Genomic DNA, 542,804 nt, shown 5'->3' with positions numbered 1-542,804 from the left:
TTGAATCTAAAAGTGGCTCATTGGGCCTTTACCAGCCAAACCAGTCAGGTTGACCTTGGTTTGGCCTTGTCTTGGGTATGAGCTTGACCAGCCATGCCATCACCTACAGGCAGACCTCAGAGACCCTGCAGATTCTGTTCCAGACCCCACAAGGAAGCAAGTATCGTAATAGAGCAAGTCATAACAGCTCGCTGGTTCTGACCTGATGACCTTTCGGACAGTTGCGCATATGTCGGGTCAGGAAGGTGGGCCACAGAAGCTTCCTTGCTACAGTAAAGACAACATCTTTAGGATAAAGCCAGACCTGGGTCATCTGGCATAGTCTCTCCCCACCCCTTCCCCATCCCCACCCCCGCCCTTGGTCCCTTGCCCGAGACTATGATGCTGGGGGAGGCCACCCCTGTCCCAGAGTCATTAACCACTTTGGGGTCCCCTAGGAATAAGTGAGTAAACAAGAAAGGGGCTCACTGAGGGGCTCAGCGGTTCCCTCTCTCGTGGGCCTTCCCTGATCAACACGGGGCGGCTCAGCTGGACGAAGTGGGTGCTACTCTTGGCACCAGAGCAGGACCCTGACCAGCCGGGGCCTCATGTGCACTTTTCCTGACTCCTGGGCTGTGCTGATGGGTTGGCTGTCTCTAAAAGCAAAACCACAACATCTGTTGCCTCATAAGCCGTAATATACAACACAAAATGACTTGCCTGTGTGCCAAATTTTGAAACTTCAACAACTATCAGAAGGTCTCACCTTCTCATAAAAGTCTCATAGCCTGAACAAGACACTCAGGAAAATGTCCATGTTTACAAGCTTGCTCCGCATCTTGTAAGGGATGGAGACCAGACTGACCCTCTAAATATAAACCCTAAGACCCTCTAAATATCGACTTTTACTTTTGGTATCCTGCTGACATAGATCAACCTAACTTGCAGAATTTATCAAAAATACGGACTTCCCTGGCGGTCCAGTGGTTAGGAGTCCGAGCTTCCATTGCAGGGGCACGGGTTCGATCCCTGGCCGGGGAACTAAGATCCCACAGGCTGTGCAGTGTGGCAAAAAAAAAAAAATTATCAAAAATATAAAATGCATAACTAACAATTCTAATGAAAATTTCTCACAGTACAGGTGAGAATCAAAATCAGCACATCATAAAGTGTCTTCCAGTAGGAGGTGCTCTCAAGTCCTGAATATGCAGATATTAAGCAAGCCCCCACCCACACCCCAAACAAGGACTATTCCAAGTCCAGACCTTCCACTTCCTCAGATCTTTAAACCCAGGTGGTTACACAAGAACCGCTGCTCAGCCTTCTGGCTAGTCCTTCAATACGTCTTGGGTCTGGGACTCTGCCACGCATCGGGGCACCCTGCTCATGACTGAAATACTCAGTGGGCCATCTTTCAGTCTCAGAGCCCAGCCCCTCCCCTGGGCGACTGCTTACTTTCTTGAGAGCTCAGCTATGTATTTGAAAATCAGTTTGTTTCTGATCCAGGATCTCTAGGTGTTTCTAGCAGGAGACTTTTCAGGCTCTCTAACACGCCGTTGAGAAGTTAGTTAAAATCTTACACTGTAGAGTCTTGGAATCAGATAATTTTACAATTACCCTGGGGCAAGGACTTCCCTGGTGGCGCAGTGGTTAAGACCCCACGCTCCCAATGCAGGGGTCCTGGGTTCGATCCCTGGTCAGGGAACTAGATCCCACATGCATGCCGCAACTAAGAGTTCTCATGCCACAACTAAGGAGTCTGCCTGCTGCAACTAAGACCCAGCACAACCAAACAAATAAATATTAAAAAAAAAAAACATTCAATGCCAACATTGTGAATGTACTAACTGTCACAAAAGTGTTCACTTAAAAAAAAAAAAGATAAGAGGGCTTCCCTGGAGGCACAGTGGTTGAGAGTCCGCCTGCCGATGCAGGGGACACAGGTTTGTGCCCCGGTCCGGGAAGATCCCACATGCCACGGAGCAGCTGGGCCCGTGAGCCATGGCCGCTGAGCCTGCGTGTCTGGAGCCTGTGCTCCACAACGGGAGAGGCCACAACAGTGAGAGGCCCGCATACCGCAAAAAAAAAAAAAAAAAAAAAAAGATAAAATAAAATTACCCTGGGGAAGATTGACAAAATCACAGAAGCTGAGACCATGACACAGAGTCTGATCTTCCACTTAGGAGTCCAGACCTCTGCCCAATCACCTTATCCAGAGGTGACAGAGACATCAATGTCATACTTTACAACCAGGCCTGGAGCTGCCAAGGGGCTCCATCATTCACATCTGATGGCTTAATTAGGCTTTCCAAAAGAACCGGCCTGCTGGGGCTTGCTGCGGTGACAGTTACCCTGCTTGTCCTGGGTGTGTGTGTGTGTGTGTATTGCTTGTCATGGGCGTGGCCTGTTATGTGTGTCTGTCTGTGGGTCTTGTCCATGTGCCAGGAGCAGCGAGAGGAGGTATGGAGTCTTCTGATGGGGAACTTACCTTGGTGTGAGGCATGTGATCAGAAGCCATGCTCCCTCCGTGTGCCTGGGCCACCCTTTTATTTGCTCATCACCAGAAATGACTTTGAAATGAGACCAGTTGTAGAACCATCCTCATCCCCTCCCCCACCTTGCCCAGCATGCCCAGGGGCCCACACGCTTCCAAATGGCACCCTGCCCTGCATTCAGAGGCCTATTACCCAAGCATCTCGTTGCCCATCTCTGACCGGAATTTAGCTGGAAAACTGCCAGGAGAATGTTGCCACATCTGCCGTCAGAGAAGTTCCGTTCCATGCCAGAGGCTTGTGGGGAACGGGAAGCACAGAGTGCTGGTCACACCACATGACCAGTCTTGGTCTGCTTGTCATTGAAAGTCTGTGTATGAGGCAGGCAGTTTTCAGCCCTTCATCTGTCTGAGTCTAGAGACCACCTGGTAGGGAGGCTGGGGAGAGGAGACTTGTGGCCCTCACTGTCCCCCATGACTGCAAGACCCCCAAATCTGCCAAAAACAACTTGGCAACTAGTTCATGTTGGTTCACAGCGGACCCTGGGGGTTCCCTTCCCAGGCATCACAGACCATAGGTTTAATCACCTTCCCTAGGCTGGGTCCAAAAAGGATCCCGCTGGTTCTCTGGACAAGGTGGGGATGGAGGCACGGGGTCCAACGAGGGACTCACTGTAAGTTACTCTGCGCCAGCCCTGGGCTAACAGAGCCAAACTTGCCCTGTTCATGGAACCCTCAGTGTCTCAGGAATTTTTTCATGGTGCTCCTAGGTCAAAAGAAATATCTAATAGTTCTATTTGTGAGTTATTTTAGGTCCAACCAATAAGTACTTAGGTTCTAATAACTTAGTAGTCACTTAGAAAATATAACACACACCAAGAGAAAGAAAACCGGTGTTTACTTCATTCTTTAATAACCACCACGACTTAATAATTGGCTGTGTGCACCGGCCAGCTTCTCAAACCTTGGAATCAGACTGGAGACCCCCAGCCTATCACTTCCTATTCCACAGTGATTTTCACTTTTTATCCCCAAACCACAGGAAACCCAGCTTCTCAAAGATAGACATGAAAGGATCGTGGTGTGATCTAACAGTGAAACTGTGAACCACCTGAACCTATTAATTTGCTCACAGTGGGTAGATGTCCAAATTTTAGAAAAGTTCAAATATCCTCTGTGCCCTTGTGAGTTTCCTGAAGGGCCTGGGGACCTTGGTGCCACCACAGATACACTTTACAGAGGAGGAAACTGTGGCTCAGACGGGCCGACCCCCTGCCTGAGGTCGCAGAGCCTGGCTCTGGGGCCCCCGCTGAGGCTTTTGGAACCAAACTCAAGTGAGGACTGTATGAGGTAGAGGAGAGAGGGGGCCGCCATTTACAGGTGGAAGAACCTAGGAGACCTGACGCTTAAGTGGGTGTAGACTAGTCTGGCAGTCAGCCAGGGGTGGAGGGCGTGTAAGGAGTGAGGGATGGTGTGGCCCCCAGCTTCTGTGGTGTGGATCTGGGGCGCAGTTGGGGGCTCCAGGACCCTCCTGTGGCTCCCTTGCCTGTCCTCACCCCGCTCTTCGCAGTGGGATCTCAGTTCCCTCTCCCCAAGGTGGGGGGCGCCCTCGGGCTGTAGGGGTCTGCCCCTCCCACCAGCCTCTGCATCCCTCACAGGCATCACAGCTGAGGCTGTAGCCCAGAGACATCAGTCGCCAAGTTTACCTGGGCTCAGACGTCTATGCCCCAGGCCCACACTGGACACGGGTGACCTGCACTCGGCTCAGAAGTGGACTTGGCCCCCAAAGGAGTCCCTTGGGGAGCTGTGGGCAGAAGCGTCCCAAGGGATAAAAAAAAAAGGATGGGGGTGGGCAGGAGGGCTGGGGACGCTTGAGAAGGGGGCAGCGGGACCTGGTTTTCTGGACTTCGTCCCATCCTCTAGACTGACGAGGGACTGGCAGCCCTATCACACTCCGCTGAGGTCCCTACAGACCACCCAGAGCGCTTCTTTGTCCTGAGCGGATCTGGTGCGACTGGCAAAAGCCTGCGGGTGTGAGGAGGGGCGGTGCCTCCAGGAGCCAGGACAGCCTGGTGGGTGGGGCTTAAGGGACCACCGCGCCCCCCCACCCCCGCCTCCCCAACTCCGAATCAAGGCAGACGGCCACAGTGCCCAATGGACAGGGTCAGCCAGGCATACACCCCGGGGCGATCAATGTCCTCCCACGGCAGGAGACTTCCCAATCAGGACAATATACAAATCTCTTTATTGCTCATTTTCTCAAAGTCGTACCTCTTGGCGGACCATGGGGATAGGATGTGCAAAGCGGGCGACGCGCACGGCCCAGGCCTGTAGCCGAGAGCTGGGACGGGACTGGCGGGGTCCCAGACCCGGGGCTGGGCCCGGTAGGGGGTCGTGGAGAGCGGTCCCTGGGGTCGGAGGAGGGTTTCGGCTGTGCGGTCGGTCCCTCGCACCCTGGGCCTGGCCAAGAGGTCTCAAGGCCCCACCCTCCCTTGGAGGGGGCTGCGGGGAGGATCCCAAGCTCCCGGTGGCCCGGGGCTCTGGGAGGGCCGTTCCTGAACCCGGGGTGCGCCAAGGGTCCTTCCAGAAGTTGGCGCGGAATCATAGGGGCCCCGACCCAAGACGCGCTAAACCGAGGCCGGCGATCAGGCTTGGCCCCTCACTGCTCCTCGGGCCCGTCGCCTCCCAGCGCCTGTTCGTAGGGGCAGGGCCGGCGGCAGAGACCGGCTGGTTTGGGGCCGGGCCCTGGCCCCGCAGGCAGCGCCTCCTCCTCCGCGCAGTCCCCCCAGCCGCCGCCGTGCTCGCCCTCCGTGTCGCTCTCGTCCGAGTTGTCCTCCTCCAGGTAGCGGTAGCCACGTACCTTGTGCTGGGGCCGCGGGATGCGGGGCTGGCGCGGGACCACTCCCCGCCGCAGCTTCTGCTCCATCCACAGGTACGAGGCTGCGGCCGCCACCAGCGTCACCAGCAGCACCGTGAGCTTAGCCTGGGCACACAGGGAGGGATGCAGGGGACCCGCGGGCGGCCAGTCCTGCGCCCTCCCCGCCCAGCCCCTCGCCCCGATAGGCCCACTCCCATCTGGGACTCGAGCCCCGCAGCTCCTCTGCTGTTCTTCCCTCCTCCTGGGAGCCGCCCATGCTTCCTGGGCACCCTCCTGCCCAGCCCTGTCCCTTATGGTCACCCTATCCATCAGGGCCTCGGTTTCCCTAACTGTAGTGATAATCCCTTTGCCTCACAGGGTAGATGTGAAGGGAGGCCTGGCCCTCCCTTACCAGAGCTTAGAATACTCTGTCCCTTACATGTGGGATCATAAGTAATGCTTCTTAGAGGTTTTGACTGTAACAGGCAGTCAGAAATAATTTTAAATCATAACTCAGTACGTACACACATATTCACAGGCATACTCCCTGCTACTCCCTATTCTATTTCATTTTTTATAAAGTTGGTCGGGACCTGCTAAACTGACCCACCAATAGGTGAGAGCAGAGGACGAGGACCCGAGAGCCAAGAAGGGAGACAGACCCTCGGCATCCAGCTCAGAGCCCAACGTCTAGAGAACAGGTTACCAAACTACCCACAAGGCGGCGGGGATGTGCCCACAAGTAGAGAGCAAACTGTGAACCCTTTCATAGATGGGTAAACTGAGGCCTGCAGGAGGTGAAGCGGTAAGTAATAAGCCAGTGATGGGTGTGGGGCCGCCCAGTGGACTTGGCCCAGGGCCTGGCCTGGGGCACTGGTGCCCTTCAGGGGCTGTGAGGCCAGGGCGGGCACTCAGGAAGTTTCTGTTGTCTAGGGGGTCGAGTTGGGGAGGGGGACTCACCTTCATGGGCAGGCCTGAGCCCAAGTAGACTGTGAAGATGGCCATGGCCTGCCACCAGTGGTAAATGGTGAAGATGAAGTCTTGTCTCTCCTTGTCCTCGTACAGGATTCCCAGGAGTGCTGCAGGTGGGCAGGACAGGGCAGAAAGGTGAGAGGTGCCAGCTGGGGCCCAGGGCTGCTGTTCTCCCACTAGTGACCCCCCGATGCCCTGTGCCGGTCCCAGCCCTTGGCAGGAGCGCCTAGAAAGCCGCTGTAAACCGGTCCTGGCTGGCCCCCTAGTGTACACACTGGTTATCACGCTGCCTGGGAGCTGAGCAGAGGCTGGAGCAGCGGGCCCCCCTGCTGGGATGCAATGGGCCTGCTCTGGGACCCATCTGTGGCCTCAGAAGTGGGAAGTTCTGTGAGCAGTCACATCCTGCCTTCTTCCAAACCCCAGGCACGCAGTGCCAGGCCTGCAGGGGCTGTTTTTCCTCACCCAGGGCTCAGGGAGAGCAAATCGCTGTAGCAACAAGCTTTCTGCAAATCAAACCTGAAGCTGGGAGGGAGGAATTTGTTTCCCAAAACATCCTCCCCTGGGTGGCGCAGAAAGAGCATCGGACAGGGAATCAGGAGACTCAGATTCCACTCTCAGGACAGAAAGGTGGAGAGAGTTGGCACAGAGATGTGGATTCAGATGTTGGGTCTGTGGGTGACTCGGGGTAAGTGAACTCCCCAGAGCCACTTTTCTCATCTGTAAAATGAGATGACACGTATATGCTGTGCTGTGAGGTTTTAATGGGAGAAAGCCTGCACAGCACCTGGCGAATTGTACCCTCGCCAGCCACTCAGGACATTGACACTCCCATCCTGAGGTCCTGCAGTGCGACTGTACCCCATCGGGGTGCTGTGAAGGGACACAGAGCACCCCCCCCGGGGGTGGGGCATAAGAGGAGGGAGTAAGCGGAGCTGGGCAGAAGAGGACGCTGGGATCTGGCCCAAGTCCAGACATATCATGGGCTCAAGGTCCAGAGGCAAAACAGCCAAGACAGTGTGGTCCAGGGTGTGGGGCTCCATCCCCTATGGCAGATATAGTGTCAGACTCTCTCTCTCGGATGTTGGTTGCTGGGGTTGCCTGAACCATCCCCTGCCCAGCCTGCAGCAGGCATGACCTCCACCATGCCATATAGGGGTGATGCTCAAAACTGCTAACGGCACCAGCCCATCAGAACAGATGCCAATGTGGGAGACCCAAATGGCTGCACCCATGTGTGCCAGCTGCATGTCACTGGCAAAGGCTCACCTGTGGGCCCAGAGCATCACACAGATGAAGTCTGTCCCACCCCCTCCTTTCTGCAAGCAGGGCCCCAGGCCCCAGTGCCTCCTCCCTAGCAGCCCAGACTTGGGGCCTGGACTCCGCTACTCTGCAGACTGCTGTTGGGATTTTACAGCCTGCTTCTAGCTCCTCTCCATAAATGCCACATCTGCACTTACCCCCTGGGGTGTGGACAGGGCCACCTGCTGCGTCCCATGCTCCCTGGGGCACAGACCCTGACATCTGCTTCCAGTGTCATGAAAACTATGCCAGGCTGCGCCCTGTCCCCTCGTATGAAATGAGGCATCCCCAATGTGTTTTTTTCCACTGTCCCTAAGAGGTGTCCACAGAGCCCCATATCCAGCCCATGGAGCCACAAGATCTCACCCTGACTCCCATGCCCACCCTGGGGGTCCACAGGATGTCCATGGCGTACCTTGAGGGTGTTCACAGCCCTCCTCATCTGTTCCTGCAGTGTCCACGGGACTTCCTGCCACCCCTAGAGTGCGCACAGGGATCCCCACCTACCTCCACCAAGTGCACGGGACCCCATAACAGCCCTCCAGTGTGCCCATCAACCCCATCTGTCTGTCCCTGGGATGTCTGTGCTCCCCTCAACCACCCTGAGGTAGCCCCAAGGTCCCCTGCCCAGCAATGCAGGGCCCACGGCTATACTCACTGCTAAGCCCCGTCTTGTTGAGGGCACTGCCCACACCCCAGAGCACGGCTGCTGCATAGAGGATCCAGATGTGTTGCAGGACCCGGGGCTTGGGGGCCCAGAAAAAGAGGCTAAGAGTGAGCAGCAGGTGCAGTCCAGCGCCGGCCAACAGGGGCGCCGGGCGTGGCAGCCACAGCCCCAGCAGGCCCAGCACAGAGGAGGCTGAGGCGCCCAGGCTATAAGCCACGAGGAGGTACGCCAGGCGTTCCAGCCCCACCGAGCACACGCCATAGCCCTGGGGGAACAGGGGTGAGGGTTGGAGGTCAGCCGGCCCAGGCTCTGGCCCTCCCCACGAGGTCTCACTTCAGGCCACGTCCTGCCCTCTCTAGGCCACCACAGGGCCAGCTTCCTCCGAGGCTTGCGGGAAGGTTCCTCGGGGACAGACAGTGAGAAAATGCTTGGACAGTGTCCCCAGACACCAAGGCTGAGACCCGCATGGAGCCAAACACTTTACGGCTGTTATCCCATCTCAACAGTGTAACTCCTCTGGAAGTGAGCATAGTCATTAGAGACTTCACAGAGGAGGAAACAGGCTCAGAGAGGTGAAAGTAACTTTCCCAAGGTAGGGGCGGGATGGGGGGAGAGAGGGAAAAGGAGAAGGAGGGGAATATCTGGGCCTACAATTGTCCCTTGGTGTCTGCGGGGGATTGGTTCCAGGACGCTTCGCAGACACTAAAACCTGCGGATGCTCAAGTCCCTTATATAAAATGGGGTAGTACAGTGGGCCCTCCGGATCCGCGAATGCAGAGGACCCACTGTACTTGTACATACTTATACATATCTATTCAAAACTTATTCGTTGTTATTCTGTAATTCAAATTTAACGGACGTCGTGTAACTTTATCTGGCAACGCTCTTCAGGCTGCCCTTACCAGGGCGAGACCAGTGCAGGCAAAGAGCACCTCGAAGCCGCTGTAGATAAAGAAGGGCACGAGGTGGCGCAGGCGGAAGTCGCGCACGTGCTTGAAGGGCAGCTGGAAAATGTTGCCCCAGCCCACGCTGCGCAGGTCGATCTCCTCCGTGGGCCGGTACGCCGCGCCGCAAAGGCCCAGCACCTGCAGGCAAGGAGGTGAGGGTGGGGGCGAGCAGCCGGGCATCCTGGCCCCGCCCCTCAGCCCCAGCCCCGCCCCCAGGCAAATCCACAGATGAGCCTCAGCCCCGCCTCCAGCCCGAAGACACGCCCCCAACGCCTTAGCGCTGCCTCCTGGTCCCACCCCCAGGTTGGCGCCACACCTTCTGACCCTCGGCCCTAGTTCCAGCCTGTGTCACAGCCAATCCTCTAGGACCCTGTCTTCAGCTCGACCCCAGACCAGGCCTGGAGCCCCTCTTACTGGCCTCTGGGATTCCAATTCCTCTCAGCCCGCAGGCACCAGCCACATCTCCGAGCCTCAAGCCCAGCTCCTCGGCTCAGGCCCCCTCCCCAGGACTCAGCCCTAACTCTGGACTCAGAACAAGCCTCCAGCCCGGCCTCCGTGCTCCCAGCCCGCATTCTTCTCTCCCCGCCACGGTCCCCAGATCTGACCCCGTCACACCCCCATCCCGGGCCGCACCAGCAGCATGGCCAGGAAGGCCACGGCCATGAGCACGCTCTCCACCACGATGAGGTTTCGGCTCCGCGGTAGCGTCCGCAGAACCGTCTTGTTGAAGCCGATGAGGATGCCCTGGCTGTTAGTGCCTGGGAAAGGGGAGGGTGGGGGGCATCGTGAGGCAGGGAGCAGGGCACACTGTCAGCTGAGCCACAAAGAAATGCAGCAAAGCAGGCGGGTGAGGGGAGGGTTAGAGGGGGTGGGTGAGGACCCTGTCGGCAAAGGCAGGGTTCCTTTGGAAAGCACTTGGGAGGTGAGGGCCACTGGGGCTGAAAGCACCTCCCCTCCCTCCTGCCCTATTGCCCCGAGGCTGCCGTGGGAGCCAGTCCACCTCCCACCTCCATACATTTGCCCTGCATTGAGGGTATACTTGGCCCTGAGAGATCCCACAGGCAGCCTCAGCCCAGATGGTGCCTCCTCCAGGCAGCCTTCCCTGACGCACCCCACCACCACCCCAGGCTGGATCAGATGTCCTAATGACAAGGCCCTGTGCCTCGGTCATCAGAGCTGTAGGACACCAGGCTCTCAGCTCTGAGCCCTGTGAGCGAGGGCATCCTTTCTGCCCTTGAGAGCCCAGTGTCTGCTGGGTGACTCAGTGGGGGAGGTGAGCAGACCTTAGGGACCCCACCCCCATGAGCACTAACCACAGTTCTGCACGTTGCACAGCGTGTGGTTCAGGTCATACAGGTAATGGTTCAGGAAGTAGATCATGGGCAGCTGGGCGCAGGCAAAGCTCAGCTGTGGGCAGGAGAGCAGCTTGGGTCAGGCTTGGGGCATGAAACTGGGCAAGGAGCACAGGCACAATCTGGGAGGGGGTCTGGGCACAGCCTTGGGGGAACAGGAGCCCTCCCACCTCTCGGGGGTCAGCCTGGTTGGGGGGGCCAGTGCAGGAAGACTTCCTCCTGGTCAGCACTGTAGACAGGGAGGGAATGAGGTCTCCGTCACCAGAGGTAAGCAAACAGGAGTCGGCCCAAGAAAGGGCAGTGGGACTAGAGGGCTGAAAAGACTGTGGAATGGGCTCCAATATGTGATTCTGGGCCTGGAATACCCCCCGCCCCCGCAGTGTCCCCATACATGGCACTCACGTGGAAGAAGCTATAGAAGATGGCCTGGAAGACCAGGAGGTAGGGTGCGTGGGAGCCCCGAGGCGGGCGCCGCTGGGGGCCCTGCTCATCCTGCTCTTTGTAGTGGGAGTACTCGTAATATTTCTGGGCCATCCTGGACCACAAAGGAGAGAAGGCTCTCCCCAGCCCAATGTCTGCCAGATGCCTCCACTTTCTGCACCCAGGCTTATGGACTGGCCAGCCAATGTCTCACAAATGGGAAAACTGAGGCCCGGAGGGCGGATGGGTCTGGTCCCAGGTCCCCAAGACGAGGTGGGCAACACAGGAGAGGCTCTGCCAGGTCTCCAGTCTCCCACCCTGCTGCCCACCAGGCTCACCTGGTGATGTAGTTGCCCATGGAGGCCCAAAGAGGCACAATGGCCATGCCCAGCGCCACGGCTGAGGGCACAAGCGTGTAGTAGCGCTCCCAGTAGTTGGTGGAGACAAAGAGGGCATAGATGCCCACAGCCAGGAACATCATCCACTTGGTGCCAAAAAACCTGCGAGCAGTAGGGAGGATGAGGATGCTGGCACCACGGGCCCATCCAGACTGCTGCAGCCCGAAAGCAGTGCGGCCACAACTCCAGGCCCCAGCTCCCGAGGCTGTATGAGGTGGGGAGGGACCCCTGGCCTTGGAGTCGAGGGTCCTAAGATAAGAGTCTCAGAGACATGGACTTGCTGGTGGCCTCAGGGGAGCCACTCTAACCAGACACCTGTAATGTGGGCTCTGCCCCAACCTTGAGCCTCTCACGGCCACTGCAGGGATAGAGGAGATAAAGTGGGGAGAGGGTGTCATGAGTCAGTGGCCCTTGGGCACATGCAACCCTCATTTGTGTCCTGGGCTGACTCGCCAGCCCCCCTTCTCCACCCACGTGCAGTGACTGCAGGACCCAGGTGAACAGCTGAGGGACTTGTCCCAAGCTGGGACTGAGGACCAGAGAGAGGAACCCTGGCGCTCCTTCCCCTCTGCACTTTGCCCTTTCAGTCCACTGTGGTCAGTCGGGGAGTTTTTTGTAGAACAACAGGCTCACTGGCTCTGGGAAAATGTTGCACCGTGTTAGAGGCAGGTTGACGAGTGACAGGATAAGGCCCCATTCAAGGCACTGGAGGCTGATCAGGCTAGACACAACCATTGCTATCTTTGGGTTTGTTTTGAGTATTTGTGCTCATTATTTCCTTTCTTTGTCTGAGTTTCCAGGAAGCTCAAAGCTCAATGACTCTGGTTTTCTGATACAATTACTTTCTCTTCTACTGCAGGGTCCTGGTTCTTTAATTATCCTTATCTTGCCATATAATAAATTGACAGGCAGCCTCCTCTATTTGGGGAAGGGCACCCAAACTGCACTGTAAATTTTGAAACAGCAAAAAGTAAAAATACTAGCACTCATTGCTGGTGAGGCCGTGGTTTTAAAAATGACACATACAGCCAGAGGTCACGCAGATGGTACAGCCCTTTGGAAAGTCAGCCTGGTAGTTTGGGTTGCGGGGCAAGCATGGGGTTTGGAGTCACTGCCTGGGTTCAGACCTTCAATCTGCCAGTTGCTGCCTGTGGGAATGGGTTCAACCTCTTGGTCTCCCTGTGTCTCAGATCAGAGCATCCACCTTGGATTGTAGGGAATGCGATACGCTTATAAAGCTCCCAGCACATAGGAAATGAAATGAGTTTGCCATTAATAATACTGCTAGGTTTCAAGAGCCGTAAAGCCTTTTATATGCTTCTGACCTAGTAAGGGCAGTTCTGAGAGTTTATTCTAGGAGGCTTGCTTTCTTTCCTTCTTCCTTCCTTCCTCCCTCCCTCCCTTTCTTTCTCTCTCTCTTTCTTTCTTTAATTTTAAGATGAGGAAACAGCCAGAAGCATAAAGAGAACATGCAAAAAAGGAGAGGGAGCTGCAATGTCCAGCCCTGAGCCACAGTTCAGTGCCCCCACGTCTGCAGAAGATGCTCACATCACGAAAGTCCCCACTGTGAAGCAGGCCAAGATGTGTGCAGTGAAAAGAAAGCAAAAGTGACATTGCACATGCACGCCCATACACGTACTCCAGGTGACAAGGACAGAAACGATATCCATGCATGTGTGGGAAACAAAGTCAGCCGACTGCCTGGAGGGCTTGGGAGGGGTTTTCTTTTTTCTGATTTCAATTATGATTCTAATGTCGTTTGTGCGATTGTGATAAAAGAGTTTGAGGGGGTTGTTATTGTTTCGGAAAGACAGGGGAACTCATCTAATGTGTCCACTGATCTCTGGGTCCCATCTGAGCACAGATCTACTGCCTGGCGGTAAGGTACTTGTGGAGGGCATTTTTTGCACTGCACCAGATGCCACTAAGGCTCAGGTATGGTGTAGACCCCCTGGGGCACCTGCCCAGCCACACCCTTTTCAGCGAGAAATGTCCCTCAACACTGCCACAGCTGACTGGGCTCGAGGTGCGTTCCTGGGCTTTGCTGGCTGATCAGATTCTCTCCAGAAACTCCACAGCCCTGATCTCAAAAGGTCATTGTAGCTCCAGGCCACAAAGGAGGGCATGAAGATGATGCCACATGGGGTACGGGCAATCTGAGGGAAGGAGCCTGAGTGAATTTCTGTTGCTTGAAACCCAAGGTGCCTCGGTTGCAAAGCTCTTGTTTCTTCCCCAAACCTGGTTTCACCCCTTCTCTCTCACCCCTCCAGGTAGGCAAGTTCTCTCCCCACCCCACCCCCCAAGAACACCAGGACAGCTGGAGACCCCATGTCCAACAGCCCTTGCACCCCTTCAAGATCAGGGAGACAGCCCTCATAGAGACAGCAGCGTCGCACCTGATGAGCACAGGTGTGTAGAGCAGGGCCACGATGGGGGTCACGTTGATGCCCATCAGCATCTTGCTGTCGATGTCAGGCAGCCCCATGTTGCCGTATTTCACCTCCCGGTAGGTCTCGTCATAGTGCAGGATCAGCTGCATCTGCAGGAGGCCTGGGAACAGGGAGCAGGCATGGAGGGGGCGACCTGGCTCTGGGGGCAGCCAAGCAGAGGCTGGAATGCAAGCCTGGCAGGGAGCTCCAGGCAGCAAAGGGATCCCCGATTCCAATGCCTATGAGGACAGAGGGGAAGCCCAGGCTGGGCCAAAAGTCCTACCTGCCAGTGGCCACGACAGCGACTTGAATCCAGACCCCCGCCCCGCCCCCACCCCCACCCCCCGTCCCTCCGCCAGCCACTTGGACCCCAGCGCCCCTGATTCGAAGGCAGCAGACCTGCCCAGGGCGCCCAGGGCCCGCCCACACACTCACGAAGCCTGTGGCTGGGCCCCGGGGACACTGCACCGTCCCCCCATGTGCGGAGGCCGCAGCTGCAGCTGTGAGGGCGCAGACGGAGAAGTGAAAGAGGAAGGGAGCCGACTGGCCCCAAGGTTTCTCTTTCCCTGAGAAACCTCAGGTCTGGGGAGGGGAACGCGAGTGAAGGGGGAAAGACATGGGTCCCAGCGCAGAACCCGCCGGGCCGTGCCACCTCGCCTGGCCCGGGGCGGAATGGCGTGGCCAGAGGTCCAACCCGCCAACCCGCGGGGCGCAGCGGGCCACCTACCCAGGTAGACGCCATAGGTGAGCATGACGCCCGCGCTGGCCGCCAGCACGTTCTTGAGCACACCGAGCCGCTTGCGGCGGTAGTAGCGGCGCTCCTCCTCCTCCTCGTTGTAGTTGGGGTACGCGCCCACCAGCTCGTCCAGCTGCGGGGCACGACGGCGCTCGCACCCGGCCACTGCACCCCCGGAGCCCCGCGTCCATCCTCGGCGGCCCCCGGCCCCCGTCACCCCAGCCCTGGGGCCGCATCCCACTCCCGCGGGGGAGACCCCGGCCCTCCCGGTCCCCGCGCCGCCATGCCTTCACCGTCCCCGCTCACCGGGGCCTCGGGCCCGTCTGGGACCCCGAGCTGGTCCTCATCGCCCTGCGCACCCGCGGCACCCGCCACCGGATAGAGCGGCGGCTCCGCCTCCATGGCTGGACCAGCCGGAGGTCTCGTCCGGCAGCAGACCACCACTTCCTCCGGGAGCCGGGACCTACCTCGCCCCGCCCCGGGGCGCACCTCCTCCACGAGGGGAGGGCCTGGCGCCGCTGGGGGCGTGCCCAGCGCGTGTGCGTGTGCGTGTGTGTAGGGGAGCGCCCATGTGTCCATCGCCGGCCTCCGGAATGCGAGGTGCGAGTCGGAATCCCCGCTCTGCCACTTCCCGGCGTTGTGACTTTGGGGATTAACTCCACTTCTCTGTGCCTCATTTTCCTCACCTGTAAATCAGGGATACTCAGCACGACTTCCAAGGGCTCTTTCGGGATTACTGAGTTAATGCAAAGCCTTAGGAAAGTGCCAGGCCCATAATAACTCCCCTCAGCCTTACCACTGTCACTCATCCCTACCCCACCTCCAGCCCTACCCCTACCACTGTCATCCCTGACCCATTTGGTGTGTTTGCAGGTCAGCAAAGAGCCCTCATAGCGGGGGGAGAGGGCTCCCACCACAGGACTTGGCAGCCCATGCCCACCTCCCGCTCACCCTGAGCTTCCTTTGGGCACCCGTAAGTGGGAGCTCTGGCAGGGCCCCTGGGAGGCCGAGATTGTGGGGGCTGCTGGACTGCAGGGGGGTGACCCACACACACACACACACACCACCCTGCAGCAGGGGCCAGAGCCTCCTGCCTCTGCCTGACTGGGCACTGGGTCTGGGGCTGCAGTGAGAGCCCATGAAACTTCTGCTTTGCTGGAGCTGACACCTCCACAGCTCTGGGTGTCAGCCTGGTTAGAAATACTCTGGGAAGCTTTTAAAAATGTTGGTTTCAGGATAGTCTCCTCAACAAATGGTGTCAGGAAAACTGCATAACCACATGCCCAGAATGAAATTGGACCTCTGTCTCACAGTATGCACAGAAATTAACTTGAAATGGATCAAAGACACATAAGACCTAATAATCTAAAACTGCTAGAAGAAAACACAGTAACTCCTCAACATGGGTCTTGGTAATGACTTCTCGGACACGACATCAAAAGCATGAAAAACAAAAGAAAAAAATCAACAAGTGGGACTACATCAAACTTAAAATTTCTACACTGCAAAAGAAATAATTAAAATAAAAAGGCAACCTATGGAATGTGGGAGAATATTTACAAACTATGCATCTCATAAGGGGTTAATATCCAAAATACATAAAGGAATTCATACAACTCATAACAACAACAACAAAAACTGATTTAAAAATGTGTAGAGGCGGCTTCCCTGGTGGCGCTAGTGGTTAAGAGTCCACTTGCCAATGCAGGGGACATGGGTTCGAGCCCTGGTCCGGGAAGATCCCACATGCCACAGAGCAACTAAGCCCGCACACCACAACTACTGAAACCCGTGTGCCACAACTACTGAGCCCACGTGCCGCAACTACTGAGCCTGCACGCCTAGAGCCCATGCTCTGCAACAAGAGAAGCCACTGCAATGAGAAGCCTGCGTGCAGCAACCAAGACCCAATGCAGCCAAAAATTAATTAATTAATTTTTAAAAATTACCCAGTTCCCCTCCCTCCCCCCACTCAGAACAATGCACAAGCTGTTCCTTCTGGTTGGAGAGCCCCTTCCCCTGCTCCTTCCAGGAGGGGTCCTTCCCACCCCCGGAATAAGAAGTCATCCCTGATGAAGGGTACAAACCACACCCCAACTATTTCCCTTCTGGTTTTCTGTAGTTTAATTGTCCCCCTGGGTGACTCTTCATCACGTACCGCTCATGCAGAGGATTGTGTCAGGCGCTTAGTAGGTGTTCAATCAATGTGATTGGACGGATGGACAGGTAAATGGATGACAAATATCCGCCCCAGAAGGGTTGCTGGGAAGGTGGAGAGCTGGCCGTGTGGAGGGTATGAATTTACAGAGGCTTCTGGCTGCAAGGTGGTGGAACTTTCTCCAGACCATGCCCAGGTGCAGATATGAGTAAAGCAGACAGGTGGAGTCAGGCAGGCAGGACCTGGCAGTGGGAGATATGGAAAGAGCAAGAGAGAGGGCGGGGCCCAAGGTGGTCCAGAGGCAAGGAGGAGGCGGGAGAGCAGGGATGCAGTGGGCACCAGGGGGCTGTGGTCAGAGAGTGGACGCAGGGCTCATTACCTTGGGAGATGACAAAGTCCAGGGTATGGCCATGGCACGGGGTGGGGAAGGATGATGAGGTCCAGGAGGTCATGGGGCCTGGGGCGCACGCAGGCAGTGGACTTTGCCGCCCACAGGAGGACGCAGTCCTGTAGAACTGAGCGGGCGGGCAGGAGACCAGGCCGGAGGGGAAGGTAGCTGTCCGAGGTGGCCGGTGTGACCGCAGAGGGTGGGTGAGGAGGACACCAGGGAGGAGCCCTGGCCCCTCCTAAGAGAGCACCCTCCTGAAACCATATCAGAAAGGGGGCCCTTGGGCCTGGGTGGAGACTGGCATCTGTGGTCTGGAAATGACCTCCCTGTCTGCCACCTTCTGCACCTGCAGCAGTTATGGAAAGAAATCCTTCAGCCAAGTGCACCTGGCTCCTCCAGCTCCTTGGACGGAGAACGGAGAACCTGAGACGAGCCAGGGAGGAAGGGTGGGGGAAGGGCCCTCTTGCCATGCAGCGGGGTCCCCAGGGTGCCCGGTTTTGTCTGGGCGTTAGTGTGGGAAGCCCCCTCACCTCATCTTCCCTCACCCCAATAGTTCCTCCCTTGGAAAACAGGAGTAGGTGAAAAAGGCTTCTGCACACTGAAAATAGGATGGAGGGGCCCAGCCTAGTGACCAGGAGGAAGAGAAGCATCTTAGAGGCCAGAGCAGACCTTTAGGGTCAAGAGAGGGGAGTGTGACACCTGTCAATGAAAATAATCAATAAATAATCTGTAATGGGAATAGAAAAGAGTTTTATTTGAGCCAAACTGAGGACTATAGCCCAGAAGACAGCCTCTCAGATAACTCCGAGGAACTGCTCTGGAGAAGCATGGTTTTCAGCACAGTTTTATGTCTTGTCAGAACAAAGAACATCAAACAAGTCAGGGAGACATTCCTTCAAGGTTTCACAAAAAATAAACAGATCAGCACCAACACGGTGAGTCAGTATGGCCTTGGCACTTGGGAAAGAAGTCTTATTATCAAAGGAGCAGCAGCATTGGCGTCCCAGGAAGGGACACATTTCATCTTTATTTTTAACATGGACATTCTTTACTTCTGGTCAATGCACCCTTTTCTTTAATGATTAAAGCAGATGTACAGTGTATGCTTGATAGGCCACAAACAGGCTGTTCCAGTTAGCATTAAATTCAAGTTAACTCATGGATAAGCCAGAATGACTTCCCCAGACATCAATATGTGACCATTTCTTTTATTGCACCCAAGGAAAGTGAGGGGCAGTGTCCCAGGCCCAATGGCTCTTAGAGAGAGAGAGAGGACAGGGAAGATTTTTAGTTGTCCCTATGTTGGAAAGAGGGCAAGCCCACAAAAGTCCTATAAAGGGACAAAGGGAAGATGGCGTGACCTCTGAAGGGGTCAGGAAGCTCCAAGATGCAGCCACCTGAAGCTCCCTCCGCCCGAGAGCCCCCCATCCAGCATTTTGAGGTTTTCAGGTGGCCCAGTATTTACCCAGAGCGGGTGTGTGTCGTCCAAGAAAGGGTAAAGGCCTCCTGGGCGGGCTTGTGTGCTCATGCGGAAGGGGGCAAGGCTTATTGAACAGCAGATGCCTTGGGCAGACCCAGAACTCACAGGCTGTTCATCTCTCACCAGGAGGGACCCCCAAGACGAAATCAAGTGGAGTGTGTTTTATGAACCAGCCAGAAAGCAAAGAGAAGGTAGGAGGGGAGCAGAGACACTGCTACAGGAAGTGGGTGGTCTGCCCATACCAGTGGGTCCCCCTGGCCTCCCCTGTGCTGAGCCCCACTGACAGCTACTTCTTTTTTCTTTTTTTCTTTTTTTCGGCCGCGCTACAGAATGTGGGATCTTAGTTCCCTGACCAGGGATCAAACTCGCGCCCCCCTGCAGTGGAAGCTTGGAGTCAACCACTGGACTGCCAGGGAAGTCTCTGGCAGCTACTTCTTAGATGTTGGCTTTCTGCAATATTGCTTACTTTCTGTGGGGTCTTGGTCCATGCCTAAAAAAGAGGTTACTGTACCATTTAGGGCCCTAAAATGAGTTAATTAAGTCCTTGGAGTCCTTGTTACATGTGGACTCCTTCTGTGATGTTGGTAACTTTTAATTTTGAATTGCATTATTAAAATCAATTCATTTTAGAACATTTGTTGGGGGGGGGTGGGTCCTGGTAGCTTGTTTCCAAACCTGACATTATGGCATCCAGTGGTTAATGACACTGTCCTAATCTTATTAAAAGCGAAAAGGAAATATATTTACATCTAAATTTTAAATATCGATTAATTTTTAAAAACACTGACATGAAGAATGCAAATTCAAATGTCCCAAGCTGAGTGAGGAGTAATTTCGGTCTTGTTAGCTTTTGACACAGTGACCCTGGATGAATTTGAGAAGCAGGCGCTTTCAGGCTCTGGGGTCCTAGAATCTGCTAACGCTCAGGAACTCTGTCAATTACCAAGAAAAACATCTCCAGATCAGTCCAGACTGGGGTTTGGATGTGACTGGCAAACTGTTCCTGGAGAGACAAATACTTGAGCAACAGGCTTCCTGGTTAGGCTCGGCCAGTGGGAGGTTCTGGGTTTGGGAGGAGGAGAGAGCAAGGGCATAACTAGGGCGGGGATGGGGGAGCACGTGGACAGTGGCTTGACTCCTCCAGGGTCCCAGTGTCCACAGAGCAGTCCTTCCATGGTCTAGCTTTCCCTGGCTGACCTTGACCCTCTGGGGTCTGGTGACACCACTTCCTGCCTTTGACCTTTCCAGGCTCCCTCACCAACCCAATTCCCTGTACTAAACCTTCCCTACTCAAAAGACCTAGGTTGGTTTCTGTTCACTAAACCCTGACTTATAAATCCCCTTGTTTCCAGAAAGAATTTTCCATGGCTTAAGAAGCTGCTGTCAGGGAGCCTTCAGACTTCCTTTGAGGCTGTCCTAGAGGGGACCCAGATAAACACAGCCCATGTGACCTGCAGGGCAGAGAAGGAGCAAGGTCAGCGGCCCCTCCCACCCCATCCAGACCTCAAGCACTCCCTGTCACATCTACCCTCACTGTTGTCAAATGGTTTTCTCTATACTAGGTTCTATTTTTGTTCTCACTATAAAAATAATAGATGTTCCTTGCAGAAAAGCAAACAGGAGAGATACATATTGCTCCTGGTTTGAACACCCTGAGACAGCTCCGAGGGTCTTATGAAGTGTCACCCCTGCATTGTATCCAAAGTAGCACGCAGAGTCCACTGCTGATTCATCTAACACCACTTCCCCGGCAGGGAGGCAAATCTTTACCATTTTTGTTTTTTGTTTTTTATAAATTTATTTAGTTTATTTATTTTTGGCTACGTTGGGTCTTCGTTGCTGCACGCGGGCTTTCTCTAGTTGTGGCGAGCAGGGGCTACTCTTCATTGCGGTGCGCGGGCTTCTCATTGTGGTGGCTTCTCTTGTTGTGGAGCACAGGCTCTAGACGCGCGGGCTTCAGCAGTTGGGGCATGCAGACTCAGTAGTTGTGGCTTGCGGGCTCGTTGCTCTGTGACATGTGGGGTCTTCCCGGACCAGGGATCGAACCTGTGTCCCCTGCATTGGCAGGCGGATTCTTGACCACTGTGCCACCAGGGAAGCCCTAATCTTTACCATTTTTTAAACTAAAAATCATGGGGTTGATGGTCGTCACAAGCTGTCAGGAGGTCCCTGAGCTGGGATGTGCCAAAGACCCTGCCCAGCTCCTGGCACAGCAAGTGTCCAGGAGAGATGCTGCTTTTGGCTGAGACTCCTGGGAGTGGGGGTAACCCCCACCCAGCTCCTAAGCAAGAGTTCAGGGCACCCTGGAGACGCTGCGGGCTGGGGACTTGGGGCTGGCTAGGTTAGAATCCCCACCTGTCCCTCTCCTGTGTGGCCCCAGCCCGACACCCGCCCCACCGGCTGACCTGGGACCTCGGCAGAGCCTGCCACCCGCCGGAGCTGGTTCTAAGAGTGGCTCTTAGTGGTACCCCCCGCAACATCCCCCATTTATCCCGAGCTCCCTGCGACAAGGATGTCACCCCTAGGTATCACGGAGCCCTTGGAGCTGCCTTTTTTTTTTTTTTTTCAAATTAATTAATTTGGCTGCGTCTGTTCTTGGTTGCAGCACACGAGCTCTTTGCGGCGCACAGGCTTCTCTCTAGTTGTGGCACGTGGGCTTAGTCGCCCCACGGCGTGTGGGATCTTAGTTCCCTGACTGGGAATCGAACCCTCGCCCCCTGCATTGGAAGGCAGATTCTTAACCACTGGACCACCAGGGAAGTCCTGCTCCTGGAGCTCTGAGGATCAACAAGAGGCATCCAAGCCAGAAAGGGGAGAGGGCCGGTCCCTGTCCCTCCCCAAGGGGCACTGCCCCCCCACTGCCTCCCACTGCCTGGGAGCTTCACTCCCAGACCAGGTTAGGACCCCTGTGTCAGGAGGACAGGCCTCTTTGGGGACCTCCCAGGCTGAATTCATGACAAGTTTGGGGTAACCCCTGCAGGAGGTATCCCCGGTCAGGGAGGGGCCCCTCAGGATCCTGCAATACCCCTTCCACCCACCAGTACCTCCCCAGGTGGGTCCCTGATTTGCTGTGTGGCCTTAGATCAGTGGCTGCCCCTCTCTGGACCTGGTTCCTGGCTGACCGCTGCCAGGCTCAGCTCCAGTCCAGCCCCGCCTGACACTGGCTCTGCCTCTGCCTGGCTCAGCTCCAGACAGCAGGGCAGGGCTGTCACATGCTGAGCCACGTGACAGGCAGAGGCTGGGGTTCCATCCCACGCAGAGGACGGGGCCCCTGCAGCCCCTTACCCCAGTCCCAAACGGCTGAAGCCTCCAGGGGCTACCAGAGCAGGTGTGGGCCGGGAGACCTCTCCCGCCCTCCCAGGTAGGCAGGGGCAGCGGGGAGGGTGGGGGCAGTGAGGAGCATCTCCTAGGTGCCCAGTCGGCCCAGAGGCCCTGGGCCAGCATCCCAGGCAAGACCTAGGGCACCAAGGTGGAAAGGCTGCAGCGGGCCCAGGGCGACAGGCACGGGGCGATAGCACAAAGGACAGTCCTGTCCCCCTACCCGTAACCTAATCGCCTGCCTGTCTGACACCAGCACCTGCCAGGGGATCCTCCCCCTTTGTGCTGGCTCTGACGGGTGTGCCCGGGGTGGGGGCGGGGTGAGGCTGAGGGGCAGGGACACAGGAACCTCATGGCGACACTTATGATGGCTCACCTAGAGGGCAGAGGGTGGTGCTCTTTCCCAGGAGGCAGGAGGGGACAGCAAGGGGTGGACCCAGCCCCCGCTCTGGAGCAACAACCTTCTCATATGGGTCCCAGCCTGCCACTCACACCCTGGGCCCTCTCTCTGGACTTCCATTTCCTCATTGTAAAATGTCAGGTTGCAGGGTGACAGGTGCTGTGAGCGGGGTGCCGGATGAGGTGGTGATGTTGGACACAGACGCACAGAGGGCAGGGAAGCCTGCAGCAGGCCTGGGCCCTGGGATTGGATTTCTGGACTCCAGCTGTCTTTGGATCTGACCTCTTCATTTTGCAGATGGGAAACTGAGGCTCAGAGGGGCTGGCGGGGGGTGTGTGGGGGTGTGGGGAGCAGGGCTTTCCCTGCTACTCCAGGCCACGGCCCGCACCCCACACCGTAATTCCTGGGTCCACTACTCCGGACTCATCCTCCATCCTTCCCATCAGGGGTCGAGATGGAGCCCTCAGCTCAGAGCTCCCTGGAGACCTACTGTGTGGCCCTGGCCTGGTGCTGGCCTTCTCTGCGCCCTGGCTCCTTCTCTGTGGTCCAGGAAAGGATCTAGAGGCCCCTGAGGGAAGTGATGGGGAAATCTCAGCCTGCAGCCTCCAGCCAGCCCAAAGTCAAAGTCAGGCAGGAGGCCAGGACAGCCCCACCCCAGGGGCTGGCCGAGCCTTGGACATTTCGTAATGGAGGGCAGCTGGATAGAGCAGGGCCAACCAGGAGGAAGAGCAGCTTGGCACTGCCTCAGGTACGGAGTTCTGCAGAGGCTGGGGATATAGCAGCGAGCAGTCAGGGCCAGAGACCCACTGGCAGGTTGGCTTGGGCACTCTGGGTTGCCGCCAGTCCTGGCAAGCCTGGCCACTCACGGCCACGCACAGGGACTAGCTTTGTCTTCTCGGAGCTTCTCTGCTCGCCTGAGGAGAAAGGGGAACGGGGAAGGGAGTTCCCTTTGCCCCAGCCTAAGAGAGCAAAGAGAGAGGCCAAGAGTCCCCGAGGCCAGGCAGCACCCTTACTTTGTCTGAGCTGGACTGGCGCCCCTCCTCTCCCTGGAGTTACCAAGGGAGCCAAGAGTCCCCGCTCTGAACCAGCCACCCCAGGAAGGAATGCACCCCTGTCTCTGGGGGGGTGGTCAAGCATCCATTTGGCAACACATTTCCTGGGCAACTGCCACGCATGCCTGCTGCTAGGGTGGGCTATGCAGCGAGCGGTTCTGAGCGATCTTGTTCTTGGGAATGGGCTCTGCCAGGGTCCAGGAAGGAGAGACTTTGCCAGCATCAGGCAGCCGGTGGCACAGCCTCTCCGTGCAGTGGGGCAGGGGTTAGCTTGGCCCACGGCCAAGGGTTGGTCCCCAGCCCCCCACACCCGCCATGGAAGGGAGGGGGCTGCTCCCCAGAGTTTGGGAGACCTTGTAAAAATCCAGGTTAAGGCTACACGGGGCAGAGAGGGGAGATCAGATTGGAGACCCTAGGGTACTGGGACCTGCAGAGCCTTCGAGGCAGCCCCGTGCCGTCCACCTTCTGACAGGCTGATGGGGGTCCCCTGGGCCCTCAGGCCACCACGTTCACCGCTGTCACTCTTGCCAGCCCCGCATCCCTGCCCCCACCTGGGTCTCAAGTTGATGTCCTCGCCTCCCTGGTGCCCACACTGGGCCAAGGTCTCCTCGGGTTCCCACCCCAGGGTCTCCTCCCCGAGACCCCCCAGCACAGCTGTCCTTTGCCATCTGAATAACCGTCGTTCAGGGCTGTCCTCACTGAGCACTCACGGGGCTCGGCCCTGCACCAAGCACTTCACAGCACTCTGGGGTACCTACAAGACACCATCCCCATTGCACAGATGGGAAGAGTGAGCCACAGAGAGGCCAAGCCACCTGCCCAAGGTCTCCTAGCTAATAAACAGAGTTGCTGGGATTTGCACCCAGGTCCTCAGGCCCCCAACACGTCATACGGAGGGTGCTCTTAGAAGGCATGTGGTATAGACAGGGAAACCGAGGCAGACAGGATGAGAGGGTGGGCAGAGGTGGGGGCTGGGAGGTAGCTCATCGGCAGGACCAGCCAGGGCCCAGGGACGGGGCTCGGGCAGCAGCTGTTTCTTGATGATGATCTGGAGGCAGCAGAGCTGAGTGCCCGCCTTGTCACCGTCCTCGGCACCACATGACCTGGGCCTCAGCTTCCTACAGGGGTGCCGCCCAAAAGCCATGCTGCACTCGCATCAGGCACCCGCGCTGGCACGGTGCCTGGCACAGTCAGTGCTTAGTCACTATTCTGATTATTATTGTCATAGAATCCCCAGGCTCATGGCCTTGAGGGAAGGTGGCTGGCCCTGGGGCCCGGGGACCCAGGCCCATCCCTTGTCACGTCAAGTGACTTAGCAACTCCCAGGGAGGTGGGCTTAGGGCCCCCAGACCACCCGATGAAGGAACCCCCTCATTTGTGTGTCCACAGTGGCTGCTCAGCTCCCTTGTGAGGTCACGGGCCCGGGGTCCCCCCAAGCCCAAGGCAGCCTTGCACATCTGCTTACCTGGGTTGAGTCCAGTTCCCTGCCCTGCAGCAGTCACCCCTTGGGGCCTCGGTCCTGACCAAACTGCAGTATGGTGTGAGCTGGCCTCAGTGTTGCCAGGAGAGGCTGCTGGAATGTTCCAACCAGACCTCCACCCCCGCAGAGCTCCCCACCCCACACTGTACTCAGAGTTGCACTATTCAAGTGACGTGCCTTACATTTTTGTGGGTTCTGCAGACTCTTAGGAAAGTGCAAAGAACCTTGCGGAGGCAGGAGAGGGGCGGGTGTGGTTTGCCCTCAGCATCCATCAGCAGAAGTCTGAAGGTGAGAGAGGATGGGGGGAAGGAAGAGGCATAAATATTTGTTGAGTACTTGGTAGCAATAACCACAGCTGACCATTATTAAGCTCTTACCATGCACACAATGGCTGGTGCTTCATGTGGTGGAACGGTAGCATCCCCTTTTTACAGGCATGGAAACTGAGGCAGGGAGAAGATGAGTGACTTGCCCAAGGTCACACAGCCAGAGAGGCGGGGGTCAGGGTTTGAGCTCAGGTGGCGGCTTTAGGGGTCAGCAAGTCTCTTGGCTCTTGGGTCTCTGGCCAGTATGCCTTCCTCCCTGGAGGAGGGTTGGAGCTGGGGACAAACCTGGAGTGAGAGGGGCTCTGATGATGTTCCTGTTCTGCTACAGTCACCCTCTCTAGGGGATGTGGTGCCTGCCCTGTGCCCGAGACGACTGCCCCGTTTCTCCTGATCAGAGTAGGAGGACTGTGGGGTCAGTTTGGCCCCCATCATGCCTATGGGGACAGCGTAGGGCTCCAGCAGGCTCTCAGCACAGAGTGCCCATCAGGGCAGGCCATCCTGTTGGCTGGAACAGCTCATGGAGTCCTCCAGAAAACTTAGGGCCGTGGTGGCAGTGCTCACTTAACAATAGCTGGCAACCCTGAGGGCACTGACGCCCTGTCCTGGGCTTAGAACTGGCCAGCATGGTCTCATCCTTGATAAACACCCATCAGGTGGTAGGTGGAAGGGTGACCTTAACAGATGAGGAGATTGGGGCACAAAGCCCCAAATGATAAGTTAAGTAGGCAAAGAGGGGTCCTGCTGCCCAGTCCAGTGGGAGGGGTAAGAGAGGGATGGGGAGGTGGGGCAGGGAGATGGACAGAAGGAAACCAGGTATTTATCACAAGGTATGACACAGTGCGCTGGGGAGCAGAACCAAGGGCCCACTGTGAGAACGTGTAAGGGAGTAATCATGGTGGGCTGCCTGAAGGAGGCACTAGCCAAGCAGAGACCAGAAGAGAAGTGAGTCAGAGGGAGAAGGAGGAAAGGGTCCCCACTGGTCCTTGGCACCAGGCTGAGGACTAAGTGCATCAGAGAGCTCCTCTGATGAGCTTCAAGTAAGCAGGCGGGCACCCGGGGGAATGTCAGAGCCCCTACCCTGCCTGCCAGCCCTGGCTGATGACAGCATGGAGACCTGACTGCCTCCTCACCCCTCACCCCTCAGCATTCCCTGCTTCTCCAACACTGTGGCCGATGGGGCTGGGATGGGCAGCAGGGCCTCTGGGAGGTGGGGTTCTTCTTTCCCCGTCTTGCTGCGGAGCTGGGGCACAGGGAGAAGAGTCCTGTCACCCAGCCCTCTGAGCCACCACCAGCCAGCCTGGCCACCCTGGGCAGGGCCCCCAGGCTGGGGACAGTGGGAACAGAGCATTCTGTGTTGGGAATGTCCCAAGTGGTGGTTGGTGGACTCTGCCTCTAGTTACCAAACTTCCCCTGGTTACTCCACTCAGACCTGCTGGGGTTAGGGCTACCCGTCTCCAGGAGGGGCACCAGAGTAGGGTGGGGGCCATGGCTCAGGACTAATTTCCGTGTGGCAGGAAGAAGCGTGACCCCCTGGCTCCCTGCTCACTCTTAGGGGCCACGGAGTAGCTGTCCCCAAGCCCACACCCAGTCCCGTGACTGCCTCGGGGTCCAGAGCCCTCCTGCCTACTGGTCAAGAGGTGTGGTCTGTAGCTCTGTCAGTGGGTGTCCAAGTGTGCCCCTTGCGTGTGTGTTTGTGTGTGTGTATGTGTAGGTGGGGCAGCCCTGGTCCCTGGGCTTACGTGTGAGTCCCCATGGGGGTGCCCGTGGGCCCACGTGGGTGCAGCAGGGGCGGTGGAGGGCGCCTGGAGGTGGGGTGCCCCGGCCCACGCTGCCCCGCCCGGCAGGATGGACCCCTTCACGGACACGCTGCAGCGGCTGCGGGAGACCTTCAGCTCGGGGCGCACGCGGCCGGCCGAGTTCCGGGCTGCCCAGCTGAAGGGCCTGAGCCGCTTCCTGCAAGAGAACAAGGAGCTTCTGCAGGAGGCGCTGGCGCAGGACCTGCACAAGGTGGGTTGGGGGTGGACAGGCAGGGGTGGGAGGAGGAGGGCAGTGGTGGGGAGGCTGAGACAGGGGAGATGGGGACAGCTGCCTCCTCCATGAAGGGGGAACTAAAAGCCGTCAAACCCCACCTCTTTTCCTGTGCCGTAACCCGCTCTTCTGCATTCACCCATTCGTTCATTTCTTCATTCACTCCACTACTATGTTTTTCTTTTTTTTGGTCGTGCAGTGCAGCTTGCGGGATGTTAGTTCCCCGACCAGGGATTGAACCCGTGCCCTCAGCAGTGAAAGCGCAGAGGCCTAACCACTGGACCGCCAGGGAATTCCCCCACTCCACTACTATTTATTGAACACTTACTATGGGCCAGGTACTGTTGTAGGCTCTGGGGATACAACAAATAAAACAAAGTCCCTGTGTCCAGGGAGCTGGCCTCCTGGGGAGAGACACAGCTAGACAGTAAATAAATACACAGCATGTTGGATGGTAATGAATGCCATGGAGAGACACTCCCAGGGTGAAGGGGGTGAGAGAGGGCCAGGGTCAGGGTGCTGTTTTGTATGTGGGGGTCAGGGAAGGTTTCTCTGAGACAATGGCATTTGAAGGAGGAGGGGGAAGGACCCACGTGGACAAGGGGGGAAACAGCAGAGGGCACAGCATGTGCAAAGGCCCTGAGGCAGGAGGTGCTTGGTGTGTTTGTGTTTGAGGAGCAGCAAGGAGGCCAGAGTGGCTGAAGGGGAGTGGAAGAGGCAGAGGTATGCAAGGGATGAGGTCCAGGGAGCTGGGTCACACCACTAAGGCCGCATGTGGAGGACTTCTGCTTCACTAGGTACCGTGGGCATCATGGCCTCTGTCCAAACCCTGGAGGCCTGGGGGCTCAGCCCCTCCCATCTCCAGCAGCAGCCACAGCAGGACCTCAAGAAATACACTTCCTTGTAGGTAGCCTTCCACCGTCTCAGCCAGCAGGGCCCACCCGTGTGGCTGCCGCTGCCCTAGGACTACGGTCCAGGGGCTTCTTCTCTGGACAAAATGTCCCTTGAGCTTGCCACAAAGGCCACGGTGCCCAAGCTCACCCCTGACGCCCCACTGGCCCCTCACCACCTGTAAACTCTCCAGGGCTGTGACTCTTTACCAGCTGGTAAGGTGCTGTTTTGATACTTAACACCCAGGACGGGCCCATGGTGCATATTGGCTGCCGGCCAGCCCCTGTGGTCACCACTTGTCCCCAGGGGGCTGCAGCAGTCCCACACTGGCTCATGCTGAGCGCTGAGCTCATCTTCTCCCCAAACCTCCTGAGCCCACGAGCAGAATCCTGGGGTCATCCCTTTCTGCCCTCCTGCCTCCCCTGCCCTTCCGGTGGGCCTGCTGGCTCCACCCAGGTCATGAAAGAGACGCCAGCACTGGCAGGCCTGGGAGGCCGTCTGCAGCCTCCTTGGGCCCCACCTGATTTGCAGGCACCCAGCCAGGTGTCCAGAGCAGTCACAGACTTCGAGACTAGTATCTCGTGGCACCTGGGGTCATGGATCAGGGCACCCCCGTTCACGGGGGCAGCAAAAGCTGGCCACAAAGACTTGTCCTGAGGACGTGGCCTCCTAGTGACACCTACTCCCTTTCTCAGGGTCCTCAAACCTTCAATTTATCACCACGCTCCAGGACTGTAGCCAGGTGAGACCCGGGCTCCCTCATCAGCCATTTCTGGAATCATCCACTACCCCATTTATGAAACCAGGGCACCGGGTCGTACTCTCCTTGGCTCTCTGACACCCAAGGGGCCTGGCTTTGCCTCCCTGTGGGGAGTGTCCATTCACTGGACCTCACACCCCCTACCCTGGCATGTTGGGCTCCCTGGGGACTGACACCCCGCTGAGCCTCTGCCCTGCGCACCAGCTGGCCTGGCCTGGCCACCTCCGTGAGACCTGACCCGATGGTCTGTCTGGTCCCTGTTCTCCCTATGGCTCAGATTTCACCTCCTGCCTGCAACCCTCAAGGCTCCAGGAGCCCGCGCCCCACAAAGGGAGCAGCAGCGCAGAAAATCCAATCTGGACCCTGCCTCTGGTCTGGTCCCTCCCTCTGGGCTCAGCCAGCCCTGTCCCCCACCCTCCCAGCAGGCAGCATCTGCCCTGTCTGACCTGCACAAATCCTCCCATTTAACCCCCAACAGCCCTTCCAGGTAGAGGTGGTCACAACCAGTCACCCACAGTCACCCCCAGAGGAGACTCAGAGAGGGCATGTTCTTGCCTAAGGGCACAGAACCCTGGCTCAAAACAGCCTACGCTTCCAAACTCCTGGCATTCAGCAGGGTCCACATCATCCCTTAAACAGGCCCAAACCTCAGTCAGGTCACAGGAGAGAGACCTCGCTGGGCAGGAGTGTGGGCTGTGGACACAGACATAGTAGAAGGCATGTCTGAAGCAGGCTCAGCTCCTAGAAGCGCTGGTGGGAGTGACTTCTCCCCCCAAGGTCCCTGTACCCTCCCCCTCCCCCCAAGGCTCAGCTCTGGCACTCCTGGGCCCATCGCCCTCTCCTCTGACAGGAAGGAACTTGCACCATAATGGCTGAGTCTCAGGCATCAGGACAGCCTGACTCTTGTGTCCTAGGCCATGGCCCTCCAGCTGTCTGCAGCCCACAGGCTGGGTCCCTCCTCCCTCGTGGGGGTGGGGCAGGCATGCCAGGCGGCAGAGATCAGGACAAAAGCCCTATTGATTTTCTCCTTTTTCTGACTCCTGCCCTTGAAATCTGCCCTGGCCCCTGGGCTGTGGGAACTGATGGCAGAGACACCTGTCCCCAGTGACCAGTCCCCAGTGACCCAGAGACACCTGTCCCCAGTGTTCCCTGCAGACTGACATCCACACAACAGGCCACAGAGGGCCACACAGACAGTCCTGTTCAAACTTAAGTTAGATCCTGTCCCTGCTCTGCTTAACAGTCCTCACCCCAGCTGCCTGGACTCATCACCTCACCCACTCTTCTCCCTGCTAATCAGGAACATAGCAAGCCTGAACCCGCCCCAGGGCCTTTGCACAGGACATACCATCTGTCTGGAATATTCTGCCTCCAGGTATCCATGGGCTCCTTCCCTCCCTTTCCTCACTGCTCAAATGTCACCCCATCCCAGAGGCTGGCACTGACCATCTTATATAAAATAGAGCAAAGCCACACACACATACACGCGCACATGCACTCACACACACGCACACACACTCCAGCAGTCTCTATCCCTCTTATCCTGTTTCATCCTCCCATTGCGCTTGTCACGTCCTAATGGAGTAGTCAGCGTTCTCATCATCACGTCGACCGTCCTCCCTACAGTGTCAGCTCCATGGGGCAGGTTTTCTGTTTCAGTCACCGCTGCATCCCCAGCACAGAAACAGCACCCATGCACTGTAACCATTCAGTGAACATGGAGTGAATGAATGAATGAATGCGTGAATAAGACAGGCCGTGCCTGGGGAGGCTTTGCCCACCCCAGGGCTCTGGCCACCTGTGGATCCTGGGTACCCTGGCCCAAGCCCTGCTCTTGCCCCTCCCCCTCCCCTGCAGTCAGCCTTCGAGTCAGAGGTGTCTGAAATCAGCATCAGCCAGAACGAGGTTAACTTGGCCCTTAGGAACCTGCGGGCCTGGATGAAGGATGAGAAAGTGCCCAAGAACCTGGTGAGTGACCCTGGGCGTCAGGGCTGCAGGCAGCCTCTCTGGGTGGCAGGTGGGGCTGAGGGGCTGGGGTCTTGGCACCTCACCGTTCACCATCACTCTGGCCCCTACCCAGGCCACACAGCTGGACTCGGCCTTCATCCGAAAGGAGCCCTTCGGCCTGGTGCTCATCATCGCCCCCTGGAACTATCCTCTGAACCTGAGCCTAGAGCCCCTGGTGGGTGCCCTCGCAGCAGGTAAGAGGGAACCACCACCCTCTCCCTCCATCCCCCGCCCATCCCCCCAGCCTCACAGCCGCCCACAGAGCCAGGGAGGAGGGGGGAGCTGGCACCAGGTGGCTAAGAAGGCCTGGTTCCCATCTGGCCCACCATCCCCAGGCTGTGTGGCCTTGGGGCCGGCAGGGCACCTCTCTGAGCCATATTCTTCACCTGAAGGTGGAGTGAGCCAGCACCTGCCCTGCAGGTGTGAGGACTGAATGGAGACGGGGAGTGGCTACAACTGGCCCCCTCCTCTCCCCGCCCCGCCCCTCAGGGAACTGCGTGGTGCTGAAGCCCTCGGAAATCAGCAGGAGCACTGAGAAGGTCCTGGCCGAGGTGCTGCCCCGATACCTGGACCAGGTGAGCAGGGCCAGGTACAGACCAAGCAGCTACCCTGGGGCTGAGCAGGGCTGAGCAGGCCCCGCTGGGCCGGGCAGCCCTTGGCGTGGCTCCTCAGACAGGACCTGAGCTCCAGCCTCACTCCTGCCTCCTCTGGGTTGTGTGGCCTTGGCCAGGTCACCGCCCCTCTCAGCCTGTTTCCCTCTGAGTGAAACAGAGGGGTGGGGCCTGTCCCCTGGGGGTCCCTGTCTGTCTCTGTTCAGCCCTGCTGGCCCAGCCCCAGCCTCAGTCCCAACCCCCAGCCTGCCAGGCCCCAACCTTACACCTGTTGGGCTGGGAATGCCTGTGCCCAGTGCCCCTGGGGAGCTCCCCGCACCCCGCTCCCCCCGACCCAGCCCACCTGGAGCCCGGGCACCAGGCAAGGGGGGGAGCCGTCCCAGGCAGGCAGGCAGGCAGGTGCCCTCTGGGCTCTCAGGCTGGGGTCCCACAGGGAGCCCTCCGCCCGTCTGCCTTGCAGAGCTGCTTTGCCGTGGTGCTGGGTGGGCCCCAGGAGACCGGGCAGCTACTGGAGCACAAGTTCGACTACATCTTCTTCACAGGTGGGGAGCCAGTTTGGGGTTGTGCAGGATGGGAGAGGTGAGAGGCCTGAGCCCAGCCCCACCCTTAAGGGTCTTATCCCCAACTCTGAGAGAGGCTACAAGGGACAGGAGCAGACAGCCAGCCAGGGAGGATGCAGACTGGGGCAAGTGCTGGGTGGTGCCCTAGGCCCCAGGACGAGCTTGCTCCACTCTCCCTGAGCAGGCTGGGGAGCAGCCTCGGACCCCTGGGGACCCTTGGGAGAGATGGGCCCCATCCCGGAAACAGGCCTCTCCACCACTCACAATCTCACACATCACAGCATCTGCCCTTGCTGAGCTCCCGCTGTGCCAGGCACTTATTCCTGAGCCCACGGCCCTTCTGGAGGGCTGGATAGATGAGGGTTTGGGGGCTCGGGTGACAAAAAGATGCAGTGCCCACTGCACTAGCCAGGATTGGGGCAGGCTGTATTTTGCTCCCAGAGGTCACCTGCCATCACCCTGACATGTGCCCATGTGGTCCAGACACCACCTAGCTTCAAGTGACCAGGATGGAGTTACCAGAAGAGATGAAAGGGTGGAGGATACAGACAAGGCGAGGCCCTGGGGGAGGGAGGAGCGGACCCGCCTCCTGTGTGGCACACCTTGTCCCCATCAGAGCAGGGGACGCGCCATCTCTGCCTTTCTCCTCCCCAGACCCTGCCACGAGCCCAGGACAAGGCCTGCCCCCCGCCACCTTAACAGACAGGGAGGGCGACTGTGGGAGCAGAGAGGCCAGGGTCCTCAGCTGTTCCTACAGATTCCCAGGGGGCGGAAGCACCAGGAGAAGGAAGCCGGGGTGGCGGGGGGCGCCTGACCACCCTCCACCATCACAGCCCGAAGCTCAGTGGACTCTGGGCCCTGGCCCCCCAGGACCCAGGGTGCAGAGGCAAGGCAGGCTGACCCCCGGAGGCCAGCTTCCACGCCAGGTCCCTGAGGCAGTCTGTGCAGAGGCCGATGGACCGCCAGAAGCTACTCCGCCATAAGCTCCTGACTTCTCCAGGCCTCAGTTTCCTTATTGGTATGATAGGGGCCATCCCCAAGTCACAGGCCTGTCTTAAGGACAAATGAATGCATGAAAGCCCTTGTCACAGCACGTGGCCTGGGCAGCATCCACTCACTCACTCACTCAGTGAATGTTTACTGAGAGCGCAGACGGGCACCACGAGGCCTTGGGATAAAGCAGGGCTAGGAAGGCAAAGCCTCCTACATTGTCATGGAGCCCGTGCAAAGGTGATTAGGGTGGAGGTGGGGAATTCAGCTGTGGGCGTGGTCAGGACGGCCGGAGAGACAAGGAGGTGTTTGAACAAAGACAGGAGGACCTAAGGGAGGAGGTGTGGTAGGGGGAGGCCCCTGGGGCCAGCTCAGCGGACACGGGGGCCCGGATGGGGGGGAACGAGGTCAGGGAAGTGGGAGGAAGTGAGACCAGAGAGGTGACTGGGCCCTGGGCTCCCTCGGGCCGCTGTGGCTGGCGAGAAAGGCCAGGGTCATCACGACAGAAATGGCAGCGTGGGACCCTGGGCCAGGCATGGGCAAGAGTGTGTCGAGGCCTGGGGGCGCTGTCAGGAGTGTTTGGGGGGTGGCTGAGTGGAAGAGGGGACTGTGAGACCCAGGACACCAACCCAGAGGAGAGGTGGGGACGTAGGGGAACGGGGGTGGGGCAGACAGTGGGTGTGGAGGGCTCCACGGCTGCCAGATTAGGTCAGGGAGGGGAGACCCAAATGTGGACAGCTGGGATCAGAAGCAGGGAGACGGGGGCTCCTGGGTGTCTACCTGGGCAGGTCAGGAGAGGGAGCTGGGCCTGGCTTGTAGCTGTGGGCAGAGCTCCTGGGGAACTTCCACTGTGTGGGGCTGGTGGGGGAGGGGGGAGGAAGGGGAGGGGGGACGACCTGAAAAAGGTCCCAGTGCAGCAGCAACTGACAAGGAAAAGCCAGGTGAGGGCGACTCTCCCCCGCACCCCCCTCCACTCTACTGCCTCTCCAGGGAGCCGCAGGGCAGGGAGTGAGCCCCCTTGAGGGGTCCCAGCCTTGGGCTGAGGCCATCCCGCCTGGCCCAAGTGACCGAGAGCCACTCTGGTGCCTTCCACCCCAGGGAGCCCCCAAGTCGGCAAGATTGTCATGGCTGCTGCCGCCAAGCACCTGACACCCGTCACGCTGGAGCTGGGGGGCAAGAACCCCTGCTACGTGGACGACAACTGCGACCCCCAGACCGTGGCCAACCGCGTGGCCTTCTTCCGCTATTTCAACTGCGGCCAGACCTGCGTGGCCCCCGACTATATCCTGTGCAGCCCCGAAATGCAGGCTCGACTGCTGCCCGCCCTGCAGAGTGCCATCACCCGTTTCTATGGCGAAGACCCCCAGAGCTCCCCAGACCTGGGCCGCATCATCAGTGAGAAGAATTTCCAGCGGCTCCGGGGCCTGCTGAGCTGTGGCCGCGTGGCCATCGGGGGCCAGAGTGATGAAAGCGATCGCTACATCGGTGAGTCCCGCCCTCCCTGCCACAGTGCCCCACTCCCAGCCCACCCCAGCTAAGGCCCCTCCACACTGGGGGCCACAGCTGGGCCCCGAGTCTGGGCCCAGCCTGTAACCTCGGGCCCTGAGGCTCCCCGACCCCACTGCTAGAGCCCAGCCTGGTCCACGGTTCTGGTGCCATGATTCTGTGACACTAGTGTTCCGCGTTGCCGTGTCTGAGCCTGTGACACCACGACTCGGCACTCTGGCCCAGGCTCTGGATTCTCCAAGCTCAGACCCCAGATTTCTAGGGCTCAGGTTCCAAACTTCAGCCCCAAGATCTGCTGCTCCACGGGGCCATGACCCCAGGTCCTATGAGCCCACGATTCCTGGTTCTGAATTTCAACAGCCCGTCCTGCGCACCCGCTATGCTGTGAACAAAGCAGCCCTAGTCTCCTGGGCCGAACGGCTCAGAGGGTGATGCTGCTCCCCAGCAGGCTGGGACCTGGGACCTCAGATCCGGTCACCCTCTGACTGTAAGACCAAGGCTGAGGGGCTCTCTGGGCCCCATGGGCTCCAGTCGGGCTGGGGAGCCCCTCAAGGGCACTTCCCGGGGGCTGTGGGGAGATCACCTTCCCCAGAACGTCCCTGAGCCTGGAGCCCTGGGTTCCTGGGCCCTGCCTGCCCGAGGCCCCACCCCTGGGGGCTGAGCCGTGCCCTGTGCCCGGGCAGCCCCCACGGTGCTGGTGGATGTGCAGGAGACGGAGCCGGTGATGCAGGAGGAGATCTTCGGGCCCATCCTGCCCATCATGAACGTGAGGAGCCTGGACGAGGCCATCGAGTTCATCCGCCGTCGGGAGAAGCCCCTGGCCCTGTACACCTTCTCCAACAGCAGCCAGGTGGGGCTGGACAGAGGTGGGGGCCGGTGGCAGCAGTGGAGGGGGGAGTGAGGTCAGCAGAGGGTGAGGTGGCACCAGGACCAGAGTGGACCAAGGGGCCTGGCGGGAGGGGCGGGCGTCCTGGCCCCTCGGGGACAGTCTTAGGAGCTCTGGGACGGTGGCACTGTCTTGGCTCTGTCCCTCTCCTTTCTCCTCGGGGCAGCAGGGCCTCCCCCTGCCCTCCAATCTAGGCCACATTCTCCTGGGCCTGTAGTGGGCGGCTCCCCAGGGTCTTCTCTAGGGTCCAGTGTTCCCTCTAGGTCAGCCCCGCCTCCATTCTTCTGCATCATCATGGCCTGGTGGCGGCAGCGTCCCCTTTCTCTGCCTGGCTCATGGAAGGCACACACGACATGGGGTGGCACGACTGGGGGAGGATGAATGACCAGGACATGCAGGCCCGAGAATGAGCCCTGGTCCCCTGCCCCTCCCTGGGATTTCTCTCAGTGGGATTTCTGAGTCGGCGGATGGGGGTCCACTCCACTGACCAGCAGGCAAGTCCCGACCTAGCTGTTACCTGAGGGTCACACGTTGCAACTAACTATAGCCAAGTTTTCGTGCAACTACTGTTTAGTGTCCACTAATCATTCCCCCCCTTCTTCTTCTTTTTTATAAATTTATTTATTTATTTTTGCTGCATTGGGTCTTCGTTCCTGCGCGCGGGCTTTTCTCAGTTGCGGCGAACGGGGGCTACTCTTCGTTGCAGTGCGTGGGCTTCTCACTGCGGTGGCTTCTCCTGTTTCGGAGCACGGGCTCTAGGCGCACGGGCTTCAGTAGTTGTGGCAGTGGGCCTAGTAGTTGTGGCTCGCGGGCTCTAGAGCGCAGGCTCAGTAGTTGTGGGCTTAGTTGCTCCACAGCATGTGGGATCTTCCCAGACCAGGGCTTGAACCCCTGTCCCCTGCATTGGCAGGCGGATTCTTAACCACTGCGCCACCAGGGAAGTACCCCCCCTACCCCACCCCACTGCCCTCATTCTTCAGATACACCTACAGACTGAAGAGGAAGGGCCTTCATTAAGTCAAGCAAGGGTCAAGTTCATGTTTCCAAAACCCAAACCTCAATGTCCTCCCTGTGCTGCACACAGGCCCCCTGCTGCGTCCCTGCCCCTACCCCACCCCTGGCCTCCCCACCTGCCCTTCACTCTGCCTGGGGGGCCCTCCTACTCATCTCTGCCCCGCCTTGAGACTCAGCAGGCACCTCACATCCCTCCCGGAACACCTCCCTGACTGCCCGCCCCTCACCCTGCACCCTCCACGTCCCCAGGAGGATGCTGGGTTTCCCGCCTCCCCATCAGGCCTGAGTCTGTGTCCACAGTCAGCTGCATGGGCCACAAGCAAGGGATGCTCAAGAAACACGTCTCCAGTTGCGGATGGGTGGCAGGCTGCTCCACAGCCACCGCCTCCCGCTCTCATGGTGGCCTTAGACCCTGCAGTGGGTCCCAGGGCCCTGAGGGGGCCGGACAGAGCCCCCGTGGCCCCGGCAGCTCCGCCACCAGCCTCATAGCTGCTTCTCTCCCAGGTGGTCAAGCGGGTACTGGCCCAGACCAGCAGTGGGGGCTTCTGTGGGAACGACGGCTTCATGCACATGACTGTCGCCAGCCTGCCCTTCGGAGGAGTGGGTACGTGCCGGCAGAGCCATGCCATCTCTTACCATCAGCTCTCAGCCTGCTCCCCTCTGCAGAGCCTGAGGTGGAACCTTCCATACCTGTCTCTGCATTTACATATGTAGGTGGACCCACAGATACACAGTTTAGGTTTTTTTAAGCATCACTGTGATTGCTAGGGCTTAGCACACGCAGGGCGGCCTCGGGCGTTCTCTTTACTCCACCGTGAGGCTACATGCTGCTCCTTTAACCCCTCCTGTGTCCCCTCTGTCCGATGCTCGGCATGTCGCACAGGAGACAGGGGCTCCTGCCGGCTCCTGCCCTCCACCAAGCCCAAGCAGCCCCCAGTACCGCTGTGAAGTCGGCCTCTGAGGCTGGTCCCAGCAAGCCTGACGGCTGTGTGATGTGAGGCCACCACTTCCCCTCTCTGAGCCCACCTCCTCCTCAGGGGACGAGAGGGCTAGAGGCTTGCGGTCCCGCCACCTGCCCACACCTGCACTAGAGTAAATGACCAGCAGGTCCTGGCGGGCTGCCCTCGTGGGCCTGGACCCTCCCTGGGGAGCGGCGGGTGTCACAGGAGCACACGGCAGGCTGAGATCGATGCTGTGGTGGTGGAGGTCCAGGGCTGCGCACCGCTGCTGTCCCCGCTTCTGGAAACCTCTTCCCCAGCACCCCCTCCTCAGGGAAGCGTGGGGCTCCGTCTGCAGGTGAATCTGACCCTGCTGCTCCCCTGACAAAGCCTTCTACAGCTCCCAGGCCCTCAGACGGAGCCAGGGCTCTGACTCAGCTTCCTGAGGCCGCCCTTCCTGGTCTGGCCATGGAGTCCTGCTCCCGCCCCCTTCCCCGCTTCCCTGGTTGCTGCCCCGACACACAGAGCTCTGCCCAAGCCCCAACACACCACGGTCACCCACCTCCAAGGCTCCCTGAGTTGTCCCCGAGCTTGGGCCCCTCTAGACCCACACATCCACTATATCTGGTCAACACCATATCCCTCAGGCCCCACTCACTCAAGGAAGCCCTCCCGGATTACCCCTGATTCCACCAGGCTGGGTCCCCTGGACTTCCCACTGCCGGGTCCTTGACTGCCTCCCTACCTGGACATTGTGGCTCATAACAACACAGCACTTACTGTATCTATGGGTCTGAACACTTGCCCAATCCCCGCAACTCTAGGAGGTGGGTGCCACTGTCATCCCATGTCACAGAGGAAACCAAGGCGAAGTCACTTGCTTAAGGTGACATGGCTACTTCAGAGCTGGGATTCAACCCTGGGCAGCTGCCCCGGAATCCACTTTTTTTTTTTTTTGCTTTATAACAAATTTAATCAGTTATACATATACATATGTTTCCATATCCCCTCCCTTTTGCGTCTCCCTCCCACCCTCCCTATCCCACCCCTCCAGGCCACTTTTTTTTTTTTTACTTTCCATCTTTCCTCTCTTTTTTTCTGATTGAAAATGTTGATTTACAATGTTGTGTTAGTTTCAGGTGTACAGCAGTGATTCAGTTATATATATATACACGCTCTTCTTTTCAGATTCTTCTCCATTATAGGTTATTACAAGATATTGAATATAGTTCCCTGTGCTATACAGCAGGTCCTTGTTTGTCTATTTTATATAGAGTAGTGTGTGTCTGTTAATCCCAAATTCCCAATACATCCCCCACCCCCCCAGAATCCACTCTTGACCGCTGTCTACCCATCATGCCCCAGCACCTGGTGTCCCCAATATTTATTTGAGTGGGTTCTGGGGCCAGGCTCAGGGCTAAGCCCTTTACCCACAGCATCTCATGATTAGCCTGCTTTACAGCTGGGGAAACCAAGGCTCGGGGGGTGAAGTAGCCCACCCCAGTCATACTGTGTGACTGGCAGAGCCCAGGTCTGTCTGATGCTCCTCGGCTGGCCACTGGGGGCCTGACTGCTGTGTTCCCTGTCACCGTACAGGCGCCAGTGGGATGGGCAGCTACCACGGCAAGTTCTCCTTTGACACCTTCTCTCACCACCGCGCCTGCCTGCTGCGCCGCCCTGGGCTGGAGAAGGTCTACACTCTCCGCTACCCACCCCACACTCCACGCAACCTGAGGGTCCTGCTCACAGCCATGGAGACCCGCAGCTGCAGCTGCACCCTGCTCTGAGCCACTCTACGCACAGGGGCTCCGAGCGTCCCTCCCAGCTCACGTCTACGAGTCCTCCGCTGCCGTGGCCACGGCCCAGACTAGTGCTTGCCCTCCTCCCGCCTGGGGCTTCTCTTTTCAGGCCCTCAGCTGCCCCCCAGCCAGGATGGGCCAAGGTTTGGGAGCATCAGAAACAGTGCAGTAACCTGCCCTCCCGCTCCCACGCTGGCCAGCCACCTGTGTTCCGGGAGACGAGGGCAGATGTGGGCACCTCTCAGGACAGAAGGTGCCCTTTCTGTGGAGGGTACAGAAGGGGTCCTGGCATCCGGCCCATGACACACTGCGGGCCTGCTGTGACCTGGGTCGTCCCTGCCCTCTCTGAGCCTGGTTCCCTATCTGTTGGTGACCTGGGTCGTCCCTGCCCTCTCTGAGCCTGGTTCCCTATCTGTCGCACAGAGGAGGTGATTAACACCTCCTGAGATCATCGTGAGGATTAAATTTTGGAGCTTAATTGCTGACTCCAGGCTCCAGGCGTCCTGTCTCCTCATTTGGGAGGGGGGAGGCTGCTTCCCTCTACTCTCTCCGCACCTCTCCCTCCAGGTCAGGTTGATGAGATGCCCACAGTAGGATCTCCCTTCCCTTCACCTCAGGGCTCTTAGGAGCTCTGAACTAGCTCCTGTCCCCCAAGTGGCTGGCCCTGGGCACCTTCCCCTCACCATGTCCCACACTGGACTCATCCCCTTCCCTGACCTGCTCATCCTCCTGGGCCCCCATGACATGGAGTGATCCCCCATCACTCAGCCACAAAGCCAGACTCCCCGGCCTCCTGCTAGACACTCCCTTCTCACCTCCCAAGTCCCATCTTTGCGCAATTCTTGATGATTCTATAAAATACCGCAGACTTCCCCAATCCACACACTAATCGCTGTGCCCCGGGACATCCATCACCTACCCTCTTCCCCCGGGGCCCAGCCCTTCTCCTCAGAGATCTTCCCAAAGCCCATTGGACCATACTAGCCCTCAGCCTGAACCCCTTCAGTGGTTCCCCTGGCTCACAAGTCTGGACCCATAACAATCCTTGGGAGGCTCTGCACAGCCCTGTGCACGACCCCCCACCACCACCACCGCCAACCCATCCTTGTCCTCTTCTAACGCACTGGATGTGTCCTCCTTCTCTGATGGACCTCCGCACAGAAGCTGGGCATGCTCTCTGGCCCTTCTGGTTCTGCTCGACTCCTCCTTGAGCTCTGCTTGGATATCATCTCCTCCAGGAAGCCCTCCCTGACCACCTTCCACTCCCCCCAACACACAGGCGGCCTCAGGGGCTTTCTCAGTGTCCGCAGCCTCCGGGGTCCCTCTGCTACACAATTCACTGGGAGGAAACACGGGTTTGGGGGCTGTTGAGGGACGGAGCTCCCGGGTCATACAGATCCAGGAGTGGTTCAGGCGGCCGCACTTCGCAGATCTAAGGTTTGGGCCAAGTTACTACACAAGTCCGTGCCTCCGTTTCCCCATCTGTAAAGCGAAAATAATCGTTCCTCCCCACAGGGCTGCCGGGAGGATTAAATGAAGACGCCAGGATGAAGGTTTAGCATAGAGTAGGCATGGTTCCCGCGCGGAATCACCACAGGCTACGATTCTCATCACTGTTACCACACACGCGCTGCCGAAGCCGAGCGGATGTCCTCCGGCCCAGGGTGCCGGGTCCGACAGGAGAAGCAACCTTAAACCACGCCTCGGATGTCCCGCCTCCAAGAGCTCGGGAGTCCCGGCTCACTAACTTCTCGCACCCAACCCGGCGGCGCTCTACACCACTTCAAGCGCCTGCCTGCTCCCCTAGCCAATCGGAGAAAAGCTTTTTTCGATCCCGCCTCTTTCGGCTGCGCCACCAGACAATCAGACCACACCATGAAGAGTCCGCGCCCAATGGCAGCATCCCAGAATGTAGGCTCCGCCTCTCGACGGACAGGTCCCTCGGCACTGGAAGGGGAGGCAGCGATTCAAGGTGGGTGTTCCGGGCTGGGTGTTCGGGGCTCAGCTGTTAAGACCCAGCCTGGGCAGCGTGGCATCGGGGTCGAGTGTGCGGCCCCCGTTGGCTCCGCCGGCTCCGCGCCCGGGCTTTATCTCGGCCCCCTCAGGACCCGCGGCCTCTGTGTCCTTGAGCGTGCAGCGGGCGGGAAACCGGCACCCTCGGGGCGCATATGCACCTCCTGCGCGCGTCGGGTCAGAGGTCATGAGGAAGGTCGGGGAAGAAGCCGGGTTGGGCGCCTGGCACTGAAGTCCCCGGTCAAAAGAAATGGTCCCACTAGAGGTCACAGGTCACGAGAGGGGCACTTTTGGGCTCCGGCTAAGTGCCAGGCTCTGGGCTAAACCCTTGGCATCTTCGAGCCCCCTCCATTCTCGTGACCTCCTATTTCACAAGTGAGAAAACCCAAGGTCACTTGGCCGGCTGGGAGACAGTTCCAGAAGGGCCTTGATGCTGGGGAGAGGAATTTGATCTTGAGGGTTATTTAAGCCTTTAAAAGGTTCAGCAGGCGGGGGCTGGGGGTGTAAAGGGAGGGGTCTGGGCTGGGTTCACATCCTGGTCCCACCCCCTCAGTGTGTGACTTTGGGCAAGTCACTTAACACGACTGAGCTGTGGCTTCTCATCTGTGCCTCCCTCTGAGGTCCTTATGTGGACAGAATGACAGTGCGCTTGACCCCTAGCACAGTGCCTGGCACGGTGAGCTCTGAATAAATGCCGGTGGCAGTTGGCAGTGTTAACCTGGGTCAGGTTGGAGGCCGGGAGGGGCTGCACCTGGGAACAGGAAGCCCGTCTGTGCCTCTGACAGGAATGGGGGTGAGCAGGGACAAGCTGACACAGTGGCACTGGGGTCGAGGGTAAAGGCTCCTGCAATGCTAGGGTTCCCGGGGGTGGGGGTGGGGGTGGGGAACCATGCCTGTCTGAGATCCACCTGTGCCTCACTGTCTTCTTGCCCACAGATGCGCTGCCTGACCACGCCCATGCTGCTTCGTGCCCTGGCCCAGGCCGCACGTGCAGGTAGGACCAAGGGAGCCTTTCCTGGGTGTGAGGGGCCCAGCCTCCTAGCATGAGGTCGCATCTGCACAGCATAACCCCTGTCCTTGCAGGGCATCCCAGTGGCCGGAGCCTCCACAGAAGCACAGTGGCAGCCACCTACAGTGAGTCCCGGGGCACCTCAAGCCTCAGGCTTTCTGATTATGGTCCTGCCGGAGGCAGGGGAGAAGGCCTGGGTTCTGGTCCTGGCTTTGCTGGGGGCTCGCCGTCTCGGAGCCTCAGTTTCCACTCTGTAAAAAGAGGATGGTGATCAAGATTGAATATGATTCTTGGGGGCAGGGTCTGTCATTGCAGGGGGTGGAGGGCTTTCCATGTGGCTACACTGTATGATCTCAGACCTTCCCCGTGTGGGACAAGGAGGAAGCTGCCAATTGTGAGCCCTGGGAGCTGTGCCTCTTCATCAGGACCCCAGCACCCAAGCCCCTTCCAACCCCCATCAACTCCTGGCTTGGTTGGCCACACAGGCACAGGGAGAAGCAGGCGAGGACTGCCCAGGGCCTGAGGCTGGCCTCAAGGGTGCTCACTGAGGCGGGGGAGGTTTGGTGAATGAACAAACCCCCTGGGGGGCCCAGCTGTTGCACCTAGAAGGAGGCCAGGCGTCATCTCCCTGAGCTGGAGTCCTTGGGGAGGGCCTGTGTGAGGCCTCCTGCCACGGCCTCTCTGCCTGCCTCCCCTGCAGAATATGTGAACATGCGAGAGCCCTCAATGGACATGAAGTCGGTGACCGACCGGGCAGCTCAGACCCTGCTGTGGACCGAGCTCATCCGAGGTGGGCCCTGGGGGGAGGGGGGAGGCCGGCTGGTTGGGGGCACAGATGTGTTAGGGAGGAGGGCCCCCTCCCACCGTGCCTGTGCTGCCCCCAGGCCTGGGCATGACCCTGAGCTACCTGTTCCGAGAGCCAGCCACCATCAACTACCCATTTGAGAAGGGCCCACTGAGCCCACGCTTCCGTGGCGAGCATGCGCTGCGCCGGTACCCATCCGGGGAGGAGCGCTGCATCGCTTGCAAGCTCTGCGAGGCCGTCTGCCCAGCCCAGGTGAGCCCCTGACCCCAACTGACCGCCCCCCGGCCCCTGCCACTGGGAGAGGGAGGCCACAGCCTGCTGCAGAGAGAGTGAAGTGGGCAGCCCTGGGCCCGAACTCTGGCCCCCCTGCCAGGTGGGTGTCCCCAGAAAGTCCCTTTCCCGCTCTGAGCCACTTCCCCCCGTGAATGGGAGCTGACTCAGAGGCAGTGAGTCAGGGGAGGGAAACTTCCAGCCCTGAGCAGGCCACCTGACACATGTGGGTCCTGCCCTTGCGGGTCTGGTCGGGGGCGTGAAACCCAGGCCTCGAGCCACGAGGCGGCACCTGAGGGTCTCCACTTTTACCCGGATGCAGCAGCCATTTCAGGAGCGCTGCCTGTGTGCCCGCCACAGGACCGGACCCAGGGACACGTGTGCCGCAGCCAAGGCCTTCACTGCCCCCGGTTGCTGCTCCTTTGAGCCCCTGGCATCTGGTTCTGTTGGAGGTTCCCGCACGGACTGTTAGTGCAGAAACGCACAGACACAGCTGGGGCTCTTGGGCTGGTGGATGTGCCTGGCAGGAGCCCAGCAGGCTCAGGGGTCCTCACTGTCCACACAGCGACCCCCTCCCAGCGGCTGCTCCAGGCCACATCTCTGTGACTCGGGATGGCTCCTGTCCACAACCTGCCTCATTTCCTGGACCACTCCCAGGTCCTGCAGGCCACAGGTTGTGGCCTTGCTGTCCCCAGTCTAGCCACTGACCTGGAGCACATAGGAGAGCCCCCCAAAAATAATAACAGTGGTGGCATCCAGACAGTGAGTGCCGGCTGTGGACCAGGCACTGAGCCAAACTCATGACTCATCTCTGCAACAACTCTAGGAGGTAGAGATTATTACCCCCATTTTTATAGATGAGGAAACGGAGGCACAAAGAGATGAGGCTAATAGCCAAAGGTCCCACTGGAGTGGTGGGCATTACACTCCTGGGGACATCTGAGGGCCTTTACCACATCCCTTTGAAGGTCCTCCCAGCTGTGGGAGGCCCCAGGCCACCCCTTCCCCCAGCTGGTGCAAGTGTGCGCCCAGGAAGTGAGAGTTAAGGACCTGTGTTTGAGTCTGGGCTCTGCCCCTCACTTACTGTGTGGCTTTGGGAAACCCCTCAACCTCTCTGAGCCTCACTTTTCTCATCCATTAAATGGGGATAACTAGATGTAATTGGGAAGGTTGTTCAACATACAGCCGACAGTAATGGGGCATTTTTTTACAGGGTGGGACCCCTTGGGGCTGCAAGTGCTATGGTGAACAAGGCAGGCAACGGCCCTCTCCTCGTGGGACTCACGTTCTCAGGCAGGAGGTGCTGGCAGTTAACAAACAAGAGAATGTGAGCTAGGGCAAGCGCTCGGAGGCCGACGTCACAGCCGCGCCGGGCGGCCTGTTAGGAGAGGGGTCAGGAAAGGTACACGCGGGCCGAGAGTGGATGACAGAGGGTCCGCTCTGTAGGCCCCGGGGGGCCAGTCCCAGGAGTGGGAATGAGCCGTGGCGGGGCCTGGATCCTGTGCCTGGGGCCAGCGTGGCTGGCAGGTGACAGTACCCTGTGCCACCCCCCAGGCCATCACCATTGAGGCTGAGCCTCGGGCCGATGGCAGCCGCCGGACCACACGCTACGACATCGACATGACCAAGTGTATCTACTGCGGCTTCTGCCAGGAGGCCTGCCCTGTGGACGCCATCGTTGAGGTGAGCGGGCCCCGCCCGGGGGGAGGCCGGGGCGGAAGCTCCTCGGAGGGGCCTGACGTGGCTGCGCCTGCTCCCCCGCTCGCAGGGCCCCAACTTCGAGTTCTCCACGGAGACGCACGAGGAGCTGCTCTACAACAAGGAGAAGCTGCTCAACAACGGGGACAAGTGGGAGGCCGAGATCGCCGCCAACATCCAGGCCGACTACCTCTACCGGTGACCGGCCTGCCGGCTGGCCCGAGGTCCCCTTCTGCCCAATAAAAGAGCTCTGACCTCCCCACCGCCTCTGTCATCAGTCCGCCGTCCAGGCCAAGACCGTCCGCGGCCTGACCACGGCCTGTGGCTTCCTCCATTGAACCAGGTCCTCAGACAGAGTCGCCCTCCTGTGCGACTCTGTGGGACCTGCCAGGCCCTCCCCGTGGCTGGGCCCAGGCCCGTGGCAGCGTGTGGCCCACACATCTTCCTGGGCATATTCCCCAAGGCTCCGCAGGCTGGAGGTTAGCCCAGGTCCACTGTTCCCATAATCCTGTGTGCCCAAGGGGTGGGGCTGGGGCCTGTCCTCTCCTGAGGGCCACCCACAGCTGAGACCCTAAGGACCTAGAGCCTCTCCCAAGGCCGCAGGCAGAAATACCTCAAGAGCAGGAACTTGGAAAGGCCAGGGCATCCTTGTTGGGAGGCAGGGAAAGCCTGCTCTGGGTGGGGTGACAGTCACGAGGGGGTGACCCAGGCCCTGCTGCCTGTGAGCTGGCTCTGCCTCTCCTCTAGCCACATCCGCTTTTCTCTCCAGGTTCCCCAGACTAGGCTGCTGGCTTGGCTTCTGCTGCTCAGGACTTCCTGCTTTGCAGTCCCAGCCAAGTGATGTGGTTCCTTCCAGGGCCACACGCAAGCCCAGTGGCAGTAGAGTAGCCAAAAACAGCCCCCTCTAACTTGGTGCTAAGAGGTGTGAGAGGATTTCAATTCGTTCTCAGCAGTGAGGAAACTGGCTCAGAGGGGCAAAGTGTCTTGCTCAGGGTCACACAGCACGCATCTGATGAAAAAACGAATTCAGGCCTGAGAGATCTCGGAGTTCCCTTGCTCCATTATTTCCAAAAGTGCTTTTTACAAAACACTGATCTCCCAAGATGCTTCTTGGAAGGGTGTTCTGTGGACCCGTAAGTGTGGGAAATGCCCCAAGTGCCCCTCCCCTCTGGGGAGGCACTGCATGATAGCACGTTCAAGGCTCTGAGAAGGCCTGCAGCAAAGAAACCCAGATTATCCAGCTCATTACCAGGGAGCCCCTCTTCTCAGATCCCCTGCTGACACCTGGACCTACTTACCAGGCCAGGATGGGCCATCTCCTGATGCAGAAGTGGCCCAGGACTTGTGTGGGCCCCACCACTGGCCAAGGTTTTGGGGCCCTTTGAACCCACAAAATGGCACAGAGGTGAGAAGTGCAGGACCAGGAAGGAAGACGAGCCCGGGGAGTGTCCACGAGTCCAGCACCGCTAGTCCGGCTGTCTGCTGGGGCAGGAGCTCTCCAAAAACAAGGCCGGTTGTAAAAGGCAGGCTTGAAAATCCTAAATCGCCTCTAGTTTTGCTTTTCCCACACATAACCAGCACTAGATGCTTGACATGGAGCCTCTATCTGTACGCAGGTAAATAGAATACTTTCATTTAAAGTGGATGAGTCTAGGGACTTCCCTGGCGGTCCAGTGGTTAAGACTCCACACTTCCAGTGCAGGGGCTGTGGGTTCGATCCCTGGTTGGGGAACTAAGATTGCACATGCCATGCAGCACAGCCAAAATAAATAAATAAATAAAATGGTTGAGTCTATCCAGCTCCTGACTTGATTCTCTCCCTTACTGCTGGGTCAGAGTGCAGCTCTAACGCCATTTTGTAACATTATGGAGTTCCAGTTTGCCCTGAACAGGAAGTATTGATCCGAGGCCCCCACTGGTACTCAGTTTGGTTGTGTTGAGGTTATTCCTTGAAAGTAGCCCCTCCGTGCCCCAGAAAGTGTCTCCCACTTTGCTGAAGACACTAGCCTTGGCTGTGACTCAGTTGCCAGCGCCCAGCTCTGGGGCTCCGTTTGCCCACCCTCCCCCCACCTCTCACAGGCCCTTGCCCTGTCGGGGTTCAAGAATCACCAGAGCTGAGGGGCCCCAGCGGGTGCAGGCTTGGCCTGTCCAAAGTGCAGGCAGCTGGACAGTCGTGAGCCCCAGGTTGTGGGTGCCGCGATAGGACAAACTGCACGGAACTCAGTAGCAGCAAGGTCATGGGGACACATCCAGCCACAGGAGGAGGGACAGCCAGGGCAGAGCATTGCCCAGTGCCTGCTGGGTGCGGGCACCAGGCCCTGGGTGTCCTGCTGCCATTGAGGAAAGAGGCCCAGAGAAGGGCAGCCGCCTGCCCAGACCACTGGTCCTGGAGTCCAAGGTGATGGTCAGAAGCAGGAAGCTATAAGGACCTGTGTAACTGCGGCCTCACGCAAGGGGGAGGGGGTCCTAGAGGTGGGGACACGTAGGTCTTGGGCCCCAGGCCTGAGCGTATTGGGGTCTTATCAGCCCAGTGAGCCCTCTAGATGGTGGAGATCCCACCCTGTAGCCCCGGAGCTGGGCCTAGGCTGGGCATCTCCCCACATCCCGGCCACGTAGATGTGCGCGGTTGGCGCTGGTCAGTGTCTACTCCCGTCTCCGGGCTTCCTCGCCCGGATTAGGCGACCCACAGCTCCGAATGGTCTCCCAGCCTGGAGCGAGGAAGTGAGGCCGCCAGGCAATCCCAGCCCAGGGCCTGCCTCCCACCCGTGCTCCAGCTCCCAGGACTCCGGGTTGAGGTTTGGGGCGGGCCAGGGGCGGAGCTTCCCTGACCCCGCCCCTCCCGGCCCCGCCCGCCGCGGAAAGTGAGTTGCGTGGGCGCCGCGGCGGGATCGCAGAGCTGGGAGTGCAGAGCTGCGCAGAGCAGAGCAGAGCCGAGCGGCGCCGCCTGCGGCCGACCCGGGGGTAAGTGCCTCAGCCGGGGGCTGCAGAGCCCCCAGTTCTGCCTGCCACCCTCGCTTCCCACTGCCCCGGGAAGGGGGGGGGGTCGTGGGGCCCCACCCAGCTGGGTCAGTAGAGGCAGCTCAGTCGTCCGGCCCGCGGGTGTCAGCCGTTGCTGGGGGCCACAGAGGCGACTGAGAGGAGAAAGAAGCGGAGAATGGGGGTGTTAACAGCCTGTAACAAGCAAGTAGTATTGAGCTCAGCTGTGCCGGGCCAGGTGGTGCTCAGAGCTTTCTCTGCTGCATCTTCCTGGCAGGGAGGGACCCATTCTACAGATGAGGAAACTGCGGCCCACCCAACTAGGAAGAGGCGGAGCTACAAGAGAGCGCACGCAGACCCTCGCCTCCAGCCCAGCTCATCGTGGCGGGCCAGGGGCTCAGAGGAGAGATCTGGTGGTTTTCTGGAGGAGTTGGCCTTAAGCCTCCAGCCTCCCAAGGGAGCAGGAGGAGAGGGGCACAGAGTGACTAGAGTCTGGACCCTGAAGGACGGAGGCACCTTCATTTGTTCTGTAAATGTCGCTGGGGTGGCCCCTGGCTCAGGAAGGGGCCAGGGAGGATGAGGGGGAGGGGATGAGACAGTGGAGGCCTGAAATGCCAGGGAAGGGATCTGCCCAGGTCTCTGCACCCCTGTGCTCACCACGGCTTGTCCCATCCAAGGGATGTGCCCAGGCCCCAGGGCTGCTGCCCTGCCTGGATCCCCAGACCTAGCTCCCTACAACCCCCGTTTGGCCAGCCCAGCCTTTTGGGGTACCTGGGGCAGAGAACAGCCCTCCCCTGAGTGCATACTGTGGGCTGGGACTTCCAAACCTGCAGCCCCAGGGCCTGGCTCCTGCCTGGCTTGGTCACCTGCTGACCCGTCTATAAAACAGGGCTACAGAGCCCCCTCCCCCAAGGATTGCTGTTAGATTTAAATGAGGTATTGTGGGTGAGGGAGTTACACGGGGCCCTTGTTATTTTTATCTCCCCACCTAGGTCCTGTCTCTGGCAGGGCGGCCAAGTCCCATTCACCCAAAGAGGAAGTGGAGGCCCAGAGAGGGTGAGAGACTCCCCAGAGAACACACAGCTAATCACAGCTTGGTAGGGCTCAGAGCCTTGGTCCCTGGCCCTCTTGCCCACCCTTCCCTGTTCAGGGCCTGGTGCTTCCACAGCCCGCAGCTGTCTCTCCGCATTCTCTCTTCTATTCTCCCCGGGGCTGGGGAAGGGGCTGCTTTTCCTATTTACATTTAAGTAAACCAGACCCAGGAGAGGAAGTGACCAACTAGGCAGGCCCCAGCCCAGACAGCAGGTGGGGTGTTAGATGTTCACCCTCTCAGCGGGGCTCTGGCCTGTTCCTGTCCCCTCCCCTCCCCCGCTCAATTTGAGAGCTAAGGAAACTGAGTCCCACAGACGGGCAGGGGCCGGCCCTGGGCCCCAAGGGCAGTGGCCATGGAGCCCTGGCTTGTGGGCTGGGCGTCTACAGGGCCCAGGGAGGCCACCCTGGCCCTCCCCCTGCCCTGCCGGCGGCGTTTGAGCAAAGGCCCGGCCAGGCCCTTCCTGCCCATTTCAGTTTCCACAGTTTCACTTTTGTTGGTTTCGACACCTGGAGGGCTCCTCCCTCGGCCCCTACCGGCTAGGCTGCTGCCAGGCAGCCTGGGCCTCAGGGGAAGGTCTCGCTTCCTCAGCGCCCCCTGCCTGTCCTCTCTACCCTTCCCGAGTCCCAGAGGAGGCCCCCACCCCTCAGCGCCCACAGACCCGCAGGGAGGGAGGAGGGCCCTGGCTGCCTGTGGGGATGGGGAGCACCTCAGCCCTGCTGTTCCTGTCAAGGATGCTCCCCAGGGTGGAAAGGCGAGGGCAGTCAGGTGGCCGGCGCTGGAGGTGGCCCTTGGCCTGGGGCCCCGAGGATGTGTAGGATCTCGGGTGAGGGCAGATCACAGAGAGGGGACAGCAGGAGCAGGGGCCAAGGGTGAGAAGAGCCAGTGTCCCTAGGAGCCACTAGGGGTGGGGGCAGGGGTCTCAGACGGGGCAGAGCCAGCTGGGAAGGAGCTTGACATTGGACTGTGGGTCCGGCTGTGAGGTCAGCTGCGCCGCTTACTTCCTGTGTGACCTCAGCACCCCACTGAGCCATCCCGGGCCTCAGTCTCCCCATCTGTCAGATAGGGGTGGTAGCGGTACCTTGCAGGATCATGTGAACCCAGAATTCACACCTGGTGGGGAACTGCCTGGGACCCCACCCGCCTGAGCTCCCACCCCTGCCGGCCCCGCAGGACCATGGGCTCCATGTTCCGGAGTGAGGAGGTGGTGCTCGTCCAGCTCTTCTTGCCCACAGCTGCTGCCTACGCCTGCGTGAGCCAGCTTGGGGAGCTGGGCCTTGTGGAGTTCAGAGACGTGAGTGGGGCCGGGGTGGGCGTGGGGGGAGGCCTCGTCCTTGGGTGTCTCATACGGTGGACCATCTCCCCCAGACTGACCCCCGGCCCTGCTTGAATCCCGGCAACCTCTGCCATAGATACTTTGCTCTCAGACCGGCTTTACTCGTAACTGAGACCACCCTGCCCCAGCCTGGGTTCAGCCAGGCCTCCTGGGCCCTGCCTCACCCTTCCCAGGACACATGGGGTCTGGTGTGTCTTCAGCTGGGCATCTGGAGGGTCACAGTGTACTCAGCACCTTTCTGGGGGAGGCAGCTATGGCCTGAGGAGAGCCAGGCCTGGGCCCTGGTGGGGGGACCTCCTTGGCCCTCTGCCTGGAAAACTGACCCCTCCGTTTGGCAACCACAGCTCAACGCCTCGGTGAGTGCCTTCCAGAGACGTTTCGTGGTAGATATTCGTCGCTGTGAAGAGCTGGAGAAGACCTTTGGTGAGTTGGCCCTGGGCCCACACCCCAGGCACACTTCCTGGAGGAGGCGCCAGTCAAGCTCGGTCTGAAAGGAAGAGTCCGAGTTGCCCAGGCGGATGGCAAAGAAGGGAGGTCCGGACCAGGCCCTGCAGAGCCAGGACAGGGCACCTGGGATCTTTGGGGTGTTCTTGGGTGAGCTGAGCAGAGGGTCCCGGCCAGGCCCGGCTTGGAAGAGTCCTTGAATACCGAATGAGGGCTCGGGACTTCATCCTCTGGACGCCAGGAGCCACCCATAGGTCCCTAAGCAGGAGAGAAGCGTGGACAGAGCTCTCTCTGCTGCAGATGGACTGGGATGGGCAGAGGCCAGGATCCTGGGTCGGGTGCCCCCAAGGAGCAGCTCCTTGGACCTGGGCAAGAGGGACCCCTGCCCTGGGTTCTATCCTGGAAACCCCTCTTAGGAGGGTCCTGCAAGGTGGGAGGATAGAGCATGTCTGTTTAATGGTTAGATTGTTAGGTTTTGAGTCGTCAAGCAGGTACCCTGTGGGCCTCCATGCAAGCTCTCATCCCCCTGCAGTGCTAGGGCCACCTGCCGGAAGACCACTGTGGGACCCAGGCCAGGGGCTGGGGACGGAGAGCAGCCCAGAAGAGCCCCAGGGAGGGGGGAGGCGGAGCAGACGTGCAGGGATGGAGGTTTAGCCTGAGGTTTTTCCGGGGTCTCAGACTCAGTGAATCAGTTAGCTGGTGGCCAGCGGAGTTTGGGGTGGCAGTTGGAATTCCCTAGATGTTAGCCATCCCTTGGCTAATAGTGGCCATTGGCTGGTGGTGGCCCCTGAGCCGGCGCCCCTGACACCCGTCCCTCTGCACCCAGCCTTCCTGCAGGAGGAGGTACGGCGGGCTGGGCTGACGCTGCCTCTGCCTGAGGGGGCGCTGCTGGCGCCCCTGCCCCGCGACCTTCTGCGTATCCAGGAGGAGACGGATCGCCTAGCACAGGAGCTCCGGGACGTGCGGGGCAACCAGCAGGCCCTGCGGGCCCAGCTCCACCAGCTGCAGCTCCACTCGGCTGTACTGGGCCAGAGCCAGGGCCAGGGCCCCCCGGTCAGCTCCGGCCCAGGCAGGGCACGGGGAGGGGTGGGGGCCCTAGGCCCCACTGGGCCGGGACTCATGGTGCCTCTCGGTTCCTAGCTGGCAGCCAGCCACACAGATGGGCCCATGGAAAGAAGACCCCTGCTCCAGTCCCCCGGGGGGCCGCACCAGGACCTGAGGGTCAAGTAAGTGAGGGGCGGCTCCGCTCTCTTTCCGGTTGGTGCAGGGGTGAGGCAGGCCAGCTCGGACTTCTTGTCCAGGGCCCTCCTGCAGCCGCCCTCAGGCCTGGACTTCCCTTTGCCCCTGGGGGTCTCTTCTGGCCCTGCCTGGTGGGCTCCTGCCTCCTCTGTGTGGACGGGGGTGGTGTGCCTGGCCTGGGTGAGGCGGGGGGAGGCCGGAGCAGCCCCTGCCCAGCTCCGCCTGTCCCTGCAGCTTCGTGGCAGGTGCCGTGGAGCCCCACAAGGCCGCCGCCCTGGAGCGCCTGCTCTGGAGGGCCTGCCGCGGCTTCCTCATCGCCAGCTTCAGGGACATGGAGCAGCAGCTGGAGGATCCCGTGACGGTGAGCAGGCCGGGCGCACACAGGCTGGGGTGCGTGCTGGGTGGAGCCGGGACTGCAGGGTGATCTGCGCCCCGCTCCGGCAGGGTGAGCCTGAGACGTGGATGACCTTCCTCATCTCCTACTGGGGCGAGCAGATTGGGCAGAAGATCCGCAAGATCACTGACTGGTGAGCCCCCATTGGGTGGGGGGCTGGCCACCCGCTGCCCTCGTGCCTGGGCCCCTGCGTGTCACCTCCACTGAGCCCGCTCTGTTTGCCACACTGCCCTGTGGGCTCCCTTTAGACTCAGCCTCTGCAAGCCCTGGACCCTGTGCCCACCTCACCTCCCCCCTCCTCCCTGCCAGCTTCCACTGCCACGTCTTCCCATTTGAGGAGCAGGAGGGGGCCCGCCGCGCAGCCCTGCAGCAGCTGCATCAGCAGAGCCAAGAGCTGCAGGAGGTGGGCGCCCGTGGGCTGGCTGGACCCCTGCCTCCCCCCACCCCTACCCTCCCTGCCCCCACCCCCACCCCGCTCCTCCCCCGACTCCTGACCAGTCTGCTCTGGCCACAGGTCCTGGGTGAGACGGAGCGCTTCCTGAGCCAGGTGCTGGGCCGGGTGCAGAGACTGTTGCCGCCCTGGCAGGTGCAGATCCGCAAGATGAAGGCCGTGTACCTGGCCCTCAACCAGTGCAGCGTGAGCACCACGCACAAGTGCCTCATCGCCGAGGCCTGGTGTGCCACGCACGACCTGCCCACAGTGCAGCAGGCGCTGCAGGGCAGCTCGGTGAGCATCGGGGGGCTCTCCCGCCCTCCCCTGCTGCCAGGCAGGGGCTGGTTTCCTCCACACAACACATCTCCCATTCCTGGTGCCATCAGCGCCGTACCTTTGCCGGGGCTCATCCTCCTCCAGGGAGTCCACCGTGATGGCCCTGGCCCAGCAAGCCCTCCTCTCCCTGCCCTGACTTCCCAGAGGCCCTGGGATGGGCCGTCACACCCTGGAAGCTGCACTGGGTGTTAAGTTAGAAACCGGGTTCAAATCCAGGCTCTGCAGGTACTGGCCCTGTGACCTTGGGCCTACTGGAGTGAGCCTTGGGCTCATCTGTGAAATGGGGTTGCTGACCCTGCTTCCAGGGGTCGCCGTGGTAGGTGCTCACCTGTGGCAATGGGGCTCCCTCTCCTGGGCCACCTGGATGGGAAGAAGCACGCTTCTGTTTCCCAAGTGACTTCTGGGCCAATCTCTGGCCCTCCCTGAATCCCCCTGAACTGGGGCAGGTGGGGCTGGTCATGCTATTTCACAAGGAGAGGAGGGGCTGCCCTGGGTCCCCTGGCTCCCACCCAGCAAGTCCCCACAGTGCTCTCCATCTCTAGCTGGCCATGGCTGGAGGGTCTGAGGGTCCCTGAAGGCTCCTGTCATCAGTATTGTCTGTCTGTCTGCCTGCCTGCCGGGTGCCCTAGAGCGAGGCGGGTGTGAGCGCCGTGGTTCACCGCATCCCCTGCCGGGACATGCCCCCCACACTCATCCGTACCAACCGCTTCACGGCCAGCTTCCAGGGCATCGTGGACGCCTACGGCGTGGGCCGCTACCAGGAGGTCAACCCCGGTGAGAGCCGTCACATCCCACAGCCCCGGCCTTCGGGAGGCTCAGCTGCTGCCCTGGGTGGAAGCCTGGGAGGGCTGCGTCCCCACCTGGGCCTGTCCCACCCTCCTGAGATGAGAGGCGCACTACCGGTCATGCTCTTGGGGGTCCAGTGGAGGTGCTTCACATTTATCCCCCACAAACACCCCCACTGCCCTGCTGTTAAGCTAACGGGAACCAGCAGAGTTGTGCAAAGAATAGCAGCTTTGCGGTAGGAATGGCCCAGGTTGGAGGTCCTACTCACTTACTTTGATGAGTTTCTTAGCTTCTCTGAGCCTCAGTTTCCTCATCTATAAAATGGGGATAATGGTACATAGCTGAGCGGTGTTGGGAAGATTAATGATCACCAGCGGTTGCAAACCAGCGGTCCGCGAGGCCAGCATCCGTCTGCGGATGTGTTTTGCTTGGCCACGTTGTCTGCCCACGTTGAAAGGTTTGAACTGGGTGCAGCCCCAGGTCAGGTCCTCCCAGAAGCAGACCCTGAGATGGGGTCTCTGATGCAAGTGGCCTATTAAGAGAGGTGTTCCTGGGAGAAACCAGTAAGGGACCTCGGGACGGGGAAGCAGGCAGGAAGGGGAGAGCTGAGTAGGGCCGGTCTCAGGTGAAGTCCAGCCTCAGCCTGGGCCTGCAGGGAGCTCTAGAGCACGAAGGACACTATGGTGTGTCCACCTCAAGGCTGATGAGCGGGGCTTTCAAACCCAGCGCCCTCAGTCATCTGCCAGCCCTGGCGGGTGGGCAGTGAGGCCGTCAGCTCCAGGCACGTCCACCTGGGTGCTCACTGGCCTGGCGAAGCTGCTGCTCTGTAAGTGGCCCACTGGGCAGAGGGTTGCACAGAGCTGCCAAGGGAGCTGCAGCCGCGTGGGCAGAGCCTCCGTGTCTGCTGCGGGTGCCAGGGTTTAAAGTGGGAGTTTTCGCAAAAGTCTGCATTTTCTCAAGACTGGCGAAAAGTGAGAGATTTGGCGACATGGCCCACCTCCAACAGGCTGGAGCTGGGTGGTGGCAGCCCCCTCCCGTTTGCCAGTGCCCGTCCCGAGGGCAGCAGGCACTGGCTTTCCTCCCTTCCTGGCCCCCTCCTCCTTCCTGAGGCCTGTGGGACCTGGCCTGTCATCCGCCCGGTTCCTCTCCCTCCAGACACCACCCTCCCTGCAGCAGGCTGGCTGTGGTGTGGCCAGTGGCCCAGCGTCCCCCGTGTCACTGGGTAGGGGCTGCAGTGCATCTCTGTGTCAGCCCAAAGAATGGGTGTGAGGGTGAACCGTGATGAGGTCCCTTATGGGAGGCCAGGGAAGGGTCCTGCCTCATCCAGCGGGCGAGAGGCAGGGTTTGGGGTCCCCGGGGCGGTACAGGCAGCACATGAGGATGGAATCAGCCGTGTGGACTGAGACCAGGGTCACGTGGTCCTCTGGGGCCTGCTGACCCTGCAGGACCAGCGTCTGGGAGCTTGACATGGGGCCCCCAGCCCATTTCACCTGCCCATGGTCCCTCTGCGTTAGCGGATGCCAGTCCGGTTAGAGCAGGCCTGATCACCAGATATCCACGGTTGGTAATATGCCACCAGCTCTCAAAGCAATAGCTTTGCGGAGGTGTTCGTTTGCCAGGGCTGCTGTAACAAAGCATCACAGATGGGGCAGCTTAAACGATAGGTATTTATTGTCACTCAGTTCTGGAGGCTGGAAGTCTGAGATCAAGGTGTCGGCAGGGCTGGTTCCTTCTGAGCTGTGAGGGAGAATGTGTTCAGGCCTCTCTCCTTGGCTTGCAGACAGCTGTCTTCATGTTCGTGTGGCATTCTCCCAGTGTATGTGTCTAAGGTCTAAATTTCCCCCTTTTTATAGGGACACCAGTTATATTTGATTAGGACCCACCCTAATGACCTCATTTCCACTGGGTTACATCTATAAAGGTTGTATCTCCAAATAAGGTCACTGTCTAAGGTACTGGGGGTTAGGACTCCAGCATATCTTTTGTTGGGGTGGGGGACACAATTCAACCCATAACTGGGATGTGCATTAGAATCCTAACACTTATGAGAAAATTTCCCCATTTTACTAAAGGGAAGCTGAGGCCCCAGAGGTTAAGTGACCAACTCGGCCTTCTGGAACTTGCCGTGTGCCAGCCAGGACTACCACTGGGCTGGCTCTCTGTGCTTCTGCTTTAAGCTCTTCTCGTAAATAATAATAGCTAGAACTGCTAACGTTATATTGAGCATTTATGGGCTCCCAGGTACTGTCCATGGATAAACTCATTTATAACAGCCCTATAAAATGGTGGTATTTTTATCTCCATTTTGCAGATGGGGCAGTGGCGGTTCAGAGAGGTTAAGACACTAGCCCAAGGTTGCACAGCTAGTAAGTGCCTGGATCTTGAGTGCAGGCAGGCGGTGTGGCATCCCTGCCTGGCTACACCACCTTCATGTCTCCTGGGGCCCCGGAGCCTGGCTTGGGGAGCCTCTGTGGCATCCTGTACAGGGATGGGGGTCCTGGCTGACCGCATGGCCCTCTGCCCGCAGCACCCTACACCATCATCACCTTCCCGTTTCTCTTCGCCGTCATGTTCGGTGACGTGGGCCATGGGCTGCTCATGTTTCTCTTCGCCCTGGCCATGGTGCTGGCCGAGAACCGGCCAGCCATGAAGACGGCGCAGAACGAGGTGAGGGGTGACGGGGTGGGTGGTACGGGGGGAGGGGGAGGGGGGGGGTCCGGGCACAGCACGGGACCCAGGCCGGCTCTCACCGTGCCTGCCCCCCCAGATCTGGAGGACCTTCTTTGGGGGCCGCTACCTGCTCCTGCTCATGGGCCTGTTCTCCGTCTATACCGGCTTCATCTACAACGAGTGCTTCAGCTGCGCCACGGCCGTCTTCCCCTCTGGCTGGAGCGTGGCGGCCATGGCCAATCAGTCGGGCTGGAGGTGAGGCCTGGCCGCACCCTCCCCGCAGCCCCAAGGCCCCCAGGCCCCTGACCAGCCCGCCTGCTCTTGTCACAGTGACGCCTTCCTGGCCCAGCAGCCGCTGCTCTCCCTGGACCCCAACGTCACCGGCGTCTTCCTGGGACCATACCCCTTCGGCATCGACCCGGTGAGTCCCGGCCGCCTGTCGGAGGTGGTGGCAGGCGGGAGGGCGGGTCCGGGGCTCCCCGCTCGCCCAGCCCCTCCCGAGCACCAGGCCCGGTTCCGGGTGCAGGAGGCAGGAGCCCCCCTAGACTAGGGCCTGCCTGGCAGGGGGGCCTGCATTGCAGCCACTTGAAAAGCAGAGAAGCGAGTCCTAATAAGGGCAGCGCTCTGTAGTCCCCTCTGTGCCAGGCAGGCACCGTTCTGAGCCCTTGTTGAATTGATTTTATGTCTAGTCCTCGTGACAGCTCCATGGGAGCACGTCAGTACCGTCCCCATTTTACAGGTGAGGAAGCTGAGGTTATATGCCCAAGGTCACCCAGCTAGGAAGAACTGGGGTTGGGGCCCAGGCTGCCCGGCCCAGTCTGTGCTCTTAACTGTTCCCCTCTGCTGCCCCTCGTCGGGCAGGTGATGGGTTGTGCGGAGGCCCTGGAGGGGCAAACAGGCTGATGGGAGTGACTCGGGTGGAGAGGCCCCTTCACGGCACCCATCCCTCCCGCCACCGCAGGTCTGGAGCCTGGCTGTCAACCACCTGAGCTTCCTCAACTCCTTCAAGATGAAGATGTCCGTCATCCTGGGGGTCACCCACATGACCTTTGGGGTGGTCCTGGGAGTCTTCAACCACATGTGAGGACAGGGGGCCTTGGAGTGGGGGGCCGGGCAGGTCCAGGGTGACCTGGTGACCCGGCTCCCCTCCTGCCCCAGGCACTTCGGCCAGTGGCACCGGCTGCTGCTGGAGACCCTCCCCGAGCTGGTCTTCCTGCTGGGGCTGTTCGGCTACCTCGTCTTCTTGGTCGCCTACAAGTGGCTGCGAGTCACGGCTGCCAGCGCTGCCTCGGCCCCCAGCATCCTCATCCACTTCATCAACATGTTCCTCTTCTCCAGCAGCCCCACCAACCGGCCGCTTTTCTCCGGGCAGGTAGGCTGGGGCAGGGCGGGGTGTGTGTGGGGGGCCTCACACCCTGCCCTGGGGCGCCCTGGTGGCTGGGCCTCTCAGCTGCAGGATCCTCGTCCAAGAAGTTGGATGCAGGCCTGAGGCTGTGAGACAGGGAGGTCGAGGGGCCTCCCTGGGAGCTCCCAGCAGGGATGGTGGCTTCTATGCCCAGAGGAATTCCACACGGGGCGACGTCCCTGCCTAGCGAGGGGCCCTGGGCTGGAGTGGGCTGCGGGCTCCCTGGGCCCCTGTGGAATCGCGTGGCTCGAGCTGGCTGGTGGCTCGCAGGGGCGCCCTGACCGTCGCCCCCTCCCCCGCAGGAGGTGGTGCAGCCCACGCTGGTGGTCCTGGCCCTGGTCATGGTGCCCATCCTGCTGCTCGGCACGCCCTTGTTCCTGCACTGGGAGCACCGCCGCTGCCAGTCTCGGAGGAGGCAACAGCCGGTAGAGGCAGGGGAGCCTGGGGGTGGGGTCCTGTCTGGGACATGAGCCTCATCTGGGGCTGGGGGTCTGTGACGCCGCTGCCCCACCTCTAGGATAAGGACACGGCCAGGCTTCTGGACCTGCATGACACGTCCCTGGCCAGCCAGGGCTCTGATGAGGAGAAGGCAGGATGCGCAGGGGACCAGGCGGAGGCCGAGGTGGGTATGGTGCCTTCCTGAGTGGGGGATGGCTGCCGGCCCCGCTCGCCCCTCACTGCCGCCTGTCCCCCCAGTTTGTCCTGTCCGAGGTGTTCATGCACCAAGCCATCCACACCATCGAGTTCTGCCTGGGCTGCATCTCCAACACAGCCTCCTACCTGCGCCTCTGGGCCCTGAGCCTGGCCCACGCCCGTGAGTCCCGGCTCCTTCCCACACCCGGCTGCGGGATGGATGGCCTCCTCTGGTCACTTCTTAGTATCCCTGTCTGTAAAGGGGGGACGTCGGAGGAGGTCCCCCGCTGGCCCACGGGGAGGGTGGGCTTCGGGACGCCGAAGTGGCTTCCCGGCGTGGCTTCCTTGGTGGTCCCCACGGTTCCCTCCTCCACCTGCAGAGCTGTCGCAGGTCCTGTGGGCCATGGTGATGCGAGCCGGCCTCAGCCTGGGCGGCGAGATGGGTGTGGCGGCTGTGGTGCTGGTCCCCGTCTTCGCCGCCTTCGCCGTGATGACCGTAGCCATCCTGCTGGTGATGGAGGGCCTCTCGGCCTTCCTGCACGCGCTGCGGCTGCACTGGTGAGTGGCCGCCCGGCTGGTGTGGGCAGCACGGGGTGGGGGCGCGGGGGGGGCGTCCCCTCACCAGCTCTCCCTTCTCACCCCAGGGTGGAGTTCCAGAACAAGTTCTACTCGGGTACTGGCTACAAGCTGAGCCCCTTCACCTTCGCTGTGGAGGGTGAATAGTGCCCACAGCCCTGCCCTTGCCTTGCTGAGCAGGGAAGAAATAAAGGGGAAGGCCCAGGACCTGCGTCTTGGTCTTGTCTGGGAGGCAGGGGCCGGGGCGGCTGGGTGTGGAGGAGCCTGGGCTCTGGCGTGGGCTGGTCCTGCCCCTGGGAGCCTTTTGGTTGGATGGACACCATGCCAGCCTCTGTGCCCGTCTCCCTTATGTCTGTCTCTGCAGCTGAAGTTGGTGTGGGGTGGGGGGAAGTGGGAGCCACTGGTCTACGATCTGGGGCCTCAGGATGTCAGGAGAGGACCCACGAGCACATCTGCGATGATCCCAGACTCTTGGGGTGAAGGGGGCCAGAACTAGGCCCAGGGAGGGCTGTTTCCAGTACATTCTAGCTCAGAAAGATGGTCCTCCCAGGCTGGGCCAGGGGGAGTGAGCTCCCCATCCTTGGGGATATGCAAACTGGCTGTACGATGATGTCTGGGCTACCCTGGGTATGGAGGGTGGTGCCTGGCACCAATCGGCCAATATTCTCACGTCCCTGTGCTGGCGCTGGCCCCCGGCACTCAAGATGCTCTGCAGCAGAGAGCAGCCTGGGACACCTGAGCCGGACCCGGCACGCCACATGGGACAGTGGTGTCACACCCAAGGCCACCTTCCCGAAGACAAGGGCAGAGGCTCCTCCAGGGCACCCTGAGAATTGCCCAGGGCTCCGAAGGTCAGAAAAGGGCAGACCCGGACTCCAGGCCCTGCCTCCCCAGAGGCCAGTCTTCCCCCATCCCTCCCTGGTGGGCAGTCCTGCTCCCAGGCCATCCTTCCGCTGGTGGGAGGGAGGTGGCATCCTCGGGCCTCTCTGGTCTGGGTCCCACCACCAGCTGGGTGGCAGAGCCAGTGCTTCTCAGAGGCCTCGTTTTCTCCTGCTGAGGAGCTGCCAAGTGGTTCTTCCGGCTGGAGGCCCTGGGAACAAAGGCTGCCTTGAAAGCAGAGACGTCCTGGGTGCGGCGAGCCAGAAGGCCGGGCCCTGCAACCTGGCCCGGTCACCGTGGCTCTTATCTGGCCAGTTGCCGGGAGGAGCCTGTCCCTCCAGAGCCCAGGGCTGCCCCGCTCAGGGCCCCCAGATGCTGGGGGGTGGTATAAGGGGCTGGGGTATGAGGGGCTGTCTGGCTGCGGTATGACACGCCTGGCAGAGACTTGGCTCCAAGAAACGTTGAGAGCAGTGTCTGGTTAGGAACAGAGGGAGCGGTGTGCGTCTCCAGCTCTGGCCCAAGCCCAGGACTCCAAGCTCTACCTTCCTGGGGAGGAGAGCTGTGCAGAGACTCGCAGGGTGGGGCAGGTGAGGGGAACCCTAAGCAGGGCCCCAGCGCCGAGAACGTGGCATGTTTCGGGGGTGGGCGGCAGGTGTGACCCCAGGGAGACACTAGCTGGCCCTGCCCTGGCTTTGACGCGTGGACAGCTGGCAGCCTGGCTGGAGGGGGCTGGCTCCTGTGGAACCAGCATGCGCAAAGGCACGGGAGGGGGCGCCCCTGGGGCGTGGAGGTCACATCAGGAGACACAGGGACGGGGGTCACCTGCACTGGGGACAGGCCTGCTCCGGTGAGCGTAAGGTCTAATGAACAGATGGGCATCCCAGGAATTCCACAGAGAATGAAAGTGACAACCAGCGAGGGGACGTGAGGCAGCCTGACCCCACAGCCGCCTGGCAGGGGGAAGCGCGAGAGGGCCTGGTGTCTTAGCGACGAGAGGCTGGGGGTGGGGGGCAGGGGGCGGGCAAGGCCGGTCGGGCCCTGTGGGCACAGGCAGGAGCTGGGAGCTGTGTTCTACCATCTCACACACAGGGAAGCAGCATCTAGGGCTGTTGGTTTTTTTAAAAAAACTTTATTTTTGGCTGCACTGGGTCTCCGCTACTGCGTGTGGGCTTTCTCTAGTTGCGGCGAGCTGGGGCTACTCTTCATTGCCGTGCGTGGGCTTCTCACTGCGGGGGCTTCTCTTGTTGCGGAGCACGGGCTCTAGGCATGCAGGCTTCAGTAGTTGTGGCACATGGGCTCTAGAGCACAGGCTCAGTAGTTGTGGCACACGGGCTTAGCTGCTCTGCGGCATGTGGGATCTTCCCAGACCAGGACTCAAACCCCTGTCCCCTGCATTGGCAGGCGGATTCTTAACCACTGTGCCACCAGGGAAGTCCCTAGGACTCAGTCTTATTGCTTGGATATCATAACACACTCACCTGGTTAAAACTTTCGGTGTCTAGAAGGCCGGGCAGTGGAAGTCTCCCTCCTGCCCTGGCCCAGCCGTTCAGTTATCTCCTGGACAGCCCCCTCCCTCCTGCCCAAGGGCTTTGCCTCCAGAGCCGGGTGGACGCACCGGAGACCTCCCCGAGACTAGGGATGCATCTGAGAGTGACGGCAGAGGATGGACTCTTACCTTTTTTATTGTTTGTATAGTACAGTCTTTGTGGTAGCAGGAATGTATGCACAAAAAACAATTCAAATAAGAGCTCAGAGTGAAAAAAAAAAGAATTTATCCCAAAGGACTTTTAATACATACGGATTTCACAGCTATACTCTATTCCCGCCCCCATACTCCACGTACGGGCTGCGGTTTCCCACCAGAACGACCACGTGAGGTACGCCGGGGAGCAGTGAGGGCAAGGTTTCCCTCCCGCACCCAGCCCACCGAGGCCCCAGCACCGGGGCGGCAGGAGGCTTCCCTGGGGCACAGCCATGCCTGGGGGCGGGCAGCCGGCCCTGTCACAAGAGCCCAGCTCCAGGCTGAGCAGAGGTGGAGGGGAAAAGGCTGCAGAGTGTGGGACAAAGCAGCCCGCTCCCTGCCAGGAAAGTGGATTGGGTGGGTGGGTGGGTGGGGCCAGGGCGGGCATGTGTGCCCACGTGTCCCCGCCCCGTGCAGCCTGCTGGCCCTCTGTGGCCACGGCCCACTGCCTGCCCCAGAGCCGGAGTTAATAAAGCACTTTCAGTTAGAGGGCATGGCGGGGCTGCATCCAGTTAGGGTGAGATTCATCTGAGATTCACCTGCAGAGGAAAACCCGGATGACAGGTAGCAGTCAGCGGGCAGCCAGAGTCGCCCCCGCCTCTGTGCACCCCACACCTCGGGGGCGGTCTGCGTCTCCCAGGACCGCGGTCAGGCCGCGGGGCATCGGCAGTGTCGCTGCCCACTCGCCGCCCTACACACCCGTTACCTACAGGAAGCCCGGTCAGCGCTGTTCACCAGCGCGGTCATTAACATCCTTTAGAGATCACCGTTAACCAAAGAGGCGTCTGCAGGGACACTGCTTACTCTTGCTGTTCGCCCCGCCTGACTGCAGTAGAAAACGCCTTCTCTAGATTAAGGGGGTCTGAGATGCTGCACTGTTGCAGAGTGTACTTTAATTCTGCTTCCTGATCTCATGTCAGAGTCCTAGTGAAATCGGAAACAAGATATGAAATAAATGTTCCTCAATTTTAATACAGTCTGTCATATCATACACATCCGTGTTCGGCAGCGAGACGTCCGAGGCTTCTTGCTGCAGGTACAGTAGTCGGGGCACAGAGGGACCCTCGGGCTCGGCCGCCCCCGCGCAGTCCAGGGATGCAGCGCAGGCGGGCCTCCCCAGTCACACCCCAAGCTTCCTCTTCTGGTCGAAATAGGCATCGAACCTGGCTTGGGCATACTCCTAGGAGACAGAAGGAAGAGGGGCCTCACCAAGGGTCCCGCCCGCCCCCCGGCACAGAGCAGAGCAGCTCCGCGTGCTGCAGGCCAGCCAGGAGCCGCGCTGCTTTCAGGACGGTTCTCTCCTGCCGGCAGCAGCCCCGGTCACTGCGTTCCCTTTACCCTCAGCGTCCCCCGCTTGATCAGCTGCGCCGCCCCGGCCCTGCCATTCCAGACGGGAGACGGGACTTCTGTGTATCTGGTGCAGCATGGTTCACCGACTCATTCACCTTGAACGCTACAGACACGGACTGACGCACACAACAGAGGCTTCTCTGTCAAAGCCCAAGGTCCCTGGGGCGTTAGCAAGTGTAGACAGATGGTAGGTGCCACCTGTTTGCTGCAGCACGATTACTAAAAGGACACCAGGAGGGAAGTGAGAAAACCTGGCCAGCCACCGGGCCCCTGGGTCCCTTCCCCTGTCTGCCCACTGGTGTGCAGAACAGTCTCTTAAGGACCACTCCAGATCGAAAAGTCTGCACTGCTGCCAAGATTACAATGTCACTTCAAAGAAAATTAACGTTGAGGTATAATTTATATACCACAAAACTTAACTCATTTAAAATGTGTGGTGTTCGCTAATGCAAACACCTAGCTCACCACGAACACCACAATCACCCTCGAAGTCCTCCTGGGTCTCTGCAGTCAAGCCCACCAGATCACGACAGAAAGCTTCCACGGGAATGTAATCACCCGCTACGTCCCCTCTGGTGTTTGGCTTGTGTCTGAGACGCATCCACGCTGCCGTGTTCGTGGCTGAGTACTTTTCCGTAATACGCCTCCAACATAGTGTGTTCACCCATTCATCTGCCGATGGGCATGTAGGTTGTTTCCAGCTTGGGGCTACTGAAAATAAAGCTGCTGTGAGCACTTGAATACAAGTCTTGGAGTGGAAATAGGCTTTCATTTCTCTTGGATCGATACCAAAGAGAGGGACTGCTGGGTTACATGGTTAAGTGTACGTTTTTTTCTGTTTTGTTTTCTTTTTAACTTTTAATTTTATTGAAGTATAGTCGATTTAAATTTATTTATTTATTTGGGGGGCTGCTTTGGGTCTTCGCTGCTGCGCACGGGCTTCCTCTAGTTGCAGCGAGCGGGGGCTACTCTTCATTGCGGTACGCGGGCTTCTCATTGCGGTGGCTTCTCTTGTTGCGGAGCACGGGCTCTAGGTGTGTGGGCTTCAGTAGATGTGGCACGTGGGTTCAGCATTTGTGGTGCATGGGCTTAGCTGCTCCGCAGCACATGGGATCTTCCTGGACCAGGGATCAAACCCGTGTCCCCTGCATTGGCAGGCAGATTCTTAACCACTGTGCCACCAGGGAGGTCCCGGTAAGTGTATGTTTGACTTTATAAGAGGCTGTCCAACTGTTTTTCACACTGGTTTCACCCTTTTACATTCCCACCAGCAATGTATATGAGGTCAGCTGCTCTACAGTCTTGCCAACATTTGGTATTGTGAGTTTAAGTTCTAGCCATTGTCATGGGTGTGCAAGGCATCTCACTGGGGCTTTAACTTGCATTTCCTTTATGACTTTATGTCAAGCAGATGCAAAGATGCTTACTGGCCATTTGTTTACCTTCCGTGTAGTGTTCAAATCTTTTGTCCACTTATAAAGTAGGTTGTTTGGTTTCTTGCTGAGTTATGAGTTCTTTATATATTCTAAATACAAGTCCTTTGTCAGATATAAATTTGCCTTATTTTCTCCCAGTCTGTGGCTGGGCTTTTCATTTTCTTAATGGTGTCTTTCAAATAACACAAGTTTTAAATTTTGATTAAGTCCAATTTACTGTATTTTTTTTCTTTGAGGGTTAGTGCTTTATGTGACCTAAGAAATCTTTGCCACAGCTACGAAGCTTCTCTCCCGTTTTAGCTTTTACATTTAGGTCTATTATCTGTTTCAAGTCAATTTTTGTGTAGAGCGCAAGTTTAAAGTTCATTATTTTTTTCCATATGGCTTATTCAGTTGTTCCCGCATCATTTTTGGAAAATCTAATCCTTTCCACAATGCATTACCTTGGCCTTTCTGTGGAATACCAGTTACCTGTATGTGTAGGAGTCTATTTCTGGGAACTCTAGTCTGTTCCATCTGATTTATGTCTATCTTACTACCAACACCACATGATCTTAATTATTGTGCTTTAGTAAGTCTTGAAATCAGGTAGCCTAAGTCTTCCAACGTGGTTCTAGTTAGTTTTAGTGTTTTAGTTATTCCAGGGCCTTTGCATTTTCACATACGTTTCAGAATCCGCTTGTCAATTTCTACCAAAAGCCTGTGGGGATTTTGCTGGGGTCACGGAGACGACAGATAGTTTGGGGAGAATGGACGTCTTAAGATTAGGTCTTCTAAATCCATAGATGTTGTATCTCTCTTTATTTAGGTTCTTTTTAGCAATGTTTTATAGTTGTCAGTGTACAGATCATGCACATATTTGAAAAATTTTATCCCTAAGTATTTCAAGTTTTTTACGCCATCGTAAACACAATTAAAATTTTTTCATTTACAGTTGCTTCTAGCACGTAGAAATGCAAGTGGGCTTTGCATATTGACCTTGTAGCCTACGACCCTGATAAACTCACTCAGTAGTTTAAATAGCTTTTCTATTGATTCTTCTATATTTTTTCATATGCATGATCATGTCACCTATAAAAATAAAGGCAGTTTTTCTTCTTCCTTTCTGGTACTTTTGCATTTTCTTTCTTTTTCTTGCCTTCCTATGCTGGCTAGGCACCCCAGCAGCCTGTGAGGAGAAGTGAGCACGAACACCCTTGCCTTGCACTATATTTGGGGCAGAGGTGGGAGGAGCATTCAGTGCTTTACCATGAATTACCACGGCAGCTGTACAAGAGCTGTATATATGCCCTTTACCTGGTTGAGGAAGTTCTCCTCTATTACTAGTTTGCTGAGACTTTCTATCATGAACAGGTGCTGAATTCTAACAAATGCTTTTCCTGCATTCACTAAGATAATTGTATGATTTTTCTCCTTTATTCTGCTAATACGGTGAATTACTCTAATAGGTTTTTCAAATGTTGATGTTAACCTTGCATTCCAGGGATAAATGCCACTTGGTCATAAAATATTATCCTTTTACATATGTTGGATTTACTTTTTCCCAGTATTTTGATAATGGTTTTTGGGTAATGTTCATGAAAAGCAGTGATCTGCAGTTTTCTTGAAACGTCCTTGTCTAGTTTTGGTGTCAGGGTCATGCTAGCCTCATCGAATGAGTTGAGAAGTGATCCCTCTCCCTTTATTTTCTACAGATGTGTAGGGCTGTTATTATTTCTTCCTTAAGTATTTGATGATATTCACCAGGACCTGAAGTTTACTTATAGTTTTTTTTTTTTTTTAAGAGGGTGTATGTAGCGTTGAATGCGTGGCTAAGGAGGCTAGTAACATTTTTGTTTTTTTTAAATTAATTAATTAATTATTTCTGGCTGCATTGGGTCTTCGCTGCTGCGTGTGGGCTTTCTCTAGTTGCGGTGAGTGGGGGCTACTCTTCATTGTGGTGCACTTCTCATCGTGGTGGCTTCTCTTGTTGCAGAGCACGGGCTCTAGTGCATGGGCTTCAGTAGTTGTGGCTCGAGAGCTCTTGAGTGCAGGCTAAGTAGTTGCAGCGCACAGGCTTAGTTGCTCCGCGGCACGTGGGATCTTCCCGGACCAGGGCTAGAACCCGTGTCCCCTGCATTGGCAGGCGAATTCTTAACCGCTGCGCCACCAGGGAAGTCCCAAATCTATAGGTTTCTGATTATGAGTTCAACTTATTTAATAGCTATATGGCCATTTCTTTTTTTTTTTTTTTTTTTGCGGTACGCGGGCCTCTCACTGTTATGGCCTCTCCCGTTGCGGAGCACAGGCTCCGGATGCGCAGGCTCAGCGGCCATGGCTCACGGGCCCAGCCGCTCCGCGGCATGTGGGATCTTCCCGGACCGGGGCACGAACCCGTGTCCCCTGCATCGGCAGGCGGACTCTCAACCACTGCGCCACCAGGGAGGCCCGATATATGGCCATTTCTTACGTCAGTTTTGGTCATCTGTATCTTCCAGGAAATTGGCACATTTCAGGCAGGTTGTCAAATCTGTGGGCAGAGTTGTTCATCATCGTCTTCTCCTTGAACATCTATAGAGTCTGTAGTGATGGCCTCTCTTTGTACCCGGTTTTGGTAATGTTTATCTTCTCTTTTCTTTCTTGCTTAGTACAGCCAGAGGTTTATAAATACTTTTGTGGTATCATTAATTTTCTCTATTTTTTTGTCCATTTTATATTTCAATGATTTCTGCTCTTACCTTCATTCTACTTCTATCTACTTTGGGCTTAATTGGTTTTCCTCTTTCTAGCTTCTCGAGGTAGCAGCTTATATCACTGGCTTGAGAACTTTCTTCATATCCAAGACAACATTTAAGCTGCAAAGCCATAAGTTTCCAAATGCCGCTTTAGGCTGCATCCCACAAATTCTGGTATGTTGTGTTTTTATTATAATTCCAAATATTTTCTAATTGTCCTTGTAATTTCTCATTTGATCCAGGGTTTATTTAGAAGTATACAGTTTAATTTCCAAATAACTGAGAATTCTCCAGATATTTTTGTGGTTGCTGGTTACTGATTTCCAATTAAATTGCACTGTGGTCAGAGAACTTACTCTGCAGTAAATTTGAGGCCCGTTTCACAGCCCAGCCTGTGGCCTATCCTGACGAAGACTCCACATTCTCTGAAAAGGATGTCTGTCCTGCAGCTGTTTGGGCTCCACACGTGTTTGTCAGGCTGAGCTGGCTGGGGTGATGACGTTCCGGTGCCCGCCCTGTCTGTGGCACGCTTTCCTGGGTCCACCCGCTACCTAGAGGTGCGCAATCTACTTGGTGAATATGCCCCCCTTTCCTTTCAGCTTTGTCACTTTTTGCTCTCTGTCTTTTGTTTCGGTCTGTTTTGTTTTGGCTGTGCTGTGCGGCATATGGGATCTTAGTTCTCTGACCAGGGACGGACCACGTGCCCGCTGCAGTGGAAGCGTGCAGTCTTAACCACTGGACTGCCAGGGAAGTCCCTGCTCTGTGTCTTTGGAAGAATTCAGGGGCACACACACTGAGGGTCTGTGTCCTGCAGATGAAGTGATGCCTTCACTAGGATGCAACGCCCTTCTCTACCTTCGGTGGTTTTCCTTCTCTGAAGTCCACTTTGTCTTACAGTAACATCTAACCATGACTCCAAATCTGCTTTAAAAATCCAAATTTCCCCTTCTTTTGCCTAAGAGCCTCTGTGCATTACCAAATCTTCTGCCTAGAAGCAGAAACCATCCTCACTGAGGCCCGAGAAGAAAATGCACCAGTCCTTTCCCACCACCTGTCCCAAAGCAAGGTGCTTGCTACACCTGTGTGCACCCCTGCCCCAGGACGCCCCCCACCACTCACTACAGAGCAAAGTAAAATGCCAAGGACAGCGCTTAGGTTAGAAAAAAAAGACAACCTGGTTTGGTACAAACTTGCTGTACAAAAGGGGGTCTAACTCAATCAGCACCAGCTTCCAACTCTTAAGTTGGGTGCTGTAGGCCAGAGGATGGGGTGATAACAGGTGAATAAAACAAGGCACGGTAGGTACCCCCACCCCCAGTCCTTCACTCAGTGTCCCTTGTGTCAGAAGGGACCGAGGTCGGGGCTGGACCTCAAGGGTCTGGATTTCTACAACCCCCATCAGAACCACAGGACCACAGAGCACTTCTCTGAAGCAGGGGAGGCGGGACCTGCTGGCCCTGGGAGTGAGGGCAACTTCCACAGGCAGACACAGCAACAGCAAAAGTGGCTTCAATTATGCAGCCTTCCTTTCTCCCTCAGCTTCCCCGGGGGGAGGCCCGCTGTCCTGGTGCTGGTCACCTGGTTCAGGTACTCAGAGGGGAACAGGTAATGCCCTGGAAGGAACAGGCATTTACTGCCGAGGATTCACATACAGGGAAGCATTTCTTTCCTGGGAGCAGAAGAGAAAAACCACCCCCAAAACATACCATGTACCCAAATTCAATGGATGAAATCTTGGCCTGTACGATGGACCAAAGTCCCCAGAAGAAATGGGACGCAAGGGCAAACCTGTAATTACAAAAGCAGGAAATGCACATGAGATGTGTGGGACCAGTTGGAGGACCGATGACGTCATTTCCTGCCAGATGGACGTTCTAACTCATCTGGGTGCAAACTGTCTGCCTTGGCCGACCCAGTGGGACGATATTCCACAGCAACAGAGCAGCGGGAGCCCACAGCCGTCCTCTCCCCACTGCTGGCCAGTGACCTTGCGGGTGTGAACACCCCGACTCCCTGTCCCTGGCACACGGAACGACACTCGCAGGACCCACCCGGAGGCCTCGGTGGCCACTGCTGGTGAAGCGTGGGTCACACAGGGAGAGAAACCCTCTGCCACGTGTGTGAGCGCACAGCCTCGGCGGCCCCTACCCCACCAGCAACAGGTGGAGGAACACGCGGGCCTCCAGACAACCTGCTACCATTCCCCATCCCTCTCTCCCCCGGAAGTGAATCAGGAGGAGGGTGTGGCCAGGTCCCCACCTCTAGGCTATGCCTAGAGGTGCTCCTCTTCACTGCAAATCCAAGTTCTTCTCAAAACAATGAAGATAAAGCTCTAATTCAGGAACGAGGGCTTCAGTGCCCTCACCAGACCTGACTCTGCTTCTCTTCATCCCTGACCCACTAGATCCCCTGGTGCTACCCTTTCTGTCTGGGTCTCCTCCACCTCCGCTTTCCTATTTCCATCCGATCAAGAACCAGGGAGGGAAGCTCTCTTCTGCAGGCGGAGCCGAGGGGCCGCCAGGGTGGCCTCAGCTCAATGAGAGGACTGTGGACAGTTCCGAGGACACCAAGGAGGTGCTCTATGCTGAGGGAGGAGGGCCACAGTCACTCAAACCGTCACTGTTAACAAATAATCTCATGGAAGACCCCAAAGATTAGGAATAACTCAGGCCTCCTGACCAAAGGGATGAGTGTGAGTACACAGTGATCTAGACCTTTGCGGAATCTGGAGCTTTCTCAGCCCTACTTTGACAGCTGTTGAGAAAACAGATTTTTAACTCTTTTCTAGGAGAACCATGTGACTCGGTGGCACCCAGCTCTCCAGGAGCACGAGGGAGAAGAGTGAGTAGGCCCTGGCGGCAGCGGCTGTGCAGCAGAGTCCACGGCGCGGATGACGGTTCGGAACGCCACCCACGCGCCCTGACCCAGTGCACAGACCCTGCTCTCCTCACTGGCCATGTGCTGAAATCTGGGGGATCCGAACACACTCAGCCACGTGGACAAGAACCAAATGTTCTGTTTCTGACAACGTACAAGACCTCGAGATGTATGGTCGTGAGGGAGCTCCTAAAATACTCCTGTTTGCAAGGAGGCATCCCAAGTATGCGCTATGAAGAGGGAAGCTATCGTTACAAACCGACAAAGGAAAAGAAAATTACCTATTGACTTCAAGCAACATTTCTTCTTCTATAACGGACTTTTCTTCATTACTGAGGTTTTCAAATTCATTTTGGAATGCAGCCAAGTAATTGGAAATGAAATGGAGCTTAAAAAAAAAGCAATGACATTAGGATCAATGATGGTTAAAAACAGATGATGTCAATGCTGTCACGAAGCACACACGTCAAGCGTGACTCTTCCGGACGTCAGTGAAGCCCGCCACCCTGCTCTGCCCAGGGGCGCGGTCCAGGGAGCTCACCCACCCGGCTGGGATCACCGGGTTACAGTCAGAGAGCTAATGGACTTGATGCCGTACTGTCGGCAAGACCACTACTTTCTGCTTCTGCAGAAAGTAATTTAGGTAGAGTTGTTTTTTCTAACTCACACTCCTGTCTTCCACTGACCGCAAAGCAGGGTCAGCCTACTCCACACCTCCCCAGCCTGGCTGGTGCTCCACGCGGCGCTGGCACGAGGCACCAGGGCACCCTGACGTTCGTCAGCAGATGCTGCCTCAGGGCAGGCGCCGGACCAGGCACTGTGAAGGGGCCTTCCACCCCTAAGATGCTGTGATGATTTCCACACTTATGTCCATAAACTGGCAGCGTCTGATTCTGGTTTGGAGAAGACACAGTTTACCCTAAGGTTCTACCAGGTTGCACATTGAGTCTATACATGAATGAGGACTTATGAGAGCCCTTCTTCTGCACTATTTCATACCACATCAAAAGGCAACAGAACACAGCCAACCTCGGCTTGTTTGCTTTTGTAAAGAAGAAAACAGCCGTCAGTCTTTCTCCCCTGGAAGAACCCTTGCTACCTGGTTACCCGGCTGGAAGGCACTCCCCATCCTTTCCATGTTGCCTCTTCCATCTTCCTGCTCTAAAATCGGCTTTCTTACACTACGCCCCCTCCTCCACCAGAAAGCATCACTCAAGAACAAGCACTGTTCTAGGGAGGGGGCCGTAGATTCTGAACTAAACCTGGCACAAAAAGATGACTGCTGATACCTATTAAATTCTGTGTAACAGGCACACTCCCCACAACAACAAAATAATTTTTGCAGATGAGAAAACTGAGGCACAGAAATAGTACGTTACAACCAGCAGTGGCATATCTGGGATTCAAATTCAGGCCCATTAGTTTTTAAAACCCATGCTTGAACCACCACCCTAGATGGTTTAATTTCTTGGAGACCCTAAACGTTGAAGGTGGCAAACGAAGATAGAAAATTTGAAGAGACTGAAACCCTAACAAAGTGGTATTTAATGACCCTCCCTCCCCCAAAAGTTCTAGGCCCAGATGGTTTTATGGGCAAAGTCTACCAAACTTTCAAACAACACCATCTTAGATAAATTTGTTCCAGAAAATAAAAAGGGACACTCAACTCATTTTGTAAGACTAAGATAATTTTTATTCCAAAAGCAGGTATGAATAATTTTTTAAATGAACATTAAAGTCCTGTTTCACATATATGCATAGATGTAAAACTCCTAAAATAAGAAATTGCCTAACTGGATCCAACAGAGCATTACAAAAGAACGTTAACTCATTCAAATAGTTTATTTCAGGAATTTCAGTATCGTTTAACATTTTAAAACACTTCAATGGATTAAAGACAGAAAAGCATGAGATTACCTCAGTAGATACAGACAGGGTAGCTGATAGAGACCAACACCTGTATGTGATTTTAAAACCTCTCAGAAAACAGGAATGGAGCTTCTTTACATTTCCATTGCTGTGCAGTGTTGGGGGTTACACAGCTCTGCCTTCCACTAAAATGAAATCTGTCTTCTTACTGAAAAGCTCCCCTTACTGGTTTGAGAGTTCTCATCTCTGGAGCTGCCTGCCCAGTGTTTATAAAAGTGTAATTTCTTTTCAGCATGGCAGGAACCTGAAGCCTGCTGTGTGTTCTCCTCCCTGGGGTCAACAACCCCACGTTCTCCCACCCTTCCTACCCACGTAGCTTGAACTTGAGGTCCAAAACCGTCCCGGTCACTCTGCTCTGGACACACTCAACGTCATCAGGTCTGCCTGAAAATAAGGCCAGAAGAGAGCAGCCTAGGTCTGGCCACATGGCAAGTCTGTATTTGAACAGCTGCCCTTGAGTGTGGCCACCTGCTGGAGACTCTCCCCATGACCAACTCAGGCAGGTGCTCGAGAAACATCTCCTGAGTGAGCTACTGCAGAGACTGACTGCATCCCTGTCCTCACCCCCGGCCCCTGGGAAACGTTCTGACCAGGCGGGGATCCCGGGAGAAGGGATGTTGGGCAGCAGGGCCGCCCAGCACGGGCGGAGCTGCTGCCCTGCAAGGCTGGCAGAGGTGGGCGCAGTGCCCCTCTCCCCAGCCTGCTAGCTTCTGCATCACTACGTACTTATCCTCAACCCAAGCCTTCGGCAGAGGCTGAAGAATGGAATAGAGGGCTTCCTGGGGAGAGATTCCCACAGGACTGATTCTCCAGTCACTGGACTCCCATAACCCAGGACAGGAAAGGGGACTGTGAACACTGCAACAGCTACTGAACCACGGTGCCCACAAGACTACTTCTGCCTGCACAGAGTGAAACAAACAGAGGAAAGTCACTGATCCCCAAAAGAAGGCCAGAGAGCACAACGGAGGCTGGGCTTCGGGAAAACACTAGAAGGAATTATGAAGGAGGCTGTGCTCCTCTCTGACTGGATGCAGGTTACCTCTGGCACAGGGATTTTAAAAGGCTGGACTCAAATACTGAGTCTGTATCTTGACACAAAATAACATTTTAAAGCAAAAGGACCTGCTTAACCAACGCCATGGTTTTAAAAGGGCATCTTTAAAAGTGAAGCGGTAATCATCTCTGACTGGGTAAAACTGAGGTATGTGATTTACTTCTCAGCAAGTGTACTGAATACAAGCACGAGTCTCCTACCTGTTGCTTCCTGGTGGGATACTTCAGGATGTTTGCTCTGAAAAAAGGGTACTTTTCATAATTATAATCGTACATCCATTCACAGAAATGATTCCCAATGTCGAATCCCCTGAAAAAGAGTGAGAGGCACAGAAAATGAGGCAGCGGCCCCGCTGCAAGCGCCCCCCCCCCGCCAGACCCCGGGGTCCCGAAAGCATGACTGCTTCAGTGACGGGACAGACCAAAGCACCCTGGCCCGCCGTCTGGAGCAACTGCTCAGGAGTGCTGTCCTGCGGTCGGTGCTTTGGTGAAGCCAACGAAAGGCCAAGTTCTAGATTCTGAGGATCTGGCCCCTGCTCCCACTGACGCAGCTGAGAACAGGCTGCGCTGCCCCACGCGGCCATCGCGGCCACTGGGACAGAAAGTGCTGGCCTCCAGGGAGGAAACTTCCAACTCAGGATGGTACCGTGACCTACTTTCTCCTTCGTTTTGCACACATATTAAAATACTAACAGAATACTGAAATAAAAACATTTGACTTTACCTGTAGTTGTAACTGCTGTATTCAAAGTCGATGAGCATCAGTTTCTGGTTTTCAGAATTCTCCCTGCCTTCCAGCAATAAGATATTACCTGCAAAAAGGTTTGGATGACACGACCTTTGCTCTGGGCAGGTTCTGTCATCGAAGGCACAGGTCTCCAACCGCAGGGCCCAGGGTGGTCTGATCCTGTCAGGGCATCCTGACCACGCGGTGAGCGGACATGGCCCTGAGTCACGGGACGGGGGGACAGGGTGGGTGCCAGGAGTAGCACTGACCTGGGAGGACTGGCCCGAGAGCCCTGTTGCCAGCAGCCCAAGAGCAGAGTGGCCCTGGGCTCCCCCCCCATTTCCACACGGGGGCAGGAAGGGAAAGGTCTGCTCGGCACCCCGGAGCTCTGGCACCCCCAGCAGCCCTGAGGCGGGTGGGGCTCTGGCCCCCAGCTGGGAAGCTGGGTCCTGGTGCCCACACAGGCCCCGCTGCTTTGCCCCCATCGAGGAGAGCACAGACAGCACTCCCACGACCGTATTTCCCTCAAGGCTGAATTCTGGGCAGAAGGGGCTTGGCTGCCAGACTGGCCCCCCAGGCACACGCTCGGAGAGCCCCACGCTCTACCCAACGTGCTGCATCTCTCACGGTGGCGCTGGTGGGTGGGCTCTGCTGAGCCAGGTTCAAGGCTTTTCAGCACACATCGTCCGTTTCCGGGAGCCATTAATAGGAGAACCGGGGCCAGACCCAGTGTCCAGCTCCTGCCCCCTCCACGCTCTCCCCGTGTTGCCGTGGCCGGTGGGGGCCTCCCTCAGCCCGTCGGTGACGTCTGGGCCGTTCACCATCACCCGCTACACACACGAGGCTGCAGCTGACTTGGCGACACCCTGCTTGACCTGACTTGCCCAGCAACCATCAGCTAATTAGTAACAGGTATTCTGGCTCAAGCTAACATCTCACTGATGACAAGTCTTCACCAGGAACTGTTCTCAAAATTAAAAACAAGCCGTAGAGCCTGGAAAGGGCCCGAGGGTGGACCTCAGCCAGCTGCGCTGGGCAGGAAGAGGACAGTAAGGCAAAGGCAGGCGCCACGGCAGTATCAGGGGGAGGTGCCCGGCCGGATGGGGCCTCTGACGAAACTGTTATGTTTGAAATAACACTGGGTAGAGTCTGCTTACAGTAAGGGGTACATGGGAGTGCAATTTTTTAAAGCAGAGAAACCCGAAGTCATTAGAAGCATGTGAGCCAATGCTGAGAGAGAAGGGGGCTCTGGCCACTGTGGTGGGCTGCAGGGTGCAGAAGGCAAGGGCCCCCAGACTGGTCGAGGAGGCCATCTTACTCTTTAATGCCTTTCAGATTGACAAAGCCAACTGACATGTTTGCCGAAAGGAGTTAAACACTGAACAAATATGTGACTTCGTTTATCCCAGCTCTCGGTTTAGTGGATATCCTCACATTTTTTCTTACAGAAATGGGATGATACCCTACACGTTTTTCTAAAACTTGCTTTTTCTCCTCTTGATGTATCCCAGAGATTTTTCTGTTGGTTTGTATAAAACTCGACCTCACTTTTTTTTTTTTTTTTTTTTTTGCGCTATGCGGGCCTCTCACTGTTGGGGCCTCTCCCGTTGCGGAGCACAGGCTCCGGATGCGCAAGCTCAGAGGCCATGGCTCACAGGCCCAGCCGCTCCGCGGCATGTGGGATCCTCCCGGACCGGGGCACGAACCCGTGTCCCCTGTATCGGCAGGTGGACTCTCAACCACTGCGCCACCAGGGAAGCCCGACCTCACTCTTTTTAATAGTCACACAACACTTCGTGCATGGCTGTGCCATAATTCCATGTACCTAACCCTCTCTTCATGGGCACCTGGCATTTCTCACACACACTGGAGGAATCTTCTCAGTAGACACACGAGCCCCATCTTCAGCGTAACAGGCAGCAATTCTTACCTTCCTGACAGTCATTGTGACAAAACACGACTGGAGATGGAGTGGATTCAAGTAACGATCTGGAAAACGAAGGTTTTGCTGTTACTTCTCACCTTTTCAGCTCCCTCCCGTGGCAGGACCTCTGCACACGCTCTCCCCCCTCCGGGGGGCCCTCCTCAGAGCCCTCTGACCTCGGACCCCAGGCAGAGCCCTCTGTGTCCGTCTGTTTTGACCTCTGGTTTCCTTCATAGCTCTCATCACAACCTGACTTTTTAAATTTACTTGTTTTCTCTCTCTCCTAGTAAAGGAGAAGCTCCTTGCAGACTGTCTTGGTCACATCTCCTCAGAACCAAAGCAGACACTCAAATATGTGAGTAGTAAAAGGTGGAAACGCTGACATTCAGGCGACAGATGAAGGCTAGAAGCCTGCGTGCCCCCCGCGCCCTGGAGACACCAGCGTAGCCTCTACTCAGAAACTAGTGTCAAGCTTCTTACTCCATCCCCCGCTAGCTTGGGCTGATCTGTTCCCCTCATCGGCTGACACTCGCTGGCCTGCCCCCATGGTTCTTGTCTTTTGTTTTTGTTTCAGAAAAAACCTACCACCCTAGTCACTGACCAGGACTAGAATTCTGGAATTTTACCTCCTTCGTGAAGCCACTCATATAAAACTGTAACTCCAGATGACAGAATTAATCTGTTTAAACTCATCCCACAAAACCAACGTAAAACACCAAGCCTCAGGTGATGCTTCCTAACATTCACTGAAAGCAGGTGTGGTGACTAAGAGCATTTACATTTCTGGACCAATGTACTTACTAAGTTAGGAAATGGAAGCACTCACCTCAGGTTTTCTAGTTCCAAAGGCAGGTTGTAACTGAGGAATTTGTGGAGCTGCTTAACTTTGGATTCCCCGGTAAATTTAATTCTCAGCACTTGATTCAGGTATCTTGTAAAAGAGGGGAACGAAGGATCAGTGCTCAGTTCACCTAGCTTGCTTTTGGGGCTCTAGTTCAATGTAACCATGCAAAACCCGCAGGGGCCCTGACCCCAGACGGAGAGGAGGGAAAAGGGCCTGGGGTTCAGCACACTCTAGGATGTGGATTTTCTGCCCATCCAGCCTGTCCAGGAGCATTTCTGCAAACAGTCTTTCCTGGTTCAGGAACTGATTTTTACATGCAAGAACAATTTATTCATGAGACAATCATCACCAGCGGACAGCCTGTGCGCTGGCGGACCGGGAAAGGCCTCCGACCCACACGGCAAGCAAGAGCTGCTCCAGAGCCTCTGGGAGCCACAGGCGGGAAGCTAGGTGAGAGCCCAGCGGCTGATCACTTACTTTTCCATTGTTCCAAAAAGCCACTTTGGTTCCTTATTGAATGGCATTTTCATACCATGAAATCTGGCCATTTTCTCAGCTATTTCTGCAGAAATATCTGGCAAACTTAATTCTTCAGTGTCTAATCGCCGGCTCTGGAATTAAAAAGGGGAGTTAGAAAATGGCATTCATCCAGGTAACCTTGAAGCATGAGATCACACAACCCTAGAGCTAGAAGCATCTTTGTAGGGCATCTAAGTCTCATCCAGGGCACAAAATTCCTTCAGAATGGGCACTGTGACCTGCAGACAGCACTTCTCAGGGAGGGGCAGGCCAGCCACAAAGGTCCATTTCGCTGTGGCAAAGTCCTTCTCACGCACCTATGGTCTTGCCCTCCCGTCACTCTACCCCACACTGCGGGGGCTCCTCCCCAGGCTCAAAGCGCCGGGTCGTCAGCCGTTTATGCCGTGGCCCACGTCCAGCTCCCCCATCAGCTTGGCCCTCCTCCAAGACACAAGGCAGGCGGTGTGGTGCTCAGAGCAGCTTCCCAGAAGGGGCGCCAGGCGCTCGGGGCGAGGGTTTCCCACTCCTGCCCTTGGGGCAGCCCGGCACCCAGCCTGGCCCAGAGCAGGCTCTCAGGGCAAAGCCGACCAGGGACAGGTGTGGCGGTGGGCTTCCTCCATCTTCTGTTAGTGCAGCCTGAGGCCACACTCGTCCTGGCTGCGCTTTCATGGCTACCCACGGGAGCACCTCTTATCTTTTCCAAACCAACCACTTCCCTACCGAAACCCAAAGAGATTTTTCTGAGAATCCGAAGCCATACAGCACAGGAGTGAAGAATGAGTGTCCCCAAGTTAGAGAAATCCCAGCTCAAATTCTGGGTTTAACACTCATTTCAATGCTACGTGGCCAAGGGTGTAATTTTATACCTCTGTGCCTCGTTTTCCGGGCTCCATAAAATGGGAACCAGGACATCAAGTCCCCGACAGGGTGCTCTGAACTGAAGCAGACGCTGCAGGCCAAGGCCCCGGGCCAGCACCCAGCCAGGGAAGCCTCAAAAGATGGCAGGTGCCTTGTGATTGGAGCTGAGAGCTCCCCGAAAGCATCAGGCTCAATCCTCCCCTCAACCCCAGATTCTCCCAAGTTATCAAGTCGCGACAAGGACAGGGAACTCGGTGTCTAGCGGCAGGACACCAAGGACTCCTCGAGGCAGCTGGCCAGCTTTCATTCGGCTCTGTTAAAAAATGCCCGTAACTGGTCTGGCAACAGGGATAATTTAAAGCTAACGTGCTCAAAGGTGAACAAATCTTGGAATCCAAGCTCTTTTCCCAGCACAAAGAAATATGAGACTGACTACCATTCTCAGAGGTCACTGCTCTCATGTGTCCGCTGGAGGACAGCCACGGGAACAGGTGAGATGGACTTCATCTCACCCCATTCAGCGGTCAAGGGTAAACCTGGAAATTAACATACGCTATCAGGCTGAGCCAAATGGAATCGCGGTTTGTGGCGGGCAGGAACAGTTGAACGCTGGCAGTTTCATATGGTTCAACCTAGCATTTTAAAATAATTTAAAAAAAAATCTTTACTATGTTATGTAGTAAACGTGTACACGAGTACAGAACTTTAAAAGGAGAACAGGGACTTCCCTGGTGGTCCAATGGTTAAAACTTCACCTTCCAATGCAGGGGGTGTGGGTTCGATCCTGGTCGGGGAGATAGGGGGCCAAAAAACCAAAACATAAAACAGAAGCAATATTGTAACGAATTTAAGAAAGATTAAAAAAAAAAAAAGTTTAGGGGCTTCCCTGGTGGCGCAGTGGTGGAGAGTCCGCCTGCCGATGCAGGGGACACGGGTTCGTGCCCCAGTCCAGGAGGATCCCACATGCTGCGGAGCAGCTAGGCCCGTGAGCCATGGCTGCTGAGCCTGTGCGCCCGGAGCCTGTGCTCCGCCAACGGGAGAGGCCACAACAGTGAGAGGCCCGCATACCACACACACACAAATTTTTTTTTTAATAAATAAATAAATAACAAAAAAACCCACAAAAAGAACAGGAGAACAGTAACTATTCCACAGACATAACCACCTACATGCCCTGATCTCAAGGAGCTGTGTTTCCCCTTGAGACATTTCCATTATTCTAAGTTGTGTTCCCTGGTCCTCTACCTTTTCTAAAAAGGGAAATTTTATCACATGTATATTTATTAAACAATTTGTATCTTGCTTTTTATTGGGCTTTATACGAATGGTATGATACCATTTGTAGTCTTCTGCAATTTGGTTTTATCAACGTTATGTTTTTTAAGATGGATCCACGTTGGCACTTATAACCATACGAAGTGTTTTGTATTTCTAAAATTCTTTCTAATACTGTGCTATCTCATTTGATTCTCATGCTAGACAGATGTTACTGTCTTTAATGGGAAAACTATAAATAAAATTATAAATAAACTACAGGGATTTCCCTGGTGGTGCAGTGGTTAAGAATCCGCCTGCCAATGCAGGAGACACGGGTTGGAGCCCTGGTCCGGGAAGATCCCACATGCCGCGGAGCAAGTAAGCCTGCGCGCCACAACTACTGAGCCTGCACTCTTGAGCCCACGAGCCACAACTGCTGAGCCCGTGTGCCACAACTACTGAAGCCCATGCGCCTAGAGCCCATGCTCCACAACAAGAGAAGCCACCGCAATGAGAAGCCCACGCACCACAACCAAGAGTAGCCCCTGCTCACCGTGACTAGAGAAAGCCCGTGCGCAGCAACGAAGACCTAACGCAGCCATAAATAAATAAATAAATTTATATTAAAAAAAAAAACAAAACAAAACCCTACAGCCAGGCGCCAGGGAAGAGACTGAAAGGACTCTTCCATATAGGGAGGTACATCCATTCCTTCAAACACACCCCAGGCTGGCAGCTGGCACCCACGGCACCACATGTGAACGAGAAGAGGGCACCCCCCCCGCAGCCCCCGCTGGACGCAGGCCTGGCGAGCAGAGAACCCTGTTGGCCAGGTGTCCTCGTGCCCTGCACCGCCTGCACCGGGCGGCCCCGCACAGCGAAGCCTCTCGTGGCCAAGACATCACATGAGGCAAGACGTGAAGGCAGCAGCCCCTAGCCCTTAGGAAGCTCACACAGCTCAAGAAGGGGAGCCCCTCCACGAGCGGGAACACAGGCCAGCAAGGCTCGGCATCTCCACCCAAACGAGCCGGTCACCAGGCCCAGAGTTGCCGCACACTCAACTTTATAGGGAACTCTTAAGGCTCAAAGCCCTCTTCGGGGCTCGGGGCTCAGGGCACGGGGCACAGGGCGGGGGCTAAGCACACAGAACTCTAAATGAGGCGCACTGGCGGGTGCCGGGGCAACACTAGCAATGCCTCAGGACAGCAGGGAAGGGAAAACAGCCCCGACTCCTGCAAACAGAGGATCTGAGCAAGGCCTTGAAATGTGAAGGGACTTGACAGGCACATGAGGGCAGGGGAGACCCTAAAGTGGGGGGGGGGCAGTGGGAGACAAGGGAAAGAACAGTGGCGGCACCCGCAGGGCAAAGACCAGACACGTGGCACAGTGTGGGCAGGGCCACGTCCTGCAGCGAGTTCTGTAACCAAGGCCTGGAAGTTGTTAGGTTTCACAAACAGGCCTCCTCGGAGATTCTGGGGGTTCGGTCCCAGACCGGCACAGTAAAGCAACCGCAACAAAGCGAGTCATGTGAATTTTTTGGTTTCCCAGCGTGTACAAAAGTAATGTTTACACTATACTGGAGTCTATTAAGTGGCAATAACATTATGTCTCAAAAAACAATGTACAGGGGCTTCCCTGGTGGCGCAGTGGTTGAGAGTCCGCCTGCCGATGCAGGGGACACGGGTTCGTGCCCCGGTCCGGGAGGATCCCACATGCTGCGGAGTGGCTGGGCCCGTGAGCCATGGCCGCTGGGCCTCCGCGTCCAGAGCCTGTGCTCTGCGATGGGAGAGGCCGCAGCAGTGAGAGGCCCGCGTACCGCAAAAAAAAAAAAAAGTACATACCTTAATTAAAAAATATCTTATTGTTCAGAAATGCTAACCACTGTCTGACAATGCAGGGCCACCACAGACCTTCTATTTGTAAAAACCCAGCATCTGCGAAGCTCAGTTAAACAAGGTCTGCCTGCATGTTTCTGAATGGATGAACGTATCTTTGCAGGAAAGACAGGGGTTTTGATGTAAATTCAAGAGAAATTTTGATTTTCTTTACTTCTGTGCTAACATAGGCCACATTTACTATTTTGGACCACAGCACCTCGGGCTCCTGCAGTGACGGTGACGAGACAGACTCCATCTTCTCGCTGTGGCTCCCAGCACCTGACCAGCCTTCCGCACATCTTACCGGGATAAACTGCTCCAGGCGGCCTTGGGGGAAGATGCCAAAGAGCTTTGGCCCCAGCGACCTCTCTGCGAGGATGGCAAACATAACGCTCTCCAGAACCATGGCCTCGGCGCCCTGAAACAGATGGCAACACATCAACCGGTTACTGAGTGTGGACCACGTGCCAGGCATCAGCAGTCCTTTCACATGAGCCATTTCACCCACTCCCACAGCAACCCTGATTGCGTATCATCATCATTATTATTTTTACCAATTGTTGTTTTTATTACCACTGTCCCCACTTTAAATACGAAGAAACAGATCTGTAAACTTCAGGAGCCATGCTGGCAAACATCACACTATATTGATGAGATTTAAAATTCAAGTTGAATTTAGGTCACTGGTTCCAAAAATAGAACAGTATCAATATTTTATCGCTTCTATTTATTTTAAAACTCCTATGAGTCTCACCCTTGGCATCTTATCAAAGGTCACAACAATTCCATCCATTCTGGTGACGGTCGATCTGTTTTTCGGTCAAGAGTGCCCAGGGAAAGAAAATGGTTCAAAGGGCCCTCTGCCCATGAAACTGGCCTGCGGGGTCCCCCACGGGGTGCAGGGTCTGTGCCAAAATGCACCCTAGCACAGGGCGCTCAAGGTTTCTGTTTTCTGCTCTCATCCCCAGTCTCCTCTGTCATTTGATGCTTGTCTTTCTGTCTACACCTCCTTGACGTTCCTACGTTCCGCCTTCAGTTACTCCTAATAACGAAGTGGGATCTAGAGCCATTCTGCCTTCAAAATCCACCTTTTGGTCTCAATTCAAATCCACTCCTTAGTCCTCTTCCCTTAAGCAGGAAATTACAGATTAAGAGTTTCCATCGGTTGGGGTGAAGGGCGGGAAGGAGCCCTGTACCCAAGCGTCTTAAGGAGGGAGCTTCTACAGATGGAGCTTCTACGTCGATGTGTTGGGAGGGGCACCAGGTGTGGTCTGGAAACACTCTCAGGTGCTTCTAGGTCACCCCTTGTTCAGAAAGGGGCCGTGGGGACAAGATCTCAGAGAAACATTGCTCAATAAAACAGAGCTCTTTAAAATATACTCATTTTACCAAAATGGATGGAGAGACTTAGCAGGACAAACTCATCAGGCAGGGACATGATTCTAAACTTGGCGAGAAGAAAACAAAAAGGAAAAAAGAAAAGCTACTTCCAAAGGACATGGGGCCACATTAAAGTAAAAAGTAATTCAGTCACTTTTACATTTTGGGGAGAATGGGTTTGTTGGTAATCCATCCACCATCTTTGTATAATCTTCACAATTATGATCTAACCATCATCACCTTGTGAGGCCCAATCTCTCTATTCACTAATTTGCAGTTCTGTACATATGACTGCTATGAACTGGACTGTGTCCTCCCAAAATTCAGAGGTTGAAGCCCTCACCACCAGTGCGATGCTATTTGGAGATGTGGCCTTTGGGAGGTGATGGATTTAGGTGAAGCCACGAGGGTGGAGCCCTGACGGGGTCAGTATCCCTATAAGAGGAGTCCCCAGGGAGCCTGCCCTCTCTCCCTCTCTCAGTCTCTGTCTCCCTCTCCGCCACGTGAGGGCACAGGCAGGAGACGGCATCTACGAGCCAGGAAGGGGCCGTCACCAGAACCTGGCCGTGTTGGCACCCTGCCCTTGGACCTCCAGCCTCCAGAACTATGAAGAATAAACCCAGGGAGCTTTTTCTGGCAGCCCGAGCAGACTAAGACAAGGACAATCCAGACACAGCACTGATCTATCTAGTTAATGGATTTTAGGAGGACTTTGACCAGACGGGTTTTATTTCTTAAACGCTTAGAGAATGAGAACGAATTCCTAACAGCTCTATTGAGCTGGCAAAATGTTTTCACTCACTCACCTGACCTCACAGCAAACAGGCAGGAGGTACGGTCAGTGCTGGCCCCATTTACCTCAACTCCGGCCTCAGAGACACCCCACAGGAAGTGAACCCTCTGCTGCCGCCTGCCCAAGCGATCGGAGGCTGGCATCGTGGACGAGGAGGTTCTGGGCTTGGCCCAGACCAGGCCGTCTGCGGGCAGTGGCTCTTGGCAGCCCCTTGCCCTCTGTCCAGTCTCCCACCTCAAAACTCCAACCCACTCCCCGACTGTTTCCAAAGAGTAGGATCGGGATCTCCTCTGTCCTACGTAGCCAGGATTTTGCCGGGATTAAAATTTGGTTTTTCAACCTTTTTCTGTGTCGAGTGACTAAGCTGGAGGGCACTGGGGTTGGCATATGTAAGACACTCAGGTGCAGCCAATCCAAAATAGCCCTTTACGTCTGAAATGTCCACAGTATGACTTCACGAAGTGCACGTGGTGCCCATGCAGTGCAAAGTCTGCTGGGAGCTGACTTCACACGTGGCACCATCACTGGTACTGGGGCCGAAGCCACACTGTCCAGGATCCTCCAGAGCAGGGTCCACCCGGTGCCAGGATGGTGGAGAGAAGATGGAAAGAGACTTAAAGAACTTTCCAATTCTCTTCAGCACTGCTCTGCACACTGTGAACAAGAAATACCTTTGTTCTTCTGTGATACTGCAGTTCAATATTTATTCACAGTGGGGAGAAGGGGGCGTGGTGTGTGGAGGGAAGGATTTGGAGAGGAAGAAAGAAAATGCCAAGTTGCAAGCAAGAAAGATGGGTAGGTTACGAAGGACAGCAGGTATCCTCAGGCCTCCAAACCCTCAAGGAAAGCGAGCTCAGTGAAGGACGGGCGCACGGGCGTGACCCGGTCCACCGCCCGCAGCACCCGGGCTCGGCGCCCACCATCCACCCACGGCTGGTCCTGCTCTCTCAGGAGAGCAGCTCAATACCTCAACTTGAAACGAATCACGATGGCTTCAGAAATACTCATTCATATATTCACCCCCCAAATATAACTTGGACATGTACTCTGTACCCGGCGTGTGCTAAGCCCCAGGGAAACAATAAGAACAAGACACACGTGGCTGCTGCCCGGACAGAGCCTGCGTTCCAGGGACAGGAACGGCTGGAACCGAGCAGGGCCACTGGCAGACCGGGGCAGCGCAGAGGAGGAGCAGAGGGTATCCTGACGGAGCGTGACGGGGTGGCCACCCCCAGGCGGACACGGTGACCCTGATGGGGGCAAAGCAAGGCCTGGGAGGGGCCGATGAGCGGAGCAGAGGAACCGAGGAAGAGGACCGAATCAGCCCAGAGAAGCTGCTGGGGCCGCCGCGGGGTCTGGGCCAGATACAAAGTCCTCGGCGTACGGACAGCATGAAAGCTAACGAACTGGCCGCAGAGGGGGAAGCAGCACAGAGCCTGGGGACGCCCAGCACCTGCAGCAATGTTTCCAACCGACCGTGCCGACAGCAAGAAACACATCTTACAGGGCAACCGAACACCCCCGATGTCGCCGGGGCAGCAGGAGGGGAACCGGGGCAGCCGGCAGTGCGGGAGGCGAGGACGCCTGCTGGCAGGACGGGCGACAGCGTGTCCTGTGTCAGACGCTGTGGAGACAGCGAACAGGGCCAGAGGAAAGTGGGCCCTGGATTTGCCAACACAAAAGTTGCCGGTGACAGAACCAAGAATGGCTCCGGGAGCAACGGGGACAGGGTCAGATGGAGACCCGGGCAGAGCAGGCAGAGGAGCGGGAGGGCCCGGGGTGGGGGGCTGGGGGAGGGTTAGACGGACTTCTCACTTCATCTGTGTCCAGCAAGGACTGAGAAGACGTAACAGCGTTTCTCTGGTGGGGAGGGGAGGCCAAAGAGCAAAGAAGGTGAGACACACACAGCACAGGCCACGGAGGTGAGCCCGCCAGAGACTCGCTGGCCCCCTCCTGAGGCTTAGCACCACAAACGGGAATGGAGCCAGGCCTCCCGCTGGAGGAGACCAGCCATTCAAAGAGGCTCAAAGAACACAAACCACCTTCCCCATCCTGACAGCCAACTGCCCCGCCTTCTGACGCAGAGGATCAAAGACAAAATCACAGCACCTACTACCGTTGCCTGCGGGGGCCCCGAGCAGAGATCCAGCCGGTGCAGGAGGAGGAGGTGGTGTGGCAGTGACGCGCGGGTCCCCGGCGGCGAGGGCACGCTGGACTAATGAGAGGAAGGGACGAAGAGTGTGTACAAGCAGCGGGATCCGCCCTGGGTTTAGAATCTCACAAGAACAGGCAGACGTTAACACGTAATACGGAAACTTACAGCCACGGAAAGTGCAAAGGAGAGGCACTCGGTGCTGTAGGAGCGCGAATGGAGGAGCAACCCTAGATGAGAGCAGGAGGGGCTCCCTGTGGAAGGAACCTGGGAGCCGAGATCCCAATGGTCAGCAGCAGTTGGGGGGAGCGGTGCGGACTGAAGGGCAGAGCATTCCAGCCAGAAGCAGCAGCATCTGCAAAGGCCCCGCGGCAGGAAGGAAACCACACAGCTTAGGGCCACACGGCTGGAGAGCAGGGAAGCGGGAGGGCGTTGTGAGATGAGACCGGGAAGCTCGGCGGGGGTCAGGCTGCCGGGACCTGGCAGGATAAAGCCCACCTAACTGGGACGAGGGCAGAGAGCCACCAGCGAAGGATTGTAAGCAAGAGGCTGACACGATTGGATGAGCGGTTCAGAAGCCAGCTCTGGCCAAGACGAAGGGGATGGCCTGCAGCAAATAAGAGCAGAGGTGGAAGCCCAGGGAGGAGCTGGTGGCAGCTTGGACCAGGCAGGTGCACAGCCCAGACAGAGAGAAAGCAGACAGACCCAAGATACGGTTCAAAGGAAAACCACCAACAGACTTGTGGATGGGACACAGGGGTGAGGGGACAAGGGTACAGAAAGTGACTCCCTGCTTCCTGGCCTGCCCAGAAAGGCCGGATTTAGATTTTGCTGTTTGGAGGGGTGTGGAGAGTATGGGTTCAGTCTTGGACCTGGTTAGACACCCCAGGAGACGGGGAGCAGCTAGTGTTAGCTCCAAGCAGGGCTGTGGGCTGGAGGAGCTGCAGACCCTTGGCCGCTAGGAGAAATGCAAGGACCAGCTTTGGATCAGGTGGCCTGGTAAGGCGGGGGGTGGAAATAGGGCCTCAGGCCTGGGGACTCTGAGTACTTAGGACAACCGCAGAATGAGCCCACAAAGGAGGCAAGGAGGGGTGCAGGAAACGCGGGGCCTTTACTTCGTGTCCCTGTGTCCTGGCCGCCTTCACTGCTAAGAAGCCCAGATAAAACGAGAGCTGGAAACACACTTCAGATTTAGCGTCATGGAGGTCCTAGTGACCCAACAGTTTCAAGTCCCAGGAAGGACGAAAGGCTATACACAAGGGGCCCAGGAGGCTGAAGACAGAACGTCAGTCACTTCCCACTGACAGCTTCTCAGTCAGCGTCTCTCAGTCAGAGAGCACACATTCCAGATCCTCTAGACCACAGTCTCCGGAGCAGGGCCCATGCAAAACTTCCACGGAACCGCGAGGAAAAAACAGCAGCGCTTTTATTCCTTTATATGATCTCACCTCTTTTACATTTCTATTTCTTGATCACTTCAATAATTCGTATGCAATTAGTAAAACCAGTGTATTTACATGTGTCGATATTACGGGGTGCGTGGTGTGTATGCTACACACGCACACTCACACACTCCCCCCGTTATACAGAAACCTCCACACACCAGGGGAGTGTGCTCAAAAGTTTTTCACTCCCTGGAGTGTGGAGATCACTACTCCAGACGCCCCACCTCTGAGCCTCAAAGAGGGGGCAGGTGCTCTTGACCTCAAGCTCTTCTGAATATACGCATTTCTGAGTGAAATCCCCTATTTTAGGAAGAAGCCTTCGGGAGCTGGGTACCATGCAGAGGGAAAAACACTCCTGCCTGCCCCGGGGAGACACCTGGGCAGTGACAGACTACCTCCACGTCAGAGCATCACGCACGCAGGTCACCCCAAGCCGCTATCTCCTAGCACCCCAAATGCTGTTCAGATCACCCTAAAGGCACCAAGTCCACTCCCTACACCCTCAGCAGGAAATGGAACACAGACTGTTCGTTGGGTCTCACTGTGGCAGCTCCCAGTACCCCCAGAGCCCCTCCTCTGGGACACACAGCAGGACTCCAGGGCAGGAAGGGGCGCTGCCCGAGCAGGGGGGCAAGGCTGCCCACCACCAGCTCACACCTCACACAAATGCAGAACGGACTGAATTACTTACTTGAAATTCATTGTCTTTCTGAGCTTGTTCGGATCCCTCCTTATTACAGGACCGCTACGAATGAGAAAAAGCAAACACTTCCAGTGAGATGGGGAACACTGTGCAGACACTACCTCCGCAGCCATCAGAACAGTCAGGGTTTACAGAACATCACAGATCTTCAGCGAGGGTTTCTCAGCGCAGTCTAAATGCACCACCGGTGTCCCACTAGGACCAGCGCCCGAGGAAGCACTTCATTTCTTTACTAGAAAAGGGGTGTGCTGTCGAGACCACACAGCTGTGAGTCTCACCACCATCCCGAGTACCTTTTCACAATTTCATTGCAGGAGGAAAGTCAGTGGAGGCTGCTCTCCCAATCAGGCCTCCTCAAGATAAGCGCTGGGCTGCCTTATCTCGTTTAGCCGGGTGGGTCTTTTGAGGCAACGCCAGCCCCAGGAGGGTGCTGTCCTGCAAGGGCAGGGGGCGCACATGGGCTCGCGGCCGCCGAGGTCAGCACAGGGTGGACGAGGGTGCCCTGTGTGGGCAGGAAGCCCGGCACCTGGTCTGCGCGGCCGAGCCTGATCATCAGGGCACCGCTGGCTCAGCGTGGAGTCTTCCTCCACCCAAGAGAGGCCTGTGCCGGTTTAATAAAGGCCCAAACTTATTTCGTATGTTAACGTATTGAGAGATACTTTCATCGCTTTCCTCAATGAAATTGCAAATTATTGGTAACCAGGATTCAGTCAATAACACACCTCAACCACAAACTACCATAAGCAACTCTCGGGCCACATCCTTTCTTCATGGCAGATCTTATCTTTTAAAAGCAACCCCCACCCCAAGTGCTTTAAAAACCTTCATACGTGTCCTGTCAAAATTTTATACTCAAATATTGCCCCTACAGAAATGTTATTTGTTAAAATTAAACTAAGTCTGCTTACATCAGACACAGAAGCCCGTAAGGGAAGCTCCTTAAATATGTTAAGGTAAAAGATTCTTGAACATCCCATGAAAAACATACCTTTCCACTCCACAGCTTTATCAAAAATACCTGTACCAAGGGCAGAAGGTGTGGACAGGAAAAAAAAATGCCACGTTAAGCACCACCAGCTACTCTGACATCATTCAAAACACGTCAGCGGTGTAAAGCGACAGCTCCCATCCGTCACACACGGCAATGACATCCCACAGGCGTTTAATGTTTTGTATAAACAGGACATGTTCTAGTTTACTCGATGTAAAAGTAAACGAAATAAATATCCACATTCATATGAAGTTATCTGCAAAAGAGCTGCACTTATACATACTCAATAATACCCTTAACACACAGTTAAGTACACTTTGTACAAAGTACAGAAAGCACAGATGGGGGATGTATGCTATTTTCATTTGTGTAATCTGCATTTCTCTGCTGAAAAGATGCTACAGGTTAAATCCCGTTACAATGAAAGCTACAAAATGAAAATACTACAGAAATACTTTTAGACTTTTGCTGATGGCCTGACGTAGGGTGGGATAAAAACCCTAGGGAGGAGTATCTAGGTACCATGAAAGCGCCACTCCTTCCTTAACTCCGGAACACCCTCCTGAACGCACCGCGGCCGGCGTAGACCTACACCTTAGCTGCTCCCTCCCCCCAGTGGCCTACAAGCTCCTAGTGAATAGGGACTCCATCTTTTCTTTACTGTTGGTCTCCCCAGCAAATCCTGGTGGCTCACTACACTTTGTGGCCGCCACAACTAAATAAACACTCCTGCACTGAGAAGCTCAAGGAGCCACCAAGGGCGATGGGCAGACCTACATCTGTGATCCCAGTAGTGGGGGAACTGGCAACAGTGTCAGTCAGAATGCCCGACGGGGCTGAAATGTCCCCCAAATATTAAATCCTTGTGCTTTTTCTCCCCAAAGACAGTTAAGAACAAAAAAAGGTCTATAATCTGATATACTGCATATATATATGTATATATATTTTCTCATTTTGATACTTTGTAGGAAAAGACAAACAAGGAATTTGGATATCCTACTGAAATTTGTTGTAACGGGATTTGACCTGTACAAAATTCTAGATGACTATGGTTATTCCTATGCGGTTATTACTTGAACTGTATCTTCTTAGGGAGATACAGTTAAGGGGTTATTCAGCCAGCAGAAGTTCCCTTTCCCTTGTCTAATGGTGCTCTCAAAGCCAGCAAGTCACCTCATCCAAGTTACAAATGGGCTGGCTTCCGAGGCCACTCCTGGTTAACATATTAGCGCTGTTAGGTAGAAACACATTCTGTTAATCATTTCCCCGCCCCTGCCCACCCCATTCCACCCCCAAGTGAATGCACTACTTCTCCCACCGGAGCACCATCAGGAAGGCAAGATGGACCTCTGCCATACCCAGCCCTCTGTTCTGTTTCCTCAGTACAGAATGTTCAGGCTCCCTCGATCCTGTAGGTAAGAAGGGCAAGACCAGGAAGCCACAAACCAAGTGGACTGAATCTTCACGGAAAGGTGAGAGAAGCAGCCTCCCGCAGAGACAAGCCAACAAGAGAGAGCGGCCAAAAAAGAGTCAGAGGACTGTTCTGTCCAGGAAGAAAGGAGGTAAAGTATAACTTGGAATCTGTGGGATTTTATTTCAGAGGCACAAATTTATTTGATGCAGATATTAAAACATATTGTACGAGTATTTAACATGACTCCAAATTCTTCACCAACTAACTTGTACATTAATAAAACTTAGCTTTCAATAAGTTATAACATAAAGGTAAAAAATTTTAACATTAGAAATTTGGACACTAACTGGTTATTTAATATTAAATAATTATTAAAAATTTTAATGTGAACACTAATGTAGTCATGTTTTTTTTTAAATCAGCTTATATAGGTACAGACTGAAACCGTCATGGAAGAAATAGTACAATGTCTGGAATAACCCTGGAGAATGAATGAAGGTAAAGACTAAAGAAAGCTGGTCAGAGAGAAAGATGGATACTGGGTACCTGGGGTTCATTATGCTCTTCTGGTCTACTTTTGTGTGCATCTGAAATTCTCCATAATAAAATGTTTTTAAAAATAAACGCTGAAACTTCAAGACCTAAGAAGTCAGAATGTATCCCACATGCTTACGACAACGCCCAACTCTGTGAATATACTAAAAACCACTGAATGGTACACTTAAATAAATAAGTGAATCGTATGCTACAAAGATGTCATAAAAACAAAAAAAGAAGACAGCCAGTGGTAATAAAAATATACTGCCGCTGGCTTCCTCCCATCTTCCTCATTCTTTTCTTCCTATTTTGGGCTTGGTTTTCAAGAGAATCTACAAGTATTCACCATAACCCACGTATTCATTAGCTGTGCTGTAGCAAATAGGCTAAAGTGTAACCATAATAAAGGGGGTGTGGCTGATATTTTGTTTTAAAGTTATAGAAGAGTTCAAAAGAGGAAACAGACCTGTGATTGACCAAGCACTTGTAAACTTAAAACCTAACTAACTTCCTAAAAGCCTGAACTCTATTAGCTAGGGCCAGCGGTCCCCAACCTCTTTGGTACCAGGGACCAGTTTCACGGAAGATGATTTTTCCACGGACCGGGGGTGGGAGGGATGGTTCAGGCGTAATGTGAGTGACGGGGAGCGACAGGGAGCGACGGGGAGCGACGGGGAGGGGGGGGCGGGGCGGCAAGGCCCACCTCCTGCTGTGCGGCCCGGTTGCAGCCCGGGGGTTGGGGACCCCTGAGCTAGGGCAGTAAGATGAGAGCATAGAGAATTCTGACTTTTTACTTTACATACGCCTATACTTTAAAAAGTGTTTAAAAGTATATGTTACTTTTACAATAAATATATTTGGTACAAGGTTTCAAATGTTACTTTTCTGGCAAAGTCGCATTTAGAGGCTTTTAGAGGTTTCTGTACTTTAAAGAAGACTATGCAAAAAGTAAGTTACCTGGTATTCCACAATATAACAGGTTTATTTCTTTAAATTTGTTTAAGCCAAATAAACTCTCATCGCTTGGCTAGTTCTTAACAAAAGAGTCTGCTAATGCTGAGGGAACTAGTTTTATGATTAAACTACTTTAATAAAACCACATTTGTGAGATGAAACAAAGCAGCATCTTCATTTTCCCTAGTCTGTGTATGTGTGGCTGTGTGGAGATAAAGCCTCTTTTAAAACAGGAGTAAGTTGGTTGCAGCCTTGATAAAGTGCTTTGGGATCTATAAATGAGTGATTAAGAAAGAATAATCCAAATGTTAGCTAGACTCAACTTCTAGGGCATCTAAGATCTGGTCTAGGAAAATCATCCATCTCTCCACTAACCTGAGATTAACCTCCTGAGTTGAGTCCCGAGGGACTCCAGACTATCAGTGTTTATCCTGAGAGTAACAGGATGGGCTGCACTAGCCTGAATGTTCAGTAGCTGTGATGCTCGTCTGGCCCTGGAGTGACACGGGCTTCCTGACTATATTGCCTGTGGCTCTGAAGATTCTAAGATCCACCCTGGTTATCTGACCATGTCGACTCTCTACGAGAGAAGAGGTTCTCAACGAGGGGGCCACACCTGCCACCATCCCTGTAAACGATCGATCGGGCTGTGTCCCACCTCTCGGGAGAGTTGGGGCAGGAGAGGGTGAGAATCCTGACTCCCTAGAATGCACAGCAGTCATGTGGTTCTTCTCAAGTTTTCTTCTCAATATCACGGACCCTAACCTTCCTGCTTCCTGATCTCTATGAAAACATTCTGCATTTACTGCTTTCATGGCTTCTTACAGCCTTTTCTGAAAATATTTTATAGAACACGTTAAAATGTGAGATGACAATGCAATGATTTAAAGTATAGCTTATGTGATTACCTAGTGAACACATATAGATTACGAGAATTTAAAGAGACAAATGATTCCTAACGTTTTACTGGACAAATGATTCCTAACGTTCTTCTAGAGTACGTTTGATCTGCCCAAGGACCAATCTAAGACAATGTGACCCTGCTGAGCTTCACAAACTCGGATGCCTTGACGAACATCAAGAGGAGACTAGAATGTCTAAAAGGCTCTAGGCAGACATGAACTAGGAGAAAGACAGGTGAGTGGAAGTCCAGGTAAAGAAGGCGCCTTTCAGGACCTTCTCAAGATTGAGGTCTGATCCAGGGTAACCTGAGGCCCCAAGACTCCAAAGGCTTCTGAGTTCCTTCGGCACGAGCACCCCAAGGGCTGACGTGTAAGCAACGCATTTCCAGGAAGAGCGCCTTCGCTTCTCCAGCCTGTGTCCTTCCACATCAGATCAGCACTGCTGAGCTTCATAAAGGCACAGGGTGGGGGAGAAGGACACTAAATGATTAGGACAGAGAAGGAAGTTTCTAACTCTAACCACCATGTCAATATGTGCATAGCATTTCCTTAAGGCTGAAAGTGGTATGAAGGAAGAAGCAGCTAAATACTTCCCATGAATTTTCAAGTTGAGGCCCATACATTTCTAAAATTACGAAATGTTTGTCATTTTCTACTGAGGAAACAGAAGAAAGGGTCTGATCTGCTTTGGACCAAAAAAACCCCCCCAAAAACAAAACACCCAAAGTGATATATACAACATTCTGAAATCTTAACTACTGTACCTCTTCAAGCAAGCACAAACTGTAGCTGGTGCCACTTAACATAAGCATTACAACTTTGTTTTTAAAAAACATTTCTTGAAACCAAGAACTAAAAGAAAGAAATGAAAGCTGTAGAGAATGCTCCAACTTCAGAGGACTCATACTATACCGTGAATCGTGTCTGTCACCTGGAAACCAGAGTGCTCCAGGCACGATCGCATGGACAAGCCTGCAGCAGAGAACACATGCACATACAGCTAAAGTGGTACATTGCCCCCAACGCCCTTCACGCCACCCAGCACAAAGACATTCCTTCCCAAGAGGGCGGGCTGCGGTCACGCCAGCGTTCCAGGGACCAGAAATCTGTATTGGCTTCATGCTCTAAAGCCCAAACATTTAAGACCAGCAAGACAAAGACACTTTGCATATGTCAAAATTAGACACAAGAGTTTGGGGTTTATTTAGTTATCAAAAGAAGGCACCAAAGCAGGTACGGAAGGTGGTACCACTGTAGGCTGTAATTTGGCAACTATCTTTGGAGAGTATTAATGGAAGAAATACGAGGTTAGACCAAATGGGAACACGCAATACTAGAAACATGTTTCACTTCTGAGAGGGAGGTTTTGACTGCCTTAGAAATAGGTATAATTACACCATGCTCAACACATACAAGGGGAGTTTTTAAAAGCAGAGTAAATTAGGTCATGATGACCTAATACAATGAGAAAAAAAATCGAATGCATCGTGTTCAGTGAGCAGGGACATGTGCTCAGCCTCTCGGGACGGAGCGGGCTCTGCATGGAGGAGTGGCAGCCATGCCGTCTCAGCTCCAGAGGGACGTGCTGCAAGCAGGCAGCTTCTCAGTAGCCAAGAGTTTACTGCCAGCTATCTGTAGGCTGCTCTGCAATTTATCGTGACTGAATTTTTAATTAAACTGGGGTTAAGAGAAAACAGGGAAGAAGACATTTTGTTTTCTGGATTCAAAAAAGACCGTGTCCCAAACGGTACTCTTTTGAGTCACTGATACATATCTGCGTTGTGCCTTGATGCCTTTCATTTAATTATAGTTAGTACTTCAACAAACACTAATATTAGCCTTCTACTACTCAAAGAACAAAAACAAAATTTTCCCAGACAGCACTCGAGAGATCGTTGGTGTATTATAAACGTTCATGCCTGTGAGACCGCTCAAAACGGTGAGGCCAAATCTCTCCATTCATGCAGAGAAGGGACTGGCTCGACACAGTCGCTGTTCTGACAAGAGGCAGGGCAAAGCCCCCTCTGAGACTTCCGCCAACTGGCACAGGTTACATTGAAAGAACAATACGTACTGACATTTGTGTCTTCCACAATTCATGATAAATAAGCAAACTGGTTATTTGTAATCAGCCAAACTTGCTTCTGGGAAAAGGCTGCTACTGGACGATGCAGAGCTCATGTTCCTTCCCAGTACCAGAAAGGAAAAAAATCAAGTTACATTGACAGCTAATTTTATCGTTTCAAGCTCTCTTCTAGCAATTATCTCTCTTTCCGCAATGGCAAAGGCTAAACCAGTACTTCTCTAAACTTCTACCGAGCTATCCTACCCGCTTCAGTCACGGGTAATTTTATAGTTGAATTCGGTTTCCATCGTCTATGCAGCTAATGAGAATAACCTCCTTGTCATTAAAGTTAAAGCTGGCCTATGTGAAATAGACACTGAATTCTACTGACATTCATTGTTTTAAGATCACACCAATACTTTTATGTTTAATAATCTCCTGCAAATAATATCGTGTGGTGTGGCAGTTTTTCGAAGCTGTGTGTGTCTTACCTTGTTTTATCCTCAAAAGGACCCATTTTTCCCCTTGTCCAACACAGGACTTTCCATACGCCCTAAAATTAACACCAATCCTAAACAAAACATCCAGGGTACAGCTGGGAAGCCTGTTTATGTCTCATCTTATACAGAAATGGGGGGTGGCAGAGATAGCTGTTTGTGGGGCAGAACTGTGGGCCTTAAACCCAACCAGGAGGTTTTACTTGGCCTTCTGCTACTTAAGCCTTAGTGAACTGCACCAGAGAGCAGCCATTTCAGGGCTGCCATGGAGATAAGGGAAGTCCGACATCTCGCAACACCAAGATGAAGAAAAACAAGAAAGTCGAGAAGCATCTCGTTATTTTAAACCAAGTTACTTGTAAATGGTTGTAAATGTAAATCAAAAAAGTACTGCTACATGATATTTGATTCTCACAGAGGCAAAAACTTCCAAAGCTGGAACGAGGAGGAGAAAGGGAAAGAAGGGACACACTAAACTAACCCAGTCTATCATGTAATTAAGCAAAACAGCTAAACGTTCTGAGGAAATACGTAAGTCTATCATTATGTGCAGTCATCAATTAACATGTTTCAGGGAAGGAGCTCATTCTAATCCACCTTGAAGGATGTGACAGCTGCGTTTATATGGACAATTTAGGAAATACCAAGTTATATCTGTACAAATGTACATGCATGTATAGGGGTGTGTGTGTGTGTGCTTTCCTCTAAGTAGAGTCAAAAACAAGGAAAGCATAACATTTGATTTGCGTGATATTTCTGTCTTTAATCCATGCATTTATGAAAGTAATGTGACTTATTATTTGGGTTCCATAGTTGCTCAGCCACATCTCTTAATTAATGCAAATCCTGGCAAGTTACTATCAATTTTGGCCATTTTTGGTGCAATCCCTGGCACCATGCCGTGAGAGCTCAACTTGTGAGAGCTCAACTTGTAAAGCGCACGGCACTGCCGCCGGCCTCGAGTCTTACTGACTGCTTAGCCTCGGGCTCTTACTTTCCTTCTCTCTTAAACTGAAGTTCCTGTTCGGAGTTCCTGAATTTCTTCCCCTCCTCATGTTGCCAAAGTATTCAAATGGCCAGCAGTTTAAAACGGCCATTAATGTCCGAAACTCTAACTGGCAGCGGGTGCCCCTGCCAAACCCCAAAGAACTTGGGAACCAAAAATACCTGAGGCTGTAGGTTTCATGGTTTTACCAAGTTCAAACTTCAACAAAAAAGTGTACTTGAACTAGGGACTCAATCAACTGCGTAATTATATTGAAAACACTGAGTCCCACCTATAAAGCAAAGAAACAGCTTTTTTCTAACAAAAATGAGTTTGTTGTCAGAGTCAGTTGTGAGACTGTCAGACGTTTGCTCATTATCCATCTCGTGGGCTACCTGCTTCCCTTTCTACCCATGTGCTTTCAAGCACAGCTTCTACTCTTCATCAGCAGATGCAGTTTCAGGAATGGAAACTAACAGCCTGGTAAAAATAGAATCGAGAAGCTAAATCCAGAGTGCTGCCCCCTCCGCCCCCATTAACTGCATGTAAAACATACTCTGATCGTTGGTTTGGTAAAAGTTAATGCCACTTTAAGTGGCTTCAATTCTTCTCTATTTTGCTGAGTTACCTAATAGTCTTTTTTTCCCCTTAAAAATAAATAGGGACATGGAATTCTGTTCCAACAAATTCTATTTCCAGACATTGCTATTGCACTTAAGTACTATCAGGTAGTAATTCTAGATTGCTAAAATTTCAAAAAGGACAAAATATTAACTACTGATGGTGAATCTTTATTAGGGGAAAAGAAAACTGCAAGGTCACGGCCTGCGTTGCAGCCGGCTCTTACCAAGTTACCTGTCCTTAACAGGGCACACATGCCAGCCAATGCAGCAGCCACCAGCTCCATGTAACCATTGCAATTTAAATAAGTAAAATTACGTAAAATTTAAAACTCCATTCCTTGGCTGCACTTGCCACTTTTCAGGCATATGAGGGCCACACGTGGCTGGTGAGTGGCGTCCTGGACAGCATGCATCAGAGCATCCCTTCACCTCCACGGGGCTCTGCTGCTCTCAGGGCACAGGGCCTGCCCCCGGCCTAGGAGGAGCTCACCGTGCACACTGAAAACGCTCCTATTTAAGTTGAAATAGAAACAAAGGCTCCATAAATCAGATTTAAGTAGTCTCATATCGCATGCAATCCCAGCAGCTAGTTATTAAAGTATTTTTAAAGTGTTGCTTAAATGAAAGCACACGAAACGAATGGGCAGAAATGGGACTTAATTGTTACAGGAAGTCCTCAGAGAAAAAAATGGCTGAAGGTTGATTTCATTAAAAGTCCCAAAAGGACATTAATTGGGTATAGTTCAAGAACTGCTCTGAAACTGCAACTTGATTAAATAAAAAACTGGACTGCATGGTAAGCACAGACCCTGTTCTGCTTGTACACTGTCAGTCAGCGGGGCAGGGTCGGCTGTCAGTCAGCACGTGAACCTAATGCCAAAGTGGCCTTGGGTTTCCTCAGACACGCTAGCTTGTTCCTAACCTCAGACCCTGACCACTCTCTCTCACAGCTGGACAGGGTTAAGGGAAAATTACCCAATGAAAAGGTTCAGTCACATGATGACCATTTTTTAAAATGAGTTAATATCCAGAGTGCCAATTTTAACTTTAATATTTCTAAACATATAATCGAATCATCACAGATATGGACATGACTTGCTTTTTAGACTGAGCTGAAAGAGACTAGTCTTTAAAAAAAAAAAAAAATTGAGTCAGAAAACTATTCTCTGTTTCATGAAGATCAAAATGGGCCCTTCCAAGGAAGATTTAAATGGATATCAAAATTCTACCACAGAAACATACACATTTATATGTGTGGTCAGTAAAATGATAAATTCATGGTATAGTTTTTTTTTTTAAATCCAGATATTTGGGATATCCTATAACTGGTTAAGACAATTCCACAAATAAGGTACTTTAACTGAAAGATTCAATGATTTAAGTAATATAAAAATTTAGAAAGATGAGGAATCTAACAAATTCAAAGCTCTAAAGAAATCTCAGTGGGAGGTAGTTAATAAATTCGGCTTCACTGAGCTCATACTTTTCCACTGGGGCTATCCTGTAAACCCTTTTTGATGATGCTTTCCCCACATTCGAATTTTACAACTTCAGTCTGAGCTGAAAATTTCAATGTGTGGAAAATCCAAGCATTATCCAGCACTATTAAAGATTTAACCAACATTGTACTTCCTCTGGATATAAAGCTGGACGTCTTTGTACTAACAAATAGTAAGTAAAGACAGAATTTACTTAGAATATAAACAGAACACCAAGTTGTGCAGCCCAGTTAAAGCAAAAGCAATGTATTTAAATGGCTCTTACAATACCGCTAACATATTTCAAGTCTCTTCCCAGGTAATTAGGAAAGAGGATGAGAACTGTGACCAGGCCCCTCCCATCCCCAAGCAGCCGAGGGACTCACCATCTTTAGAATCGCACCATACAGCCGCAGGAGCACCTTCCGAGGCTCGTCACCAACGGTGGCCAGAGTGTCGGGTAAGGAGCACTGGAACAGCATGTTACTGAGGCCACCTCTGTCAGAAACAAGAGGACCGTAAGTATCTGTATGTTGAAAGCAAGCTAAATCGCTTGTGGATGAGAAGTCAGGATCCATCCCACAAGAGCTGTCCTCATCTAAGTCTTCATTTAACCTCTCAGGATACTAGCAACGTAAATGATTAACCCCGCAGTTCTCAGATCAATTCCACGAGTCACAGTAAAAACAGGCAAATTCCGGATCTGCTCTTCTAGGACAGCGATGGGGGGAGTTTTTATAATTGCATGTGGCATCTGCCTCAGAGAGTGACAAGGAGCGAGGAGACCCTCCTCTTCAGCCCTGGGAATGGGGGGAAATCCCAGATGCCTCCCTTCCAGCCCACATTCATGTATGACCCAAAATTCCCATCATATACCCATCACTGCCAGGTTAAACTCTCGGGGCAATACTTAAACCATCTCCTACAGGACTTTCCACTTGAAGTGGAAAGATCCACCCCTTCTCAAACAGGTTTGCCTAACAGCCTTTTCAAAAAATTTGCAACATTAACAATTACTGGAGCTCTCAGAGCTCTCAATACCCTAAACCTTCTACTGTGACTACCAAAGACAAGCAACAAGTCACAGGGGACGTTTAAACCGGAAAGCATAGCCTTGGGGACAAATCACCTGCCTGGGTTGGAAATGATTGGGTGCAGAGGGTGCTTAGTTAATGCAGGGATTGGAGTTAAATGAACACAAAATACTGTATAATTAGGAATTCGAGACCAGAGGCACCTCATCTGTAGTAGACTTCAGAGTCCCCAAATCCTATTCATAGCCAGTCAGTAAACTGCAGGGAACTATTACATAAGCAAAGCACCACACTGGAAGCTCGGGTAACACAACACTGAAACAGGCTCTGGTCCCTGCCCTTGAGAAACTTCTGCTCTAATGAAGAAGGCAGACAGAAAACTGTAAGACAGAATTCAAAATCATGGGACAATGTCCGAACCAGATGCTTCAGCAAACCCTGAGTCTATACCTGCCTGTCAGAGGCATCAATATCACACAGCAGTACAGGCGCAACTTGTGGAGAAAAAGTTATCAGCAAGGTGGACCACAGCCTCCTACAACGACATCCCCCAATCACAGAAGCCAGCAGCCTCTTTCCCTGTTCTATCCACTGACAGTCTTAGCGGAGCTACGTTCCCCAAAGTGAGGCTAAATACAAACCTAAATTGCCTCATCACACGCCCAGTCAGACAGGGATCCTGAGCACGCAGTGACAAGCACCGTCAAAAAATGGTCCAAAAGACAGAGTTCACTTTGTGTGAGGAAGAAAGATAACAGGGAGAACCTTTTATCTGGAGGTTGTTAACGTTGCTGCGTTAACGGTGCCACAAAAATGCTCAAAGTTCCACCCCTGTGGCGGACACTCCCCACCCTCCTGGGTTAGAGAACCTGGGCTGTGCTCAGGCAGCAACGTGCCTTGCGTCAGGACTCTATTTACCAGCTGCCTCTACAGCTGGCCGGGCCTGTGCGACCAAGTGCTGGCAAATAAAATGTCAAGGAAGTGTGTCTGTGGCTTCTGGGGAAGCAACGTCAGACATGCTCACGCACTTGCCCCCTCTTCCCCATCCATCCTGCTGTGTGGACCGAGGAGAGAGTCGTGGGTCAGTGCTAAGCTACTGCCTCTGGGCTCCAAATTCCCACTCCAGTTCTGCTGTGATGCTGGGCCGGGACTCTGCTGATGACAAACCTCCTTTATCAGCTGCTCCCATTCATCAGGTTCTGGCGGCAGACGTGTCTGCCTGCCGTTCCTGCCCGCGTGCTGTGGCAGCAACCCGCCCGTTCCCATCCTCACTGCTTTGGGCGACCCCAGCACCAGCCTCAGGGTCCCCAGCAATAGCCAAGCAGTGCCCTCTCCTTGGAGGTGGGGATCCCAACTCTGTGGGCCCCTCCTCTCAGCTTCCAGGTTCTGATCACCCCAACCTCTTCCCTTGTCCCCCAGCCCCAGGAGCCTGCTTCCTGCACACTTAGTATTCCTTATCTTAATCACTTCTGTTCCCTTTTTGCTTTTTTGGTTCTCCACCGCCTGTTCACCCAATTCCCTATATTAAATGCTCTATGGCTGCTGAAATCCTAGTGGTGTTTCCATTTTCTTGCTAGGATCCTAACTAGCACATGTGGCCAGAGCTTTAACAGCTTCTTAGATCACGAGATTAACGGCCACATCCTAGAAATAGCAGAGCGGTTAGTTGAAAGGAGTCTGCATCCCCATCAAGCTGTGAAGCCACCACACCTGCTCAGCCTGGCTACTCCTGGACCTCTTTAATGCACAATGGAAATAAATTTCTATGTTGTTTAACCACTATGACTCTGGGGTCCTCTGTTATAAGCAGCTAAACCTAGTAGTAACTGATACAGCGTCACCACATCCACTTACTCCTGTTCTTCCAGTCTGGAAACTCTTCACTCTTCTCTGCCATCTAAAAACTACCTACTGGGCTTCCCTGGTGGCACAGTGGTTAAGAATCTGCCTGCCAATGCAGGGGGACACGGGTTTGAGCCCTGGTCCAGGAAGATCCCACATGCCGCGGAGCAACTAAGGCTGTGCGCCACAACTACTAAGCCTGCGCTCTAGAGCCCACGAGCCACAACTACTGAAGCCCGCGTGCCACAACTGCTGAAGCCCGTGTACCTAGAGCCCATGCTCCGCAACGAGAAGCCACCACAATGAGAAGCCCACCCACCACAACGAAGAGTAGCCCCCACTCGTCGCAACTAGAGAAAGCCCGCGTGCAGCAACAAAGACCCGACACAGCCAAAAATAAATGAATAAAATAAATAAGTTTATAAAACAATAAAAACTACCTACTGTTTAAAACCAAGTTCCAAGTCCAACCTCCTCAAGAATCTTTTGCTGTCTTCCCTGCTAGCTCCAGAAGACAGGGGTCACATCTAACTTCAATTCTCAAGGCCCAGTGGCCCCAGATGGTGGATGCTCAATAGAGATTTTCTGAAAATGACAATGACCCACAGCACTCTCCCAGAACCTCCCTTCTCCAAACTCCTCCCTGTTACATTTGGTAACTGACCACCTTACATTGTTCTCTAACAGGCTGGCGGTCAGCCTTGGCTCTCTAATTTAGACTGTAAGCTCCCCAAGGGACAGTCCCCTCTTCCTGGGAGAGGGCATCATGTAAAAGAAAAGCCACAGGCTTCAGAGCCAGGGAGCCGATTCAAACCCTAGCTCTGCACTGACTAGCTGTGTAATCTCGGGCGCGCTGCTAAACCTCTGAGACCCTCAAAAATGCACTCCTCTGTAAAGGAGCAGCACTTAAATCTAGTCACTGTAAGACCTCAGGGTCATGGAGCCCTGGGGCCGCAACGTCCTGAGCATGCAACAAGGGTGGGGTCATTCCATCCTCCGGACAACCTACAGGGCAGTGACAGTACTGCCTCCATCACACAGAGGAGGAAACAAAGCAAGAAAGTGGCAGAGCCACAACGGAAGACGGCGTCTGGCTCCAGAATCCTTGCTTTTAACCCTCATGCTGAGAGATGGGACACAAGCAGGAGGGCACCACGTGCCATGCCAGACACACAGTGGTGCTGCGGGAACCGCCATCCATCACAGGAGCCCGACGTCAGGACGGGTCTGTACTAACTTGCATAAGACAAATGTCTCTGTTCCTGTGGCTGCTGTCACTTACGACCACAAACTTCGTGGCTTTAAATACACAGGGCTTCCCTGGTGGCGCAGTGGTTAAGAGTCCGCCCGCCAATGTGGGGGACGCAGGTTCGAGCCCTGGTCCGGGAAGATCCCACATGCCGCAGAGCAACTAGGCCCATGCGCCACAACTATGGAGCCTGAGCTCTAGAGCCCACTAGCCACAACTACTGAAGCCCGCGCGCCTAGAGCCCGTGCTCTGCAACAAGAGAAGCCATGGCAATGAGAAGCCCACGCATCACAAGGAAGAGTAGCCCCCGCTCGCCGCAACTAGAGAAAGCCTGTGCGCAGCAACGAAGACCCAGCGCAGCCAAAAATAAATAACTAAATAAATTTAAACAAACAAACATGAATTTAAACAAACACACATTTATTATCTTACAGTTCCGGAGGTCAGATGCCTCTAGACAGGTCTCACAGGGCTAAAATCAAGCTGTCAGCAGGGCTAGACTTCAAAAGGACATACCTCATTCCAGGAAACACACACAAAATAACTAAAACAGATTCGGAGTGAGCTAATGAATTCAAAGAGGCGTTACCAGCAGTGATGAGGAATTACGGTTTAACGGGCACAGAAGTTCAGTTTAGCAAGATGAAAACATTCTTGCGATGAACAGTGGTGATGGCTGAACAACAACGTGACCGACTTAATGCCACTAAACTATACACTTAAATATGGTTAAAATGGTAAATTTTATGCCATGCATATTTTACCACAATTTTACAAAAAGGAATGAAGTCCTGACACATGCTACAACATGGATGAACCTTAAAAACATGCTCAGTGAAAGAAGCCAGAACAAAAGACCAGATATTAAATGATTCCATTCGTATGAAATGTCTAGAACGAGGAAATCTGCAGAGTGGGTGCCTAGGGCTAGGGCAGGAGGGGGCTAAAGGGGACAGGGTTTCCTTGTGAGGTATGAAATTGTTCTAAAACTGATTGTGGTGATGGCTGCACATACCTGTGGATATATTAAAAATCCTATGCTGGGGCTTCCCTGGCAGTCCACTGGTTAAGACTCTGAGCTTCCAATGCAGGGGATGCGGGTTCAATCCCTGGTGGGGGATCTAAGATCCCACATGCTGCACGGCCAAAAAAAAAAAAAAAAAACAAAACCCATATACTAAAAACCACTGAATCCTACAATTTAAGCAGGTGAAGTATGTGATACGTGAACTATATCTCAATGGTTTAGAAAGGAAAAAAAAATCTCATTTTTCTTCACCAGTGAAACTTGAATGTGCTTCTACAGAAACAACGTTTCACAGATGTAAATAAAAGTCATCTTAAAGAATATTTTTCAACAGCTTATTTAAAGGAAAGCAATCATGGCATGTGGGAACCTCTGCAAGAATAAGGACCTCCTTTCCCGGGAGGCAAGCTAGCTGTCCACCCCGGCTCAGGAGGACACGGGAGGCAGGCAGGCACAGAGGCAGACGGGCAGGCTTCTCCCTTCCCCTCCACTCAGGCCCGCGCCCCCAGTGCATGGCTTGTCGCAAGGGCCTGCCATATCCAGGCACAGCCAGCACGGGCTTCCGGCTACCAAGCAACAGGACAGGCGTGACATCAGTTAAAAGGCCTGGTTTTCCTTCCTGTCACATCCTCTCGAAAGCTCAGTCCACGGCAAGAGCAAACAGATGAGCTACTGTTCTAAGCTGTGTAACTCGATTCAGTTTATCCCCAGAGTCCCAAAGAAGGAAAGCAGGCCGGCTTGGCCACAAACAAGCCCATAACCTGGAAATCCTTCATCTCTTGTATTATCTGGAGCTGCTCACCCAATAGGGCCTAGTGGGAAGAAGTAAAACGTGGATGATTTTCAAGTGACGATCAAAATAAATGAAACAGGGCTTCCCTGGTGGCGCAGTGGTTGAGAGTCCGCCTGCCGATGCAGGGGACACGGGTTCGTGCCCCGGTCCGGGAGGATCCCACAGGCTGCGGAGCGGCTGGGCCCGTGAGCCATGGCCGCTGAGCCTGCGCGTCCAGAGCCCGTGCTCCGCAACGGGAGAGGCCACAACAGTAAGAGGCCCGCGTACCGCAAAATTAATGAAACAATGTCATTGTCACAGATGACCCAAACTGTCAGAAAACACCTAGAAAAAAGTCAAGACACTAATGAGCTAAATAATACAACTAGGAAGAAGATACGATGGGAAGGTATGCCACAGAAACGACAGCAGAAATACAACAGCCAATTTACCACGGGATTTGTCAAGAATATCCTTCCAAGTAAAACCCCAGGAATGCTCAAGGATTCCAAAGAAGTCTGAAACTTCAACCTTTTTATCATGTGGCAGAAGATCTTTATAATAAACATACATGTCATAATTAAATTTAGGAGGCGCAGAGATACTCACATAAGCAAAATATCAAATAAGATGAGAATAACATATTTATTTCATATTCAACATATGTAAGCAAGCCATGGCAGGTAGGACACTGAAAAGAGAAGTCACTGCTGGCAGGAATTCTAACCAGTGCCCTAGGGATCCAGCTGAGAGTGCGTCCCTAATCCTCACCCAACAGGTCCCTCAAACAGTACCAATGGAATAACGAGCAGAATACAGAGCTGCTTTTACAGGATGCTGATCAGATGCGAAAATCATAATTTCAATTTCTCTTGATACACAGCTTATCAAGAATTAACTTACAGTTGAGAATAATTTGACTCATCAAATGACAACACACATAGAACATAAAGGATATTTGAGAAGAAACCGTGCAAAAACAAAACAAAGAACCAACTCCAAACTGAAGAACCAAAAGGCTAACTGGTTTATATGCTAAAGAAAATGGATTTGTGAAAACAGAGCCACAAAGCAGTTGCTGGGTAGAGCAGTGCTGCTTTTGGCACATTCAAGACCACCTACACACCACAAGTGACGAAGAACCTGGGTGACCTGGCAATATTTTTTCAAATTCAATTAAGTTTATCAGTTGTTGAAGCAACTAAAGTAGGCTGCTTTAACGTGTATTAAATTGTTTGACTTTCCGATTTTAAAAGCCAGGTTCCAATAAGTTGAGTGTACATGAATCTGAAAGACGCCCCCAAAATAAAAAAGACGACTACTTTCCCAAATTCTATTATTCAAATATAACCACTCTGAACACTGTAGTATATTTTTTTTCTTGTCATTTTCCTAAGCTCCTTTTCCCAATTTCTTTTTCTATTAAAATTGGGATCATGGGGCTTCCCTGGTGGCGCAGTGGTTGAGAGTGCACCTGCCAATGCAGGGGACACGGGTTCGTGCCCTGGTCCGGGAGGATCCCACATGCCGCGGAGCGGCTGGGCCCGTGAGCCATGGCCGCTGAGCCTGCGCATCCGGAGCCTGTGCTCCACAACGGGAGAGGCCACAACAGTGAGAGGCCCGCGTACCACAAAAAAAAAAAAAAAAAAAAAAAAAAATTGGGATCATGGCGAATATACTGCCCTACAAAGTTCCTTTTCCACTTATATTATGAGCATTTTCCCTCAATTCAGCATTAAAAACATCATTTTTAATTGTGCACGGAATTTCACCTTAAAGATACAGCATGGGGCTTCCCTGGTGGCGCAGTGGTTGAGAGTCCACCTGCCAATGCAGGCGACACGGGTTCGTGCCCCGGTCCTGGAAGATCCCACATGCCGCGGAGCAGCTGGGCCCGTGAGCCATGGCCACTGAGCCTGAACGTCCAGAGCCTGTGCTACGTGGCGGGAGAGGCCACAACAGTAAGAGGTCCACGTACAGCAAAAAAAAAAAAAAAAAAAAAGATACAGCATGGTTTAACCAATTGCCTAATGCTAAAGATAGAGTTTTCCCATTATTTTTTACTTCTACACACAACTCTACAAAATGTATACCTATATGTCAATCTTTATGCACAATCTGAGGAGATCCTTTAAAGCTGGGTTTTCTGGACCAAAGGGCACTACCATTTTAAAATTTCTTGATGCCTACTGCCAAAGTGTCCTAAAACAGAGCCACACCGGTTCACTCTTCACCTGTCAGTGGTGTCAGAACTCCTGTCTCATATCTCATTTGACCTGTTTTTTAATCAATTAAAACTTGATATTATCAAAAATATAATTTTTTAAAACATTAAATTGCTAGTGAAGATAATGAAATTTTTTAATGCTTCAAGATATACATAAAGTTAACAAATGGCATGAAATATTTTAAAGTTAAAAAATTATTGCAAAGAGAATATTTGTAAGTACCTCAATAAGGGAAAAATAGTTAATGAAAATAAACTATGAAACATACTGAAAGTTAGCAACTTTATTTAAATGGATTTCTTGATGATACACCTTAGTGATTCTATGCTAAGTAACTTCCCCCCAAACTGATAAATGTCAATTCATTACTTGCCTCAAATGAAGTGATACAATTAACTGCACTAATCATTAAGAGGAGAAAAGAAAACTGGAAGATGTAAAACAGCAGATAATCTAAAATTTTAGTTGATCCAGAAACGGGTCAAAGAAACTGTGTCACAGTTGGCATCATATTGATTGTAATTAATTTTATTTATTTATTTATTTTTATGTTTTTAAAAGAGATTTCCCTTTTTATTTTTTAATTAGTTAATTTATTTATTTATGGCTGCGCTGGGTCTTCGTTGCTGTGCGCGGGCTTCTCACTGCAGTGGCCTCTCCTGTTGCGGAGCACGGGCTCTAGGCACGCGGGCTTCAGTAGCTGTGGCTCGAAGGCTCGAGAGCCCAGGCTCAGTAGTTGTGGCGCACGGGCTTAGTTGCTCGCCGTGGCATGTGGGATTCCTCCCGGACCAGGGCTCGAACCTGTGTCCCCTGCATTGGCAGGTGGATTCCCAACCACTGCGCCACCAGGGAAGCCTGATTGCAATTAATTTTAAAAGAACTCTGACAAATTCCACAAAATCATTTCAAAACAAAAACCACTCCACGAAACTAAGATCTGGCATTTGATGCTACTTCCTCTCAAAGCTCTTCGCAGCAGGAAATATCATCACGCCTTCCTGGTGTGAAAGGTCTTCTTAAAATAGAAGCCTAGATGACAACTGGTTACCTACGGTCAAACAGGAACCAAAGGCTCCATGACTCACAGGATTATTAACCTCCCATACGTGAACCACCCTACTACAAGTACACCTGTCACAAAAAATGCTCTAATGTTTCAGCACTTAGACCAAATACACAGGTTATAAAAGACTTCAAAATTCTGTTCTAAAGATCAGAATCTTATTTCAGAATGAAACAGAATTTTAACACCAATGCAAAATGGTGGTTACCTCTGGGCAAAAGAAGGGAACCCGAAGCCAAATGTTCAGATTTGATAAAGCTATTTTATTATTTTCAAAATCTTATTCTTTACTACTTTATAAATGTTTGTAATTTTTAATAAAGAGAGGTTGTTTCACATAAAACTTTATGGCATCTAATACACAATCACCAGCATATACTATAATGAACTCTTCTCAAAAATCAGTTGGTAATTTAGTATATGTATAAAACCAAGATCACTGGAAGCAAGGGGGAAAAAAGGCGCTGGTAAAAAGGTCACGATGGGTCAAAGCAACAATAATCTTGTCCAATATCCTCTCAAACTCAATAGGGATATTTGTTGGGGTCTGTGGAGATCCTCTGACAGAGGGCTCAAAAGATCAGTGACATCTTCAAAAAGTTAAATGTTGAGTTACCAAATGACCCAGCAATTTCACTCCTAGACATATACCCAAGAGAAATGAAAACATACGTCCTCACAAACACTGAACACAAATGTTTATAATAGCCAAAAAGGGAAAGAATCCAAATGTCCATCAATAATGAATGAATAAATAAACTGTGGTAGATCAAGCGATGAAATATTATTCAGCCATAAAAAGGAATGAAGTACCAATACACGCTACAACATGGACAAACCTAGAAAACATGATGCTCAGTGAGAGAAACTGGTCACAAAAGGCCATGCATGTTGTATGATTCCATCTATACGAAATATCCAGAAAAGACAAATCCATAAAAATTAAGTAGATCAGTGGTTGCCAGGAGCTAGGGAGAGGGGAGAACGGGAAGAGAATACTAATGGTACAGGGTTTCATTCGGAGGTGATGAAAGTGCTCTGAAAAAACAGCAGTGATCGCTGTGTAACTCTGTAAAAATACTAAAAAACACTGAACTGTACCATTTAAAAGGGTGAATTTTATATGACGTGAATTACATCTCAATAATGCTGTTTTTTTCCTTTCTAAACCAGTGATAACTTGCCTTAAGTAGTTTATTAAATCGGCCATTCATTGATTTATTTGAACCTATGAATGACCGTCCTCTTAATATGAAGCTCCGTGTGTATGATCCATGGCAATCACCATTTGATTAAAATCTGCTCCCAAGTAGTGAACACTTCCAATGAAACTGCTAGACCCTAGGATAAATCAAGCCCTTAAAAAGGTGCCTCTGATTTTAGGATCTGGAAAAAGAAGAAGCATTACTAAAGACTTTGGAATGAGAGAAGTTACCGAGTTTCAGGAAACCTCTGTGGTTACACTAGGTTTCCAGCTTCCCACACCTACCTGTAACTCTATTTGGAGGTGGCACCTGTCCCCCACCAGCACGACCAAAGGTGCTTCCCTCTGGTCCTGGCCATACACTTCTTTTTCTCCTCCCCACGTATCTTTCTGCGGCCTACTCCCGCAGTCCCCCAGTTTGAGGCCTGTCAGGGAGGGCCCCCCCACACACACACAGCCCACCGCCTTCTCCTCCACTCTCCCATTACCTGGTTTCCACAGCCCAGGCACCTTCCACCATCCAGGCATCCAGGCTACTGTCAAAACCATCAAGAGAAAAGATTCCAGAATAAAGCCTGGGGAGGGGAGGTTTGCCAACGCTGGCCTCCCGTGCCCTTTGCCCTCCCCCTGCCGATTGGCTCACTTCAGTGCTGTTCATAATCTCTGGATTTTTCAAAGTTTTAAAATTATGCTTCAGTAGTTGTGAACATCTCTGAACCGGGTGGCTTCCACAGTACTCTTTAGTGCAGCATCCTGAATTCCACCCTGTGCTGGCAGGCCAAACGCAACGCAGGAAAACTAAGAGAGGAAGACTCGGAAGAGATGAAACTTCCAGTAGCCTATGTGTAGGGGAAAGCAGTAAAAGGCCACAACCGTAACTTCAGGCATTAATTACCTGCCATCATGTGTACACCCTACAGAATCCTACTCACCCTTATTCACAGTCCAAAACAGACAAAGGGTGACTCACAAACCAGGTCTGTTTGAACTTCTCATCAGTAAAACAGGGTCCCTGAAAAGGTCAGACACCTGGGGGGACCCCTGCCTTCTCCACATGACTCGTCTATATGAATGTCACTTGGCCCTGGACTGTGACAGGATGCATGCCTGCAGAGGTTTCTAACCCATGCGAGCACTGACTGGAACTCAGGGGAGATATGCCACTTGACTTTATTACTCACCTAAAATACAGGACTCGTCAACACGCTCAAGGTCATTTGAAGTCCTTGCCAGACATCATACTCTCAGGATACTTTTGCACATAACTCGCAAGCAATAGGTACTATTGTAGAGAATTGCTTATCACAAAAAATCTGGGCAAAAATAAAGACAGGTGTATGTTATCTCTGCCTAAACTGAAATGCATACCTGAGTGACTAGCTGAAATAACCGTCATACTGTGTTAGAACTAGACAGAAGTCACCACTTATTAACACTTTAACTCCTGGCAAGCTACTCAGCCTCTCTGAGCCCCTGGGGTTAAGAATTCCTCTCCCTTGGGGCTTCCCTGGTGGCACAGTGGTTGAGAATCTGCCTGCCAATGCAGGGGACATGGGTTCAAGCCCTGGTCTGGGAAGATCCCACATGCCGCGGAACAACTAGGCCCGTGAGCCACAACTACTGAGCTTGCACATCTGGAGCGACAGTGAAAGGCCCGCGCACTGCAATGAAGAGTGGCCCCCGCTCGCCCCAACTAGAGAAAGCCCTCGTGCGGAAACAAAGACCCAACATGGCCAAAAATAAACAAATAAATAAAAATAAAGTAACTTTTATCTTAAAAAAAAGAATTCCTCTCCCTGAGGCTCACTGCCCGGATTAAATGAGATAAGCACGACGGGTGGTACCTGGCAAGAGCAAGCACTTAATGAATGGAATCTTTTATTACCATGATTAACTTAACAAAGCAGAAGTTCTAGCATTCAAACTGTCCTGAAAAGATCAAAACGCTATTTCAATTAAAATATAACACTATATGGCTATTCCAAAGAATACGGGAGCTCAATAAATACCATACAAAGCAACCTCCAAGACACAGCACTGCTCTTGGTGCAAAAAAAGTGGTCTACTGTTAAGTATTAAAGAGGAGGGGGAAGCTACACATTCCCAGCCCCTCGCACAGGACCTAGCACCTTGCAGCTCTCAGAGTTTGCTGAAGAGATGAATACACCCACATATACTAATGTATGCGTGACATCTCTCTGGAAGTGCTTGCTTCTAGGGAGAGGCACCGGGGTCAGAGGTGGGAGAAAGACGCCCTTTCGTAATGTTTGAATCTTAAAGCCAGTACACTGATTATCTACTCAAAGATTTCTTTTCTTTAACAAAGTGAGCAAAAATAACCCTTGTTTTTTTCCAACTGTCCTCTGTAATCCCTTCACAAATAAAAGGAATGAATGCTCAAGGAGGGAGCTATCCCACTCAACTAATCTCCTGGTTAATCATCAGGTCCCTATGAAGTACCATCCTAACCACAAGATAATTAGAGGCTAACACATAAAACACTCCTGTGGAAAATCTAAAAACTCTTTGTACCTCCCTCCGTTCCCGCCTTAAATATAGGGTGGCAAATGTGATGTACCTGTTCATGTTTCAAGCCCCTCACTGGCCTGGGGCCCATATTCTGAACATGAAATATCACTACAGAGTGCTAGGGAGGTTAAGACACACACAGAGGAACTCAGATGTGAACGGCTTCCAAGGCAGGCCAGGGAATGTTCTTAATGCTTAAAGTAGTATTGCTTTTTCTTATTTTCACACCTTCTCTCAAAAAAAAATTAAGGAAAATGTTTAGTAACTTGGCCTCCAGTTAATTGAATCTTTCCTGCTAATTTCTTTCCTCTAGTCACATAACAGATAATACCCTGTGTATGTTTCAGGATTTTTAGGCCTGGGCCTCATTTTCAGCCCTGAACTGCCTGACTGAGCCCTTTAAAAAGCCAAAATGTTTTTCACTGATATCCATCTATAATAGTAATGATCAATTTGTTTCTTGGTGACTTTTCCAACCTGCAACTTTAGAGGCAGTTCTAGGTTTAGGCAAGTTGATTCTCTCCTCCCCCAACTCATCTTTTTCTACGTTAGCCCCACTGTTCCAGAACCTGAAGCGTAACCCTTTCCAACAGAAGTCAACTGTGTTAGACAGTGAAGCATCTCGGGGAAATTTACATGTTGCCTAAACACAGGACAAACCCCAAAACCCCGGTAAGGCACAAAATCATCAAGATCCTCTTAACTTGCTAACAGGTCACTACAATTCAAACAGGTTACTCTCACATTTGGGATAAAGTACAGTTAATTTCCAGACTTAATGGCAGTGGAGATTTTCAAGGAGGGAGAAGAAAATGAACATTTCCCCGCCACGAGGCAAATGAGGAAACACTCCTGACTTAAAGGTCTATCAGCTCACCATTTATGGCACAGCTGTACTTTACCCAGGAGGCCAGAGGTGGCAAGGGGGCTCCCCACTCAAACACAGAGAGTACTCAACCGTAACGTGGGGAAGCAAAGGAAGGTGGCTGGGCCACAGCAACTGTAAAAACTATCCTTCCAGCTCCCCACCTTCTAAGGCTCAGTCCTCAGGGTGGGACCACAGCATGGCCCTTCCCTCATCACTCCCTCTCCAGCCACGAAGCCGCAGGGCAAGATGGCATCTTGGTTCCTGGCCGCTTCACAAATGCTCCCCAGACTGTTCACCCACCTTGCGAAAAACACTGAATGCTACTGGCAGGTGTTGGCTATAAAAGCTATCATTCAAGTTTGCTTGCTCTGAAAAGTTCTCATAGATTGAAAATATACTCCATGTGTAGAAAGGAGGTCAAATCCGAGTCAATGATAAGGCCGAACAGTCCAGTAGACGTGGTCCATTCGTGCTGTGTTGTGTGTCACTTTAACACGGCAGCAGGAAGCTGGTCTACACGGGGCAGGTCCCGGGCACTTGGGAATGTCACACCCTGTGCTTCAAGTACTCAGTGTGTGACAGGAAGTAGTTGGTAATTTTAACTACAAGTGATAAAGTGAATGCAGGGGAGAGGGCCTCTGCACTACTGTGTGGACTCTCTTTGCCCCACAGAAACAAGTTTTTAAGTTTTGGAGTAAAATCACTTCACTAGATAGTGGTCTACTGTATAACATAGTTTTTATTTTAGCAACATGTATTTAATACAAGTAGCTTTACAAATGGCTTGTATCCTTTATTTGTAGACTTATCAGGTCTTAACAAGGTTATTTCTGTTTTATTCTACAGCATTCTACATGAGGAAAATGCATGCTGTAGTGATACAACAAGTTGGTGAAGAGCCCAAGGTCTTGAAATATGCCATTCCTCACGTCAAACACCTAGATTACTTTTTTCCCAGTATTTAAGTTGAGGTGAAACACACATAACATACAATTTTCCATCTTAAACACTGGTAAGTGTACAGTTCAGTGGCATTAAGTACATTCACATTCTTGTGCAACCATCACCATCTTCTACCTCCAGAACTGTTCATCCCATAAAGCTGACACTCTGTGCCCTTTAAACGCTAACTCCCCGTTCCCCATCCTCCAGCCCCGGGCACCCACCAGGATACTGTGTCCCTATGAATTTGACTTCTCTAGGGACCTCACAGCAGTGACATCATACAATATTTGTCTTTTTGTGACTGGCTTACTTCACTTAGCAGAACGTCCTCCAGGTTCAGCCATGTTGTAACGTGTCAGAATCTCCTTTTTATCAAAGCTGAATAATATCTGATTGCAGGTATATGCCACACTCTGCTCGTCCATTCATTCATCAAAAACATCTATGTATTTTTAACCATTTGGAAAAGGAGTCCATCTAGGTGAGTCAGCTCAGACAACGAGAAACCTGAGACGCTGCCTGCTCCAGAGAAGCCTCTAACACAAAGGTTTTTTTTTGTTTTTTTTTTTTGCTGTACGCGGGCCTCTCACTGTTGTGGCCTCTCCCGTTGCGGAGCACAGGCTCCGGACGCACAGGCCCAGCGGCCATGGCTCACGGGCCCAGCCGCTCCGCGGCATATGGGATCCTCCCGGACCGGGGCACGAACCCGTATCCCCTGCATCGGCAGGCGGACTCTCAACCACTGCGCCACCAGGGAGGCCCTAACACAAAGGTTTTCACCTGCTAAACTGACATGGGAAATTTCTCGTCTGCACCTAACCAACTGTACTTTGCTGAAAACCAAAAAGGCCACTGAAACCTCTGCAAACTGTCCACAAGTAACATGGCGAAAAGCCCAGCACACACAGGACTCAGTCTCCCTAAGGTTCAGGGCCTGCACGGAAAATAGAAGACAGCATAATATCAAAAGAGCTACTGAATTTACAGCACAAACAAGAAAAAAGGAGATCTTTGCAAAATTTCTTCTAACCATCTAAAATTCAACTTGAAACGACCACAGCTCGGGGGAAAAAAGCACTTCAGTAAAATGACAGCACAATACACAGTAATCAGGAACAGGTGTCTTAACTCCCAGCTCTCTCAACACCAAGTCTGCAGGCACAGTTACGAGAACAGGCTTTGTCCCAGGTGGGCTGCTGGCTCTGCAGACAGCTGCATGGTCTTGGGCAAATTACTCTGTAAGATGGTTTAAGAGTATCTAGTAGGGGTCTGTGAAGATTACAGGAGATAATGTCAGTTGCTTGTTATCAATCTTTAAGAGTGTGTGGGACAGAGCTTCCCTGGTGGTGCAGTGGTTAAGAACCCACCTGCCAATGCAGGGGGCACAGGTTCGAGCCCTGGTCCAGGAAGACCCCACATGCCACGGAGCAACTAAGCCCGTGAGCCACAACTACTGAAGCCCACATGCCACAACTACTGAAGCCCACATGCTGCAACTGCTGAAGCCCACGCGCCTAGAGCCCATGCTCTGCAACGAGAAGTCCCCACAATGAGAAGCCCGCGAACCGCAACAAAGAGTAGCCCCCACTCGCCACAACTAGAGAAAGCCCACGTGCAGCAACGAAGACCCAACACAGCCAAAAATAAATAAATAAAATAAATCAATTTATTTTTTTAAAAAAAGAGTGTGCGGGACAGAGAAAAGCTCGGTCTTCAGTCCTCTGCTCCAGGCTGCTCAACCTCAGCACTGTCCACATTCAGGGCACGGAGAGGAAAGCGCTGTCCTGCGCACTGTAGGATGTCGAGCAGTATCCCTGCCCTCTACCCACTAGATGCCAGTAATACCACCACCACCACCACAACCACGAAATCGTGACAATCAAAGATGTGTCCGGACATTACCCAATGTCCCTCAGAAAGTATTTCTAAAATACCCATTTCAAGCCACCAACCTTAGCATCCTAGGGACACAGCACACCTCTACCTCCGCTTCCCACCTGAAAGGTCCTTCCACCTTTCAGAGTTCAGGGACGCTCCCACCTTCTCCACAAAGTGCCCCACAGCTCTTCTAGCCCACATGGACCTCCTGGGCCTTATGTTTTTATTGTTTCATCACCAGGCCCTGGACTACTGTGATATTCAACAAAAAACGTACTAGGCACAATGAGATGAGTGAATGCTGATTTACAGGGAGGTGGCAGTCTGGCTTGGATGCAAGATGGGCTAATGCAAAGCTGAAGATGAGGGCTGTCCTAGGGCGGGTCAAGATTCCCTGCCAGTGGACAGAGGATGGTGAGATCATGGAGGGAGTCTAGGCTGACTGCCAGGCTCCGCCAGAGAGGAAAACCAGGAAGGAGACCGTGGGCATAAGGGTCAGAGATGAGCAAGCCAAGAGACTAGACTGAAGAAAAAAACTCCTGGAGTTAATAAGCAATTATAGCAAGGTTATGCGACACAAGGTCAATATACAAAAATCAAATATACAAAAAAGTTTGTCAATATACAAAAAAAAAAAAACAAAAAAGTTGCTTTCCTGTATACCAGCAATGAACAAGTAGACAATGAAATTAAAGACGTGTTACCATTTACATTAGCGCCCCCCCCCAAATTAAGTACTGAGGTATAAATCTAACAAAATATGTACAAGATCTATATGAGGAAAACTACAAAATTCTAACGAAAGATATCAAAGAACTAAATAAATGGAGAGATACTCCATGTTTGTGAACAGGAAGACTCAATATTGTCAAGATGTCAGTTCTTCCCTACTGGATTTATAGATTCAATGCAATCCCAGTAAAAAATCCCAGCAAGTTATTTTGTGCATATCAACAAACTGACTCTGAAGTTACACGGAGAAGCAGAAGACCTAGAATAGCCAACTCCATACTGAAGAAGAACCAAGTCTGAGGACTGATCGTACGGATTTCAAGACTTACTATAAAGCTACAGGAATCAAGATAGCGTGATACTGGCCAAAAGAAAAAGAAAGGACAAATAAATCAATGGAACAGAATGCAGAGGCCAGAAACAGACCCACATCAATACAGTCAACTGATCTTGACAAAGAGCAAAAACAATACTGTGGAGAAAGGATAGTCTTTTCAACAAATGGTGCTGGAAGGACTGGACAGCCCCGGCCAAAAAAACGAAATCTAGACAGACCTTACACCTTCACAAAAATTAACTCAAAATGGATCACTGACCTAAATGTAAGATGCAAAACTATAAAACTAGAACATAACATTAAAGAAAATCTAGTTGACCTTGGGTATGGTGATGATGTTTTAGATACAATTCCAGAGACATGATCCCTGAAAGAAATAACTGATAAGCTGGACTTCATTAACATTAAAAAAATTCTCCTCTGCAAAAGACACTATCAAGAGAATGTAAAGCAAGCCACAAATTGGAAGGAAATATTTGCAACAGACATCTGATAAAGGACTATTATCCAAAATATTCAAAGAACTCTTGAAATTCAACAATAAGGAAACAATCTGATTAAAAATGGGTGGGGGCTTCCCTGGTGGCGCAGTGGTTGGGAGTCCGCCTGCCGATGCAGGGGACGCGGGTTTGTGCCCCGGTCCGGGAAGATCCCACATGCCGCAGAGCGGCTGGGCCCGTGAGCCGTGGCCGCTGAGCCTGTGAGTCCGGAGCCTGTGCTCCGCAACGGGAGAGGCCATAACAGTGAGAGGCCCGCGTACTGCAAAAAAAAAAAAAAAAAGGGGGGGTGGAAGATCCAAGCAACCACCTAAGCAAGGAAGATACACAGATGGCAAGTAAGCATAGGAGAAGATGCTCAACATCATTTGCCTTTAGAGAATCACAAATTAAAACAAGACACCACTACACACCTACTAGAATGGCCAAAATCCAGAATACTGACAACACCAAATGCTGGTGAGGATGTGGAACAACAGGAACTCTCATTCATTGGTGGTGGCGATGCAAAATGGTGCAGCCACTTTGGAAGATGGTCTGGCAGTTTCTTACCAAACTAAACATACTCTTACCATATAATCCAGCACCTGGGCTTGTTGGTATTTACCCAAATGAACTGAAAAGATGTCCAGAGAAAAACCTGCACACAGATGTTCGTAACAGCTGTATTCGTATCTGTCAAAACTTGGAAGCAATCAAGACATCCTTCCGGGACTTCCCTGGAGGTCCAGTGGTTAAGACTTCACCTTCCAATGCAGGGGGTGCGTGTTTGATCCATTGTCAGGGAGCTAAGATCCCACATGCCTTGGGGCCAAAAAACCAAAACATAAAACAGAAGCAATATTGTAACAAATTCAATAAAGACTTAAAAAAAAAAAAGATATCCTTCAGCAGGCAAATGGATAAACTGTGGTACGCCCATACAACAGAATATGATTCAGCACTAAAACAAAATATGCTATCAAGCCGTGAAAAGACACGGAGCAAACTTACATGCGTATTATTAAATGAAAGAAGACAATCTGAAAAGGCTACACTGCATGATTCCAACCATATGACATTCTAGAAAAGGCAAAACTATGGAGACACTAAAAAGGTCAGGGATTGAGGGGAGGGAGGGATAAATCGGCAGAGGACAGAGGACTTTTTGGGCCATGAGGCTATTCTATAGGATCCTACAATGGTGGATATAGTACACACCATTATACATTTGTCCAAACCTGTACAAGGTACACCGCCCAGAGTGAACCCTAATGTAAACTGTGGACTTTGGGTGATAATGATGTGTCAGTGTAGGTTCGTGGACTGCAACAAATCTACCACTGCAGGAGAAGAATGATGTCAACAGTGAGAGAGGCTGTGGGGGGAGGGGGGGTATAATGGGAACTCTCTGTACTTTCTGCCCAATTTGGCTGTGAATCTAAAACTGCTCTAAAAAAAAGTTAACTTTATTAACTTTTTTTAAAAAAGAAGTAAAGCCCCTTAAGGGACCAAATTTTCACAGTGTGTAGTAAAAACAAAGTGTAAATGAAACTTTATCTTGAAAAATGAAACAGATTTATGTCTTTACATGTAATATAATTTAGATTATCAAAGTAACTATGTACATATAAAGGAAATCAAGTAGGGAGTTTTGGCATAATTTTTTCATAACCCTTTAAGATAGCACCATAAAGCACAATTCACTCCTTCTTTGACTTTTACTGTATACTTTTGCAAATACAGCTGAGGACTTCGCCAGTCTTTTCAAGGTCCTCTCTGTCTTTTTGATATTTAAATGATCTGGTTTTGAAGGGCCCATGGTACCATCTATCCTATCATTTCTCAACTGGCAGTGGGTCTGTGGGGAGATGTGTGTAAAACTTCAATAGTCCACAAACATATCTTTCATCAAACTTCATGATACCTTGCATCTTTTGCAAGATTTACAATTTCATTTCACAACTCACTGTGACTGTTTTATCCACCAGCAATAAGAGTGATGATAACAAACGCTGATTTGATGGGCAGAGACAGAAGCTAGTGTTCAGCTGTGATGTCCAGGCATGGACAAAATTTCCAAGTGGTCAGTACATTAATGACAATTTTCATGTTACGGTAATTTTTATCTTTCCCTATACCACTCGTAGCTGGAGGGACTCAGGCAACCAGCAGCCTGATTACAAAGAGCCCTGTCATCACATTAGGAGGACAGCAAAGAAGCCAATTTAAGCTAAAATCCAGGGGCTAAAGTCAGGCACTCTTCTACTACTGGAGATACAAAGATGAACACGACATGCCCTCTAGGAATTCAATCTAACAGACTTGGACGAATAAACACACACAATGTGGTAAGTGCTGTGACATAAAGGTGTGTATGCATGAAGTGCTATGGAAGAAACCTAAACGAGGAAGAAACTAATTCTGTCTGGCTCTCTAAGTTAGGCCTTGAAGGAGGTATTTTAAAAGCAGACACCAGGGCTTCCCTGGTGGCGCAGTGGTTGGGAGTCCGCCTGCTGATGCGGGGGACGCGGGTTCGTGCCCCGGTCCAGAAGGATCCCACGTGCCGCGGAGCGGCTGGGCCGGTGAGCCATGGCCGCTGGGCCTGCACGTCCGGAGCCTTTGCTCCGCAGCGGGACAGGCCACAATAGTGAGAGGCCCGCGTACCGCAAAAAAAAAAAAAAAAAAAAAAAGCAGACACCAGGAGGTTTCCCTGGTGGCGCAGTGGTTAAGAATCCGCCTGCTGGTGCAGGGGACGCAGGTTGGAGCCCTGGTCCAGGAAGATCCCACATGCCGCGGAGCAACTAAGCCTGTGTGCCACAACTACTGAGCCTGCGCTCTAGAGCCCACGAGCCACAACTACTGAAGCCTGTGCGCCTAGAGCCCGTGCTCTGCAGCAAGAGAAGCCACCGCAATGAGAAGCCCACACACTGCAACCAAGAGTAGCCCCTGGTCACTGCAACTAAAAGAAAGCCCATGTGCAGCAACAAGGACCCAACGCAGCCAAAAATTAAACACATAAATAAATTTATTTAAAAAAAAAAAAAGGGCAGACACCAGGCTGCCAAGCAGAGTGTAGGAGCAAAGACAAGTCTGGAGACAAAACACAAAGCTCATTCCAGAAGTGCAAGGACAAGTGTGACTAGCTCACTGTTAGTTGCTGCTGGTTAGGGGAAGGGAATGATTTTAAAACAGCAACAAAAAAAGAAGCACCCTGAAAAATTAAGGCTGGGGCCCAAGTATAAACCATGCAAACAAGTTTGGATTTTATTCTCCAGCTACAGGACGCCACAGTAAACTTTGAAACAAAGGAGTCAGGATATTTGAGAAGTCCCTGGCAATGGGATATAGAATGGAGTGGGGGGGTCACCCAAAGCACAAGGATATCCACAGGTGCCTCCTGTTACAGGGTCTAAGCAAGGACAGCGGGCCTGGAGCAGACCGGAGGTGTGGGCACAAAAGCAGTTCACTAGGGTTTAGTTGCCACCGAGTGCTGAGGAGGGCTTTCTGAGCCAATGCAAAGGGTGAGAAATAATCCTGAGGCACCAGCCAGCTGCTGTTAATAACTCAAAGAAAAGAAGCAGGAGAAGCATATTCCAGGGTGGGGAGGAGCAGAAGGGTCAAGTGTGGGATGGACTGGATGGACTGCGCTGAGGCAGTGAGGTCTCATCCACCCCAGATGGACCAGCACTCAGCAAAAAGCCGGGGCTGGAGAGGCGGATCAGGAACACGTGACAGCCAGAACCTGTACATGGACTGGTTATGGAGGGCCACTGAATTTCAATCAAGTGTATATCTTTCCCCACTTGAACCACCTCTTTTGCCTTTTTTTTAAAGCTAGGCATCACCCACTTTCCCATATCCTAAATCACCTCTTTTCTCCTTGTTAAACTCATTCCATAACATTTTATTCCAGAAAACAGGACTGAGAGGCAGTGTATCACACCATACAACATTATTTTAAAAGGTCCACCAAACCAAAAGGAAAGCTGTGTCTTCCAAGACCACTGATTCCTGGAGAAAACAAACAAAACATCCTTGATGAAATAAAAATTCATATTTTAAGGCAAGACAAGAAAAATTTAAACATAAAATTTTTCTCTGCCCATTTGGCCTCCTCCCTCCCCTCTGGTGTGCATCGCGCATCTGCATTATGCGTTTACCAGACCTCCCCGATAGCGGAAATACCTGCTCAACCATAAAGATCAATTTTTCTTCTTCTGGAGCCAACCATGTAACTCCTTTCCCAATCCTGTTAGGGGTCACAATGACCCACCACTCACTCACCTTGCACTTGAAGACATCTTTGGTGAACTTCACATACAATGCCAGTATATTATTTCCCTTAAAGACAGCAACTGGCCCAGAACAGACTGGTCAGACGACCTGGGGTGATACTGGGCCAAACCTAATGGAAGTTCTTAGCTTAAATACTTACTTATGATCTTATTAATGTCACTAGCTATATTACCAGTATTCTGCCTATTTTACAAGATTACTGTTTCTTGCATTACCAAGTGTGTGACTAAGCCTCCAATAAAATTAATGATAATTAACCAATTTGAAATGATTGACCAAACTTATAGTTCTATAAGACCAACGATTATAATAGTATAGCTCTAGATATGGGAAGAAGCAACAAGAAGGAACCTTTGGGGTTTCCCTGGTGGCGCAGTAGTTAAGAAGCCACCCGCCAATGCAGGGGACACCGGTTCGAGCCCTGGTCCGGGAAGATCCCACATGCCGCGGAGCAAGTAAGCCCATGCACCACAACTACTGAGCCTGCGCTCTAGAGCCCGCTCACCACAACTACTGAGTCCGTGTGCCACAACTACTGAAGCCTGCGTGCCTAGAGCCCGTGCTTCGCAATGAGAAGCCACCGCAATGAGAAGCCCGTGCACCGCAACGAAGAGTAGCCCCCGCTCACCACAACTAGAGAAAGCCTGCGCACAGCAACAAAGACCCAACACAGCCAAAAATAAATAATAAAAAAAAAATTTTTTTTTTTTTTTTAAAAAGAAGGAAACTTTTCCTGGAGCATAACAGACTACTAAGATAGGTGGTCCAGAGGCTTTTCGCTACTGTTAACAGGACCTAGTCCACTAACAGCACATTGAGTGGCCTATCAACGAAATCTTCACCTGACCTGGGAATGAGCATCCTTAACACAGTGGGACAGATGGGTCACGAAATGCCTCCCAAACCTTGGTTGAAATTACAACAGAAAGGGAAGGGACTGTAGAATAAAGAATCCTGCCCACTACCCAGTTCAACAAGAATCAAATCATTAGCCACTGTAGTCGCTGACTTACAATACACCCTGAAAGGAATTCAGGGCAAAGATCAGGATGAAGTACTTTGTGCCCTCAGAAAAATGACAGAACTGACCCTCAGAGAGATATTATATTTTCTGTAGAAATTTTTTATTCTTGCACCTTCCCACACTTAGAAAGGCACTAAGAGCATTAACTAAGAAGTCATTTCCTCACAACTGTCAGCGACCTTCTGCTGAGATGTGTGCCTGACTGCACGCACCCCCTTTGCAACAATCACATATATTTGGGTCTCCCCCTTTACCTCTTCAGAACAGTTCTCTGAGCTCTCTGAAAGGCTGTCTCCGGGTTATAATCCTCAGTCTGACTTGAATAAAATTTTCCATTTCTTTCTTAGATTGACTATCAATTAGTTTTTTCATCGGCATCCTCAATGCTTTTCGAATGTCAGGTTTGAGCAAAAACACAAAGGTTTATCTAATGAGTGACACTCCCCAGAAAAGCACCTCGAAAACATCTTACAGCTGGATCCAGGGTGTCCAAAATGCTTTCATAGGCAACAGGCAAGAGCACTGGAGTAGGAGATGGGTTCAAGAGACCTGGCAGCTCACTCAGATGTCAGCACAGAGCCACTGACCTCAGGCAAGTCACTGCGCCTCTACGTTTTCCATTTTACAGCTGGATGACCTGAAGATCACATGGCCTAGGATGATCTTCTCACTGAGAATTTTCAGGCCTAACTAAATGTGATAGTTTGGGAGACAGTTTCATTTCAGGAAAAAAAAAAAAAAAAAAAAGGTTTCATTAAGCAATTCTTTGGTTTTCTTTTCTCTTTCTACCTTTATGATTCTCACTGCTCCTAGGCATATCTGTAAGGGAGGCCACAGGCACAAAAAGAAAGTGAAGCTCAGTTAGTTTTGCTGCATTTGCGGCTCTGGCAAAGCACTGGGCACAGAAAAGGAATCAAATGACTAAAACTGGATTTGGGGCTTATCGGTGGCAGCCAGCCAGCCAGTTTCTAGATACTGCACTCAACCTGGTCAACCAGTTACAAGAAAATTAGCAGAAAAAGAAAACACATTTTTAAAGGTCTCAATAGAAGTAAACCCACTAAATGTTAAGTGATCATCTCAGGGGAGCAGGATGGACAAAAACCGAGTTTATGTTTTGCTGTTAAGTCTGAATACATACAAACTTACTTTTTTCGTAATTTAAACTTATGATTAGTTTTTTTAAGCTTAAAAAAGGGGGAGAAATTCTTTCTACTTTACTCTTAGTTATTTTTTGAGCCACACATCCTAACTTTGGCTGGTCACACACCTACATGTCTGAGCGGTTAGTGGGGAACTAACAAACGTCACCCCCTCACCGCTAACAAATGTCTCTTTCAGTGGGAAAAACCTAATCGTGGACTTGAAGAACTAAAAGTAAGTCACCAAGTGATTTTTTTTTAAGCCAGCCAAAACATCCCTCCTTCATTCAAGGCCCTAAACCCAAAGGGACTTGCTAGACACAGTTTAAGCTTCTGGACAAAATGTACTTTGTGATTGAACAGTACTGTTCTCCTTAGAAGAGACCTGTTTTCCCACGAAAGCGGCATGTTTTCAACAGCCTGCCTTCTGGAGGGTCTTCGGGGGCCCGTTTCACGGGATTTGGCCTGGATTTCACAAAGGCTCCTGAAAGGTGGCTTCGCGGGCCGCAGAGCCCCCCCGGCCCCGCCCCCGACCTCAGACTCCGCCCCCGGTCAGCGTCACCCGACCGCGTCCGCGCAGCCCTCCCTCCCGCCCACCCCGGCGCGCCGCCGACACCGACCTGATGACACTGATGTGGAACTGGTCCTCGCGAAGGCCCCGCCAGGCGCCGGACAGGAACTCCTTGCACCACAGATAGGCCCTGCGCCGCGTCCTGGGCTCGGGCTGATCGTCGGCCGGCGGCGGCGGGAGCAGAGGCAGCGGCGGCGGCGGGGGCAGCGCGAGCTGCGGCTGCCGCCCGCCCAGCTGCTTGGGCTCGAGGTCACTGGCGGCGTCGCGCTGCTGCCCCACGCCGGGCGCCGGGGTCGCGCTGCCGCTGCCGCAGCTCAGCAACAGCCCGAGCGGCGAGGGCTCCGCCTCGCCCCCGTTGCAGAACTTGGTCTTCATGCCGGGCAGGCGGCCGAGGAGGCGCGGTCGACCGCAACGCGAGAGCTCGAGGCTCAGGATCCGGCTGGATGCCCCCCTCACGGAGAGCGGGCGCGGAGGCCGCTTGCCCGCTCGCTGACGGGCAGGCCGGGGGCGGCGGCGGTTGGGGGGGCGGCGGCGTGGAGGCGGCAAGCGGCGGGTAGCGGCGGCGCTCGGCTGGTCCTACTGGCCGTGGCGCTCGCTCCTATACTGCCGCCGCACGAGGAGCGCTGTCCGCGTCATAGCCCGCCCTCGCTCTCGCCGCTGATTGGCCGCCGTCCGTCGGCCCGGCGCATCACAATCGCCTCCGCCCTCGCCACGCCTTCTCCCCATTGGCTGCGTCAGCACACGGCCTCCCCCCGCCATCTCGTTTCCTGCGGCCTCGGGAGGCGGGGCCTCGAGGGGGGCGGAGCGTCGAGCCGGTGCCGGGGGTCGCGAGGATGGAGAAAGCTAGCGAGGCGGGGGGGTCCCCGAGTGCGGGCGGGGGGGGGCCCTTGAGCCTCGGGGAACCAGAACTTGGCTTTGGTGGCTGAAACTTTGCTTGACCCCTCGAATCCTGCAGGACATCAGAGGCCGGGGCCTGGCAGCGGGCAGTTAGGAAGCCGGTCCCTGGAGGCTGGCTTCTCTTTCTGCATGACCTTGGGGCGAGGCACCTCCTTCTGCAGCTCCGTACGTGTGTTTTTATAACACTTCCCAGCGCCGGCTCAGCTCCCTGCGAAGCGCGGCCACGCCCCGTCCAAGCTGGAGCCTGAGAAATTATTGTCCCCGGGTCACAAACCGAGGCCCGAAAGGGGGAAGAGGCGACTGGTTCAAGGCCGCACCGAGCCCTCTGAAGCCTCCTGCAGCCTCAGTTTCCCTGTCCGTGGTGCTGAGGATGCCAGGGCCTAGAGGCTCGGGGCGGGCGGAGCGGCATCCCCGCAGCCGCCCTGAGTACTGGCCAAAGGTGAGTGCCACGGGGCTGCTGGTTTTGTGGGTGCCGCCCCGCCCGCCCCCACGCTGGAGGCAGCCCCGTGACTGTGACTAACGCACCTTTGCCCGCGGAGGGGAGGCAAGGGCCCCTGCTCGCATTTACCACATTTACCCCATTAACTGCCCCATGTCCCTCACTCCTCTCTCACCCCGCCGCCCCAATCCTTTCCGAAAGCAATTGGAGTATGGATAAATTTTTAAATTACAGATCCTGTTTTTACCGGGCATGAGCTGGGACAAGAGGGTTCCCTGGCTGCTTAGGAAATTCAGCGCCTGGCATGCAGGAAATGGCTTCTGTGTGGGGATTTCACAGTCTTCGGGAAGAAAACATCTCTTTTTAGCAGTGTGTACTTGGCTGAACTTGCTCCAAGAAAAATGCGCTCATTGAACAAAAGGATTATAATGAAAGGGGGCTTTTGTCAAGGCAGCTGTGGAGGTGGGCCTGGACATTGAACTGGAGGGAGCTGGGAGCCATCCAGCATTGAGGAGGGGGCGGAGGAGGAGTCCCATTGGATGTTGGAAAAGCTGAGAAATCAAGGTCTCCAGTCAGGCCATTTAGATAAGAGAGCCAAGGACTTTGTCTAAAAATACCAGCCCTCAGATGGTGGGGCTGTGTCTACGGTCTGCCCAGGTGATAGGCCTTTATCCCACTGTCCGTGACAGCAGCCTGGTAATCCCAGAGGAACGCCAGAAACCTGGCCAGGAGGAAGGGGCACAGGAAGTAGGGGTTGAGTGTCTGTCGTTTCAAGCCTGGTTTAGGCTACCAGAACCCACAGACCCCTTTATGGGATCGCCTCATTAAAAGTGTTGGAAAGTTATATCTGTTACTGCTCCCATTTAATGGATATGAAGACTGAGTCCTGCAGAGGCTGAACAACTCAGGTGAGGCCCCTTGGCTAAGGTGAGGAGCAAGGCAGGTGTCCTGGCTTCTTTGTGTGAAGAGCACCATGTCCATATGGACAAAACTTCCCTCCCCTACAGTCAAACTAAAGTCCTGGACTTAGCTCTCAATGGCCCATCCTTGGCCTGGCCAGTCAAGGTCCACCCTTAGCACCAGGGTGGTCAATTCTACGCAACACCTCCGAAGCAGAGACTGAGGAGCTTGGCGGATAGTAATGCTAAAATATTAGGTTTTACATTAGGGGTGTTTGAGCTAGTTGAGAAGGCATCTCTACCAGGCAGTCAGGAGCCTCAGGCTGCTTACCTCTGCAAGGGGCATAATAATATCAACTTTCCAGAGTCATCTGTGATGATGTATACAGCACACGGTAGGTGCTCAGGAAAAGTGCCAGGCATATCACCACCCGAAGGAGAAATCCAGAAGGGTAAATGTGCCCATGACCCTTGAGGTAGCAACCCCATTCTCAAGACTTCCTCCCAAGAAGTCATCAGCGGCAAAAAGCCCTGTGCATAAAACTGGCCATCACCGTGTTCTCTCTCACTGAAGAAAGCTGGAAATAACCTAAATGTTTATCTAGCGCCCTGGACTGGGCTATAAAGGATGTTGGTGTATCAGCAGTGAAGTTGGTAAACAGGGTTCATTTTCCACACGTTTCTCTAGTGCCTTCAGTGTGCCAGCCAGAGGACTTGGCAGTACTGGGCAGTGAGGAGACCAGCTATGCCTGGCCCCTGCTCCAATCTGGACTAGCAACACTGCCCACCCCACGCCACCCTCTCCCTCTCCCCTCGCCCTTGTTAGTTGCTCTATTGTGTATTGTCTGTGTCCCCACCAGACTGGAACCTCCAGGAGAGCAGGAACCTAAGTGTCTTGTTCTCCATCACAGTGCCCAGCAGGCCCTGAGGTTTGTAGGCCCTCAGAAGTATTTGCTGAACAAATGAAGTCCTGGCTCAGCACTTCCTAACTGTATGACTTTGGGTTGAGCCTCAGTTTCCTCAGCTGTAACATGGGGGTTATAATCCGCAGGGCACAGGGTTGTCGTGAGGGATGGGTGAGAGGATGTATAGGAAGTGTGCGGCGAGCAGGAACCCCCCACCCTGTGTTGTTACATGCGGTGTGCTGCATGGCGTGGCTTCTCGGCCAGCAGCTGGCATTCGGCAATGAATAGTGCACACACTTGTAGCAACTCGGCCTCGGAAGACAACGTCATATAAGATAAGAATGCAAACTGGAATGTACATTCTGATGACCAAAATGGCATCATTTGTGCATGGGTGGACAAAGCTTGGAGAGAAATTTGCTATGGCAGCCTCTGGTGCTGGAGAGAGTGTGTTCCAAGTGTAAAATCTTTTCTTCTAGGACATCGGAAAAAATTTTCCAAAAGCTCCTTGATGCTGAATTCTGAGAGCAGACACACGGTGTGGGTGATGTGCCTTGGACAGATTAGAGGGGGGAGATGAGGAGGTCCCTGTCCAGTCTCTGACATTCCTGCACACTGGTTCCTCCGGTCTGGCCTGAGGAACCTGGCAGAGGAGTCACCAGGGCCACTGGGCAGACCAGGGGCCTCCCCCAAGGAACAAAGGGATCCACCCAGGGGCCCTGCCACCAGCTCCAGCTGCAAGGCCTGTTCCTAGGAAAGGCTTTGTGACTCTATCTCCTCTCAGAAGACAGGGGCCACTTGTCAGGCACGTGGTAGGAGCGGGCCCTGTGCAAGCCCCTTACTTGTATCCAGCATCTTTGAACTTTCACTGCCAGCGGTGTGGTGAGTGAGTGGTTTACCAGGAGGTAAAACCATTTGCCCAAGGCAGGCAGCTAGTAAGGACGGGACCCAGGACCCACCCAGGATTCCGCTCTCTGAACGTAGGAGAACCCCATCCTTCTGCACCAAAAACACCTTTGACCCAGAAAGTCCTAGGCACTTGGCACAGTGGGAGTTCCCTAGAGGGCTGGAGAAGGACAGCCCTGTGTCTGTGGACAGATGGGACTTTTCTATTCTTTGAGGCTCCTAGCACTTTCAAAAATGAAGAAATGCAGGCATAACTTGTTTTATTGCTTCTCACAAATACATTTTTTCCAAATCAAAGGTTTGTGACAACCCTGCATGGAGCAAGTCTATTGGCAGCATTTTTCCGACAGCGTTTGTTCACTTCGTGTCTGTGTCACGTTTTGGTAATTTTGGCAATATTTCAAACTTTGATTTTTATTATTACATTTGCCACTGTGATCTGTGATCAGTGATCTTTGATGTTTTTGTGGACAAAAAATATTGCCCGCTATTTCAGTAAGGACAGCTGTGCTCACCACCCCCTCCCAGGCTACACTCAAAACCCAGCACCCCAACTTCAGCTCTGAGCCTTAAAATATTAATGTGAGCGCAGAGAGATCAATGGACTGAAATCCTACCTGCTCAAGATTGGGTTACAAAGCAGAAACACAGATGTAGAGAACAAACATATGGACACCAAGTGGGGGGGGTGGGAGATTGGGATTGACATATATATACTAATATGTATAAAATAGATAACTAATAAGAACCTGCTGTATAAAAAAAATAAACTAAGAAAAAAAAAGATTGGGTTACAGCCTTGCCAGCAGTGTGACATGGAACTGGGCCCCTTCACTCAGTGCCTGGGTTTGGCCCCAGTCCAGGATGCTCTGTCAGCTAGAGACTTGGCAGGCCAGCAGCTTCCAGGGGTCTCAGCCTTTCTCAGAGGCATCCTCCTACCATACGCCTAGCCTCAATGCTTCAAGGCCACAGGTAGGACCTAGGGCCCAGAGAGTTTAATGAAAGCAGGTGACTTGTATGCCCGTGCGTCTGGTGGTTGGGACAGGCCCTCACCCCATACCCCATATGCAGGTATCCTGAGTATAGCATTAGAGGTAAAAACCTGTTTTTGGAACTTTTGCCTCCACCAACTGTGTGACCTAGGACAAGTTACCTACCCCTCTGTACCAGATGGAGATAATTGTTCCTACCCTACAAGTTTGTTGGGGGGGAGTCACGGAAGCCAGCAGGGAAAGGGCTGGGCTCAAAGTCAAGGCCACACAAAGGATAGCTGTGCCCTTCTACTGACTGTTCTCTGGATTCCCAGAGACTGGCAGAGAGCAGCCATCATCTGTTGTTAGTAAGAGTGGCCCTGCAGTAACTCATCCCAAGTACCATGAGGGAAGCAAAGCCTGCAGGAACTCTAGCGATGCAGGGCCTCCCAGAAGTCTACCAGGGCCTGGGGACTTTTCCATTCTTTGAGGCTCCTAGCACTTTCAAAACTGAAGAAATGCAGGCATAACTTGTTTTATTGCTCCTCACAAATACATTTTTTCCAAATCGAAGGTTTGTGGCAACCCTGCATGGAGCAAGTCTATTGGTAGCATTTTTCCAGCGGCATTTGTTCACTTCATGTCTGTGTCACATTTTGGTAATTTTGGCAATATTTCAAACTTTTATTATTATATTTGCCACTGTGATCTGTGATCAGTGATCTTTGATGTTTTTGTGGACAAAAAATATTGCCCGCTATTTCAGTAAAAAACAAATGTGGCCATCAAGCCATCAGCCACTGCAGCCGTCCCCCTGCATCACACCGTGAGGGGAATTCAGGATGGAGAATAACAGGATACTAGCCTTAGATAGCTAAGATGCCTGTCAAAGGAATAATTTCAACAAGCCCAGACTCTTGCATCTTCCCACACAGAGAAAAGCACTAAAATAATTAACTTGAGATGTCTGGTTTTTGTGATTAGCAGTCATCTTTTGATGTTTGACTATAAGCTTTGTGTTTTTTTTCCCAACAAAAAATCCTATATATCCCGGCTCCTTCCTTACCTCTTTGGAATGTTTCCTCAGAGCTATCTGAGAGGCTGTTTCCCAGACTATAGTCCTCAGGAAGGTCCCCAAATGAAACATAACTCAGCTCTTAGGTTGTGCATTTTTTCAGCTGACCTTATATTGCAAAAAGATTACCGCTCAGAGAAGGCTCAGATGATGGTTAGCATTTTCTAGCAATAAAGTATTTTTAAAAGTATGTGGACGAAGAATGTCACCTGCCATATTAGTGAACAAAGGATGTTGTGGCTGTCAAACCATCAGCCATTGCAGCTGCACCCAACGGTGCACTCTGAGGGGATTCAGGATGGGAAAGAATAGGATGCTGGCCCTAGAGAGGTAAGGTGCATATCAAAGAAATTGCTTCAATGAGCCCAGACTCTTATACCTTCCCATACACAGAAAAGCGCTAAATTCATTAACTTGAGATGTCTGATTTTCTTTAATTAACAGTAATCCTTTAATGTTCTGACTACCTGGTTTTTGTTGCAAAAATCCCTATATATCCTGGTTCCTCCCTTACCTCTTTGGAGCAATTCCTCCGAGCTGTCAGAATGTCCTCCCAGTAAAACGTAATTCTCAACTTTTAAGCTGTGCGTTTTTTTTCAGTTGACAGGGTGTACACTGTTTTTTTAGACATAATGCTACTGCACACTTCACAGACTACAGTATACTCTAACCGTAACTTTTATATGCACTAGGAAACCAAACAATTCATGTGGCTCGCTTTCTTGCGCTACTCGCTTTGTTGAGGTGGTCTGGAACCCAACCTGCAGTATTTCCAAGGCATGCTGGTACCGCAACATAATTATCAAAACGGGGGCATATTTGAAACACTGAATGTGAATGAATCAATGCTTTTAACACAAATGCAAAGGGTCCTATACAAGATAATTTACTGTTCACAAGCTAATAGCAGAATTAATCAAAAATAATTACGGTTTTTGGAGCACTGAAGTGGTACGGTGTGAAGAACGTTTTCAAGCCTGACCGTGTCTCTCTGATTATCCTTATTTAGAAATGACACCAGAAATCTAAATCTGAGGCCCTAGGGCACAGGAGGCCCTCCTGGAACCCCAGTGGTAGACCCTGGTAATGACTGTCCATCACTGTCCTGCAGTGATCCCTGGGGCACCCCTGAGTGCATTTCCTGTGTCCCCACAGCAGAGCCTTCCCAAGTCACCTTCCAATTTTGGTGAAAACCTGTCCCGTGGTTTTGTGCCCTACATGCCTTACTTTTATTTTATTTATTTTATTTATTTATTTTTGGTTGCACTGGGTCTCCGTTGCTGTGCGCGGGCTTTCTCTAGTTGCGGCGAGCAGGAGCTACTCTTCGTTGCGGTGCGCGGGCTTCTCATTGCGGTGGCTTCTCTTGTTGCGGAGCACGGGCTCTAGGCATGTGGGCTTCAGTAGTTGTGGCTCGTGGGCTCAGTAGTTGTGGCTCACGGGCTCTAGGGCTCAGGCTCAGTAGTTGCAGCACAAGGGCTTAGTTGCCCCGCGGCATGTGGGATCTTCCCGGACCAGGGCTCGAACCTGTGTCCCCTGCATTGGCAAGCGGATTCTTAACCACTGCGCCACCAGGGTAGTCCCTGCCTTACTTTTTTATAACACAATAAATGCAGTTTTTAAAAGATCCCTGTTATGATGGAAGTCACACTGTGGGGACCAGACTCCTGGGCTAGCAGTCGGGAAACCTTGGTTCAGGAACTGTACCCCACTGGACTTTCTCCTTTGTCAGCCCTGGGCCCTGCAGGCTGGACTTGTGTCAGGTGGCCTTGGGATGACTCTCCTCTCTGTGGAGAAAAACCAGCAGGACCCAAGGGCCCCATGAGCAGATGTGTAAGCTGAGGCCTAGGGGCACAGGAAGGAGGCAGTGGTTTTGCTTACCCAGGATGCCATGGCCGGTGCTGGGCCATCCCCACTCCGCATTCTCCAAGCTCAGGGTCTGGCCCCTTCCTCCTGAGAGGAGATACCCTCGCCTGGATGCCTCGAGCTCTATCCTCAACACCCTCCTTAGTGATCAGCTTGGAAGCAAAGGAGCTGGCAGCCCCCAACTCCCATCCCAGCCTGAAGAAGCCTCCCAGAGGTGTGGCCCCCCTGGCAACCCTCTGTGTGACCTTGGCCAGTACCAGAGCTTCTCAGGAGGCCATCTAACAGGGCAGAGGGAGGGTTGGTGTCAGGGAGGGGGACAGGGGAATGAAGAAGGGGGAAGATGGCTTTGGAATCCACCGGGTTCTGGGAAGCAGTGGGCGTACCCACCACTCCCAGCCCAGCTGCCAGGTCAAATTCCAAGGCCAGGGGTTGCTCCTGGGGAAAGGAATCCGGCCGGTTGGGATTCCTGCGCCCCTCTGCTGTCGGTGAAAGGGCGCTGCGCCGAGGGTCAGGTGGGGGGCGTCTGGGGGTGCCCCAGACGTGCCTCGGTGGCAGGGTGTCAGGGGGGCGTCCCAGCTGGACCGCTGGGCTTCCCTGCTCTACAAGCCTCCTCCCCGTGCTTGGGACCCGGTGGGAGCTGCTCCGGTGTTCGGTGAGGAGAGCTAAAGCCTTTTCTGGTTTCCTCCGACAGGCTTGATGAAGTTGCTTTTGCAATTAGAGCTTTAATTACCGCGATAACAACAAGGCACCGCCCGAAGCTGTGGCGCCAGCCTGGCCGGGGGAGGGTGCGGGGGAGGGCTCTTGGGCCGAGAGCAGCTCGAGAGACTTGGGACAGAGCAAAGGTTCCGGTTCCCCGAAGGCACGAGCGATCCTGGTAGCAGCGATGGGTCAGCAGATCCTCCCAGGAAGCCAGGCCTCCGGACTGAGGCCAAGGACCCGCGCAGCCCTGCCCCGAAGCCCCACACCACTGGCCCTCCTGCCGTGAGACTCCTCACCCTCTCCTGCGCTGGCCGCTGTGTCTACCGACCCCTCGGTCCATCTTCCTCCTTCAGTGGCTGCTCCGTGAATGAATGGGCTGGGATTCCCGAGGTAGTGGGAACAATTTGAGTCGCCACCTCCTATGGTTGTTAGAGGATTAAATGAGTGAATAGTTACAAAGAGCTTCCAACAGAGCCTGACCCACAGCTGGAGGGTGAAAAGGGAAAGAACACTGAGCTCCTGGTCTCTTGTCCACCCGTCCACCCGCACTGACCCATACACATGGCCCTGCACTGTCTCACCACCAGAAACAACCCAGTCCTGAAATGCATTTCCAGCATCCTACTTTGCATCCACCAGCTCCTATCACCTGAGCTTAGGGCGCTCCATTGGGACCTTTCCTGGCTACCATTTCTGACCCCTTTTTTTTTTGCGGTACGCGGGCCTCTCACTGTTGTGGTCTCTCCCGTTGCGGAGCACAGGCTCCGGACGCGCAGGCCCAGCGGCCACGGCTCACAGGCCCAGCCACTCCGCGGCATGCGGGATCTTCCCGGACCGGGGCACGAACCCGTGTCCCCTGCATCGGCAGGCGGACTCTCAACCACTGCGCCACCAGGGAAGCCCTCTGACCCTTTTTAACCCTCCGTTCAAGCTGTAATTACCACTTCCTCCCCTCCAGCCTTCCCTTCTCCCCACCCCCAGTGTAGATTCCACGCCCTCATAAACACGCCTGCCCCTCCTGGCAGAGACTCCATGAGTACTTCCTCGACACGGGTGCCCTTCTCCTCCGTGGGAACACGGGAAGACCACATTTCCCCATCCCCCACCCCCTTGCAATGGGCTAGGACCACGTGACTCCTTGTGTGGGTCGCTTCTCCCTCCTGCGAGAGCCTCTTTGCCCTCCTGCTTCCCTGATTCCAAAGGAAGAAGCCAAGGCAGCGGCACTCGTTGCAAAGTACCTGGTTCCCTGAATCTCCACATGGAAGGAAGCCTGCCTGCCCACCACATGAATGGACTAAGACACACACAGAGGTCAAGCGTGTCCCTTCAGGGCCAAGGAGGTTAAATATTTGATATGCCTTCCTCACACCTTCTTTCCCACTCTCAGACCTAGGGAGCTGAGAGTGAAGAAAACAGCATTGAAAGAAGGAGGGAAACTGGATCCCAGAGTGACCATGTGGAGGAGAGACGCCTGACCAAGAACAAAAAAGGATTTTATGTGAGCCAGAAGCAAAGCTTTGTGCTATTAGGCCAGGGTGATTTGAGGGCTCTTTGTTTTAGCAGCTGGCCTAACCTAACACATCACTCTCTTCCTCTCTTATGTCCACCGGGCAAACCCCCACCTTAGGCAAACCCAACTGGCTCCTCTCCACCTGCCCTTCTCAACTGCCCCTGAAAAGGCTGAATATTCCAGAGGAACATCCCGTGACTGGTTCAACTGTTTTTCCTTTCAGTTCATGACCATGTGCCCAGTGGGGTCCTCACACTGCCCTACTGCCTATCCTAGGAAGTTGGTCTTTCTCATCTGAGATGACCAACTTTGCCATCTTAAACATTTTTAAGTGCACAGTTCAGTAGCGTTAAGTAAATTCATATTCTTGTGCAACCAATTTCTGGAACTCTTTTCATCCTGCAGAACTGAAACTCTGTGCCCATTAAACAGCAACTCCCTGTTCCTTCCCCCATCTGGCCCCTGGAAAGCACCATTCTACTGTCTGTCTCAATGAATTTGTCTATTCTAGGGACCTCAAATAAGTGGAACTATGCAATATGTGTCCTTTCATGTCTGGCCTATTTTATTCAGCACAGTGTCTCTGAGGTCCATCCATGTTATAACATATGTCAGAATTTTATCCTTTTTAGACCGAAAAATATTCCGTTGTATGGATAGACCATGTGTTGTTGTTGTTGTTTAATATTTATTTGTTTTGGCTGCACCAGGTCTTCATTGTGGCACGCGGGCTCTTAGTTACGGCATGCATGCGGGATCTAGTTACCTGCCAGGGATCGAACCCAGGCCCCCTGCATTGGGAGTGTGGAGTCCTACCCACTGGGCCACCAAGGAAGTCCCGGTTAGACCACGTTTTTTTGTTTTTATTTATTTATTTATTTATTTATTTATTTATTTATTTTTTTGTGGTACGCGGGCCCCTCACTGCTGTGGCCTCTCCCGTTGCGGAGCACAGGCTCTGCACGCGCAGACCCAGCAGCCACGGCTCACGGGCCCAGCCGCTCCGCGGCATGCGGGATCTTCCCGGACCGGGGCACGAACCCGTGTCCCCTGCATCGGCAGGCGGACACTCAACCACTGCGCCACCAGGGAAGCCCGGATTTTTTTCTTGATCAAAAAAATTAATACAAGTTTATTGCAGAACATTTGGGAAATCCTAAAAAGAAAAATGTTTAAATCCTACAAGCAGAGATCTCTGTGGCCACTGGGGCTTTGCTGCATTTCCTCCCAATGTCTCTGGGTCTATGGCTTTTGGATAATTTTGTATCCTGCCTCTTTTTTTCCTTAAAATTATACTGTTGCATCAACAAAAGTAGAGACATTAATGAACGGATAGAGGGATGGACAGATGGCTAGAGATATGATCAGGCAATTATAGGAAAATGTGAATTGTGGCATCCAGGTGGAGCAAATGTGGGATTCATTGAACAATTCTTTCAAATTGTCTGTAGGTGTGAAATTGTTCGTAACAAAGTGTTGAGAAACAATCAAATTGCGAGCATACATGTATCTTAGGAAGCAGTAATGACACTCCTGGATATATACCTGATAGAAATGAGTGCTTATGTCCACACCAGATGTGCATGAACGAGGCCCAGCAAATAGCCTCAAACAGGAAACAACCCAAATGTCCAACACAAGTAGAATGTATAAACAGATTGTGGCATATTCACACAATTGAATAGTACACACAACACTGTGAAGGAATCTCATGGACATAACATGGGGTGCGAGAAGACAGACAAAAGAGTACCCGCTGTTTGATCCCATTTATAGGAGGTTCTAGAACAGTGTATGATAGGACAGAATCCATGATAGACGTCAGGATCATGGTTTCCTTTCGGGAAGTATTATTTGGGAGGGGACACTTTGGGGGCTGGAAACGTCCTAGGTTTTGAGCTGGGTGGTAGTTACACAGGTGTGTATCTTGTCCAAAAATGATTGAGTTGTATCTTAAAATTTGTGGACTTTACGTAAATCATACTTCAGCGGAAACATTTATCATGAGCGTTTTCCCTGTTCTTTGAAGATACCAGCTTCAGTGGCTACAAATTTTCCCATCCATGGATGTGTCCCTGTTCACTCTCACCCGCCCCACACCTCCCCCCAGAGCAGATGTGAGAGCCGCAGCCCCGCAGCCACCAGATGCCCCAGGTGGGTCTGCTGGTTTCAGACCACAGACACCGATCAGGTCAACTTAAGAAGTAAAAGAATTTTGGGGGAGGCTCTCAAGAGCCTACAGCCTGGGTTCTGCTCTAGGAGCTGCTGTGGCCGCCACTGACACCATGGATGCCTGACGCCACCAGGGAGAGTGTCACGGGGGGACGCTGCAGCCATGGCTCCCAGGAAGATCCCTCGTGGTCCCTGATTCTCTGTGGAAGAATGACAGGTCAAGACCCTCACAGTGGGGAATTCCATCCTGCAGAAGGCACAGCAGAGGTGGGGCCATTAAACAAAGCAGCCCATGGCTCCTACCCGAATAAATGTCATCTCACCTAACAGCAGCTGGTGTTTGCTGAGTGCTTCCTGGGTACCAGTTTCTACACAGGTTAGAATCCTCACATTAGCCCAATGGGATGGGTGATGGTGAGGCAGGCGTGGGGAAATGTGGCCACTGGCCCAGGACCACATGGTGGGTCCCAGAGTCCCCTGCAGCAGGATTCTGGGTTAGATTCTGACAGTCTCAGGCATTCTCCAGATCTGAAAGGCTGGAGGGAGACAGATGTGACAATTGGCCAGTGGCTTCTGGGTTCTTCCTGGGGCTCACTCCGCTTGTGGTGCAATTCTTGCCCTTCCCGATTTCCAGACACCAGGGTCGGGGGTACTGCCCACCATTTACTGCCCCAGTGCTTCCAGTGGTTTTGCAGCCCCTCAGGGCCTGAGTTCAATCCCTCTCTGCTTGAAATCTTTTCTTCCTGGCTGAACCTTACCTGAGACAGCACCTGGTAAGGAAGGCGTTAAAGGAAGTAGTTGGGTGAAACTAACACAATATTGTAAATCAACTATACTTCAATTAAAAAAAAAGAAAAAAGGAAGTAATTGGTGACACTGGCTTTAGAACAGAAACACCAGGGTTCAAAAACCAGCTCTGTCACTTCTGTGGGTCTGTGGTCTTCCTCACGGAGAACACGCAGTGGTGAGGTCTGCCTTACGGCTTGTAGGAAAAATCAAGATAACATATGGACAATTCAAGCCCAGTGTCAACATTTAGGTGACAGCTGACGATTAGTTGTTACTATTCCCATTTGGCAGATGAAAAAAGTGAGGCTCAGGGCTTCCCTGGTGGCGCAGTGGTTGAGAGTCCGCCTGCCGATGCAGGGGACACGGGTTCGTGCCCCGGTCCAGGAAGATCCCACATGCCGCGGAGTGGCTAGGCCCGTGAGCCATGGCTGCTGAGCCTGAGCGTCCGGAGCCTGTGCTCCGCAATGGGAGAGGCCACAACAGTGAGAGGCCCGCGTACTGCAAAAAAAAAAAAAAAAAAAGTGAGGCTCAAAGAGGTGATGTCATTTGTCCCAAATGACACAGCCATGAGGTGACAGGGTGTGGATTCAAACCCAGGAGTGAGGCCTCCAGAGCCTCCCTTTCTGCCTCTGTGTGTGCCCTGGGCCTTAAACACTGGGCAAGCCCGGTATGGTCAGTGCCCCACGGAAGGTGCAGCAGCATGATGGGAGCGAGCAGCTGACAGGCGGCCTCCGTTCTCTCCTGGGGCCGCCGAGTGGGGCCCGGCAGCACGGCCCAGACCTGTGTACTTCACAAGGCAGGGGAAGGAGTTGGCTGTTGGCAGAAGCTTGGAGCAGGTATTAAAGGAAGTAGTGGGGGACTTTGGCTTCAGAACAGAAAAACCAGGGATCAAACCCCAGCTCTTTCCACCTTGTGGGTCTATGGTTTGGGGGCCCAATGCCCGGCCCTGGTCACCCAGCAATTCAGTGACCTGACCTCCAGCCTCTAATCCCATCACCAGGCCCAGCTTGCTCAGCGCAGTAGCAGTGTGTCAAAGGGCTGGAGGAGGTATCTGGGTCGTGGGCTGAGGTACCTGGGGCTGCAAAGCTGGCCTGATGCAACCTGCCCCCTTGGCGGCCTCTCCCTGTGGTAGCAAGAAGATGGGTGGCAGCTCCAGGCTCACGTCCTACTGGTGAAGAAACCCCAGTGGAGAGAGGGTGCCCCTTGTTGCAGGGTCCCGGCCAAAGTCCCATAGCTGCATTTCATTGCCCTAACTTGGTCATATGTCCATCCCTGGACTGGTCACAGTGCCCAGGGACATGCCCTCTGACTGGCCAGCCATGGAGTCAGGCTGGGATGTGTGGTCTACCCTGAGTCACATGAACTAAGAACGTTTCCAAAGAAGGGGAACAGCCTCCAGGAGGGGCATGTAGCAAATGACACGACGAGGGAACCGGAGGCCCACACCTGTCCTGTCCCAACCCTGCTGACAGTGGCCGCCCTGGCTTCTTTACCCCCTCGGCAGCAGGGCTGGTGGACTTTGGAGGTAGGCGGCTAGGATGTGCTGGAGCAGCTGACCCTCAGGGCAGGTCCAGGAAGCCGCAGAGGAAAGAATGTTCTCTTGCGGGAGGGGAGTGTTTGGTCCTCTCCCCCCACACAAACACTGAGTGCCTGGGCCAGCCTTCATTGCGGGGGGCCTCCATCTCGGGGGGCCTCCTCCAACAGCCAAGATCAGATCGAGAGCTGATCAAATGCTAGGCACCGTGCTAAGCACATTAAGCCAGTCATCTCATTCAATCCTTGTCCAAGCTCCATGAGCACCCATTTTACAGATGAGGAAACTGAGGCTCAGAAAGACGAGGCTTGCAGCAGGCACATGGCTGAGCCCAGGCTCAGACCCAGGTCTATCTGACTCCACCAGGCGCCTCTTTATTTTCTTTTTTAAATATCATCCATGTGTCATTAAAGCAGTGCTGCCACAGCTGTGGAACAAGTAGTATCAGGTCAAGGGTCGTGTCTGAGGCCTCAGCTCTCCGCCCGGGGAGGCGGGTGTTGTGAGGGAGTGCAGTGAGAGGGCGGGTGGAGCCTTCACTCCTAGGGCAGCTGAGACGCTTCCCCGGCTCTCCGGCCCAGCTGCTCCCTCAAAGGACATTTCCTCCGAGAAGCCTTCCCTGCTGTGTTCACCACCCTCCCCTGTGTACCTTGTCCCCTGGGCTGCTTTAATCAAAGCCCCAACCACATCATGTGTGTGTGTCTGTGTCTGTCTGTCTATCAGACTGTGGACGAGGAGTCCCCTGGGAGAAAGCAAGGACAGGGGATTCCCCGGTGCCCAGGGTGTGCTTAGCAAACACCTCACGAGTGAATGAATGAGGGCGGGAGGGAATGAACTGAACTACAGAGTGAGGGGCCTGGCGGGTAGTCCGTGGGTGGCCGAAGCTGGGTTCTCTGCAGCTCCTGATGGCCGGAGTCCAAGGTCAGCCCACGGTTAACAGGCCCTTCTCAACCCGGCTGACACCGAGGCCTTTGGAAGCCACGTGACCAATGCTCGCTGCCACCCTGGCTGCAGTCTGCGTATCTGACCCAGTGCCCGGAATTCACCTGGCCCCGGGGTCACCCACACCCTCTCAGTGCAGGGCCGCCTGGCCTGTCTCTTCTCTGACCCAGGTGCGGATGCCAGCCCCACTGGTCCTCACTGGGCCCACTGTCCAGTGCAGGCAGGCTGGCAGGCGGGGCAGGACTGTCCCCAGGGCCCTTGGTCTCCCTCTAGGCATCCTGCAACTTCAGCCCCTCGTACTCCTTCCCTCAGGGGCGGGCAGCCGAGGCGCCCTGTCCTCTTGCACCTCCAGCTTTGCTCCCTTGTCAGGAAGTGCCTGCCATCCCCACAGGGAGGGCACTCGGCCCGGAGGAGAGAGACTTAGGCCCTCGTGCCTGCTCGGCCCCTACCCAGGGCAGACCCTGGCCCTCAGGGGCCTGTTCCCCTCTCTGTGCTTCCTGGGTGTCCAGAGGCAGATCTAGAAGGCTCCTTGAAGCCGAATGAGGCTGGGTTTGTGAGTTCAAGGCTCGTGTGGCCCAGCCCTCGGGGCTGTGTGGGAAGCCCCGGGAAGCAGCTGTGTCTGTGCCCAGAAGCGAGGTGGGTGGGTGGCGGGCGGGGAATGCGGCAGAGGACCACGGGTTCCCTGCCGGTCCCCGCTCTCCCCTGGCATGACGGCTGGGGCAGCAGCAGGTGGAAGCAAGAGACCCTGCCGACCCCGCCCACTTCCCCCTTGGCCAGCGGCCCTCCCTGCCCCAGATCCGGGCCATGTCCCCGGGCCCTCCACAGAACCCGGGCTCTGCTCCCTGTTTCCTTCTCTCTGGGAGTCACTGTGTGGAGTGAAGGGTCCTGGGGCCCAGATCTGCTCCGGCCCCTTTGTCAGCGTGGCCCCTGCGCTTCCAGCCTCACCAGGAGGAAGGAGGGACGGCTGGCCCAGGGGGTCCCATGGCTGGTGGCAGCCTGACCCCTGCCAGCCAACCTATGAGGACAGGAAGTGGAAATCTCTCAAGGGGCTCTTTCTCCAGAGAGGAAGCCTCTTCCCATCAGCCTGGGTCCAGCTCGCCCAGGCCTCCTTGGGGTTGATACCTGTCGGGCCACAAGTACCCCAGAGGGCACCAGGGATCAGGCTGAGAAGAGAGGAAATCGGGGTTAGAGAGGATTTGGAAGGTGACATTGCATGGAGACCTGAGAGGTGAGAAGGAGCTGCTCAGGTTGGGGTGAGGGTGGGCAGGAGGGGTCCAGGCAAAGGGAAAAGCAAGCAAAGACCACCTAACCCAAGTGAGCCCCAGGGCCACTGATAGACCCACCCCAGCCCACCACGGCCTCCCAGGGGTCCCCATGCCCCCAGCTCAGCCCAACATCATGGAGCCCTGTGGGCTTTTGTGAAACTGTCGCACTCAGAACCTCGGGCTCTTCCTCCCAGGAGTGGCAATGAGGGGCCCCACCTGCTGCCTTTGCACATCTTTCCAGAGATCCAAGACAGACCCTGGGAGACCTCGCCTGGTGCTCCCCAAGGCGAGGGCTGACTTGTATCTGTGGGGGGTAGGACAGACAGGCTGTGGGCCCAGCGCTGGCTGGGGATCTCACTACCTGGCTCCCTGTTGCAGCTCCAGGGCTGGAGGGAGTTGAACATTAACCCCCTTGGCAAGTGGCCCCAGCTAAACAAACACACGTTATCACATGTCAACAGGAGTTGTCTCGCCGGCCAGGCTGGCCCGCTGAGTCAGAACACAGAGGAACCTTGCCTGGGCACTACCTGCCACGTCCAGGGAGGTGGGCTGAGGTTGCCCACACTGCCCTGGGTTCAGGTCCCAGCCTCCTCTGCCTCCGGCTCGCCGTGTGACCCCAGGCAAGGCAATGTCCCTCCCGGGGGTCAGTTTTCCTCTCTACAGTGGCCTCCTGGGATGCGGGGCCACAGTTGGGGCTGGGGTCCAGAGGGCGCCTGGGGAGGTCCAGGCTGATCCTGGGTCTGACTGGGTGAAGCCAGAGAAAAAAGCACAGCTTTTGGAATTAGATTCCAGGAAACGAAAGCAACTATCAGTTACCCATCAGCATGCATCTTTCTGCTGTTTGATTTAATCCTCCACCAGGTGGACACGACTCTTGTCTCCATTTTACAGAACAGGAAACAAAGATTACGAAATTAGGAAGTGGTGGAGACAGAATTTGCCCGGAGGGCGCCTGACCAGAGCCCTTGCCACTCACCCCAGAGGGGCCCTGTCTCCTTCTCCCTGACCCCCGGTCTCCTCAGGGCTGTGGGCTGGGCCCACCTATTTCCTTTAAACCTCCTAGATTGGCCACACTGAACTTCTCACCATCCTTCTCACCTGTCCTTCCTTGTCTCCAGGACTTCGCGCGTGTCGTCGGCTGCCTCTCCGCTCTTTGAGTTTATGAACTCCTATTCATCCCTCAGGGCTCTTCTTAATCTCGCATCCTGCTTGAAGCCTGCCTTGATTCCCCAGCAGAAGTGGGGACACCCTCCTCTGTACTCCATCAGTGCTTCTCACACACATCTAGTCAAGCACTTCTCACGCCTCTTTGCTGTTTGTGTATCTGCTGTGTGTGAGGGAAAGGGCTGGGTCCGAATCACTCTTGTGCTTTTTTTTTTTATAAACTTATTTATTTAAAAAAATTTTTTGGCTGCGTTGGGCTTTCATTGCTGCACGTGGGCTTTCTCTAGTTGTGGCGAGCAGGGGCTACTCTTTGTTGCGGTGCGCGGGCTTCTCATTGAGCACGGGCTCTAGGCGCACGGGCTTCAGTAGTTGTGGCTCGCGGGCTCTAGAGCGCAGGCTCAGTAGTTGTGGCGCACGGGCTCAGTTGCTCCGCAGCATGTGGGATCTTCCCAGACCAGGGCTCGAACCCGTGTCCCCTGCATGGGCAGGTGGATCCTTAACCACTGCGCAACCAGGGAAGTCCCCCCCGCTGTGCTTTGGAGTGAGCATCCAGCATCTCTTCAGTGCCCAAGCAGGGAAGGTCGTCAAGGGAGCAGATGAACCAGAGAGACCCTGTGGAAGCAGGAGACGAACAGGGATGGAGCAGCATCCTCTGGTGGGCAGAGGAGGCATTGGTCAGAGGAAGAAAGAAGCGGAATCATCTGGAACCATGTTAATGGTGGAGACCATCTCCGGCAGCCGGCGTTTTGAGGTTGGGATGGAGGAGGTTGTGATTTAGGCCCTTTGAGTAGGTGTCAGCTGGCGAGCGCAGAGGTCAGAGGCCCATGAGGGCCGGGGGTGCCACGCACAGGCTGCTGAGGTGGCACATGTTGATGCCAGCTGACACCAACTGCTGGCTGGGGTACCAGGTCCCACATAAAGGCCCAATCTGTGGTCTCACTTAATCCTCAACCATCCCAGAGTTAAGTGCCAGTATTACCCCCTTGTGCAGGGGAGAACGCTGAGACGAGAGGGGCAGTGTTTAGCCCACGCTCACATTAGCTAGGAAAGGGCAGAAAGCCCAAAGGTGCTGCTCAAACCCGTGTGGGCAGCCTGGGGGAGGCGGTGGGGGGGGTAAGGCCAGGCATCAACCACTAGCCGTGAGCCCAGACTGAGCCATTTCCAGGGCCAGCTCTGGTCCACTTGGAGTCTGGCAAGGCTCAGTCTTTCACTCACCCTCTTACCCGAAGAAGAAAAATGTGCTTTAACTGGCAAGAGCAGGAAGTAAATGTCGTCTGTTTGGTTTCTAGGAGAGTGACGTTGCGAAGGGCTTCCTCCACCTGCTAGAAGCAAGAGGGAAGGTAACAGCCTCGGGCTTGATCCTGGGCACCTCTGCCAGTGCAACGTGCAGCTCGCGGCCCCAAGGAGGGGCTGCAGAGAAACCTCAGAGCCTGACCTGCCGGGAGCCAAACATGGGGTAACCCGCCTCACAGGTGTGCTTCCGACATGGAAATCAGCTTTCTGTCCTAGAATGGAACCCTGCTTCCCGGGCCTGTCCTTACAGCTTCTGAAGTCTGTCCCATGAGAGGACAGTTGTCCGGCGGGTACCACAGGTGTATTTTAGGGGATAACACAAGAAACCTCCTGGTCAGATTCAGTCCCTCCTTCACATCTGGACCTTTGTGTGAAGCCACCGTCACCACCGCAGAGTTGCCAGGCTGGAGGATACCTTGGAATTCTTCTTTTGCTGTCTTGAGGTATCCTCGTGTTTGACTCACTTTTTCTGATAAAGACAAGTCCGCACCCCTCGGGGGCCCAGCAAACACACGTGGCACCTCACCCACCCTTGACAAATGGGGGTGGCTCACCCAGCATATCTGCACGATAACCTCTGGACAAAGTTCTCCTGGCTGCACGTCACTGCGTGGAAACGAGGGTAAAGCGCAGTGACTGCTGTCTGTCACTCACTCCTAAGAAGGAGACGGAGACTTCCAGAATTAACCTGGGGAAGGCGGGGCCTCGAGACGAAGGCTGGAGCGACCCTTGGCTCTGTGATCCTCACCAGCCAGCGCTCTCCAGGCCGACGCCACAAGGAGTGGGGCCCTGGGGCCAGAGCTGCCACTGCCGCCCTAGGCACGTGGCCTCAGGCAGGCTGACTCACTCTCTCCCTGAAACGTATTACTTCCCGCAGCCCCAGACCGGGCCCCGCCGTGTTTGCCTGCCACAGGCTCAGTCTCTGTCTGGCTTCGGGGGTGGTCGCTTGCTTCCCAGGGCTCACGGTGAAGGCTGATCTGCTCTCATCTTGGTTGACCTCGGTTCTGTTTGACCTCCTGCTGTCTCAGGACCACAACACTCTCCCCCACATCCCACTGAAGATGAAGCTCTTCCAGTTTTGAGAGCCTGCCCTCTGACCTCAGCCTCCTGTCCTCCCGGTGTGCTTGTCCAGCTACCGCTTGGCTGTTCTGACCACAGGAGCACCGTCAGGCCTTGGGCAAGTCCACTTCCCCTGGTCAGGGGCCCACTCTGGTTGTGGACTCCTCCTCCCTGAGTGCACTGCAGGCCTCTCCGTTCAAGCCCTCTCCTGCCCACCTGCACCCTATAGCCTCCAGCCCTGTTGCCTTCTGTGGCCCCCACCTGGCTGAGAGCCTCACACCTGTGCGGAGAAGTGCTCCCACCAGCCTTTGCTCCCACCAGCCTTTGCTCCCACCAGCCTTTGCTCCCATGGGTGCCTAGAACACTGACTGGTACTGAGACTTCTGTGATGCATCACACTGGGTTCCTGTCGTCAGCTTGCGTACCCTTTCTTGATTTCAAATCTCCTTCACGCTCAAGTTTTGGGCTCCTCATCTCCTCCCAGTCAGGTGACCTCACCTCCTACTTTAGACAAAATAGAAACCTTCATGCTGGAACTGGCTCCCCCCCCCTTCACCTACCACCTCTTTTCTTCTTGTTGCCCAGGAAAACAGACATCACCCTAGGCCCACCCCTCCTTCCCGGGACTCTGAGTAACCCCTCCCCTCCCCCACCCTGTGGAAGCTTTCCACCTCCACGGTCAGACCCGCTTGTCCTTTGTTAATCCTTAACCCCACCTCCCTTCCAGTTTCATCATTTCCACCTTCAGTCAAACCTCCTCTCCGCCTGCTCTCTCCTCCACCTGCCTGGCTCCTCCTGGAAGGGCCTCCCCAGACTGCGCTCCCCCAGGGCACGAGGACCAAAGAGCGATAGCACCTGCCTGACCTTGCGTCCAGAGGGCCCTGCGGCTGCCTGTCCTCTTTGCCCGTTATCTCACCTTCTCCCAGGGCTTTAATTACCCCCCACACTGAAGACACACACATCTTGCCTCCCCACCCCCAGCAGCACCTAAGATAATCACTGCTTGACAAATAGCAAAGAAATGCAACTTTGCCCCCGCCACTCTGGACATTGCCTGCTCAGGGTCTCAGACTGGGGAGCGGGCCACCTGCCGACTCGCTGGCAGCCCTCCTGTGGGCCTGAGCAGACCCAGCAGTGCCCGACAGGGTGGGTGACGCCCAAAAGACAGAAGTCACTGTCCATTGCAACTCAGCAGGAACACTCACAAATCTGCCAAGGAGAAAACGGGACCTGGTAAAAAGGACTTCACCAAGGTTATTTCTGTGAGGCTGTAGGCCATCTTCTGTCCTCCAGGTTAGCAGCTTTTCAACTGCTTCCAGGCACGTAAGCTTAACCCTCTGGGAGAGTGCAGGTGGCAGAAGGGCAGGAGGAAGGGGGGAGGGGGCTCGAGTGGGAGACCCCCCTGCCCAGCCCTGCCCGTCCAGTGTACCCTGCCCCTCCCTGAAGAGTCAAAACCCACGCTTCTTCTGGGCCTGTCACTAGCAAACACTAAGCGCTGCCCAAGCTCTAGGACATCAGGGAGGGAGGAGGCTGGAGACCTTCTCGTCCCCCCTTGCAGGAGAGGTCACACTGACCGTAGCCCTGGGGCTACTGAAGTGCCCCTGAGGTCAGCAGCATGCTTGCGCCCCGCTGAGCTCTGCAGTGAACATCATGGGCACGTGTTAACAACAGAGTCTTCGCTGGAGAAAAGGAACTCACACGAGGGCTCTGGGCGGCGCGGGAGCTGCCACTGGTTATGGAGAAGGTGCAACTCATCTCAGGGTAGACAGCAAACCCGAGCCTTGAAAGGGGCTGTGGATTTAACAGGTGCGCCACCTCTTAGCCTTTTTTTTTTTTTTTTTTTTTTTTTTTTGCGGTACGCGGGCCTCTCACTGTTGTGGCCTCTCCCGTTGCAGGACACAGGCTCCGGATGCGGAGGCTCAGCGGCCATGGCTCACGGGCCCAGTCGCTCCGCGGCACGTGGGATCTTCCCGGACCGGGGCACGAACCCGTGTCCCCTGCATCGGCAGGCGGACTCTCAACCACTGCGCCACCAGGGAAGCCCTATTAGCCTTTTCTCATACTGGGAACCCAAGTTCGCGTGGATATTTCAATTCATCGGGAAGTCTTCCCGGCCTGGTCTGCACCACTCACCCTGACCGCCCTCACCGAGAGTGGACGCAGCTCATCCTGAAGCTTAACTGGCAACAGGACCAGGTGTCCATGCTGACCTACAGGTGCTGCAAAGAGGAGATCTGGGGGTGAGCAGCTTTCTCGGGGTCACCCACATGTTGCAGAGCTCGGCACATTCAGGTTTCCTGACTCCTAAGCCAGTCACATTTCCTTTCTCAACTAAGTTTTGCTACAGTAACTGGGAGAAAAAAATGACTCACGCCAGTGCTGGATATGCCAGTTCTGTCCAATTCAGAAGAGGGGAAAAAAACCAAGTAATCAGGCACCATTAATAACTGGGTAGCAAAAGCCTTCTTGGGCTCCAGGGCCAGGGGGCTATGCAGTTTAAAAGTGGCCTCCCCACCGAGAGAGGAACGAGTGCTTACCCCCGGCTTAAACCAAACGGCACCAGAAGCAAAAGGAGACCAGGGCTCAGAACACTCACAGATACTGAAAAGCTTCAGAAAGTGTGATTTTACAAATTCTACTGTACGTGAAAACCTTGTGGACAAAGTCACCACTTTGATCTTTTCTTCTCAGATACAGTGAACACCGGCCAAACTGTTTTAATTTCCGAATTTATTAAAATGATTAACCTCAATACTGCAAGTGCATGTACAAAATATTTGTAAAAAATGTTTTTAATGAAACATTAAAGAACTTACCTCAAATGCTGAAAAAGTCCTTTTTTCATTCTTTCAGTACAAGGAATACATTGTATCTCAAAAGTATTACAACTCAGCAAAACAATTTAAAACAGTAATTTGAAAAATGATTGAAAATTGAATACTTTACATATATTTCTATGATCATTTCCTAATTCTTACAATGCCAAAATCTTTACCAATCATTGCATAAGCTCTAGCTAAGTTTTATTGAATGCAACCTCTTCCAAGTGGTCATCAGTGTGTGGATTTCGCCATTCCACACAGTGAAGTTCTACAGCAGAGCTAGACCAGCTCCGAGGCCCCTAACTGTAAAAACGGAAATTAGGTTTCCCTGGAAGGCGCCGGCAGTGGCTGCCGAGCGCTTGTGCACACCAACTCCTGAGGCAGTGACCACCACCTAACGTCACTGCTCGGACCCACGGGAAGGTCAGCCCCCAAAGACGAGGCCTCAATAAAGTTAAACATCATAAATAAATTACTAAAATTAAGCTTAAAAATGGAGTAAAGTGGGAAATGCGGTATTTTGTTACTTTTTCCTTAAGACTGAAATTCCTGAAATGGCTATTGTTGGTAATCCAAGAAAACAGTTCAAGATTTAGTCTCTGAACCTCTTTGAAAGACTCCAAACTATGGTGGGAATAAAAGACAACCCCCTGCTCTCTGGTACCTCCCAGACACAGGGTCTAAGCGTGACCTTCTCAGTGGCCTGAGTCTCCCACTGCCACCCAGAGACACCAGGAGGACTGGGTGAGGTTGTAGACTGCTCCGAGTGCCTTGCGACAGACCTTGCAGGGCTGCCCTGCTTCGAGAGGTGAAGAATTCTAGACGGAGCGAGCAAAGGGGGGTGTGAGCGGGCGAGGAGGTCAGCCACCTGCTCCCACATTAATACCTGAGGATGAAACTGCACCGTAACAAACAGGAACGAGACGACAGAAGACTATAGAAGTAATTCCTTGAAGAACAGAAGGAGAAAAAAATTCTAAATTTAAAGAACTTTTATGAATGTTACTAATTTCTATTTGGAACCTACTAGCAATAGTTCTAAGGAACTTAATTTAAATAATGTCCCCAGGAACCTAGAAACTGGTAGGAATCAACAAGTAGTAACAGTAAGCATTGAGGTTTTCTCCACTGGACTTCTCATTACCTGCAGATTCCTTTTAGTATTTAAAGATATGGGCTACTTTTCTAGACACTACACGAATCTCCTAAATTGATTTCACTTAGGAACACTGTATATTTGAAAGTACATGTACACATTTCCCAGAAATAGAGAGACCCACTGGTGTCAAACACCTGCTACAGATTTATATTCTCAAATTCTTTGTCCAATGATTTGTAAAACAATCCAGAGAAATGGAAGGTTGGTACTGAACATAAAGTAGTAATCAAAATTTTGCTCATTAAGTTACTTAAAATTAATTTCTCTTCTCAAAGTGCTTCAAAAACAAATTAAATGACTCCTCTTTTTGTTTAACTGATAATATAGTCAAAAAAATCTTTGATATTTTCATACATAAACTAACATAAGCCAAGAACTCCCACTGATGCAGTGCTTAAAACTATATATTTATAATTTCCTATTTTATTGGCATGAATATTTCTAAACTTAAAAACCTTCCTGGTAAGTTCTTTTAATTTCTTATGACAAAAATTTCTCACAACACACAAATATTTACAACATATACACTGTTTTCAGTTCTTTACACTGAATTTCAAGGACAAACATTTTTTATAGGTTACCACAGAACAAAAGCTGTGACTCATGTTTTTATTTCATAAACTATTATAAGTTAAAGTGAATAGAGTTTTTTAATATTCCTTGTAGCATTTTACAAGTGCAACAGAAAACTTGAAGACCCAAATTAAGATAGCTGTAGTTCATTAGATAAATGTTGCTTGTTGTCATCACATTTGTTCACAGCAAATTTTTTGAAAAAATAAGCACCAATCATTCTTGCAAAGAACAATTTTATCTAAAAGGATTGAAAAGTGTTAAATACAAGGTCTTTAATTTACATGACAAGCAATAAATACGCTGTATCGAAACTCATCCTGCACACTGCTACCCTCGTACATATAACGTACTGAAAAGTTAGCTGTCACGCATGTAATTGTTTTTTTGTTGTTTTTTTTTTTAAAGAAACCAATTTCACTCCCACCCGACCGATGGTCTGCTATTTAACCAAGGTCACAAACAGTACACCTGGGCCAGCAAACTGTGAAACTGACAAAACTCCAAGGGGGAAACATCTAGCAAATAAATCAAAAAGCCAAAGAACATTGCTGGTGATATTAGCATATACTAGAAAACCTTAATATGCTGCTACCATGATTTGTTTTAAATTATTTTTTAGTCATATATTAAAGAGCCAGTTGATGCTCTTAAAGATAAAAAAAGAAAACTGTGTAGCCACATTATTGTTTTCAACGTCCTGTGTGGAAAGTTGCTATCACTGTACAATTTTGCTTGAGCCTTTATTTTACAACAGGGCTTTACCTCTAACTCAGAATTGCACATAAGAAGGCTATTTAAAAAGTACAATAAAAATTTGCACAAATCAGACTTTTAAGAAGAGTCAGTACGCTGTACACTTTCTACAGTATTATGCTGATAAGTGAAAAGACAACAGAAGTGCTGCCCCTAAAATGTTTTCAGTTGAGGAGTAACTGACTGGAATTGGTTATTTCTTTAGTTATCCCGGGTCGAATTAAGACCAAGAGCTTGCTATGCGTTCAGCCTCAAAGACTGATCTTCTCTTCTCCTGGAAGAAATGTCGATATCTATAGAGTCTTTCCCAACTATGAGCCTCAGTCGCTTAGCTGGAGGAAGAGGGATAAAGTCATCTTCAAAGTCATCATCATAGTCATCCTCCTCCTCATCTCCCTCTGAAGAGGAGGAATCACCGGTACTTTCCTCCTCATACTGACTATAGTCATCGACTTCCATGCGCGACTCCAGGAGAGAGAGAGGATCACTACAGCACACCCCATTTTCGTGAAGCCCCTCCGTATACGACCCCCTACTTTCCTCGTCCCGTTTTAGCTGGATTTTTAATTTTGTAGAACTACTGCCTGGTCCTGAGTTAAATCCATTATTAAGCTTTGCTACATAGAGATTATTATCATTTTCATGGTCTTTACTTAACTTGATGCTTATTTTTGAAGAATTCATTCCATCATTCTCTTGGTCATTTGTCTTGCTGCTGCTGTCATGACGCCTACGAAGAGTCAATTTGGGAATCCCAGAGTTATTTTCTAGGATTAACTGTGCATCGTACCTAGTGATCCGCCTCTTCTTTTTACTTTTTGCAGTTCGGAAGCCGTCTTTTGTTTTGAAGCTGTCTGATGCGACCACAGAACCGCTAACAGGAGAAGGGGGCCAGTCCGTGTAGCTCCCGGGCACGCCCTCCAGGCTGCTGTGCTCGCCCTGGTCAGGGTGGGACCCCACCCCCTCTCGCCCCGCGCCAGCTCTGCCAGGGGACTCGCGCACCGCGGCGGATTCCTCTGCTTCTGCCGACTGTCTCCCCAGTCTCCCTCGCCGTGATTTCTGTTTTGACACGCTGCCGCCACTCTTAGGACACTTGGCCTCCCCCTCCTGTGCAGCTTCGCCAGCCAGCTCTTCTTCCTGCACTGCAGGAGGTGGTTGCTCGCCACTGTCTGGGCAAGGTTCCGTCACGCTGCTTTTGTAGCCATCCAACGTATTTGGTTCAAGCGTGATGTCGGAGGTCTCCTTCAAATTCATCCTCGTCCTCATGGACCGCCTGGTTGGGTAGGTGCAGGGGGCACCCTCCAGGTGTGCAGGGGCGCCTCGCCCGGAGTTCTGCTTGTGCTCCCTCGCCGCGTGTCTAGTTAAGCACCCACTGGCCACCGCGGCCGGGACTGGTCCCTCTGGCTCCTTATCTTTTTTAATGGGCAAATTTTTGTACAGAACTACTTTAGGCTCTTTAAGTACTAAGTTCCCCATTTCGAGTTTCCCCGAAGCACTCTTCTGCTCCAGCCGTTTGCAATGATTTCTTAATTTTATCTTTGAAAGTAAAGGCTTTGCAGGTTTTTTCAGTTTCTTTGGTACCCTGGAATTATTTATAGGAGTTAGCTTAGATGAGGTAGAGTTGGAAGAAGCTGGAATTCTTGACATAGACTGCCTTGTTAATGCTCTGCTCTTGCTGCTGTTCTTTTTCATACCAACTGAAGATTTTCGGTTAGAAGCTGCAAAGTTTAAAAAAAAAAAAAAAGGATGAAAAACAGTCTTGGGAACACGGTAACGTTCAACAAAACAACGCCAACACCCGGACGATTAGCTCTGAAATGTTTGGATGAAACAAAAAACGCGGTAGACAGACCCCAGTTGCATTTCTGCCAGCACACAAGCACTTCCTACGGTTTTCCTTTACATTCTAATTTCTGCCTCTAATTTAAGAAGCATCTATTCACTTTCCAGGTACGTAATTTTAGGGCTGAAGAGCTCTTAGCACAGCAAGGACCTGGATTTCACTCTAAGTGTCCTTAATCTACCACGACGACACTAGTCCAAACTGAGTATTTCTTTCCCTGATTTAGTCTTTCACCACATAAAATATTTGAAGTAAAGCTAAGTAAAAATAATATTTTTCTTTCACAAATTCTTCCTAAAATCATCATTTAAAATGTTTCTAAGATCCATTATTCATTAACTCAAAGTATATTACTTGACTAGTAATCCAGAACAGCAACAGATGACTAACGGGCTCTCAGACACAAATTCTATCACGATGTTTTCAAATAAGAAAAAGAGATCCTAAGAACCACATATTGTTACTCCCACTAGACATTTACCCCCAAATACCGCACCGTCTAAGCTGTTCCCTTCAATGCTGTGAGGACCAGCAGGGACTCTGAAGGCTGCGGAACTTACTGGGCCCCTTCCCTCCGCTGACTGCCCGCCACCGACAATCAAACCGAAAGGGGGGAGAAGCGCACTGCTAGAGTTATACTCTTGGGACAAGGGGGACCCAACTTCCTTCCTCTGGACAAGGGGATGACAACCTACTGGGGATGACAACCTGAGAACTATCATGACAGCTGAACGGCTTCTCAAAAGGCTTGTATGTGACTCAAGTGTAAGGTGGCCGCGTGGTGAGCCTCTGACCTTGCCACTGACTTTCCTTTCCGCCACCTTTGTTTTTCTCTACGTCTACATTTTGGATTTATAGTCATGGCGTTTTACGTGAGTCACTTTCTCGATCACTTAGTCTGCTCCCTATCCCCCACCTGAAAAGCTCTTCCCATCAAAATACCCCTTTAAATCATTCACTAGGGAAGTTGAGATGACCAAACGAATCATCACCACCTCTCGACAGAAAACAGAGGGAATAAAAACCAGGGAACGTGGGTAAGCCCAGCACGCTGCCCGACAAGACTGCTGCTTACTACACGCCTGAGGGTCGCCAGGGTGACTGCTGTTCCTTCTGCATGGCTGAGCTAGTCAGGTTACCGTTAGTTAGTTTTTAATTGAGGGAGAGGAGCAAGAACGCATAACTGCATTCCAGAAATATCAACCCGCCAAGAACAGAAGTCTCTGGACTCAGGAAGACCGGCTCACGAATGGCTTTGGGAATCTCCAAACCAGCAGAATTCCCAGGAGTGAGATCCACTGATTGAACCAAGAACACGTTTATCTGTGCGGGATGCTACCAGGGAGGCAACTTGTTTTTAGAACAGTAGTGGCAGTAAAGTTTGGGTGCCACTCAATTTGAGAACCACCGACGTATTATGAACTGAATTATACAGAACTTATCAGAAATAATTTTTTAACTATAAGGATATTTAGGGACTGCTTTTGCTAAAGGATTTCTTTGTGCTTACAAGGCTTCCTACAAGGTGAGAGTCGATGTGCTTATGATGTAAACACACCGGTGTTGGTGCCTGCCTCTCTCAAGTGTGGCTATGGTGAGACTTTGCTGTCTGTGGCTCTTCAAGGACCATTCTACGACCAAGGCCAGCGGTTCTCATTTCCTACCTGCAACCGCCCCTCCACAATGATCACTTATGCCGTGTATCCTTGACTGCAGGCCCCCTGCAGTGCGGATCCAGCCTGTCCTCCTCAGCAGCACCTCTGCTAGCCCCCCTCACGGTCTCCTCGGCCTGAAACCCAGCAGCCCCTTCCAGCCTGTGCCGTTGTTCCCTTCTCTGCAGAATGTGACGCCGCTAGCTATTATTTTTCCTGAAAACCCTCTCTCCTTGGCTGCTTGCGAGAGCATCCTCTCCTGGCCTTCCCTCCGTGTCCCGGGCCCTCTTCCTCCATCTGCCCAGTGGACTGCACTCCTCAGGCCTCTGCTATCCTAGGCCCCTTGAAAACTCTACTCAGTCTCCAGGCGGTAAGCAGCCACTCCTCCACGGCTGTCACCATCGATATGCTGGCAGTTCCCAAACCACAGTCGCTAGCCTGATTCTCGCCTTCATTACAAATCCGCATCACCGAAGGTCCACTGGGACCTTGATCGCCTGCTAAGATTGTCTCGTGAGCCCCTCACAAGTCAACATGCCCAAAGGGAACTCACCACCAAGCCTACGTTCTCCATCTTGGTCAATACCACCACCATCCAGCCAGCTGCCCAAGCAGACACGGGGAGGTCATCCTTGACGCCTGCCCTCGCTAACTCACACCGACCAGCCAGCGGTCCTGTGGAGTCCACTCCTGCAGTATCGCTAGAACCACTTCCTTCTCTCCATTCCTGATGCCACCGTTTCCTGCCTCGACTCTGGCACTAGCTCCCGCCTTTCCATGCCTCCCTACTGCTTCCCCGACATTCCATCCCCCACCACGCAGCCCAGATGATTCTCCTAGTACGCCACGGCACTTCTGGGCTTTAAACCTGCCAATAACCTAATACCTAAGAATAAAGTCCAAAATTTTAAATTATGCTCACATCCCTTCTTCCCACCTTCAACTCCAGCCTTGATGACCTTTACTGATGCAAACCCTACACTCGTGCCCACGTGTTCATTTGGGACGTTCCCTCTGCTTTGAGCACGGTTCACTTGGCCAACGTCTCCTCCCCTTTTAAGACTCAGCTCAGCAAGCACTTCTCTCAGGAAGCCTTTCACGACTCTACACGTGACAGGCCACCCTGCCTATGGCTCTTCACGGCACCTGGGAGTCTCCTCACTTGGGCCCTGATGTTGAATCACTGGATGAATCTCACTTACGGTGATTTTGCATCTGGGCTCTCCCGCTTCCACCCCTCCTTCCGAGAGGCTCATTGTTAGCCGACTGCAGTGAACCACGGACAAGGCACTTCAGAGTGTGTTTTAAAGAGCACAAGAGAGACTGAATTTGATGCTACGTGTTATTTCAATAGAGAGACTTCACTCACATATTTATGTATTTAACAGTGTATTCTCATTTTGTCTGAAAAGCGTTATCTCAACAAAAGCCCAGCTAAAAGGTGTGCTCAAGTCAAAGGGCAGAAAAGGCACAGGCCGGCCGGGTGAGAGAAATGTGAGCAACTTGCCTAAGCACCCAGGGCCTTCACTGCGCCACGAAGGCGCTGCTACACTAGCGCGGGGGGATGGGGGTGAGTGCCAGCAACAGTAGGCTGAGGGAGAGACGGCGGTCACAACAGCAAACTAAGAAAAGTCTATCAAGAGACTGAGGATCCTGACACAGTGGAGGGAAGGCACGGCCACGGCTGCCCTGGCTTTGGCACTAACACACCACGTGTGGCTCTCTTCCCTCATGGCTGGGACAAATCCCAAATGCATAAACCTAGACAGTAATTTCAGGTGAAGATACACATTCTTAGCAATTAGTACATACTAGGTACAGTGCCAAATGGGCAAATTAGTATGATCTCAATCATAATAAGCATTCTCTGAAGTAAGAGCTATTACACTAAGCGAAACCAAGTTCCGGTGGGCTAGCGTGCCTAAGAGCGTCCACCGGTCAGCGGCAGAGATGGGACGTGCACTGAGGTCTGTGGCTCCAGATCTCAAGCTTTTCACCGCACCGTCACACGGCCTCTAAGGGACACCACAGAGCTATTACGGGGCCAGTCCCAGCTCCTGGGAAAGGACCCAAGGTACAGCTATCGCGGTTCCCTCAGGGTGTCCTCAAAATCATACGGCAGCTCTGTGTGGGCATCGAGGATGACAGCCAGACACGAGAGCAGCAAAACGACATCAAAGTTTCCAGAACGCTCGGGCTGCACCCATGCTCTGCAGTGGACAAGCCCCAGAAACACACACTGTGGAGCCAAGGGAACACGAGGGCCACACACAGCTTGGCATGTTCCCAACATGAGGATCCAAAAAACCCTCAATAGGATTTTAAAGACTCCAGTTCAAGGAGTCTGTCAGGCACAAGAAGCAGGCTCCAACCTCATGCAACCAACACAGGAGTGAATGGCTGGAAAAGGTGTTGGAAAGGATTCTGAAGCAGCCGGCAGGCTCAGCAGAAAAGTGTTCAGACCAACCAGTGATGTCTGTGGCCGGATAAAGAGTGACAGCTGGTGGCCCAGCCCACTGTCTCCAGGACAGGCGCTCCTCAGTCCAGCTGAGTGAACTTATTCCACTGGTGGGAGGCCTCTGGGACTTGCACCAACTCGTGGCATTTTCAGTGACTCACGTCCAGGACGCAGCACTATGGGGGTGGCCTAGCCACGGAGGCACAAGAGGCCTAAAAACCCCGACTCTTCTAGTAATGGCAGTATAATTCAGGTCTGTGGACTGAATCTGTGAAAATGGCTTTCTTGTCTCCTCTCTGGATCCTAAAGCAAACAGTCAAGTTGTGGTTCTTGAGACACCTTCCAAAAAAGGACCTGCATGGAAGGAAGAAATAATTTTTTCTTCCAACTAGGCAGAAACGTTTCTTTAAAAAGAACAAACACGTTTTTCAAAGAAAGCAGTTCCTCTCTAGCTGTCAGCTGCTTAATTCTAACCAAACTGCAGGATAAGATGGGTACTCGGAATCTATACACAAGATGTATGCCCACGCCCCTTGGGAGAAAGGCTTGGGCACATCTGGCCTTGCATCCACTGCAGTCTCAAAAAGCCTTTTCTTTCAAACAGGTAGAAGGGTTTGGTCAAGACACAAACAGCAAAAGAAATACAGCCTAAAAGAACACATGTAAGAGCCCGAGAAAACACTGCTATGAACATACTTAGTGCACAATGTTCTCAGAGACCACTGAGGCAAACCTCGAGCTCCTTCAGAGCCCTGAGCCACGTCTAGCAGCTGTCACATGACCCTCAAAGCTACTTATGCCAACCCTTGAATTACTCAAGACAATCATCTGCAGAAAAGTAATCTGAATAAAGTAAGCACCCTAATATAAGCAGTCACGGTAAAGTGCTACATTTCTATTCTGTAATGCTGAGACTACAGCTCAAAGGGATTACCTAGTCCCTCTAGCCTTTAGGAAGCGGCATTTACAGTCTGCTCTGCATAGTTACTGTGTACTGGTCCCATCCTGGAGCTAAGGCATAAACTCCCCAAGGGAGGGGCCCAAGTCTCATACACTTCTCTCTCTCTTTTTAACAACTAGCAGGCTTTGAACATGTATTTGGTTTATTAGTAAATATCCCATAGATGGTCACATAATAGAACACTCAACACCTTCTAAAAATATTTCCTATTTTGATTTTTTAAACTAAGTGGTGTACTGAGTTCAGTATCTACACATCAGTATATGGTTAACGCATAACACAAAACACCCGCACGAACGTCACAGAGCCACGTGGACAGTGTCGTGGCCATCTCCACATGTGGCTGGCAGCACACTCCTAAGCGTTTTTATGTAGACATTTATAAAATGGGCTTCACAAGTCGCCAGTTTCACCAAGGAACCAGACTCAGAAAACAAAATGTTGATTATGCTGCGTTTATTATTAAAACCAACAATCAACAGTGAATGACAAACTAACTGCTCTTCTTTGTTCACTTTGGATGTTAAAGACTGGAATAGGAATGCGGCATCGCTCTTCCACGGCAGAGGTTACCCCTGGCCTCTGACTCCCAGCAGAAGGTAGAGTCAGGATTCACGGCAGTGACAGTCACCGTCACGGGAGACACCTTCCCTTTTCTTTGGGATTTTCTGTAGTGGAGAGGAGTACCCAGAGTTGGGCTGAAAACATCTGAAGACAGGGAGAAGAGTCTAAAATAATCAGACCTCAGACGGTACTTACTGCTAACAAGTATGTATGGACATTTATAGTGCCAAAACAGGCATACTTTGGGGACCATCAAGTTAAAACTTTTAAACTTTATTCCTATCAGAGACAAGTCAGACTAAGGAGCCTACGGCTTTAGTGGCAACTAGAGAAAACTGGTGTTACCCAGATGAAAAACAGTAGCAATCAGGATGGTGCCAGGACTTCAAGGCTCCACAAACGTGATGTGTTTTCTTGTGCTCACTTAGGATTCTTCTCTTTCTTTTCTCTTTATTCTTCATTCTCTTTTTCCAGTTTCTATCAGGTCTTGCCACCCCCCCCCCCACAAGTGGTATCTTAAAGCTTGTTTCTTTCTCCTTTTCATCTCTCTTGCTACTTTTGGTCGAGTGGGTATTACAACACGTCACAGTATAATGACATTCAAACTGCTCCTCTATCACAATTCTGAGTCTGGTAACTGGTGGTTTGGTGAATTGGGTCAGTTCCATTTTGAAAATGGCAAGCAAGCAGTAAAAGGGTGGAAGCCTTGAGGCCAGAAGCTATGAATTCCCCAAGTCCATCATCCATCCTAACAGACTGGCCAGGCGCAGAACACGTATGTGCCTGTGTGACGCCACCCCGTCCTTTGTCTTCTTGCGGACCTAACAATATCATTACAGAGAAACTAACACCTTGAAAAGCTTTCTGTCAAACACATGATGACCCTGGAACACACGATGGAGAATTTAATATCCAGTTACCCAGTATTCAAGAAAAGCAGACAATTTAGTACCATACTAAATCTGGAGGCATGATACAGACTGCTTTTGTGCTCGAATCACTTCTAGAACCTTGCAGTGCCGGTGAAGTGCATGAATCCCAGAGTTTCTCTCCATGTTTAACAGATCAGAACTATCAGAGCATGCTTTAGAAAGCAAACTATGTGAAAATACTTAAAGAAACAAAAGATATGCTTATGGAATCTCCCTTACTTACTTGCATTGTCTGTCTCCTGAGTGGTATCTGCATCAGTGTTAGAGCTGACAGACTGACTGTCTGAACTTCTGCCGCTGTCACCTAACTTTTTAAGCCTATTTAAACGTTTATCTGTTTCTCTGAGTCCATATTTGCTATTGATAACAGGAGCAGGCGCAGGCAGTCCCGCTCTGGATTTAAAAGCACCAGTTCCCCGCCTGAAAGAGAAAGAGCACAGGTTACACACAGCGTCCTCCCCGACATAAGCCTGGTCGCCGAGCGCGCTTGGCCGCATCGGATCAGCAAGCGTGACGGACGGATGAGGCCCTCATCGCCACTGGAGAGCCGCTAAGCCGAGGACTCTCAAAACACATACATATAGAAAATTAATGCAAAAAAGCCCCAGATTTAAAATAAAACAATTTGTTATGACTACTGTCAATCGACTGTTCATTGCCCATGAGAAGCTATTGGTTGGACCCTGTAGAGTTTCAAGAGTAGGTAAAAATAAATACAATTTCAATTTCAAAACCGATTGGTACAATAATTAGGTCTAAACTGTAACTGAAATAACCCACCTGTTAATTATATCCCAGCTTTGTTCTGCGTAATTTAACACTACGTCACTGAATATTGAGAATTACAGAATTAAAAGAGGAACCGGCGAATTTCCATAAATTAAGTCACTGCTTAGAAGCTAATGTTAGATACAAACAAACACTAACTGAAATTCTGTATAAGAAGGCGAGGCTACCCTAGTGAAAATCTCACTTCTGGAATAATGAAAACTGTTAAATTCCTCCTTTAAAGTTACTGAATGAACACAGTTAACAAAATGTTACTAAATAAAAGACATTAAAAGACTTGCTTTTACCACTGGCTAAGAATGATTTGTAACCTGCTTTAGTTATTTATATTTATATAAATTCTAATGAAGTGGGTGCTTAATAAGAAGTCCTCCTAAACTTCCTTAATGAACCTAGCTTTGCAAATCTTTGCTTGATTCAGTGTTATAAAGGTAAATTTCTACTCGCTCTGCTCAAAAGAATAAATAAAATATAAATTAATGAGGTTAAAAAATTAAGCGCTACATATTGCATTTAAAAAATGATAAATCTCTTTGGCCAAAATTGCCTTCACTGACTTGCCTTTCACTGGCCTTAGCTTGTGAAAGAAAAGCCATATAATAACAGCTTCTGAACTTGAGGCAAAATTGTGAACGCTTCCCATTATGAAAGCAATATTGCCCTCCAAAAGATCCCATGTGATTTCTTTCTTTCAGGATTTAGATGAGGAGCAAATAACTTTTCTCCTCCATGGAATGTGAGCGTTTCACCTTTTGCTAAGGGAGAACAGAAATTTTATTTTCTCTCCCTCCCTCTTAAACCTCTTGACGCCAGGGAGGAGTACAGACCTAGTCTGAACGCAGGGGCTATGGCTTGGTGACTAAGGTGAGCATTCTTGCCTTCTTTGCCTTCCTAGAATGGATTTGGAATTCTACTTTTATTAATGCTTTTGTAAAAACAACACACATATTGTGGGACTGCCTCAATTCTTTTCCCAAAAGGTGTATTAGAAATCACTGTAAAAGCCTCTAGGTAACCTTCACCACGGCAGGCCGACAATTAATTACACTCCACTCCACCATAAAGTATATTCAGAAAGTAAATGCGTATATCCTAAAGGCTGTTTCATTTCAGGTGGATTAAGGAATTAATCAATTTTTTCAGATATTCTGTGCATAACTTGTAATATTTCTGGAAAGATGGGCCTTACTTAAATACAAAATAAATGATCATGGTGGAATTATCTGGAAATTTTTTTTTTAAAGTAGAACTCCCCCATTCATCTGTTTCTCTACTTCCTTTACTTCTTTTTAACTTATGACAGTAACACATGCTCGTGTTTGCTGCCACAGGTGAGACAATCTTAGGCTCTGTCTCCATAAAGCAGAAGTCAATAGTGCTCCCCAGCCAGCCTCCATCCCCAGAGCCCCCCCCCACCCCGCCCGGGCGCCAGTGCTAACCATCTGCCAGCACCTCATCTTCTGCTCCTTTGCCATGAGCTACACACCTATTCGTATTGTTGTTTCTTCCTAAGCAAACAAAACCCAAAGAGGATAATACCATACATCTTACTCAGCAACCAGCTTGCTTTCTTTTTCCTCCCCCAGCTTTCTTATTACATCACGCACAAGTAAATCTGAATTGAACACGTTTTGAAAGTTGTACCTTTTACACAGACTAAACATTCCATAATCTATTCGAGCACTACTGATGGTTACTGAAACTTGTAGGTTTTTGGTTTTTGCTCGCCACCATGAATGCTGCCGCTACCCTGCTTTGAAACCAAATCCTTACTAACTAATGCTCCTACTTCCATAGGATAGATTCTTCCATATGGAACTGACTGCCAGACAAAAGGGTGTGATTATTTTGAACGAATATTGCCAGATTACTTTCCCAAAAGGTTATAGCAATTTACAGCCCCTAGTGACACTGTGTTAAGTGCCTGTTTCTCCACACCCTCACCAGCAGCACAGCCTACACTTCCAAGTTTTGCCAACGTGAGAGCGAAAACGGATACCTAGTTATTGTTTTCCTTGCTTATGGCCATCAGTTTCTGTGTAGCATCTTCCTTACCTCTCTTTTCTCTAGTGGAAGTCTGTCTTTTTTTTTAATGAGCTTATAGGAGCTTTTTGTCCTTGGGATATTAACTCTGCCGTGTATGTACTTTTTTCCCCCTTCAGTTTGTCACTAATCTGACTTTTGCTTTCAGCTATTCAAAAATTTTCATATTCACCACTTCTTGTCTTAACTTCTTTCAGAAGATTTCCACTACCCCAAGGGTAGACGTATATTCTCCTAATTTTTTTTCTAATCACCTTACATTATATTTTTAAATTAAAAATTTTAATCGATCTGGAATTTATCTTGTATATGGTGTGAGATAGGAGTTGAGCTTGGTTTTCTTCCAGGCGCACAATGAATTATGTCACTATTATTTATTAAAGAAATCATCATTTCCCCACACGTGGTATTAAGACTTCATACACACTCGGCTCTGTTTCAGGAGTCTGTTCATGTCCTCTTATTTGTCCATATCGGCCAGCATCATCAAGTTTTGATCACAACTGTTTCACAGTAAATTTTTAATAAGGCCAACTGCCCCTAACTATACTTTAGAAATTTTTTCTTGGCTATCATCAGACATACTTTCATATAAGCTTTAAAACAATTTGGTCCTTCATACTCTTCGGTCCCTCATTAGATTTCATTTCTCAAATTTTCTAGAGTGAAATTTGCCGTATTACTTATGAAAGTATTACAATTACTATTTTGTTAGGACGGTTATTTCCCAGAAGCGCGCGTCAAATGTACCCTGGACGCTGTACCCACGATGTCAGCACCTCTGTAAACCCTCTGTCCGCTCTCCTTCCTGCACTGGGCCACCTCTTTTCACCCTACAGCAACTAGCACCCTGTGTGTGTGTCCCTTTCATGGCACTGCCCTCACAGCTGGCACTGTGCTAGTCTTGTTTACCCTGCCTGCATGAGGCCTAACATAAAGTAACTAACTACTCAGTTACTATATGATGAATAATTGAATAAGTTCCTTTGGTCTCATCCTCTCGCCTAATTTCTGGAAAGGCAGAAACAATCTGGTGCTCCTGAGAATTTCAAGAACATTCCCAGCCAACCTTTAAATCCAACTTCCCAAACAGTCTGACAATAGCTGAGCCTACTGCTCTGTATGAGGCCTTTCCATTAAAAAAGGATTTGCACATGTTTCTATTTATTCCTCACTAACCCTGTGGAGCAGGCAGGATAGCCCTTCTGACCAGTGAGAAACAGTCTCCTGGAAGAGAACTAATCTGCCCGAGGAACATGATGACACATGGGGTTCTAAACTAGGCAAAGAGCTGTTTCAGGGGTGGTCTGGAATCCTGTGTATGTGGTTACATTTTTCAGGACAGCCTCCAAAAGCATATTTAGCATATTACTTACTCCATTCATTCATTCACCAAATATTTATCAAGCACCTATTATATGTCAGGTACTGTTCTGGACGCTGGGAGTACAGCAGTAAATGAAAAAGATAAAAATCTTGGCCTTCATGGAACTTGCATTCTAATGGGAGAATAACCAGAAACCACAAAATAAGTTTATAGCTAACATCTGAATATTAACCGTGTGTGCTGTTTTACATACTTTTCGTGAGACAAATTTAATCCTCACAGCAACCCTATGAGATAGTTTCTAATGTTATCCCCATTTTACAGATGGGGTAATTAAGGCACAAAAGCAGCTAAGTTGCCCAAGATCACACAGCTAATGAAATGCAGAGTCACAGGATTCCAACTGAGGGAGTCTGACGCCAGATCTCATGCACATCACTGTTATACTATGTAATCTCTATAAAATGGTTTTAAAGCATTATTCAACTGTAATTAAACTACTTCATGGATTAAAGGGTCTTTTTGTGGACTGGTCTAAGATTTAACCAATGTTTGAACCATTTTTTTAATTTAGAAAAAGATAAATTTTATCCCCCTGCATTCCCACTCCCTCCCTGCAAAAGGGGCAAAAATTCAGCAGCATCAGGAATAGGTTTTCTGCCCTCCCTTCATGGCAAAGATCCCAGAGCTGGGAGAGAAACAGCTGGGGTTGTACCATGACCCCATGCCTCTGCTCTCTCATGACACAGGGGAAACCGCTGGCTTCCCTGAAAGAAGGGAAACGTGGGCTCTGGGGAATCAGCATTTCTCCCGAGGCCGGCTGGCTGGCGGAGAAGTAGTACCACCGCCTATCTTTGCTTCCATGAGTAAAAGGCTCTGAGGTCAGGCTGACTTGGACTTCTGCACCTGCAGTGTGGCCACACCACCAGCTCTCTCCCAGGACAGCTGTGAGGACTGAATGAGTCAGGGTGAGTAAAGCACCCAGTATAGCATGTAAAATGAGCTCAACAAATCCAGGTGTGCTCATCTGAAGAAGAATATATACATATACACACATATAACCGAATCGCTGTGCTGTACACCTGAAACTAACATGATCTTGTAAATCAACTATACTTCAACTAAAAAAATAAAAACAATAACCAAAAAACCAAATCCAGGTGTGCTCCCTGTGTGGCCTATGCCAGCATGGGGGCCTCCCTGCAGCACTGGCCCGGACAAGCTTGTGAAGCTGCCTCTGAGCTCGGACACACAGAAATCACCACAAGGAGACGAGCAGTGTGGACAAGGAGTCCTGCTAAGTCAGATGCGGGGGATTTCTACAAGGACTCCAGAATCTTGACGGGTCACAAAAAGAAGTTCTTCACCAAGTAACAGAACTTAGAAATTATTAAGAGCATGTGCCTCAAAACATAACAATTCCAGAAGACCCAGCTTGGCAGTACCCAAGACAACCTCAGGGTTTTTACATGATTAGCAGTGGTGAACTTCACTGGCCATTTTCGGAGCAACCCCACCCTGGCACCGTGTGTGTGTGGGCGCGTGCGTGTGCATGTGTGTGTAAGGTATTTCCCATTCTCTCTTTGAGCAGATTTGCATTCTGATTAACTCGTAATGATAACTGCTGGTAATGATTTTAACATTTTAAAGGGCCAGGTGCTGGGGCCCCTGCATCGTTCTGCACTCGTTGGTTTTGCTATGCATGCTGTACCGGGTGCAATGCTGTAGAACATAAAAGACTATCCCTTATCCTGTAAAGGATGAGAAGATAACGTGAGTTCATGCTCATAATCATCAGGTGGTTAAAAGAACGCAAGGGCCAAATATCTTACTTAATACTTTACCTTTCACAAGTGTAACACTCGCAGAACTCATTATTTTCTCCAAAAAACCCATCTCCATAATAACAAGAAATTTCTTCTCCAGGTTCAATATCTCTTAGAGCCTTCACACATGCTGTATCCCGACCAGTTGACACAAACTGAAATAAAATCAACTCATTAAGAAACTCATACCTGAAACAAAAACAAAATACTTGAGATAAAGTATTTTTTATGCTTACCTTACAGTTAGGTCTGCAATCTGAAAAATGTCCAAAAGAAAAGTCAATTAACTGTAGATAAGATCTGAAACACGAACAATTACAGAAATCTGAAATAAGCTTTCCAGATAACTTTACCAACTTTTGATAGAAGTTTCAGGTCTTAAGTTAAACTACAAGAATATTTATTTTAATAGGTTTATGCAAAAAGAAGAATTTCTATTTCCAACCCTCCTTTAAAGGAAGATAAGGTCATTCTAAGTTTTAGCAGTGCTACCCAACACTAGAGCTAACACCTTAGAAACAGAGCTTACCATGGTTTATAAACGCAGCAGGACCAAGCCAGAGCTGAGCACAGTTTTTCCTTGTGGAATACATGACACTGAAGTCGTTTTCTCCATGTCTAAGTAGCATGTTCTCCTCAATTTCTGAAAGTTCGGCAATACAACCCACCAGTAATTCTATTTTGTCATTTCGTTTCCTATTTAAAATATGTGATGTTAAAAATTACTAGTAATTATAAATCGTAAGGCTTCTTTTAATAAAATAAGCCTGTCCAATAAACACCAGAAATCGAGAAGACTTAGCTGTGCATGTTCTAGCTGACTCACTTGGATCCCCACCTGGATGTCATCTCCTTCTCCCTGGAAGCCCCACAGCCTTGGGCACAGTTACTTGTGCAGCTAGCTGCCTTATCCCTATCAGAGACTAGGAAGTCCACACTAGGAATCGTGCTACCTACACCTCTGAATCCCCTACCGGACCCAGCATAGTGCTTTGCAGGCAGAAAGGACTCAAAGACCCACTGCACTGCATTCAACTTGCTGACACTGGGGAAGGAGACAGAGACAAGCAGCAGAAGGGTCGGGAGAGCCCGGAACTGGGACGCCGCCCTGCAGAGCAGCAACGGCGAATGTCATGCAAGCCAAACAGGCAATCGTCAGTGTTCTAGCAGCCGCAGTAAGGAAGGAAAAACAGGTGCAAGTACTTTCAGTAACAAATGTTAACCCAATATAACCCAAATGCTATTTCAGCAGGTAATCAGTATGAAATATTAATGAAAAATATTTACAATTTAATATAAAATCGCACATGTATATCACATTTGTAGCACTTCTCAATTCAGACTAGCCACATTTCAAGGGTTCAACAGCTACCCGTGGCTGGTGTTCATGGTACTGGATGGTGCAGCTCTAGAACCCGAGACCTCAAACCTCCACAGCCATGTGCAACACGGAGCCACGGGAGCCGATGAACAGGCTGGATACCGTCCCACAGCAAACAGATACACTCACTCACGTACACACACCCACGCAAGAAGCCCAGGAGAAAGGCTCTTTCCCATTCCATTTTCAGGTACCTGACCCTAATATTTTTGCTATAAAAAATACCGGGGGTGGTGTAAGAGAGGGGTTACATGTTTCTTCTGGGAGTTAAGGCAGGGCACAGGCATTAGAGGAAAGATATAATCACATATTCTCTCTTTCATGTATGGCTTTTATCCCTCCTAGTTGGGCTCAACTTTACTACTTTTATTTAAGCTGGCACACATATGTATTTTGAAGCAGGCATTGTGCTGGGAAGCTTCTACGCACACAATTCCTACATAATCTTTCTTAGAGGCCAGTAAAAGACTGACTCTGGAAGCCAGGTTATTCAAACCCAGCATCCCTAACCTTTCAGTAGTCCTTGAGCAGGCATCCAGACTCAATAAAAGGAAAACACAAAGCATTCTGGCTTAGAGCTAGGATCTGGTTCAACTCAGACTTCTTTTTTACAAAAAAAAATTTTTTTAAGTCTTTATTGAATTTGTTGCAATACTGCTTCTGTTTTATGTTTGGTTTTTTGGCCCCGAGGCAGGTGGGATCTTCGCCCCCCAACCAGGGATCGAACACGCACCCCTGCATTGGAAGGCGAAGTCTTAACCACTGGACCTCCAGGGAAGTCCCCAGCTCAGACTTCTAATTTCACCGTCCCGACCCCAGTCGCTGGGCTGAGGCACCTGTGCTGCATTGGCTCCTTTAGGGTAAGCTCTGGCCTTATTCCTTCCTACGGCTTTCTTAGCACATGAACGGTAATTTAAGAGAGAACTTTAAACAAAATCACTTTACAGGTTTATGCTAGTGTAATAGTTACCACTCTTTTGTTGCAACAATTTTGGCTCCATTTTGTTCCGATGAATATCTATTACAAGGCAATATTTCAAATCCACTGTCGGTTGCAAACATTCGCAAGTAAATAAATACCTAAAACAGAAAAAAAAAAAAACTGATACCTACTTTACATTATGTATCTTGCTAGACTTCCTCAGAATTATAAAAGCAAACCACCACCAACAATGAAAAAATTTAAGATTAAGTAACAAAGTTTGTTACTTTAACATTTCCCATACTTGTGTCCCTGACGACTTGGCTGTGTTACTCTAACAGTTCACAGTAAGTTTCCCTTCTGGACGACGGTTTTCTCTGTGGATAGTCATACAGGTATCTGATGTGTTATTAGGTCTGCATAGTGATTAGTTTTATGAAAATTGGATGTAACATGTCAGTGTTCCCTAAAAGTGAGGCTTTAGTTTCCTTTACTCTTACCCAAACAGATAAATAGTATTAATTTGGTTAATAAACTCACATGTTCCTTGAATAATTTCTCCTGCATTTTGTTCTTGTTGAGAAAATAGTGCCGTGCCCACTCTCCCGAAGTCAGACATTTGAAGGCTTTCTCCAAGTGCTCATCTTTCTTGAAACGTTCAATTACTTCCTTTAGTTCTTCCTGTCTTCCTTTAATAGGCCGAAATCTGAAAGAAATCAGAGTAACTTTAGTTTTCTTCCATCATCCTTGGGCCACTGCTTAAGAGATCTTGAGAAAAAAGTAAGCTAAAAACAGCCAGACCTAACAAAAGAGTAATAATAAGTAATCTTGATAATTATTACTAAAGTAATATTGATCACCAGGAGATATAATTTCTCTTTCTTCAAACTATACTTTAATATTTTTATTTCAGTTAGCTCATTAACTGAGAGGTGACCAGGTGATTCAAATGAAAGCTGTCTGATTCAGGCTTTTATAACTAGTCATCTACTTTGGGAGGTACAAAACAATAGATCTAGAATAGAGCTCATCTAATTGAGTTAGAATGACAAGAATTTTTTAAAACATGCAGAATCAAGCCAGAAGAGTGCAAGGCAATAAGCTTCAGAAGAAGGATGAAGCAAACAAAATCATGCCATCAACAAAAACATCCTCTATGTACATAGTGAGAAAAACCCCAAACTAAGCATCCCAACAGGTCTTGAAACACACCTTGATGTTCCAACATCCATGTCAAATTAATCTTTGATAACTGCGTTCAGAGAACAAAAAGTGTGCAAAAGTACATCTCTAGCGGTGATACTGTTGTGGTGGTGATGGAGGGAAACACTGTGGGGTAGAATTGTAGAAGGCTTCCACGTAAACTCAGCTATAATGACTACAGAATACCACATGGCTACGCACATAGTAACACATGGTACAATCATGGCCCAAGTAAAGCTTAAGTTGTACTCATTTTAAAGCTATGTTCTCAGTAAAACATGTAATATGATTAAAGGTACTCGGATCTTAATTCCAAAATTGCTTCTCATGTCGATTTCATCTGGTCTACTTTCCAAAATAAGGTTTGTTTTTTTTTTAAAATTAACATCCAACAAAACAAGGAATTACAGACTGTTCTTCAAATAAAATGCATTAAGAAAAAAATATTAGTGTCTCAGGAGAAAAACTATTTGAACTATGAATCTTGCTCTAGCATCTAAAACTGCACATCGCAGACACCTGAGAATTCTAAACTGAGATAACATCTAGCATAGACTCCAGCGAAGGAAGCATTCAAGCAGTATTTTGTTTTCCAAATAAGCTATCACCAAGGTATTCATCACATTTCAGTGAAATTTTAAGCCACAATATTTCACCGAGGCTTATTTATTAGGTGCTGTGTACACATGTGCTACGGTGGAAAATATAAGCTAGAAGACATGGCTACTGTTCTTGAAGGTAAAATTTTGCTGGGACCGAAAGACATATTCATGCATCGAACAGAGAAGCGAGGCATCAATATGCAAATGCATGTTCCTGTGGTACAAACAATACTGCTGCAGCACTTTAAAGTGTGGAAATTGTACCTAAGGTGTAAGGTTTGTGTGCGAAGGGGGCAGCTTGGAGTTGACTTTGATGCGGGCCATGAGGAAAGTGGCGAAGTTAGATTTCTAAAGGAAAAGCAGGATATTACTATAGGCAGGAAGGAATCAGAAGAAGGAAGGCAAAGTGAGAGAAATTCTAAGCAGAGGATCTTAAGGCTTGATTCAGAGATGACAGGAGCTGAGGGAGTCAGCTGGCGAGCAACAGTAAAGGAGAGTTCTAGAACAAGGAAGAGGGGAGACATGAGGAACAGGACAGTAATACAATTTGCTAGGCAAGGATCTCCAGAGGCCTTCAGATGTGTGAGCGTGCTGACACCTCTAGGAACTTACTAGCTGCAGACTCCAGTTTCAGTAAGCTCTTACGACTACTAAGTAAACGATCTGAAGGAGTTCTAGAGACATCATGTGAAGAAACGGACAATATGCCCTGTTTCATTTCCCGTTTCAATCAGTTAGCACACCAGCCCTCACAGACAGACGAGTGGAAGTCCTTTAGACAATTCCGAATGTCTTTAACTAGGCTGTCAGACTATGGTATCAGAGAACCACTAACATAAAGATTTGCAGAACTGTGAAAGTATCCAAACTTCCATAGTTATAATATTAAACTACTTACTTGCAGCCATCATTAAGTGATTTCGTCAAGATTGGGTTTCTCTAAGAAACCCAGTCTAAATCCTTCTGGCTGCAACCCTACACCGCGGGGTTATTTGCAAATGAAGGACAGATAAGACCACCAAGCAGTTGTTAGCTAAGGCACACCACTCCAGGCAATACAAAGTGATGGGAAACAGATAACCAGAGTTTTACGCAGTAAACAGAAAAGCAGTAGTTCACTTTGAGCAAATACGATGAATCATCCACGATGTTAAGTGATGGACGGGGCTACAGACGACAGGAGCCAAGCAATCTTTACATGTTCAACGTGGGACTGACCCACGGTGACACTTGTAAAATAAATGCATGGCTCGACACATTAGAGAGCAAGAGTCAGGACGAAGTTCACCTGAAGATCTTAAGAACATGCCAGAAAATAAGTCACAGACCTGGAATGGACACCGGCTATTCCTGACAGGTTTTACATGTGCTCTCCGCTTCCTGAAACTTCCTCCCTATCTAATAATGCCTTTCAGCTATCCTTTTGTTTACTCTTTGTTCATGATGCCAAACAATTTATATGCTAAAACCAACACAAAATAATCAACTCTTGAGTTAATAATATTCTGCCTTCCACATACCCTGTGACTTTTATTTCTGCTTTCCTGCCTTCTACTGCCTCAAACACAAACCCCCAAAACTGTCCCTTGTTGCCCACTAGGCAAGAACCTCTACTTTACTTAAAATGTAATTTACTGTCAAAACTTACTGTCACAGTTGGCTGCTATAGGCGTGAAATGACAGTGAGGCAAAGGAGGAAGAAAATGGTTCTGGGTGCAGATGGGAAGGGGAAGAGACAGTTGTTTTCGATAACCCTATAGAAGAACATCAAAATCACCTGGCTGACAGTTCCAGTCAAATCCCATTGTAACAAAAACTGCGGGGAAATAAAAATTATTTAATAACATAAGATTGTTACAACTATTAGGGCCAGAGCAAAAGGCACTGAGGACCTTAGAAAAAATTAATTTTCTATCACTGAATAGAAAAATACGCTGTCCTCTCCTTAACCACAATCACTCTAAATCTCCCAGATGAATTGCACAAACCTATCCTTACGCCATGGCTCCTAAAGCTAGGAGAAAATTTAGATTATCTAAAAATTATCTCTTGTTCCATAAATGAGGAAAATAAGGCCCAATGAGGGCTAACTGCTGGAAGGACTGGGACTGTTACCCAGGCCTTTCTCGGCCCTGCTCTTATCTGAACCACGAGAGCCCTCTTGTGTCGCTCTGTCAGGAGAACAGGGTCTGACTTGTATTTACCGCTGAGCGCCAGCACTGAGCTCGGCCAGAGACAGCGCTGACCGGTACCCTGACAGCGCTGTTAAAGGGGTGGAAACAAATTGACTATTTGGGGGTGGGGTGGGGTGGCCTGGGATGGCAGGGGAGGCAAGAGAAACAGGTATTCGGCATTTCCACACCAATGTGCCCCTCTTCCCTCTTAATATTTAACATTTGCAACTTTAAATAAACCAAACATTTATTTTTCTCTTTCCACACCTCTCTGATCAATGGCTGGTATATGAAATTTAAAAATATGTCATTTACAATTATTTACTACTAAAAGGGGCAGGAAAAAACATATGAATTCACACTCCCACACACCTGTTCCCCACTCTTTCCAGAGACTGACTTCCCAGGTTTTCTTGCTATTTGGTTTTTCTGTTTCCAAACCCAAGAGACCACTGTGGCAATGAAGAAAAGTTGCAGATTTGTATTAGCTGCACTACCGTGCCCTTCCATTAGCATGTACAACCAAGAGCTACTGGAGGGAGGGGAAAGAGGAGGGGGGACAGAAAAAAGGGAGCAAGGGAAGGAGGGAGGAAGAGAGAGAAAAATGCTCAAATATTTAAGATATAAAATAAAACCATGAGTCAACATCGTGAACACATTTCCCCCTTGAAGAAAGATTAACTGCGAACTGACAGTTCGTAGATGCCGAGTGGAGGAGTCATGCTAGGACCACAGCTCTTCATTCCTTCTTGACCTGAAAATAAACAGCAACCAGAAACATACCTGGCTGAGTCCTGCAATCAGTGCTCAGCTAATCCCATGGAGTGACTCCTGATCTTTGGATGAATGATTTCTCTTAAAATTACCCTGTTATGGAGTACAAGTGGTTTTTTAAATATAGCTATTACTACGACCAAACTATTTTAAAAGGTTTGCAAATGTTCTAAAAATCATGTTTATGCTGACACCTCCAATTACTTAACATAAAAGAACATTTATAAAGGCTGAAACAGGTTAGTTTGTATCTTATTACTGTTTGTAATGCTCTCTACCTACCTCACAGGGTTGTTGTGAGAAAAACTGTCAGATTTTGAAAAATGCCTTGAGCTCCTCGAAGGAAAGGCGCTATATAAATGCAAAAACAAACAACAACAATAAAAAACTATTTGTATAATTTGTACTTGTAATTTCTAAACAGACTTACAATATTGGTTGTAGCAGAAATCCCTAAAACGCTGTGATATTCAAGAACTTTATGAAGCCACGGGTCGGCCTAGCATGATAACAAAGTCCAGGAAGCTAAAACGCTTTCCTTCCCACATAACATCATTTTACCCTTGATTATATTAAGTTAGAAGGTTGAAAAATTTCTTTATGCCTTCTAGTCAAGCACTTGATTTTCAAGAGGCATTTAAAGTGATTTATAAATTCATATTCAACGGTGGATACGAATAATCAAATATATAAGGAAAATAAAAATTAGACGGTTACAGTAGTGGAAGGATGAGTAAGGACTACACAGGCTGAAGTCTGTGCCCTGAGAGGACTCTTCCCATTTCTTTACAATGTGATGTCCCCCAACTCCTCAGGATACCACGAAATCGCTGGTCACGCAGCCTGAACGAGGGCGCATTACTGAAAGCATCCATTCCTGCTTCGCTACATTCATCTCTCCACTAGCTTTTTAAAAAAAATTAGAGGTATTACTAACAACTCTATTCTCTGGTTAAAAGGAAGAATTTAAGTTTCATAACTGACAAAAGTCAACTAAATTGAAACATTTCCCAATAAATTGAAATTACTATTTTGTTTATGCTTTTTCTAGGCATTCATGCCACAACTCTGACTGCCTTCTTAGTAAATACAGGGATATGTTAAGAGTAAAAACATAAGCAATTCATAATATAGCCAAATAATTAAATATCTACTGTTTCTGAACAGTATTCCTGAAGGTACAACTGAAATAAGTAGAAAGGAGGAGGAGGGCATAAAAAAAGAGAAACTAAGTTCAAATCACAGATGTATAAACGTGAGAACAAAGAGACCACTTATGTAAGTAACAGACGGACAGTTTGGAGAATTAAAACCCAAAGCTCCTGGGCCTCCCTGGTGGCGCAGTGGTTGAGAGTCCGCCTGCCGATGCAGGGGATACGGGTTCGTGCCCCGGTCTGGGAGGATCCCATATGCCGCGGAGCGGCTGGGCCCGTGAGCCATGGCCGCTGGGCCTGCGCATCCGGAGCCTGTGCTCCGCAACGGGAGAGGCCACAACAGTGAGAGGCCCGCATACCGCAAAAAAAAAAAAAAAAAAAAAAAAAAAAAAAACAAACAACAAAAAAAAAAAACCCAAAGCTCCAATCACGTCCTCCAGTCACTTCTTTTGCACCCCAAAGAAAGAGAAGTCCACAAAAAGCTAATAATTTAAGAAATATTTATGGTTATTCAAATAAAGCACTATAGATTTTCCTTATTGTCTATAAAATACCTTTGAAAATGGGGTGACATTCTGGCAAATTCTTGCTCAGAAGATAAAGAACTATAAGTGATAATTTTCAAATAAATCCATTAAGATTAAATGAAAATGTATATACCTTTCATTAAGATTAACAAGCTTCATTAATAAACATTCTGTATATTCCCCAAATGTCAGTTTACGAGAGTCTGTTAAAATACCTCTGGAATGAATGCCTCTGCTGAAAGGCGGAGAGCACACCTTGCTTTGACACAGCAACATCAACTGCTCAACCGCACTGGCCTAAGTGCCGACACTGTTACAAAGCCAACGTAGTCTAACCAGGGAGCAGTAGTATTATCTACACCATGAACAGCTATTTTAGGAAGTGTCTGAGTAGCATTAAATGTTGCACTGGAAAATATGAATTTAGAGGTACTTGGATATGGTAAGGTCTTAAGTTTTAACAATATCTGTGTGGTAAACCTAAACTTGACATTTTAGGATTACATGTTTTAAAGTGAGCCCTAGAAAACGACTGATAAGGAACTTTCTATCCATTTATCACATCGGGACAAAGCTCAGTAGGCTAGACGGTTTAGGACCTTGCTTCCCAACTGTAACTGGGAGCATGTTAGAAATGGAGACTCTCAGGCCCCACCTCACAGTTATTGAATCAGAACCTGCATCTTAACAAGATTCCCCAAGTGACTCATATGTAAACTAATTAAAAGAAGCAGTTGTCAAGGAGGACTTTTTACAAAACATGAGTTATTTTCTGTCGCAGAACCCAGTAACAGGTAACTCTTCATCCTCTGGAACAGTCAAAGCATGGGGGCTTCTGAATACATGGAGTTCTTTCCCAAGCCGCTACAACTTCTGTTGTAATTCTGATGGAAAAGTTTTTAAAATGGTTTATTTGCTTCCATGTTTCAGTATACAAGGCATAACGAACTGAATCTGTTTCAATGATGACTCCAGGCCATAATTATGGGCCTTTGTGTAATATTCTGAATGCCACTAGACTGTTCTGTGAAACAGTGAATCACATTTCTTACCTCGCAAAAAAAAAAGGCTAACAGGTGAGTTAAATACTATTGGATGGTAGGAGAATGAGCCCTGGTCTCTTGGGTTCACTGGGAAATAGGGGATGGGGGCTTAAAATAATGCAAACTAGATTTTGTGTGTGTGTGTGTGTTACGCGGGCCTCTCACTGCTGTGGCCTCTCCCATTGCGGAGCACAGGCTCCAGACGCGCAGGCTCAGCGACCATGGCTCAGGGGCCCAGCCGCTCCGTGGCACGTGGGATCTTCCCGGACTGGGGCACGAACCCGTGTCCCCTGCATCGGCAGGTGGACTCTCAACCACTGTGCCACCAGGGACGCCCACGAACTAGATTTTTAGTTGGACACTAGGGCATCCAATTCTGCTGATTTTCCAGAGAACAGCCATCCATTTGCCTATGTAGAAAATTTAAGTATGTGCCCCTCTGACGGCAGGGAACTATTTAAATAATCTCTCCAGTCCATTCCAACTTTCACTTCGTTTTAGTAAGTAAAGATATATGATGACAGGAAATTACACGAAAATACCAAAGGCACGTTTTAACCTGAATTACTTCTTTTGGGATTTAGAATATAATTGATAAATGAATTATCTTGTTTTAATTCTAGCAAGGGACAGAATTAAAATAGGAAAAAACGGACACACGATTTTCCTCTAATCACCTGCCCCCAATTAATTACTGGTGACTACCCCCCTGGTGATCAAGTCCCTCTAGGGCAGTCACTGACACTGCAGCTATGGTAAGAGTGAACAGTGGTCCAGAACTTGTTCCACATTCTAAATCCCTGATGTTAGGCTTTTCTATCACTCGAAAGCCTTTGCCATGGAAGTTAAGAGGTAACAAAAAGTTGTAAAGTTCTGATTTAGTGCTCGCTGGCAGTTAATTATGAAATTATCTAAAGGCCTTTTTGGGAGCGAGATGATGTTTAAGAGAATTAGAATAAAGAACTTTAAAGGGTGACAGATTTCAAGAGCTACGTAGTATTTTATACAGATGGCATTTGATACTCAGTAAAGTGGTTACACATCTATGTTCTTACCTGCATACTGAATATAAGCACATGTCTTTAAAAATATTCACTCTAACTTATAATGACTAGCTGAGTCTCAAAGATAAAACATAATGGCAAAAATGGGACAGGGAGGGTGGGAGGGAGGGAGATGCAAGAGGGAAGAGATATGGGAACATATGTATATGTATAGCTGATTCACTTTGTTATAAAGCAGAAACTAACACACCATTGTAAAGCAATTATATTCCAATAAAGATGCTAAAAAAAACCATAATGGCAAAATTCCCTATATACAGTGGAAAGTATTTGAAAGAATAAGTTTGTAATAAAATCATGAAAAAAACTGATGCAACCTTATTTAGGTAGAAAAAAATCATACACATTTTCAAGGTTTTACAGGATGCATATATTTCTTTCAGCTAATTCTCATCAACATTTAAAAGAGAATATGGAGATGTCTCTCCAACTTTGTATTTTAATAGAAGTATCCCAAGATAAAATAAGAACATGGAATTAAAACTGACAACTCATGGAAGCTTATGTTGCTTTTCTTGACTCACACATGGAAAATCCTCCTGCAGTGAAACCTTTCCTTTAATGTCATTTTAAATTCTGACTGAAAGTAAAATTAGCCATCTATTTTCTTAAGTTCAACGATATCATCTGTTCCACTCAGGATAAAGACTTAAAATTACCTAGTATTCATTTTGTGTGTTTGAAAACCTAAATAGGGATCAAGAACCAAACTGGTTGCTAAGTCATCATTTTCACAGAGTTCCTTGGCAGACATTCCAGAAGATGGTACATATCGACTCTGTCCTTCAAATCCTGAATTACCATTACCTGTGAGAAGAAAAAAGAAGAAAAATTAACTCGCACTGAGTACTACTTAAATCTACCTTAAAAACCTTTAGCTTCACTGCCCATTCAAGTTAGTAATTAAGAATTGAAATTGCTTATTTCTATCAGTTTTACTAATTAAGAATGGAGTACCTTTGCAAAAACAGAAAACCAAATGCAGTAAATTAACCCAATTACTGAGAGCATTTTTGTTAGATAATATTATCTGGTTTCCCAAGAACAGGGTCTGGATAGTTGTGAGACTCTGGCTCAGATGCCTTACTTGCCTCTCCAAGGAAGATTTGAGACACAGGAGATGGGCAGATGCTCATCACAGTAGCAAGACAGCACAAAGGGCCACTACAGACAGGGCTGGCATGAGAAGGAAACAAGAGGAACACAAGATACCCTCTGCAGTAAGTGCCAGGAGGCTAAATCTCAAGAACCAAAATGGAGTCTCAAGGCGTTACCTTCAACTTCCTGCTTGTGGGTAGATGTGTGATTATCATCCCCACTTTGCTGGAAACTCAGGCCCAGAGGTTAAGAATCTTGCCTGTGATTACAAAGCTAGGTAGGAGAAGAGGGGAAAGAAGTAGAGAGAGACTGATAGGCCTATTTCTAACACCTGTTTGAAACAGATTTTGAAGGAATGGATAAAAATACAGAAGTGACTGAAAAAGATAACTGAAGTAACTGGGTTTAACTATGGAGGAAGAACAATGTAAAGAGAGGAAAGGAAGGCCAAATTTGTATGGATGAAGTTTCATCAGTGCTGATTCACGTTTGATGTATACGTCACTGAGGGTCTTCATGGAGTCAGCACATGCAATTACAGAGGATTCCAGCAGTATAACTAAGCTTCTCAATATTAAGAGGTGGAAGAATGAGTGACAAAGTGAGATGTCTAACTTTTTCACCCACTGTTCCAATAAGTAAATAAACACGTACATGTTAAGACCCTGCCAAAGGGTCAGTATATGATTTTGAATCAAATTATTTGCACGTAGGTATGTATAAAACTATCAAAGTTACATTTTCTACAAGAGCTTTATTAACATTTAATTCACATACCGTACAGTTCACCCATTTAAAGTGTACAATTCAATGGTTTTAAGTATATTCACAGAATTGTGTAACCAGCACCACAATCAATTCTGGCACATTTTCATCATCCCCAAAAGAAACCCCATACCTACTGGAAGTTACTATCCATTTCTCCCTCCCCCACAGACCCTGGCAACCACTAATCTACTCTGTTTCTAGGCATTTGCCTAGTCTGAAAATTTCATATAGATGGAATCATGTGTTTTTTTGTGACTGGCTTCTTTCGATTAGCATGTTTTCAAGGTTCATCCACGTTGTATCATGCATTCCTTATTATGGCCAAATAATATTCCACTGTGTGGGTTGACCACATTTGGCTGCACCATTTTATGTTCCCAAAAAACAGTGTATGTAAATTCTCCACATCATCACCAACACTTGTTACTATTTGTCCTTTTGATTTCAGACATCCTAGTGATTGTGAAGTGGTGGTTTTGATTTGATTTTCTCTGATGACTAATGATTTTGAGCATCTTTTCATGTATTGGCCATTTGTCTATCTCTGTCTGTCTATTCAGATCCCTTGCGCATTTAAAATTTGGAGGTTTTTTTTTTTTTTTTTTTTTTCAGTACGCAGGCCTCTCACTGTTGTGGCCTCTCCTGTTGTGGAGCACAGGCTTCGGACGCGCAGGCTCAGTGGCTATGGCTCACAGGCCCAGCCGCTCCGCGGCATGTGGGATCTTCCCGGACCGGGGCACGAACCCGTGTCCCCTGCATCGGCAGGTGGACTCTCAACCACTGCGCCACCAGGGAAGCCCTGGAGTTTGTCTTTTATTATTGACTTGTAAGAGTTCTTTATTCTGGATACTAGTCCTTTATCAGATATGCGATTTGAAAATATTTTCTCCTGTTCTGTAAGCTGTCTTTCCACGTTCTTGATGGTATCCCTTAAAGTTTGCAACTTTGGTAAGTTTCATGTTACTTTTTTTTTTTCTTTTGTTCCCTGTGCTTTTAATGTCATATCCAAGAAACCACTGCCTAATCCAAAGTTATGAAAATTTATGCATATGTTTTCTTCTGGGGGGTTTTATAGTTTGAGCTTTTAATTTAGGTCTTTGATCCATTTTGAGTTTTTTACATAGTGTGAGGTCCGATCCAACTTCATTCTTTTGCATGTGGATATACAGTTTTGCCAACCCCAACTGTTGAGAAGACTATTCTTTCCTCAATTTTATTGGCACTTTGGTCAAAAATCAGTTGACTACAAACATGAGGGTTCTTTCTGGATTCTCAATTCTATTCCACAAATATATGTCTATCCACATGCTAGCATAAGACTTGTCTTATGCTTTGGAACTGAGAAGTATGAATCTTCCACATTGTTCTTTTTCAAGACTGTTTTAGCTACTCTGGATCCCCTGAATTTCCATAAGAAGTTTAGGATCAGCCTGTCAATTTCTGCCAAGAAGCCAGCTGAGATTTTATAGGGACTACATTCAATCTTCAGGTCGTTTGGGGAGTATTACCATCTTAACAGTATTAAGTCGTCTAATCAATGAACATGGGATGTCTTTACATTTATTTTTCTTTCCATTTACGTATTTATTTATTTATTTATTTTTGGCCGGGTTGGGTCTCCGTTACTGCATACGGGCTTTCTCTAGCTGCGGCGAGCAGGTGCTACTCTTTGTTGCGGTGCGCGGGCTTCTCATTGCAGTGGCTTCTATTGTCACGGAGCACAGGCTCTACGCACGTGGGCTTCAGTAGTTGTGGCTCACGGGCTCAGTTGCTCCGCAGCATGTGCGATCTTCCCAGACCAGGGCTCGAACCCATGTCCCCTGCATTGGCAGACAGATTCTTAACCACTGTGCCACCAGGGAAGCCCTTTCCGTTTGTTTAGATCTTCTTTTAATTTCTTTCAACAATGTTTTATCATTTTCAGAGTATAAGTTTTACACTTTGTTAAATTTATTGCTAAATTTTTTTCTTTTTGATGCCCTGTAAATGAAATTGTTAATTTCATTTTTGGATTGTTTACTGAAAGTGCATAGAAATACAATTGATTTTTGTATAATTATCTTGTATCCTCCAACCGTACTGAACTCATTTATTCTAATATTTTAGTGGATTCCTTAGGATTTTCTATATACACAATCATGTCACCAGCAAATATTGTATTACTACTTCTTTTCCAATTTGGATGCCTCTAAGTTCATTTTCTCACCTAATGGTTGTAATCAGAACTTCTAGTACAATGCTGAATAGAAGTGGTGAGAACAAATATAGTTCTGCCTTGTTCGTGATCTTAGAGGAAACCATTCACCATTAAATATGACATTAAGCTTTATCAGGTTGAAGAATTCCCTTCTGTTCCTAGTTTGCTGTTTTTATCCTGAAAGGGTGTTGGATTTTGTCAAGTGCTTTTTCTGCATCTATTGGGATGACAGTATGGTTTTTGTCCTTGATTCTATTCATACGGTATTACATGAATTGATTCTCAGATATTAAACCAACCTTGCATTCCTGGGATAAATCCCACTTGGGCATGCTATAGAATTCTTTTCATCTGTTGCTGGATTTGGTTGGCTAGTATTTTATTGAGGAGTTTTGCATCTATATTTATTAGAGATATTGGTCTATAGGTCTTCTTTTCTTATGATGTCTTTGGTTTTGGTAGCAGGATAATACTGGCCTTCTCTTTGTAGGTAGTGTTTTTTGTTTTTGTTTTTGAAATTACTAATTCAATCTTTTTTACTTGCTATAGATTTATTCAGATTTTGTATAAGTAAGATTTCTTATTAAATTGGTTTCATTAATTTATTACTTTCTAGAAATTTGTTCACTTAATCTAAGTTACTTAACTTCTTGGTATACAGTTGTTCATAGTATTCTGTTACAATCCTAAGGCAGTAGTAATGTCCCCTCTTTCGATGTTGATTCTTGAGTTTTTTCCTAATCATTGCTGCTTAAGGGTTTGCCAATTCTTGTTGATCTTTTCAAAGAACCAACTTTTTAGCTTTGCTGATTTTTTCTATTCTCTACTCTCTATTTTGTTAATTTCTACTCTGTTATTTCCTTCTTTCTGCTTGCTTTGGGTTTAGTTTTGCTCTTTCTGGCGTCTTAAGGTGAAAGGTTATTGATTGAGATCTTTTTTTTTTTTAATAAGTTTATTTATTTTTGGGCGTGTTGGGTCTTCGTTTCTGTGCGAGGGCTTTCTCCAGTTGCAGCAAGTGGGGGCCACTCTTCATCACGGTGCGCGGGCCTCTCACTGGCGCGGCCTCTGTTGTCGCGGAGCACAGGCTCCAGACGCGCAGGCTCAGTAGTTGTGGCTCACTGGCCTAGTTGCTCCGTGGCATGTGGGATCTTCCTAGACCAGGGCTCGAACCCATGTCCCCTGCATTGGCAGGCAGATTCTCAACTGCTGCGCCACCAGGGGAGCCCCTTTCTTCTTTTTTTAGTGTTCACAACTGTAATTTCCCTCTAGGCATTGCTTTAGCTGCATCCCATAAGTTTTTGGTATGTTGTATCTTCATTTTCAATCATCTCAACGTATTTTCTCATTTCTCTTTTGATTTCGTCTTTAATCCACTGGTTATTTAGGAGTGGGTTAATTTCCACATATTTGTGTTTCCCAAATTTCTGTTATTCATTTCTAATTTTACTCCATTGTGGTCAGAACATATATTGTATGATTTCAATCCTTTTACATTGATTGAGGGGCTTAAAGTATGGCCTAGTCTATGGTCCATTCTGAATAATGTTTCATGGCACTTGAAAAGAGTGTGTACTCTGCTGCTGTTGGGTGGAGTGTTCTATAGATGTCTGTTAGGAAGAGTTGGTATAGGACTATTTGAGTCTTCTTTCCTTCTTGATTTTCTGCTTAGCTGTTCTATCCATTATTGGAACTGGGGAACTGAAGTCTCCCAATTATTGTTGAATTATCTATTTCTCCCTTCAATTTTGTGAGTTTCTGCTTCATGTATTCTGTGGCTCGGATGGTAGGTGAAGTCGTTGCAGTTTATCTAAGGTGATGCAATGCTTTGTTTCTCTTCATCATTGGCTCTATTTTTGCACCATTCGTGCCCAATAACATTCAGTGTGATGCTGTTCATCTTCACACTCTCTGGGTTTTTCCAACCCATCCCTCCAAATCTGTCTACACTTGGCAAAGTGTAGCTCATGTAATGGTCATTTTCTAAATTCTTATGTACCTCCAACAACCAAACTAATTAAGACCTTTTTGCACTGAAGCCCAAAAAGGAGGCCAACAGCAATTTGGAAAAAAAAAAGATTTAAGAGATGCCTAATTTACTGACCAGAGCCAATACCACTGCCATAATCACTACATTTCTCAGTTCCTTCAGGTTCCCACCACATGCTAAGGGGGTGAGGAGGTGTCCAGGTAGAGGCAAACCCATTAGTCTTGGGCTCTCTCCTTACCCCTCTCCCAAGCAGGGATATCTGTCTGGTTTTTTTTAAACAGAAACAGTGTCCTGATCTGATATGGAAAAGTTAAGGGCAGCCTGGGCCCAGTGAAGAGCATAAACCCATAAAAGGTAAGAAGGAAATGAAATCAGAACTGGTGCACTCTATCTGAAACTGTAGCAAACCTCAGGCTAATCAATCCAAATCTACTGGAAGTAGGCCAATTCCAACACAAACTAAGGCTATTTAGTTGTGGCTAAATTAACCTTAGGAAAAGAAGAAATATAAACAGTTGTCTGGGACTTCCCAGGCGGTCCAGTGGTTAGGACTCCATGCTCTCACCACCAAGGGAGCGGGTTCAATCCCTGGTCAGGGAACTAAGATCCCGCAAGCCGCATGGCACAGACAAAGAAAGGAAGGAAGGAAGGAAGGAAGGAAGAAAAACTTGTCCTTAACATGGCCATCTAATTTTGGACAGTATTTATATAGCTGCCTACTTAGCTTTACACTTATCCTGGGGCATTTTACTACTCTTAAGAGAACTATGAAACATGTATCAAATCTACACTTTATTGAACTCTCAGTAAGTAGCCTCATTTTCACCAAGAGATATAGAGGTAAAAAAGTAACTCATTATCAATACTTCTTCTCTGTTAGGATAAACTGTTCACCCTATATAAATAGAAGAAATGGTGACAATTTGAAAAGCTGCCCTAACTTCCACTTATCATGTAAATTAGGGTTGACTTTATCATTCATATTACTCTATATAACTTTTAAAAAAATACATACTTAAACTTACATCAAATATAAAAAAACACAGTTTGAACTTAAAAGAAATTTAATAGCAGTACTTTAATATTTTTAATAGAACAAATAACCATTCAGTTATAAATTCTACAAAATATAAAGTTATGCATATAAAAACATTATATTAAGAATTAAACTTGAGTTGTATACAATGTTTGATGGGAACAAAAGTTGATATAACTTTGCAAGAGTAAAAAAACTATACTGTTAACTGTGAGAACATAAAAAAATTGCTTTGAAAACAACAGAGAACAGAACACACATTACAAAGTGGAAAGAATTACTGCCCCATATCACCATCAAAAGAGTGACAGTTGAAGTGTGTACATACATCTGCTTGACCTCCTCTCGGCTGCGTTCTTGCCAGCCTTCACGGTGTCCTTTCCCGTGTGCTGTAATTTTGATTGATTCTGCTGATGGTCATTAGACAACTTGCCTCCATTTCTCCTGCCATTCACCACCATGTTCTTGGATTCTCCCAACCACTTCATACCCACAGACAGCCTGACCCAGGTGCATTTAGTCACTCTCTTCAAATAGCTTAGAGAATAATTTCAATGTTCTCTCCTAACAGAAACAAAACATGAAAAAACAAAACAAAATGGGGAGGTAAATACATAAAAGATCATGCTACACAGACCCCTGAGAAATTTTCAGAGTATTCAAAGTAACTTTGCAATTAGTGTTTCCACTCCTCACAGACCACCTTGGCTCCCCCTGCATCCCGCGTCACGCTGAGGTCTACGGCGCCCCCAGACTGAGGGGGAACTCGTTCTGCCTTGCTCATTGGTTGTGCTCTGAGGAGTGACTGGTAACTAGTAAGTGCTCAATAAATATTTATCTCTTTCAGCTGCCAGTAAGAATCATCTTTGCTTCTTATTGCCTTGATACCTAGGTATATAGCTCAATAACCTGCTCAAATTGCACGTTTTGGTAACATTCTATTAACTCTGTGAGGAAACAAGGAAGTTCTCTCTTCTCTTCTGAGGAGCTGAAGAAAAGGCATCTCAGTTAAGCTTTGTCCACAGCAGCTTTGTAACATCCTTTTGTTGCTGTTAGTTTGAAGTCAGGATTCAGGATATTTAAGGGACCAACATTCGAATATCAAAGTATTGCCCATCATGAAATACCTGCCTTAGCATTCCTTTACGATAGCAACAAAAATTGAGATTATTGTATTTGCTAATATAGTGGTATCCCTCACTATCTGAATTTTAATTAGCTGAATTTGGGAAAAAAATGTCTTGGATAGTGAGAAATGTTTGTAATTTATAAGGACCTTTGGAAGTGAAGGTATAATAGATTACATTTGTTGGAATGGAATGAGAAAGGATGTCCATGAAAGCACCTCATTACGGAATTATGCTTTAGTGTAAGTCAGACTAAAAAGGCTCCAGGATAAGAAAGTGTAAAAACAGAACTTGACAGCTAAAGGAACCCTAAGATTCTAGCACAATTCTTTCAGTTTGCAGATGGAGCTGAGGCAGCACGCCCAATGCCACACAATCAGCCTGCAGCCGCAGCCAGAGGAGAACCAGGCGTTGCTGCCCAAGGGCCTCTCATCTCACCACACCAGACAGAGCTCATTTTCCCTCACTTTTTCCCAACACACAGAAAAGTACACACGATAAATTATTCTGAAGTGCTCCCAGAAATGTATACCTGGAAACGCCTTTAATGATACCCAACACAAATACAAAATATTAATTTTTACTTGACCTCCAGTCTCTTTCACGTCACAGGAATTTTGTGTGAATTCCGTGAGGTAAAATGTGGGTGAGAGCAACATGCTTAGGTAAAAACGTGAAAAACAGCTGAGCCATATTAAGGATACTTTTACAATTGTTCTCGAACATGTAATTTTCTCTTGGTTCCTTCACTATTAAAATTCAATTAGTATTCAACTTTTATTGTGCCTATCTTTTGATTCTTCTTGTAGGCTTCACTAAACCCAGAAAAATGCTGCTACTTAAATAATAGGAACGGGCAAGTAAAATACTGATACATCAGTTCTAAGCTAAATATTTTTCAACTAATACACTTTATCAAATTAAACAGAAGACCCCCAATTGATGATCAAATATCTTATATTTATACTTAGACGACCTGTCTTTCTGATTGGCTAATTCCTTCATGTTCCAGGAAGTCTTCCTTGACCCTCACTGCCAAATCCAGGTGGACACGCCTACTATAAAACTGGGTGAGGGGGCTTCCCTGGTGGCGCAGTGGTTGAGAGTCTGCCTGCCGATGCAGGGAACACGGGTTCGTGCCCCGGTCCGGGAAGATCCCACATGCCGTGGAGCGGCTGGGCCCATGAGCCATGGCTGCTGAGCCTGCGCATCCGGAGCCTGTGCTCCGCAACGGGAGAGGCCCCAACAGTGAGAGGCCCACGTACTGCAAAAACAAAACAAACAAACAAACAAAAAACTGGGTGAGGGACTTCCCTGGTGGCACAGTGGTTAAGAATCCGCCTGCCAATGCAGGGGACACGGGTTCGAGCCCTGGTCCGGGAAGATCCCACATGCCGTGGAACAACTAAGCCCATGTGCCACAACTACTGAGCCTGTGCTCTACAGCCTGCGTGCCACAACTACTGAGACCGTGTGCCTAGAGCCCGTGCTCCGCAACAAGAGAAGCCACCACGAGAAGCCTGGGCACCGCAGCGAAGAGTAGCCCCCGCTCGCCCCAACTAGAGAAAGCCCACGTATAGCAATGAAGATCCAACACAGCCAAAAAAAAAAAAAAAACAAAAAAAAAACAACCCCGGGTAAAAGCCCTTATGTCACCATATAGTGAAGGCCTGTCTGCCTCCTTAATGGACTGAGAGCTCCTGAGGTCAAGAACTTATTTTTCTTTTCTCTAGTACAGCACAAAGTAGATCAAAGGCACTCAACTTATGAAAGAATAAATAAATTAGGTTGTGGTCTAAACCACCTCACAGGAGCTGCCACTTTTGTATTTTTTTTAAACTATAAATTAAAACCTGACCTCTTCAAATGCTCTTCTTCCTCAAGATGCTTGTGCTGTCACAGGCGGCTGGAGCAGCTCTGGCACAGGCAAGACATGGCAGGAATCAGCCATCACCACCATCAACCTCCCTACTACCTGCCACTATGCTTTCTGGTTCACCCCCGACTCTGCAGCTCCAGAGAAAAAGAACAAGAAGGTGGTAAAGCGCTTTGGGTCCTTTAGGAAATTCATCTCAAGAACGCCCACATATAACATACAACTTACAGATAATGATGGAAGAATGTGTCTTTAAGACTCTTTGGAGTCCTAATACTTCCTCAATGATTAACACATAAAATGTAACTATACGGAACAGAAAAGAGCAATGTGGCTTTAGACAGAATTAAGAGACAAAAGAGGGCTTCCCTGGTGGCGCAGTGGTTGAGAATCTGCCTGCTAATGCAGGGGACACGAGTTCGAGCCCTGGGCTGGGAGGATCCCACATGCCGCGGAGCGACTGGGCCCGTGAGTCACGACTACTGAGCGCCTGCGCGTCTGGAGCCTGTGCTCCGCAAGGAGAGGCCGCGATAGTGAGAGGCCCGCGCACTGCGATGAAGAGTGGCCCCCGCTTGCCACAGCTAGAGAAAGCCCTCGCACAGAAACGAAGACCCAACACAGCAAAAATAAATAAATTAATAAACTCCTACCAAAAAAAAAAAAAAAAGTAAAAACAGGTAAAATTAATTTAACAACAACAACAAAAAAAAAGAGACAAAAGAAGAGCAAGTCACCTCTCCAGAGAATCCTTAAGTCGCAACCAAGCTTCCTACTCAGAGATAAAAAGCGGAAAACCTGGGACGAGGCCCAGCAATCTGTGTTTTAATAAGCCCTCCAGGTGATTCTGACACTAGTTTTCCAGTGTCAGAACTATTGTTCTAAGTTACTTATTCATTCATTTGTTCAACTGTTAGGGCAAAGAGCAAATACCAAAATTTTAAGAAGTATGGAATAAAAATTTTTAATTTGAGGAAATTATACCTATCAACCGAAGTTTTCCCAAGAATTTGGAAAAGTTCACCAACAAATCATTTTAATAGTATACTCTAGCTACTGTGTACTAGAACACAGTGTGGAACACAGACTGAGATCCACTCTAACTTACACATCATTTCAATTAAATGTGGGTTAATGATCCAAAATGGAGCAAATTCCTAACCCTGGGTCTCACTTATATTGCAGTCAACTGATACTATTTTGTTTGAACTTAAGGTACCATAGCATAACAAGCACTGTCAATCACAAGACGTGGCTGAATTTCACTAGTATGAACACACTGTATGTTATGTCTGGATGTATCCTAGCAGAGGCACCAATACTCTCCATTCGTCCAGATAACAACAGCTATCATTAAGGCAGAAGACTTAAGCTCACAATGAATATTTTGTAAAAGCAGTTCTAGTAAAGCTATCAGAAATTGGGGGCTATTTATAAACTTTTAGTTCAAAACGAACATATACTCTACTAATCATCAGGTCACTGTTTGTTCTGCCCTCATGAGTGCAGGATCTGCTGTTGGCATGATCATTCCCGTAAGACTACGAGCTGGAAGAACACTTACATGTTAAAGGTGGAGATGGAATTTCAAAAGCTAACACAAGTGGATATTTTAGTAGGAGAAACAGGAGCTGAAGACATCGGGTGGCTCCCCCAGAGCTCCCCCTCCCAACAGAGCAAGGGTGCAGTCTCTCTGGCTTGGAACCCAGCTGGCTCACATGGAAATACTACCATGGTCGTGGCTTGGTGGACGTATCTGAGCTAACTGGTCACTGACTATATCTAGAAGTTAAAATTGCCTCAAATTTATTCCAAAATCGGCAGAAAGACAATTCTCAAGAAAGGAGTACTGGCGACTCCTTAAATGGCCTACCTAACAGCTACAAATCTTCCTCTGATCTGATTTCCCAATATAAAACTATCATGAAAATTATTATCGACACCTACTACATCCCAGACACTATTCCAGGCACTGAGGATACAGCAAACAAGGTTTCTAACCCTCATCTGTGCCTATATTCTAATGAAGGAAGCTCTGGGAAACAACAAACTAACCAATAAATGCCAGCACCTTGGAGAAAATAAAGCCGTTTCTAAGTGGCAGGGAGTGTTTCAGGTGGAGCCAGGGTGGGACTGGAAAAAGCGGGGCAGCACTGGGGAGAGTGCACCAGGCAAAGGGCGAGTACAAAAGCCGAGGGAGAAAAGCAGCTGGTGTGTCCGAGGACCAGCACAGAGCCCAGTGTGGCTGGAGCAGAGCAGGGGGTAAGAGGGGCAGGAGGAAGGCCGGAGGGTCTCCAAGCCCCTGCTGCGACGTGGGCACTAACTCCCAGGAGAAAGCAGAGGATGACAGGAGTTAAGTGTTAAAGGCCCAAGCTGGCTGCTTGTCATGTGGCGAAGAGTTTGAATGCTTTTGAAAAAGCAGGTCTAATAAAGCGACTAACAATTTGGGGGGACGAGAGAAAGCAGTTAAGAGACCACAGCAATCAATGAGAGGGGAAATAGATGCTGGTGGCTTGCAGCAGCAAAAGCAGCGAGAAGTGGTCGGTCTCAGGACCTTTTCCGAAGTTTTGCCGACACTGTGTGAAAGAGAGGGGGCTCAGATGTGCTTGCAAGTGGAAGAATGGAATTAGCAGTTATGCAGGTGACAAAGACCACAGGCAGGTCGGGTTTTGGCAGGGGTTGGGGCGCAGGAGTTTGGTTTGGTCATGTTTGAGATACCTATTAGAGACCAAGCAGAGATGTTTAGGCAGCTGGGTCTGGAGGACAGGCCCAGGCTGGATGTATAAACTTGGAGTCAGGGGACTAATGGGATTTCAAGCCATGGGGCAAGAGGAAATCACCTAGGAAGGGAGTAGAGATAAAAGAAGTCTAAGGACTGAGGGACACCCAAATATTTAGCGATCAAGATGAGGAAACAGCAGCTAAGGATACTGAAAGGAGCAACTAGTGAGGCAGGAGGAGAAGCAAAAGCAAACCAGGGCCCAGTGCTTCAGGAAGGAGTGACCCAGCTGGGCACAGGCTGCAGTTGCTCATAAGGCAAATCTCTGAAGAGTTGAAAGTCATGACAGCTGGGCCACTGTGAGCCTCTCTCAGAAACGACAGAGAACTTCTGAAATGGACATAATGTCTCGAAACATGGGCTCATGGGGAAAGAATGAGATGGCAGAAAGGACTCTAAGGAATAATGAATAGAGTCCTAAGTTCTTGTTATTTGTTTCAAACAAGAGAAAAAGAGTCCAAATTTCAGGTGCCAGAAAAGATATGTGTAATATTCACAGGACGGGAGATGGTGGAAATAGGTTAATTTGAGACCAGCATGCCTTGAGAGAGTTTACAAGGATCTTGTTTAAAAAAAAAAAAAAAAGTTTTTAAATGAACAGATTAATTAGTTCTCTGGCCTGGAGTAATAAATCACCTGAGTATGCTGATGAATTGAATCCCTGAGGGTTCTGTGCAAGGCTTTGCCCCCTCTATTTTTATGAGTGTTCACAAAAATGACACAACCAGGCTCTAAGGAAACGCAGCTGTGACTATGCTCCGGCATGGGCACACCTTCCTTCCACCCCCAGGGACTACCTGAAATCAACAGGAAATCAACAGGAAAGGTTTCACTGGACCAATAGGTGGGGAAGGATGCACACACTTCAGATTCTAGTATCAAATGTAAACAAAGGGGCACACAATTTATGACAATACAAAACGTACTAGAAAACTGCTAAAGTAAGAGCTGCATTTAAAGAGGAAAGTTTAATCACATTTTAATACCACGAAGGTAAAATGCACACACACACCATCATACATTCCAAATCACCAACAGCAATGGCTGTCTTTGGGGGAATGGGATTAACATCAAAAAAAGATTTCTTCCCCAAAATGTTTACAGTGAACCTATTTATTTATAATTGGAAAAAAAACAAACAATCCGCTTCCCCCAATACTTGATATTCACGTTTCTAAAGAAAGCACAGAGTTGTTTCATAGAAAAATGTGCTTGGTTTATGTGAAGTGCCCGCTCTACTCCCAGTGATGGACCCTCAACAAATGTCAACACCCTCCTATCCTCCCACTGTCCCTTTATGGACACACACAAGGATCATAAACTCTTAGTGACTTTTTTTTTTTTTTTTTTTTTTTTTTTTCTTTTTGCGGTATGCGGGCCTCTCACTGTTGTGGCCTCTCCCGTTGAGGAGCACAGGCTCCGGACGCGCAGGCCCAGCGGCCATGGCTCACGGGCCCAGCCGCTCCGCGGCATATGGGATCCTCCCAGACCGGGGCACGAACCCGCATCCCCTGCATCGGCAGGCGGACTCTCAACCACTGCGCCACCAGGGAGGCCCCTTAGTGACTTTTGAGCTCAGCTGCTCACCTCCAATTTGAGAACTCTGGTTTCAATTCTTTTTCATTAAAGCTTTTGGAAAGGAATTTTTTGTTGAATATCCTAAACACAAATCAGGATTTCAAAACATCTGTCAGAAAAATGAAAATATTGATTCTGAAAGACTACCAAGAATTTCAAAATAATTCCTGTGCCATTACCAAGAACGCTAACCAGTTTACAAGCTGAACTTGTCTGCAGATAGTTTATCTTAGAGAAATTATCCATCGACATGGAAACAATTCCCAAGTGGCTGAAAATGAAAAGATAACATATATATTTTAAAAAGCAGGCTCTAGCTTGCTAGAGGACTTTTGAAAATCTTTATTGAGAAAAAGCAGAACAAACATTTTTCAAGTGATTCAGCTACAATTTGCTAAGAAAACAATTCGATACACCAGTTAACAGTTTTATCTTTGGAGAAAAAGATTACAAGCAATTTTTTTAACTGTTACATGACATATTCTTCAAAAGGTTCAACTTTTCAAAATGAACATATATTACTTTGTAATAAAAAAATAAAGGTGTATATAAGGAAAGTAAAACAGATTTCACAAAAATCCTTCTGCATCATCCGTATGTATGTAAGTTAAAGCCAATTTCTAAAACTTTAAACACAGCAATTCAAAAATCAGACTTCTAGGTTGATGGGAACTGAAAAAATATCACTGAACTACTTTCACAAGTTTTCGATATCTTTGCTTGTGGACTCTGATGCTCAAGTGTCACAATCCCAGACTCCCAGGGGCTTTATATTTTAAATAAGCACAAGGAAGACAAACACAAATAAAAAGCATAGAAATGAAAGAAAGCACTGTCCAAAGACGAAAACAACAAACACACACACAGCCCCCCCCACACACAAAAACAACAAAGAGCACAAGGTGGACCAGGGGTGAAACTACTCAGACTACTATCAGTTCCAACAACATCCCACTACTTAAGTGAAAAACCAATTCCCCCTTCTAGGGCCTCATGTGTGCAGCCTATCTCACATGTGAAAATTACATGCAATAGCAAAAATAAAAGTATTTTGAAACTGTTAAGAACTACCATTAACAGAATTTACCTTACTTACCAAGGCCTACAAGGTCCTGCATGATCCAGCCCTGCCAGTCTCACCCCTTGCTCCAGCTAATACTCCAGACACAGCCTAGCTTACAACCCTCTAGTGTGCAAGGCATCTTCCCACCACTGGCCTTTGCACTTGGGATACTGCCAACCTGCCCATCAGTCCCCACCTCCCACTCCACCACCCAGTAGATTGTCTGGATACATGCTTGAATATTTCTCCTTCATGGTGTTTATTACAACTGTATTCACTTCTTTATGTGATTACTTGGTGACACTTGCCTTCCCCACTGCAGTATAAACGAGCTAAGGTACACTTTCGTATCACTGGAACCTAGCACAAGGCCCAACATACCACAGGTCCATTCATGTCATACCCCCCTTTCTAGTCTCAAACGTAACTGCTACACATAAGCCCAAGTGGGTATTAGTTCTCTCCCTCAAATCTAAAATTACAAAAGGACTCTAATATACGTACCAAAGAATTCCATGTCAGTCTTTATCAACGGTTATTCCAAATTCATCTGCAAATAACATATAGCCAAGGTTCCATGGAATCCTACAGTAATAATTCACACAATCAGACCAGTTGAAGAAGCCCTGAGAAGCCATGAGAAGCCTCTGGGATCACTATTCCATTGTAATTCTGTAATGCGGTTTGACAGGGTGATTGCCCAGTTGCCAGTTTCTTAGAAAGCTACCAGGAATCCACGATCTCACCTATCACCTTAAAACTTGCTCCTATGAACACCGTCAGAAATAAATCTCATTTAAGAATTTAGATGACCTGTCAGAGTTCAACTAGTCCTAGTGGTACGAAAGAAAAGTCTTGGGGATTTTTCTTCTCCTTAATTCAGCATTAAGCCCTTGTTGCTCTAAAACTGGAGCTGTCATGCAGATTCAATGCTACTCGGGTATCTAGCACCAAACTCCAGAGCAAAGAATAGGTCTTTATACTTGTAAAATAATTACTAATGACGTGCTATTATTAAAAGTATCATTTCTGCTTACCTTTTTCAGCTTTTGTACAGTCAAACTCATATGCGTTTTGCTTCAGCCAATTTAACAGCTTTCTCAAGTAGCCTCAGGTGGCAAAGCCCCAATCAGACCAGCAAGAGGATGGTGCCTGAGGAGAGCAGTTTCCCACCAATGCATAATAATGCCCCACCCACCTCCTTTTAGGATAAAATGATGGCTAGAGATAGCGTCACTAATCCTGCTAAGTTGGTTGCAATAACTTCTTTAAAGGAGGCTGGAAAATGGTCCCCAAAGATATCCATCAGGTCTTAATCTGAAACCTATGAATGTTAATTTATAAGGAAAGGGGTCTTTGGAGATATGAGTAAATTACAGATTTTGAGATGAAAGAGATTATCCAGATGGGCCCAAAATGTCATCACGAGTGCCCTTAAAAGGGAGAGGCAGAGGGAGATTTGACACCACACACACTTGAGAAGAAGAGGAAAAGAGTGGCGTGAGGTGGCCACAAGCAAAGGAATGCCACAGTCACCAGAAACTGGAAGAGGCAAAGAACAATGCTCTCTTAGAGCCTCTGGAGGGAGCCCTACCCGTATCTTGATTTTGGTCCAGTGAAACTGATGGTGAACTTCCGGCCTCCAGAACCGTGAGAGAATACATGGCTGCTGTTTTAAGCCACCAAGTTTGTGGTACTTTGTTACAGCACACACAGGAAACTAATACAGAGACCATGAAAAAGCAAATCAAAGTAAAAATGCTTTCTAATTAGACTCCAGAAATACGTAAAATTCCAACATGTCACAGGAAAAGAGATTTTTAAGCACCTTTAAAAAGTTGTCTTAAATACACTTTTTAAGAAAGACATTTCCCCCTTCAACTGCACATGTGAAACACGGCTACAGAGCGAGCTATATGGATTCTGAAGATAAAGCTGGTGTCTTAATCACGTCTAGTTACTCATGCACGGATTAAGCAGTTACCCAAGATCTCCCTTAGACGTGACATACTGAACATTATTATATTTACATATATGTTTACAATAAAAAAATGAAAATCAAAACTATTAGACTTTTTCACTTAGCAGACCATTTTAAACAGCAAAACAGCCACCGCTGGTTAAGTCTACGATCAGACGTTTGCAACACTTATACTTACTTATTCAGCCACTGAACTACAGCTGAGCATGTGATAAACTCCTCATTACAGAAAATACTGCTTCACAGTTCCTTATTTACGTACACCACACGTACACCAACACGTATCACAACAAAGGGTTTTATGTAAGAAAGATCTGTGTCTCCAATTGTCTCAGTAGGTATTTCTAAAATAAAGGTTTTAGCTGACGTGGTTGTTGAGGGGAATTCTGCCCCAATCTCCCTAAAATCTCCTCCCCATCTCTCCGCATCTGACCCATCCGCTTACCTCGTAGGGCCTGTAAGTAAAACCAAGGACGCTTCCTTTGTTATAGAGTAGTCTCTGAGACCCGAACAGCGTTTTACTTTTCTATAAACAGATGCCACCTAGTGTCAAGAGTCTGTAAGTACAGCCCACAGTTCCTGAGAGGCTATGAGGTAAGTAGAACAAAGGACAATTGATTCTTACTGGGCAAAGATAAGGGTGAGAAAAAACTTCCAAAAGGTGGTTCTTGGGCTGGGTCCTAAAGGCCAGGTGGCAGACCGTGCAGGGGGCAGCGCGCACAGTGGCTCAGGACGTGGCTCGGGGTGGAGTCAAAGCATCGGTGCCGCCCTGGCTCCACTCACTGCTCTCCAGCAATGTGACCCTGGACAAGCCATTTAACCTCGCTAATGTCTCATCAGTAAAATGAAAAGAGGTTTGGCACAAGGATTAAATAAGCAGAAACTGCTAATACAATAAAGGTCTCCAACTGTCGCCTCTTTTCATGTAACTAAGAAAGAAACAAAGAAGATATGTTGATGTATTATTCACAAAACTTTAAACAATCAAGTAGAAATTTCCCCTCCATTCCTCATCCTACCGTAACTCCCACAAGGAAAGAAAAAAAAAAAATCACATCACCTCATCCATTTAAAAAAGTACAAATTTTCAAGAGAATAAAAAAGGACCAGGGGTGCTAAGTTATGATACAGAGCTGAGATCAGCTTTGCTTTTCCTACAGCTCCTGAAGAGAAGGAATGTGACTTCTGGCAACAATGTATAATTAAACATCACTGAATTAGCCTCACATGTCAACATTCAGAGGGACTGCAGATTTTGTTACAACAGAATATACTTTGTTGTGTATCTGATAAAATATTATGTTATTGTAACTCCATTTGTTAAAATAATTGCCCCTCCATTCCCTTAGTGCTTCCTATATTAACTTTATCATTTGTCACACCCTGTAAAGCAGGTACTTTTTTTTTTCCCCCGGTTACACAGATGAAAGACTGGAGAATTTGCTCAATTGTACTCATAGAAAGGATCCCACTAGCCAAAAAGCATGTGATTGGAGGCAGAGACCAGTTAGAAAACTAAATGCAACAAAGAGTAGAAATGGATGGGAAGAGAGAGGAAAGCTCTGGTGTTTCAAATACGAGCTTGGCAAGACTTGGTGACAAATCAGACATAGGGGTTGAGGGACAGAAAGGAAGTCAAGTCAGAAATCTCCAGTTGGGGTAGAAGTTTCAGTTGGGGAGACTGCAAGATTGCCATGAACTGAGTTAGGGACTGCAGAAGGAAGACATTTGCAGGGAAGATGAGAAAGTTTGGTTTGCTGAATTTGAGGATGGGGCACCACCCACGTGAAGCTGTCTTAAGATGTTAAAACTCAGGAGAGAAGTGACTGTGAAAAGAGTAACATTAACAGAGGACTTTACAATTCACCAAGCATTTCAACATTATCTTAATTCAAAAAATCACAGAATTTCAGAGCAAAAAGTCTTAGATTAAAAGAAACAGGCTCAGGGACACGTATTACCTGCCCAAAGTAATTCACTTCTTCTGACAAGATAATATGGTACCAATATGTGAAACCAAAAAAAAAAAAAAAAGATTTTTTTGAGTTTTATCATGGTCAGTTAAATGAAAGGAAAAGGGGAGTGAAGAGAAAAGGAAATAAAATAAGCAACAGACACATGCTGGCACCGTGAGAGTCAGAGAGGCCTTGCAAAGGAGCATTCCCCACTTAACAGCGCCTGGGGCACGCCGCTCAATGCCTAGCACGGTGTCCAACACACAGCTAAGTAATGTCCACTCAAGACGTGAGTGAAGAACTGAGTGCCATGGGGACGAAAGAGAGACACCTCTTAGCTCCAGTTCTCTGGGCACCATTTCACACTATTGCTCGTTACTATGATCCAAGAACTGTGCTAATAACTTCACATATATCATATCATTTACCCACATCACAGTCCCTTAACATATACAATATATTTTAAATATTCATTAATGTATAATATTAAATTATACAACATAATTCATATAATAAAAACATTAAATATATACAACATATACAATACTACTATTATCACCCCCACTTTACAAAGAAGAGGAAGCCTTAGAGAATTAGAAAAAAAAATTAGCCAAGGTGGGGTTTAAAGACTGTACACTCTTGACACCATATAAGAAAGCAATATAATCCTGACTCAAATTTTTAAACATGCTTTGCCCCATACTTGAAGAGTAAGACCCTAGAACAAAATGGACATGGTTCCTGATTTTATGGAGCTCAGAGTATAGTGTGGGAAGAGAGACAATCAAATAAGCATGAAATGGTAAATTCTGGTAAGAGCTATAAAGGAAACAACTAGGATATCAGGAGAGAATAATATAGGAACAAACTTTAGACTGGATGATCAAGGAGAATAAATCAAAAGCATAAATACAGAAACAATCACCTTCTTTTGGGATCAGAAACACTCCTGGTATCTATTTATATCCACCAAACAAATATTTTCTGAGGCAACTGGCTTTGTCTAAATCCTCCTCTGAATAAGGTCTGATTTTTGTTTCTTTTTTAACGGGAAGGGAGAAGCAGGTTTGTATATGGCCTCTCCGGCTCCAGACTCTATGGGCTCACTGGCTGAAGGATCACCCCCTTTCCTCTTTAGCTGGGGGGATCCATCTTCCTAAGAGTAGGTTGGTTTTCTTGATAAAAATATATACCCCTTCATAACATGCAACATAAAGATTTTTTTGAAAATAAAAATACTTCTCAGAGATCATTAATACTTTTCAGGGATCCTATATTTCAACCCTGTTATAAAAATGAGACAGACAAAATGAATCATTCGGAAGACCTAGAATCAACTCAATCCAACGTTTATCAAGAACCTACTGGGAGCCACCGGGCACTGTTCGTGGTGCTGGAATATTGGTTGTGTGCAGGGAACACTAGAGGGCGCACGAGAGTTTCAGCTTTCAGGAAAATCTGCACAGGGCTACTAAGGAGTGGGGGACCTTGCAAAACCAAACAGAAGCATGTGAAAACCAAGTATCTGATGAACAGAGCAGAAGAGTACAGAATAGGAAGCAGAATGACCCTTCACTGAAGGGATCTTTTTGCCTTAAAGCTGAGAGGCAATCCTAGTGTCATGAGAGATGTACTGACCCGGTGTTCCTATAAAGATGTGCAAGTTAGGTGTTTGTTGCACCCTAACACACATGACTGAGGGTTCACCAGCTTGGCAACCCTATGAGGTAGGCGAGACAGGTATTATTGCTACAAATGAGATGGCTAAAGCTCAGAATGAAGTTGCCTTCCTGAAGTCAAACTGCTTTAAGTGGTAAGGCGGAGTCTAGAACCCTAGCATTCAGGCCTAAGTCTGGGGTTTACTTCAATATTTGAGTCACATGTGCATCACCCACAAACAACCAGGCTTAACACTGGAGAATGCTTCCTAGCTCCACTTTTCTTTGTGTACTCTTATAATACAGAAAATAAGACATCTTGCAGAAATGCAACTCATAGGTAGGAGCCACAGAGATGTGGGAACCATACAGACCTTAAGAATTAGGCTTTGGGGACCCTAGTCTCCAAATTCTAAAACCCAACTGAATGTAGGCTGTACCATCAACTTAATAATATTTCAAAACAAGGAGAAAAGACTACATGGAATATACAGATGAACTATGTAAACCAATTGGAGAGTTGGCAAAATATGATTAAATTAGCTCTTAGAAGTGAGAAAATGGGTGGCGATCAAGTGTAAAAGATAAAGTATAATTTAGAATTGGAAGTGATCTCAGAGATTAATGTTTAGTTATTTTACAGATGAAGAAACTAAGGCTTGGCCCTGTCAGTGTGTTACACAAATAAGGTGGAGCAGACTGGAATGCAGGTACTGATTCTTACTCCAGCGGACCTTCATCCAGCCCCAGAACTATACGTATAACTGTAGTTCTAATTATATACGACCTTAGCAGATGGTGCAGTGTTTGACCCTGTCTCACACAGATATCAGACAGCTTCAAATCTGGCTGGCAGACGTGGGAGCCAGAGGCAGTGAGTGACCAAAGTGGTCCAGTGGTCCTAGGAACCTTTAACCTGATGGAAGGAAAATCATGAAGCAAGGCATAATTTATAGTATAAATGACTACGGAAATCAGTGACTTTTTTTTCGCTTTTGTGACAATATTTTAGAATTAATGCAAATGGTTCTGGTTCCATCACCAACTATGGGGATCAAAAGAAAAGTGTTTTGTTCTTCTTTTCAAGCTAGACATAAATGCTGATTTACAAAAATAAGGTGATGAGTCTGTCATGCACAGATGGATTCTCTCTATTCCACACCTTTAAAGTAGCAAAATCCTGTAATGCATGTAAAATAAGGTGTGCATGACTAAAATTTGGGGATGTGTCTGGTGAATAAAATAAGATATAACTGTAAGTGAAAACTTACTTAGACTTTCTGTAATCTGACTAGGACAAACTCCAATCACATTAATAGAAAAACACAGGGTTAGATATTGGTCAGGCATGACGTTTCCTCTCAACCAGCACTTCTAATCTTCTAGGAAACACCAAATTACAGGGAAGAAAAGGGATTATTGTAAGAACTAAAGTAAAAACAGATTTGTAGAACGTTTTTTTTGGGGGGGGAGCGGAATGTAGAGTTGGTAGAAAGAATTTGAAGGAAGTTGTGAAACCTTCCTAAGCCCCGGGGCCCCCAGATTTGTTCGCTAGGACCCTTCCCCATTCAGCTTGTTAAATGAAACTCATTCAAAACCACAGGATTCAATTCAAAGATTTCAAAGTTGACAGTCTGTCCAAGAAAAAAATTACTTTTCAAATCACTGTGTTCTAATGGTTAGAACTCCCTAATACTTGAAATTTAAAGTGCATTGGCTAGTTTTATCCTGTAATAAATTTAAGTTTGTGCTTTTTATTGCAATTAAAACCATTTCCTACACCAAGACACATCAGTAAAATACATTTTTCCCCAAAATAAAAAGTAACTAAAAATCAGGCTAAAAAATTAAGTTACATCTTACACATAAAATTCTTCTATTGCATAGAGCTCTATCTGAGATACAGATATCCTAAGCTCTCTTCCTGCATTTACTCAGCGTATCTATGGAACCAACAGTGTGTCATACTGGAACAAACACACATGGTCCCTATCTTTAACACTGTTGTGGAAAACTCAGCAATTAGTGTTCTAGGGCTGACACAGTCGTGTAACTCCTGCCCATGAAGGGGAAGGAGTTTGTGAGTGGAGAGAAAGTAGAGCTCATATGTGGCAGGCAAGAGTAGAAAATAATGGAACTGACATCATGCATCTGAAAGGATTTGCTCTCATAAGCCGTGGGAAGGGCATTCCTGTGGACAGGGAGCTGCTCAGATGCTTCACATACAAATGACTTTGCAACACAACCAGGCCACACGCTCATGTCCTATAAGCCCACAAATTGACACTCAAAGGGAAATCAGATTCAATCCCAGATACAGATGACCCAAGGGAAAATTTATAAACCAACATGTTCCACCCACAAAACTCTAAGCTCAAAGACACACAACCTGCTACCACTTCCTTCACATGCATATTCTGCTATACCCCTATCCTCCCCTCCCCCCATTTTGCCCACTGGTATTTGGTTCAGGTATGGAGCTTTCAAAACATAAGCATTTCATTGTGTATGTGAAGACAAATGAAAACACAGGCAAGAGGGCACGTGGAAATGACTTTGAGTGTGGTTTCAAAGTTTATGGGCTAATAAAAAATTAAGCCTTACTCTACTCTCCTCTTGAAGAGTAAGTCTCCCCATTATTCTTTTCACACCCAAACTAAGTTGTTGTGTCAATGACAACAACGTTTTCAATAACAATAGAATGAACATATTTTGAAAAACTAAATATAGGGACTTCCCTGGTGGCACAGTGGTTAAGATTCCACGCTCTCAATGCAGGGGGCCGGGGTTCGATTCCTGGTCAGGGAACCGGATCCCACGTGCACGCCGCAACTAAGAGTTCACATGCCTCAACTAACGAGCCCGCCTGCTGCAACTAAGACCCAGCACAACCAAATAAATAAATAAATATTAAAAAAAAAAGAAAAGAAAAACTAAGTATAAATCACTAAGCTCTATTAATTAACATTTTTCATCCAGTGTCTACTGAGCACCTACTCTGTACCTGCTCTGAGCAAAGGAGATAAATAACAAGCTCACAAGAAAGCTGAGGGGACGGTCAACAACCAAATATGATACAATGTAACAACTGCCCAGGGAACAAAGCAGAAGTGTGCCTTCTCCTGAGTGGGTCAGCCCCTGCCCTTATGTTGTAAGACGTCTGCAAGGGGTGTGAAGATTTATCCAGGAGGTAACACTCTCACTGGGCCTTCCTGAAGGCGAGTATTAATCCGGGGGAGGGGATGCGGGGATGCAGGAATGCCGGGCAGGGTGCGAGCAAAAGGCACCAGGCAGGGGGAAACCACTGGGGCCGGGGCTTGGAAAGGAAGAGGAGAATGCTTAGATGACGGACCCACACCTGCGGTGGAAGTTGCTAAACATTCGGCTACAAAGTGAACTTGTACCTATAGTAAGTAACTCTTTAAGTAAACTTCTCAGTATGCACAAATTATCTGCGATTATTTCAGGCTAAACTGATTGCCCCCTCCCGTTTCAAAATATTTACGCTTTTATAACTAGTCATCAAAAGTTACAGGCGTGTTCTTAATATTAAAGGGAAAAAAGCTTCAGCTGGCAACTGTTTCCTCTGATGACCCTATAAAGCTACATTCAACTATACTTTATATCAAAATGGTTTAAATCTTAAAAGGTCCTGATAAGAAGAAGCACAATCGCAACCAGTCAGTTCTTCTGCCCACCACTCTAGATAAGATTTCCCCCCCACGGTGAATTTCAGACGGCAAGTTCTTTAAAATTAACTTCGAAGAACACATGTTCACCCCCTCAGTATTCTTAAAAGTTCCCCCAGTCAATGGGTCGGGAGTAAAAGAGCTCTAACACTGGGTCAAATAAACCCAAACAGAAAGGGAGTGAGTTTCTCTGGGTCCAACGTGCTTCTCTACCATTCCAGCAAGTTGGCTCGAGTTGTCATCTTGTAAACGTTTCCCCCACTCTCATAGGTAGGGGTGACGCTGATACATCATCTTTGGATATGTGGAAAGAATCGAGTCACTCTGGGAGGACCGACGCCTTTTCTCGGGACCCGAGACGCCGGCCCACGGAGGGGGCCCGGGAGGCAAGCCCCGGCCAGGAGCCGGAGCCGCTGTCAGGGGAGGGACGGAGCGGGGCGGAGGACTGGCCCGGGAGGAGATCTGAAAGAAGGCTCGAGCCCAAACAAAAACAACCCAAAGTTGAGCGCGGCAGAGGGAGCAGATTGGGCGAGACCATTCACGGCTGCCCATTGGAGAAAAGGGAAAACAGAGTCCCCCAATCGCGAGCGGCGGGGCTGCTCCCCTCGTGCGGCCGCGGGCCGGCCCGGCGCTGCCCGGCGGCCGCTACCGCTCCCTTCCGGCGGCGGCGCCCACTGCAGGGCCCGCGCCCCCCGGCCGCCGCCGCCGCCACCGCGCCCCTCCCCCGGCCGTCCCTCCACCCGCGAGGCCCCGGCCCCGGCCCCCGCCCGGCCCGGCGCCCCCGCTCCCGCCGGCCCGCCCCCAGCCCGCCGCCCCTGCGCCCCCCGCACCGGCGCCCGCCCCCCGCTCACCGCCGGGCGCTGCCCGCTCCTCCTCGGGGCGCGTCGAGGCACCGCCGCCCCGCCGTTGCGCTGGGGGGCCCGCGCTGCCCGGCGACACTTCCCCGTCCCCCAAGAATATTAATCACCAAAAATAATTCCAGAGAAAAATGGAGAGCAAAATCCAAGATGGCGGCGCCAGCCGCAGCACCGCCCGCTCCATCCGCTGTCGGGAAATGAGTCCCAGCCGCGGCCGGAGCCCCCCGCCCCCACCGCGCCGCGCCGCGCCCCCGCGCCCCCGCGCCGCGGGCCTCACCTCGCCTCTCGCGCGGCCTCGGGGTGCCAAAGGCAGCCGCTGGCCTGGTGGCTCCGCGTCCCGGGTCCTGGCGCCGCGCGTGCCGCCTTCGGTGCCTGGGCGCCCTCACCTCATAGCCCCAGAGCCTCGCCGTCCGCGCCGCAGACGCGTCGCCGCCCCCGGTGAGCCGCTCGGACGCCGCCCGGGAACCGTGGAAGGACACGAAAAGGAGTACCCGCGGCCAGGCGGAGGGACACCACTTCGGATCGTACCGCTCTGGACGCCTCTGTTGCTTTTACGGGACCAGGGGTGGGGGGAGGCGGAGAAACCCGAGAAAGAAATGAGTTCCCCGCCGGGTGCTTCCCGCGGCGGAGGAACAAAAAGCGAATTTTGAGGGGACGGGGTGAGTCGTTGCTTCGCTTCTCTCGCGGCGGAGGGATCCGCGGTGAGCAGTCGGCAGGGATCCCTCCGCTCCTCGCTGCCCTTTAAATTGCGGCTGGAGGCGGTGCCGCCGCGCGTCCCTGGGGCGCCACCCGGATCTCAGGTCTCCCTACGTACCCCGGCCCCGCGAGGCTGCCTTCGACTCTCGGTCCCTGGCGCAGCTGCACCCACCGGGGACAGCCCTGGGGAATGGGCAGGCTCCTCGCCCACTGCGCCTCCCGGGTGCGCCTAGGGGAGGCGGCCCCACGGAGGCGAGCCTCTTTGTTGTGGGAATGGGTGTCGTTGGAAGCAGATACACCCTTAAAGACCATGTGGGCAGCCTGAGCGTTCCACCGCGTAGTGTGGGAGGGAGGGAGGGAGGGGGGAGTGAGCCTGCATTAATTGGGCCACTGGCTTCCTAGTGTCAACCGGCCATTTCTTGAGCACCTACTGTGTGCCGGGCTTTCCGAGAAACGGGTTTTTCCGCTTCTCGCTCTAGTTGGGCAGTGCCGGTACCAAGAATGCAGCTCCCTCCAGGAGCTTTAGGCTGGTAGGGAAGTTGCCGAGAGGCTCACACGGGCCAGGTGCTGCCCTGCTGGGAGGGTGCGAAGCCTCGCCCTTTGGATCCTGCAGTTGATGATAATGACTACAAAATAACGATGAGAGTAACATGTATTACAGCCTTTACTGGAAACCAGGCACCGTCCTCAAGCTTTGGTGCCCTATCTCGTTTACTCCTTACAACGACCCCCAGGAGGTGGGGACCGTTTTCCCCATTTTATACGTAGGGAAGCTAAGGCACAGAGAGGTTAGGTGATCTCTAAGACAGCCAGTCAGGGCTTGAGCCAGACCCCTTATCCAGTACTCTGGTCAAAAGCTCAGACGTCAAGAAGTTGAGGTGGCCACAAGCTGGGCAGATGCCTAAAGGTCTCCCCCAACCGGAAGAGTGGATTCGAGTATGTAAGGAAAAGGGAGTGGTGAGGAAAGGTGAGCCCAACAAGTGCAAAGGCCCTGGGGGCCGGGTGGGGGAGGGGTGGTAAAGAGCCTGCGGCTTCCAGAGGTCCAGCGTGGTCCTGCAGAGAGGAGGCGGGCAGCACAGGCCGGTAATTCTATTCCCGGAAGAGACCCACATCTGCCATGGTTTCCTGCCATCCCCAGGGCCTGGCACAGAGTAGGCACACCAGAAAGGATGCTTCAGTGGAGAGTGTGGATGACCACAAGGTCTGTGGTCCAGTGAACACCAACCACCAACACAAGCGCTTACCCCATTTTCCCTCTTCCTTGACCTTGGGTGGCAGACATGATGCTTATTATCCCCTTCCACAGATGGGAAACTGAGGCACAGTGATTTGCTGAGGGCATGTATCTAACAGAGGTGAAGGGAGGTCTAGATCTTACAAAACAGAGCTCCTCCCGTTGCCCTCCCCCTCCCCCCTGGGGAAGCCCACCTGGTGGGGTTGGTGGGTTTGGGGGTGCAGAGCCTTCACCACCCTTCCGGTAAAGCAGATGCAGGCACATGGCCCTGCACCCTCTGCTCTTTAAAAGCCTCCGGGTCATCTGTGACATCAGAAATTGCCTTGCCACGTTCCTCTCTGCAAGCACAACTAACGAATGACTGCTTTCGTTTTATTCGCTTCTGATTTATTGCTAAACTTTCTTTCCCAGATTTTCATAGTGCTTGGCTCCAAATACTCAAATTGCATCCCACTGAGACTGCCTTTGCCACCCTGTTTCCTCACCGGATGCCCAAGGGAGGAGAACACAGTGCACACTACAGCCCTGTGTGGATCCCCCTGGGTCTCGGTGCCTAGGCCCCAAGTCCAGCCATGCCTGGGCAGCCCTTCACAGCCCCAGACGTCAATGTCTTCCCCACTCCAAGCTTTCCAGAGTCCACCCCGACAGGGAACCCTGAGGCTGACACCCAAACCCTGACTCTGAAAAGCCCCCAGACTCCCAAGACATTGGCACTTCCATTCACTACCCCTAACTGCCCAGCGCCAGGCCAAGCGTTCTGGGTGGAGACTTGCAAGGGAGCAGGCTGGGGAAGGGCGGGGGGTGGGGCAGATGGGCGAACCCAGACACAGGTTCCTCTGGCTCCCCGGTTCTGGCTCTGTCCATCCCCCATCCCCCCTGCACTGCTGCTCCTCCAGCCTCAGCCGAGAGGCCCAGGGTGGGCCGGAGCTCTCTGCAGAGCCGAGCTGGAGCTCAGGACCTGGATGGGGCCGCGTTGAAGGGAGGCCAAGGCTGAGCTGGGAAGAGGCCACAGCCCAGAGCAGCCCTCCTGGGGGAGACTGGAAATTCGACTTCCCCACAGGGAGTGTGGCCAGCTGGAGGCCTCCTCCTGCCAGCTGGCAGAGGAGGGGGGATGGGGGACAGGAAGTAGTGTGGCCAGGCACCTGCCCAGCCCCCACGTGACAGGAGCCATTGGCGTTTACACTGGGAAGCCGCTGGATGCCCCAAGTGGAGGTGCTAAGCCACAGAGGCTGTGGGACCCCACCAATCCCGGACAGAAGGAAAGGTGACGACTCTAAAGAAAGACTGAGTTGGCGGAAGGGGCCCAGGCCAGCCCCGGAAGTGCCAGGAGTGCCAGCCCAGCCCGGAGCTGACCTGGGAGCCACACCCTTGCCAGGGTGTGGGCTGAGGCCACAGAGTCTCTTCCATTCCCCCCAGTAGGGCCCAGGGGCACCTCAGAGACCTGATCCCACCAACCCTGCATCACTCTCCAACTCCCCTTCAAATCCCAGGTTCACCCAGCAACTGGCCGGCAGGGATTTACTTGCTGGAATCCTGTGCCCACAGCGGGGTGGCCCACAGGTCTTGCTGAGCCCAGGATTCCAGGCTGGGTGGCGAGTGGCTTCTCATTGTTAAGTGATATCTTGGCTTTCAGACTCTGCACTCGTGTCTCCCCCCAACTCCGTCCCCAACCCCTGCCCGGAAGGCAGAGCTGTTCTGATGAAAGCAGGTGCCCGAGTAGGAGGCGGGGGAAGAGGGCCGGGGACACACCCAGGATGATGCAGGGGACCTGTCTGGGTGGCTGTGGCTCCCGCGCCACCTGCCTGAGCACTGCTACGCCCGCTGCACCATCCTCACCCCTCCACTGCCCCCCGCCTTTGATAGATGAGGAAGGGTCGAGTGACCTGCCCAAGGCCAAGTCAACAGAAGCAACAGCAGCCAACTTTATGGCAGCTGTGAATAGGGGCTTGGCATGAGTCTGACCCAGGTTTGAATCCCAGTTCCACAACTCACCAGCCATGTGATTTGGGGCAAATGATGCAGCCTGTCTACACATCAACCCCTCAACTGTGCAAAGGTGCCAGTCCTAAGTAGTCTCATTCGTAGCTTTAAAATCGCTTATGTACTGAAGATGCCCAAAATCCCATCTACAGCCTGCATGTCTCTGAACTTCTGACACCACACTTAGGTGTTTAATAGGCATTTCAAATATAGCAAGGATAAAATTGAAAACACAAACACACACACACTTCCACCCCTCAGAGATATTCTTCCCATCGCTCAGGTCCAATACCTAGCTTTTATTCTCCCTTAATGTCCTTTGTGTTTTGTTTTTTTGTTTTTTCCTTAGTACACATCACCATCTAGCATCCTGTATCTTTTTTTTTTTTTTTTGCAGTACACGGGCCTCTCACTGTTGCGGCCTCTCCCGTTGCGGAGCACAGGCTCCGGACACGCAGGCCCAGCGGCCATGGCTCACGGGCCCAGCCGCTCCGCGGCATGTGGGATCCTCCCAGACTGGGGCACGAACCCGTGTCCCCTGCATCAGCAAGTGGACTCTCAACCGCTGCGCCACCAGGGAAGCCCTAGCATCCTGTATCTTTTACTTATTCATTGCATGTACTGACTGCATCTCTCTTCCAGGCTGTAAGTTCCTTGAGGGCAGGGGGCTTTGCCTTGTTCACTGTTCTACACTCAGCATTCAGAACAGGGCCTGGAGCACTGGTACAGAGGCTTAATCCATGAAGGCTAATGCTAACCTTCCAGGATTGCTACAGGGATAAAAGGAGGTGTAAGCAGGTTTTTAACCACTCTCCTCTTTCTGGGGCTCAAGCTCAAGTCGAGGAGTTTTCTCCACCACCCATCCCCGCAAGTGCACAAACTTCCCTGCCTTTCAAGCTCAGGGGTGCCCTGGGCTTTGTGTCTGCCCGGGGCAACCCCTTGGGCCCTGGGAAGAGCCCTGTGCCCCTGAGGGGTGGTACTCTTTCGGGTTCCCACCACCAAAAAGGAGCCCAGCCATAGCCAACCCTGTCCTTTCAGACACACCTGGAATAAACCCAGAGAGGAGAAATGGCAGCTGAAAAACTGGTTTCCTCAAGGGCAGGGAAAGCTTACTCTTATTATTAGTCAATACTTTCAAGCTCACAGGAAGGTTCCAAGTATAGCACGAAGAATTTTATTTTCCTAACTGTGAGCTGTTGCCGAGATGCTCCGGGACTTCTGAGCAGAGTAGGGTGTGTTTCCAGGCAGCTGAGATTTCCTCTGACAAAACCAGGTAACTACGATGGAAATCGAGAAATTAACGTTGGTGGGTGGATGCCAAAATTTCATCTTCACACCGTATTCAAGTTTTCCCAATGACCCTAGTAATGTCCTTTATAGCAAGGGAGCTTGTCCGGAGCCCCAAGTTACCTTGGTTGTTGGGGGTTCAGCTTCCTTCACTCTGGAGCAGTTCCTCACCCTTCCCTTTAACTGCATGACTTGGGCAATCCTGAAGGTTACAGAACAATTATTTTGCAGTATGTCCCTCAATTTAGTTTTTTTCTGATAGTTCTCTGTGATTAGATTAAGGTCAGGTATCTTTGGCAGGAATGTCACAGAAGCAAGACTGTGTTTTTCTCACTGCATCCTCTCAGGTGGCGAGGGATTTCAATTTGACCCATAACTGATGATATTCACTTGGGTCCCTTAAGGAGTGTGTGCCAGGCTTCTCCACTGGAAAGTCACTTGTTTTCCCTTTGTAATAAGTACGTATTCCGTGGAGAGGAACTTCGGGAGGATGTAAACATTCCATTTCTCATCAAACTTTCAAAGTATTAGTATATTTATATCAGTATGGACTTATGGGCTCTTATTTTGTTACATAGGTATAATCTGTGTTCCTCTCCCTCTCTCCCTCCCCATCACCCCCCCTTCTCTCTCTCTCCAAAGATATTTATGGCAGCTTTATTTATAATAGCCCCGAACTGGAAATAGTGCAAATGCTAACCAGCAAAAGAATGGATAGACAAAGTGTGGTCTATCCACGCAATGAAATCTTACTCAGAAATAATAATGAATGAGCTACACATGGATGAGTTTCAAAACCATTACGTTGCAGTTAAAGAAGCCAGAAACTATAGAGTACAAATTGCTTGATTCCAAGCATATGATGTCCTAGAAGAGAAAGAAACTGATCTATGGGGATAGAAATCTGAAGCATCATTTGCCTCCGGGCAGGTGAGATTGACTAGGTAGGGACACTTTCTGGTGTCATGGAAACATCCTATATCTGGGGCTGGTTGCCTGGGTACGTACGGTTTAAGTCTAAGTTCTGTACAAATTACTGAATGTAAATTGTACACTCAAACAAAAGAGGAACAATCTGGAAAAAAAAAAGCAAATTGAACTGGGCTACTGCCCAATGAAGACCTCTCCAATTTTTCCATGACTTGTCCTGTGGTTGAGTAAATTTTGCAAAATAGCATTTCCTCGGCTGTTCCCCAGACATTGCTTCTGGGAGTGACCCCGGTTCAGAGTGCACGTTCCAGGTTCAATGTGCAGGTGAGGGACCTGAAGATTCTTGCTCAGCCATCTGGCACTGTTAGACCTGGCTATTGCTGACTGATGTTTGAAGGGACGGGGGTGCTGCCCTTGCTTCTAATAGACTTGATGGAAGTTTCTACCACCAGGTGAGTGTCCCTGCTGCAGGCCCTTGGGCCATTCCCCAGATGCCTCTGACCTGCCCCAAACGGGGAACCTCCAGCCAAATTTAATTCAACTTTGGTCTTCTCAGGCCAGGATATATGAGTTGCACATGGGGTCAGCTCTTTGCTCCATCGCATCCATGATTCCCTTGTCATACATCATAGGTACACTTTGGGCTATTGGCTTGTCCCCTGGTAAATTCCTGGGGGTGCTGTTTCCTGAGTCAAAGGTAGAGATGATTTCCGGCCAGAGCATTCTGGGTGGCCAGGCAGAGAAGGTGTCTGGGGCCCTGACCCTGGCATTCAGAGTGGAGACCCTGGCTTCAGAGTTGGGGGCCCCTAGAGGTTCAAGAAGACCTTAGGATGGCAGAGGGAGCTAGCTCACCAAGGGGGAAACAAGGGGCTTCAACTGTCTCTCCTGAGGGTTGTTCCTGCTCTTTAATCAAAGAATGGAAGAAATGTGACAAGCCCCCCTCCACGAGCAGCTGAAAGGGTGAGCACCAAAGACGCAGAATCTTCATTTCCTTTGTCCCCACGGCCCCCAGACCTTGCCCCCTGCAGTGCCCAGGCCTTAGTGCAGGCCTTCAGGAGATTGAACATTCCGTCAACCGCGGAATACAGCAGAGCCCAGTTTGGGGCAGTGAGTTTCGGGGACTGGTGAGAACTTGCTGGAGAGAAGGAGGTTTCCAGGAGAAGTCCGGGTGGACGTGTAGATGCATCCAGAGGGTGGGGAGGGCAAACGAATCCCCAGAGTGTTGGAGCAGAATAGGCACAGGTCCTCCCACATGACTTGCACCACAGGCGGCCACAGTCACACGCTGGTCCAAGCCACCCGCCCCCGCCGCATCCTGCCTCTGAGCCTCTGAAGGGAGACCTGGCTGTAGGGATCTCATTCCAGCCTGATCCCAGCACAGGCTCTTCACAGGGTACATCTCGTTACAAAGGGTTTTAAACCAAGCAGAGGAGCGTCATTCAACCCAGAAAGGGCTCGGCCCAGAGGGAGGTGACTGTCTTCTCACTTCTATTAGTTTTCTGTGGCTTAAAACAACAGAAACTTATTCTCTCACAGTCTGGAGGTCAGAAGTCCAAAATCAAGGTGTGGGCAGGGTCGCCTCCCTCCAGAGGCTCCAGGGGAGGAGCCTTCCTGCCTCTTCCAACTCTGGGATTTCCAGGCGTTCCTTGGTTTGTGGTCGCACCCCTCCAGCCTCTGCCTCCATCTTCCCACAGCCCTCTCCCCACTTGTGGAATCTTAGTTCCCTGACCAGGGATTGAACCCGGGCCATGGCAGAGAAAGCGCCGAGCCCTAACCACTGGACCACCAGGGAACTACTGCCCCCCCCCCCCCCCCGCCTTTCTCTTATGACACCTTTCATTGGATTTAGGACCCACCCAGGTAATCCAGAATGATCTCATCCAGAGATCCTTAACTTAAAATTACATTTGCAGGACTTCCCTGGTGGTGCAGTGGTTAAGAATCCGCCTGCCAATGCAGGGGTTGCAGGTTCGAGCCCTAGTCCAGGAAGATCCCACATGCCACGGAGCAACTAAGCCCGTGTGCCACAACTGCTGAGCTTGCTCTCTAGAGCCTGTGAGCCACAACAACTGAGCCCGTGAGCCACAGCTACTGAGGCCCGTGCACCTAGAGCCCGCGCACCACTATGAAGAGTAGCCCCTGCTCGCCGCAACTAGAGAAAGCCTGTGTGCAGCAATGAAGATCCAACGCAGCCAAAAAAAAAAAAAAAAAAAATTACATCTGCAAAGACCCTTTTTCCAAATAAGGTCACATTCTCAGGCTCCAGGGACTAAGATGCAGACACATCTTTCTAGGGGACACCATTCAACCCACTGTGTCACTATTTATTTTGGTACCCAAATTGCCCCAGATTGGACCAGTGGGAACCTTTCCAACTGACTTCTGTCTCTTTCTATAGGTCTCCATTGCTGTTTGAGCCCCAGCCTGGGATCAATCCTTTCTCCAGGGAGCTCTGGTTCCTTTAAGGGGAGCCAAGCTCTGGGTGCCTGGTGTGCTCAGAGCCTCTCAGTGGACCGAGCCAGAGAATGTGTGTGTGGGTGTGTGTGTACATGTATAAGTGTATATCGTATACACACACATTTGTATGTGTATGTGTGTACACACACACTGTTACATCTATATTTCTATACCTAACTATCTCAATCCACACAGATCTCAATCCAATTCCAACCCAACATCACGGTTTCAATTTATTGATAGTTTTCTTCCTTTCCACATTTGTAACTCCCTTCACCAACAGCTGAAAACATGGCTCCACTATAGTTAATACATTTACTAATTTGTCATTATTACATACAACCCCCCTGTAGGTAATGACCTTAGGTAGCAACTGCCAGCTGCCCCCCAGTGAACGACTTCCTCTGCCTGCTCAGGCACCCCTACTCCGTGCCAGACCACCCCTCTGGATGCCCACCTCACTCAACTCTGACCCCTTGTGCTGGGCCACCCTCCCACTCCCCCTGCGCGGGTGCCCCCATCACCCCGCTCAGGCTCCAACACCCCACAATGAACCCCTCCTGACATGGGCATCCTCCTTACACCCTGGACCCGCTGTCCTCCTGTGAAAAGACCCTCTGCTGTGGCTCCCCTCATGCAGGTGGGCACCCACCTTAATTCACCTAATGGCTTTTATTATTTTTTAAAATTTTAATTAATGAATTTTTGGCTGCGTTGGGTCTTTGTTGCTGTGCACGGGCTTTCTCTAGTTGCGGCGAGCTGGGGGCTACTCTTTGTTGTGGTGCACGGTCTTCTCATTGCTGTGGCTTCTCTTGTTGCGGAGCACGGGCTCTAGGTGCGCGGGCTCAACAGTTGTGGCTCACGGGTTCTAGAGCGCAGGCTCAGTAGTTGTGGCATGCGGGATTAGCTGCTCTACGGCACGTGGGATCTTCCCGGACCAGGGCTCCAACCCGTGTCCCCTGAATTGGCAGGCGGATTCCTAACCACTGTGCCACCAGGGAAGCCCCACCTAATGGCTTTTAGACTGGAACTTTCAAGAACGGAAGGGAAGGGAGAAAGGGAGAAGAAGAGCAGAATTGGTTTAAAAGGGTTTAAAACCCTTCCTGGAAGTGAGAAAAAGTAACTGCAGCAAAGGAAAAAGGACAGAGTTGTTTCCAAATTAAGACCGGCTGCCCGGGGGGGTGATGCAGGTAAAACCATGGGCACAGGGCACAGGGCTCTGGTGTCAGGTGAGGCAGGAGTCCCTGGCTCTCACCATGCCTTCTGAACCCTGCCTCTTCATTTTATCTGGGAACAGAGTTTCCAACGATGAAATATAACTTAAGGGCAAAGGCGCTCTATCAGGAGAGGTACCAGTATCTGGTTCAGGTCGGCATTCTGCAAATGCTTGCTTATTTAATTAAAATAATAATACCATACATCCATGTCCATAGCAGAATTATTCACAACAGCCAAAAGGTGGAAGCAACCCAAGTGTCCATGGATGGATGAATGAATAATCAAAACATGGTCCATCCACACAGTGGATTCGACCTGAACGAGGAAGGAAATTCTCACATGCACTACAGTGTAGATGAACGCTGAGGGCATTATGCTAAGTAAAATAGGCCGGCCACAAAGAGACAAATACTGTATGATCCCACTTATATGAGGTCCTAGAGTAGGGAAAATCATAAAGACAGAAAGCAGAATGGTGGTTTCCAGGGGCTGGGGGAGGGGGATGGACAGTGAGGGTTTAAAGGGGACAGAGTTTCAGTTTGGGATGATGAAAAGTTTTCTGGAGATGGATGGTGGTGACGGTTGCACAACAATGGGAATGGACTTAATGCCACTGGAGCGTGAGCCTGGGTGGGGCAGCTGAGGCCACCCCTAAAGGGGGCTGCCTGCCAACAGCACACCAGCAGCCTGGCAACATGTCTTCCATTCCTGGAGGGGATCCAAGTGGTGCAACGGAGCACACACCATAGTCCACCCCTTTACCGCTTGGACCCCTCTCCATATAGGGAGCAGCTTCTCCAGGGTTCAGGTGGATCACTTTTCCCAGGGGAGACTTAGGAGAGAAGGTTAATGGGTGAACTACAGCTCTGGCCACTGCAGCTGGTCTTGGGACACGATGATATTTATTGTCTCCACAGTTATTTCTGCAGAGCCATTCTCAGTGTGACCCAGACCCTCATCCTTGGTCACCATGATTTTCTCAGGCTAAGGCTGTGCACTTGGGCAAGAGAGTACCAAGAGGAGTAGTTTTTCTAGATACAAAGTGCATTCCTCCCTGCCCATTATGTAACAGTGGCTCTATCTCCTGACCTTCACCCTGCCAAGGTGGTGGTTTCTCCTATCTGCTGGTCCCTGGACACAAGGAGCCTGACGTGCCCAGGTGGAAGCCATAGCTTCTGGTTCAATGGGCCTCTTGCTGTGTCACCTGGTAGAAAACTCCCCCCTTGGGGAAAGTCTCTGACCCTGAAGAACTCAGAGTAGTGGAAGTGGGAGGTACAAAACCCCTAAGTGGGTTGCTGGGAGTGATGAGAAGCAGGGCCACTCCTTGGTTACTGAACTAGTGTCTTCTTCCTACAAGGGACACAACTCCTTAGAAAGGTCGTTGATTTAAAGTACAGACTGCCTTCTGGAAGATGGTATCCCATCTTTACCAAGTTCTCACTTACAGCCTGACTCTTTGGTTATGCCTTCTGCAGGCCCTTATGTTGCTCCACCACACCAGCATCTTGAGGGGCACTGGTGTGTGATATGTCCAGTGGATCCCACGGTCATGTGGCCACTGCTGCACGTCCTTTGTTGTAAACTGAGTCCCTTGGATGTAATGGTATGGGGGGACCCTGTGCTGACGGATCACTCTGTAAGCCGTGGTGCCAGCTGAGGCTCTGCAGGGAGAGAATCAAACTCATACCCCGAATATGCCTATTCTTGTCAAGATGAAAACTGGCCCTTCATGTTGGAAGGGGTCCAAAGTAGTCAACTTGTCACCGAGTGGCTAGCTGGTCTCTTTGAGGCCTTATCAGGGACCCAGTTTTAGTCTTAGAGTAATAGGAAAGAACATTTTGTATTCTATTACAAGTTAACCACTAAAGGGATGTTGCCTATAAGCTTAAATTATACATAATGGCCCATTTCTGGGAACCCTGTCTTCCAGGTGATGAGCATTAAGCTAAAGTATCTTTGTTTAGCTCACAGGAAACATCCTGACCAGGTCTACCAGTGAATGACTGCAGGGAGGAAGAAATTAGCACATGCCCTCCGGAGGCTGACCAGAACTGGAAAGTGTTTGACTTTATTCCCTTTCCCTTTTAGTATCAAAGAAGCCTGAATTCTAAGTCAGGCAAGATGGTTCTTTGGGACATGAGTCCGCCACCTTCTCAGTCTGCTGGCTTTCCAAATAAAGTCACTATTCCTTGTCCCAGCAACTTGTCTCTCAACTTATCGGCCTGTCATGCAGTGAGCAGTACGAGCAACATCACTGCTTGCAGGTTAGACGTTTGGCAGAAGCAGTGGCTAGATCAGTCTTGGTAGGTGAGTGTACACACTGTTGGCTTTCACATAGCCTCCATCCCTGCCACCGTGGCTGCTCCATTCATGCACCCAGTGTGCCAGCACTAGGTGGCTGTTGATAGAAGCTGGCTGGTGTCAGCTGGCGGGTCATTCTGTCCACCTGTTTGTTTGCTGACTCTTCTGTGTGGACGTCTGCTGGTGGATGTTAGTATGCAATACAAACATCCTTGCACTGCATTCATGCATACCTCCATATAGCCACCCACCTGCCTCTACCCCTTGGTCCCCAGTCTTCCAAATTTCTCCTCCTGGGGCCGCTAATCAGCCAGCCAAACCACTCACCACTGCCCATGAGTCTATATATGCTCTAATTTGGCCAATTCTCTCTATATACAAAGTGGATGATCCAAGAATGGCCTTGGCAATGGATGAGATGACTCAGCAGTAGAGCATAGATGGAAAAGAGGGTTTAGGACCAAATGCCAAGAAAGGTTCAGATTTAATGGGTGGGCAGAGGCAGACAAGTGCACAGTGGAGGCCAAGAAGATGCTTCCAGAGAAGTGGGAGGAAACCCAGGAGATGTGGCCTCATGGAAGTGACAAGAAGAGATCGTTATAAGCAGGAGGATGGGCCAAATGCTGGAAGAGGTGTGACAGCAAACAAAGGAAGACAATCTGGACACTATAAATATGCCTTGGTTTTTGTAACAGGGAAGGGAGAGCCTGATGTGGACAAGCACAGTTTCAGGGGAGTGGTGGGAGTGGCGACCCGATTGAGAGGGTTAAAGGGAGAGCAGAGAGGATGAATGGAGTCGGAGTATGTAGGCAAGTCTTTGAACAAGGGCTTAGAAGAATAGGAAGTTCGTTCTGATGGCACCCTGTTTCTCTGTGAAGATGGAGGTGAGGTTGCCAGCTAAGAGTAAGTGGAGGAAAAGGTGAGCAATTTGAGGACAGTGGAGAAGGTCCTCGTGTGGAGGAGGGGAGAGCTGCTTAGGAAAATGGGAAGCCTTACTCAAAGCAGCTGAAGGGAATTGTGAATTGGTGGTGGAACCATCTACATCACCATGAGATTGCTTCCAATAGCACTTGGCATCTCCATGAAGGAGGCAGACGGCTGCATTCTGTGGCTTTTCCAGGCAGGTGGCTGAAAGCACAGGGGCCAAGAGAGTAAGGATCGGACTAGACACCTTTCATGGGCTCTGCACAATCCATGACCTTCTCATCCATAAGAACCGTGCCCTCAGCCTCCACAGGGGTTATTTCTGGCATGATTCTGCCCCCATGGCCAGGGGTGGTCATCTGACCCAAGTTCAACCAATCTCTCTCCCAGGGAGATTCTCATTCTCGGTTTCAACCAACACTACCCTGTGCCAGGTCCTGGGGAAATAACAGCAAACGCGAGAGACAAGGTTCCTGAACTCAAGGAGTTTACGGTCTAAGAGGGGAGATGAACATTCAACAACTAAACAAACAAAGAAACAAAATAATTAGGGATGTGATAAAGGGGATGAAAGAAGCAAAGTGGCCACTGGGATGGTGAATGATGCTGACAGATGCCTGCCTTTTTGTTTTTTAATTTTTATTTATTTTTTTTGGCTTCACTGCAAAGTTTGCAGCATCTTAGTTCCCCGACCAGGGATTGAACCTGGCTCCTTGGCAGGGAAAGCGCAGAGTCCTAACCACTGGACCGCCAGGGAATTCCCAAGATGCCTGCCTTCGACAGAGTGGTCAAGGTCAACCTCTTCAGAGCAGGTGGCATGTAAGCTGAGACCTGAAGTGTGAGAAGGACCCAGCCACACAAAGAACTTGGATAGAGGTATTCCCAGCAAAGGGACAAGCAAACCCAGAGCCCAGAGTGAGAAAGAGCTTGGTGTGGTCCCCTAGGAAGTGTCAGAAGACCATGGACACTGGAGCATGGTGAGCAAGTGGGAGACGTCCAGAGATGAAGTTGGAGAAAAGAGTAGATGTTGGATCACATAGGACCCTCTAAGTTTTGCTGAAGAACCTGGATTTTATTTGAAGTACAATGAGAAGCCAAGAGGGACATGATCCAGTTTTCTGGGCAATATTTTCTTTTTATATAATTCCAAACAAAGTTGCAAGTCTAGTACAAGAAATTCCTATATACCCATTCCTCATATTCACCAATTATTTATATTCTCCTTTTCTGTTGCAGTTATACAGTTGCTGTAAATACTGAATCATTGCTCTTGGGAGAGATACAGGGTTATGTTCCTGCGAGTCTCTGGCCATAGTATTTTCATCAACTGATCAATATGCAACCTTGTTTTGTGTTTCTGTTTAAAGACAACTTATTTAATATATATTGTTGATTCATCAACACCGAGCCCACGGCCAGCATGACAGCTCATGCCTGAAGGAAGCTCATGTAACACACATGATTTCTCCATGAAGCACATCATAGCCTTCTTGTGCTTAGGGGCACCAGACAGCCCTTCAGCACTATGCCTGGGGGCTGGTTTTTTTTTTTTTTTTTTAGTTTAGTTTTTTGACTGCGCTGGGCCTTCATTGCTGCCCTCGGGCTTTCTCTAGTTGCAGTGAGAGGGGGTTACTCTTCGTTGTGGTGCGAGGGCTTCTCATTGCAGTGGCTTCTCTTGTTGCAGAGCACGGGCTCTAGGCGCGTGGGCTCAGTAGTTGTGGCGCACGGGCTTAGTTTTTCCGCAACGTGTAGGATCTTCCCAGACCAGGGCTCGAACCCGTGTCCCCTGCAATGGCAGGCGGATTCTTAACCACTGTGCTGCCAGGGAAGTCCTTGCCTGGGGGCCATTTTAAATGGCATAATCACCAACAAAAAGCACAAAAATGTGAAAACATGGCATTAACTAGACTGTGAAAAGGACATTTATTTACAGTATGAGATGGGGAACAAGAAGGAGGGGCATCACCTGGTTTGACCTCGGCTGGCACCGTGGCCTCTGCAGACTCAACATTGTCACCTCTGTGCACACATGCGTGTCCACAGATGACCGCAAAAGCACCCAAGTATCGATTTTAGGGCTACAAATACATTTTTGCTAGAGAGGAATTTGCAAATACGGAATCCACGAATAGTGAGGATCAACCGCATGGACTTATTGTTGACCTTTAAAAATAACATAGCCAGTTATTTTACCAGCAAATGAGTTTATGTGGGAATAGCAGCGGAATTGCAATTCGGGACATGCAAGCAATGGCAAAGCCATAGGCAAGTCCAGAGAACAAAGGAGGGGAGCATTACTTTGTAGAGAAAAAGGAGGAAGGTGTCAGGAGCTGCTATGAACAAAAAGTCCATTGGAAGGGAGCAAGAGTCTGGGGTGGTTTCTTTTTTTTCTTTTCTGTTTTAAGCTGTATGATTCCATTTATTTAACATTATTGATGTGAAGAAGTTACAGAGATGCAGGACAAATTAATTATTTTCAAGGATTAGGGATGGTGGGGAGGGAGGAGATAAGTAAGATCTATACCTACACCTCCTCAAGGTAGCATGAAGAACATCTTTTACTTCTGTTTCTTGATTGTAGGGTGTGAATCTACACATGTGGCAACATGACATAGGAGTACACACACACAGCCAGGGTGTTTTCTTATTGGCTGAGTCGTGGTGGCATCTCGTTGGCTGGGCGGTGGTCGGGGGAGAAGGAAACCTTCCTTCCTCCTGCTGGGGTAATAATGTAAGCTTCTTCCCACCCAGAATTAAGCTGCAACTGGTGTTCTGTGGGTGAGAGCTCCCCATTCTCGCTTCCCATCTTGAATGAGGTTTCCTTTATTTTCTCAATATGTATGCATAAATATTATTTTTTACCTTTTCAGCAGTATGTTGGAAACATCGTGTCTCTGCACCCCTGAGTACTTCAGTGTATTTCCAAAATGGCCATTCTCTTACATAATCACAATACAGTTATCAAAAGCCAGAAATTTACCAGTGGCACTGGGGAGGGGAGGCAAATCAATCAATCAATCAATTAACTATAATTCAATAAAAAAGAAACTTAGCAGTGATACAATACTATTATTTAATAGTTTCTCCCCCCAGTCCAGCACCAGTCCATGATCACATATTCCATGACTTTTCCTGTCATGTTGTCATATCTTTTAGTCCCTCAGTCTTTCTTTGCCTTTTGTGATCTTGTTTTGTAGACTATCCTTCAGTTTGAGTTTTCTGAAGTTTCCTCATGATTAGATTTAAGTTGTGCATTTTAAACATAAATTTATTTATTTTATTATTATTTTTTTTTGGCTGTGTTGGGTCTTCGTTGCTGCACGTGGGCTTTTCTCTGGATGCAGCGAGCAGGGGCTACTTTTCATTGTGTTGCACAGGCTTCTCATTGCGGTGGCTTCTCTTGTTGTACAGCATGGGCTCTAGCCATGTGGGCTTCAGTAGCTGTGGCACACAGGCTCAGTAGTTGTGGCTCGCGGGCTCTAGAGCTCAGGCTCAGTAGTTGTGGCGCACAGGCTTAGTTGCTCCGCGGCATGTGGGATCTTCCCGGACCGGGGCTCGAACCCGTGTCCCCTGCATCGGCAGGCGGACTCTCAACCGCTGCGCCACCAGGGAAGCCCTCATGATGCTGTTTCTGTCACCATTGGGAGAGTTAGATTTGACGACTTGGTTGAAGGGATGCCCACCAGGTTTGACGTCTGCAAAGGTATTGTTTCCCCCTCTATGATTAATAAATAATTTGTGGGAAAATACTTGGAGAATATGTAAATATCCTGTTCACATCAAATTTTACCCGCTAGTTTTAGCATCCACTGATGATTTTCTAACTTCATCGTTCTTTCTGTATTTATTAGTTTGCATCTCACTGTAAGAAAATGCTGACCTCTCTTTTTTATGTATGTATGCACTCATTTATTTATTTTATATCAGTATAGATAGACTCAGATTCTCTTTTTATCTCGTGGGTTACAATCCTTTGCCACCACTACATATTTGTGTTTTCATTTCATTCTTATTTATTTATTATGTATCTATTTATATCAGTATGTACTCAAAGGTTTCTGATTCAATGAGTTGTAATCTGTTACTGCTGCCTTAGTCTGTTCAGGATCCTATAACACAATACCATAGACTGGATGACTTAAACAACAAACATTAATTTCTCACAGTTCTGGAGGCTGGGAACTTCAAGATCAAGGTGCTGGCAGATTTTGTGTCTGGTGAGAACCTGCTTCCTGGTTCACAGATGCCCATCGTCTCTCTCTGTGTCCTCATACAGCAGAAAGGGTGAGTGAAATTTTGTGGGTCTCTTTTATGAGGGCACTAATCCCATTCATGAGGGCTCCTCCCTCATGACCTAATCACCTCACAGAGGCCCCACCTCTCATACCATCACACTGGGAATTAGGTTTTAACATATGAACTTGGGGGACACAAACATCCAGTCTACAGCACTATGATTACTTATATGGATGCTCAGATTGCCCCAGATTTGGCCAGTGGAATCCCCTTCAAGCTGGCTCCTGTCCCCTTGCACATGTTCCTGTGATTCTTAGAACACTTCCTTACTTTCTGAAGCCACAAGAAATACTAGGATCAACTTGTATTTTCCCTGCCCCAGCCCTGGAACCACTCATACTTCTAAGAAGGCTTGCTCCCTTTTAGTGGAGTATGAATTTAGAAAGCACAATCTTGGTGCCAGGTGTGCTCATTTCCACTGGTGTATCACTGCTTCTAGGCTATCTTAACAGACATGGTAGAAGATATATCTAATAAGCATAGCACACACACACATATTTCACATATACCTATATATATTTCTATATAATTTATCAATCAAAAACCATGCATTCATATGGATGCCTCTCCATTTCCATATTTGTAAGTCCCTTCCCCAACACTGAGAGACCCCAGTCTCATTAACCTCAATATATGTACTCATTTGCTCAAGTCTAGAATATACAGAAAACTACCAATCCAACACAGCAATCAAACAAAGAAAAGAAATAAAAGGAATCTATACTGGAAAGAAAGAAGTAAAACTGTCACTGTTTGCAGATGACATGATACTATATATAGAAAATCCTCATGATGCTACCAAAAATGATTAGAAGTAAAATGAATTCAGTAAATTTGCAGGATACAAAATTAATGCACAGAAATCTGTTGTGTTTCTATACGCTAATAACAATCCATCAGAAAGAGAAATTAAGAAAGCAATCCCATTTGCAATTGCATCAAAAAAGACTAGAATACCTAGGAATATATCTAACCAAGGAGGTAAAAGACGTGTACTCGGAAAATCATAAGACACTGATGAAAGGAATTGAAGATGACACAAATGGAAAGATATATTGTGTTCATGGATTGGAAGAATTAATATTGTTGAAATGACCATAATCCCCAAGACAATCTACAGATTCAATGCAATACCTATCAAAGGCATTTTTCACAGAACTAGAACAAATAATTCTAAAATTTGTATGGAAATACAAAAGACTCTGAATAGTCAAAGCAATCTTGAAAAAGAAAAACAAAGCTGGAAGTATCATGCTCCCTGATTTCAAACTATACTACAAAGCTACAGTAATCAAAACCGTGTGATACCACCACAAAACCAGACACATAAATCAATGGAACAGAATAGAGAGCCCAGAAATAAACCCAAAGGAAGAATATACAATGGGGAAAAGACAGCCTCTTCAATAAATGATGTTGGGAAAACTGCACATGCAAAAGAATCAAACTGGACTACTTTCTCACACCATAACATAAATAAACTCAAAATGAATTAAAAACTTAAATGTCAGACCTGAATCCATAAAACTCCTAGAAGAAAACACAGGCAGTACACTCCTTGACTTTGGTCTTAGAAATATTTCTTTTGGATATGTCTCCTCAGGCAAGGGAAACAAAAGCAAAAATGAACAAATAGGACTATATCAAATTAAAAGGCCTTTGAAGTTGGACAGCCTCATGTAAATCAATGAAGTTAGAACACACCCTCACACCATACACAAAAATAAACTCAAAATGGCTTAAAGACTTAAACATAAAACATGACATCATAAAACTCCTAGAATAGAACATAGCCAAAACATTCTCTGACATAAACTATACCAATGTTTTGTTAGGTCAGACTCCCAAGGCAATAGAAATAAAAGTAAAAATAAACAAATGGGACCTAATCAAACGTACAAGCTTCTGTACAGCAAAGGAAACCAAAAATAAAAACAAAAAGACAACCTACCACTGGAAGAAAATATTTGCAGATGATGTGACCGACAAGAGCTCAATTTCCAAAATATACAAACAGCTTACATAACTCAATAACAAAAAAACAACCCAATTAAAAAAAATGGGCAGAAGGCCTAAATAGACATTTCTCCAAAGAAGACATGCAGATGCCAATAAGCATATGAAAAGATGCTCCTCATTGCTAAGTATTAGAGACATAAAAACCAAAACTACAATGAGGTACCACCTCACACCAGTCAGAATGGCCATTATTAAAAAGTCTACAGGGCTTCCCTGGTGGCGCAGTGGTTGAGAGTCCGCCTGCCGATGCAGGGGACACGGGTTCGTGCCCCGGTCTGGGAAGATCCCACATGCCATGGAGTGGCTGGGCCCGTGAGCCATGGCCACTGAGCCTGCATGTCTGGAGCCTGTGCTCCACAACGGGAGAGGCCACAACAGTGAAAGGCCCGCATATGGCAAAAAAAAAGTCTACAAATAATAAATGTTGGAGAGGGTGTGGAGAAAAGGGAACCCTCTTACACTGTTGGTGGGAAGTAAATTGGTGCAGCCACTATGGAAAACAGCATGGGGGTTCCTCAAAAAACTAAAAGTAGAGTTGCCATATGATCCAGCAATCCCACTCCTGGGCATATACCCAGACAAAACCAAAATTCGAAAAGATACCTGCACCCCTATGTTCATAGCAACACTATTTACAATAGCCAAGTCATGGAAACAACCTAAATGTCCACCACCAGATGAACGGATAAACAAGATGCGGTGTGTATTGTATATACAATGGAATATTACTTAGCCATAAAAAAGAATGAAATAATGTCATTTGCAGCAACAAGGATGGACCAAGAGATTATCATACTAAGTGAAGTAAGTCAGAAAGAGAAAGACAAATACCATATGATATTACTTATATGTGGAATCTAAAATATGACACAAATGAACATATCTATGAAACAGAAACAGATTCACAGATATAGAGAACAGATTTGTGGTTGCCAAGGGATAGGGAGGGTAGGGGAGGGAAGGACTGGGAGTTCAGGACTAGCAAATGCAAACTAGTATATATAGGGTGGAAAAACAACAAGGTCCTACTGTATAGCGCAGGGAACTATATTCAATACCCTGTGATAAACCATAATGGAAAAGAATATGAAAAAAATATATGTGTATAACTGAGTCACTTTGCTGTACAGCAGAAATTAACACAACATTGTAAATCAAGTATACTTCAATAAAATTTAAAAGAAGAAAAAGATACACGCAAAAAATAAAAACTATAAAAAAGCCTTTGCACAGCAAAGGGAACTATCAACAAAATGAAAAGACAGCCTACTGAGTGGGAGAAGATATTTGTAAATAATATATCCAATAAGGGGTTAATATCCAAAATATACAAGGAACTCATACAACTCAACATCAAAACAAAACAAAACACACAACCTGATTAAACAACGGGCAGAGGACCTGAATAGACATTTTTCCAAAGAAGGCATACAGGTGGCCAACAGACACATGAAAAGATACTCAACATCACTGATCATCAAGGAAATTGAAATCAAAACCACAATGAGATATCACCTCATACCTGTCAGAATGACTATCATCAAAAAGATGATAAATGATAAGGGTTGGGTGAGGATACGGAAAAAAGGGACCCCTCTTGCACTGTTGGTGGGATTGTAAATTGGTGCAGGCACTATGGAAAACAGTGTGGAATTTTGTCCAAAAATTTAAAATAGAGCAACCATATCATCCAGCAATTTCATTTCTGAGTATTTTTTCTGGAGAAAACAAAAACACCAATTCAAAAGATATATGCACATCAATGTTCATTGCAACATTATTTACAATAGCCAAGCTATGGAAGCAAACTAAGTGTCCACTGAGAGATGAATGGGTAAAGAAGATGTGGTAGATATATACACAATGGAATATTACTCAGCCATAAAAAAGAAATTTTGCCATTTGCGACAACATGAATGAACCTAGAGGGCATTATGCTAAGTGAAATAAATCAGAAAGAGATAGGCAAATACCATATGATCTCACTTATATGTGGAATCTAAAAGACAAACAAAACAAAATGAAAACAGCCTCACAGATACAAAGAACAAATGGATAGTTTCAAGTTTTTGGTTATTATTAGTAAAACTACTACGAACATTTGTGTACAAGTCTTTTGTGGACAAATATTTTCATATCTTCTGGGTAAATTTCTATGAGTGGAATTGTGAGGTCAGATGTAGGTGTATGTTTAACTATAAGAAACTGTCACATAAATCTGTTCCAAAGTGGCTGCACCATTTTACATTCCCACCAGCAATGCGTGAGAGTTCTATTTGCTTCGCACCCTCACCAACATCTGTCCTGTTGGCCTTTTTAAGTTTAGCCATTTCAAGGGGTACGTACTTGTATCCCACTGCAGCTCTAATTTGCATTTCTCTGATGCCTAATGATCAGTGTTTTTTCACGTGCTTATTATCCACTTGTATATCTTCCTTTGGCAAAGTGTCTCTTCAAATCTTTTGCCAATTTTTAAACTGATTTTTTGTCTTATTATTGAATTATAAGCATTTTAAATTTACTTGGGATGCAAGTCATGTTCATATATATTATAACAACTTTATTTTAATAAGTTTGACAAGTTATGTAAAATGGGCATATTACTTGAAAGACAAAAAATACTGCCACTGATCAAAGAAGAGATAAAAATTTGGTAGCACACTACCTATCAGAGTAAATGAATTCATTATGAAAAACCTTCACATACATACACACATACACACAAACACACACACACAAACAAAAAACCTCCTCCAGTCCCAGATGGCTTCACTGGTCAATTCTAGTGTACCTTTAAGGAAGAAATCGTATGAGTCCTACCTATCTTTCTCAGAAAATAGAAGAGAAACTTCCCAACGTCATGTGTTACTAGGGACTTGCAAACTAAAACAACGAGATACCACTCTACACTTACCAGAATGGCTAAAATCCGAAACATCAATGATGCTAAATGCTGATGGGGGAGTGGAGAAGCACGAGCCCTCAGTCATGGCTGGTGGGAACGCAAAGCGATGCAGCCACCTTGGAAGACATTTTGGTGGTTTCTTACAAAACTACACACAGTCTTCCCACCCCATCCAGTGATTGTGCTCCTTGGTTTTTACCCAACTGAGTTGAAAATGTATGTCCACATAAAAACCTGCACATAAATGTTTATAGTAGTGTTATTCATAATCACCCCAAAAGGAAGTGACCAAGATGTCCCTCATTAGATGAAAGGATAAAGAAACTGTGGCACATCCATACAATGGAATATTATTCAGTGATAAAAATGAGCCGTGGATGGACCTAGAAATTATCATACTAAGTGAAGTAAGTCAGACAGAGAAAGACAAATATCAAATGATATCACTTGTATGTGGAATCTAAAATATGATACAAATGAACTTATTTACAAAACAGACTTACAGACATAGAAAACAAATTTATGGTTGCCAAGGGGAAAAGGGAGTGGGGGCGGGGTAAATTAGGAGTTTGGGATTAGCAGATACACATTACTATATATAAAATAAATAAACAACAAGGTCCTATTGCATAGCAGAGATATATTCAATATCTTGCAATAAACCAGAATGGAAAAGAATATGAAAAAGAATATCTTTAGGGACTTCCCCGGTGGTCCAGTGATTAGGACTTGGCACTTTCACTGCCGTGGCCCAGGGTTCAATCCCTGGTCGGGGAACTAAGATACCGCAAGCTGCGTGGTGTGGCCAAAAAAAAGAATAACTTTGCTGTATACCAGAAACTAACACAACATTGTAAATCAACCATACTTCAATAATTTTTTTAAAAAATGTAATAAGTGAGCTATCAAGCCACAAAAAGATATGGAAGAAACTTAAATGCATATTGCTAAGTGAAGGAAGCTAATGAGAAAAGGCTACATACTGTATGATTCCAACAATACGACATTCTGAAAAAGATAAAATTATAGCCACAGTGAAAAGATCAGTGGTTGCAAGGATTTGGGGGAGTGGAGAAGGATGAATAAGTAGAACACAGGGGACTTCCAGGGCAGCGAAACTGTTGGGTGTCACACATATTGGTGGATACATAGAACTACACAACACAAAGAGTGAACCTTGGTGTAAACGATGCACTTCAGTTAATAAATAGTGTATCAATACTGGTTCATGAAGTGTAACAAATGCACAACAGTAATACATGATGCTAATAACAGGGGAAACTATGGGGGGTAGGGGGTGTATATGGGAACTCTCTGTACCATCTGCTCAATGTTTCTCTAGATCTAAATCTGTTCTAGAAAAAATTCAATTTTTAATTTTAAAGAACAACTGAACAGAGGATTTGAATTTGCCAGTCAGAAATGCCATTTGTACCCTGCTGGTCTCCTGAATCAGGGTCATGTAAGTCTGGCAGCCCTCAGCTGGCCGCCCAATGCCACGTTCCAGGGCAGACAGAACGAGCTGGTCTGCAGAGAGGAGTGAGCAGCTTTTCAGAGAAAGATGGAAGGTCAAGGCCTGGGGGTCCCAGACAGAGCTGGGAGAATAGCCACTTATGTTGCGTGTCTTTCTGGTTTCCTGTTCCAAACACTGGGGCAGCCTAGTCTCCCTTCCCACCTGTGGGCTCCATACAACCTCTGTAAAATGGGAGAGGGTGGTACCTACCTCCAAGGGGGACTGTGAAGGCTTAGGGAAAGTCCATGTAAGCGTTCAGTGAATATTAGCTCTTATTCAGGCACCACCGTTTTACATTTGAGGTGTTCAGTGAAGTTCACTCTTGGCCCTACCTATTTTGATTTGTCTTGTATTCTTATAATAAAAGTGTCTTGACTAAGATGCTAATATTCCCCACTGATGAACAGAGGTGGGTGGTCTGGGTGGGTTGCAGTGAAGGTGCTGCAGGGAGAAAGGACAGGCTTGCACAGCATCTCTGTCTTGGTTCTCTTGACATTGGCAGCCAAACAGTTCTCAGTCTCGGGGGCTGTCCTGCATATTGTAGGGTATTCAGAAGCATCCCACCTACCCAACCCCCAGTCATGATGAACTAAAATGTCTCCAGATAGTGCTCTGGGGGCGGGGGTGGGGCAACGTCACCCCTGTTGAACTACTGGGTTTCAGAGTTTGTCTAAGTTATGGCATATTTCGGAGGAAGAGTGGTTCCTCCTGACAGTAAGATTCAGGGCGTGGACATGGGAGTGGACAGCTGGACTGGAGGGAAATAAAGAGTTAGAAGTTCTCTGGAAAGAAGGTGGCATACGGTAACCTGTAAACCCCTCTGCTTACAAACACCTGGAAATGCTGGATAAAATGTATCAAAAATCATTTCTAATGGATAGCTGAGTTTTTAAAAATTAGATACAGTCTTGTTTTGTTTTGGTATACAGTTCGGTGAGACATAACATATGCATAGGTTTGGGTAACCACCACCACAGTGAGAATGTACTATGGTCCCATCATCCCCAAAATTCCCTCATGCTGCCTCTTTGCAGTCAAATCATCCCCTAACCTCTGGCCATCACTGATCTGTTCTCCATCCTTTTCCAGAGTGTTATGTAAATGAAATTCTTCAATAAGTAACCTTTTGAGACTGGCTTCTTTCACCTGGCATAATGCTTTGGGGAGCCTTTCATGGTGTTGGTGTATCAATAGTTGGTTTCTTTATGTTGCTAAGTAGTATTCTATTGTAAGAACGTACTTCTATCTGTCGATTCTCCCACTGAAGGATATTTGGGTTGTTTCCAGTTTTGCACGACTATGAATAATGTTGCTATAAACATTCATGCACAGGTTTCGGTGTGAATGTAAGTTTTCATTTCCCTTGGGTAAATCATTAGAAGTGGGGTCGCTGAGCCAAATGGTATATGTTTACTTTCATAAGAAACTGCAAAGGACTTCCCTCATGGCGCAGTGGTTAAGAATCCGCCTGCCAATGCAGGGGACACAGGTTCGAGTCCCGGTCGGGGAAGATCCCACATGCCGCAGAGCAATTAAGCCCGTGCACCACAACTACTGAGCCTGCACTCAAGAGCCCGCGAGCCACAACTACTGAGCCCACGTGCCACAACTACTGAAGCCCACGCACCTAGAGCCTATGCTCTGCAACAAGAGGAGCCACCACAGTGAGAAGCCCACGTACTGGGCTTCTCATCCACGTACAATGAAGAGCAGCTCCCGCTCACCGCAACTAGAGAAAGCCCTCACGCAGCAACGAAGACCCAACATAGCCAAAAGTAAAAAAAATAAAAAAGAAAAAAAGAAACCGCCAAACCATTTCCAGATGTTGTACCATTTTGCATTCCCACCAGCCACATGTGAGAGAGCCAGCTCCTCCACATCTTTGTCCACACCTGGTTTGGTCAGTCTTTTTTTAATTTTAGCCATTTAATAGGTCTGAAATGCTGTATCATGTAGTTTTATTCTTTTACTTTTTTTTTGGTTTGTTTTTTTATTTTATTTTTGGCTGCTTTGGGTCTTTGTTGCTGCACGCGGGCTTTCTCTAGTTGCGGCGAGCGGGGGCTACTCTTCGTTGTGGTGCGTGGGCTTCTCACTGCGGTAGCTTCTCTTCTGGAGTGGCTGGCTGGTGGCAGAATGGGCAGTAGGGTTCTTGTTTTCTCCAGAAGTGTGGGGTTGTTTATTTTGGTTGGTGTGGCAGTACTTTGAGGGGCCAGTGCAGATGCTTGCCTTGGTTTCAGCCCTCTCAGCTGCAGCAGCTTCCCCTGGCAGGATCTATGGGGACATTTAAAGAGACACAACCTTTATTTATTCTGTGGGGGAGCCAGACATTCAAGGAAAGCTTTGTCAGGTCACTGGCTGACCACCAATTTAAAGGAACAGATGCTTCCATGACCATGCACAAGGAATGCACACCTTGCAAAAATTGTTGAAAAAGTCACAAGTGGACTGTTCCAGCCCTCACCAAACAAAACCCAGCAATTCCTGAGGAGCAGGAGAATCAGGTGTATAGAGTTACTATATTATAATGTTCATAATGTCCAGTTCTCAACTAAAATTATAAAACATAAAAATAAACAGGAAAGAATTGAAAGAAACTAGAAACCAGTAACAGAACGAAAACTGGAAAATTCACAAATATGTGGAAATAAAACAATATGCCCATAAACAAACAATGGGTTAAAGAAGAAACTACAAAGGAAATTAGAAGATACCTTGAGATGAATGAAAATGAAAACATGGCATGCCAAAACTTATGGGATGCAGAAAAAGCAGTGCTGGTGGGAAATTTATAGCTGTAAATGCCTATGTCAAAAAAGAAGAAGGATCTTAAATCAGTAACCTAACTGTATACCTTAAAGAACTAGGAAGAGAAGAGCAAACTAAACCCAAAGCTAACAGAAGGAAGAAAAACAATAAAGCTTAGAGTGGAGATAATCAAAATAGAGAACAGAAAAACAGTAGGGAAGGTCAATGGAAAGACCAAAAATTGACAAACCTGTAGCTGATTAAGAAAAAAAAATTTCTCAAAACTCAAATTACTAAAATCAGAAGTGAAATATTGTTTGGTTTTGCTTACATGATTCTACCATATCTAAAATAGACAGGGCTTCCCTGGTGGCGCAGTGGTTAACAATCCCCCTGCCAGTGCAGGGGACACAGGCTTGAGCCCTGGTCCAGGAAGATCCCACATGCCGTGGAGCAACTAATCCCTTGTGCCACAACTACTGAGTCTGCACTCTAGAGCCTGTGAGCCACAACTACTGAGCCCACGTGCCACAACTACTGAAGGCTGCATGCCTAGAGCTCATGCTCTGCAACAAGAGAAGCCACCACAATGAGAAGCCCGTGCACCGCAACGAAGAGTAGCCTCCACTCGCTGCAACTAGAGAAAGCCCACACACAGCAACAAAGACCCAATGCAGCCAAAAATTAATTAATTAATTTTAAAAAGTTTAGAAAAACAAAATAGGCAAATTCATAAAAACAGAAAATAGAATGGGTTGCCTGGGGCTGGGGGAGGTGGAAATCGAGAGTTATTGCTAAATGAGAACAGAGTTTTTGTTTAGGATGATGAAAAATTTCCAGAAATAGATAGTGATGATAGTTATACAACGTTGTGAGTGTACTTGATGCCACAGAACTTGTATACTTTAAAATAGTTAGGATGGGGACTTTCCTGGAGGTTCAGTGGTTAAGACTCCTCGCTCCCAATGCAGGGGGCCCAGGTTGGATCCCTGGTCAGAGAACTAGATCCTGCATGCCACAACTAAAAAAGATCCTGCATGCCACAATGAAGATCCCACAAGCTACAACTAAGACCCAGTGCAGCCAAATAAATAATTTTTTTAATTAAAAAATAAATACAATAATAGTGTGGGTCTTTAACACCTCACTTTCATCAATGGACAGATCATCCAAACGGAAAATTAATAAGGAAACACAAGCTTTAAATGACACAACAGACCAGATAGATTTAATTGATATTTATAGGACATTCCAACCAAAAACAGCAGATTACACTTTCTTCTCAAGTGTGCACGGAACATTCTCCAGGATAGATCACGTCCTGAGTCACAAATCAAGCCTCAGTAAATTTAAGAAAACTGAAATCATATCAAGCATCCTTTCTGACCACAACGCTATGAGACTAGATATCAATTACAGGGGAAAAAATATAAAAAACACAAACACACGGAGGCTAAATAATACGTTACTAAATAACGAAAAGATCACTAAAGAAATCAAAGAGGAAATCAAAAAATACCTAGAGACAAATGACAATGAAAACATGATGATCCAAAACCTATGGGATGCAGCAAAAGCAGTTCTAAGAGGGAAGTTTATAGCTATACAAGCCTACCTCAAGAAACAAGAAAAATCCCAAATAAACAATCTAACGTTACACCTAAAGGAACTATAGAAAGAAGAACAAACAAAACCTAAAGTTAGCAGAAGGAAAGAAACCATAAAGATCAGAACAGAAATAAATGAAATAGAAACAAAGAAAACAATAGCAAAGATCAATAAAACTAAAAGCTGGTTCTTTGAGAAGTTTAACAAAATTGATAAAGCATTAGCCAGACTAATTAAGAAAAATAGGGAGAGGACTCAAATCAATAAAAGTAGAAATGAAAAAGGAGGAGTTACAACAGACACCGCAGAAATACAAAGCATCCTAAGAGACTACTACAAGCAACTCTATGCCAATAAAATGGACAACCTGGAAGAAATGGACAAATTCTTAGAAAGGTATAACCTTCCAAGACTGAACCAGGAAGAAATAGAAAATATGAACAGACCAATCAAAAGTAATGAAATTGAAAGTGTGATTAAAAATCTTCCAACAAACAAAAGTCAAGGACCAGATGGCTTCACAGGTGAATTCTATCAAACATTTAGAGAAGAGCTAACACCCATCCTTCTCAAACTCTCCCAAAAAATTGCAGAGGAAGGAACACTCCCAAACTCATTCTATGAGGCCACCATCAACCTGATACCAAAAGCAGACAAAGATATTACAAAAAAAGAAAATTACAGACCAATATCACTGATGAATATAGATGCACAAATCCCCAATAAAATACTACCAAACAGAATCCAACAACACATTAAAAGGATCATACACCACGATCAAGTGGGGTTTATCCCAGGGATGCAAGGATTCTTCAATATATGCAAATCAATCAATGTGATACACCATATTAACAAATTGAAGAATAAAATCCATATGATCGTCTCAATAGATGCAGAAAAAGCATTTGCCAAAATTCAACACTGATTTATGATAAAAACTCACCAGAAAGTGGGCATAGAGGGAACCTACCTCAACATAATAAAGCCATATACAACAAACCCACAGCAAACATCATTCTCAATGGTGAAAAACTGAAAGCATTTCCTCTAAGATCAGGAACAAGACAAGGATGTCCACTCTCACCACTATTATTCAAAATAGTTTTGGAAGTCCTAGCTATGGCAATCAGAGAAGAAAAAGAAATAAAAGGAATACAAATTGGAAAAGAAGAAGTAAAATTGTCACTGTTTGCAGATGACATGATACTACACATAGAGAATCCTAAAGATGCCACCAGAAAACTACTAGAGCTAATCAATGAATTTGGTAAAGTTTCAGGATACAAAATTAATGCACAGAAATCTCTTGCATTCCTATACAGTAATGATGAAAAAATCTGAAAGAGAAATTAAGGAAACACTCCCATTTACCATTGCAACAAAAAGAATAAAATACCTAGGAATAAACCTACCTAGGGAGACAAAAGATCTGTATGCAGCAAACTATGACACTGATGAAAGAAATTAAAGATGATACCAACAGATGGAGAGATATACCATGTTCTTGGATTGGAAGAATCAATATTGTGAAATGACTATGCTACCCAAAGCAATCTACAGATTCAATGCAATCCCTATCAAATTACCAATGGCATTTTTTACGGAACTAGAACAAAAAATCTTAAAATTTGTATGGAGACACAGAAGACCCTGAATAGCCAAAGCAGTCTTGAAGGAAAAAAATGGAGCTGGAGGAAACAGACTCCCTGACTTCAGACTATACTACAAAGCTACAGTAATCAAGACAATATGGTACTGGCACAAAAACAGAAATATAGATCAATGGAACAGGATAGAAAGCCCGGAGATAAACCCACGCACCTATGGTCAACTAATCTATGACAAAGGAGGCAAGGATATACAATGGAGAAAAGACAGTCTCTTCAATAAGTGGTGCTGGGAAAACTGGACAGCTACATTAAAAGAATGAAATTAGAACACTTCCTAACACCATACACAAAAATAAACTCAAAAATGGATTAGAGACCTAAATGTAAGACTGGGCACTGTAAAACTCTTAGAGGAAAACATAAGAAGAACACTCTTTGATATAAATCACAGCAAGATATTTTTTGATCCACCTCCTAGAGTAATGGAAATAAAAACAAAAATAAACAAACGGGACCTAATGAAACTTAAAAGCTTTTGCACAGCAAAGGAAACCATAAACAAGACAAAAAGACAACCCTCAGAATGGGAGAAAATATTTGCAAATGAATCATCAGACAAAGGATTAATCTCCAAAATATATAAACATCTCATGCAGCTCAATATTAAAAAAACAAACAACCCAGTCCAAAAATGGGCAGAAGACCTAAATAGACATTTCTCCATAGAAGACATACAGATGTCCGAGAAGCACATGAAAAGCTGCTCAACATCACTATTTATTAGAGAAATGCAAATCATAACTACACTGAGGTATCACCCCACACCAGTTAGAATGGGCATCATCAGAAAATCTACAAACAACAAATGCTGGAGAGGGTGTGGAGAAGAGGGAACCCACTTGCCCTGTTGGTGGAAATGTAAATTGATATAGCCACTATGGAGAACAGTATGGAGGTCCTTAAGGAACTAAAAATAGAATTACCATATGACCCAGCAATCCCACTACTGGGCATGTATCCAGAGAAAACCATAATTCAAAAAGACACGTGTGACCCAATGTTCATTGCAGCACTATTTACAATAGCCAGGTCATGGAAGCAATCTAAATGCCCATCAACAGATGAATGGATAAAGAGGGTGTGGTACATATATACAATGGAATATTACTCAGCCATAAAAAGGAACGAAATTGGGTCATTTGTAGAGATGTGGATGCATCTAGAGACTGTCATACAGAGTGAAGTAAGTCAGAAAGAGAAAAACAAATATCGTATATTAACGCATATATGTGGAACCTAGCAAATGGTACAGATGAACTGGTTTGCAGAGCAGAAATTGTGACACAGACGTAGAGGACAAACATATGGACACCAAGGGGGGAAAGCAGCAGGGGGTCGGGGGTGGTGGTGTGATGAATTGGGAGATCAGGATTGACGTGTATACACTGATGTTTATAAAATGGATGACTAATAAGAAAATAAATAAATAAATAAACAAACATTTTAAAAAATCATGGAATTAAAAAAAAAAAAAAGAATCCTTCCTGGTCCCCCCTCCACCTCTACCAATTGCCTGGCCCTATACCGGTCCCCAGCCTCTTGTGATGGTTGCCATGGTCACTGCCCACTTGCTCACCTGCCTGCCTTCCTCCACCCTCCTCCACTGGACTCGGCTGAAGCCGCCCTCATGAGGCTACCTGGGATGTTCTGGGACAAGTGGCCACCACTCCTTTGTCCCTTTCTTGCCTGGATGACAGGGTTGTCCACTCCTTCTCGAAACAGTCTCTTTTCTCGGACTCTCTTGGCAGAAGAAGCCGCGCTTTCTCTCTCCTCCTCCGCGAGGCCAGGTTGGTCTCCTCCGTCTCCTCCTCCCCTCCTGCCCCTGGCCGTCTCTGCGCTGATTTTTCTCTCCTTGGGTACCTTCCTGAACTTCAGATTCATATCCTATGTCCTTCTGACACCTAACAGACATCTCAGCCTCAGGACATCCATAGAAGAACTCTTGATTTCCTGCCCATTCCTACCCCCAAGTCCTCCCACATCCCCCCATCAGGAGGCAGGGGAGCCTCGTGTAAGAGTGTGGAAACTGGGGTGGCATCCCTGGGTGTGAATAGGGGTCTGCCCCCTGCCAGCTGTGTGAAGTGGGGCAGGATCGCTAATCCGCCAGGCCTCAGCATACCCTCTGTGATGGGGGGGTGGGGAATGATCAGGAGAGTGCTATCTCACAGGGTCATGGTCAGGATGAAATGAATTAACGTGTAAAGAGCCACAGTTCACTGCTCCCCACCTCCCAGGAAATGACATCACCAGCATCCCAGGTCATCTAGCCAAAAACACAGGGGTCATCCCGGCTTCTGCTCTGTGCATGTGGGATGTGTGTAAAGAAACAGTGGCAGTCCTGCTGACTCAGCTTCCAAAACTCAGCTTCCAAAACCTGTCCCCAAGTTCATGGGCTTCTCTCCATCTGTGAGCACACGCTAGTCCAGGCCATGTCATCACTCCCCCGGGCAGCGGAGCAGCTTCCCAGCCTCCCATACACGCTGCCCCCAACCTACCACTCCCTCCCCAGGTTGCAACCAGAGCGATCTTTCACTTCAGAGTTAAATCAAACTCTACTGTCCTCCTCTCCCTTCTTCTAACATTTTATTATGGAAACTGACGGACATACATAAACACAGAGGGGGTAGGATGACCAGCGATGAACTTACATGCATCTTCCATAGTCAGCAATACGATGGTGTGTCTTCCCTCCACACACCCACCAAGCTCCCCTCCTGCACCCCAGACAGCACATCACCTCATCTGTAAATACTCCACTTGACAAAGTAAATTTTTTTTTGGCCACGGAGTTCCCCTACCAGGGAATGAACCCAGGCCGGCATTGAAAGCCCCGTGTCCTAACCTCTGGACCGCCAGGGAATTCCCCGCACAGTAATATTTAACCCCCAAATCAGGTGATGTTATTCCTTTGCCCAAACCCCTCCTGGGCCCCTACCTCCTCACCCTGGCCTTGACTCCAACCTGTCCCCTCCCTTCTCCCCCTCGCCCCTCTGTTCCCCATCCTGGGGCTCTGTGTTCACGGTCTCTCTACCTGGAACCCCCATTTCCCTGACTTTGCATGAATGCCTCCCACTGGCCACATGATTTCCCGTTTGGATTTTTTTCCTAATCGCAGTGAGAAGCCAGTGGAGCGATCTAGGCAGGAGAGCATGGTGATCGGCTTCTGTGTGGGGGACGAGCTATGGGTGGGATGGGGGAGCAGGAAGGCCGGGGTCTGAGATCATTAAATGAGATGAGAGCTATAAGGCAATCAAGCCAAGACATAGCAAGTGCTCAAAAAATATTAGCTATCATCAGTGCCCGTGCTGGATAAACCTTGGTTCCCTTCTTTTTTTTTTTTTTTTTTTTTTTTTTTTGCGGTAGGCGGGCCTCCCACTGTTGTGGCCTCTCCCGTTGCGAAGCACAGGCTCCGGACGCACAGGCTCAGCGGCCATGGCTCACGGGCTCACGGGCTCACGGGCTCACGGGCCCAGCCGCTCCGCGGCATATGGGATCTTCCCGGACTGGGGCACGAACCCGTGTCCCCTGCATCAGCAGGCGGACTCTCAACCACTGCGCCACCAGGGAAGCCCCTTGGTTCCCTTCTTTTAAAGCAGAGTTGTAGGAATAAAAATCGTGTCCGAGTGTGAATGTGCTTGCCCCAAGCAACCCAGCTGGTGGGGTTCTGGGGCTGCGCGCTCCCTGGACTTCTGGCTTCCTCCGGTGGGGAGATAGTTACAGGCACAAATGACATAATTCCACCGAGAACATTGCGTGCCAACGTAGAAGAGACCCTGTCTAGGAGTAGTGAGTGGGCGAGCTCTTCCAGGGTAGGGGGACCAGGAAGGCGCCCCGATGCCAGGAGAGCCGGGCTGGAGGGAGTCCCCCCACGCTGGGCAAAGTTGGGGCGTGGGTGGGGTGGGTGCAGCGGGCTGGAGGGGACACAATGTCTCCAGCCAGGGCCAGCGCCCAGGGTAAAGGAGGGAGCCTCGGCCGCCAGGGGGAGCCCGTGGACTTCGCTGGCCTGAGGACGCGGGGCTGCCCCAATAGGAAACAGCCTCTGCGAGGTAGCCAATATTTGGCTACAGACAGGCGGACCGACTAAGAGTGAATCCTGTCCTGCCACTTGCTGGGAGGGTGACCTTGGGCAAGTGACTTGGCTTTCCCGTGCCTCGGTTTCCTCACTGTGAAGGGAAGAAAGCCCCTACTGGAACCAAACCCCGAATCTGGCTCACTTGACCTTGACTTTCTGGCACCTTCCCCTCGGACTCTCATCCGTTGAGCAGGGACGCTGCTCTTCCCATGTGCCAGTGTTGCTCTGTGCACTGAACCAGCCACAGCCCCTGTCGCTGGAGCAAAGAGCCAGGGAAAGAGGCTCTGAGGCCCCCTTGCCAGGGGCCACCCCACCCCCCAGCATCCCAGGTGGGTCAGGTGCCCCCGTGTGCCTCCTCTTTCCTTCCTCATCACTTCTCACTCTCACGCACCACATGCGAGCGGCAGAGGGGCTGGGGGACAGCTTCACGTCTGAATCCCCAGTTGGTTGGCAAACAGCTAGTGTGGAATGGGCCTGATGAGCTGAGTCTGAATGGGACTTTCCCCCCTGGCCCCTGCAGGCTGGTGGCTTCCAAGGCAGGGGATGGCCTGAGGCTCGGACGTGCAGCTCCCCTAGATTGGTTTATTTGTTATTTTTTGGCCGCACTGCGTGGCATGTGGGATCTTAGTTCCCCAACCAGGATCGAACCCGGGCCCCCTGCATTGGAAGCACGGAGTCTTAACCACTGGACTGCCAGGGAAGTCGAGCCCCTCTAGATCTGGACAGGCCTGCATGGAGGGGCCCTCCGTGCTCTCCACCTCCTATGAGCTTTCTTGAGGCTGGCTCCTTCCCTCAGGCTCCGCTCAGCCAGAACGCACTGGAAGGTTTGCCTGGAACGCCTGGCGTGGCAGCTTGGTCTTTATCCCTGGAAGGGCTGTTGGCAGGGAAAGGTGTGGTCAAGTTTGTATTTTGAGGGGACCCTGGCTGCAGGGTGGAAGACAGCTGGGTCGGAGCTGGCAGGTGGTGGAGGGGCCTCAGGCAGGACAGCAGGAAGGACTCTGGCCGAGGAGACGCCCACGCACAGGAATACTTAGGATGGTCAGTCGGACTCAGGGATGAAGCCCAGGTCTCCAGCTCCCGTAAGCAGTGATGCCATTGGTTTTAGGAAGAACCCTGAGGGCTGATGCTGAGCTTGGCCTTGCGTGTTACGAATTTGTGGCCCACCACGGGAGCCAAAATGACTGTGGATGGCTGGGAATAGGACCCCTAACGAGGGAGGGGTGGAGAGCACAACCGATTCTTGGGAGGAAAGGACTTGGGAGTCCTGGCTGGCGCAGAGGGACAGGCAGGCCCTGTGACACTCCACGCCCCCATTCCTTGGAGGTAGGAGTGCCAGGCATAGGCCCCTGGTCACAAGCTAAGGATGAAAGCCAGCCCTGTGGGTTGCCCCTTGTCCTACACCCCTGCAGAGGAACAAGGCACCCAGTGTTCCATGGCTCACGTGGGTCTAAGGCTCTGTCTCTATCGAGTAAGACCCCACCAGCCAGGGTGTGGAGCCTGCCCTTGACAGGCGGCTGGGGTGATGCTGGCAGAGGAAAGGGCACCCCCTAAATCCCCCTGATTCTCCACTCTGTGCAGAGCTGCCTGATCCGGGCAGCAGGTGGCCTCTCAGACTCAAGGACAGACCTGCAGCCTGGCCTGGATCTCAGGTCAGTGAGGTTGACACTTTCTCAGCCACAGTCAGCGCCAGCACCTGTGATCACACAGCAGATGGGCCCAGGTGTACGACGGGCCGGCTAGGGCAGGGAGAAACACAGGTGCATAGGCTGGTTGGAGCCTAGCTGTCAGGACACACAGCATAGCTGTTGGGGAGGGAAAGGGGTCTGCTTGGCCCCCTGAACCAACCAGTGAGAAAAGATGGGCTGGGGAAACCCGGGATGGAGCTAGAAAACGGGTGAGGACTGTTCCCATCCCTCCTCTCTACTCTGTATATTTCTCCACCCTTGGCTCTTAAGTTATTTCAAATGGTTTGGGAGTTCACTATCATTGTCTTTTTTTTTTTTTTTTTTTTTTTTTTTTGCGGTACGCAGGCCTCTCACTGTTGTGGCCTCTCCTGTTGCGGAGCACAGCCTCTGGACGCACAGGCTCAGTGGCCATGGCTCACGGGCCCAGCCACTCCGCGGCACGTGGGATCTTCCTGGACTGGGGCACGAACCCGTGTCCCCTGCATTGGCAGATGGACTCTCAACCACTGCGCCACCAGGGGAGCCCTGTCATTGTCTTTTAGTATGCACCATTTGAAATCCTTTTTGGAGGAGGCAGAATTTAAATAAGAGGAGTGGACACGCAGGCCTGGCTCAGGAGACTTCTGTGATGGGGAAACTGGAGTCTCCAGGTAGAATGGTCTCCTCCTCGGGGTTCAGAGTAGTTGAGAAAGCAAGAGTCAACTCCCCACCTGGAATCGCTCCAGGCAGCATGCCCCTGGGGGCCATGACAGACAGGCTGTCTCCCCACTGCCCAGGTGAACCAGCTGAGTCCACAACACTCCACACTTCTCCGGGTCACATAGCTGGTGGCTGCATACCTGGCCTGGGAACGCAGCCTCACGTGCTGCCCGCCAGCTCTCTTGCCTCCCTCCGGCCGGTAAGCAGAGAAGCTAGAAAGCCAAGTGCAGCCCCGGCAGCTGTAAAACAAAATAGTTAAGGAAAGAGCTGGACTCTGGAACTGGTTTAACCCTGACTCTGGCCCTCAGTGGGTGAGTTAGGTCTCCTCTGTGCCTCAGTGGCCCCGCCTTTAAAATGGGGATCAGAGCCCTGATCTCCTGGGGGTGGGGGTGAGGGCTGAATGAGTTTCATGCGTGAAGCACAAGGACAGCGTGTGACACAGGACAAGCACAGTGTGGGCTCTGAGGGCTGTTGGGGACATGAGGCCTGGCCCCGAGGCAATACTGCTGCTGAGGAGAGGGCCCTGGGCTTGCTCGGGCCTAGCGCTCCCCTGGGTTCCGGGGTGACCTGGAGCGAGGTGCTAGTAATGACTGTCCCACGGCACCAGCTTATTGGGTTTCCACTCGGCCACGGCACACCATGAGCTGTGCAGGGCCACCGAGAGCCTGGTCTGGGCAGGTCCCGCCGACCTGGCCATGTTGTGTAGCTCAGGTGTGGTTTACATGTTGCATTCGGCTTTCATGCCCAAACCAGGCTCCACGCGTCCGCCACTTCACAGGGCTGAAAAAGAGGGTTAGAGGAAGGGGCCCCATCTCCATGTGCTGCCAGAGACCCTCAAAGGCTGGGGTTCCTCCCGCCCAGGTTGGGGCAGGTTTGGGCCTAAGAGCGAAGCCCAGGAGAGCAGCACAGACACAGCAGACGGCCAGGGCCTGCTGTTACATTCAACGTTTACAAGGACACACCCTGTCACATGCATCTCGAAAAGGTTCCCCGGCCGCCATGGGGGGGCAGGACGCAGCCCACACAAACGGGGAGACAGGGTCTGAGCGGATAGGGTCATTGCTTTAATTCAGCTCGGGACCCACCCCGGGGCCGCCCACCCCACCCCAAGGCAGAATCACTGCCGGCTCGTGATCATTACAAAAATAAATATGAAAAAAGCAGCAACTCTTTAGTGATCGTGGAATTAATCGGACAACGATTAAATGTGTTTAAGCAAATGGCATGTCTCCTAAATTGCACCAAAAGAATCTGGAAGCACTTGGTTTGGCCTCAGAGGCAACATGGAAGGAGGGGAAGGGCCCAGTCCCAGGCCCGCCGAGCGCCCTCCCCTCACATCTCCGAGTCGGCGTACATGCCGTTGATGAGATAATCCACCTGCGTGTAGTCCTTCTTCTTGTAGCTCTCGTAGGCCTGCAGGGCAAACAGAACCAGGATTGTGATGAAGAGGGTGACCCCCAGCAAGAGCACTGCCAGGAGAAAACTTTTGTTCACTGGGGACTGGGCCAGGGGCTCGCTGGAGACCACCAGGTACCGGCCTTGGGTGCTGAGCTGGCACGAGTCTGTGGGTGGCTCCTTGGAGTCCCCTGAGCTCCCAGGGGTCGGCCCCATGGAAGCAGTACCAGGAGCGGATCCAGGCTCGTCCTGCTCCGGCGTCTGAGGGGTGCCTGGCCCCGCGGCCCCCGGAGTGGATGTGACGGGGTTGGGCCGTGTCGGGGGGGCCGGGCTGGTGTGAGGGGCAGGTGCTGGCGCTGTGCTGGCAGCCGGCTGGGGGGCCTTGGTCGTGGTCCCCACTGTCATGGATGTGGAAGCCGAAGAGGGGGAGCCGGGTTCCGGGGTTGTGTTGAGGAGGGTGGGCGCAGGCCTACTTGCTGCGTCAGCCGCAGTCCGGGGCGTCGGCGCCTGGACAGTGGGGCCCTGTATGGACGCGTTAAGTGTGTGGGGACTCAGGGGCACCGTGGGGCTGGCTGTGGCGTGGCCTGGGATGTACCCGGGATGACCGTGCGAGCCCAAGGGGCCGCTTACACCTGCCAGGGCCGCAGCAGCTGTGGGAGCACCTGTGGCCGGCGTGGGTGCCGTGCGCGTCGCTGGCCCAGACAATGTGCTCCTGCCAGGCGCCCGCGTGTGGGGTGAGGACGGGGTCCGCCAGGCAGATGCCGGGACGGGCGGCGTGGGCACCCCGGAGGTGGCTCCGTCAGGGGTCCCTTCTGCCGTCACTGACGCGCCTGCCTCTGTCCTGTGCGTTGTCCCTGCTGTGACCGCAGGAGAGGTGGGGTCGCCTCCCCAAGTCCCTCTGGTCAACGTGATGGGAGAAGGTGTCACCGAGGTCATTCTTGCAGACGTTTCATTCAAGACTCTTGTAATGGTTTCCACGGATGAGTTTTGTTCTGAATTCTCCAGCGTCTTGTTGAGGACTGAGTACCATTAGGGTCAGAAAAGGGAGGAAAAGATTCGATCACCTTCAACCCTGTGCAGGGGGATCATTCAGAGACTGTCTTAATTTCCGGCCCGTGGGGCTGGCCGGGGAGGCTGTGCGGTGCCTTGTTTCTTAGCCCGGCAGACACGTTTCCCTCTCATCTCCTCCCTGCACACATCTGGCCCGCAGCCCATCACAGAGGCGCTCAGCACTTTGATTTAAAATCTCCTTTGTGCTCTCTGAACCCCAAGCCCATGGAAGGCTTCAGAGCTGCATTTTTTTTTCTTTTTTCTTTTTTTTTTTTTTTTTGCGGTACGCGGGCCTCTCACTGTTGTGGCCCCTCCCGCTGCGGAGCACAGGCTCCGGACGCGCAGGCTCAGTGGCCATGGCTCACGGGCCCAGCCGCTCCGCGGCATGTGGGATCTTCCCGGACCGGGGCACCAACCCGTGTCCCCTGCATCAGCAGGCAGACTCTCAACCACCGTGCCACCAGGGAAGCCCCAGAGCTGCATTTTTGGATCCAATTCTCAAAATATCAAAATCTCTCGCATTACAGGTGTGATTCGCCATTAAAAAAAACCTATCCAACACACACCCAGGTTTACACAGCAGATAAACCGTTGCCCAGATATTCACACCATGCAAGACTTCTTGGCTTTATGATAGGATTCAAGGCAGGATTCCTGGAGATGAATACTGCCTGGCACAAAGGAGATGCACAAGTAAATATGTGATGTATAGATCGACAAACTCCCCAGTAAAGACTAGGTTTATGTAAGGAATGAAATTTTGCAAGGCCAAGTACGTAGCCCTCTCAAGGCTCAGAGGCCAGGTCCCATGTTGGCCCAACAGGCCTTCGCAGCCCAGCACCTGGGCGCTCCGGGGCCCCTGCAGGCCCGTCCAGCAGTCACGTGGCTTTCTCACTTACGTGGATGCTGGGCTGTCCGGTAGCTTTCAGATAAGGACCAGGAGGAAACCCAAATGAGCAAGAGGGCTGTCCACATCTTGCAGGTGAGCTGGGAGCAAGGCTGGGCAGTGCCCGAGGCTCCCAGCCTGCCGTTCCTCAGGCTGCTAACAGTTCCCTGCTGCTTGGCTGAGGAATCTAAGGTCAAGAAGGAAGGCGTTTGGTCAGTAATGCACGGGGCACAGGCCTGGCAATGCACCAGCTGTGGAGGGCTCCAAGAGGTCCCAGGGTGCAAACCCAGCCAAATGTTTCCCCTGGGGCCTGGCATTCAGGAAGAGCATAACATGTCTCACCTGTGTGTTCAGGGATCTGCCCAGTGCCTGCTCTGACAGGTTTATAGCACTTCTTCTTTTTTTTTTTTTTTTTTTTGCGGTATGCGGGCCTGTCACTGTTGTGGCCTCTCCCGTTGCGGAGCACAGGCTTCGGACGCGCAGGCCCAGTGGCCATGGCTCACGGGCCCAGCCGCTCCGTGACATGTGGGATCTTCCCGGACCGGGGCACGAACCCGTGTCCCCTGCATCGGCAGGCGGACTCTCAACCACTGCGTCACCAGGGAAGCCCTACAGCACTTCTTAACCCAATCTCACTACGTGTCTTACTAACCCAGCTCAGAGTTTAGAGTATGAAAGGGCAGCAGAGAGAGGGGCCAAGACTTCCATCATCAAGATCATCCACGTCTTCCTCCTCAACTTCTCTTGTGGCCTGCAGGACCCAAAGCAGGCCCAAAGCACTTCTCTGCACCCATGACAGCTGACCACATGGAGAGATTCCACTTAGCCAGCCAGTCATCTCCCATTACCCATCAACCCATCACCCACCCATCCATCCATGCACCCATCCAATACCCATCACCTATCCATCCATCCATCCATCTACCACCCGTCACCCATCCACTGCCCATCACCCACCCACCCATCCATTCATCCATCCACCACCCATCACCCACCCACCCATCACCCACCCATCCATCCACCACCCATCTCCCATCCACCGCTCATCACCCATCCACCCATCACCCATCCACCGCCCATCACCCATCCACCCATCACCCATCCACCGCCCATCACCCATCCACCCATCACCCATCCACCACCCATCACCCATCCACTGCTCATCACCCATCCACCGCCCATCACCTATCCACCCATCACCCACCCACCGCCCATCACCCATCCATCCATCACCCATCCACTGCCCATCACCCATCCATCCATCCACCCATCACCCATCCCTTCGTCCAATACTCCCCGAGTGCCTGCTCATGTGCCAGGCAGTGCACTCAGGACAGAAAGATGAAAGCCACACAGCCCCCTCCTCCAGGGAGCCTGCCTCCAATGGGAGACACAGAAAAGAGGTCATTGCAGGCTGGTGCCAGCATAGAGGGACTAAGTGTCGGGAAACAGGGAGGAGATGGCACCTGGGAGGCTGCGAAGGGTAAGGTGGAGGCTGGTCCTCTGTGTAGAGGCTCCAGAGGTGGGTGGGAGAGGACAGGGTGCTGCAGGGCCCACGAGGCACGGAATTCAGCTGGTGGGGGATGGAGGCGGGGGCCAGGGAAGGTAACCCAGCTAGTAACACCTGGGCCACGTTCTGAAAGACGGTCGGGATCCACCTGGTGGGAAAGGGGTGGGGGGGCAAGTGGCAGGAGCAGCAGGTGATGACAGCAGGGCCAGAGGCCTGGGGACAGTGCAGTGAGACCTGGGCTTAAACGAGAGACAGACAGGCCTCCACGGGGCAGTTTGGATTTTGGTGTCGGGGGAGGCGAGCCCGTGCAGGCCCGAGGCAGGGGTGTGACAAGCGAGGTGTCCCGGCAAGGGGCAGCTGGGGTGGTGATGCAGGGGGCAAGGCCTGAGGAGGCCGAGAGACTCAGTAAGGGGGTTCCACAGCAGGGGACGGAGGGTGGGCTAAGTGGACCTGGTCGCAGAAGTCCTGGTCTCCGAGGGTTACGGTGCAACTGCAGAAACTTACAGAGACGCCACCGCAGCTGAGCCTCACCAGGATGAGGACTGCGCGGCTTCCCGAGCACACGGCGGGGTCTCCCCACTCACCCCATGTCTCTCCCACGTGCTGGCAGGCTCAGGTCCCTCACCACAGGGGAACCAAGGGGGCAGGTGGCCTCAAGTGCCCCATCACCTCACGCCCTGCCAGTCCTGGGTGCGCCCTGATCCTGTTCTCAGCCCTGCCCAACTGCCGGAGTCCCACGTGGCCGCCTGCGAGGCCCAAGTCCCCTTGGACAGCAGCCCAGTCACGTGCAATGAGGGCTGGTCCCGAGACTCAAACTCGACGTGGGCACAGGGCAAGCAGAGCACAGTCTGCTGGGAGTCTGAGGGCTGGCGACTCCTGGGGGTGCCTCCACAATCAGTTCTGCCTGAAGGTGCCCTGGGCCCTCGGCCTTTCCCCTGGCCCTCGTGGCCAAGCTCCTGAGTTCCACAGAACGGCTTGGAAGAGAGCCTTCAGGTCACTCTGGACGAAACGTCCTGAAGGACTCCTTGCCTTGGCACGGATGCTAAGTGCTGCTCTCCACGGCCCCGCGGCCAGGCTGCCCTCCCGCCGAGCAGGGCAGGCTCACTGGCTTCCCAGCAGCCCCAAGGGTCACCTTCAAGCGTCCCCATCCTGGGCCTGCTCCATCTGCCATGCCACAGCTGCCAGAAAGATCTTTGTAACCCACAAAGCTGACGCTGCCTCCGATGCTTAAACCCCCTGCTCTCCCAGGATAACTCCTAAGCTCCTTAACATGGCGAGGCCGCCTTCAAAGCCTGACCCGCGGCCTCTCCCCTGTGAGCCCACCCTCGCCAGACACGTGAAATACCTGCAGTTCCTGGCCCAGCCCAGCCCCCTCAAGGAGCACTTCCAGCCCTGCTGGCAGCCACGCGAAAGCGGTCCCCGTGCGGCATAAAGGGACACCTAGAGGTGGCTTTCCTTCTCCTGTGAGCAGCGGGGGCTCTTGCAAAGCGGCCCCATGACTGGAAAAACCCCTTCGAGCACAAACTCTGCTGGAAGGCTGGGCACTCCCCTCCCCCATGCTTCTAATCCCTTCGTGAGAGTCGCTAACTTTAGTTTAGCTTCACGGCGCACTCTCCCGCCAAAACTGTCCGTAAGTGCTCCTGGTGTCTTACAGGTTTAAAAAGGTTCCCCAGCCCTACAAACCACAGATTTCTCAAGAGCAAAAGGCATCCTTTGTTCTGACTGAAACAAGAGGGGGTGGGGTGGGGAGAGAAGAAACGGACCAATGTCATGTGGGGGAAGGACAGAGCTCCCGCTCCCCCCCATTAGCTGAAGTAAATGCAGCTGGGCTCTGCGTAAATAAGTGCATTTAAACGACTCTCTCTTTGGCCAGTCACGTCCACTGAATGCATTAAAAATGCCACCACTGAGCCCAACATGCTCCCCACGTCTGAGCCTTGGATCTGACAGGGGCTTCCTGAGTGCACCCCAGGCCTTCCACTGCCACTTCACTACAGATCTCCAGAGCAGAGTCAGGAAACTTTTTTCTACAGAGAGCTAGACAGCAGATATTTTAGATTTTTGTGGGCCATACGGTCTGTCTTAGCTACTCAAGTCTGCAAAAGTAGTCATGGACCATAGGTATGTGATGGGTGTGGCTGGGTCCCGATAAAACTTTATTTACAAAAACAGGCAGCGGGCAGACATGGCCCACAGGCCGCAGTTTGCCACCCCCGCCTCTGGCACTTCAGAGCTGATGCTCCAGCTAAGGCAGGAGGAACTGATTCAAGGGCCCGAATGGGTTTCCGCCTTCCCGTCCAGTTCTTCATCCTGGAACAGACGTGGGCCGTCCCATTTTTGGTCCAGGGACAGACTCTAGTTGGTCTCCTCCCAGGGCCCCTTCTGCTATGAGGCGCCCCCTCCACACCCCCCATCAGTGAGATGCAGCACCCCTGCCCGTGCAGCGAGGGGCTCCCACAGTATCGTGGTCTCATGACACGAGGCCCTGAGAGAACCTCACAGAAACAGAGGACGGCCCAGAGGACCACACGGTTCCCATACCTGCCTGGGGACCCCCCAACCAGGGCCACCCAAGAAGGCAGAAGCTCTGACAGTGAAATGCCACAGACCGGGCCTCCTGCTCACTGGACGGCTCGGCCCTCTGAGGTTTGCTGTCTTTCCTTTGCCCACCCTGTCCCTGCAAAGCCCCCTCAGGGCCCTTTCCGGGCTCACTGTCCTGTCACTGAGCAGGTGGCCCTGCCCGCAGGGCTTTGGACACTCACGAGAGGCAGCTGCTCGGGGCGTGTGCCCAGGCTGGGCCATCTTCCTCGGGGGGCTGAGGGCTTGACACTGTGCACTTGTCGGGCAAGGTTTGGCTGTGCAGGAGGCGAGGACGGCTTTGAAGGGCACTCCCAGGCCATGGCACGCTTTGTGGCACACGTGGGGTCCAGGCAGATGCTCCACTCTGGTAGAAGATGCATCTACGGTTTGAAAAAGAATAAACGCTCCTTAGGAAAAGCACGGGGGAAAAATCCAGTGAGGAGGGAGGCATTTTTCTAGTGTAAACTCAGGAGGAGATAAAAGAAACTCAGCACCTCCTAGAGTTGCAGATATGCGTAGGTGGTGATGCCCGAGAACCACCACGGGCCTGCTCTCTCTCACACACACCCATGTGCACACACAGCAACGCACACACATATGTGCACAGGTACACACGCATATGCACGCAGTCACAGGCGCACAGCTACACATGCACTGGTATCCATGTGCACATGGCAACACCTGCGTGCACACTGCCATGTGTGTACACGTGCAATCATACACATGCATGTGTGCAATCACACACGGTTACATACATGAGGTGAGCGTGCACATGGAGCATCCCTCTAAAGCTATCTCAGGAAACTCCACCGGTCCCTCAGGAGACCTCTGCTGGATGCCATCACTGTCTCTTCCCTCAGCCAGTGGGGCTGGTGATCACTCCCCCAGAGACAGGAAATTGGCCGCTGTGCGGAGTCAAGAACAGGCCCTCGTGCCGTGACTTCAGCCCTCTGGTATGGTCCTGACTCCACTTTCCAACAGCGTATTCTAAATGTCAAGATTCCCACGTGGGGGCCTGCGCTAATCTAAGTTGACTCACAATGGACAAAGCATTAACAAGACTTAGAATCGTAGTCTCCCCTGAAAAGGCTTTAGTGAGCCTTAAATGAGGGTCTGGCCAGTTATCCTCATTATCTGGTGCAGAGTGACTGGGCAGATCAAGGTCTCAGAAAGAAGAGACCCCTGTGCAGGAAGGGAATAAGCAAGAAGGACTACGTGGTGAGCAGGAGAGCAGGGCAGGTGGAAAGACAGGAGGTTAGGCTGGTGTCGGGAGTTCCCGTTTTCAGGGGTCAGCCCCTCACAAGTTCTGCAGGGAAGGGGCAGCACCCCACTAGCCAGGCAACCCTCTGTTAGGAAGGCACCCTCAGAATGTGGCTCTGGGTGCCAACTTCATGATCCTTCTCTGGTCCTTGACTTCGTGCCACCTCTCAACGTCTCCCATTTCCAATTTCTTCTGTTCCCAACCTTGGCTTGACTTTTAACTTTTATGAAACCGTTTGTTATATACAGGGTGCTGTGTGCAAGTGACCTGAAATCAGACTCCAAATTGCTTAATTCCTTTTTCCTGGGCTCAACACAAGTGTTACCCGCCACATTCCATCACACTAGTAACTTATTTATCAGCGGCAGTGTGGTCCCAGTCCCTACTCCAAGCTGGAGAAACTATACATACCAAGGAATAGGGATTGCGGAAACAAACACAGGGCAAACCGCAGACACCTGCCCTGACTCGTCACCTGGCTGAACTTTGGTATCGGAACACAGGCTTGTGGTTTTGTGTATATAGACATTGTCCTGTGGTCCAAAGGAAGTGTCTCTGTGGAAGATGGGAACCCGGAGCACTGGAGAGCGTCTTAATTACATTGCTTCCTTCTAGGTTTTTGGAATTTTGGGTATCAGGCTAAATGCTGATCAAGAGTCTAGTTTTTGCTGGCAGTCTGGGTAGATTTGACATTCCTTTGTCCATTAGGCAAGTCTGGAGTATAAGCAGAACATCTGTATTGAAATTTTAGAGATGCTTCCTCCAGGGAGAAAAAAACAACAACATTATTAAAGGCAGATTTCTAAGTAGATATTTATGTCTTATGGCAAACCACGTGCATGTGGATTCCTCACACTAGCCTAAAAGCTAATTGCACACACTAACTAGCCACCCAGACTCACCTGGAGGAGGCGGGCAGATCAATGTAAATGCACAAGTCCCTCCCAGGTAGAGCGGGCTTGGGGGAGGCCTGGGTCGCCTAAAGGGCCAACTCTTTCTTTGAGGGTAACTTCCTGGGGCCCAGCCTTGGCCAGACAGGACCCTTTAGCTCCCCACCCATCTGGAAGTGTCCCAACTTCCCTCTCCTCCGCTCCCAAACTGGAGCGACCCGGGTCTCTTCTCTGGTTTGGGATCCCCTTAAGCCCTCCTCCTGTCTCCCGCCTCTTGGGCTCCCATCCGTGCTCCTTCCGAGTCTGGGCCCCCAACTGACTCCCTCTGTTCTTTCCTCTCCTCCTATTCCTCGCCTCCAGTCGTCACCAGCTTGCATTCTGTGTCCCCATTCATCTTTTCTCTTGTCCCCCTCTTCTGCCTCTCGTGGCCCCATGCCCCCTCCTCTGCCTCTCGTGCCCCCATGCACCCCTCCTCCTGTCCCCACCTCCCTCTCTCAGCCCCAAGCCGGCTCAGGCAGCCTTGACAACAGCTCCGCAGACAGCAGCGAGGGCCCCTTACCCGGGCGTGGCAGGCCTGCGGCGGCCCGGAGGCCCTGGGACGGCGGGGAAGCGCCCGCGGTCCGGCGTGCGGACGTGGCCGGCACCGGAGCAGCGCGACCCCAAGCCAATACTGCTCAGGGCAGCCGCCCCAGCTCTGGCCCCGCCCGGACCGCCCCGGAGGTGACGTCACGGGAGGGCGGGCCCTGGAGGGCGGGGCAGCGTCTGCTGGAGCCGGGAGACGCCCAGCGGCTCCAGGAGCTGCAGGAGGCGACCCTGTACCCAGGGCCCCGCCCACCGCGGAGCGGCTCCAGCTACGTCTGGAGAGCGGCTGGAAGCGGCTATTTCGGGCAGGTCTCTGCCGGAAGTGGTGGTTCCTGGTCCTCGTCTCAGTCTGTGGGCACTGCCCTGTAGCGACCGAGGTACCGGGGCTGGGTGATCTCAGACCTACCCCGACGGCGTGACCGTGCCACATGCTCTCCCTCATCCCTCCGACTTTATCCAGCCGGGGGGCGGCGGGGCCTGCGCTGGGAGTAAGTCATAGTCGGGATGGCCGCCAGCGTGTTTTGCGTGCTTACTCGTGCCAAGACCTGGGCTTAGTTGGGTGATTTAACTCTGCAATAGCACTGTGACGCGCTTCGCACCCGTTTTACAGATGCTGAAACTGAGGCTCACAGAATGTTTCTTAATTCTGAGATGTGAATAATAGTGGGGCAAAACGGAGTATAGAGGAAAGCGAATGGGACTCGACCTTCATTAGGTATAGGCTTTGGGGGACTTCCCTGGTGGTCCAGTGGTTAAGAATCTACCTTCCAATGCAGGGGAACTCGGGTTCGTCCGTGGTGGAGGAACTAAGATCCACATGCCGCAGGGCAACTAAGCCGGCAGGCTCTAGAGTCGGAGCGCCACAACTAGAGAGAAGCCGGAGCGCTGCAACGAAGGATTCCTCATGCCACAAGAATATCCCGGATACCGCAACCTGACGCAGCCAAATAAATAAATAAATATAAAAAAAAAGAAAGAGTGTATTAAAAAGCAACAACAACAAAAAAGAAATAGGCTTTGAGGGGAGGGAGGGGAATGGACTGGGAGTTTGGGGTTGGTAGATGCAAACTATTACATTTAGAACGGATAAACAACAAGGTCCTACTGTACAGCTTAGGGAACTATATCCAATCTCTTGGGATAAACCATAATGGAAAAGAATATTTTAAAAATATATATATGTATAGCTGAGTCACTTCCCTGTACAGCAGAGATTGCCACATTGTCAATCAACTATACTTCAATTTAAAATATCAATAAAAAAAGAAAAAAAAGAAATAGGCTTTGTAAGTTACTAGTTTTGTGACTGTATCCCAGTCTGTGTAAGACCTTCTCAAGTTCCCCCAAATCCTAACCAAAACCTGTCTGTGAAAGGTGACCTCAATGGGAGTAAACCAAAAGGCTTTATTTTCAGACAGTTTTATAACATGTCTTGGGTTATCAATGGAAAAAAAAAAAGTTGCCTGGCCTATTGTAAACAAAGGATGTAGTCTCAAGCCATCACATTACAGCACTCCAGTGGTGAGCCCTGAGGGAACTCAGGATAGAAACTGGGTCCACCCCCCCAACCCCGAACCCCCTCCCACCCCTCCAGCCCCTGCAATATAGCAGTCTGCCGCTGCAACCACCCCTGACAGTGCGCCCTGATACTGGCTCCAGATAGCTAAGGTGCATATCAAAGGAGTGATTTCAGTAAGCCTAGACTCTTGCATCTTCCCATATATAGAAAAGCGCTAAATTCCTTAACTTGAGATATCTGGTTTTCTTTAATTAACAGTAATCTTTTGATGTTCTGACTCCTTGGTCTTTGTTGCTAAAACTCCTAATGTATCCTGGCTCTTCCCTTACCTCTTCGGAGCAGCCTCTCAGAGTCATCTGAGATGCTGTGTCCTGGGCTTAAGTCCTCAGTCTTATCTGCCAAATAAAACATAATTCTCAACTTTTAGGTTGTGTTTTTTTTTATGTCAACAGGGTCCTGGGCTAAGAAACTAAACCAGACACAGAAAACTGCGGGTGTGCTAAGACAGGGTCAGCTAGCCAGCTCTGAGCCCTGGGAGCACCTGAAACTCCATTTAAAACTGTTACCACCCAGTACCTCATGGTTTCAGGTTGTGTAGGTGAACTTACCCTGCAAAGACATAGGTTTGCTGAGACACAGGCCAGGTAGGAGGGTTTGTGAAGAAAAGATCTTTTTTTTTTTTTTAAATATTTATTTATTTGGCTGCCCCGCGTCTTAGGCACGCAGGATCTTTAGTTGCGTCATTTGGACTCCCAGTTGCGGCATGCAGGATCCAGTTCCCTGACCAGGGATTGAACCCTGGCCCCCCACATTGGGAGTGTGGAGTCTTAACCACTGGACCACCAGGGAAGTCCCAAGACAAGATCCTTTGCTTTAAGTTTCCCAAGTAGCTCAGGTCTAACCTGAAAAATGCAGCATCTCTGTTCAATTCACAAGTGAAAATACACCTAAACAGCCAGTTGCAGTTCTGTGCTTGCCTTCCTCAAAGTCAGCCTCTGTGACCCTGTGTTTTTATTTCCTCTTTGGTAAAACTCGGAAACATTTTTCCCACTAGGGCTGAGATTACAAAGATAAGACGCAGCACAGCTTCTCAAGGAGCTCATAGTCTAGAGCAGGAGTGTGCTGACCCTCTGCCTGCTTTTGTAGTAAAGCTCTACTGGAATACAGTTACGCCTCTGTTATGTATTATCTGACCGCTTTTGCACTGCAAGGGCAGAGTTGGGTCGTTGCAGCAGAGACTGTATGGCCCGCAAAAACCTGAAATACTTACTGCCTTGTCCTCTAGAGAAAATGCTTGCAAGCCCCCAGTCTATGGGGTTACTAGGAAATGGATTTCAGAGAACAATGGAAATATCTGGCTGAGATGGTCCAGAATACAGGGAAACTCATTCTCTCATAGGAGAATCTGGCATCTTTCAGTGGACTGGGGTCACCTGGCACCTAGCGTCCACTGAGCACAGCTCTGGGAACCACATAGCTGCGTGTGTAGAGCATTATATGGATGAAAGCAGGCCTGCTGGGCTTCTTCTGATGGCAGCGGATGAATTAAAGACAGAGAAGGATACACTTAAATCCTCAAGCTGTGTCTCAGAGCACAGATGCTCTCGGGTGCTTTCTATGCAGCTAAATAACAAATCAGCTTGGTCCTCTTAGTTGTTGATTTATAACCTCATTTGAATGTAAGGCCATGCTAGATCCCCCATGTAAAAGGACTCTGGAGTAACACTGCCACGCTTCAAACCCTGGCTCCTTCACTTTTAGCTGAGTGACGGTGGGCAAGAGGCTTAGCCATTCTGTGTCTCAGTTTATCCTACAGTCAATTCTCATGACTCGTGGTTGTTATGTTTAATAAAGTTGCCGTGAACGCTGACTTAGTGAATAGTGAACCATTGCTCCTAGGGAGGAAAAGACCAATACTTGCCCTCACGCTCTACCCTTTACGGTCATTATTTATTTATTTATTTATTTATTTATGGCTGCGTTGGATCTTCATTGCTGCAGGTGGGCTTTATCTAGTTGCGGAGAATGGGGGCTACTCTTCGTTGCGGTGCACAAGCTTCTCATTAGGGTGGCTTCTCTTGTTGCGGAGCACGGGCTCCAGGCACGGGGGCTTCAGTAGTTGTGGCATGTGGGCTCAGTAGTTGTGGCTCACGGGCTCTAGAGCACAGGCTCAGTAGTTGTGGCACACGGGCTTAGTTGCTCCGCGGCATGTGGGATCTTCCCAGACCAGGGGTCAAACCCGTGTCACCTGTGTTGGCAGGCGAATTCTTAACCACTGCACCACCAGGCAAGCCCCAGTCATTATTTATTCATCGACAGTTCATTTTTACATCCTGAAGACAAAACTAAGGACATTGAAATTATGAGAATTTTTAGAATAAAAATGGATAATTGACGAGGACAGGAATATATTTATATACACATTGGATTGATCCTCCTGACCTGTCACTTATAATGTGCAGAAATATGAATTTGCCTTTCAGATATTTACTACGGATAGCTGGGAAAAAAAAATCTTAGAGATTATGAAGCCAGGCTACTATGGATTTACACTGATGGTTTTTTTTTTCTTTCAGTTTTTTAAAAAGCACATTTTAAATTTCAACACGTTTAGTTAATTTAGTAGAATTATTCAAAGGTATTTTGTGTAGTTTAAAAATCTTTTTATTGAGGATTATTATATGCATAGAAAAGTGTACATAGAGGTTTATAGCTTGATGAACTTTCACCAACTGAACCCCCTGTGTAATCAGTCAGATAAGAAAGGGCAGTACTAGGACTGCCTTGTCCTCCTTCCCGGCCCAAAACAAAAATACCAAGTATCTACAAAGATTCAGAGCAGTCTGAATTCTTACACATTGCTGATGGGAATGCAAAATGGCAGAGCCGTTTTGGAGAACAGTTTGACAGTCTCTTATAAAGTTAAGTATACACTTGCTATATGACACAGCAATCCCACTCCTAGGTATTCACCCAAGGGAAATGAAAACGTGTTCATACAAAGACCTGTATGAAAACGTCTGTAGCAACTTTATTCATAATTGCCAAAGGCTGGAAACACCCAAATGATTCAGTGGGTGAATGGATATATAAATTGTGTTATATCTATACTCAGCTATAAAAAAGCACGAATTATTGATACATTCACCAACACCGATGAATCACAAAAGCATTATGCTAAGAGAAAAAAGCCACACAGAAAAGACATATGCTACTATGGCCGGCCCAGCATGTCCCAGTGCCCTCAGTCTCCAGCTGACTCTGTGGGTTGGTCTTAAAGCAAATCCTGTTTGGTGGGCTGCCAGGCAATTTTTTAGCTAACTGTAATGTTAAGAAGGGAGTATTAATCTATTCTGAATCTTATCTAGTTGAATGCATGTTAAAAAACAAACAAACACAAAAACAAAGCTTGCTCAATCTACATGCAGTGACTGATGCAGAACCATCATATGCAAAATCCAAAGGAATGGAAAAGTATTTTACAGCTTGTATCACTAATGCACTGTTGTAATGTATGCAAAGTCTTAAAGTTGTAAGTGTTAAAGTGAATTTCTTCACAGAGCATCTGAAAAAAAAAAAGAGAGACATATGATTTCATTTATAGGATACTCATGAAAAGACAAAAGTATTGAGACAGAAATCCATGGTCACCAGGGAATGGGATGAGGAAAGAGGGATTGGCTCAGTGTTGCCAGATAAAATACAGGTTGCTCAGCTAAACTTGCTAAATCTGGCCGCCCCAACAAAAGGGCATTAGGGAAATTTTTGATGGAAATATTCTATTATATATCTTGCTTATGGTGATGGTTACACAACTGTATACATTTGTCATAACTCATGAAAGTGTGAATTTTACTGAATGTAAATTCTGCCTAAATGAGCTTAACTAAAAAACAAAACACTCTGCTGTAAAGAAAGGCAAAAGTGAAAATAGGATTGTGATGGTAGTTACATGAGTGTGTGTGTGTGTGTTTGTGTGTAAGTGGAAACAAACACTTAAAATGAATGCATTTTGTTGTATGTAAATTATACCCCAATAAAATTTATTTTTTACAAAGTTTTACTGGAGGTAAAGAGACTCACTTACTAATTATACAAAATCAAAGACTGGAGGTAAAGAGACTCACTTACTAATTATACAAAATCAAAGACACCAGGAAGATGTATAATTCTAACTATTCTAAATTGGAATGCACCCAATAACAAGACCTCAAAATTCGTAAAGCAAAATTGGCAGAGAAGAAATGGAAAAATCCCCAACATAGGGAGAGATTTTAATATGCTTCTTTTAGTAATGTATAGAACAAGCAGACGCCCCCCCCCCAAAAAAACAAAACAAAAACCAAAAACAAAACAGTAAGATTATTAAAGACTTGAATGACATTACTAACAAATCCTGGCCTCATGAACATACATAGATTGCTCCATCTAATAACTGGATAATTGATAGCTTTATTGGATGTCCTGGGGAAAAGGATTAAGAATATGCTTATCAAATCTGCAGATAAAACTGGAGTTTCAACCTTCAGCCCTTGGCTTGGCCACAGAACCTTGTCCAGGATTCTGTGGAGGGTGGCAGCACAGAGAAATATCTGATGGCAAACCCTGGGGTCCCCAGGCAGCGAATACAGCTCTGAGTAAATGTGAGGGGCTGTCACATGGCATGTCTTTCAGCAGCAGCTGCAGAGCTCTTCATGGACAAGGGCAGCAGTGCAGCTGGAGGTGTTCATATTCCAGGAACACAGGGAACATGGCTCAGAGTCCAAGAAATGGAAAATCGAGGGTGGAGGTACTTTGAGGATGAGCAGGGACCCTTGTCAGAAATGGTTGTTTAAAAAAAAATTGGTTTTAAATGTTTATCTCCTACTTATACAAACAACATATCTTTTATATCCTGACTACCAAAATTTTGAAGAGGTTATCATGAAAAATATCTTGATCAGGGGGAACACCCTGGCGGTCCAGTGGTTAGGGCTCCACGCTCTCATTGCTGAGGGGCGGGGTTCAATCCCTGTTCAGGGAACTAAGATCCTGCAAATCTTGATCAGGAACTCTGTGTGTGGTCATTGCAAGCATGTATTCACTACATATGACATGGGTGGGGAAGAAGTGACGGGAATCTCTATTACAAATTTAGTAAAAAAGGGCTAATGTAGTTGGATAAAAACTCACAGTAAACTAGGAATAGAAAGATATTTGCTCAATATGATAAAGAATAATTATTTCAATTATCCTACATTAGACAATGATTTTTTGAAAATCAGAGGTGTTCCTAGAGAGATCAGGAACGAGATCCTAATGAACATTGTTCTAGTCAAAGGAATGAGAGAAGAACAATAAATAGAGTAATTTTTTTACTTTATTTTTTAAATATTTATTTATTTATTTATTTATTTATTTAGGCTGTGCCAGGTCTTAACTGCGGCATGCATGTGGGATCTAGTTCCCTGACCAGGGCTCGAACCCGGGCCCCCCGAAATGGGAGTGCGGAGTCTTACCCACTGGACCACCATGGAAGTCCCTAGAGTATATTTTTTAAAGACAAGTTTTCATTATTTACATAATATAAGGTCAATTACCTAGAATGTCTCAGAGACTCACCTTAAAATCAACTATAATGTATAATTTAATAAACTGTCCCAATGCAAAATAAGTATATGTCTGTAGATTTCTTGTATGCCAATAAAAAAAGCAGCTTAAAGAATGTCAGTTACTCTGATGACAAAACTATAAAATAGCTAGGGATACATTAGTGAGAAACATTAAGGACTGTCAAGTTTTGGAATGTTCTTTGTATGGAAGACTTCAAAATATACTTGAAAAAATGGAGAGGTATATTCATGTTCCTGGCTGGGAAAGTAAAATCTTGTAAAGATGTAATTTCCTCAAATTAATTTATGGGTTGAATACAATGCTAATCAAAAACTCATTTTGTATTTTTTGGAACTTGAGAAAATAATGCTAACATTCATCTGTAACTCTAAACGGTAAAAATAGCAAAGAAACTATCATGCCTTTCTGTATTTTGCAAAATTTCTATAAAATGTGTATTATTTTTATAGTGAAAAAAGTTTTCCATTATAAAAATTTTTTTAGGAAAAATGTTCTTCAGCAACAACAAAAGACAACTTAATCCCAGTACACATTTTAAAATAGTATAACATGTAATCACTGAGACACAAACCTTTCCCTAGATCTATCCATTCCTTATTAGATTATTGTTAGAAGTTCAAGTTAAAGACCTGACAAAAGAATGGAAAAATAATTCTTTGAGAAGGTTTGATCTGACTTGGTATGATTTGATACTGTTTTGCTTAGAGGAAAAAACAAAGAAACAAATCAGTTACAGTCTTGCAGAACCTGAATGATTTTTCCAAGAATTATGTTGATCAGCTGTGTAACAGAGCAAGTGAACAACAAAAGTCACTGGTTTGAACAATAGTGTACTTGGGAAATGAAGAAAGGCTGCTTTCTGTGCTTGAGGTTTTCACAGCAATAAGCTCTATGGTCTCATTTGTATTCCATGCAGTCATTTGTTTATCTCCAGCCAAACGGATCGGAATGCCCAGGTACATCTGACACATCCAAAACAGTAAACCTCACTCACTGTTTCCGATTATAACCCAAGTCACAAGAGGCATCACAGTGAACCCTAACCAAGACCCCAGTGGTAAATACTGCACTCTGCCTCTCCTTTATTTTATTTTTATTTTTATTTTTATTTTTGCCTGTGTTGGGTCTTGGTTGCTGCGCGAGGGTTTTCTCTAGTTGCAGCGAGCAGGGGCTACTCTTCATTGTGGTGCACGGGCTTCTCATTGCAGTGGCTTCTTTTGTTGGAGAGCATGGGCTCTAGGGGCACGGGCTTCAGTAGTTGTGGCACACGGGCTTAGTTGCTCCGCGGCATGTGGGATCTTCCTGGACCAGGGAACCCGTCCCCTGCACTGGCAGGCGGATTCTCAACCACTGCGCCACCAGGAAAGTCCCATGCCTCTCCTTTAAATTTCTGATTTAAGTTTCCCTGTGGCACTTAAGGTTTCACCGATCATACACACACACACACACACACACACACACACACACACACACACACACACACACACACACTCCTATCCTCAGGATTTTGTCTTCTGTGGATTTCATGTGTTTTGGAGATGTCTGACTGTCCTAAAAGCTGGTTTAGAATTTCCACTGCATGTTTCCAGAAAGGCAGCCTGGGAGAAGCGCTAGGGAAAACCTTCTTATGCCTTGAAGTATACACACGGAGGTAACACCCTCCACCACTGCTGGGCACTGCTTTCTACCAACCTCCGCATCCCACCTCCGATGGCATCAGACCACTGCCTAACCCACCTCTACTTTATTATTTTTTAAAATATTTATTTATTTAGGCTGCACCGGGTCTTAGTTGCGGCATGAGGGATCTTCGTCGCAGCATGTGAGCTCTTAGTTGCAGCATGCATTCGGGATCTAGTTCCCTGACCAGGGATTGAACCCAGGCCCCCTGCATTGGGAGCACAGAGTCCCACCCACTGGACCACCAGGGAAGTTCCCCCACCCCTACTTTGATATCATCCCAGGGGACTCCATCCTTTGTATGCTCTTTCTCTGTCCCCATCTCAATGACCTTCATGGCTTCTCCACTTCAGCCTCTTTTCCCAAAGCCACAGTCGGGACCCCACATGGTTCAGGTGGAGAGGCTCCATCTCAGAGATGATTCCTTGAGGATCCCTGCTCTTGAACCATCCTTGAAGCTCTCAAACCTGCCTACTCCCGCTGCACCTGACCTTGGGCTCCTGCACACCTGCAGCCCCTTCCCCCTTCTGCTTTCCTGCCCTGCCATCCCTTCCTTCCTCCTCCAGCTTGGATTCTGTGATCCAGCAGGTAAGTCACTGTTGCCAGCAGAGTATCTTCACCGTCCTTGTCCTTCCAGTGCACCCACTTGGTGACACCGTTCCCCTGGATGACTGACTCAGCTGTCCCCCTTTTTCATGCCTGCCCCTGGGTGCTAAGGAAGATCTGTGGTCTCCTGGCTCAACTAGGCCCTCTGTGCTGCCAGAAATCCCATGATTTCCTGGTAGGGGATCACTGCCACTTCTTCCACCCTCTTCAAACTATCAGCAGAAGGTCTTGCCTCTTTCTTCAAAGAGAAAATGATGGGAACTCTCTCAACTCCCTCTCTCTCTACCTGCAAATGAGCCTGAATCTGCATCCATCTTTTTCTGTCAAGTAGGAAGAGATGTTGTCTCTTGTCAAGGATTAGCTCCTCACCTGAGGTGTGGGGGTCCTATCCTCCCCTGTCTCCTTGAGAACCTAACCCCACTGATTGACCGCTTCCCTCCTGGATGTCCCACCCCTCCCCTGCCACTGGCATCATCCCTTCAACAGTGAAACACACTCAGCTACTTTTCTAACTTCTTGAGGTGAAAGTTTATCACATTAACTGTCAACCTTTTTTTCCTAAGATATGCATATAATACTATAAATTTCTTCTATGTACTGCTTTAGCTGCACCCCAAAGTTTTGGGATATAGTACTCTCATTATTTGTCAAATATTTCTAAATTCCCATCTGAATTATTCCTTGATCTGTTTGCTATTTAAAAGTGTGTTTCTTACTTTCCAAATAAATAGGAAAACTTTCCAGTTTTTTGTTTGTTTTCAATTTCTAGATTAATTGCATTCTGGTTGGAAAATATATTCTGTATTATTTTAGTCCTCTGAAATGTGTTGAAATTGGTTTATGGATCAGTGTATAGTCATTTTGTGTAAATGTTCTGAATGTGCTTGAAAAGAATGTGTGTTCTTCAGGGTTCTATATGTGTAAATCAAGTCATTTGTTAATTACATTGTTCAAATCTTCCATATCCTTACTGATTTTTTGTCTACTTGTTCTATCAGTTACTGAGAGAGAAGTGTTAAAATTTTCTGTTGATTGTAGATTTTCTATGTCTCCTTGATGTTCTATCAATTTTTGCTTTACTTATTTTTAGGCCATGTTATTAGGCACCTATCAATTTAGAATTGTTATATTTTCCTGTGGAATTGACTATTTTTCTTTATGAGGCAATCTTTATTTTAAAGGATTGGCTCAAAGTCTACCTTGTCAGACATTAATATATAAATTATCTTTCATTTGATTAATATTTGTATATGTATATATATATGTCTTTTTCTACCCATCAACTTTCAATATTTCATCATCCTTATGTTTTAGATATGTCTCTTTTAAGTAAGTGTTATTAGATTTTTAAACATTCAATTTGACAATATTTGTCTTTTAACTGGAATATTCAAACATTTAATATAATTATGGATTTGCATGTAATGTAATTATGTTTAATGCAACCATGGATTTGTTTGGATTTATATCTACCACCTTATTTTGTACTTTCTATATGTCCCACTTATTCTGTGTTTCTTTGTCTCTCCTTTTATGATTTCTTTTGGATTGATTAATTTAAAAAATTATTCTACTTCTCCCCTCTGCTAATGTATAATTTATGCACTGTGTTTCTATTCTTTTAGTGATTACCCTCTGAATTAAGACATTGATAATCTATCTTACCAGTGTCTAAACAGATGATATAAGACTCTCAGAACTTATAACTCCATTTATTCCCCTCCTGATCTGTGTGTTACCATTGTCATGTACTTTAATTTGAAGTTTTAAAATTATTCTGTTAGACAATGTTTATTTCCATTTACCCATATGTTTACTACTTTCTTTTCCTTTCATTTCATCTTGTTTCCCCAGCCTCCCATCTGTGGTCACATTCCTTCTGCCTAAACAAATTTACTTTAGTGAGCGTCTGCTGTTTGTGAATTCTCTCAGCTTTTGTTTGCCTGAAAATGTTTATATTTCTCCTTCACTCTTGAAACATATTTTCCTTAGGTATGAAACTCAAGAACTTCCCTGGTGGTGCAGTGATTAAGAATCCGCCTGCCACTGCAGGGGACACGGGTTCGAGTCCTGGTCTGGGTAGATCCCACATGCCGCAGAGCAACTAAGCCCGTGCGCCAGAACTACTGAGCCCGTGCACCACAACTACTGAAGCCCACGTGCCTAGAACCTGTGCTCCACAACAAGAGAAGCCACCGCAATGAGAAGCCCGGGCACTGCAATGAAGAGTAGCCCCCACTCGCCGCAACTAGAGAAAGCCTGTGTGCAGCAACGGAGACCCAACGGAGCCAAAACTAACTAAATAAACCCCTCAAGACTGACAGTTATTTTCTCTTTGTACACTGAAGATATCCTTTCACTGTCTTACTTCCAGGGATGCTGCTGCCATGTCAGCTGCCCATCTTCCTGTCTGTATTCTTGCAGCTTTTAGGAATGTTCTCATTGTCTTTGATTGTATGCTGTATCTCAGAGTGAATTTCTTTTTCGTGCTCTGCTCTTCCTTGGCATGCCTCCCCTGATTCACAACCGTGAAGCAGGGCTAGCAAATTGCAATGAAGAGTTCTGTTCAGAGAGGAAACAACGAAAGACACCCAGGAGTTGGTGGTCCATCACAGTGATGAATCCCGCTGGGCAGGCAATGGGAGGTCCCTCTGTCCTTGACAAGACCCTGATTTTGCTCCAAAGGAGGAGCCCCTTGTCCAGGATCTCTTTTCTTTTCTTTTTTGTTTTTGCGGTACGCGGGCCTCTCACTGCTGTGGCCTCTCCCGTTGCGGAGCACAGGCTCTGGACGCGCAGGCTCAGCGGCCATGGCTCACGGGCCCAGCCGCTCCGCGGCATGTGGGATCTTCCCAGACTGGGGCACGAACTCATGTCCCCTGCATTGGCAGGCGGATTCTCAACCACTGCGCCACCAGGGAAGCCCCAGGATCTCTTTTGAGAGACTGAATATACAAACAGACAATGGCCAAACCATATATGAGAGTAGAACTCTGACCCACAGTCTACACGAGCTGCCCAGGAAACCAGTCCCCTTATCCACGCTGAATAGCCCAGGAAGCCAGCCTGCTGGCAGTCAGACTTGCAGGAAACCACATTCACATCTCTAGCAACAATGCGGGCAGTGAAACAATAACTTCTGTAACAATCAGCCCCATATGGCCAGGACTTGATTACGAACTGTCAACTTTTGTCCCTGTTTCCAATTTAAGACCACAAGAGAACAACAAATATGCCCCCTAACCAATCACATGGGACGCCCCACTTCTAGTCAGCCCACTTCCAACTCCCCAGGCCAGCAGCCTCCAGTCAGGGCACACCTGAGGTCTCCCTTCCCCCCCCCCACCATAAAGCTTTCCCACCCTTCTGCCTGCCTTTGAGTCTCTGCCAGACGCAAATGATGGTGGCAGACCCCCTTGCTATAGCCAGCTCTGAGTCAGTAGCCTTTGCTTTTTCTCCTTTGGGCGGTCTTTGTTTATTTCCACACTTCCCATTCACCTCTTTGACTACAGCACAAGTTACCCTCCTCGGGGGCTGCAGAGACTTTCCATCCCCATGCTTGTCTCTGCTTGCACCTGAGAAAAGACGGCCCCTTGCCCACACACCTGTGTGGAGGGCCCAGCTTGCTGGGTGCCTTCCTGCAGACCCCTAGAACAAAGAATCCCTCGTCTCCCACTACATGCGGGTTTTCTACTGACCAGGAGACACATTTGCTGGTCACGTTCTCTGGAAGTCGGACTCTGAGATGCTGGGATTCGCGTGTGGGTGGTTGACTGGGGAGGGTTCTTGGGATCAACACCTGTGGGGAAGCGGAAGAGGCAAAACTGGGCAATGGAAGAAGTTGAAAAAATATGCAGAAGGCCTCAGCTTATCTTACAGGGGACTTTGGAGCCGGGACAAAGGGCCTGGGCCTTTATACCCCAGCAGTGACCCATTGTTGAACGTGGCTGCCCCAGGAAGGGGTCACGATCCTGAAGAGGCAGCTTTCGTTTTCCAGGAGAGGGACTCCACGGAGAGCAATCGGTCGCCCACACTGAGCAGGGCGGGGGGGTGGGGGGACAGAGTGCTTAGGTCCCCAAGGAGGGGTGTGGAGATCTGGCCAGCCTGGCAGTGTCCACTACAGAACCCCCAAACCCGGCCTATCCGGAAGCCAAAGGACCTGCACATTTACATCAGCAGAGAAAACAATGACAGCCTCTACGGGATGACAGCCAGCTGAACTAGGAGGCTTCTGCCAAGTCGGTACTCACCCAAGAGGCTTTGAAAGAGAATAAGGGGAACCCAGAAGATGTACAAATAGGCGAAGACGGCCTCCTGAAACTTCCAAAATTAAACGTTCAAAAGAGGAAGTGAAAAAAAATGAGAATCCCCGCTGAGAACCTTCTGAAAGATCAGGTGGCAAAACTGACAACGTAGCGCAAAATGACTGTGAAAATGGAAATCCAGACAAGAGAGACAGGAGATCTGGAAACCGATCCAGAGGACTGAGCCCTGACTGTAGGACCTCCAGAGAAGAGAGACAGGAGGGACATGTGTAGTTGTTGAAGAGACAGCAAAGCGCTGGCTCCACCCTCTGGGACGTCCTGCCCTGCCCACTGTCTCCTGTGGCCACATCTGAAGTGCATAAGGGGACCATGCCCTCCTCGGGGGATGTCCAGCTTGGGCAGCCCACTTCCCACCTGTGCAAGTTTGGGGGTCTGCACGTGGCTTTTGTTCCAATGCCCGAACAGCATAGGTTTTTTTTTTAATTAAAAAAAATTTTTAATTTATTTTTTATTATTTTATTATTTATTATTTTAAATATTTATTTATTTGGTTGTGTCAGGTCTTCGTAGCGACAGACAGGCTCCTTAGTTGCGGCCTGCGAACTCTTAGTTGCGGCATGAATGTGGGATCTAGTTCCCTGGCCAGGGATCTAACCCGGGCTCTCTGCATTGGGAGCACGGAGCCTTAACCACTGCGCCACCAGGGAAGTCCCATTTTCTTGATTTTGTATTGAAGTATAATTGATTTACCATGTGTTACTGTCAGGTGTACAGCACAGTGATTCAGTTGTATAGCTATATATAATATATATAAAAATACATATAAAGCATATATATTGTTTTTCAGATTCTTTATATATATATATATACAGAATATATATCTATTCTTTTTCAGATTCTTTTTCCTAATAGGGCATTACAAAATATTGAGTAGAGTTCCCTGTGCTGTCCTGTAGGTGCTTGTTGGTTATCTATTTTATATATAGAGTGCATAAATGTTAATCTCAATGTCCTAATTTATCCCCCCCCCCCTTTCCCCTTTGGTAATCGTAGGTTTGTTTTCTGTGTCTGTGAGCATAGGGTTTTTATAAAGTCTGGTTTCCTGGCTTCTTTGGCAGGACAATTCCCTCGAAGAATGACCAGACTTCTGACCAGTTTCCATCTGTTTACATGTGCAAATATCACACCCCCATCCCTTCCTCAACGCAATTCTCACCACCTCCTCACCACCACAGCCCTCTCATTCCCATGTTACCCGCCTGAGTGTTTTCTTCTATTTATAAGTTTATTTATTTTATTTATTTATTGTTGGCTGCATTAGGTCTTCATTGCTGTGCACGGGCTTTCTCTAGTTGCAGCGAGCGGGGGATACTCTTCGTTGCGGTGCGCAGGCTTCTCATTGCAGTGGCTTCTCTTGTTGTGGAGCACGGGCTCTAGGCGTGTGGGCTTCAGTAGTTGTGGTGCATGGGCTTAGCTGCTATGCAGCATGTGGGATCTTCCCGGACCAGGACTCGAGCCCGTGTCCCCTGCATTGGCAGGCGGATTCTTTTTTTTTTTTAGGGATCTAAAGGTGAATTTATTTGAAGGATGAAGCTATATTTCACAGAGCAAAATGGCAGCAACAAAGGGTTCATAAGGTAATAAATTTTAGGTTCAGAAAGTCAAGAGGTCATGGCCTCTGGTTTATACTTTGTTCATATTGCACATGCCTTTATTCTTCCTGCTCATGCACATTCTTTTCTTTGTTAAATAAATGACTAATCCATCTCCAGCCTCACCTTGCCTTTTTTAAGCTTTATTAAGTTATAATTGATATATAAGAAGTTGCACACATTTAACATACACCTTTAGATGAGTTTGGATATACGCATATACCCATGATGCCCTAACTACAATCAAGGTACTAAACATATTCATCACCTCCAAAAATTTTCTTGTGTTCTTTTGTGTGGTGTGTATGTGTGTATGTGTGATAAGAACACAATATGAGATCTACCCTCTTAACATGCTTTGAAGTACACAAACACTGTGGTAACTATAGATACCATGGTGTAGAGCAGATCTCTAGAACTTATTCATCTTGCAAAGCTGCAACTTTATACTCACTAAGTAACAACTCCACACTTCCTCCTCTCAGCCCTGAGCAACCACCAACTCTATTTTCTGCCCCCATGGGTCTGATTATTTGAGAGACTCCATACAAGTGGAATCATGAAGTACTTATCCTACCAAATACCCAACAGAAATTACCTAGTCACTTCAGTCTCAGGAGAGGAATTGATACAATTTACAACCAAGTGTTTACCCCTAGTCCAATCCAGGATGATCATAGTGACAAGTTATATGCGCTCCCTGCAGCAATCATACTTGGCAAAATGGCAGGCGGATTCTTAACCACTGCACCACCAGGGAAGCCCCCCACCTGAGTGTCAATGGGTCTTTGCCGCTCACAGCCTTGGTCGGGCTTGTTTCCTATTACATGGTGTCTAGAAGCAAATGGATTTTCTTAATCTATAAGGTCCCAAATTTCTGGATGGTTACATGTTTCCCTTTCCCTTTTGCTTGAAAATGGGTCCAGTTTGCCTGTGCCTTTCTCTTGCTCCTAGTTCTTGGTTAAACGTAGCTAGTGTTAGTGTTCCGTCTTCCATATTCCCCTCGGTCTACAAGCTCAGGAGGAGTATGGGTGATCTTCTGAATCATCATGGGAGACGTTGAACTTGATGTTTTGCCATTGTGTCGTGTGAGTGTGTCTGATAGCATCTTCCACGCTGCTTGCTGCCTGACTGCTGAGCCCAGCCACACATTGTAATTTTCTTCTTCCTTTTTCTTTCTGCCAGCAGTAGCACCCCACTTCCAATACCAGTTTGGGTATTGGGACACTACTATCTGCTACAACGGTAGCTCAATCCAATTGGACTCTAAAGTTACAAAGTTCCAAAAGTTGACTGCATCCACCTTGACCATGCTGAGCTCTGGCCAGGTGACAATGACACTATCCATAATTAGGTGAAGAGTATCAGGACTCTCTCCCTTTTCTAACCACATAAGTGTGTGAGGCCCCATTTCCCTCCTATGCTTCAACACAAATAACATTTTGCAATAAGTTGAATGCGGAAACAGATACAAGACAGACATTAAAGAGATTTGCAAAAATGTAAAACAATGCCATCGGCACTAATTTTTTTTTGTAAATGCAGCTATTTTTCATTAAATTTGTGATTTGTATCAGCATGCAATGGGTTTATCATTGTTATTTTTATTATTTTTTTAAATTTTATTTTATTATTTTTTATACAGCATGTTCTTATTAGTTATCTATTTTATACATATTGGTTTATATATGTCAGTCCCAATCCTCCAATTCATCACACCACCACCACCACTCCCCACCCCCCACCCTGCTACTTTCCCCCCTTGGTGTCCATACGTTTGTTCTCTACATCTGTGTCTCTATTTCTGCCCTGCATACTGGTTCATTTTTCTAGATTCCACATATATGTATTAATATACAATATTTGTTTTTCTCTTTCTGACTTACTTCACTCTGTATGACAGTCTCTAGGTCCATCCACGTCTCTGCGAATGACCCAGTTTCATTCCTTTTTATGGCTGAGTAATATTCCATTGTATATATGTACCACATCTTCTTTATCCATTCATCTGTTGATAGGCATTTAGGGTTCTTCCATGACCTGGCTATTGTAAATAGTGCTAAAATGAACATTGGGGTGCATGTGTCTTTTTGAATTATGGTTTTCTCTGGGTATATGCCCAGTAGTGGGATTGCTGGGTCATATGGTAATTCTATTTTTAGTTTTTTAAGGAACCTCCATACTGTTCTCCATAGTGTCTGTATCAATTTACATTCCCACCAACAGGGCAAGAGAGTTCCCTCTTCTCCACACCCTCTCCAGCATTTGTTGTTTGTAGATTTTCTGATGATGCCCATTCTAACTGGTGTGAGGTGATATCTCATTGTAGTTTTGATTTGCATTTCTCTAATAATTAGTGATGTTGAGCAGCTTTTCATGTACCTCTTGGCCATCTGTATGTCTTCTTTGGAGAAATGTCTACTTAGGTCTTCTGTCAATTTTTTGATTGGGTTGTTTGTTTTTTTAATATTGAGCTGCATGAGCTGTTGATATATTTTGGAGATTAATCCTTTGTCCAATGATTCATTTGCAAATATTTTCTCCCATTCTGAGGGTTGTCTTTTCATCTTTTTTATAGTTTCCTTTGCTGTGCAAAAGCTTTAAAGTTTCATTAGGTCCCATTTGTTTATTTTTGTTTTTATTTCCATTACTCTAGGAGGTGGGTCAAAAAGATCTTGCTGTGATTTATGTCAAAGAGGGTTCTTCCTATGTTTTCCTCTAAGAGTTTTATAGTGTCTGGTCTTACATTTAGGTTCTTAATGCATTTTGAGTTTATTCTTGTGTATGGTGTTAGGAAGTGTTCTAATTTCATTCTTTTACATGTAGCTGTCCAGTTTTCCCAGCACCACTTATTGAAGAGACTGTCTTTTCTCCATTGTATATCCTTGCCTCCTTTTTCATAGATTAGTTGACCATAGGTGTGTGAGTTTATCTCTCGGCTTTCTATCCTGTTCCATTGACCTATATTTCTGTTTCTGTGGCAGTACCATAATGTCTTGATTACTGTAGCTTTGTAGTATAGTCTGAAGTCAGGGAGTCTGATTCCTTCAACTCTGTTTTTCCCCCTCAGGATTGTTTTACTATTTGGGGTCTTCTGTGTCTCCATACAAATTTTAAGATTTTTTTGTTCTAGTTCTGTGAAAAATGCCACTGGTAATTTGATAGGGATTGCACTGAATCTGTGGAATGCTTTGGGTAGCTTAGTCATTTTCACAATATTGATTCTTCCAATCCAAGAACATGCTATATCTCTCCATCTCTTTGTGTCATCTTTGATTTCTTTCATCAGTGTTTTTTTTTTTTTTTTTTTTTTGTGGTACGTGGGCCTCTCACTGCTGTGACCTATCCTGTTGTGGAGCACAGGCCCCGGACATGCAGGCTCAGCAGCCATGGTGAACAGGCCCAGCCGCTCAACGGCACGTGGGATCCTCCCGGACCGGGGCACGAACCCATGTCCCCTGCATTGGCAGGTGGACTCTCAACCACTGCGCCACCAGGGAAGCCCTCATCAGCGTTTTATAGTTTTCTGAGTACAGGTCTTTTACCTCCTTAGGTAGGTTTATTCCTAGGTATTTTATTCTTTTTGTTGCAATGGTGAATGGGATTGTTTCCTTAATTTCTCTTTCTTATCTTGCATCATTAGCTAATAGGAATGCAAGAGATTTCTGTGCATTAATTTTGTATCCTGCAACTTTACCATATTCATTGATTAGCTCTAGTAGTTTTCTGGTGGCATCTTTAGGATTCTCTATGTATAGTATCATGTCATCTGCAAACAGTGACAGTTTTACTTCTTCTCTTCCAATTTGTATTCCTTTTATTTCTTTTTCTTCTCTGATTGCCATAGCTAGGACTTCCAAAACTATGTTGAATAATAGTGGTGAGAGTGGACATCCTTGTCTTGTTCCTGATCTTAGAGGAAATGCTTTCAGTTTTTCACCACTGAGAATGACGTTGGCTGTGGGTTCGTCATATATGGCCTTTATTATGTTGAGGTAGGTTCCTTCTTTGCCCACTTTCTGGAGAGTTTTTATCATAAATGGGTGTTGAATTTTGTCAAAAGCTTATTCTGCATCTATTGAGATGATCATATGGTTTTTATTCCTTAATTTGTTAATGTGGTGTATCATATTGATTGATTTGCATATATTGAAGAATCCTTGCATTCCTGGGATAAATCCCACTTGATCATGGTGTATGATCCTTTTAATGTGTTGTTGGATTCTGTTTGGTAGTATTTTGTTGGGGATTTGTGCATCTATATTCATCAGTGATATTGTTCTGTAATTTTCTTTTTTTGTAGTATCTTTGTCTGGTTTTGGTGTCAAGGTGATGGTGGCCTCATAGAATGAGTTTGGGAGTGTTCCTTCCTCTGCAATTTTTTGGAAGAGTTTGAGAAGGATGGGTGTTAGCTCTTCTCTAAATGTTTGATAGAATTCACCTGTGAAGCCATCTGGTCCTGGACTTTTGTTTGTTGGCAGATTTTTAATCACAGTTTCAATTTCATTACTTGCGATTGGTCTGTTCATATTTTCTATTTCTTCCTAGTTCAGCCTTGGAAGGTTATACCTTTCTAAGAATTTGTCCATTTCTTCCAGGTTGTCCATTTTATTGGCATAGAGTTGCTTGTAGTTGTCCCTTAGGATGCTGTGTATTTCTGCAGTGTCCGTTGTAACTTCTCCTTTTTCATTTCTACTTTTATTGATTTGAGTCCTCTCCCTATTTTTCTTGATTAGTCTGGCTAAATGTTTATCAATTTTGTTAATCTTCTCAAAGAACCATTTTAGTTTTATTGATCTTTGCTATTGTTTTCTTTGTTTCTATTTCGTTTATTTCTGCTCTGATCTTTATGATTTCTTTCTTTCTACTAACTTTGGGTTTTGTTTGTTCTTCTTTCTCTAGTTGCTTTAGGTGTAAAGTTAGATTGTTTTTTTGAGATTTTTCTTGTTTCTTGAGGTATTGTATTGCTATAAAGTTCCCTGTTAGAACTGTTTTTCCTGCATCCCATAGGTTTTGGATCGTCGTGTTTTCATTGTCATTTGTCTCTAGGTATTTTTTAATTTCCTCTTTGATTTCTTCAATGATCTCTTGGTTATTTCATAACATATTGTTTAGCCTCCATGTGTGTGTGTTTTTTACGTTTTTTTCCCTGTAATTTATTTCTAATCTCATAGTGTTTTAGTTGGAAAAGATGCTTGATATGATTTCAATTTTCTTAAATTTACCAAGGCTTGATTTGTGACACAAGATATGGTCTATCCTGGAAAATGTTCCCTGTGCACTTGAGAAGAAACTGTAATCTGCTGTTTTCGGATGGAATGTCCTATAAATATCAATTAAATCTATATGGTCTGTTGTGTCATTTAAAGCTTGTGTTTCCTTATTAATTTTCTGTCTGGATGATCTGTCCATTGGTGTAAGTGAGGTGCTAAAGATCCTCACTATTATTGTGTTACTGTCGATTTCCTCTTTTATAGCTGTTAGCGTTTGCGTTATGTAATGAGATGCTCCTATGTTGGGTACATATATATTTATAATTGTTACATCTTCTTCTTGGATTGATCCCTTGATCATTATGTAGTGTCCTTCCTTGTCTCTTGTAACATTCTTTATTTTAAAGTCCATTTTATCTGATATGAGTATTGCTACTCCAGCTTTCTTTTGATTTCCATTTGCATGGAATATTTTTTTCCATCCCTGATCATTGTTATTTTTAAATGAATAATCATTTAAAGATTTCTTGGTTTTCATTTCTAATGTGGTAAATAGCAACAGGTCGAACTCTTATAGAGCTCTTTGGTACCCTCAAACAATTTTGAGTGGAAAGGGGTCCTGAGACCACCATGTTTGGGACCAAGTGCTGGAAAGGCCACTGTTCCTCAGGGTCTGGCCCTGCTTCCTCATCCAGCTCACCCCCTCCTCTGACTTCTCTGCATTTATTCCCTCTTCTGTGAGTTTCAAGGGTCTGTTTTGAAAGTCAAAAGCCAAGAATTAATTCTTTTCTTTTATTTGTCATCCTGCCACCTGAGCTGGAATTAGCAGGGACACTTCACAGCCCTTTTACTCTAGTCACCATTCCCAGGACCTGCCCTACAGCCCAGGGGCACATGGACAGCGGTGTGGGAAAGAGAGTTCTTCCCTAATTATCTGGAGAGTTGTGGGGAGAGCAACAGGCTTACTTGTACTTCATAGAGTTCAGAGAACAGTTTTGTAACATCTAATGAGATGGAAAAATGTCCTTGTAATTGAATGCTCTTTAAAAAAAAAAAAAACAGGCACATTCTCAACCCAAGAACTTTGCCTTGGCTGTACCCACTGTCTGGAATGTTCTTCCCCGTATGACATCTTGACTTCATCCTCCCTTGCTTCTTTGTCTCCCCTCTCAAGGATATCTTTCTTGACCACCCTATGTTCTCCTGATTCCCCAACCCTGTTCTACATTTCATTTTTCTGCAGTACTTCTAACATATTATACAAGTATTGATGCATTTCTTACTTATTATCTGTCTCCCCTCCCTCTAAAGTATAAGCCCCATGACAGCAGGGGTCTTCGTTGGGTATCCAAAACACTGGCCTGGCACATAGTAGGTGTTCAATAAATATTTGTGGAGTGAGTAAATGAATGATGAATAAATGCCAGGTTGATAGAAAAGAAGAAACCTGCATCGAAATCTCGTGCCCACGGAGCACACAGGAGCTGTAAAGGTATGTACCTTTAACTTCATCTCGGCTCTGATTTGAACCCTAAACCCTGAGGCTTCATCAGCTTCCAGCCTCATGCCACAGCTATGTAGCCTGGAGTCTAAATAAAGTCTGACCCAGGGTGACTCTCATACCTACCGCTCTATGAAGCCATAACCACAGAGAACTAAAGATGTATGTGCAGGGATGTTAGTGGTAGTATCAGGTCTAACACTGGAAAACTGGAAGATGGCTAAAAGTTACCTAGCATGCTTAAGTAAATTGTAGTATGTCCATCAGAGGCATTATCAAACAGCTATTCAAATAATGCTTTTAAAGAACCACTAATAATATTGGGAAATGCTCAGGACATCGCATTAAGTGTAAAAAAAGCAAGAGATAAAAATTACATATAAAAAGGAATTACTCTGGTATCTCATGAATTTTATGTGAATTTTACGTGCCTGCTTTAAAATATAAAGATCAAAATAAAAAGTGCAGTTAGAAAAAAGAAGGAAATAATATGTATAAACATTGGAAAAGAAGTAGTTAAATCATCCTTTTTTTAAAAAGCTGGTATGATTAAATAGCTAGAAAGCCCACGATAATAAACCTAAAGTTAAACAAAACAAAACAAAACACACCTAGTACCCAGATCTTGGTTTCTAAATATCCTTCTTTGTAAATGGAACCAGATTCCTTGGAAAACTGGTTAACTGGTTGATTTTCGTGCTGGGTCAGGGAATAAATATACAAGATAGTCCTGGAGAGCCAGAAAGTAAGGAAGTGTTATTAAAAAAAAAGGGTACCCACGATGAAGTCAAAGCGACATAGGAGCCAACTGAAGTGGTCCCAATGACAAAAGCTGGAGCAACTGAAGTAACAAAGTAAATAATGATAGCATGCTTTTATAACCCAGAGTATAAAACCAACACCCACGAGTCCATATTGACATAAATAACTGAAGAAAGTGAATAAATGGGGGAGAATGCTGTTATCTAGTTTCTTTGGCCTACCCCATTTCCTCCTTCCCACGAATCAGATGTTTCCATTATTTTGTACAGTAATTTGTTTCAATTTAACCAAATGTCTACCGTGTTCTTTGCTCACTATCCTTCTTGTAATTCAGACCTTGTTTCCCACTGAAGGACATTGTCAAGCCGCTTCTCCACCGAGGGCTTATCGGTCAACTCTCTTAGTTTTGTCTGGAAAAATCTTTATTTGGCCCCGTTCTTGCGGACCATTCTCCTGGGTTTCGAATGCTGGGTTGAGATTACTTCCTGCCCCTCGAAGGCTGTTCTCTGCTGTGCACTGTCAGTCTAACGGGCATTTCTTCTTTGACATTCTGTCATTTTCTTTGGCTGGATTTAAGAGTTTTCTTTTTGTTCTGCTGCTTTCCTGGTATGACAGTTAATTTACTGCCTCCCAGCCCCAAATCCATCCCTCACTGCCTGCTCTGTGGTAATGGGGCCGGAGGGGGCTGGAGGGGCGGCAGCAGAGGGTTGTCACCCTGGAGCTGGGTTTCCAGGGGGAGCTGGGGGCACATCTCAGTGGCCTTCTCCTCCCTCTACCGCTCTCCTCAGTGAGGTCCGGTCTCTGCCCAGGGACCCTCTTGGATGGGCCTCTAGCTCAGCTCTGGGGTTGTGCTGCTTCTTATATGTACTATTCCAGCATTCTTTAAAGTTGTCTTTATCTCTGCTACCCAATCCCCCAGGACTCCAATCCCCTGCTATGGTTAATTACTCTTTAGAATAAACTTTCCCTGTCCAGTGACTATGTGATTTCTGTCTCCTGATTGGGACCCTGAATGATACACCTATGACATGTCTAGATGTGGATTTCTTTCTTTCTTCCTCCCTCCTTCCCTCTCTCTTTCTCTCTCCCTTCCTTCCTTCCTTTCTTTCTTTCTTTCTTTCTTTCTTTCTTTCCTTTCTTTCTTTCTTCTTTCTTCCTTCCTTCCTTCCTCTTTTGAAAATCCTGCTTCAGATTCATTGGGCTTTTTGAATCCAAAGACTTGATAGTTTGCTTTTAATTTCTGTAAAACTTTCAACCATTATGATGTTAAATATTGCCTCTGCCCCCCTTTCTGATTTTTCCTTTTATGACATCGATTTGGTCTGTTAGATCTTCTCTCTCCATCTATGTGTCAATCTCCCTAAAAACACCTTTACTGAGTTATACACACCATACAATTCACCCATTTAAAGTGTACAATACAGTTTTTGGTATGCTCACAAAGTTGTGCAGCCATCACCACAATGAACAGAAAAAGTTAAAAACATTACGACGTTTTCATCACCCTCCCCCACCACAAACTTCCATACCCATCAGCAGTCACTTTCCATTCTCGCCTCCCCCCAGCTCCTGGTAAGCAGTCATCTACTTCCTGTCTCTATGGATTTGTCTATTCAGGACATTTCAAGTAAATGGAATCATACAGTATGTGGTCTTTTGTGCCTGGCTTCTTTCACTTAGCATAACGTTTTCAAGATTCATCATGTATTGTTACTTCATTCCGTTTTGTGGATGAATAATATTCCATTGTATCCATATATCACATTTCGTTTATTCGTTGATGGACATTTGGATTGTTTCCACCTTTTGGCTATTAGGAATAATGCTGGTATGAACATTCAGTGCAAATTTTTGTGTGGATTTACACCTTCATTTCTCTTGAATAGATGCCTAGGAGTGGAATTGGTGGGTCACATGGTAACTCTACGTTTAACCTTCTGAGAATATTCCAGACTGTTTCCAGAGTGGCTGCACCATTTCACATTCCCCAGGCACACGTGAGTCCATGTCTTTTTTATTTGCTCGTCCCTCCGTGCTTCCCTCTGGGTAGTTCTGTCCGTGCATCTCCAGCACACTCTCAGGTCTTGTCTGATGTTTAACCTATGCATTCAGTTTCTGATTTCAATTGTAATTTTTATTTCTGGAATAGTCCTTTTCTGCAAATTTGATGGTTTCTTGCTTCTTTGTCAGACTTTGAATATCCTTTTTCATCTCTTTAAATGTTTGAAGAAGACTTCACACCGACAGTTTGAGAATGCAGTTTTTACAGCCTTGGGACTGCAGTTCGGTTTTTCTGCTGACTTTCGCTCATGGTGGCTCATTTTCTGCCGGGCTCAGCGAGTTTTATAGCTTTATTACTGGGAACTCTTTGAGGGCTGGGTCTGAGGTGCATTTGTTCCGGAGTTTCCTCTGCTTTGCCAGGCTCCGGAGGGTGAGTCTTGATGTGGCTTCTGGCTCCAACGCGCTGGGACCGCAGCGCTGTGTTGAGACGCTCACAGAGACTTTTTTCTTCTTTTTAACTTTTTCTGTTCTACTCAGAGCCAAGGCCAACATGGGGACATCTTCTCCCTCCCACCCCCAAGACACCTGGTGGGGGAGATTTTTGTTGCTGTTGTTCACCCGCTGGAAATGTCCGTTTTTGGAGGTTTCTCAGATTTGGGGGCGTTTCTGATCTGACTTTCCACTTTGCTCAGGGAGGTTCCTGGGGGTGGAGGTGCCGCCAGGACAAGGCTACCTGCAGACTGTCCTGATATATATACACATCTTTTCAATGAGAAGCCTGCGCACCGCAACGAAGAGAAGCCCCCGCTGGCCTCAACTAGAGAAAGCCCACGCACAGCAACGAAGACCCAACTCAAAAATAAAATAAATAAATACATTTATAAAAAATGTATATATTTTTTAATGGAGAATTTCAAGTTTCAAATATATATAAACAACTGATTCACTTTGTTATAAAGCAGAAACTAATAAAAATATATATATAAACATACAAAGAAGAGTATAATGACCCCAACAAACTCATCACACGTTGCTGACAATTATTAACCCATGGCCAGTCTTGAAGCCCACCCATCCTCAGTATGGTTCTGAAGCAAATTCCAGACATCATGCTATTTCATCTGAAAATACTTCAATATGCATTTCCAAACGATAAGAACTCTTTTCAAAACAGAGCCACACTATCTGTACTCACACCTAAAATTTTAAATAATAATTTCCTAATATGAGTGTTCAGTTTTCTGCTGTAATTAGTGTTCAAATGGTCAATTGCCTCAAAACCATGAGATGGCTTTCTTGCTTTCTTATTATTTCTGGCCTTAATGATACCCCCTACTTTCATGCCAACTCCACCACGCATTAAAAAATGTTTACTTAGTGGGAGTTCCCTGGAGGCCTAGTAGTTAGGACTCCAAGCTTTCACTGCTGTGGCCTGGGTTCGATTTCTGGTCGGGGAACTGAGATCTTGCAAGCCGCGTGGCACAGCCAAAAAAAAAAAAAAACCCAAAAAACAAAAAAAAACCCCGCCCACAAAACACAAAAAACAGTTTAATTAGTATTGCTTCCAGTATTTTTATGTGTTTCGTACCAAGTGGCGTTCTCTGGATATCTAGTCTATTATTTTGCCAGAAACAGAAGTTCCTGCCCATGATTTTGCTTTTGAGTATGTGCCTAGAAAAAAAAGAGTGGAAGGGCATATATGAAAATGCTAACAGTAGTTAGATCTCAGCCATGAGATTATATACGATTTTTGCTCTCTTCTTTATCCTTTCCTATGTTTACAAACTTCTCTTCAACGAGCATGAATTGATTTTATATTCAGAATATAAAATATAAAATAAAGTCAATGAACCTAACTAACATCATAAGCACTGCCTCCTAAGCCTGGCTCCACTCTCCCTGTCTTTCAGCCTCACCGACACCAACCTTCCACAAACACAGGGCCGCCTCAGGCCATTTGCACATTCCCTGGACTCTTCCTCAGATTATTGGGGTTGGCAAGAGGCAAGTGGGGGAGAATCCTGACTGCATCCACCCTGCCTGCCAGTTGGCTTACCCATAGCTGAGGGTCCTGAGCTACTGGGGAGGGTCAGAGCAGGCTGGCAGTGGAAATCTACCAAGAGCCTTTTTCCCCAGGTGATCCAGCAAACCTGACGGCAACAGGGGTCGGGGAGGACAGCTGCCAGAGTGTCCACAGCAGCCCCCACCTTGGTGGAGGGCATTTGGGAAGAAGTTAACACCTCCTGACCCTGCACAGGTGACCCGGGTAGCAGTAGTTTGTACAGGTTTGTACAGGTTCATGCAGGACGTGGAGGGCAGAGCCCTGGGTGCAGATTACAGCTCCTTAGATCCGAGGCTGACACAGGCTGCAGCCCCAGGCCAGGTACTCAGCCTCTCTGAGCCTCAGTTTCCTTGTGGGGTTGATAACAGAGTCTTCCTGCGGGCAGTACTGGCATGGATGTGTGGATGTGTAAGGCCTGGGTGTCAAAGTCACCAGCAGACCAGGGAGAAGGACCTACCAGACGTCACGAAGCTCAAGCTTCGGTGCCCAGGCCCCCTCCTCCAGGCACCTGCTGAGAAGCTCAGCTTGGGAGCCCTCTGTGCCCTGGTAGCAACATTTTCTATCTGCAGCCTGGTTTTCTGAATCCCCAGCACAGCCGAGCCAGGCAGCCACTGTTATCCCCACTGGCACAGATTAGGAAACTGGGGTGCCCAGGGGTTCCACAACTTGCCCAAGGACATGAGGTGGGGATTCGAACCTGTCCCCGATCCGGGGGCCGCATTCTCTCCTTTTGTCTTGACAGCACCGGGTAGAGAGAGCCAGTGCCATTTCTCCTCTGGCGAGGTCCTCTTCTCCATGCCCCTCCCTTGTGACAAGTGCTTTCTTCTCTGATTCCCGGAGCGCCTGGAGAGCCCGGCAGGGCAGGATGCTGCTGTCCCCTCGTGGCCACAGGGATCACTGCAGCAGGCCTGAATCAGGAGCGCCAGGAGCAGGGACATGCCTGAGCCGCCCTGGCTCTCAGAGGGCCTCAGCCTTCTCTCCACTCCCCCCACTCCCCCGACCCCCGAGGCCTGTTGGGGAAGAGAAATAACAAGTCTGCATCTCCACCGCTTGCTCACTGAGGGATCCCAGTCAAGTCACCCAACCTGCCCCGGCCTCAGTTTTCCCCTCTGTAGAATGGGCATAAGTGAGCTCTTCCCTCTACAGTTAGGAGGATTTCATGAGCAGGCAGGGGCTCCTGTTGGATCGAGAACACCGGGCTGGGGAGGACTCGCCGGCAGCCTCCCGCCCAGAGGGAGCAGCGGGAAGCCCGCGGCCGGTGTGCCCCATCAGTGGAAGGAGGAAACAGTCTTGGTGCAGAGTCTGCAGCCGTTTGTTGACTGGGAGGTGGGGCTGCTCATCAAAGGCGCCGCGCGCCCTGCCCGCTGCTGCGCGCTGTGATCTTTTGTGAGATGTGTGGTCCTGGCCTGGGAGGGGCGCTGGCAGGAGACACGTCCCCAGTCCCCAACCGCCGGGTGCCCCAAGCATCGGCTCTCAGCCTCGCCTGCTGCACCTGGTGGGCGTGCCGAGGGGCAGGGTCTGCCTGGCCGCCTAGTGAGGGTTCGTGTGCTTGCGGCCCAACGCCCCCGCACGGGTATCTTCAGGCTCAAAGCCAGGCCCAGCTATCCTGGGGAGTCTATGCAGCCGGAGAAGCCCCACCCACTCTCGCCAGAGCCTGGGGGCTGCCGCAGCTTCTCACCGGAGCCTGGGGCTGCCGCAGTTTCTAAGACCCCAGCAGGGAGAAGGAGGGGCCTTCGTGGGACTAGCGGGGGCCCAAGACACCCCCAGGCACCCTCCTCCACCGCCTCCAGGCAAAGCCTCCTGTGTGTGTGCGCGTGTGGCATGCGGCGGCGGGGGGGGGGCGCTCCCATGACTCCCCTCTAGAATCTGGAATCTAGAATCTGGAATCACAGCTTCTGGGGATGGTGAGATCCACACCTCCCCACCCTCGCCCATCTGAGCTCCAGGAATGTTCCTGCGCAAAGTTCCACGTGTGCTGAGCTCCCATTTGGGAGCTCTGCCGTCTGGGTCCTCGGCCCTGCAGCCTGCCTGCCTTCCATCCCCTCCCCCTTCGGCCCCCCACACGCCAGCTGCTCCGGCCCCAGTGCTGCCGGTCCCTGTTCCACACCACACCTGCCTCCCACGGAGAGTACCCGGCCCCTCCACGGCTGCCTGTTCCAGCCGACCCTTTGTAAAGGCTCAGCTCACCTCGTTCACCCCTCCTCCGCCGCCCCTCCTCCGCCCGCTGTTTGGCTAGGAGGGACCTCATCCCCATGGGTCTCTGTAGCAGTTACTCTCTCCCCTCCTCACCTCCGTCCCCACCTGACCACCCCCCAACTCATCCAGGGAAAGGTGACCCAGGGGCCAGGAGGACTGTGGCCAGCCCAGAGGAACTGTGCACACGGCCTGGGGGAGGGAACAGAGGCCAGTGGGAAAGGGGGCTCCAATCCTGGAACCCAGCAGGAGGAGCCACAGGGCACTGGGAAGCCATAGAGGATTCCTGTGAGGGGAGGGCCACTGTCAGATGGTCATTTGAGGGCCATGATGCGGGCTGCACTGAGGGACAGGTTACAGTGGGGAGAGCCCAGGGGGCCCGAAGCTACCCTGGAGATGGAGCAAAGTGGCCCCTGGAGGGCCGTGTGTGTGTGTGTGTGTGTGTGTGTGTGTGTGTGTGTGTGTGTGTAGGAGGGACAGAGGCTGGGAGAGCGAAAGAGCTGCTGAGGCCGAGGCTGGAGGTGACTCAGGGCAGCAAGGGAAGGAGGCTGGGGTGGCGGTGGAGGAGACGCAGAATCTAGACTCAAGATGCAGCAGGGATGGCCTTTGCAGCTGGCCACGGGAAGGTCATCACAGGGGCAGGACTGCCAGAGCAGGCGCTGAGGCCAGGCAGCAAGTGTAGATGGTGGGCCGGAGGGGCTTGGCGGCCGAGGGGACAGGGAGGAAAGAACGACAGGGAACGGCGAGTTTCTGTCGAACTTTCTTCAGAAGGGAGGCTCCCGCTCAGGTTTACGAGCTGAGCAGCTGGAGCCAGAAGAGGGGGCGTCAGCTGGCCTGTGGCCAGGCGGGAGGGGGTCCCTGCAGGGGGGGCCAGGATCTGGGGAAGGGGAGGTGGTCGGTGCACAGTGGGGGTTAGCCTGGCGGGAGGAGGGCCAGGGCAGAGCCGGCGGCTGGGTCTCAGTTCCAGCCTGGCCACTTCCTGGCTGCCTGACCTGGGGCGGGTGTGCTGAGCGGTTGGTATCTCTCTCGAGGGGTGGCGTTAGGATGGGATTTTCTGCCTCCATTTCGTCTGATACCGAAGGTCTGAGCCAGAGCAGTAACATCTTGCCTGGGGCTCCCAGCTTTCGGGGGCCCTACCCCACCCCTCCAGCCTGCCCATCCTCCACAGGGGACACGCTCCCTGGCGCTCACCACCCCGCACCTCGGCCCAGGCACGTGGGCCTGGAAGTCGTTGCCCAAACGGTACAGGGTCCAAGTCCAGGTTGTGTGGGCGCCTCCCCCAGACACGTCCTCCCACTGCAGACCTCGCCTGGGGCTGCGTCTCCGTCACCTTGTTCTAACCCAGAGGGGTCCAAAAAGTTCTACGTGGCACTACCTTCCTGGTGTTATGACTGTGTATTTGTCCAGCCAGAGGGAAGGAACACTCTTTATTCCACGGTCTGTGGGCTGCTTTTGTAACTATTTTTTTTTACCACGACCACCCATAATTTTATTACCTAGGTTCAAAACTGGTTAAGGTTTTGCCACATTTGCCAAAAATATAAATATCAAGAGTATGCCACAGACAGTATGATGTGTCTCCAATAAATAGCTTGGAAGAGCTCTCCTCAGTACACCCTCCTATGCAAACAGAAGAATTTTGTTACATCTAAAAAAAGCCCACTCATGATTCTTTTTTTTTTTTTGCGGTACGCAGGCTTCTCACCGTTGTGGCCTCTCCCGTTGCGGAGCACAGGCTCCGGACGCGCAGGCTCATCGGCCATGGCTCACGGGCCCAGTCGCTCCGCGGCATGTGGGATCTTCCCGGACCAGGGCATGAACCCGTGTCCCCTGCATCGGCAGGCGGACTCTCAACCACTGCACCACCAGGGAAGCCCTCCCTTTTGTCTCTTTTTATCCAGAAAAATCCCTTCACCTTTTTTTTTTTTATAATGGCATTGATGTATTGAGAATGATTTATCATTTTAAGTGGCATGCACAGTGCCGGGCCTGCCTTGTACTTTGGCCCTCCACGTGCTGGGGGTGAGGGTCCTGCGGCGGAGAGCCTGATTCCTCCAGCCCAAGGGTGACTGACTCGCTCCTGTCTGCCTTGACCTTCCCAGTGTTAGCTCTGAAAGTTCTGTGTTCTGCGAACCCCTCAGTTCCAGGCAAAGCGAGATGGCTGATCACCCTAATTGGTCCACCGCCCACCTTGAGAGTAGAAAAGAGTCCCCTCCATCCCGAGACTGGCAAGAGGGGCTTCGAGGAACCAAGTGAACATATGTCCCCTGGAGCTGTGGTCCGGGTGGGGGACAACGCATGGGTCTGCTGCTTGCTCCATGCCTGACACATTAAAGGCCAAGGTCAGTGCTGTAGCTGCCTTGCCAGCCGTGGAACTGGACAGGTGGCCATGTTTCCAGGACGACTGGTCAAAGGCGTTATGTCCTGGGGGTCAGGCATCACCTGAGAAATATCTAAGGTCCCACAAAGCGCCTCAAAGAGAAAGATCAACATTCAGGATCCCCAAACCTACAGGGTCCCAGTCCCCTCCGGCCCTCCCTCCATCCCCAGCCCCAGCCTGGAGGAGGAGAGGGAGGCCGAGCTAGCCCTCCCCCACTGTGGCTCCCCTGCCTGTGGCTCAGTGGAGCTGGAGGAGGGGAGAAGCTGTCACTTTGTATAAACTTTCGTTTTCATCATTAAACCAGAGCTGGAATTGCAGCTCCTGGGCTGACGCCATTCCTGGGACTGGAAGGCAGCTGCACACCTGTCTGGCCCAGGTGTCCATCCAGGTGCAGGGAAAGGTCTTCCTGCCTTGCCCTGTGGAGTCCTGCGTGTTCAACTAAGTGAATGTGGTATGCCTGGCCTCAGTAAAAGCCAGGTGTTTGCAAGCCATCACGTAATTCCAAATAGCTCCTCAAGGTCAAGGATGACGGGCCGCCCACTAGGTCCAGTGGACACGTGTCCATGCCCATCCCACTCATCTGGCAACGCCACACGTGGCCCTTCCCCTCCACTCACCGTCTTCCCTGGCTCCTGGGAGCTGCTCTCTTCTGGTCTTCCTCACCTCGGAGTTTGGGAGCCCCAAACGCTCAGCCCTTGAATCTCTTTCTTCATAACTGTTCCTCCGGGATCATGGCCTTAAATACTGAAGATTCCCACGTTTCTAAGCCCAGCCGAGCCCTCTTCCCTAAACCCCGGTCCCTGCCCATACTACTCCTCCACTGGGAAGTCTACTAGAATCTCAGCTAGACAAGTTCAAGGTGGGACTCCACACCCTTCCATTCACCCACGCTTTCGTCTCAGTGAATGGCAGCCCCTCAGCCGGCCTCCTTGGTCCCTCTCCTGCCCCTTCAGTCTCTTTCCCACACAGGAGCAGAGATCTATAACATGGAAATCAAGTCCCATGATCCCTCTGCTCCTGGCCCTCTGATGGTCCCCCAGCTTACTCAGAGGAGGCAGCTCCCAAGACCCCGCAGAACTGGCCTGCTGCTCTCTGACCTTGGCCGTCTCTGCTTCAGCCCCTCTGGCCCCGCACTGTGCCTCAGGGCCTTTGCACGGGCCTTCCCTTCTTCCGGGTCTCTGCACAAATGTCACCTTCCTAGTGAAGTCTTCCTCACCCCTTGCCCCTCTTGCCCTGCTCTACTTTCTCTAGAACAGGTATCACCCCGCTAGAGCAGGAGTGGGCAAACGCGTCTATAAAGGGCTGGTGGGTAGATACTTTAGGCTCCACAGGCCACACGGCCTCTGTTGTGACCACTCACCTTTGCTGTTATCATATAAAATAAGTTGGAGATGATACCCTGGACAAGCCCTTACCTCTCTGACCTCAGTTTCCTTCCCTGAAAAATGCGTTTGTGAAGATTAAGGACTGTGTTAGATTCCTGTGGCTGCCATGACAAACCACCACCACCTGGATGGCTTAAAACAGCAGAAACGTCCTCTCTCACCATCTGGAGGCCAGAAGTCTGAAATCAAGGTGTCGGCAGGGCCAAGCTCCCTCCAAAGGCTCTAGGGGAGGGCCCTTCCTCACCTCTTCCAGCTTCTGGGGGCTCCAGGCATTCCTTGGCTTGTGGCTGCATCCCTCTCTTCCCTACGTCCTTTTTTTTTTTTTTTTTTTTTTTATGGTACGCGGGCTTCTCACTGTTGTGGCCTCTCCCGTTGCGGAGCACAGACTCCGGACGCACAGGCTCAGCGGCCATGACTCACGGCCAGCCGCTCCGTGGCATGTGGGATCCTCCCAGACCGGGGCACGAACCTATGTCCCCTGCATCGGCAGGCGGACTCTCAACCACTGTGCCACCAGGGAAGCCCCCCCACATCCATTTTTGCATGGCCCTCTCCTCTTCTGTTATCAGACAATGTCATTGGATTTAGGGTCCACCTGGATAATCCAGGGTGACGTCCTCCTCCTTCTTTTTTTTGGCCTTGCCACGCGGCTTTACGGGATCTTAGTTCCCTGACAAGGGGTTGAACCCAGGCCCTGGGCAGTGAAAGCCCGGAGTCCCAACCACTGGACCACCAGGGAATTCCATATCATTCCCATTTTATGAATGAGGAAACTGAGGCTCACAGAAAAGAAGTTCACCTGTGTCCTTCACACCCCAGCTATCTCTGTAGAAACCAGGAACGCTACCCACTAAGCCTTTGCACTGCCCACCACCGCACACCAATGGCAGCTCTTCCTTGCCTGCTCCTGGTGCAAGATGCTGGGCACTGGTACCACTGCAGGGAGAGGCCTGTGGGGATCTGAAGGAGGGCCAGTCAGTGGACGTTCCCACTGTGCACCTCCACTGAGCTGCCCTCGGGAGGATGCCTGAGGCTCAGAGAGCCCGGAAATGCTGGAGCTCAGGGCACACCTCTGACCACAGCGGCCAGGCCTGCCGGGCGGGAGGGCTCGCATGCCCAGAATAACTCACCAGAGTCAGCATGTTCCAGCTTGGGAGGGAAACCAAAGAGGCACTTTTCCCCAAGTGTCATGGGGCTGAGACATCAACCTCTGATGGGCCCTAAATGGACGCCAATTGAGCCCCTGTCCCCAGAAACGATTAGATCCGACAGGTGCTGAGCCCCCCCTTGCTTCATTGTGATGGAACTCACATTAGAGCAATGAACTGAGGGTGAACACTTCCAAACACACGGCCTAAGAAAAGTTTGGTAGCATGATGATCTGTGACAGGCAGCCTTCTGGGGAAGTGGAAGCTTAGCACGTTCTCTGGTTGCTTCTTACATTAGTGAAGAGTCTAAAAATTACTGCCCTTGTGAGGTTAGAATTCTGCAGAATCAAATAGTGATTCAATCTCATTGTTCTTTGCAAACAGCTTTTCTCAAAGCTCTGATCAGAGTCAGGCAACTTGGGCTATCGCTCTGATGCCTTGAGACCCGGGGCACAGTCCTTTCCCTCTCAGGGCATCTCTGGTGGCCCCTGCACAGCTGACATCCCACAGGAAACCCCGGGGCACCCCAGGAGATGCTGCCAGCCCTGCCATTACCTAACTTAAATGGCCTCTTCCGTATTTACTGAATTCTCCCATTCTGAGACTCAGGCTTTCTATCTCCCTCTTTGAGAATAAAGAATCCCATGTTGGGCTTCCCTGGTGGCGCAGTGGTTGAGCGTCCGCCTGGCGATGCAGGGGACACGGGTTCGTGCCCCGGTCCGGGAAGATTCCACATGCCGCGGAGCAGCTGGGCCCGTGAGCCATGGCTGCTGAGTCTGTGCGCCAGGAGCCTGTGCTCTGCAACGGGAGAGGCCGCAGCCGTGAGAGGCCCGTGTACCGCAAAACAAAAAAAAAGAATCCCATGTAAACTGTAAATGAAAAGTAACCTTGAAAAATTGTACAAAAGTAAAATATTTTTAAAAGACTAAAAAAAAAGTAAATCCAAGGGTAGTTACTTCTTTCTGAAATTAACTGGGTTGTAATAAAACTAGTGACTATATACAATAAAAATGTTCAAAAATTGAAAAAAAAAGAATCTCAATGTCAGTTTATATTCTTGGTTCATTTTCCTTTTAATCATTTGCATAACTGAGCACAGGGTCTTCATCTTCTCCATATCCTTTCTCAGATTTAGAACCTTGACTTGAACTTTGGACCAGCTGTTGTAATAAATGTCCCCTAGCAGAGCACCTATGGTGGGCCACCCTGGGCCCCCTTCCCCTCATCCCCACAGCCAGTGCCCTTCGCGAGTCCCATTAGCTCTTCCTAAAGCATCTTGAATCCAGTGCCTTCTTGCCATTCACAATCCCCCCCACCGCTGCCCATCCAAGCTGCCATCTCTCCTGGGTGCTACCATGGTACCCACCTGCTGACCAGTCCCCAGCATCCTCTCTTCCCTCCTGACAGTCCTGTCCCCACTCAGAAGCCAGAGTGCTCCTTACATAAACATAAATCGGGACGTTCCAGTTCATTCGGTCATTCAACAAACATTTATTGAGCACCTACTATGTGCCAGGCCCTGGTATAGCCTTGGGGGATACATGTGGAACAAAACAAGTGAAAGTTTGTTCTTGTGGAAGGAAGAAAGATAAGTAAACACTAGTATGTCAGATGTTGGTCAGTGCAAAGGAGAAAAGTGAAGCAGAGAAATGGAGCAGAAAGTGCTGGTGAGGATGGGCGGTGGAGGGGGTGTGGTTTGCAATCTCCAAAGTGGGTCAGGGAAGGTCTGGCTGAGGAGCTGAAGACGTGATGGAGTAAACCATGTGGGTAACTGTGGTAAAAGAGCTCCAGGGCTTCCCTGGTGGCGCAGTGGTTGAGAGTCCGCTTGCTGATGCAGGGGACACGGGTTCGTGCCCCGGTCCGGGAGGATCCCACATGCCGCGGAGCGGCTGGGCCCGTGAGCCATGGCCGCTGAGCCTGCGCATCTGGCGCCTGTGCTCCGCAACGGGAGAGGCCACAACAGTGAGAGGCCCGCGTAACGCAAAAAAAAAAAAAAGAGCTCCAGCACAGAGACGAGCAAGTGCAAAGGCCCTGGGGCAGGAGTGTGCGCTGTGTGCATAAGGACCAGCAAGAAGGCCACTGTGGCCAGAGCCGGGTGAGGGAGAGGAAGAAGAGTGCTTAAGGAGGCTGGGGAGACAAAGGGAGAGACGTAGCCAGATCAGGCCCTGTAGGTGCCATAACGCCTTTTGGCTTACATTCTAACTGGTATGGGAACCATAGCAGGTTCTTGAGCAGAGTAGGGATGTGAGCTGACTTGTTTTGACAGACTCACTCTGGCTGCTGTGAGTTTAGGTTGAAGGAGGTCAAAGCTGTAAGTGGGAGACACACTGGGGTGAGATGTGACCCAAACTGGGGTGGTGATATTGGAGGTATAAGAAGTGTTAAGTGTTAAGTCTGCCTCTATTTTGAAAGTAGAGCCAATAGGATGTGCAGCTGCGGTTGGGCATAGGGTGTGAGAAAGGAATCAGAAAGGATTTTGCTACAGAAACCCCTAAATGGCTTCCCATTGACTTGGGATAAATTCCTGACTCCTTTTCCAGGTCTGATACGCACTGGCCCCAGCTGGCTTCTCCGACTACTCCACCTGCCCATGCCAGTCCTTGGTGGTAGCTCAAACGTCCCTACCCCCTAAGTCAGAATTTCCCCAGACATTGCAGCCCAACACACTTCATGTTTTGGGGCCTTCCTCGGTCTGTTAATGGTGTTTTGGTTTGTTTGTTTTGGTTTTAAATTTATCTATCTTCTTTTTGTTTTTTGTTTGTCTCATTCCCTACAATATAAAACCCCATGGGACAGAGACATTCTGCCTGACCACTTGCTTTGTAAAGTTGTCACAAACACGTGAAGAATGCCTGCATCCATGTAGTACCGGCTTGTTCATGTGAGTTGCCTATAGCTGTCTCAGCACCTGCAAGGTGAGCATTGTTCTCACTGTTTTATAAGGGAGGAAAGTCTGCCCAGAGAGGTTATATTTGGACTTACCCAAGGGCACACCGAGTTCTAGGAAGCCGCAGAACCAGAGTTTGAACTTGGGCCTATGGGTTCCAGAGCTTGTGCTGCCCCTTCCCAGGCCGTCCCGTGCCCTGAGGGTTCAGTGGCTGAGCTTGATGCTCAGGTGGGCACGGGGGAGGGGGGGAATGGGTCGGGGGTGGCCGGGCTCAGTGCCTGCTTGTTGAATGATCAAAGGTGAGGTCTGCCATCCTAGAGGCCGCCTACAAGCATATTTGGAAGAACAGCGTGTCTACCGCTCGGTCTTCGAGTACCATAATTAACGTCTAGGGTACACATTTAGTTTAAAAATAAAACCTCAACCCCCCGCCCCGCCCCACTTCCCAGCCCGTGCAGCCCCCACTTGACTCTCCATCACCCGCCTCTGTCCCTGCCCTGCACCGACTCGCGGTCGCCCTCCTGTGCCCTCCCCAGTGTGAACAAGTGTCGCGGGGCCGCCCCCGACTGGACCCTGCCGGGGTGGCTGCGGTCGCCGGAAAGCGCACGCACCTGGCTCGGGGCACCTGGCTTCCAGCCCAGAAACTGCCTCACCGTGTGCTCTCGGGCAACCCCCTTCGCACGCCCCGCCCCCGTGCCTCAGTTTCCCCAACGGTCAAGCCCGGTCCCGGCAGCTCTACAGGTAACACACCTGCTTCCGGGACTTGATCGGCCCCCGGGCCCCGCGGGGTGCAAACCCGGCGCCCGACCCCGCGCCCCCGCGGAGCCCCGGCGGCCGGCCCCAGGGGGCCGGGGGCCCGGGCAGAGCCGCGGGGACGTCGCGCGGCGGCCGCCTCGCCGCGGGCCAGCTCCGGGGGGCGCCCGCTGGAGGGCGCGGCCGGCGCGTGGGGCGCGGGAGGGCGGCGGCGGCGGCGGCGGCGGCGGCGGCGGGGGGCGGAGACGCGGCGCGGCTTCCGCTCCCGCGCCTCCTGCCTCCTCCCCCGTCGTCCTGGTCCGCGGCGCCCGAGGGGGGAGGCGGCAGGCGCCCGGAGCCGCGCAAGGAGCCGCGGCCGCCGCGCCATGGAGCCCGAGTGAGCGCGGCGCGGGCCTGTCCGGCTCCGGACAACATGGAGGCGGCGCCGTCCCGGCCTCCGCCGCCGCCGCTGCTGCTGCTGCTCGCGCTCTGCTGCAGCCTGGCCCCCGCCGCGGGTAGGTGGGCGCGGGCCGGAGGGACAATGGCCCGGGAGCCCGGGCGGCTCGGCCGCCCCGCGGCCAAGTGCGCGGCGCCGCCTCGGAAGCGACTTTGGAAGTTGGGGGCGAGTTGGGGCGCGCGCCGCGGGTCCCCGCCGCCCCCCCGCCGCGCCCGCTGGCCGGGGGCTGCGCGCGGGCCCTTTGTCTCGCCCGCCCGAGCCCCTCCCGGGGAAGCCGGGTCCAGTCCCGCGTCCCGGGCCGGCGAGGAGGGCGCGCGGGCGGCGTCGACCCCGCCAGGTGCGGCGCGGGCGGGTCCTCACCTGCCCGGCCCCCGGGGCGCGCTCGGAAGTGCGCCCGCCCGAAGCCCGCCGGCCGAGGCCGTGCGGGGACCGGGGGGACCCCGGCCCGCGGGCACGCACAGAGCGGGGACTTTCGGCCCGGAGGCAGGCCTTGCCGCCCTGTGTCGGGAACTCCTTCTCGACCCTGTTTCCGATGGCCGCGCGGCCGGCCTGCGAGCTCCGGGAACTGATTTAAATTGCAGAGAAAGTTCTGAACCGGGCGCCGGGCGGCCTGGCCTGGGGCGCTACCCCTTTCATCTGCGTTGTTGTCGGTTTCCAAACGGACTGACACCTGCCAGGTGCCCGGACGACCCGTCTGGCCGCTGGGGCCCCAATCAGTGACAACCGGCCGGTGTCCACCCCGGGGGCCGGCTGCGTGGGGCCGCCTCGGGGTGACGTGGTCCCAGCGCGCGGCGTGGGGCCTCAGCTGGACACCCACCCTTTGGGAGATCGGGGACTGGAGACCTTTCTCTCCAACTTTTGGTGTGTCCCAAGGGGTGGAGTTGAGGTCAGGAGGACTCAGGAAACGAAGCGCCTTGTGAAAAGCTACACATGTTCTTTTAATTTGGAGATTGCCATGTGGTTTTTGAAGCAAGCCTCTCGCTACCTAAATCATTCTCTTCCGACGTGAGTGTTTTGTTTTTCTGGAGTGTGGCTGGCCAAGTGGACACGGGAGTGCGAATCCTGTGCTCTCCAGGCTGCTGTTCTGCTGGTGGCAGTTGCGGGTGGGTGGGGGGCGGCTCGGGTCCCTTTGTCTGGGCCTCTTTAAGGCAAACAGCTGTCTCCCTGAATATTTCCAGTGTGGACACTGCAGGGAGGTGTCCTGGCCTGGCTCTGTGGTCACATTCCCAGCGCTGCGGCCCCTCCATTGAGGTTTGGGGAGCGGAGAGGGGGTAGTTTCCTCAAGTCCTCTTGCCTCCCAGTCCAAGCCCGGAGACTCTTGGCGGTTTCACCCCAAATTTGCCTGTCTCAGGAGCGTGTTTACATTCTTGGCCCTGTCTGATACTAGCAAAACAAGGTGACGACAAAACAATGACAGTATCTGGGTAGTTCAGGCCAACCCTGCTCCTTCTCTTTCCGGAAATGCCTGGATCACGGAGGCAAAAGGGTTTTTTTTGGGAAGATGTTTGTTTTAAAGGTGGGGTTTCTCAGCCGGCTGCGTTGCTTTTCACTGTGTTGCAGTTTTGGATTTCCTGGACCTTTGGGGTGATGTTGCTGTACTCCAGTGCCTGTCCTGCGGTTCGAGCCCCCTAGGAGAAGGAATCACATCTGTGGAGTTCAGTTGTGTAGGAGGCAAAAATAGACTCGATTATTTTAACATTAGAAAGCATGTCAACGCGAGGTTTTTAGAGCACCGGCTAATGTGGTAATCTGGTCCTAAAATGGGACGAAAAGGAGGGATCTTTCTGCAGAACTCTTTTGACTGTTCTTGACATGTCATGTCCCTGATTTCTGTGTTAGATTTATGCCACAGTCCGGAGTGGAGCCAGTAAGTTGGTAGCTAATTATTTTTCCTGATTGCTTCCTGTTGCAATTTGAAGCGGTGAGCCCACGGAAATGCCTTTGTTCTAGTGGTCCCGGTGCTGGGAATGGCCTGCCCCAGCCCCACGGCCCAGGCCTCTCCCTTTTAGCCGCACAGAACTTGCTCCAGGACTGCCCCCTGCGTGGTTACTGCAGATGCTCACTGCCTGGCCCATGGGGGGGGCCCGGCAGGTGGGTACTGAGCTAACTAATTGCTGCGGAGAGTCCACTGAGAGTTCCCCTAAAGGACCCTCTGCTTCCCAAAGCAGGGCCCACATGCCTTGAACCCTCCCGTTCAGTTCCAAGAATTTACCCAGTGCACCCACATGATCCAGCATTTGCTGTGGAGATCCCGTCATATTTGGAACCCGTTTAATTTCAGCTGCACTGTGTCACCGCTCAGGCATTTAGCAGAATTTGCACACGGGATGGGGGTGTGTGCAGTTAGGTGAGGACTCAGCGTGGCTTCCACCCTGCAGCTTGGGCTTGCCAGGGCTGAGGGCGGGGGCTTTGGGGTCAGACCACTTGGGTCTAGAGGCTCAGTACCTGTGTGACTTTGGACAACTTACTTAGCTTCTTTGTATTCTGTGTCCTCACCTGGTCCCCCCACCCCCCAGCCAACATGGTCCGGAACGTTAAATGCTGCCTGGGAAACCCTTAGCACCATTCCTGGCCCGGGTGAGGAACCGGTGGTGGCAGAGCTGCAGTGCCTATTGTGTAATGGGGTCCTTGATCTTTCTGCCTGGAAGGTCTAGAAGCTATTATCACACAGTCCGGATTTTTCTACTGTGTGGGACCTTGGACCTCTAGCCCGCTGACTTGTTTATCGCTGCAACACTGGGTGAGGGTTCTTGTGGTGGTTAACAGTGTGGGCAGAGCCTTGCTTGTGGGGGGAGCTTGGGCAGCTGACTTCACCTTTGTGTACCTTAGTTTTCTCTTCTGTAAAATGGGTACAACAATACTTCCTCCCAATAGTTCAGTGAGTTGACATGTGCCTGTATCAGGTCTTATTATTGTTGCTGCTACTCTTGGTGCCTGGTGAAGCCCTGGGGAGAGAATGGGACAGAATGGCAGAGGAGGCCCGGGCCTTTACTGTCGGGGTGTCCGGTTGACGGGAAGGCAAACAGAAGCTGACTGTGCAGCTCTGGGAGAGGTGGGCTCAGTCCCAGAGCCCTGTCCTCAAGAACCGGCGGGTCTCTGCTGAAAGAGGCCGGATCGTACTGCAGAGTCTGGATATGGTCCAGAAAGCAATGGAAGCTTCCGGAGACTTTAGTTGGAGGAGGGGGATAGGAAATGCAGGGGAAAGGTGTTGAATTGATTTTTTTTTTTAATTGAGGTGAAAATCACATAACATAAAATTAACCATTTTAAAGTATACCATTCAGTGGCATTTAGTATATTCACAACGCTGTGCAAGTACCCTTCTGTCAAGATGCAGAACACTTCCATCACCCCAGAATAAAACCCTGTACCCATTAAACCATAACTTCAACAACTTCCCATCCGCCGATCCGACGAATTGGGGTCTCTATGGAATTGCGTGTTCCGGACACTTCGTATACAGGGAATCATAGGCTGTGCTGCCTTTTGCATCTGGCTTCTTATTTAGCGAGATGCTTTCAAGGTGTGTCCACGCTGTAGCACTTGTCAGTGCTCTGCTGCTTTCACGGCTGAACAGCCTACCGTCATGTGGAGAGAGCACGTTTGCTCATCCGTCCACCTGCTGATGGGTTGACCTTGCTTGAGTACTTCTCCCAGTGGGCATGGGATGGGAGCCGGTTGTCCTTGCGGGGTTTGGACAGTGGAGGCTTTTTAAAGTTGGGCCAGGGACATGAGCAAATTAGCTTCAGAGCTGGGAGAGCCGGGCCAGGGGACAAGCTAAGGGCCCAGGGCTGGCCTCTGGCAGGGGAGGGGCGCTGGGAGGTGGACTTAGTGCCATGTTCATGATTACAGAAGCCCTGGGAGGAACTGGACATCTGCGGTTTAGGAGGCCTCTGGATGGTCACTTATCACGCTCTCAGAATGGGGAGGCTCTGCCGGGAGCAGGGGGCCGCGTGCAGCCCCTTCCCCTGCTGGGCCTGGGACACATTTGTGCAGGAAGCAGTGACCTCTCTGCTCTGCGGGCGTCCTGGTGACAGTGTGGTTCCAAGCGCTGCTGACAGCTGTGGGCGGCAGAGGCACAAAGAGCCGGCCCCCTGGGCCCACCCGCCACTGCGGGCTGCTCTCTGTTTTCTCTTCAGCTCAGGAAGTGGTGGTCTGCTAGCTCTTGGCCTCAGTTTCCTCATCCACAAAATGGGGACGATGGTGTGTACCTTGCAGGGTGCTGGCTGGGGTTCAGTGAGGAGGAAGCTGAGGCGGGCCATCATGGGAAGGACGTGGTGGCAGGAGAGTCCTGCCTTAGGCGGCCGTTGCCTTTTAAAACAGTCTGAGGGTCAGAGTCCCAGACACCGGCTTCCAGTGGGGGGCTGGGATAGGGGAGAGGTGGTGTGGGCGTGTTGACCTCAGGCTCCAGCAGTGGTGGCAGCTGCCTGGGGCTGGATCCTCAGGGTCTGATTGTATCTGTGCCCAGGGTCACATGTCTGCTGTCCTCTGTCCCCCTGACTCAGGATCTCTCTTGCCCAGGACCCTGGGAAGTTGTCCTGGTGACATCGCCTGTGAGCCCTTTTGCAGGGCTGGGAGATACTGTACTTTCTGGGTATTTTCTTATTTGCTTTCTTGGTTGGTATTTGATTCAATGTAGATTTTTTCAGTGATTTCAGTTTGCCTGCATGTAGTTTTTCTAGTGGTTAAACTGAAGCCAGGAGGTGCCTCATCTGCCCACCCCCGGGCCCCACTGCCCTTTCTCTGCTGGGCCTGGGCCGTGTGGCTTCCCCAAAGGTCCAGCCGGCTCCACCGTTACCCCTCTGGGACCCTGCACTCTCAGGTCTGGAGTGTGGCCTCCTGAGGCTGTGGCAGCCCCCAGCTCTGCCATCCCGGCCTGCTTTTTCCCACCCTTAAGTATACAATTTAAGAGTGGCATTAATTACAGTCACAGTGTTGTGTGACTGTCACCACCATCTGTTTCCAAAAAAAATTTTTAGCACCCCAACAGAAACCGTATCCATTAAGCAGTCACTCCCCATTTCTCACTGTACCCCCAGCCCCTGGTAACCTCTATTCTGCTCTTCTGTGTCTGTGAATTTGCCTTTTCTAGGTATCTCGTATTTGTGGACTCACATGATGTTTATCCTTTTGTGTGTGGCTTATTTTAATACTTTGTTTATCCATTCACCTGTTGATGAACGCTTGGGTTGTTTCCACCTTTGGCTATTGTGAATAATGCCACTGTGAACACGGGTGTGCAAGAATCTGTATGGGTCCCTGCTTTCACTTTCGGGGGATATACCCAGAAAAGTGAAATTGCTGGATCATACGGCCATTCTGTATTTAATTTTTGAGGAACGTGAAACTGTCTTCCATAGCAGCTGCACCATTTTACATCCCCATCAGCACCCCACAAGGGTTCCAGTTTCTCCCCATCCTGGCCAACACTGGTTATCTTCCCTCTTTTTGGTCCTCACCAGCCTAGCAGGTGTGAAGTGGTACCACACTGTGGTTTTGACTTGCAGTTTCCTGGTGGCTTATGATGTTGAGCATCTTCACACGTGCTTGTTGGCCACTTTCTTTTACAAATATGTGTATTTTAAAATGCAAGACCTACATGAATACATATAAACAGCTTAAACACTTAACTGCATGGTACCTCTTCTGGGAAGACCAGTGTCCTGGTCAGAGATGACCACACCTTCCACACATAGTTTAGTGTGTTATTTTTGTTTTGAACGTGTGCTCATATTTTTTACATAGATCCTATCATTCTGTAGCCTCTCTTTTTTACTTGCTAATGTATCACAAACATTTTCTGTATCTTTTTTTTTTTTTTTTTGCGCTACGCGGACCTCTCACTGCTGTGGCCTCTCTCGCTGCGGAGCACAGGCTCCGGATGCGCAGGCTCAGTGGCCATGGCTCATGGGCCCAGCCGCTCCACGGCATGTGGGATCTTCCCAGACCGGGGCACGAACCCGTGTCTCCTGCATCAGCAGGCGGACTCTCAACCACTGCGCCACCAGGGAAGCCCCATTTTCTGTATCTTTATTTTTAGATTTTCATTCCTTTTTAAAACCTAAGTAGTATTTTGTAGTATGGGCACACCATATTTCATGGCTTTTACCCAGTTGCGGAGCACTTAAGTTTTTCTAGGCTTTATTGCTATTATAGGGCATGACACAGTGATTAACATTGCATATGCATCTGTGCATGTGCATACAAGCATTTTTGTAGGATACCTTCCTTGTCAAAGAGTATGTTCATTTATACAATATTTTTTTAAATGAGTTAAGATCATGTGTTCTTTTATTTATTTATTTGTTTTTTGGCTGCGTTGGGTCTTCGTTGCTGAGTGTGGGCTTTCTCTAGTTGCGGCGAGCGGGGCCTACTCTTCGTTGTGGTGCGTGGGCTTCTCACTGTGGTGGCTTTTCTTGTTACAGAGCACGGGCTGTAGGTGCATGGGCTTCAGTAGTTGTGGCATGCGGGCTCAGTAGTTGTGGGTCACGGGCTCTAGAGCGCAGGCTCAGTAGTTGTGGCACACGGGCTTAGTTGCTCCGCGGCATGTGGGATCTTCCCGGACCAGGGCTCAAACCCATGTCCCCTGCGTTGGCAGGTGGATTCTTAACCACTGTGCCACCAGGGAAGTCCCATTTATACAATTTTAAAGATACTGACAAATTCCTCCAAAAAGACTGCACCAATTTATACCCTACCAGGCATCTCTGAGGGTACATACTTTTCCTTCTCCTTTCGGTGCTGGGAATCGCCAGATTCTATTTTTAAAAATCAATTTGGTTAAAAATTATAACACATATTTGTTTGCACGTCCCTTCATTACTGGCTTATGTGCAAATTGCCTACTCTTATCCTTGGCCCATTTTCCTGTTGAGTTGCTTATCTTTTTCTTATTGATTTGTAGGAACTTTTTATTTGGTGTGGACATTAATTCTTTATTATATTTGTTCCAGATTTTTCTTCTGATCTGTAGCTAGTCCTTCATCCTTGTTTTTGGTGGTTTATCATGGCGAAGACATTAGAAAGTTTCATGTAACAAAACTCAGTCTTTTCTCTTATGGGTTCTGGGTTCCATGCCTTGTTTCTCTACCCCGAGACTATAAATACATCTTCCGTTATTTTCTTCCAAGACTGTTATTATTTTGTTGTTTTATATTCAGACGTTATTCTGTTTTTTTGGTTGGGAGGAGGAATATGGTATGAGGTAGGGATCTGAACTGTCCCCCCTGTAAGTGGATAGGGAGTTGATGGCATGGCCTGTCCTATCCTCACTCATTTAAAATGCCACTGTTTCACTTGCAGTGTCCGCATGTGCTTGCCTCCTTATTCTGGAAACTTCTGTCCTGCTGTCTTGACCTGTGGCTGTCTTTCTGTACCCGCCTGCTGCTGTTTTAATTTCCATAGCATCATAGTATATTTTGAGATCGACTGTGCAATTACCCCTTCATTGCTCTTTTCAAAAAATTGTGTTGACTCTTCTTGTGCATTTATTCTTTTGGGGTAAACTTCAGAGTCAGCCTATGAGGTTCTATCCTTTGGTCTGGGGACAGTAAATGGTGACATTCAACAGGTATCAGAGGGCTGGACTTTAGAAGTGGGCTCTGACCAAGCAGGCTGGTCTCTGGCTGTGGAAAGAAATCCACCTGTGGCTGCGACGGAGCTGGTCTTCGCATTTTTGGTTCCTCTTAGTACGTGGCGTGTGCTTCAGAGGCGGTGTGTACGCTGGATTGCCTGGGATGCTCCTGCTGCCTGGCTCACGCCAGCATCTGCTCAGGAAACAGGCTCTAGTGCAACTAATCCCAGCGCTCGCCCAGAGGCAAATATAATTACTGCGTGAATGATTGCTCCCCTCCCCTTGTTCATTCCAGAACAAAATGTGAGCAACCTTAATTTCTTCCCTGGGCTGTACCCTCTATTATCCCAGATGGGGAGGCGGCACCTGCCTAGGTAGGTCCCCAGAACTCTCAGGAAATTGCTCAGTGGGCATTAAAGGCCACCTGAGTGCATGGCCCTGGCCCGGACACCCAGAGACCTGGGTGCTTTCCAGACTCGCCGCGCACGGACAGCTGCCACCTGGGACTCCTCCCTGGAAGGAGCAGGCGTTGTCCACGATGGGAGCTGAGGGGATGTCCTCCCCGCAAGCTGGTTGCAGGTCAAGGTGTGTTCTCCAGCTGGCCTTTGTGGGGGAGGCCATTTCTCTGAACTTTTCCCAGAGTGAGCTTGGTTCCCCTAAGGAGACTGAATGCGGGGAACCGGGGTGTGGCAGGCGCCCGTCTTAGCCCTGCTGGATTCCTCTTTACTCAGGCTGGAAGCGGGGAGCACTTTGATGGCCGTCCTTCCTCTGCTGTCCAGATTCAGGCCTGTCTCCGTTCCCTCCCGCACCCAGACCCCCGGGCTCTGAGGCTTCCCCCTGGGGCCTCCACAGTACCCCATGGAGGACTAGATTCCAGGTGGAGGATTACATCAACTTCTAGTTGGTCTCTGCTTTCTAGAACCTTCCCTTTGCCCGTTTATCTTTCACTCTGGCCAGATTAATTTTTCTAAAACTAGCTTCATCTGTCCTTCCCTTTCTAAGAAAAACTACACTGGTTTCGTGGTGTACAGAGTTGGAACTTTTGGGCCCAGTATTCCATGCTGCTACTGAGGATGTGCCTCTGCTCTCCGGGGTGAGCCCTCTTCCAGGCAGATCCATCTCCTTGGAGTCCAGAACCTTTCATGGTCCACCCAGCCTGAGAGGGCCTGGGGGACAGATAGTCTTCATCTTCGTCCTTCCGCCTCTGGCCTGGTGTCTGGTGTGTAGTGGACGCTCAGCGTAGCTGCCCCGAGGATTCCCGAGGCCTCGTCTGTCCAGGGAGCGGATCTTTCCCATCCTTCCTTCCTCCGGCCCCTAAATCAACAGCGTTGCGAGCTCCCGCATGCATCCCAAACTCCAGCCTGGCTTTGTTTCCCAGATTGTGAAACAGCTGTCCTGCTACATGACAAAAGGCTTCTGGGGCCAAGTGTGGGACCCTCCCTCCCCGCTCTAGAGCCCATATTTCCGAGGTCTGGATTCTAAGATGGCCTGCAACAAATAAAGCTGGCCTTTATTTTACTTCAGGAAACCCAGTGCATCCTAAACGCACTGGACTGTGATGTCCTGGGTCCACGTAATACCTCCCCACCTTCCACAGCCCGGACTGAGATGTCACAGTGGGGCCTGGTGCCTGCATCCTTCACCCGTCATTTTTATCATCTTTCAGAAAACTGTAGAACATTTTCAGTCATGCAAAAAATGTAGGAATAGTGGTACAAGAATTTTTATGCTAAAAAAGGTTTCTGTGCTTTTGAGTTACAACTACAGAGTAGGTAGCTGAGTGAGGATATTGTTAATGAACTTTCAGGAGTTTAAGCATTAAGAGGGCATTGCCCTGGGACTCCCTGGCAGCCCAGTGGTTAAGACTCCAGGCTCCCACTGCAGGGGACACGGGTTCGATCCCTGGTCGGGGAACTAAGATCCTGCAAGCCGTGCAGCGCATCCAAAAAGAAAATTTTTTTTTTACGAGAACATTGCCCCTTCACGGTCACGCCCTTGAGCATCTGAAGCTTGTTCCAGTCGCGTTGTCACTGCCCGGGTCTCTGCATGAGTTTGCTCAGCCCTGGTTGACTCCCGGGGCCCGTGCTGTATTGTGGGTGAGCAGCTCCTGAGCCCGGCCGCCGTGGGCCTCCCACTGCTGCCCTCTCTTTCAAGAGGCTCATTACACCGGTCGTGGCCACCGCAGCCTGGGTCCTTGCCTGGCTCCCTGCTGCAGCTCTTAGGCTGCCCAGAACCCACGAACTGCTGACCGCTTGCTCCGGGTGCCGCCGGGGGGTGGTCTGTGCTGGCTTTCACAGTGTCGTCTGTGTTGGCAGAGTTCTCTCCAAGTGGAGTGTCAGCTCACAGGGCTGAGATGCTGGCTGTCTGGCTCTGCCGGGGCTGGGTTGGGGGGCGGTCCAGGGGACCCGTGCGTGCGCCCCTGCCCGGAGAGCAGGGTCCTGGTCACCATGGTGCAGCGGTGATCTGCCCTCAAGGCAGCCCGCCCCGCACCTCCTTTCAGAAGGCACTTGAGCAGTGAACGGTTCAAGATGTACGGAAGATTGCTCAGAGCCAAAGAGCAGTTTCCATGCTTTTGGCTCCAGGTCTAGCTTTTTTAAAATTTCCCCTTTATTTTGAAAGAGTTTATCCTTCCAAGGAAAGTACATTTGTTAAGTAGTAACCTTTTTTGCTTATTGATCCCAGACACTCACGATCACCAAGCCAGGCTGCTGGGGCTTGCAGGGTTTCCATCAGCCTCTCACCGGGGAGTTTCCATTTGGCTTTTCAGCCGTGAAAGTGCCTCTTGGGGCCAGCACCCCGCGTGACCCCTTGGGCTGTGGACCCGGGCTGGGAATAACTGATCTGGAGGGTGAAGCGGGATCTGCTCCAGGATCCAGGCAGATCGGGCTGCAAGGTGGGCGCTGGGCTTCAGGCAGCCCCCTTGCCCTGCTCCACCCACGAGGACCCAAGGAGATGCCCTCAGAGCACCTGCCAGGCAGCCTTTCTCCCCCTGGCCTCCTGTGTTTTAACATCACCGGCCTTTCTGGAGCTTCTTGTCTAGGTACCCAGTGCCCCGCCCTGCCAGGATGGAAGGTGGCTGAAGGTGGGACCCTACCCCCCACACCGCCCCCCAGCCCTGGATGCCTAGAGGGTCGTGTTAGGGACTTTGGACCTGTGAGGGGAGAGTTCTCCAGAACCTCTGGGGGTTGAATCCCTAGTCTGATCTTACTGCAGTAAGGTTTAAGGTCTCTGGATGGCTGGGATCTCAGGGGATGTTGTATGTTCAGTGGGGCACTGGAGAGGGTTAGGGTTTTTCCGGACTTCCCTAGCTGGTGTCAGCAGAGCAGGGTGGTGACGCAGACGGGGGTGCCCAGTTAGGAACGCGTTCTGACCTGTGAGCGGTGAGGGACACCGAGGGGCACATTTGGTTCAAGCGTCCCCCGCCCACTCTTTGTAGATGTGAAGAGGACAGGTGGGCCTCGTCCTGCCCCGCCTGCCCGTAGTACCGAAGGCCAGCTTGGTCCCTAGTGGACACTCAGGAAGGTCACCCCACCGTGGCACATGTGGCGTGATGTGTTGTCCCCTCCAGCAGCCGTGTCCAGTGCTGGCCTCCGAGCAGATCCGCTGTCTCAGGCACCCCTGGACAGAGGACACACTGAGCTCCCGGTCTCCTTCCCTGTCGTTCCCCACCCACCCACCCACCCCCCGGCTTCGGTTTGCTGTGAACAGCTGAGGAAGCTGCTGGAGGCATCCCAGCCGCGAGGCTGGGGGCCCTGGGGGCTGCCCGCCCAGCCTCCCCGGCCTGGAATCCCAGGGCACAGCAGGCCCCTCCCACCTGTTCTGGCTCTGCTCACATTCCTGGCTCCGCTCCCAGCTCTGCAGCCTCGGACGAGTGAGCTACCCCTCTGGCCTCAGTTTCCCCACCTGTTGGGGTGTGTGGGGGGCGTAATCGTAGTGCCGCCCCATAGACACACCTGAGGATGCAAAGAGGTGAGGCCAGCTCCCGTGGGCCCTCAGTAGTTATTAGCTATTAGGGTTACTATGGTAATCATAATCATTGTTATTCTCTGGGGCAAGGGCCCTCAGGGGATTCTGGAATCAGGTTCAGCTCCAGCTGAAAGGTGGCTTGGTGGGAACCGTCCCAGCTCGGCACACTCAGTCCATCTCTGTTGAGTCCATCTCTGGTGAGTGTTGAGTTGCGTTCATTGCCCTGAGTGGCCTGATGGCTCCAGTCCTGGACTTGCTTCCTTGCCGAGGTCAATCCAGCATTTATTTTGTAGCTGGAAGCCCGGTGGGTTGGGTGCCGGGAACCCTGGGGCTGGGGGCGCAGGTACAGGTATCTGAGGGCAGCGTCTCTCCTGGAACCTGTGCTCTGTTAGAGGCATGGCCGGCAGGGTGTGGCCAGGAGCTCAACCCCTGCCTCTCCGTCCTCAGAGGATGTTGTTGGAGACCCTGCTTCCTTCTTGCCTGAGCCATCCTGACCGACCTCCAGGGTCTCCTCTCTCATTGGCTGACCAGCATCCCCCTCCTCCCAGTCCCCAGCATCGCTGGCCTGCCCGACCCCGCTTCCTACCCCGTCACCTTCCCCGCTGAAGGCGGGTGAGGCAGCCCAGGTGCTGGCCCTTCACCCTCAAACTGAGGTCCCTACTCCTCGTGGCTTCCCTGTCTGGGACGTGGATGGTCAGCGCCCTTTGCCTTCAGGGTGGAGCCGCTGCTCCTGTGCAGCCCTGAGCCCCCTGCCCTCCCTCCGTACCTGCCCTCTGCACCTGCTCAGGTGGGACCGGCCTCCTCCTTGACCTGGGAGGCTCCCCGCTCTCCTGACTCTGCTGTTGCCTCTAGCCCAGGAGTAATTTAAGCCTCTGGCAGGTGTGCCCGGCACAGAACCAGGCCCCTGGGAGCCGGATGAGCACAGGCAGGCAGGGGCTCTGTCCTCATGGCTGGCCCAGGCCAGCGGTGACTGTACCAGTGAGGGCTGTGAAGGGCCTTCCTTCCCGTGCCTGCTCCCCGGAGGTGCCATCTGGACCCCGTCTTCCTCTGGATCGGTGTCTCTCCCTTGCGAGAAAGCACGGAGGCCTCTCTCCCCGAAACGTTTACCTCCTGGAGGGCTGTTGCTCCACTCCTTCGACCAGCTCTTGAGGCAGGGAGGTCAGCCTCATCTCGGTGGTCACTGATGAGGCTGAGGGGCAACATGAGTTTGTGGAGTGACCCAGTGATGGGACGCGCCCCCTTCCTCCACCCCCAGACTCAAGGCTTCATCATGCAGGAGACACATAGTTCCACGCTTAGAACCCCTGAGGCCCCCTCAGAGCCCATGTGGTCCTTGTGAGGAGGGTCCCTGGTCGGGGGGCGGGGAGCGTGGACTTGGGCTCTTGGCTTGTTGTGTGGCTCCAGATGGGTGCACAGGAACGATTGTCTTCCCTGCCCACCCTGGCAGGTGGGAACCCGGGGTGGGTGCCCCAGAGATGAGCAGGAGACGCTGTTGACCCACCAACCTGTTCGGGTTCGCCCTCCGGAGCAGTGTCCCGCTTTCTGGGCCCTGCTCTCTCTGCCTGGGAAGGAGCAGCAAGGAGCACCGGGCTGCAGCATGCGTCTGTGCTGCCCAAGGACAGAGGGGTTGTCCTGGAACGCACGAGGGGACCCAGACAGAGGCTGAGGGGCCGCGATCCTCCTGGGGCGGTCACGGCAGTGCCTCAGGGGGTGGTCTCCCCCTGTCTGGATGCTGCCCCGGTGTCTAGCCCTTTGGCAGAGAGTTCTGGGGTCATTTGATGGCCCCATTAGGTAAAACAAATGGATTTCAAGTGTGGAAAGAACCTGAGCACTTTGGTCTCTCATGGTTGATTGGCTGAGTGTGACTTTGGTCACCTTGTGCCTCCCTCTCCTGGTCCATAAAATGGGGTGATGGCAGCCCCACCTCCTATGAGGACCAGGTGACATCAGGTATGACTGGATCCCGTGCTGTGATTCAGAAAGCGTGGTCAGATGTGGGGAAGTGAGAGGCATCCAGGCACAGTCACTGAGAGAGGGGCTGGGGGAGGGGAGGAGGGGGGCTTCTCCAGGTTTTCTCTTGGGTGAAACCTGCTCCGTCTTTACCTACCTGTCTGCAGGGTCCCCAGCATGCTGGATGAGCTCAGCTGGGGCCCCGCAAAACCCTCATCGTGGGCTTCTTCACATTCTTATGAACCTCCAGACCTGATGCTCAGCTTGGTTCCAAAAATAATCAGTGCTGATCCTCGACGCTGAACTTTACAGGCAGCCCGCAAACTCACATAAATTTGGAATTTGGAATTGAAAACTGCCAGCTCCTCAGAGAATGTCAGCGTCCTGAGAGGCTTCAGCAGGGACCCGGGGCAAGAGGTTTGAGTTTGCTTTTATCTGATGGTTTTCGTCTGTCCCCTTCTCTCTGTGGGACTAAGTGCCCTGAGCCCAAGGTCCTGTTGGCTTCTGGGGCAGGCTCTGGGTCTTGGCACCCAGGTGGCTGCTTTTTTCCTGGAACAGAAGATCACTGGAAAACAGAGCCTCCCAATTTTGCCCCAAAAGAAGGAGATTTTGTGAATGATGGTCAACTTGGCACGTCTTTATTATCATTATTTTTTTGCTACACTTAAAGAGAAGCTGGTACAAAGGTATGTTTGTTCCTGAAGCGTGTTTCCTTTCCCAGATGTTCTTTTCTGCTGATTCCAAAATGCATTCTGAGCTCACCTCTCCGGTTTCCCCTCTGCGGGGCAGAACAATGGGGTCTCTGTCACCACACGGGGACGCGCCGCCGTCCTTGCCAGTGGGCGTGGGGGGAGGGGGGCCGATCCCACCTTCCCCCACCGCGGTGGAAATGACCAGCCCGTGCCAGCCTGGTGAGAGGCCCTGGCTGACTGCCGGGGGCCTGGCGGTCTGCTTGCCTGTCGGGGGGATTTGAGGGTTGGGACTTAGAGGCACTGCAGCCTGCACCTTTGTCCCCAGTCCTTGAGTTAACTGTGTGGCGTTGCGCGAAATTCTTGTGTCTGCCTTGCGTTTGTGGACCCTGGGACTTGGTACTGTCTCTCTTACCAGGAGTTGATCTGGCCCCTTTCCTCTTCTTTTTGTCTTTCTTGTATCAAATACCAGTCCTGTGCCAAGGGCAGGTCTCCAGGACACAGTGCAGATGCAGAGTTGGCTGGAGAGCCAGGTAGAACCAGGGAGGGCATCACCAGAGCCCAGGGGGCTTCAGGCCCTCCTCCGCTGCTTGGCCTCTCGCTTCGTTACTTGAGACACAGGGTGTGTGTGCTCCTTGGGGGAGCTGTGAACCACACAGGCACGCGCGAGCTCACACACACACACACACACGTGTGCGCACACACAGTACCCTTAGAAGTGCCTCCTTGGTTGATTCCCAAGGACAGCTAAGTGACCCTGAAAGCTTGTACTTAGGGCAGTTCTGATAGTGGTCTCCATTAAGAACGACCTCTGTGGGATCACTTTACTTGAGGCCTGCATTTAACGAAAATCTTTATTTTTTGATCAATACATCCTGCCTTAGAACACCCGAGATAGAAATCTCTAGACTTGATAGATAAAAATAGCTCACATTTATTAAAAACTTACAGTGTACCAGGCAGGTTCTGAGATGTTCATCGATTGACTCATTGAATCCTTCCGACCTCTCTGGGGGCGGGGTGCCATCACACCCCATCACACAGATGAGGAAGCTGAGGCTAGGAGAGCCTGAGGAGCTCTCAGGGACATACAGGGACTGCAGTTGGCAGACTGAAGCTCCCGTGCCTACCTCTTTTTTTTTTTTTTTTTTTTGCGGTACACTGGCCTCTCACTGTTGTGGCCTCTCCCGTTGCGGAGCACAGGCTCCGGACACGCAGGCTCAGCGGCCATGGCTCACGGGCCCAGCCCCTCCGCGGCACGTGGGATCTTCCCGGACCGGGGCACGAATCTGTGTCCCCTGCATCGGCAGGCAGACTTTCAACCACTGCGCCACCAGGGAAGCCCCCAGTGCCTACCTCTTAATTGCTGTTTGAATAGGCTGACGAGCCACAGTGCATTTAAATAAGCGTGGTGCTGAGCCCTCGGTCCAGACAAGGAAACAGGCCTGGAGGGGTCAGTGCCGTGAGAACCCCTCTACGGGGTGGCCCGCCTCCTGTACAAACTTGGGGTGCCACCTGGGTCCTGTTTAGGTTGGGGCCTTGGGCCTTCAGCTGAAAGCCACTGACTTGCCTTCTACCAGAATGGACAGGCACTGTCATCTTCCAGGGCCCGAGTCAGTCCCCATCCCAAGACCTGTCTCTCCATCTTTGCCGTGGCCTTGGGCCGCTTTCGGGAGCCTGGCAGGCCAGGAGCCATGGAACCGAAATGGTATGTAATCAGAATGCTATATTTTGTCGAAAATAAGAATGTTAGGAATGGGCTGGTTTCTGGCAAGTCAAACTGGGACTCTGAAATACATATTTTTCCTGCTCTGCCCTGAACCTTCTAATTAGTGAGAACGCACATGGGCAGACATAACAGACATAAATCAGATGTCATATTCCCTAAACACTTGTCCTAGGTATCGCTGAGTGGGTGACATCCCACCGTTGCTGAATTAGGGCTTGCAGAGAGAGTGCATGTGTGGGTGTGGGTGTCGGGGTGTTTGTGGGTGCAGGAGAGGGAGGGAGGGACAGAGGTGCCTGAGGTGAGCCCTCACCACCTGTTTCCTTCCCTCTCAGACCCCTGGGCCTCTGCTTCCGGCCCGCCAGCCCTATCAGCACCTGCACAGCCACTGTTCTGGAATATATATATTTGCCCAATTAAAACATAATTATGGGGGAAATGGCTTTCATGGAGAGGCACTTTCCCTTGCAGGAAAATCTCCGCTGTACAGTGTTGCGTAGACCCTGGCTTCCACCACCGATGGGCTACAGTAATGGACTCGGTTTGGGGAAAGGCCATCTGTCTCTGCTGACTGGCCCTGGCGTGGGATGTGTCCTCCCCTCACTGGTGTTTGCACTGGACTCCAGACAGTGGTTGTGAACCAGCTCTGGGTGGCCTGTGGGCCGGATGCGAGCACTCGGCCTGGGGGTCCCAGTCAGGTGGGTCACCGGTTCTGTGCTGCGTTGGTCGTGGAGTGTGGACCGATGCCTTGGAGACTGTTGGGTCATCTGTAACCTGGGTGGTCTGTTGTAAACGATTTCCTCGTAACCAGATGGAGGAAGCCTCTCCATCAAGGCTGGCAGCCACTGGCCACAGCCGGAGGGGCTCCTCGTGGCAGCTGCATGTGTGGGGTGAGTGAGGCCCCCCTCCCCAGGGAGCCCCGGATCTTGGTGGCCTTCAGCCTCCTTGTCCGTGAAAGGCGGGGGAGGCAGCCGGGGGGTGGAAAGTGAGGGTGCGGAGCTGAGATCACCAACATCCTAGGACCCCAGGTTTTTCAAAACGTATCCCCTGGGCCAAGACTAGAAACTATTTGTGATCAGATACATCTGGGGAGTCCTGGGGCTTAGGAAGTGAACTAGGTTTCTCACTGTGGGACTTCCCAGAGCCTTTAGAGTGGTAATCACGTGCCCCTGTGTCCCCCTCTGCCTAGGCAGCCTTGACAGGTTGGGGAGAGAGGGCGATAAGTGTCCTACGAGCTGGGTTGTGCCCAGAGTGACACACGACATCGCCGGCACTGCTCTTTGCTGTCACCCTCGCTTTGGGGTGGCTTCTTCAAGCTGTCACCTCTGGATGGTGGTCCTCTCTCTCTCCGCTGACCGTGTGGGATGACCCAGCATCCTGTTTGAGTCTTAAGGTCAGAGTAAGCTCCCAGCGGTTCTCATCGAGGGATTTGGTGAGATTTGTCGACATTTATATTCCTGGAGGTACTTTTTGGTTGCTTTGGGGCTTTGTCCCCTCACACAGATTTAGTCTAGAATCCATAGGGCTTTGGGGCAGGGGAGGTGGTGGAGGGAAAAGCCCAGCGCAGGATTGGGGCTCCACCCCCGCCCCTGCCAATTGCGTGCTGCATGGCCTTGCTATGTGACCTTGGTGACCGCTGTGCTTTGGATACCTTATCTGCTAAAAAAAGGTAGATAAGCTAGCTCCTCCCTCAGCAGGGGGTCATGAGGATAAGTTGGGCAAAGGTAGAGGGTGGGGAGCACACAGCAGGCGTTTCTTCCTCTGCCTGGCCCCCTTGGGTCTGTGGTCCCCTGGGGGTGTTGGGCTGGGGGCTGGGCACTGGTGGTTACCACTTGCAAGGTGGGGGGCTAGGTGACAATCTGATGTCATCCCTGGGGGTGACCCTGGGCTGGGGGTGACCCTTTGCTGGGTGGGAATTAGGGCCACACAGTCATTCGTGGAACGGGCCAGGTCAGCTGGGTCAGGGTCGGGACCCTCAGAGTAGCCCTTGGGGGCGGTTGGCTGCCCTGAATGACACCCAGGGGTCCCTCTGCAGGCACTGGGCCTGGGTCAGGTTCTGGCCCTTTGTTTGTCCCCCAGGTCTTCCAGTACCTACCAAGCCCAGGCTCTTCCCAGAACGGAGGTTCAGTCCTGTCCTCAGCATGGCCAGTGTGCCCTCCTGCCTGCCCTAGGGCCTGAGTGGCCCCATGTCAGGGCCATAGCCCCCCATGCAGGGGACAGCCCCCCAGCCCATCTCCCTGTTTCATGAAGACCGGGAGGCCCGCGTCCTAAGTTTCTTTGTGCTCTAAGGTGTCTGAAACAAACTACCTCATTTTCTTTTTATCTTTTGCAGCTGATTTCTTCTTTCCTGCTTCACCCCCCCAAACCTGCCCCCGACTGTTTCCTGTTTGCCTGCTTCCCTGACCTTTGAAATGTGGACCCTGCTTCCCTGACCTTTGAAATGTGGACCCTGCTCGGGAAGCTTGCCGGGGGCCTCAGGGTTAATTACCACCTTCCTATAGGTCGAGCACGCGCGTGCATGTGTGTGTGTGTGTGTGTGTGTGTGTGTGTGTGTGTGTGTGTATGTATGTATTAGACTGGAATGGGGGCTGGGGAACATCAGAAATGGGGTGACTGAGCTGGAAGGGAGAGGATACTCTCCAAGCTGAGTTGGGAGCCTGGGCCTGGCTGAGGGTCGGGGCGGTGGGGGGGAACGTGTGGGCAGTGGGGAGGCAGGTGGGGAGGCACTGGGAGCCGGGCAAGTGTGGGCTGCGTGCGGGGAGCAGGGTGTGACCACATGGCTGGGCCGGGACGGGGGTGGGGGGTGGGGGGTGGGGGTGGGGGGTGGCCTTTGTCCCGCACCCAGCCATGCACACAGACCTTAGGAAAGCAGGTTGGTGAATGTCCACAGCTCACCTGTCAGCCCGGGTCGAACGTAGGACTTCCAGTGTTCCGGAAGTTTCCTCGAGCTCCTTCCCAGCCATCACCCGTGTGCCCGGCCCCAGGAGCCACATTCTAGTTGTGTCTGTTCCGAACGCCCCCACCCCTGTGGTCGCGATAAAAGCTCTTTATAACCCGAGCAGTCTTGGTTTGGGAAAAGGCAGGCTGTCCTTCAGAATGGCTTACAGTTGTCTGCCCACCGTGGCGACATCTGCTACAGATTTGGAGCGAAATCTGGCGTTTCTTCATTATTTGTATGCGCATGGCAGCAACTCAATCAATCAATCGATCATCATCAAGACAGCGCCTGGAGACTTCCCGGGTTGCGCAGTGGTTAAGACTCCGCGCTCCCAGTGCAGGGGGCCCGAGTTCCGTCCCTGGTCAGGGACCTAGATCCCACACGCATGCCGCAACTAAGAGCCCACGTGCCACAGCTAAAGAGCCCACATGCTGCAACGAAGATCCCGCACGAAAAGATCCCACGTGCCACGACTCAGACCCGGTGCAGCCGAATGAATGAATGAATAAATTAAAAGAAAAAAGTGCCTGGAATGGGAAGGGTGGACCGCCCCTTTGGCAGCCAGCCCTGTTCTGCATGGGGCCGTGTGGGTGACACCCCCATCCCTGCCCTGGGGAGTGGGGTGTGGCCCGCCTGGTGAGGGTACACACAACACCCCTGGGGAAGCCGGGCGGGCTGGGAGGGCTCCCGGAGGACCCAGGCTTTCACCTGGGCCAGGCGTAGCCACCAGGGAGGGTTTGGTGGGAGTGGGGGCGGTGAAAGGCTTGGGGGTGGAGAGGGTGGGGACCGTGCAGGGGAGCCTGGGCGCCTGAGGCCATGGTGGGGGGATGGAGAGAGGAATTTGGGGATATTCCCTGGCTCAGTGGGTTCTGAGATGGGTGGTTGGGTGGGGGCTGTGATAACTCAGCTGAGGTGGAAACTGGGGAGTAGAATCATTCTCGGGCATTCGGAGATGTTATCAGAGATTCATCACTCGGGCTCAGCCCTTTCAGGCCTACAAGTTTGAGTTTGCTGAGCTTTCCATAAAAGGCAGAACATCAGTTAAAGGAAACCCAAGATTTTATTATTGTTGTAAATGTCAAGTCTGTCCTTTAGGACATTTAGACAACTGCAGGATGGTGTCCCCAAAAAGAGCCTATCTCAGTTGGGTCGAAGCCCGAGATCAAACACGGGGTTCTGTGGCCAGAATTGTGGTCGCTGTAGCTGCACGAGGGCTGCCGTGGCCGCTGCCCCCGCTGTGAGAGCAGCACAGGTGGCGAGGGCCTCCCGGGAGCTGAGGGCAGGGATGGAAATGTGGGGCGGGGGGCCCTCGGCTTCGAGGAACTTCGCACAGAAAAGTGAGCTTGGATTTTTAGTATTGCTTCTCCCTTAATTAGGAAAGTTCTGTGAGACACCGAGGTGTGATTTTGCTGAGATGCTACTAATCGTACAGCAGTGACTATTTCCAGCCATTTTAACATCTCCGAGCCTCATTCTGGGCCAAGCCGCGTGTGATTCTTTTATTGCGCTTGGAGGAGAGGGACGGAGCTTTTCTGTGCTTGGAGCTGGGGAGGCTCGTTCGCTTGCACTTTGGGGGACTGCACAGGTTTCTCCTTGGTCCCCATCGTTTTAGCCAGATCAGTGCTTTTCACCCGTTTCCTCTTAGAGGGGGCATAGAGCTTTCCTGCCTGGGGAATGGGGGAGGCTTTGTCCCTATCCCAACCCAAGTGTCTTTGAAGTTCCATGTTTTATCATAAGATTCATGGGAATTTGGCAATCTCTTTCTGTTACAGTCATGCTAGTTTCATTTTTTTTTTTAATGCTTTGAATTTTATTTGAAGCACCTGGGGGTATATTGAAGAAATAATGTGCCAGAATGTATGCCAAAAAAAATAACAAAATTTTACGGGGACACTAAAGAAGACCTAAATAAATGTTCATGGATAGGGAGACAATATCGTGGAAATGTCAGGTTTCCCCTCCATGATGTACAGATTCAGCACGATGCCCAGGAATGCTCTTCCCTTTCCTTCCCTTCCCGGTGCAGAAATGTTGGTGCCTGGCATTTGAGGATGGGAGGTCATGGTGGGGTGCCACGTAGAGGTGCCACTGGTGACATGGGCTGGGGGAGGTTGGTGGGGGGGGAGGCCAGCAGAGCTTATGGGAGTGGTTGGGAGTTGGTGATACTGAGCAGGTAAGTAAATATTTTGACAATCACAAAAGCCACGTTTCCACTTTGGAGAGAGTACTGACAAACGTAGAAAGAGGGGAGACTGGAAGGTACCCAGAGGAAAGGTTTAACGTTGCAAGGACAGCCATGAAGTCATGGGTTTTTACCACATATATACACACACACACACAGAGAGAAATAGAGAAATGTTATGGGTGTGTGTGTAGGGATGTACGTGTATACATGTACAGTGGGTTTTCGTTATTCAAGGTAGTTCTGGTGTATAAAGCCACCGCAAACACTGAATGAGTGAATTCTGAACCACTGGTCCTGGGGGAAATACAGGCTTGGGTCCCCCCCCACCCCAGAGCTTCTGGTTACATTTTCATCTGCCGATCGGCACGCAGCCTTGTTGGACGTGTGTTTCTGTTTAAAGACACCTGATTTAATAGGTATTGTTGGTTCATTCACACTGACCCATGAGCAGTAATGTTGTAAGCTCATCTAACACCCATTTCCTTTGTGCGTACACCACGCTGCAGCCACCCTGCACACCAACAGCCCCTCAGCCCTGTGCCTGGGGCCATTTTCAACAGTGAAATCACCCACAGAAAGCACAGAAATGCCAACAATGTGGCACTAACGACTAGAGAGGCCGCTCGTTTACAGTGTGAGCTGAGACGGGAGGGCAGAGCTCGCCTGTGCCACCTTGGCTGGGAGCTGGTGCATCAGGTGACTGTTTTTCCACCCCTCTCTGTGCATGAAAGACCGGAAAATTCCTGGGCATCGATGGGGTTATAAATAAATCTGAGCCAGTGGGCGACTCTCCAGGCTGGCATCTGTGAATAAGGAGGAGGGACCGTGTGTATGTTTCCCAGCTCTGTCTGCTGAGAAGGCCCAGAAGCAGTGAGCACACCCAGCACCCGGGTCTTGGCTTCTAAGGATCACTCTCCACTCAAAGGAACCAGAGCTCCTCGAGAAAGGGCTGATTCTCCGGCTGGGGCAGGGAGAAGTACACATGAGCCTGGAGCATGTCACTGTCCCAGAAAAAGTAAATCCTCAAGCGATGATGGGGACGGACGTGTCAGGGGGACCCAAGAGCCAACGTAAAGGGACTCTCACTGTCCAAACGTAGGAAACATTTGAACATCAAAGTAAATGGGAATATTAGATCTTAACCCATTTCACGAAATAGATATAGATGAGTCTACACTGGCTTCAATTAATGAATAAATAGTACATAGTAGACATGCTTTAATGACCAGCCAACATGTAAAATAAAAAATCCTGAATGAAGGCTGTAGCTGTAGTTCTGAGTCATTCTTTTTAGTAGCTTATAATATTCTACAGTATTACTAGATCATCAGTTTTTATTTGTTATTTTGAATAGTGTTAAAATACACATAACTTAAAATTTACCCTCTTAGCCATTTTAAAGTGTCCAGTTCCGTAGCATGAAGGACATTCATGTGTTGTACAGCCACCACCCCCATCCATCTCCCACCATAATTGAATAAACTAGTAAACCCAGGCTTTCATCACCACAGACAACAGTGTCACAAGCGTCATTGTCTCTCTCTCTGTCCTGCCAGCTAAGCGCTGACATTTTTGCTTTTTTCATATCGTAAAAACTTTAAAAGCAATGCCATGAAAAATCCCAACATGGATTTTATGGAACTTGGGGAGCTGGTTGTAAAATGTGTAAGGGGATGTAGTGACCCAGGGCAGCCAGGACTTTCTGAAGGACGTGAACTAGGAGGGACCGTCTCTTCCGGCAGTCGGGGCTGGTTGGAAAGCCTCCTCAGCACATGGTGTGGTGCAGGGCTGGGCAAGTAGAGAACAGAGGGCACGTGGAAGCAGACGTGGGCACAGCTGGAGGAGGAGCTCCTGCCCCTGGGGATGCAGGTGTGAGCAAGTGCGAAGGAGGGGTGGCGAGTGCCCAGTTTGTGAAGCCCAAGCGAGAAGCCACCCAGAGCCGTTAGGCGTCAGGAAGGTTATTGTGGATAGAATTCATTGTCTTGAGCCCATAGCTGCATCTCGGGGTCGGACCTCCGCACGCTAGGCATTCGCTAAGTCTTGTTCATGTCTCCCTCCTCCAGGGAGCCTGCCAGCTTCACCAGACAGCTTGTTCTCCTCCAGGCATCTCCTGTCCATGTCACTCATCTACCTTTTCTTCCTGCTTAGGTGGTTAACCGCATGTGTGCATGTGTGTATAATGTGTGTCCTGCCCAACTGCGCTGTAGGCTTCCTGAGTGTACCCCACGTTGTCTTCCATTTCTTGGCCTTCCCCGTGGGGCTGGTGTGGGACGAAGGACCATTCCTGACCCATAATCCATAGTTTGCCTCCAGCCTGCTCCAGTGAGCAATGTAACGCTTGGTGAATGTCAATAAGGCCTGTACTAAAAACGTTGCTTATTTTGGTGTAGTAGCAGAGGATTGGGTTACAGTGCGTTGGGTTGTGTTTAGTGTAACCATGTGAACAGTGTAAAATACAGGCTATTGGAATGGAAGCCCAGACATCTGCTATGAATTCTATATATAAATACTGGCTATGCTTACATGCGTTAAAATGGGATTGTTGGCACTGGGGTCTTCAGGCTCCTGATTCCACTGCGGTAGGGACTGCACGTTAATCACGGGTCCTGGTACCCGGGCCAGGATGGGAAAGAGTGGCCTTTGTCTGATACTGATGGGCTGAGGATGCTGGGAACGGCAGACCTACCCTAGAAATAGGTGGGAGCGGTCTACTCCCCGTCCCCTGGCAGGGAAACACGGAGAACCCACAGAACTCTGGGGGTGTTCTGAGGGCCACGCCAAGAAGGGGCTGCGTGAATCCAGGGTCACAGAAAGGGTCATCCATGCCTGAGTTAGCCGATTGGGAAGCCAGGATGAAGGAAGGTCACGGGGGGAATTCAGTGGGCTTGGGGTGCAATGGCGCCTTTAGAAATTATCTATTGAGGTGAAATTTATGCAACGTAAAATTAACCATTTTAAAGTGAATAATCCATTGGCCTTTAGTGCATTCACAGTGTTGGGTAGCCACCATGATCTAGTTCCAGAACATTCCATTGCCCCCATAGGAAACCCTGTCCCCATTAAGGGGTTTTGCCTCATCCCCGACCCCACTCCCCCAGCCCCTGGCCACTACTGATCTGTGTGTCTGTCTTTGTGGATTTGCCTACTTGGGACATTTCATGTGACTGGAATCCTGTGCTGTGTGGCCTTTTGTGTCTGTCTTCTTCTGGAGCATCATGTTTTCAAGGCTCATCCATGTTGTACCCTGTGTCAGTCCTTCACTGCTTTTTATGGCTGAATTATATTTTGTTGTATGGATAGAGCACATTGTGTTTATCCATTTGTCCATGGATGGACATTTGGGCTACCTCTGCCTTTGGGTGACTGTGAATCGTGCTGCTGTGACCACGCATGTACAAGTATTTATTTGAGTCCTCTTAGTTCTCTTGGGTGCGAAACAGGAGGTTAAAGGCGCTGACTCTCCAAGTGGGGAGATTGTTAGTAAAGCGGCTGGAATGGCAAACCGGAGCACCAGGAGCGGAAAAATTAGGAGCGTTTTAGAAACCTTTCCCGATCACATGGTGTCCCATTCTCTGGGTTTCCCATGCATGTTATAGCTGTACTAAGATTCCCTTAAACTTGGAGAGTTGGGACCCATGGAATGGGTGGCACGCATTATTGCTTTAAAGGGTCTGCATTTGCTCACCCAATCTCACCAATCTTCTCAGCCCGAAGTGTCCGGCCTTATGTCTCATCCAGCTGTCGGTGTAGATGTGGTCAATCTAGGTTGCATCACAGCCCCTGAACGAATTTTGTAAGAATTTCTCTTTCTTTCGCTGTCTTTGTGTTTTGTTTTTGAAATTTATTTTTATAATGGGGTTTAGCTGATTTTCACTGCTGTGTTTATGCCTCTCTACACACACTTGATTCATTTACCGAAACATATGAATACATAGGTTTTAAGATTCTTACTAGTCAGATATATTCTTCTGAGATGAATAGGGGGTGTTGAGTCCAGTTCATTGAGCAAGGAGTAGGTCTTGTCTATTACATATTTGGTTTATGGAACAGTATCTGTGCTAATTTCAAACTCTCATTTTATGCATCCCCCCACCTCACCTTTCCCCTTAAGCAGGCATAAGTGTGTTTTCTAAATGTGTGACTCTGTTCTGCTTTGTAATTCAGCTCATGTGTAGCCATGTTTACATTCCCTCTATAAGTGATATCTTATGGTAAGCTTCTTTTTCTGTGTGACTTATTTTACTTAGAATCATCGTACCTGAATCCACTCATTATGCTGCTACTGGCCTTATGACATTGGCTGAGTGATATTCCATTGTACATAAGTACCACAACTTCTTTATCCATTTTTCTCTTTCCTGGGATATTTAAGGTGTACCAAAGTCGAGGTTCTTGTTAACAGAGCAGCCCTAAACTTTGGGGTGGCTGTGTCTTGTTGATTTTTAGTTTTCCCAAGATATACGACCATGAGTGGAAGTGTGCTATGCTCTGTAGCTGTGTTTTTTAGATGTTTTAGGAAACACCATACACTTCTCCAGAGTGGCTGTTGGCAATTTACATCCCGCCCATCAGCGTAACAAGGCTTCCTGTTCTCCATGGCCTGTCCTGCCTTTCTGGTTTTTACACTTTTTTCGGATGGCCCTTTTGACCGGTGGGAAGTGAGACTTCTTTGTAGTGCGGATTTGCATTGCCCACTTGCTTGGTTGGCCAAAAAGCCTGGGAGTGGAATTGCTGGGTCACTTGGTAGCTTGATGGGTAACTTTTAAAAAAATTAATTAATTATTTTTGGCTGCATTGGGTCTTTGTTGCTGCGCACGGGCTTTCTCTAGTTGCGGTGAGCGGGGGCTGCTCTTCATTGCGGTGCACGGGCTTCTCATTGCGTTGGCTTCTCTCGTTGTGGAGCACAGGCTCTAGGCGTGCGGGCGCAGTAGTTGTGGCTCGTGGGCTCAGTAGTTGGGGCTTGCGGGCTCAGTAGTTGTGGCTCGCGGGCTCTAGAGCGCAGGCTCAGTAGTTGTGGTGCACGGGCTTAGTTGCTCCGCGGCATGTGGGATCTTCCCGGACCAGGGATTGAACCCGTGTTCTCTGCATTGGCAGGTGGATTCTTAACCACTGCACCACCAGGGAAGCCCCTCAACAGGTAACTTTTTGAGGACCTGCTGGGTGCTCTGCACTGCAGCCCCACAGCAGCCAGCGGTGCCTTTTAAGTAGTTACCATTTCCTGCTGGATGGATGAGGAAACAGGCTCAGAGCAGAGATAAAAAGTCTGGCCCCAAATCTCGCAGCTGGAGGCCAGGCTGGGGTTTGAACGAGAGTCTGAGCTGATGTGCTTTCCTTTGTAGCAGGACTGGCCCGGGACTGAATGAAAGAAACATTTAATGAACGACGAGCACCAGCACTGCCCCGGCTGGTGTTTACTGGTGCCTAAAATGTGCTGCTGCCGGGCTGAGGCTTTGTATGAATTGTTCTGTTGAAGCCTCACAGTCCCTGAGGTGGGGGTGCAGTGAGGACCCCCATCTCACAGGACGTTGAGCTCAGGCCCAGATCTGAGCCGTGCCCCTGAGCTGGCTCCAGGCTGCTCACTCGGGGGGCCGACCTGGTCTGTGTACCCTTGTGATAACGTGGTCCTGAAAAAAAAGAACTTGCACAGAGAATGTCATAGCAACATAAATGGAACCTGGGGTTAAAACATTGAAAGATATTTATCCAGAGACTCAACAAAGTCATCTTTCATTATGCAGTCCTTTTTTCAATCTTTGTCCCCACCTAGCACCTTCTCATACCGGCAAGTCTAGTACAAATCGGGGTTTATAGTTATGTTGTGTGTGTGTGTTGACTGAACATTTCTTACACATTTTCTGGTGTCACTGCAGTCATTTTCTTACTACTTTAATGGACACAACTTTCTACTGAGAGAACAGCCTAGGTACCCTGATGTTGGAGATTTTTTATTTGTTTATTTTTCTTATTATAAGGAAGGCTGCAGCAAATATTGTGTCTAGGACCTTTTCCTTCCTTCAAGTGTTCCTTGGGATAAGGTCCTGTGAGGCCAATCCCTAGGGAGAGGGTTTAAACGTTTTATGGTCCTTAATACCAGATACCGTGGTATTTCCTAAAAGGGCTGTTCCTGCATCTGCGGCGGCCAGGTGACCCCGTGTGAGTCCTGGGGTGCAGTGGTGGCTGGGCTGCCAGCCCAGCTCTCAGCCTCTCTGCCCTGCACTCCTCTCCCTCCTCACACTGCTTGTTTCTTCTCCTCACTGCCCCAAAAGCTTGGGCCACTGGTCAAGAGATCATCCCTGGAGTGACCTGGGGCAGGTCAAAGCACCCTTCCAAGAGCTGCAGTCTCCTCACCTGGGAGATACACACCTGAGCCCCCTGACCTACAGGGTCTTGGGCCCGTGGGCATGTTACCTCGGGAAGGAGCACATAGGACCATCTGCCGCTTCCTGCATGCTTTGCCCCAGGACCTTTGCACTGGTCATCCCCTCTGCCAGGATGCCCTCCCTCCGGCCCTCTCTCGCCCCCTTCAAGTCTTTGCCCAGGTGTCACTTTCTCAGCGAGGCCACCCTGACCATCTTACGTGAAACGGCAGACCCCACTCCCAAATCCTTTACCCTGCTCTGTGTTGCAAACCGCAGCATTGACGTTGCGAAGCATGACTGACATCGCCTTACCCATCATGGGGTCGCTTGTTGTCTTTTCCCCCCACGTAATACAGGACACGAGGGTGGGTTCTTGGTTCGGTTGCGTGTCCCAGCCAGGCTGGCATGTGCTACATGACACCCTGCTGCCTGCCCACTGGCCGGCTCTGTCGTGGTCTCAGCCCGGTGCATCACTCCTCAGGACAACCTGTCCTGACGCCAGCCCCTCACCTGGCCACTCTAATCCTGCCCGCCTCCCCAGCCTCTCTCCTCCCGTGGGGAAGGAGGGGCCCCAGGAGGCCACATCTCCCAGATGAGCCAGGGTACCCGTGGCCCCTGGTAGGCTTGGGGCCGCGTCAGCCGGGGCTCCCCAAGCCCGAGGAGGGGCACTGGGCAGGTAGGTGCCAGCTGGGCGGGGCAGCCCCCCACAAGAGGCCCCCATCGCCATGAGTCCCCAGGGTGACGGGAGAGTGAAGTGGGTGCCTCTTCAAACTTAGGAATTGAGTGTGTGGTGGTTTCTAGATGTCTTCGAAGCAGGAGTGGCTTCTCCTGGAGAGAGCCTGCCCGCCCTGGCCCTCCTAGGAGCCTCAGTTTGGGAAAAGCACAGGAAATTGAAATCCACCCCCCATCACCTGTGGCCTTTGAAGGATGCACCTGAACTGCCCAGAGTGTAAACTGTGGGGGAAATGTGGTCTTTCCAGTTTGGGGAGAAAGAGCAGAATTAGGATTTTTTGTGCGGGGTGGGGGGCAGCTTCCAGGGCTCCCCGCCTCCTGATTCTCCCCCAGCCCAGGCTCCCTGGCCTCTGGGACTTTGGCTGCGGGAAGGGTTAACTTACTGGGTGTCTGGCCAACAGCTGGGACTGGCGACTCGCCCCGTGGGTACCTCCCTCCAAAGCGCTCCCCCTGGGGGCTGGAATGCCTCTGATTGGAGACTCCTGTCTGCGGGGCCGTCCGCCTCTTGATGCTGATGCCGGGTGAGTTTCGTCCCTCACCTGTGGCCACCAACTCCCACTGGAATACCTGTGGCAGCAGGGAGCTTGCCTTCTCCTGAGATGGTCCCTTGCACTGTCGCCCAGAGGTGCTCGTTTAGAGGAGAGTGCAGTCAGCGTCCTCCCTGCTGGCCTTCGTGGGAGCTGGGTCCCTCAGGCGGGAGCTGGGTCCCATCCTGGTGGGGGAACGTCACGGGACCTTGGTGTGTGCACCTGTGTCTGTTTCTGGGGAGAGGGTCAGCTTATCCGAGGGCTCTGTGACCCCCAAGGTTAGGAACCACCCGGGCCGGTCCTGCCTTTGCTGGATGAGAGGGGAGAAATCTCAGGAGGCCGGGCACGGTGAACCTCGCAGGCGGGGTGGGATTACTGGTCGTCTGCGCTCCAGTGGCCGGCAGGGCCCTGGTGACGATGAATGGGCAGGTGCTCTGGGGGCACCCGTCGCCCTGCATGTGCTGTGGGGTGTCTGTTTGCAGCAGCTTTTCTGCCTCGGTCCACGGGCCTCCAGATCCCACACGACTCTTCCTGCGAAGGCCCTCTGCCTCTGGTCTATACGATTTTTCCTCCTCTGAAGGGCTGGACCCTCCCTGATCCTGGGGATCATCCCCTTGCCCACCGTCCTCCAACCGGCCAGCCTCTGACCCTCGGGTGGCACCCGACTGCCGGCAGTGCCTCTGGTGGTGTGTGTCACTGCCGCTCTGCTCTCTGGAACCTCTGGCTGGCAGTGGGAACCCAGACCCTTCTGGGCACCCCACCCTTTCCCTTCTCACCTGTCACAGGGCAGAGGTGACTCACTGTCTTGAAATTAGGATGCTAGGGGCCGGGTGGGCAGGATGAAATGTATTTATAGAGCAGCTGCTGTGTGCTAGCCCTGGGCAGGGCAAGGCATTCTTAGACGGGCAGATAAGCCGTCCTGGAGTGCAGGGTCCACTGGGACCCTCAGCATATTGTAGCAGCTGGGAAAACAGGGAAACTTCCATTTTTAATTTAAAAAACCTTTTTACTGAAGTGTGTATACACAGAAAAGTGATGCCTTTTTTTTGGGGGGGGTGGGTACACGGGCCTCTCACCGCTGAGGCCTCTCCCGCTGCGGAGCACAGGCTCCGGACGCGCAGGCCCAGCAGCCATGGCCCACGGGCCCAGCCGCTCCGCGGCACGTGGGATCTTCCCAGACCGGGGCACGAACCCGCGCCCCCTGCAAAAGTGATGCCTTTTTACAAACTAAATACGCCTGTGCAACCAGCACACGATGCCTGTTCCAGAGTGTGGCACCTCTGGTGTGCTGTTGAACTTTGTTCCTCTCGAAGCCTTATCTTACCCTTCTGTAAAATGGGTGAACTGTCACCCACAGCCCAGGCCTGTGTGCCGAGAGCCCAGGGGGCCCAGAGAGGAGCCTGCCCAACTCTGTGTGCTGTGTGTGACCTTCAAAGAGCCATCAGCCTGTGAGGAGGTGCACTCTTTATTATCCGTCTGTACCTGCGTGGGGCAGGGAGGGGTGAGATTAGGGACAGATGTTCTTTGGTGGCCATCTCCTCCTTGCAAGAGGTCAGAATGCCCAGCTCGGATGTAGTTGTTACATCCCGGTGTTTGATCTTTGCCGTGTCCCTGCTGCCACAAAGAACTGTAGACGTGACATAATGATGGTGGTGGTGGGAGTGGTGGAGCCCCGGAGACGGTCCTGACCTCGAACCCTCCGCGCGTCCTCCTGCCCTGCAGAGGAGGGGCCTGGGTGGGACACACGGTGATTTCAGGAACTGCAGCACTGTCTGCTGCGTTGAAAGAGCCTCTGAATGGGTGGCTGGGCCCGCTCAGGTGCCTTCCCGGCAGTGGCTGGGGATGGAAGGAAGGAGCCGGGAGCCTTGGGCACGGGCCGGGCAGGGTCCGGGCACCTAGCCCCCCGTCCTGGGCTGTGCGGCCCGCGGCTCAGCCTGCGGTCCTCACGGTTTGCTTCTGCCCCCACAGCCTCGCCGCTCCTCCTGTTTGCCAACCGCCGGGACGTACGGCTGGTGGACGCCGGCGGAGTCAAGTTGGAGTCCACCATTGTGGTCAGCGGCCTGGAGGATGCGGCCGCGGTGGATTTCCAGTTCTCCAAGGGAGCCGTGTACTGGACGGATGTGAGCGAGGAGGCCATCAAGCAGACCTACCTGAACCAGACGGGGGCTGCCGTGCAGACCGTGGTCATCTCCGGCCTGGTGTCGCCTGACGGCCTGGCCTGCGACTGGGTCGGCAAGAAGCTGTACTGGACGGACTCGGAGACCAATCGCATCGAGGTGGCCAATCTCAATGGGACGTCCCGGAAGGTCCTCTTCTGGCAGGACCTGGACCAGCCGCGGGCCATCGCCTTGGACCCCGCTCACGGGTAAACCCAGTGCCTCTCCTCCCTGGTGCGAGCGGGTGGGGTCGTGATTTCCCTCTTGAACTTACCTGAGCCCACGTACCTTCTTTAGAGAAAATGCGGCAGTCTTAAAATGAGTTCGCTTTCAGAATTTGTTGTTGTTGAGAACGATTTCCCCTTGATACCCTGTAGTGTTTTTTTTTTTTTTTAAACTCGCTGCCTCTGAGGCAACTGATGTTCTTGGCTGTGGATTCGAATCATTAAACGTCTCAGATGTGTGTGTGTGATGGTGTCCGAGGAGGTGCGAGCGCTCTGACAGGTAGAACTCACACCTTTCACTTCCTTTATGACTGCATCAGCTGAAAACGGGTGGAAAAAGTGAAACTCCTTGTCCAGAAGTGGAACTTGCTGCAGATGGTTTCTCTTGTGTCTTCTGGAAGCCCTCTGCTTCCCCCTGCCTCCCAGTCTGGCTGAGCTCACGTGACCTACGAAGGCTCAGGGCCCAGCCATGAGTTCCAGGTGGGGTTTTGTGAGTGGCGGCAAAGCTAAGAACATGTGCAGAGTTGAAGGCTGGGATGGAGAGATTGTGGGGAGATGACCGAGCTGCCTAGCCAGGCCAGGCTCATTGCAGACTTTCATGAGCGGAAGCTGTTTGTTTGGTCATCCCTCAGCCCTCTATTCCCTCTTCCTGCCACCTGGGAAGGCCACACTCTTAGCCAGGCTGCATCAAGCCAGGCACCTGCCTCCTGGCCGTGCTCGACCCACTGCTGTGTCTGCCCACTTCTCTGCTGTTCGTGTGTCAGAAATGGCTGTTGGGCATCTGGAACAGAAACACCATAGGACTCTGGGTTCTGGTCTTGATGCCTCTGACTTGCTGTTGCCCCTGGCAGTGGAGGGGTGGTGACACTGGCCGCACTGCCTGCAGCCCAGGATGGAAGGGCCTCTCAGCCCGCCTTGATGCTTGGTTGGGAAGTGCTCAGTTGGGAGGTGCTTGGTACTTGGTTGAGAAGTGCTTAGTTGGGAGATGCTTAGTACTTAGTTGGGAAGTGCTCAGTTGGGAGGTGTTTTGATGCTTGGTTGGGAAGTGCTCAGTGAGGAGGTGCTTGGTACTTGGTTGGGAGGTGCTCAGTTGGGAGGTGCTTGGTGCTTGGTTGGGAGGTGCTCAGTTGGGAGGTGCTTGGTGCTTGGTTGGGAGGTACTCAGTTGGGAGTGCTTGGTGCTTGACACTCGGTTGGGAGGTGCTTGATGCTTGGTTGGGAAGTGCTCAGTTTGGAGGTGCTTGGTACTTAGTTGGGAGGCACTCAGTTGGGAGGTGCTTGATGCTTGGTTGGGAAGTGCTCAGTGAGGAGGTGCTTGGTGCTTGGTTGGGAGGTGCTCAGTTGGGAGGTGCTTGGTACTTGGTTGGGAGGTGCTCAGTTGGGAGGTGCTTGGTGCTTGGTTGGGAGGTGCTCAGTTGGGAGGTGCTTGGTACTTGATTGGGAACAGTCGTCTTCACGCTCACACCCAGGCTGGCTTTGCCTGTAGCATCCCTAGGAGTTGGTCCGTCTCTGGCTCTGTCTTTTCTTATTAAATGTTTGAAATCTTCTCTGATCTTGCCTCTGAATTCTTCCCCCAGATCCTGCTGGGATCACACCCCTGCCCCTGAGGCAGAGTTGACTTTGGTGTTGATGCCCTGGGCAGGATATCTGAGGCCCCAGCCTCTCCCCCGCGTCTCCCGCCGCCCCAGTGATGTGTCTGATGCGTGATGGAGCAAAGCGGTGGTGCCAGGTGTCCCACTCACCAGATCGAATGACAGTGATAACGCTGGACTCTGGTCCCAGCTTCATCTGTGGTGTGGTCGAGGTTAGCAGTGTCCGCTCCGTCCCCTTAGACGCTGTTGCCCAGGAGGGCAGGACTCCAGGCCAGTGCACAGGGACCATGGGCAGCAGCCCACTCTGCCAAATACTGGCCCGGCGGTGGTCCTTGCCATGAGTTTGAGCTGAGTCCTGGGGGCAGGACTGCTGTCCTGAGAGTGGGGATAGTGGGCTTCATTCTCTGTCCTGGCCACAGACTCGCGTCTGCAGGGAGCAGCACTGCCTCCTCCCGGCCCTGTTGGAATCTCCGCTGTCTCCGTGTGTCCTCTTGTGATGCAGCCTTTCTGCCTCACAACTAGGGTCCCTCCTCAGATGAGGGGATACTGCCCCTGATGCGTCATCAGGAAGGAGGGTTCTCGGTCTGAACGTCCACCTCAGGGTGCACATGACCAAGAGCCCCATAGCCAGGAGGACCCACAGACCCCAGGGCCTGGACTTGGTCGGGTTCAGCAGCACGGGTGGCAAAGGGCAGGTGTCCCGGCAAGGCTGGGGAGGCACCTCCGCTCCCAGCACTGGCTGCCCACTTGGGTGGCAGAGTGGGCTCCAGGGAGGACTCTCTGGCCCTGAGGACCCCGGGCCGGGAAGACATCAGCCCAGCGCTGGGGGGTGGCCCAGGCCTGTCCCAGCCCACGAGGGGCTGCTGTGGCTCCTGGGTCTCGAGTTAAAGCCCGGCTGAAACCCAACGCCCTCTTTAAAATGCAAAATGGCCCTTCCCTAAAATAACACACAACCACAACCGCAGCCAGCCTCTGCCCTCTGCGCCGAGACCAGGCTGCAGGGCTTTGCTTCAGGAGTTGATTTTCCTCCGTGGAGCTTGGCTGGGCCTGAGGCAGCGTTGAAGGCTCTGAACGAGCACATCCACGCCAGCTGGGCTCTGGGAACAGGGTGGCTTGCAAATTCCCCATTTAAGGAAACCAGCCGGGCCTCTGTTATGAAACCCGGGGGAAAGAATTTGAATTATGCTCCTCGCGGAGGTCTTGAGCCTGCACATTTTCCGGCCTTTCCCGTTGGCCACCAAGAAGCGTTCAGGGAGCATGTGAGTGGATGGCTCTGAGATTGATTCTCCTGATACCTTCTGGGCAGGCGGCAGGAGGGCTGGGCTCTTTCCAGGCTGCTGGGGGTGGGAAAAGCACAGGGAGAGAAAGGTGGTGCACCAGGCCGGCGGGAGCCTTTGCTGAGCTGGCCGACGGCACCTGCGAGCCTCAGGTGCCCGGAGCCTCAGGTGCCCGGAGGTCACCACCACCCCAGGCGGGGGGGTGGGTCAGTCAGCGGCCAGACTCTGACCTCAACCGGAGAACCGTGTTACGTTCCCAGAGCTTGTGACCTGGGGCAGCGCAGCCTTCCGGAGCCTCGGTTTTCTCACCTGTCCAATGGGCATAGTCCCTGCGTCACTTCTTCAGCGGAGAGCAGAGTGGAGAGCTTGTTGGAGAGGTGTTCTGAGTTCTCTGTCCCCATGGGGGCTGGAGAGCAGGGGAGCTTGGTGACAATGGCGGGGTGTGGTTGGCCCCTCGCCGCACGTGAAGCCCCCAGGAGCTCATTATCATCATCTGTCATAACCCGTCTAGCAGGTGGCAACAGTGCCAGCTCCGAAGTGACACCCCTCTGGGATGGCCACATGGCCCCATGAATGGGGGTGGCCCTCGGAGCTCCCATCTCGGGGGAGTGGCAGCTTGTGTGCCTGTCATTTTCTCTCTCCTGCTGGACAGAGACCCCCACCAAAGGGCAAGGCTGGGCCTGTTCTCCCCATGTGCCTGATGACTTTGCTGGTCCCTGGTGGACGGCAGCTCAGGCTTTACCGCTGAAGATGTGGAGGCGGAGAGCAGGAGTGGAGAAGGAGTGCGGTGAGGGGACTTGATCGGTAATAGAAGCAGCTTGAAGGGAAGCAAGCCTATGGGCCCAAGGAACTAGGACGTCTGAGAAGTGACCTGTTCTCACTCCCACCATGTCCCACGGCCCCGCCTCTCCCCATCTGGGCTTGGGCTCTCTTTCCTGGCAGGCCCTCCCATGATGGCACAGGTGGCTCCCAGGAGCCCCCTGCCCTCCCCTTGCAGGCTGACTCCCATCTGCCTGTCTCTAAAGCAGCCACCAAGGCTGAGGGTAATGGGGTTTGTTGATTGCTCAGGACTGATCTGTGCCCACTCCAGGAGGGGGTGTGGGAGCAGACACACCACCTGGAGAGTTTCATGGACCTCGAGTGGAGGGGGGGTTCCTCAAAGGGAAATCCAGGCACTGTCCCCCTTCTCTGTGGAGAGACACTAGTGGACAAAGTAAAGTGAAACAGGTCTGCCACCCCTTGTGCCCCGTGGCTTGTCCACCGCCGACTGGGCCAGAAACCCAAGGGACTCATGTCCTCAAGGCTGGTGCGGTTCCCTCTGCTCTCCACTGAAGAGCCATGCTGAGAGGGCGCCCTGCCTGGACATCTGGGCACTGGTGGGGTTTGAACCCATCAGCCCAGATGCCTGCATATTATTTCTGCTCCTGGGAAGGGACATCAAATAAGGAAGCCTCTAAGGAGGCGGAGGTTTCTGGCTGGAAACTCTAAGAACATGGTTAAGCAGAGCTGAATCACCCACAACCCACCCAGAATAACTGGTATGTTTCAGTGTATACCTCACCTACGCATTGTTGTTTTTAACAGACTTCATTTTTTTTTTTTTTTTTTTTTTGCGGTTCGCGGGCCTCCCACCGCCGCGGCCCCTCCCGCCGCAGAGCACAGGCTCTGGACGCGTAGGCCCAGCGGCCATAGCCCATGGGCCCAGCCGCTCCGCAGCACGTGGGACCCTCCTGGACCGGGGCACGAACCCGTGTCCCCTGCATCGGCAGGCAGACTCTCAACCACTGCGCCACCAGGGAAGCCCCAGACTTCATTTTTTAAAAGCAGTTTTAGGCTCACAGAAAAATTGAGAGCAAGTTACAGAGAGTCTTTTGACAAAGATTTAATGTCATGTATCCATGGTTGTATTATCCTACAGAATCGTTTTGCTACCCTACGAATCCTCTGTGCTCCATCAGTGCATCCCTCCCCAGTCCCCGGCAGCCCCTGATCTTTTTCTGTCTCCATAGTTTTACCTTCAACAGTGTCGTATGCGGGAACCATAGAATGTGTAGCCTTTTCACGTTGGCTTCTTTCACTTAGTAACATGCATTTAATGTTCCTCCGTGTCTTTTCATGGCTTAATAGCTCATTTCTTCTTAGCACTGAATAATATTCCATTTTACATATTTTAATTGCCTTTTAGAAGTTCATTTACAGCGTTTTCATAGTAGCAAAAAATCAGAAGCAACGCAAACGTTCCATGTGGAATCACTTAAATAATTTACCGTACTATATAGCCATTAAAAGAACAAGGAAGATTTTGATTAGTAAGAAGAGGATACCTGGAATATGTTGCTAAATGAGAACAAGTGGAAACAAGTATATTTGATTATGCAACTTTGATTAAAAATTAATATATTACAGGGAATTCCCTGGCAGTCCAGTGGTTAGGATTCTGTGCTTTCACTGCCGAGGGCCTGGGTTCAATCCTTGGTTGGGGAACTAATAAGATCCTGCAAGCAATGTGGCCCAAAAAGAAAAAATTAATATATTACTGACTGCTTAGAAAGCAAATTGGAAGTAATGATACCCTCGGCCCTAAACGTTGGGCGAGATTTCAAGGCAAATTCACTGTCTCTGTTTCATACGCTTGCATTCATATAGACAGAAAACAAAAACAAAGCAAAAACGAGCTCTTCTCATCGTGCTTCTGTCCTCCTTGTTAGGTACATGTACTGGACAGACTGGGGAGAGATACCCCGGATCGAACGGGCAGGGATGGATGGCAGCACCCGGAAGGTTATCGTGGACTCGGACATTTACTGGCCCAACGGCCTGACCATCGACCTGGAGGAGCAGAAGCTGTACTGGGCGGATGCCAAGCTCAGCTTCATCCACCGCGCCAACCTGGATGGCTCCTTCCGGTAAGTTCCATCCGGCTCTGGGCCCCCACCTTCCCCACAGGGTCCTGGCCAGTCCCAGCTGGGCGTTGGCTGATCCTTCTCAACTCAGGCCAGTGGTCTTACACCTGGAACCCTGGGGGCCTGAGGCCTGCAGGCCTTTTCAGAGCTGAGATCCATAACAGTGCACACACCATGTCTGACATCCCACCCAAGCAGGGTCTGGGGTGGTATCTGCATCTATTTTATAGCAAAATGTAGAATGCTCATTCTAAGTGGGATTGAAAAGGCTATAAAGAGCCCTACATCCAAAGCAGTTTCATGGCTCCTCAGGGTGTGAACATTGAATTAACGTAGGATCCAGCAATTCTGCTCCTAGGTTTATGGCCCCAAAGAATTGAAAATTGGTATCGAAATAAATACTTGTACACAAATATCCGTCGCAGGAGCATCCACAATAGCTAAAAGGTAGAAACAACTGAAATGTCCACCAACAGATGAGTGACGGATGGATAAGCAAGATTGTGGCATATCTGTATAGTGGAGTGGTGCTCAGCCATAACAAGGAGTGAAGCACGGGTGGATGCCACACCATGGATGGGCCTTGAAAACATGCTGCTAAGTGAAAGAAGCCGGACACCAAAGGCCACATATCGTGTGACTTCATTGATGTGAAAAGTCCAGAACAGGCGAATCCTTAGGGACAGAGGGCAGACTGCTGTTTCCAGGGGCTGTGGGGGGAGGGGAGATGAGGAGTACCTGCTTGGTACGTTCAGGGTTTTCCAGTGGGGATGGAAATGTTTGGGAAATAGCTGGTGGTGATGGTTGCACATTGTGAATGTGCTATGCAGCCCTGAATTATTCACTTTGAAATGGTTAATTTGGTGATATGTGAATTTCACCTCAAGACATTTTTTGTATGTTTGGTTTTTTTTTTCTTTTAAATTTATTTATTTAATTAATTTATTTTTGGCTGCGTTGGGTCTTCGTTGCTGCGCACGGGCTTTCTCTAGTTGTGGTGAGTGGGGGCTGCTCTTCGTTGCGGTGTGCAGGCTTCTTACTGCGGTGACTTCTCGTTGCAGAGCACGGGTTCTAGGCATGTGGGCTTCAGTAGTTGTGGCAGGCAGGCTCAGCAGTTGTGGCTCACAGGCTCTAGAGCACAGGCTCAGTAGTTGTGGCGCATGGGCTTAGCTGCTTCGTGGCATGTGGGATCTTCCAGGACCAGGGCTCGAACCCATGTCCTCTGCATTGGCAGGTGGATGCTTAACCACTGCACCACCAGGGAGGTCCTGTTTTTGGTTTTTGATTGCGATATAATTGGCGTTATAACATTGTATTCATTTTAGGTGTATGACATTGTGATTTGTTGTGATTTGTTATATGTGTATATTGCAAAATAATGACCACAATAAGTTTAGTTAACATCCATCACTATACAGAGTTACATTTTTTTCTCCTTGTGATGAGAACTTTTAAGATCCACTCTCTTGGCAACTTTTTTTTTTTTTTTTTGTGGTATGCGGGCCTCTCACTGTTGTGGCCTCTCCCGTTGCGGAGCACAGGCTCCAGACGCACAGGCTCAGCGGCCATGGCTCACGGGCCCAGCCGCTCCGTGGCATGTGGGATCTTCCCGGACCGGGGCACGAACCTGTGTCCCCTGCATTGGCAGGCAGACTCTCAACCACTGCGCCACCAGGGAAGCCCTCTTGGCAACTTTTAAATATACAATACAATATTGTTAACTATAGTTACCATGCTGTATGTTACATCCCCAGGACTTACTTATCTTATAACTGGAAATTGGCACCTTTTGATCCCCTGTACCCATTTCGCCCACCCCCCTCCCCTGGAACCAGGGGTTCTCTGTATCTCTGAGTTCTGTTCTCTGTTCTCTGTATCTATGAGCCTGGGTGTTATATATTTTTTTATTGAGTTATAATTAACATAAAATATTATATTAGTTTCAAGTGTAAAACATAGTGATTCAATTATGAAATGGTCACAGTGAGAACAGTTAACCATCCATCACCAAGCAAAGTTATTATAGTATTATTGGCTATATTCCCTATGTGTACATTACATACATCCCCATGACTTTTTTTTTTTTAAGATTTGATTTTTTAAAAAATTTATTTATTTTTGGCTGCATTGGGTCTTTGTTGCTGCGTGCAGGCTTTCTCTAGTTGCGGTGAGCGGGGGCTACTCTTCGTTGCGGTGCACGGGCTTCTCACTGTGGTGGCTTCTCTTGTTGCAGAGCATGGGCTCTAGGCGCGTGGGCTTCAGTAGTTGTGGCACATGGGCTCAGTAGTTGTGGTTCGTGGGCTCTAGAGCGCAGGCTCAGTAGTTGTGGTGCACGGGCTTAGTTGCTCCACGGCATATGGGATCTTCCCAGACCAGGGCTTGAACCCGTGTCCCCTGAATTGGCAGGTGGATTCTTAACTACTGAGCCATCAGGGAAGTCCCCCATGACTTATTTATCTTGTAGCTGGAAGTTTGTACCTCTGATCTCCTTCATCTGTTCATCTGTTCCCCTACCCGCCCCCTCTGGCAAACACCTGTTGGTTCTCTGTATCTATGAATCTGTTTCTCTTTTTTTTTTTAGATTTCACATATAAGTGAAATAATATGGTATTTGTTTTTCTCTGTCTGAGCTTTTTCACTTAGCATAATACTCTCTAGGTCCATTCATGTTGCCACAAATGACAAGATTTCATTCTTTGTTATGGCTGAGTAGTATTCCATTGTGTGTGTGTGTGTGTAAATACATATATATATATATGTACACACACACACACACGCACACACACTGTCTTTTCTTTATCCATTCATTTCATCTCTCGACAGACACTTAGGTTACTTCCATACCTTGGCCATTGTAAATAATGCTGCAGTGAACACAGGGGTACATATATCTTTTCAAATTTGTGTTTTCATTTTCTTTGGGAAAATACTCAGATGTGGGATTTCTGGATCATATGGTAGTTCTATTTTTAGTTTTTTTTTTTTTTTTTGCGGTATGTGGGCCTCTCACTGTCGTGGCTCTCCCGTTGCGGAGCACAGGCTCCAGACGCGCGGGCTCAGCAGCCATGGCTCACGGGCCCAGCCGCTCCGTGGCATGTGGGATCTTCCCGGACCGGGGCATGAACCTGTGTCCCCTGCATCGGCAGGCAGACTCTCAACCACTGCACCACCAGGGAAGCCCTATTTTTAGTTTTTTAAGGAACCTCCATGCTGTTCTCAATAGTGGCTGCACCAATTTACATTCCCACAAACAGTGCACGAGGGTTCCCTTTTCTCCACATCGCTGCCAACATTTATCGTTTCTTGTCTTTTTGGTAATAGCTATTCTGTTCTTCCTCTTCTATGTTTTGGAATAATTTGAGAAGGATAGGTATTAACTCTTCTTTAAATGTTTGTTAGAATTCACCTATGAAGCCATCTGGACCTGGACTTCTGTTTTGGGGAAGTTTTTTTATTCCTGATTCAATTTCATTACTAATTATCGGTCTATTCAGATTTTCTGGTTCTTCACGATTCAGTCTTGGAAGATTGTGTGGTTCTAGGAATTTATCCATTTCGTCTAGCTTGTCTAATTTGTTGGTATATAATTGTTCATAGTATTCTCTTATGATCCTTTTTAGTCAATAAATCTTTTAAAAAAGTGACATGAAGAAAACAGGGAAGAGGCAATGTCAGGTCAGGATGGGAAAGAGCAGGAGTGTATGATTTTTGGTTGTTCAGTGATACCTTTTGAGTGTGACTCCCTCCTCAGTGCTGTACCGGGGACTGAGGACATGGTGGTGACCACCCATCCACAGCGTCCACCTCAGGAAGCCTATAGTGGGGCGTGGGTCATTAAACCAGATAATCGCATACTACCAGCTGTGTGAATTATGATTCTATTACCGTCGTCCATGATCTCATTAAAAACAAGTTCTCGGGGCTTCCCTGGTGGCGCAGTGGTTGAGAGTCCGCCTGCCGATGCAGGGGACACAGGTTCGTGCCCCGGTCCGGGAAGATCCCACATACCGCGGAGCGGCTGGGCCCATGAGCCATGGCTGCTGAGCCTGTGCGTCCGGAGCCTGTGCTCTGCAATGGGAGAGGCCACAACAGTGAGAGGCCCACATACTGCAAACAAACAAACAAAAAACAAAAGCAAGTTCTCATTTGCTGGGTGTTATAAATACACAGATGAGAATAGCTTTTTTTTTTTAACGCTGATACAAGTTTAATTTGCTTTGATGATATAAATTATTGACATCATAGGTATGAGCAAGTATCAATACCTTTGGTCCGATTTGTGTTATGTTGTTAAAGCATCAGGACAGGACAGGTATGCTTCTCAACAGCTTGTTGTCACCAGGTGTGGCTTCCTCCCTGCCACTTTTCTTCCTTCTTTCTTCTCTGTGAGGCACTTTGGCAACAGCCCCCCTTCAGGAAACGGGTTAGACAGGGAGCAGCTGGGTGTGCAGGGCCCCCCACGTCACTGTCAGGGGTGGCAGGAGGCTGGCTGGGTCTGGAAGTTGCCCTGTGCACCCTGGCAGAGGGTTCCTGGGATGCCCTGGCCTGGTCTCACACTGCTCCATCACTGCTCCTGTTGTCCTGTGATGGGTCAGCAGTGACAGTGGAAGGCTTTCAAAATGGGGAGCACGATGGGGACCCCCTGACGGCTCCTCCACCCGCCTCCCCCACCCCCACAGGCAGAAGGTCGTGGAGGGCAGTCTGACGCACCCTTTTGCCCTGACGCTCTCTGGAGACACTCTGTACTGGACAGACTGGCAGACCCGCTCCATCCACGCCTGTAACAAGAGGACTGGAGACAAGAGGAAGGAGATCCTTAGCGCTCTCTACTCGCCCATGGATATCCAAGTGCTCAGCCCAGAGCGGCAGCCTTACTGTAAGTCGGAGCCAGGCTGGGGGTGGGACAGGCTGGGAGAGGCCCCTCTGCAGAGCTGGTGTCGGGGTTGCTTCAGGCAGGGCCCTGCCCCAGCGGTCCTCAGGGGTGGCAGAGGGATTCCCAAGGAAGGTTGCCCTGTTTTCAAGGCCCAGTGGAAGTTACGTGTTTATTCATGAAAAAATCTGTTCCAAGTCAAAGTTCTCAGCCTGGGATCCCCATGGGGTCGTGGCAGGGGTCCCTGATGGTGAAAAGCTCCTGTGACAGGCAGCCAGCAAGCGGGGCCAGGGCCTTGGGCTCACCCGCTCCCACGAGGACCACCACCTGTTCTTACAGGGCCACCACTGGTTCCCATGGGGACCACGGAGGGGGGCGGATTCTGGCCACCGTGCTGTTGAAGGTTCCAACTTTGTACTTCAGAATGGGCTCCCAGGGGTGGGGCTCCCTGGAGTTGTTTTCTGGGGAGAACATCGTGGTCCTTACACGCAGGTGGGTTTAATGCTTTACATTTCATGGGTACCACCCTCTACCCTGTCCTGGGCAGAGTGAGATGCCAGGAGTATTTGTCAGTTCATTTGCACGTTGGTTGTGCAAGGGCTTGGGAGAATGAAAAGCATTGTCATCAGCTACCAGAGGCTCGGCCCAGTGGCCAGGTGTGGCCACCAAGCTTCTGTGCGGAGCCCGTGGGGTCCAGGCATGTCACAGAGATAAGACGGGCCTCTGCTCCTGGACCCCCCCGACCCAGGGCCTCACCTTACCACGCAGGCAGGTCCTGGGATCCTGCCAGGGAGGGCTGGGGACAGCCTCCGCAGAGGAGGTGTCCTTCGAGGGGCCGTGACGAAGGCGGGGTTCCTTGTGGTAGGAGATCGGGAAGAGGGGGCAGGGCGGGGAGGATGCCCACACTGGGAGTGGTGGGCGTGGGTGTCTAGGGCCCCTTCCAGAACCTTCTCCCGTCTGCCCCGTTTCCCCAGACCACACGCGATGTGAGGAGAACAACGGCGGCTGTTCTCACCTGTGCCTGCTGTCCCCGAGGGAGCCCTTCTACGCGTGCGCCTGCCCCACTGGTGTGCAGCTTCAGGACAACGGCCAGACGTGCAAGGCAGGTGAGCCAGGGAGCGGCTGGCGGGAGGGGCAGCCTCCAGCCTGGGTGCCCCACGATCTGCTCTCCTTGGGGAGGGGTTCACGCGGCCCGGGCTCTGAACGCTGGCAGCCCAGCAGCCGGGATGCAGGTCAGGTCTGGGCTCTGCTGCCTGATGGGCGAACGACCTCGGAACGCAGGTTCCCGTCTGTAAGACGAGGTCGTGCCAGATGGTCAGAGACCCCGAGTGACAAGCGCGCTGCCGGCATGCGCAATCGCACCCTAAAAGCTGGCTGCCTTTAGCTGTTACACCAAAACTGTGTTCATTGTACCAATGGCAACGGTGTTAGCGAGTGCGAGACGGCACGTTCCCAGCAGACACGTCCTCCTCTCCTCCCGCCCCTTCCAGGTGTTCCCACCGCTCTAGTACCTCGGGCCCTCCTGGGAGCTCATGTCTTTGCTTTTCTGCTTTTTCATGAGCGTTGATATGGAATTTATAATTCATTTTTTAAAAAAATACTTATTTTTGGCTTTGTTGGGTCTTAGTTGCGGCACGTGGGATCTTTCGTTGCGGCGTGTGGGCTTCACTTTAGTTGAGACCTGCGGGCTCCAGAGCACATGGGCTCCGTAGTCGCAACGCATGGGCTTCGTTGCCCTGCGGCATGTGGGATCTTAGTTCCCCGACCAGCGATCGAACCTGCGTCCCCTGCATTGGAAGGCGGATTCTTAACCACTGGACCACCAGGGAAGTCCCTGTAATTCATTTTTATCCTTGCATCCCATTCTCATGGAATCTTTGTGCTGTAATAATCTTACCCCCTACCCCCTACCCCCGTACCCCAGCATGCCATGGAAACTTAGGCTGTGAACACATCCTTAAATGGGAGTTTTCTTTGGATGCACCAAGTTCAGTTGATCTCCTGCCCCCCCCCCCCACACAAGTGATTTTCTTTGCTATAGGTATTTTTCCACCTCTTTACTCTCCCCTTTGGTTTTCGGGCACTTGCTGCTTCAAAGACTCGTGCTATTTTTATTTTTATTTATTTATTTTTTTTTTGCGGTACGCGGGCCTCTCACTGTTGTGGCCTCTCCCGTTGCTGAGCACAGGCTCTGGACGCGCAGGCTCAGCAGCCATGGCTCACGGGCCCAGCCGCTCCGCGGCACGTGGGATCCTCCCGGACCGGGGCACAAACCCGTGTCCCCTGCATCGGCAGGCGGACTCTCAACCACTGCGCCACCAGGGAAGCCCCTCGTGCTATTTTTAAAGAAGTGTCGCCCTTCTTCAAGGCACTGCCTGGGGGCCTTTACTACCAGGTGTGGGGTTCAGGATGTGCTCTCCCAGAAATGATAAGCATCCAGGATACAGCCTGTCCCTGGGGACATCCAGGGCCCAGCACAGCCCAGCAGGGGGGGCTGGCTACCTGAGATGGACGGCCAGAGAAGGTCCTTCCCAGGAGGCACCATTGAAGTTGAGGCTTAGAGGATTAGGAGGGAGAAGGAACAGTGAGACGGAAGAGCCTGTGGGCTGCTCTGAGGCAAGAACCAGTTGGTATCAGGACTGACCTCACAGGTGTCTCATCTGTGCAGTCACACGGGGCCTCGAGTTCAGAAGGGCCCCGTGCTTGGTTTCGTGCTCTGTTGTTGACTTGAAATGCTTAATAATTTTTGAACAAGGGGCTCTGCATTTTCATTTTGCAGTGGTTCTTGCATATTATGGAGCCAGTTCTGCTTGTGTGTATTGGAGAAACTAAGGGAAATCTGGAGATAGTCTAAATATTTCCATGTATCTAACTCTGCTGTTTTGTCCATGTGTGTCTATACATTTCACTTGACATTATTGCAGGAGCATCTGCAATGACAAGAGGTATGTATGCTTCAAAAACCTGCGGTTTAGTGCCTGAAGAATGTTTTATCAAGCGGGCGTACCTTTGAACCATGTTTCCCTTGTCGGACATTTCTGTTCTATTTGTGTTTTTGCAATGTCCGAGTCCTGCTGCCATGAGAGTGCTGGCTTGGGGCCTGGCCCTGGAGCTAGAAGGATCTGGATCTGGTGTCTGTTGCTGACATCGATGGGCGCTGTCTGCCCGAGCCCTGTGTTGGATCGATTGGTGATGTCTTCTCTGGGAGAGGGAGGGGGATGCAGGCATGGTTGCCATCTCTGCCCACTCCGGGTGTCTGGAGCCAGGCTGCATGTGGACATTTGGGGAAGGAATAGGGATGGACACAACCCCCCAGAAAGGTGGATCATGCAGTAATACCTGCCCCGACGGGAGACCTTGTGCAGCCGCTTCTGTTAAGGGGCCCAGGAGTGGGGTGTGGGCAAAAATAAGGTGTGAACCCTCATAGAAGCCCAGAGTCATGGTCCAGTGAAGTTGCACAGCTGGAGAAGCCTGGAGTTCCAGAAGTGACTTGCCCAGGCTACCCTGGAGTACAGAGAGCTATTGATCATCTGGCATGGATGGTGCCTGGTGCCTCCCTTCCTTATCTGTGAGATGAGGGTGGGTGTCACGGACCAGCCCCTGCCAGGGAAGCTGTGGAGGACCCAGTGCATTAACAGGAGTTGAACGTGCCTACAAGGTGCCCTGTGGGTAGTGGGTACACAGTATACGGCAGCCATGCCCACCATTCACACCACTGGCAGCTCATCAGGCCCAAGGGGCTAGGTTTACCTCTATTGTCCAGGGGTCCTGCCACTCCCGGGGGAGGCCCCATTTCTTTTCCAACCAGAAGAAGCTGAGGCTGTAGCCTCCTTTCGGGTTCCCAGCATCCCAGTAGCTGGAGCCTCTGAGCTCTGGGGACCACTGCCCAGGGTTGAGCCCTTTGAGAGGATTTTGTTCCCTCTGCAGGCATTAACTGCGGGGCGAGGGGGCCTGGGGTGAGGGCTTCCTAGAGGAGGGGCCGGAAGCTCTGCAGTGGGTGCTGATACCGACACCTACGGTGGGTGGTGGTGGGGGAAACGGGGGGATTAGCAGCAAAGCCTGTCCTTCCTGTCGGAAGCTGGTTCCCAGCCTCCTTCAGGAGGACGACCAGCCTGCAGACTCCCTGGGATTCAGCTCTGCGGCCACCTTCCCTGGTCTTACCAGAACTGTTTTCCCGCCGCCCGAGCTGTGAAGGACACTTTTACAAATAACCCAGTTGGAGAATGCCAAGCGCACGGAAGAAAAACGTTTTTGTTGTCATTCCGAGGGGCTCCCGCTTGGATGGGAGTCTGCACAGAGGCAGGCGGGGGCTGTCTTTACACTTAGCCTGCATCCTCCTGCTTTTGCTCCAGATGCCCTGTCTAGGGTGTTACGTCAGAGGGAGGGAAGAGCTCACAGAGGGACAAAAGCCATGGGACAGGAGTCTTGCTTTGCATGAGAATGTGACTGCTGGGGTCCTGGTTTTTATAAGACTGGTTCCCACCCCACTTGCTTCCCACTAATGCACTGGTTAGTTCCTGGGGTCAATGGCGGCTTCTGTACCTTCTGCCCTGGACCTGTTTGAAGTTAAAGGGGTCCGGGGCAGCTGGGGTGGGAAAGGGTAAACAATTTTCTAAATGTTTTCGTTGAAGTCGAGAAGAAACCCAGAAGCTTCTCAGAGCATTTCAAGGGTCTGCCCCCAAGATGGCTTTCTGGAAACTCGCGGTGGTTCTCAAACATCTCTCCGTATTCTTCAACTGGGCATGAGTGAGAAAGGGGTTCTGTCCCCGAGGGCCTTTCTGTCTGTTTGGGCAACAGAGCGAGTCAGAGACGGTTCTGTGAGTGAGGGCCTAACGGGGCCTCGGGCCTCCGATGTCACAAAAAATGACGGCTCCATGGCAAACTGGGGGCTTTAGGACACGGATCTCTCACCCTCCAGTTTCTATTCCTTGCCACAAAACATCATGTTAAAGGACCATGTTTGATTGAAAGGCCCAGTCCTATCACCTGAGCACGGTGGCTGCTTTCCTTTTCTCAGGCGGCCTTCGGAGCTGCCAGCGTCCTTCGGTGATGTAGTTTTGCATCCTGGTGGACATAAATTACATGTGGAATGTGGGTTTTGAGTGCGGACGACGTGCAGGGTATCAGATGTGAACACTGCCTGGAGACAGTGGCTGGTAACACGAGGGTAATATAGGAAGAAAACGAGACACTAAATCCTATTGAATGTCACCAGCAGAGCTCTGAGGACCTGGTGCAGGCACCTCGCCGGCCGGAAGGGAGCAGTGCCCATGGAGGGCCGCCAGGGTCTTCTGAGGCCCGGTGTGTCCGGTGGGAGGATGGAATTCCGGGGCTGGCCGAGGAGGCCCTGGGATCACTTGGGGATCTCTTCTTGGCTTTGGAATTGGTGAGGTCCAGTGTGCTGGGGGGGTGAAGAGCTGAGGCCACACAGTGAGGGCTCAGGAACTGGCCCTGGGCTAGAGGAAAGGCCTTTGGGAAAGACAGGAATGGACAAAGCCTGTGCAGGTGTGACTCCCATCCAGAATGGGATGTGTCAGAGGCAGCATTCACCAGATATAACATGGCTTTGGTCTGCAGTTGAGAGCCTGCCAGAGATTTTTGGGGTGGCGAGGAAATTCTGTCTCAGGCAAACCCAGAATTTAGAGTGATTTTCAATCATGTGATGGCTTTCTATGTCCAGTCTTCCTTTTATGATACCTGAACTCACGTCCCGGCTGTGTGATCTTGGGAAATTGACTCAGCCTGTCTGTGCTTCTCTCTCCTCAGATGTAAAAAGGGATGATCGTAGTACCTGATTCACGGGGTTGTTGAGAGGAAGGCCTGGATGCCCAACAAATATGAGCTGTGCTTGAATTTGAACTTGAACTAGGAGCCAGGCAGGCAAGATGGCAGGAGAGCAGTTCTTCCCTGGACATTCGGAACCAGAAGTGAACGTGGAGGCCAGCTGGTGCTGAGAGGAGCTGGGAGGGGGCGTGGGGTTTGGGGAGCCCTCCTCACACAGCCGGTGAGGGCGCCAGGCCTGTGGCTCTCCTTTGTGTGGGATGAAGGCCGGCTTTGGGCTGGAGGGATTCTGGGTTGGGGGGGCAGGGGCCTGGCTGTGTTGGAATTGCTCGGCTCCTTATGTCACATCCAGGTTCCCCGGCCCCAGCAAATCAGAGTCTCCACGACAAGGGATAGGGCATGGGAGGTGGAGAGCTGCCTCTGCACTGGACACGAGCCCCAGGCAGCTGCTGGGCAGTGGGTCGGGAGCCACCCGTACAGCCGGAAACATCTCAAGACGTGAAGCCAGGGCGTGACTTGAGGATTCCTGGGGCTCTCATCCCAGGCGTCTGACCTTTTATGCTTCATGGAGCTGAAGAGGAAGAAGTTTTTGTGACATGTGTGAACCCCATCTTTTCCTGATTTTGAGCAAATGAGAGCCAGCCCTGTGTAGGGGTCATTGCCTTCCCCAAGGAAGGAACTGAGATGGGGTGATGCTCGGACCCCAGCGAATGGGGGCCTGCTACATCCCAGGGACGTGTAGGGTCCCCCGAGAAGCAGAGGATGCAGTGGGGGCGGAATCGCTCGCTGCTGGGCGCCAGCAGAGCAGGGAGTCCGTCAGCCCTCCGAGCTGCAGTTTCCTCGCCTGTGACCTGGGGAGATCAGAGGACCTCCCCCTGCTCCGGGTGTGCGGGGGGTGGAGGTGGGACACTCAGGATGGGAGACTCGGGACTCCCTGCCCTTGGCCTGAGGGGCGTCTCATGTCCCACGGCCCTGCGGGTTGGGTAACACCCACTGGCTCTGGGGTGCCGTGTCTCAGGTTCCCAGGGAGGGTCCTGTAGGTTCTGAGACTGGGAAGGATGTCACAGCAAGTGGCCCCTCCTCAGCTCTGGCTCTGCTGGGGGCTGGGTGAGACCTGGGGGGCCGAGTGACTCTTGTCCCCCAGGCGCGAGCGGGCCAGGAGCCCGTCCTGGGCCAGGCCGTGAGCCCGCGTGTCCTCCACCCTGAGGCACCGGCCTCCCCGCACCCTCCCTCGCAGCTGCACAGACGGAGGTGCCCAGCTGGCTTTGGTTTTCCCCATGTTTTTCCAATTATGTGGAATGGGCTAAAAACAGCAGCAGCGGGGCCTTCTTTGGGAGTTGCCACCACGTCCGAGGGATACTCCTGCTGCCCTCAGGGGCTGGACCTCTGTGGGACCTGCCCTGCTGTTTTGACTTTTGTCCCTGTGTGTTCCTCATGCCCGGAGGCTTCTGGGCCGTGCACGCCCCTCCTCCGGGCCTGAGCAACCTGGGCGAGTGACCCGTGGGCCCGTGTCCAGGGCGTGTGGCTTCACCGCTTGGGGGTGGCCAGGCTGTGCTGGGGCGTCATTCTCTACCCCCGCCCCGGCCTTTCCAGATGAGGCTGCCGTCGGGGCAGGGCGGGAATTGGGGGCTTGGTGATTTACAGTCCGCCCGCCGCACCTTGCCAAGAAGTTTTAACAGATGTTCTCGGGGACAGGAAACAAAAAGACGGCGGGGATGTGGCCGGCAGAGGCAGCGGCAGGAACAGAGGCGTCCACTGTCGGGTCTGACGGGCAGACTGACAACTGGGCCCCTCACATCCATCCGTCTGTCCGGGAGGATTAGCCGAGGCTCAGGGCCGAGGAATAAGGGGTGCGTTTGTTCCCAGTCTGGCTGTCTTGTCACTTATCAGGGAAGTAGGTCGAAGGGAAAAGAAAAGAGGCCCTTGTGGCTGAGGCCGCCGCCGCCCGGGCTGTGATTGGCGTCGACTCTGCAAACAGAAGGCAGCTGCTGTTCTCAGCCATGGACCGTGAATTTTTAATAGCAAGAAAATCAGATTGCACAGTCCCAGGAAATTGTGTAACAAGCCCAAGCACTAACTTTTTTTTTTTTTTAAGAAATTGAGGTATAACTTGCAGACAATAAAGTGCACAGATTCTAAGTGTACATTTTGATGAGCTTTGACAGTTGGATACATCAGCATAACCACCACCCCACGACAGATACAGAACGTTTCCACCACCCAGAAAATTCCCTGGTGCCCTTGGCAGCTCCCCCCGCCCCGTAACCCCCCCACAGAGGCAGCCGCTGTCCTGACTTCTATCACCGCGGATTAGTTTTGCCTGTTCCGGAATGTCATAGAAATGGAGCCACACAGCATGTGTTCTTTTGTGTCTGAGTCTGAAGACTAACTTTTAAACCTAATAAAAGAGGAGAGGGGATCATGTCATATTCTTAGAAAGAGAAAAGTGTCATCGTGGGGCTGGGGCCCGAGGCAGACGGCGCCTCCCACGTGTGTCAGCTGTGCGGATGCCCATGTCCACTGGCCGCAGAGTTAGACTGCGGTCACCCCCCTCCCCTACTAGCCCCGTCCCTCCTAGCCTGTCCGATGTGCCCCTTGCTTCTGCAGCTGAGCCCGGCTCCAACCTGGCCCTAGACTGACCCCGTAGCTGAGACGGCTCCCCTCAGCGTTGGAGACAAGCTCTGGGCTCTCAGGGTCCAGCCCCTGGTAGACCCCCCAGCTCCCAGGCTGTGCTTCCTGTGCCCCTCGTGCCCTCTCTGGCTTTGGTGACAGCTGCAGATTCCCTGTCTGGGTACCACTGACTGTGCCCTTGTGCCTGGGACAACTCTCCAATTCCATGTGCCCTGGGGCGGTGACCAGAGGCCCCGGGTGTGCTGGGGTGACCCCTGGGGCTGCTGGCTTGTCATTAGAGGGAGAACAGGAGGCTCTTTTTCACCCTCTGGCTTGTCTCCAGACCACCTTCTGAGCACCTGCCTTTCTGCCTTTGCCTGTGCTGTGCCCACGGCCTGCAGCACCTTCCCTTTGGCTCCTTCCGGCCTCCATTCAGACGCTGCCAGCCCCCCGGGAGGTGTGTCAGGCTCTGTTCCCACCTCCACAAGGAGGGAGGGATGCTGGCTTCCCGTGGGCCTCGCCAGGCCCAGGAAGAGTACTGGGAAGTCGGTTAGCTGCCTTCAGGAGCTTTGGCTGTGCAAGAGCTGAGGTTCTTTGGTCGTCCTGGGACCGGGAACGACTCTGGCGACTGTGCCAATAGGGGCCTCCCCATGTCCCTTCCCGGCCACCCCCAGGAACAGGCTGGGGTGGGAGTCGAGACATCCAAGTCTGTCCCAGATCCTGCAGCATGTGGCTGTGACCCCGATGAAATGCAGGGTTTTCGTGCCTCGTCGACCTGGGAGTTATCGGACAAGATCATGTCTCTGAAAGTGCCTTATAAACTGTCAAGTGCAGGGCACTTGAGTTGAGTTCAACCGTGTAAACCACTGATGCCTGACCACCTCTGAGCTAGAGAGGCGGCATTTTCATATGACTCAGCCCACTCTGTGATTTTGGCCTCCACTGCTGGGCAGGGTGGGCAAGCCCAGTAATAACGTCTCTGTGCTCATTGGTGCCTCCTGGGGGCTGGGGGGGGGTGGGGAGGGTGGCGCTGTGTGAGGGAGGGTCTGTGGCTAGCCTGCTTCATAGCCAAGGACAGGCAGAGCTCGCTCAAGGCCATGGAGGAAGGGACAGAGATGGGACCCGAACCCGGGCAGCCTGGCTCAGGGTCCGCCCCAGCCCCTGCCCTGCACCGCCTGGGCCCCGGGGGCGTCCACATGTGGTGCACCAAGGTTGTCTGTGGGACACCTCTGGTCCGCCCTCCGTGTGGACCAGCAAGGACCCCTGTGTGGGCTTTTTAAAGAACTGAGCCACCTGCCTGAAGAGGTGGGACGCAGACTTCCTCACGCAATTCACCAGCTGTCTGACAGCCCTCAGCCCGCACTCCTGCCTTTCAGGGGACTGGGCTGCCCACTCCTAATTTGCCCACCCGACCACACTTTGTTCAAACGTGTCTCTCTCTCTCCCCACCCTCCATGGGTACCTGGGTGTGTGTTCAGTGCCGCTGGGAGGGGACATGCTCTGGGGCGGTGGCCTCGAGCTCCGGGGCTCACCCGCTTTGCCATGGGACCTCCCAGCCTCGCTGGGGGCCTTATCCACACCCGGATCCTACCTGTGAGCACACAGGCCAGCTTACTTGCTCAGGGTCGCTCAGTGAGGCAATGGGGCTGGCCTCTGGGGGTCACAGGGCTGGCGCTGACCTGGCTGCTGTCCGGCCGCCCCTGGACGCAGGGCAGGGGTGACGCCGTGCACACAGCCCCAGCTCCAGGCTGGGGTGCCTGCCTGGCTGGTGATTCCCAGGGGCTGCAGCCTCCCCACCGAGTGCTGGCCTGGAGGCTGGAGGTGGGCCGTGCCGGGGGACAGCTGCTTGGGCCTCGGGTTTCCAGCGGAGCCAGTGCCCAGCCTGGCCACTTCCTCTGTGCCTTGTGACCCTGCGGCCGCTCGGCGCGGTTTCCTGGGCCTGGGTGCCAGCTTGTGGTCTCAGTGTTTGTCCAACCACTTACCCCCGGGGGGCAGTGGAGAAAATCAATTGCTAAAATACAAAAATAAGCCAGCCGCCTGCCGGCTGTGAAACTGTTTATGGCCTTAGAAACGGCAGCCTGGAGGGCGGCCTATGCTGGGCCTGGCTCTGCCCTTTTGGCAGGAGGAACCTTCTGGGGTTGGTGCGGGCTTGGGGGGGACCTTGGGGCATGAGCCTCCGTGTGGGGAGGGCTGGTCCTTCCCTCGGGGGGCCGTGACCTTGGACCTGCAGTTGGTTCAGCGGGGGATGGAGGTGATGTCCACCCTGCCCGCTGGGTTGGAGGGTGGGGAGGTCAAGGGCCCTGCCTCTTTCATCTGCGTTAATTTGGTCAGTCCGTTGCCTGGGATGCGCTGTTATTTTGCCCTTTCGTGAAAAATCCCTTTCCCCACGTTGGGGCTTGGAAGGGCTTAACCATGAGGCCCTTTCAGGTAGGTTCCCTCACTGGGCGACCGCCAGCCGTGTCCTCCTGGGCTGTCGGGGGGCTGTGGGTGCTTCTGCCCCATGCTTTCCTTCTCCTGTTGTTCTACCCCCCCCAAACAGCTCAGAACCTGGAGGTTGAATATATCACCCCCCGCCCCCCCCCACCCCGGCCTGTGGCAATTTAATGGAGGACTAGAGCGCATCCCCCCTCCACCGCCACAGGTGGCCTAGTGAGAAAGACCCGGTGGGTCCCCGGAGTCCAGACCCACCTCCCCACCTAGACCATGCCATCCTCTTAAGGACGAATGCGTGCACCCCTCTTTTAAAGCCTTGGTTTTTTCTTGTTACAAAGTAACATTTGTGTTCACTGTAGGAAGGAAAACATCCCCCCAAATACTGGAGAAAATAAGAAACACCCTTAATTTTGCCACCCAAAGATAGCCACTGTTCACGTTTTGAGGTGTTTCCTGTCCTTTCTCCATGCACACATTCACAGCTCTTTTTGCGTGATTTGTTTGTATTGTATGTGCAGCATCACGGTTGGCTTTCCTGCGGATCACGTCACGAGCTTTTCCTGCCTCTGCCCTTCTCCAGAGTGTGCTCTTTGGGGCGTGTGTAACGACTGACCTGGACCCCCAGCCCCCTTCATCTATGTAATGCTTTCCTTTTGTGGCATCTTTAGATCGTTTACAGGTTCTTTCCCTCGGGTGTGGGTTTCGCTGTTTTCACCAAGTCTCAGTGACCCTCTGTGACCAGGAATCCATGTGCATTTCTAGCTGCTGCTTTGGGCTGGCTTCTCAGAGGGGAAGTTGCCGGGTCAGAGGGTCCCTGAGCCACATTGCCATCCAGGAAATGTGTGCCCGGGACAGTCCTCTGGGAGGTGGGGGGACGTGCTAACCCCCCCACGGAGCGTTAACCCGTCTTGCGACCGAGCTGGTAGCCACTGGCCTCCTGCTTCTACTTGCAAGTTACTGAGAAGTTACCCATTCTTCGTGTTTATTGGTTGTGTTTTTTTTCTTCTGTTAATTTGTGTTTATGGTCTTTGCCTGTTTATTGTTGGGGTCTGGGTAGTTTTCTTGTTGATTTATATGCCTTTTACCTTTCTTTAAAATACTTAGCAGACTTTGTTTTTTAGAGTAGTTTTCGGTTTACAGGACAGTGGGGTGGAGAGCCCTGAGAGCCCCTCTGCACCTGCTGTCCCTCCTGACGCAGTTTCCCTTAGTATTAGAATTTATTTCTAATATTGTAAAAGTCACACATATTTCCCATGCAAGGGTTAACAAACTGCCACCCATGGGCCAGATTGCTTGCTGCCTGTTTTGGGGCAGCCACGGGCTAAGTTTCGTTCTTACATTTTTACATGGTTGAAAGAACATCACGAGAAGAGTGTTTGTGACCTGGGAAAATGAGAGGACCTTCAGATTTCAGTGTCCACAGAGGACATTTTCTTTGCACACCTTTGCTGACCCGTCGTCTGTGGCAGCTTTCAAGCTGCAGCGGTGGAGCGGAGGGATTGAGAGAGGTGGCCGTGGCCTTGCAGAGCCTGGGGCATCTGCCACCTGGCCCTTGACAGAAAGCACACAGACCCCTGCTGGAGACCGGAAGGCCGGCTGGAATGGTCCAGAGATGACACTGCGGGTGTTCACCTGGGTTTCCTGCTGGCCTCTGTTCCAGGTGGCTCTCTGTGTGTCTTGTGGCTGGGCTCCTGCTACAAGCACGAGCTGCCATTTGCACGAGGCTTCCTTGCAAACAGGGGTGGGCTCAGAGCTGCCCCGGCCTCCTGCGGGCAGAAGGTATTCAGGGAAGAGTCGTGGCCTGCGGGACCACTCAAACCCTCGGGGGGCACCCAGCCTCTGAACTCAGACCAGACCCCACGGGGAGGGGGCGGTCGATGGTGAGCCCCACTCCTGCCCACGGGGCTGCAGAGCGGCCCCTGCGCTCTCCGGCCTCCACGCTGCTGCCCATGCCAACCCTTCTGTCCGGAGTTCCTGCCCTTGAACCCATCCTTCTATGGAGACTGTCCCCTTACCCTCTGTTCCGCACTTGCTGGGAGCTGAATGGTATGTGTGTCCCCCACCCCGAATACACACAGTGAAATCCCCACCCCGGAGCCTGTGGATGTGACCTAACTTGAAAGTAGGGTCTTTGCAGTTGTAACCAAGTTAAGATGAGGTCATGCTGGATTGGGATGGGCCCTAAACCCAGTGACTGGTCATCTTATAAGAGGGAGATTTAGACACAGACACACAGGGGAGGAGGTCACGTAAAGATGGAGGCAGAGATCGGAGGGATCCAGCCACAAACCAAGGAACGTCAAGGATTGCTGGCAACCATCAGAAGCTGGAAGAGGCGAGGCAGGATTCTCCCCAGAGCCTTCAATGAGAGCGCGGCCCTGCCAGCACCTTGGCTTTTGACTTCTGGCCTCCAGGACCGTGAGAGAATCAGTCTCTGCTGATCCGAGCCACCCGGTTTGTGGGGACGTTACAGCAGCCCTTCTCTGTGTCCCCTCGTTTGCGCGATCCCGGGCCTGGCACAGGGATGGTGCCCCAGAACGGACGGTGGCTTGGTCTGAATGGGTGCTGGCAGGGAGGGAGGCCGTTGAGCTGGACGTGTCCGTGGCATTGGGCCCTCTGCCCAGTCTGCTTTTCTGTTTTGAGGCGAACATACTGCCAGGAAGGCAGTGCCCTGGCCCGGCCTGTGCCCCGTGCCCTGCGCTTGGCTCCGAGGCACGGATGCCCCCCTCTTTCCTGCCTGTGTGCAGGGGGAGGGGCAGAGGTCAGGAGCCTGCCCAGAGGAGGCTCCAGGGACCTCTGCCCAGCCAGGAGGGAAGGTTTCACTTTCTCTGGCAGCTCTGTGGGGCAGGCTATTTGTTTAAACAACCCCAGAGGAAACCATTTGGCCAAACTGTTAGTTTCTAAACAGTTTACTTCCCTGGTGTTTAAACAAACTCTTCCCCAGGCTCTGTGTCTGGTCCCAGGGAGGGGGTTGGCCTCTCTTCTTCTGGGCCCGGCACAGCGCCCTGCGCCCACCCCAGGGGGCCTGAAGCAGGCTGCCGCTCACACCTCCCTACAGACAACCCTGGAGGTTGCCCTGATGAGCATCTGCCAAGGAAGGGGCCTAGGCCCGTGGTCCTCTCTTCACAGCTGCCCTGGATGGTGTGCCCCACGCCTCTGTGCTGGGCACCGCCTGCTCGGACCTTCAGGCAGACGAGCCAGGCCGCGGCTCTTTCCTGGGGGTCCTGTTCTCTGCATTTTTCTCCGCAAAGCTCAAATAAAAACCTCAAAGGCTCTGCAGCCCAAGGGTGTTGGAGACACCTCCCCCGCCCCAGCCTTGGAGTCAATTAACACCTACGGATTTATCCCAGCGTTTAATTACTGCCTCAGCCACAGAGACTTAATTCTGAGGAATGCTGATAGTGGGGTTCCCTGATGGCGGGGTGTGCTTGAGGCTTTGTACTGACCTGGTTACCAGAGGGCTGGCGCCAGGCACACTTCACCCCTGGTGGCTCTGTGCCCATGGGGACGGGCTGCTGGAATCTGCTGCATGGTCACAGCCACATGGATCCCAGAGGCTCTTGCAGCTGGAGGCCAGTCCCCTGCCACCACTCTCAGCCGGCCCCCTTCACAGGTGCCCGTGACCCCAGCTTTCCTTCCCAGCACTGATTCGTTAATGGTCTTGCTCACTGAAGGTCTCTGCCCTGTGACCCCAGGAACACCAGGGAGGCAATTCCCGCATCTTTTGTGTCCACCCCGAACCCCAGCACCTGGTCCGGGGCCTGGCCTGATGTAGCTGCCCACAAAGAGACCGGTGGGGTGAGCGAGCCTGCTGGGCCAGCGCGTCGGTCTTGGGCCTCCTGCGTGTGCCAGCTCCGGGGATTGAAGTGTGCGTGGTACCTTGCTGCCGTGTGTCCTTGGGTGGGGAGCTTAACCTCTCTCTGCGTGGGGTTCCTCCTCAGGAAAATGGGGCATGATCACACCTCAGAGATTGGTGTGAGGATTGTGCTATTTTAGGTGATTGTGTCTGGAGGGTCATGGGAACAGGGACAGGTGAAACAGGCTGGAAATATGTTTGGTGACCAAGTGTCTGGTTCCATTGGGACCCAGCATTTTCTGGGGAGCTCCCTCCCCCAGCCCCCATGGTGGCAGATTAAGGCAGAGCCCTCCGTACAGTTTGGTTTATGGTCCCCTTGATGTCAGAGCTAAATGGGGACACAGACACCATCAGGTTGGGCTGATTCTTCACTATAAATGAGGAAACTAAGGCCCAGAGAGGGTTAGGGACCTGCCCAGCGTCACACAGCAGGGGCAGGGCCAGGAGGTTTCTGCCCTGAATTCTCCCTGCTTGTCCTAGGATGTTAGCACCTGTTCTGGGCGTGGCCCTGTGCTGGGGTTCTGCGGAGCGCAGAGGGGCCATGTGCCCGAATCCCTGTGAGCCGGTAAGGGTGGTGTGCAAGCAGAGGGGCAGGCGGCACGTATGTGTGGTCAGTCCATCCACTTGGAGGGGAGGGAGGAACAGCTTCCTGGAGGAGGAGGAGGCCTGTGACCTGGCCCTTGAAAAACAGGTCTGATGTCACTAGAACATTTTGGGAATGGAGCCCAGCAGAAGACAATCGGTTGAAATGCAGAATTCCCCTCCCCTCCCTCCAGCACATACCAAACCAGAACTTGCATGGACACCTCTAACGAAATCTGAGTTTGGATCTAGGAGGTTTCCGACGTAGCGGGGCACCTTGGGCACCTCCCTTTTCCCCCCCATCGGCCCGTTTCCCCAGCACTGGGCTCGTGGTCATGCTGTCCATGCGCGCCCTCTAGCGGGAGGATCGGGTTATGAACTCTGGGCCTCAGAGCAGCACTGTCCGGATGGGGTTCCTGCCCTTAATTGAAATGCAGGGCAGGGGGCCCCAGAACCCCTGTAAAACGCTGGGTTCCGAGGGCTCCACCCCTGTGACAAAAAGCCGGTCAGTTGTTCGAGGGCTGTGGCTGGACCAGGCATGAGGAGACCAGGCAGTCAGCTACAGAGCCCAGGCCTGGGGGCCTCGGCATGAGGAAGATGCTGGGCTGGTCCCATCCCTGTCCCCATCCCTCACAGCTGTGTAACTTCAGGTGGGTCCTTCCCCATTCTGGGCCTTTCATCAAACCAGGCAAGTGGCCCCAGAGTGCCAGAGGTGTCTCTGAGCCTAATCTTCCTGCTTCAAGGAAGCAGGAGCCCAAAAAAAAAAAAAAAAAAAAAAAAGGAAGCAGGAGCCCCAAGACCAGAAAGGTCCAGAACGAATGCATGGACTGTGACCCAGCTCTGGGGGAGGGGGCCACATCCTGACCCCAGCAGCCTCTGGAGGTGTCCGGGTCACGACTGGCCAGCACCCCTGGGGTCCCTGAGTCCATGTGAGGCTCCAGGTAGTAGCACAGGAGGCTACTTCTGCTGGAAGTTCTGATGAATCCAGGGAGGATCCAGGGTAGAGTCAGATGGGTTTTGTTTTGGGCGAGTTATGCTCAGAGACCAAGACTGTCCTTGCCAGTAATTTATCTAACACAGGTTCGCTGTGGGAATTATGATTTATAATGTTAATAATAATAGTTCACAAGCCAATACCATATGGGATAATGTCTCTTAATAAGTCAATAAAGAAATAAGGTACTCCAAACCAATTGCATTATTGTTCTAGGCAAAGGGAAAGTGAAGGATGTCAGTCCAAATGTAGTTGAGGTGTACCTTTCTACGAGTTGGCTGTCCGTAGTCAGTCCGTCCAACTAAAAGCTGGGTGTTGGTTGCCGGCTCAGGTCCCTTGCTGCCAGGGCACGTAGCTAGCAGGTGACAGCACTGGTGACGGCGGGCCAGGTGGGCTGCTCTGAAGGTCATCACTCCAAGGGCCCTTCCGTGGCTGTACCACTGCCTACGAGGAGGCGCCTCACTAGGGCAGGAACAGCCGTCCCCTCTCTTCCTGAGACTGTTGTGTGCTCTCACAACACTGCCGACCAGGAGTGGCCTGTCCATGTCAGGAGCTCAGCCAGGAGCCGCCTTGCCCAGTCCTCACAGACCCTTGGTATTTAAAGCCTCAGTGTCCATTGCGTCATTGTCCTTATCGAGAAGCCCCAGTGGAGCCCGTCGCCAGCTGAGTGTATCGACAAGGTCATGTCGATGACGTCACCCTGGCACAGCTTCCTCCACCTAAACAGATTCACCTTTAGATCAAAACAACTTCACTTAAGTCGTAAACAAGTGGATTGGAAATCACAGCAAACCAATACACAACAGTACGCAATACTGCTGGGGTGACAAAGGCGGAGATGGGGCGCCTGCCCCCAGGGCGCTCACCCCTGTGGGTGAGACGGCCACCTGGGAACGATGGACCTGTGATGACGTGTATGGTCATGGGACCTGAAGCTGCCTTGCCGGATGGGCGTGGGGAGGCAGGGTGTGCTTCAGGGAAGAGGTGGCATTTGAGTCCAGCTGGGGCTTTGATGAGTATGGTGGGCGAGTGGGGCCTGGAGCCCAGGGCCCAGGCGGGACTGTTAGTTGGGGCTGGTTTTTGGCCGGGAGAGGGGCTTGCAGGGGAGAAGGGGGACTGAGCGTGAGGCAACTCTTACACAGTGATTGAAGCCAGACGGCCGTGTGGCTTTTGGCTGGCTGCTTAACCTCTCTGTGCCTCCATTGTCTCATCTGTAAGATGATGATACAAATAGCGCCAGCCTCATGGATCTCTCCTGAGGATGAACTAGTGGCTGTGGAGGAAGATCTCGGCGAACGTCACCTAACGTTACATGTCCTTGCCAGGAAGCCCTGGGGACCTGGCTGAGCCCCTCTCCTGCCACGCCCACTGCAGACCCCGTCTCCTATCCTGCCGCCGGCCTCTGATCCCACTGCTCGTGTGTCCACAGGGGCCGAGGAGGTGCTGCTGCTGGCCCGGCGGACGGACCTGCGGAGGATCTCGCTGGACACGCCGGACTTCACGGACATCGTGCTGCAGGTGGACGACATCCGGCATGCCATCGCCATCGACTACGACCCGCTGGAGGGCTACGTGTACTGGACGGACGACGAGGTGCGTGCCATCCGCAGGGCGTACCTGGACGGGTCGGGGGCACAGACGCTGGTCAACACCGAGATCAACGACCCCGACGGCATTGCAGTCGACTGGGTGGCCCGCAACCTCTATTGGACAGACACGGGCACCGACCGCATCGAGGTGACGCGCCTCAACGGCACCTCCCGCAAGATCCTGGTGTCCGAGGACCTGGACGAGCCCCGCGCCATCGTGCTGCACCCCGTGATGGGGTAAGGCTGGGGGCGGGCGCTGGGAGCCAGGCTGAGGGGGGCCGGTGGTCCTGGAGCTTTCTTCCCGCATCAGGATGAAGCAGATGGCTGGGCCTTGCTCCCAGAGTCCTGGTTCAGGAGAACTTGCCTTTCTAACAAGCTCCCAGGTGATGGGCTGATCTGGGGACCAGACTTTGAGAAGCTCTGACACAGAACTTGGTTACATTTATAGAAAACCCTGGAGACCTTGGATAAGTCATTTTTTCCCCTGGGCTTCAAACTCCTCACCTGTAAAATGGAGCCCTCCACTGGGGTGATTTCTGGTTTAATCATGGTACCAAGAGTGGTGGCCACTGCAACAGTTCCTGCACATGTGCCAGATCTCTGCCAGGACGTTCCACGTAGCAGGCACATTTTTCTCCGTAGGTACAGTTGTACGGAGGAGGAAGCTGAAGCCCAGAGAGGTTAAGTGACTTGCCCAAGGTCACACAGCTGGGAGGTGGGGATTGGACCTAGCAGTCTGGTTCCAACTTTGCAGTTTAGGATTCTGTGAATCTGGTCAATCAGTGTAGGAGCCTTTCTGAGACCCTCAGCTGCTCAGAGGGTAGCAGCTGAGTGCCTTCCTGGGACCTCATGACCAAGAACATGAAACTGGCAGACCCTAAGAGGGGAGGAGTGCTGGGACCTCTTGGGGGCTGGGGCTGCAGGGGAAGCCCCCCGCCCTCAGTGCGGGATGTGGGCCCGCGTCCTGGGGATGGCCTGGAGGGGCTGGGAGGGCAGCCCTGGAAGGCAGCTGGTCCCAGGAAGGTCCCTGGGGGGAGTAACTGAGATGCATTGACTGTAACCGTGGTAACCGGAGCGCCCACGAGGCATCAGGTACTTCTCCCATTGCTCCAGGGCTGAGGCTCAGTGTGAGGCGACCCCGCAAGGTGCCTGCTGTGTGGTGGGGGGCAGGGGTTGCAGCCCCTCTGCCCAGGGAGCCTGTGCTCTGGTACAGGCTGGTCCCCCCCCCGGGGCTTTCAGACGTGCTCTTGCTGTGGAGCTGCCCCTGTCTATAGAAGCCCAGCGGCACAGCCCTCGGGGGCGGGTCACGGGGCTGTGGCTGGACGGGCGCAGGACTCGAGCAGCACCGTGGAGCCTGGGGGGGAGTGGACAGACAGATGCTGCTCTGTGTGGCTGTCAAGGGTCAGGGCCGTCCCCCTGGGAGGGGGGGTGGGGGTGCGAAGCGGGTCCCCGGGGTCTGAGGGCCAGGGAGGCAGGAGCTCGTGGCCAGCTCCAGTGTCGGGATGCGGGCTCTGGGTTCGGGAGCTGGGGACCTGCTCCCACTCTGCCACCGATGGACTCTGTCAAGTCACTCCCCTCTGTGGGCATCACCTGTGAAATGGGGGGTGGGGTCCCCCCCAGCCCCGAGTGTGAGGACCTCAGGCAACGGGGTCGGGTCAAGTATAAGATCGCAGGGTTCAGAGGCAGGAGAGGAGAGGCCGCCAGCCCAGAAGGGCGCTGTGCTCAGGGCCCAGCTCTGGCCACTTTCTCTGGGCTGAACCCCCCACCCCGGAGGGCCCCCAGCACCCCACGGGATCTTGCTTTGCTTCTCGGGTCCGCAGAGAGCGTGTTGCCTGCTTTGCTTTGCACGTGGGAGCCCTTCAGCTACTTGAAGGAGGTTCCACTGTGCCTCTTCCTCCCCCTGGGAGCTCAGCCCCTCCCTCCCCTGGGTCCCTTGGCAGGGCATCTGCTGTTTTGAGTCCTAGGGCCCCGTGTAGTTAAGCCCCCGCTGTCCCCGTGGAGCCCCTGGTCCTGCACACAGGCTCGGGCGTGGTGGGTGGGTGCTGTTCTTAGTCCTAGGGGTGCAGCCTGGCTGGGACAGACGGGCAATGTCACGGGTATGTACTTCTTCTCCAGCCTCATGTACTGGACAGACTGGGGGGAGAACCCCAAAATCGAGTGCGCCAACCTGGACGGGCAGGAGCGGCACGTCCTGGTCAACACCTCACTGGGCTGGCCCAATGGCCTGGCTCTGGACCTGCAGGAGGGGAAGCTGTACTGGGGAGATGCCAAGACGGACAAAATCGAGGTGAGTCATCCTCGTTGGTCCACGGAGCTGCTCAGCGCAGGTGGAGGCGCAGCACAGCAGCCATCGAGCCCTGAGCTTTATGCAGAGGCTGGCCTGGCCGCCCCTGCAGCCCGTCGTACGTCTCAGGTGGGCAGCAGATGGATGCCTGTGCTATGCTATTTGGCCAAATAGAATCCTTGAAGAAATAACTTACTATGATGTGTTTCTGACATACGGAAGGTATGTAGCTGAGTTAACGGCACCATAGGGTATACGTGGTTATGTAAGATGTTATCACCGGGGACTTCCCTGGCGGTCCAGTGGTTAAGACTCCGCCCTTCCACTGCAGGGGGCGCAGGTTCAGTCCCTGGTCAGGGAACTAAGATTCTGCATGCTGCGCGGTGTGGCCAAAAAAAAAAAAAAAAAGGATGTTATTAAGGGGGAAACTGGGACAGGGTACACAGGAACCCTCTGAACTCCGTGTGCAACTTCCTGTTTCAAAATACAAAGTCATAATAAAAGAAATAAATAACACATACCCACCACCCAGCCTAAGATGTAAAACATAATGTGTAGCTGATGCCAGAGGGCACCACTCTCCTAAATCTGACAATTCGTTCCCAAGCATTAAAAGACATTTATTATGTGGATGTCACCCTGAACAGCACGTAGTCTTGTTCTATGTGATTTTACATGATTAAAGTGGGGTTCTGTACGCGTTCTTTAGCATCTTGCATTTTGCTCAGGGGTGCGTTGTTTGCGGTGCTCTTGACAATACGGTAGTTAAATTGGTCCCTGACGTTGATGCCTCTCCTCGGCATGGATGCCTCCTTCACGTCCGGTAGCTTCTGGATGATCCTCGTCAGGTCTGGTCACATCACTGCTCGTTGATATCACCACCTGGGGGTCACCTTCGCTCTTCTCACTGCTCCATGGGGAGACCCCCACCAGGCAGCTTGCAGGGGGAAGGCGGGAGTGAGACTATGACCGTGCGTCTGTGTCGCGGGGTTTCAAGCCACGCTTCTGAGCAGGAACGCGAAGAGGACTCAGGGCTGGGCAGATCCCTCTCCCACGCAAACCCAAGGAGCTGCAGTTGGCACCATTTCCTGTTGGGGTTCCCTATAAACTGCCACTTTTGAAAGGATCTTGTTTGAAGACACTTGTCTCTCTAGCCTCTGAGCCTGAAGGCGAGACCCTTGTTTCCTGCGGCGTGGCCACGCCCACCGTGTTCGTAGCCACGCCCACCCCGGGAGTGGGTTGGGGATGCGTGTGTCCAGCTGACACTGCCAGACACGCTATAGGCGTCGCTCCGTTTACTCCCACAGCAGTGGGTTGGTTGGGGTGTGGTTTTTTTTGGTAAAATAAACATAAAATTGACCATTTTAACCATTTTGAAGTGTACAACTCAGTGGCATCTAGTACATTCACAGTGGTGTCCAACCATCACCACTCTCTAGTTCAGGAATGTTTTCATCACCCAAAACCCCCTACCTGTTAAGCAGTTGGCCCCCAGTCTCCCCTCCTCACCCCTCTGCCCTGGCAACCACTAATCTCCTGTCTGTCTCTATGGCTTTGCCTGTTCTGGACATTTCATGTGAGTGGAATCATACGATCAGTGGTCTTTTGTGTCTGGCCTCACGCAGCAGAATGTTTGCAGGGTTCATCCATGTGGTAGCACGTGTCAGTACTTCATTCCTTCTTATGGCCAAATAATATTCCATTGTATGGAGAGACCACATTCTGTTCATCCATTCATCTGTTGGTGGACATGTGGGTTTCCACCTTTTGGGGATTGTGAATAATACTGTTACGAGCATTTGTGTACAAGTTTTTATTTGAGCATCTGTTTCTAATTCTTTGGGGCACGTACCTAGGAGTGGAATTGCTGGGGCATATACTAGGTTTATCTTTAACTTACCGAGGAACCGTCAGGTGGTCTTCCACAGTCTGCACCACTTTACATTCTCACTAGCAGTGTGCAAGTGTTCTGATGTCAACATATCCTCACTGACACTTGTAAAATTTTCCTATTATTATGGCCATCCCCACGGGTGTGCTGTGGTGTCTGGTGGTTTTGATTTGCATTTTCCTGATGACGAGTGATGTTGAGCATCTTTCCACGTGCCTGTCCCACAATAGTTTTTTTGTTTGTTTGTTTTGTGGTATGCGGGCCTCTCACTGTTGTGGCCTCTCCTGTTGCGGAGCACAGGTTCCGGACACGCAGGCTCAGCGGCCATGGCTCAGGGGCCCAGCTGCTCCGCGGCATATGGGATCTTCCCGGACCAGGGCACGAACCCGTGTCCCCTGCATTGGCAGGCGGACTCCCAACCACTGCGCCACCAGGGAAGCCCCACACAATAGTATTTTGAGGTATGTGGCATCATCCCCATGTGTGGATGAGGCACTGAGGCCCAGGGGACAGTAACCTGCTCAGGGTCATGCAGCAAGTAGGTGCTTTTTGGTTTTCTGCTTTCAGAGTCAATCCACAGACAGAGCCCGAAGCATCAGGCTACTGTACGCAATATAAACATTATCTGCCGTGGTTATGGACAGTAGGATGGACCAAAGTTAGGAGCGGACAGGTGGGGAAGGGAGGAGCATGTTAGAGCTTCAAGGGTAACCAACAGAGGCCCTAAAATGCTGACATCATGGTAGCAGGAGGATGGGGGAGGGGCGTGGCATAAGTGACAAAGTTATTGCCGGCAGAGTACGTGGTGGCTGGTACGGACAGGCTGGGAACATGCGCCACAAGTGTATCACCTGTTGATTTGGAGCTAATCACCAGGAGACCCCAAAAGAGAGACAGAAGAATTGGAAGTGTTTGGGATTCTTTAATCCAGCAAACTTGGGAAACGTGCGGTGACTTTCCTGCCTCACTTCTCTCTTTGGAGCCTTTAATACACTTTAATAAGCAGACCTCCCACGGGGGACTAAACTGCATAAGTGTTCTCAAACTACACGATCTACGGTCCCCTTTCCTTCCGTGCTGTGGCTCCGGTGGCACACACTTTGGGAACGCTGACCTAGGCCACCTGCCCACACGTCCAGAGCTGACCCCAGCTTCGGGGTTAGTGCTGGACTCTCCCTCCGCCCCTGCCCCAGGGAAGCCACTGACATGGACGGACATAGAGGTGGTTCTCCGTGTGAACTCCAAGGGTGGGAAGTGCCCCGATGAACCGCAGGCACATTCAGGTCATGGCAGGTTCCTGGAGTCGAGCCCGGAGCCCAGGGCAGACCCTTCTGGCATTCTTTTCAGTGGTGAAATGCCCCAGGGTGAGCTTCTTGGAGGTGGCCCGAGCATGCCTGGGGATTTGCCCATGTGTCCCTGCTGTGGACACCCTCCCCCCACTCTCGGGCCTCAGGGTTTGCGGCGGAACACCCAGTGTGCTCCAGGTGCTGGGTCACCTTGGTAAATATGCCCAACAGATGCTCCTCTGGTACATGTTACATGAACCTTGGGATCAGGCCACCAGCCCAGGTGCAGAAGGCCCTGCTGGGGTCACGGTGGATTCCAAGGGCTTCGGGGGAACAGCCGAGAGCGAGGGGCCGTGTCTCCTTTCCTGAGGACGCAGTCGGACTCCAGGCCGGGGGGACGGTCAGGGGAGGGCTCTTCCAGGTCAGCACAGCGACGGGACACGCTTCCAGCAGTGGTCACGTCTCTAAGACGTTATGCCCGAGACAGATGCTAAGGGGCCTGAGCGTGTTTCTTGGGCACATCTTGCCGGGTTGCCTTGGATGGGAGAAGAGATTCCATTCCGCGTGGTCGTGCACGCGGCCTGGCTCCGAGCGCAGGCGCCGGCAGAAAGGAGCTCCACGCGGTGTCCACCGGCTTCCCTTTGAAGAGGCATCAGTCAGGTTCCCGCTCCGCCCGCCCGTCCCGAAAAGGACTTCACAGGGCAGCTGTGGCTGATCCCCCGACGAGCTGGGAGGACGACAAAGGTCTGGAGGCCGAGTCCACGAAGTGGGGATTCCTCTGGATGGCGGTCCTGGCACATAGATGGATTTGTGCAACGGAGTCCAGACTGCGGGCAGGGCCGTGCCGCCCTCCAGGTGGGCCTCCTGCCGCCTTGCCTGTGACGGCATCCTGGACAGCAGGTTCAGGCCAGCCTCGGGTCGGCAGCCCCTCGGGGGATTAGCTCGGGGTGGCTCCCCGTCTGGGGGTGGGGGTGGGGGTAGGCCTGGGGCTGGCTCACTCTGGGAGGCAGCCTTGAGGTCCCCTCCCCATCCTCAGGGACCAGGGATGGACCGCCAGGGCAGTCCTGACATGCACAGGTTGGAGCCGTGTGGGGTGGACATGGGTGCAGCCCCCGCCTCTTTCCGCGTCCACAGAGCTGCCTCTGCTCCCTGCTTTCCCACCCTCTTGGGCTGGGGGGTTCCGTGGGACGCCTCCTTAACCCTCTTCCTGAGTCTAGAGCCCTTGCAGTTAGAGGTTCCTGGCCACAGGTGCTCAGCCGTTCCCGTGGCTCCAGCCGCATTCTCAGGACCTGGCCTCTCACCCTTTGCTTGCATGTTTCCCCTCCCCCTCCCTGCCCAGCTAGGCTCCCAACCCAAGAATGGGTCCTCTCCTCCGACCTGCCACAGCTCTTCAGCCTTGTGCCGCAAGATTCAACTTTATTGGTAAAAGTAACTCGGACTCACTGTCTCCCTCTTCTGTCTCTAACTGATGGCCCCTCGGGCCCTGCGCTTCCCTCCTCTCCCTCTGACCAGCTTCCTGGCAGGTGCCGGGCCCATGACAGCCCAGCGTGGATCCTCTCCCACGCAGATTCTTCCATCCAGAGCTCTTTCCTGAGCCCACGTGCCCAGCTGCCCCCAGCCCTCTCCCTCAGAAGCCTGAGTTGCCTCCCGCCACACGCCGTGGTCTCACGTATGGGGGCAGCGCACCTCCTCCACGCCCTGGGCCACACGGTGTAGGGTCTTCCTTTCCAAAACAGCAACATCCTGGTTCCGGCCTGGAGGCTGCCTCTCCCAGCCAGAAGCTGTAAGGCCTTCCACGTCTATCCAGGGCTTGTGCTTTCACTTAGCTATGGAATCATCATCATTATCACCTTTTCACTTGTTTGTGAGTGGCCATGTCTCCCAAAGCACGTGGGAGCTCTCTGAGCTTGAATTGGGGTCTCTGTGCTGATCCCCTAGCAGGGAGTCAGGACACACTGGGTCTGCGTCAGAAGCGGCCTCTCCCTCTTAGTCCCTCCCCGACTTCCCCTCACCGGCCCGTCCTTGCATCCTCCTTTCCCACAGCTGCCTGTCGGATCATCCCTGAGTGGAACTCCTGTCCTGTCATAGCCCACGCTGCCTCTCTCCCTCACCCCCCTCCCCGCCCCTGGGCGAGCATCTGTTCATCCTGCAGCATTCACTGAATGTCACCTCATGCTAGAAAAGCAGCACAGGACAGACCCATGCCCTGGTGGGGTCAGTGTTCTAGAAGAGGAGATATAGACAGCAGTGACCGGGACAACCGCAGCCCGTCGGAGGTGGTCAGTGGTCTAGAGGGATGCCGAGCAGAGAGGAGGAGGGCCCGGGGGCAGGGGTGCGGGCCGTTCAAGCTCCCCTGACAGCACCCTAAGCTGCTTCTCCAGCCACGTTGGTTCTGAAGCCCTGCCTTCTCCTCTCGCTGACTTGTGTATATCCTGTCTATTTCCTTCTGTTTCTAGAGTAGAGGGAGGAATGGTGCCCCTTATTAATCCTGAAATAGGCAAAGCGTTTAAACACCCTTGTGCTCACACAGTGATCAGGCAGGTCCCTGGATGGTGGTTTTAGCCGTTACTGAGTTAGAGCACGGTCGGGCCTTGCCCTTTGTGGACTTGAGCTGTCTTTCTAAAGCTTCCTCCCCAGCTGTTTCCCCACCCGAGGATGGAAGAAACAGAAGTTTCACAGGTCGACCCATAGTCCAGGCTGTTTGGCCCGTCTCTGGGGCAGGAAGTGTCACCTGTGTGTGGCTTGCCTTGTACTCGCTGGAGACCCCAGGGGTCACTTGGGCTCTCTGCAGCCCCCCGATGTCTTACTCGGTCAGGACCATGGGGAGGTTGTGTCCCTTGCAGCTGCCGTCTGCTGGTGGCTGTCTCCTGTCAGAGTAGGCATTCATGGGGAGTACCCGGTGGGGAGTGACACACCCGGTGGAGCAGGCGGGCCAAGGATGAATCACAGCCTGAGAAGTTAAAAATACATCCGTCCCCCTGTTCCTGACATTTCCTGAGTCGATGGAGGTGACTTCCAGCACGAACAGAATAAACACTCATTGCAGGAGTGACAGAATGGCTGTGTGTCCGGGTCCATGAGCCCTGGGGAAGAAGGGTGCAGGGCTTCCGGGCAACGGGGCCACAAGCTGTGCGGGTGTGTAAGATCTTTTTTGTTACGTGAAACAAAATAACCAGAGCAGTTTTAATTTGGGGCTTTGTGTCTGAGTATAATTGTTGCATCAGAGAGCAGAACTCTTTTTTTCTTTAAATTTGTGCTTTCAGAGGGTTAGTCTTGGGCTCTCACCTCTTTGCACGGCCAAGTCATTAGAAACAGAGGATTCAGTGTAAGGCAATTGCACCTCAGGTGGCTTTTTGGGGTCTACTGTTTTGTGGGTGGCCGTGCATGCCCCGCAGCTGTGGGTTCTGCCTCTTGGAGTACAGCTGAGGGTGGGCTTCTCTGGGGTCTGCCCGCCCTTCTGCGCATCACGCAGCTGTTGATCTGCGGGTCGTGTAATGAGCTGGCCAGGGGATGGATGTGGGCTCTGCTTGCCCTGCCTCTCCCCAACTCCAGACCTGGGCTTGGTGTGTGGAGTCAGCCGAGCACAGGAGGACGGAGGCCAAAAGGTCAGAGAGCAAGGCTGGCTGGCACTCGGGCGCCTTTGGCATCTGGCTTGACCATTTTGACATAACTTCCTGGAGTTATCTAGTTTCCTCTCCTGAAAGTCAAGGGCAGGAGAACTTCTTGAGCAGGGGTTGAAACCTATGGACCGGAGGCCAGAATGAGTACTTTTGTGCCACTTTCAAACGCACGGTGGTTTTTACACTTTTTTTTTTTTTTTTTTTTTGCGGCACTGCACAGCGTGTGGGACCTTAGTTCCGTGACCAGGGATTGAACCCAAGCCCTCGGCAGTGAAAGCGCAGAGTCTTAACCACTGGATTGCCAGGGAATTCCCTACATTTTTGAGTGATTGAAAACAATCAGAAGAATGGTATCTCGTGACATGTGAAAATTATATGAACTTCCAATTTTTTTGTTTTTAATTTTTGTTGTTTGCACAAATAAAGTTTTATTGGAACACACTCGCGCTTGTTTTAAGCACCCTCGGTGGCTGCTTTCCCGCGACAGGGACCTTATGGCCTCAAAGCTGAAGGTTTTTACCATCCTTTCCAGAAGCAGCTTGCCAGCCCCTGTCCCCAGCAATCCGCCTCCTGTGCTCTCTGCCGGCTCCCATGTTATCAGGTGGCCCAGATTCGATTCTCTTCTTTCTTGCCTCCGCTCAGGGCCCAGGAAAGGTGGAGGCCCCCGAGTTGGCCCCAGAGGGAGCCTGAGACGGGGGGTTGACACGTGTGTTCCCTGTACACGGGTCCTACTTGTCTGCTCCAGGATTTGGGAAAGGCCTGGTCCAGCAGAGTTACTTCTACAGATATGTTGGATTTGGTCAAGGTGTGTTGAAAGCTGCTGTAAAAAGGCCACTTTGGGATCATTTATTTTTTTTATTTGTTATTTTTTTTTGCGGTACGCGGGCCTCTCACTGTTGTGGCCTCTCCCGTCGCGGAGCACAGGCTCCGGAGGCACAGGCTCAGCGGCCATGGCTCACGGGCCCAGCCGCTCCGCGGCATGTGGGATCCTCCCGGACCGGGGCACGAACCCGTGTCCCCTGCATCGGCAGGCGGACTCTCAACCACTGTGCCACCAGGGATGCCCTGGGATCATTTATTTTCTCAAGTGTTAGAGTCTTGATGTCCTTCCAAGTTGGAGGGCCTGAGAGGTGTTTCATGGGGTCTGTAATCATTCAAAGTGGGATGGGGTGAGGGAGGGGCTTCCGAGGCAGAGGGAGGCCCTGCCAGCCCAGAGCCAAGGTTCTGTCCTTGAGGTGGGTGCCGCCAGCCCGGCCCCGGGGGAGCAGCTCACTGCCTCCTCACTTCGTTCTGGGCAACCAGAGGGTGGGGTGGGGGGGTGGGGACAGATATGGGGGGAGGGATTGCTGCCGGCCAGCGGCTGTCTCCCCGCCCCCCTGTCTGGCCCCGTGTCCTCTGCGGGCTCACTTTCATCCTTCCTAAGCTGGGGCACATGTACTTCCTCCCCTCAGTCAATAGAACATGCACTTATTTATGTCTGGAATTGAGTTGTTAAAGGAAATAAAGAAAATATGGACATAGAGAAGGATGAGAAAAATCTCTTCAAGAGATGCTGTTGACATTTTGGTATATGAAAGGTGGAGTCTTGGGGCTTCCCTGGTGGCATAGTGGTTGAGAGTCCGTCTGCCGATGCAGGGGACACGGGTGCATGCCCCAGTCCGGGGGGATCCCACGTGCCGCGGAGCGGCTGGGCCCGTGAGCCATGGCCGCTGAGCCTGCACGTCCGGAGCCTGTGCTCCGCAACGGTAGAGGCCACAACAGTGAGAGGCCAGCGTACCGCAAAAAAAAAAAAAAAAAGGTGGAGTCTTTATTTTCCAGATGTGGATGTTTTCTTTATAGCGATCGTGTCCTACATCTACCATTCTGCCCGCCGCCCTCCCCCCCCGCCCAGTGCCCAGCCCTGGTTATTCTTTGTCAAGGAAGGAGCAGGGGTTTGCGCCCTGCCTCTTATGGGCTGTGTGTTCTTAGAGACACTCTTTCTCTCGCTGTGCACCTCCTCGGTGATAATCCCAGGCGAGACCCCCTCCCCAGGTCTGAGTTCTGTGCACAGCGTGTGTTCATCGCCTTTATGTGCCTTCCTCTTGTGGGGCCAAAGCCGGAACCAGCACCCTGGACCAGTTTGGAAGATTAATCTATCACCTGCCCTGTATGGCTAACCAGTGGGCCAGGCGTGGTGCCCAGAGCTCCGTGTGGAGATCCTACAGCCCGAGGTCTGCACTCCAGCTCATGGCACAGGACATGGTCCCATCCGGTGTTCTCATCTGGGCTGCTCATTGGAGCCACCTGTGGGGAGCTGCTTTCAGGACTCTTACCTGGCCTTCCAGTTTTGGTGTAATTGCCCCAGGTTGAGGCCCAGCCACTGTTCTTTGGTTAAGTTCCCAGGGTGACTTTATTTATTTTTTTAATATTTATTTATTTATTTGGCTGCACTGGGTCTTAGTTGCAACACGCGGAATCTTCATGGTGGCATGCTGGATCTTTAGTTGTGGCTTGCGGGCTCTTAGTTGAGGCATGTGGGATCTAGTTCCCTGACCAGGGATCAAACCCAGGCCCCCTGTGTTAGGAACGTGGAGTCTTAACCGCTGGACCACCAGGGAAGTCCCTCCAGGGTGACTTTAGCTGCTACCCTCAGTTACAGGTGGAGAGGTTGAGGTCCATGTGGGATGCAGAGGGACTTGGCTGTGGGGCAGAGCTGGGGTGGGACCCCTGGCTGCAGGGCCCAGAGCTGCCTGCCACTCCTGGCTGAGCCTGCAGTTTTGCCCTGTGCTGTCCAACAACAGAGGACCGAAGTCTTTTCTGCTCAGCACACACCCGATCTGTCTTATGTGTTTGCCACCTGCAGAACTGAAGGTTTGTAGCCTTTCTGATGAGCTGGAAATGTAATCTGGTGCAGGAGGCCTGTTGAGACTTGCCTTTAATTCATCATGTCTCTTTCATCCTGGCTTGAGAGCCCCAGAGTTTGGATGTTACATTTTTATCTTCTTTTTCACATCAGCTCCTACCGGGTCATTCGTCATCACAACCACATCTTATCCTGTTTGTGTGTTTCAGTTGGTTAAGGCCGTTTTTATGTTTGACAGTATTTTTCTCCTCTGTGGCTTTTGTGGTTGATGCTTTTAATCAGTGCTGACTCTTCAAGAAAAAGATTTAGCTTTTACATCTCAGAGTAAACAGCCACTAGTGTGTCTGGTGTTGGAAAGCATCTTAGAGCTGTAGGCTCAGACTTAGACCCAGAAGCTTCCCCAGCGTTCACCTGGTGCTGACGGAGCAAGAAATGAGTCCACAGACAAGTGGGAGGCTTTGCCCAGGGCTTGCGATTCGTTGGCTGTCCAGCCTTTTTGAACTGAGCTCCGTGTCAAGGGTGTGAGCTGGTACCTCTCTGTTCTACATCTTGGCAGACATTGCTCATCAGTGAGCCCATCCTGGGTCAGAGACCCACACCTTGGTATTCCAGGCAGCTACTGCTAGTCGATCAGCAATGGTGAGAGAGAGGACACGTGTTTGTCTCGCCTGCCCCTCTCAGCCCAGCATCCACCCCCAGGTAGGAGAGGCAGTGGGGAAGAGCCCCTGAATGGCCCCATCACTGAAAACATCACTCATCCAGCTGCCCCAGTGAGCCGTGGCTTTGTTAGGTGGCCTCGCCAGGTGCAGATGCTGCTGGGGCCCGTCCTGTTCCAGGCAGTTCAGGCCCGAGGCTGGTTCAGCCCCACGTCTGCCATCCTGCAGGTGATCAACATCGACGGGACAAAGAGGCGGACACTCCTGGAGGACAAGCTCCCACACATTTTCGGGTTCACGCTGCTGGGGGACTTCATCTACTGGACCGACTGGCAGCGGCGCAGCATCGAGCGCGTGCACAAGGTCAAGGCGAGCCGGGACGTCATCATCGACCAGCTGCCCGACCTGATGGGACTCAAGGCCGTGAACGTGGCCAAGGCCGTCGGTGAGTCGGGTCAGCCTCCATCCATGGGTCAACCATGCCACAGGCTCGTGGCTGCCCTTTTGGTCCACAGGCAACCCAGTTGGAGGCCAAAGCTGGGGGTGTAAGTGCCCGGCTGGGGCACCACTCTGGGGCTGGACAGCACAGGAGATGGTGAGAATATTGGTCCAGGACCAGTGGCATGGGGGTGGGGTATCGACCAGGCATGGTGACTGGGCACTGCTTGCTATAATTGTTCTCACGGTGGCTGACACTTGCGGAGCGCCTGCTGCGTGCCAGGCTGTGGCTAAGTGCCTTAGTGCCCAGAGCAGCCCTCTACGCAAATTACGATGTGGCCCTATTTGCGCTGGGGAGAGGGTGGCAAAGCCGTGTAGCTAATGTGTGGTCAAGCTCAGGACTCAGGCCCGGGTCTGCCTCGACCTCGTGGCTGGGCTGGGCTGTGATCGTTGTCCAGTGTGACAGGCTGGACCCTCAAGCACATACCTTTTATCTGAAAGCCAGGATCTGCAGAAAGCTCCCTTAACACAAGGATTTGTCTCTTTATAAATATTCCCAGTGCAGGTCGACAGGCTACACTGGGGACAGTGGTGTCCCGCTGTGGTGGGAGGACAGATGGGGGGACGGGGCTGTGGGCTCTGTGGCGGCAGGGACCCTGTCCCCAGCTGGGGCCCAGCACCGAGTACTGCACCTACACATCAGAGACACTCAGCAAGCCTTTGCTGGAGGGAGGGAGGGAGGAAGGACCAGAGAGGCCCCAGTGCTTGCCCTTAAGTCTAGTGGGTGAGACACCCCTTAGTTAGCTCTGCTGCCTGGCTGGTGACTACAGTTGAGGTGTTAGAGGGATGCCTGGCTTTAAAATATGAGGGAGGGCATTTGAGCTTGGAATTTAGGAGCAGGTGGCAGTCAGGGTTTACCCGGCAGAAGGGACAGCTGAGCAAAGGCCTGGAGGTGAGGCCATGGGCGGAGACCCTGGGGGGATCTAGTGCATCTTGGTCTCCGGGAGAGGCCTTTAGTCACACCCTGCACTCCTGAGACAAGGCGATGGAATCAACACACTTAGTTTACCAGCCGCCTTTGAAAACACGCTCATCATCCACTGTGGAACGTGAGGTCCACCAGTTAGTGAGTGTCTGAAAAACAAGAAATAAAACCCTAGAGATAAGAAAATGATATATCCATTGGGTGTGATTTAAAGTTGAGAAATTGGACCCCACCCTCCCTCTTTCTCTCTCATGTAGGGATTTACTGGGAAAGATGGGGGAGAGGATTCTTTTTCTAGCTGAAATACTTAACACTAAATTAAAGCCAATTTTAACAGCACTGCAGCAGATGAGTGAGACTAACGGCCTGGCCAAAAATACACGAATGCTAAGTACAGTCTGCTACAATAAGAAAGAGGCGCCTTTGGCCGTCCTGGGTGCATCCGAGTTCGAGGGCACCGAGAGTGCCGGAAACGGGAGGAGGAACTGTCTGGGTGGCGTCTCGGGCTGCGGTTCCCGTCAGCGGGCAGGGAGTCCAGGCCTGGCGGGGTGGGGGGCAGGGGGTGCGGTTGTCCCCAGGTCGCCATGAGGATGGAGGAGTCCAAGTGCGGCGATGCCCTGGGCCCAGAGCCAGCCGTTGTTATGTGCCTTCCCCGTGCCTGGGGAGGCCCTGGGTTTCCATCCACCCACCTGCTGTCCCTGCGTGACGTCTGGCAGAAACGAAGCCTCGTACAACCGTGGAGCCACTGCCCACCCGCTCTTTGCTGGGCCTCTGGCGTCTAGAGCCTGTGTCTTTCCGTCCAGGGACCAACCCGTGTGCGGACAAGAATGGGGGCTGCAGCCACCTGTGCTTCTTCACGCCCCGCGCCGCCAAGTGCGGCTGCCCCATCGGCCTGGAGCTTCTGAGTGACATGAAGACCTGCATCGTCCCCGAGGCCTTCCTCGTGTTCACCAGCCGGGCCGCCATCCACAGGATCTCCCTGGACACCAATAACAACGACGTGGCCATCCCGCTCACGGGCGTCAAGGAGGCCTCTGCGCTGGACTTTGACGTGTCCAACCATCACATCTACTGGACTGACGTCAGCCTGAAGGTACGGCAGCTGGGCGTCCTCCCCGTGCACCTTTCCCGTGAATACCTACCCGGTGATGGTATCACCTCAGAGGCTGAAAAAAGGTTTTCTTCCTTTTAAAAAAAAAAAAAAAATTTATTTATTTGGCTGTGTGGGGTCTTAGTTGTGGCATGCGAACTCCTAGTTGCGGCATGCATGTGGGATCTAGTTCCCCAACCAGGGATCAACCCCGGGCCCCCAGCATTGGGAGCATGGAGTCCCATCCACTGCGCCACCAGGGAAGTCCCTTGTTTTTTTAATGGTTAGTTAAAATTGAAGTTTAGTTGCTGTACAATGTAAGTTACAGGTGCACAATAGAAGTGAGTCACAATTTTTAAAGGTTATACTCCATTTATAGTTATTATAAAATACTGGCTACATTCCCCATGTTGTACAATATATCCTTGTAGCTTATTTTGTACCTAATAGATTGTGCCTCTTACTCTCCTACCGTGACGTTGCCCCTCCCCCTTCCCTCTCCCCACTGGTAACCACCGTATCTGTGAATCTGCTTCTTTTTTGTTATATTCACTAGTTTGTTGTATTTTTTAGGTTGCACATATAAGTGATATCGTACAGTATTTGTTTTTCTCTGTCTGAATTATTGCACTTAGCATAATACCCTCCCAGTCCATCCATGTTGTTGCAGATGGCAACATTTCATTCTTTTTTATGGCTGAGTAGTATTCCCTTGTAGAAAAAGTTTTGGTTTTTTTTTAAAAGAACTATAGGGAATTCCCTGGCGGTCCAGTGGTTAGGACTGTGCACTTCCACTGCAGGGGGCACGGGTTCGATCCTTGGTCGGGGAACTAAGATCCCACAAGCTACACAGTGCTGCCAAAAAAATAAATAAATTTTAAAAAATTAAAAAAATAAAAGAACTATAATATTTATTGTAACTTGATTCACACCATTAGAACATTAGTGAACCTGTGTTAATAAATAAGCACGAATGATTACAATGATCAGGTCCAGTGGACACACAGGTAGCCATTTCTAGAGTGATTGTGTGTCCGTGTATTTTTCGATTCACCCCACCCACTCCCTCACGAGTGCCCATTTACTTAGCAAGCTCTTCCTTTGTTCCGGGTGCTAACATAAACATCCTGGATGAATACAGGAAAGCCTCTTTCATCTTCTAAAGCAGGGTTTGGCATACTGGTCCGTGGGCTGGCCTCCGTGTTTTGTCAATAAAGTTTTATTGGGTCACACTGGTGCCCATTTGCTCATGGATCGTCTGCACCTGCTTTTGTGCCACTAGGTTGTGACAGATCCAAATGTCCTGTGACACCTGAAATATTTACAGAAAAGGTCTGCTGACCCCTGTTCTAAAGCACTGGACAACTCAAACAGTTTAATCACCTATCTTTTATTCTACTGTTGGTATTACATGGCTCTTAAAGATGTTTCTGATTTTAAAAGTCACAGGGTTCATTGTAGAAAGAGAGAAAAGTATATTATACAGAAAAGTATAAAGAAGAAAATAAAAACACCCACATCCCCGTCATCCGAAGTCAGCCACTGATGTCATTTTAGTGTATTTCCTTTGAGTTTTTCCCTATGTTAGTATTTCTCATAATCAGTCATATGCTATGTAGAATTCTGTATCCTGGATTTTTTCACATCACATTATAACAGGTATTTTATCAGCCTGTTACAAACTCTTTAACATAATTCTTTAAACGTGTAAAATATTCCAGTGCACATATATTCCTTATCATACTTAACTGTTCTCTTATTTTATTTTATTTATTTTTTATTTTTTATTTTTTTTGTGGTACGCGGGCCTCTCACTGTTGTGGCCTCTCCCGTTGCGGAGCACAGGCTCCGGACGCGCAGGCTCAGCGGCCATGGCTCACGGGCCCAGCCGCTTCGGGGCATGTGGGATCTTCCTGGACTGGGGCACAAACCTGTGTCCCCTGCATCGGCAGGCGGACTCTGAACCACTGCGCCACCAGGGAAGCCCCGTTCCCTTATTTTAAATGTTCTTCCATTTTTTTCCGACTCTAAATGATACCATGGTAACAAGCATCTCTGTGGGTAAAGCCTCTTTTGTGTTTTCATTCCTATGGATAAAGTTTCAGGAGGAAGATTACTGGGTGAAAGGATACAGTGATTTCTTTTTTTTAAGGTTACAACTATTTTGAAGGGTCATGATACATATATATATATATATATATAATATAGCTTATATATACTGATATATTTTTCATAATTATATACTATTATATAAAATATTTTTACATATTTTTAAATGAAGTACATAGTTTATATATATATTACCAAATTGTTTCTTCTAAAAAGGTTGTATTTTGCTGCTTTTCAAATGTTCCTTCAAAAACTCAAATGTCGAGGGCTTCCCTGGTGGTGCAGTGGTTGAGAGTCCGCCTGCCAATGCAGGGGACATGGGTTCGGGCCCCGGTCCGGGAAGATGCCACGTGCCGTGGAGCGGCTGGGCCCATGAGCCATGGCCGCTGAGCCGGCGCGACCAGAGCCTGTGCTTGGCAATGGGAGAGGCCACAACAGTGAGAGGCCCGCGTACTGCAAAAACAAAAACAAAAACAAACAAACAAACAAAACTCAAATGTTGGGAAAAAATTAAAATAAAATATAAAAAAAATAAAAAGAATAAAAACTCGAATGTTGATGATTTGGTCCCAAATGTGATCAGTAGTTGCTCCAGGAGACATCTGCAAAAACTCTGGTTTCTAACCAGTGTCCCTTTCCTCCTCACCTGCTCCCAGACCATCAGCCGAGCCTTCATGAATGGGAGCTCCGTGGAGCACGTGATCGAGTTTGGCCTCGACTACCCAGAAGGCATGGCCGTCGACTGGATGGGCAAGAACCTCTACTGGGCGGACACCGGGACCAACAGGATCGAAGTGGCCCGGCTGGATGGGCAGTTCCGGCAGGTCCTCGTGTGGAGGGATCTGGACAACCCGAGGTCGCTGGCCCTGGACCCCACCAAAGGGTAGGGACCGTTTTTGTCCAGCAGGCGTGTCCCCGTCACCTCTCTACACCAGCCAGTGCGTTGATGACCCGAGGCTGCGGCAGCCGGCTGCCCACCTGGCACTCTGCGGTTAGAGCAGTAATGACCGCTACTAGCTTTGAGGTGGCCGGGGCCGGCGGGACCCTTGGAGGTCATCTGGTTCATTGAGGAGACACTGAGGCCCAGAGCAGAAGGCAGGAAGAGAAGCCTCTGTATCAGGCACCGCATTGGGTGCTCCCAGAGGGGTCATCTCATCTGGGCATCCAGGGGCCCTGTGAGGGGTGGGTGATTTTACAGATGCAGAAACTGAGGCTCAGAGAAGCTCAGTGATTTACTGAAGGTCACATAACTGGTTAGAGCAGGGCTGGGCCAGGAAGTCCCATGAGTCCTTTCTAGGCTCCTGTCCTGGGCTTCTCCCCTCCTGCTTCTTGCTGGCCACTTAGCGGCGGTTTAAAACCCACCTTGCAAGGCACATGCTTTTATGTGTCAGGCAGCCTGGGGGCCCTGCCCTGGGGCCAGTCTTCCTCTGCACTCAGTGCTCAACCCTTAAAGCATCAGAGGTGTGTAGGGAGCACTCCAAACCCTGCCTGCCGCGTGCTCTTTCAGGGAAGGGAAGATTTCGGCAGAACAAAAAGAAAGGTCCAGGTTTTAGCGAAAGAACCAGTAAAACGTACACAGTTCTGGAATGGGGATTCCTTCCCCGGAGCCACTGCTGAAGAGCGAGGAAGGAGGACCCGTTGGTGGAGACGGCACAGCTGAGTTCGAGTCCTGACCCTACGATGCCTGTTTGCCTCAGCGTCTTGTTTTCTACCTTCTTGGAGGAGAGGAGACTGTACGCCCCGATTTGCCCACGTTCTTCCTGCCCGTCCCGGTCACCCTGGCATCCTGTCCGGCTTAGTTAGCGTTTGTCCCTGACACAGGTGTCCCAGCCTGGATGTCGTGTTGCACAGTCACTCCGTCTGTGCACCCGAATGAGAATATCAGGGCTTTGCTTGCAGGGGGGCTGCTGTGGGACCCCAGGAGGCAGGATGTAGCTCCGTGACTGCTCCCAGAGGGACGGTGGGGTGGAGGGGGCTCCCAGGGCCTCACCCCTTCCCTACTTCCTGCAGGGATGCCATCGGCACAGCCGAGGAGATGTGGCAGGTGTGCTCCCTGCCCTGCCGTAAGGGTGGCCGTGCCTGAGCCTGCCCCGCCCTGCTCCCATGTCTTCCAGCTACATCTACTGGACCGAGTGGGGCGGCAAGCCCAGGATCGTGCGGGCCTTCATGGACGGGACCAACTGCATGACGCTGGTGGACAAGGTGGGCCGGGCCAACGACCTCACCATTGACTACGCCGACCAGCGTCTCTACTGGACGGACCTAGACACCAACATGATTGAGTCATCCAACATGCTGGGTGAGGGCCGGTGGGTCCTGCCGCGAGGGGGCATCCCTGCCCCAGGTGTTGGCCACGCTCAGCCCCCATGGCACTGTGCCCTTGGGCCCGTGAGGCCCAAGCCCCACAGGAGGTGCGGCCACGCCCTGGGTGCTGACCCAGCCTTGCCCCCTCCTGAGGGTTGTCCTTTTCTGTCCCTGGTGCTATTGCTGTAGATGTGTCAATAGAGACCCCAGTGACAGCTGTTTCCTACACAACAGCTGAGAGCCGGGTCCCGGCCAACCCCGTGCCAGGATTCTAATTTGACCCTACACCACATAGCGTAGGTTTTCGTTGATGGCGAAACTGAGGCCCAGGGAGGTCGTGGGACTTCTGTTAAGGTCACAGAGTGCCACTCAGACCCCAGGGCCACGTGCTACAGCTCCATCTGACCCTGAATACCTACTGGGTGCTAGGCATTGTTCTGGGACCACTCAACACCTGGGATTAGGTTAAAAACAAAAACAAAAAAGCCCTCGCTCCAAGCCACCCAGCAGTGGGGGCAGGATTTGAGCCTAGAAATCATATGACTCTGGACTTCTTGCAGGGGGTGGTTATATTAGCTCTCCTGGGTGATATCACATGATGGGGCTGCCCTGTGCAACCAAGAGAATTTGGCTTCCTTCCTAATCGCTGCTGCCGCTGCCACCTGTGGTGGGTGTGGTTGGGCCCATTTTACAGATGAGGAAACTGAGGCATAGATGGGCTGAACGGCTTGTCCCCAGGTACTGTGTGAGCAGAGCCAGGACTAGAAGCCCAGTGGCCTGGTTTCTGCTTGCGGCGGGCTGCACCCACCCTGCATGCTGACTGTCCTGGTGTATGAGGCCAAGAGCAAGGCTTGAATGTGTCTTTGAGACTGCCATCCCCAGCCCCACAGGGAATTACAAGAGGCTGCTGCCGGGTGGGAAACCAGTCACAGCACAGCTGTGGTTGCCCGAAATAATTAAGCTCCCTGATTACCCCAGAGTAAAGACATGCTCGGAGGAAAAGCAGCGAAAGCCCTGGAAACCCCCTCGACTCTGCAGGTTGAGGGTGGTCGTGTGCGTCCAGCCAGGCCGTTTCCAGCCATATTCCCACTGAATGGCGTAGACGTGTAGGGAGCACTTCGTTAATAACAGGGGAGGCCCCGGGCAAGGGAAAGGTGGGAATGTTGCCTGGAGTGGTGCGAGTGGGCGTGGAGTGTGAACCTGGGGCCTCGTCATCCTGGTTGCAGTCTTGGCCTTGCCACTTGCTGTGTGACTTGAGCCAGGTGACTTAACCTTTCTGTGCCTCGGTTCTCTAATGCCGATGGTCCCTTCCTCTTACAGCTGCTGCTTTGAGAACTAACTGAAAGGATAAGAGTGAAGGCACTTCTCATCAAGCCTGGAGCACAGTCACTGCCCTCTGAGTGTTTAGTTAATGATCGTTGTTGTTGGAAAAGTCCACTACGAGTCCCAGTCCAGGGCCCGGGGTGGAGTGGGGGCGGGCAGCGTGTGCGTGACAGAGGCAGTCAGGGAACACCTTTATTTCAGAACTATCTTTTATCTAATGATAAAATAATCAACTTAGAAATTTTCTAAAAATGCAGAAAAACAGGAAGAGAAATTTTAATTATCCATAATTTCACCGGTCAGTAATAATGTATATTCACCTGTTGGATTTTTTTTTCTTTTTTTTTTTTTTTTTGTGGTACGTGGGCCTCTCACTGTTGTGGCCTCTCCCGTTGCAGAGCACAGGCTCCGGACGCGCAGGCTCAGTGGCCATGGCTCACGGGCCCAGCCGCTCCGCGACATGTGGGATCTTCCCGGACCGGGGCACGAACCCGCATCCCCTGCATTGGCAGGCAGACTCTTAACCACTGCGCCACCAGGGAAGCCCACACCTGTTGGCATATTTCTTTCCAGTCTGAAAACTTTTTTTTTGATTGTTTTTTTAAGCAAATATTTTTAGCTGTTCATCTTTGAAGATTTTTTTCACTTTTTTCCTTTTTAAAAATCATTTTGAAAACATTATTTCAAATCGTGCCATGTATGATTTTCATTTGGCTTTCTCCCACTCCTGTACAGGAGGAGCATGTCCCCATGTCGCCAACGTGTTTTCACTGGTACCGTTTTTACTGTGAAATAGAGCATACGTGAGGCATTCGTACAACACACACACTTTGACAAGTGAAGACTTAGAAACCCATGCCCAGGTGGAGGAACAGAACTTGTCGAGTGTCACCGGGCCCTGCACCCGCTCTCCCTCCCTCACGTGGCCCTGAGCCTGCGTGTTGCCGTAGTAGTCCCAGCAGGTGCACACAGGTGTGTGCTCTGCATGTGACTGCTCGGCGGGTCACATGATCAGACCCTGGTTCATTTCACAAGCCCTCTGCTGCTGGCGTTAGAATGGCACCAGCGTTCCCAAATGAAAGCAAGGTGTGGGCAGGGCTACCTTCCATCTGGAGTCTCTAGAGGAGAATCCATTGCCTCTTCCATCTTCTGGGGGCTGGCTGCATCCTTGACTTGTGGCCCTTCCTCCATCTTCAAAGCCAGCTGCATAGCCTCCACCAACCTCTCTCTCACTGTCCTGCTCCCTCTTATGAGGACGCTTGTGTTTGCACTGGGTGCACTGGGATAATCCAGGATCGTCTCCCCATTTCAAAATCCTTAATTTAGTCACACCTGCAAAGCCCCTTTTGCCGTGTAAGGTACTATATTCAGAAATTCTGGAGATTAGAATGACCTCTTTTGGGGGGAGAGGGGGAATGTTATTCTGCACGTAGTTTTTTTTTTTTTTTTTTTTTTGGCCGTACGTGGGCCTCTCACTGTTGTGGCCTCTCCTGTTGCGGAGCACAGGCTCCGGACATGCAGGCTCAGCGGTCATGGCTCATGGGCCCAGCCGCTCCGCGGCATGTGGGATCTTCCCGGACCGGGGCACGAACCCGTGTCCCCTGCATCGGCAGGCGGACTCTCAACCACTGCGCCACCAGGGAAGCCCTGCACGTAGTTTTTATCAAGCACTTAATTTGTGCCGGCATTTTGACCATTCTACGTGCATGATCTCATTGAATATTTATCACAATTATATCACAAACCTCACTGGTTTTTTTTAATCATAATTTATTACATTTAATTATCATGGATACCCATGAGGACACTCTTAAGAATAACCATTTTGGGACTTCCCTGGTGGTCCAGTGTTTAGGACTTGGCGCTTTCACTGCCGTGGCCCTGGGTTCGATCCCTGGTTGGGGAACTAAGATCCCACAAGCCACACGGCGTGATTCCCCCCCCCCAAATACCCATTTTTCAGATGGGGAGACTGAGAGTCAAGAAGCTTACATAGCTTTCCCAAGGTCACATGCTGGTCAGGGGAGAAGCGAGGGGGCCCAAGTTGACTCCAGAACCTGGTTTCAACCACTGTGGTAGACTGCTAGGCAGAAGGTTTTATTTTATCAATATTTAAAAATTTTATTGACATATATATACAGTCAAGTACAAAAAAGTAGTCAAGTTGGAGAATTTTTACGTACAGATACTTGTACATACACAGAAGCATCAACATAGCCTGTGTAGCTCCCATGCAGATCAAAGTAGGGAAGTTTCCAGCCCTCAAAACGTTTTTAGTCAATCTCACCAGCCTCCTCAGGGGTCAGTGCTGCCCTGACTTCTATCTATGTGTAGTAGCTGTGCTGTTCTAGAACCTTCTATCACTGTGACCGTACAGAGTGTGCTCTTCAGCATCTGGATTCTTTCACTCAGTCTAATAGCTGTGAGAGTCGCCCACGTTGTTGTTATTCTTTTTTATTGCTGCATCATTTCCATTGTATGAAGATCCTACCTTTTTTAAAAAAAATTTTTTATAAAGTTACATTTTATTTATTTATTTATTTTTGGCTGTGTTGGCTCTTCGTTGCTGCGCGCAGGCTTTTTCTAGTTGCAGCAAGCGGGGATGTGCGGGCTTCTCCTTGCAGTGGCTTCTGCACAGGCTTTTCCTTGCGGTGGCTTCTCGTGTTGCAGAACATGGGCTCTAGGTGTGCGGGCTTCAGTAGTTGTGGTACGCAGGCTCAGTAGTTGTGGCTCGCGGGCTGTAGAGTGCAGGCTCAGTAGTTGTGGCGCACGGGCTTAGTTGCTCCGTGGCATGTGGGATCTTCCTGGACCAGGGATCGAAACTGCGTCCCCTGCATTGGCAGGTGGATGCTTAACCACTGCACCACCAGGGAGGTCGCAAAGATCCTACCAGTTTTTAATTCGTCCTACTATTTTTTTTTTTAATTTGAATGTGCTGAGTCTTAGTTGCGGCACGTGGGATCTTTTAGTTGTGGTATGCGGGATCTTAGTTGCAGCATGCGGGATCTAGTTCCCTGACCAGAGATTAAACCTGGGCCCCCTGCATTGGGTGCTCGGAGTCTTAATCACTGGACCACCAGGGAAGTCTCTAATCCATCCTACTACTGACGGACATTTGGGTTGTTTCCTGTTTGTGGCTGTTACACATAGTTGCTGCGTGCACATTCTCGTCTGTGTTGTTTGGGTGGATGCTGCATGCATTTCTCTTGTGCTGCAAGAGAGGAATTGCCTGCCCTCAGGGCAGGTGCACATCCAGCCTCAGTGGACCCTGCTCGTTTCCCAAAGTGGTCACATGCCTTATGAGCCCGACGCAAGTGGCCAGGCTGCAGGTTGAACTGGTTCACCCATCGGACGCCCGTGCGGTGCTGTTGCTGACTCGGTACCCGTGTGTCTCCACGCAGGTCAGGAACGGGTCGTGATTGCTGATGACCTCCCGCACCCCTTCGGCCTGACGCAGTACAGTGATTACATCTACTGGACAGACTGGAACCTGCACAGCATCGAGCGAGCCGATAAGACCAGTGGCCGGAACCGCACCCTCATCCAGGGCCACCTGGATTTCGTGATGGACATCCTGGTGTTCCACTCCTCCCGCCAGGATGGCCTCAATGACTGCATGCACAACAACGGGCAGTGTGGGCAGCTGTGCCTCGCCGTCCCCAGCGGCCACCGCTGCAGCTGTGCCTCACATTACACCCTGGACCCCAGTAGCCGCAACTGCAGCCGTAAGTGCCTCCTCTCCCCCTGTCCCTCACTCCCACATTAGATCATCAGTCTGACTCTGGCTGTTAAGGTGGAAAGAAGATTTTTATCTGGGGAAACCTTGGTGCACATGGGCAGTCGGGCAGGTTGTGCACTGCACATGTTGCCTAATGTTACCTGGAGGCTCAGGCTGGGTGGAAGACCTGTTGCTTCATCAAGACACGAGTAGATCGTCCAAGCCCTCAGCTGGCACATCCCGTGGGAGGCCCTTTGGATGTGAAAAACAGTCCCTGGGGGAGAGCACCCACTTATAGGGCCAGGCATTGTTCCAAGTGCTTTTTATGGCACTTAATCCTCCAGGCTATGGGGTAGGGAGTATCACTGTCCCCATTTCACAGACTAGGACCCTGGGCACAGAGATGTGTAGTTACCCACCCAAGGCCACACAGCTGGTAAGACTTGAACCAGGTTTGTATCCAGGCAGGCTGGCTCCAGAGTCCCTGCCCTGACCCCTTGCGTGTGGCCTCATGTCCACTGTGTAATCCTACACGAGGTAGGCCTGTTCACTTTCAATTCTAAGAAAAGCGAGGTTCAGAGAGCCTGAGAGTGACTTTCCCATGGGCCCGCAGGGAGAACAGGTGTGTCCTGTTGGCAGGCTTTTCTCCTGTGACATCAGCAGAGAGCTAGTTATAACTCGGCCTCTGTGCAGCGCTAGACAGTTTGTAAAGCTCTTTGTCATCCGGGCATTGTGTGAGCCTCTCGCAGCCCTGGGCCTTAAGAGGACTGAGCTTCCTTGGCCCAATTATGTGGATGAGGGACCTACAGCTTCGAAGGGTTAAGGGGCTTGGTCGAGGCCCCAGGCTGGTATGTGATGGGCCTGGGGCCACAGCCTGGGATTCCCCACTCTTGGGCTCCCTTTGGTCCTGTTGTCCTTGCCACTGGGGGCCATAACCTTGAAGGGTCAAGTGGAGGTGTAGGTCATCCACTGCCCAGAGGGTATGTGACTCGGGTGCTGGCTCCCAAGGCCGGCAGCCCCAGGGCTGTGACTTGGATTCATGTGGCCCAGCTGTAACTCTGACAAGGCTGCAGCTGGTGGCCTCTACACATCCTGGGTCCTGACAGCCCTGAGGAGCGCCCCCTCCCGGTGTCACTGTTGACGTCACACGGTTTTCAGCCATTCCCCGGAGCACGCAGAAGCTGCTGGCGAATCCCACTGTCACCAGAGCATCAAGCACACTTATGGTGGGAGGTTTTTTTTTTTTTTTTTTTTTTGCGGTACACGGACCTCTCACTGTTGTGGCCTCTCCCATCGCGGAGCACAGGCTCCGGATGCGCAGGCTCTGCGGCCATGGCTCACGGGCCCAGCCACTCCGCGGCATGTGGGATCTTCCTGGACCGGGGCACGAACCCGTGTTCCCTGCATCGGCAGGCGGACTCTCAACCACTGCGCCACCAGGGAAGCCCATGGGTGGGAGTTTGATGTTCACTACCTTTCCCTCCTTCGGACTTAAGTCTTGATAATCGGAAAAGAAATGGATATCTAGTTTTAAAATAACACACACACTTATAAAATATGGAAACAACAGAGATGTGTAACATGGAGAATAAAATTACCCATAGTCCACCCCCAGGAAACAGTGTTGTGTCTTTCCAGCCTTTTTCCATGTACATCTCGTAGGTACACACGCAAATCTACTTTTTACCATGAAATGGAATGCCATCCTCCCTGCCCACTCCCTGTTCGGCTCCCAGACACTGATGTGCGCCCGTCCCCGTTTGCCTCTTCCCAGCACCCACCACCTTCCTGCTCTTCAGCCAGAAGTGTGCCATCAGCCGGATGATCCCTGATGACCAGCACAGCCCGGACCTCATCCTGCCCTTGCACGGGCTGAGGAACGTCAAGGCCATCGACTATGACCCACTGGACAAGTTCATCTACTGGGTAGATGGGCGCCAGAACATCAAACGAGCCAAGGACGATGGGACCCAGGTAAGTGTGCTTTTGGGGGGGCGCGGGGGGCCCTTCCACGAGGAGCTCGCACTAGCAGCTTCCAGGCTACCGCCCCCTTTTCTTAGCAGAGGGGGTGCCAAGAGGGCACAGTTTGGGGTAAACAATGATTGGGCTCCGATTATGTCATTGCCAGGTATAAGGCTGAGCAGTGTGAAACCCTTAGATTGTGATTCTGTGTAGAAACTGGATTTTGCAGTTGTTTAAGTAGCAGTGGTGGGCGTCAAACCCCATGGGATTTTTTTTCCTTTCCATAGTGGTTCTGTGCAGGGGTAGTTGATATTGGTTATTCTAGATTTATCTTTTATTTTAGGGGAGTTGTATAGTCAGTTCTGTTATAATGCAATGTACATGTTTCTGAAAATCACTGCACTGTACAAAATCGCCCAGTACAGACCACAGGGCTGATGGGGGAAAGGGGGCTAGGTGTGCAGCACTCAAAAGGCCATCAGTGACAAACTGAAAAAAAGAGAGGAACCTGGCAATACAGGGGCACTGTCCTTCGAATGTTAAATGGTTCAGTACATAAATGCTCCAGCAGATATGGCTCTTGACGTTGAAAAGACCTGACGCTGGCGGAGGACATGGGGGTCGGAAGGTTGCAGCTTGTGGGTTTTTGTGGAACGCTGTAAGGAGGGTTGTCTGAGATGGGACATACCGTTGTAACCCCAGCGTGGATGGCCTGACTCCCAGTGCACGGGGGCTGGGGGTCGCTAGAGGCATGTGTGTTTGTGGGCCCCTGCTTGGTGCGGTGCTGCTGTGTGCTCTACACTTGCCTCGTGTTTCTCCTCCTGGGTGCAGTTGTGCAAAGTGAATGCGAAACCTGCTCTCTGCTCAAATTGTCCCTGATACATCACTGCATGGGGACAAATACATGTTTTCCAAACATGAGTCTAGCAGAACTGACTATTTTTCTGTGTTAGGTGTTTGTGACCCATGCCAGGAAGGACATTGTCACTGCAGCCTCGGGGCACACCCGGCGTATCCAGCCATGGGACAGGGAACTGTGGCCAGAATTCCAGTAGGACGTGCCTGGCTGGTCATGCCAGTTTCTAAAGACTCCTTTCACAAAAGCTACAGAACCCAATGGTCTCTTTCTCAATCGAGTGGTCCGTGTAACAGCTTATGTCATCGTGGTGAAATCTTGATACTGTTATAACAGCGATGCAGATGCTTGTGAGTGGAGATTTTCAGAAGATTTTCGTGCCTGTAACGTGGGTGTTTCTCTTCTCTACCCTGAACTGGGTGCCAGTGCTGCCTGTACAACTGGGCCTCACTTTCGACAAAATACTTCATCCACCCACGATGTAAAGTTAACAAGTCATCCTTTGACGTGTGTGTGTCCTTGGTGGATGGTAAAAGCCCCAGCTGTGCCCGAGCAGCTGTGATCATCATCTCTGTGGGAGCAGAGCCTGGTGGAAAGGGTGGGAATGGATTTCTTTCATCCTACCCTGGGCGCAGGTGACCGTCACTTTGAGTCCTTTGGAGAACAGGGAGCGTTAATTGATGGACCGTGGCTTCCTGCTGGGAAAGCTGCTGGGTACAAATTGCCTTAAAGTCCCATGGAGAGGCGTTCTTTTGCACTCTTTTATGGTGTCCGGCAGAAGTGGGGGAAGACTTTGGAGAAAAAGCCCTTTTAGGAACACTTAATCTGGAAAATATTCATTTCCCTTCCTGTGTCTCTTGCTAAACTCCACCCTCTGGTGGCTTTGATTGTTGGGGGTACCACCCCACCTCCAAGGATGGTATTCTTAATTATCAACTACTTGGCTGTCATTTTTCTATTTAAATTTTTATTCTTTTATTGTGGTAAATATACGTTACATAAAATGGACCATTTTAACCATTTTTAAGTGTACAGCTCCATGGCATTAAGAACATTGATATTGTTGTACAGCCATCACCACCATCCATCTCCGGAGGAAACTCTGTCCCCATTAAACACTAACTCTCTATCCCCCCCATACCCCCAGTCCCTGGCGCCCACCATCCTGCCTTCTGTCTCTATGAATTTGACAGCACTCAGTACTTTATATAAGTAGAATCACCCAGTATTTGTCCTTTTGTGACTGGCCTATTTCACTTAGCACAATGTCCTCAAGGTCCTTCCACATCATAGGAGGTATCAGAATTTTCTTCCTCTTTACGACTGAATAACACTCCATTGTGTGTATAGAAGACATTTGGCTTATCCGTCCATCCTCAGTGGACACTGGGGTTGCATCCGCCTGTGAGCTGTTGCTGCAGACTTTCCCACTTGGTTAAGTACCACTTTGTACTGGTGAGGGGGTGGGGTGTGGATTGTGACGTTGAATCGGATTCTGCTAAGATTTTTTGCACCGGCATTAGTGCCGTTCCTTATGGTAAAATTGGAGTTTGGGTTTTATAAAACCGGCCAGCCGTGTAAAGTTTATCTCCTCGTTCCTGTGTGCCTGGGGAGGGACGTAGGTGGTGTGTTGTTACAGCATGCACTTTTTTCTCAGCTGGTTGTTCCGATGAGTGTGTGCCTGGCTCCCACACACCCACCCTCCACAGGGAGCCTGACTCTGGCCAGGGCTAGCTGGAATCTTGCTTTACTCCCAGGCCGTCGGCTGCACTGGGCTGTGGTCTTTGGCCAGAGATCTCTGTGGCTCTTGGGAAAGGAATGTGCTGGCTGGAGTTGACGCCTGGCTCCTAGGGCCCACAGCTCCTGGGGGTGTGGTTGTTGTTACCTGCAGAGATGCGAGTGACATGCTTCCAGCTGCCCAGCAGGGCTGGACCAGAGGCTGCTGTGTGTGTGTTTGGGGGCGGGTGGTTCCTCTCCAGCTGAGTCCAAGAGGCTGGGCCTGGGGAAGGGGGCTTCTTTTTGGCTGCAAGCCCCCCTCTTGACCACCAGGAGACTTCTTGTTTTATTGACTGCTGAAAAGAGGTATATTAAGAGGGTCTGCAATGAGCTGTGATCAGAACATCATCTAAAGATGATTCCCTTCTCAGTGGAGGAACTTTTCATCCAAACCGTTGGTGGTAGCAGCCCAGGAGCTTGGGAAGCCCCTTTGCACCAGGTCGGGTCACCTGAGAACCCAAGGGGACCAGATCCACCAGGGAATCGGCCTCTAGCCTGTGAGGGAGGTGAGGGAAGCTCTGGGCACTCTCCTCCTGCATCAGTTCATGAAACAAGGTGCCCTTTAAAGGGATTCTCTGTTGGTGGCTCCGAAAGCCAGGGCTCATCCCTGAGAGGCAGTAGACGTCATGGAGTCCAGCAGCGCTCCCGGGAGAGGCTTGGGGTGGAGACCCGCAGGGAGTGTGAGGGGGAAAACAGACCCCGCGAGGGGCACGTGCTGCCCCTGGGCTCCCGGTATGCTCTGCGGGGCAGCCCTGCACCCTCACCTGGCCTTGAACCCCTGGCCTGTCTCCCTCAGGGAAGAGGCTGTGAGAGGTGGACCTCTGTGCTGGACACCTATTGTCCTGGCATCCTAAATTTAAAAAACAATAAGATTTGAGGGCCTTCGCTCTGGAGAACAGTATGGAGTTCCCTTAAAAAACTAAAAACAGAACTACCATACGACCCAGCAATCCCACTACTGGGCATATACCCTGAGAAAACCATAATTCAGAAGGCGTCATGTACCACAATGTTCATTGCATCTGTGTTTACAATAGCCAGGACGTGGAAGCAACCTAAGTGTCCATTGACAGACGAATGGATAAAGAAGATGCGGCACATATATACAATGGAATATTACTCAGCCATAAAAAGGAACGAAATTGAGTTATTTGTAGTGAGGTGGATGGACCTAGAGACTGTCATACAGAGTAAAGTCAGAAAGAGAAAAACAAATACTGTATGCTAACACATATATGTAGAATCTAAAAAAATAAAAATAAAATGGTTCTGAAGAACCTAGGGGCAGGACAGGAATAAAGACACAGATGTAGAGAATGGACTTGAGGACACAGGGAAGGGGAAGGGGAAGCTGGGACGAAGTGAGAGAGTGGCATGGACATATATACACTACCAAATGTAAAACAGAGAGCTAGTGGGAAGCAGCCGCATAGCACAGGGAGATCAGCTTGGTGCTTTGTGACCACCTAGAGGGGTGGGATAGAGAGGGTGGGAGGGAGATGCAAGAGGGAGGGGATATGGGGATACATGTACATGTATAGCTGACTCACTTTGTTATACAGCAGAAACTAACACACCATTGTAAAGCAATTATACTCCAATAAAGATGTTAAAAAAAAATCCAAGGGAAGGAAAAAAGATAAAAAAAGATTTGAGGGCCTTAATCCAAAAGTCTGAGTCTAAGGAAACAAGAAGTGAGAAGATGTCTTGAGCCGGGGGCCTATGATCCTGGGCTGACTGCTCAGCTGCTGGGTGGTCCCTCTGTAGGTGCGGGCCGGCTAGCCCGGGTGGGGTGACTACCAGGCAGCCGGGTCTGGTGCCGTCACTGGTGTTGGGGCCTGGCATTGGAGCCCATGGGTGAGAGCTCTCTTGGAGGCTGTTGGACGGATCAGCTTCACTCTCAAGCGGATGTGTGGGCAAGAGCTGGTTTGAAAGGAGAGGTTCCCAGACACGGTGGGGGTTTTGACATTTGCTCTGCACTCGGGCACAGGCCTCCGCCCTCCCCGCCGTTACTTTAGCCGGTGCTCGTTTCTTACCACCCTACAGCCCTTCGTTTTGACCTCTCCGAGCCAAAGCCAGAACCCTGACAGGCAGCCGCACGACCTCAGCGTTGACGTCTATAGCCGGACCCTGTTTTGGACGTGCGAGGCCACCGACACTATCAACGTCCACCGGCTGAACGGGGATGCCATGGGCGTGGTGCTCCGTGGGGACCGCGACAAGCCAAGGGCCATCGTCGTCAACGCCGAGCGAGGGTGCGGGGCCGCGCGGGTGGGGTGCTGCACCCGCTGGGGCGTGCCAGGGGCCCCTCCCGTGAATGCTGGCCTCTCGGGCCGGGAGGGACCTTCCACCCCCGACATTCCCATCCGCAGCCGGAGTGGGGCAGGGACACACCAGCTCATTCCCAGGCATGGCAGGGAGGCAGAGACGCCCAGGGGTGGCCTGGACTGAAAGCCTGTGCAGGGGTGAGGGCTTCGCTGAGAGACGCAGGCAGGATGTGATTCATAGGCTTCGTACCATCCCATCAAACTTGAACGCTACTCAACCATCCCTTCCATAGCATCCCACGTGGTGGCGGGTTATTCACTTGCCTAGGGGAGGTCACTCACTACCTGACTGGGAGCTTCTTCCTTCCCTGAAGCTCCCTGATGGGCCCTCAGGTTCTCTGATAGGTGGGAGAGCACCTGAGACACGTTGACAGGTGTGGAGGGTCCCAAAGGGAAGGCCCAGGGTGGGGGTGTGAGGGGGCCAAAACCACATGACATGAGATTGGGAAATAAAGCCAATCGGGGAGGGTTTGGGGGTGGAAGGCAGGAGGATGGTGACCACCTCAGGTACCTGCAGGGCTGCCGTTCAGGGCAGGATTCAGACCCATCGAGGCACTGTGTGCTGGAGCTTGTGCCCAGGGACCGCCAGGCAGACCTGAGTTCAAATCCCGACTCTGTCACCTACTGCCTGTGTGACCTCAGGCAGGTGACGTGACCTCCCAGGGATTCAGTTTCCTTGTGAGGACAGCGGGGAGTACCAGCCCTGCAGCCCCCGGGGGCTCAGTTACTGAAGATGGTTCTTTAGGAGTCAAAGGAGGGGGCGTGTACTAGGCCCGGGGGCTGCCGCAAGTGACCACAAAACAGGGGTTTGAAACACGGAGGTTTATTCCCTCGCAGTTCCAGGGGCCAAAGTCAAGGGCGGCAGGGCCGTGCTCCCACTGGAGTCTCTAGGGGAGGTTGCTTCCTGCCTCTCAGCTTCGGGGGCCCCGCATGCTCCTGGGCTGGTGGCCGCGTCCCTCCACTCTGCCTCCGTCTTCACGTGGGCTTCTCTCTGTGTCCGTGTGGCCTCTTCTCTCTCTTGAGGCCACTCTCACTGGTTGTGGGCCCACCGTAACCGGGGTGGCCTCATCTCGATCCTTAGTTACATCTGCAAAGACCTTGTTTCCAAATAAGGTCATATTCCGTGGTTCCAGGTAGACATGAGGTCTTGGGGGCCATTTTCCAGCTCCTCCAGGGCATGACCTTTCAGCTCCGGGTCCAGCCCCTAGAGGCTGGGGTCATATGACTGGTCACTTTCCGAAGCCCCGCTGGGTGCCCGCAGGGTCTGGGGCCGGTCTCTCTGGTGCTTTGCTGAGGACGCAGCGGACGCAGCACCCGTCCTTTACCTGTTGTTCTCTCGCAGGTACCTGTACTTCACTAACATGCAGGACCGAGCAGCTAAGATAGAGCGCGCGGCCCTGGACGGCACCGAGCGTGAGGTCCTCTTCACCACGGGCCTCATCCGCCCCGTGGCCCTCGTGGTAGACAACATGCTGGGCAAGCTCTTCTGGGTGGACGCCGACCTGAAGCGCATTGAAAGCTGCGACCTGTCGGGTACGTGCCCTGGAGCCTCCCCGAGGATCGGTCCCTCGGCAGCCACCACGTCTGACCCACCAGGACGCCTGCCATCGTGGTCATCAGTCATGGCATAGCAGCCGCCACGTTTGTCGGGGACCTACTGCGAACAGGCACTGGGCTGGGGCTTTACCATGTATAGTCCCCCTGCTCCAGCCTGTGGGTCCCAAATGATCCCCAGGTGGCAGGGGCCGATGAGGCTCAGAGAGGGTGAGCCAGCTGTGCAGGGCCCCCCGCGTCGGGTGGAACAGGAGTCCGACCGCTCTGCCTCCAGTGCCCATGCTCTCAGCTACTCTGCCGTGGCCGCCTTAGTCCGGGAGGCCCCTGGGCCAGAGAGGAGTGAGAAGCAGTGCTTCAAGGGGCTTTTCTTCCAGAAGTTGGGGTGGGCTGGGGGCAGGGGAGGCACCGTGCTTGCCGGGGGCCAGCGGCTGGGGCCACGGCCCTGGCCGAAGGGCAGGCCAGGTAGAAGCAGGGCTGTCCAAGAGGTGGCCTCGGATCTGCCTAATTCCAGGGAACGTGCCCCAGCCCCCAGCCCTGGCCAGACCCCGGCGTCCCCCAGGCTCCCGGCAGCCCACCCTTCTCCCGAGGCAAGCGCGGGCCGAGCTCTAGGGGTCAGCCGCCACTCAGGGGGAGCGCCTCCCTCTTGCAGGGGCCAACCGCCTGACCCTGGAGGATGCCAGCATCGTGCAGCCTGTGGGCCTGACCGTGCTGGGCAGGCACCTCTACTGGATCGACCGCCAGCAGCAGATGATTGAGCGCGTGGACAAGACCACAGGGGATGCGCGGACACGAGTCCAGGGCCGCGTCGCCCACCTGACCGGCATCCACGCCGTGGAGGACATCAGCCTGGAGGAATTCTGTACGTGGCGGGTGGGCAGCGGGCAGCGGGCAGTGGTGTGTGCAGACACCACCGAGGGGAGGGTGGGCTCTTCACAGAGCACAGCGGCCCCTGAACTGGCCCCCTTGGAAAAAGGCAGGAGGACAGGCCAATGTGAGAGTTGTAGGACTGAGATCCTCTTTTCTTTCTGACTGTCGGCCAGGTCTACTCTCGGCCCCCGGAGGCCACCCTCAGGCCCTCGCCCCATCAGCAACAGATCGAACCTCTCTGACTGCCTTTTCTACCAGCTGGAACCCACTCCGCTTTCCAAGGGCTTGCGATTAGATTTGGCCCAAGTTTAGACTAGTCTCCCTTTAGATTGATTCCAAATTAACTGATTAGTAACCGTAATTATATCTGTAAATCCCTTCTGCTGAGTAAGGTTACAAAACCACGGGCATAATAGCTCATCACATCCTCCCCAGCTGGGCAGTAGGGTAGGATATTTAGGGGGCATTTTAGGATTCTGCCTACCACAGTCTGGCTGTGCCCAGGGGCCTGGGAGAGGGATGACGTCAGTAACTGGGACCTCTGGTTCCTCTACCCCGCTCCGTATATGGCTATATGTGGATATGGAGGGGTGTGTGTGTGTGTGTGTGTGTGTGTGTGTGTGTGTGTTGTGAGAAGTGTCTACCTCTCCCTCTGTCTTCTCGCTTTTCTCTCTTCATTCAGTAAATACACCTGGGCTGCCAGCTGGGTGAGCAGAGCCATCACTGTCCTTGTCCTGTGATGCCCATGGTCTGGCCGCCTTCAAGGCCCTGGGGCCTGCCCCACCAGCCTCACCCCAGCCCATTACTATTGGCCTCCTGCCTCGGCCACACCATGTGTTGACTGTTCCGCACCCCAGGTCCTGTGCTCAGTATGTTATTACATTATATGTGTTATTGCACAATAATTCTATTTTACAGCTTAGGAAAGTAGGGCTCAGAAAGGGTATTACTTCCCCCTGTCACCTAGCCAATAAACCTGATGGGGCTTGGACTTGAGGCCAGAGTCCACATTTTAGCCACTGGGATTTTTTTTCTGTTGGGCTCCCTGCTCAGGATGAGGGGCATGACCTCTGAATCAGTCACTTCTGTGTTGACTGCTGGGCGGTGGGTTCTGTCCTTGTGGGTAATCAGCTGGATGCTGGATAAGTGAAGTCACTAGGAACTAGCTTCCGGATAACTGAGGCACCCCATGCCTATGGGTTAGAATGCCTGTGTTCACCTGGCCCCTTACACCATCCTCAGCCAAGTCCCGATTCCTGGTTGTTGCTGGCAGATGGTCAGAATGGTGAATGCTGAGCCCACAAATGTCGAGACCGACTGCCTGCTGGTGTCGGCAGAAAGCCAGGCTCATTGACCGGCAGCTCCTTGGAACCGAGCGGCTGGAAGGGCCAGGAAACGTTCAGTGAGCAGATTTGAGGTTGGAGACTGGGACGTGTCCATGAGTGCTAATGTGTGGGGTCTAGGGTGACATGGAGAGGCTCCTCGTTTTGGGTGAGGGCAGGAAGTCCTTGGGTGAGCTCTGCCATGTTGATTTGGGACGTGGGCCACCCATCCTGCCTCCCCACAAGATCCCACAACTAAACTCTAAACCAGGGGTGGCACTCTGCAGCCCATAGGTCTGTGTCATCCTGGCTGCCTTTGCTTTGCGGCTGGCCGACTAGGAGTCATGGTCACCTAGATAGGTGGCCTAGCTCATGAAACCAAAATTATTTGCTTTCTGATTCTTTATGGCAAAAGTTTGCTGACCCTGCTCTAAACCATGACTCTGTCATTTTAAAAACACCTAATCCTCAAGGTTGAGGAGGAAAAACTATGATTTGTCTTTGGGGGTCTGGGTGAGGAGCAGAGTGCTTTGTGCCGTTTCCTCTCACCTGAGGGAGGTCAGCCACCCTCCCAGCCTCCTAACCACTGTCAAGGTGTTGGGCACATGAAGTTAATTGAATTGAAATATTCAAGTTCCTCAGGGTTCAACACCCTTATTATTTTAATTTCCATGTGTATTAGTTTCCTGCAGCTGCTATAACAAGTCACCACAAATTGGGTGACTTAAAGCAATAGAAATGTATTCTCTCACAGTTCTGGAGAAATCCAACATCAAGGTGTCTGCAAGACTGTGCTCCCTCTGGAGGCTGGAGGTGGGGGTGGGGAGGCGGAGGAGGGGATGGTTCTTTGCCCCTCCCACTTCCTGTGGTTGCCGGTGTTCCTTGTAGCTGCATCATTGCAGTCTCTGCCTTTGTCATCACATGACCTTCTCCCCTGCCTTCACCTCTTATGTCATCTCTTATAAGGACATTTGTCAGTGCATTTAGGGACCACACAGACAATTCAGAATTAGACCCCATCTCAAGATCCTTAACGTGATTATGTCATTTGCAAAGACCCTTTTCCCAAATGAGGTCACATTCACAGATTCCAGGCATTAGGACATGGACGTATCTTTTGGGGGGACACCACTCAGCCCACTACACCATGAGAGACAGACACACAGGTGGGCAGTGTAGCATGATGGTAGTGGGCACAGTGGGAGCTGGTGCAGACAGGCTGGGATATGATGCAGGGAAAGTTCTATAAGTGCTTTTGGCTTCCGTTTCCTCATCTGCAGAATACAGTGTCAACAGAAACAGACTCCATAGGCTGCCCTAAGAATTAAGTGTGAGGATCTACCACACTCCTACTGGAGTGCCAGTTCTTGTGAGTTCTTGCCTGGCATTCATCCCCTCCGTCCTCTAGGCCACAGTCCTGAGGTAGGAGGCAGAGCCCGACCCCCACCCTCTTTTCTCTCCACAGCAGCCCACCCTTGTGCCCGGGACAATGGCGGCTGTTCCCACATCTGCATTGCCAAGGGTGATGGGACGCCACGGTGCTCGTGCCCAGTGCACCTCGTGCTCCTGCAGAACCTGTTGACTTGTGGTGGTAGGTGTGACCTCAGCACTTTCTGTTGGGATATTGAGCAGGACCTGATTCTCTGCCTGCCAGGTTGCTGCCTGGCAGTCTCTTAATACATAGTCCACGTGGCATCTAGTATCCTGAGCAGACTGTCTCTTTGTCCTCTTTTCTAATATATGCATTTCAGGGCTATGAATTTCCCTCTAAGTACTGGTTTTGCTGCATCCCACAAATTTTGATAAATTGCATTTTCATTTGCAGTTAGTTAAAATATTTTTTAATTGTTCTCAATAATTCTTTGGCCCTTGTGTTATTTAGAAGTGTGTTGTGTAATTTCCAAATGGTTGGGGATTTTCCAGCTATCTTTCTATTATTGATTTCTAGTTTAGTTCCATTAAATTAATGTGGAATTAATTTCCATTTCCTCGTCCCTAAAACAGAAGCAGCCATCCTCCATCACAGGCTCCTCATGGGAGTAACGAAGACAGCGGAGAAAGCATGTGCACACGCATGTGTGAGCGAGTATGTGCGCATACTCCCCCTCCTCCTCTGAGCTCCTGGGGGCTGGTCTTTACCCTGTCCCGTTTCTTCCCATCCTCACCCCCATGACCTCCACGCTGTGTCTCACACACGGCATATGCTTTGTATGATTTCTATCCTTTTAACTTTGTTCAGGTATGTTTTATGCCCCAGCATGTGGTCTACCTTGGTGAATATTCCATGTGAGCTTGAGAAGATGTGTCATCTGATGTTGCTGGGTGGAGTGTTCTATAAATGTTAGTTAGATCCAGTTGATGGATAGTGCTGTTCAGGTTGTCTGTATCCTTCCTGACTGCTTGTGCTGTCAGTTACTGATGGAGGTGTTAAAGTCTCCAATAGTGGGTTTGTCTAATTTTTTAGTACTGTCTTTTCTCCACCTTCTACCCTTGATCCTCTTCTTCCCTAAGGTTGCACAGGGAGTGGTCAAGAATGTAAGCTTTAGTGTCAGACAGACCTGGGTTCAAATTCCAGCTTTGCCACTTCCCAGCTGAGTGACCCTGGGCTGGTCACTCCCCTCTCTGAGCCTCCACTTCCTTCTCTGTGAAATAGAGAAATTGAGAGCACTTACTTGATGGGGTTGTTATTAAGTAACAGAGTACTTTGCATGGCCCCTGACACATGGCACACAGGAATGCCAGCTGCTATTAGTTGTGAGAATGGCAGTAGTAATAAAAAGGAATAATTGTCATTGTCACCATGATGAAACCCAATCCCCAGGACTTCCTCTCCTCTTCCTGCAGGTCCCCCAGGTGACCTTGGATGTGCTGTTTCTGTGTTCCTCTCTTCTTCCCTCCTCCTCTGAGCTCCTGGGGGCCGGTCTTTACCCTGTCCCTTTTCTTCTCATCCTCACCCCCATGACCTCCACGCTGTGTCCCACACACGGCATATGCTCAGCACATCTCAGGAAGCAGGACCATGGGGCGGTCCTTCTGGAGCTTTCTGCTGCCCCACATCACACTGTGAACCCCAGAGAGCTTGGCCAAGAACAGGGGATATTTCATGACTGTCCCCTGGTGGGGGCCACCGTGACCCTCCTGAGCTTCCTGGTGGCTTTTTTCTGAGTTCTGGCCCCAGGGCCCACATGGCTTTGTGGCCTGAGTGGCTGTGCAGGTCCCACAGACGTCCAGGCTGCCCTGGAGGAGACGGGGCCGGGGAGAGAGCTGCACAGAGTGCTCAGCTCTCCCTGGGACCCCAGCCCTGGGCCTCCCCAGGGGAGGACGCATCCCTCTGTCACCCGCCCCCGGGCTTTGGCCCTCAGACTTGAGGATGCCGGGCCCTTCCTCACGGCCTAAGAGGCCTGTATTTACTGTGTCCGCATCTCCGCTCTTCCCTGGCCTCTTCTCTGGGGGCTCACAGGAGGACAAGGGCCGACTGAGGTTCCCAGGAGGTGCCACGGACCCTCGTGCCTCGTGCACTGGCAGAGCAGCGTCACGCGCACATTACCGAACCAGGCTCCGTGCGTGCGCACATGCTCGCTCACATGCGCGTGCGCGTGCTTTCCCCGCTGTCTTCGTTACTCCCTCGAGCAGCCTGTGATGGAGGGTGGCTGCTTCTGTTTTAGGGACGAGGAGATGGAGGCTCTGGGAGGGTGGGGGGTCCTTGGGTTGCACAGCTGCTGGGGGAACCTGGGTTCAACCCCAGGTCTGTGCAACCCCCATCCTGTCCAGTCCTCACTCTCCGGCCGCGGCTGCCAGGACTGGGGGCCCTGCGGGGAATCAGAGCCTGCCCCACGTGGACCCTCTTCTTCCTGCTGGGCTGTGGGGGGCTGGAGTCCAGGAACGGGGCCTCGGCCACTGTCCACACGCACCTTTCCGTGGTCAGCATCCCTGACCCTGGCTCAGCTCAGCATCCCTGGCTCAGTTTGCACACATCCGTCGTTGGCTCCTTTGTCCCCGGCTGTCCTCTGTGGCTGAGCCCAGTGGGAACAGCGGCCTTGTGTTCATTTTTGCTCACATCTCCTCCCCCATCTCACATCCCTATTCAGCCCAGTGTGGACCCCACAGTTATGGGGGAGGCATATGGGTTCCAAATGTTGAAAGGCTTAGTACATCTTGAAATCAATACTTTTGTGAAACTGATATCTTTTTCTATTTTTTTGACCATGCTGCATGGCTTGTGTACCTTAGTTCCCTGACCAGGGATTGAACCCAGGGCATGGCAGTGAAAGTGCCAAGCCCTAACCACTGGACCACCAGAGAACTTCCGATACCTTTTTCCTTAATCAGATTTCAAGGGTATTGAGGACTGTTGCTAAACGTTAAAACGAAGTTTGGGCCAATTTCTGGGGCTCAGTTTCCTGTGATTTTCCAGACAGAGGCGTGGAGAGATGATGACGGGCCCCCTGGGAAATGGGGGCAGCCCGGGACCAAGGGGCTCCTCCTGGGTCTCTCTGCCAGTGCCCTGGCATCCGTGCCCATCTGCGTCTCGGCCTCCAGGACATTGCCACTCACTGAGTGCTACTGCTCATCTGGCCCATTCTTGGCCTGCACTGGGGAAGTTGACCCCGAGGGGGGAGTGACTTGCCATAGCCACCTGGTACGAGGTGGCCCCAGATCTCCTGTCCTTCACCCTCCCAGCTCACCACCCTTCCTTGACTCCCTCCACCAGGGGGCCTTCGAACCCCATCCTCATCCACTCTGCTCCCTGCTGTCGAATCCTCACCACCTGCCTTTCCTCAGCCCACTCTTCAACAAGGTGCCTGGGTCTTCCACCGGGGCCCGCCCCCGCCATGCCTGTGGGCTCGCTGGCCACCCACAGAGTTCTGGCTCCACTGCCCCAAATGTGTAACAGGTGTGGGCGCTGACCACCCACTTTCTGACCCTCCTATTTCCGGCGGGGGTGCGGTGGACACTCCCCTGTAGCCAGGCCGTGCACACGGGCCTGGATTAACAGCTTCATCACACACTGGGGGCTGGAGGTGGGATGCAGACAGGACGTAGGGCAGCGGAGACCAGGTACAGCACCTGTGAATTGAGCGTGTTCCCCGCTTTGAAACCCAGAGGTGTTTCGCCCAGGTTTTGCCCAGCTGGGCGGCCTGTGATGGTCTTTCTCTCCTCCCCAGAGCCTCCTACGTGCTCCCCGGACCAGTTCGCGTGTGCCACTGGGGAGATCGACTGCATTCCTGGGGCCTGGCGCTGCGACGGCTTCCCGGAGTGTGACGACCAGAGTGATGAGGAGGGCTGCCCGGTGTGCTCGGCCGCCCAGTTCCCGTGTGCGCGGGGCCAGTGCGTGGACCTGCGGCTGCGCTGTGATGGCGAGGCCGACTGCCAGGACCGCTCCGACGAGGCGGACTGCGATGGTGAGGCCCCTCCCCTCCCCTAGGCGCAAGCTCTCTGCCCTCCCGGAGCTTGGGCTCCATCTGGTCACGCATAAAGCCTTGGCCTGGAGCGAAACTGCCGTGGCCCCTGAGCTTGGGAGGGGAGAATGTTAGTTGCAGGCCCACCAAGGGCTCTTGCCCTCTGCCTCGCCAAGCAGTTTGGCTTGAAGGCAGACTGAGAGCGTATCTCGCCTTCCCTCCTTCAGTCAAGGATTTTACAGAGACCCAAGTTAAGTCCAGTAGTCAGCTGGATTTGCATGTTTTACACCGTGGTTAAGCCCCATCCCAAAAGGCAGCGCTGTCCTCTACCAAGCGGTCTGTGGGATAACGCTTACATCTGGGTGGTTTCTAGTATCCCATTGAACCAGGAGTTACAAAGAGATCTGCTTAGTCAACCTGGGTCCACGCTGACTGGCAGTAGCTTCCTTTTAGACCGTGACAGTGAAACAAATCTCTGTGCTCCCTCTGAGGTTTTCTTACATAAAATGACCCACTCGGTTGTTTCCTGCCACACCCCGTCAGCACCACGGCCCCATGACTGCCGCTGAGCTGTTAATGGGTCATTCTGGCTGCCACCCCACAGCCACCGGTCCTCTTCTTGGATGACTCAGGTGTTATCTGTTCACTGTCCACTGTCCCCGTTCATGATGGGCAGCCATTCTGTGGAAGATGAAGGCCTGGGGGGCATTTCCCCAGATATTTCTATAAAGCCGCAGTTGTTCAGTCTTGCCAGCTCACAGCCCCTTTGAATTCGATGGAGACTGTAGACCAGGGATGAGCACGCTGCAGCCTGACGGCCAAATCCAGATCACCACCTATTTTGGTAAATGCAGTTTTACTGGGACACAGTCAGGCTCATTCATTTACATATCGTCTCTGACTGGTCGGAAACAGCAGAGTTGAGTAGTTACAAAAGAGACCTATCTGGCTCTTTACAGAAAAGTTTGCTGAGCCCTGCCTTACATCCTTGGCCCCAGCACAGTCTTGTGGCCAAGATCTCAGCAGGTGGCAGGAGCCCTGATTAGGGACCGTCCCCTCCCTCCTCCCGCTGTGACTGTTTCTCCTGGAGAAAGGAAGCATCGGAGGACAGCAGGCCCTAGTGGACGCTCTGGGCTCCGCCCTCTGTTTCAGAAGCCACCTCTCCTGCTGGGTTACCGGCAGATCTGCCCACTTATTGCAAGGACAGGGTTCCTTGTCTCTGGTTTCCAGAGTGGGCGCCTGGGGCAGGGCGGGTGGGGAGCTTAGATGGCAAAAGTACTGGGGGCGGGTGATGCCGTCCTCGTGGGGCCGTAGCCCTTTCCAGGGCAGCAGGGAGGCAGCAGTCGGCACCCAGCCTTCCTCGTCCTCCTCGCGTGGCCTCTGCCTTCCCGGCTGCGCTCGGCTCCCCCTTCCTGACCCTCAGAGCTCTGCTGGTGTATCCCCTGTCCCCTGCCCCTCCCTCTAGGAGCCCGGTTCCTTGTGGTGGTCCTCTAGTTGGCTGTCCCCTTCCTGGTGACCTGGGAGGGCCTGGGCACAGGGGCCATGGTAGTCCTGGTGCTTTGCGGGCCTGACCCATGGTAGGAACCTGATGAATGAATACCTCCCTGGGTCGTTGAGGTCTCTTCCCTGCCAGCTCGCCCCCAGCATTGCATGGGCCTCGGAACTGAGGTCCTTGAGGGGTGGGTGAAGACTGGCTTTGCTGTGACCACGCCTCGACCCGGTCCTAGAAAGAGTCCGTTTGTCTGCTCTGTATTTGGAGCCCAGACCTCTGTTGTTGGGTCTGGGGGGGCGGGGCAGGGAGCACCGGTGGTGGTCATCTGCTTAGTGCTCCTGGCTGCATCATGCCCTGCAGCCTCTCTGAACGCAAGGCCCCTCCTTGCAGCCGTCTGCCTGCCCAACCAGTTCCGGTGCGCCAGCGGCCAGTGCGTCCTCATCAAGCAGCAGTGCGATTCCTTTCCTGACTGCGTCGACGGCTCCGACGAGCTCATGTGCGGTGAGCTGGCTTCCCCCAGAGGGCGGGGTTGGAGGGTCACCCTCTGCTGGGGTTCTGTCCCAGGACCGTGGGGTCTAGAGGGAGGAAATGGTGGGGACTGAGGAGGCTGGGAGGTCAGGAGTATTTGGCCTCGGTAGGGAGTCAGGGAAGCCTTCCTGGAGGTGGAGGTGGCTGTGAGGAGGGGGAGGGGGAAACTGTGAGCCAGGGGGCATTTCAGCTGGGACAGAGGCACAAAGAAGGCACAGATGTGCCAAGCCAGGCCTGAGTGTAAGGCGGCATGCTTCTGCCCAGAGCCCTCACTCAGCAGCATCTGTCAACAAGATCACCCTGACAGAGTAGTGGGTGTGTCCATTCCCTGGCAGCCTGCTGTCTGGCTGAGGAGGAGCGGTGTGTGCCCACGCACACACGTACACGCACGCACATGCACACACACGCACACACACACGTGCTGCATGCCCCTTGAGTGACGTAGCTTGTACGGCCAGGGATGCAGGGGCTAGAGAATGTGAAACCAGGGCAGTCAGAGAAGGCTTCCTCGAGGCGTTGGCTCTTGAAAGGCTGTCTGATTCAGACAGGAAGGGAGCTGGATTCCCAGACAGGAAGCGGGAATGTGTCCGTGTGTCTGGGGATATGGCCACTTTGTTCACTGCAGAGGGACCGGGGCTGAGAGCTCTGCCTGCAGGATAGAGACGTCTTGTGAATGGGGAAGAAGGAGGGGTCCCCAAGGGACTCACTGAGCGCTTTTGTGCCTTCACATCAACCTGGGTCAGGCCCCTCAGCTACCATCTCAGGAGCGTGGTCTGGGGGCCAGAGGGTAGCAGTGGGGGCCCCGGGGGGTCTGAGCCCCACGCCTCTGCTGGGCAGGTGTCCAGTGTGACAGTGTCTGTCTTCAGGCTCCCATGTGATCGTGGCCCCAGTCGTTGGGGGTGATGTTTATCCACAGTCAGGCCTCGTCGCCGGAACCAGCAGCTTTCCTCCCTTTCCTTTGGGTTTTGGCCAGCCGGAGGGGACGTTGTTGATTGCCCTCAGAAATGTGCCACCCTGATGGGAAAGTGAATGTCCTTTTGTCAGAGTTGAGTCTAGAGCCCAGACATGCCCTCCATGCCGCAGGTGGCTTGGATAGTGGGGCAAGCCCCAGGAGTGCCCCTGCCCGGGAGCCCTGGGTGCACCTTTGAAGCCCTGAGCTGGCTCCTGGCTTTTTGGGTTTGACTGGGCCCCTGCGTCCAGGCCCTTCACATTCCACTTCTCACGCTTTCCCTGCCTAGGGCCTTCAGGATTCCTGGCCTCTGTGGCAGGCAGGCGTGAGGGGCTCAGATGGAGGCCCCGGGCCCTGGGTGCTTGGGTCAGCCCCGCCCCTCCGCGTGGTCCCGTCTCCCCGCCCCGCCCCCTCCCGCCGCCTGGTGCTCGGGCTCAGCTGGACTAGGGACGTGCACATGGGAGAACCCAGCGCCTGCTTCCAGCCGAGAAGCTCCGGGTCAGGGGCATGAATAGGAGGCTGCTTCAGAGGAGTCGCTGCTGAGGGGCCGGGGGCCGTGGCAGAGCTGAGTCAGGCCGAGGAGGGGGAGAAGGTTCTGCGGCTCCATCGGCGGGTGCTGGGCCGGGGCGGGAGCCGCCCGCCAGGGCACACAGCGCCGGCCCCGCAGGAGGCCCGCTCCCTTTGGGTTAACGTCCGCTGTCGCTTCCTGCCCGTGCTCTGGCAGAAATCAGCAAGCTGCCCTCGGACGACGGCCCGGCCCACAGCAGCGCCATCGGGCCGGTTATCGGCATCATCCTCTCGCTCTTCATCATGGGCGGGGTCTACTTTGTGTGCCAGCGCGTGGTGTGTCAGCGCTACGCCGGGGCCAACGGGCCCTTCCCGCACGAGTACGTCAGTGGCACCCCCCACGTGCCCCTCAATTTCATCGCCCCCGGCGGCTCCCAGCACGGCCCCTTCACAGGTGAGGAGCCTGAGCCGCGAGAGGACCCTGGGCGGCGGTGCGGAGGCAGACAGGGCGGGATATGGGGCGAGTGGAACACAGATATATGGAATCTAAGAAAAAAAAAATGTCATGAAGAACCTAGGGGTAAGACAGGAATAAAGACACAGACCTACTAGAGAATGGACTTGAGAACATGGGGAGGGGGAAGGGTAAGCTGTGACAAAGTGAGAGAGTGGCATGGGCATATATACACTACCAAATGTAAAATAGATAGGTAGTGGGAAGCAGCCGCATAGCGAAGGGAGATCAGCTCGGTGCTTTGTGACCACCTAGAGGGGTGGGATAGGGAGGGTGGGAGGGAGACGCAAGAGAGAAGAGATATGGGAACATATGTATATGTATAACTGATTCACTTTGTTATAAAGCAGAAACTAACACACCATTGTAGAGCAATTATACTCCAATAAAGATGTAAAAAAAAAAAAAAAAAGGAATGCTCTTTGGACTTGACCTGAGATGCTCTCGTGGGGTGTGACCTGAGTCGTCCCCCGGGGACAGCTGGGTGGGGACACATCTCTCATAGGGCTTCTGCACCTGAACCTGGGTCTCCCGGGCAGCGGGGCTGGGGAGAGTGCGCCGTGTGCGTGGGGCGCCCCTGCCCCTAACTCGCCTCGTTCCCCCACCCCCTCCCCGCAGGCATTTCGTGCAGCAAGTCCATGATGAGCTCCGTGAGCCTGATGGGGGGCCGAGCCGGGGTGCCCCTCTACGACCGGAACCACGTCACCGGGGCCTCGTCCAGCAGCTCATCCAGCACCAAGGCCACGCTGTACCCGCCGGTGAGTAGGGGCAAGAGGACGCCTGGCCAGCTCAGGTCCTCCCTGCCCACCAGGGGCAGGCACGTCCTGTGACCTCAGGATTTCGAGAATTACTTGCTGTTCCACCACTTAGAATGGTGGGTGCGTTCACCTTTCTCCCCGTCCTGACCAGTAGTTTTTCTCTTCAACATCATTTTCTGTTCAGAAAAGATTCATTGTGGATAACCTGGAAGCCACATAAGATTCTAAAAAGTGGGAGTCTCACCCATAATCCCACCTCCCGGGGTTGCTGTTGGGCGTTTCCCTGTCTGGGTGGCCGTCTGGTTCCTCGGGCCCGCCCCATCGGCAGGGCCTGTCTGGATGGACGCGAGCTTCCCCTCAGCGTCCCTGCCAGAAACACTCTATTTTCCCGCCCACAGCCTTGCTGGTGCCCAGAAAATAGCCGGATGGTTTTCTAAAGACAGGCACTCCTGGGGTGACTATCATGGCTGAAATGCTCCCTGGAGCTTCCGGCAGCCTGAGTGGGGTGAGGGCCTGGCCCTAAGCCAAACCACGCCCTAGAACAAAATGACTCTACGGAGGGTGAAGTGCCAAAGCCCCCAGTATCCCAGCCCCACACCAGGATCCCGAGGGGGACCCTCTCCTCGAGGCTGGAAAAGACCCCCATTTCCAAAGCGTGGCCCCAGGGTAACTGGGGCAAGCTTGATGCACAGATGTGAATCTGGGGATACATATCAAGTTCTGACTTTATATGGTTCTGTGCTTTTTAAGTCTCCAAAACCCGACTTCCTGTGATGGTATGCTCTTCTGACGTGAAGACAGCCCCATGAGCTTTCTCTGGGGGGTCGCCAGTGAGCCCCACCCACCAGGGCTGGGCCTTCCTGCCCTTCTGGGTGTCCCCCATATCCGGGGTGTTGCCCCTCCTTATCACACCTGACCTGGCAGGACCAAGGAGTGGGGGGCAGCGGGGCTCATTATCTCGGGTTGGCAGGATCAGAACCAAATCTCCTGGCAGCTCCAGGGCCCGACTGTGTTTCGGGGCAGAGGGAACAAGGAGCCAGGAGCCTGGAGCTTCAGATCCCTACCTCTTGTCCTTCCTGCTGCTACTGTCACCTGGCTTTCAGATGTCCCATGTAACCAGCTGAAAGCACCAGGAACCCGTGTAAGACTGAGCTTACCCCAGGACAGCCCCCTGGACCCCCCCACGCAGACACCAGGATGCTCGGGAAACTGGCTTCTCCATCCGCAGCCCCTGCTGGGAGCTGGGGAGATCTTATTTGACAGCAAGAGATGACACTGACCACCAGCAATTTTTTTCAACGGCTTTATTGAGATATAATTCACATACCATCCAATCCACCCACGCACTTACAGTGTAGAGTTCGGTGGTTTTTAGTATATTCACAGAGTTGTGCAGTCATCACCATTGTTAAATTTAGAAAATTTCATCATCCCAAAAAGAAACCCTGCATGGAGCCAGCTATTTAAAAATTAACTACATTAGTTTGAATCAGTAATATATGTTCATGGTACAGAATTCAAAGGGCACAGTGAAAAGAGGGCCCAGCCCTCACCTGCTCAGGAGCTCACCCCGCCCTGGAGGCACATCCTGTGGTGAGTTTATCGTGTGTTCTCCCAGAGGAAATCTGTACATAAGCGAGTATACAAGAGTATGAACTTTATTTTCCCAACAGAGAGTAATTTTTTTTTTTTGGAGATAATTGTAGATGTATATGCAGTTGTAAGAAATAATACAGAGAGGTCCCATCTCCCTTTCACCAATTTTCCCCAGTGGTAACATCTTACGTAACTATGGTTGTCTTAGCCCATTCATGCTGCTCTAACAAAAATACCATAGACTAGGCAGCTTAAACTACACATATGTATTTCTCACAGTTCTGGAGGCTGGGAAACTCAAACTCAAAGTTCTGGTAGGTTTGGGCCCGGTCCCTAGTTCATAGTAGTTGTCTTCCCTGCTTCCTTTTCTTTCTTTCCTTCTTTCTTTTCTTTCTTTCTTTCTCCCTGCGAGGCTTGCAGGATCTCAGTCCCCTGACCAGGGATTGAACCCGGGCCATGGGAGTGAAAGCCTGGAATCCTAACCACTAGGCCACCAGGGAACTCCCTGTAGTGGCCGTCTTATCTGTATATGGTGGAAGGGGTGAGGGGGCTCTCTGGGGTCGCTTTCTTAAGGGCACTGATTCCATTTATGAGGGCTCCACCCTCGTGACTTAATCACATCCCCAAAGCCCCACCTCCTAATACCATCATGTTGGGAATTAGGTTTCAACATATGAATTTGTGGGGACACAAACATTCAGTCTATAGCAATAGTACAGTAGCATAATCAGGGCATTGATATGATACCCTTTGACTTTATTCACAGTTCACCAGTTTTATATATGCACTTTTATTTTAAGACAACTTTTATCTATCTATCTACCTATCTATATCTATCTATCTGTCTATCTATCTATCAATTCTAGGTTCACAGCAAAATTGGGAGGAGGGTAGGGAGGTTTCCCAAATCCCCCTTCCTCCCCCTTTATCAACATCCCCCACCAGAGTGGGACACTCGTTACAGTCCATGAATCTACACGTCACCATCACCCAGAGGCCATGGTTTACATCTTGAGTTTGCTCTTGGTGGTGTATTATTCTGTGGGTTTGGACTAATGTGTAATGACATGTATCCACCATTTTAGTCTCATACAGAGTAGTTTCATATGTACTTTTTAAAACCTGCATGATAGCATCTGAAGGTAATGACAGCTCCTCTCTGAGCCTTGCTTTTTGCTACCAAGGATCAGTGAAAGCTGGCCTTTACCCAGCACTTCTGAGGAATACGCTCTTCGTGTGCTGTTATCACCCCGACTCCAGAAGGGGGCGCTATCAGCCTCCTATTTTGCAGATGAGGCCAAGGAATTGAGTGGTGACTACCCGCCCCCCTCCTCCCTGGGGCCATTGTGTCCAAGCTGACCACTCCCCTACCCTGCCTCTCCTGCACCCTGAAGTTTGTTTTGCTTCTCGGGCAGAGCTGTCCCCCCCTCTTGGTGACTGGACAGTGCCCTTTTTTGGGGTGCGGCTGGGCCACACCAATGGGTGTCCAGTCATTCCCAGGATTTTGTTACCCTAACAGCGATGCCCGGAACTCCTGCGGTTTCCTCATTTCCCCTCCTGGGTAGGGGCCAGCAGGAAGATGCCCTGCAGCTAAGGCTGAGCATTGGTCATCTTGACCTTTCTTGCCAAGGGTCCCTCACGAGGGGACAGTCCATCGTCCTGCCAGCAGAGGGCCACACCAGCACGACCGTCCCTCTCAAACACACTCTCGTCAGGTCCAGTTTAGGGTAAAACTGGTATGGTGGTGTAATTTAAATTTATATTTCTCTTATTACATATGATGTCAAAGATCTTTTTGTATGTTTAATAACCTTTGTAGTTTTATTTTCTCAGATGGGTGCATTTATGTCCTTTTTCTATTGGGTTGTTGGTATTTTTAAAATTTATTTGTAAGGGCTCTTTATATAGAGATATATTAAGAAAGTTAGCCTCGGATAAGGGTTGAAAATGTTTTTCCTAGCTTTCTGTCTTTTGATTTGGTTTATGTTGTATTTTGCCATTTATACAATGAAATTATTCATCTTTTATGGGAGTTTGGGGAGTTTTTGGTCATGCCCAGAAAGGCTTTCCCTTCTCGTAAAAAAGTTTCTTTCCATGCTCTCTTTCTTAATGTTCTCAAGGTTTCGTGTTTGTATTTTTTTTTTTTTTCTAACTTTTGGCTGCGTTGGGTCTTCATTGCTGCACACGGGCTTTCTCTAGTTGCGGCGAGCAGGGGCTGCTCTTCGTCGCGGTGCACAGGCTTCTCATTGTGGTGGCTTCTCTTTGTGGAGCACGGGCTCTAGGTGTGCGGGCTCAGTCGCTGTGGCACGCTGGCTCAGTAGTTATGGCTTACGGGTTCTAGAGCGCAGGCTCAGTAGTTGTGGCTCACGGGCTTAGTTGCTCCACAGCATGTGGGATCTTCCCGGACCAGGGCTCCAACCCGTGTCCCCTGCATTAGCAGGCAGATTCTTAACCGCTGCGCCACCAGGGAAGTCCCTCGTGTTTGTATTTAATTTTGATTCTCCTGGAATCAAATTTAACTTTGATTCTCCTGGAATGTAATTAGGTGCACTGCGTGAGGCTGGAGGCATCTGACTTTATTTCTGTGCTGATGGCTACCAGGCGGCCGACCTTTAGGGAATTCCTTGGTGGTGCAGTGGTTAAGAATCCGAGCTTCCACTGCAGGGGGCACAGGTTCAATCCCTGGATGGGGAACTAAGATCCCGCGTGCCAAGCAGTGCGGCCAAAAGAAAAAAAAAAAAGGCGGCCTTTATTAGTCGAGGTCCAATCAGGAGACAGAAGTCACACGGTGATCTGAAGAGGGAAAGTTCAAGATACAGAATTATTATCAGGGATTAGAATTGCAGGGAATTGGCCAGTGAGAGGTAGAGAGAACTCTTTAGAACGCAGGAAAAGCAGATGATCTGAACGGGGAAGAGCCCCTAGCCCCCACACAGCAGGTGACCGAGAAGTCGCCGAGGTGCTGCACCAGCAGAACTTGCTAGAAATATGCCCACTGTAGTACTGGGGAGACTTCTTCCTTGACCTTCGCCTCCCCAACACCCTGTGGGAAGTAGCACCGACAGCAGGATTTGGGCAGGATCCCAGAGCTCTCCTTGGAGGCAGAAGTGAAGAGAAGCCAGGTCCAGTCAAGTTCATGGGCAGGTGCGGCAATAGGAGCACAAAGGCCTGGGGTGTGGGAGCAGCTGGGGGAGGCCCTTTCTGCTGGCTTCCCTGCCTGGTTTCTGCTCTCTCTCTGAACACCACCCTCTTCCCCAAGGCGTGCCTTCCCAGCTTTGGGGTCACACCCTGAGGAAGCCGCAGGCTGGCTCTTTGGGCTGAAGAGGGCCCTCCCCCACAGAATAAGGAGAGGGGTCCATGCCAGTTCCTGAAGGGCAAGGGAGGGGCCTGGGCACGTCTTGTAGGCTACTCACCTAGTGTCAGGACAGCCTCGGGAAGCAGGGCTTCTTAGCCCCATTTTAGGAACGAGGATCCTGAGGCCTGGCGAAGTCCCTCACCAGGGAGCAGCTGGGAGGTGATAAAACAGGACTCAACCCACATCTGCCGAAGGGGGGGGTGGCGAGGGAAGGCCGTGCCCTTTCCATCGCCCCAGGGACCTGGGGGAATTCAGTCCCTCAGGGCATTCAGACTCCCAGGTCTGGCTGTGCCCCTGGCAGAGACAGCTCAGAGGAGGGGCAGGGGGCGCAGGCAGCGATGGTTGCTGGGGAAGGTGCAGCCCCCGCGGGTGTCTGGGCCCCAGGTCCCTCTGTCCTTCTTGTGGGGCCGGTCATGTGACGCCTGGCTCCGGAGGGTGCATTCACGGAGAAGAGTTGTGTACTTATTATCACAGTTTGGGGGCAATATAGTCCCTTGAGAATGGGGTGCCCCTTCCTGATTTGCTGAGAGGGTGGGGAGGGCGGGCAGCAGGGCTGTGGCCCCTCCTTCCGTGTGGTGGTGCCTGTGCCTTGTCAGGGTTCCGGCTGGAGTGTGGGTCCCCTGAGTGTTAGGAGTAAGGAATGAATTATAGAGATTAGACTTTGCACCACGTGGGAGGAAATGGGGGAGTAAAAGACCAAAGAGGGGAGTTGACAGAAAAGTCCCCGAGGAACCTCGGGAGGCACTCAGTGGCCTCAGTGGCGTGGGGACACGCCCGGGCCTGCAGGGACCCTTCCCTGCTGGTGGCACGGTGCAGAGGGGGCTGCGTCAGGATCCTGAGCGCGCAGCCGAGCTCCCGGGCCTGGGGTCGCCACTGATGAGCGGGCCGGGCTCTCCCCCTGCTCGTGCCCATCCTCGGGCCACAGCTGCCCCTTCCCCTCCCCAGACCAGGAGGGGCCCTGGGAGGAGGGCAGCCGGTTGGGGGTGGCCGGTGGGCGGTGGGGCTCGCCGGCTCCGGGGCCCGTGTGACCTTGCTTGGCTCCCCTCAGATCCTGAACCCGCCGCCGTCCCCCGCCACGGACCCCTCCTTGTACAACGTGGACGTGTTCTACCCTTCCAGCATTCCCGCTACCGCCAGGCCGTACAGGTACGGAGCCCCCGCGCCCCGCGGTACCGGGCCTGGTCCCCATTTCCTGCGGGAGAAAGCGCGGAGGGGTCGGGGCGCCGGTGGGCGTGCTGAGTTCAGAAACCATCCGGAGCCCACGAGTGGCAGCCCTGGGGGTGTTTTGTAAGCCGGGCCACACGTGGCCTTGAATGACGCCCCCAGGGGTCTCCACCGCATCCGGCCCCGCCCCCCGGAGGGCTCTGCGCTCTGTGCCTGAATCCAGCGCTGGGACCCCGGTGGGGCGCCACCCCTTGGTACCTCGGTGCCGGGAAGCATCAAATCCACAGCCGCAGGAGAGCAGGCGAGGCTGGCCCTTGATGGGGCGATCCTTCCCCCTTACGCACTGCGAGGGCCTGCTTGGGCCCTGGGCCTGCTCAGCCCCGACCCCGCACTCCCAGCTGTTCCTTTAGGGGTCGCACGACCCCCTCCTTAGTGGGGAGCGGCCAGCTGGAGAGCGTTGAGGAGAAACGGGATCCGGGTTTGCTGGCCTGTGGCCAGGGACGGGTCGGAGCCGGGGTGGGCGAGGTGAACCTGCTGACCTTCACCCCGTGGTCTCAGCCGACAGGCCCCGCCCACCAGGTGCGCTGGGGCCCCCGCCCCCACCCTCGGGCGAGCTACCTGATGGGGCAGGTGGAGGGTCGGCCCCGCCAGGCTCGCGCCCTGTGTAGAGAGCAGGGCTTGGGGGTGGCGGAGGCCCTTGGTCCTCCCGGAGCGGCGGACCCTCCGAGCGCGGCACCGCCTGCCACCTGGTGGCTGTTTGGGGAACTCCGGGGCCTGGCCGGGGAGCCGGGCAGCCGTGCAGATTCCGGGGAGGCCCAGCCGTTTACTGGGTCACTGCCCTGTTCAAGAACCTGCGGGGGCTCCTCAGTGTCACCGTGTGTCCCCAGAGCTGTCGCCTCCACACCAGCCGGGCCAGGCCCCTCAGCCTCCAGTCTACTGCACGCTTTGCTCCTTCTGCCCTGGTTTTGTCCCCCTCCAGTACCTCTGCCCTCACCACCGTCTGTGGGGGTCCCTTCTTGCTCCCAGGGCTCCACGAGGCATATCCTGCTGCTGCACCTTCCTCAGTGTAGGCGTCCCCGCTGGCCCTTTGGTGCTGACTCCACCTTCCCGCCCATCGTGAGCCCCACTGTGGCTCTTAAACACACCACGACCCCCACCTTGGACTCGGGCCAAAGGGCGATGTCACGGGGGACGGTCGGGAGGCATCTCTGGGATTAAGATGGGAGGCCAACTGGTCTCCAATATTTACAGTAATGGTAGAAGGGGGAACGGTCGTTGACCACTTTCTGGTGTCAGATGCTGTTTCTAGCACGTTCCAGGCAGAATCTCATTTTAATCCTCACAGGCTCCTTTTGAAATGGATACTGTTTCATCTTCCCCATTGTGTCAATGAGAAACTGAAGCTCAGAGAGGTTAAGCTGCCCAAGGTCAGCCAGGTAGGCTGTGGAGGCCTCGTCCCCGTAAAGGCGACCTTGGCCTGAGGCTGCAGTCCTTGTCAAGGCCTGGGCTTGGCAGCCTGCAGGGTAGGTGCCAGTGCGCCCACTTTACAGGTGGCGATGTTGAGGCTCAGAGAGGCCACATAGCCAGGGGGCCCAAGTGCCCAAAGGTGGACATGCATGTGGGCCACTCTGAACCCAGGTCCCCTTTCCCTTGCTGTATCCCCTCCAGACCCTACATCATCCGTGGCATGGCGCCCCCTACGACGCCCTGCAGCACAGACGTGTGTGACAGTGACTACAGCGCCAGCCGCTGGAAGGCCAGCAAGTACTACCTGGATTTGAACTCGGACTCAGACCCCTACCCGCCTCCGCCCACACCCCACAGCCAGTACCTGTCGGCGGAGGACAGCTGCCCACCATCGCCCGCCACGGAGAGGAGCTATTTCCACCTCTTCCCGCCCCCTCCGTCCCCCTGCACGGACTCGTCCTGACCTCGGCCGGGCCACCCTGGCCTCTCTCTGCCCCTGTAAATAGTTTTAAATATGAACAAAGAAAAAATTATATTTTATGATTTAAAAAATAAATATAGTTGGGATTTTAAAAACATGAGAAATGTGAACAGTGACGGGGGGTGGGCAGGGTGGGGAAAACTTTGTACAATGGAGAAAATATTTATAAACCTAATTTTTTTAAACATCATTGCCATTCTTTCATGCCGTGTGTGTTGGAGCTGAGTGTCCCCACGGAGTGAACGCTGACCTCTGGCCCTCCCTGGACAGCTGTTGGAGTTGTGCACTTGTCTTCCTGGGCATGGGCGACTTGCCATCAGGCTCCCACAGGGAGGGATGAGACCTCTGGGCAGAGGCCTGCAGGCGGGTCAGCTTCGTGGATGCCTGACTCATGCACGACCTGATGCTTGATTTCATGCTCTGCTGTTGCCGTCCCGAAATTCTAAATAATTCTGAAGACTGAGGCCCTGCATTTTCATTTCGCATTGGGCTCTGCAGGTTACATACCTGGGCTTTGGGCTGTTCCCTGGCTGGTCCTTGCTACTGTCTGACCTGTGCGTGCCAGCCCAGGGCCGCTGCTGCCTGTCAGCACAGTGCTGGGGTGGGGTGGGGGGGGCGGGGGAACTTCCCCGGCGGTCCAGTGGCTAAGACTTCACCTTCCTCTGCAGGGGGCGTGGGTTCGATCCCTTAGCTCAGGGAGCGAAGATACCACGTGCCTCTCGGCCAAAACACCAAAACATAAAACAGAAGCATATTGTAGCAGATTCAATAAAGACTTTAAAAAAATGGTCCACATCAAAAAAATCTTTGAAAAAAAAACAGTGCTGGGGGGACACTTACCTGGTGGCCAGGGTTTGGGACTCGGCGCTTTCCCCGCCAAGAGCCCGGGTTCAATCTGCGGTTGGGGAACTAAGATCCCGCAAGCCATGCAGTGTGGCCATAAAGAAACAGTGCTGGGGGCCCTGCCATCCGCGTTGACCCCAGTGGATGGCGCTGCCGGGCCACACTTGCCCCGGGTTGGGGAGGGAGCCCCCCAGCCCTCCTGCTTTCCCGGCCCCCACAGTGTCCGTATCTGCAGATGGGCTGTGGAGAGCCTGGTCCTCACAGAGGCCTGCCCTGTGCCCACCCGGCTGGTACTGGAGGAAACATGGGTCAGGCCTGGTCCCTGCCCCTGGGGGTCCCCAGTCTGCGGAAGCAGTGGTGTGTCGTGAGGAGGCTGGGCTGTTCTGAGGCCAGGCAGGAAGAACCACACTTGCAGAGCTGGGAGGAAGGAAAATGCAACAGTCAGGAAGGGCCTGACCTCCCCCCACCCGCCGGAACGTCGGCGGGAGGTCAGGGCGGGAATAGGGCAGAGTGCTGGTGCACCCTCCACTGGGGAATCAAACCACAAAGAACCAGAAGAGGTGCCTCCCCACACGACCCTGAGATTGCACCTTTGAGCCCTGAGGCCTGGAGTGCCTAGGTGACAGCCGAGGGAGGGGAGAGTCTGGTGGGATGAGGAGGGCTGTGGCCCCGAGGGCTCCAAGACAGTTGGGCCAGGGGACACAGCTGGGGATGGGCCTGGTTTCCTGGGACAGACCCTTGAGGGGTAGCCTCCCCTGACTCCTGATTGCCCAGGAGATTGCCCGGGAGTTCCCCGAGGTCGTGAATCAGCGTTGGCAGTGATGGAAACAGGTGGGCTTGCTGGCAGATGCTGGGGATGGGCCGCCTGCCGTCGGTGCAAAGTAACAGCATGGGCGGCCCGCCCTGAGTGCCAAGCCAGGGCCAGCTGTGCCACCCCTGGTGGGGATCTACACTCAAGTCCCCTTTGTAGAACGCAGGGGGCAGATCCGCCTCTGCCTGAAAAGCTTCATTTCTTATCTGCTTCATCCAGCCGCCCTGTCCGTCTGTCAAGGAAGGGTGCCATCACCCACCCCCCGGGACTACAGTAAGACTTCCGTGAGATAAACCTTACTCAGTTGGGACCTGGCAAGTAGCAGGTTCTCCGTGAGTGGGAGAGGTGACATACTTGCCCAAGGTCACAGCGCTAAGGACCAGCAGAGCTAGAGTGCCCCCAGCCCCGGGGGCCCAAGGCCGCAGCTCCTGCCCACAGAGCTGCCTGTGGAAGGAAGCTCAGGGCTCGGAGCACTTGGGCCCCCTCACTCTCAGGTGCTCGTTAAAGCACCAGTATCGATGCAGGCAGCCAGTGGGGCAGCGGGGAGCGGCTGCATCATGGGGGAGAACCCCCACCCCCCAACTCTCCTGCCCGGGGTCAGCCATCCAGTCTGCTCGGGAGGCCAGGGATTTAGCACAGGGTGGGGCAGCGGTGGCTGGGCTGCTGCTCCCTGGTGGCCTATGTGTGCTGGGAGGAAGTCCTCCCTCTCCCTCTCCTGCAGGCTCCGGATAGAGCCATTGCATGGCCGGGGTGCCAGAGGGTCCACCCACTGGCCTCCTACTATATGTCAAGTAAATCTATCAGCCTTTATTAAGCGGCTACTGTGTGCAGAGCTCTGCACTTAAGTCACATGCTGGGACCCCAGAGAGCAGTGAGATGTGACCCCCTCCCTTAAAGGTGCTCAAAACCTAGTAACGGAGGCAGTTTCCAAAGCTGTGGGGAAAGCACAGTGTTATATCCAGGGGCCCGTATTCAGATGGGAAGACAAGGAGGGCTTCCTGGAGGAGGTGATGTCTAATCTGTCTCTCAAGTGTGGGGGTGAAGTTCACAGGCTTATTTCATTTAAACTTCACAATAGCCCAGCTAGGTCAATGGTATCCCCAGTTTGTAGTGGAGGAAACCAAGGCTCGGGGAAAAAGAAGTAAAGCCAGAATTTTTTTCATTCATTTGTTCAATCCTTCCTTTATCCAATAAACATTACCATCTGCCTACTGGATGCTGCTCAATGTGGCCAAAAGGGCTTCTAGTTTCCCTTTAAACCCTCTCAGCTCTGCAGTGACACCCACTGCTCCCCAAGTCTCTGCCATCCCTTACTGAGCCCTGTGGGGTTTCCCTCATGTGATGGCCCCCTCCCCACCAACCCCATCAGAGGGGATCCACTTGTTCAGCTCGGCCTGCCTCCAACCCCAGGACGGGTGTGGGAGCTCCTCCCTGCCTGAGGTCCAGAGCCCCCTTGGGTCTACAGCTGCCCTGGGCAGCTGAACCAAATCCATGTGCCCAGATCTGGGGCACGTCCACTGTCAGGCAGGATGCTGGAGAACCAGGATGTGGGCAGTGCAGAAGGTTCTGTCCCTGAGAAGCCTGGGTGGTTGCGAAGTTGGGTGGGCTTGGATCCCATTTGGCCCCTGTTCCTTCTCCAGAGCCACTCAGCTGGCGCTTCTAGCACTGGGACCCCCTTGTTGGACCACGCCCTCTGATGATGGAGCTGGGGTGCGACCAAGGAACACCCAAAGGCCATCTTCTCTTTTCTTTCCCCGCAAGCTCGATAGTGGCCCTAATCATTAGCAACCCTAGTGGTTCCCCTTTCTATCATCAGTCCTTTGGTGGGAAGGGAAATACTCACCTCCCCCGCAACCCAGCCTGAATCTTAACGCTGTGAAGAAAAGGAAAAGAAACAGAGTTAAATTTCCATGTTAAAATGGGCCTACCCTTTATATACCCCTAGATTTCCTCACTGGTCCCTTCTCTCCAGCCTCAACACATCCTAACCTGACCCAGCAACCACCCAGCACCACCTCTGGCCCTTCCAGAGCATGTCCTCTGCCAGGGAAACCCCACTCCAGCCCTCGGATCAGGACTGAGCCTTGGTGACCTAGCAGAAGGAAAGACAATGGTGGTCTCTGTTCTCAAGGCAAGCTCAACCAATTTAAAGCCTTTTCTTTATCCTGAGCTGGTCTTTCCTATCTGAGTGTATGTGTGTGTGTGGTAAAACGTCCTTTCCTTTATGAAATCACACTAATAGTAAATAGTATTTTTTAAAAATCACTACTTGGTAGAATTAAGATCTGGCAGCTCTGTGTCTGTTCCCCAAGGTTAAGGAGTCATAGCTGGGTGATGGGCATACGTGTGCTCACTAATACTTTTCTCTCTACTGTTGAGTATGTGTGAAATTTTTCATATAATTTTTTTTTAAAGTCTAGATGGGTTGAAAATTGAAATATTAAAAATTAAATTACAAAGGGATTAGGGAGAAAAAGAGGAAGGTGGCAATTTGAGAAATCTAGAAGTTTTATGATGTTGAGGCCACTGCAGAGCTTTTGAAGTCACTCCCCTCCTTAAAGCCTGTCAATGGCTCCCCATGGTCCTCAGGAGATAGGCTCAACTCAGATGCCTCCTCCTCCAGGAAGTTCTCCCTGACTTCAACCCTTCTGGTTAGGCTAGGAGCACATCATAATTGGAGACTTTGGGTGCCCACTTATGTTGGACGAGGTACTGCGTTATTTCTTTTCTTTTTAATATTTATTTATTTGGCTGCGCCAGGTCTTAGATGAGGCACCTGGGATCTTCCTTGCGGCATGCAGGATCTTTAGCTGCGGCATGCAGGATCTAGTTCCCTGACAAGGGATTGAACCTGGGCCCCCTGCATTGGGAGTGCGGAGCCTTAACCACTGGACCACCAGGGAAGTCCCTGCATTATTTCCTTTAATTATAGTGCACATGGCTCTGTGACCCATCTCAGTCTGGGATGGAGGAGCCTGAAGCAGATACCGGCAAGTCCTTTGATGATGAATGAGTAAAGGGATACACGGATCAGTGGGTGGCTGGGCCACCTCCTCCCCAGGAGGGCAGGTGCCAGCCCTGACTGCCCCCTCCTGCCCACACACTCAGAGATGTCCCTCTGAGGCACCGCCCCCTGTCATCCACAACACTGACTTGTGCCAGAGGACCAGTATTGGGACACGGACAGGCAAGAGAGAGACCAGATTGAACAGGACAAAGGCTTTGTGCTGGATTACCTGGAAAGGAAAGGCAGGAGGTAGGTAGGCTTAAGACTTCCTCCCCAGACAAAAGGTAGCCATTGGAAGAACAAGGCAGGCCCAGCTGCAGGGAAGGGTCACACCAAAAGAGCACTGTCAGAGCATCGGTGAGTCAGAAAGACCAGGAGGTCTTTAAAAAGAATTTGTAATGAAATTAACAATTAATTACTAAAAAAAAATTAATTACTGAGCATCTACTGTGTGCTAAGTACTAGGTACTGTAGTACAGCAGTGAGTAAAACAAAAACTAACCTCAAGAAGCTTTTAGTCCAATGGATCATGAAACAGAAAGTTCAGTTTTCAGTCCTGCTCAAGAGCACAGGGTTCATCTCATATTTAATGTTATTTAAAGCATCACATTGTACAGAGTGCTTTTACTGTCCCGGGGTTCCCTGCAGCCTCTCCCGTGCTCCTAGGTCCAGTCGCTAGGGACTGCCCCCTGGTCCTATGCTACTGCTATAGCACAGCCTTGCTGCTCTTAATCCAAACAATCCTTTCTAAAGTATGGCCTGAATTCGCCCTTCTGTTGCTCCGAAGCTTTTCCTGGCCCTCGCTGTCTGAGGATAAACCCCAAGCTCCTTTGTGTATCCTCCAAAGCTGCTATGAGTCTTCCCATTGTTCTCCCCCCAGACCTGTGGTCACCACGACCTGGTCCTCCCACAGATGTGCCTCCCCCAACCACGCTCCTGCAGTTCCCTCTGCTGGGTATACCTGCCTCTGCCCCACTCCGGGTTATCTGTACGTATGTCCCTCTCCCTAACCCTCTGCACCAAGCACATCTTCTGAACTGGTTTCAATCTTGACTGTGTTCTTCACTAGCTGTGTGGCTTGGTCAAGGCTCTGAGCCTCTTCCGAACAGTAGAATCAAGGCAAGTAACATCTGCCCTTGGTTACTGCCTTCCTAGAGGCCCAGTGCCCTTCAGGGCATGGACACAGGCAGGTAGGTGTTATCACCAGTACTTTACAGATAAGACCCGGAGATTCAGAGGGGCACTGATCACCCAGCCAAGGTCACTCAGCCAATACGGGTGTCTAAATGCTTTCTGGCTCTCAGTTAACTAACATGTAATGTTGCGATGATAATCTATAAGCAATGAACTCCTTCTAGATTCTGCTTCTAGCCACAGGCTCGCTGAAAGGGGTGAACTGGGGGAGAGGCATGTTTGCACCAGAGACCCAGCTCCCCAGGTGCTGGGGTTGACCCAGTTCAAGCTGGGCTCCATTCTCCCTGCCATTTGGCACGGGGGCTCAGAGAGTCTGAGTCAGGGAGGTGGAGGGCCAGCTGGGGCGGGTGCACAGGGGTGCAGCGGGATGCTGAGCATTGGGAAGGCAGCCCAGGGGCCAACTCCAATGGTCCTGTCTTCCCGCTACCCCCAGGGGCCAAGCTCTGTCACTTTTCTCAGGCCTGGACTCTGGGAGACAGCCTGGGGAAGCCCCGCAGTAAGCCTGCCTCCTGTCGCTGAGGTGGAGTGGTCACCTCTGACCAAGCCAGTGCCCCCAGGGAAACCTGCCATCCTCCCTGCACGGGGTCCTCTTTATGACTCCAGGCCCGGCACCCATCTGAGCATTGGGACTGTTGGTTTCCCCCGGGGCGTCACCTCTCCCACCACAACCCAACCTGCTCCAAAGCCCCATCCTGGGGTCTCAGGTCTCTCTCCCTGCCACCCAGACCTAGGCCCACGGTTCTGTTCTCCCTGTCCCGTGGGTGGAAATGTCAGCTGCTCAGGAAGACCCCGACCACTCTGCGGTCTGCTTTACTTACCTGGTGTTGCCCAGGTGGAGTCTGACGTCTCCCACAGACGTCAAAGCCAGGACCCTCTGCTGCCTGCGTACCCCCGCAGGCTGGGCACAGACCAAGTGCTCACTAGATTCGAAGAAGCTCCTGCGTAAATCCTTCCGCGAGGCAAAGCAAAGGCCCCCGCCTCGCTGCACTTCTCCTCCCGCACGGAACTGGGCGCACAGGTTGGGGCTCCTGGCCCCTCACTTTGCCCCTGTAACGCGTGGTACTGCCGCCGCGTTTGAGAACAAAGTGACCACCACCGGCGGGCGACCCCTCAACCTTTATAAAATTCAGCCGTGGAGAATGCGGGCGTCGATCCCGCTACCTCTCACATGCTAAGCGAGCGCTCTACCATTTGAGCTAATTCCCCCGCTCTGATAGACTCCTGCCGCCGAAATACATTGTGGCTCACGTCATCACCGGTTTCCTCCAAGCCCTCCGACCCGCCTGCCCGCCGGCCTCGCTACCCCATTGGTTCTCTTGCAGCTCCCAGAGCTACGGCCATGATTGGTTTGGCTCGATTTAGTTTTAAAAAGCATTGGCTATCGGATTGGTGGTCCGAAGCGTCCGTCAAGCGGAGGCCCTGCTGTTGCTACGGTGTAGGGGGACCCAGCCAGGTTTCTCTCGGTTTCTGATTTGTTTCTCCAGACTCCGGGGTCCTAGAGGTTCCGGATCCGTCAAGTCCATGGGAAAAGAATGCGCCCCTCGCACTTGACGGACGGGGTCTGCGAGCCAATCGGAGTGGGTGCAACGGGGCAGCAGTGTGACCCAATAGGTTGCAGGGGGCGGGAGAGGGAGGCCAATGAGCGTGGAGCCGGGGGCGGGGGCAGGGCCTTGATTGGTCGCGAGGCGGCGGAGGGAGGGCGGGGGGAACTCAAGGCCTGCTTGATACGTCCGCCATTTTGGGCGCTTCGCTGATGGTGTCGGTGAGCGCGTTTCCCGCCTGAGCGCAACTAGCGGCGAGTCGCGGGCACCTCCAGGTAATGGGGGGAGGGGGCGGCGGAGCGGGCCGCGGCGCGGGGTGCGCGGGGTGCGCGGCGCGCGGGGCCCCTCCGCCCGGCCTCGGCTGCTCGGGGAGGGAGCGTCCCGGCCCCCTCCCCTCCCCCCCGGAATTCGCCGCTGGGCGGCCGGGGAGGCGCGGCGCCCGGGCTCCCCGGCTCTTCCCCGCCCGCGCCTGTCAGCCGCTTGCTCGCCCGCCGCAGGCCGCGGGGGCCCCGCCGGGCCGGGCGGCTGGGCGGGTCGCGGCCCGGGCGGCGAACTTTGCGCCCGCGTTGACGTCCGCGGCCTGGCGTGGCGGGCGGCCGACCGGCCGGCCGGCCGGGCGCGCCCCTAAGCCGGCCGGGCCCCGCTCCGCTCCGGCCTTTCCGCCCCGAGCACCGTCCGCTGCCCGCGGGCCCCGGAGCGCGGAGCGTGTCAAGTTGAGGCGGAGGCTCGCCGGAGACTCGCGAAGGCCATTGTTGGACTCGGTTCTTCGGGAAACAAGTTCTGTGGGTTTCTGCCCCTTCGCCGCAGAGTCATCGGGATACGCAGAGCCCGGCTCGGAGTGTTTAAACCTCCTTCCGAGCGATTTGCGAACTCCGGTGTTGCGACTCCAGCGCAGACCTGGTCGCGAAAGCCTCCTTGGCGCATATGCACAAGGGGGGTGGTCCTTCTCTCGGCCGCAAGTACCTCCCTCTTAAAGAAGCCCTCTCGCCGTTCCCTCGGAGGGGCTTCCTCCCGGTCCTGCTTGCCCTGATCACAACTTGGACTCTTGGTTGTAGGTGGACGGAATGAGTCCTTGGATGTACCTGTGTGTCCTGACGTTTCAACCTCGGAGCTTCGTGTAATTTTCTCGGTACTTCACCATTTTCTCTGTGGGTCGGATAGAGCTTTATGTTTTGCTTTTCTGGGAGGGGCGCTTGGGAGTTGTTTCCTTTCATCCTCACAGCACTTAATGTTAATGTGGAGTTGACTGCGATTTTGTCCTCAAGGTCACGTTGTAGGTAGGCAGCAAGTGGGAAAGATCCTCGAGATTTCCAGCCACTGGAGAGTCTCCTAAGCGGTGGCGGTGGTGGAGCTTTCTTTGCTCTCGGCTTAGACTGCCTGCTTTCAGGTCTCGGCTTCACCACTTTCTAGCCCTGTGACCTTGGGCAGGTTACCCAAACTCCCTGCTGCTTCTGTGATACGGGAATAACAACAGTGTCTCCCTCCTTAAGTTTGTCGGGAGGAGAGGAGTTAATACGTGTAAAGCAGCTCGAAACGGTGCCTGGCACGAAGAATCCGCTTAGTAATTAGTGGCCATTATTAATTTAAATTTGATTTTTAAATGTTTAGATACTATTAGGAAGTCACATGAGTGCTTAAGTCCTGGCTTTTGGTGACTGTCTTTAGAAAGCTCTGTGTATTTAAGAGTCATTTGGCCTGAGAACCACCCAGGAGAAGGGGTGGATGAAGACTGATTAGGTTACAAACGTTTTCTGGAGTAATTAGTGGTGGTGCCTCGGAATGGTTTAAGAGATGGTTAAATAAAGAAAAGGCCGTCGGGAGCTCAAGTCGGATTCTGTTCCTACCATGCTTTTGGATACTACGTATTGGGTGTGATTGGCCCCCAATAACTCTAGAGTTTGTTAGTGTACTCCTGGGTTCTTATTGAGATTTGAAAGGTTGCTGTGTATTGAGATATACTTCAGTGAAGATAGTTTGGGAAATAACTCTTGTCCTGGATGGATGTTTTGCATTTCAGTGTGTTTGATCAGAGTCTAGAGTATCTAACGAAATGCCATGCACGCACTCACACCTATACTCACAGTCTTTTGACTCCTGCCCCGTGCTCTGCTGCCTGGTACTTGAAACCATGCTTGCCTTTCCGCTGGAATTACTTGCTTGGGCCCTGGCTTGCTTTGTTGCACTGGGGAAGTGTTATTTTGATAGACTTGGTCTTAAGTACAGATGAGCATCTCGCTGGTTTAACTTACTGAGGAACAGGAAGAAGATTGTTTTAGATTAGAAAACTAGCTTTTGTGTAAAGTATAGCAAAACAAAAACTTGCTGGTTTCAATTAACTGCTTGTGAATTTGAGAATCAGACCATAACTGGGCAGAAAATGAATAGTGATAAAATTAAGGCTTGACAGGGTGAGGTTTGCATAGCCTCTTTAAAGTAAATTTTTGCATTGATTTGGTACGAAGATAATGTGCTTGTTACAGATGAGACATCTTCCTTAAAACAGTATTTGTCAGGGTTGGAATTTAGTTTGCTTCTTTGATAAACTTGTATCTTGGGGTTTTATATTTTGGATATTTGAGAGGCAGCCTGAGTGTGTATATTGGTCTAAAATTTTACAGTGCCTTATTACCCTTAAGAAGAATGATAGCGAAGTTCTTCTAACCGTCTGCTCAGCTAAAACTCAGCTCTTAGTTTATTTCATAAAAAGCACAAGAGGCTGTGGTAGCTCCTTCTCATAAGTCAAGATCTGAGCCCTGGTGTGAGCTGAGGATTAGCTACTTTTTCTTAGGTGAGATGGATAGAAAAAAATAGACCTGGCTTCTTGGCTTTAAAAAGCTTTCTTATCTCTTTCCTTTCTTGAGAGAACCTCACATGGTTGGTTTTTGATTTACTCTAGATCAGTGGTTCTCAACTGGAGGATGATTTTGCCCCAAAGAAACATTTGGCAATGTCTGGAGACGTTTTTGCTTGTCACATTTGTGGGGTTGGGCAGTGTACTATTGACTTCTAGAGGGTAGAGACCCGGGATGCTGCTAAACATCCTATGATGCACAAGATGGCAACCCTCTCCCCCCAGTAAAAAATTATCCAGCCCCAAATATCAGTGGTGCTGAGGTTGAGAAACCCTGCTCTGGATAGATGGCCTAATCTGGCCTGCATTGGAATCATTTGGGATACTTTTTAAGATCATGGGTGATGAACCCCACCTCTAGAAATGTGTGGTGAGAGTGAGAATATGTTTTTAAAAGCTCCTCAAGTAGTACTGAAGTGCAGCTAGGTTTTGGAACCGCTCTTCTAGACCACAGATTGTAGGGACTGCTTGTGGGTCAAGGAATTCTTTGTGTCATCTGTGAGCTCTACCTATACCTAGATCCTACCTTGGACATTACTTAGTGGGGAAAGATGGTGTACCTATGTTATTTTCAGGTGCTGAAATTTAAAGGAGACTGAACTTTAAAAAAATTTTTTAAAGTGAATTTATTTTATAAAATAATTGAGAAACTTTCTTTTTTTTTCTGTTGCTTCATGAGAATCTATTGCCATAGCTGAAACTTAGTGCTCTCAGGTGTTTAGGATTGTTTGTGCCTATGCTAAATAACCTTATCCTGCTGTGATTTTTGAGTTTTGTATCTTTTGCCCTCATCCTGTCAGTCAGCTGTCAGTTCTGTTTTTAGATGCCAGCTTCATCATTATCTTTTTTTTTTTTTTTTTTTTTAAATGAAAGCCTATTTCCAGAGAGTTAGCCCTGGATTGATTTGCCAATTCTGCCCTTTGAAGGCAAGAGAGAGGCAAACTCTATGCTTATTGTTTAACACAGTGACCCTTGCTTGCTAGCAAAGGGGGATTGCCTGTGCCCTGGACTCTGACCCAAGTGGGTGAGTGTTTTTCCTCCTGGGGAGGTGAGGTACAGTAGAAGAGAGACTGGCAGAGATCCTTTTCTCACACACACTTAGAATGTGGATGATCTAGTTTATTGAGCGGAAGAATGTTAGTATAAAAATTGTACAGATTTTCACCAACCGAATGTTAAAATCTCGACATATAAAAGGGAGATCAGGGAAGCACTTTCTAATCCTTCATTCTGAAGTCAGGCCTATGGCTATGCTGAGAATGACAAGTGACCACTCCTCCTGTCTACTTCTTCTAATCGTCATTTATTTGATCAGCAAATATATTGAATCCTTACTCTGTCAGGAACTGTATTAGGGATTCCGTCATGAACAGGCATTTAAGGACTTGCAGTCTATGGGGAGAGGCAGCACTGACAAAAGAGATGTCCTTTTGGCTGTGAGGCCAGAGAACACAGCTTGTTAGACTTGTATGTGGTGTAAATAGCAGACTCTTAATGAGAGGCCCTAGAGACTTGAGAGGAAAGACCTTGTGTTTGCTGGTTGGGTGGTTGAGATTGCCAGAAGTCTCTTGCCAAAAAATAAAATAGTTACACCTTTGTTTCTCATATGTATTGAATAGTTACTTCCACTTTTCTCCTTGGTTTGGTGTGTCTGAGCAGTGCCACTCTTCCCATGCTGGTGAAGCTGCTTTGCAGTGACAAATAGGATTGACCTATATTGTCTTTTGTTCCATAGATGTTGGTTGCAACATCTTGATCAAACTTGGAACACTGACTGTTCCCATACTGATCGGAGGCTTGGTGTAGGTTCATGCTGAACATCTTGAGCATCTTTGAGATCCATGGTGCTTCCAGTGGGAATGGGTTTTTTTCTGCTGCAGTCTGGATCGAGGTTGACTGTAGATTTGACTTTGGCTTACATTTAGTTGCCACGGAAACCCCCTTTCCTTCTCCCTCCCCTTTTATTTTTCTTTACTAGGAGGGGAGAGAGAGTTACTAGTCAATGCCCAGTTTGTTTCAGGTTTTGAATGATTATGAACTGACATCCTGGGTACCAGGTAGATTGGCTAGATGGTAAAGAAGCAAGTAAAAGGGAATCTTGGCAGTACTTGAAAGGCTTCTTCACCTTAACTAGGACATTTTTGTGTCACAGACTTTGCAAAGATCTGGGGTTACTCTGAGTAGAGGAGGCTTACTACTTCTCACTTCTGCTGGCTAGCATTGATCTGTTTTATTAAGTATTAGTGAAGACTACACAGCCGACTGATTTTATACAAATAAAGTTTGATAGGTTCTGAACATCTTTTTACTGATATAAGGAGACTCTGATTTTGTACTTCTCAACAACTCTGGAGAAAACTAGGGTATTATTAATTCCAAAATATCTTACAGTGGGAATATGTATTGACTTGGGACGGTTTGTGTACCCCAGAGGCTGACTGCCCTGAAATCTGGTGGCCCAAAGGAAAGATGAATGAGATTGTTTTTTGAAACATTAGGCAGCTGAACTAAAAAGGTGGCAATAAATAAATAAATAAGTAAAAGCAAGCCAGCCTGCAGAAGTAAAAGTATGACTGAATGTTGAGTCAGACTTGGAGAAAGCTGTGTGGATTGCTAGTGGGAGCCTGGAGTTCCCTGGACCTGGATGTAGATCTGAACAATAATGCTGGTGTCAACAGTAATGCGACACACTGACAAGGAGGGAAAGGGGAGCTTGCCTGAGACCCTATCAGGGTGAGTAAGGCAGCAGTTACACTAGCCACTAAGGCACACTCCGGGGTGGCCTCCTCTATCCCGTAAGGGTTAGTGTAGTCAGTAGACATTGGCTGGACCTTGGTGAAATCTGGGCCTTCAATCCCCAGATGAGGCAGTGGTGGGAGAAACATGGACAAGTATTGACTTGAGTGGCTGTTGGGGGCTTCCTTTCATGAGAATCATGGTTTTGGAGGTCATTGATTATTAGAGAAAAATTTAGGCCATGCTGGAAAATGGACCTATAGGCAGCAGAGAAATCTCAGTTCCTGGGTGATTCCTTAGGGTTTCGGTGGCCCCAGTAGACCATAATTTCAGGTGTCATTTGTTTCAACAATAACATCATAGCTGGAACTCACTGCGAGTTAAGAATAAACACAACATTGTGAATAAACTATACTCCAATAAAAATTTAAAGAAAAAAGAATAAATGGTTAACTTCTGAGTTGGTGTTTTGTCTGTTTTTTAGTGGTAGTACATATCTGTTTTTGTCATTGTAGTGGATGAGGGAGTGTAGTGTCTCCTGGTTTACTTTTGTTGACTTAGAGATACATAGGGTTTCTGTTGCCTCTGGACAGTGGGCAGGTCACATCTGCCTCTGTTGCCTGTGATGAGACCCAGTCCCTTCTGATTAAACAATACTCTTTGAATCACCCCCTTCCCCCCTTTCCACTGTGGACCTCTCATCCTTGATTTATTATACTCTTAGATGGATACAGCAGCTATGTATTTGGCACCTATCATAGGGATAGTATTTATTTATTTATTTATTTATTTGCGGTACGCGGGCCTCTCACTGCTGTGGCCTCTCCCGTTGCGGAGCGCAGGCTCGGGACGCGCAGGCTCAGCGGCCATGGCTCACGGGCCCAGCCGCTCCGCGGCACGTGGGATCCTCCCGGACTGGGGCACGCACCCGCGTCCCCTGTATCGGCAGGTGGACTCTCAACCGCTGCGCCACCAGGGAAGCCCAGGGATAGTATTTTAAGCTAAGGAAGTTTTCACAGATTAATATCTGTTCTCTGTTCTCAATTCAGAGTGTTCTGTGGAGGTCAAGAGTGCACAGGACCTAAAATAGCTGACTTTGAGTTCTGGCTTCCACAGTCTTCCAGCTGTGTAATCATAATATTAGATGACATCTCTGTTTCTTCGTTTCCTGTTGGTGAAACGAATATTAAATATAAACGAACTAGCACAATGCCTAGTACACAGTAATGTTTGTTTTACTGTTGCTGTTATCAGTCTTCTTCCTAATAAGAAGAGGAATAAGTCCAGAGGTGACTAATGTAAGTTGCAGTGAAATGCCCTGAAGAAGTGACATGGACTATTAGGGCATCATGGAGGACCTTCGAGGTGTAACTGGCTGCTCTGGGGAAGTGGAGGGTGCTGGCGCAGTGGGTCAGGGCAGGTCGTAGAGTTAGGTGGTAGGGTTGTTGTTGTCTCCTTCCCCCCCCACATCTGGATTATGTTATATAGATTTTATTTGCTAAAATGTGATAATCTTTTCTTACTGGGGTGGGAGTAGAGATCATAAATTGGAGGTTTTGCACTTTGCTTTCTAAAATATTCATCTTTAAAATCTCTCTGGCGCTTTAAGACAGTATAAAAACCCCGTTTGCTTTGGAATCCCTCGTGTTATATGGAACCATATTTTTCCAGTGTACTGTGCTCTTGGAGATAATCACACACGTCTTGAAGGATCAATGTTTTGTTTTCGTTTTTGTTTTGAATTTTTATTTATTTATTTGGCTGTGCCGCTAGGCATGCGGGATCTAGTTCCCTAACCAGGGATCGAACCCGTGCCCCCTGCAGTGGAAGCTCATGGTCTTAACCACTGGACCGCCAGGGAAGTCCTTGAGAGATCAGTGTTTTTTAACAGAAAATTGGCTCTTTTAAATTTTGCTTTCGGTTTCTTTTCAAATTTAACATTATAACCAGACAACTCTTCTGTAAAGGGCCAGTCAGTAAATATGTTAGGCTTTGCTGGCTATATGGTCTCTGTAACAACTCGATTCTGCTGCTGTGGTGTAAAAGCAGCCACAGTCAACGTGAAACACATGAAGGTGGCTGTCTTCTAGTAGAGTTTTATTTACAAAAACAGGTGGTGGGCTGGATTTGACCTGTCTTGCTCTAACCTGTTCTTTGTTTCAATTTTTAATGAGGTCATATGTTCAAGAAGTATATGTCAGCATGTGTACAGATATTAAATGTTAAAACTACCAATTGTGCACCCACTGACCAGCTTAAGAAATGGAATGTTGCCACTACCTTTGGCTTCCTGTATGACCTCCCCGACCACTCCTACCTCTTCTGACCTCCCCAAAGCAAGGGCTGCCCTGCATGTATCATTTTCTTTATTTACTTTATGGTGTTACCATCTGTGAATGTATCCTTATATAATATAACTTACTTTTTGCATGTGTTTATATAAATGGAATCGTTTTGTTCTGTAATTCACGCCCTCCCCTCTTACTGTTTTTGAGACTCATTTATTCACATGTTTGAGTACTTATGTCTTAGGCGATAAGACATACGTTCTGATGCTGGCTATATTAGCAGTGAGCAAAGAAGACATTGTCCCTGTCCTCTGGAACTTACGTGTTGGTGGAGAAAGACAGTTAAAGACAGAAAGTCAAAGACACGATAGTCATGTGGTGATACAGCTGGGAGCAAAGTCAAGCCAGGTGGGTGGGGCTGTTTGCAGATTGAAATAAGGTGGCCAGGAGGGGCCTTCCCGAGGCCTCTGAACACAGGAGGTGAGGCAGGGAGCCATGTGGCTACGGGTGGGGGTGGGGTAAGGGGAGTCTCACAGGCAGAGTCCGGTGCAAGTGAGGTGCTAAGAAGGGTTGTACCTGCTGTGTTGGAGGGACAGTAGAGAGCCTGGCAGGAGGGAGAGTGGCAGGAGAGGAAATGGGGGGGGGGGCGGGAGCCAGTCACACAGGCAATTGGGATTTTGTTTGTTTCTCTGAATGAGATGGGAAGTATTGTAGTGTTTTGAGCAGGGGTGTGATATGAGATCTGATTTATGTTTTTAAAACGTTCCCCTGAAACCGTGTTAAGAATAGCTGCCCCTCTGCTGCCCAGGATCCAACAAAACAGTAATGGCAGCTTGGACTGACGGGGCACAGGGGTGGAAGTGAGGACGGGATGGATTCTGGGTGCATCTTGAAGGTCGGGCCGACAGGCTTTGTTGACAGATTGAATATAGCTGAGAGCGGAGTGAAGGTGATACCGACCAGGGGTTTTTGCTTGCGGTCAAGATGGTGGGAGGTGCAGGTTTGGAAGTAAGATCAAGAGCTGGGGTCTGGGCCTGTTGCATTTGTGACGGTCTTTGTTCGAGAGCCGACTGGAGCCACGTAGGGTTACGGCGTTCGGAGTTGAGGGGAGAGGTCTGGGCTGAGGATAGACATGTGAGAGTCGTCAGTGTTTTGATGACACTTAAAAGTCCTGATGTTGAGTGAGCGCACTGATGAATGAGGGCCTAGGCAGCAAGGAAAATGGGGACAGGCAGGCTCCGAGGTAGAGGAGAACCAGGTGGGCCTTGCATCTTTGAAGACGGGGGAGGTGTCCTCAAGGGGGAGGGAGTGAGAACCCACGCCCAGTGCTCCTGCTGTGCCCTCAGGTGAAATGAGGGCCCAGACTTGTCCTGTGGCTTTGGTGGCACATGAGTCACTGATGACCTTGACAAGAGCAGTCCCCACACGGTGGTGCAGGAAGAGTCTGGAAGGGAGGGTTCACGAGGGATTGAGAGAAGAGGAGTGTTTTGTGGGCACTTGGTGCTGTGCTAAAGGGAGAGTTGGGGCCCTGAGAAAGTTGGTTGAGATGGCCGAAATTACAGCATTTTTGTACTGTTGGTGGGAAATGGTTCTGTACAGAATGAACACCTTGATGAAGCGGGAGAGGGGACATTTGCTGGGAATGGGCCCACGTGGAGCACCTGTATCCTCTTCCTTGGTGAGATGAGGGAGAGCATAGTAGGGGAGCCGGCATGGTGGGAGCAGGGCCGTTTTCTTCTTTCTTTTTTTCTCCGTGAAATAGGAGGAGTTATCAGTGAAAATGAGGGTGAGTAGGGGCCGGTGGGGTGTGAGTAGAGAGGAGAAGGTAGGCAGTATTCTATGGGAGGGTAAGAATGTGAATGGACTAGCCATGTGGAATGGCCTCCTGAGGGGAGCCGTCCTTAGTTTAAAGTGAAAAAAGCAGTTGTGTTCTTTTTCCTGGGAGCAGAGTAGGCAGTGTTGGAGTTGTGTTGGAGTTGTGGTTTACCCAGGCAAAAGTGGCAAAGCACGAGAAGGTCAAGGGAGTGATTATAATGGTGAGGTATGGACTTGAAGCTGGGAAGGGAGGGAAATGAGACGGTGCAGATAACAAGTTTTGTCTGCATTGATGTGTGTAGCTATAGTTTATTCCTGTTCACTTCTCTGTTCTATTTCAGACTGAGTATCTCATTTTATTCTCTGTCCTGTCATTGTAGGATAGGATTGTTTCCACTGAAGACACAACGAGGCTTTGAACAAGTGCAAAAGCATTTCCCCAAGGTATGAAGCCTTGGAGAGAACTAGAACTGCAGGGTAGTGGGACCTGTACACAGCTTTAACTTTGGTTAAAACTAGTTGAACCAGTTTACCCTCCTACCAGCAATGTTGTTCTGCATCCTTGCCAACTCTTGGTATTGTCAGACTTTTTTGTATTTGCCAGATTAGTGGGTGTGAACTTACATCTCATTTTTTAATTAATAGCTTTATTGAGATGTAATTCACATATTACAATTTACCCATTTAAAAGCATACAACTTAATAGGTTTTCGTGTATTCACAGAACTGTGTAATGATCACCACAATCTAATGTTCGAACATTTCATCATCCTGAAAAGAAACCGTGTGCCCATTAGCAGTGACTCTCCATTCCCAGCTAACCTCTAGGCAACCACTAATGGACTTTCCGTGGATTTGCCTGTTCTGGACATTTCATGTAAACGGAATCATACAATATGTGGTCTTTTGTGACTGGCTTCTTCCACGTAGCATGTTTTCAAGGTTTATCCATGTTGTAGCATGTTTCAGTGTCAGTGTCGTTGCATTTGATCGCTGAATAACATTCCATTGTATGGACATACGACATGTTATTTATCCATTCATCAGTTGGTGCATGTTTGGGTTGTTTCTCCTTTTTGACTGGTATGAACAGTACTGCTGTGAGCATTTGTGCATAAGTCTTTGGAGGGCATAGGTATTTATTTCTCTTGGTGTATACTAAAATTGGAATTATCTGTTCTTTCATTGTGATAAAACTTGCCTGTAAAACCATCAGGGCCTGGTGTTTTCTGTCTGAATTTAAAAATTACTGGCTTGGTTGCTTTAATATTTATAGGATCATTAGAGTCTTCTTTTTCTTTTTTTTCTTTTTTTTTTTTTTGCTGTACGCGGGCCTCTCACTGCTGTGGCCTCTCCCGTTGCGGAGCACAGGCTCCGGACGCACAGGCCCAGCGGCCATGGCTCACGGGCCCAGCCGCTCCGCGGCATATGGGATCCCCCCAGACCGGGGCACGAACCCGTATCCCCTGCATCGGCAGGCGGACTCTCAACCACTGCGCCACCAGGGAGGCCCTAGAGTCTTTTTTCTTGAGTCACACTTGGTAATTTACATTTTTCTAAAACATTTATTTTGTTCGTGTTTTCAAATATATTGGCAAAAAATTATAATCTCTTATCTTTTGACTCCACCTGATTTGTAATTAATTACTAATATTTAGTTTCTTAAACAAGGATTCTTAGCTCATTAATTTTCAGGTCTTTTGTATATATGTATACATATATATGTAAATAAAGTAGTAACTGCCCTTTAAATACTACTTTAGCTCCAATTCAGTAGTTTTACTATGCAAAATTTTTCTTTTAGTTCTGAATATATTCACATTTTCATTTTGATTTCTTCTCTGACTTAGAAATTTAGAAAGTGTATTGAAAAATGTTGATGTATTGATATATATTTTATTTATTTATTTACGGCTGCATTGGGTCTTCATTGCTGTGCGCGGGCTTTCTCTAGTTGCATCGAGTGGGGGCTACTCTTCATTGTGGTGCGCGGGCTTCTCATTGCGGTGGCTTCTCTTGTAGCAGAGTATGGGCTCTAGGCACACGGGCTTCAGTAGTTGTGGCACACGGACTTAGTTGCTCCACGGCATGTGGGATCTTCTAGGACCAGGGCTCGAACCCATGTCCCCTGCATTGCCAGGTGGATTCTTAACCACTGTGTCACCAGGGAAGCCCTGTATCTTTTAATGTTTGTTATTGATTGCTAACATACATTGTGCTAATAAAATGTGGTCCAGTGTGATTTTGATTGTTTGAAATTTGTTGAGGCTGTTTTAATGGTGTCTAGTTTGTGGCAAATTTTTATCAGTTTTCCACGTGTGTTTAGAAAGAATGTGTTTCCAATTTTAAGGTCAGGTTTTCCCATGTTTATTGGATGAAACACATTAATTGAATTCACATTCAAACTAGTGTCCTTAACTAATACTGTCTGCTTGTTCCATCAGTTACAGAGAGGGGTGTTGTTAAAATCCCATTGTGATGGAACATTTGTCAAATTCCTATAGTTCTCTCAATTTTTGCTTTCTATCTATAAGTTTAGAATTGCTAAGTTTCCAGTGACTTGCACAGTTTGTCATTCTGTAACGAATCTTTGTTTCTAGGAACACATTTTTTCCACTAAAGTATATTTTGTCAGATATTGGTATAGCTGTACCAAGGGACTTTAGTTAATGTTTGCTTGGTATATATTTTTCTGCCCTTTAACTATCAAGTTTTGGTGCCCTTAATGTTTTAGGAGTGCCCTTTGAAAGCAGCACACAGCTAGATTGCATTTTTATAATTTGACTTTAAGCTGATTAGTCTATTTACATTAGTTGTGATTGAAATATTTGGTTTATTTCTTCTTTCGTATTTTGTGCTCTCTAATTATTGGGCTTTTTTTCTGTTCTTTTCCTTTGCTTGCCTATATATTGTGGGATTTTTTTCCTTCATTCCTGTCTACTGTTTTTACCTCCACCCAGTAAGAGATTAGACACTTCTTTTCTTGGTGATCTTAGACATTTCATATTTAACTTAAGGCCTAAAGTTAATTGATATCTTTACCCTTATAAGAATTTTCAAATGCTTTTAATCCCAGTTTATATGCAGCTATTGCCTAATTAGATTAGAATTAGAAGTGAGCCGTCAGTTGTTCCTTATCCAGGAATTTGAGGTATTCTGTGCCTAAAGTGCTCTTCATGTTGGCCAGTCCAGCAGATATGTTTAGTCTTTTTTTATTTTTAGATTGCTGGTATTACCTTTTATTTTCACTTGCTCTTTTGGTGTCTTGCTACTTTTGAATAATCATGTACCAGATACTGTTTTGGATATGTGTCAGCATTCAAAAAACTTTAAGAATTGAAAGTAATACAGGCTGTTCATTTAAAAAATTTTTATTTTTATTTTTATTCTTTGGCTGTGTTGGGTCGTTGTTGCTGCGCGCGGGCTTTCTCTAGTTGTGGTGAGCGGGGGCTACTCTTCGTTGTGGTGTGCGGGCTTCTCATTGTGGTGGCTTCACTTGTTGTGGAGCACGGGCTCTAGGCGCGCAGGCTTCAGTAGTTGTGGCTCGCGGGATTCAGTAGTTGTGGCACGCAGGCTCAGCAGTTGTGGCTCACAGGCTCTAGAGCGCAGCCTCAGTTGTTGTGGCACACGGGCTCTAGAGTGCAGGCTCAGTTGTTGTGGCGCACAGGCTTAGTTGCTCTGCGGCATGTGGGATCTTCCCCGACCAGGGCTCGAACCCGTGTCCCCTGCATTGGCAGGCGGATTCTTAACCACTGCGCCACCAGGGAAGCCCCAAGGGTGTTCATTTTGTTAAGAGCTAGCAAATGCGATTGTTTTTCCCTCCTTTAAATGGAGTGTTCCTATGTCAATAAGGAATTTCTTAAAGATTTTCTGGTTCTTCATATTAATTAGCTCATTTTTATAACCAGAAATGGAAAAGATTTCAAGACTAGTTACCTCTTTAAAATGGGATCATTTGATTGCTAGGAAACGTTTATGTGAACTTTAAATGTGACTCTGGCCAAGTATAGAACACCAAAAACAATCTGGAAAAGGGATGTGGATCAAAATAGATTCTGAGCTGAATCTGTCTTTGCGAAAGGAAAAGAGTAGAGTTCAGCATTTATAATACGTGGCCTATCCTGAGGGAGAGGGGGGATGGTTTTATACTTATTTCTTTATATTCAGTCTTTTCTTACTCTGACTAGTAAATTAAAAGAGGCGTGGAGGAGCATACTAGCATAGGCTGGGCTGGGCTGGAACTCACTTTGTGACAGTGTGGTTAGCAGGACTTGTAAGTTGAGGAGGGTTAGGGGCCTTGGTGCCAGTGCTGCTGATCCCAGGAGTAAAGAGTTAAGAACTGCCTTTAGTCCTATGCCAGTAGTTTTCGGTGAGGCCAAGGAGCTTGAGATGCATAGGTATTATAACTATTGTTTTCATCAAATTTCAAAAAGTAGAGTTTGATAATCTTCCAGGGCAATGAGGAAAGAATGAGAAAGAGTTGTAGGGGCACAGGATAGAGAGAGAGCAAGCTGGTTTAGCAGAATGGTTGTGAGGATTAAAGTTAAGCATTATTGGGCATGTTTATGTTTATCCCCTGAAAAAAGTAGAGTCCATTCCTGCCATTTACCATATTGTCAGGCTTAAAGTTTTTCAATTTTTGGCATCAGTGACTGCTGAATTGCCTCTTGATTAATGTAAACCTTCAGCAGCCTGCCCTTGCTTATGTACCTGCCTTACACTGGGTAGATGTAACTGTCTCTTCCTGTTTTGTTTGCCCAGTGCCTGTTATTACGGTTGTCACTTGTGCTTGAGTCATTACTTGCATATTTTAACTCTTTTCACCTTAAGGTGAGTGTAGGATGTTCATCTTTTATATGAAGAAGGAACCTCTGGGAGGGAGGGTGGACATCTAGCCAGAATGATTTCGGGAAAAGGTTGTTAAGTTGATGAGAACTGGATTGGAATCTTGGTTTGACAACTGAACTAGCTCTCTGCCTTTGGGCAAATTATTTCACTTTCTGAGCCCCAGCTTCTTCCTATATAAAATGGAAGTAATATTAAAGTTCTCCTCCCTTTTCCATAGAAGATAACTTTGGGTAATTTGAATTTGTAGGGTTTTTTTTTCCCCTTGCAAGTGTATTAATGTAGAAGTCATAAATTTTCACAGAACAAGTGATTAAGGCTATGCTGACTTTGTTAATGGTTAATATTTTATGAACTCTTTCACTGGCTTTGGTTTTGAAATCTTGACTGGTAGAAGGATATTGTGAAATTTTCTTTTTTACTCTGTTGCCGTTTTTCTGTTTAGAATAGAAGCCTTAGTTTAAAAAAAATTAGTCAATGTATGATTATATTTGCTTTGAAAAAAAGTAAAAATAGGTAAGACTAAAATTTCTTCTGCTCATCTTCCCCCAATTCTTTTCTGTCTTCTGCTGTTAATAGTTTTGTCTCTGTTTTTCTGATTTTTTTCTATGTGTTTGTATTACTTACAAATGTGTTTATAGAAACTATACAGTGTTAGGCATACACCTTTTTTTTCCTTATCATTCATCAGTTTTCATTGAGCCCCATGCAGTACACAGAGATCTGCCTTCTTTTTTCTTTTTTTTTTTTTTTTGACAGTTTTGCTTTATTTATTTATTTATTTTTGGCTGTGTTGGGTCTTCGTTTCTGTGCGAGGGCTTTCTCTAGTTGTGGCGAGTGGGGGCCACTCTTCATCACGGTGCGCGGGCCTCTCACTATCGCGGCCTCTCTTGTTGCGGAGCACAGGCTCCAGACGCGCAGGCTCAGTAATTTTGGCTCACGGGCCCAGTCGCTCCGCGGCATGTGGGATCTTCCCAGACCGGGGTACGAACCCGTGTCCCCTGCATCGGCAGGCAGACTCTCAACCACTGCGCCACCAGGGAAGCCCCTGCCTTCTTTTTAATTACTGGTATACTTTATAGCCATATCCCATTTCAGTGGGCTTTAGATTTTTATTTTTAATCACAAATAAATTTGGGTTGCTTTTATTTATTTATTTTTCAATATAAATTTATTTATTTTTGGCTACGTTGGGTCTTCATTGCTGTGCGCGGTCTTTCTCTAGTTGCGGAGAGCGGGGGCTACTCTTCGTTGCTGTGCGCGGGCTTCTCATTGCAGTGGCTTCTCTTTTGCCAAGCACAGGCTCTAGGCACCTGGGCTCAGTAGTTGTGGCTCGCGGGCTCTAGAGCACAGGCTCAATAGTTGTGGCACACGGACTTCATTGCTCTGCTACATGTGGGATCTTCCCGGACCAGGGCTCGAACTCATGTCCCCTTCATTGGCAGGCAGATTCTTAACCACTGCGCCACCAGGGAAGCCCTGGCTTGCTTTTAGTTTGTTACAGTAAAGCACTTTGTTCTTAGAAGCTTTTAGAAGTTTAGTGTTTGGTACAGAGATAGGTAAAATACTAAATTATAAGCTGGATTCTTTGCTTTTTATCTTTACGTACAAAGTACAACTGTTAAGCAGTGGAAGGAAACCTTTTTTTAGAAAGCTTTTCTATTTATCTCCTTTTCAAGTGATGTATAACATATATGACGTTTTTAAGCTCTACTATAAATGAACAGTGATTTAGCAAATCTTTTCTTGTTGTAGAATATGCATAACACAAATTTACATTTAACCATTTTTAAAAATTAATAAACTTTATTTCATAGAGCAGTTTTAGGTTCACGGCAGAATTGAGGCAGACGTACAGAGCCAGAAGCCTATATACTCCTTGTCTCCCCATGTGCCCCCCTCCAACCTCCATGAACCTACGTTGACACATCATTATCACTCAAAGTCAGCATGTTACATTAGGTTCACTCTTAATGTTGAATATTCTGTGGGTTTAGACAAATGTATGATGGCATGTATCCACCATTGTAGTAGTCTGTAGAACAGTTTCACTACCCTAAAAATCCTCGTGCTTTGCCTGTTCATCCCTGCCTCAGACTTAACCCCTAACAACTACTAATCTTTTCTTTCTTTCTTTCTTAATATTATATAATGAAAACAGGTGTATTTATAACTTCAGCATACTTAATAAAATCATTATTTACTGAAAATAGACCAATGTTTACAAAGAACATTTAACTTAAATTTCATAGTAGCTTATAAAATGGCACTTCAAAGAGTGACCTGTATAAGGAAATAAGAGTCTTGTTAAGAGACAGTAAACTATAAATATAAAATATACCACAATGTTAAAAACCTCAGTGTTCTATAAGAAAATCAATAAATATAACTTAATCTTTCTGGGGGGAAAGGTATTTAGCATTACAAATTTAAAATACAGATTTTATATATGAATTCAATACGGAATACATTTAAACCTTACAATGCTACATAATCATCGTCTATTTTGTGGAAAACAATAAAAATATGCACTATTATGTATAAAATAGATAACTAATGAAAACAGATTGTATAGCCCAGGGAACTCCACTCAGTGCTCCGTGGTGACCCAAATGGGAAGGAAATCCAAAAAAAGAGGGGATACATGTGTCCGTATAGCTGATTCACCCTGCTGCACAGAAGAAACCAACACAACATTGTAAAGCAACTACACTCGAATTAAAAAAAGAAAAGTAAATTGAAAGAAAAAGAAATTCTTAACCACACACAAAAAAATTATATAGTTTTTGAATATGTGTACATCAAACCAAAAGGTTAACTTTACTTTTTCCTTTATTGGCAACTTTGGGTGCATTTTTAGGTTTTGGTTCCCAGAGGGCATTTATTATAACGCCCTCTTGAAGCCGCACCTCTGTCCAGGTCGCCAGCCTTTTTCTTGTCTGTTATTTCCTTGACTCTGTTCATGTATACTCTGATTCTTTCCAGTTCCTGCTTTACTGGATGTTCCTTAGGATTGACTCCCTGAGTTGCCAGATAAACCCAAAACATTGAATTTAATGTGTAAGCAGAAACTAAATCCACTTTTGCTTGTTTAAGTGGGTCCAACTTCTGTAACAACTCTTTTCTAGAAACAGACGTCATGGTCTTCAGCATCTCATCCACAGCACCAATGGAATTCTCAAATGTTGATAAATATTCATGAATTTTTCCTGGATAGTCTTCATTAATTTCTTCATCTGCCATTATTATCAACTCTCGGGCCTTCCACTCCTGCCTCCCAGAAAGCAGTTGGCGGCGGTGACATCAGCGGCACACAGGCTCTGCCCACAGCGGGCAACGCTCTCCGATGACCTCACTAATCTTTTTTTTTTTTTTTTTTTGCGGTACGCGGGCCTCTCACTATTGTGGCCTCTTACGTTGCGGAGCACAGGCTCCGGACATGCAGGCTCAGTGGCCATGGCTCACAGGCCCAGCCGCTCCACGGCATGTGGGATCCTCTCGGACCGGGGCACGAACCCGTGTCCCCTGCATCGGCAGGCGGACTCTCAACCACTGTGCCACCAGGGAAGCCCCCTCACTAATCTTTTTAATGTTTCTATAGTTTTGCCTTTTCTAGAACGAACTATAGTAGGAAACATGCAGCATTGTAGCCTTTTTAGACTGGCTTCTTTCTCTTAGTAATATACATTTAAGGTTCCGCCATGCCTTTTCACGGCTTGAGAGATCATTTCTTTTTAGTGCTGAGTAATATTCCATTGTTTGGTTGTACCAGTGTATGCACTCACCTACTGAAGGACATCTTGGTTGCCTTCGAGTTTTGGCAGTTATGAAAAACCTGCCTTAAACATCTGTGTGCAGGTTTTTGTGTGAACATAAGTTTTCAGTTCGTTGGAGTAAATACCAAGGAGCATGATTGGTCTCAGAATGAGTTAGGAAGTATTCCTTCTGTTTCTGTCTTTTGGAAGAGATGATAGAGAATTGGTATAATTTTTTCTTTAAATGTTTGGTAGAATTCATCAGTAAACCCATTTGGACATGATGCTTTCTGTTTTAGGTTATTAATAATTGATTCAGTTTCTTTAATAGATGTAGATCTAGTCAAACTATTCTTTTTTTTTTTTTTTTTTTCGGTACTCGGGCCTCTCACTGTTGTGGCCTCTCCTGTTGCGGAGCACAGGCTCAGCGGCCATGGCTCACGGGCCCAGACGCTCTGCGGCATGTGGGATCCTCCCAGATCGGGGCACAAAGCCGTGTCCCCTGCATCGGCAGGCGGGCTCTCAACCATTGCGCCACCAGGGAAGCCCCCTAAACTGTCTATTCTTATGTGAGTTGTGACAGATTGTATCTGTCAAGGAGTTGGTCCATTTCATCTAGGTTATCAAATCTGCAGCTATGGAGTTGTTCATAATATTCTTTTATTATCCTTTTATTGTATATGGGATCTGTAGTGCTTCCCCTCTTTAATTTCTGATATTAGCAGTTTAGGTCTTCTTTCTTTCTTAGTCTGGAAAAAGTCTTACGAGTTTTATTGATTTTTTTTTTTTTTGAAGAATCAGCTTTTAGTTTTGTTGACTTCCTCTACTGATTTCTTGTTTTAAAATTCTTTTATGCTCTAATTTTTATTATTTCAATTTTCTGCGTAGTTTGGAATTAATTTGCTCTTCTTTATCTAGTTTTCTAAAGTGAAAGCTTAGATTATTGGTTTTAGATGTCTTCTAATATATGCTTTCAATTCTATAAATTTTAATCTACGCACTGTTTTTGCTGTATCCCCCAAAGTTTAGTAAGTTGTATTTTCGTTTTGTTCAGACATTTTTAAAGTTTCTCTTGAGATTTTTTTTGTCTTTGATCCATGTGTTATTTAGAAGTGTAATGTGTAATCTTCAAGTACTTTGGGTTTTTCCAGCTATCTTTCTGTTACTGATTTCTAGTTTAATTGCATTGTGGTCTAAGGGCAGACATTGTATGATTTCTGTTCTTAATTTGTTAAGGTGTATTTCATAGAATGTTGTCCATCTTGATGCGTATTCCATGTGTGTTTGAGAAGAATGTGTGATTTGCTACTGCTGGATGAATTAGTCCATACATGTCAATTATATACGGTTGATTGATGGTGCTCTTGAGTTCAGTTATGTCTTTATTGATTTTCTGCTTGCTGGATTTGTCCATTTCTGATAGAGGAGTGTTAAAGTCCTCAGTTATAATAGTAAATTCATCTATTTCTCCTTGCAGTTTTAGCTGTTTTTGACTCGTATTTTGATAATGTTGTTAACTGCATAACATTAAGGATTGTTATGTCTTCTTGGAGTATTGACCCCCTTTTCATTTTGTAATAACTCTTCTTATCACTGACAGCTTTCTTTGCTCTGAAGTCTTCTCTGTCTGAAATTAATATAGCCACCTTCAGTTTGTTTTAATTAGTGTTAGTATGGTCTAGCTCTATCCCTTTACTATTAACCTATATGTGTCTCTGAATTTAAAGTGAGTTTCTTGTAGACAACATATGATATGCCCGGGTGTAGGTTTTTGTTTTTGTTTTTGTTTTTTTGCATTTATCCTGCTTGGTGTTCCCTGAGATTCCTGGATCTGTGGTTTGGTGTCCGGCATTAATTTGGGGGAAATTCCCAGTCATTTGCTTCAAATATTGTTTCTGTTCCTTTTCTCTTTTCCTTCCGGTATTCCCATTGCATGTATGGTATACCTTTTGTAGTTGTGCCACAGCTCTTGGATATTTTGCACACTGCTCCCCCCCCCCCCTGTTTTTTCCTCTTTGCTTTTCCATTTTGGAAGTTTCTAGTGTCATATCTTCAGGCTCAGAGTTTCTTTCCTCAGCTATGTCCAGTCTACTAATGGGCCTATCAGAGGCATTTTTCATTTCTGTTACAGTATTTTTGGTCTGTAGCGTTTCTTTTTGATTCTTTCTTAGAATTTTTATCTATTTGTATTATTTTATCTGTTATTGCATGTTGTCTGCCTTTTCCATTAAAGCTGTTAGCTTTCCCGGTTTGATAATTCCAGCATCTCTGGCATACATGACTGGTTCTGATGCTTGTTCAATCTCTTCAAACTGTTTTTTGTCTTTTTAGTATGCTTCGTAATCTTTTTTGAAAGGCAGACATGATGCACTGGTAAAAGGAACTGTGAAGAATAGACCTTTGGGAATGTAGTGGTAAATTGTCTGGGGAGGGGAAATGTTCTGTAGTGCTCTGATTCAGTCTCAGTCTTTTGGTGAGCCTGTGCCCCTGAACTATGAACTTCACCAGTGCTTCTCTGCTTTTTTCCTTTTCTTAGGTGGTACAGGATGGCTAGAGTGGCCTGGAGTTGTGTACTTCCCTTTCCTCATGCGGAAGGTTAGAGGGGGCTGGAGTTGGATATTTCCCTTCCTCCAGGTAGGTTAGGTTCTGGTAAAACCTCAGTGGGTTAGGCTCTGGTAAAATAGTTTTTTTTTTGAAGGTGAGCTTTGTTAAGAATGGAATGTCCTGATATATTTCAATAAAGAAAAGAAAAGAAAAGGAAATGTTCTTTTCCCCCTCCCAGAAACATGAGGGGAGGGGAAAAGTCTGTTCACTCACCTACTGAAGGACATGTTGGTTGCTTCCACGTATTGGCAAGTATGGATAAAGCTGCCGTAAACATCTGTGTACAGGTTTTTGTGTGATCATAAGTTTTCAGCTTCCTTGGGTAGATACCAAGGAGCACGATTGCTGGATTGTATGGTAAGAATACGTTTAGTTTTGTAAGAAACTGCTAAACTGTCTTCCAAATGCCTGTACCATTTTGCACTTTCATCAGCAGTGATTGAGAGTTCCTGTTGCTCCACATCCTCACCAGCATTTGGTGTCAGTGTTCTGGACTTTGGCCATTCTAATTGGTGTGTGGTTGTGTCCAGTTGTTTTAATTTGCATGTTTTTGGTGACATAATGATGTGGATCACATCTCTGTTAATGACTGTATTTCAATGGATAGATAAAAGAACCTTGGTGCAGATAAAATCATTGTTATTCAGGTTCCATGTGTCTGTGGATGACCTGGATTGTTTATCCTGTGGTGGTCCCCACAGTGTCCTGTGACCTCTATATTTAGACATTTCTCTTTTTTTTTCCTGTTATAAACTCTTTGGACATAGTTATATATAAGATTTTTTTACTCAGGATAAATACCTTAGTATGAACTCATTAAAGCAGAGGAATTGGGTCAAGGAGTGTATAGATTTTTAACACCCTTTGATATCTATGGCCAGAAAAATTACCCCAGTTTATGCTTTTATCAGCAGTTCCAGCCAGTTTTTTTTTTTTTTTTTTTTTTTTTGGCGGTACGCGGACCTCTCACTGTTGTGGCCTCTTCCATTGCGGAGCACAGGCTCCGGACGCGCAGGCTCACCGGCCATGGCTCACGAGCCTAGCCGCTCCGCGGCATGTGGGATCTTCCCGAACCAGGGCACGAACCCGTGTCCCCTACATCAGCAGGTGGACTCTCAACCACTGCGCCACCAGGGAAGCCCCAGCCAGTTTTATATTAATGTATATTTAAAATCTTTTTTATTAGGGGAAAATTTTAATACACGCATACATAGAATAGTGTAATGAGCCCTCAGGTACTCAGCTCCAACAGCCATAAACCCAAGGCCAGTCCTGCCCTACCTACTCCTTCAACCCACACTTCTCTCCTGGATTTTCACTATTTTAAAACTCTTTTGAATTGCAGTAGAAATATAGAAGAGTGCACATCATAAATGAAATTTTCACAGTCTGAAACCCACCTGGGTAATTGGGTCCCGGGTATCTCCTTTGTCCCCTTTCAGTCATACCCTCCGCTCTGCCGAGGGCAGCCAGTATCCTGATACTTAACTGCATTAAGTTTTGTTCCTTAAATAAATAGAATCTTATGGTATGTTCACTTGTGTCTGAGTTTTTCTCTTGACATTGTGTGTGAGATTGTTGGGGATATACCTAGAAGTGAAATTGCTAGGTCGTAGAGGTGTGCATATATTCCATTTTGGAAAACTGTGGCTGCATCTACTAAAGTGGCTGTACCAGATTACACTTCCCCCAGCGGTGCATGACGTTCTGCTTACTCCGTGTTATCATTAAGAGCTCATGTCTTTCTTTCATGCTTTTCATTTTAGCTACACCCCTAGCTGTGTAGTGATACCTTACAGTAGTTTTAACTTGCACTAGTGAAGTCTAGCACCTTTTCATGCTTTCTTTGGTTGTTTAGTTATCCCTTTTCATTTTTATCTTTTAAAAATTTTATTGAAATATAGTTGATTTACAATGCTGTGTTAATTTCTGCTGCACAACAAAGTGACTCAGTTATACATACATATATACACATACACACACATTCTTTTTCTTTTTCTTTCCTTTTCATTCATTCATTCATCATTCATTTATTTATTTTTGGCCACGCCACGTGGCATGTGGGATCTTAGTTCCCCTACCGGGGATTGAACCTGTGCCCCCTTCAGTGGGAGCACGGAGTCTTAACCACTGGACCTCCAGAGAAATCCCAATATATACATTCTTTTTAATATTCTTTTCCATTATGGTTTATCACAGGTTATTGAATATAGTTCCCTATGCTATACGGTAGGACCTTGTTGTTTATCCATCTTATATACAGTATTTTGCATCTGCTAATCCCAAACTCTCAATCCTTCCCTTCCCCAACCCCCTAGTTATTCTTTTTTAACGAAGAGTAATATTTGTCTCCTTTTCTTTTGTCTATCGCATTATCTTTTTTATCGTATTAACTCTCTGTTGCTTCATAGCAATTATCCCCAAACTTAGTGGTTTATAACAACAGTAAACATTTATTATCTCATAGTTTTTGTGGGTTAGGAACTTGGGAGCGACTTGGCTGGGCCATTTGGCTTGGATGTTATCAGCCTCTGAAGGCTTGACTGGAGTTGGATGATCCTTCCCAAGGTGGCTCATTCGCATGCCTGGCAAGTTAGTCCTGGCTGTCTGTGGGAGGCCACAGTTCCTTTTCATGTAGGCCTTTGACAGGATTGCCTAAGTGTCCTGTCCTCAGGACATGGTGACTGACTTTCCCCTGAGAGAGTGATTTGAGAGAAATAGCACCAAGTGGAAGCTATCATTTTTATGACACAACCTCAAAAGTCTCATGGCATTTAATTTTGCCATATTCTGTTTGTTAGAAGAGACTCACTACATCATCCCACCTTGGAGAGTTAAGTTCCCTTTTTGAAAGGAGTGTCAGAATTTGTGGACATATTTTCAAACACAGCACTTGGTAGGGTTTCTTTTATTCTGGATATGAATCTTTCAGGAGATACAAACATGGTGAATATCTTTGCCTACTCTGTGGGTTGTCATTGTGTCTTTGGAGGAAGAGGAGTTAATGTAATTCAGTTGATTAATTTTTTTCTTTATGGCTAGCTCCTTACATATTACTTTGAAGAAATTCTCAAAATAATTATCTTGTTTCTTCTGTAAATATGTCAGTATAGATCTTTCAAAAATAAACACTTTTTTTTTTGTTTTAACCATAACATAACCACAAAACTGTAACATCTAAATAAAACTCCCACAAAGCAGTTGCTTGATACTATCCAGTACTTAGTCGGAGTTGAAATTTCCAATTGTCTCAAATGTGATAATTTTTATATGTATATTTTTCTAATTTTGGCAAATCAGGATCCAAATAAGGTCTACCAGTTAAAACAATCCCCCCTACCTCACTTGCCATCTGTGGAAGACCTCGATTTTTTTTGTCTTGTAGTATCCCCACAGTGTCCTCTGCCTTGTAAGCAGGTAGTTGTAAGTTTCTCTGTTTGGGCGTAAACTTTCCTGCAGTCTTGCTCGTGTGTCTTCTTTGGTTGTGATCTGTCTCTGGAGGTTGAATGTGGACCCAAATTGGAATTTTTAAAGGGCTTCCAACCTAAATCACATTGAAATCCATTCAGATTATAGTTCTAGACTTAAAATGTAATAATGTTTGTTTTGAAATGTACTCTGTGTGTTTGTGAGGCCATCTGAGAGTGCATTTTTTGTTTCTTCAGAAGACCCCACACTGACTGTAAGCCTTGCCCTCCTGAAGATACCACACCCTCTCTGGTAGTTTAAATGTTGCAGGGCATAACATAAGGTGGTGTGATACTTTTTGCAAAGCCCCACCTCCCAGGTTTTTTGTTTTGTTTTGTTTTTCACTTGGCATATAGTTGGTACGACAGTATTATGTTAATTTCAGGTGTACAGCATAGTGATTGGACATTTAAATACAAGATGATCACTACCTAAATCTTATTAATTACACTTTCCATGTTAACTGTCTACTTTCTTTTGTTCCTCCTTGTATTGTCCACTAGCTTTCCTTCTCTCATGGCTGATTTTTTGAGTTGTGATGACTAAGTTTTAAGGGTTGATGACTCAGAATCTTTTTAGGCCACCTTAAATTTCCAGTCTTCCCCAGTTTCCGACTTTCCCTTCTAACAGAAAATTTAGCACCAAAAAATTACAAAAATTAATGACGTAATTAGGATGAATGTTAGAGAAGTAGACAAAGTATTTCTTAAAATTCATGTATGTGTAAAGTTTCAACTTAGTTGTTTTCTTAACAGTTCTGAAACTGATTACTGTGATTGGAAGGAGCTGGGTAGGTAGAAGGAGATTGTCACTTTGCCTGTATGGTTACAATAGTTTAGAAGAAGGTATTTGTGTATTATTTGTATAAATTCAAATGATGATTTATTGTAAGAATGCAAAATATGAAGAACAAAGGCCTTACTCTGACTCTATGTCATGGGTTTCCTTAATGAAAGGGTGACTGGGTGCAGTGAGCCTGCCGCAGTGCCAGCGAGAAGTCAGGACACCTGGCTCTGGTGCGCTCTGCAGAGCAGGTCTCAGTATACATTTGTTGAATTAAAAGAAAAAGTTGTTTTAATACACATTGTACTTCATTTATTTTTTTAAATTTATTTTATTTATTATCATTTATTTTTGGCTGTGTTGGGCCTTCGTTGCTGCGCACGGGCTACTCTTTGTTGCGGCGCACAGGCTTCTCATTGCGGCGGCTTCTCTTGTTGCAGAGCACGGGCTCTAGGCACGCGGGGTCAGTAGTTGTGGCACGTGGACTCTAGAGCGCAGGCTCAATAGTTGTGGCGCACGGGCTTTGTTGCTCCACGGCATGTGGGATCATCCCAGACCAGGGCTCAAACCCATGTCCCCTGTATTGGCAGGCGGATTTCTAACCATTGCGCCACCAGGGAAGCCCAAATGATACTTTAAAAGTGTGGTTCAACTTCAAGTAAGAGCTAAATTTTCAGTGTTTTGTTTTTAAATGAGTGTACCTAAAGGATACCGATTGTTGACCATAATTCTTTCAGCAAATATCTGGGTGCCTGCCCAGTGCCAGGCCTGGTGCTTTCAATGCTTTGGTCACTTGTGGTTTAAAAAGATGGCATGCTCATCTTTAAAAAGGTGGTGCCCTCAGTGAATCAGGACAGTGTCTCAATAGAGATACAGTGCAAGCTACATATGTAATCATAAATTTTCTAGTGGCCTCATGAAAAGGAAACAGGTAAAGTTAATTTTAATATATTTTATTTAACCCAGTAATACAAAATATTGTCAGTTTAGCATGTCATATAAAATTATAAATGAGATATTTTCACTTCTTTCTACTAAGTCTTTGAAGTCAAGTGTATATTTTACACATACATACTTCTCAGTTCGAACTAGCTATGTTTCATGTGCTTAAAATTAAAAGCCTTATGTGGCTACCACAGTGGACTGCATGGATAGATTATCATCATAGTTATCATTGCTCACATGGAGTGGCAGAGGACACTGACCAGGAACGCGAGTAAACGGTGGCTTCAAGGGGCCAGAGGAGACGCGAGGAGATGAAGTAGGAAGCTGTTTTTATCCTCTGGGTGGTGGCAGAGGAAGATGAAGAAGGGGAGATACTCACAAGATGGAGTTGACAAAATTTTGATGAATTGGATATTGGGAGGGAAAAGAGGAGCCAGGCTCTGTCTTTTACAACTGGGGTGTGCCTTTCCTGGGACAGGGAGAACTTAGTGAGGAAAAGGCTTGGTTGGTGGTCAGTGTATGATAGAGAGCAAAAACCCGTTTAGGAGATACTACATTCAATGTGCTTGCAAGACATCCAAGGGGAAGTGTCTGCTCATAGTTGGGTACCTGTGTTTGAAGTGCAGAGATGGCCTGAATTGGTTTTATAAATTTGAATCTCAACTGTGTTTACAGAGGTATATTTAAAAACCCGTGGAAACGGCTTCATTTATTCAACAAAACCATATATTTTTTTAAGTCTCCCCAGGCCTTGTTTCAGTTGCTTCGGCAACAGGGTGAGTAGAAGACATGGAAGTGGACACCCCGGCCACTGTAGTCAGTTGGGGAGAGTGTACCTAGGTAGTGTCCACAGTCTGAACCCTGTGGGAACCTCTGCCTCGGAGGAGACCGAGAGGTGGCCAGTGAGAAAACAAGGCGGGTGTGATCTCAAAGAAGCCAAGTGAGGAGAAGGTGCCAGTAAGGAGGGTCTCCTGGTGCACAGTACTGAATGCTCCTGAGAGCGAGGTTGAGAGGAGGACAGAAGAGTTTCACTTAGATTTAGCCTCATCTGGAGGTCACTGGTGACTTGAAAAGGCAGTTTCAGTTGAGTGGTACAGATAGACACCAGATTGGAATGAGCTGAAGAGGGAATGCTTTGAGACAAAGGGCTCCTTTTCTTACTTTTAAATAACTACTACAAACCATTGAGAAGACAGGCCCAGTAGAAAAATGAACAAACAATATAAACAGACAGTTGGCAGAAAAGTGAAGTATAAATGGCTCTTAGACATGAACAGTGCTCTTAAGAGAAAAAGACGTTGTTGGGCAAGGGTGCGAGGAACCAGGCATACATACCTCCTTTGGTGGTGGGAATGTGGATCGCCATGACCTCCAGTGGCTATTGTGCAGCTAATTAGAAATGAACATTATTTAATCCAGCAGTTCCACTTCTGGGAACCCTGGCATTTTTTGGTGATAGTGAAAATTGAAAACTAAATGGTCCATCAGTGGTGGCCTGGTTAAATCAACTGTAATGTAAAGGAAAGTCAGTATCAGCTAAAACTTTTTAAATTTTTTGGCTGTGTTGGGTTTTCGCTGCTGTGCGCAGGCTTTCTCTAGTTGTGGCGAGTGGGGGCTACTCTTCGTTGCGGTGCGTGAGCTTCTCATTGCAGTGGCTTCTCTTGTTGCGGAGCACAGGCTCTAGGCGCGCAGGCTTCAGTAGTTGTGGCACGCGGGCTCAATAGTTGTGTCGCGGGCTCTAGGGCACAGGCTCAGTAGTTGTGGTGCATGGGCTTAGTTGTTCTGCGGCATGTAGGATATGCCCAGACCAGGACTCGAACCTGCGATCCCTGCAGTGGCAGGAAGATTCTTAACCACTGTGCCACCAGGGAAGTCCCGCTAAAACATTTTATTCTTCAGAAAGTAGAATTTGGTTTTGTTTTTTCTACCATGCTATAAACCAGGGACTTTGAGAGTGATTCTTTCCCCCCATTTTAAAAGATTGAAAAAAATATCAGTGGGTCTGGTATAGGCACAGAAGGTATGTGAAAATATGCCTTCAAAGAGTGGTTAAGCCTGTCATTCTCTCTTGACTTTCTGCCTTTTAACACACTTCACATGAATTATTGGTCTATATTCCCGTCTCCAGATACCTGTTAGGGTTCTTTTTAAAGGATCCTGTCCTGTTTTATATATGTTCTGAGTTGTGTACTACAGGAAAGATGGGTATAACATCTTACCAGCTTCGTGGATGAATTCACACTGCAGTTTGCCTTATTGCATCTAAAAATAACCATAGTTCCTATCATGAGAGCATCGTTTTACTTGGTTTGGATCATTGATAAAGTAAGCAAGCATCTGATGTTGTCTGAGAAAGCTGGATGTAGCAATAGTGATTATACTACAGCTGCCTGATGGAGGAGGAAGACTTCCCTTGTCCGCCCTCTGTGAGGGAAGGGACAGCACAAACCTCTGTGTGCTCTGTGGTCCCCTGCCACCTACGTTAAGACGGTTTTACTGATCTTCCTGCTTTGGAGAAAGCAGCGTGTTCACATATGGACTTAAAGCAAAAACAAAAAACTGGGTACACCCTAATAGACCAAATCAGTCTCCCAGCAGAGTACATTGATATTGTAGTGGGTTGGCCAGAAAGTTTGGTTAGTGAATATGTTGTTCAGTAAAGTTCTTCGTGAAAATGAAAAATGAGTCTTTTATAGTTACTTAAAACCGAACGAACTTTTTGGCCGACCCAGTATAACTTTAAATTCTGTCATTGGGACTCTCTACTTTAAGATCTTTAAGAAATTAATTTCGTTTAAGAGTTTGAGTCTGTGGTTATTCATTGATTCCTTTTTCTTCATTTCTTAGAGTATCCTGGTTTCACTTATATTTTATATTTCTTCTAAGAGCCACAGGGAAGAAGTAGTTGAGGGTTTGAAGCATCTTAAATGATCGTTTAGTCTAATCGTCTCATTTTACAGATATGAAAACAAGCTCAGAGAGATGAGTTTACTTGCCCAAAGGTTGACTGAACTGAATCCATGTTCTCTCGGTCTTCCCCATTAAATTTGGTGAAGTGAGGAGCAATATGATATCCTTGTATCATCAGGGTGAGGTAACCTGCCATAACTTTGAGGTGGGTGTGTGGCTTTATTTTTTTATTTTATTTATTTTTATGTTTTTGGAAAGATTTCTATTTTATGTATTTATTTTTTGGCTGCGTTGGGTCTTTGTTGCTATGCGCAGGCTTTCTCTAGTTGCGGCGAGTGGGAGCTACTCTTTGTTGCGGTGCGTGGGCTTCTCATTACCGTAGCCTCTCGTTGCGGAGCACGGGCTCTAGGTGTGTGGGCTTCACTGGTTGTGGCACGCGGGCTCTAGAGCGCAGGCTCAGTAGTTGTGGTGCACGGGCTTAGTTACTCCGTGGCATGTGGGATCCTCCTGGACCAGGGCTCGAACCCGTGTCCCCGGCATTGGCAGGCAGATTCCCAACCATTGTGCCACCAGGGAAGCCCGGGGTGTGTAGCTTTAATTACACTGCAACAGTTTTAATGAAGACTTTTTTTTCCCTTCAGGTCCTAGTTGCAGCACGGGGGATCTTTGTTGCCTCATGTAGGATTTTTTTAGTTGTGGCATGTGGTCAGGGATCTAGTTCCCTGACCAGGGATCGGACCTGGGCCCCCCTGCATTGGGAGCACAGAGGCTTAGCCACTGGACTGCCAGGGAAGTCCCGAGACTTTTAATTTATATGCTGCACTAATTTATTTTTAGTCATGGAGACAATCTAATGGAACTCTCTTTATATTTTTTGGTTGAGAAAGTTGAAGCCTAGAGTTGTGAACTTACCCAAAATTGGAGACCATAAACGTTTATCCTGTGCTTAGTTTTTAATGTGAGTTGGAGCAGTGCTGCCCAGTAAAATGGTATTCTTTGTCAGCGTGGCTATTTAAATCGAAAGAAAATTGGAAATTCAGTTCCTTAGTCTTACTAGCCGCATTGCAGGTGCCGTGTGTGGCAGGTGGCTTACTGTATTGTACAGTGTAGGTCTAGAGCGTTCCCCGTGAAAGAATTCTTTTGAGAACTTCAGAAGTTTTAGTGGTGGGCACCAAGCGTCATGAGTATGATTAGAATTGCCAACGAGAAATCAGGTTTGTGTTTCAACGAAGGAGGAAAAAACCAGAGCTTCTGGCACTGCTATGACCGGTTGTGACTTGGGCCCTTTCTTGGTTCATATTTCATCTGTGCTTTAGGACAGTGACCAAGAGCCTACATGAACGGCTTTTCCTTTTCCATCTGTCAGGTATCTTGGTTTGCCAGTTGAAAATCCCGTCCTTGGGTTGAATTTTCAGTGATACATTCATTCATCTTCATGCTGCTTAGCATGTTTTCCGGTCTCTGTACTTCTCTTTCACATATTAATCACTTGGTTACTAAGATGCCCTACAAAAAGTTTGATGTCTTTCTTGCTTTTGTACTCAGGATTATGGAAGTTTACGTTTTTACGTCACATTAAGCTTGATGTGTAACCGTGGCTGAGCCAGCTAAGCATAGCGTTGGCGATTGGAGTCGTGCAGTCTTTCGCACCATTGCTCTACATCTCTGCACACTGTTGTTGTAACAGGAAGCGTTGGATTTCTGGGCTTTACTTTGGATGCTAACTTACTAATTTATGATTTGGCTCGATTTTACTAGCGACTTAGATTGGCTTGGCTTTCATGTACGATGGCAGTGATTTGAGTGTCCGTTAGGGTGCATAGCCGGATGATGACATAATCCAGTCAAGTGCCAAAGTTTTTAGTTAGTCCTTTACGTACCTGATTTTGCTTTTAAAAGGTGGTAGTATGGATTTACCTTGGGTGTTCTGTACTTTAAAAAGCAGTCTTTTTGCATTCTTGTCGGTAATTTTTGATTAATGCTTTAGAAGCCTGTATTCTTGCCACCGCTTGTATTAAATTGATTGGTTCTGAAATTACCTGATAGTTACATATATATCTGTGTGTATCTATGTACATATATATAAAATACATACGTATATATTGAAAGATGCCTCTGAAGTCATCCAAATGATGTTACTTACTTAGTTCGTTTCTCCCAATTACGAGTGGTTGTGTGCTCATTTTTGATGATTTTTGTGGTCAAAATATGGGGGATTTTTTTTTTTTTTAATTTACAGTGTGCTAGGCATTGAGGATAAAACGGTGAGCAGGACCTCATAGAGATGGAGTGTCTCCCCATCTCATTATCTTGCATCTCTTTAGACTTGGGTGTTTTGGAGAGCATTTGTGAGCACACTTGCAGAGATAGGATCATTGAGATCCACATTAAAATGATACTCTGATTGAGCTGGCCTGCCTTAGGGCTCCCTGATGTTAATGAGGATAGACTTGCTTGCTTTTGTGGGTCCAGGCTCTAGGCTGTATCACCTGTGTGTAACTGAGAGGTTGTCTTTAGTTGTTTGTGTATGATAGGTGACACAAGGAGAAAATATTTTCTTGCATGTTATGTAATAGCTACGGCTTCCTCTTGTGAATTTGCATTTGTGAAGAGTGTCATGGAATTTATGGTAAAAAGTCATATGAGAGCATAGGGAGCAGGTTATTATTCCTTTTTCCCCAAAGTGAGTTTTTAAAAAATAAATAAATAAATTGAGGGTTCATGTAAGGGTTATTTGGAGTGTCCTTTCTTATTATTCTCAATGATGAAATAGGAATAATTACCTAAGAGGTTTGAGAAGCATGTGTATAATGCTGGCACAAAGGGTTTGTAAGGGTAGATGTTCATTCTTGCTATTCTTGAGTTCTGTGACTAAGCAAGTACATATTTAGATACTCTTTAGCTGAGAATCTGTTCCTTTGCTGTTTTAGGCTACACCAGCCCTGATTCTTGACTGATATTTTTATAATTATGTTCTTACATTCTCTTCATTGGCCTTAATCAGAGTCAGTAGTATTGGAAAGAGGAGACCCTTTTTGATAGAGTTATGTTATATGGCTATTGAGGAAAATGTGGCTCCTTTAAGGAATGATTGGCAAAAATAAATTTTAAAAAAAAGTATATTATCTTTAAAAAAAATCTTGTTTTCCTTTTTTGAGGGGGCCCCTCTGGATCCATTTCCTCTGAAAGGATAATCTAATGATATCAACTGCTATAGACTGAATATTTGTGTCTCCCCTCTAACATTCATGTGTTGAAACCTAATCCTCAGCATGATGGTGTTGGTAAGTGAGGCCTTTGGGGGGTGGTGAGGTGGGAGAGTGGAGCCCTAATGATTGGGATTGGTGGTCCCAGAGAGTTCCCTCATCCCTTTCTGCTGTGTGAGGACACAGAAAAGGCTGTGGTCTATGAACCAGGAAGGGGGTCCTCACCAGACACTACAGATGCTGTGATCTTGGACTTCCCAGTTTATAGCAGTGTGAGAAGTAGCAGTGTGAGAAGTCAATTTCTGTTGTTTGTTAAGTCATCCAATATATGGTATTCTGTTATAGCAGCCCGAATGCACTATGACGTCAACTAGTAAGCTATGTATTGTATTCTTTATTAGCAAATCTGTATTTTTCCTGCTTCAGCTTGTATGACATTGTGCTGTTGCTCCCACTGCCTTTCAATAGTCTGCTCTCTAGCCGTGCCCCTTTCTCATTTTTGTCCTTTAATCATGATGTAAAACTTATGGTTTCCTAGTAATTAAATACGAGGGGAGAATTCCTCCTTTTTCAGTTTCTGTATTCTTTGGGAAGAACTTTTCATCATCCTTATGGATTCCACCATCATCTGTATGTTTTAACTTTTAACACAAACATTTGTTTCCAGCTTAGTTAGGTTTTTTTCCAGTGGGCTCATGTCATAGCTTGTCTGGATACTGTCAGTTCAGTTCGTTTCAGGCCAGGATCAGGAACTCTTTTGTCTTCATTTCTAAAACAGTGCTTTTCTCATTTCTCCTTAACCATCAGCACCCTCTTGGGACCCACAGGCTTAAAGCAGAATTTTTTTTTTCCATTTTACTTCTCTCTCCATTTATTATTTCACCAAGTCCTGCTTCATTCTTTCTGTAATTTAATTTGCCATTGTCCATGGCCACTGGCACCATATTTAAAGCTTTGATTACTTTATTTTTATATTAGATTAATAAATTTATTGAAAGAGGAAGAAAGTTTAGAGTTAACTTAGTCCAGCTCCTTTATTTTGTAGATGAAGAAATGGATACTCAGGTCAAATGACTTGCCTTAGGTCACACAACTAATGAGTAGCTGACGTTATAGTTCTCTGGTCTCAACATTTAATACTCCCTCCCAGGCTAGCATTCTTCTTAAAATTTTATTTGAAAAAAAAATTTGTCAGTTTTGCGTATCTCCAGTTAAGAGTGAGCTAGCTGGGCCTCCCTGGTGGCGCAGTGGTTGAGAGTCCGCCTGCCGATGCAGGGGATACAGGTTCGTGCCCCGGTCTGGGAGGATCCCATATGCCGCGGAGCGGCTGGGCCCGTGAGCCATGGCCGCTGGGCCTGCGCATCCGGAGCCTGTGCTCCGCAACGGGAGAGGCCACAACAGTGAGAGGCCCGCATACCGCAAAAAAAAAAAAAAAAAAAGAGTGAGCTAGCTTTAGGAGGTTGGGTAAGATAACAGCACTTTTTAGCCACCCCTCCCTCTTTCCCCCTTCCCTGAAGGCGACTATATTACTTAGAACTCTTTTAGCCAGTTAAGAAACACATATTTACCTCCACATGTCTGAAGAGCATACTGGAAGAGTTGTTCATAATTACATGCATGCTTGCTGATTTTTTTAGTTTTAAGCACATCTATTGATTTCCCTTTCTGAAAAGATATGGAAGATAAGGATTGGCTTACTCTTTTTCCCTCACTGCACCCTCTTCCCCACATTCTGTCTTCCCCATCTTTCCAATACAGTTTTATTGCAATTTTGGTGAAATCAGTATTTATCCATTATTACTTGGGATGCTATTTATAGTGTCAAGTAGTAAATTACAAATACTTTTCCTAAACAACTTCTGGTATTCCTTGGAAATGTTGTGTCAACTTTTTTTTAATGTATCAATCACTAACTTAGCCTCACACTTTTCGCCAGTTGCATGTGCAGGTATTCCATCAGCTTTATCTTTTTGAAGAAATTTTTACCTGCTCCAGACTGGACGGCTTGTCCTCCCTGCAGGGAACACAGTTGTCTGCTGAGACCCTGGGAGTTCATTTTGCCTCTCTCCTTCATTGAATTTCCTGTTCCTGTTTCTCTGTTGTTTTAGTGGAGCACAGTCTCTAGTAGTTTTCTGTGAGGAAGGGGTGTGGGAGGTAAGTCTTTTGAGACTTTCTGTGTACTCTTGAATGATAGTTTGGCTGGGTATAGACTTCTGGGTTGGAAGTCATTTTCCTAATGTATTAGTCTGCTAATTATTCTCAGTGCCCTTTTAAATAATATCCCTTTTTAAAAAAAATTTGATGGATACATTAACTTACCTTTCTGAGGATAATTTTTTTAATGTACTCTTTTTCTTGTATAGTCTTTCCTCCATCCTGCATTGTTCTGTTTTGTTTTGCACTCTACGTTTCATGGTAGAGGCTTTCCTGAGATGTTATTGGAACCCGTGGTTTTCGTTCACATTTCAAGTCGGGGTATATACACACACAACACATAGAGTTGAATCATATGAAATTGCCATTCTTTCTCAGCTTTGTTCACTATCTGTGAACATACTTAGTTCTCAGATCTTCATTTCTAAATCACACCCTCCACTAAAAGGAGCCAGGGCTCCTTGGAGAAATGGGTAATTTTAGAGCTGGGGCAGAGAATGTACAAGATTAATCGAGAACATGTTGTTATGCAAGGAAATAAGGAAGTACTCAAAAAACATGGAAAGCACACAGTCCTCTACTTGAAGGGGTTCCCACTGGCCAAATCTGGGATAACTTGAGCATCAGAATGAATGGTGATATTAATAAATAAAATAAGAATCCGTGAGTCCATACTGATAATGAATTAAAGAATGAATGGGAAAAAGGGAACATACCTTACTGGAATTATAATGTCAACTGATAAGTGTAGAAGGAGCAGTAGATTTACAAAATAAACATCATTTTATAACTGTCAGTAACAGTTGATTAAGACAAGAATTGCTAGTGGATGCTAAAACTATTGGGTGAATGTTTTAAGAACATAATCTCAAAATATCTTCCTACAGATTATTTACTAGTTAATTACTAAGGGGAAACTGGTTATTTTACAGTGGAGAAATGAGGCAAATACCATCTTAACCAAGTGATCAAAATCCCAATAATGGGACACACAGACATTATCTTACTACTTATGTGATACTCTAGGAAAAACAAACCTCACTTACCACTTGTGTGGTAGTACTGCCAGATATTTATACCCTATGTTCTTCAAAGATGCCAATGAAAGAGAATTGCTGAAGAACTGTTTCAGATGGAGACATGACATTAGGTGTGATCCATGATCTGGATTCAGGTGAAGGGGGATTGCCGTAAGGGACGTTGTAGAGCAGTTGGCGGAATTGGAATGTGAACTATAGATTCTATATGGGACAGTTAATGTGTTGCATTCCTGACTTTGACTGTGGTTGTGGAAGAGAATACCCTTGTTCTTAGGAAATACACAGCGAGCTATTTAAAGGTGAAGGACGTGATGGCTGCAGAAGATGGGTGGAAGAGCAAAAGTGACACAGTGATTAGTTGTGAATCTAGGTGAAGACTGTGGGAGCTTCTTGTACTGCTCTTGCAGCTGTTCTGCAGGTTTACAATGAAGACTTTTAAAGAAAAGATTGGAGTGAGGGTGGTTGATTGGATCCCCCATTCACGGGTGGGGGCTCAGTGGCTGTGAACCTTTCAGCAGTGTGATGAGTTGAGCTCCTTTGGTTGGGAAGTCCCCAGTGTCAGGATTTTCAGGTGTTTGTTTCTTGAGGTCAGTGATTAGAAGACACTTTCAGTTTTCATCCTGGCTGGGAATGTCAGAGCCCAATAGGAGAATCTGGCTGGGGGTGGGGTGGGCAGTTGAGTGGGCCTGTCTCTGCATTCTTTCTGCAGTTCACACAGTCCCTCTTTTTTCACTGGCAGGCCCACCCTCCGCTGTACCGGAGTCACCATCCTTTTTGGCTTCCTCCTGTCATCTGATGGGGTTGGGAAGGACAGAAGAAGGCAAGGAGATTTGGGAATCTAAGTGTTCATTAAATAGCTTTTTCAACCAATATTCCTTTTGCTCCCTAATTTTGTTGGTTCTTGGGATTATGCCTTTAAAAAGCAAGACAAAACAACCAAAACAATTCTTTTACTGTACTTTTAGAGGCATTGCAATGTGTGTTCAATATACATTCTTTACCCAGGAGTCCCAGTACTGCATTTGTATACCATTTCATTCTGTTTTCTATTTTTTGATCTTGTTTCCCACATTTTCGCACTTTAGAAAAAGCCAGATTTCTTATCATCAATAGTATAGACCCACTCTTTCCCGTAATTAGTCTAAGGGGAAAGACTGAACAATTAAAGACCTTTTTCCAGAAAAGTGGGTTATGTCTCAGCATACTTGTTACAACTTAATAAGCACCTGGATTTGTGATGCTCTGAGTGGGTTGACAGCTGTCTTATCTTTTGGCTTCCCTGGATGGGAGTGTGCAGCCCAGTGAGGCAGGCAGGTTGGTACAACTCCGCTGGGAGCCTGTGATTGACTGACTGGCTTGGAAGTGGGTGAAGTGGGTAATCTTTTTTTTTTTTTTTTTTTTTTTTTTGGCTGCATTGGGTCCTTGTTGCTGCACGCGGGCTTTCTCTAGTTGCGGCAAGTGGGGACTGCTCTTTGCTGCAGTGCGTGGGCTTCTCATTGCGGTGGCTTCTCTTGTTGCGGAGGGCGGGTTCTAGGCATGCGGGCTTCAGTAGTTGCGGCCCACGGGCTCAGTAGTTGTGGCTCTCAGGCTCAGTAGTTGTGCACGGGCTTCCTTGCTCTGCAGCATGTGGGATCTTACCGGACCAGGGCTCTAACCCATGTTGCCTGCTTTAGTAGGTGGATTCTTAACCACTGCACCACTAGGGAAGTCCAGAAGTGGGTGATCTTGGCTGGTGGGAGAAAAGATTGTAGATCAGTTGAGGGTCCTACAGCTACTCAGATTAAATGTCACATGGGTGTGCGTGTGCGCAGGTGTGTGCATTTTGTGGAGTATATAACTTCATTGGATTTTTAAAGGGATCTGGAACCCCTAACACAGAGTGGTTGTGATGGGACTAGAATTACCTTTGACATTTAGAAATGTACTCTTTACACTAACATGCTAGGTTGGTCATGTCTAAGGACTGTGGTGGCACATGATCTGTTCTTATGATTTAAAGCAAAAATTTAGGTGATCAATTAAACAGGTTTTTGTTTAGAAAACATTTCACTGGTAAAATGTTTTTTAGAATCAAATATTTTCTTCATTTTAAACTAGGTTTGTTACAGTTTTTCTTGATTCATTTTGTTTCTTTTAGCAAGTGGTTAGCATTGTTTCTATTTATTATCTTATTTGAGGGAAAATGTTGAGTTGATCAGAACATAGTGTGAATTTTGTGGAACAAAGGCATTAAATAAATGGCATTTATTTTGAGATGCCTTGTAGACTGCATCTTTATAGGATTTCTGATTGGTATATTGTCCATAGTTTGTGTCTTTTCTTGCAGTATTTAGTTATAGATGAAGTGCCTTGGAAGACAGTTTAAATTTATAGTCCTTTCATGTGAAGCATCTGGTTAATTCACATTAGAGACAGGATTCGGCTACAGCTGGTACTTAAGTGAACGTAATGTTCTGCTCATAGTTCCTAGTAAGTTACAGTTGTTTAAAGGTATTACACGGGGCTACTTGGGGACATTTAGAGGAAGATACTTTTAAAACTTGTTTTAGTGTTGTAAAATATGGTGCCTTTGTAGTTAACCCTGTGTTGAGTAAGAATATCATTGATGTTTTCATAAGACAAAGATAAGCATATGTATTTTTTCTTATTTGCTCACTGATAGTGCTCTTACTGTATATCTATTTCTGGGTTATTGTTTAGTGTAGGATAAAAGCTTAGGTAGAGGAATGACAGTACCTTTTTTCCTCTTGTTACATAGAAAAAATTTCAATTAGCTAGTACTTTTCAATCCTCTGAGGTATAGTTGTGTGTGAACGAAGACCTTGAACCAGTATCTTTAATGGCAGCTCTCATCCGAACAAAAGAGAACACGTTGTCATTTTTGCTCTTTTTTTCTTTATAGGGGAACTTCTGTTTCATGTCGACCATCCCACTTTATTCTGCTAATCTGCTAATGCAGTAAATTGGAAGACAACCGTTGCCAGGATAACCTGTAATGGGCAAGGAGCCACAGAAAAGAAAACATTTCTTTTAATTTTTAAACTTGGTTTGAAAGGTAAGGTCACTAAGATTATGAGGAGTTTCCTTCCATGAGTTACATCAAGGAAAGCAGTTTTCTGTCTTGAGACCCTGGAGTCTAGGTGGACCTGGTCTGGGTCATCACTTTGAGCCAGGTACCACCTGGCTCCGTGGCGCTATGGTGTTTTTAGGAAGTTAAGTAACAGGCTCTGTAGTTTGCTCTGGTATGTCGTAGAATCTGCAGCACCCATGGGATTCCCAGCTTCCACGGGATGGGGGTTGGGGTGGATTGAGCTGGGCCCTAGGGACTAGACAGGCCTAGCAAGCTGAAGTAGCATGCCAGAGAAAGACTGCTAGTAGAGACCCAGCTACTGCTTCTAGGTCCCCTGGCTCTGTGTGTGTGTGTGCGTGCACGCAAGGGAGAGAGAGGGAGAGATTTGTGTTTGTTTTATACCAGCCAAAGGACATCTGGCTTCTAGCCAGCCACCTGACTCTTTTGAGTCTTAATTGCTATCATTTTGCAACTCTTTACTGAATTTTTTTGTGAAAGACCAGAGGTTTACTTTGCATATTTGGCTTTTGGGTCAGTTGGCACTTAATAGAAAGTGGCCCAGTAGGACCTTTTTGGGGATATGCACACATACTTAATCCAATTTCATTTGTTCCATAGTAACTGGAGGAGCAGGTGGGCATAAACCATTTAATCATCTACTTTTCAGGCTTCACTGTCTCAGGAGATACTATAGTTGTTCTGTTGTAACAGGTCTCTGCTTCTAATCCCCAGGCCGGAATCTTTCCTAGGCAGTAAGCCACTTTGCCTGTGCTCTCCCCCACCTCCAGCCCCTTGTGAATAAGTCTTCCTCAGCATCCCGTTCTGCTTACACAGTGAAGCACCAACTCTTGTAGAAAGGTTCTGATTTGTCCAGTTTTTATCTTCATATTATTCTGTATAAATCCTGATGGGGAGAATTCCCTTTAAGTAGTCATTCATTCACTCTGGGCACCTTGTTTCATATGGTTTTGTTTGTTTGTTTTTGCTCATGTGGCCCAGCCCTTCTTTTTCCTCTGCCTTGGGATAGGTTCTAACCCGTAGGTATGAACTCTTCAGTTTCTTACCTGCCTGACTGAGTGGAGAATTCAGTTGAGGGTTCAGATATAAGAAGTCCAGTAGCATGCAGTGATAAGCTATGATCTGGCTGTCAGATTCATTTATAGTTAAAACAATTATCCATTTTTCTATTGTGATGCTGGATTTCAAAAACTAATTTTTAGAACTCTTTATAGTATTACACATATTAGCTTTTTTTTTCAGTTGAGGTATAATTGACATATTAGTTTCAGGAGTACAGTATAATGATTTGATATTTCTATATTTTGAGAAATGATTACCACAATAGGTCTAGTTATTAGTTATCATCCTTACACAGTTACAAATTTTTTTCCTTGTAATGAAAACTTTTAAGATTTGTTCTCTTAGCAACTTTCAAATATACAATACAGTATTATTAACTATAGTCACCATGCTGTACATTCTATCCCATGACTTATTTATTTTGTAACTATAACTTTGTATCCCCTTCATCCATTTTGCCCACCCCCATCATACGGTTTTATTATTCTGTGTATTTGATTTTATGCCTTCCAGGGCTCAGCTCTCTTTCCACCTTTTTTGTAAAACCTTTCTGTGTTGGTCCAGTCAGTCCCTTTGTGGTCATTCCTTTGTGAACTCTTAGAGTATATCATTAAATTATTTTAGGATTACTGTTTTTCCTTAAGTAGATTTTAAGCACTCCTGAGCAAGGAGTTTTCACTTCTACTTTATGTCTTTAGTACATTTTACGTAATAGGTGTCATTAATTGTTTGGTGGTAGGAGCTAAAACTTCTCAGGATAACAGTTTTAAAACTCTCTCTCCCTTTATTTCTCACACGCTCTTTCTCTTGTTTGTTTTTGTTTTTCTTTGCTGATAGAGACTCTTAGCTTTGGTAGCTTATAAAACAATTCCTTACCTTTAACTGTATTCTTTTTTCTTCTTGTACTCCCTTCTGCTCATTACCATGCTGTTCCACACTAGGGCGGGTGAACTCTTCTCTTAAGAAGTTACCCCAAAGGCCCCCAGAGCCCTATAATCAATGCCCGGTAGTTGAGAAGGATTTCCAAAGAGGCGCAGCACTGCAGGTATAAGGTCCTTTAGACCAGGGATCACCAAGCTCAACTTTTGTTGCCAAGGCCCAGAAAGTACACATTTAGGTTTTGTAGACCAAGAGGCAAAAGAGAGGATATTATGAGGGTACTTACGTGGCAAAAGAGAAGCAAATTTCCCCAGATTTTATGACGAAATTCAAAATTTAAGAATACTTGAGTTCATTTTTCCGTGACACAGATCTACTAATGAGAAGAATGAAATTCTTTTTCTAGGGGGATAACGTTTCATTTAAATGGCATTTGAAGGTAGAGTTCCCCTCTCATCAAAATCTATTTGCAAATGTTCATCTAATCTATTATTGCTGATCCGTACTGGGATTTTACATATTTCATCTTTGAAAATGTCTTTTTATGCATGTAGGTACTGCCACATTCTGATACCAGCCCACAAGCACGTATGATTTTAGTTGAGTATATTCTTCACTTAGAAGGCATAAAGCATTTATAGAATTCTATTAGGTTCTTCTCTTTATTTGCCTTTTAGCATGTCATTACTTTGTAGATTAATCATTTCCAGTGGAAGGTTAGGTGAAAGCTCTTCAATTGCATAACTAAATGGCTTTTGGAATAGGGAAATTTCCTTCACACTTGCATTAAGTTCTGAAAAATGCTGTGTAACTGTAGTTTGAAAATATATCGACTGCAAATTTGTATGGGAATGGGAATCTCACTTATTATTTTAACTTCAGATAGCACGTCAGCAAAGGTGAATTTCCAGAGCCATTCAGTGTTCAGTAACAGTGGTTGAGTGTTGTTCTCATTCAGAAAAATTTCAGCCTTGGCCCTAAGCTCCAAAAGTAGTAAAAAAAAAAAAAAAAAAAACAAAAAAAACCACATTACTTCCTCTTTTTTTCCTTAATAAATTTATTTATTTTATTTATTTATTTTTGGCTGCGTTGGGTCCTCGTTGCTTGCGGGCTTTCTCTGGTTGCGGTGAGTGGGGGCTACCCTTCGTTGCGGTGCGCAGGCTTCTCATTGCGGTGGCTTCTCGTTGCAGAGCATGGGCTCTAGGTGCACAGGCTTCAGTAGTTGTGGCTCATGGGCTCTAGAGTGCAGGCTCAGTAGTTGTGGCGCACGGGCTTAGTTGCTCCGCGGCATGTGGGATCTTTCTGGACCAGGGATCAAACCTGTGTCCCCTGCATTGGCAGGCGGATTCTTAACCACTGCGCCACCAGGGAAGCCCCAGCGTTACTTGTTGTAAGCCATTAAACTACAGTGTGATAGGACAAGTCAGAAACTAGTGATGGTTAAGTCCATGAGAGTAAATTAAGTTCACTGTTGACATTACTGGTTCAGTAACATGCGAGGGATCAAAAAAAAAACTCCCGAAGTACCTGCTTATGAAAAAAAGAAAGAATAGCCATAAGCTTTAAACACTTTACATTGCCACAAGTTTTGTGAATTTGTCCAGTGAAGCCTTTTTTTCTGTCCACACACAATTTTACCACCATCAGTTGTAGCTCATCATGGCACGTTCTGCTGCACGTTGTAGTGATTTCATCTTTTCTTAGCTTCTCTGACAATATTCTGCATTCTGTTTCACATGCACTTTTCATAGAAGCTAATTCTTCATCACTTCAAACTCCTCAAATAAATGACAACACTCAGATCTTAAACTCATCAAGAATCAAGGAAAATCATCATTGGCTTCTTTAACTTATTAACAAGCGACCTTAGAAACCAGCTTTGATTGAAGCTTTGTTTTCATTTTTTATTTTTGTGAAGAAATTCTCCTGTAATAAGATACTCCATTTAACATTTTCTGACTTTTCTGACTGTTCCTTTCTTGTGATTTGGGAATACTGTGATGACTGCTTAGTCTGGTAATGTCGACATATAGTGTATTTTAGCACAGGGATGGTATGATTGCATAATAAACAGTGCTTTGCCATCTAGTTTCATAACAGAATAGTTCACCTCCCATTGTACCTTAAAAACACAACATTTGAAGTCCAGATTTTCTTTTCTTGTTTTGACATGTTGAGTGTGCACTTATAAAATGTTGCAGTACAGCACATGGCACTCTGAGCACTGCTGAGTTATACCCGTGTCACTGTGATTTGGAGAGCGCCTAGCTGCAGTGCACAGCGATAGCACCGTACGTGGTCTCTTGTCACAACTGCTCAACTCTGCCCTGGTAGTGTAAAAGCAGCCAGAGGCAGAATATAAAGGATGGTGTCACTGTGTTCTGTTAAGACTTTATGGTCATTGAAATTTGAATTTCACAGAATTTGTACAAGTCACGAAATATCGTCCTTTTGATACTCCCCCACCCCCACCCCCAAACAGTTAAAAAGGTAAAAGCCATTCTTCGCTCAGGGCCTATATTTATAAAAAAGGTGGCATACCAGATTTGGCGATCTCAGTACGGTACCCCCAGGTGTCCTAGGTCCCTGGAGTTGCTTCACACACTCATGGCAGGAAAAATGGGGTGGGAAAGGACCTAAACTGAAAAGGTACCATTGTGGTTTTTGCTGTTGGTTAGATTTTTCTATTTCTTTGTTTTTTGTATGTAGGAATCTTATGTGCATGTAATCACCTCATAGTCTTTCTGTTAGATAGTCTTTTATAATACCCTGATTTTAGATTGTGGTTATATTTATAGAGCCTGTCCTAAATGCCAGGGATTGTGCTGCTTTATATTTTCTTTCTTTTCATAATTTTTTATTTTATCATACATAGGTACATAGCTTACATAGGTGCATAGTTTAAAAAGTCAAATGGTATCACAGGATTTATAACAAAAAATAACAATCATCTCTTTCATCTTTCCCATCCTATCCCCTCCTCATCCCCAGCCCCTAGTGAGTGAGTTACTTACTCACTAGGAGCTGCTACCTCCATCTCTTAGCTGTTTCCTCATCTTCACTTCCTTGTGCATTTCTAAATTATATACCTGTGGGTAGCAGTTTCTAATCTATCTTACTTCTAACTATGAAGATTAAGGTTTAGCTATTATATGCATAGCTCTTTCCCTCTCACATCTCCCAACATAGTTAAAGCACAACTTTGGTTAAGATCAGTAATAAAGTATGTATATTTTGGTTAATTAATCCCTAAATCTCTGACTTAATTTGCAGAATCCTTCTCAACACAGTAACATGCATCTGGCAATACACTTCCTTGGACATATCCTTTCCAGAGCCCTCTGCCTCATGGTTTACTCCAAACTTGTTCCTCTTGACTTTGTCTGTAGCTGCAGGTGTCCCCCCTTCTGGGAGTCATCTTTGCTTCTCTGTGTGTTGGATCCCTGGTCTCATGGATTCCGTGTCTTCCCCTCATGGCTTACTGCCATGCTTTAGTGAAGCCCGTTCTCCATCCAGTAGCTTCCTCGAGAAACTGTGAATAAATCTTTCAGACCTTCCAGGTCTAAAAATGTTCTTTTCTAGAATTGCTGTTGAGGAAGCTGATGTCATTCTGATTTCCAGTCCTTTTATAAGTTTTTCCTCACTAGAAGAGTTTAGATACTCTTTTTTTTTTTTTAATCTCTGATACCATGGACTTTCACAGTGTGTCTTAAAGGATCTTCTACCACTCATCGTGGTGCCACATGTGGGTCTTAAGGGGAGAGTCACTTCTTTATGCTCGGAGAAAAAAACATTTTTTGACAAGGGAGGTTAGTGGTGAATTATAATATGTTCTAAAACTTTTGTTACTTGGATGTTGGACTTTCTGAATTGTTTATCCATTTTCTGTCTTTCATAAATTTGTTGGCATTCTCCTTGGCTGTTGTTTCCTTTTCTTTGTCCTTTATTGTCGTTTTTCTAGAGCTTCCAGAAGGGTAGAGAATTGTGTAGATTTCAACCCACTAAGCATCTGGAAGGTTGCAGAATCCTTTGCTATTTTCTTGTTGAGACTCCATGTCAGCCCAAATGTAGCCATGCCTTTTATATCACATAGACTTTGAGAAGAAATTCATAAAACAATGTGGTGGTCATTTAATATAGTCTTTCTGTCCAGAACGGGAAGTTGTCTGTCGTTGCCCTCGTAGAGAATCATCCAGGCTTCCAGAGCACCTCCAGCCTTGGGGTCTTGAAGGTGTTGGTGTTCCTAACCTTTAGCAGGTTCCTGCATCTTCTGCTCACAGATAGGACAGATAATCTGTCCTTTTCACTCACTGGCTCTCATTTTTTCCCTTGGGCACTGTCCGTGATAGTATAAAAGAGCTTTGAGATATTCAAAGATAGTTATTTTTTCCTCCAACTGGCAAGTCCTTCTGCCACCCTGGTCCTCTTTGGGTGCCATGTGGTTGGCAGTCTCTTCATCTGCCCCAGAACAGGATATGATATTGCTTGGCATGAGCTGATCTGCCCAGGGAAGGCTTCAGTAGAGTTAGTATCTCCCGTGGTCCTAGACGCAGTTGATCTATGACACATTCTGAGGGTTACTTGCTTATTAGTCACAGCATAATACAACTTTATGTCAAGCTTATAATTAACTAAAATCTTTGGACTTGTTTCTTTCTTTAACAGTTTTCTTAGGCCTAGCTACCTCTACCCCCCACCCCATGTCATGTTTTTCAGTTTTTATTTTAAAAGGACTTTACATTTAACCACGTTAAGTAAATTTCTCTTGGTTTCATCATGTCAGACAGCTTTTGAATGCTGATTCACTCGTGTTTTCTGTGCATTTGGACAAACCTGTGGCATTCTGGTCAATCAGCCCTGATAGCGCCACTGGCCACGAGAGCTGAGCTCCTCCAGTGTCACCACCCACGCTCTTTGGGCTGAGCTCCCAGCCAGCTTGTCTGTCAAGTGATTCTTTTCCCTGCCCATGAAGACATGGGGTTCCCGTCCATGAGTGTATCCCAAGAGCCATTAGATGGCAGGTTAGCCTGCTGCTGTTTCCCTTCCGCAGGCTGGCCTGGGGCTGGCTTGTGCTCTCGATGACTGCTGCTGGGACCGGTCGCTCACCGGGTGTTCCATGCTGGTCCTGTGGCCGTGTGCCGTGTGCCGTGATGGGAAGAGCACAGACTTGGGAGCACAATGGGCCTGGGCTTGTGTCCCAGCTCTGGCCACTAGCTGTGGTCTTTGATAGATCATCTCACCTCTTAGAATCTTAGTTTTTCCATCTGCAAATGAGAGCGAAACCTTGAAGAGTTGTTGTGAGGTACAGATGATGTATCTAAAAGCATCAAGCCCAGAGTCTGGCATATGGTAGGCACTTAATAATTGTGAGCTGCTGTTAGTCATTTTTCCTCCTTTAATCGAAAGTTGCCGTATCAGACCATTTACTGTTATTGTGGAATAGCTAGAAGAGATTAAGGAGCTATAAAGACTGTAAGCAGTGTTCACATCTCATGTTCTACACTGAGCTTGTATTCCTGAGCAGAGTCTCAGCAGTCCAGGAGTCTGCTTTGCTGGTAAAATATTCATGACGGAAAGCACTTCCTGGAGGTTAACAGGTTATTACTGCTAGTCTAGGGACTGTTGAGATAGCCCTGAATGCTTTATGATTATATACATTATTTATGTCTGTATGTCTCTATGTATGTATGTATGTATGGCTGCCGTGGGTCTTCGTTACTGCACGTGGGCTTTCTCTGGTTGCAGCGAGCAGGGGTTACTGTTCATTGCGGTGTGCGGCCTTCTCATTGTGGTGGCTTCTCTTGTTGTGGAGCACGGGCTGTAGGCGTGTGGGCTCAGTAGCTGTGGCTCGCGGGCTCTAGAGCGCAGGCTCAGTAGTTATGGCGCACGGGCTTAGTTGCTCCGTGTCATGTGGGATCTTCCTGGACCAGGGCTCGAACCCGAGTCCCCTGCATTGGCAGGCGGATTCTTAACCACTGCACCACCAGGGAAGCCCTGATTATACACATTCTGATTAAAGTTTGCTGGGCAAGGAAGATCGAAGGTTAAAAAAAATGGCGGGGGGGGAGCTTTAAAATTTGTGACCAATTTGCCATGTCTGTCTTCTGTTACAGAGTTGCTTATAACTCCAAATTAACCAGGATAGTTAGCTCATTCTTAAACTGAAGGTTGTTTCTTTTTGGCCATTTTTCAATGGCATCTCAGTATGCTCTAGAATTTCTGATTTGGAAAGGCTGTTCTCTTTGGGCATCTTGTCTGTAATGGACATATGAATAAAAAAGTAGCCACTGTCACTTGATTCAAATTGGGTGACTCACAAACTGCATATAACTGATTTCACTTAGTAAAAACATGGGCGAGTTGGATTTTCCAAGGCTTTCCCCTGCCCTGTGTTAGTATAGAATTCTCTTTCTAGCTCTGCTGTTTTCATACTGTTCCTGACTTGCTTAGGACCAATCTTCCTCCCTACAGTTTTATTTATTGTATTTATTTTTTGGCCATGCCGCATGGCTTGCAGGATCTTAGTTCCCTGACCAGGGATTGAACCTGGGCCCGAGCAGCAAAAGTGATGTGTGCTAACCACTGGACCACCAGGGAATTCCCATCCCTACAGTTTTAGATTAGGAACTCTTCTGGGTTATTTCAGATAACAGATGTCCTAATCACATCACGTTTCCTCTGGCTCTCCAGTTACATGTCACTTCTTTCTGATATTTGAGTCAGATTTGTTGACAGCTCTGCCTGGTTTCAGAGATTCAGAGAATTCTGGATGCTTGAGATGGAAAACCCTCTACTTAGAATTTTCTTATTTGACTTTTGTCATGTTCTCTTACCTACACTACACCCTCCCTTTCAGTATGTAGGCACGTGTGTGTGCGTGTGTGCGGGCACACACACACACAGAATAGACACCTAGATCCAGCTAGGTTTTCCTTGCCTTTATTGCTTTGATCTCTAGCAAGGCTCCTGACAGAAACCTGATTACCATTGCGTCATCCTCATTACTTGTCTTATTTCTTTCCAACCCCTTAGTCTCACTTTAAAAAAAACCTTGTTCTTAGTATAAATAAGTCATGCTTTGCATATACTCGTATTGAAGTTTTTGAAGTTGTGGAAAGTATGCACAGAAATTCGTGTCCACTTGCGTTTTCATAATGAGAACTTGCAGAGGCACAGACACACCACTGTACTTTCGTGTGGACTCCGTGACCGAAGTGAGGCTGGACTTTTCTTGATTGGCAGTTGGCTGTTTAAATATAAAAGGGAAGTGGGCGATTAAGATCGCACCTCTTGCCTGTCCACAGCATCTTAGAGGTGTATTTGGAGTTAGCCCCAGGGTGTGGGTAGGCATTTGTTTTCTGAGGATCGTGTATTTCCCAGGTAGCTCAGAATTCCAAGGGCAATCCATAAATTTGTATCATCTGATACCTAAGTACAGCTAGGAATGAAGAAAGCATGAAAATTAGGCTTTGAGGAATTATGGGTGAAACCGGAGGGGGGATAATAATTTAATGTGAAATCTCTTAGGGAATAACTTGGTTTTCAAAGTCGAGGCTGTTGTAGGGCCTCGCCATCCACTGTGAGTTCTTAAAATGGTCTCTGGGTCACCGCTCTTTATCTAGGCTCACCCCTGTCCAGTCCATCTTTCACATTGACAGCATTTAAACTCTAGATCTCATCTTGTTGCTCATTTGCCTTGTCTCACCTGACCTCAGTGTCCCTCCTCAGTGGTCTTGTCTTCAGCACTCCCTTCCCTATCCCACATTTTAGTCATATTCAAACACATGGCCGTTGTGGGAACAGGTGAGAGACCTCTTCCCCTCTCCGCCTTTGTGGGAGTACAGCGTCTGTTGAAAATGTACTTGCCACAGCTTAAATTTCATCTCTGTGTCATTTTCCTCTACTTCTCTTGAGTCATTTGTTTCTATATACTGTGTTAATCTTTGCTATAGCTATTTTAATGTGCATTTATCTCAGAACGGACTGGCTCCCTCCCTCGCTTCTGCAGCAAGCCTGCCCGGCTGTGCTGTGCATCCGTACATGGCTCTTTGAGATCTGGCTTTGCGTTGCCTAACCTTTCCTCTTTCTTCTTGTCATCAGGACCTTCTCCCTGCTGTGAATTTCTTGAAGCTCCAGGGTCTATCCTCCATGCTTGTAGGATCACCTACTGAGCCCTACCTGTCTTTGAGGCCCAGCTTAGGCCTCATTTATAGCAAAGTCTTTTCTGTCCAGGCTCCCCTCCCTTGAGCTCCCTTTCTACAGAACAGGCTTGGAGTTTATGCCATGTATTTTCTCTGTTCTCAGTTTTATTGTATTCATAAGGAAGTAGGAAGTAGGTGCCATTATCATATTGCTCCTGTATTCCCCAGTACAGGTGCATATTAGTGCTTTAACAGTACCTGTTGATCAATATAGTGCATATTAAATGGATTTTACTCCTTTATTTACTACTCTGAAAAGCTGAAATATCAAAGAAGGTTACAAATTAAAACTGGGAAAAGCGTCTACAACATCTGGATGGTAGAAACTTGATTGCTTTTGATAGGTTCTTTGGAAGAAGCAGTTTCAGAGCTAATACAACGAAACTGGCCCTGAGTTTGTATTGCCCTTTTCTCTAAAGAAATTCGTTATCTCTAACTGGCACTCTGATATTTGATTTGATTAGTCTAGTATTCGGGTGGGGGTGAGGGGACAACTGTATGAGTTGGATACCTTTGTTAGGAATGGAGAGGCAGCTACTGGGTAGACTTCCCAGTCCTTTGTGATCTTTTTCCTTAGTACTTAAAGAGAGCTGCCATCAAAGCCCAGCTGTTACTCCTTCCCGATGTTGCACGTTTCTGCCTCTTCGTGTGAAAATTACAGCTTTTGCCTAGGCCTTGAGCGTTGCTGTTGGGGGGAGTTTATCATTAACTTATAACACAGAGCTGACCTCCCTTCAGAGTGACTCTGCACACTGCTATTTATGGGTACTTTCCTCCCTGTCCCTTCCTGGTGGCGTGCTGCTCTCAGCGTACAGAGTGGCAACCACCAACCCTTCTTCAGCCTAGCCGTCCCCCCATTTGGGTCTTGTTATACGTGGCCCAACTCAGTTCTCCGCACACCTGAATCCAAGCCCAGGGGTCCTGTGACTCCAGGTGTCTGGACACTGGCAGAAGCAGGAGAGCCAGTAAGAGCAGCCTTTCAGCAGCTCGGTTTGTTCACTACACCCTGTTCCTGGGCTGCTGGTAAACTTGGCCCAAGGTTCGGGGTAAATGTGCCTGCCCCTCGCGGAGTAATAGCACGTTGTTTTGAACCTGAATGGAGGCAGTGAAGACTCAGTTTTCTCCGGGACCAGTGGGGGGTCTATTTTTTTATATTAATCAAACATCATTGATTCCCAACATGTTTGAGTGACCTGGGCATTTTATTTTTCATCATAATATTTTTGAATTAACTTAGAAAATGAAATAAATTCCCACAGACATGTACCTATTTTAAACTTTGGCCAGGTGTGTCTCTACCAGTAATGAGCCGCTTGTAGCCCCCCTGATTCAAGCCAGCATTCTCCATCATCACAAGGGAAAGAGTTCGGAAGTGTACCTTTTATCCCTACAAATACTCCGAGAAATTGGAGGCTGAAAAACAGTTCTAGTTTTCTTGTGACCTACTTGTTTGAGTTAAGAACGTCCAAGTTGTTTCTTTTATATATGTGTGTGTGTGTGTGTGTGTGTGTGTGTGTGTGTGTGTGTGTGTGTGTGTGTGTGTGTATATGAGAATAAACATGATTTCCCAGGTATGTTTATAGTTTAAAAGAAAGGAAGACCGTGGCCCATAGCCTCTCCCCACCCATCCCACATTGGCCCTTGTGTGGAAAAGGTGGGTAACTATTGACTTTGGCTGTGGAAGGAGATGGGGAAGATATTTTAGTACCAGGAGAGAAACTTTGAATCATAATTGTAGCAATCATACAATTTTAGCTGTCTTGTCCCGTATGGCCACATGTGACTCTTGAGCACCGGAAATGTGGCTGGTCCAAATTGCGATGTGCTATGAAATTTCAAAACACCCATATTTTGAAGACTTAGTACCAAAAGAATTACATGTTGAAATAATAATGTTTAGCTATATGAGGTTAAATAAATACATTTAAAATTAATTTTACCAGTTTCTTTTTTACTTTGTGGTGTGGCTGCTAGAAAATTTAAGTGTACATGTGGCTCACATTGTGGCTTGAGTGATGTTTCTGTTAGCACCAGCTCGGGTGACAGTGGAAGTGTTGCGTTTCTCGTAGCGCTGAGGGCCGGGGCCTCTAGAGAGTGCTGCAGGGAGACTGAGGTGTATAGGGATTTGAACCTGGGGAGCATGTGCTGGCGTGCCTTTGTATAAGACCCAGAAAAAATTTGTATTATAAATATTCCCTTCGTAGCACATCTAAAAGAGATAGTATTAAAAACCTGTAACACATTTTGTTGTCGTAAAGTCTTTCCCCTGTGTCATCTTAGGTGGATGCAGCTACTTCTCATGTTTGTGTAGGTTGTACTTCTTACTTTAGGTGACTGCAGCTGTCTAAACTGGATGTATGTTGTGCGTGTTTGTTGCAAGACGAGCATGCGAGGAGGTATTTAGGGTGTGGGATCTTGGGGGTTGAAGTGGGCCGGTTACGGAATGGCATACCGGAGTCTGGCTTCGCCGGTGTGCAGCCTGTAGTCCCACGGGGCCCACACCCAGAAGCGTTAGCTTTCAGGCTCAATATTGCTGTCTTGAGATTCTTCATAATCTTTGAATCTCTTTTTGAATCTTTGCACCTTGTGCCCTGGGCCAGCCATTCCTGGGTACAGGTTTTCCACCATTGATAGCAGTTTGCGGACTTGGGCTTTACAGAGTACAGTTTACCCCACTTGGATAGAAAATTGCCAAAATTAGGCAGTTAGTACATATGAATAGGGGATTTTGTATTTTAAACTCATTAAAGTTCTTCTTTGTCATTGCCACAGTTTCCTTCTCATTTGTAGGCAGGACCATCAGCAGTTTCTCTCTCCAAGGCTCTTTAGTAGTTGACCTTTTAGTGTGTTCATGGTGTCATTTTTTCTGGCCTCTGTTGGAAAGTGTTATGTTTTGCTTCTGTTACGTTGAAGGAAAACCCACTAATACCAGCTTGTCCACAGGGAGTTTCTGAAATAAATAACAGTCACGTGTTGGTATAGTAGGCTTTTCCTCTGTTTCTCATGGTTACATGATTATTTTGAATATACTTATTGCAGTTTATTACAAATGATCAACAGTGGTTTAAACCCAGGGCAGCAGCAGCATCTGAGGACTTGCTAGAGGTGCAGAATCTCGGGCCTGACCCCTGCTTTCCTGAATCAGAATCTGAGACTGTGTTTTCATAAGACCCCATGGAAGTTTGGTAGCACTGGTTTAAAGCTCACTTGACTTAAAGGGGTGGTATGTTGATTACACAGAAGCTTCCAGGTGCTGAGTGCCGGTGTGTCTCAGCCACCAGACCGGGCCTTTCTCATCTACTCACAGCCAGTTTACTTGTTTGAGGATATTGGGGCTTAGAGAGGTGAAGTGGTTTTCCTGAGGCCTCAGTGCCAGGCAGTTGTGGAGCCAGCATTGGAATCCAGTATGTTGAGATGCTTAAGAGTCCTAACAAAGTTTGAGGAGAAAATGATGTTTATTTGATGGAAAGCAAGTGGTTGTAGGTGGTTTACATAAACCACAGTTGGGCCCTGTTGAATATACTCTACCAGCAGAGCCTTGGCAGATTCTGCAGAGGGACTGACGTCCTTCTCAAACCTCTTGCACGTGATTTAACCACATCACCATACCAGGTCCTGTGTCATAGAGACAAGGTAGCACCTTTTGTTTCAGAAACAAAGTGTCACTGCTTAACTGCTTTTGAAACAAAGGTACTGTGGCCCAGGTTTTGCTTCCAAGAAGGATGATATTTTATTAATTTCACAGGACCCTTAATTAAAGCAGTTGATCTATGACGAGTAGATTTATGGATCCTTTGGTCCTATTTTATGCATATATGGTGATAATTTTCACTTGTGTCTTCAGTTATGAGGAAGGCGAAGCATAGCAGAGGTTGTCCTCTGTGGCATCAAGTAACAGTTAACTCCTGCCCACATACTCGTCAGCCCTTGTGGAGAAAACCCTATTTTCAAGGTACCTCATCCAGCTTATAAAACAATTCTAGGATTTTGCAGAAAGATGGAGGGTAGTTTGGTTTTACCATTTCTCTCTTTGTCAGTATTGATTTAAAAGCCTGTGAGTTGGTTTACTGTAAGAAATTGTATTCCCTCTTATCGCTAAATCCCGTTGAAGTATACCTAGGTTAAGAATTTTAAAGTGTATTTATGTTTACTAAAAGTGAGCTCTTGAAGTTCTGACTTTTTTCAGTCTTTTCAGAGTATCTTAGTTACATTTTTCAAAGGACTCCATTTACTTCAGGACCCTGGGCAGTTGAACTTTGTAACAGTTAGTTCATACCTAGCTTGATTTTACTTCAAAGGGCACAAATAGAAGTAGGGCCAAGCCAGGGGTAACTAATTTACCAGTGCTGTTCATTTCCAGTCAATTTGCTGTTTGGCTAAAAGATAGAATACATAATGTTTAAGAGTCTGCTGTGGTTATATTTTATTTTTAAGTCGGTAGTATACCTACCCAATTTAAAGAAAATGCACTGTGGAAATGTATATTTTAAGGTGTTCTGATTTGAAAAATGCCATTCTAATTTAGGATAGTGGAAAGCAAAAGGAGTTAGGCATTTTAAAACAGATAGTTGCTCAAGAATTCCTTTTCTTGTGTATAATAAAATAAGTATAATAACACACGGTGTCGTGGGCCCAGGAGTTTGGAGGAGCTGGTTGGTCAGGTAGGCCATCCTGCTGGAACACAGACCAGGTGTGTATGACGGCTCATTGTAACCTGGCCGAGGACAGGCTCTCAGATCGGCAGGCAGCGATCTTCCACGTGGTGATTTGGGGGCGCAGGCACCTTCCTTTTTGGCTCTGCTGTCCCTTAGGGCCTTTTTTGTCATCAGCATCCAGCCAGATGCGGGGTGGGGAGCACATGGAGGTTTTTATGGCTCACAGCACATTGGAGAAAACTTTGTAATGTGGCCATACCTACCTGCCCGAGAAGTTGGGGACATGGTCTAGGTGAGTGCCTAAGGAAGGGAGAGAATGGATCTGGTAGGCAGTCCCGCCTGACACCACATGGCTCCGCTCCTCCGGGCAGGCTGTGAGGACTGTGGGGGACATGCCCGTGTGGGTTCAGAGATGGCAGAAAGGAATGTGTTAGTCAGCACTCTATCTCCTCTTGAGCAAGGGATGCTAAACTTTTTCTCTAAAGTACCAGATAGTAAATATGCAGGCCACACATGGTCACTGTCACATAATGCTTCTCTTAAACAACCCTTTAAAATTATCAAAGGCATTCTTAGCTTGCAGTCTGTGGGCTGGATTTGGCCTGTGGGCCGAAGTTTGCCAACACTTGTTATTTCATCACCACCAATTATCAGTTTTCTCTGTAAATCAGTGTATGATGAGTTACCTTTATAAGGTTAAAATTTTGGAAGTCAGTTTTTAATTGAGGTAGATAATGTGATTATATCTTGATCCATATTTTAGAAGTATGACTTTGGTTTGTAGACATTTATAGTTTTCAGTTGATGAATATGAGTGTATATCTTGTTTATAACCAGCCAGTAGTAAGGGCTTGATATCAGATTTGCTTTTGTGGTTTATTAGTACTTTTCATTATACTTTGCCTTTATGTGTGGGATTACAAAAAAATGAAAAGACATGCTATTTTAAATGAGACCTTTTTTTTTTTTAAAGACTTAAGGCTAAATTATTAACTGTGTCCAGTTTCCTGACTTCAAGTGGAGAGACCATTAGATTAGCAGAAATTCGGCTTATAGACCAAAATAAGCACATACTGACCTGATACCAGTGGGACGTGGGAAAGTATTTGAATGTCACTAATGGCTTTTCAGTCAGTGACTTTGCTGAAGTATTTAAAATAAGGAAAGTGAACTCTTTGGTCAATCCGTAGACATCCTAGGATCGAATTTTCCATGATCGACTTTGAAGACAAGGTGAATGGTTGTTCCTTCAGGTGATCTTGCTACAGTTTTTTGTTTCTTTGTTAAGAACGGCGCAGGTTTTACCGTTTTATGGTTTTCAGATTTTCAGCTGTGCAAGTGCTGTAAGTGGCTAAGAGTTCTGGTTCGTGGTGGTTATTTATTTAATGTTGTAATATTCCGAAGAGTACCATGTCCTTAGGTCTCAATACTTGTCATTTGTTACTGAAGATACTAGTTCTGTGTAAGAATGTATGTTTCACCCTGAAGAAAGGGTTTATTTTCTTCCTTTCCCAGCATTAAATTCTTAAAGTATGGGTGGGTTAATTTTGCAGGTTAAAATCATCCCAGGTTTTAGCATTCTTTCAGCATTTTCAAGTCAGAATTTTTTGTTATCAATAAAAATATTTTCTGAGAAGGAAAAAATCTTGCCAATTTTACTCATTTAGAAAGTATTTTATAGATTCGATATGGAACTTGTTTTTCTTATGTGACCCAAATTGACATTTTAGACTGTAAAACTAGATGGAAATTTGAAAAATTAATATGTGAAGTTGAAATTGTATTTGAAATACTCTCTGCATTTTGTTTAGAGCAGCATGTTTTGGAAATTTGATCTTCACTCATCATCCCACATAGACACACTTCTAGAAAGAGAAGATGTAACACTGAAGGAGTTGATGGATGAGGAAGATGTTTTACAGGAATGTAAAGCTCAGAACCGCAAACTTATAGAGTTCCTGTTAAAAGCAGAATGTCTCGAAGATTTAGTCTCATTCATTATTGAAGAACCACCTCAAGACATGGACGAAAAGATCAGATACAAGTAAGAAAATTCAATCTTCTCTTTAGGGTGGGGCTGAAGTGAAGCGGGGGTAGGGTATATTATCGTCCTTGTTGTCTAGCAGCTCTGCAGGGCTGCCGTAGACCAGTTACAGCATGTCAGCATGTCAAGAGCAACAGACTCAGTGGAACAAACAATCCCTTCTAGAACTAAGTTCAGTGAAATCACAGGATTTTTAAAGTGAATGTTCTAAATTTTGGCCAAAAGGTTTTGTCTAAGGGCAAGGTGCATTATAAACAGTGATAAAGTTTCCTAAAATAGTAAGACAATCCAAGTAAGTATTTTCTCTTTTTTGCAAATAGGAAGACAGAGATGATGTGACTACTCAAGATTACACAGCACATCTGGGCCAGAGCTTGTTTTATGAACAGCGCTGCTGATAAAATAAATTCTGACCTTTTGTTAACTGAAAATAAGGGTATGGGTCTTGGTGAACATTAGTGTAGCTAAGTTTAAGCAGCTAACACCTTGGATAACTGCAGTGGATTTACCTACTCCACCACTGGTGTCGTCAGCTTATAACGCTTTGTATTCGGACCCCTGGAAACTCTGCGAATATTCCATATGTATTTAAAGTGTCGGGGTTTCAGTTAGTTACTTTTCCATCTCCAACTCTATTGAAATATTTGTCCCCCCTCTCTGCCTGAAAATAGAACCAATTCAGGAACAAAACAAAAAGTCATTGATTATGCATTAAATAAACTTAATGGAATAGGAAGAATAATGGCCTACAGTAGATTGTCCTTTGCCCTTTTCCCCCCAGTCTGTCCCCCTTTTCAGATATCCTTTCATTTTTTTTGAGGGGAGAGCTTTGCTGTCAGAGGAATAATACTTAGTAATGCTTTCAAGTTCTCGTGGCTTGGCTCTTCAAGGAAGTCATGTTCTCTGCCAGCCATTAAGGTTGACAACTAGCATGCAGCACGTCTCCACTCGGAGACCAGTACCTTAGAAAAGAAAAGGACAGAAATTTGACAGGAATACCAGTGGACTCCTGTCGCCCCGAAGATAGATACTTTGCTACTTTAGAATTCCCTTCACCGTGAACCAACATGTGTGGATGCTGCTTGTCGTGGGGCTTATCCTGGCCGGAGGCAGTGTGGTGTGGGCTTTGTATCAGGCCCAGCCGGGATGGGTGTAGCCCTCTCCTAGAAGCTCTGAGAACTTGAACAAGAGGCTTACCCTTCTTGGGTCTGTTTTCTCACATGCTGAATGAAGCTAGTACTTCTTTAACTGGAGGAGAGTAAGCAAGCCTTGTGGAAATTGTTTATTTTACCAAAAAGTAGTCATGGCATCTGTTGTATTGCCATGCCAGCGTTTTTTGTGCTACCTTTGAGGTTGAGAGAGCAGGTGTGTTTCCCTGGGCATGCAGCCTTCTGGTTGGCGCCATTTCGAGGGAGCGTGGCTTGAGCTGAGCAGAGCAGTTCTCTGCTGCACTTCTGGCCTGGACAGAGCCGCCAGCTGTGGTAACACGCACAGAGCTGGATGACTCGGACAGCTGGATTAGCACAGAGCGATTTTTCAGAGGGGATCTGAAAGCTTCTCTGGGTTAAGGTTGACTATAGTCATCTAAAGAAATTTAGACTAGTGCTTTTTAGTTTAGGGGTGATGGGGTGATTGCTGTGGATTGTGAAGTTTGTAGCTGCGTATCAGTTACACCTGTGGATTGAACCTGTCACTTTTAATCCAGTGATCATACACAAGGTGTTAAAGGTTTGTCATTTTTACACTAACTTTTTAATCTTAATGACAGATACCTCAGTTTTAAATAATTTAGCAGAAATTTGAACAGAACTTTAAAAATGGGTCCTTAAGTAGTAGTGTAAACCCAAAAGCTGAGATGCTGTTGGTCGGGTCAGGGTTCCCACAGAGGGACTTCAGAGGCAAGAGGAGAACCAGGAGGGGTGCCTCCCTCAATGTCAAGGGAGGCCAGGCTTCAGGACGGGGAGAATGGGACAAGGGGCCCAGGGGATCCAGGGGCTCTGCTGACAGGCCAGGTAACCATTGGCATTTACAGCGTGGAGCACACGGGCCCCTTCAGTGCAGGTTCTCCGGGTTGGTGGACACGGAAGCCAGGCTGCAGTGCTTCTGAGGAAGAACTGGAGACAAAGCAGAGAGTTCTTTCAAGTAGTTCTCTGGAAAAGGAGCAGAGAGAGAAAGTGGGAGCTACAGGCAGATGTGGAGCCAGGAGAGGTGTGGTGTTTGTTTTTTTTCATAGATGCGAGAAATAATGGTGTGTTTATGTGCTGGTGAGGGTGATGCAGCGCAGGGGGAAACGGGGCTGGTGTGGAGGGAGCAGGAGGTCTCGTGATGCTCTGTGCTGGCCTCTGCCGAGAGGACAGTAGGGTGGCTTCATAGTGGGAGGAGGAAGGGGACCGGCTGCAGGTCAGGGGTACGGTTGGGCTGGGCTCTCTTCCCATCGCTTCTGTGCAGCTGAGCTCAGAGGGTGGGGTGGGCCTGGAGAGGCCTTGCTGAGGGGTGGCGTAGAGGAAGCCTTGGGTGTTTCAGAAGCTTATTTAATCTTAGGGAGGTAGGGAGGGAGAGTGAGAGTAGCCCCAGCCTGTTCCGAACCAGAACTTTGAGCCTTTGTGTTTGTGCCTGGGCCCCCACGTGTGTGCTTCTTTAGCTCAGTCAGACCTCCAGGTCACCGGTGGAGAAACAGGTGAAAAATTTAAAAGCTGCCCATGCGTTCCTCTGGACCTTCTGCATCAGAATTCTGAGAGTACTCCTTACACACTGGGCTGCGGCCGGAGCTGGGGTCTCCAGCTTTTCCCGGCCCTTTGCCAGCAGCTTCCAAATTGGGGCAGTTGGGCTGACTCTGCCACCACCCCCGCGACCCCAGCCCCGTTGCAGCATTCGGGCAGTTTTATGAAGTAGGAAAAAAAGGGGGAATTAAGGCAGCTAGTATTTATTTATTCCAGGCCTCCTTCTCAGTATTTTGTATGTATTATTCTCCCCCGTGAGGTAAGGACTGTTGTCTTAATATTGCATCCTTGGAAACTGAGGCCCAGAGAAGGTAGGTAACGTGCCTGAGGTCATACAGCTTGTAAGTGGTGGAGACAGGTTCTGAGCCTAGGTGGTGTGACTCCAGAAGCCACACCTGTCGCCGCTGCTTGCTCCTGCCTCCGGCACTTTGGTGACTTTGCGCTATGGGGTCTTTGAGCCCATGTGTTCTATAACGTGAGGAAGGCTTTAATTTGATTGAGCCGTAGCCTCTGGAAGACAGCGATTTGATAACGTGATCTTTGTGCCCACACACCTGCCAGTTCTGTTGTCTGTCTTCGATTTTTTTCTCCCTGCAAAGGTTCCTTTGGGGGTATTCTCATAGGGTTCAGTGTTCCTCTCTCATGGCAGACCTGCTAGGTGCTGCAGTTTCTGGTCTGTTGCCAGTTGCTTCTCAAGCCAGTGGTCTCCAAACAGGCAGCTGCTTGCTTGTCTTGGATGCCCCAGGGGTGCTGCATGGGTTCCGACCACACTCTTTACCCCTCTCTTTTGTCATGTAGCTGCTTCTGGCTGTTTTGTCACCTCCCTGTCCTGATCAGCATTTGAGCTTGCCACTCCCTGCTACTCACCTAAGGAGCAGAGAGGTGAACGGAGGGAGGGGGAGAGTGTAGTCTGGATGGGCCTTGGAGTCTCCACTGTTGCTCTGAGAACAGATGAGAAGTCATTTGTGGTAAAAGAAGTGAGTGGAGAAAATGCATCTACTGCCTACTTTTCAGAGAGAGTGCTCTTGCGCTCAGGGGCAAACGTGCTTTAGGGGTACAGGTATTTCTAGCGCTGTGGGGCCTGTGGAAGAGGGCTGTGTCCCACAGCAGTGAGATCTGATGGTGGGCTGACCCCAGAAGATCCTGGAAGACTGGTGTGGAGAGCTCTGTATACGGTTTTCCCACCTGGGTAACTCAGGCCGTGTCCTGTTCTCTCCTGAGTATATCAGAATATTTATTCTCTTAACATGTCATATGGACTGAATACTTGATAAGCCCAGCTTTCTAACTCCAGTTACAACCCATCTGAGAATACAGGCAGCCTGTCCAGGAACCTAAATGTGTCTTGAGTAGTTAAGGGTGCTGTGTGCCGTGCAGCTTCCTGGAAATGGGCGTCCCCCGCGGTTGTCCTATGAGCTGTGCTGCTTTGCATGCCAGAGCAGGCTGCTGAGGGCTGCGGCCCCAGGCTTTGACCTGCCCCATCGCGCCTCCTCCTCTGAGGAGGCCCCGCCCTTGCCTCCTGAGTCCCAGGTGTGCTCTAGTTTTGTTGGGGAAAATGTATTCCTGTTAAAGCTTGGTTTAGAAACCATTTTTTAGACACAGAAGAAAATTCACTTTATAACCTCTCTAGATTAAATTGGACGGAATGGATTGAAATTATTTTCTAATTCCCAGAAGGTGACTTTGTTTATTTTTCACAAAGTTTTAGGAAACCTTTCTGATTTGCATTTTACTTTATGTAATTAAACTGTTAATACAGATGATGATATGAGTATCCTGTTCTTCTAGGTATCCAAATATATCTTGTGAGTTGCTCACTTCTGATGTCTCCCAAATGAATGATAGACTGGGAGAAGATGAATCCTTGCTAATGAAATTGTATAGCTTCCTCCTAAATGATTCCCCCTTGAACCCACTACTTGCCAGTTTCTTCAGCAAGGTGCTAAGTATTCTTATCAGCAGAAAACCAGAACAGGTAAATATTGTTTTCCAAAAAGGTAAGTATTAGGGCTGATCATCCCCCTGAGATGATCCCCCAGTAATTTTGTTGCTTCATTGTTCTGAGTGTGCCTTAAATCCAGGTTCTGTAAAAGAATATGTTTTAAACCTTAAGCATTCTAAATGCTTGCTGACTTAACACTGACTTACTCATTAATGAATACATTCTAACTTGACCTCTTCTTTTCTGAGTACCTCACATCTCAGTTTTTCAGTATACTTTGGCTTCCTCTTCTGACAAGTGGTTGCATGAGAATGTTGGGGTCCGTTTGTGAGCACAGTGTGAGGAGGGTGCACACTGAGGGGTTGGTATGTGGGTGGCATCTTGGTGACTGTGGTAAAGTAACAGTTGATTTATTTGTTCTTTCCCCTAACGATGATCACAGGTGAAAGTTAAAAAGCTTTCCCATAAATGCAATTGATGATTAATTTATGCAAATGGTGATTGTTTCTATTTTGACTCCACTCAAAAACTTGAGCCATCTGGGTACTGCCTGCCATGTGCGTACACATGGAGCTCTGCTGTTCCTGTCCGGTAGGGCTTAGCAGGAGCTCGTTCCTCACTGTGAACGCCAGGAGCCTCTCCCCGCTCTTCCTCCTCTTCCTTCATTGTCGTCCTCATCTTCTTTGTGGTGTTGTCCATCTGTGTTCCCACATCCCACCCCTGCCCCCCCACGCTTCATTTTGTTCTTAATTCAGATGTACTGTACTTGAGAAACTTACTTTCCAAGTATCTGTCGTATGTATAGTGGTTCTCGAAAGTGTGGTCCCTGGTCCAACAGCATGAGTACCACCCGAGAACTTGTTAGAAAAGCAAGATCTTGAGCCCCATTCCAGACCTACTGAATCAGACCCTCTGGGGGTGGGCCCAGCAATTTGGGATTTAAGAAGCCTCCCAGATGACCGTGGTGCACGCTGAAATTTGAGAATCACTGCTCTAGTGGGAACTGGTGTGAAGGACCTGCTTACGAGGAGGCTATGATCCACTTATGGAAGCAGGCACCCAGGGAGCAGCAACAGCCTCAGATGCCCAAGTGCAAACTAACAGTCCTGCAGATTGCAGCCAGCAGGGGTGTGATGACAGGGGTGCAGGGGTCACACCAGTTGGGCCTGGCATCCTTCGTGGTGGAAAACAGGCTCCTTGACCCGTCCTTGCTGTCAGCAGACATGGAGGGACTGGAACTATTTTAGGCCCGGTACGTCTGTCCTTTGCCAAGGCAAAGTGGATACATGTCTTATTTTAGACGAGACTGTTCTTTCATGATCTTAATTGAGCAGGATTACCTTCCTAAGTGTATTGGAATTGAGGTTCTTTGTTCTTAGATAGTAATCCCCAAATCATGAACACTGCAAGACAGATTGTCTTTCCTTCGTCTGTCTTGTGATGAGAAGTGACAGTACTGCTGACTGTTTGAGGAAGGTGCAAGCCATCCCATCAGTCTAAGGTCCTAGTCAGTTCCAGGTGGTTGTAGTCACAATTGAGACAGGTCTCACACCTTCTCGTGCTTTTCTCCTCACTCTGTGCTAGGGAAACCCAAATCTGTGGGTCCTGGATTTCAGTGTACCTTTAGTATAGAGTGAGAATACACTTAAAGCTCTCTGGTGGTCTATGTATTTGCATTGCTCTTCGAGGCCAGACATATTACCTGTGTGGAGAACATGGCACGTGCCAATTAAATGCCGAGAGGAGGGCCCATTCGCTCTGCTGCTCGTCGGGCTTCTCGTTTAAGCCTTCAGCCACGAGAGGATTCGAGAGCCTTTGCTCTTTCAGCTTCAGGGAAAGGTCACACTGCATCTTTCTATCCTTTTGAGAATTATGAGTGTAAATAAAGGTTTCCCATCACATAATGCATTAGTAAGGGTATATGCAACTGCAAGTAATGAAAAAAATTCAGACTCAGTCTGACCTAACCAGTACAGACATTCATTAACTCGTGGAGCGGGAGGTCCAGCTGCGTGAAGCATCGTCCGTGTTGGATGTGCAGGCCCCTCAGCAGTGCCGTCCTCCAGCTTGCTGTCCTTGCTGTGCTGCCGTGGCACTGGCTGGGACTTGTGCCTTTGGGCTCCAGAGTCAGTGCTTTTGCCACTAAATAATGCAGTATTTTGGCTACATTTGACTTTTTCTTCCTCTCTTCTCCACTGTGCTTTTAAAAACTACCATGTGACTCAGTTGTGAGTGGATTAATTACGTATAGCTTCTTGAAGGTTTATGTTACAGAGTTCAGCCTCATTGTCTAAAGAAGCAACATGTGATGGTTAATCCTGCATTTACACCTGATGGTGTGAGGCAGTTTTTTTGTTTTTGTTTTTGTTTTTTTAATTTTTTTTAAATTTATTATTTATTTTTGCTGTGTTGTGTCTTTGTTTCTGTGCGGGGGCTTTCTCTAGTTGTGGCAAGTGGGGGCCACTCTTCATTGCGGCGCGCGGGCCTCTCACTATCACGGCCTCTCTTGTTGCAGAGCACAGGCTCCAGACGCGCAGGCTCAGTAGTTGTGGCTCACGGGCCTAGTTGCTCCACGGCATGTGGGATCCTCCTAGACCAGGGCTCGAACTTGTGTCCCCTGCATTAGCAGGCAGATTCTCAACCACTGCGCCACCAGGGAAGTCCCTGTGAGGCAGTTTTTAGTTCATCCCTGGCTGTTAGACGTGTGGGATAGTGGCAGACTTGTGGCTTTGGGGGCATTTAAATCTCAGGGCATCCACTTTTTAGCTTCTAGCAGATATTTCTCTGGTCGGAGCCTCAGTTTCCTTGTCTATAACACTGAGTTGAGCAACCCTACCTCACAGGCTTCTGAGAGGCTCCGGTGAGACTTTTGTCAGGGCAGCTGCCACGCTGACTGTGCTGCTTCTGGGACTTTAGAACAGGTGATTCGTGCACACGGACAGAAACCAGGAGGTACACAAGGGTGTCCAGGACAGAACAGGTGCCTTCTTCCACCTGCGCAGAAGAGACCCAGGTGGCGGTCATGACTGTATGACTGTTTTCATAACTCCTCGGGGTAACATCAGCCTCTTCCACACTCACTCACCCTCCTTGTGTTAATCTGATCAGGTGAATTGTTGAAATAAAATGCAAATGTGATTTTCTATGGCACATGAGTTAGCCACTTTGATGTAGAAATCTTTATATTTTTATTTTTTATTTTTCTTACTTGCTAGAGTACAGTTAGGATTTTGAATGTTTATTCTGTGTTTTCATGTAAAGCCTAATGGACTTGCTTTATGTCCATAAACTATTAAGTGGTGTATTCGCTTGCTCTTTATAGGGTGTTAAAGTTTTAGTCCTTATTCTTTGAGAATTAATAATGAAAGTGAACAGAAATAAAAGATTATGGTGTGTTTGTATTAGGGAACATGTGATAATTTAAGGATTTTTTTTCCCAAGAGGTTTTTGAATACTGTAACAATTAGAAGGTTTTCCAATTTGACATCTTACTACTAATTCAGCATTTGCTTTTCCTTAACTTAAAGTGGTGGTGGATTTTGGAGCGGGCAGCTGAAAGCATCCTAAAGTTGATAGTTCCCAAGTGATGTGTCTTTCAGTTGTGGCTGTCCTCCTCTAGATTGTGGATTTCCTAAAGAAGAAACGTGACTTTGTGGACCTTATTATGAAGCACATAGGAACATCGGCCATCATGGACTTGTTGCTCAGGCTCCTGACATGCATTGAGCCCCCACAGCCCAGGCAGGACGTGCTGAATGTGAGTAGGGTCACGGCCGCTGTGGGCGGGCTGGGCAGTGGGGGCTGGGGAGTGGCTCGAGCTGCTGCGCTGCTTGGTCTGGGCGGGATTCTAGGGGATTGGTAGAAAGTGGTCTGGGAAACTGGGGTGGGGGTTGGATTCCAAAACGGGAAGAGATTCAGATTTTTCGGGATTAGGATTCCCGACGTGCACATCCCTAGGTACATAGGCTGTCTCCTTGTGAGGGGTTCTTTCCCTTTGCTGTTTGTTCTTCAGCGGGAGTGGGAAGGTAGAACGGGAGCTAAAAGTCTCATCTGAGTATGCTGTGAGGCTTCTCTCTTGAGAAGATGGTCACACTGCAGAGATATCTCTGGAAGTCAAAAAGAAGAGGTGTTGGCATTTCTAGGGAATCTGGCTTCAGAAGTAACTTTCTTCTCGTGGATACCTAGGAGCATGGGATAAGAAGGAGAAAGGAGTTTACCTCCAGAAGGGCACATATTTTAATATTTGGTGAGGTGGTTATTTCAGGACATGTGTGTATCCTGAGGAGCTGCCTTGGGTGGGAAGAGGAGGGTGTGAGTGACTTGAAGATGAGGTTTCTCACAGCCTCTCGTCTTTGCTTCTTGTCTTCTGTCTCTTTTTTGTCCCTTTCACTGCCTCCTTCCAGAACCACTCCCCAGTCCAATCCATCTTTTTTTTTTTTAAATTAATTAATTAATTTTTGGCTGTTGGGTCTTTGTTGCTACGTGCGGGCTTTCTCTAGTTGTGACGAGCGGGGGCCACTCTTCGATGCGGTGTGTGGGCTTCTCATTGTGGTGGCTTCTCTTGTTGTGGAGCACGGGCTCTAGGTGCACAGGCTTCAGTAGTTGCGGCACGTGGGCTCAGTAGTTGTGGCTCACGGGCTCTAGAGCGCAGGTTCAGTAGTTGTGGCGCACGGGCTTCGTTGCTCCGCGGCATGTGGAATCTTCCCGGACCAGGGCTCGAACCCGTGTCCCCTGCATTGGCAGGTGGATTCTTAACCACTGAGCCACCAGGGAAGTCCCTCAATCCATCTTTAATACTCAGCCTCAAACCTTAGAACTCTGGAAACAAGTTTTATTTAAGAAGCTAAAGACCTGAAGGCCCAGAAGGAGGGTCTGTCGGGTGGTGTCCCAGGGAAGGATATGTTCTACCGAGGTGGGCAGGCGTGCCGGAGCGTGTGTTTGTGTGAGTGGGAGAGTCTGGGGGTCGGGTCAGGGCTGGGTCTGTAGGAGCAGGCAGAGGTCTACTGAGAACCGTGGTCATGTGAGAAAGTCAGCTGGGGGTCCTCGTGGATGGCCTGGGAGTTGCCTGTGGGAGAGGGCCCTAAATTGGGACTCTGGCCCTTTTTAGGTGTGCTTTTGTGGATGTGAGTCTCTTCTCAGTAGAGGTTGGGGATTCCAGGGAAGGTAGTTAAGGATAAGAGGAATGGTCCCCTTTATGTTTGGATTATTGTTGGGGGGAACTCATTCAGTGTGGTTTCTTAGAATTCCTTTGGCCACTGCTGGGTTGAATTTTAGGGCCCACTTCCAAAGGAATAGGTGCGTTTCTGGAGGGATATGGTGGTAGGTGGTTAATAAAGACGTAGGTTGGGGGAAGGGTAGTTAGAAACTCCTAAATGTCTTACTTTGACTGGGGGGCCCACCGTGGGCTTGGACTGTCGGTGCTTGTTAATAGCTGTGGAGGCAGTGAGGGTGGGGGTTTGATTCGTTCACTGCCCACAAAGTTTCCTACTTTTTCCCTTGGCCGTCAGGACCCTCTGCCCCACCTCCTCTGTAGAGGTGTTTGCATCCTGTTTTAGGTCGTTGCTACTCAAAGTTTGGTCCCAGACATCATCTGGGAGCATGTTAGAAATCCCAGGTCTCACCCCTGCCCTGCTGAGTCAGAATCTGTGTTTGAACAGATTCAAACACAGGGTACTTCACGTACACATTTTAAAACATCTTAAAATGTGAAGTTGGGCCTCTGCCTTTGTGGTAGTCTCCTAATAGCTTTTGTTTGCATTTTCCTTTGGCATGTTCTCCTTGAGGAGCCTGGAGACAACCTAAGAATTTCTCCACATGCCTTTAGCAAAGCGTGTCCGATTTCTTGCCACCCACCCCTAGCCTCACCCCACCCCACCCCCAGCCCCACCGCCATCTCTTTTAACCTTTGGGATTTTGTGTGTGTGCGCGCCCGTTCCAGATAGTGAGTGCCTTGTTTATTACGGTGTTCCTGTTCCTTGTGGAACTAATATTACGCTGGCTGATTTTTCATTTATTCTCATCCCCTTCATATTTTCATTCATAGCAGTATTTCATATATGGTGGAAGAAGCGAGTGTCCTAATCATGGTAATAGCTTGCTAGCATGTGGCAGGGCAGACAAACTCTGTTTCTGTGGTGCCCGCCAGCCCCCATGTTTCCTGTGGTTGTTTTGGTTTTAGAAGGTAAAAGTTCATCATGTGTTTTAAGCCAGAGGCTTGCTACTAAATATTGCTTTTCTCAACCTTTTTGAAGCTCTGTTAAAGTGAATGCTCTCTTACAGAAATGTATAAGTTCCATTCCCCGCCCCCCCCTTCACGTCCAAAGTACAGACCGTTTTAGTACTCAGTATCTGAAAATTAACATCACTAAGAAACTGATGTATAGAATTTTTGGATGTGGGTATTGTGACTTGGGGAGTAGTTGGTACTGTAGCTACTGTTAAAATAATATATTCACTGGCATTTTCCTTGGGGGACTTTTAATTTCCTGTAGTGTTCAAAGTCCAGAGAAAACCTGTAACATTCTACTTAAAATGTGATGGATATTTCCAAGTATGTTAAACTTCATTGGGGCTTGAACAAGAGCCACTCATTGCTATGATTACTTCTACAATGTGTTTTACAGTGGTTAAATGAGGAGAAAATTATCCAGAGGCTTGTGGAAATAGTTCATCCATCGCAAGAAGAAGATGTAAGTTCTCTTGTGTGACTATAAACTTGATTAAAAAAAAAATGAACCATGTTTATTTGGGCACAGAGCATCATTGTACTAGGTGTGAAGGTAGAGGGTAGGTAACAGTGATCACCTGGCATTCTTCAAGTTGACAGGTTTCTAAACACCAAATGCTTTTTAAAATATTGTATTTTGCCGATACTCAGAAAATTTCCCGAACTGTGAAACAGTGAGCCCTGGGTCTAGCTCCATCTCCTTTTTAGAGCTGAGACTTCGTGCTGCATCTGCTTGCCTTTATTACAAACCTCCTCCACACTTTGTTTTTCTTTTATACCCATCATTAGCCCAAATGATGTGGCCACGTCTGTGTGCATTTGTTTTCTCCATTCTGGCTAAAGCTTTCCAGACAGCACAGCAGGATCCTGGTCACCACTGAATCCTTAGAGTGATGAGCTCTTGGTGGTTCTACTTCCTGGCTCGGGCTTTTGTGCTGACAGGTTTGGCCTTTGTACTGGGTGCTAAAGATTGACTTGGCAGCAGAATTGAAGCTGCTTTGGAGTTTGCACGTTGAGCGCCATGCTGAGGGGATGCCTGGGGGTGGGGTGGGGTCTCCAGGACCAGCGGGTTTGCCGCTGTAGAGGAGGCCGTCCCCCTGCTTCTCTGCTGCTGCCCTTGTTGCCGCCTTCAGTGGCGGACTGAGCCTTGTGGAGCTGCCAGCATTTGGCCATTTCTGCCTATGGAAATGACAGTTCCACATGGTTCAGTGCAGTATCTACAAAGGAGTTGTTTCAAACAACATGCAGGGTATGTCATGGGGCATGGGCAGCCTCCTTGGATGCCTCTAGCTTGGACTAATCAGAGAGTGAGCGCCATAGAGGAGACAGTGCAGAGGAAGGGGCATGTGGCCGGAGCGTGTTCTCCCCACCAAGACAGATTTCCTGTGGAGGTAGATGTAGCCCCTTGTACTGCAGTCCATTAAAAAACTTACAGTACCTGGAGTTTATCTAAAGCAGGCTCCCCATCCCACCACCCCCTTCAAAAAAGAAAAGAGCTAACCATTAAAGGGGCTGTTGATTCCCACCCTCCCCTGAGACAGTACATCATGTGCTCCCTGCGGTATCGTTACTGCTGACTCTCAGGAAGGACACTCCAGTGTGTGCACGTAGTGGGTGCTAGAGCTTCGATGGCGCCCTCGGCCTGGTTGGGGTGATGAGCCCTCCTGCTGTGGCTGGGGGAGTTGGATGGTTCCAAGAGCACATTTCCTGTGTGCTGGAAATGTGGCCGGTGCAGGCCGAGGAGAGTGAGGACAGGAGCGTGGCCTGCCCTATTCATGGGGTAGGGGGGACACATCCACAGACGAGGCTTGCTCATCACTAGGTTCCTGCTCAACAGGTACTGTCCCTGTCTGAAGGGTCCAGGAGAAGTTGACAGAGGAGAAGCCCAACTCTGCAGCAACTTTTTTTTGCGAAGGACAAAGCGTTTGGGGCATCAGCACCTTCTCTAACTGACTTGCAAGAAAAGTTCATTTTGTCTTTTGGACAGTCTTGTTGATACTTCCGTTTTGTATTAAGTGATGACTTGCATATATTTATTGAGGAAATGTTAGGCTCCTGAATGCAAACAGTGGATTTTGATATCCTGGTGTGTGTTGTCATCTGTGCTGGAACCTGCTGGTCTCACTGGGCAGGTGACGCTCAGTGCCACATGCCACGGAGCGTAGGCGTTTGGCGCTGAGATCTCAGAACTTTCCTGTAGGATAGCACGCTGCGCACTGAAAGAAGAAGTAATATTTCTTATCCGTTAGTATATTCCAGAAAGCTGCGTTTATTTTTTTAAGCCAAAGAATGGTGTTCATCTTTCTTTGCTGCTAAAAGTATATAAATTGGGGGGTTATATTTTTCTTCAAGTATTTAATTAAAGAAATTTTTCCTTGTCAGAACTTGAATTACATTTCCCTACACAAAGTAACACATGTATTTTGTTTGTGGTATTGTTAAGTAAAGCCTGGCAGGGTAAAATACTCATGCTTGACATATGTTATTTCTTTGGACCCTGGCTTTTTATTTACTGTAGCTTATGGCCAGTGTTAATTTGTGTTATGTCTTAAGCAATTTCTTCACTAACTTAATTTTATTATAAATTTGACTTCTGATGTGTTTTGTAGTTAAAATTGTACTTCTTTCCTTTAGCGGCATTCAAACGCATCACAGTCACTTTGTGAAATTGTTCGCCTGAGCAGAGACCAGATGTTACAAATTCAGAACAGTACAGAACCGGACCCCCTGCTTGCCACTCTAGAAAAGTATGTTTGAAACTCTCTCCTTGTTCTGTTTTCATATTGATGCTATTTGATAGTCTACCAGTGTAAGTACTTGGTAAGTGTTTCTTACATGGGAATCCTGTCCCTGGAAATTAACCTGTGGGTGGCTGAGAAGGCAGGAAAACCTGCTTATCTGACCTCAGCCACTCGTGATGCCCGTTGGAGACTTACAGGGTGAGAATGTAAATAAATGACGTTTATATGTAGACTTTGAGCTTTTCAATAATTGTAAACTAAATTCTATAAAACTATCATGGATGGGGCAGTGACATCATAACTGCAGTCACTGCCTCCATGGTCTTTGGGGAAGATAGGTGTACGAAGTAATTTGACCCATCTTAGTCAGTGATTTTTTTCTTTTTTCTTTTTTTGGCCATGCCGCGTGGCTTGCGGGATCTTAGTTCCCCGACCAGAGATTAAACCCGCACCATCAGCAGTGAAAGGGCCAAGCCCTAACCATTGGACCACCAGGGAATTCCCAGCCAGTGATTTTTAATCAGAAGTTCTTCTTAGGAGCCACTGTACCTTGGCAGCTGACTGGGGTAACCTGACCAGACCTGATTCGAAGGGTTATACATCTTGTATGTTTTGTTTCTTTATATTGCTTCTGCCCTTATTTTTAGATAATTCCTAATGAACAGACATCTCATGTGTTTCAGGTGGAAGACAGCTTGGGGGTGGTGTAGTATTTTGAAATCTGCGAATGGCCAACCTACCATACTGGCATTTGTAGATTCATACATTTTCAGGAAGAGTATTTGCCATCAAGTATGGGCATACATTTGCCTGCATCCCTACAACTGAAGGTTATTTTAGTAAACAAAAATAAGGCATTTCCCCACTTTGGATGAATAACTGGAAAGGGTGCATACAGTTAGCGTTGTTAGGTACGGATGGCCGCCTCGCATCAGGTTACGGCTACTGTTGTTCTTCTGAATGACTTTGTTGGAATTTTTTAGTCCTCCTGTATATTGAGACTCGTTTGCGTCTTTTGGCCAGGAAGACCCTTTTATTAAAATAAGACATTTGTGTGTATTGTTTACTTGGCAAGTGTGAGACAAACAAGGAACAAATTAGAGACAAGATACCTTGTTTTAAGCTCTGTTTTCTGAGAAATAAAGTTGTATTTTCCCAATGTGCATTGTAGAATAGGAAGGAATTGACTAGTTCTCTCAAGTAGCAAGACAAGAGGTTATCAGCTTCTGAGTAAAATGTCATCTTACCTGCCCCATTTCAGTTATTCTTGGGCACTATGGCATATGTACTCCTTTTATAATATACAGTACCGATAATTGTAGTAGTAATAGGTTGAACCATGTAAAAATTAACTTACTCAAGGTTAAAAAATGTTGACTGTCAGTAATTTCATATGGTTCATGACTGCACTGTCCAATAGAAATATAATAAAAGTCACATGTAATTTAAAAATTTCTAGTAGCCACATTAAAGTAAAAAAATAAGTGAAATTAATTTTTATGTTTTATTTAATAGGTACAAAATAATATTTCAACATACGTTCATTTAAAAAATTATTAATGAGTGAGTCTACATTCTTTTTCTTTGTGCAAAGTTTTGGAAATCCAGTGTGTATTTTACACTTAGGACAGGCCAATTCAAACTAGTTACCTTTTGAGCGTTCTGTGGCCGCAGGTGGTGCTCAGGCTTCCTTCCTGGATGGTGTGCAGGTTCACCCTGAGTGTCAGGCTGGTCAGTAGTAATCACCGAGTTCTTCTGTGCCAGCCCTCTCTTCACTCAACTCTGTTTGGACTAAACGTGGGATCTAGCTGTTGGAGCCTCTGTGTGCACTAGCTAATATATTTCAGACTGTGTCTTTTAGTCCTGGATCAGGCAACTGTACTTTGATGCAGATAGGTACATAATCAACATCATTAAATATTAGAGTAAATTTCTTCACCTACATGGTCCTAAGGAGTCAGGGGCTCTGTGGTGTCACTGAGTTAAACCTTCACCACACTGAGCATCGGGGAGACTTAACTCTATAACAGTGCTTCCCACACTCTACTTGAGGATGAGAACCAACCCTTTTTAATATCAGACGTGTTCCCACATTATAGTCGTTCTTTTTAGTATCTGTTGATTGAGGAAGTGCACAGTGAGCAAAGGCTCCTGTGAGCTTAGTAAGCTTTTATTAATTTTAACAGTATCTGTGTATATTTTATATATTGTTATGTATCTGTATGTATTTGATTATCACCGAATAATATATAGCAGTGTTGTGTTATAAGCCAGTCTACTCGGTATACAGGCGAACCCCCACATAAACACCGTACGTGTAACTGGAAGTGTAGGTTAGCACTGCAGGAAAAATTGGAAATGAGCTAACTAAGGTTAAAGAGAATGGTCAGGGTGGGTAGGGATACCAAAAGGTCTCTTAAGAAAGTGGACCGAGGTGTCAGGTAGTGAGTGTTAGCTTGGGAAACAATCTGGGCTTAAATTGAATGTATTTAATTTAGTAGCTCTGTTGTGGGAGAATCAGAAGTTCCAGAATTCCTTTAAAACTAGTTGTGTTAGGGAGGGTTGGACCAGGCAGCTCCGAATTCTTGATACTGGTGAGCTTACAGTGGGTCGGCCTCTGGGCCCAGTTGAGCCCGTTATCTTTATAGATGCGAGTCTTTTGCTGCCCACATAAAAACAAAACAAAACAGAAGTGCGCCATCGTCTCAAAGTCCTGGGTGAAGAAGCTGGCTGGCCTCGTGCGTAACACAGCTTACATAATGAACTTTATTGGTGTTCGTCCAAGAACTCCATTTTTTTTTTTTTTTTTTTTTGCGGTAAGCGGGCCTCTCACTGCTGTGGCCTCTCGCGTTGCGGAGCACAGGCTCCGGACACACAGGCTCAGCGGCCATGGTTCACGGGCCCAGCCGCTCCGTGGCATGTGGGATCTTCCTGGACCGGGGCACAAACCCGTGTCCCCTGCATCGGCAGGCGGACTCTCAACCACTGCGCCACCAGGGAAGCCCAAGAACTCCATTTTTAAAAAAGTGGAAGTGAATATGTCTTCTCACTTGTAAATAAATGCCTTATTATTTAAAGACTATGAAGGCATTCTTTTTATCCTATTTAATAAGCTCAGTTCTTCAGTTTATGATTTTTTCTGTATTTGGTGATATTTGTATGTTTAGATAAAACTCAGAATATGGCTCAGCTGCTGTGCTGCATCTTGACCGTCACATTTTTGCTGGTTATTATCTCATTTTTGTCCATTAGTAGAATGCTCTCCATGCGTATGGTAGACTTCCAATTTGATGCAGCCATGAAAGAGTGAGAGCCTCTTTGTTAGCCACTCCCTTCAGGCTTCAGGGTTTATGAAAGGTGATATTGCTCTCTGGAAAGTTAGACACTATAGCTGAATGAGAAGGTGGACATCTACAGTTGGATGCCCTGTCGGTACCCCCCTCCCTGGGGTGAGGCTGCTATTTGAAGAATATACGTATTTACAAAAAAGCAGTCTGTTTTCCAGAGCTCAATTCCAAGTTTAATAGTTATTTTGTAGACAGCTGTGTGTTGAGTGACTCTTCAGTACTGTTTTGGGTAGAGATCTCATAAGCAATTCTAGTGCCGGTCTGAGAGTACTTGAAAGCTACTTCCTGCAAGGGGATCCTCTGAAGTTAGGTTAGATACCAGTTTTATTTGCTTCCCCCAAAGAGGAAGAGATTCTCTCCTACTTGCTGCCCTAACCTGGCAACGGAACTGGTGTTAGTAGCCAGTGAGCACAGCTGTACCTTGGGGTGACTGGTGTGTCTGCCAGGTGCGCACCAGGGACAACCAGCTATCCCTCTCATTGCTAAGGCGATTCCATTTCTTAATCCCCATGGGTTTTAAGAATTACTGAGATCCTAAGAAACAGGTTTTCCTTGAGAACATCTGTATAAATTTATTCACCTAACAGGTTACCCTTGTATTCTACATTAATTGTGACCCTTGTATACACGTATGGGGGTGTGTCATGGGAAGAGCCTGTGGAGAATACTTTTGGGGCAGAGTAGTTCAGTCACACCCATTTCACTGCTACCACATTATTTTGGTTTTACCAAATTTTAGTTGTAGAGTACAGTGCAGCAATTGATGTTATCTTGTATCTGTTTTAGATCTTTGTTAATTATACGTGAATGCCTTTGTGGGAAAACATTTATGGTGTCTTTTGTCAAAACTCCCCTCCTTCTGTGGGGCTGAAGGGTTTTGAGTCTTTTTACCGCCCGTCCCCACCATCTGAGTAGGAGGTGACTTCCAGTCATGAGGTGTTTGTTGGCTTTCAACAAGATTGGCAAAGGCAAGCAGGGCCCAGGTGACTTTGCTGAGGGGAGGAGATAGGAATATATATATGTATATGTCTGTGTTACATTTATAATAAGCCAGATCACTGGCCTTCCTTATAGATATATTAAAAATAAAATATTGTTAATAAATATGCACAAGTGAGGTTGAACTCTTTTATAATACTTGTCTTACTGATACCATGATCTTTTTCTCCGAAGTTGTTTGTGTTAAACGGTGTTACAATTAGCGCTTGACTATTGATTTGTTTTCCCAGGCAAGAAATTATAGAGCAGCTCCTATCAAATATTTTCCACAAGGAGAAGAATGAATCGGCCATAGTCAGCGCAGTCCAGATATTGTTGGCTTTACTTGAGACACGGCGACCAACGTAAGTTTTCCTTCTGTCTTGCGAAACGAGCCATTTGCTTTTGCTTTTAGAATTTTTAAAAGCTAAGAGTTAAGTTGTTGGTTGATCGCTACAATATCATGCCCGTGAATTTCAGGTGCTGAATCTTTTTCTACTATATAAATAGTTTTATATGAATGGGATGCATAGATGTAGTTGAACTATATGGTTTGGTAAACACTATTGGCAATATGTGGATTCTAGTCATTTGGGGTTTTGTAGTAGTTACCAAAATGCTTCTATAATAAGTCAAACCCATACAGAATGGCTTAAACACAAAAGAGAAGCTTATTTCTTGCTTATGAAAATTGAAAATAGGTGTTCCTGTTTGGTATGCAGCTCTCCTCCAAGTGTCAGTTCAAGGCTCTTTCCATCTTGTGATCCTGTCCAGTGCTTGCTAACTTGAGGCTTTGGGTTGGTTTTTTTCAGGGTTTCACATATGAGGCAACTACAGTTCATTAGGCTGTTTAAAAATGGACGGGCAGGTGGCTTGAGGCCTTAAGGAAAACTTTGTGCTATGTGTTTCAGAATCAGAAATATAGTCTGTTTTCCCTATGTATGTGCCTCTGGACAAGCCAATTAATATTTGTCATATTATTCTTTACAGTTTATACCCAAAGCTAATTTACTTATTAATTGTCAGAGTTTTCCTAATCGTTCTCTGGAGAATGAGAATTTGAAGAGGTATGTATGTGTTTGCATTCCGGGAACATGTGGTTTAGAGATCAGAATTTGTATTTTCTTACCCACTATTGGATCCATCCTGTGAAGCAGAGGGCATGAAGAGGAGGAGAGACACGGTCTGCTGTCAGCATATGAAAATTTAGCCATCCAGCGTTTCTGGATTTAGTTTCAGTGATGTCATTTGGGTTTCCAGCAAAATAGTAAACACAGCCTTACCAATCCCTGCTTCCCAAAGTCTTCATCTCTGTCTCTGGCTCTTTAATCTCTGGTTAGTGATAATGGAAGGGCAGTGTGGCAGCACTGCTTCAGCTGTGTTGTCATTTGGAGTTGTACCTGCAGTTTTGACTTTGCCTGTGTCTTCCCTGGTGAATCATATTTTAAATAATGTAACCAGTAACTTAAGGTATTAATCAAGTGATACAGGGCTGTTATCTTGCTACTCATGCTGCAAGGCAGTTGCATCATCTCTCAAAATGGTTTAAAAGCACGTGAGCTGGTGCTGTGAGATTTATATTGACGACTCTGGCTTGAGAATGGAGACGATACAGTAATAAATGACAGGAAGGAATTTCTGATCAGAAGGAACTTATCCTCAGACCACAAAGGTTTATCAAATACTGAGCATGATTAACTTTAAAGAGGGGCAGGTGGAAGGGTGGTGGACAACTGAGATCTTAGCCTTATCCTTATGTGATTTCTGAATCCCTAGAATGAAGGATAAATCTTAAAAATATTTGGACAAGAAAAAAATGGGTTAACTACAAAGCAAATCACATTGCCAGGCACGTCATCTGCAAAGCTAACTAAACACTGAAAAACAGAGGGCGGGGTTGTGACCCTGAAGCACTTTTGTTGCTGTGTGAGGGCAGGAGGCATTTTCACGCACATGGACCTCAGTGTCCCGTCCGTGTCCTGTTCCTGGGCCAAATTACTCGAAGATGGACTTTACCGAAGCCAAGCAGAAAAATAAGTAGAATAAAGAACTTAAGATAAGGAGATATATTGGCGAAAGTAATGGTAAATGAAACAGATAGGAATGTGACAATTCATATGACTATGAAAGTTATGTTAAGAATGAATAATTGAATAAGTCAGATGTTGAAAAAAAACCAATAAATTCCAGATTATTTTAATAAAACTCAAGAAATAAGGAGAGAGGGGCTTCCCTAGTGGCGCAGTGGTTGAGAGTCCGCCTGCCGATGCAGGGGACACGGGTTCATGCCCCGGTCCGGGAAGATCCCACATGCCGTGGAGTGGCTGGGCCCGTGAGCCATGGCTTCTGAGCCTGTGCGTCCAGAGCCTGTGCCCCGCAACGGGAGAGGCCACAACAGTGAGAGGCCCGCGTACCGCAAAAAAAAAAAAAAGAAGAAGAAGAAAGAAAGAAGGAGAGGGCTTCCCTGGTGGTGCAGTGGTTGAGAGTCCGCCTGCCGATGCAAGGGACACGGGTTCGTGCCCCGGTCCGGGAAAGAAAGAAGGAGAGAAGGGGTAAGTTAGCGCACAATATAATTCTTATCTTCTACTGAGGAACTGAGGTACTTTCATATACAGTTTCATTTTTCATCTTAAAAAAATGATAGTTCCAATGTGTTTTTTATAAACATAGAATGATAGTAGGTTATGTAACGCCCGAAGCGCCTCAGGTGCAGGGAGAGCAAGGACACCCTGAGAACTACAGACTCAGGACTTTGCACATACCTGCGAGCCCTGCTCAGGAAGTACTGGAGGCCGGGTAAGAGCCCCGAGAAAGCCTCCCTTGCAGAGTAGGGCTGCGGAATGCAGCAGCAGGGTCCTTCTCCATTCCCGCCCCTGCTGAATAAAACCCTGAAGCCACTGGCGAAAGGGCAGCAAACCCTGTAACCCTAAAGACACGATGAGGAGGAAGGGACCAGGAAAAAGCCTCTATCCTACGGGACAAGCAGGGACACTTTCAGGGCCCAGGCTACTAGAGAGCCCCTACCACTGAAGTAAGGGCAGGGTGACCGAGAGGGCCCCACCCCTGAGGCCCGTGAGCACTTCCACTGCCTGAGACTGAGGCTGAACGAGAACAACAGAGCAGTCCTCCCCACCAGGCCACCACACATCAAGTGACAACAGCGGCTGCTGACGGAGGGAAGGCTGCAGTGTGGAAGGAGACCGTCAACACAGGAGCAGGCTTAAAGGGAAGAACTTCAGCTAAGGGCAGAGCAGAAGTTGAGAAAAACTTGGCAATCCATCCCTAACTATAAATACAAAGTAACTTGAGACAGATTTAAAGTCTTCAGTGTGCTGAGAGAAGCCAGTCATCAGTCAGTCAAAACCCAAACCTACCTCAGCTGCTGACTATAAATTGAACCAGAAACCCCACACTAAAGACCTAGAAAAAAAGAGGTGTATCCATTGCAAATACTAGTTATATCAGTCTCTGTTGTCTTACACAACATGTCCACGTCACAGCTAAAAAATTGCAAGACAAAGAAGCAAGATAAAAAGAACCCAAACAAACTGAGCTCTCAAGAGAAAAAGCAGTCAGGAGAACTAGATTCAAAAATGTTGGAGCAATCTGGTAGGGAATTTAAGATAACTATGATTAATGTGTTAAAGGCTTGTGGGAAAAGTGAGCAATATGTGAACAGATGGAGAATTTTAACAGAGATATGGAAGATCATACACAAATGCTAGAAATGAAAAATACAACAGAAATTGAAGAATGCCTTTGGGCTCATTTGTAAACTTTGACATAGTTGAGGACAGGATCAGTGTAGGACATTAGAAGTTACCTATACTGAAATATGAAGAGTTAAACCAGGAAGACAGTTGCTTTGTGAGGCCTAGAAGTCATGATGCGTCACCAGGAACAAGTAACCGTGTGCCCAGATCTCAGTTTCTCATACCATCCTCTGGTAAAGGAACCAGGGCTTCATGGAGAAATGGCTGGTTCTGCAACTGGGCTAAGAAGTATGCAAGATGAGTGTGGAGCATCCTGTTGTGCAGACAGTAAGGACGCGCTCAAAGAGAAAACCTACAGCACCGGGTGTGTGAGAGGGACACAGGCCAACTAAAAGAGCTCCCATTGGCCAGAGCTGGGACCACTTGCACAGTAAAATAAGGCAGTATTTGTTTTATAACACAAAGTGTTATAAAGTATGAAATACCCATGAGTTCATACTGATATAAATAAGTGACTGAATAAGTAAAAGGGGGTGAAGAGACAAATCTCCCCTGTGGGAGAATTCCAAATAGTTCATAATCCCTTCTCAAGGAGGAAGAAAAAGACTCTCCGCTCTTTACATGTAGACTGCACCTCATGACTTCCTTCTAAAAAGTGCAGTATGGAGAGAGAATAAAATGAGAACTTGACAGTTACTCTGTCAAGTTTGACAGAGAAACCTGACCAGCACTTCCTCAGCCGTATAATCACAGTCAACAGCCAGCACTGTTGTGTTGATAGTATGTAATGAAAATGTTGTTTTACTTGTGTGGTCTTCCTCTCAGAGACCCACGATCGTGAGAAAAACGTTAAGATCAGACCCCAAATGAGGGCCATTCTGCAAAGTACCTGCCCAGGAAAGCCTGAGTAACTATCACAGCCAAGAGGAGGCTAAGGACACTTGAAAGCTAAATATAGTGTGGTGTCCTGGGTGGATTCTGGGTCAGAGAAACAACTGTAGGCAAAAACCAAGGAAATCTGAATAAAGTATGGATTTTACATGTGAGTACTTGTTCATTAATTTTGACAAATGTAAGATGATAACAGGGGAAACTGGGTATGGGTCACATGGGAACTCTGTACTTTTTTTGCAATTTTTTTGTAAATCTAAAACAGAAGTTGTAACGGAAATGGACAGAACATTTAGACAGAAATCAGTAAGAAGCACAGTACTAGCAATTCTCTGGACCTAATTGACGACACCCAAGTGCTGGCAGGACTGCAGGGCAGCAGGAAATCCCATTTGTTGCCGGTGGAAACGCAAAATGGTGCAGCCACTTTGGAAGACAGTCTGGTAGTTTCTTAGAAAACTAAACATACTTTTACCATACAGTCCAGCAGTTGTGCTCCTTCGTATTTACCCAGAGGAGTTGAAAACTTAGGTTCCCACAAAAACCTGCACACAGTTGTTTAGCAGCTTTATCCACACTTGCCAAAGCTTGGAAGCAGCCAAGAGGTCCTCAGTAGGTGAGTGGATAAATAAACCAAAGTTCATCCAGACAGTGGAATATTATTCAGCACTAAAAAGAATGTGCCCTCATGCCATGAAAAGACATGGAGGGACCTTAAATGCAAATGAAAAAGAAAGAAGTGTGGGCTTCCCTGGTGGCGCAATGGTTGAGAGTCCGCCTGCCGATGCAGGGGACACGGGTTTGTGTCCCGGTCCGGGAAGATCCCACATGCCGCGGAGTGGCTAGGCCCGTGAGCCATGGCCACTGAGCCTGCGCGTCCAGAGCCTGTGCTCCGCAATGGGAGAGGCCACAACAATGAGAGGCCCGCGTACCGCAAAAAAAAAAAAAAAAAAAAAAAAGAAGAAGTGAAAGAAGCCAGTCTAAAAAGGCTACATACATTCTGGAAAGTGTCGTATTTTACTGTGGAGACAGTAAAAAAGATCATGGTTTCCAGGGGTTGGCAAGGGGAGTGAAATGAATAGGTGGAGCACAGAGGACCTTTAGGGCAGTGAAAATGCTCTGTATAATATCATAGTGACCGATACTTGTCATTATTTGTCCAAACCCATTAGAGTGAGCCATAATGTAAACTGGGTTCTGGGTGGTGATGATGTGTCAGTGTAGGTTCATGGATTGTAATAAACATACTCTGGTAGAGGATGTTGATAACGGGGAGGCTCTGCATTTGTGGGGGCAGAGGGTGTATGGGCGTCTCTGTGCCTTCCCCTCCATTTTGCTGTGAGCTTAAAACTGCTCTATAAAAATAGCTTTAATATCAGCCAGTGTAACTGATACCTACAGGGTAAAGAAGGAAAACCATGTTACCATTTCATTAAATTCTTGTATGATAAAACCTCTCTGCAAATTAGGAATAGAAAGGAACTTGGAAACTGAAAAACAAAAAGAAACCCCATAGCTACCATCATTCTTTTTTTTTTTTTTTCTTTGTGGTACGCGGGCCTCTCACTGCTGTGGCCTCCCCCGTTGCGGAGCACAGGCTCCGGACGCGCAGGCTCAGCGGCCATGGCTCACGGGCCCAGCCGCCCCGCGGCACGCGGGATCCTCCCGGACCGGGGCACGAACCCGTGTCCCCTGCATCGGCAGGCAGACTCCCAACCACTGTGCCGCCGGGGACGCCCTGAACCATCATTCTTCGTGGGCAAAGGCTGAAATGACAGCCCCTAAGCCCAAGGACCAGGGCAGGAGTCTTGCCACCCCAGTTCCACTCAGCCTCATGCCGCGGGCCCTAGCAGTGCAGGGAGGCAGGAAAGAGAGGAAAGGCGTCCAGGCGGGGGACTAGGGTGTGGACATACGTGTCGTGGGGGGGCCGTTCAGCCCACTAACCAGCTGAACCAAACCAACAGAGCCAGTGCTGGTGACAGTGAAGCCTCACTCTCCAACTGGGATGTTTAGTCATGTGGCCATCTTCTAAAAACACCTGGCAGTGTTTTAAGAAACAGACCTTTATTACAATACATTATGCAGCACTCTCTTAGATAGCTACCCAAGAAAAGTGAGAATTGTGTCACACAGAAACTGGTACGTGAATATTTGTGCCCTTTATTCACAATCATCCAAAACAATAAATAAGCACTTTCCTTAACTGGTGAGTGGATGAGGGAGCTGAGTGGAGGCAGGTACCGAGCATCTGGACTGTAGACCTGTGTTCAGAGAGAAAAGCAACAGACTCCCGATGCCCCAGACAGCCATCCCTTCTTGTGCCTTTCCAAGTCTAAGTTCCAGATTTAATGTATCTCTATTTGGAATATCAGCACGGGTTTTGTTTTGGATTTGGCAGATTTTTACATATATTTGAAAGGATTAAAATGTGAGAAACACCATGGATATTGATTGTAGTACCTGAGTCAAGGCAGGTACATAAATTGATGCTCACTAAGTATTTATTAGATGAACAAATAAAATTTATATGAATGATTAAGGAATTTTAGTATGTGTTTTTGTATGGGTTTTTTTTTCACATAATTGGGGAAAAGCAGATCGTTCTGTAAATGTGGCTTAGAAGTGACTCACCACTTGGGGAAAAAACTATCATGTCTATACCTGTTTTGCATAAAAATAAATTCCAGATGAGTTAAATGAAAAACACTAGAGGGAAAAGTATGCAAATACTCATAGGATTATGGCATTGTAAAGAACTTTAAGTATGGCTTCCTGGACAGAGACTATAGTGAAGGATGCTATACTTGGCCGCATAAATTACTAAAACCCCTACACATTAAAAAGCACTACAGTCAAAGCAAAAGGCCTTTCCTCTGCCTACTCCCCCTTTCTAGGAATTGAGTTTCTGAAGGCTGTTCCGTGTAGCTCTTAGAAATCACTTGCCCGTGTGAAATATTTTCAAGTAATAGTCCTAACAGTCACTCTCTAGGTGTGAGCTGGGTCAGGCATTGCTCTCAGTCCTTTGTCTACATCAGCTGGTCCCCACAGCAGTCCTGGGAGGGACATTCCTGAGTGGTTCCCGTTTTCCATATTAGAACGCATTACTGGTGAGTGAGGGTCCAGGGTTCAGGCTCAGGCAGTCGTGCTCCAGCAGCTACATTGTTAAGCGCTAGTTTGCACTGCCACGCCACTCTCAGGTTTCTCTTTTAATCTGAACTGTACACCCACATTTTTAGACCCCTCTCTCTTTATGTCCCCCAACTTTGAGAACCCCTGTGCTTTCTAAAACTGATGGGGATTTGGGAGTCTCATTCCACTCGTAATTGTTTTTCTAAAAGGAGTGGTTTATAATGAGTATAGATGAAGCTTTATACTGAAGAGTAAGTTAAGCCTTTTAAGTAGGAAGCAGTGTTGATTGATTAGTCAAGAGAAACTGTATAGAACAAATACAGGCTTGTTTATTATTAACAGTCCTCCAGTGGCAGGCAGTATGATGTGTCCTGTAATTCAGGGATCTCCTGCTGCTTTCCAGATTTTCTGGTTAGAGACCTGATATTAGTACAATAGGTATAAGGAGTTAGAAGGTTTAGGAGAGAATGGGAAGAAATGGCATATAATTTCTCACCCGACACCGTACATCTTCGGATTTCAGATCATGTTGGCTGATCCCCATCAAGGTTTTATTACACCCTCTTCCTATCCTTCCAGAAATTTTGATATAATCACTATATATTCTATAGCTATTATGTATATCCCTATACGCTGATACAGAGCACCTTGAATGATTAGTTCTGGAATAATAAATAAAATTAACTTGCTTTGTTTCAAGATTTGAAGGCCATATAGAGATCTGCCCACCAGGCATGAGTCATTCAGCTTGTTCGGTCAACAAGAGCGTTCTAGAAGCCATCCGAGGAAGACTTGGATCTTTTCATGAACTCCTGCTTGAGCCACCCAAGGTAAGGAAGCTCTCTGAAGCCCTTTGACCAGCCCAGTAGCTAGATTTCAGCTGTTGTTCGAAAGTAGATGAACCTTGTGAGTTAAAGGACTGGCTGTGACTCCCATGTGCAAAGCATATTAGAAGGTACATAGGCAGTTGTTTTCATTGCTCTTGAGCTAGTTTTTAATTGGCTTTTATCGATATATAGCATCTAAATTGATGAATAGAATAGAATTAAAATTAAGTAAGTTACTTATCTGCTTAGGAAACTCAGCCTTTTGTTCTTTCTATATATTCTGCATACTTATATGCCAGTAAAATAGTTTTCTTCTCATAGCATGTTATTTTCACATCTTTGAGGTAAAAGTTAATCTTTTAGGAACTAATCTTTGAAATTGAGTTGTCTTATTCAGAGTTGGAGCAGTGTAACCGCCTGATGGACAGGTATCTCATTTAAGAAGTAGTTGGTTGAATGTGACTTGGAGTGTTAGTTTTTCTGTCGGGAGCATCTGTGTGCTAATCCAGAAATGACTGTTTATCAGGCAGCCACTGAAAGCACAGCAGACAGCGAAGACCTCCAAAAGAGGGGTGTCCAGGGTCCATAGTGGTGTCCTTCCGTGACACCCCACCCCCTCGGGTTGGCGCAGATCGAGCTTCAGGGGACGAGGCTCTTCCTTTCGGCATCTCTAGGGTGGAAGGCAGTTCCCTGAGAGTCCTACCGCCTGCCCTCGTTCTTACACTTTGGTTTTTCCTTCCGCTCTGCATCATTGCATCCAGCATCCCAGGCTCCGGAAAGTGTGTCTCGGTGACATCTGTGGTGTGAGTTACTGGGAAGTTAGTAGACTGGTGTCTCCCTTCCAAAGTAGATGCTTTCTGTTTACTTAACCACCTTGTGGGTGGAGCTGGTGTTTAGCAGTGGCGGCCTTTGTGCCAGACCTGGGAAGAAGGGGAGGGAGGGTAGGGAGAGGAGAAGGATTTGCTCAGGAGAAGAGAAGTGGGAGTTGGAGGGGAAGGAGGACCTGTGAGAGGAGAGGGTGTGGCCAGGTGCCCCTGACCTGTGTCTCAGGTGCCACAGTCTTCTTTCTAGGCGGACAAAAAAGACAGCGTCTAATACGGATTCTCACACTGGTACTCTTCTTGGACCTAACTCGGAAGTAAGAGTGTTTGGTTTGCCCTTCCTCTTGTTCACGGCTAGGAGCGAGTGAGTTCAGCTTGTGGCTGCTTTTACTACATGCTGTGGTGTGTGAGTAGATCCATGTTCGTTAGAGCTGTGCAGCAGGGAGTGAAACTGGGGGCCGTCCAGTTCCACTGGGCCTGGAGGAGCGCAGGCAGGGGGGCAGGGATCCCCTGTGGACGCGGACATGGAGAAGGGCATCCTCATCGCTTCGTTGTCACAGGTCATCATCCTTTCCTGCCAAACTTCTGAAGTTCTGGAATGTTCTGTGTCTGTCTTTTGTGATTTCAGAGAATAGAAACTCCCTTTTATGGACAAGAACAGGTTTGAGGTTGATCCTGTTTCAAGGTTGTGATCCAGAGGCAACTTTTGAGTTTGTATTTTTATCACAGATTTGGCAGAGATAGAGAACTGTGATCTAAAACCACTTGTAACTTTTCTTAGTTTCTTAGGTTTCTGGTCAGGATTGGAATTTTGCACTTTTTTTTTTTCATGGACTTCAGTAGCTTTCTGCTTCATTCCTGTGGTGTTTGGAATGTTGAAGGCAAGGGGATACTTGATTTCTTATAAAATTTGTGGTCCAGAGAAATTACTTAATTTTTTTCCCTCATGTTCATTTCATCATATCTTAAAGATATCATCAGTAGGAGTTCTGGATTTTCCTTCAGGTGTAGAATTTAGGCCAAGTTGTTTGCAGGCTTAGTTTACCTAGCATTGTATCTTAGTACATACTCCTACACCCTTTGTTTACTGAACTGAATTTAATTGGAAAGCTTTTTCTTCTTCAGAAAAGCGTGATGAAGACTACGTGGGGCGTGCTGGACCCTCCCGTGGGCAACACCCGGTTGAATGTGATTAGGTTGATATCCAGCCTCCTCCAAACAAATACCAGCAGTATCAACGGGGACCTTATGGAGCTGAATAGCATTGGGGTCATATTGGTACGATATCCCCTGAAAGATGTCTTAATTTGCCCTTGATACTTTGTGGATACATAACTGAAGGTAGAACCTCATAAATTTACAATATGTGTCAATGACTTTCCTTGGTCCGAGTGTAAACAGTCTTTTATATAGTTTTCCCCTTGAGGTTATCATCAATTCTGAATGCTTTCAATTTTTCAGTAGTAATTTATTGTTGCCGTGCGTAAAGAACTGTATTAGAGAATGTCGAAGATGGTTAAGACAGACGTTTCCCTCAAGAAGCCCAGTCTCGTGTGGAGGATAGAGTGAGTGTAATCACCCTCTTCAGGGGATTGTATTAGCAATAAACGACTGGGGCTTACAGCATTATTTTCTCTTCATAATTAGCCAGGGGACAAGCTTTGATCTTCTTTCCACTGAGATAGTATACGAGGTCTCTGACACTGTCTTGATTTGAGTCTAAAAGACTGTCTTTCGATTTAGTCTGAGACCGTCTTTTGATTTAGTCTGCTTCAGTGGAAGCAGAAGGGAATGGAAGGGAAAAGAAAGAGCCCAGGAGTTACCTGGACTTCCCTGACCCCTGAGTTCCCCAGCTCCAAGGCCTGTGTTTGGAACCCATGGGCCTGGCCCCGGGGCCTCTGATTGCTCTGTCCTGCCTCCGCACAGCACAGATGGGTTCCCAGGACCCACACTCTACACCTGCTGGCCACACTGTACACGGGGAGGAACTTGGCGTGTGTTTCAAAGGAGAGTCTGGGTGTTTGCTCTTTACATGAGAGGCACTGAATGCACACTTCATATACATTTCTCATGTGACCCTGGGTATAAAACTTCATATACATTTCTCATGTGGTCCTGGGCGTGATTTTTCAGATCATGCCCAGGTCGGGGATACATTCCATGGCTAGTAAGTGGTGGAGCCAGGATTTGAATTCACATCCAGTTTCAAACCCACTCGTGCTCCATCAGCCATTCCCTTTGTTCTTCCTAGCTTCACTGAGACACATACTGTTAGTTGTATTTCAGCTTTGTGTTAAATGACATAGCAGTAGAAGGCATGGAGAGCAGGATCCTTTGGAGAAAGAGGAGATGCCACAGGATTACAGTTTCCTCGCCAGCATAACCCTTGCCCTCTGGGGACATAGTTTTTGCCCTACCCTCTGATAGGGATATAACTTCCTAATCCTGTCTCTGGGAGTCTCACTGAAGTCATCAATCACTAGTCTTTCATCTTCCTAGTAGTAAGTTTACAGCTATTGTTAATTCATTTCTGTTGTTAATCTTAGAGCCACTTTTGAGTGATTAATTTGATAAAACTCCTAAATGGATCATTAATCATTATCTTTTCATTTTGAGATTAGATCACCAAGACTCAACGCTATCCTGAATACATACTTTATGCATTTGCGCTTTTTGGAATTGTCTTTCCTTTTTTTGTGCTACTGTTACCTTTTCGGGTAATCTGGAAAAGCCTTGCGCCTCCAGGAGCTCCGCACGTCACCACCTCTCATACCTTTCTTGTTTTGCTCTATCCACTGATAGTTCTGTGAGTTTTGAATGCCCGAGTGGTTATCTTTTTTTAAGGTGTGAGCACCTCAAAATTGGAGACCGTAATTTTTTTTTTTTTTTTTTTTTTTGCTGTACGCGGGCCTCTCACTGCTGTGGCCTCTCCCGTTGCGGAGCACAGGCTCCGGACACACAGGCTCAGCGGCCATGGCTCGCGGGCCCAGCCGCTCCGCGGCATGTGGGATCTTCCGGGATCGGGGCACGAACCCGTGTCCCCTGCATCGGCAGGCGGACTCTCAACCACTGCGCCACCAGGGAAGCCCTGGAGACCGTATTTTTGTCTGTCTCCCGTGTTGCACCTAGCGCTGTGTGCTGCTCAGAAGTCATCAGTAAACATTTGTTGAGGCAAAATGAAATTCTCATAAATTCCTTTGAAAATTATTGGAAATCTACTGAACTTAATATCTGTATTAGTCATATTGAAAACAAAAAGACACTCTCTTTCTGTTTGAGAAATTTATTATTGTCTTCTCTTTATTTGTTTATTGTTGGTCTCTATTAGATCCATGCAAATTCTGACATGTTGAATGAGCAGATACCATGCTATTTAGTCTATGAAGGCATTTTAAACTGCATTTAAGATAAAATGTGTTCCTTTTCATTTGTCCTATTGTACTAGGAACACATCATTTTCACTTCATTAATTCATTATTTGGTGAGTGTGTTGATGTAGTGGCTTAAACATGGAGGAGACTGAATAAAAGAAAGCATTATTTTTCTTTTTTTGTAGGACATGTTCTTCAAATACACATGGAATAACTTTTTACACACACAAGTGGAAATCTGTATTGCACTGATTCTTGCAAGTCCTTTTGAAAACACAGAAAATAGCACAATTACTGATCAAGACTCCACTGGTGACAATTTGTTATTGAAACATGTAAGCTTACTTGGTGTCTTTTTTCTGCCACTCCTGGTTATAGCATTTTTCTGCTTAAGGTGTGAAGTGAATTGAGGTTGAAGGGTGGGAGGTTAGATTTCAGAGTCTGACTATTTTACTTATTTTCATTGTAGTGATACTTTTAACCAGTGCTTCTGTAAATCATATCCTGGACAGTTAACCATTAGATGAACTTTAAAAAAAAAAGGCTAAGTGGCTTGCTTATTTGGGAAAATTAATAAATTTGAAGATTTAGAAGTCTTTTGGAGATTAAAAGAACAATGCAAATTTAAATACTGCAGAAAACAATTGAACCAATTATTTGGCTTGCCAGAGTTTTAATTTCTAGTGCTGAATTTATGACTGAAAGTTGGGAGAAGTGAGTTCTCAGGCAGTGTCGAGGAAGCCTTTTCTGGGGGTCTGTTTTCTTTTGTTAAATATGAGGTGATTTTACTAAGTCAGTCTTCAGGTTTCTTCTTGCTCTGAAGTTCTGTGATTGTGTGACATTCTCTAGCTCATACTGGGTTACGCCCAAACCTTGAAGATGGGAAAGGCTAACCTGGAGTAACCAAGTAGATGGGGAAGACAAATGACATTTGAATAAGACTGGCTGTGCACATTCGATAATGCAGCCCACAGCACTGGTCATTGGCGTGCGGAAGTTTGGCAAGCCACACCTATTTTTAATACGAATGCAGTAATGTTAGCTCATAGAGAAGTAAGTGTTGCTCGCATTTAAAATGTACAAGTATTGCTGTGGATTGTGAGTTAAATTTTTGCCGAGGCATAATTTTCTTTATTCCATTTCAGAGTAAAACCTGGCTTTGCTTTTAGGCCAGCTGCTCACTGGTAGCAGTACTTGAAATATATTATTTCCTGGTAGGTTCACTGCTAAAGGCATAGATCCTGTCTTGAATCCCTGTAGTGTTCTGGGGCCCTTGAGTAAATTTATTTTCACGGTGCATCTGATTTAGCCAGTAATTCACAGCTGTATTAGGCTTGCTGGGTTATATGTATAAAGTGATAGGTATCACTTTTCTGTTTAACTAGAGTTGTGTTTCACTTTAAAAATTTGACACTTTGACATTTATGTCAATGTTAAACTGGAACGTTCCTTTTTATTCAGCTCTTTCAAAAATGTCAATTGATAGAACGAATACTTGACGCCTGGGAAATGAACGAGAAGAAACAGTAAGTAAATTGTTTTCTGATAGGAGTTCAGTTTGATTTTTAATTTGAAGAAAATATACTCCCTTGCCCTAGACAGGGAACAATGAATATAATATAATTACATGGTACAGGCCACTTTACAGTTACAAATGGTTCTCTTGGGACTTCCAGATTATTTAATTGTAACGGATATTTTTCTAGTAATTTACTTTTAGATCCCCCTGTCTTTCTACCTGTCTTGAAAGAACAGGGGTTGGGAGTACTCCCCACCTCTGTTGCTGCCTTTGCAACTTCTTGGTCCTTTCTGAATGGCTGTTTTTCTGAGAATAATGGGGAGTTGAAGGAAAAGAATTACAAAGTCACGTCCTCCTTAATCAGCACCTTTGTCCTTTTTACCCCGGGTTCTCATGGAAGAAAAGAGTCACTTTGTGCATGGAACTAGAGGGAGGGTAAAATTGCGTAGTATTTCCTTTTTTAGAAAATTTCCGTTAGCTGATTGGCAAGATTACCTGAAGTATTAGTTGCTGCATGTGAGTAGCTTTGTTACACGGAGTTTTTTTCCCTAGCGGTGTTGTCTGAAACAGGCATTCCTCTCTAATGCCCTGGGAGCTTTTATGCCGTCCCATAGATTCTGAAGCAGGTGGGTATGTTTGGGAAACACTCTCAAGGTATACTTCTTGTGTTTGTTTTTAAGTCAGGTTTATTGAAGTATACATTTTTGGGTATACATTTCTAGGAATTCTGACAAATGCATTCAGTCATGTAACCATCACAGACAAGACACAGAACGTTTCCATCACCCCATAAAGTTGTCACATGCCCCTTTATAGTCTAACCTTTCTCAGGATCTCCCTGCTCTATGTCTCTGTTCAGATGTCTCTTGCAGTGCCCAGGAGAGCTAGGTAACTCACGGGAGCTGTCTGCTTTGTTTTCTGGGGTTTGGTTTTTATAAATTGCTTACTAAACACCGAAAGGGCTTTGCTTTGACTCTGGGTGGCGAAAGGTGGCGTGTAGTTTGAGGGTGGCAGGGGTTCAGTCTTGGTGGACCTCAGATACTTTCCTCCAAATGGAGCTCCTTTGGGGTGCTGTCTGTGGCCAGAGTGGCGTCTCTGGTTATGTGTCTGCCCCACCTTAGCCTTCCTTGACCCCCTTCCTCTCTCTGCCTCCTCGTCTCGCCAGGGCCGAGGTGTCCCGTGTGCTGTGCTCCCCGTGAGCTCCATCCTCTGAAGGCCTGACTAATACCATTCCTCCCCTCTTGGGGAGTCCTGAAAGAGCTTTTTAAGGTTTCCCTGAACAGGAAGCCTAAAGAAAATCCGGAGCCTTGAGCCAAAAAACTTGGAGATGGGTGTTTGTTTTCCCTTGTGAGGGTTTGAGGGAATACCAGAGTTTCTGACTAAGAATTTGCCCAGAAGGAACGCTCGGGTCGTGGGATCTTACTATGAAAACTGAAAGAGGCTCATAGCAGCTCAGCTGAGGTCAACCTTATGCCTTCAGACCCTTAGGTATTCCCAGGCCCTCTACTAAGCTTATTAGCAGATATTTCATTTTCCAGGCAAGCCTACAAGCACAGTATGGTTTTTCTTAGTGACTCCTGAAAGATTCTCCCTTTAAGCAAAGATCTCTTCCGTTTGTTCCCTCCTGTCTGCAATCAAAAGTCTTTTGTTTCATAGAATTTAAAGACTGTCTGACACTTTGTAAATATTCGGGCGGAGAAATCACTGTGATGTGAAAAGTTTGTCTAAATGTAAAGATGGGTCATAGTTGTGAAGATTGGACTCTAAGTGGGGAAGGGGTGAGGAATAATGTGAATGTCCGTGTCCAGGTGGGAAGTGGGCCAGATACAAGTTGACTACCTCTCATCTTGGCCAGGTCCTCAAATCAGCTAATATTTTAACTTGAGAAATGCCATTGGTAGATGACTATCTCGATGATTGATTGATACAATTAAAATTTGATGTCTTAGCAAAAGGAACCAGCAGAATTCTCACCTCATTTCCCTACAAACAAAGTCTGAAAAATAGTTTCACAGAAAGATAGGAAGGAAAGTCACAGAATCATTAGGCATCAGTGAATGGGGTTTTGTTTTTAAAGATACTATGTTACTGAGCATGGTTGGTTTGAGTCTTTGAACAGAGTTTGTCCTGTTGACTGAGGCTACAATGTAGTCTTTTGAGTAGGCAGTTGCTGCCACACTCCCACCCCCGACCCCTACCCCAACCTGGTTATATTACACACCCTCTTTTTCCGCCTGTTCTTGTCTTTAGTGCCTCAGTTTTTAGAACAATTGCTTAAATCCACTGTACTTACCAAGCTGTTCATCACTCCATCCTCTCAGGAGTCTGAATATTTGTCCTTTACCCCTGGTAGAGCCGAAGGAGGAAGACGGCATGGCTACATGGGACACCTGACAAGGATAGCCAACTGCATCGTGCACAGCACTGATAAGGGCCCCAACAGCGCCTTAGTACAGCAGCTCATCAAAGGTAATGGGTTTATGGAATTTTCATTACATTTTTGTTGGATTGGAGAAATGATTTAAGAGTAAAGTGGAAATATTCATAGCTTTTTAAATAGCTGTCTGAAGAGTTTCCTTATATTATCTCGAGATTTGAATGAGGCTCTTGAGAATGTGTTTGAACAATATAGATTTTTGCTGTATCTCTGTTCTCAGTTCTGCAGTCCTTTTATTAAGTATTGGCAGGCTCAGCCGGTAACTAGTTACCCACTTTCATTCTCTAAGGGTATTGCTCACTAAACCGTTCCTTTGAGCTTGAAGTACTCGTAGGCTGACAGTTGAGCCACTTGAGCTACAATTACTCTTGCTTTTTATTTTCTTCTGAAGTCCCCTACATAGCCTATGGATTGAGTTCCTTTAATGGGCATATTAAAGCATTTAACAGCATTTTTTCCATCTCTTTATTACTAAAATGAACGATATTAGCCAATATCCTAAAGGACTCTTTCTGCACTAGCATTTGAATTTAATCAGCCCAAGGTTACTTGGAAGAAACCATATTGATGCCTTTTACGCTGGCACCAAGGCCTTGAGTCCATCTCCTCCCACATGAGAGCATCAAGCACTCTGTGTGCTCCAGGTTTGGTCCCAGTGGGATTACTAGTCCTGTGACTTGCTCTGAAGGCAAAACATCTCCAACCTCTGTGTACAGCATTTATTCAGTTATTAACTTGCTGAAAATCATCTCTCAGTCTATCCTACTATTTCTCTCTTAAGAATGTTTGTGTTCAAGAGGCTGTTACCTATTGAATGTGCACGAAAAGTATAGTTGTGGCCCAGTGATGGACAAATTGGGGCTAGCCCACCTGTAATTTTGCTTCTTGAGCGAGGTGTTAGCCAGATCATCACACTTTGTCCTTAGCTGTGCACATGAATTGGCCATGTGTATGATTTTTTTTTTACATCAGTCTTCGTTTTATGGAAGTTGCTTGCCTTTGTAAGGGTGTGTACACACGTGTGTTTAAACCAGAATTGTCAGATGACAACCTTAGTGAGGCCTCCAAGATTACAGCTATAGTTTCATTTTCTCAGAAAAGTATTTGTGTATCCTTTTCTTTACAATTTCTGTAGAAGGTAGCTTTCACTATTGCATACGTATCCATATGTTGGCCTATGACACAAACATTTAGGAAACATTATCTTTGAGCAATTTGAGAAGCCAAACTGGGTTCCGTGGGACATTCATTGGCCAGATGCCAGTCAGAGTGTCTCAAGAAAGTGCGCAAGAGCTGAGATTTGCAGTGTTTCCTAAACTCACATGACCATGGAGCAAAACTGCTTTTACCCCCACCTTAAAGACTGTTACCTTTACAGGGAACTTATTGGAAACATATTTTCCAGGTTAAGTTTTTACCAAAAGGTCTTTAAAAACTTGTTGAATTCAAAGAACTGCTTAGGGCTCTTGGCATCACGCATAGGCCGTGGTGGGGAGGGGGTTCCTGAAAAGTTCTCGGGGTTCAGACTGAGCATGGCTATACCCCGTCCCTCCGAGAGCTCAGCCTGCAGGGCTTGCTCGCCTTTGAGGAACCACATGGGTGGTGCCCTATCGAGTTACCTGTTTATTTGTCTGTGTGCAGGTCACTGTGGTGCTAATGCTTTTTTCCTTTTCTCCCCCTGAAGATCTTCCAGACGAAGTCAGGGAACGATGGGAGACGTTCTGCACAAGCTCCTTAGGAGAAACTAACAAGAGGAACACGGTAGATCTAGTAGGTTCTACAAGGTTACATTTCTGTGATTTCAGTGCTCTTGGCCTTTGCCCGTCTATTCAGAAAGATGTGAGACATCTTCCACTTGGCCTGATAATTGTAGGCCAAGCTCACGTTTCTTACCAGTAAAAGAGGTCAGTGCCCACCGTACTCTTGCTAATTTGTCTAGTCAACTTCCAATTCCTGCTTGGGATGACGTAAGGGCACAAAGAAGCTACGCATACCTGCTCCCACTGTACTCGGTTTCCACCTCCCTCAGTGCCCTGCTCCCCAGGCACCTCAACAGAGCAGCCTCTAGCCTTCCTTTTACTGTGTTGGGTTTGTTGCCTTACGCCTAAATAACCCCGGGTGGTTAGAAAACCTAAGTATTCGATATTTTCTAATGTTACTGAGTTGAGTTGACCCTCATTAAAGTCATTCCCAGTGGGGGAAAATTTTATAGATGACTTTGAAACCCCAGCTTTAATAGATTGGTACTTTGAGCCAGGGAATAATGGCATTGATAATATTCTTTAAAATTATATTGGACTTTGGAATGTAGTCTTTGTTTTCTTTAATACATTGAGTTTTAAGGTAAGTATTGCTTTTGCTTTTCAAGGAAAAGCATTTCCTTTTGCAGGCACATGCCAGCTGATAGTTGAGGTGGTGGCCTTGACTCTACATGGAAGTAGGTGTGTCAGGCACTTAATTCTGTATTTGAAATTCAGCAGCCACAGTCTTGCATTTCTAATATACGGTAACACCTCGATTGTTAGGCAGCCTTATCTGCTCAGAGCAGAGCCTAGAAACGGGGTGGGGTGGTGCTGCAGAGCGGTCACTAGTCATCCTGCGTCACCTGCCTGAAAGGCCCAATGCCTCCTGCTTTGCAGATTGTCTAACAAGTTTGGTTATCTTTTTCCAGACTCTTGACAGGTTGGTGGCTTGTTCAGGTGGATATAGTGAGAGAATTCTTAGGTATTAGGAGCTGGAAGAATTATGAAGTTGAGAGAGAACTGTAGAAAGGGAGCCGTGGGGGGCCATTTAGTTAAAATAGATTTGGTGGCCCTTATTGTCTCAGGGTGTCACAGCCCAACGGAGGAAATGGCATTCACAGCCCTGAGGGATCAAGGAAGGGTTAAGTAACTTTTAATGAATGTATTACCCACTGTACATTGTTTTGTTTCCCCCAGTCAAACTGGTTAAAATTCTGGATCATCAGGGTCTTATTGTAGGTGAAATTGTTCTCTCATACTGTTAAATTGAACCTTTTCATTTTAGAGCTTCCCACATTGATTCCTTGTTAAGAATGCAGGAAATGTGGTCTCCTTGAAGGGGATTTTTGTCTTGTTTCTTATTCATAAAGAAATAGGAGTATTAATTCTGATCTTGTTTGGGAAACTTCGTTAAAAATTGCCTTTTGGGGCTTCCCTGGTGGCACAGTGGTTGAGAATCTGCCTGCTAATGCAGGGGACATGGATTCGGGCCCTGGTCTGGGAGGATCCCACATGCCGCGGAGCAACTGGGCTCGTGAGCCACAACTACTGAGCCTGTGCGTCTGGAGCCTGTGCTCCACAACAGGAGAGGCCGCGATAGTGAGGGGCCCGTGCACCGCGATGAGGAGTGGCCCCCGCTTGCCACAACTAGAGAAAGCCCTTGCACAGAAGTGAAGACCCAACACAGCCAAAAATAAATAAATTAATTTAAAAAAATAGTTAAAGCTTTAAAAAAAATTACCTTTAGATTGACTTCAGAGGTAGAAGTAAAGCATGTCCAGTTAAACTTGTTGTTATCAGGATTTTTTTAAAAAGTTATCGTTGGTAATTCAAGCAGATTTCTTTTGTGAGTAGTTTAAATATTTATAAAGATGGACTTCATTGCAGTTCAGGTAGCACTCAGCTACTTTGCACGATGCCGTCAGTGATCTAGTCTGTAACTGTGTGTAATGTCGTGTATGTCCACACAGAGGAGCCTGGGCTTGCCCTGCATAATTAGTGCACAGCTCTTTTGGGTCAGACACATCTAGACATACATTTACACCTGTGTTGAAGGAAGAAATCATCACGGGCTCCACCTATCACGCCGATTGAAGCTCAGTTCTCCTTTGCCTATTGCACTTTCTGCTGTAATACTTGGACTACATAGATAATCCACAGTAAAACAGAAGAAGGAGAAGTTCGCTTATATAGCAAAAGTAGTCAGATATATAGAGCCCTGTTAGCATTGCTCATATTCTTTGTTGACTTAGCCCCACTCTATGGTTTTGTTGTTTCTTTAGACTTTTGTGTTGATCTCTCAGGACCTCTTCACTTCCTTGGTTTCAAATACCCAGTACTAACCTCTACTTAGTCTTAAGTCCTTCTAATAGGGAATTTTGCTTTGTAGTATTTTTAGGGATATGGGTATTCCAAGTTTTTAAGGATCCTTATACATTAATCCTGGGCTGCCAAGGAGAGTTGAACTGTAGCCTCCAGGCTCTTCATTTTCTGCCCAGAATGTTTCAGGCTATATCCCACATGTTCCAGGGAAAATGTGCTGTTGTGAATATTATTATAAACACAGTTTGGTACATGCAGTGGGTGTTGCCCTTGCAAAAATGTCATACAGAAGTGTCATGCCCACTAGGTCGTGTAGTGCAAAGTCCAAATAAAAGCATATCCCTTCTAATTGTTGCAGGCATACTCATCACTGAAATTGGCAGTTAAATAATAGATTGCTTATTCCCTACCTCCCTCCCCAAATAGATAGATTAGATACACTGCCCTGATTTAGTTGGTTTTAGGATGATGGCTCAGATACCTCTCTGGGAATTATTTCAGGTATATTCATAGGACTTGGGTCAACCTGTAGTTCAGCACCAAATGCTTGAGTTAGTGCATTGTTAGGTTGCCCTGGCCTGTTCTTTATTTTCTAGCCACAGCCAGGATTCGTTCATTTATACAGCAAACACTCACCTATTCTACTGGCTGTGGGCCTGAGGACTTGCTCGGTTATGTAGGATAAGCTGTGCCAGCCCCAGGCTCCTGCCATCTTCTAGGGCAGCATCTGTCTTCCAGCTCCTATCACTTCTAGGGCAACATTTGAATTACCTTCTCTCTCAGATCTTTGAAGTACTTTAATCTTCTGACCCCGTCATGCCAAAGTATATGAATAAGATATAGCTTATGTTTTTATGTTGGGAGTTTATCACGAGTAATATTTGGTGTTTTAATTATATCCAGAGGCCGCATTGTTTTGACTAAGCTCCCAAACTAAAAATTGGTAAGGATTTAGATAGAGTAAATTTAGATAACATAGGCAGTGTTTCTGTACTGACTTTGGAAAATTGAGTTTGTTTCATTTTCGGCCTGCCTCTCCAAGGGTGAGGATTTTTTTTTTTAAGGTTGAGGTAGTTTAGGAGATAGTTTATGGAGGTTGTGTAGAGTAATACAGACATGCATGTATGAATTGCCTGGAGATCCAGCAGGTCAAGGTGGAACGTCTGAGGGTTTGCGTTTCTAACCATCCCCAGGTCATGTAAGTGCTGGGGGTCCACAGTGGGACCACGTGCAGCAAGGAGCAAGTGTCTGTAGCTTCCACTTTTCACTGGAGGTCACCAGTTATCAAGTTACCAGTTATCAAGTCATACTTAGGATTCTCCTAGCAACCTAATCAGCCAAGATGAAGAAAACTCTTATTTGCTTTTTCTTTTAACGACAGTTAATAAAACTGAAATTTTATTATGAAAGAAGGTAACAACTCAAAAGCTTTTTTTTCACTGCAGCATCAAGAGTGTAGTTTACTTAGAATGCATCTTGCTTGGCAAGAATGTTCTTCTGTACTTGTTCCTTTTTTTAAAGTTATGATTCTGTATTCTCATTTAGTGATTTACTAGTATTCGTGAAATATTTGAGGGGCTGCTGTGTGCTGGACACTGTGGATATTGCACTAAACAAGATTGGCAAAAATCCGTGCCTCAGTGGAGATGGAGGATAAACTAGGGGGAGGGAGTCAGGGAGTGTTTTGGGCAGATGTGCAATTTAAAATTAGGTGGTCTAGGAAAACGCCATGGAGAACATTTGTGTAGAGGCTGGAGGGAAGTGGGGGAGGGAGAGCGGGTGCAGAGGCCGGCACAGCGCCCGTGTGGCTGTATCAGAGCGGGCCAGGGAGAGGATGGGAGGAGAGGTTTAGGGGTTCTGCGGGTCAGATCTCATGCAGCTTCACGGCAGGCTCCTGGGGTTGTGATCTTAGTGAGATGAAACCGTTAGGTTCGGAACTAAATGAAAAGTGACACGATTTGATGTCAGTGATTTAAAAGATCATTGTGGCTGCTGGATTGAGAATAGACTGTAGTGGGACACAAGGTCGAGGCAGGGACACTGGTTAGTTGCCTAATATAGTGTTAATCCAGACGAGGGAGAAACTTTCCACTAAGGAGGTGATAATAGACTTGATGAGAAGTGGTGGGATTTTAGGTTCCCTTTTGACAGTAGAGTGGACAGATGTGGGTGAGACAGAAGAAACAAGATGACTAAGATTTTAGCTGGAAGAAGAGGAATGAAAGAGGCATTTACTGAGCTGAAGATGCCTCAGAAGGGTTGTGTTTTGGAAGCTTAGATCAGGGACTGAGATGAACAAGTTTTCCCCTGTAGGTAAATTAAATGCTCTTTTAGCTCATTCTATTAATAACCATTTCAGACTGGGTGTGGTGTAGGTAGAAGCAGAGTCCCCACATCTTTTAAAAACATAATTGAGAATGTGTGCAGGCATTGTGTTATTATTAATAATAACTTGGTAAAACAGTAGTTTCTTTTTGGAGGAAAAAATTAACTGCTTTGAGGATACAAGTTAAGGAGAATATATATAAGGGGGTCACAGTGTCTGGCACATAGTAGTTGCTCAACAGAAGCTAGTTGCTTATTTTAATTAATGACCTGATGAAATCTTATTTTGTAGCAAAAAGTATGAATGAGGACACATCATATCCTTTTGAACTTAAACAACAAGACATACTAGGAGTAGTCAGCTCCTTTTTTTTTCTCTCTAGTTCACCGAGCTTGCTCTTTGAATTGTCTTCTGTTTTTGTGCCCTCCCCGCCCCCCGTGGTGCTGCACCCCTACAACACACATGGGCTTAATATGATTCTTGTACTGGCCAGCCAAGTTGCCCGAAGCTCCTAAATCCACTGCAGTGGAACAGCTTGACCTGGCTCTTGACTGCAGTTGCCCTGCAAGGTGCCAGCTGCCGTGACCAAGCAGTATTCCACCACCTCCTTTTTGCATCCTGGCTGGGCTTTCCTGGAACACCCTCACCCCCATATCTTTCCCACCAGCTTGCTAAAGCCACGGTCGACTCAAGCAGGTTCCCTTCATTGATCACAAAGTCTGCCTTTGATTTCCTCAGGCCAGATTCAAAATTAGTGTGAATGCTTTCTCTATACTTTAGGGAGGATGGAGAGGGAATTAATTGGAAACACTGGGTTATTCACTTGGACTCAGTATCTTCACCAAAGATAGCCAGACAAAGGGAAAAGAGATTAATTTTATTCAGGCAGTGATTTATTCAGAATTTCATAAGCCATACCCCGTACAAACTCAGTTGGATTCTACTTTGGGCTTCTTGAATCAGTGTTGGAACATCACAAAGCAAACCAGGCTGGTGTCTATAACTCTAGGCTTCTAGGCACAGCTTCAAGGGCTGGCAGGTAACGGCTGCTTGTGTCTCCCCCAAGGACAGTGCTCTCTGCCCAGAACACTTCTACAAAAAGTACGGGACGAATAACTCAGAAAATACAGTGTAAGTTACCCTTAGAAGTATAGTGCTTGTTCTTAGAATTTTACAGACTGTTCATATTTATTACTTGCTGTAGAGCAGTTACTGTCATTAGTATGGTGCTTAGCCATTTGTATATCTTCGTTTCTAATTGTTAATACATTTATGAATTAATAAAAATCACCTACCATGGATTGGTGAGCAGTTCGTGTTTATGCTTTTGCTTATTAATGTGAGTTGGTTTTAAGTTGTGAGGGCAGGGGGTTACGTTTTAAGCGGCAGAAGACTTGGGGTCTTGTAATGAGCAGGGGACTACTGACCTAAGTCATATTTAGCATTTATGAACAAGACTTTTCTTAGAATGGGCAAGAAATGCAAGAATTTAAAGTGAAATGGTTGTATTAAACCTCACCTTTCTAATGGCTCATTAGTGATCCCTGGGAATTGCAACTTTCCCCTTCAGGCTTGGCACATTTAATTATTTTTATATTTTATCTGAGCCATTAACTTCTTCCCTCCCTTTGTAAACGTCTAATTGGAGATAATTACCAAAATCACTTAAGTGGAGTACCTCATCTCTCGCATGCTTTCTGGTGCTGTTAATCGTGAGTCAAGTAACCGCAGGTGGGCAGCAGAAGGAGAGGTAGCCAAACCATCCGGTTGAGTGAAGTGTACCCTTGAATTATTGGGTGGATTTTTACAACTTAGCTGTTACTTACTTTTGTTCCTGCTATTGTTAACACATTGAGAGAAAAACTAAATGTGATTTTTCCGTAAAAATGCTGATACAAATGTCCAAAACTTTTCTCTGTTAAATAGTTTTTTACATTTCTATGCATATAGGTTACAACCTGCCATATTCATTCATCCAGTGATGATGAAATTGACTTTAAAGAAACGGGTTTCTCACAGGATTCTTCTTTGCAGCAAGTGAGTCATGCCTAAAGTTTTGCTTTTTGTTTTATTTTAAATGCTTAGTTTAGTTGCCATTTGTGAATCAGCGTTGGAGTGAGACATGCAATTAGGTTGTGATTTGGGGTTAACCTGTTAGCTAGGCAAAGACATTTAAAAGAGGAAGTGTTGGGTACATGAGAGGAAGGTTTATGTTGATTGTAATTCCAGGGAATGTTTCTTCAGATCTGATAATGATGATGGGTAAATTTTCAGGAGATTTGAATGAACTGAACAGTTCAGTAAGCACCTCAGACATACTCATTATGCAGACCTGCACAGTAGACAGTTCCTGCAGTAGAGGTCTGTGGATAAGAATAAAAAGACTTGTTTAACGTCAGTGAAAGTAACTTTCACAATATTCCTGAACCCCAAATGGCTTACGTGTCTCCAATATCTTCAAACTGTGTAGTGACATCTAAGTTAAGTTGTAATTGAAGTAATTCATTGCCACCCTGTCCTCCTGTTCCCAAGTTCATCGCTTTTATCAGCTGCTGGTAATCTTTGCGGGGGAGAGAGCAGGATATAGAAATAAATATGCTGATTTATCATCCATTGGTGGTTCTTGGGGAGGTGAGGAATGATTTCACTATCTCCACTGGGTATCAGGTTTGGGAGCTAAATAGAGAAGAGCCCCTTTGAAAGTTATCAGCTCTTCGTATGAAGAAGTTGCCCTTAGTCAGGACCAGGTCTTAGCCTGTCAGTTGATTTGGGTGGCAGTGGAATTAACGTAGTCACCTTCCCACCTGGCACTGAATGTTGCTTAGCTTCCTTTTTCTCCATCTTTAAGCCCCTTTTACCAAGGTCAGGATGAAGCTTCTGATGCTTATGCTGGCTGGCCTTGCCTTTCGGTGTCCAAGTAGACTGACAGACTGGTGTAGGTTGAGCTAAGCAGTTTCTTGGTTTGATACTAAGGCAATTTAACATTCATGTTTTCAGGCTAGGCCTGAGGTAGCATTTTGGTGGCTGGCAGGCTTCTCTTGATTCTTGACACTGCCCTTTGGAAGCCAGCCTCCCGAGGAGAAGGGCGGGGAGCTGTCGAGCAGCAGGGCCTTGTTGCCACCTCTCACCTTGGCTTGCTGTCCGGCAGCAGTGGCCACCCCGTAGGCCCAGCTGGCTCACTGTGAGCCCTCATGCCTTTGAGCAATCCTTGCCCGACCCTGGAGCGCCTGGACAGTATTGAATTGGTCCCCTCGTCCTGGTCTGAACCCCAGTGCTACACATTGCTCCACCCCTACAAAGAAGCTTGATGGTGTACAGTGTACATTTTCAAGATGATTTTGATCTGGCGAATAGCTTTAAGAAAAAGAATGCCCTAAACATCTATTTGTAAATAAGCTAATAAACTCGGAACTTCCAGGCAACTGATTTAATCGGGAACTGGTGACATTTTGGTACCAGGAAAGTGGATTCCCTTACATCTCTTGAAATCTGGTTACAGGGTCATAGCTTTTCTGGGGAGAATTTCCTGACCTTTTTTTGCTTTGACTGCTGATGTGCATATAAGGCAAGCCCAGTCACCAAACTGCCTTAACACCAAGCTACTGTTCCTGTGGGTTTTATCCAGTTTATGTAACCCTGTAAAAGTAGGAAGAATAATTATTCTTTTCTGATTGACAGCCTTCCAGTAAACTTCTCTTTGCATGTTTAAACTATACACCAGTCATGGATCATTTTGAAAATAAACATACTCCAAAGCATTTTTTTCTGAATTTAAGAATACAAATCTAGGTTAATGTAGGAATTTCATGCTGGTCTCCTTTATAATCAGTTTATATATATCAATTTGAGGTTCTCATTCACATCTAAAGCTAGGTCTGTTGGTAACGCTCGAGTACAGAGAGCTTAGGGCAGCTCACTTAACAGACCTGGGGGGGCCATACTTGGCTTGGGGTGTGCTCACAGCCTTGGTGCCCCTTCTGGTTTCCTCACCTCCGGAGCTTGACTCTTCCTCCTCCTAAGGCTGCCTCACAGGGTAAAGGGTGAGGAGGTCTTCCTCGTGCGGTGTTTGAAGAGCTAGGGCTGGCTGCCAAGGGTGGACACCGCTCCCGCTGCCCCCGTCCCCAACAGGCTTGTTCACAGGCCATCAGGTCTGTGGATGGGGACTTTCTGTTGCCCAGGTGGGTCCACCCAAGAGATTTACTTAAGAAAGCGGTGGGCTCCCTTCTCAGTGACTTGAACAGTCCCTGGCTTTGTCCAGGATGACAGTTCTGAGACGTGTGGGGTTTTTTCCCCTTTTTTGCTTAATTAAAAGTTTTTAATAATTGCACAACTGTATGGTGCTTTCCAGGTTTGGATTTCTCAGAGTCCAAAACACTTTTATAAAGCTTTAAATAGAATACAGTAGCAGTCTTCACTTATGTGGGTTTAGTAAGCCTCGATGGCTTTATTAGTCAAAATCAGATTTGAAACCTAAGTTCTTTGCTGGTTTTATCTTCCTAGAAGCTACAGTAGACTCAGAACTAATGAGGACTACGGTTTGTTGGTTTTCTTTTTCCTCTGCGTTACTACGTGGAGGCTGTGTCTGTCAGCTGCTATATATCTCCCCCCATAGATGAAGAGAGACAATGCAGATATGTGTGTGCATGTTTATGTGTATCTGTGTATGTGTCTATATGTTTGTACATGTATGCATTCACACATGTGTTTGTAATACACTTAGTATTTGCATTCTGTTATGAAGCATTTAAAGTATTATGAAGCATTTAAAGGAACACTTTTGGGAATATTTCTTCCCTTTTACACCCACAAGATTTTCAGTATGATCTCTAGAAGTACAAAACATTTAAAGAAAAAGAAGAAAAAAAAAAAAGAATCAAAACAATTGAAAAGGACCTTTTCCCCTTGTGCAACCAAATTTCTAATCTGTCAATAAACTCAGAGCCTGGCTTATACTGCTTGCTCGGAAGAAGGACTTCATGATTCTTTGCCACACCTTTGAAGCTACCAACCATGTGTCATACCTTATAAAAGATAAAGAAATTCAGACGAGTTGGTTTCTTTCTACTTATAATATTTTATATTCGTATGTCCAAAACTCAGCCCAGCCTCCCAGAACTTGTCCCTACCGTTCTGCTTTCACCCAAACTCCCACAGCTTTGGTGTGCCTTACCAAATGCACCCCTGGGGGGGCTGGCCCCAAGTGCTTGTGTGCTCATGTAGTATTGTCTCTTTGGGCAAGAAAGGGAGCAGCGGGAAAGTGTGAGAGTGAACAGAGGGGTGGTGGGTATCGAGTTAGAGAAAAGTGAGGTTTTAGTTCTCGGTAAACTAGATGCAGCATTTTTTAGACCTAAGGAAAAGATGCCTTCCAAAGCCAAATATAAGGTTTATTTTTAAATTATCCACTATTTGGATTATCCATGCCATAATTCCCTGCCACCAGAATGAATAATCAGGAATTAACGGCAGAGGCATTTCTGCAGTGTTTGTCTGCAGGGTAGAGTCCATGGGCTCTGCTCAGATGGAGAACCGAGGAGAACTTGGCCTTCCCAGTAGTGGCCTCAGGAGCAACGCTTTTAGTTCAGCTGCCAGCTGCTACTTGTGCCCGCGCGAGGTCCGTACACAGCTCTGTCCGTGGGCAGCACGCACGTTATTTGTCTCCATACTTATTGCTCAGGGCAGAGTGAGGAGTGGCACTTGCATATCTTCATCTATTCTTTACTCCTGACTGAGAACATGGAACACGTTTGCTGACCTCGCTTGTTCCCCCGGGCCTGCTTTTTGTTTGAAATTAGAATAGCAGCGTTTTTGTGGAGTCTGTTTTAACATTCCCCCTTTCTCGCCTAAGAGAACCCAAGTGAGCCTGGTGCTCTCTAGAAACGGTGTAGTAAACAAGAGCCGACTCCTGCATGGGTCTTTCAGTGTTGTAGGCTTTTCAGAGTGATTTTGGATCAGTGTTACAACTTTCTGTCCTCTCTCTAAGGTAGGTAGGATAGTAGTTACTTTTCTACTCTTCCTAGCCTCTGAGCCTTAAATCTTTTTTTAAAGAAAATGAAGTGTCCCTGAACATTGTGTTGTAGGATTGTGATTGTGATTATTAGTCATTCTTTCTCTGGTGCCATGTTGCTGTAGTGGACTGTGGGTGGGGCGATGCAAAGAGGGAGGAGGATGGGTGGTTACCATTGGTTGGGTCTTAAGATAAGGTTGGTTGTGTTCAGAGGTGACTGATACACCTTATAATTTCAGACTGTCACATGTCACTTGATCACCCTTTGAACTAGACCCAAACCTCTCTCTAAAGATAATTCGGAATAGAGGTCAGTGGTCACTTAACATTTCTTACATGACATGTGCATTAGAATAATTTATGGACCAAATTCCAAGCATTTCCTTTTTGGGGTAAATCGTGTCTGAAATTATTTGATTTTTTTTTTTTTAGAAAAACACACCAACTTTTTAGGCCCTATGGCTATATAAATAAGATGATTTCTGGAAAACAAATGAGCAAATAGTATGTAGAATGTCATTAGAATCATTATATCACTGTCACTGGTCCTGGGGTTGCCAGGCCTTTTCTGATTATCAGATGCAACAAATGACGTCCAATTTTATTGACCAGTTTGGCTTCAACGATGAGAAGTTTGCAGATCAAGATGACATTGGCAAGTGAGTATATCTTCTGTTTGCAAAACTGTCTCCTACACTCCTGCTCTTTGTGAGACGTTTTGGTTCTCCTGGATTCTTGGAACCCTTTTGCATTCGTGAGTTGGGAGGAACCTGCCCTCCAAGTGTTCCTTCAGTTCCAACCTATCAGCCTGAAGCACCCAGACAACATGTAGGAATAGAGTGTCACTCCCACAGAGCAGGCTTGCCCTTGGGCTTGACATCTTTCACAGAGGTTTATTTGTATCAGGTGTAGGAACTCCAGTCATTGTTCTTCTCTTTGAGGTTTTAGTGCTAGATCACATCATCTAAAGTAGTTAATCCCTGTGTCAGTTACCTAGCGGCCTGGCTTGAGCAGGCGTGGTTCTTTTACAGCACACAGTGAATGGGGCATCCTGTTACGGCTGGGCAGCTCTACCCCATGTGTGTTCTCTTCTCTAGGTGACTAGCCAGAAGGCAGAGTTGGGGTTTTCCCCCCGAGAGCCAGGCCGTAAGTTCATTCATTCTGCAGTCAGGGAAAGAGGAGCACAGAAATGGGAATTATTGGTAATGTGCAGAATTATGGGTAGAAGATGTGTGGGCCATCCACAGAAATGAAAACAAATGTTCTAGCATCTGACCTTGGGAAATGAGGGGTATTTATAAATGAAGTATTTACAAGAGGGGTGTGACAGCTCACCAGGCCAAGTTCTGTCTCACGGGGGCTCCCTGATGATGGTCGCCAACACCGAGCATCTCTCAGGGTTCCCCACTAGCAGTAGATGCTCAGTAGTTGGTTGAACTACAGCCAGTGGAGGCTGTTGTTTGTCGTAAGTTGCAGTTTATGGCAGGTGAGAAGCTAAAAGACTTTTTCCGTCACACTCTAATTGTGCCAAACAACATGCTGTGTTGGCACAGGGGCCTGGAGGCTCCACTGTAAGTAGAGCAGTAGCTGAAGGCTGTCAGCTGCCCTAAGAATCGGCTCATTTAAATCCAGAAAGAGCAAGGACTCGGTGTTTGTGTCTGTACCCCAGGAGCGCTCACACCAGAGCCTGCAGGTTCCCCCACGTGGCATCTCAGCATTTGCCTGTCTGGACTCATTTATTAAGAGTTACTAGTTAGGAATCCATAGTCTCTTTAGAATTTGTATTGGGTATTTGGAACAATGTTTGATGAGAACAGATCTTTTAAGGATTATAAAATAGTCCCACCTACTCAAAAATTGTTTAATAGGCTCTGAATTCTTTTACTCCCTACTTTCTTCCTAACTATGCCATATTATAGCATAAGATTTCAGGGGTACCTGTGTGTTTTATGTATGAATTTGACTATACCTGGAGAAAGTTCAGGGTCTGACAGCTTCTGTGACCTTTTTCGTGCTTTGACCTGTTTCTTCTTTGCAAATAACCTTTTTGGGGTTATGAAGTATGGCCTATGGAACCATGGTTTCTACCATGGATGTTAAAAATCTTTTAAAGGAAGGCTTCGAGGGTGTGTTTATTATGTCGCAAAAGGCTTCCATTCCAGCCTTCCCATCCTGTGTAAATTCCTTATACCAAGAGAGGAGGTATCATTTAATGCAAGCAGAGTTTGTTTGTTGTTACTTAACAGAGATTTTAATGATAGTGTAAATATTTTAAATTTGAAGAATTTCACAAATACTGTTTCTGAGTCTATAGATAATTAACTATTCTTGCACTTATATTTTGTTTACAGTGTTTCTTTTGATCGGGTATCAGACATCAACTTTACTCTCAATACAAATGAAAGTGTAAGTATTAAGGCCTGTCGCGAGCAACAAGGCATACGTGAGATGGACAGGTGGGAATGGGGTTCTCTCAGAGCCTGCCTACAAGAGCTGTGTGCACTGGGACCCCTGCGCCCTAGGAAACTTTGTCTTAGATTGCTGTGACTTCAGCCACTCACATGACCTGCCTGTCCCCTGTGGGCATGTGAATTTGCAACCCTGGTTTAAGTTGTGACAGGGCTAATAAAACCAGTGTAGATATTGAGCTTCCAAGACTGCTATTTGACTCCAGCCTGCTGCCTCTTACATCTGCTGAATGTCACCAGGAGCGAAACTTGGGCTAGGTCACGGCCAGCCTCTCATCGCCAGGTAGTTCTGAAACGCCAAGTCAGCCACATCAGCAGATTGACACAGGATTAGTGTCATTTGAATGGGCACAATGTTGATTTTTATGTCACTTAACATGAGAGACCAATGGTTTATCTGCTGTTGTGATAAGTTAGAAACTAACCGATTGGACCATGACACTCATCACTGTTCAGCTGGCCCGGTAAAAGAAGAGCTTTTTGTGTTAGGGTAGGTCTGGGGCTGCATCTTAGGTAGGTGGGCCAGGGAGGCTCTTAGAATTAAAATGGTGCTTTCACCAGATGAAAGTGAGCATATGTAGACAGTCTCAGTTTCTTGTATGCTAGTTTTGAAGCCAGTCTTTTGGGGGGAACTTTCTGTTGTTACTTACACAGAAGCTGACATTAGATGCTTACATTTTATCTTGGTGTATGTGATAGGCACAGTTTTTTTTTTAAGGATATAGAAGAAGATGATTTACGTTGGAAACTTTTGCGGAAAATAACTTGATTTTAAAATTGATTTTCTCTCTCATTTTTATTTAGGGAAATATTGCCTTGTTTGAAGCATGTTGTAAGGAAAGAATACAGCAGTTTGATGATGGTGGCTCTGATGAGGAAGATATCTGGGAGGAAAAACACATTGCATTTACACCAGAATCCCAAAGACGATCAAGGTGAAACAAAGTTCGCTACAGTAGTAATAGTATCCAATGCATAAAGCAAATGATTATTAGGAGACGTACATTGTAACCTCTCCAAACATACATGTTTGACCTAGAGATCAGTGCTTTTGTCATGATCAGAAATGCCCTTGTAAATTGATGGGAGTTGGTGCCACTGCACTTGTCTGCAGTGTGAACAAATCAAGGTAATCTACTTGAAAATGCTTGAAGTGTTTAGACATAGTTCATGAAACGTTGTGACACAGCCTCTTCTTATTGGGAAATGATGCTGAGGAATGTAGTCCTATCGTGCTTTGAGTAAACGTTCCCTTACCAGTAATAAGAGCAGCAGCTGAGTTATGTGTTGTTTCTTACAAAAGACTGAAAGTTTCCCCGGGGAAGGGAAAAGTTGTTTCTAAAAGTTAATTTAACTTGGGGAGACAGAGTCATGTCATTTGACACCCACTGGGATCAACCCAGTGTCTCCCCCTCCCCCTCATTTTTAAAATTCACTCTATCCAAAAACCCCAGTTACAATGCAGAGCTTGCCAGACTGGATAAAAAAATAAGGCCTGGGCTTCCCTGGTGGCACAGTGGTTGAGAGTCCGCCTGCCGATGCAGGAAACACGGGTTCGTGCCCCGGTCCGGGAAGATCGCACATGCCGCGGAGCGGCTGGGCCCATGAGCCATGGCCGCTGAGCTTGCGCGTCCGGAGCCTGTGCTCCACAACAGTGAGAGGCCCACATACCGCCAAAAAAAAGGGGCTGATTTATGCTACAGATGGGAAATAATTTAGATTATTTAAAAACTTAAATTAAAAAAAAAATTTAAACAGGTTAAAATTAAAGGTAGAGAGGGATCTATATTAATATTAAAGTAGATTTCAAAGGAAAAGGATAAAGGAAAGGTCATACAGGGATTATTAGAAGGACATAATGCCATTTGTAAATGTCTACATACCTAATAACAAGGCTTCAAAATAGAGCAAAAACTGATAGAACTGTGAAGAGAAGTAGGCAGATTCCACAATTATAATCAGATATTTCAATACTCCTCTCCCAGTAATTGATAAAACAATAGGCCATAAAAATATAGAACACTTAAATAATACTATCAACCATCTTCACCTGCTGGGCATTTATAAAGTACTGCACCCAACTCCACAGCAGAATGTGTATTCTTTTCAAGTATACATGAAATATTTACCAAGAGAGATCATATTTGGGCCATAAAGCAAGTCTCAGTAAAAAGGTTTCAAGTCGGGCCTCCCTGGTGGCGCAGTGGTTGAGAGTCCGCCTGCCGATGCAGGGGATACGGGTTCATGCCCCGGTCTGGGAGGATCCCATATGCCGCGGAGCGGCTGGGCCCGTGAGCCATGGCCGCTGAGCCTGTGCTCCGCAACGGGAGAGGCCACAACAGTGAGAGGCCCGCGTACAGCAAAAAAAAAAAAAAAAAAAGGTTTCAAGTCATACAAAATACACTGTCTGACCCCAGTGGAATTAAATTAGAAATCAGTAACAGATCTCTAGAAAATCTCCAAATATGTGGAAACAAATAACACATGAGTTAAAGAAAAAAATCACAGGGGAAGGGACTTCCCTGGTGGTCCACTGGTAAAGAACCTGCTTTACAATGCAGGGGACGCGGGTTCGATCCCTGATCAGGAAACTAAGATCCCACATGCCACGGGGCAACTAAGCCTGCGTGCCACAACTACGGAGCTCGTGCACCTCAGCTAGAGAGCCTGCCTACCCCAAACTACTCAGAGCCCATGTGCTCTGGAACCCCACACGCCACAACACCAGAGCCTACGTGCCCTGGAGCCTGCACACCACAACTAGAGAGGAGCCCACATGCCGCAGCAAAGAGCCTGCATACCTCAACGAATATCCCGTGTGCCGCAACTAAGACCCGATGCAGCCAAAACCAAATAAATAAAATAAATAAATAAATAATCAATCAATCTTAACCAAAAAAAAAAAACATTTTAATGAAAGCAAATGAACACACAGTATATCAGGATTTGGGCCTTGCAACTGCAACAGTATTTAAAGGATCATCTGCAGCACTAACTGCTCACGTTGAAAAAGGAGGGAGCCCTCCAGTCAGTGAGCGCAGCCTCCACCTGAAGAGACGGCTGGACACGCAAAACAGAAGGACAGTAGGGGAAAGCGCTGTACTCCATGAGTCATGACGAAAAGGTGTTCTTCGAGAAGATTAATAAAACGGATACACCTCTAGACAGGGTGGTCAAGGAACAAAGAGAAGGTACACATCATTCATATCAGGAACAAGAGAGGCGACATCACTCTACAGATTCCACAGATACTAAAAGGATACTAAGGAATAGTAGGAGCAGCTCTATGCCAATCAATCGGACAACGTAGAGGATCTCTGAAAGACAAAAACTACCACATAAACCTCAAGCAAAAAACGATAATAACCCAAGTTGTCCTATATCAAAGACGTTGAATGTTTAGTATAAAACTTCCCACATACACACAAAAAACTCAAGGTCCAGATGGTTTCTCTTTGGTGAATTCTACCAAACATTTCAGGAAGAAATTACACCAGTGTCTACAGAAGCTTCCAGAAAATTGAAAAGGAGGGAATAGTACCCATCTCATGCTATGAAGCCACATCATTGTAACTTGATACCAAAAGTTGGCATTGCATTACATGATATGAAAAGAAAAGTGACCTATTGTTCTCATGAACATAGGTACAGAAACTCCTTTAAAAATTTTAGCAAATAAATGCAACGATACGTCATGATCGTGCAAGGTTTATTCCAGCAATGCAGACTTGGTTTAACATTTGAAAATGAGTCAGAAGGCATGTGGCTGAATCCAACATCTATTCCTGATAGGAATGCTCAGCAAACTGGATAGAAGGGAATTTTCTTCAACTTATTTAAAGCTTCTCCAGTCAACCTACAGTTAGCATCATACTTAATGGTAAAAGACTAAATGATTTCCCCCCAAGGTCAGGAACAAAACAAGGATATCTGTTCTTACCACTGCTTTTCATTATTGTGCTTGAGGTTCTAGCCAGTGCAGTAGGTCAAGAAAAAGAAACGGTTTCTAGATTGGAAAGGAAAAGGTAAAACTACCTTTGTTCATAGACAGTGTTACTATCTATGTAGAAAATGTGTTGTAATCTACGAAATGACTACTAGAACAATTAACAATTAAGTGGGTTTAGCAAGATTGCACGACCTTGGATCAATATAACTGTATGTTTACATACTGCAGCCAACAATTAGAATTAAAACTACTAAACGGTACTATGCATAGTAGCATCAAAATGTTAAATATATATATTGGGGTAAATGTGACAAAAGACGTGCAAGGGCCAGACACTGAACATTACAGAACAGCTGAGAGAGGTCGAGACTTGATAAATGTTTAAGAAGTGGAAGACTTCATATTGTTAAGATGCCAGTTCTCCCCTGATTGATCCAGATTCAGTGCAGTCCCAAACAAAATCATAACAGGTTGTGTTGGTAACTATTGACAAGTTGATTTTTAAATTCATAGGAAAATGCAAAGGACCTAGAATAACCAAAACAACTTTCATTAAGAACAGCCTTAGAGATCCCCGGAAAAAAAGATGAAAGGGGACCTCTAAGCTCCTATCTGAACTTCATTCCAGCATCATTACATTTACAGCTACACCGTGAAAGAGAGAAGGAAAGCCTGACAGGAGCCATGAGCCTCTAGCAAACCAGTTCCCAAATGCAGGTCTGAAGACCCAGAGCTTTAAAAAAAAAAAAAGAACAGCATTAGAGTATTAACACTACCTGACTTCAAGGTACAGTAATTAAGACGGAATAGATCAGGGGGACAGAATAGAGAGCCCGGAAGTAGACGTACACACATATGTAGACATCTGATGTATGGTGGAGGTGCAAAAGCAGATCAGTGGAGAAAGGATAGTCTTTTGAAGACATAGTGCTGGAACAGTTGGATATCTATATGTAAAAAAATGAACTTAGGGCTTCCCTGGTGGCGCAGTGGTTGAGAGTCCGCCTGCCGATGTAGGGGACACGGGTTCGTGCTCCCGTCCGGGAAGATCCCACGTGCCGTGGAGCGGCTGGGCCCATGAGCCATGGCCACTGAGCCTGCGCGTCCGGAGCCTGTGCTCCGCAACGGGAGAGGCCACAACAGTGAGAGGCCCGCGTACCGCCAAAAAAAAAAAAAAATGAACTTAGTCCATACCTCTTACTGTATATACACATTAACCCAAAATGGATCTTAGGCCTAAATGTAAGACATAAAACCAGAAAACTTAATACTGGAAAATCTTTGTGCCCTTGGGTTAGGCAAAGATTTCTAAGATACAACACCAAAAGCGTTATACATGAAAGAACATTTTGATAAGTTAAACTTTATCAGAATTAAACACTTCTGTTCTTCAAAAGGCAGTTAGTATTAAGAGGATGAAAAGACAAAGCATACACCAAGAGAAAACATTTGCAAATCCTATATCTGATAAAGGACTTCTGTGTAGAGCATATAAAGAACTCTCGTAACTCTATAGTAATATAAAAGACAACCCAATGTTTAAAATAGGCTAAAGATGTGAAAAGAGCACTTGAGAACAGAAGATGAGCGCTTGAGAAGAAGCTCAGCATCCTTGGTATTTAGGGAAATGCAGAATCACGCCACCAGGGGACTCCTCCACACACCCTCCAAACAAGGCAGTTGTTTAGATTATGATCTGTGTCTTCAAGCAGAGCCCAAGTGGTAGAGCAGTGGGAGACCCAGAGTAGGATCAGTCTTAACAGAATGACGGGCAGATTGGATCCAGGTGAAGCGCAGTACGATCTTTTTGTTGTTGGAGGACTTTTGAATTCTTTGGATTTAGTTGGTGGCTGACAGGCAACATTAAATATTTTGGTCCTTTTTTTCTTAGCTCGGGGAGTACAGACAGTGAGGAAAGTACAGACTCTGAAGAAGAAGATGGAGCAAAACAAGACTTGTTTGAATCCAGTAGTGCCAACACGGAGGATAAAATGGAGGTAGACCTGAATGAACGTAAGTTGCCTTCTTCTCCCATATCAGCCGCTGTGTGTTGGAGATAGCCTGCAGTATCTGAGATGTCTTCTGAAGGGATAGTTAAGTTGAAGCACATGTCATTTGAGTCCCCTTGAAGGTTTAAGTCTCAAGGACCGGGCCTAAGGGAAGGAGCAAGTTACTCCTTTGATGGGAGAGCATCTCTTTACGGTTTGGAAACCTTCTGTGTGAGTCTGGCTAGAGGACAGAGCACACTGGTAGGTCCGTTCTCTGGCTAAAGGGGAAAGACCGTAGATTCTGGAAAGATGAGGAAAGACTGATCTGTAGAATCAGGAGTGCACTTAAACCAGAGGAAACACCTTAAAGCTCGAACAGTTTTAAATGGGTTCTTCACGGTTTATTTATGAATCCTGTAATCCTAAAACTTGTCCAGCTAAGTGCTTATTTATGTTTTGCTACTTGCTAAGAAGACTTGTGTTAGCTGGCCTTTTAAAACTACTGTTAACTTCTCAGAGTCCAGACAAATTTTTTTGTGAAAGACGCATGTGGGTTGCTACTAGGGCTTTCCTCAAGGCTGAAAGGGCTTCCTGTTACCCAGGAAGGCCTTTAGGACTCAGTTCCAGAGGCTGAAACCCAGCTCTGGAGGTCAGTCGGGTTCAACCTCCTCGTAACCTCAGAGTTTAGCAGTAATCCAGCAAATCCCACGTGTTACAGATCCGAAAACGGAGAGCCAGAGAGGAAGTACAGATCCTCTGTCCTCTCACTCCTTTCCCAGCTCACCTTCTTCACGAGGACGTGATACAGTTCAAATCAGCACGACTTTATCAGGTTCCTCCTGTGTGCCAGGAGCTTAGAGCCTACTGACGAAATGGAGAGGTTCACCGTCCAGTGTGATGAGGACGGCGGGCCAGGGGAGCTCAGCGGGGGGCCCGGCTCACCCCAGGCATCTGCAGAGACTTCCCAGAGAATGGGATGCATACTAAGGACAAGCAGGGAATCAGTCAGTTTGCACAGAAGGCAACTCGCATGCAGGCGCAGAGCTGTTTAATACAGCTCAGGAGAAGGGTGAGGTGGGGGAGGTGAGGCCAGAGGCCAGAGGAGGATTTCATCCTGGAGGCTGTAGTCCTCCTCCTGAGGGTTTTACTAAGACTTACAGTAGTTGATCTGTTTGGAGATGATCGCTGTGGGCAGCAGCGTGAGAGCTGGGTTAGAAAGCGCACACTGGAGACAGGAAAACCAGCAAGAGACTCACCATTACATGTGAGAAGTGGCGAGGGCTGATCAGGACAGGGGCCAGGCAGCAGGGAGAGAGAGACAGGCTGGAGACCCTGATCTTCTACCTCTAGAATGTGTGTGTGTTCACGTGTGCGGTTCAGTAGTGTTGAGTGTATTCACATTATTGTGCAGTAGATCCTCTAGAACTTTTTTGTCTCGCGAGGCTGAAGCTGCACCCACTAAACAACCACTCCCCGTTCCCCCTGCCCCAGCCCCCGGCAGCCACCATTCTACCTTCTGTCTCTGTGAATTTGACTCCTCTAGGGACCTCGTCTAAGTGGAATCACAGAGTATTTGTCCTTCTGTGACTGGTGTATTTCCCTTAGCATGATGCCCTCCAGGGTCATCCATGTTGGAGCGTATGGCAGGATTTTCTTCTTTTTTAAGGCTGAATAATATTTCAGAGTCTGTGGTTCTTTGAGGTCACTGGGTGGGTGATAAGTGACTTGGAGAGAGAGCACACACTTGGTATGACTCACTACCACTGTCAACGGTGACGCTGGAGCTGGGTGTGGGGACAGGGAGAGACGGAGGGGGAGCATCCTGGATGAAGGTCCCATTCACCCTTACTCGATGGGGTGCGGCCTTACAGGTCTCAGCCCTCCTGACTCTGCTCCTTGGGAAGGGCTTCCTTTGCACTGACAGGTCCACAGGGGTCGAGGTGGGGCCGGGGAATGGGGGACGCTTCTCTTCTAGGGCCCTGAGCTGCCTCACCGCCCTGACTTTGAGAGCCTCCGCCATCCCCAGCAATCTCTGTGGCTTCTTTCAGTGGTTTTGGGGACTGTTGAGTTTTTAATGTTAGACTAATTCTGGGGAGCTAATCTGGGAAAGAATATCCCCAAATGATAACAACAACAGGAAAGTCACTTTTGTGTAGCCTAATTTAGTTATGAAGTAGAACTTTGACTTGGATGGAATGAGTCTAGGACTTTGCATATGGTGGGCAGGCAAAAATGCCTGTCAGGTTGTTCCTTCTAAGGTTGCAGGTGAGGTTTTCAGACATTGAGGTATCATCCCTTCTCGGTGCCAGTGGAGCCCAGCCGCACACACACAGAGTGCAGTGCAGGAAGCAGGCCCTCATTTAACCCTCAGGAGTAAGCAGGTGGTCGTATCCCAACTGAACAAATGAGGAAAACCAGGCTAAGGGGAGTTAAATAACTTGCCCAGAGTCACGGTAAGGTGGTGTGTCTGTAAAACTGATACACTTCTGTTGTACACAGGTACTTCTCGGTCATTTGTCTCGAGGAGAATCCCCAAATAGCTAGCAGATTCCCTAGTCTAGCATTCCTTGCTTACAGCCTGGAGCTTGCAAATTGTGATTGAAAACACCCTGATAAAGAACAGTGGCCCCCACACCCAGCTTGTCCCAGCAAGGATTTGGGCATTCAGCACTGAGTACTGTGAAGGAAAGCATGGTGTGCAATGAGAGCGAGCAAACAGACAGACCTGATTTCATCTGGAGGGACACATCTCAGGTGTCGACATTCAGACAGAGACCGGCAGGTTGGACCCAAGCTGCAGCATGAGAGGCGCAGCACAGACAGGGAGCAGCGCCCCTGCAGTCCCGCCCCTCCCACCTCTGAACACACTCCTGTGCCTATAGGACCTAGAAAGTCCGCAAGGAAAAAGCTCCTCTCGGCTCTCAAACCTGCACTTCTGGCACCATATGTGTGAGCTTCCCACACAGACCGTTTCTCCACACCAGCTGAGTGTCCCGTACAGCTCAGTTCAGGCGCTGACTGCCTGGGCTTACAGTCAGGCCACACAGGTTAAGGGCTCAGTCCCACAAGGTAGCTGCCCCGCCCCAACCAAGTACTTCTGACCAACTGGCTATAAATAGGGAATTCCCGTGACCTCTTTGGGTTTGATTATTTGCTAGAACCGCTCACAGGATTCAGAGAAGCACCTTACCTGCTATTACCAGTTTATTACAAAGGATATTTTAAAGGATGCAAATGGACAGCCAGATGAAGACGTAAATAGGACAAGGTCCAGAAGGGCCCCAAGCACAGGAGCTTCTATCCCCGTGGAGTTTGTGATGTGCCACCCCTGTCGCCGACCCGGAAGCTCTGAAGTCCTGCAGTTTGGGTTTTCATGAGGACCTCGTTAAGTGGGCATGATCGATCAAATCACTGATCATTAGTGATTAACTTGACTTCCAGCTCCTCTGCCCTTCCGGAAGGTTGGGGGAGGGGTGGTGGGGTAGGTCTGAAAGTTCCAACCCTCTCGCCACCTGGTTGCCGCCTCGCCGGCCCCCACCCTGCGGCTGTCCAGGAGCCCCCAGCCGCCAGTCATCTCGTCAGCACCCATCTGTCACTTGAGAGGTTCCAAGGGTTGGGGGGTGGGTGGGCGGAGACCAAACACATATCCCTCATTATGTCACAGGAAGCCTTGCTGCTGTTCACGCTAACGGTCGTAGACTGCAGGAAAGTGTGAGTGTGGAGCGTGGCCGGGCGGGGACTGGGAAGCATTAGGTTGTTTCCAGTTTACTGCGGTTGAATAGCCAGCGTGCTTTTCTTTTAAAAACATAAACTATTTATTTTGGAATAATTTTAGATTTACAGAAAGGTTGCAGAGATTGTCAGGGAGTGGCTGTATACCCTTCACCCATCTTCCTCCCGACGTTAATATAACCTTGGTACATTTGTCAAAATTAAGAAATTAACATCAACGTGTTCTTTTACGTGTGGCTTTGTATTCTTGTGTGATAATCTCTATTGGAAAAAAATCATAGAGAGGAATTGCCAGGGGATCAAAGGGAACACACGGTTTTATAATAGGGTAGATGCCACCAAACTGCCCTCCAAGTGGCTGTACCGTGTCCGCTTCTCCCCACGGTGTATTCGAATGCCCTTGGCCCACAACTGCGGGCTTTTCATCATTGCACATCTGTTTTTGAAAAATACTTGTGTTATAGTAAACTACTGAGGTGTTCTCAAAATGAAATCCTTCCCCTCTTTTTAGCGCCCAGCTGGTCAGCCAGCTTTGATGTCCCCATGGAGACAGCGCACGGGGCTCCCTTAGACTCTGTGGGCTCTGACGTCTGGAGCGCAGAGGAGCCGGTGCCGACTAAGGAGACAGGCTGGGCTTCGTTTTCCGAGTTCGCGTCTTCCCTGAGGTGAGCGTGTGCGCCAGCTCTCAAGCTTTCCACACGGGAACCAAGGATGCCATGGGTGTTGCTGACGCTGTTTGTCACCTTGATTTTCTTCCAAGCTGAACATAGTGCCTTAAACAAGATTGAACATCAACAGGGGGAGATATTGACACAGCTACGAGTTACAAGAAAAACAGTCCTCCTCCTCCTCCTTTCATCCAGGATGAACTGGGAAAGGAGTAGATCATAACGAAGTAGGCTGGGGAGCTGTGGCCAGCACGTCAGTCAGCACAGTGCTGATGAAGGTGTCGGGACAGGCTTGGGGACGAGGTGGAGCCAAAGAATTCCTGGCAGACACCTCAGTGTGGAATATGACAGAAAAATGCAGAATATATCTTGAATTTAATAGATAATACGAGCTTGTATTTCGCTTGTAGCTGGTCTAGTGCTGTAAATTAAGGAGTGTGACGGGTATGGCTGTCAATCTTGTTAATTGTAATTCTCAGTAGCAGCAGCAGCCTGTCATTTTGTAGTTTTCCTGAATAATACTGTCAGCATTTGAGTATTAACCGTGGATTTCATGTCTTGTTAGACTTACTTTGATTTGATTAGCGTTGTTTTATTTCATCTACTGAAAAACAACCAATCTCCAGCGCCCCATTTGAAAGACTTTGTTGCTTTCCCCATCCTAACCAGTGATGTTTTTAAACAGTCACTGGTAATGGGAAAGATACGACGACAAACTGTTACGAACTAGCATGTACCATTACAGACAAACCGAAGAGGTGGCTTTACGGCACCTCTAATGATAGCAGCGAGCCGTTATTCAGAGGTAGAAGTGAGATTTACAGAAAATATCTCCAAAATATGATGAATTATTTCACTGACGCTTCCAGTGCAGGACAGTCAAGTTTCCAGCTCTTGCTTTTCTGGTTACTTGAGAATGTTGTTGAAGCACCTTGCTTCCCTTTACAAGTCCTTATGCACAGGCCGTGTTTTCTCATTAAATATCATTAGGAGGGCCAGGCCCTCTAGGCGGTTTGGCTTGAGGTGATAAGGATTTTTGTAAACATGGCACTGTAGATACAGTTCATATTGTACAGTGTACGCACTGCTGTCCCAGCCCTGGGAGCCTGGTGATTATGTGACCATGAGGGGCTGGGGGCACTTTGAAAGTGTCTGGAAACCTCTGAGAAGTCCCTGTGTGACTGCCCTGCTGATTTAGCAGGATATCGGCCTACCCACACTCATCTGCTGCTCCAAGCCACCGTCCATGCTTAGGTCTGTGTGTCACTCATTGGAGTCTGTACCCAAGTGCGTCTCCGCAGTGGAGTTGGAACTGATGTTCACAGGGTTTTGGGGATAATGATAACCGAGGCCCGTTTCCCAGTGCTACCCTCCGGGTTTTCTCTCTTCTAGCAGCACAGAGGAGTCTCTGAGGAGCAGTTCTCCGGTGGACATGGAGACCAGCACGGAGCCCGTGGGCCCGCTGGCGCCCAGTGTGGCTGTGCTGGCAGCGCAGCCGGGAGGTGGGTGCAGAGAGTGCCGGGGCACAGCCTGGGGCCGCTCCCTTGGTGGTGCTGCACACTGTACCTGGATCCTGCGTTTTCTGGATCGGAGAAGTTGTCTTTGCCCACAAAGCAGGTTCTTTAAAAAGTTCGGGGGCTCCAAGGACCCAGGAAAATGAGATGGTGGGTCTGATGTGCGCAGGGCTATTGAGGAAAAGAAGTTGTGCGTGTTTGCCAGGACCGCAGCATGCTGATCCTAGAACCGTAAGGGACCTACATTACCAGTCATTCGGTTCCCTCAGGACAGGAAAGGAAACAGGCCCAGAAAGGATGAATGGCCTAGCTTACAGCACCCAGGGTGAATAAAACCAGAACTAGTCATGTGTGCTCCAAGCCCATCTTGCACCCAGCTCTTTCGTCCCTTGGAGTTTGCTTACTTGGTGCACATGTGTATGTCTGGGCACATTTCAGGCTCTGTGGTGGTTTATTTTCTTCCCACCTTTGTGAATAGATGAAATGGTCAAGGGTATCCAGTGGCTGTCTCTTTCAAAACATGCACTTGTTCCTTGCATAGGCCCTGAACGATTTTCAACCTGATGAGGGGCGTGGCAGGTTGGGGGGGAGCACGGAGGTTAGTGAAGGGGCGAGGAGTGGGCGTGGATAGTATGTGGAGGAAACAGAGAAGTCAGTCCTTAGGAAAGGAAATGAGGGCACAGAGGGCACAGGAACCAGGGGGCGGGACATTAATAAACCCAGAAATTGGTATTTTGTAAACATTCTATATAGATGACCTAATTTATCCCTCAGCGGCTCTACAGGTGGCTTCAGATACCCCCATTTTGTGGATAAGAAAACTTAGGCATAGGTTGGGTGCTTTGCTCCGGGCTCTGAGGTTGGTAAGTGGTAAGGTGGTAAGGCTGGGTGTGAATTCAGGGAGTCTGACTTCAGAGCCTACAGTCATAACCAGTATACCCCATGGCTCCCTCTTATAGAACAAAGAAATAATCCACAGGGAACCAAAAAAGGTAACTTTAAAAAAAGAAAAGAGTAGGACCCAAGTGTGGGACAACTGAGAGGAGAAGGATGAATGAGAAGAGTGCATAGATAAACCATGAACTGGGTTCTGGTGGGTTGTGGTTGTAGAATATACAGCCGCCCTTCTTTCCTGCTCTGGGAACTGGAGAACATGAGGGGCAGGAGAGTTGGCTGGGAGAAAGCTGGGTGTGCGGGTAGCTGGGGAGACTGGGGCTACTCACCGGTCCTACGCAGCGGGGAACCCACGCAGCTTCTCTCCTGTGGGCATCGCTAAGAGGCAGCAACAGGCAGGTCACGTCACTTTCCTCCTCCTTCAAGCAATAGAGGTAACATTGGGTGGCTGGGTCTGCACAGGTGTTCGTGACGTTCAGCTCTGTGTCCTTTTCAGCGCCAGGCAGTGTGGCCATGGAAGCCAGCTCTGACGGAGAGGAGGATGCAGAAAGTACAGACAAGGTAACTGAGACAGTGATGAATGGCGGCGTGAAGGAAACTCTGAGCCTCACTGTGGATGCCAAGACAGAAACCGCGGTCTTCAAAAGGTAACCAGGGCTGCAGTGTGCTGGCAGCTTCAGGTTGTTGGAGGGGTGGGGGGAGGCGCAGGGGAGAGAGACCGCAGATATTAACAGCTTTAATTTGATTCAAATGTGGGTTCAGACATTAGCCTGACATCTTTCTAATATCTCCGTTAAATTCATTGAATTTTAACAAAGAGGTGGAGTTTGGGTCGTTTAGTGTCCCCCCCGCCCCGTTTTCTTTAAAGATTATTTATTATTTATGGCTGCGTTGAGTCTTCATTGAGGCACGCAGGATCTTTTGTTGCGGCGCGCGGGCTCCTCTCTAGTTGTGACGTGTGGTTTTCTCTCTCTAGTTGTGGCACGCGAACTCTGTGATTTGCGGCACACGGGCTCTAGTTGAGGTGCGCGAGCTCAGTAGTTGTGATACGTGGGCTTAGTTGCCCCACGGCATGTGGGATCTTCCCTGACCAGGGATCGAATCCGCGTCCCCTGCATCGTAAGGAGGATTCTTTACCACTGGACCGCCAGGGAAGTCTCACCCCTCCCCTTTTAATAGTGTTTAGAAGACTGTAGGTTCAGAACACTGATGGATTCAAAATACATGAGTATAAAAAACTGGCAATCTCTAGCCATGATAGGAATTGCACTGGATACAGGCAGGCTGCAAAGCTTGGACCATCTAAGCCAAAGGTTTGGTACTATACAGATCATTTTCTCCAGACATAATGCAGCCAGCAGAACTCAGTAGCAAAATGATAGCTTTAAAAAAACATATGTGGAAATTAGCCTCACTTCTAAACTCATAGGTCAACAAGGAATCATAAGATGAAAAACTTAAAACTGAAAGAGTAATGAAAAAGTTCTATCGAAACCTACAGACTGCAACTAAACCAGTGCTTAGAGCTTTGGTCTCCATCTTACACAGACCCTTTCAGATCGCGAGAAGTAATGCTTCCCGACTCATGAAGTCAAACAAAGCATGAAAGAAAAAATAATTGTAGGCTAATTTCATGTGTGGGTCTATATGTAGAACACCTTAAAGTTAAAAGCTAGCAAACCAAATCCAGCAGTGTATTTTTAAGTCATGACCAAGGATGTATCGCATGAATGTAAGGATGTTATAACATTGTAAAGATTATTGAAGGTAATTCAGATAAAAGGATAAAAACCCTTTGGAACTTCGATAGACAGAAAAGCATTTGATAAAAATTAAAGTTGTTTGTGACTATTTAGCAACCTAGGAATAGAAAATAGCTACTGATAAAAGCGTCTACTGAAAGTCTACAGCAGACTTTATTCTTAACGGTGAAGCATTATTTTGAAGAAATAGTCCCTTCAAAGACATGACCCAGGGCTTCCCTGGTGGTGCAGTGGTTGAGAGTCCGCCTGCCGATCCAGGGGACACGGGTTCGGGCCCCGGTCCGGGAAGATCCCATATGCCGCGGAGCGGCTGGGCCCGTGAGCCATGGCCACTGAGCCTGCGCGTCCGGAGCCTGTGCTCCGCAACGGGAGAGGCCACAACAGTGAGAGGCCCGCGTACCGCAAAAAAAAAAAAAAAAAAAAAAAAAAAGACATGACCCAGACAGCGAGCCCTGCAGTGACTGCTTCTCTTCAGCACTGTGCTGCTGGTCTTAGCGCACACAGCATAAATAAAAACAGATTTGAAAGAGATAAAATGGTTGTTTGTTTGTAGGTTATGATTTTCTACATAAAAAATTCCAGTGGAATCTATAGGTAAATATTAGAATTATGAGGAAAGTTTAACAAGTTTACTGGATGCACCCACAAATCAATTGCACCTTATAAGCCAACACAAGATGTCTTAGATGTGTCCCTCCCCGCTTTTAAATGAAAAGTTAAACGTTGTCTGTAACTAAGACTGAAAAAAACAAAGGCATAAATAAATAGGGAGATATACCATGTTTGCTAATGGGACAATATCTTTGGCATTTCTTAACAAACTAATCTATAAAATGAACGTATTTCTCATCAAAATCCCAATGGAGTTTTTATGAAAGGGAGAAGCAGATTGTGAGAGTCCCAGAGAAGACCAAGGGGAGCCAAGAACAGCCAAGATCATGTTAAAGAGAGTCAAGTGCGGGGGCTTCACAGTGTCAGGCAGCAAGACTTACTCTTACTGAGATGATGCATGTGACCGAGGCACAGAGCTGTACAAACAGACAGACAGACAGACCCCCTACACTCACGTGTTAGGGTGACATAAGCTGGTGAGGAAGGAAGGGACTAATAGTGATTATCCAATGTTGGAGAAAAATAAAATTAAATCTCTCTCTCAACATAAGTATGAAAGGCAAAACTACAACTTTCAGAAGACAGCATAAGAGAGTATCTTACAACTTTATGGTAAAGGGTTTCTTAACCATAAAAAAGCCAAACCATAAGGGGAAAGATTAATAAATTTGACTTTATTTAATTTCTAGTATCCTAAAAGACACAATAAAATGAAAAGACAAGCCATAACCAGCAAAGAAACATGAGTAGCAGGATATAGGAAGAACCTAATATCAAAGGAAGAGGCACAATCTAATAATAACTTCTTAAAGTTGACAAAGGGTACAAACAAGCCATTATTGGTGGAGGAAAGCAAGGAGCAGACTAACGGGTCAGCCTCAGCCTCGTGTCAGCGACAGTAATGACTTGGTGCTATTCCATGCGTGTTTGTTTGTTTGTTTTGGCTGTGCCATGAGGCATGTGGGATCTTAGTTCCCCAAACAGGGATGGAACCCATGCCCCCTGCAGTGGGAGTGCAGAGTCTTAACCACCGGACTGCCAGGGACGTCCCTCCATGCATGTTAATCTATTAATTCCTATCTAAATTGTTACAGAAAATAGAAAAAGTGCAAAAGCTGCCTGGATCTTTTTATGAGGCAGTGAAATCTTCATTCCAAAACCAGATAAGGATAATTACGGAAAATGATCAGCTTATGTCACTTACAAGCAAACTAAATGCAAACATCCTATATAAAATATTTGGTAACTGAACCCAACAGTATACTAAAAATAATTCATAATGATCAGTTAGAGTTTATCCCTGGACTGCAAGGATGGTTCAGCATCAAGAAATCTGTCAGTGTAATTCACTGCATATTAATAGAGTGAAAGAAAGCCATTTGATGTTTTTGATGAAGCTTTTGAAAAAAGCTATATATGATTAAAACACTGAGCAAATCAGGGAGAGAAGTGAATTTCCTTAACTTGGTAAAAGCTAAATACCAAAATACTACACCAAAAAGTATACTTAGTGAAGAAACTTTAGTTGCATTAGCTTGAATGGACGGAGCAAATAGGGATGGATGCCCAGTGTCACTGCCACCGTACAGGCAGTCCTGGGGGGTGTTAGGAAGGAAGGAGAAAGAGAGAGAGGTGCAGGTAAAGATGAGATGGGAAGTGACGAAACTGATCATTTGCAGGTGATAATGATCAGCTACAACTAGGTCAGTAGCAGACGTGTAAGATTTCAGCCAAGCTGCCAGGTAAGAGGGCAATTTAAAAAATCAGTAGCCTTTCTCTACATCAGTAATAGCCAACTAGGTTGTATATATAATAGAAAGGAAAGTGCCAGTCACAAAATACATCCAACTATAAATTATTTAGGAATTATCTTAGCCCAGATATCTATAGAGAAAACTCGAAAGTGCTAATAAAAGAAGCCACAGAAGAAGATCTGGACAAGTGAAGGCCATCACAACGAGATGGGACAGCTCAGTGCTGCAGAGACACCCACCGTCACCAAATTAATCTGTAAGTTTAGTGCAGTCCCAGTCACAGTTTCAGTTGGATTTTTAAGACACTTGATAAACATATTCTAAAATTCAGGTGGAATAAAAAGTTTCCCAAATTGCTTGGAGAGCCATAGAAAGGTTAAATAAGAGACTTAACCTGGCAGTACTGGTCATGCTGCAAAGTCTGAATTCTTAAAACACTGTGATATTAGCACACAGATAGTTAAAGGGGCCACTGTGGTGAGAGGGAGCTCAGTCCCAAGACGGATGGCGTAGCAGGTGATGGAGGCGGGCTCACTCCAAGGCAACCAGTGAAGCCTGAGCACGAAGGGTGAGAGCACACGTGCAGCGCCTCCTGTGTGCCCGGCGCTGTGTCAGATGTTTCTCACGTGTTAACTCGTTTCTTTCTTTCAAGGACCCTATAAGATAAGTACCATGGCTATCATCCCACTTTCCAGATGGCGAAAATGAGATACTGGAGTTAAGTGATGTGGCCAGAGTCTCATGGTAGTTAGAAGAAAATGCAGTGTATCCTGACCTGTGGACAGAAAAGGACTTCTTTTTCAAAACAAAGCAACCACCAAAAGCATACACCTCATGCAAAGAATAGAAGTGGATTACATCAAATTTAAGAATTTCTGGTTAATAAAGTATTGTAGACAAAATTAAGAGGCAGATGGCAAATTGAGGGGGGGGAAAGCTTACAGCTCTAAATCAGTCAGAAATTAACATTTAATATTCAAACCAGTAGGGAAAAGATGTAGAAAACCCAAATCAGAAAATGGTCAAAAAAGATCATTAGGCAGTTTACGGGCAAGGAAACCCAAAGGGGCAAAACTAAGAAGAGATACTCAAAATTCATTCATTATCAGACACCTCTTACTAGACTGGCAGGAATTGGAAAGGTGGGAAATGCTGAGTATTGGTGGGGCTCTGGGGCTACAGGGGCCCTGTCGCCCTGCTGGTGGGCATGCTGGCTGGAAGGATGACCAGCATTTTCCACTCCTGGATGTAGAGCCCTGAGAAGTGTCCCAGCGGGTCCACTGGGGCCTCAGCAGGCAGTGGCAGCGTTGCAGCCCTGTGCACAGAGGCACCGGTCGCTGTGAGAACGCGGTAGAACGGGAGGTCTGCGCCGCGGGATGCTGTGCCACAGGCATCAGGAAAAGACGGCCCTCCAGACTGTGCTGGTACAGAGATAAATGCAGAGAGGTGTGCGGTTCCAGGCCAGTGATGTGTCTCAGAATACACGTACAAGAATGAAAGTAACATGTATTGAACACATCAGGATAGTTGCCTTGGTGGGCAGGGAGTGGAGAATGGGGATAAACTAGGAGGAGTAATGAACTAGCCTTCCTTCACTTGCCTCCTGGTAAATTGCCAGGCCCATCTGAAAGCCACTGAGAAGTCATCCTAAAGCGAGGTTTTTCATAAGCAAATCTGGGACAGGACCCCACGCTAAGAATGGTGGGCTGCCCCAAAGGGAGCCGTTAGCCGCCCTTCAGCTCAGTTCAGTGCCGTCTCGAATTGTGTCAAAACGGGAATGCCAGACACAACATAGGCAGAAGTCTAAATTCCCAGCCCACAGACAGTTGACAGCATTTGCTCCTTGTCTTTCTTTGCAAGAGCTATCTAAGGGGACAATCATCCTTTCATGTTTTGTTTCCCCAAGCCCTCTCTGTGACCCCTCAGGACCGGTTTTTACCTTTCTGGCCACTGTTCCTGGCTCTCTTTCCCTTCATGGTTTGTCCTTCTCACGCACTGTCAGAAGACAGCTCGAGAAGTTCGTCCTGGCTCAGGCTGCATGGCCTCCTGCTCACGTGACATCAGCCAGCAAGCTGATGGGGGGCTTGGTCCTGAGGGCAGAAATCTTTAACTAAAGACTCATTCCTTCAAACAGGTTCATTTGACACCTTCACCGAGTCTGCAGTTTTGCTTATGTGCAGTCGTGGACATATTATTCCCCCAAATACCTCATTTATAGGAGTATTCTGAAACTCTTGTACATTTCTTTTTCTGTTTTGCACACTTGGCTTCAGAGTGTTGAAATCCTACCGGTATGTACAGTGATGTGGGACCACTCTTTACCAGACACCAGCTGCATTACGTGGTCCCTCTTTCGGCTCCCAGTTGTGTGTGATCCTCCCCTTCCATGGTTTCCCAGTCGTGTCTGTGGTCCCTGTGATCCCCCCCCACCCCGAGCATGCTCAGCCCCGGGGCTTGCTTGGATCCATGGCCGCCATGACTTCCAGAGCCAAATGCATGCGCCCTCCTCCTCCACCCGGTGCTGCTGCGTCAGGCGTCTAATGCTGCCTGTTGTCCTTTTTACTGCAGTGAGGAAGGAAAACTGTCTACCTCTCAAGATGCTGCTTGTAAAGATGTGGAGGAGAGCCTGGAGACGGCAGAGGGGAAGTCTGCAGCCCCCCGGCCCCCCAGCAGCAGCCCAGAGCAGAGGTAACCACCTGCTTCCGGCCGTCCTGCCTGGGCCCTGCTCTGGCTTTGTCTCCTGGGAGCTGGGAGGGAAGTTGGTATGGCGGTGGGGGGTCGTTACAGTTGTCCTCAGGTGTTCAGTGACTTGCACAGAAGCATTTTCTCAGTTCCGTACAGTAATCAGGGTGACTGAGCTGAGAACTTAGATGTAACAGTTCATCTCCGCCTGCAGAAGCTGAAAACTTTGGTTTTTGGAGATTCAGTAACATCACTGGCTCTTTGAGAAATTATTTGGGCTGGAAGAGTCTCTCATGCTGGCATATCCCCTACCCCACCCTCCCTTTTTTTCTCTTGGTGAGGCACCAGGTTGAGGCTGATACTGAGCCCTTCCAGGATTGGGTTCCCTCAGCACTGTAGTCACCCAGCTGCCAGGCACACACAAGCGGCTCCCTAGTGCCCGGTTCCCACAGATGTGTCCACGTGACACACGGGAGGGCTTTCCTGGAGACCCTTTCGTATGTGTGGCTAAATACTCTCAACTCTCAGATGAGTCCCTCTTTGGTTTTGTTTTTGCAAAATATTTATCTTGTCCGGATGAAGTGTGAAAATCCCACCACCAGAGCCAAGGGATTTGAAATGTGACGTTATCTGTCTAGTCACTTTTTTTTTTTTTTTTTTTTTTTTTTTTTTTTGCGGTACACGGGTCTCTCACTGCTGTGGCCTCTCCCGTTGTGGAGCACAGGCTCCGGACGCGCAGGCTCAGCGGCCATGGCTCACGGGCCCAGCCTCTCCATGGCATGTGGGATCTTCCCAGCCCGGGGCACAAACCCGTGTCCCCTGCATCGGCAGGCAGACTCTCAACCACTGCGCCACCAGGGAAGCCCTCTAATCACCTTTTGCTTAGACTGAGCCCGTGGTCTGGAGGGACAGGCCCAGCCAGAGCCCCAGCCCCCAAGGGCCACCCTGGGCTGTGTGCAGCCCCGCAGGCAGGGCGAGGGCGGCCTCCTGTTGCTCCAGAGCTTGTGTGGGAAGTTCAGGACTTGCCCTTGGACCACAAGGACCTTCGCTCAGTGCTGCGCAGACTGAACTGTTTTGATTAAATATATCCAAGTTTGTATATTCCTTCCATAAGGAATAAAGTAACCTTTAAAGCCATTTCTGAGAAGTACTTTCCCTCTCACCTGATGCCCCCAAATCTAGGCATTTTAGGGGCAGTATAACCAGTGGGAACCAGCAGGGGGCACTCTCTGTTCACTGGTCAGTAAACCTGTATGTTCATAGTGTAGCAAACCCTGCTTTTGTTTCTCTCATGGAAATTACAGCTGGGATGAGGGGTTTGCTTTTGTAATTAAAAACTTGTGTGTGTGCGTGTGTATGAAACAAATTAATTATAAGAACTGCTTGTACGTGCTGGCTCTAGTGGCGGCTTTGGGAGGAAGAGACGGGATGGCACTCCGGCTGCAGGGGAGCCAGCCCCAGCTGTGCATCTAAGAGTTTGGGCAAATCACTTTTTTGCCTAGGGTTTGGTATGTTTTTTCAAAGGTCCTCTGTAGGTGTAATAACCTAAGCAGTCATTGTCACCTCCCTAGTGTCTCCCTGTAAATTTCCTTTATATGGAGAGCTGCCTACAAGATAGCTAACCTGTCCCACTTTGGAGTCGTTGCTCCTGGAGTATGTTCTTGGTTTCTCTGACATGACTGATACAGCCTGCCTTTGGGATCGGTTACTGGGCTCTGGAGTGCAGGAGTGTTTGCCTCGGGGGACCCACTTGCTGTTCGTGCAGAGAAACATCTGGGATGAGGAGCCCTGCCTCTCCCAATCTGCAGGACTCAGGCAGTGGAGGAAAAAGGTGGGGAGAGCCAGTGGGAGAAGAGGGGCATCACTTGTCTGCCTGTCCTTCCTCCGTCCAACACACACATGAGTGCGGCAGCCACTGGTGATAAAGCAGTAGCAAAACAGACCCCACAGATAATATGTGGGGACATGAAGATAAATAAAGCTGGATAAAGGAATAGGAGTCCCACTTTAGGTAGGGCAGTCGGGGCATCTGAGCTGCTGTTTTGGCGGGGACAGAGGTAGGTTTTCTGATGTGTCACGTTTGCATTCTACGGCACTGTTGACAATGAAGATAGCCATTAGGGACTTTCTGTGTGCAGTCTTACCGAGATGGTTCCTGTCACAACAAATATTAATTTTGCGGTTGACAGATGTGCACTATTGCACATAAAGCTTTTCGTTGCCACAGAATTTTATTTTTCAGTATTTATCAAGTATGTACAGTATCTGTGCCAGCAGTGTGCAGACAGGTACCTTGCATACGTTGTGTACTTATCACTTTGCCGGGGGGTGGTTATTGTCCCCCTTTTACAGGGGTAGAAAACTGAGCTGAGAGAGGTTAAGACACGGCTTGTAAGTGGCGAAGGCAGGGCATGTGCCCGGTTATGTCTGGTTCCAGAATGCTAGTGCCTGTGTCTCTGTGATACATTGAGACACCATGGGATGTAGGTAGAGTCTGCTGTGTGAGTGGAGCTGACTTCGTGGGTCTCTGTTAGGATTAGCAGGGGTCTGAAGCACTCTGTAAAGTTGGAGTGCCGGCTCAAGAGTACTTGTGCTTCCCAATTTCAGCTCTAAACACCTTTTCCCAAGTCTCGTTCATAAGATGTAGGTCACGTTGTAGTTCGGCAGGAAGGTCCTGGGTAACCTGTCCCCACTTTGTTCCTTTCGTATCCCCCTCTCCCCCCACCCCCGCCCCCTGCAGCGTCACCCCTGATGTTTGCTTCGGGGGAGCACGTTTGTTAAAGTGCACAACTTTGTTCTCAAAGTTGGTCCTTTTACAGACTTTTGTTGTTTCCCCCCCAACCTCCCCAAGCCCCCAGTAGCAAAATCCTATTTTTATGAAGTGAAATTTTATGTGGATTGCAGTATGCAGAACAGAGAAAAAGCTGTTTTGAAGGAGGGATGAGCAAATAGCTGCTGAAGGTTTGGGGACCACTGACCAGTCTGTCCCTGTGCTTCTGAGAGGCTGAGGCACAGTGGGTCTCACGGAGGCCCCGCTCCTCTGCAGCCCTTGCTAAGTACTTAGTTCACCGGAGCTGAAGCTTAGAGCTGTTCAGTTAGATTTTCTGGAGCTTCAGGAAAGTTCATTTAAGAAGCGTTTCATGAAGTAACTGCTGAGTGCTGGCTTTGTGCTAGGCGCTGCGTAGACAGTATTCAGTAAACGCTCCCCACCCTCGGGGAGCTACACGGAGTTGGTCTCACCCCGCAGGACTGAGCAGCCGAGCACGCCGGGCGATGCGGCGGTTAACGGCCCCGTATGATGAGCGCGCTCCGCTGCCGCCGCCGCTGCTGCTGCTGACCGGGGACCGCAGGCGCCACCGTGCGGGGTCCGGGGCTGCGTCGGGAGCCCGTCGAGCCACCGCTGCTGCACTCACTCTGCAAGGGATCAGGACCAGCAACCTTTATATTCTAGAGTCTAAGACGTTGTACAGAGAAACCCAGAAGTGTACAAATATTGCACATTGACAAATACCAAGAATTTTTGCGTATGTTTATATTGTATTGTTCTAAATAATGGGTAGCCTGTGAAATAAGATCTTGCCACCCATGTAATAATAGTAGTAATACTATAGTTAAAATGGCTGTAAGAATAGTTTTATAAAAGTGAATACACAGATCTATTGTATTTGAAACATAACTATTTGACAATTATTAGTGTGACCAAAGTATTAGGCAGTTTTCATACATTTTTCACCTTGTACAAAGTTCTGAATTCATTTTTCTTCCAGGTCGGCGAGGAGTTATAGGATTGAGATGCCCTCTAAGTGTTATTTTGGTTGTTCTAACTTACAAAAGTGATTTTGAATAAGAAATACTTGGTGTTCTTTTTATAACCAGTTTTTGATTGGTAACTGTTTTCTGTATTGTTTAAAGCGGATCAAAAAATGTAAGTCTATTGGTAGAGATTAAGTATTTATTGCTACAACTTAGTTGATAAATTGATGTTATTGTAAAGCCATATGTTCTGTTAAAGTCTTGTTTGCTTGAACTGATTATCCCTACAGGTGAAACACTAGAATATTTGGAGTGTACATGGCTTGTGGTTTGGGGTTTTTTTGTTTTTGTTTTTTGTTTTGTTTTGGTTGTTCATCTGCCTTTTAACCCATTCACCAAAATTTACCTTGTTAACAAGCAACACCAATGAAAGTTTCAGAGCGATCTGCGTATCTCACATACCTGAATCATATTAGGCAAGTCAGTGGAAAAATGCTCGTGCTGCTAATGGAATTAGAGTGCGTTCATTTTACAGGCTAGTATTTTTAAACTAGAAATCAAAATCCGGCACCTAAGCATGTTAATTGTTTTACTGTACCTTGTGAGGTTTTCACTCGTAAATTCTAAACCAGTGTATTTTTTTTTAAGAACTGGTTTGTGTACATATATAGTGATTATGGATACTAATTCAGTGTAATTTATAATTTTCTATGTCAGTATAAAAATACATCACAGCCTTCTCAAACAGCTGAAGCAATATATTGTATATTGCCATATTGTCTGGTGAAAGGGTTAAATTACTTCACCTCCTGCACTTTTAGATGCAAATCAGTTTTTCATTTCTGTAATAGAAAATTATTCACGTATTTTTACATCATTTGTTTTTCCTGACCAGTATTTAAAACCAAAAGGATATTCTGAAAAATGGCCAACGATTTTTTTAGAAATAGCATCCCAAGCAGCGTGCCTAAACATTACATTGCATATGGAAATAAAAAAATCAAATGTCTAATGCCTTATTTCTGATTTACTTTTCCATTGTAAATGGTGTGGAAACCCTTCATGAGGTTTCCTGAGGCAGACCTAGCCCTCAAGGACAGTGGAGTCGGCAGTGCCCCTGGGACAGACGGCAGGGCTGCTGTGCCTGGCCTTTGCGCGCCTCCTCAGGGACCCTTTCTGTTGGGAGCTCCTCTCAGAAGACACTGTCCTCGGGTGCTCTCCCCAGGACTCTAGCACTGCCAGAGGACAGGGCGCCCTTCGCTTGTCTCAAGGATGCTGACTGATGCGGCCCGGACCTCGGGGACTGTGGAAGGACGGCACGCTCTTGTCTCGCCTGGTGGAGAGCTTTGCGGGCACCGACCTGGCTCCAGGGGTGCACGCGCTGCCCCTGTACCGTCTGGATTTGCTTGGCTTCTCCATCCCACCCAAGGTAAACACGGTGTCTTATTTCATCCCACCCACTGCTGATGAAAGGGCACTCAGGGTTTCTCCTTGGGGTGGTGTTTTGTTCTGCTCGACTCACGTGGCAGGGAGGGGGCACTGGTGGGCAGCACAAAGGCTGTTGGGGGTGGGAGGGTGCCGGCCCCGGGGGCAGGAGCGAGCACAAGCTCACTGAGAGTTTCTACTTTCATTTCTGTGGGTTGGCCATACTGAATGCGAGACTAACAGATGTCTACTACACCATACCTGTATTAAAAAACGACAACAAAATAAAGCCTGATTCTTTGTTTCTAGAAGTCTTCTCTTGTACCTTGCTTGGGCTTTAATAACTAGACGGTGTGGGGCCTTATTGAGAGAAGCACCATTGGTTTTTGACGGGTCAGGCTTCCTGACACCAGCTCTCGTGCTGCATGCACCAGATCCTGCGCCGGGGAGACTGAGCAGCTGCACCCAGGGAAGAGCCTGCTGTCCCCAGGCTCGGGGGCTTGTCCTGCCCAGACGGCGGGAGCAGCCAGAGCCCGACGCGCAGGGGCTCCGTGTCCTTTGTCCAGGGATCCGCTGCGAGCTCGCGCTGTGCCTGTCCTCCGTGTGTGACGCCTCCCCAGCCTGGGGTCTTGGCATCCGGCCCCAGGAGGTAACTTCGGAGGCAAAATTTCTCAGGTGTTCCATAGTGGTGTTTAGAATGTGATGCTGCGTCACAGCTGCTCCTTTTCCCTCCTCCGTCTGTTCGCATAAGCAAGTGTCCCCCTGGTTGGTACCAATCCCCCAGAGCCAGCTAGTCACCACGTCCCCCTGTGCTAGTCTGGGCACACACCTCTGGGTCCCCGGATGCCGCAGGCCCCGCTGAGCACTCAGAGCCGTGGGCTCCGGGCCGGGGCTGGCATTCACTCACGGGCCGCCCCACCCACCCAGGATGGAGAGCTTCTTTTTGTCTCAGCTGCTTTTTCTGTCCGATGGGGAAACCACAGCCACAAGTTCATGGACCTAAAGCACATAGAATAGTTCTTGCCTTACTGTAAACACTTCATAAATGTTAGTATGTGCTGTCTCCTCACTTCTCAACCCCCTAAGGTCACCTACTGGCCTTTCTAAATCCTGGCTTTGAGCCTCTGGTTCTGTTTACAAGCTGAACCTCCAGAAACTCAAGCACCTTCACTCCAGGCAGATGGATTTAGTCATTTTTCAGCTTCAGGGTCGGCTACCTGCCACGTGCCAGCTCTGGCCCAACACCTGTGTTTATAGGTGGTTTTCTTGGGACAGAGCTACGTCCCTTCGTTTGTCCATTGTCCACTGCTTTTGCACCACGGTGACAGGCCAGGAGTCGTGTTCCTTGTCTCGCTCCATAGCCGGTGTTCATTCTTTCCTTCGATTCGGTTTCTTCTCTTTGGATCCTGTTCCCGTCCTTACTGGTACCTTTTTGGCTCGGCCATTCATTTTCAGCAATCAGTGCATGCTGGCTTTGCCCTTACCGTCTGTACCAACCGTTCATTACTTACCTAATGAACAGACGACACAGTGTTGCCTTTGAATTTATTACCCTAGGTGGTTTATAAATGCTTAAAGGCAGGGACCCCTCGGCTGACTGTTTCCTACTGCCTTACGTAAGGCATTGAGTCGTTTGGTTTTGTTTCTCCTGTACAATTCTCCACTTGTTAACAGAAAACTGAGTTCTTAAAGCACTGTTCTAAAAGCTTTATGTGCATTAACTTTTTTTCACAGCAATTTTGTGAGATAGTTACCTTCATTTCACACGTGCGTAAGAGGGACACAGAAGTTAAATAGTCTTGTCCAAGGATGCTCAGCTAGCAAGTGACAGAGTTGTGAAGATCAAGTGTAACACATTTAAATATATAACAGAACAATGCTCGACTGTGTAAATGCTCAATTAATACTAGCTGTTACAGTGCACTCCCAGACAAATCTTTTTGGTATTTTTTTTTTCTTAGAATTTGTCAATTTGATTTCCACGTAGAGCAGTGAGTGGAGACTATGAAACATCAAGTGTTTAATAGCCAGTAGAACAATAGAGATGTTACAGGCGTAGCAATGGGCAAAGCCTGACAGCTACAAGGCAGTTTCAAAGCAGACCAACGTATGTATGAGAATTAAGTTTGATAAGCTTGCAGGAGTAGAGACTTTTGAGGGGCTTGTGGGAATGCCCCTTCTTGCTCCTGGATCTGACCCTCAGTTGCCTGCTCTCATGATTCACTGGCAGAGTTGAGTAGTTGTGACAGAGGCCACATGGCCTGCAAACCGCAAAATATTTACTGTCTGGCCCTTATAGAAGAAGTTTGCTGACCCCTGAAATAGATCAATGAAATGGAATAGAATCCAGAAATAGACCCCACAAATACATGGTGAGTTGATTTTCAACAACACTGCCGAGGCAATTACATGGGAAAGGAAAGTCTTCCCAACCAGCAGCTGGATATCTGTATGGGAGGAAATTAACCTTGACTCCTCTCAAACACCGTATACAAAAATTAATACAAAATAGATGGTAGGGAGAATTCCCTGGAGGTCCAGTGGTTAGGACTCCGTGCTTTCACTGCCCAGGGCCCGGGTTCAATCCCTGGTCAGGGAACTAAGATCCCGTAAACTACATGTCACAGCCAAAAAACAAAATAAAATCTGTGATAGGTCTAAAACCATAAGCATTTACACAAGCTTCTAGAAGAAAACAACAATACCTAATCAGCTTTGGAATGGGCAAAGAATTCTTAGGACACAAAGCGCAAATCATAAGGGAAAAGACATGGGGCTTCCATCAAAATGACATTTTTCTGTCCTTCAAAATGAGCAGGTAGGCCAGGACTGCCAGGAAAAAAGTAATCTCTGTGTGTCCTGACAAAGGACTCATATCCAGAAAATAGAAAAATGCAAATCAAAAATGAGATGAAAAACCCAATTTAATAAATGGGCAAGAGACTTGAACAGAGCATCACAAAGAAGGTACACGAATGACCAATAAGAACATGAGAAGTTGTTTAAAGGCATTAGTCACTAGGGGATGCAAATTAAAATCACAAAAAGCTACCATTTCCCATCAAGTAGAATGGCCAAAGTTAAGAAGACCAAGAGTACCAGATATTGATGAAAATGTGGAGCTAGTAGAACTCAATGTATGTCCACAAGATGTACAAGATGTTTGTTGTCAATTTGTTCATAATAATGAAAGATCAAAAACATGTCCAACAGCAGGAAAATGGGTAAGCAGATTGTAGTATGTTAATAGAATATCAGCAATAAATCAGGATAAACTATTATAAATGCAGCATGGTGTATGAATCTCAAAAACACGTTTAGCAAGACACATGGAGTATGTACTGTATGTCTATATGAAACTTTAGAACTGGGAAGACTGATGGATGGTGCTGAAACTCAGAACATTGTTTGGTCCCGAAGGAGAAGGCGGGGTGGAGGGAGTGGTAATAAAGGGGTATGGAAATCCGCGTCTTGCTTGTGATCGTGGTTACACGAGTGTAGACATTTGTCAAAACTCAATGAACTCTACACTTCAAACCTATGCGTTTTATTATATGTAATTTATACCTTTTTTTTTTCCTCTTAAGGGAAAGGAGAAAAATAAACACTGTTGAGGAGAACTCATTCCCCATGTCACATAAGCCATCATGGAATTGCCATTCCTCTCCAGCAGAAGAGGGATTTGGGAACAGGGTCTTGGGGCATGCTTGGGTTAGTGTTTTCTGGCATCCAGTGTGGCTCTGCTGCCCATGGAGAAGCTGCCTTCTAGGGTGCCCTTTTCATACAGGAGGCTTTTGTCCTTGTGTGGGGAGAGGCCTGTGTTGAGTGCTCCCCGTGAGCAGGTGGGTGCATTTAACCTAGGAGTCAAGTACTGGGGAGCATCCGAGCCGTGCCCTTCAAGACACGCTCATTAATAAAATGAGTATTTTGAATCCATTTGCTGTGTTTTATTTCCCAGAGGGGATGCTTTAGCGGGTTAAAGGCCGGCGGGGGGGGGGGCAATATTTACTGTCTCCTCTAAGGCTCTCACCAAGCTCTTGTTACATTAAGATAATAAAGGAGCAGCATTGAGGGAATGGCATGAAAGTGGGCCCAGCACCTTCTTAGGGGCCCAGCTACTGACCCTGGCTTGATGGCTAAGTCTAATGGGTGAAAAGGATGAAGCACTGAGCAACGTGAGGGGCAGTTGTGCGGGTCTCAGGTCTCTCTGTGGAATCTTAATGCTGGAGTTAACACTCTGGGCCTCTCCTTCCCTCATCTCTCAGTCTCAGGGGAGATTACAAGGATTTATCTGGTTAATTCGGAGAGGATCTGCACTTTGTTTCAAGAGCCTCATGTGATCTTCCTTGCGTTTGCTGGCCTACAGAGGAGTGTGCTCTGGTCTGTTGTCTGTGTGTAAGCTGTCCAGCTCTGCTAGTGGCTAGGTATGCAGCTGTCTGAGTCAGGAGTGAGGGGTTAGCAGGCCCATTTCGTCACACATCTCTGGTTAGACTTTCTAACTCGGTTTTCTCCATGTGTCTCCCAAGTGCTAATTTTCACTTATTTCTGAGCTTTGGGGTAGAGAGAGTTTCCCCTAATCCACCCCCATCCCCAAACAAAGAAAAGAAAGGATGTAAGTTGCTACACTACATCTAGATTCTCTTTAAAAGGCAGGGTCAGACTACGGTTGAAAATAAAACCCAGCAATATGTTGTTTATATGAAAGTCATAAAAATGACAATGGCTGAAAATAAATGAATAGAAAAAGTGGAAAATGCAGACAAAAAGAAAACATGATAGTATGCGGCAAAGCAAAATTTAGAGTTAAAAACACTGTTTAAGGACTGTGCATCAAACTAAATTGTAGCAGCCAATCATAATTACTAGAAATGCAAGGAACGGGATTTCTATTTCCAGCTATGAGTGGTTTTATCAGATTAAACATCCTGCCAACAACAAGTTTTAAAAAGCTAGCTCTTTGGGACTTCCCTGGCGGTCCAGTGGTTAAGACTGTGCTTCCACTGCAGGGGGCGTGGGTTCAATCCCTGGTTGGGGAACTAAGATCCTGCATGCCGCATGGCATGCATGCATAAATAAATAAATAGATAAATTAATTAATTTTTTTTAAAAACTAGCTCTTTGAAGGCACTGGAGAGCAAACAAGACCGCAGGTGCTCAGAGGAGAAATGCACTGAAGTGAACCTGATATTCGATACCATTTTTCCCCTTTTGGCTTTTGCTGATTAAGTAACATGAGGCCCAGCAGAAACCAGAGGCTCCGAGCTTTCAGCAGCCTTACGGGGCTGGGGAGACCTTGGAGTGAAGGGTGACTGAAGAAGCCAAGACAGAAGGGACAAGATCCTGGAGAAAAGAGGATCATAAAGTGAGCCTGACATTCACTGCTCTTCCTCTCAAGGCCTTTGATGAGTCCTAAACTGTGCAGGGAGAGATGCCAAAAAGCTAAGTAGAAAATAGCAGCTAAGAAGAGTCTAGACAGGTAAATGTTGGGGAAGCAGGATTGGAGCTTAGGGACTCGAGGAGGAGGGACTGGTAAACAGCAAAACCACCAAAGGACCACAGCCTAGAAGTAGGAGCAAAGAGCAGTCTTACCAGAAGAAACAAATTCCCTCTCAAGGAAAACTGCACCACCTAAAGCCACTACCATTTTTCATACACAATGTTGGCTTTCAATAAAAGTTTCTTAGACGTGCCAAGAGATAAAACATGCCAAGTATTTTTAGACTTTAAAGTGTGATTAATATAGTCAAGAAAATAGATGACCACTAAAGGACTGGAATCTATCCCCGCTGCCAAAAAAAAAATTTCAAATGGAAATTCTAAAACTGAAACAGTAATTGGAATTTAAAACCCAATAAATGAATTTAAAAGCAGATTGGACAAAGCAGAAGTTAAGATTTCTGGACTTCATGTAGGTTTGTAGAAAACATTCAGACAAGTAGGAGAGGAAAAGGATTGAAAACACAGAACAGCACCTAAGAGAAAGAAAGGATACAGTAAAAACGTAACATGCATGTGTTTGGAGTCCCAGAAAGGGAAGGAGGAAGAAGGGGGTAGAAGAGACACCAAAACTATCAAAGACTTAAGCTGTAGATTCAAGAAATTCTGTGTATGCCCAAGGAGGATAAATTCAAAGAGAACCACGACTAGTACTCTGTGGTAGTCGTAGTAGGGCTGTCAGAACCCAAAGAGAAAATCTGGAAGCACCCGAGAAAAAGACTGCCTTTAATAGACATGTTATTTTCAACAGAAATGAGGAAAGCCAGAAGACATGGAATGACATTATATGCCAAAAGAAAAAGGTGCCAGCCTAGAATACTTAGCAAATTTTCCTCCAAAGTGAAAGCAAAATAAAAATATTTTCAGGAAAACAAAAACATTTCAACTCCAGTAGAGATGCACTGAAAGGAGTTTTCCAGCCAGAAGGAAATCCTCCCAGATGGAAGCCTAACAATGCAGCCAGAATTGAGAGCACCAGAAAAGGAAAGAACTTGTAAAAAGAAATGAATATAACTGTCTTGTGGGGTTGAAAATACACTTGAATTAAGATAGTGCTGGGAAAACTGGATATCCACATGCAAAAGAAAGACATTGGACCTTTATACACAAAAATCAACTTGAAAATAGATTAAAGATTGAAACATAAGACCCAAAAATGTAAAAGTTCTTTCTCTAGTCACAGCGACCGGGGGCTATCTTCGTTGCGGCGCGCGGGCTTCTCATTGTGGTGGCTTCTCGTGTTTCGGAGCACGGGCTCTAGGCACACAGGCCTCAGTAGTTGTGGCTCACAGGCTCTAGAGCACAGGCTTAGCAGCTGTGGCGCACGGGCTTAGTTGCTCCACGGCATGTGGGATCCTCCCAGACCAGGGCTCGAACCTGTGTCCCCTGCACTGACAGGCGGATTCCTAACCATTGCGCCACCAGGGAAGCCCCCAAAAAGTTTTTTACATGAATAAGCAAATGTCTAATTTCACTAGTGAATTAACTTCAAATTAAAAAAAAAAGTTCTCCTGCAGTACAAAAGGCAAAAGGCAGAAGGAAGTAAACAGTTTGCCTTCACGGTCCTGGCATCATCTAGTTAATTGAAAGTACTAACAACCCTCTAATAAGGATGCATGCTGTACTCTCTAGGGTCACCACTAAAAGAATGTGCAACTAGAAGTTAATAGAGGGGTAAAATAGAATTAATACCTCATTGCAGCAGACAACAGAGATGTGCTACTTTGCTTGGGAAGGACTTGAAAGGACTGGTTGTCCGTCTTCAACGAATGGGGTTGGCTGACAATCTCAAGCTAATAGCTCCTTCAAGGTCTGCTCAGCTTTCTGGCCTAAGTCATGCTCTACTGGCCCTCAGCCCATCACTGAACAAGATGGTTGTACAAAGGCCTAGCCGTTTCTCCCAAATATGGGGCTTCTCCAAATAATGATCTTTGCCTCAGGGCTCCCTCTCCCCAGTGGGCTGAAAGAGAATTACTGTGTCTACATCACAGGCTGACAGCACCCACCCAACCTAACTTCTCCCCTTCTCCTTTCACAGACAGGTAAGCCTTTTGTATTCCTAACTCTGTGTCAGTGTTGCTTCCTGGAGAGCCCAGCTGGCACAGTTGGTAGCAGGAATGGCCCAGGAAAGCAGGTGGTGAGATGGAGTTTGGGGGCTGGCTCGCTCATTTCCTGGCTGGGATAGAGTGTGGACGCTAGCTTAGGTGGTCCAATGGCTAAAACAGTTGCCAGTGGTGTCTCAAAAGAATGAGCTGGGGCTTCCCTGGTGGCGCAGTGGTTGAGAGTCCGCCTGCCGATGCAGGGGACACGGGTTCGTGCCCCGGTCCGGGAAGATCCCACATGCCGCGGAGCGGCTGGGCCCGTGAGCCATGGCCGCTGAGCCTGTACATCTGGAGCCTGTGCTCTGCAACGGGAGAGGCCACAACAGTGAGAGGCCCGCGTACCGCAAAAAAAAAAAAAAAAAAAAAAGGAATGAGCTGGTCAGGGGCAAATGCACTGGCCAAGGTGATGACTTAGGCATCTGAAATGTACCAGGTGGGTTGGGAGTAATAACGAGGACAGTGGAGACAGATGCTTGTTACTAAGCTGCACTGAGACCCTTCAGATGGATCATACGGTCCTTACAGGAGACTCCTGGGAGCATTTGATGCTCTGGAGTTTTAGGTAGCTTTTGAAAAAGTGATTTGAACATTTAGTCAACTTGACAGAGTACGTCTGCCACCTGATCTCAACGTTGCCACAAGATAAACTCGGTACATTAGACACAGTCCAGAACGTTGAAAAGAGAAACCTGGAAAGGCATTGCTGGACTCCAAAGTAAGGAAAACATCTCACAGGACCAGAAACGAAGTAGATGGGAACTGGAGAGAAGGGTTGAAGATCCAGGTCTAGAAGCAGGCGGTGGCCCCTGAGAACTGAGGCGCTGCGGCGGGGTAACAGCTATTCACAGAGGTCCACGCAGGTGGGAGGCTGCGGCAGGCTCACTCACTTGTGA

General features: G+C 49.4%; 10 protein-coding genes across 39 annotated transcripts; 5 read left to right on the top strand and 5 right to left on the bottom strand.

Annotated features, from left to right (window-relative positions):
* Positions 1 to 4,698: 4,698 nt before the first annotated feature.
* UNC93B1 (unc-93 homolog B1, TLR signaling regulator) lies at positions 4,699 to 15,035 on the bottom strand. 2 transcript variants are annotated; one of them, XM_082626410.1, is made up of 11 exons: positions 14,854 to 15,035; positions 14,539 to 14,680; positions 13,779 to 13,932; positions 11,323 to 11,484; positions 10,967 to 11,099; positions 10,526 to 10,619; positions 9,846 to 9,970; positions 9,168 to 9,350; positions 8,257 to 8,530; positions 6,288 to 6,406; positions 4,699 to 5,453 (listed from the first exon to the last, which is right to left on the bottom strand). In XM_082626410.1, the coding sequence occupies exons 1-11, from the start codon at positions 14,947 to 14,949 to the stop codon at positions 5,130 to 5,132; spliced, it is 1,806 nt and encodes a 601-aa protein (XP_082482536.1). In that variant the 5' UTR covers positions 14,950 to 15,035; the 3' UTR covers positions 4,699 to 5,129. The 2 variants fall into 2 exon arrangements, with proteins under 2 accessions (XP_082482536.1, XP_082482537.1); XM_082626411.1 differs by lacking the exon at positions 8,257 to 8,530 and having other exon boundaries at positions 5,326 to 5,453.
* Positions 15,036 to 20,272: 5,237 nt separating this feature from the next.
* LOC309807433 (aldehyde dehydrogenase family 3 member B1) lies at positions 20,273 to 39,567 on the top strand. Of its 5 annotated transcripts, none has more exons than XM_082626999.1 (10): positions 20,327 to 21,934; positions 26,994 to 27,156; positions 30,686 to 30,796; positions 30,909 to 31,029; positions 31,325 to 31,410; positions 31,907 to 31,988; positions 34,095 to 34,481; positions 35,186 to 35,352; positions 36,907 to 37,006; positions 38,937 to 39,567. In XM_082626999.1, exons 1-10 carry the CDS (start codon positions 21,786 to 21,788, stop codon positions 39,125 to 39,127), a joined length of 1,557 nt encoding a protein of 518 aa, XP_082483125.1. In that variant the 5' UTR covers positions 20,327 to 21,785; the 3' UTR covers positions 39,128 to 39,567. The 5 variants fall into 5 exon arrangements, with proteins under 5 accessions (XP_082483126.1, XP_082483125.1, XP_082483129.1 ...); XM_082627003.1 differs by lacking the exon at positions 20,327 to 21,934 and adding an exon at positions 22,942 to 23,039; XM_082627000.1 differs by lacking the exons at positions 35,186 to 35,352; positions 36,907 to 37,006; positions 38,937 to 39,567 and adding an exon at positions 34,863 to 35,171 and having other exon boundaries at positions 20,273 to 21,934.
* A 1,441-nt stretch (positions 39,568 to 41,008) lies between these two features.
* Positions 41,009 to 45,193, top strand: NDUFS8 (NADH:ubiquinone oxidoreductase core subunit S8). 2 transcript variants are annotated; one of them, XM_082627005.1, is made up of 7 exons: positions 41,009 to 41,111; positions 42,089 to 42,146; positions 42,236 to 42,286; positions 42,862 to 42,951; positions 43,046 to 43,218; positions 44,791 to 44,919; positions 45,005 to 45,193. In XM_082627005.1, the coding sequence occupies exons 2-7, from the start codon at positions 42,089 to 42,091 to the stop codon at positions 45,134 to 45,136; spliced, it is 633 nt and encodes a 210-aa protein (XP_082483131.1). In that variant the 5' UTR covers positions 41,009 to 41,111; the 3' UTR covers positions 45,137 to 45,193. The 2 variants fall into 2 exon arrangements, with proteins under 2 accessions (XP_082483131.1, XP_082483130.1); XM_082627004.1 differs by lacking the exon at positions 41,009 to 41,111 and adding an exon at positions 41,156 to 41,828.
* Positions 45,194 to 47,621: 2,428 nt separating this feature from the next.
* TCIRG1 (T cell immune regulator 1, ATPase H+ transporting V0 subunit a3) lies at positions 47,622 to 64,397 on the top strand. 5 transcript variants are annotated; one of them, XM_082626628.1, is made up of 21 exons: positions 47,622 to 47,895; positions 48,903 to 48,966; positions 50,174 to 50,294; positions 50,681 to 50,759; positions 51,607 to 51,833; positions 51,921 to 52,006; positions 52,254 to 52,380; positions 52,464 to 52,546; positions 52,723 to 52,816; positions 52,928 to 53,140; positions 53,812 to 53,956; positions 56,496 to 56,635; positions 56,736 to 56,893; positions 56,969 to 57,059; positions 57,600 to 57,718; positions 57,797 to 58,010; positions 58,346 to 58,468; positions 58,561 to 58,665; positions 58,740 to 58,857; positions 59,057 to 59,234; positions 63,217 to 64,397. In XM_082626628.1, the coding sequence occupies exons 3-21, from the start codon at positions 50,178 to 50,180 to the stop codon at positions 63,320 to 63,322; spliced, it is 2,523 nt and encodes an 840-aa protein (XP_082482754.1). In that variant the 5' UTR covers positions 47,622 to 47,895; positions 48,903 to 48,966; positions 50,174 to 50,177; the 3' UTR covers positions 63,323 to 64,397. The 5 variants fall into 5 exon arrangements, with proteins under 5 accessions (XP_082482754.1, XP_082482757.1, XP_082482756.1 ...); XM_082626631.1 differs by having other exon boundaries at positions 48,903 to 49,007; XM_082626632.1 differs by lacking the exon at positions 63,217 to 64,397 and adding an exon at positions 59,321 to 59,477 and having other exon boundaries at positions 47,625 to 47,895.
* On the bottom strand, positions 61,796 to 124,131 carry CHKA (choline kinase alpha). Of its 3 annotated transcripts, XM_082626633.1 has the most exons (13): positions 123,429 to 124,131; positions 98,546 to 98,657; positions 88,702 to 88,731; positions 87,702 to 87,755; positions 81,545 to 81,658; positions 77,207 to 77,340; positions 76,712 to 76,816; positions 75,892 to 75,950; positions 73,959 to 74,046; positions 73,436 to 73,544; positions 70,531 to 70,637; positions 69,079 to 69,160; positions 61,796 to 63,052 (listed from the first exon to the last, which is right to left on the bottom strand). In XM_082626633.1, the coding sequence occupies exons 1-13, from the start codon at positions 123,752 to 123,754 to the stop codon at positions 62,993 to 62,995; spliced, it is 1,380 nt and encodes a 459-aa protein (XP_082482759.1). In that variant the 5' UTR covers positions 123,755 to 124,131; the 3' UTR covers positions 61,796 to 62,992. The 3 variants fall into 3 exon arrangements, with proteins under 3 accessions (XP_082482759.1, XP_082482760.1, XP_082482761.1); XM_082626634.1 differs by lacking the exon at positions 88,702 to 88,731 and having other exon boundaries at positions 123,429 to 124,130; XM_082626635.1 differs by lacking the exons at positions 87,702 to 87,755; positions 88,702 to 88,731 and having other exon boundaries at positions 123,429 to 124,129.
* A 22,221-nt stretch (positions 124,132 to 146,352) lies between these two features.
* On the bottom strand, positions 146,353 to 200,924 carry KMT5B (lysine methyltransferase 5B). 8 transcript variants are annotated; one of them, XM_082628800.1, is made up of 11 exons: positions 200,231 to 200,921; positions 181,722 to 181,957; positions 174,967 to 175,114; positions 170,802 to 170,870; positions 166,307 to 166,472; positions 165,815 to 165,924; positions 163,993 to 164,159; positions 163,700 to 163,719; positions 163,482 to 163,618; positions 157,702 to 157,898; positions 146,354 to 150,786 (listed from the first exon to the last, which is right to left on the bottom strand). In XM_082628800.1, exons 2-11 carry the CDS (start codon positions 181,879 to 181,881, stop codon positions 149,306 to 149,308), a joined length of 2,655 nt encoding a protein of 884 aa, XP_082484926.1. In that variant the 5' UTR covers positions 181,882 to 181,957; positions 200,231 to 200,921; the 3' UTR covers positions 146,354 to 149,305. The 8 variants fall into 8 exon arrangements, with proteins under 8 accessions (XP_082484924.1, XP_082484927.1, XP_082484925.1 ...); XM_082628803.1 differs by lacking the exon at positions 146,354 to 150,786 and adding an exon at positions 156,405 to 156,690 and having other exon boundaries at positions 200,231 to 200,766; XM_082628804.1 differs by lacking the exon at positions 146,354 to 150,786 and adding an exon at positions 156,485 to 156,650 and having other exon boundaries at positions 200,231 to 200,761.
* Positions 200,925 to 237,342: 36,418 nt separating this feature from the next.
* On the bottom strand, positions 237,343 to 246,483 carry LOC309808645 (uncharacterized protein C11orf24 homolog). Its single transcript, XM_082629157.1, has 4 exons — positions 246,324 to 246,483; positions 243,796 to 243,993; positions 239,537 to 239,710; positions 237,343 to 238,606 (listed from the first exon to the last, which is right to left on the bottom strand). Exons 2-4 carry the CDS (start codon positions 243,833 to 243,835, stop codon positions 237,525 to 237,527), a joined length of 1,296 nt encoding a protein of 431 aa, XP_082485283.1. The 5' UTR covers positions 243,836 to 243,993; positions 246,324 to 246,483; the 3' UTR covers positions 237,343 to 237,524.
* Positions 246,484 to 284,271: 37,788 nt separating this feature from the next.
* Positions 284,272 to 397,769, top strand: LRP5 (LDL receptor related protein 5). Of its 2 annotated transcripts, none has more exons than XM_082628425.1 (23): positions 284,272 to 284,457; positions 315,013 to 315,409; positions 321,001 to 321,198; positions 325,875 to 326,071; positions 327,040 to 327,171; positions 343,751 to 344,147; positions 346,026 to 346,197; positions 356,718 to 356,934; positions 358,716 to 359,005; positions 361,768 to 361,994; positions 363,226 to 363,410; positions 368,140 to 368,463; positions 370,231 to 370,430; positions 375,097 to 375,305; positions 376,720 to 376,910; positions 377,581 to 377,790; positions 380,586 to 380,711; positions 384,286 to 384,522; positions 386,402 to 386,512; positions 388,213 to 388,449; positions 389,128 to 389,267; positions 395,267 to 395,364; positions 397,051 to 397,769. In XM_082628425.1, exons 1-23 carry the CDS (start codon positions 284,376 to 284,378, stop codon positions 397,310 to 397,312), a joined length of 4,839 nt encoding a protein of 1,612 aa, XP_082484551.1. In that variant the 5' UTR covers positions 284,272 to 284,375; the 3' UTR covers positions 397,313 to 397,769. The 2 variants fall into 2 exon arrangements, with proteins under 2 accessions (XP_082484551.1, XP_082484550.1); XM_082628424.1 differs by having other exon boundaries at positions 386,372 to 386,512.
* A 7,125-nt stretch (positions 397,770 to 404,894) lies between these two features.
* On the top strand, positions 404,895 to 534,627 carry PPP6R3 (protein phosphatase 6 regulatory subunit 3). Of its 10 annotated transcripts, XM_082629152.1 has the most exons (26): positions 404,895 to 405,001; positions 405,782 to 405,855; positions 425,553 to 425,650; positions 443,029 to 443,181; positions 459,823 to 460,055; positions 464,564 to 464,750; positions 468,337 to 468,474; positions 471,341 to 471,406; positions 473,578 to 473,690; positions 478,261 to 478,374; positions 486,443 to 486,572; positions 488,516 to 488,668; positions 490,947 to 491,096; positions 492,223 to 492,287; positions 494,634 to 494,749; positions 496,402 to 496,487; positions 503,058 to 503,144; positions 507,673 to 507,770; positions 509,463 to 509,517; positions 510,384 to 510,514; positions 515,420 to 515,541; positions 519,760 to 519,913; positions 521,309 to 521,418; positions 522,821 to 522,971; positions 529,022 to 529,141; positions 532,383 to 534,627. In XM_082629152.1, exons 5-26 carry the CDS (start codon positions 459,829 to 459,831, stop codon positions 532,432 to 532,434), a joined length of 2,625 nt encoding a protein of 874 aa, XP_082485278.1. In that variant the 5' UTR covers positions 404,895 to 405,001; positions 405,782 to 405,855; positions 425,553 to 425,650; positions 443,029 to 443,181; positions 459,823 to 459,828; the 3' UTR covers positions 532,435 to 534,627. The 10 variants fall into 10 exon arrangements, with proteins under 10 accessions (XP_082485278.1, XP_082485280.1, XP_082485279.1 ...); XM_082629154.1 differs by lacking the exon at positions 405,782 to 405,855; XM_082629153.1 differs by lacking the exon at positions 425,553 to 425,650.
* On the bottom strand, positions 422,118 to 422,891 carry LOC309807594 (nuclear nucleic acid-binding protein C1D-like; the record flags this gene model as incomplete). The annotated part of the gene is made up of 1 exon (XM_082627417.1): positions 422,118 to 422,891. The coding sequence occupies exon 1, from the start codon at positions 422,502 to 422,504 to the stop codon at positions 422,118 to 422,120; it is 387 nt and encodes a 128-aa protein (XP_082483543.1). The 5' UTR covers positions 422,505 to 422,891.
* Positions 534,628 to 542,804: the final 8,177 nt, after the last annotated feature.

The sequence above is a fragment of the Mesoplodon mirus genome (genome assembly GCF_964341445.2).
Source record: "Mesoplodon mirus genome assembly, chromosome: 7".
Classification (NCBI taxonomy): domain Eukaryota; kingdom Metazoa; phylum Chordata; class Mammalia; order Artiodactyla; family Ziphiidae; genus Mesoplodon; species Mesoplodon mirus.
Note: the sequence above shows the minus strand (reverse complement) of the source record. Positions and strands in the feature narration are given on the sequence as shown.

Coding starts and splice junctions, on each gene's coding strand:
- UNC93B1 (XM_082626410.1), bottom strand. CDS start 14,949: ATGGAGGCGGAGCCGCCGCTCTATCCGGTGGCGGGTGCCGCGGGTGCG. Junction 13,933..14,538: donor CACCTATGGCGTCTACCTGG/GTAGGTGGCCCG, acceptor CCCTGTTCCCAG/GCCTCCTGCAGATGCAGCTG. Junction 5,454..6,287: donor GCTCAGGCCTGCCCATGAAG/GTGAGTCCCCCT, acceptor CTGTGTGCCCAG/GCTAAGCTCACGGTGCTGCT.
- LOC309807433 (XM_082626999.1), top strand. CDS start 21,786: ATGCTGAGCCACGTGACAGGCAGAGGCTGGGGTTCCATCCCACGCAGA. Junction 35,353..36,906: donor CCTTCTCCAACAGCAGCCAG/GTGGGGCTGGAC, acceptor CTTCTCTCCCAG/GTGGTCAAGCGGGTACTGGC. Junction 37,007..38,936: donor CCTGCCCTTCGGAGGAGTGG/GTACGTGCCGGC, acceptor GTCACCGTACAG/GCGCCAGTGGGATGGGCAGC.
- NDUFS8 (XM_082627004.1), top strand. CDS start 41,790: ATGACAGTGCGCTTGACCCCTAGCACAGTGCCTGGCACG. Junction 42,952..43,045: donor GTGGACCGAGCTCATCCGAG/GTGGGCCCTGGG, acceptor TGCTGCCCCCAG/GCCTGGGCATGACCCTGAGC. Junction 44,920..45,004: donor CTGTGGACGCCATCGTTGAG/GTGAGCGGGCCC, acceptor CCCCGCTCGCAG/GGCCCCAACTTCGAGTTCTC.
- TCIRG1 (XM_082626630.1), top strand. CDS start 50,178: ATGGGCTCCATGTTCCGGAGTGAGGAGGTGGTGCTCGTCCAGCTCTTC. Junction 52,817..52,927: donor AGAGCCAAGAGCTGCAGGAG/GTGGGCGCCCGT, acceptor CTCTGGCCACAG/GTCCTGGGTGAGACGGAGCG. Junction 59,235..63,216: donor CACGCGCTGCGGCTGCACTG/GTGAGTGGCCGC, acceptor CTTTACCCTCAG/CGTCCCCCGCTTGATCAGCT.
- CHKA (XM_082626633.1), bottom strand. CDS start 123,754: ATGAAGACCAAGTTCTGCAACGGGGGCGAGGCGGAGCCCTCGCCGCTC. Junction 81,659..87,701: donor AGAAAGACAATGAATTTCAA/GTAAGTAATTCA, acceptor CATCTGTTTCAG/GGCGCCGAGGCCATGGTTCT. Junction 74,047..75,891: donor TCACAATGACTGTCAGGAAG/GTAAGAATTGCT, acceptor ACCTTTTTGCAG/GTAATATCTTATTGCTGGAA.
- KMT5B (XM_082628798.1), bottom strand. CDS start 181,881: ATGAAGTGGTTGGGAGAATCCAAGAACATGGTGGTGAATGGCAGGAGA. Junction 163,720..163,992: donor TGCTGCGTTTATAAACCATG/GTAAGCTCTGTT, acceptor GACATTTTTCAG/ATTGCAGACCTAACTGTAAG. Junction 157,899..163,481: donor GAGTGTTACACTTGTGAAAG/GTAAAGTATTAA, acceptor TTTCTCTTTCAG/GCGGGGAACTGGTGCTTTTA.
- LOC309808645 (XM_082629157.1), bottom strand. CDS start 243,835: ATGGCCCAGCCTGGGCACACGCCCCGAGCAGCTGCCTCTC. Junction 239,711..243,795: donor GCCCCGAGCAGCTGCCTCTC/GTGAGTGTCCAA, acceptor TCTTGACCTTAG/ATTCCTCAGCCAAGCAGCAG. Junction 238,607..239,536: donor CCGGACAGCCCAGCATCCAC/GTAAGTGAGAAA, acceptor AATGGTACTCAG/TCCTCAACAAGACGCTGGAG.
- LRP5 (XM_082628424.1), top strand. CDS start 284,376: ATGGAGGCGGCGCCGTCCCGGCCTCCGCCGCCGCCGCTGCTGCTGCTG. Junction 315,410..321,000: donor GCCTTGGACCCCGCTCACGG/GTAAACCCAGTG, acceptor CCTCCTTGTTAG/GTACATGTACTGGACAGACT. Junction 375,306..376,719: donor GTCGTCAACGCCGAGCGAGG/GTGCGGGGCCGC, acceptor GTTCTCTCGCAG/GTACCTGTACTTCACTAACA.
- PPP6R3 (XM_082629154.1), top strand. CDS start 459,829: ATGTTTTGGAAATTTGATCTTCACTCATCATCCCACATAGACACACTT. Junction 491,097..492,222: donor ACAATTTGTTATTGAAACAT/GTAAGCTTACTT, acceptor CTTTTTATTCAG/CTCTTTCAAAAATGTCAATT. Junction 515,542..519,759: donor GGAGGTAGACCTGAATGAAC/GTAAGTTGCCTT, acceptor CCCTCTTTTTAG/CGCCCAGCTGGTCAGCCAGC.